At 44.2% G+C, this 576,716-nt stretch overlaps 2 protein-coding genes, 1 non-coding gene and 2 pseudogenes across 16 annotated transcripts in view; 2 read left to right on the forward strand and 3 right to left on the reverse strand.

Annotated features, from left to right (window-relative positions):
* Positions 1-35,370: 35,370 nt before the first annotated feature.
* On the reverse strand, positions 35,371-35,512 carry LOC127688210 (small nucleolar RNA SNORA48). Its single transcript, XR_007978621.1, has one exon. It is a non-coding gene; the product is annotated as a small nucleolar RNA SNORA48 (small nucleolar RNA).
* A 15,442-nt stretch (positions 35,513-50,954) lies between these two features.
* LOC127687169 (40S ribosomal protein S28-like) lies at positions 50,955-51,250 on the forward strand (annotated as a pseudogene).
* A 21,742-nt stretch (positions 51,251-72,992) lies between these two features.
* Sipa1l1 (signal induced proliferation associated 1 like 1) lies at positions 72,993-331,633 on the reverse strand. Of its 8 annotated transcripts, XM_052185507.1 has the most exons (25): positions 331,529-331,633; positions 330,947-331,007; positions 274,054-274,120; positions 249,275-249,367; positions 205,819-205,879; positions 172,777-174,573; positions 159,921-160,051; positions 158,777-158,965; positions 150,291-150,465; positions 137,224-137,327; positions 134,307-134,464; positions 126,956-127,529; positions 126,070-126,344; positions 122,832-123,101; positions 109,284-109,430; positions 105,793-105,917; positions 103,916-104,034; positions 101,895-102,337; positions 92,190-92,429; positions 91,633-91,798; positions 86,108-86,354; positions 82,901-83,047; positions 76,403-76,517; positions 74,032-74,116; positions 72,993-73,373 (listed from the first exon to the last, which is right to left on the reverse strand). In XM_052185507.1, exons 6-25 carry the CDS (start codon positions 174,272-174,274, stop codon positions 73,230-73,232), a joined length of 5,352 nt encoding a protein of 1,783 aa, XP_052041467.1. In that variant the 5' UTR covers positions 174,275-174,573; positions 205,819-205,879; positions 249,275-249,367; positions 274,054-274,120; positions 330,947-331,007; positions 331,529-331,633; the 3' UTR covers positions 72,993-73,229. The 8 variants fall into 8 exon arrangements, with proteins under 8 accessions (XP_052041467.1, XP_052041474.1, XP_052041466.1 ...); XM_052185514.1 differs by lacking the exon at positions 249,275-249,367 and having other exon boundaries at positions 74,032-74,113; XM_052185506.1 differs by lacking the exon at positions 249,275-249,367.
* On the forward strand, positions 203,009-203,417 carry LOC127687168 (cytochrome b-c1 complex subunit 7-like; annotated as a pseudogene).
* A 139,999-nt stretch (positions 331,634-471,632) lies between the features above and the next one.
* Pcnx1 (pecanex 1) overlaps positions 471,633-576,716 on the reverse strand; it is a 148,177-nt gene continuing 43,093 nt past the window's right edge. Inside the window, exons 3-36 of one of the 7 annotated variants that reach the window (XM_052185500.1) lie at positions 570,811-570,916; positions 564,588-564,633; positions 563,798-563,887; positions 556,612-558,327; positions 547,486-547,615; positions 542,093-542,277; positions 529,333-529,423; positions 527,756-527,813; positions 525,901-526,118; positions 522,100-522,253; positions 518,979-519,011; positions 516,030-516,201; positions 515,455-515,565; positions 511,791-511,882; positions 510,066-510,175; positions 509,653-509,758; positions 507,040-507,132; positions 502,982-503,132; positions 500,834-500,975; positions 499,593-499,770; positions 498,764-498,872; positions 497,946-498,075; positions 494,810-494,868; positions 492,212-492,427; positions 491,037-491,290; positions 489,311-489,541; positions 487,502-487,602; positions 486,311-486,461; positions 477,767-477,997; positions 476,535-476,809; positions 474,762-474,967; positions 472,644-473,086; positions 472,113-472,253; positions 471,633-471,952 (exon numbers count right to left, since the gene is read on the reverse strand). In XM_052185500.1, coding sequence (XP_052041460.1) covers positions 471,812-471,952; positions 472,113-472,253; positions 472,644-473,086; positions 474,762-474,967; positions 476,535-476,809; positions 477,767-477,997; positions 486,311-486,461; positions 487,502-487,602; positions 489,311-489,541; positions 491,037-491,290; positions 492,212-492,427; positions 494,810-494,868; positions 497,946-498,075; positions 498,764-498,872; positions 499,593-499,770; positions 500,834-500,975; positions 502,982-503,132; positions 507,040-507,132; positions 509,653-509,758; positions 510,066-510,175; positions 511,791-511,882; positions 515,455-515,565; positions 516,030-516,201; positions 518,979-519,011; positions 522,100-522,253; positions 525,901-526,118; positions 527,756-527,813; positions 529,333-529,423; positions 542,093-542,277; positions 547,486-547,615; positions 556,612-558,327; positions 563,798-563,887; positions 564,588-564,633; positions 570,811-570,916 — 6,670 coding nt within the window. In that variant the 3' untranslated portion in view covers positions 471,633-471,811. Of the gene's footprint in view, positions 471,960-472,112; positions 472,254-472,643; positions 473,087-474,761; positions 474,968-476,534; positions 476,810-477,766; positions 477,998-486,310; positions 486,462-487,501; positions 487,603-489,310; positions 489,542-491,036; positions 491,291-492,211; positions 492,428-494,809; positions 494,869-497,945; positions 498,076-498,763; positions 498,873-499,592; positions 499,771-500,833; positions 500,976-502,981; positions 503,133-507,039; positions 507,133-509,652; positions 509,759-510,065; positions 510,176-511,790; positions 511,883-515,454; positions 515,566-516,029; positions 516,202-518,978; positions 519,012-522,099; positions 522,254-525,900; positions 526,119-527,755; positions 527,814-529,332; positions 529,424-542,092; positions 542,278-547,485; positions 547,619-556,611; positions 558,328-563,797; positions 563,888-564,587; positions 564,634-570,810; positions 570,917-576,716 lie in introns of all 7 variants that reach the window. The other 6 variants (XM_052185501.1, XM_052185499.1, XM_052185502.1 and 3 more) reach the window with 6 other exon arrangements.

Consider the following 576,716-nt stretch of genomic DNA (forward strand, 5'->3'; position numbering starts at 1 on the left):
CCTCTCAGGAGACAGCTATATCAGGCTCATGTCAGCAAGCACTTGTTGGCATCCACAATATTGTCAGGGTTTGGTAACTGTATATGGGATGGATCCCCAGGTTGGGCAGTCTCTAGATGGCCTTTACTTCAGTCTCTGCTCTACACTTTGTCTTTGTATCTCCTCCCATAGGTATTTTGTTCCCCCTTCTAAGAAGGACCAAGGTATCCACACTTTGGTCTTCCTTCTTCTAGAGCTTCATGTGGTCTGTGAATTGTATCTTGGATAGTCTGAGCTTCTGGGCTAATATGCACTTATCAGTGAGTGCATACCATGTGTATTCTTTTGTGGTTGGGTTACCTCACTCAGAATGATATTTTCTAGTTCCATCCATTTGCCTTTGAATTTCATGAATTCATTGTTTTTAACAGCTGAGTAAATCAAAGTGTTCTCAACCACTGGTTCAAAAAATGTTTGGGCACTTCAGAGTTGATTTCAAAGGCCAGTTTGATTCACCTCAAATTATCATTCACCATTACTTCTAGTCCAATGGGTAGCCAGGATTGGAAGCCCTTCCATACTGAAACGGGAGATTCTCATGCAACAATAGAGGGAGTGCCTGTATCTTTGGCCAGACATGTTAGCTCTCCCATGTCAGGGGAGAAAGGATTCCTTGGGAGCCAGGAAAACCATCCTGTTAGCTCACGGAGCTTTCATAACCTTACAATGAGCCTTTACTTACCCCTCTTCGGTGTGTCCTCCCTCCACTAACACTAGTTCTCCAAACACTGGGTACCATGAGGATCTCTGGGCAGAGCCCAAAAAGCTACCATCCCAATCTCTGTCTTTTCTCACCCTTATTCAGAGTAGTGTATCAGCCTTCTGGAAACTGTGCTCCCAAGTGTTTAGGTTGAGATAGCATCTGCCCACTTTTTGCATTGCAAAAGACTCCAAAATAAACAACTTATTTGCAAATCATCATATACGGGTCATGGGTTTACCCACCTCTGTAAAGTACTCTGGCTATTCCTGGGTCTCCCTGTCATTATCAAGGGGTAGAATTAATCAGTAATTAAGTGTGGGCTTTGCAAACTCCTTTTCAGTTTAGGTTTTACTATTGTGTATTTAATACATCTCTTGTTTATGTCATGTGTACTTCTAGTCTTTTGCTCTTACAAATAGCTCTGAAGTATCTACATGTGTTTGCTTCTACACACATGTGCGTATATGTATGTATATATGTGTTATGTATATATGTGTGTATGCATATATGCATGTAAATGGATGAAAACTAAGACCCTGGAGTAGAGTTTTAGGTCAAATAGCATGTGCATTTTGAAATGTCATAGATATTCATAGGTTGTCCCCACTGACAATTCACTGACACCATGTGAATATGCCATTGCTTTTCCCCTGTGTTTCTCTCACTGTGGTATCTGCAAAATTTTACAAGCATGTCTGTGCCCTTTAGTTCACTTGTATTAATTCTCTGATGTCCTGCTTATTTGTGCCTTTTACCAACTTCTCCTTTGGCTTGTTGGAATTTTCTTAAAGTTCACAACACACTTTGGCTATTGACTATTGGCTAAGGCTAAGTGGACCTTAGGCTAACAAAAGAAACCTCTGTGTGCCTTGGAGTCAGAGATGGGGCCAGTCTGAAATCTGCCACATACTAACCCTTAAGAACTAGCACACACTGGTTCAGCCAAAGCACCCCTGTTCCTTTGGGTGAGCTGAATCATCTCTCAAAGGTTGTTTTCTCAACGTGGAGTGGAGGTGATTAAATGTATCGCTCAGGATTCTTGTGAATATTAAATAATATGTGTGATTTAATGAACACTGAGAAACAATAATGACCACCCGGACTCTTCTGAACCTCCCTCGGGCCATTCTACAGTTACTTTCCAGAGCCAGCCTGTTTCTATAGCAACCTCCACCAGATCCACAGACGGACCAGATCTTTCACTGGTGACCTGTCACCTGGAAGTCATCATGTCCCAGGCTTCCTGGTTGCAGGGCTGCTGGGGACTTACTGACCAGATGGGCACTGGTCTCACGGATGCCTGGGAATGTTCTTCAAGCATCCATCTCCTTATTGTCTTTTGTTGCAGATGCAAGCTGGTTCTCCATATTAATTGGTGGAGCCATCGTGCTTTAAATTAATCTAGCTAATAACTCAGACTGTAACTCACTTCATAATCTTGCCCATGCGGCACCTCTGAGTGTATGTGTCTTTAAAATGTCAGGATTCCTTTTGTGTTCAAGAACTTGGAGGCTTTGGATGAATAATACTCTGCTTTGCTTTCTTTTCTTCCTCTATGTTTGCCTGTTCATTGCTGTTGAGTGGTGTGTGTGTGTGTGTGTGTGTGTGTGTGTGTGTGTGTGTGTGTAGGTAGGTAGGTAGGTAGGTAGGTACCATTTTGTTTGGTTTTGTTGTCTGATTTTTATTAGTTCTGGCTTCACACTACCTTTCCTTTGCCTATCCCTCCTGCCCCTAAACTCCAGTTGATGCCACTCCCTAACAGTTAAAAGAATTTGAGAGGCTGGTAAGATAGCTTAAGAGTTAAAAAGCACATACTGCTCTTGCAGAGGACCCAAGTCTAATGCCTAGCAACTGTATTGGGTAGCCATAACTACTTATAACTACAGCTCCAGAAGACATGCACGCACGTGTACACACACACACACACACACACACAATGTAATTTAAAATAATAATGAAAGCTAAATCTTTGGGTTGGAAAGATGGATGTCACTTAAGAGCACTGACTGCTTTTCCAGAGGACCCAGGTTTGATTCCCAGTACCCACATCAGGTCACCATCACATGTACCTCCAATGCCCTTTTCTGACCTACAAGGGTACCAGTTATGCAGACAGATGTGCAGGCGAAACACCCATACACATTAAGTATTTGAGTTTCCTGAAACCCAAGCTATCAGTCACTTATGCATGAATCTCCTTCTCCCACACAGGGTTGGTAAATTCTGAAGGGTTCCAGTCGAGGAGGCAGCCCCATCCACTTTGAGACAAATTCCCTACATGGGATCCATCTGCCTGTCTGTAACATCAGCCAGAGGCCCAGCTTTTCCTACAGTAACACCATCACTGCTTATAAATGGTATTTCTCAACAGTTTCTAATGAAAAGAACTACCTGGGGTACTTATTAAAGAACAAAACAGAACAAAAACTCTTCAGTCCTACTCCATAGCCTAGAAATCAAGTATCTGGGAGAGCCCGGGATTCCATATTTTTAACAAGCTCCCAGGATGATTCTTCTGGTGAAAACAATTTTCTATGAGATTAAACCTCCTGCATTTGAAGGCTATTAATATCTGCCTTTAAACCTGGCTTTTTCCACAACAAAATATTCCTGTTCCTATAGCTAACCCTCTGAGAAATAGTCTCAAATCCGCCTTCCAACCTGGTTGCTCTCCAGCCCAAGTAACGAGCGCCAGGCTTCTTTCTGATATATTGTTCCTATTTTGACCCCCAAATGTGTCCTTCCCATCTTAGAGACACAAGTGCAGTAAGAGATGGGTAGGCATTTATTCTTAGTCTAGAGATGGAAAAGCAGGGAGGAAGTCTCACCAGGCAGAGGACGTGGAAGCCTTTGAGCATAAGGAAGGGGGGAGGGGAGGCTTTGGATGATGCTTAAGGACAAGTCTGCAGACTTCTGCAGAAAGAGTTCACTTGATCCCAGAAGCGGGGACTGCCACCTTTAATACATAAATGGACAATTTCACTTTGGGTGAGGAGTGAGTGGGTGGGTTGGTGGGTGGGTGTCAAGGTGGCATTGGTGGTAATTAGTATATTACAATGGATGGGAATGGGTACTAGGTAAAGAGCACATTGTCTTTGTTGTTGTTGTTGTTGTTGTTGTTTTTCAAGATCTGTGTAGCCCTGGGTGTCCCGGAACTAACTTTGTAAACCAGGCTGGCCTTGAACTCAGAAATCTGCCTGCCTCTGCCTCCCAAGTGCTGGGTTTAAAGGTGTGCGCCACCACCACCACCACTACCACCACCACCACCACCACCGTCCGCCCAGCTAAGAGTACATTGTCTTAGTCAGGGTTTCTATTGCTGTGACAAAACACCATGGCCAAAAGTAACTTGGTTTTAAAAAATGATGTATTTCATTTTACAAGTCCTTCACTGAGGGAAGTCAGGGCAAGAACTCAAACAGGCAAGGAGCCTGGAGGCAGGCACTGAAGCAGAAGGCGTGGAGATGCTGCTTCCTGGCTTGCTCCTCATGGTTTGCTCAGGCCTGCCTTTATATAGCACCCAGGACCACCAGCCCAGGGCATGGCACAGCCCACATCAATCGTATGTTTAAAAAAAGGCAACCACAAACTTGCCCGTGGGCCAGTTTGGTGGAGGCATTTTCTCAATTGAGGTTCCCTCTTTCCAAATGACGCTTAGCTTACCTCGAGGTATCCTAAAACCAGCCATCATCTATATTAATGTGGCATCATTGATTACTGAAACCTGTTTCACCTGGATCCATCCTGTATCCCACTTTATAATTAGGTGATTGAATCAGAATTCTGATTAACAGAATGGATGGCTTCATGACAAAGCTTTGAAGAGGTCCTGTCTGGTAACACTGTGGCAGCCACATGTGAAGACAGCCTTCATTTACTCATTAGTCAGTGGTTATTATGTAGCAAATGCCTACTGAGCACACAGGACATTGTATAAGGTGTCACAGTGAGCAAGGCATCTGCAATGCCTACACTGCACTTCTGAACCACAGAGGCACGAGGTAGGCATGAAGGAATATGGAAAGGGGAGGAGGGGAAAGGGGAAATAAGGAAACAGAAAAAGACGGGGGAAGGCTGAGGGAGGAAGATAGACAAAACATGATGGACTAGAAACAAACATACATTCAGTTCTATGGGGGGAAAGCAAGACGCTAGGAAGCTGTGATATGGGATATCATCTCTAAAAATATGTCATTTAAGCTCAGAACAAAAGGAAAAGTAAGAATAATAAAGGATACTGGGAAGGATGGGGGACCCTTATCTGCAGGGAATTCCTGAAGGGTCAGGGAGCCTTTAGTGGACACAAAGCTCACATACCCTGAGAGCCCAGAAGGAAGTCAGTACAACTGATGTGCATGACGCACATTAAGTGAGACTTGAGATAAATTGGGGAGACATACACAGGCGGGGCATCCCAGGAGATGGTTCACATGAAGAACGAGGCTTGGTTTTCTCCTTGACTCCTGGAGCCACTGGATGATGGTACGCTGGGGGAGACGTCTGCCTCTTATTTAGGAAGGTCCAACTTCAGAAGATCTGATGCAAACACAGGTATGCCACTCAACCACCCCCTCTCCTGACGGCATACAAGTGCCAATGAAAAGAGCAGGGGAGACCTCACTACGAGTTCAACTTTAGCTAAACTAGGAGACAACTGGAATTCACAAGCTTCAAACTATGCTGAAAGAGATCCTCCAAACAGCTAAAAGAAGACAAGACAATATACACAAGAGAATTCAGGGGTATCTAAGAAAGCATCATAAAATATCCTTCCTGGAGCTGAATGGATTTCCCCTTCAAACTCGGCCTCTTCGTGACAGAAGCGTGGCTGCGGACAGGACAGCGGACCTCCTCAGTCTCTCATGGCCAGAGCTGTGGTGGATACACCATCTAGAGCCTCCCCTGATGAGCCGGGCTTGCAGAAAGCAGTCTGCCCAGAAGCAAAAAAGCCCTTGCTCTGCTCTGGTGGGAGCTCCTGCAAACAAATCTGTGCACAGAGACACATGCATATAATCACATGCAAAGACTGGATGTGGTGGGGCACATCTTTAATCTGAACACTCAGAAGGCGGAGGCAGGTAGACATCTGTGAGTTTGAGATCAGCCTGGTCTACATAGTGAGTTCCCGAGACTAGCCAGGACTGCATAATGATACTGTCTTACAACAGAAAGAGAGACAGAGACAGAAAGAAGAGAGAACTGGGAGGAATATGATCAAAATACATATATATTCATGCATGAAAATGTCGTATGAAACCCATTACTATGTATAATTAATGATGTCATAATATTCAGGGATCTCTAGAGAGAGAGAACTGATAAAATAATATGTACATTTCCATATATGTGTATGTACATATGTATATACACACATATATAACATATATATACATGCATACACACACACACACACACACGTCTCTGGATGTCTCAGCTGGTCTCCAGTTCACACTGGAATCCTGAAGAAGTTGGCCTACTGCCAGAGAAGGAATAGACTTGCCAGAGAGAAGGAGCAGGCTGGTCTCCCGTGTCCTATATAGACAGGCTGCCAGCAAGTTAATGTTGCTGGAACCAGGTTAAAGGTGGGTCTTTCCACCTCAAGTGATGGGGATTTTATGAGGGTCTTCCTACCTCAAATGATCCAGTTAACTAAAAATCCCCCACAGGTGTGCCTAGCCATTTGTGGTTTTAGTCAATTCGAGATGTAATCAAGTTGACAACCAAAAGCAGCCATCACATATGCTAATAAAAAAGCATCTCAAACCAAGATGAGTTAGCATAGATAAAATGGAAACAATATTGATAAAGTGTAGCATTTAAAAAATGAAAAAAAAAAAAGAACAGTAAGGTTTTCAAGTAAAGTAAAAAAAAAAACATTATGAGGAAACGCAAACTCTGGGTAGATCCTGGCTAAGAATTAGAGCAACCTAACCAGATAGTCGCTTCTGCAAAGGGAAAGTCACAAACCACAAACACAAAACAGAAGGGAGACAAGAAGGCTTGAAAGGAGATCAGACAAGCTGGGGAAGCCAGTGGACGGCTCAGGCATAAAACTACCAGGGCCAACTAGAAGAGGGACAACCAGAAGAAAGTAAAACAGAAACAACAATAATGACAGGAGGCAACAGGCACATCGAGATGTTGAAGAAACCCCAAATAACTGTCATCACAAACCATACAAGAGCAAGACAGTGAAACAAGAATGTTAGAGGTAAAATTAAAGAGCCTGTTCTCAGGTGTTCAATGTCTGCCCTGAAAGGCCCCAGCTAGAGTCAGGGGATAGCATATCAAACCTTAGTTTCCCATGCTATTGTTGTTACAAGATACCTTGACAACGGTGATTAGAGGAGCATCACCTGTGATCTATTTTGGCTGTGGTCCGTCACAGCTGACAAATCACAGGGGCAGGAGTCTGAGCCGGTCAGTCATCACGTTCAGAATCAGGAGCAGAGTCCATACATGCTTGCTTGTGCTCAGCTCCACTTATTCCCTCTTGCCTAGTCCAGGATCGCCCGTCTAAGGAATGGTAACACCCAGGTGGGCAGGTCTTCCCGCTTCAAATTAAGCAAATCAAGATAAGCCGTAGGGTATTACCATAGGGTAAAGTTAAACAAGCCTTCACAGGTGTGTCCAGAAACCTGCCTCCTAGGTGTCAAGTTGTCAGCTGACATGGCAGCACATGCCTGATGTCCCAGCCAATCTGGAGTCTGAGGCACTGGAGAACTTGAGCTCACTAGTTCTACACCAGCTAGAACAACACAAGAGCCCAAGAAGACACTGGGGGAGAGGGGGAGAGAGAGAGAGACAGAGAGAGAGAGAGAGAGAGAGAGAGAGAGAGAGAGAGAATAAGAATTAATTAAATTCACAGGTGGAAATATCCATTAAAATGGGAGTCAAAGTTACCATTTAAAACCCAAATGAACAAATACCGAAAAAGGGTAGGTAACAGTTCAAAGGCACATTAGGAACGAACACCTCAAAACCCAAGTGCTAGAAAAGAAAATGTCACCGTCACTGTTTCTCATGATCCAGAATGACAAAGTATTTTCTAAAGAGAGAAGAACGGGGACTGGAGAGCTATCCCAACAGTTAAGAGCACTGGCTGCTCTTCCAGAAGACCCAAGTTCAATTCCAAGTGCCCATGTGGTGACAATCAGTGGTCTAAGACTCCAGTTCCAGGAGACCCAGTGCCCTCTTCTGGCATTGTTGGGTACTGCAAGCACATGGTATACCGACATATATGGAGGCAAAACACTCATGCACATAAAATAGGAAGAAATCTGGCTTTAGAAAAAGAAAAATGCATGGGCATCAAATGAAATTATAATCTCAAGTTATTTTTAGAGTCAAAATAAATAAGGAGCCCTATACAGGGATTGGGTGCTAAGGAAAGGGGCCACACAGGCAAAAGAATTTATTAAAGCAAACCATGAATCAAAAATGCCAGCACAGAAGCCAAACAGCCCTGCCCCATTATTAGCGGCAATGGCACTATTTAGTTGTTAACAGATTTTCAGGTTGTGTCACACAGCACAACCTGACTCAGCAAACAAAATTCCTACCTGCAAAAAGACAGCAACCCAACCACGGATAAATGGGAGTTTGTGCTGAGGCAATCAGGACAGGTGCAAACAAACCAAACAATTACCAAAAAGGAAATGTGCAGAGGTCATCATATTAACTACAATGTAAGCTAGATTTAAGGCCAAAAAGCATTAAGCGAAGCAAAGGATAAATAAGATATAGCATACTTAAATAATTAACAAGGTGCATCTGAGCTGATATACATTAAACCGCATATCCTAGAACCTAGAAATATGCCTTCTTTCCTCCTATGAGATTTTAGCAAAAAAAAAAAAAATGACCGCATATTAAGACCACAAAGAACACCTCCACAAATTCCAAAGAATATAGAAGAGTAAAAACATGGTCTCCTGGTGGCACTTGAAACAATTAGAAAATTAAAAGGTCTTTTCACCTGAAATTTTTTTTGAAAACTCTTTTTAGAAAATTGGGTTTGAGAAAGAAAACAGAAATGGCAGAGTGCATGAGGAAGAGCAATAATCAAGAGGTGACAGGATAGATAGGATGCAGGAAAAGTCAGAGTCTGCGGCAAATCTTCAAGATACTAGTGACTGAGAACGTGCAGAGACAGATGATATGGATAGAAACAAGCCAGAGCTGGGGTGACGCTCCACACACTTACTCAGCACGGACAAGGCTTTGCTGCTGCTCCCAACGCCATATCTGCCCCACCCCACCCCCAAAGCAGACATTAATACTAGAAAGGAGCAGAAGAGTGCATACGTCAATAAGTCAAAAAGTACACCTCCAGGCGGTAGAAATCAATAGTCACATGGGGCGGTGAGAAGAGAGGCTCCCATCCCCCTCTGTGAGAGCTGCTGCTTGCTTGGCCTCTAGAGCAGAGACTCTCAACCTGGGGGTCACACTCCCTTGGGGTCACATATCAGATAGTTACATCATGATCCATAACGTAGCAAAATTACAGTTATGAAGTAGCAACAAAATAACTTTATGGTTGGAGGTCACTGCAACATGTGGGACCGTACTAAAGGAAGGTTAAGAACCACTGATCTAAAGGGTTCTGGTCAGAAAGTTGTCTTCTGACAGTAATTTGAGGGTGGTAGAGATGTGGCAGGCCCCAGCATTCAAAGTCACAGCCTGTCTGGACCAGCTTCCCTCTTCTAACTGCTCAACACAGGAAGAGACCAGCCTGGAGCAAGGGGACTAACGTTGAAGGTTCCCACTGCAGAACTATCTTAGAAAGCCACAGAGGTGTCTGGTGCTCTGCAAGAGCAACAAGTGCTTTTAATTACTGAGCCATCTCTCCAGCCCTGTTCAATTATTTTTTATTAAACTATACTTATACAAAAACCAAGCATAGATCAATCTTACGAGTTTCTCAATTATAAACTCAACAGCTTATTAAAACTAATCTGTCATGGTCAGGTGTGTGCCTAGGGTATTCAATGGATCCCATTATCAGCAAAACAATATAATCCCTCAATCTGAAACTATAAGGAGAAAGGTAGAGGATCAGATGATGTAAGGGCAGTTGACAAAAACTAGTAAACAAACTTTCTGACAAAAACACACAGTGAATCAGGGATGCGTGGGTGAGACTCAATATGGCATACATATTCCCTCCCCAGAGTGCATTATGGGTACCTGAGTAAGTTGCAGATATCTAGCTATGACCTGAAAGAGTTCAAAGAGGAAAGCTTTATTCTGGCTCACAGTCCCAGTGCCCTGGTTGCCTGGGAGAAGGAAAGTCGACCCAGTACCTAACACAATAGGTAGGTTCACTCGTGGCAGACAGGAAGCAGAGGAGTAACAGGAAGGAGCCAGGAACTGATTAGGGTCACTGGAGTGATTAGGGTCAGGGCCTGGGCCCTAGCAAACCTAACAAGCTCACCTGTCCTCAACAGGTCAATAAACTGACAGGAAATGGTGACAAACTGAGGAGATTTATTCATGTGGCCACACTGGGAAAAGGAACAAATAAAGGAGTCCTGTGACCCTAAAAGACAGTCCACGGAACAGACATTTTATCTCTCCCATGTGATTGGCAGCTGTACAGCCTGCACAGCACCCGCTGCATTGTTAGAATGAGGCTGTACATTAATGGACTAGTGAATGAATGAATGAATGAATGAAGTACTTTACCATCAATTTACGTCACAATTGGGACTTATGGTCACAACAAGGCTGGTGTTTTGCACCCCATATGGAAATAAACTTTTCAAGTCATTCAACCTGTTGCAAAGTATTTGAACCAATGAAAGCATGAACCCAATCAGTTGGCTGTATATATTTATCTCAGGCCTTGTCCATAGCTGTTCAATTGTATTATGACCCGGTGCATCTTTAGAGGTACCTTTTCACCATGGGCCACTAGTCACAAAATTATAAAATCACTAAATCACTATTTAATAGCATAGGAGAGGGAAAGAAGAAAAGAGAGAAGGAGGGAGGGAGGGAGGGAGGGAGGGAGGGAGGGAGGGAGGGAGGGAGGGAGGGAGGGAGGGAGAGAGGAAGGAGTGCTGTAGTGAAAGGAACCTGGGTATCAGAGCCAGAGCAGCTTGATTTGAGCTGCCTTAGCACCTTTGAACAGTGTCCTCAAGTGCATATCTGCCAAAGCTTTGGACTGTGTATGAAACCCAAGTCTGTCTTTAGTAGCTGGAAGACCTTAGGCAAGCTATTTGGCCTTCCCAAACCTCAGCGTCCTAGAGTCACAATGAGGAAAAGAGGGCTTGGCATATGGCTCAGAGGGTGAGCTGGTACTTTGCATGAGTAACACTATAAGTTCTATCCCAGCAATACATACATACATACGTAAATCCTACTTTATAAAAGTAACTTTTTGAAATTTTTCTTTTTATTTTATGTGCCTACATATTTGTCTGTGAGAAACTGTTGAATTGCCCTGGAACTAGGGTTACAGATAGTTGTCAGCTACCATATGGATGCTGGGAATTGAACCCAGGTTTCTGGAAGAGTACTGAGTGTTCTTAACCACTGAGCAATCTCTCCAGCCCTAAAATAACCATAATTCACCAGATGTAATCGTCATCTTGGAGGCTTACTGATGAATAAGCTCATACTGTCTAGCTCTTTCTGAACTCTGGCTGGCTGGTTCAACTCAGAAGGTCTGGCTCAAACTCCTCCAAGCTCACTGATTCCAATTGGCTTCTCTTGGCTTCTTACTGAATTGCTCTGCTTGACTCTGAACTCCATGAACTGAATTGCACTGACTATACAAACAAAAAGAAACTAAACTCCACTGCAATGCCTGAATTCAACTAAGCTGAACTCAAGTGAACTACCCTCCACTCCTGACCATAATGTGCTGCTCTTAAATAGCCTTTCTTTCCTGTCTGTTCCCATGAGGGTTGGGTGCATTCTGTCTTTGAGTCATTCTGTCAAATCTTCCTCTGAATCATCACTTTGTCTGCCCCTCGATTAAATATCACTTTCAAGCATGACTGCTTCTTTCAACAAACTAACCTTGCCTTCATTGTTAGGGATAAAAGGTGTACACTAAGGGCATGTCTATATTCCAGCCACAAGGATTAAGGGTGTGTCCTTACAGCCAGATGACAGAGATCTAGAAGGTCTTTGGGTTGTGATTCCATGTCAGAGCAACCCTGTTGTAGCATTAAAATTCCTCTACACTATTTCAAAGTTGTAAGCATCAACTAAGATGGTGCACTTAGTCAATTATTATATATTATACAAACTAGTCAATTTTTATATATTATTGTATCACTTAGTCAATTATTATAGTCTTAGACATTCAGATTTTAGGCATCAAATACAATCACAGGTAACGTCTAGAACACATTAAACATTAATTTATTAGTTACACACACACATACACACACACACACACACACCACCCTTCCCACTACCCACAGGGAGAAGTGAAAGTAAGGATATCCACTGCATAGAGATCCAATGACAAGAAAGGGGCTGTGACTATGGCACTATGTGGACACTTAGGAGAAAATAAAAGCGAACAGTTACAAGGTTTTGGGGGGGGGGAATGAAAAGAGCCCACAGAAATCCTTGAAATAACTTAAATGGCCTCTTATAGGAAATCCAGTGAGGTGAGGGCCAAAATCCAAAAGTACCAGGCACTCAAAACCCAAGTCAGAGAGAGCCTCAATGAAAAGGATGCTTTCAGCCATGGAACAAGGGCCCAGGTGTCCCCACACCAGCCGCCAAGAGGTAACACTAAAATACTCCATACAAAGTAGGAACAGGCCCTGAGACTTGAAAGAGCATTTCACAAAGACCTTGCATCTGTATGGGTTCCATCAGGTAAATGGTGAGGCGGAAGTGACCTGTGCTCCTGCTCACCCAGCCTGACAAACACTGGAAGCAAAAGGAAAACTGCAACAAGGAGCAGACAGCGGGAGGGGGCGTGGCGCTCAGAAGTGCAGAGGGCAGAGGTAGCTGGGCAGGAGGGAACCGTGGCAGCACGTTCTCCATGGAGACAATGCCTCTTTGTATTATAATATGAATAAACACAGACTTACATAAATATAATAACTACAGCACCCTGTCAACAAACGTCGCTGTCATTGGTAAGGAGAGAAGGGGAGGGGGAAGTCACACAGCAAAGCGCTTCCGGGCTTCTGGATCTCAGTTTGCCCCAAAATCAACAAATGCACCATCCTTCCCTCAGATAGCCCCTGCCACATGACACTTGAAGGCTCTCCAAGGCTCATGTGAGTTCAAGAACATTCATAGAGGGGCCTCCCACGAGGAAGTGCACCTAGGAGTGTTCTTCATTTCCCCATTGATGTTGCCATCTTCGGTTCAAAACCGGAAGAGACTGAAACAAGTCACGGACCCCAACATCTACTGCCTTTTACCAACTCTCAGTCTTTGTTGTTGTTTTGTTTTATTTTGTTTTGTTTGCTCGTTTGATTATTTCAAAACAGGTGGGCAGGGGGACGTTCTCTGTGTAGCCCTGGCTGTCCTAGAACTTGCTCTGTAGACCAGGCCAGCCTGGAATTCAGAGATCTGCCTGCTTCTGCCTCCGGAGTGCTGGGATTAAAGGGGGGTGCACCACCACCACCCATTTCAAACTTCTTTACATTTATTTGTACATGTAGTGTATGTGTGGTGGGTGTGGGTGTGGGTGCTCGTGCCTGTGGAATCCAAAGGGTGGCATCACATTCCCTGGAGCTGCAGTTTCAGGTGCTTGTGAGCCCCCTGACAGGTACTGAGCACTGAGCTCAGGTCCTCTGGAACCAAACCATCCTGACAGCCCCTTCGTAGGTATCATCAGCACTGTTTTTAAAAAAAAATTTTATTCTTGCTTTCATATTGAGTAAGAGCCATGAGAGGGATATCAAACTATGAGTAGCAGCAAAGTGAGTCACTGTGAAGCCCTGCCCCTGAGTCTGTCTCTGCCTTTGCCACTAGCCTGTGCATCTTTCCAGTAAACAACAACAGAAGGCTTGCTCTGGAAAGGTTAATGAGCTCCTCTCCCAGCTGTGATGTGTGCAAGCTTTCCGATTTCTCTGAAAATGTCAGTGTCTAAACCCCCGGTCCTTACCCAGGTTCTCTGATATTTTACCAATGAGAGAACTTAGCAGACTGATATTTACGAAGGCCAAGACTCAGACCTTCTGAGGAGAGTCGATCTAAGTCGATCTAAGTCGATCTAACTGCGGTGTGTCTGTCGGTGCGCAGCTCCAGGCATGCTGGAGTGTGAGCTGTCTCTCCTCAGCTCCACTCGCAGGTCCACCAAAGCATACATAATCATGCTAATTAACTGTTCATGGCCTCTTATGAAAACCATGACAGTTCTTCCCAAACCATAAGAAGTGAATTTGTAGCAAAGAACTTCTAAACGGCGGGAAGGTGGAACACGAACACTTTATCTTGTGGAGATGCGAATGGTCTTAATGTTCTGTGCTATGACAATGAACAATCACCACTGCTGTGCCATTTACAGATCTTTTGTGTGCAGCCCGAGTGATTCTTGGGAACTCTCGTGGCTGACAGGCATGGTGCCTGGGCTAGAAATCAGGCAAGAGAAAGCAAATGTGGCAGTATGTGAGCCTGCTGTCAAGGCGGTTTCAGAATTGAGCAGGATGCATCTCTCATCGCCGTATGATGCTTCTGGTGCCGGGTTGTTGGTCAGACGGGCCCTATAGGAACCCTGAACCAGCCCAGGCTATTGCTAAGGCTATTAGTTGCTCACATAAATTGATGGCAAGGCCTTATTGCTGAAAACAATACCTATACAAGTCACTGAACACAGAGAGATTGAGCTGTTGCCTACCTACAGTCTTTATCCATACTGACAAGTGTTTGTAGTCCTGGAAGGTACCCTGCACATTACCAAAGCAGAAAGGGAAACACAACCAGCTACCAACTCTTGGACCTACAAGGATGACCTGTCTGCAAGATATGCTAGGGCAACAGTGGCAGAAAGCTTGTGTGAGCAATCAACCAATATCTGATTGGACTTAAGACCCGTTGCATGAAATGGAACCTATCCCTGACACTGCTCCAGCGGCCAAGAGCCTGAGACAGTATTATAGGCCAGGGACCTAGAAGAAAACCAAACACTTGCTCAGCTAAAAGAATGTAAACATAAAACAGCCCCTAATGACATTCTGCTATACTCATAGATCAGTCCCATGCTCAGCCAACATCGCAGGAGCTTCCTCTTGCAGTAGATGGGAACACATACTGAGACCCACAACCTGACATTGTGCAGAGAGTGAGAGACCTTGGAACACTCAGTCCTCATTGGGAACCCCATAGAAGAAGAGGAGGAGGAGGAGGAGGAGAGGAGGAGGAGGACGAGGACGAGGAGGAGGTGGAGGAGGAGGAGGAAGAGGAAGAAAGAAGAAGAAGGAGAAGAAGGAGAGGAGGAGCAGGAGGAGGAGGAGGAGGAGGAGGAGGAGGAGGAGGAGGAGGAGGAGGAGGAGGAGGAGAAGGAGAAGGAGAAGGAGAAGGAGAAGGAGAAGGAGAAGGAGAAGGAGAAGGAGAAGGAGAAGGAGAAGGAGAAGGAGAAGGAGAAGGAGAAGGAGAAGGAGAAGGAGAAGGAGAAGGAGAAGGAGAAGGAGAAGGAGAAGGAGAAGGAGAAGGAGAAGGAGAAGGAGAAGGAGAAGGAGAAGAAGAAGAAGAAGAAGAAGAAGAAGAAGAAGAAGAAGAAGAAGAAGAAGAAGAAGAAGAAGAAGAAGAAGAAAAGAAGAAGAAACTGTAAAAACCAGACAAAGAAGAAGAAGAAGAAACTATAAAAACCAGAGGGGCTGGAGGACCCCAAGGAAATGAGACCTTCTAAACAGCAGAACAAACACACCCATGAATTCACAGAGGTGCTTGCAGTATGTACAGGGTTTGCACATGTCTGTGCTAGATAGGGTCCCAGCACTAAAAGGAGAAGTAGGTACAACCCACTTCCTGCCCCTAACCAAGACACTATCTGCATTTGATAACCACTTGCAACTGGAAATATTAGTTTTCACCAACAGAGTGTCACTTGGGAAACAACTCTTGCAGGTAGACCCCAAGCCCAGCAGTAGATGGCCAACACACAGTGAACTCAGTAGCATCTTTGGAGGTTCTTTGTCTCATGTTTTATCTGGACTTAGGAGAAAAACAGACATAGCAGCCCTTTGCATGTATATCATGGCTTCCGGTTTTGTATTTTGTATTCTTATGAGATACCTGTGTGTATAAACGTGTGTCTTTGCATCTACATTTGTTTCTTGTGCTTCTTCTTTGGCTCTTTTTCTTGTTTGTTTGTTTTGTCCTATTCCAGTTTGTTTGCTTTTCCTTTATCTTACATTATTTTATTTTATTATTATTCCTTAGATCCTTGTTCGTTTTCTGCCTAATGAGCTTCAGGGAGGATGTGGATTCAGATGGGATAGGGATATCTCAGGGGAGTTGAGGAAGGGGAAATTATAATCAGATCATATTATCTATTTTCAATACAAGGAAAAAAGAATCAAGTAGGAGGAGAAAATTCAGCTGAGCTCTATGCTGAGGATCTGACTGGAGGTGTAGACACAGAAGAGACAGCCGCACTGAAATGATGCTATGTTCAGAAGATGCTAGAGCTCTTGGAAGGGGAGGAAGTCAATCCCATGTTTATATTCTGACTAAACTGAAGCCGGAAAGGAGCAGCTAGCTCACAAGGCTTGGTTGGCTCCATGTAAAATGACATGTGGTTGAAAACCATGTTGACATGCAAGCTCCTTTGGTCAAGTTGAAGAACGGTTCCATCAGACACGTGATTCGCTCACAGTGGCTGTGACAGTATTGCCTTGGCCACTCATTTCAGGGATTTACTGCAAAGCCTTAAGATCATACCTGACTTTACTGTGATCACTATTAGCTTTGGATTGTTTAGAATGTTCCTCGCTGTCACGTGAGTGTTAAAGTTCACACTTTAAATGAGTTCAAGCCATCTACCCACATTACCAGATGAAAATTTATAAGTTAATATTTAAATGTATTCCTGTTAGAATATTAAGACCCCTTCCTTTCCCCCCTTCTTTCTCCTCTTTTCATCCCCCTACCCCAGTCCTCTCTTACACCTTCATTTTGCCCAGACACACACAGCACAGTACCCTGGAGTTACATATAGGGAGAAACTTGACCTGCTTGAGCTGGCAACACACTTGAACCAACTGGAATGGATGCCTACCATGTACCACACCTCCATTCCCCTTCTAGAATCAGTTAACCCACTACTGTGCCACACTGACCATGCTGTAGCCCCCACTGGCCCCTCTACTGCCTCCCAGACCATGCCTCTTTTAAAGGGAAAAACTCCCCACCATCTTGTTGTAAACCACAGAGCTAGAGATCACAGAATGTGAAGAACGAAGAATTAGGTTAGGATTTCTTTATCATGTAGGAAGGGGTGACAATCTCTTGAGAGTTGTAAGACAACAAGAGAGGGCGGGACTAGAGGGGCGGGAAGGGAGGGAACAGCCAATCGGGAGGCTAGGAAGCTGGAGAGGCAGGGCACTTTGGAAGCCTGAAGAGCAAGTTGCATTCTCTCAGGATGAGAAGGAAGAATGTTAGTGGGTAAGAGCGACCCTCGGTAATAATTTGATGTCTTCCTTTCCAATTTGTATCCCCTTGACCTCCTTATGTTGTCTAATTGCTCTAGCTAGAACTTGAAATACTATATTGAAAAGATATAGAAAGGACAGCCTTGTCTAATCGCTGATTTTAGTGGGATTGCTTCAAGTTTCTCTCCATTTAGTTTGATGTTGGCTACCAGTTTGCTGTATATTGCTTTAACTATGTTTAGGTATGGGCCTTGAATTCCTGTTCTTTCCAAGACTTTTAGCATGAAAGGATGCTGAATTTTCTCAAATGCTTTTTCAGCATCTAATGAAATGATCATAGGATTTTTTTTTCTTTGAGTTTGTTTATGTAGTGGATTGCATTGATGGATTTCCTTATACTGAACCATCCCTGCATCCCTGGGATGAAGCCTACTTGATTATGGTGGATGATCGTTTTGATGTGTTCCTGGATTTGGTTGACAAGAATTTTATTAAGTATTTTTGCATCGATATTCATAAGGGAAATTGGCCTGAAGCTCTCTTTCTTTGTTGGATCTTTGTGTGGTTTTGGTATCAGCGTAATTGTGGCTTCATAGAACGAGTTAGATAGTATTCCTTCTGTTTCTATTTTGTGGAATAGTTTGAAGAGTTTTGGTGTTCTATGAAGGTCTGATAGAATTCTGCATTATCACTATTTGCAGATGACATGATAGTCTACTTAAGTGACCTGAAAACCTCCACCAGAGAACTCCTACAGCTAATAAACAACTTCAGCAAAGTGGCTGGTTATAAAATCAACTCAAGCAAATCAGTTGCCTTCCTATACTCAAAGGATAAGCAGGCTGAGAAAGAAGTTAGGGAAATGACACCTTTCACAATAGCCACAAACAATATAAAGTATCTTGGTGTGACTCTAACCAAACAAGTGAAAAATCTATATGACAAAAACTTCAGGTCTTCCATGCTCTTGGATTGGCAGGATTAATATAGTTAAAATGGCCATCTTGCCAAAAGCAATCTACAGATTCAATGCAATCCCATCAAAATCCCAACTCAGTTCTTCACAGAGTTAGAAAAAGCAATTCTCAAATTCATCTGGAATAACAAAAAACCCAGGATAGCTAAAACTATTCTCAACAGTAAAAGAACTTCTGGAGGGAATCAGTATCCCAGACCTCAAGCAATACTACAGAGCAATAGTGTTAAAAACTGCATGGTATTGGCACAGTGACAGGCAAGTGGACCAATGGAATAGAATTGAAGACCCAGAAATGAATCCACACACCTATGGTCACTTGATCATATGGTCACGTGATCATATGGTCACAAAGGAGCAGAAAACATCCAGTGGAAAAAAAGTAGCCTTTTCAACAAATGGTGCTGGTTCAACTGGAGGTCAGCATGCAGAAGAATGCGAATTGATCCTTTCTTATCTCCTAGTACTAAACTCAACTCCAAGTGGATCAAGGACCTCCACGTGAAACCAGACACACTGAAACTAATAGAAAAGAAACTGGAGAAAACCCTTGAGAACACGGGCACAGGGGAAAAGTTCCTGAACAGAACACCAATAGCTTATGCTCTAAGATCAAGAATTGACAAATGGAACCTCATAAAATTACAAAGTTTCTGTAAGGCAAAGGACACTGTCAAAAGGACAAAACGTCAACCAACAAATTGGGAAAAGATTTTCACCAACCCTACATCTGATAGAGGGCTAATATCCAATATATACAAAGAACTCAAGAAGTTAGACCCCAGGGAACCAAGTAACCCTTTTAAAAAATGGGGTACAGATCTAAACAAAGAATTTTTACCTGAAGAAATTCGGATGGCCAAGAAGCACCTTAAGGAATGCTCAACATCATTAGTTATTAGGGAAATGCAAATCAAAACAACACTGAGGGGCTGGAGAGATGGCTCAGCAGTTAAGAGCACCGACTGCTGTTCTGAAGGTCGTGAGTTCAAATCCCAGCAACCACATGATGGCTTACAACCATCCATAATGAGATCTGATGCCTTCTTCGGAGGTGTCTGAAGACAGCTACAGAGAGCAAACAGGGCAGGAGGGAGAAAAAAAAAACGTGTCTGAAGACAGCTACAGGGTACTTACATATAATAAATAAATAAATAAATAAATAAATAAATAAATAAATAAATAAATCTTTTTTTTAATTTTTTTTAATTCGGTATATTTTTTATTTACATTTCAAATGATTTCCCCTTTCCTAGCCCCCCACTCCCAAAAAGTCTCGTAAGCCCCCTTCTCTCCCCCTGTCCTCCCACCCACCCCTTCCCAAGTCCCCGTTCTGGTTTTGCTGAATACTGCTTCATTGAGTCTTTCCAGAACAAGGGGCCACTCTTCCTTTCTTCTTGTACCTCATTTGATGGGTAGTTTATGTTTTGGGTAATCCAGGTTTCTAGGTTAATATCCACTTATTAGTGAGTGCATACCATGATTCATCTTTTGAGTCTGGGTTACTTCACTTAGTATGATGTTCTCTAGGTCCATCCATTTGCCTAAGAATTTCATGAATTCATTGTTTCTAATGGCTGAATAGTACTCCATTGTGTAGATATACCACATTTTTTGCATCCACTCTTCTGTTGAGGGATACCTGGGTTCTTTCCAGCATCTGGCAATTATAAATAGGGCTGCTATGAACATAGTAGAGCATGTATCCTTATTACATGGTGGGGAATCCTCTGGGTATATGCCCAGGAGTGGTATAGCAGGATCTTCTGGAAGTGAGGTGTCCAGTTTTCGGAGGAACCGCCAGACTGATTTCCAGAGTGGTTGTACCAATTTGCAACCCCACCAGCAGTGGAAGAGTGTTCCTCTTTCTCCACACCCTCTCCAACACCTGCTATCTCCGGAATTTTTAATCTTAGCCATTCTGACTGGTGTAAGGTGAAATCTCAGAGTTGTTTTGATTTGCATTTCCCTAATGACCAATGAAGTTGAGCATTTTTTAAGATGCTTCTCCGCCATCCGATGTTCTTCAGGTGAGAATTCTTTGTTTAACTCTGTACCCCCATTTTTTAATAGGGTTGTTTGGTTTTCTGGAGTCTAACTTCTTGAGTTCTTTATATATATTGGATATTAGCCCTCTATCTGATGTAGGATTGGTGAAGATCTTTTCCCAATTTGTTGGTTGCCGATTTGTCCACTTGATGGTGTCCTTTGCCTTACAGAAACTTTGTAATTTTATGAGGTCCCATTTATCAATTCTTGCTCTTAGAGCATACGCTATTGGTGTTCTGTTCAGAAACTTTCTCCCTGTACCGATGTCCTCAAGGGTCTTCCCCAGTTTCTTTTCTATTAGCTTCAGAGTGTCTGGCTTTATGTGGAGGTCCTTGATCCATTTGGATTTGAGCTTAGTACAAGGAGACAAGGATGGATCAATTCGCATTCTTCTGCATGCTGACCTCCAGTTGAACCAGCACCATTTGTTGAAAAGGCTATCTTTTTTCCATTGGATGTTTTCAGCCTCTTTGTCGAGGATCAAGTGGCCATAGGTGTGTGGGTTCATTTCTGGATCTTCAATCCTGTTCCATTGATCCTCCTGCCTGTCACTGTACCAATACCATGCAGTTTTTAACACTATTGCTCTGTAGTATTGCTTGAGGTCAGGGATACTGATTCCCCCAGAATTTCTTTTGTTGCTGAGAATAGTTTTAGCTATCCTGGGTTTTTTGTTATTCCAGATGAATTTGAGAATTGCTCTTTCTAACTCTGTGAAGAATTGAGTTGGGATTTTGATGGGTATTGCATTGAATCTGTAGATTACTTTTGGCAAAATGGCCATTTTAACTATATTGATTCTACCGATCCATGAGCATGGGAGGTTTTCCCATTTTTTGAGGTCTTCTTCCATTTCCTTCTTCAGAGTCTTGAAGTTCTTGTCATACAGATCTTTCACATGTTTGGTAAGAGTCACCCCAAGATACTTTATACTATTTGTGGCTATTATGAAGGGGGTCATTTCCCTAATTTCTTCCTCAGCCTGCTTATCCTTTGAGTATAGGAAAGCCACTGATTTGCTTGAGTTGATTTTATAACCTGCCACTTTGCTGAAGTTGTTTATCAGCTGTAGTTCTCTAGTGGAGTTTTTTGGGTCACTTAGGTAGACTATCATGTCATCTGCAAATAATGATAGTTTGACTTCTTCCTTTCCAATTTGTATCCCTTTGACCTCCTTATGTTGTCTAATTGCCTGAGCTAGTACCTCAAATACAATATTGAAAAGATAAGGAGAAAGGGGGCAGCCCTGTCTAGTCCCTGATTTTAGTGGGATTGCTTCAAGTTTCTCTCCATTTAGTTTGATGCTGGCTACCGGTTTGCTGTATATTGCTTTTACTATGTTTAGGTATGGGCCTTGAATTCCTGTTCTTTCCAAGACTTTAAGCATGAAAGGATGCTGAATTTTGTCAAATGCTTTTTCAGCATCCAATGAAATGACCATGTGGTTTTTTTCTTTGAGTTTGTTTATGTAGTGGATTGCATTGATGGATTTCCGTATATTGAACCAACCCTGCATTCCCGGGATAAAGCCTACTTGATCATAGTGGATGATCGTTTTGATGTGTTCTTGGATTCGGTTGGCAAGAATTTTATTGAGTATTTTTGCATCGATGTTCATAAGGGAAATTGGTCTGAAGTTCTCTTTCTTTGTTGGATCTTTGTGTGGTTTTGGTATCAGCGTAACTGTGGCTTCATAGAAGGAATTGGGTAGTGTTCCTTCTGTTTCTATTTTGTGGAATAATTTGAAGAGTATTGGTGTTAACTCTTCTTTGAAGGTCTGATAGAATTCTGCACTGAAACCATCTGGTCCTGTGCTTTTTTTGGTTGGAAGACTTTCTATGACTTCTTCAATTTCTTTAGGCATTATGGGACTGTTTAGATGATCTATTTGGTCCTGATTTAATTTTGGTATTTGGTATCTGTCAAGGAAATTGTCCATTTCCTCCAGGTTCTCCAGTTGTGTTGAGTACAGGCTCTTGTAGTAGGATCTGATGATTTTTTGGATTTCCTCAGTTTCTGTTGTTATATCTCCCTTTTCATTTCTAAGTTTGTTAATTTGTATACTTTCTCTGTGCCCTTTGGTCAGTCTGGCTAAGGGTTTATCTACCTTGTTGATTTTCTCGAAGAACCAGCTCCTGGTTTGGTTGATTCTTTGTATGGTTCTCTTTGTTTCTACTTGATTGATTTCAGCCCTGAGTTTGATGATTTCCTGCCTTCTACTCCTCCTGGGTGAAATAGCTTCTTTTTGTTCCAGGGCTTTCAGGTATGTCATTAAGCTGGTAATGTATGCTCTCTCCGTTTTCTTTTTGGAGGCACTCAGGGCTATGAGTTTTCCTCTTAGCACTGCTTTCATTGTGTCCCATAGATTTGGGTATGTTGTTTCTTCATTTTCATTGTGTTCTAAAAAGTCTTTAATTTCTTTCTTTATTTCTTCCTTGACCAAGGTATCATTGAGTAGCATATTGTTCAATTTCCACGTGTATGTGGGGTTTCTGTTGTTTTTGTTGCTATTGAAGACCACTTTTACTCCATAGTGATCTGATAGGAGGCATGGGATTAGTTCGATCTTCTTATATTTGTTGAGGTCTGTCTTGTGACCAATTATATGGTCGATTTTGGAGAAGGTACCATGAGGTGCTGAGAAAAAGGTATATTCTTTTGCTTTAGGATAGAATGTTCTATATATATCTGTTAAATCTAATTGGTCCAAAGCTTCAATTAATTTCATTCTGTCCCTGTTTAGTTTCTGTTTTCCTGATCAGTCCATTGAGGAAAGCGCAGTGTTGAAGTCACCCACAATTGTTGTGTTAGGTGCAATGTGTGCTTTGAGCTTTAATAAAGTTTCTTTTACTAAGGAGGGTGCCCTTGCATTTGGAGCATAGATGTTCAGGATTGAGAGTTCTTCTTGTTGTATTTTTCCTTTGACCAGCAAGAAGTGTCCCTCAGGGTTTCTTTTGATGACTTTGGGTTGAAAGTCAATTTTATCTGATATTCAAATGGCTACTCCAGCTTGTTTCCTGAGACCATTTGCTTGTAAAATTGTCTTCCAGCCTTTTACTCTAAGGTAGTGTTTGTCTTTGACCCTTAGGTGTGTTTCCTGTAAACAGCAAAATGTACGGTCCTGTTTACGTATCCAGTCAGTTAGTCTATGTCTTTTTATTGGGGCATTGAGTCCATTGATGTTAAGAGATATTAAGGAATAGTGATTGTTACTTCCTGTCATTTTTGACGTTATTTTTTAAATTTGATTGGTTAACTTCTTTTGGGTTTGATGAAAGGTTACTATCTTGCTTTTTCCAGGGTGAAGTTTCCCTCCCTGTATTGGTGTTTTCCTCCTATTATCCTTTGTAGGGCTGGGTTTGTGGATAGATATTGGGTAAACTTGGTTTTGTCATGGAATATCTTAGTTTCTCCATCTACGGTGATTGAGAGTTTTGCTGGATATAGTAGTTTTGGCTGGCATTTGTGTTCTCTTAGAGTCTGCATAAGATCAGCCCAGGATCTTCTAGCCTTCATAGTCTCAGGTGAAAAGTCTGCTGTGATTCTGATAGGTCTTCCTTTATATGTTACTTGGCCTTTTTCTCTTACTGCCTTTAATATTCTTTCTTTGTTTAGTACATTTGGTGTTTTGATTATTATGTGACGGGAAGTATTTCTGTTCTGGTCCAGTCTGTTTGGAGTTTTGTAGGCTTCTTGTATATTCATGGGCATCTCTCTCTTTAGGTTAGGGAAGTTTTCTTCCATAATTTTATTGAAGATATTTGCTGGCCCTTTAAGCTGTAAATCTTCACTCTCATCTATGCCTATAATCCTTAGGTTTGGTCTTCTCATTGTGTCCTGGATTTCCTGGATATTTTGGGTTACAAGCTTTTTGCTTTTTGCATTTTCTTTAACTGTTGAGTCCATGGTTTCTATGGTATCTTCAGCGTCTGAGATTCTTTCTTCTATCTCTTGTATTCTGTTGTTGATATTTGCATCTATGTCCACTGATTTCTTCCCAAGGCTTTCTATCTCCAAAGTTGTCTCCCTTTGAGTTTTCTTAGTTGTTTCTACTTCTGATTTTAGATCCTGGATTGTTTTGCTTAGCTCCTTCACTTGCTTGTTTGTGCTTTCCTGTAATTCTTTAAGAGATTTTTGTGTTTCCTCTTTCATGACCGCTGCCTGTTGACCAAAGTTCTCCTGTATTTCTTTAAGTGTTTTTTGTGTTTCCTCATTATTGGCTTTTGTATTCTCCTGGATTTCTTTCAATGATTTTTGTGTTTCCCTTGCAAGGGCTTCTAACTTTTGATCCATTTTCTCCTGAATTTCTTTAAGTATGTCCTTCATGTGTTCCTGTACCAGCATCATGACCAGTGATTTTAAATCCAAATCTTGTTTTACTGGTGTGATGGGGTATCCAGGACATGCTGGTAAAGGAGAATTGGGTTCAGATATTGCCATATTGCCTTGATTTCTGTTAGTGACGTTCCTGCGTCTGCCTTTTGCCATCTAGTTCTCACTGGTGTTAGTTTGTGTTGTCAATGCTGGACTCACCAGTGCAAGCTGCCCCTTCCCAGGTGGCCTCTGGTGCACAGCTTACCTCCTGCACTGTCTGGAGACAGGGTGTTGTTGTCCAGGCTGTTCAGACCCCGAAGCAGACACCTGAAGGCTCCCACTGGGGCCCGCTGGATTCACTGGAGCACACCGACTTCTCCCGCTGGCCGCCTGGAAGTCCCACTTGCCTCTTGCCTCTTTCAGGACTTGGAGATGTGGTGTTGCCGCTCAGGCTGATCTGGATCCGGAAGTGTAGAGGTCCGAGGGCTACCGCCAGAGGCCTCAGGACTGAAGCCTGAGCTCTGTGCCACAGGGAAGGAGCTGTGCTGTGAGCTCCCAGACTGCCTCTGGGCACACACCAGGTCCCGTTCCCCCCCCCCCCCCCCCCCCCCCCCGCACTTCCTGGAGACCGAGTGCTGTGGCCCAGGCTGTTCAGATCCTAAAGCAGGCGCCTGAAGGCTCCTGCTGGAGCCCGCTGGATTCACCGGAGTACACCGACCTCTCAATAAATAAATCTTAAAAAAAAAAAAAAAAAAAAAAAAAAAACCTGAAATTTCACCTCACACCAGTCAGAATGGCTAAGGTTAACAACTCAGGAGACAGCAGGTGTTGGCGAGGATGTAGAGAAAGAGGAACACTCCTTCACTGCTGGTGGGATTGTAAGATGGTACAACCACTATGGAAATCAGTCTGGCGGTTCCTAAGAAAACTGGACATGATACTTCCAGAGGACCCTGCTATACCACTCCTGGGCATATACCCAGAGTATTCCCAGCATGCAATAAGGACACATGCTCCACTATGTTCATAGCAGCCTTATTTATAATAGCCAGAAGCTGCAAAGAACCCAGATGTCTCTCAATGGAGGAATGGATACAGAAAATGTGATATATTTATACAATGGAATACTACTCAGCAATTAGAAACAATGAATTCACGAAATTTTCTGGCAAATGGTTGGATCTGGAAAATATCATCCTAAGTGAGGTAACCCAAACACAAAAGAATACACATGGAATGCAATCTCTGATAAGTGGATATTAATTAGCCCAGAAGCTCTGAATACCCAAGGCACAATTAGCATATCAAATGACTCCCATGAAGTAAGGAGAGGGCCCTGATCCTGGAAAGGCTTGATCTAGCATTGGAAGGGAGTATCAGGACAGAGAAAAAGGAGAGAGGTGGTTGGAGAATGGGTAGAGAGAAGAAGGTTTATGGGACATATGGAGAGGGGGGAACTGGGAAAGGGGAAATCATTTGGAATGTAAACAAGGAATATAGAAAATAAAAATATATAATAGAAAAAAAAAAGAGCGACCCTCAGCCTCTGACTACGGCACTTTGGGAGACTTGTTGCTCTTTCAGAGAGGGAAGGCTCTACAGCATAAGGGTACATCAACTCAGTCTGTGATCTGGCTTGAAACTGGGGTGCGAAGGCTCCAGCCACTGCCTCAGCCCCTGTAAAACAGCCTAGCCCTTTCCTAGTGCTTCATCTGGTCCTCAGTGCCGAAGGCAGGGTCCCTTCCCTTTCCTTCATAATTCTCCCTGGCTCCCTTATCACAAGACACCATGGGCAGAGACATTTGTTAAAAAGATGGAGGACAAGCCCTCCTGCTCCTCATTGTCCCTCCATACAGCCCCAGAGCCATAGCCTGGCCTGTTGGAAATGTGTTCCCATCGGTGCTCAAACACGTTTTGAAGCACTTCATCGATGCTTGTTTCTTGCGTGCCCGTTTGTCATTGCCAGCCATGATATAAAGTTGAATATTCTTGGTAGTGTTTCTACCACAGCTGTTGTGGTTTGGAGGGCTGAGTAAGGCTGGGAACCCAAGCCTTTGACTCCATCAGGTGTGCCCCTCATTGCACTGACAGGGTTCATTTTGGTTTTGTTTTCTGAGCCATGTTGTCTCCGCCAAATGACAGTCTCCTTACCTCTACCTCTGTGGTGCTGGGAAACAGGTGTATGCCACTATGCCAAGCTTTATACTGTGGTTCTTTAGAAAGAGTGAGTACTTGATATTTTCAGGTAAAAATCAGATTACTGAACCTGTCACAAAGAATTATCCTCCCAAAACACTAACCCCCACTTGGTATCTTGGAAATATTCTGTGAAATGAAGCAGAAAAAACATCAAAGCAGCTTCTAGTGCAGGCTTATAGTTCTCAGCCTATAGGTTGTGACCTTTTTGGGTATTGGATGATCCTTTCATATGATATCCTTTCATATAATATCCTGCATATCATATATTTACATTATGATTCATAAAAGTAGCAAAATTACAGTTGTGAAGTAGCAACAAAAATAATTTTGTGGTTGGGGGTCCTCACAACATGAAGACCTTCGCAGCATTAGGACTATTGAAAACCACTGTTGTAGTGGATAGCACACAAAAAAGATTTGGGGAGATTTTTGTCAAACAAGACTCCAACCTTCACATAACACCCAGTCATCTCATCAGCCTTGTCCACAGTGACAAGTGACAAAGTGTGCTGCTGACCAGCTGGATCCCCACAGAGGCCTCTGCTGTCATTCCATCATGGCTTCCAGAATGTCTGTATCAGCCTGGTTAGTTACCTGGGTGGAAGCCTGTGGTCAGTAATCTTTTCTTGAGCCAGGATCACAGAGTTCTTCCCTCCATCAAATGCATGACAAGCCTTGTGCCTTTCTCGGTCCATCCCTGGTCAATGTCTGAAGGCGGGAGTGAATGAACAGTGAGCTCCACTGAAGACGAGGAGAAGAAGGAAGGGGAGGAGGAAGAGATGAGACCCGGGGAATGTCCTCTCCTGGTCATTTCATAATGGATGATGAGCTAAAAGCCAGTCATGAAGTCTAGCACAAAGAGAAGGCTAAGGCTGGAAGAGACGCTAAGACTGTTTCTCAATCCATTCCACTCTCTTGTTCTAGATAAGAAGCCGAGGCCTGGGTAACACAAGTTTGTGGACAATCTGGGTTGTTGTAACAATGTGACAGCCCAGGAACCCCGTGAGGTATTGTCTTCTCCCAGAAGATGCCAGTTTCCCCAAAGGTGGTCTTCCAAAGGCTGGCATTTAGCCTTCTTTTGTCTTAGTGTCAAGAAGAATTGTGCAAGGCACACTGTATTTCAAAAAGGTTTCATTTTTGGATGTGTGCCGATCAGAACAGCCAAACTTTCCTACTCCTTAAATTTCCATAACTTCTTGAGGGTTTTGCACATTGATTGGAGAAATTGGAAAGATACCACCTTAACCAGTTATCAAAGTCAACGCTGATGGTCATAAATCACGCTGGCAGTACATACCCCTAATGAGATGGCATGTTGAAAAAAAAAGATACTGTGGTGGATTTCCTCCTAAAAGTCAATAGTGCCAACATACTCATGAGAAAACTATCAGGCAAGTTTTGATAGAGGGATGTCCTGCAACTACCTGACAGATGCTCTTCAAAACTATTGACATCATCTGAAGAAAGGGAAATCTAAGGCATAGTCAGATCCAAGAGGACCCTGAGGAAGCACAGCAAGTATTGCAATGCTGTGCCCTAGATGTGGCCCTGGACACACAACGGCCTGGATACAGAATGGCAAAGAGACTGCGAGTAAACCAGGGGCCCTGGTGAATTACAAACAACCCCTAACAACAGGTCCTATGTCCTGTTTTCTGGGAAAGTTGGGGACCCTGTCAGAGTAATTCAGGAATGGCTTAGAGAAAGAGATGGTAATGTCCTATGGGACCATGAAAGTGAGGGGAAGAAGTCATGAGTGTATACAGACAGGGCACATACATATCCTCAGGAAAAGAACCAACTCTGCAAGCACCTGCCTAGGCCACCACCAACCACCACACCAGCGTGCGGGGCGTGGTGCTCCAGGCAGGACAAAGTTAAAGGAGACATGAAAACACCCCACCACACCTTTGCTGCTCTGTTGCTGTGATAAGACACTGACTGAAAGCGACTTAGGAAAGGAAAGGATTTATTTCAGCTTACAGGCAGTAATCTGTCAAGGGAAGGTAAGACAGGAGCCAGGGCAGGAATCTGAAGGCAGGAACTGGAGCAATGCCCACAGAGTTAATTTTGGTCTGTGATGGCTCTTTTGGCAAGCTTTTTTATAAAGTTTTTTAAAAGATAAATGATACTTTGTGAAAAGGCTCATAGGGAGTGGCACTATTAAGAGGTGTGACCTCGTTGGAGTAGGTGTGGTCTTATTAGAGGAAATGAATCACTTGGGAATGAGCTTTGGAGTTTCAAATCCTCCAGCCAGGCCCAGTGTCACACTCTTCCTGCTTGCTGTGAATCCAAATCTATAACTCCCAGCTCCTTCTTCAGCACCATGGCTGCCTTGCATGCTGCCAGGCTTTCTGTCATGATGATAATGGACTGAACCCCTGAAACTGTAAGCCAGCCCCAATTAAATGTTTGCCTCTATAAGAGTTGTGGTAGTCATGGTATCCCTTCATAGCAAAGTGTAACTAAGACATTTTGATACAGTATTTTTAAAAATCAAAAGTAAGGTAGAAAACATCTATTATGAACAAAGTATCCAAGTTTTAAATAAAGACAAGATAATGATGCTGTATCAAGTCGTATTGGCACCTGATGTGAAAGTTGTGCCCTCTACATACATTTTTAATGTGGATTATTTTGATGCTTAATTGTTTTCAGAACATTAACATTATTGAAAACAGTGGAAATTTTGAAGTATCTAGAAACCACATTTCTTTAAATATTTTATTTATACCCAAAATAGATTTATTATCACTTTAATTTTTTGGCTTTAGTGCACACAAACTCATCAATAGTATTCTCTAAATCAACTTCTTTGCTTTCCTTACCTGGGAGAACTGCTGTGTCTACAGTTTCTCTTGATGTAAGTGTCAGCGTAAAATAATTCAAACATTGACTTCTTTATTTCAAGTTCAGCATTTTGACCGTTAGGATCTTTACGTTAGTTTTAGTTTCTTTTAATTTTTTATTACAATGTTTCTTACTTTGATACTAATTTTTTGATACTAATTATTTTTTATTTACATGCCAAACATTGCCTTCCTCCTGGTGCCCACTCTCAGAATGCCTCCCCCTCCCCTATCAGTGCTCATCCCCATATCCCCCACCCTGCTCATCAAGTCTCTGCAGCTTTAGATGCATCCTCTCCCACCGAGACCAGACAGTGCAGCAGCCCTGTTGGGGAACTGAGTAGACAGTAAAGCAGCAGCTTTAGGGGCAGCCCCCGCTCCGATTGGGAGACCCACGTAAAGACTAAGCTACACACCTGCTACATGTGTGCCAGGGCCCTTGGTTCAGCCCGTGTACGCTTTCTGGTTGGTGGCTCAATCTCTGAGAGCTCCCACAGTCCTAGTCAGTTCATACTGTTAGTCTTTCTGTGAAGTTTCTATCCCCTTCAGAGCTTCTAATCCCTTCCTACAACTTTTCCATAACAGTCCCCAACCTCCATGCAATGTTTGGCTGTGGGTATCTGCTTCTGTTTCAGTCAGCTGCTGGGTGGAGCCTCTCAGAGGACGGTTATGCTAGGCCGTCCTCTATGCTAACAGAGAATCATCAATAGTGTCAGGGATTGGTGCTTGCCCTTCAGATGGGTCCTAAGCTGCGTTGGTTATTTGTTGGCCATTCCTTCAGTCTCTGCTCCATCTTTGTCCCTCTATTTCTTTTAGATAGGACAAATTTTGGGTTAAAAGTTTTGTGGGTGGGTTGGTGTTTTTATCCCTCCACTGGGGGTCCTGCATGGCTACAGGAGGTGACCTCTTCAGGTCCCATGTCCCCACAGTTAGGCATCTTGACTGAGGTCACCCAAATTGACTCCTGCAACCTCCCTCCCCCATCCCAGGTCTCTAGGACTTCCTAGAGATTCCCCCCAACCCCTCACCCCTAGCAGCTGCAGGTTTCCATTCATTCTCCTGGCCCTCTGGCCCTCTCTCCAGTCTCTCCCCAGACCTGATTCCTGACCCGCCCTCCCCCCATTCTCCTCCCATCCCCTCTCCCACCCAGATTCCTCCCTCTCTCTGTGGCCTATGACTATTTCATTCACCCATCTAAGTAGGATTTAATGATCCTCACTTGGATCTTCCTTCTTGTTTTATGTCTTTGTGTCTATAGGGTGTGTCATGGGCATTCTGTACCTTATGGCTAATATCCACTTATAAGTGAATACATACCATGCATATCCTTTTGGGTCTGGGTTACCTCACTCAGGATGATATTTTCTAGTTCCACCCATTTGCCTGCAAAATTCATGATATCTTTGTTTTTAATAGATGAACAGTACTCCATTGTGTCAACGAACCCCATTATTGGTATCCATTCCTTGATTGATGGACATCTGGGTTGTTTCCAGTTTCTGGGTATTAGGGATACAGCTGCTATGAACATAATGGAGCATGTGTCCTTGTGGTATGGAAGAGCATTTTTCTGGTATGTGCCTAGGAGTAGTACAGCTGGATCTTCCTGTAGAGCTATTTTCAATTTTCTGAGGAACTGCCAGATTGGTTTCTGGAGTGGTTGTATAAGTTTGCAGTCCCACCAGCAGCAAGGAATGTTCCTCTTTCTCTACACCCTCCCCAGAGCATACTGTCCCTTGAGTTTTTTATCTTAGCCATTCTGATTGATATAAGGTAGAATCTCAGGGTCATTTTGATTTGCATTTCCCTGATGACTAAGGATGTTGAACATTTCTTTAAGTGCTTCTCAGCCATGCAAGATTCCTTTGTTAAGAATTCTCTCTTTAGCTCTGTTCCCCATTTTTTTTCAATTGGGTTATTTGGTTTGTTGGAGTTTAACTTCTTGAGTTCTTTGTATATTTTGGATATTAGCCTTCTGTCAGATGTAGGGTTAGTTTTATGTTGAGGTCTTTGATCCACTTGGACTTGAGTTTTGTGCAGAGTGACACACATATGGATCAATTTTCATTCTTCTTCATGCAAACATCCAGTTAGACCAGCACCATTTGTTGAAGATGCTTTTGTTCTTTCTACTGTATGGTCTTTGGTGTCTTTGTAAAAAATCAAGTGTCCATGGGTGTGTAGGATCATTTCTGGGTCTTTGATTTAATTTCACTGATCAACTTGTCTGTTTCTGAACCAATACCATGCAGTTTTTATCACTATTGCCCTGTTGTACAGTTTGAGATCAGGGATGGTGATTCCTCCAGACATTCTTTTATTGGTCAGGAGGGTTTTAGCCGTCCTGGGCTTTTTGTTTTTCCATATGAATTTGATAAATGCTCTCTCGAGATCTGTAAAAAAAAAAAAAATGTGTTGGAAAGTCAAAGGTTAACTTCTTTATTTCAAGTTCAGCATTTTGACTGTTTGGACTTTTATGTTAATTTTAGTTCCTTTTAATTTTTTATTAGAATGTTTCTAAATTTGGTACTAATTTTGAGAGCACCTTACATTGTATTTCCTAATCTCAGACCTATTGCCAGCTTGTGTCTACCTGGTAAAATCTAACCTGTCTTCTCCTCTCCTATTCCTCTTCCTGTTTCATCTTAAAATCATCAGAAATTGTTTGGCAAACTGAGGAGGGAGGGTGAGGAGCATTTACATGACTGCTAATTTTAGAAATCTTGAAGAATCCAGTCTTTGAATAATTCTCCAAGGAAACAGAACCAATAGTATATACTGATTATATAGTGTATAAATGCATATTTTATTATACTGCATTGTTTTATGCATATAAATATATATTATGTTTCTCTGAATTGTTTTGTGCATATAAATATACATGTTCTACATACATAGTACATTGTTACACATATATTATGTCTATACAGTTAAATATATAAACAAAACAAGAATGCTCAGTTTCTATAATCATATAAGTTAATCACACACAAAATCCTATCAAAGATTGGCCCAGTCAGCTTCAGAAGCTGAGAAGTTTCCCACGCTGCAGTAATCTGCTACCTGTGAGCTAGAGTCTCAGGAAAAGTTGATGCTATGGCTCTAACCCAAGCCTGAAGACCAGTAAACCAGCAGAGCAGTATCAGGAGGCCGCAGAACAAGTCCAACAGTGATGCTGAGTGCCTTTAATCCAGCATTCAGGAGACCGAGGTGGGCAGATCTCCAGAGTTCTAGAACAGCAAAAGCTATGCAGAGAAACCCTGTCTCAAAAGGAGGAGGAGGAGGAGAAAGAAGAGGAAGAGGAAAAATAGGAAGAAGAGGAGGAGTAGGAGGAGCAGGAAGAGCAGGAGGAGGAGCAGGAGGAGCAGGAGGAACAGGAGGAGCAGGAGGAGAAGGAGGAGCAGGAGGAGGAGCAGGAGGAGGAGGAGGAGCAGGAGGAGGAGGAGCAAGAGGAGCAGGAAGAGCAGGAGGAGGAGCAGGAAGAGCAGGAGGAGGAGCAGGAGGAGGAGCAGGAGGAGGAGCAGGAAGAGCAGGAAGAGCAGGAGGAGGAGCAGGAAGAGCAGGAAGAGCAGGAGGAGGAGCAGGAGGAGCAGGAGGAGCAGGAGGAGCAGGAGGAGCAGGAGGAGCAGGAGGAGAAGGCCCTAGAACAGTGGTCTCAACCTGTGGGTCGCTACCCCTTTGTAGGGTTAAATGACCCTTTCGCAAGGGTTGCCTAAGGCCATAAGATATTTATATTCCAACTCCTAACAGTAGCAAATTACAGTTATAAAGTAGCAACAAATATAATTTTATGGTTGGAGGTCACCACAACATGAGGAACTGACTTAAAGGGTCCAGCATTAGGAAGGTTGAGAACCACGGCCCTAGAACAAGGAGCACTACAGTCATGCAGGAGAGGAAGATGTCCTCCTAGCACAAGGTGCTCTGTTCTATCTGGGCCCTCAACAGACTGGATGATAGATGCCCATATCACCAGAGCAAGTGAACTATATGCCCACTCAAATGCCAGCCTCCTGAAGAAACACCCCCCACAGACACACAAAAGTAAGTTTTGCCAGCCATGTAACATGCAAAAATCAGTCAACTGTAGATCATTTCTTTTCTTTCTTAACTTTTTATTCTTTGTGAGTTTCACATCATGCACCCCAGTCCTGTCATCTCCCCGTCCCTTCACATCTGCCCTTTGCCCTTGCAACCTCCCACCAAATAAAAAACACACAAACCGAAAAACAAACACTAACAACAACAACAACAACAATAACAAGAGCATGGAAAACATCTTGTGGTGGAAGCTCTAGTGTGTCACAGTGTGTCACAGTGTGTCACAGTACACCCCTCTGTGCACACATCTTTACTTGCAGATGTTCATTGCAATAAGCCATCGGCCTGGTTTGAGGTCTCTGGTTTCTTTGACTCCATCAATACTAGATCCTCACTGGGCCTCCTCCCAGTTATCCTGTTGCTGCCCTGTGACATGGAAATCCTACAGCTTTGGATCAGCAGGTCTGGCCCTTTCACACATCCCAACCATTTGCAGATGATATAGATTTTGGGGTGGGACAACTCACAGCCCCGGACCTGGGCCTGAATGATAGCAGAGCTGTCAGCCCACTGAGAGGTGTGATTATCCACAACACCAGGGCAAGCTCTCCAGCACCTCTCTGGCTGGGCCACGCAATGCTGCCATCAATAGGAGGCAGGGTCAGCTCTCATGCCTTCTGGACCAGCTTCTACACCCACACTTCCAGAGCCAGCCCCACTGAGCTACCCTGTCAAGGCCTGGGACCCACCCTCTCATATGCTGCAGCCTGTGCAGGGCGGGGCCAGCTCTGCTGCTCTCACACCTTCCGGGCTGGCTCCCCGTGGCTTCCCTAGCAGGGCCAGCTCCACTGTCTTGCCCAGGCAAAGGTGATGGGCCCACTCTTCTGAGTAGGGAGCTAATGGGGGCAGGGATAACTCTCCCAGCCTCATGGACCCATGGGCAGCTTTCCTGAGGTTTTAGTGGGGACATCGCCTCTGTACCTGTGCCCCACCCCACGGAAGATGAGTGACAGGCTCGGCTCTCCCACATTCATGCCCTTAGGGCCTGCTCCCCAAAGTGCTACCACTTTGGCATTGGGAGAGATGGTGCCAGGTTCTCCAGAGGACCACATCCAGTGAGGCGCAGGGCCAGTTCTGCACAGCCCCTAGACAATCCGGTGGTTTGTAGCGGCTGCCCTGGGACATTCCAATGTTCTCTAGTGGTAATAAAAGCCACAAACATCAACACTGACCCCTGCCACTGCATAGCCACAAACTCGGACATGTCCCTCAGTGGCAGCGTGGGCTGGCACCTCACCATGGCCCCAGGTGGCAGGGCTGGCTGCTCACAACAGGCTCCCCCTCTCCAGTCTCCGGCTCCTCTCTTCATAATGCTCAAGTTGCTCCACTCCACTTTCTCTCCCATCTGACCAACACACTCTTGCACATTGTGGTGGCTCTGCTGCAGGCAGGCCACTTAGCTAGGCGACATCCACGTTGCAGGGCAAGCAAGGGTCTATTGCCCGCCTGTGTTGGGCACTGGTGGGTAGGTCTGTGGGTAGTGTGGCAGTCTGCAGGTCTCTCTGTCTTTCCCCTTCTTTGCTGAGCTGCCTGGATTTGATTTGATTTGACTTGATTTGATTTTTATGAGTCCTAGGCATAAGTCAGCTTTGACCGCCAAGCCAGCGATCAAGCTAGGATAAACAAAGGACTGCCACCTGCTGTGCCCCTTGACTGATGTAAGAACACCACCAACAAGGTGTCCCTTTGCCCATTGCCAGGAGGTTCACAATCATTTCTTAGGAGAGGCCCGAGCTATAGGGAGGGAAGACTCTACTCAAAAGGTAGCTAGATTTCTGGCTATTTTGTGGAGTCAAGCATTGTAACTTGCCAAGATCTAACATATTTTGTAATTTACTGCAGTCAAAAGGTGTTTGTTTTGTTATGTTTTATTGTTGTTTTGGGGTTTTTTTTTGGTGGGGCGGAGGGGGGTTCAAAACAGGGTTTCTCTGTGTAGCCCCTGCTGTCCTGCAACTCAGAAATCCTCCTGCCTCTGCCTCCCAAGTGCTGAGATTAAAGGCGTGCGACACCACCGCCCGGAATTGTTGTTGCTGTTGTTGTTGTTGCTGCTGCTGCTGTTGTGTTAAATCTCAGAGTGACTAAGAAAACCTGAGGCTTTCCTGTCTTTATGAGTCAGGAAAGGTAGGCACCTGGAGTGAGCGTGAGGCCGGACTCGGGGTGAAGCCTCTAAAGAGGCGGCTTTGGGCTGCATCTTGGGAATCAACTGTTTTTGTTCATGGTACTCATTCCATAAGATCCCACCCCATAAAGCCATCCAAGCAACCCCACCTAAACAAAAGCATCCCTGTAGCGACTCCCATGCGAGGGATATGGTACATGTGTCACAAGCTTACCCTTTAGGGTGTCGGTAGTGAGGGGGTGCAACAGGCCATGTTCTCACAAGGGCTCGTAGAACACCAGGGGCTCTGGCTTCCTGCTTGGCTACCCCATCTTGCTCTCCTGAACCCCTTCAACCCCCCCCCCCCATGAAGTCCTCGCCCAGAGCTGAGCTGGTGCTGGCACCTTACCCTCGGCTCTCCCAGATGGTGAGATACATAAACAGGAAGTTAGCCTGCCTATGCTACTTTGTCCCAAGGATGAACACTGAACAAATACAGTAAACTTACCAGAGCTGCAGACTTCCTGCTTCTCAGACCCCGAACTGGGGCCGATTCCGAAATCCCCGTGGAAGGGTGCAGCCCTGCCCTGGCACAGGTTTCACCTTTGCGAGGAAACATTTATTTTCCTTGGTCCTTTAAAGTACATGTTCCACGCCTAGGCGTGGGTTACATCTGCTTGTTATCCCGGTATTCACGAAGCTGAGCCAGGAGGATTGTAAGTTCAAGACCAACATGAACTTCGTAGTGAGTGCAACACACCTTAGGTTCCACAGTGAAAAACCTCCGCCTCCATTTTAAAAATAAAAATAATAATAATAATTAAAAAGACGAGTCATTAGGAATATTTCTGCCCATACTGAAGTTTGAAATATTTTTAAATTCATTTTTTTTAACCTTTTAGTCAAAAGTTAAGAACCAAGCCTTTTCTAATGGTTTCCTTTCATCAGAATGAGTTTTCGAATCGAGAACCCTGGGACTTTTCTCTCTCCCCTTCCCCGGTTACAGAGCTTCCTTTCCACCCGCCTTAGACATTACCTTGGTTTATTGTCTTTGCCCTCCAACGACATGCCCTCCTCCTCTCCTGAGGGAACGTGCTGGGACCTCCGCGCTCATATCTCTATTAGCTTTTTAAGTCTCCCTTCACCAGAGACACTTGTAGTGCAATAACTCAATTATTTCAAGGGAGATTGAAAAAGAAACCGCTAGCAGCAACGACAATTACATTTGTGTGAAGTGCAGATAGCACAGCTGGCTGGGAAGTTTTGTAAGGAGAGCCCATGCCAGCTCAGCGGTTCTCAACCTTCTAATGCTTTGACAACCCCCCCCCACCCCCATACAGTTCCTCATGTCATGGTGACCACCCCCCCCAGCCATAAAGTTATTTTCATTGCTACTTCATAACTGTAATTTTGCTGTTATTAATCATAATGTAAATATCCTGTCTTCCAATGGTCTTAGACCACCCCTGTGAAGGGGGTCAGTCACACGCCCTCCGAGGGGTGGAGACCCACAGGTTGAGAACCACTGATGTTGCGGGTGTTTGAAATGGAAACTGACCTGAAAGGCTCTAGGAGCTGCCTGCATTCTGTTTTCCTTCTCACCACAGTCCAGGGGTGGGTTAGGCAAGCTGTGAAACCAAAGAGGAGTCTCAGATCCAAGCAGCCTTTACCAGCACTTGCTGTTTACATGCTAATTGCAATTCCAGAAGCCAACACAGCGCAAAGCCACGAAGCAGGGCTAAGGAAACTGAACCTGTTAAAAGTGGGGGGAAAGCCTTGACTTTGCACACAGAGTATGCGATCCTGGCGGTCGTATTCAGCTTTTGATAAGACAATGATACTGTCACATTAAAAAAAATAAGTTGTCTGTTCATTAACTTATTTATCTGTGTATGCATAAGTAGAGATCAGGAGACAACTTTCCGGAGTGCGATCTCGCCTTTCACCATGTGAGTCAAGGACAGAACTTATGCGGTCAGTTCGCCAGCAAGCATCTCCATCCTCTGCGCCATCTTGCCGGCCCCAGTGATTCCTCTTAATGCTATTATGAGAAACAGGCTGTGATGATGAAGAGCAGCTGTCACTTGATGCCAGGGGAAAAACCTGAGGAATCAAGAGTGTGAACAACTAGAGAGTACAAGCCCCATCTAGTGGGGAGAGTGGGGACCACGTGGGAACACTGGTCTGTGTAACCAGTTATGTCATTTGTGTATGTGCGTGCACGCATGCACACACACACACACACACACACACACACACACTTCTTGTATAGAGTCCAGGCTGGCCTTGAACTTGCAGTCCTCCTACTTCAGCCTCTCAAGTGGTGGGATTGCAGGCATATACCATGTCTGGTTAGAACCAGATTTGGGTGGATTTTTGTTTGTTAGTTTTTGTTTTTTGTTTGTTGTGTTGTCAAGAACTAGATATTTAAATGCATCCACCTGGCTGCTAGGTACTGTTTTTTGTTGTTGTTGTTGTTGTTGTTGTTGTTGTTTTGGTTGTGTCATTCTTTTAACACTGAAGGTTTAAGCTAGCACCAACTCCAGGTAGGTTTCCTCAAAGCAGCACAAGATTCAAACATTTGCTGTGCACAAGTGTTCAGAAACTGTGTTCTGCTCAGCTGAATATTTGCATACATGAATAAAGTCATGAAAGGGTTTTCAATTGATCTGAAACATATACTGCTCTGGTTTGATTTCTGTTGCTGATCAGGAGAGGCTGTCCTGAGTTCAAAAATACTCTACAAAAATAAATAAGTAAAATATAAAGTGTTCAAATACACTAGAAATTTTGTTGTCTTAAAAAATGTTGGCTTAAAATGTCTCTCCCGTAAGAGCAGTCACAGAACAAGGCTGGCTATACACTACCTGGCGATCAGCTTTCAGAGCTGGGCACTGGAGACCACACCTATCAGGTCCACCTGGAGGGCATCTTTCCAAGGTAGAAGGAGAGGGGTGTTGTCACCAGCTATTTGGGAAAACTGCCCAAAGACTGACCATAAGGCCAAAGGAAAACTCTATGCAGCAGAAATCGCCTCTAAAGTGACACTGGAATCAGAGACCACAGAACACTAGGGCCAAAGATTCCTACAGAGAGCCGGCAGTTGTCCCTCACAGTCCAGGGCCAGAGGGGACGCTCAGGAAAGAACGGAGAATGAGCACAGACGTCAAAGGGAGGCCATTTCAGGGAGAACTGTGTGTTCAGGAGCCGTCAGCGCCGTGAGAGACTGCTAGTTCCCAGCCATTCTTTCTCCACAGCCCTGCACCGTGGCAGCGTCTCTGGAGGGTTGGTGTCAGACTCCCCTTTAACCCTGGAGGTTTCAGACTCACATAAAGAGGGGAGCAAATGGACAGACTCACCACTGCCTGCTGAGAACAGATTTAGGACCGCTGGGACAATCTGTACAAATCTGGACAATTTGTACTTAAAGTATCTAAGATATTGGATGCTGTATAGTCTGTCTACCAGATAATAACACATTAAACTTGTTATTCTAATTTAAAGGATTAAGTATTTAAGTTTAGATTGTGGGTCCTGGGGGTCTGTCAGAGACACTAGCCTGGCAAAGCCAAGGACCTGGAGCTATCCATCCCTAAAGACACAGGACCCATCCCTAATCATCATCATCATCATCATCATCTCTCTCTCTCTCTCTCTCTCTCTCTCACACACACACACAGAAGAAAAGAAAATAATATTGGTTTTCAAGTGCATATGTCATGTATTAAGAGAACTTTATAAATTTACTGGCAAAGTTTGATCAGCACTGATAACTTGTTAGGCTAATTGGAATTTATTATTATTATTATTATTATTATTATTATGTCATTATCATATGCAATTTTAAGGACTTATAAAGGTTGCTTTAATCAAATGTTTTAAAAAAATTGAAAGGGTATATATTTATAAGACACAAAAGATTTGACATAACTTTATTCACTCGGTTAAAGAGGATTCTTTAATACATAACAAAACAGGACATAAATTTTTAAACGTTTAGGAAAAACTAGGTTTGCTGATATGTAACTTTGATAAGTCAACTATTTTTAAAATCTCAATTAGCTCTCTCAGGATGGTAGAATGGTGCTTCCATGGTGACCTTGGATAAGTCATTCTATCTTGCTGGTGCTTTCAAGTTTTTAAAGCAAAGGATGTGGCCCAGCAGTGACCGAAGCCTCTCCCAGACCTAACATTCTAGAATTCCCACACTGCTGTGCACTTGCTATCCATTTGACAGACTGCTGATTTGACAGGCAGCTGGGGAAGGCTGCCCACCTTGATAAGAGTCCTCCTTGGCGCTTCTCCAGGGATCCTTTTAGTTGATGGCTTTTGATCACATCCTACTTGCTTGTTTATTCTGAAGTCTTAAGAGAACGCTTCCTTCCGCAAACCCAGCTAGGACAATAGGACATGCTGTAAACAGGGAAAGCCTGCCCTGCAGAGCCTCCCAGCTCTTCTTAAGCCCCGGAAAGGTCAAGAGAAGAGCAGTACTTGACTTAGACCTTGGAGTTGAAAGCCAGTTTCTTGTTTTGTCTCATCTATACAATGATGTCAAATGTCTGGATAGGACAAGCAATTCCGTTCCTAAATCCATCCTATGAAAGAAGCTGGATGCTTAAAGAAGACCCTGGCAACCCCTGCCTGCCTTTGGTGCAAGTTGCCAGCTAAACCAGGTGCTCCGAGGGATGGGGCTGGCTACTGCGCCAGTGTGTGGGAGAGGGCATTACCACTTCCTGGTAACATCTCCCACTTCTTTGGGTGTCCCTCCCATCTGTTGGTTGTTTCCTGTCACCAGTCCCCTCACTTCCGTTGTGATCTTGTTTTTGCTCTGGGCCAGTCTCAGGGAAACCAAACTCTTGAGAGCAGCTCCCACTGCCTGATTCCAGGCTTCAGGGTCAGCGCCCTCTGGCGGCAGGCAGTGATGTTCTGAGGAGGTTTGAAGAATCACCTGAGTTCTACTGTCTTCAAAAACAAGGCTGCACTTGCCATTAAGCCCAGGACTCTGCAGGAGAGGCATGCAGATCTCTGTGAGTTCAAGGCCAGCCTTGTTTACAGAGAAAGCTTCAGGATAGTCAGGGCTACATAGAGAGACCTGTCTCAAAGAGACCAAAAATAAGTAAATGAAAGCAATAAAGCCTAGTTCATGTAACAGTTTTGATATCTATTAATCATTAGCATGGATCATGGCACAAAATAGCAACTCAATAGGTGGTATCCCTGGGTCACTTCTATTAGAAATTATTAAAATTGAAAGACCTTCAACAGCTATGCAAAATTTCCATCAAAAACACCAATGGGAGGAGCCAGGTCACCAAACCCTAGTTCAATGCTGAAAGTCACTGATGGGCATGTTAGAGAGCTGAGATTGGAAGATCACTGGGTTGCTAGTTGCCAGTCTAGTCCAGGTTCAGTGAGAGACCCTCTCAAGAGAACAAGGTAGAGGTGAAAATTAATGGCTTTTCTCCTTTGGCTTCGTGTGTGTGTGTGTGTGTGTGTGTGTGTGTGTGTGTGTGTGTGTGTAGTGTATGTGTGTGTGGTGTGTGTGTGTGTGCACGCGCGCGCATGCACACACATGCTCCAGAAATCCCCTCCCCATCTCATCTCTGTCCTCATTCCCCAGTACTGAGGTTACAGTCTTGAAGCACCTCCCCCAGCTTTTTATCTGAGTGCTAGGAATGGAACCCCATCCTCATTCACACAAGCTCATTCTCCACTGAGCCCTGGAATTCTCCCAGCCCTGGAATCCCTGCCTCTCAGGAGCTGAGCCTTTAACAGACCATAGACTGAAGGTCTCCTTCCCACTTCTGTGTCCTTTCAAGTTTTCCTATCTTTCTATCCTGCCTCAGTAGACAGGTTGAGGAATGTTACTCTGTGGAGTAGACACAGCCATGACAGGAGACAGGCTCAACCCTTCCTCCCATCTGTGTCTAATACATGGGAGCAGAGGCCTCAGAGAAGCACAGGTAGATATCAGTAACCTCTGAGGTCAACCAGCTGGCCCTGTTTGTTCCGAAGTTAGCTCTTGAAGTAAATCTGTTTATGTTTTAACTTGGAGGCTGCAATGACTGTGCCTTTGTGAACACTCCACAGAGTAACATTCCTCAACCTGTGTCACGACCCCCATGGGAGTCACATATCAGATGTTTGCATTATGATCCATAACACTCGCAAAATTACATAGGCACACGCTGGCATGCCTGGCTTTTCTTGAAGCATCTTCAGTTTGAACTCAGGTCTTCATGGCTGCATGGCAAACACTTTGCTCAGTCATATCCCTCTCCCCAGACCCAAATTTTTAAATCGGGATACTTCTCATCTAAATCTAAACCTCCGACCTCTGAAAACTCTGGACACCCCAAATCCTGAATGCCACAGTAAGGTGTGGATATGTTAGAATGGGGGGGGGGGTACACTCCGCATCCAGCCAGTGTGAGTCTTTGCCTACAGGGCTTCATGAGCAGCAGGTTAGCCCATCGCTCCAGACCGCCCTCAGGTTGACAAGCTGACCCAACACTGACTTACATTCTTGCAGAATATGAAGAAATCGATACTCTCGCATGCGCATGCGTATCAGGCTCTTAGCAGCTTGGTTATTGTCCTGTGATTTTTTTTTTATTTGTCTCACCTTTGAATATACAAACCAAAATCAAACGTATGGGTTTTCCTGGACTGGGCTCATCTGACTGCATAGCATGATCTCACCTCAGCCACCCCAGGCGAGTCTCTGAATGGCGCTTTTGAACTTAGCAATTATCTTCCCAGATTCCTCAACACTCAGGCATGAACCGCCAACTGCTTTCTGAAGGGCAGGGAGGGCAGTCCCAGCTGAGTGCAAATGAGACACTGACCCAGTTAATCTATGAACCTGTCCAGATGCTGGCAAATGCTGTTTCATTGCTATTGTCCTTGAGGAACTCAGCCTTGGACGACTCCTAATTATCTTGCACGTAACAAAGGCCAATGGGAAATGGCTACCGACAGACTGGCAGCCTGGGTCCCCTTGCCATCCCTTTGTGGCTTCCTTCATTAGCTTTTTTTTTTCCCTATCTTAGAAAAGGCCCTTGACCTTGGAGGCTCTGGCACAGCCTTTCTTGGCACTGTGGTGGGATGAAGGTGTCTTTTCTGACCCCGTGGGTGCAGTGACCGATGGAAAGCCCCAGATGCCCTCTCAGCTGGCAGTCCATCTTCCCCTCTCATCTCAGCAGGGAAAGGGCTTGGCAAACCGTGCCTTCTCCTCCTCTCCTCTCACATCAGAGCCAAAGCAAACAATGATTGAAATGGGAAGAGAAGCCTTCTGCTTTCAACAGGACCAGAAAGGAAGCCATTTGTAGCAGCCTAGAATGATCTACCAGCATGACTTTGGCATTGCTGCCCCACCTGGAGCGACAGTTGCACACTGAGCCATCTGCACTTCTCAGCTGGTTCTCAAGACTAATGTCGGTATTTCTAAGTCACATTAGGAAAATCAGCATTGATCAGACCCCATGCTAACCAGTTTAAGGGAGGACTGAACCTGTGACTTCATCACTGTGCCTCCAAGCAACCCAGGGACCAGTGTGGATAGCCATGCACCTGCCTAGATAAAATGTCTCTGCCACTTCTGTTTTCTTCAACAGCAGAGAAATGAACACTTAAAACTATGCGTCATTGGAGAATCTGTAGAAAACAAGCTTGTAGGATAGACTATCTGTAGGAGGCAGTAATGTCTGTAGTGTCTGTTGCTATATTAAGGATTCTTCTGAAAACATCAAGGTTGAATATCCACCCAAAGTATAGTCTGTAAGTCTGTGTCTTAGTTACTTTTGTATTGCTGTAGATAAGACAATATGACCAATGCAACTTATAGAAGAAAGAGTTTATGTGGGCCTTAAGGTTTCCAGAGGTAAGCCCATGACCATCATGGTGGAGAGCATGGCACAAGCCAAGGTAGGCATGATGCTGGAGCAGTATGTAAGAACTCACATCTTGATCTACAAGTACAAGACAGTCAGAGAGGGGGGGAGCACATACAAACAGGAATGGTGTGGGCTTTTGAAATCTCAAATCCTGCCCTAGTGACACACCTTATCCAATGAGACCACACCTCCTAATCCTTCCCAAAGAGTTCTATCAACTAGGGACCAAGCATTCAAACATATGAACCTCTGGGAGCCATTCTCACCCAAACCACCAGGGTCTGCTTGTTACCCATCCTTACTCTCCAAAGACCTAAGAACAAACATAGCTTGAAGCAAGAAGCAGCCACAGGGATCCCATCATGCCTTAAAGATGGCTAACATTTTCAGGGCTTGCTTACTGTTTTCATTCCTTAGCAATACTTAGAACACAGTCATTGCCTTGTTTACTTAAAGCCTCAGAACCAAGAAGAGTCCCAAGACAGGGAACGTGGAACTAAAGGAAAACAAAACTTTTTTCTAAGCTCTTCTGACTTTGAAACTTAGAGAAGTTCAGAGTTTAAACACATTTGACTTCTGAACATTAGATCTTTCTTCAACATCTTTTTTAAGTAAGTCCACAGTGGGGGAAAACTCTAAAGAGAGACAGAACAAGTTTTCTTTCTTATCCAAATGCCAGCCCATGCTTTGAAGATTTGAAAACTTTATTTATCCAGTCCAGTGCAGTAGCCCACACTATGATTCCAGTACTAGGGGGGCTGGAGCAAGAAGATTGCAAGTTGGGCGCCATCTTGGATTCTATCATGAGAGTCTATCTTGAAAACAACTACAAAACCAGCATGTGAGCAAAGTACCAAAGTAAAAACAAGGCCAGGCTAAATCTCAGTGTTTGAGGGAGAGCTTTCCTGGAATTGTGGTAGACTCTCTTAAGTCCTTAGCATGGCAGAAAAGGATGAGGTGGGGGATAGACTTGATCCCACCTCCAGGATTTGATGGGAGCATTCTATAAAGCTAGCAAGTTCTGCAACCAAAGAGAGCTCAACTCTAGGCATGTGATAGATGCTGAACATAACAGAAATAAGTAGAACTCTGAGATCATGAGCAGGCTGGCATAGACGTGAATGGGTAAACCTAGGTAACAACCAGTTCCAGGAGGAGGAGTGGGTGCAGACCCTAAAGCAGCAGTTCTCAACCTTCCTAATGCTGTGTCCCTTTAATGCAGTTCCTTATGCTGTGGTGACACCCCCCCATGATAAAATTATTTTTGTTGCTACTTTATAACTACTTTTGCTACTGTTATGAATCATAATGTAAATATCTGTACTTTCCAATAGTCTTAGGGTGAGCCCTGTGAAAGAGTTGTTTGACACGCCCCCCCCCAAGGAGTTGCAATCCACAGGTTGAGAACCACTGCTCTAATGGGCTTCATCTTCTGTCTTCCACATGTGGATTCCTGAGAGGAAGAACAACTTCAGACCCTGTACCTCTTCCATCCCATAGCTAGCTTCACCCCACCTTCCTCTCCCACCCAGAAATGCTCACTTCTGTACCGTAGCAGGTCCACAGGTGGCTTTAGCTCCTGGCCTGGCCTCTGTGTACTAAATGGAGACTCCAGGCTGGCCAGCATTAATGATCCCTGCCCTGTCATGACCTCAACCTTCCCTGCTGTACCCACCATCTGTGAGGATCCCAGTATAGGCTGACAGCAAGACATATGTCCCCTTCCCCAGCATCCCTAAATTTAAAGGGGGTCTAGGAATACAACTCAAAAGCAAAGCACTTACCTAGCACATGCAAGGTACTAAGTCAAGTTCCAGCACTGCAGTAGGTCTCTTAAAGGACTCACCCCTGGAAACTGTAAGCCCCACATAAACTCTTGCTTCTATAAGTTGCATTGGTCATGTTGTCTTATCTACAGCAATACAAGAATAACTAAGACACAGACTTACAGACTATATTTGGGGTGGATATTCAACCTTGATGTTTCCAGAAGAGTCCTTAATATAGCAACAGACACTGCAGACATTATTGCCTCCTACATATAGTCTACACTACAAGCCTAGTTTCTGTAGATTCTCCAATGGTAGTTTTAAGTGTTCATTTCTCTACTGTTGAAAAAAAATAGAAGTGGCAAAGACATTCTATCCAAGCCTGACTGCAGTGCTGGAAATCAGACTTCATGGTAAGAGAACACAGGACCACAGGTCAGCCCCTCCGCTCTCCTCTGCTCTCAGCCAGCCAACTATTGACCTAATTCTGGACAGACACATTGGCCCATTGGCTGCATTGTCTCAAAAGAACAAATGCTTTCTAGACTGAGGATAATGACTCAGTGTTTGCCGGAGGAACAGAGTTCAGATTTCCAAATGCACATAAATGCAGAATAGCAATGTGGCCCATATGGAATTCTAGCAGAGATAAGGAATGTCCAGCTCAAGTAAAACCAGCCATATCAGAAAGCTGTGGGTTTGACTACGAGACCTTGCTTCAGTGGATAAGGTCGGAAAGCAATGAAGGATGATCCTGGACACTGACCCCAGGTCTCCACGTGTGTGAACCTACATATACACGCATCCACACCCATACAAAAAAACTATGCATATGCACATACCACACATACCCATAAACACCAAATAATAAGGAAATAGTAAAAAGAGGGGAGGAGGAGCAAAAGCAAAGGCACCTCTCCTCTCAATTAGTTATAATAAAACCACCTGGAAATTCAAACCCCCAAACTGTGGGTTTTCTACAGCGCCCCTTTGCCCACCTGCACATCTTGGCCTGTGAGTGACAACTGGTGCTGATTGTGGCCAGAATGAAAAGTCCCTAGGAACTAATGACTCCTTAATTGACGTCACAATGATACCCCACCTCACTTGCTTGCTAATGGGTTTCTGAAAATTCAAGAATTCGTCTCCATCACCGCCTTATGAAAAAGAACTTCCCCAGGGTGTTTTACTGGGACTTGGATGTTTACGCCTGCTGCCTACAGAACAGCAGCTCGAGCCCTAGTCAAAGTGCTGCGTTTGCTCTGCCTCCATCTTGCCCCTACCTCTGAGACCCCCCAAAGCCCTGCTCCCAAACTCCTTCCTTTATTTAGGAGGGCACGTTCCATAGCGCACACGTGGAAGTCAGGGGACATCTTGCAGCCATCTCTCCTCCCACCACGTTTGTCCCAGGCATCAAACCCAGGTCATCAGGCTTGGCAAGCACTTTACCCACCGAGCCAGCTTACAGAACCAGCGTAAATCTCTTGTGCCTTCTGAGGTCCACTGAGCCATCTTACAGGCCCAGTGTACATCTCTTGTGCCCTCTGAGGTCCTGGCAGTGGTGTTTAAAGCTGGCCACACATGAGTCATCTTGCCCTGATTTGCTTGAGAGTCTTTGTCCCCAACCCCCCCTCCATCTCATGCCCCCTTTCCTTGGTCTCTCTAACCTTGATCAGAGTGAGTCAGTAGGCTCGCCTTCCAGACAGCTAACTGTGGACGAAGACTGCACTCCAACCTCCCCTAGCTGACTTCTTCCTCTCTGAGAGCAAAAATGATAAGGATAGGAACAGGAAGAAATTAAAATAAGGTCTATTTGCCTGCAAGGGTACCACGTGGTCTCTGGTTTTTCTTTAGGTAGACTGGGAGCTGGTGTCTTTAATGATTCTCAAACCCTTGGGCCACGCCCGTCCATCCTTAGAACTTAGTTCAAAGACAGGAGGATCCTGTAAGAAGAAGGTAGAGCCCCTAATGCTGGCTGGAGAGAGCTTGACGTGGATTCGTCCCGCATGAGTCTTTATATTTATTTTGTTCTCTGAACACGTGGATGCATGGAGATGAGTGCAGACTGGGACTGAGCGGTCTACCAGATGTCTGAATCTGCACACCACAAACATGTAACATTATTTGTATTATAAGCCATTATTTTCAGTGTCAAATAACCATGAGTTGGAGGGACCATTTCAATTTATTCATTCAACTTCTTTCTATCTAACTGAAACGTAGAGGACCTTGGCCTATTTTGACAAAAATTTTCCCACTCTGGAGGGCACCTTAAGCAGGAATTCCTTCCCAAAGCAATCAGTATTTCTGTAATTCTATCTGAGAATGGTTTTCATTCAGTGTTCTTCAGTGTCCCTGGTTACCAGTGGGTTGTTTGGGGCTTGGTTGGTTTCATGCATCTAAATGATTGACATCACCTTGCTGTCTCCTAGCAACAAGAAAATCACTCCCATTGATTGGGGGGTGAGGGGGGGTAGGGGGTGGGGGGTGTTGCTTAAGATCACAGCTGGGTTTCCCAGCCTGCTGCAGCCTGCATGACCATGACAGGGTGACAGGGTAACAGGCGGTGCTCTGGTCCTGGGAGTTATAGACTAACTGATGATAAGAGTGGCTCTGGATCAACTGGGGTGTGTGTGTGTGTGTGTGTGTGTGTGTGTGTGTCTGCACATGTGTTCCCTCTATAACTAAAAGTTACTAATGGGTGAAAACTTTGTTTGTAAATGACTAAACTGTACGAGCTAGGGTAGGAGGTGTGATCAAAACAGATATCTTGGGATAGAGTTGACCCAGTGTGAGGCTCTTCCTCACACTGGCCAGAGATGAGAGAGAGAAAGAGAAAGAGAGAGGGAAAGAGAGAGAGGGGGGGAGGTAATGATTGCATAAAGATATTTAGAATAAATCCAAAACTGAATATCTGGTATTAATTCATGTGGCAGACTCTGAATCAAGGGCATATTGTTGGGGAGGGGAGGTCCCCTCACAATCCTCAGAATTATAAAACAGTATAAAATTTCAATTTCTCTCAAATGACCATAGCATCAGCAGAACTCCACATTGTACTGAAGGTCTCAGAGAAGCCTTCCTTGTGCAGATGTGTAGTCACAAGGCCCCTGACACAATGCTAGAATCACACAGGCACTCACTTCCTTTCTATCCTGTGTCTGCTTTTGAGACAGATTAGAAGGTCTCAGCTCTCCCTCAGAGCATTCGATGGGAATCATGCGTAGTTAAAGAAGGTAAATATTACGTTAAATCAAACTGCACTGCGTTCTCCAATGCTGCTTTTCTTTTGCCTTGAGGGGCAGGGAGGGGGGGTCTTCCTCCACTGCCTTTCTCTTTACTTTTGAGGCCAGGTCACTCACTGAACCTGGAGTTCACTGACTGTCTAGACCACCTAACCAGCAAGCTCCCACAATCCACCTGTCCACATCTCCACCCCCAGCCCCGGGGTTCCAGATGCACACAGCTGTGCCAGCTTTTATATGGACACTGGGGATCCTGTGCCCCCGTGCTTGGCACAACGTGCTCTTTACCCTCTGAGCCATCTCCTAGCCCTGTTTTGTTTCCTTTCCTTTAAGTGACACTCTCACGAGTGAACAACTTTACTGTTTGATGGGCAGCTATCAGGCCCCTTCCGATCCCCGAGTCTCCAGCCCCACTGTGGCTGGTTGCTTGGGAGCAGAAGCTACAGCAGGAAGCAAGGCTGACTGAGAATCAGTACCTGTTGCCATGGATCCCAACGCCAACATAGGCAACCTTGTTATCACTCCCAAAGTTTCATCAGAGAACACCTTCTGCAACTTGTGCGCTACCTCGGTCCCCAGAACTACAGATCTGTCACTCAGCCAGCTTTTAGTAAGCTGGGGGGATCTCATGGCCAGAGCTGGGGTTGCTCCAAATACCTCATAGCTGGTTATTCAGGGAACTCTGCCCTGGCCCTGGTTTCTGTTCCAGCGCTCCCACTGTAGCAGCTGCCTGACGCTTAGGAGACTGCTTCAGGCAGGCCCACAGCCCTCAAGTTGTTTTCAGTCAGACCAGCGAGAAGCCTCTCTTAACTCCTGGAAGCTGACATAGGCAGGCCTGGTGGGCCTGTGCAAGCTGGTATGGTCAAATAAAAGGGTGTGGTCAGGATGGATGAAGCCGTGCGCGTACACAGCTGGCTGGAGAGGCTGCCTTCCTCCCGCTCCCAGCGGCTCAGTCTGAGAGACGCTCCTTCCATGCGCGGGGCCATGTCTGCCTCGTGCTGTGATCGAGGCCCAGCTAAAGCTTCATCCAAGTGGCAGTATGGCTTTATACAGGGGACAGCGGGCTGAGCTACCCACACAGAGAACAGATGGCACATGGGGCTGCCCAGAGCCAGCAGCAAGACAACTGAAGAGTTTCGGGGAAGCTGGGAAGCGAATCCGCAGTCAAAGCGCTGGATGCTCAAGCCGACAACTCAGATCCAGTCCCAGAACCCCTACCCTAGAAGACAAAACGAACTCCAGACCAAAAGCTGGCCTCTGATCCACATGCATGCCGTGGCGTATAGGGTATGCCCTTCCCCCTCTCTCTCTCGTCCCCCTCCCTCCCTCCAGTAATAGTTATACATACTTATTTTTAAAAAGTTGCAGAGAACATTCAGAAGCAGAGAGTGAATGGAATTAAACCAGTGAAGGGATGAGGTTGTGCTAAGAAGGTGAAGATCTACAGAAGCTAAAACCAGCAAGGGGGTGGTGGCAGCGCGCACCTTTAGTCCCAGAGCTCAGGAGGCAGAGGCAAGCAGATCTCTGTGAGTTCAAGGCCAGCCTGATCTACAGAGTGAGATCTAGGACAGCTAGGGCTGCAAAGAGAAAGCCTGTAATAAAACAGATGGGGGTAAGGGAGGGAGGGGCTGAGGGAGGGGATAAGGGAGTGGGGAGAGAGAGGGAGAGACAGAGAGAGCCAAGAGGCTGCAGAAGGGACTTCATGAAGGATTTCAGATGAGGTGGAACCAGTCCGGTCCAATGCTGGCAGTGTAGCTCCAGAGCCGCTGCTCTACCTGTGGCTGCTAGGCTGCTGGCTAAAGCCCCAAGCTGTTGCAGCTAGAGTTAAGAACCACGGGCGCTCGGGGCTCAGAATTCCTGTGATTAAGGACGCGGCCCTTTGCAGCTCAAGAGCCCTGCCAGTTACCTTGCCTTTGCTCAGGTTCCCAAGGCCTCCCCTTACATTATTGTCCTATAAACACACACTCCTCAGCACTCCCTAACTAGTGACAATGACAATAGCGGTCAACTCACACCCCAACCTGGTGCTGCTTTTCCATAAAATGATCGTCCCACCCTGCGTATGAACAGACTTCAGGCCTGAATGATCAGAAAGGCTCAGCCACACTGATGCCTTAAGAAAGGCCTCTCCACCAGATCGCCGCCATCATGGACACGAGTCATGTGCAGCCCATCAAGCTGGCTAGGGTAACCAAAGTGCTGGGCAGGACCGGTTCCCAGGGACAGTGCACGCGGTGCGAGTGGAATTCATGGATGACACCAGCCGTTCTATCATCCGAAACGTCAAAGGCCCCGTTCGAGAGGGTGACGTGCTCACCCTCTTGGAGTCAGAAAGAGAAGCTCGGAGGTTGCGCTGACCTTGGCCACTGGGTCCTGGATATCCACCACTTAGCCCACGAAATGACCTGCAACTGTTGAATAAAGCATTTGTATTAATTCTTAAAAAAAAAAAAAAAAGAAAGGAAGGAAGGAAGGAAGGAAGGAAGGAAGGAAGGAAGAAAGAAAGAAAGAAAGAAAGAAAGAAAGAAAGAAAGAAAGAAAGAAAGAAAGAAAGAAAGAAAGAAAGAAAGAAAGAAAGGCCTCATTTGTCTCTGTGCCCTTTGAGACCAGAAGTGTTTTCTGAAACAGGGACGTACACCTGTGCTTTGTAACCTGGGAACTGGACTTGGGGCGCCATCCTACGGCTTTCACACAGAGAACTCAGCAGCAGAGACCATCCCTGTGACTTAGTCACGTGGACCCCCTGAAGCAAGGCGCTTTCCTCTTCCAAAGATCTGCGCGCTCAGAATTGGTCTCCTCTGGTTAAGCACACCTGCACCACGCTCCTAGCAGCCTGGTCTCCCAGCCAGGGCGAGACTAGAACTAATTAGTTGTTGGAGGTAAGCTCCTGTCATGTATGATGAGTATCAGGTAATGGGAAGGGACACAGAAGGCCCTGCACGCCATCCACACAAAGGCAAAGACACTTCAGTTTCGGGAGCCATTCAGGAGTTGGCTGTTACATAGAAACAGAACTGTGGAAATGGTCTTCATATTTTGAAATTTTTAAAATATTTATTTTTATTTTATGTGGATGAGTGTTTGCCCACATGTGTGTATCGTGTACACACCCGGTGCCCAAGGAGGCCTGAAGAGTGCACCACATCCCCTGGGACTGGAGATAGAGAAGTTGTGAGCCCCCGCGTGAGTGGACGCTGGGAACCAAACCTGGGTCCCTGGAGAGCAGCCAGTGCTCTGGCCAGCTGAGCTGCCCCTCCAGTCCCAGCCTTGACGTTTTGAAAGATGGCGATACGTTCAAGATATTCCATTTCAAACAGCAGGTATATTTATATCTAAAACTTTCTAGGAGCAGGGGGCAGGGGGCATGGCTCCATAGTAGAAGTGTTTGTCTTTGCATGCACAAACCTCTGAGATCTATGCCCAGGATGGCGTGTGTGTGTGTGTGTGTGTGTGTGTGTGTGTGTGTGTGAGAGAGAGAGAGAGAGAGAGAGAGAGAGAGAGAGAGAGAGAGAGAGAGAGAGAGAGATGTAGGGAGCTGGAAAGGTTTCTCAGTGGTTAAAAACACTTGCTGCTCTTGAGGGGAACTATTTTGGTTTCAAGACTCATGTGAGTTATAGACTCACAAGCGCCTATAACTCTGTCTCCAGGGGATCTGACACCCTCTTCTGACCCCCGAAGGACACTCACCTGTCCTTACCCACACAGACACAGACACATAATTTAACATAAAATAAAGCCTTAAAAAGAAGATACAATCTTTAAAATGTTAAAACATAACAAAATCACTTAAAGGGAAAAATGTAATTTTTTTCTTTCAGGCATGTAAATATTAAACAGATAAAAAAATATTAATTCAGTTTTGTCATGTAAGGGTTAAATTGTTCAAGCAGCCCATTCCTGGTGGTTCCAAATTAGCTCACATGAACTAACGAACTAACATAGGAAGCAGCTGAACAGTACAGAGCTATTTGCAAGCATCTGCACCTTGGGTAGTACAATTCTAGTCTCTTCCTTAAACAAAGATCACCTACCTAGGATGTGCTGGGAGCTGGGTAAGCTGGTGTGAAGAAACAAAAAACAAATCAAATATATCCTCAAGCCCCTGGGCCCTGGCGAGTGACCCCTATATTATGAAATAATTGCCACACAGCATGGCGATATAGTAAAATGCTTCAGAGCAGTAAGAGAGTAGTTTATCCAGGGCAGGAGTGAGGGGGAGTCTGAAAAAATGTGTCTTTGGGGATGCGTATTATTGGGGTGAAGGGTTAGAGACTGCCTTCTATTCAGTCTCTTCCAGCCTCTATACCCTGGGCCCCTTCCATTTGGGTAACTGTTAAACATCAGTCCTGCAGGCTGGAAAGCCCCAAAGACTCGGTTGGTCCACACGGGTGCCATTTTATGTGTACCCTCATACAGCACTGGGGTCAAAGGGCTCCCTCAAGGGCACTAACTCCATTCCTGACCCCATCACCCTCCCCCAAGACAGGGGTATCACAGGACTATCACACTGGAAATTAAGTTTCAACACACGAATTTGGGGAAAATGCAAATACTTAAATCACAGCAGCCCTGAAGTATGAACCAACTAAGGAGATTGGGAAATTCAAATAGCACCAGGAGAGCCTAGGGGTAAAACCGGGTACATTCCTTTCATCTGAGGCTGATGGGGGACGGGGAGTTATAAGAGAACAGCTGTAGAGGGGAGCTGTTACCTCAGCCAGCAGCAGAAGCAACTGCAGACTGTGGACCGCCTGCCACAGAGGGGGCCGAGGACAGGAGAGCCATGGCAACCTTTGAGCTTTGGTTAATGGAAATGCAGAGGCTTCTCCCTAAGAGCTGTGATTCAAATTTTGGCCCTTATGTCTCAGCCAAAAGCTTTTCAGGATTGGGAGGTTTTTAAATTCTCTTATCTGTTTTTATTTATTGAGACAGTTCTCACATAGCCTAGACTGGTCTCAAACTCTCTACAGAGCTGTTAAGGATAACCTTGACTTCTGATCCTCCTGCCTCTGCCTCCCAAATGCTGGAAGTTACAAGAGTGTAGCACCACTCAAACCCAGGATTTACTCCATGCTGGGCAGGCACGCCATCCACTTGAGCTGTGCCTCTCAGCCCAATGGTATTTTTAAAAAGATAGAAATGTTTGTGGTTTCTTTAAAGACTTGATGACTAGGCTCACAGTTTCACAGGGCCAGCTTCCTCCTTAGTGAGGACACCTTCTGGGGCCAGAGAGGAACAGGTGAGGCAGTGAGAGCTAAATAGGAGGAGGCCATGGCTCTCCTCTGTAGTCAAAATTTTGATTTCTTTTAAAAAAGCATAGAAGTGTTATATAGGAATATGTTTTTGTTGTGATCCCAGGTGTAGGATATGAGGCTGCTTTGGATTGTCCACAGCAGTAGACTATGATTTGTCTCGTGCTCTGGCAGAGGCATGATTTTCTTTTTCCAGCAGCAGATAGTTTTGGCAAGTGTATGATGTTTGGAATTCTGGGGACTTTTCAGAAGGTATATCAGTGCTAGAACCCCACTAGAAGGGGCTGTTTGGCCAGTTGATGGTTAGCACTGTTGTTGTGGTTTGTCAAGTTGTTCTGCACAGAGACAAGAAAAGGAAATTGTATACCCTGATGGCGAAGATCAAAATAACCAAGGAATGTCCCTAATCAGCAGGAAGTAGTCTGATGATACTGATGCCCCTTTCTCTCTCCCCTTCTTTCTCCCAAGAGATAAGGGTGGAGAAGGAGGGTAGCCATAGGAACCCATAAAGTAGCCAAGAAGCTAGCCTTGGCTAGCCATACTCCTCAGCCTCTCAAATGCCCCCTCACACTTGCGTCCACACCTCCCAGGAGTCCTGGTGCCTGGTACATCAACCTCCCCATCCGTGCCACCTGCTTGGCCCTGTGGACACTGAAGATGCTAAGTAAACCACCCAGGAGCCAGATGTCAAGGACACCCACACAAGGTCACACCAGCAAGTAGCTCTGGCAAGCTCATTATGGAAATGCTTTTCTTCATTACTCAGTGTTGATATTAATATTGATTAATTAGCTTTTTTAAAAAATTCTAGCCCAGGCTGACACAGCACTTGGGTCCCTTCTGCTTTAATACAGTAGAAAAATAGATCTAGGAATGACCTAGGGTGACCACGTGCCCTTCCACTGTGCACTTAGTCCTAGCACAAACCAGTCATGTCTGGAGCCAGAGGGACCTGCAGGCAAACTTGTGCATTTTCTATCTGAAATGATTTAGCTAAACCCAGCCCAGGCCATCCATCAGCAAATGCACACAAAGAAAAGGGATGACATTCCCGCACTCTGTAACTTGAAAGGAGAGTTTGCGCATGTTATTTCAAAAGTAGGAAAAAAACTTCTGATTTTGAACATATAATAATAAAGTCCCTCTTTGGAAGTCTGTTTTCTGTTTTCTTCAGCATGCAGCTGTGTGCTGGCTCAGAAACCCTGTGAACCTATGAAGACTTTTTCTTTTCTTTTCATGATCTGTGAGAAATAGGAAGGTGATGGGCTGAACTACAGATTGAAACCTAAAAGATACAAGGATCAGAAATGTTTTTATATTGAGTTGACAGGGTAAAGAATTAATCTAGTTGGTCCATAGCCCTGTATTGGGATTCCAATTAAAGTCCTAAAATATTAACAAGGAAAATATACAACATCAAGAAAACCTTATATGCGCCTCAGGTGTGTTTGATTTGAATTTTCAAGTGGCAGGGTGTTGGGAAATCAAGATCCAGGTCTCTAGGTCCACTGAGGCCCCTTCATGGAGCCCGTTTGTAAACAAGAGCCCTGCCTGTATTCTGGGCTGGGGACCCTGTGCTGATGCCTCTCTTGTGTTCCCAGGTTTCATCAATGGGTTGCGACCTCTTTGAGGATCAAATGACCTTTTCACAGGGGTCACCTAAGGCTATCAGAAAACACAGACATTTACATTGTGATTCATAATAGTAGCATAATTATAGTTATGAAATAGCAATGAGTGCAGTTTTGTGGTTGGGGGTCGCCACAACATGAGGATCCATATTGAAGGGTCACAGCGTTAGGAAGGCTGAGAATCGCTGCGGCAGGCCTTTGCCTCTCCTTTATGACTGGATATAGGCACAGCCTCCAGCCCACCGAGTCCAGTTGCAGGCCTGGAAAGATGAAATGTCTTCCAATAAAATCTCTGCTTTAAATTAATGCCTAAAATCGAGATTCATTTTTAGTTCTTCACTTAAAAACGTTTTCAGTGTTTGCAAAATGAACTAAGACACTGAGGTCATCTCCACATGTCTGTGTTCCTCTGGCTGTCAGTGATGCAGGGGATTGTCAGGTCTTTCATCCTGTGTATCTAGTTAATTTGGATATACAGTGTGTCATTGTTTTTACTCCATTAGACATAAGCCAAAAATTTTATCCTGAATTTCTCACCCTCGAGAGAGAATATGTCTTTAGTTTTTAATCCAGATTTTTCTATCTTGGTTGTACTAGCGTCAAATTTCAAAATTATTTCTACGAAAGCTTTACATAGCTATTGTTTTTGTAAGCATTATGCTGTGGCCACTGTTGACAGTCTCTTTCCGTCTGACTGAGAGACAGTCACATTCTGTCTGACTGCCTCATCTAGTTCCTTATCTTTGCTGGGCACATTGCGTTAGCTGGATCCAGCCTCCCTTTGTCAGCATTAATAAAGGCATGAATGCTCTGTGAGATGCAAGGCTGCTCCCTTTCAGTGTGTCCAGTTGTTGGAGACATGCACGGTCCGTTTCTCTGAGTGCTCCCTATTTCTCTGCTCTGTTCGACCTCTTCTCTTTAGGTCTCCATGGCCATGTTTTCTATGTTGAATCATCCTCTTGACTTAGCCTCATGTTTTCAAGGATCTATAAACAAAACCCCATGTTTGTATTTATCCCTGTGCATGCCTTTTCAATAAATATACATTATCAAAAATGTAAATCATAATATAAAAAAGGGATATTCAAATGGACAGTCCGACATGGGCAGCTCACAGCCCTAATCTATGAAGCAAATGCCATGGCCTCTTTTCTTTGTAAAGGCAGACAACAGCATTACTGCAAAGCCTGAAGAGTATCGGGGAAAAGGTTATCAGTACAGAGTAGCAAGAGGACACTGGGAACATGCCCTGGGTTTCAGAGACGTCTCCTTTCACACCTTGTGCCCATGGGCGTCCTTGGGTAGGCGCTATAAAGAGTGGTGTCCCTCCTGCCCAGGCTTTGTGGCCTCCATGAGCCTGTGCTAGGCCAGGCATGGAGAAATAACAAGGTATGAGAACGTTCCAAGCTCAGGAGGGGACAGGCCTTTTCAGGTTCCTACAATGGTCACAGCACTTGGACGCTGGGTAGGTGCCCCCTGAACATATCTGGAGAACTAGGCAGTGATGTCCACATCCCGGAAGTGAGCAGGTGACTTCAGACTGGGCATCTCCTTCAGACCTCTAGCTCCAATCAGGACAGCAGGAGACAGCTTGGGTCGTTACCAAAATGGACTCTCCTCTCAGCTTAGTCACGCTAGGCTGGGTCTGGAGGATGGAGGGAGGAAAATAACAGGACATTTCTTATGCCCATTTTATTCAATACAGCTATGATCTATGGAGGCATATATTTTTCACAGCCTACTTTAAAAAGGGTTCAGCCTCCCCTCTAGTCCACCACCCACCAGAGGTAGTGGAAAAGAAAGGTTATTAGGATGTGGGGGAAGTGGACCTGTCTAGAAATAGTTCATTGTTTCTGTCAACCAGCAAACACCAAACATGAATCGGCAGGGACAGCCCAGTCCACTTGGCAGGCAGCACACACAAATCAGCAAGGGCAGTTCAATCGAAAGGAAATGGGGAGACCTGCCAATCGGCCAAGTCCAGTGGCCAGAAGTAGTGGAATCTCACAAGAAGTTCTTTGGTGAGTTTCTCTCTATGAAGTCACCACAAGCAAAGCTCAGCAATGCAACGGAAGGTGGACCAAGACACGTGTTTTGTCAGCGAAGACTAGCGAGGCGGTGCAAGGCCAACCAGAGCTGGAGCTCCCACCGTCTGCGGGGTCATGTTTATATTCTTTCCATCCATCTTGCATCCTTTCACGTGTCTACTTCAGCAAAACATCCTTTCACCTGTGTCTGCTTTAGCAAGACCTTTTCACCTGTCTGCCCCAGCAAAACATAATAACCCAAGTTTCCAAAGAAACCAGAAATTTCCACTTTAGATCTGCTACGTAAATGTAATGAGCCCTGATACCTGACCCTTTTCTCCCCCCCTCACTGGGTTTTCTTGTTTGATTCGGCTTGGCTTTTAAACACGACCTCCTCCTCTGTAGTCCAGGCTGGACTCAGCCTTGACCACCAGATCCCTCCTGATGCAGCCTGAGTGCTGGAATTACAAGCATGCACGTTCTTCCAGTCCTGGAGAACGGCATCAGCTTTTGACGCTACTGCACCGCCTTTAAAGGAAGGGATAGCATGTGTTTCTGCACCTCAGAGTCTAGCAGTCTCTAAGATCACTCCCAGAATTCCTGGTAAAGAGTATCTGCTTTCCTCTTCCCTGCCCCATAACTCCCAGAGGCAGCTTTCCGGAGGCTTCAGCAGTGACATGGAGAGAGCTTTACAAAAGCTGCAAGTGCCTTCCGAGAGGGGGGGGGGAGGAATTTCTGGGACCCCTCCACAGAGATTCTTTCCTTCTTACCCCCACCCCCACCCTGCCACGACTCCCTTTCCTTCTCCCCTGCGCACACAGCAAGACCTCTTCTTTTGCTCGGCCCTCCGCCTCCGGAAAAAGAAAGAAAGATGCAGCACTAAAGGGATCAGTTGGACCAGTCCCACTCGTTAGCGCAGACTCTGATGGGGCTATGGTCCTTCCTGAAACTGAATCCGGGAGAGCCACCAGCTTATAGCCACTGACTTGCCTCTGGAGTTTAGGAAGCAACCCACCTGACTTGGATGCCAGTCCAAACACAGACAGCAGAGGGCGCCCACAGCATGCTGTTGAGCCTGCACGGGTGCAAGAAGAGACCTTCCGGCTCGGAAAGTTCAGATTTACTGAAGTGAATGGCTACACGCATACCCTTGGCATCTTCTCTCTTTGGCCCCACTGTGACTTTATCCCAAACGCACGACCTACGTCGCTCTCCCAGGTTCCTGTCTGTGTTCCTGATAAGCAACCTGGAAGCTAGGGACATGAACTTCGTTTCTAATTTTGCAGAGAAGTTTCCCTCTTAGGAAACGTCTCTGCCTCCTCCCTCTGGACTTTGAACTGTTAAACTGTCGGCATGCAGAAGAGTGTTAGCAGGTTTCCGATGGGAGCGGAAGCCGCTAAGCAGCAGGTTTTGGTAATGAGGCTACCCACCTCTTTAGTGAGCTATCTAAGGATATCTTGATTTTGTTTTTGGCTGGTGTAGAGGGGAGTCATTTAAATAAATCTAACTGACTCTCTTTCTTCCCCTCCCCCAAAGAAAAGAGGGGAGTGGGGTGGCCCTAACTCACCTCAGTGAAACCTGGGTGCGGGTTCAGCCCACACAGAGCAACTGCTCTGCGTCCCACGAACCCTGCACATTCACCCTCTCAGAGCACCCCAGAGTTTCTGCCCCAGGTTTACCAGGATGCTACAGATCTCAGTAGCCTGCTGAGGTGGAGAGACCCCACAGGGTGATGCTCGGGTCCCTCTCTGCCTTGCCCCTCCCAACAGGAAGCCTGGGTTAAAGGAATGGGGAAAGGAAATGGTTTGAGGGGGGCAGGCAGGACCTTAAAGAAATGCAGAGTCTGGACTAAAGCCTCAAAACCAGCTGTCGCTCCCAGGGCTCCAGCATCTAGTTTGAAAACAGTAAGTCTGTTGGGTGGCCGCAGGTCCTGTCCTCAGCTTATCAGCATCATGAGGTCGTCACTGAGACATATGACACTCCTGGAGGGAGAGTGGCTATTGTGATGGCTAACCTGGCATTAAAACTCTTCAAGGGATGAAAACAATCAGTGAAACTCTGAAGCCCTCTCTAAAGAGGAAGAGAAGGGTTTTCCTCAGGGTCTCTGGGACAAGGTCTGGGCTCTGAAGGCTGGAGGCCCTGTGAGTGTGGAGATTTAGAATCCAACTGAACTAGGTACAAACTTGAAGAGTGAGGGGCTGACTCCTGGGCTTCTGAGTCCAAGCTTCCCTGGCTGAAAAGCAGGGTTGTGGTGACTTCCTGCATTGGCTGGCTGTATTTTAGGCATTTGCCGTCTTCTCTGCGGAGAGTTTAGGGCTGAGCTCTCCCTGCCTTTGACCATCAGAGAGCTGTGCCTGGTGGGGTGAGGGTCCTTCCCACCGCTGTTCTACAGGATGATCCAAAAGGAGGGCAAAGGTGCCAAAGTAGGTCAGGGTGAGACTGTCCCTACCTTGACACAATGGTCAGCTCTGAGCCTTTAAGTGAAACTCAGTGTTCAACAGTGCCCAAGCTGTAGAAACAGTGACTAGGCACAGTAAGAAGTTGATAGGCTTTCACACAGGAAGTGGCTGTCCCTTCTGCCTTTGGTCATCATGCTTCTCAGAGGGACACAGTGACACCAGGAGGCACTCATCACCAAGGCTAGCATGGATCTCACTGTCCTTTGGCTTAGATGAGGTTATTTAAGTCTGCTTCTGGCTGTTTCTTACGAGCAGGCTAGTTCTCTGGCAAGCTAAGGATAAGGATTTGGGTGCAGCTGATACAGGATGCTTGTGGGAGGTGGAGGTAGTTATGACAGATCTCCCACACTGAGCAACACACATACACATAATCTGCATACACACACATCACACACATATACACACATCACACACATATACACACATACACACACATACAAACATACACACATATACACACATACACACACAAACATACACACATACACACACACACACACACACACACACACAGGGGACTTCACACATAGCCAGGCTGCCTCTCAGTACCACCAGCCGTAGGCAGAGGGTGTCACAGCTCTGCAAACTTGAATTCTGGTGCATCACTTCCCTGGCAACAGAAGTGTGGCTCTCACTGGTGCTGCAGAGAAAATCAGGAGTGGGCCTTCCCAGTGCCCCACCTTCCTCCTCACTGCCCTTCAGGCTCTCGCCCTTCCAATGGCCCTCAGGTGGCCTCGAGGAGGTCATAAGGTATCCTTAGTTTATTTCCTCTGTTGCTATGGTAAAACCACTGGCCAAAAGCAACACGGAGAGGAAAGGGTTTGTTTGGCTTACCCTTCCTCAGCACTGTCTATCACTGAGGGCTGTGAGGCAGAAGTCAAGGCTGGAACTGAAGCGGACGCTGCCTTGTGGCTTGCTTCCCATGGCTTACTGAGTTTGCTTTCTTACATAATCCAGGCCCACCGGTCCAGGAGTCACACTGCCCACAGTGGTCTGGGTCCTTCCCACATTAGTCGTTAATCAAGAAAAAGGTCCATTGTCATGATTACAGGCCAGTCTAATGGAGGCAATTTCTCAACTGAGGTGCTCTGTTCCCAGGTGTATTGGTTGGGTTTTTTTGTGTCAGCTTGACACAAGTTAGAGCATCCTTCCATGGCCTCTGTACCAGCTCCTGCCTCAAGTTCCAGCCCTGCCTGAGTTCCTATCCTGGCTTCTTTCAGTGATGGACTATGATCTGGAAGTGTAAACCAAATAAACCCTTTCCTTCCCAACTTGTTTACCGGTCATGGTGTTTTTATCACCATAATAAAAACCCTAAGATAAATTGGCGGTATAGTGAGGTATTGCTGCGACAGCCCTGACCATGGTTTGAGAAAGACTGAAGGACTTTGGCACTTTGGGTTAGAAGAGTTTTGGGTGTAAGAACTCTGTGGGACGTTCTGTAGGAGCTTGGAAGATAATGTTGAGAACAGTGCAGACGATGGAGGTCTGGCTTGTGATTTTTTTCCAAGGGAACATTAAATCAGGATTGTTTGCTATTTTGATTTAAGATTCTGTGGTTGTCCTTAGCTGGGGCTGAAGATTCAGTTGTGATTAACAAGATACCAGAACTACTATAGTGAAGTCTTTGTGTTACTGGGACAATTGATGCCAGTTAGCTGGAGTTAAGAAGTTAGCAATGATTAAGAAGAGACCAGCATCACTGAGGTGAAATCTTCTGGGAAGTGTTTTCTGAGAGCACAAAGAAGCTGTGTTCCAGAGATTGAAATTTGAATGTGTTTCTATTTGTAAAGACTGTGGTACTTTTAAACTTATTTATGTTTTTAATATGAGATCTTGGGAATGATTAAAAAGGAGGAGTTGTAGCTTAATAGCGATGTGTTTGTGTGTCAAGTTGACAAGGGGTCAGCTTCAGCCGATTTCCTGTGTCAACTTGACACAAACTAGAACAGTCTTTACAAATTGAAACACATTAAAATTTCAATCTCTTTAAAATATACAACCTCTCTAAAAATTCAAAATCTCTTAAAAGTTCAAGGCTGGACTTTCACCAACAGCCTCTCATAGGCTCTCTTCATGGTGCCAGGCCTCACCTTCGTTGTATCACCGGTCAGTTCGGGGCCCACAACTGCTACTGAGACTTTACCTTCACCAATGGCCTCTCCTAGCTTCTCATGGTGCCAAGCCTCAGCTGCTCTCCATGATTTCTTCATACTTTCAAACCAGTACCATCTGGGTGACTCTTACACATTACCAAGTCCAGCTGCCGGCACCAGGTACAACCGGGGCTATCTCTAGAGCACAGCTTCTTTGCGCTCTCAGAAAACACATCCCAAAAGCTTTCACACAAACTAGAGTCATCAGAGGGGAAGAAACCTCCGTTGAGAAAATACTTCCATGAGATCCAGCTCTAAGGCATTTTCTTAATTAGTGTTAGTGGAGGGGAGGCCCAGTACAAGGTGGGTGGTACCATCCCTGGGCTGGTAGTTCTGGGTTCTATAAGAAATCAGAGTGAGCAAGCCAGGAAGCAGCACCCCTCCATGGCCTCTGCCAGCTCCAGCCTTCAGGCTCCAGGCCTGCTTGACTTCCTGTCTTGTCTTTCTCCAGTGATGGACCATGATCTGGAAGTCTGAGCCAACAAACAAACAAACAAACAAAACCCTTCTTTCCCAATTTGTTTTTGGTTTTGCTATTTTGTCACGGCAATAGACACCTGATGTCTTACACTTTCTATCGCTGTGACAAAACACCGTGACCAAAAAAGAAAGTTGGGGAGGAAAGGATGTACACTTCTATATCACTGTTCATCACCAAAGGAAGTCAGGACAGAAACTCAAAACAGGGCAGGGCGCCTGGAGGCAGGAGTCGATGCAGAGGCCACAAAGAGGTGCTTTCTTAGAGCAAGCTTACTGGCTTGCTTCCTGTGACTTGCTTAGCTGGCTTTCTTAAAGAAGTCAGGTCTACCAGCCCAGGGACTACACCACCCACAATGACTGGACCCTCACCCACTGATCACTAGTGAAGAAAATGCCTTACTGCAGGTCATAACGGGGGCATTTTCTCAGACAAGGCTCTTTTCAGATGACTAGCTTGGGTCAAGTTGACATGAGATTAATCAGCATACCAGGCTGATGCCGCACACAAGGGTTCTCCCAATTCTAGCAAGTTTTGCAGTTTTACAGGTGAGGGGAAGATGCTGAGAGCTGCCTTTCATTCCCTGGCCTTGTGTGGGCAAAGCAAACTAAGGATGACTCATCAGATCTTCCTGGGGTTTGCTACAATAGGCAGCCCCTGAGAGTCCTGGCCTTAGTGGGAAAGGAGACCTATCCTCTGTCAGTCTCTTGGCTTGGTAAACTACAACATGGAGACCAGGCTGCTGAGAGGTCAGGAGAGGGTGTTCATTAATGGATGAGCCACAGACCACTGACCTCCAGAACAAGAGCTAGAAACAGGCTCCACTGTCCAGTCCTGAGGTTCGAAAAGGCCCTGCCCGCCATGACAGCATACGAGATGGGAATAGGGGCCTCCAGGGAGATTAGTGTTGGCCTGTGCTGCTTACAACTCCAGCTGACATTTCTGGTGTTCTGACCCTGATGAAGGATTTAGTGCCAGAGAGAGCCAGGCGGTGGTGGCGCACGCCTGTAATCCCAGCACTCTGGGAGGCAGAGGCAGGCAGATTTCTGAGTTCGAGGCCAGCCTGGTCTACAGAGTGAGTTCCAGGACAGGCAGGGATACACAGAGAAACCCTGTCTCGAAAGAGAAAAAGAAAAAGAAAAAGAAAAGAAGAAAAAAGAGAATGGCAGGTTTGTTCCTCTGAGTCTGTTTCCCCTTTGACAGGGTATAGGAAAACACTTGTCAAAAACACTAGCATTTTCCACCTAATGTGGGAGTCTTGGGTACGGTGTTACGAACCCAGTCAGCCTTAGCCTTCCCCGCTAGAAGAGCCCATGGAGAGCTTCAAGATTATGCAGTTGGGGAGGGGTGGGGTGCAGCTGAGCCCAGACTTCTACTGCTCCCACCAAAGTCTCAAGGCTGGTGTGGGTGTCATCCTGAAGTCTCCACACCAGCCTGGTTGCATGCCAGTGACTGAAAGGCCTCAGTGAGCCTGCGTGGGGGTTAGCAATCACCCCGCTGTGCCAGGCCCAAGTGCCTGACCCACAAAACGGTCAATAAAATGGAGGTTCGTTTTTTTTTTAAGTGATTAATTATGAAGTAGATCACACAGTCCTAGGTATCTGGACCATAGGCTGGAGGAAGAGGACCCCATGGGACCCTTCTGTGTCGTGTCGGCGGGCAGGTAGAAGCGTCTGGGCTCATGCTGGGGTTTACACTTGAAAACGGGGCTTCTTCTGTTTCCCTCGATCGGTCGTCTGTTGCTCTAGCAAGCAGACGGCCAGGACCCTGGGCATGGTGTTCTGACAGATGGGCTGAGAAGTATAAACTAGAAACTCTGTTCTTTGTATTTGAAAGTGCTCAGAACAGGGACCCCCATTGAAATCACAGTTCCCCACCTGTTCACTGACGGTACAGCACCCATGGCCGGATGTTGCAGTTACATAGATGATGAGAGCTAATTAATTCCAAGAATAGAATTAACGTTGTGGTTTATTCTAAGGAGGGAATATCATGCACATTATTTATAGTTGGTTTTGAAACAAAGATTTTTGATTGGCTTCCACCAAGCAAAGCTGCTGGGTTTAAAAAGAGAAACACTGGGCAGCTGAGGCAGGGCTGAGAATTGCCAGGCACTAAGCAAATGCTTAGGGGAGGCCCTGGCCTCAGGATCTGATGGCAAATCCGAGACGTTTCTCAAGCCCAATGACACTCGACTGTGCCCTTGCGTTGTTAGCATGCTGCTGTCCTCAGCCGTTTTTCGCCCACTTGTCACACGCTAGGCTATGATTTGTTGAACCAAATCGCGTGGGACAGAGATTCAAGATCCAAAAGTCAGATATTTGTCTTCGCCTTCCCCCTGCCCAATCACCTTGTCCATGACAGCTCTGACCTTTAAGCTCTCCCTCTTCCCAAAGCTCCCCCAGCGTTTTCAGGGGAAGCCTCCCCTCCCCTTTAAGGCCCCATCATGTCATATCTAACACCACCTGACCTCCATTAGGGCAAGTCCCTTCCCCTCTTCTCAGAGAGCTCATTTCCAAATGGTGGCTGTGTGGCACAGCCTTCCCAAAGCCAACAACCACCCTCTCATTTCTAACAGGAACTCAAGCCTCCATGGCCTCTAGATCTGTCCTGAAATTAGACAGGAATGAAATGCAAGTGGGGAACATCATCTGTCTGAGAGACAGCGTGGCAGCACTTTAAATCACCTCTCACAAGATGTTGCTACTGTTGGTATTCTGTCTAAGCTCCACCCCACACCTACCTGGCACTAGCCAGGTATGCCCCGCCCCATAGATCTGGCCCACTATAAAAGGGGCTACTTGCCCCTCCTCTAGCTCTCTCTGCTCTCCCACACTCTCTCACCTCTCTGCCCCTTGGGCTCTCCTCCTCCCCTCTCTCCACGTGGTCATGGCCGGCCTTCACTCCACTTCTCTACTCTCTCTCTCTCTTTCTCTCTCTCTCTCTCTCTCTCTCCCTCTCTCTCTCTCTCTCTGCCTTTCTCTACCACTAACTCCCATCCTCTACCCTGAATAAACTCTATTCTATACCATGCCTGTGTGTGTGTGGTCCCTCAGGGAGAAGAGGTGCCTGGACAAGGGCCCACCTGGGCACTCCCTTAACCCCCATCCTCTCTTTTTAAGCCCCTTCAGCTACCCCCCCCCCATACTCTAATATTTAGGGACAGTCTCCAATGGCATTTCTGTCTCCTCACCCCACCACCACAACAACCATCCAGTCCAATGGCATTGACACTGTCTGTTTGGGTTCTGCACAACCAGGCTGTGCAAGGGAGAGTGCAGTTTGGCAATGGTTCTAGTATCAGGCAGGGCTTTCAATGTGCTCCACATTCATTGACTATTTTGCTGGAAGTGATTTGACCTCTCAAGGCCTCAGCTTCTATAAATGGGGACATTCATAAACCTCATCCTGTCACAGGGGATAATATATGTAAGTGGTTCTACCCCTAATACATATTTTATAGAATAATATTTTATGATGGCAAACTCAGAAACCATGATGCTGCAGCAGCAAGAGTTTGGGAAATTGAGATGTTTTGTTCTGGTGACTAAACATTTAGAAGAACTGCCGTTCCCCAAGGCTTCAATGACTGTCGCTGGGAAGATAAAGTTGGCTGAGAAGATAAAGTTACAGTGTGAAGTGACGGGCCTGAAAAAATTAAATTTTTTTTTTCTCAAAATCCAAAGGACTTAAAAAAATAAATAGGGACTTCAAAACTGGCTCAGTTGAATTCAATCCCCAGAGTCCGCATAGCAGAGCTTGGATCAGTGGAATGTGCTTGTAATTCCAGCCTAGGGAGAGGGAGAGGGGTGGATCCTGGGGCCGGGGTTGGGGAGGCTCACAGCCTATTTTGTGAGCTCTAGAACAGTAAGAGACCTGCATCAATCAATCAATCAATCAGTAAATAAATGGTGGTCAGCACCTAAGAAATGACACCCAAGGTTAATAACCTCAGACCATCACCTTCATGCATAGATATGTGCACACACCAATACACATTTGTACATGTATGTACACACACACATACAATTAGCAGGTATAATGAGCAGCCTCAGGCAGGGGTGAGCATCCATCACTGGACATATCCCACACAGGCAGCTGGACATGGAGCAGGTCAGTAAAGAGGTAATGAAATCAGACAGGGCAGAACTGAGTGACTGGATCTTTTCCGGTCCTAATTCCGTCTCATAATTCTAAGGTTTAGGAGAGGCAGGGTCCATTAAAGATAAGACAGGAAATGGTATCTCTGTCAACTGGCTTCAAGGCTAACTCTTTACCCCCAAGCTCAGAGACCACCCTAAATCCATCGACCTTGGAAACAAAAATCTAGCTGCTGTGCCTTTAATCCACTGATCCTGACATTTGCCTCTAGGGTTACAAAGGTCAAGGCTGGATTGTCTTTCACACTGAAATCTTCAAACACTTGCAGAGAGCAAGGCACCTATGCCCACACCCTTTCCTCCCCACCAAGCAGTCCAGCCTCACTCCCTGTCCACTCAGCCTGGCTTCTACAACGGCTGCTGGCTCATTTACAGCACATGCTAAATAGGCATAGCCTCTTACATTTGAAATGTGCCTACACAGGGTTTATCTTTGCAGCAACAAAGAGTTGGGTAAACATATTTATTGTCTAAGACTGCAATGGTTAAGCTTCTTTCTTAGAATATTCATAAGAGCTTTAGAAAAATTACCAGGTCAGTTACAAATCCATCCTACCTTTTCAGGGAGGCAAAGGACTGAAGGACCGCCTCCCGGCAACCATTGGTAGAGTCTAGTTTGCTATTTAAGTTGCAATAAAACTTCCTTAACCACATTTTCTCTGAGGCTTACACTCCTGGGAACTCGGGCCTGGGAAGGTCAGTGTGTATATACCTGTGTTCCATGTGATGGCTTGGGACAGGAAGCGACTTCCTTGGGTTTGTTAGTGTGATCCAAATTTATGGAATCAATTTTATTCTTGACAGGTTCCTTGGATGTGTGTGACGGGCTGAGTCATTACAGGACATCCTTCCCGAGCCACTTGTTTGTAAAGGAAGTCTGATTTTATGGATACAATCACCCTTCTGGGATGCTGAATTAGGAAAAGCCTAGGAGGGTTGTGGCTGGAGGTGTGCTCTAGAGACCCTTGGTATGGGTCTTAGCTGCATGGAAAGATGGCCCCACTGAAAGCAGAGTCCTCCATAAGGAAGAGGAAATGCAGGTGCACCCGTAGGACGTGTAGACACACGTGTAGGCATCTACAGATGCCCAGAGCTGTTGGGGGTCACCTGGGCTGAAGGAACATGGGTCATGAGAAGTCCACACTGAGGGGAAAGAGGAGCTGTGAATGTTTAGCGGCAGGGCTGTGAGGGCTGCCAGAGGTGCCAAAGAGGCATAAAGATACAGGCTCACTGAGAGTAATGGAAGGAAACCGGAGAGGTGTGTGTTCACAGGTCGGAAAGCTAGGGTGGTAAAGGGCAGAATGAGGAGTAATGGGAGAAGGGGAAGGGGAGGAGTTCATTCGGTCTGTGCGGACTGGCAAGACAATAAATGAAAGGGCGTGGATCCGGAAGGGCTTACTCCCATGGGTCCGGAAGAAGGCAGAACAAAGAGCCACAAAGGACCAGGGTGTAGGATGATTATCATCTCAGTAAAGACAGCCAGAGCCTTCGCTCAGAGGCTCTGAGCTAAGCTGTGTGTAGAGGATACCGAGGATAAACAACGCCTTCCCTTTCTTTCTCTTCTCTGGTCAGAGGCAGAGGAAACAGGCTATTGTACAGAGGGAATATTTGGGCAAAGGTTTCTAGATGCAGACCAGGTCTGAGGGCAGCTGTAAAACTCCCTGGAAAATTGTGCTCTTGGAGAATCCGGTGATTACAGAGGGCTGGTTTCAGATTGGCCTCCAGGAATTCAATACTCCCAGCCTGGAACCCTCTCACCAAGACTCTGCACCTCTCTGTGGTCACCTGCTGAGGGCCTGGCTCAGGAGCTCAACTGCCACCCTGGCTCCCACTTTTCTAGACAGTACTGTCATCTGAATTGTCACCCCATAGTCATCAGGGTCACCCCTTGCTAATCTGCCAACTGGCCTCACGTAATTAAATGGTAAAGGAATTCCAAACTTACCCTACAGAGCTCGGGGATTTTGAATAGTGGAGTGGTAGAAAATTCTAGGTAAAGAAAGCTCCAAATAATAGTGAAAAGGGGGAAAGAGGGACTTTTAAAAAATTAACCCAAACACTAGCTACTGAAAGGATAGAAAATAATACAGCCTAACTCTAATAACCCCAAGAAGTCAGGAGTTTAAAATGCTATCTCGCTTTGTTAATAACTAGGTAAAAGGTCACATTCCAGAGCCCGCCCTTTGTTTAGAGCTAGCAGAAAGGCCTTGAATAGGTGATCCTGGCCCCACAAGGTAACTGGAAATGGGCTAAGCTTATTTTGCTTCTGTAAACTGCTTATGCCATTACCCCTATGCAGGAGTTCACGCAGCTATAGACATTTAAGAAAATAGGAAACTAATTGGTCCACTGAGCTCGGGCTCGATAATTTAAACTGATTGGTCTGTGATTCGTGGGCTTTGTCGTAACCTTATAAAAGCTGTCGTGACTGGCTCGCATTTCACGGGCTCTCCATGCTAAGAAATGATTGGTTTGTGATTCCTGGGCTCTGTCATAAATTTATAAAAGCTGTCGCAATTCGGCATTCAGGATCCACAGTCCTCTAACCCTGCATGGTGTATGGCTGTGGAACCCAGAATTCTGGAATAAAGAAATCCTCCTGCTATTGCATTGAGACCGTTTCTTGCAAGTGATTTGGGTGTCACCTTCCGGGGCGTGGGGTGCTGGGGCACCCTCGGTTTTGCGGGGTCTTACACTATAGTTTAAAGTGGTTTCTCCCTGTAAGGTACTGTGTGGCCAGAAAACCCAGTCAAGTGTCTCTGCACCTAGTGTCTGTTTCTTCTAATACAGATGCTTCTAACGCCATCCGCAATCACCTGGGAACTCACTGGACATTTTAGTATTATGTATATATGCTATACTTGTTAAATCACAGCTCCTGGGGATCTGCCAAGTGATTTTAACCAACTGCCCAGGGGATAAGAAGGCAAGCTGTGAGTGAGGCCCCACTGTACTCAAACCTAGCAGTCAGCACGCATCAAGCAGAGTGGCTCCACTCCTTTAGACTGTACCATGCTCTTGACAGGTCAGAATTCTCTCCTGGAAAACAGGAGGCCCAGGGGCTGGCAGTGACCAGCTTTATATATGTGGGTGGCTGTTATCATATACTCAGCAGCAGTTGGGCACCTTACCTAAGGCTGCCCATGTCATCTTAAGAGATGTAACGTGGGCCTTAGACTAAGTCAAATGTCTTTCTCATCAAAGAATAAGGATTCCTATTGGACAGGTCATTAGTAGAGGAATGAGCTTATGGGCAAATATCCCAACATTTCTGTGGCACCACTGACTTCTAACTATATAGCTTCTGGCTAACTATAGCCAAGTATTTACTGGTTGTGTTTACCAAGATGTGCCATCTTGCACCTAAAACTGTTTCTTCACCCTAAGAAGATATAAGACCCTTCTTCTGAAACCAGAATTCCCTACATTTAGCAGGAATTGAAGTGCTTGTTGGATACGCCTGCTTCTTTTGTCCTTGAACTACTTGATTTTTTGGGTAGGGTCTCATTGTTGAGTCTGCACTGCTCATAAACCTCCATCCCTCCTACCCGAGTCTCGAGTGCTGGGTACGCCACCAACCACTTGCTCTTGAACAGTTTTCATCCCCATCTATGAAGAAATCCCACCCACTCATCACCTCCAACAGTTTTGGAGCCCAGCCAAGTTGGCCTTCCATCAAGGAAGCCCAATGGCCCCTGCCGATGCCAAGACCCTTAGTACCAAGGCACAAGGCCAAGCCATTTTTGTTTGTTCCATTTATGTCAGTCTTATATATCCCAGGCTGGCCTTGAACGTCTGATCCTCTTGCCTCCACCTCCTGAGTGTGCTAGTCACCACAATGGGCATTGCTGAAGACTAAACACAGGACTTGGTGTATGTGAGGCAAATGCTGTATCAATTGGGCTATATCTGTCAATCTCCCCAACACCCAAGCTATGCTCGAATAGATCAGAGTGTCTTGTGGTATTCACTCTTATTATCCTAGATTTACAATTCTAGAGTTTGTGGAAATTGTTGAATCAACTACAAGTGTGTCGGTTCTCAAATTTGCTGTCACTGGAGAGGATGCAGTGATGTGCTATTTTTAATCCAGCTGTGTTTTAATCCAGTGCTGTGTTTTTGTTTGATTTTAGGAGGCACTCATTTTCTCCACTGGGCTAACTTTTCTAATTATATTTTGTACAGTCTAATATTAACAAGCATTCATATTCCCTGAGCACATGTTTGATGATGAGAATTCAAGGACAGACTTCACTTTTCCAAACATAAAGTAGAACAAAAACCAAAAGCCAAACCCAAACTCTACTGGACTTGGGGGATGGCAATGTTGAGATGGAAACACACGTGGATAGTTAGGAAGCAGAGCGATTAAACAATGCTCTGGAAATAATCACATCCAGAAAGCGGAAGGGTGGGGACTCTCTACAGACCAGAGAACAGGGAGAGAAGATGCTCATTAACTTCTAAAAAGGACAGATGTTCCAGCATCCTCTTTAGTTAATGGAGTTTGATGAGAAAATCAGGAAGCAAGGACCAGTGAGTTCCTGGGTGGTCTCTCAAGAGAAAAAACCCGGAGCAATAACACCAATCCATTTTAAAAGAGCATTTAAAATGAATTTTATTGTTTGGATTTTACAAGTAGTCTTTAGAGGCTTCAAACAAGAACTCTGTTGCAAAACTCTAATAAATAGCTTGCCCCAAGTCCCCAAAGAAACAGGAAAACCAAATGAAAAGGAAACTCAGGAAGATAAGCAAGACTTCAGAATGCTTGGATGTTAGCAGTATTTCTCATTTACAGAAAGACATCAGGCAATGTACAATCTCCTTCATGGACATTAGAGTCGACCATCTTCTTTACAAAGCATTCCTAAATCCTCCTATTTCATGGTAGACATGTTACGAGGGGGGAGGGGGCATTGGGGGGGGAATGACAATCATTTGTGAAGCTACAGCATAAGGTGTGTGTGTATGTGTGTGTGCCTGTGTGTTTGTAGGGGGGGGGGTGAGGAGGAGGAGAAGGGGGGATACATATTGCTTCCCAGGGATAGAAACCAAGGAGTAGTTTTCCACTTAACAGCAGGGAACTTTAAGCACATAGCCAGTCAGTACTGGCTAGCCCCATGTCTGTACAGCAGCAAGGATAAAGGGCCCAGAGCAGCCTGCATCACTAGACAGGAGGAACAGTGCAGGGGTAATTTCTGCAGCAGAGTCCTTTGGATGGCATCAAAAGGATGCAGAAAATGCTGTGCATAAACTCCACACTGCGGCATGCAGGTTCCAAAGCCCATTTTGTTTCAGGCATTGCTCCAAACAGGCAAGGATTAAACTCACGGTTTAACATTCTCTGATGTTAGCTTTTCCTAATTACAAACACTGGTTGAAGTCTTGCTTTGGTGATAAAGATTAGTCATTTTGAACAAGCTTAAAAAAAGTTTGCTACATCTTTAAAAATCTCAAACAGAAACTATATATATAGAGAGAGACTTTTGACCAAAATGTGTTTAGAATGCATACAGGTAAGGTTTTCATTTGGGAAAACTCAGAAGCCAATTAATGTTAGGAGCCAGGAAGGTGGAAGAGGTTGATTTCTAATTTAGTAGGATTCACTGAAGACAAAGTCTTAGGAATGTACTGGAGACAATTCTTCTGGAGAAAGAAGGGACAAGATGCAAGATCCGAAGGATGGGTGGTGTGGCCCTGCTGGTTTCCAGCAGACAGGACTCAGAGTGGAGAAGCCCCACCCAGGCCACTTGGGCAGGGCCTTTCCTCAAGGTCCCTCTCACAGGCATTTTAGGGACAGAGGCAGGCATGGAAACACCCTTCCTTACCCCCAAACAGTTAAAAAAGAAAAACTTCCTTCCTAGGAGCACAGACATTTGCTAGGGGATCGGGAGAGCTTGGTACCTGAAATAGATCAGCTGATGGAAGCAGAGACTGAGGGCCAGGGGCACCTGGGTCTGGGTCCAGCTTCTTTGAAATACATAACAGATAAATATTGTGCAAAAAATAAAGACATTCACATTTTAGCTGTTAAACTTTTATTTTACTTTTTAAAATTTTTATTTTTATTTTTTTGCTTTTCTTTTCTATAAAAGGCAGATAATGATTGTTGATCTGCAGTTGTGTTGTGCACTGTCCGATATGAACAGACTCGGGCGCTGGGACTCTGAGAATACTTCCCAGGGCGTAAATGGGTGCTTTAGGGTGCCCACACTGAGCAGCCTGTCCCTTCTCCTTTCCCCTCAGCTGGCCCTAGCTCATGTCTATGGTGTTGAAGACCCACTCTGTGAACTTCTTCAGCTTGTCTGAGGCGTTCTGGGATTCCTCCTGCAGCCTCAGGTTGTCCTCCCGCAAGTGCTCAACTTCTGCCTGCAGGTGGGCCTTGTCTTCTTTTTCCTGAAGGAAAAGCCAAGGACATGTGACCTGGGGTGCATGCATCCTGCCTACCAGTCCAGCTCTCTGGAGAAGCACACGTGACCTAGGGGTGCCCCGCCCCCAGCTCTCAGGAGAGGCAGCTCTGATTCCCTCCCTATAGGTGGTCCCTTCCCACTCCCCAGTCTACTAAATGCCCAGACACACCAGACCCAAGCCCAGGGGCTCCCAGAAAGCTCGGCACTACAGGATTACCTCCACATGGAATTATACCAATACGCATTTTACAGCTAGCTTTGAGCTTTGGCTGCTACCTTGATAAAGTCAAAGTCAATCAAGAAGCACAAACTTCAACTCTCCAGGCCTGATAACAAATAACAAGAACGACATTGGAACCTGTGCCACTGACACCAGACAGGAGGGGTCGAAGGCCAGGCCTCAGCCCAGAGAGGCCTGACTGAAGTTTAGTTTCCCCCAAAGGGACTGTATTTTCTGTACCTAAGACAAAGGTCTCTCACATCATGTGTGGCCATGGCACCAACACCTATGCTGCCCTAAACGCATGCACAGAGAACCTGCATGTCAACACCTATGCATCTCTCACTGACACCTCTCCTCTCCCAATCAAGGACTTTGTTCCCACAGCCTGGGCAATCTGCTCTCACTGAGAACATTTACTTACCTTCTTCAAATCTTCTCGAAGCATTTTCAGCATACCTTCCAACTGGTCCACTTTAGAAGCCAGAGTGGGAGAGGAGTCCTTACTGCTGGGAAGGAGAGACAAAGGCCACGCTGGTGGGCGTCTTCATGGCGCCGGGTTGGGTTTCCCCCTTTTTTTATACAATGTTTTTCAATGCCAAATTATTTAGCATGGCAACCCAATATGCATTTTTACTTTAGAAAAGAGAAAATGATCTTAATAAGAGGCGATACCGGTCTGAGTGACAGCAAATCAGTAGCTTCCTCTGTTAAAGACAGTACATCTTATGACAAAAGAGATAGTGGTAATGTGAAAATGACCTTTGGCAGCACAGGAGGCATGCTAGCAGTCACACAGTACAGAGTTCTCAAGTTCTCTTCTAGGGCTTCCAAAGGAGAACAACCAGAGTATGTGTTTGTGTGTATGTATGTATGTATGTGTGTGTTTTGCACATGTATATAGCTAATACAGGATCAGCATTAGGGCCACCAACACAGAGCAGATCTAGAGTTCCTAGAAGGCCTTGCCTCTAAGCGGGTCATTGCAGCAACATACAATGTTCACACTTCAGCTAATCTAAATATGCTAATCATGCCTTGCTAGCAGAATACCAAGTGAGTATGGCAGCATCTGAGGACCACACTACTGGGTGTTGCCATCCCCAGAACCCAAGGCTGAGGACCTGTCATCTTTCCCCCATCCCCTTGTGAATGTGAACTGCCAGCAGTTTCCTGAGGAAGTTCTAGTTATGCCATGTGACCTTAAGAATCACAGACAGAAAGCCAAGTCTTCTGTAGGGAAAACACAGAGGACTCTTTGCAGAGCCAGAGATGTAACTCATGGCTGTCTTAGTTGTGGAATAAAAAGTCAAACTTCAACTTGGAATTCGGGACCCATAATGAAGTGTTGTTGATCCCTTAATTTTGTGTTTGCAACAAACTTCAAAAGCAAAATGCTGTTTGCTGAACACAGGGCCACTGGTGAGTGACACTGACTGGGAAATGCCTCAGGCAAAACACCCAACAGTCCAGTGAGTGGATCATAAAGGGGAAGTGGTCAGCGGCGCCCGCAGTGTGGTCCCTCAGGTCAGATCAGGGCTGGGCTAAAGGACAACATACTGAACAGAGCAGAAGTTGTACATGGGCAACGACTTGCCTCTCACAAAGCCCTGCAGGATGCTGGCCCCCAAGGAACCCCTAGGAGCTTACCTCAACCCCATGGGTCCTTTAGCATGAACCCAGTGCATTGACAGTATAGAAAGGTGTGCCTGGCCCATCTTCCCCTCATCCTAGGATCCATAACAATGACCTCTCCCTGGAAGGGTCTGACTCCCATGTCCTGTCCCGGTGCAGAACACACCCCAGCGCAGTGCTTTGCAGACTGTCCTTCTGGGCTGTCTTCTTCTACTCCAAAGTTTTGAGTGGACTGCCACTCAGCGTAACCTAGTTGTCCCAATGGCAAGAGGGATTGTGACAGCTCTGTTACAACTAACAAGGAGTTAAGCTCACACACAGCCTTTCAGACTTGTTCAGAAGTCCTGAGCAGCAGCCCACGTGTAGCTAGGCTCACTGTCCCTGTTATTATCCGCAACTCACAACTTTTCATAGGTATTTGAATATAAACGTTGGTGTGAAATTAATCCATTTTATTGAGACAGGGTCTCAAAATGTAGCCTGGCTGGTCTTCAATTCCTAATCCTGCTGTCTCAGCCTCCAGAATGTAGACCTACAGGCATTCACTATCACACTTGCCTTAGATACCTTGTTCCTAACCATCCTCAGGATATAGGGCAGGAGTTTCCAGTTGACTATTCTGCATGCAGGGATCACAGTGTATCCCATAGATGGCTGTTGGCCTGCTAAGGAATACTTCATGTTCAGTCCACACCTCAATCATAGGAACACATGGGAAGGAGGACCCTCAGGTGTTCTGTTTTCTGACACAGGCTAGCCAAGGCAGAAGGCTGGAAGCTGAGCGAGCACGAGTACAGTCACAACACAGCCACAGTGGCCACTGAGAAAACTCAAATCAGACTCGAAGGTTAACTTCCAAGACTGAGTATTTGTGACCAATGATTTTTCTTACTTTACCTACTAAGCCTCAGGAGCACAGGTGACTTATGACATTAAATAATAAAGAAAATTCATAAATTTTGTCCTCAAGCCATCAAAACCAGTTTAATTGTGTTTACAGTAGTCAGTGATAAAGTGTTCTGTCTAAAAGTGAAGTGTCTGGGACTGTTGCTGAGAATCCCTCAGCTCATCCATGACCTTCCGTCTCCTCTTCGTTACACGGGCCACTACTGGAGGTGACACACGGTGCACATTCATGACCTCAGCACTGGGTGACCAACCTGCTGTATGACTTCATCTGGACCAGGGCCTGCTCCTCCAGCTGGTCGCTGTTGGAGGCCGCGCTCAAGGGGCGATGGTTTTCATCACTAGCAGCAAAAAATGAGGCTCTCTGGACTGGAAGAGAAGTGAGAAAGTGTCAAGCACAGGGCACATCCGGAGCTAATCCGGTGGGGTGGTGGTTTGAATATGCTTGGCCCGTGGGAAGTGGCACTGTTAGGAGGTGTGGCCTTGCTTGAGGAAGTGTGTCACTGTGGGGGCGGGCTTTGGAGAGCTCCTCCTATCTCAGGCTTCACCTAGTGTAGAAGAGACCCTCCTTCTAGCTGCCTGGATGACAGTCTCTTCCTGGCTACTTTCAGATCAAGATGTAGAACTCTCACCTCCTCCAGCACCATGCCTGTCTGGATGCTGCCATGCTCCCCACTGAGATGATAATGGACTGAACACCTCAACCTGTAAGCCAGTCCCAATTAAACGTTATTTATAAGAGTTGCCTTGGTCATGGTATCTCTTCATAGCAATGGAAATCCTAATTAAGACACATCTGCAAACTCAACCATGGTCTACATGAGTGGTAAAGTTTTAACCAACACACAGATATGTTTGGGATCTATAGTTCCTACCTGTCCCAGGTAGAGACTATGCTCTTTCAGTTTAAGGGACAGTGACAGTGGAGGAGCCTCTTGAAAAGGCAATTGCTGTGGGTCCATTTCCAGCCCACTTCCCTGCCGTCAGAGCAGTGCTCTAGTGATGATGTCTCCATAAAGAGGTCTCGTGACAAATTCTAGGCCAAGGGATAAAAACGTAAGTGTTCTGAAAAGCTAAAATTAATAAGCCTCTTGAAACTCCTTAAAGGATGCTTTCCCCAGGATGACTGGCCACTCTGCAGGCTTTAGCATTATGTCCATACCAACTGTTTAGACATAAATTTATATGGAGACAGGCAGCAAATGGACAGCCAGGTTAGTATAGAGAACTTTCTTGTACAATATCTGGAAGCATTGATAAAATGTTCTTGGTCTATTAACTTGGAGGGAAATAGGAAGAGAGGCTTCTGGAATGGAGTCAGCGTGTGGAGGATTTGCCCTGAACTCCGAGGAAGGTGCCCACATGAAACTGAAGGGGAGGTAGGACTTAGAATAAGCAGGATAACTGAGTTATGGGTGAATGGGAACAAGCCAGAGCTCTTGGCCTAGGCTTTATTCCTGGAACAATGCAGTCTCAGAGTTGTTATTTCAGGGAACAAAGAGGCCAGGTTGAAAAGCCCAAGGTCACAAATGGTGTCAATGTGGTAGGCATGTAGTTCATATTTAGACAGAAATCCAAGCTTAAGACCAAAGATTTAGGTTAAATTAGACCACCCCAAGTAGAAGATAGTTTCCTAGCTGGATGGGAGCAGGAAATTGCAGAGGCCTAGTGCAGGTCCTCAGAGGTTCTGCTGCACAGCAAAGGCTGGCAGCTGGAGCTGTCCTGAGGGCCTGAGGACAGTAGCTGGGTGTGGTGGCACGGTTTCAGAGAAAGGCTTAAGTGTGCTAGATGGCCCAATAAGGGTCCAGGCGGGAAGAGCCTGTAGAACCTGGAGGACTGCTCAGAGAAATGAAGCTCAGGTGTTATATTACTCTGTGAGGTACAGCCAGGAACCAGAACAGGTCGCAGCCTCTGCAGCCTGGAGCCACCTTCCCAGAGCCAGCATGAGGCTCGGCTTTCCCAGAAGGGCAAGCAGCAACTCCAGCCCAGAAACCAGCAAAGGTGGCGTGCTAAACCAAGCAGAGCGGGGCAGAGTCAAGAGCCATCACAAGGTGCTAGCTGACCAGCAGAGAAAAATGGTGGGGACCAGCCGCAGACATGCGGGGACAGCAGGAAAAGCTGGGAAAGCCATAGAGAGAGTTAGATATTAAAAGAAAATATTAAGGAAAAAACGTTAATTTTTTAACTCATTTGTTATGTTTAAAAAAACTTGGACCTGGGCTGGAGAGATGACTCAGTGGTAAGAGCACTGACTGCTCTTCTAGAAGTCCTGAGTTCAATTCCCAGCAACCACATGGTGGCTCCTAACCATCTGTAATGAGAGCTGGTGCCCTCCTCTGGTGTGCAGTCATATATGCATGTAGAATACTATATACTAAATAAATCTTTAACGGAAAAAAAGACTCAAATTTTATTAAAAAAAAATTGACTCCTGTATAATTTTGTTGATTATCAGCATGCAAATCAGTAATGATTATAGTTGTCTATATCCTCCTTAGAAAGATCAGAATAAAACAGACTTAGATAAGGAGAAGACTGAAAGACGGAAGGTTAAGCTCCAGGTCACAGAAGAAGTTACAGGATTCGTTACATCAGAGTAAAGAATCATGGAAAGAATCCAGGCTGGAGCCACAGCGACAGCAGAAAGGGAACTCCAGGTGAGGAGACCCATGAGGGCCTGAGGAACTACAGCGGCAGCCACAGAGATGCGTGTTCTGAGAATGCAGAGTCTGCCTAATGTGCAACGCCATACAGTAGCTTATATGTTCATTTGGTAGAGTTTGGAGAATTAAGGTATGTACATATGTTAACGTATCATACAGTATAGTCAGGATTTCAGCTAAGGCTTTTGCCTTAAGTTCTAAAAAAGGCCGATTCTGAGATTGTACATTTATTCAAGGTGATGGCTATCCTGGAGATGCCTTTACAGATCGAAGCTGATGATGCTCTGACATGAGTATCCATTTGAATACAACAATTCTTTAGATATTATGACATAGAAAATGTTACTTATAATCTTACAATCCCACAGGTCAAACAACTGTGGAGAGATCTAATCATATGTTAAGGGAAATGTTCACAGACCAGAAGGAGGATATAGGATCTCCCAGAGATAGATTAAATGACGTTTCTTTAACCTTAATTTTTTTAAAATGCCAACAAAACAGAGAGCAGGGCTGCTGAGACGCTCCGGACTGTAGGACAGTGAGGAGGCAGAGCTGCACCTACATGCCCTCATCTCAAAATGGCAGCATGCAGGAAGCACGCTACCGTAGGGAGGAGAGATGCTCTTGTTCCCATAGAAGAAAACCTATGGTTCTTGAGTAATTAATAAAAATTGGATTTGACAGGGGGAGACTCTTGGAAGATCTTGGCTGCAGACAGGAAAAGAAATGAAGAACAAACCAAGTAAAATATATGCTGCTCCCTCTGCATGGGCACAGCTGACACTGTCAGGAGACATGAAAATGTCTCCAGCTACAACTTCACCAATGCAGAACCAATAAAACTTGTTGGCTACACAATCTTAAAATCTATACCATCCTTTCAAATGGCATAAATAGAAATTTATATTACAGTTTGATTATACAATCTAAACTAACATAAAAAGGGCATATAGATGCCTTACCAGCTCAGAGAGCAGAGAATCATCTTAACTGGACGATGCATGCTGTACACTCCATATATGTTAATGCAGAAATGTATAATACCTTTGAAGGTTTACATGTTTGCAGAGCCAAAGGACCAGACACCAAAGAGGACAAAATAAGAAGCCCAGGTGATCTCACCTCAGACTGCCTCAGTGCTGGTTTCTCAAAATCTGCATCCAGGACAATTTTGAAATGGCTAGTTAGATTGTCCGGCATCAGAAAATGCTCCTGTCAGGACTTCAGTTAAGCCCTGAACTTTCTCAGCATGCAGAGACTGGACAGCAAGTGCTACAGCTTGTTTCTTTCTTTTTTTTTTTTTTTTGGTTTTTTCGAGACAGGGTTTCTCTGTATAGCCCTGGCTGTCCTGGAACTCACTCTGTAGACCAGGGTGGCCTCGAACTCAGAAATCCGCCTGCCTCTGCCTCCCAAGTGCTGGGATTAAAAGCATGTGCCACCACCGCCCAGCTACAGTTTATTTCTTAAGACTGACCAATACCCCAAATTTTAGGGAGCCCCCAAAAGGAAAATAATGCCCCAGACCAGCAGGAAGCAATTTTAAGAGAGCTATACTTCCATTCCTAAGAGGTGGACAGATGGTTTCGGTCTTTCTTTGGATGTTTATTGTCGTTTAAGGGGTGCTTACAAATTGTTATGGTTTTGGATTGAGAGGAAACAAGAGAGGAAGGTTAAATTCAGGGATTTCTTTTTCTCTTTCTTTTTCTCTCCTCTATCTTTCCTCTCCTATCTTGTATGAGAGGAAAAAGGAGGGAGGAGGGATGAAAAGAATAAAGGGGAATAGGAATAGAGGAACTAGCAGGAATAAAGGGTAGATTATTGAATCTAATTTAAACTTCAGAGCTACTACTAGCCAAAAATCTTACACTGTATAGATCTTTGTATATTAATAAGGTTATATTTGGGTTTTTAAGGTTATATTTGGTTACAACATACTATGTATCAATTATTTTTAAGGTACTGTACCTGTGTAATACTGAAAAATGCAATTCTAAGTTCTAATCCTTTTAAAAAGCTGCTGTTACACCAGGCGGTGGTGGCACATGCCTTTAATCCCAGCACTTGGGAGGCAGAGGCAGAGGCAGGCAGATCTCTGAGTTCGAGGCCAGCCTGGTCTACAGCATGAGTTCCAGGACAGCCAGGGCTATACAGAGAAACCCTGTCTCGAAAAACAAAACAAAACAAAACAAAACAAAAGCTGCTGCTAGAAACTGTTTAGGATAATTTAGAAAAACAAGTTAATAGACAAACTCATGGTCATATTAGATACTAGTTTAGAAAACATTAGAAATATGTTTTCAAGGTTGAACAGATAGTAAATAGCTAGAAAAAAAAGCAACATTTGCCATTCAGATATACAAATAGATAAATGGTTTTCAAAAACATCAAAAATCTATGGATTATGACATTGAAAGATGTTTTATTAATGCAAGGCTTTTTAGGTCTGCTCCTGGCAGTACCCTCATTTTACTTCAAAGATGAACATCAATGAAGCTCCTTATAGTTTGTGACCACTGGCCAGAAACTGCCCTTGTTTCAGCAGCAGACAGTATGTTGTCCAAACTGAACAAACAAGACACAAGGAAGTCAACTGCTGAGCTTTCCAAAGACAAGGTAGGCAAGTCTTTCCTATTTTCTGCTTCACAGAAAGTCTGTTAGGATACTCTGTGCCAGAAGGCTGAAGATGGATGCTCCAACATTACAGAGAAACTCTGGGGGCCTGTAGAGGCAGCCAGCTTTCTCTGGCATTTCTATAGTTTTATAAGCTGCTTGCCTGCACTTCCTGCATACTCAGCTGTGCACATACAGACTCTCAAGTCTGCAGTATGGTTGAAGACTAGATAGTTATAGTCTCATCACTAAGCTTAAGTTCTACAGGGTTTAATAAAATGTTCTTAAAACTAAGATGTTTTAGGTTGGTAATAGAAATTATGTCAGAAACTGATTTAAGTACATAACTCAGAACCTACCAAGAAAGGACTAATAGAATACTTCCTCCAAGGATGCCAAAAGCATATGGACTGGACATTGTGAATATAAATCTTACCTGATACTTTTCATAATTGTTATTATTATATAAAATTATTATTGTAAGAGAGAGAGCCTTTTATTGGACTCAAAGGAGAAAATGTAGAGAGAATTTCTTGTGCAATGGCTGGAAGCATCACCTGTCAATAAAATGCTGTCGGTGCATTTAGTTTGGCAGGAAATAGGAAGGCTCTATCTAGTACAGAGAGAGGATTCTGGGGTGGAGTCAGGCAGAGGAAGGGTTCACCCCACACTCTGAGGATGATGGTTGCATGAATCTGAAGGAGAGGTGACTAGTCACATGGCAGGACTTGGAATAGAATAAATGGGATAAATGAGTTACAAGCTAATGGGAACGAACCAAAGCTTTTGGCCCCTGGGCATTTATTCATAAAATAGTTCGGTCTCAGAGTCATTATTTTGGGGAGTAAAGAGGCCAGCTGGAAAAGCTCACAGTTATAGGTTAGAAGCTGGGAGTTTCCATGAACTAAAGAAGGAAGGCAAAGACAGCCATCACTGTTCACAGTTGCTCTTTCTGAACTCTGTGGCCTAGCAAGCCCAGGGCCTAAACTGGAACCAGATGAAACAGTCACTTTCAATTTGTCTACCTAACAGCAATGACTCTGCCACCACTTTATAAAGAATATCTTAGCATCAAAAAAATTCAAAGTATAATCTTGTACCAAAGTCAGTCTTCCTAAAGAACAGATAGTAGATAGCCTATGTCAACATACATTGCCTTCTGTTTAGTCCCTGGTTTCTATAGAGCAGAGTATTATAGGGATGGCTACATTTACAAGCCACAGAGTCTCGTGAATTTTGTAGAGAAGAAGCATCAGGATCCATCTGAGTAAATAAAATGCTCCCAAGCCAGCATTTGACCCGACTACAGCTCAGAACCCTGAGCTTTGGCTGTGGGCTCCAGCTGTATAGGAGAAGCACACTTACTGACAGTGTTCCCAGGGTGGCAAATTGGTCAGACCTTATCATAAATCCTGGCACCCTGTGTCTTGGCCTTCAGGATCCTGAAGACTTATGTAGGTCGTCAGCCTCACTCACCCTCATAGGCTTTGGCGGCATCTACTAGGTTGGACCAGTCCAAGTCTGAGGCGGTGTCAGGCAAGGGCATCAGGCCAGGGTCAGGCATAGGCTGCCGGCGGGTTTCCTGGATGTCGGTGAGGGAGCTGTCCGAAGCAGAGAACTCTCCTACAGGGGGACAACAGGATAACACTTGTGGCCATAGAGAAGCACTTAGGTACATACTCATTTCCTGTTAGCACAGCACATGTCTGAGCCATTTGTTGATGGGATCAATGTCTACTCCAGCAGGGAATCAGTGGCCGTTCTGAAGCTGACCTGGCTGCCTCCAGTTTCTTTCCATCTTAAGAAAATACCTGCCACCATCTCTCCCCCAAGAGTGTGAGTTGTAAGAAATTTAATTTTGCACTGAGGCTGTATGTAGGTCCTCAGTGGGACATGGGGGCAGGGCAGGGTAGCTTCGGTAGCCAGCTTCCTTCACAGTGTTAAAGTCATCTAGGGAGAAGAGGACGAGTCTGATGGCAAACTGGACTGTGGTTACAGCCAAGAATACTGAGAGCCATCAGAGGAGCAACAGGACTTCTTTTTTCTGGGCCATGAGCCAAGATCTGCCCCCACCTTTGGTGCTTTGTGTTAAGGAGGAGTGAAGGACAAGTGCATCCCTGACCCCTGAGCTCTGTATCCCAGGAGTGGTCTGCGATCCATGGCTGGATGTAGTCAGGTAGTATGAGTAATAGCCCAGATCACAGTGAGAGTGCCAAGTCTCACAGGAGCCAGCCTTGGAGGGGACTTTCAGTGGGTCATGGCATTATTCTCCATCCTGGGGACCCTAGGTTAGCACCTGAATGATACCCCATCAGCAATATCACAGCAATCAAATCCAACACCCACCATTTTCTTTTTTTTTTTTTTTTTTTTTTTTTTTTTTTTTTTTCGAGACAGGGTTTCTCTGTGTAGCCCTGGCTGTCCTGGAACTCACTCTGTAAACCAGGCTGGCCTCAAACTCAGAAATCCACCTGCCTCTTCCTCCCAGAGTGCTGGGATTACAGGCTTGCGCCACCACTGCCCGGCTAACACCCACCATTTTCTAAGGCAAAGGTTATTTGATATAAACATTTAACCCCCATAATCGCTGACAATGATAAAAACAAAAACCAAAAAAACCCCTTGCTTTGAGTACCAAGGGCCACCTGGGCCACAAGAGGGCATCTGCTGCTGCTCAGGGTATAGAAACACACATGGAAAGCAGGGAGGTCTTTAGCAGCAGCAGCCAGGATGGCTATGGCGATGTATGTGACTCTATGTGGGTACGCCTCACCTGCGCTGCAGCACTAAACCCCTGAAAACAGGAGCTAAACACGAGCGGGTGTCTCTGGCTGCAGAGACATCCGCTTACAGAGGATGAGAGCTGTGCCTCTGATGCCAGCCTGGTAAACCAGGGTATAGTTAGTGGATGCTTTCCTCTCCAAACTACATGAAGAGCTGTGCTGAAGGGCAGCTGTGCTGTTAATACATTTAACCTGGGCAAAGTCAGGAGAAAACGGAAGCCAACAGACGGTGCAAGGCATCCATTGCTCAGCTGTGCCTAAGGCTATCCCATCACCGGGGTGAAGGCAGAACAGATAATTCTGTGTGCCACTCATAACCTTTCTGCTCTTTCATCTCTGATGCCCCAGGCTCCATTTAGGAAAGGGAACAAAACTACCACATCTGTCTTCCACATACATTTCAGTGTAGACAGCAAACAAGGCTGCTGAGTATGGAACAGGCAATCACCAGGGTGCCGCCTGGCTTCCAGCAGGAGGTGATGGAAAGGTGCACAGCGGGGGACATGCTGCTCCCCTTCTCATGGCTCTATGGGTCTGCTTAGCCCTCACTCACAAGCTGTCTTGGTGACCCCAAGAGGATGAGCCTCTAGGAGCTAGAGCGATTCAGACCTGCGATCATGAGTGCACATGGGGCGGGGATAGTGCTTTTTATTGCTTGTGAAAGTTGGAGAAGAGTGCAGGGAGAGAAGGAAAGCTTTCAAGATAGGCAGGATCACAGTAGTAAAGGGATCTGGGAGCACCGGCCCCTGCGTGGAGGACGAAGGTGAGAGTGCATGAGACCTCCACAGAGGAGCTTGTTCTACAGCAGTGGTCCTCAACCTGTGGGCTGCAACCCCTCTGGCAAACTTCTATGACCAAATATACTTATATCACAATTATAGCAAAATTATAATTATGAGGCAGCAATGAAAATACTTTTATAATTGGGGGTCATCAAAGCATAAGGAACTGTATTGAACCGCTGCTCCAGAGTGGGGGCAGGGAGCAGTACTTCACTGTTAGCTGGAGGTGGCCGAGGAAGGAGCAGAGGAAGATGGCTTGACCCCTGAGAGAGCCTGATGTCCCTTGGCAGGACGGAGATGCGGGAGAACGCGCATGCATGTGAGTGAGGGCTCACAAGTGCAGCTTTCCTTGGGGCTTAGAAGGCACAGCTCCAGCGAAGGGGAAAGAAACAAGGGTCTGATTTACACCACTGCCGCAGCAGGTTTCTTAGAAGAGGGAAATCTGGTTCTAATGGTGTGCACAGCAGAGGCTAAGGCATGAGATGTGGTGCTCTGTCTATTGGATTCAGCCATGGCTATCAGGTGAGACCTGGAGTGCATTTGGCCAGAGAGATGAAAGAAAAACATTTAAGTCTAAAGTCCCAGAACATGGCTGTTATAAAATGGGGATCCAGTTAGGCCACAGAGTAAGACAACATATATCATCAAAGGCTAGGTTATAGAGATGTCAGGATCCCTAATTCTCTTCCTGGAGGATCCCCTGCTGACAGGCTGGGGTAGCAAGTGAATGAGTGTGGCAGACACTGAGGGCAGTTTTCTCACACACTGGGATCTTTCGGCAGCTGAGGGAAGCAGGACACATCTCTCTAGGAAATTACTAATCTCATTTAGCTTTATTTGCCCAATGCTGTTTCAGCAGCTAGGACCTCTGACAAGAACACCAATTCCCAGACCATTCTTTCAAAGTCAATTCAGCAGGTCTCGAGTAAGGTCTAGCAGCCTGTTCTGCCAATGCTGAGGTGACCAGTGGTCTGTTATTACAGGATGGAAGGGGACTGAAAGAGGAAGTAGAGGTAGAATTGCTCTGAACTATCCCCCAGGAAAACGAATGGCTGGTTGCCACACTGGGCCATGGAACCTGCACCAGACTGCCCAGCTGCAACTGCAGGCACACTTACCATGCAACGACTTCATTCCCAACGTGTAAGACGGCCTCCTCAGTGGAAGTGACTTGGGGAGAGATGGGTAGGTGCTGCTGAAGAGGACATCGTTGGGCAGGGCTTGGTCTAGGAATGAAGCCCTGGAGGTGAAGAAATGTTCCCTCTGGCTGCTGTAAATGCTCTCATCTGACAGAGTCCTGTGCAGGGCCCGCCGGGAGGTAGGGGTGGTGGGGAACGGGGACTGCGGGGAGGACAGTGCATGGAACTGAAAAACAAGACAGGCTGGAGTCAGGGGCTTAGGTCACAGAACGAGCCCAAGGCTGAGTGGGTGGGGCAGTGATGTGAGCCCCACCAATCTTGGAGCTCCCTCCAGGCCTACATCCCAGGGGGAGAGAAGCTGTACTCATGTTCCGGATGAGATTGATTTATCATGCTTTAACCATGATCTATCAATGTTATGTGGTACTGAATAACAAGATAAAATGATTTTTTTGTTTGCTTTTGAGATAGGAGTATCTTACTATATAACACCAGCTAACCTGGAACTCAAGAGATCACCTGTCTGATTAAAGCTATGCACCAGTACTCCTAGTCTTAAATATAAACTTTACTTGAAGCCCGTGTCTTTGACCAGATCTTATAATCTTCCAGGGCTAGGCTCCTCAGCCATAAATGTAGGCAAGGCACCTGCTTGGATCACAGCTACCAACAAAATGCACCTGCCAGGAGGCTAGACAATGAAGAGGCTGCTGGGAACAGCCAAGGAACGGGACAGGGAGCCTCAGTGGCTTCCGGATGACAGGCAGTGTGACTGCTGGCAACCAGGAGATGACCATCAAAATGCAGGCACTTAAGGCTGAGGGAGGGCTCAGCAGTTAAATGCACTGGCACTCCTGCAGAGGACCAGAGTTCAATTCCCAGCACCCACATGGCAGCTCATAACCATCTGTGACTCCAGTTGCAAGGTATCTGACACCCCTTTCTGGCTTGGGAATGAATGTGCTGCGCAGACAAGCATGCAGTCAGAGCACTGATACACAGAAATATAAGTCTTAATCAGCAGCAGCATGAACGCATACTGGTGGCTCTCAATACTATCTCTCAAGGTAGACAAGTTTCATTCATTTTGAAGATAATCATAATTTTTAAAATGTTACTTATTGTGTGGTGTATGTGTGTAGCCATATATACCATCAGTAAATGTGGAGGTCAAAGGGCAACTCAGCGGCCTTGGTTTCCTCCACTGTTAGATGGGACTGAGCTCCATCCTCAGGCTTGCAGGGCAAGTCCTTTCACCATCTGGCAGCCCATGGAGGTGACGTTTTTCTTTGTTGAGACAGAGTTCTCTTCAGCTTAGGCTGATCTGTTTCTGCCCCCACATACTAGGATTAAAGACATGCCCGTCATGCTACTTTAGCCACGGTGGCTCAAGGTGCTTTTCTATGCATGGGATTATAAAGACCTGGCTTTACATATGACAAGGATTTTATACATAAATGGCAAATAGTTCCAGAGATGAATCTCTGATAAACGTGCTTCACTCTGGTTTTTCTGCAAACAGCCAAGCTCCTGAGAATCCATCTTACTGAGAACTAACAGGCCCAGTGTTCACACGCCCAGCTGAGGCCCTGAATCAAATCATCCCTCATTAGTCTCTCGCAGAACACTGTTCACCTTCCCAGGGACAGCATGGGCACTGCTGGCAGGAAGTCCCCAAGAGCCTTTCTACAACCATCTGAGAGAGCAAAGAGGGAATGAATGGCTGGAACCACAGACCCAGAAACAAAGACGACACTTGGGTTCATCTGTGCAGTGGGCCTGCTGTATTTCCATTTAACAACCCAACCAATCAAGCCAACACCCCACCCTCTAGGGCTGCGCACACTATTAAGCAGGCACTCGGTAAGAAAGACTAACATGTAACTAACGGAGTTACAGGCACTCCTGATCACTTCAGCACTGCACTTCTCTTAAAGCCTGATAAACCAAATTTAGGTCTCTGGAATCCAGGTACAAGCTGGATGAGGTGGCCTGTATCTGCAATCACCACTTTGTGGTGATTTAAGTAAGAATGGCCCTCATAGGCTCCTAGTGTTGAGTTTGGTCATTGGGAAGTGGCACTATTGGAAAGGATTAGGAGGCGAGGCCTTTTTTGAGGAAGTATGTGACTGGGGATGGACTTGGAAGTTTGTTTCAAAAGTCCTTTCTAAGCCCAGAGTCTCTATAATCGAGTGGATCATGATGTAGCTCTCAGCTACTCCTCCAGCACTGTCTGCCTGTGCATCACCATGCTTCTCGCCATGATAAAGTACTAAACCTCAAAAACTGTAAGCAAGCCCCAATTAAATGCTTATTTCTATAAGAGCTGTCATGGTCTCTTCACAGCAATAGAACTCTAAGACACATTTTTCTGGTAAGGTGGGAGGCATAGACAGGAGAAACCTCCAGAAGCTTGAGGGCCAATTAAGTTGGAGTATGCCACCCAGGGATAAATAAGAGTCTCAGCCTCAACCAATGTGGCAATGCACCATGGCAGGCTCACAGTCATGTAAACACATAATACAATTTCAACACACAGACACAAACTATACACCCATCACACACCACACCACACACACACACACACACACACACACACACACACACACACAAAATAGTTTTCAAAATTATGATGAGTCAAATCCAAGGTCTACTATACACACTAGTCTAAGATTACACTGCTGTGATCAGTCTGAGGGAAATGGCTATTTCTCTCACTAGTTTACAGAGAGGAGTGGACATTAAACAGATTTCTAACTAGTTTTATTTTGTTAAAATTAAGCTATCTCTTTTCTGTTTCCAAGGTTCTAGAACTATCAACCAAGGCTCCTGCCTGCCACACCCGGTTCCCAGTGTTCAACACACTTCACTGGATCTCTCCTTCCTTCCTTCCTTCCTTCCTTCCTTCCTTCCTTCCTTCCTTCCTTCCTTCCTTCCTTCCTTCCCTCCCTCCCTCCCTCCCTCCCTCCCTCCCTCCCTCCCTCCCTCCCTCCCTCCCTCCCTCCCTTTCTGTACTCCAGGCTTTAGAAGAGATTTTTAAATTCCCAATGAGCATCTATAGCCTGAGGACTTTACAGGAGAAAAACTAGACCTACTCCTTTTTTGCCTCTTTGGGAACAATCAGCAGGCCTCCGGACAGCACGCTTTAGTAGCTGTCATGGAATCCTGAACCACAGGAAAGCAGGGCAGCAGAGGAAGGATGCACTCTGGCTGGGTGCTCTCTGCCCCTTCAGACAAGACAGCATCTAGTCTTATCAAAAGCTGGCAGCACATACCTCACCTCAAGTCCTTAGGCTTAAAGGTAAACAAACCCACCAAGTGCCTGCTGTGTAGATTACCCAGCCCTGGAGAAAGATGTTCACAGCTGGGTGTTGTCAGCCCTGGATTTCAGAGAGCACACAGACAGGTGCAGCATGTTCTCAATGTGTGCCCCATGGAGCCCCAAGGGTTTCTCACATAATTCACTGCTAGGGAGAGACCTCCCTCACCCACCACAGAAGTTTAGTTTTACATACTGAGCTTTCTTGGGTGATTTTACTTGGAAAATACAAGGGAGGAGGCTTCTGAATTTTAAAATTATTGAACCATTTGGAGACCCTTAATCCTCCAATTGTATCACAGCCCAGCAGAGGTGGCTTCTTGTCCTATCTGCACTCCTGCCAGCAGTGAGCAGACCTCCTTCACCTCATGCTGTCCCTATAAGGGCAACAATGTCCTGCAGACTGATGTTAGTCCCGGTTCTGACCATTTTCAACTCCCTTGATTGTCAGTGACATAGTCACCAGCACTCAGAGCAAGGCAGCTTTTCCTACATAGCAGCACTCAGAGTCCCTTGCTCTGGGCCACCCAGCCGGAGAGGAGGCGCAGCAGACAAGGCAACCCCGTCTGCCTGTGAGGCGAGTGCTGCAGCTCCACGGGCACTCTCAAGGCGGAGCACGGGCTAACTAGCTCTATGGAAGGAGAGCGGGATTACAGCTCACAGGCTAGGAAGCCCATCATGCATGAGAGTGGACCCCAAGGCTCTAGCCCAGAAATGGCTCCCCTAGGTCTCTTCTTGAAGCTTGCTGCCGGCCTGAAACCCTTAGCCAGGACTGGCCTGGGAAGCTTCCCAAGGCAACACTAGCCTCCCTTCCACACAAAGCCATCATGATCACTCAGTCTACCAGGAGACACACCAGGGCTACTTAGCTGAATTAATCTAAAACAAAACCAACAAAACCAGAGGGGGAAACAGCACTTTGCCACTGCTGCTCCAGTCTTCTGCTGCAGTGCCCAGAGCCTGCAGGGGCATGGTTTGCATAGCATTTCCTATCAGTAGTCACAACAAGAGAAAGCTCACCCTGACTTAGAAGCCAAGGCCTGGAGTACAGGAAGATAGACATTTGCCTTTAATCATCCCCACTGCATGAGCAGATCCAAGCAATGGAAGCTCTGAGTTCACCCCTCCCCATGCCCCTGCCAAAAAATGTTCAAGTAAGATTTAGAGTAAAGATTCCTTCCTGGGCAAGTTTTAGTATCCTCCAAGCTCAAAGAGTGCATCTAAAATAATTTTTATATGGAAACTGGGACTTCAACGTTTTAATATGTCACCTTGGGTTCTGATAGATAAGTTTCAAGCACCATCTTCCTCACAGTTGCTAAGGAAACTATTTGTTCCCTGGATGATGATTCAGAACTGCTAAGTGCTGGCTCCCGAAACAGAAATGACAGAAATCAGAAGCGACCATACCCATAGATCATGTTCATAAGCCATTTCTTTCTCAGCCTAACTCCAGAATGGTCCCAGGGAACACGACATTCCTGTACATGCTGATCTGTCAGCTTAGGGTGTATACCCCACTTATGTGGGCAGTGCGCGAGCACACACATTTATACAGAAAAGCCTGGGGGGCATAGAAGCACGGGCCACTCCACTCCGGAGTAGTGCTCTCCGACCGCTGTGGAGGCTGCGCAGTGGAGGCTCCGCTCTGGAGCAGTGCTCTCTGACCACCATGGAGGCTGGGCTGTGGGAAGGATTTTCTATCTTTCATTCCCAACACTTTCTTGGTATTCTGAAACAAGCTTTCTAGTCACCCTGAACTGTGGTGCACGCCTGTAATCCCAGCACCTGGGAGGCAGAGGCAGGCGGATTTCTGGGTAAGAGGCTAGCCTGGTCTACAGAGTGAGTTCCAGGACACACAGGGCTACACAGAGAAACCCTGTCTTGAAAAAACCAAATCCAAAAGAAAAGGACGTTACGGACAGAAGAATGTTCTAGCTGACAAGGGAGCCATGATCGGGTGTCATTACAGAGTCCTGGAAGTGATGCCACTTCAGTGTGGACTCAGAATAGGACACACCAGGAGAGAGAGCCAGGGAAAGGGCAGGTTAACAGGGCTCTAAAGAGATGTGGCTGCAGAGATAGAGCCCTCAACACTGAGGGGGAAGGGTCCCCCAATACCCTCAGTCCAACATCCCTTCATACCCAGCTTTTCTCTGCCATTACCCCACAGCCTGCTTTCTACCTTGAAATTCTTCTGGGATTCAGGAGTTGGGCTCTCAAGGTCAATGAGTTTCTTTAGATCCTCCTCAATGGTGGACTTGGAGGTTGGCTTTGGGGATGCCCGCAGGTCCCTGGTTGAGGCTCGAAGTCTAGTGTGGGCTATCTCATTACCATCACTCTGATGTCGCCTAGGGAGAGAGGGTGGAAATGATGTCAACAGGGTTGGCTCCTGGGGGCTGGAGGAAAGACAAAGGGTCTGGCTCCTTTTTGCATCAGAATTCATTCAGGTCATCAGAGTCCATTCAGGTCAGTGCTTGTTAGATAAGCAGAGTCAATGTCAACACAAAACAAAGGCGGAGGAGTAATTCACTCTCACAGGAAACTGCCCTGTTTGGCCAGCACTAGCGGCAGACTCCAACAGATCAGAGCAATCCCCAGAGCCCCCTTTATATGACACACATAAACATATAATGTTTATATATAACATTGCAGCCCAGGATCACTGACAATGAAAGACTACCCAGTTCTTTCTGTGCACAGAGAAAACCAACCACTAAGTAGAAGGAGAAGATCTCTTACTTTCGTGTATCCATAAATCCCACGGAGTTAATGGTTCCTTCTGGCTTTTTCCATCCAATCAGGTATTTGCTAGTGGCGCCCTGGCGGGGGTAGAAAGTCCTAGGTCCAGAGGAGGATGAGGAAGAGGAAGAAAAGGACGGTGCAAGCTGGGAGGATGTGGTGGGGTGAAGCTCCTCTTTGGGTGAACTTCTGGCACTGGAGAACACCACTGGGCTGGCGGAGTGTCGGGAGCTCATGGTACTGTGGAGAGGCAGGACAGAGACAGTGATTATAGTGTCTATGCCATGTCAGCTGTGGAGTGCTGTCCAAGGTGGGGGTGAGGGTCAGGTTACAGGAAAGTGAATTTTGAAGAAATGATTAAAAAAATGGCCAGCTGGCCTGCCCATTCTCGTCCTGTAATTTAAATGTCTGCTCTCAAAGTGAAAAATGGTCGGCAGGGCTTGGTCTGCACGTTAAGTTAAAAGGAAAAGGGGAACTTTCAGACACAGTGACCCACTTAAGTCTTGGAGGGGCCAGGGACAGGACAAAGAGCAGTAGAAGTCTCGGTGTCTGCCTGTATGCCACCATCAGATCTGGGGGTCATGACAATACTAAGACTAGAGGAAGATCAAGTCAGGGACACAGCTCTCCTTGACGTCCCAGGCCAAGGGCACGCTGATATCTGTGTCCCTGTGGCATGCAGCGTTCATACTGACTCAAAAACTTGCTCATCATCAGACAAATTTTAAGCCTGAAAAAGGCAGATTTTTCAAGATTGGGGAAGAAAGCTTATATCAGCTACCCACATTCAGGATACTCATACTTCCTTCTAAGGTCCCAAGGTTTATGTCCACACTATGAGCTCTGCTGAGTTCTGTTCAGGTGACTCCTACAACAGATGTATAGTTGCATTCCTCGGAGGCACTTGTATTTGTCAAAAACTAGTCGTACTGACTGAACAGACCTTAAAGTATCTATAGTGATGTGCAGCTGTGACAAAGGCATCACTCAACAATGGGAGGTGACAAAGGGAACAAGAGTGGGGTGTTCGAGAACTCTTATCTTGGCAACTTTTCTGAAACTGTGAAACTATCACAGTATTTTAAAGTGTTACAGTAGAAATGAAACCCAGATGCCACTGGCTGAGACAATATCTATTGGTGAAACCAAGCTCCACTGGTCAGGCTTGGGTTTTATTTATTTATTTATTTTTGTTTTTTTGGACTTGGTTTTCTCGTGACAGGGTTTCTCTGTGTAGCCCTGGCTGTCCAGGAACTCACTCTGTTGACCAGGCTGGCCTCGAACTCAGAAATCCGCCTGTCTCTGCCTCCCAGAGTGCTGGGATTACAGGCGTGCGCCACCACTGCCCAGCTGGGTTTTATTTCTAAGCAATGCTATAGATTCTGAACCACAATATGGAAGAACATTTTGTGCAACAGGAAGGAATCTTGTTAGTATTCAAGGATCAGCTACCAGATCTGGAACAGTATTGTGGAAGAATCCACTTGAAGAGCTTCCAATATGAATGTGGTCTTATTACTTCAGAACACAAAGAACCATCTTCTCTATTTTTATAATGAACTCAGAAAAGCTGGGCCCAAACTTGGAAAAATAGAATAAAAAATTACTAGCCTTACTCTAGTACCATAAACATTTTCCTCCAAGTATTATTCCAGCTAGAGATGGTAGCTGAAGCTCTCACAACATCTGCAAGGGCGACACAGATGAAAAAAGCAACGCTACCTTACCTCTTGACAAATCTTCTGCCTTACACATTTTACCTTCTAATACTTTGATATTACACAGCTAGTCAAAAATCCGGGACTTTAAAAAAGACTGAGGTTGAGTCAAAAAGAAATAATTTGCCAGGAGAAAAGAAAATAAGCTCATTATTTTACAAATCATTCTGTCGTGCTTAAATTTTATCACAGGAGGTATTACATCTGCAAACAATGCTTCTGCATCCTTGCATACCCTCACCAGGATAGTTGCTTAGCTGACCACTGAAGCAAATCATTCATTCTATCTATGAATATGGTGGCTAATCCTCGGTCCCAGGTCAGACGGCCACATTAAGAACTGATATCTGGGAACAAACAGAAACAAATGGCCTGTCTCACTCTCACTCCTTAGAGTGTACAACCCCTAACAGCAAGGGCCGAGGTTTCACCCAGGCCACATCCATAACATGTACTTCAGGGTTGGAATCCCAGAGCTGAGTCAGTATCCACGGATACGGCAGAAATCTCTGCTGCAGGAGGCAGCTCATTTGAGAACCATTGCTTGAATCCAGGTGACTTGTTCACACTACTCTAACTTGGTCAAATCCCCACTTCATGTCTGCCCAGATCCAGTATTTGAAGCCACGGATACCATGTGTCTGAAGCAAAACTGTGGTCCCTGTAGGAGATGATAATGGTACAGAGAGTTGAGAGCTCATATTTTTTCTTGAGTCAACGAAACCTGTGTTTTGAAACATTTTAAAAGAATTCTCCTATTTTCTAGAACTAAAAACTGCTACCTGAGCACTTTCCAAAATGGTCTGTCTCTTCCTTTCCTGTATAACTCCAGCCCAGGCTCTGGGTGGCGCTCCTTGACCCTCACTCCCTGTGGCCTATGACCAACTTAAGGTGGTACAGCCACACACTTCACCAAGAGACTCTGATAGTTTAATTATACTACAGTCAATGACAAGTTGGCAGATCGGTGCTTAAGGGGAACCAGACAGCTGAGCTGTTTTCATTATCCTGTAACTCTTGTTAATTCAATATGCTGTGATTCTGTTTATCCACAGTGCCTCAAATCTCTTCCTAAGAATGGTGTAAGGTAATGAGCCAATAATATGAATCAAAAAGAAAGAGAAGCAGATCCACTGGGGTGACAAGAGCAATTATCAGTTCCTTTTCTACTCTGTGGAAAGCCAATTTTACTGTGAGCACAGCGGAGCCTGACCACTGAGAATGAAGTCAGGCAGTCCCTGGCCTCAGTGACCAGTGTTCATCTACACTCTAGGATGATTCCCTTTTCCTGAAAAACAAGACAGCTTTGGAGTCTTTAGGAAGAAAGACAGGACACACATGTATCACTACACATAAAGATAAAAGGGTTAACAGGGTGGCCAGAACCTGGGTCAGCTTAACCTGACAGATTTCACATCTGGATTCAGGGCTTGAAGTTGCAGACAAAGGAGCCACTTCACACATGCCTTTACAGGAGGGGCTGAGCACCTGCAGAAGAAACACTTCTAAGGTGTGTGCTGCTTGCAGAGAGGAACCAACAGGGAGGGAGGGAGAGCACAGATGCCATCAGCCGAGTTTGCAGGCAGCACTCCTGTGCCCTGGGGCGGGGATGCACTTCTCAATGTCTGTCTCCCCAGAGACCATTCTTTGCTGTGTGGTAGCAGCTGTCTGATGGAAGGGTTGCCTGCATCCATCCACTATCTGAACATGGCACGAGGACTTAGGGTTTGGCCCTACCCTGTGAAGGACAGTGTTTTCAGAGAGGGAAAGGCAGCAATTAGTCACCTGCCACATGGTTGTGACAAATCTGAGCAAAGGCTGGATGTTGGCCTCTGACCAAAGAGGGGGCAGTTGATAGGGTTTCCTGGGATAGGTTGTGGAAATAACAAGTCTCTGGGTGGCAGAAAATGAGGGATAAATGATGAAGCAGGACTCCTCCCACTGTGCTCAACACGGGCCAATTCTCTACCATCAGTTCCATGACTTGAGACACTAATGATAAAGCATTGGGGAGAGGGTAAGCAAGTGAGGTCTGGGGGCTGAGTTGGCAGAAACAGAGTAAGCCTAGAAAGCTGCTCCTTCCCAAGAAGCAAGTTTCTGGTAAGCAGAAAGCATGCAAATTCAGCCTAGGGAACGAGTGGGTAGCTGGGGTGCAGAACTGGCCTCACAGGTCACTGTGGACACAAGACGAGTTAACCTGCAACACCTAACTATGTAAATAAGGAGCCAACAAGATGTCTGTGAACATGACCATTTTTTTGTTTGTTTTTTGAGATATGGTTTCTCCGAGTTCCTGGATGTTCTGGAACTCTCCCTGCAGGCCAGACTGGATTCACACATAGAGATCTGTCTGCTTCCCCTTGGGATTAAAGGCGTGAACTACAACATCTGGTGAACATAACCATCTAATGGGCATAGCAGAGAGAGTGTCCTGTTTAAGCTTGGTACTATAAAAAACAAAACGGAAGGAAGGAAGGAAGGAAGGAAGCAAGGAAGGAAGGAAGGAAGGAAGGAAGGAAGGAAGGAAGGAAGGAAGGAATCAATGTAGCAAAAAGGTATGATTAGGTTTGAAAGAAGGCCCCACCTGTGAAACCCGGGAGGGGTGAACCCCAGGCCTGTAAATGGAAAGAAAACACCTGCTCACAGTGACGAGGAATCGTAAGCAAAGACACAACACGCACGCTCTTGTCTTGGGTACATTTCCAGGATAATGCACTTGGTAACCCTTTTTATTCTCAGCAGAGCCAGTATCATGAGATGACAGGTAAGAGATGGGCCCAGAGTGACTGGTCACGGGCCCCAGAGAGACACAGACGGTGGATGGTGGCAGAGACATGACAATGACGACATGCTCAAATCCTTGTTCTTGAGTCTCTTGCTTGATCTGCCTGGGGTAAAGGGTGAATAAAACACCTTTTCCTTTCTCTCATATAGTCACTGACTTATACCCAAGTTAGGTTAAGGAAGAACAATCAACCAGATTTTTCCTTAACCTTAGAAGTAAAAAAACAAAAACAAAACCAAACACCTGTTTTCCTGCTTACACAGGACAGTAGAGCAAGCGCACTTGTCTCTTAAGTAAGAGTATTCTGGCTGGAGCTGGAGGGCCTCGGCAGACACTGATGGAAGAAGACTGTTGCAGGCAGAACTCCGGCAGGGCCACTGTGGCATATGTACGACCTCTCACCCTGAGAGGATGCATGCCATATAACGGTCTGCATGCGCTGCGCGCTCTATGTCATGCCTTTGGAAGGCTACTTTGAAGGGCAGGACCTGTGGGGCAGGTCTGCATCAGGCCCCTGGGAGGGAGGGCTCACTGCTGAACATGCTCTTCAGATGTCAGCCACAGAAGTTCTGTTTTCTACTTCTGATGGTCACTACAAGTCCAGATATAATAGTAATCACTGCTTTATGCTGGAGGAAATTCAACAAGACACTTCATCCAGATTAGTTGAAGTTTGTTCTTAAAAGCAAAACAATGTGTTCCTCATGCTTACTGTATTCAGAGCTCTGCACAAAATGCAACTTACTGATGGAGCTGAATCAGAGATGCTCAGGCCTTTCAACCCAAGGTCTGGGTCTGGAATTCCAGAGGCTTGCACCTTCAAATTCTCAATCAGTCCCTAATACTTAGAAAAATAGTGTTCTTAACTTAGGGAGAAAAATGAAGACTATCAGATCTTGTGATCTTAGCTACTTGGGAGGCTGTGGCAGTAGTTCAAGGCCAGGCTGGACAACTTAGTTAAACCCTGTTCAGAATCAAAAGGTAAGCCGGGCGGTGGTGGCGCACGCCTGTAATCCCAGCACTCTGGGAGGCAGAGGCAGGTGGATTTCTGAGTTCGAGGCCAGCCTGGTCTACAGAGTGAGCTCCAGGACAGCCAGGGCTATACAGGGAAACCCTGTCTCGAAAAAACCAAATTAAAAAAAAACAAAAAACAAAAAACAAAAAACAAAACAGAATCAAAAGGTAAAAGCATGCAGTGCGCTGGTACAGCATCTGGCTATCAAATGCCAGGCCCTGGGTTCAGTTCCCAGTGCTCAGGTTAGGGGTGTGGGTTGGGCAACAAAGACAGGCAACTAACTGTTAACAACTGACAAAATTCCAGCCAGAAAAGATTTAGGGCAAAAAATGCTGCCTTATAAAAACAGTGGCAAGTTTTCTAAACAAAGCAGGAAAGAGGCTCAGAATCTGAAGGCAAAATTTAAACCCAAGCAGATGTAAAACAGACACACAGAGACAGCCCGGCAGGCCTTGGCCACCCAAGCTAATGTAAGCCCATTCTCTACTCCCAGGAACAGCTTCTCTGGCAGGAAGAACTCATTAGCTTATGAGGTAGAGGCCCATTCACAAAACTGAGCTGTATTACAGATACGCAGTTTTCTTGGTCTTGAATGACCAACTTCTTCCCTGTTACATTTTAAAGACTTTTCCCAAAACTTATATATAGAAATAATTTTCAAAAGCTCATGCTATACACACGAAGTCTTAAGTACTAACACACTTAAGTACTAAAACTTAAAACAGGAAAGCAGAGTGACTCAGGGAGCCTGAAATGGAGCGTGGAAGTGTCATGAGCCGAGAATTATGTGACTTCGGAATTATCTTGGGAGTGGAGCATTAGGATTAGGCGTTCCCTGTTTGTCCATCAGGATCCACATGATGACACCGGAGAGGATAAAGCTGAGGGTAAGTGTGCTAGGTGGGAAGTCGGTCTCTATAAGGAGACAATAAAAGTATGAGGCTAGAGGCCTTGGGGCCCTTAGGAAGCTAATGGGAGTGTTGAGGCAAGCAGGAAGCTGTCTAACAAGAGTGGCTGAGGAGGGCTAGGTCCTGAAGCGTGCCAGGTTGACCGCTAGTTCAGTATGCGCACTCTCTCACAAAGGCTGCGGTGCTAAAGGCAGTGCTTCTCAGCCTTCCTAATGCTGTGATCTTTTAATACAGTTCCTAATGTTGTGGTGACCCCAATCATAAAGTTATTTTCATTTTTGTTACTTTATAACTATAGTTTTGCTATTGTTATAGATTGTAATGCAAATATTTTTGGAGATAATGGTTTTCCAAAGTGGTTGTGACCCACAGGTTAAGATCCGCTGCCTAAATGCTTGGCTCCAAGTGACCAAGAGATGACTAGACCAAAAGGGCTTGGAGCAAATAAAGCAGTGACCCTCTAGAGGACTTACAATATAGTGGCATCATTGCAGAGTGGTGAACACTGGAGTAAGGAGCCCTGCTGGAGAAAACAGGTTTCGGAGGGCATGCTTTTGCTGCTCCTCCCTGTTTCTAGGCCACCAGGACACGGGGCAAGCTCTGCCAATCACTCCTGTTACTACCATGTTGTGTCCTGTCTTTATCCTGGACCCCAGCCATGGACCCAGCACATCTTAGACTGAAACCATGAACCAAAATAAGCCTTCCCCCAGTGAGCCGTGTGCACGGCATTTGTCAGTGACAAGGGTAGTAGAGGCAGGCATATCTCTGTGAGCTTGTGGATAGCCTGGTCTACAAAAGCAAGTTCCAGGACAGCCAGTGCTAAACAGAGAAACCTTGTCTCAATATGCTACCCTCCAAAAAAGGATTAAAAGTTTACATGAATATATTAAGCTTAATGTTACCTTCATTTCTCCCTGCTTGTCATAAATCTTTTTTGTTTTGTGTGACTCATTTTAAGATATAAACAGGAAAGAACAATTATAAAAAGAATAAAAATTAAAGTCTAGGGTGCAAATTCTCTACCCTCCACAGCAAGTTATCTGTAGTAATGACTTCTTTTAATGACATTTAAATATAACATCCCTATGTAATTACCAACCTGTGTTAATGCAATTCTCAAGGGATGCCACAAAAAAAACCTGCGCAGTCATCAACAGGGAGACTGGAGGACAGAGGGGAAGGCCCAACCTAGCCAGAAATATGCAGGGAAACTTAATCACTATAATTTAAATTTTGTCACCATGTCCCAGGTACAAGCTCTTTTATGCACTGTCAAGAGATCGCCACATTAATTGCTGTTCCTGTCTTCTGAGGACACACACACTCTAATTTGCTGTGGTTTCAGCTTCCCGAGAAATGCACATTTGGTGGCTGAGTCCTCTTCCTCCAGAAAGGGGAGGTTGCTCAGCTTTGATTATCCAGCTCGCTCTGCCAAAGCCAACAGGCCTAAGTCACAAAGCACCTCTTTACTGGCGTCTAGGAACCGGTGTGACTCAAGCTCCAGCGGGTGGGGCCTGCCGCCCTCCTGAGACACCACGCTCCTCTCTACTGAGCCTGACTTCCGACAGCACAGTACTCCTAAGCAATGACTTCAATGATTCCACACAGCCCAGCTGAAGCAGAAAATGTAGATAATCCTTTCTGAGGCCCTGGTCAGCACATCTGGACAATGGAAACCCAGGTGCCTGATTCCAGTAGGGGCTAGGGGTGGCTTTGAGGGTGAGGGTGGGCTGGAGTCGGGGAGTGGCTGGGGTGGGCGCAGACCCTGGGACCCATCAGCAGCACAGCCTCCGGATTTCATGTGTTGGCATCAGGGTCCAGCTCTTTCTGATCTTGCTCTGTGGTTACACCATTCTAGACAATCCCTCCTAACTCTCTTCTGCTGCCTCAGGCTAGACCTAGGATCTATCTCAGGTGAACTACTGTTATTAGGAAAAGGGCCCCTTCTAAAATGAGCAACTAAAATCAAAGAAACGGAATCTAGGTTTGTAGAAACTGGTCCGTTCTGACACATGCTGAATCGAATGTGATGGAGGGTCACACCAGAGGCAGCCAGTCGGTTGAGAATGTCATACACTCTGTACTGCTAACAGCATTTGGGGTCCCCCTTCCTGATTTACTTTTCTAAGCACATCCCTTACCCCAATTGAACCAAATACTCTAACTCCTAAACTGTAGGACAACAGGATTCTGGGTATTCAAGATTCTGAGGCCACTTTCTCAAGGTCATGCAGAACAGAGAAGGGAGAAGTGCATCTAAAATACAATCTTAAAACAACAAGCTGTGATGTAGCGATGACAGACAGACGAAGCACAGCCTGTGAAGTGCGTCCAATGCACACAGCTCCGACCATGGAAAGAGACACTCAGAACCTACTCTGCACAGACAGACACACACCAGAAGGCTGAGCGCTTAACTGACTGGCTACGTACAATAAAGGGCAATGTCTCTTCGCAGCAGGCGATCTGCATGCGGTTTACTAGCAGATTATATACATGACTTCTTGTTGGGGAAACAAAAACTGAATTGGTCTTCTCTGCCACTTTTCTGTGGGGCAGTCAGGTTAGACAGCTACACATTGACCAGCAGCTGCTAACAGTGAGTGCAAGGCAAAAGGGGAAGCGACCTGAGATGCAGATGGTTAGAGCAGAAACCAACCACTTCCTTGCCAAGTCAGGGAGTCCTAGCACACTTTGGATTTAAGGAAATGAAAAGCAGTATTTATCTTGTTAGTGGTGTGTGCCTGTGGACTCTGGAGAAGGTGTGGTTCCTCATGTGGAAGGGGCAGGTCGGATCTCAGCTATGCTTTCTGATGGCCGGCATCCCCACCATCAGCATGTCACTGCCTGGAGCCAGGAATGGAAACCTGGGTAAGCGACGGGCCAGGCGTGAGGCTGGGCAACAATGTGCTGGGCACTAAGGAAAAGCTGCCAAGCTGAGGAAGACTACTCTGCTTAAAATCTATAGTCAAGAGTGTCAAGTGTCTTCCAAAGACTGTAGCGCTCTGTATTTGTTATATAGCAGTGCTGAAAATCAGAATTAGAAAACTAATTCTAGAATTCAGATAGGAAAATTAAAAAAGTACTTTACAATGAATATATCTGCAAAAGTTTTTCCCAATTTGAAATAATGCAGTAAGATTACTAAAGTATTTTGCTTAGAAATAAATGGCATAAAATAAATACACACAAAATTGGAGCCCCGAAGAACATCATCGCACACTGAAGTGGGGAGGTGGGGAACCCCGAGGGCAGGCAGACACTCAGAGCGCTTACCTGGTGTGAGATGCAGCATCATTTATGCTGAAGGTGCTGTTCTCCCTTGTCAGTGGGCTTGCACCGCCCTGGCTCTTGCAATGGATGTCCAGGCTCAGGGAGGACTCTGCCTTCCTGTCCATGCCATGGCCCTCAGTCTCTAAGGGCCGATCTGCCAGGGAGAGGACTTCACTGGAGCTGTGCCACAGGGGTGCCACCTTCTCTTTGCCTGGCCCTGAACGAGGTGAGGACGTGGAGGCCCCCAGGGAGGCCGTGCTGCCGTGGCTGAGGCCATAGGAGGCAGTGTCGATGCCGCTGTCTGCAGATGTGCCCTGCAGGTAGTTATAGCTGTTGAGGTCAGACTCCGTGCGGTCCCCGTCGTACCATTTCTCGTCACTGTGGGCGCTTGAGGCATTGCTGGAGAGCGTGTTGCTGCTGGAGTGGCTGGAGTAGTGGCTGTCAGACTGCAACGGGAGCAAGGGTTACATGTGCAGCGGTCACACCATCAACACCAAGAAAGAATCACGGCAGTGGCACTCTGCCATGGGTCTAACTACAGAGCTCTCCTAACAGTCAAAGTATAGTCATAAAAAAGATGTATGAGTGTTTATAGCAGTGTTAATCATAATAGCCCAGTGACTCACTAATAGATTAAAAATAGAGATACATCTTTCCATCCATCAGTGGAATACTATTCAGTCATAAAAAGGAATGAACTGTGGGTGCAGCATCAACTTGGATAAGAATTTTAAATCAAAGAAGTTACGACACAGAAAGCTGTACTTCACGACTTCTATTCATGTGCAATAGCAATACCCACAGGCAGAGTAGAGTAGTGACTCCCTGGGTCTTGGAAGGGACAGAACACTGGAGGTGACGACTAAAGGATACAGGCTTTCAGGATAATGAAATGCTCTGAGATTGATCATAGCATGGACTGTACAACTCGTCAGGTATGTGTATATGATTATGAATTACATTTATTTATTTATTTATTTATTTATTTATTTATTTATTTGTATGAGCATTACATATACCTCAGTGATATGTGTAGGTCAGAAGACAAACTGATGGGGTGGGCTCTCTCCTTCCATTATCTGGGTTCTGGGGATTGAACCCAGGTCATCAGGCTTGGTGGCAAGTGCCTTTACCTGATGAGCCATCCTGAGCCTCTCTGAATACATTAAAGACCACTAAATCATACAATTAAGTGCGTAAATTTTATGGTATGTAAGAGACAACTCAGTAAAGGTGTGTGTGTATGTGGGAGGGGGGTTATAAAATTCGCCAAAGAAACAGCTTTTTAAAAAGGAATCTGAACAGAATTCTGGGACACAGATGGTCTGCAAGCTGAACTCAGGGCCTTACACATACTGAACAAATGCTTTGCAAGGAGATACAGCCTCAGTCTGTAAGGTGATACTTAAGACAGGATGTCTAGCTACTTGCTGGAGGCAAGAGATGAGGAGAAAGCTGTGTGTGCATCTGTGGGCGGAGAAAGGAGCGGAGTCCTTTACTGGCCAAGACCAGGGAGGGAAGACAGCTGTTTTCCTCCACGTGAAACCCACACTTTAAATAGGCACCAACTCCATCGCTTCATTAATGGAGCTCTAATTTATCTTGGTAACAAGTACTGTTTTATTTAACTATTTTTTAAGACACGGTCTCAGGATGCTGCCCCAGTTGCACATTCCCCCTGCCATCTGAGTGCTGGGCTAACCATGCCTGGGCATGGGGCAGAGCTCCTCCAGCTCTGTGCCTGAGCTGCCATCTTGGGACTGCAGCCATAGGCAGTCTCTGAGTCTTAAATGAATGCTGAATGAGAGAGAGTAAACAGAAATATAACTTGAAAATTTCTAGTAGCTAGAAAGTAAGAAGAGATAGTCAAAATTACTTAAGTAACATACTTGACCTGGCCAAAGTGTAGGGTGCCTTGTCTGTTGCCACAGAGTGGGGGCGGAGGGTGGGCCCCATTTTTGCATTACAGGATTATAGTACATTGCTGGGGATCATTTATTTTGTTAGGCTTATGATGAACTTACATGGCCTTGTTTGTTTGGAGACAAGTGAACCACTGGATCCTGCCGCATCAGTCTCCCACTGGGGCTCTCTCGGAAAGCAGGCAGTACCTTAGATACTGCTGGGAGATGGCATGTAGGCTCTGGAACACAGCACAGGGCGTTATGTGCAGGCATAAACAGGCACACACAGCTCTAAGATCACTGGGCATCAGCAGCACACTTGTTAGGAGTCTACACAGAAGACAGCATGTCAGAAACTAGGTGGCTGATGGATAAAGCTTGAGGCTAGTGACATATCACATCATATACATTAGCATTCCCAGGTGCTACCGAAGGCCCCAAACAATGCAGTCAAAGTTTGGAACCAACTGTTGCCTTTCAGGGAAGTTCAGAATGCATGAGTTAGACTCAAGAATCATTCACTGCAGTGAGGCTAATCTAGCTCAGTGTCCATTCCTTAGACAGGCATGGATGAAATCACACATTACTTACCATGACACCTGAGGAACATTTTACCTGTAAATTCATGGTGCTCGAGGACAAAAGAATTGCATCCCCGAGGTCCTCTATAACTGTAAGCTGAGCACGACATAACAGACACACAGCAGCTAGTTTATTTCAAATGACTGCTTCTACTATTCAAGCACCATATTGGCATTCAAGATGAGGTCCCCCAAACAAGAGGTAGTGTGTTCGCTCTGACTAGCCTAGAGCTAACAGAAGGAATTATGGACTTCTCCAACACCCTTCCTGACCTGCAGAGGACCAGGCAGCCTGCTTCTGGAGCGTGGCTCGCCACCATTGTGGCAGTAAGGTAGAAACACAAGGATCCACAGCAGCTTAGTTAATGCTGCAGATGTGATGCTACCGTCCAACAGTACCAAAGCATGGGACACAGACATTCTGCCAGAGCAGGGAGGCAGACAGAATACTCCCAGGCTTTGAGTAGGGGATAGGTGGGAGAAGACTGGGGTGAGAGATGGCTTCAGTGGCAAGGCACATGGGGTGAAGTGACTGTAACGAAGCATGCCTTCAGGACCTAGGAATCACTTTTCTCTTCCTCAACTTCCATACATTTATCTGGGGACAGTCACTCACTCACACAGAACAGAAGCATCAACCTACAGCATGAAATGTGTATTCCATATTGATGATAATATTTGCAGGAAAAAGAGAAAAGGATTATAAGATTGAGGTGCAGGGTAAGAGGGTGGAGAGCCCAACCTGACAGTTCATAAGCAAATCAACTGTGCTGACATCAAACCTCTGATGTCTTGTTAAAGTTTAGTTTCTGAATGGCAAAAATTCCCTTGTGATGAGCAAGGCTTGTGGTGTCACTGGAGGTGGATGGATTTCTCCTCCACATCCTCAGAGGGCTATGCAACAAAAACATGGCTGAGGGAGGGCCCCTGAGTGCTTGCTGTTGCCTTAAGACATTTTCTTAGCTGATAGCCTAAGAGTGGAGGGGAAGGAATTTTTAAAAGTATCTATCAGGCAGGACAGAGTGTCTAACAAGCTACAAATGTGACCAAACAAAACTTCAATCTCTTCTCACTTTGTGCAGTGATTTATTTTCCCTTAAAATTCAATATTAAGAATACTAAACTTTCCAGACACAAGGTAAGACCAACCAAACAAACAAACCCAGCAAGCAGGGAGAAAGGTACTTAGGATATAAGAACTCATCAGATTGGTCTTCAAACATAATCCCTGGGTCATTCTGACTGAAGGTCAGAGTCACTGAGAAGCCCTGGTCTGATGCTTTCATATGCACACAGTCTAGCAGAGATTAATTCTCACGCACTTGCTAACTGGAGCTGTCCTTATAAACCTGTGCTTTGATGATAACAAGAGGTCACCTTGCTCTGACAGCACTTTCATACAAATCACTCACTCACCCATCTGGTCGGCAAGGCTGTCCTCACTTCTCTGCCAGCTGGGTGTGGATTTTCCACTGCCACCAATATCCGACTGGGTGTTCTGCCTGTCGATGGAAGCTGGGGATCTTCGGCTCACCCCAAACCTGTGGTGGTTCCCCCAAACAAAACAAGACTCATCAGAATCTTCACCCACAAGGTGACGAGAGGCCTGGTTCTGATGACGGGTATTACCAGTTTCTGCTTGCACGTCTGTGCATGCAGATACATATCTACTCAGGAAGGCACGCTTATTATTAAAATCAAGTGTTAACTAGGGCACAGGGCTTGCCAGCAGAAGGCACAAAAAGTAAGAAAGCCAAGTTTACCAGCCCACATAGTCAAGTTTAGCCTGTCATTTACCATCAGCCCACTTTAAGTCACTCATAGACATTTTCTAAACAGTACATCTTGGGAGTGGGGGCTGTTCCTCTTAATTCAGTGATGTACTAAATCATTAAGTTACTCTGGAATCATTCACTTTCTGAGCACTGTATTCTGTGGTCTGAAAAATGACAAGTACTGTTTTGTTTATATTATGTGCAAGGCACTTTCTACTTGTATGAATTTGAAATAACTGTTGGGAAGGGCAACTCAGAAGAAGGTAAGCTGTCTTGTAAAATAGTAAATGTCTACTGATCCAGTCTGATTTTCCCCTTGAAAAAAGTTAACATTTGTTTAACTAAATCATATGAAATCTAGTCTACATAAGCATCAGCAATATGGATTCTGAGACCAGAAAGGGCCAGAGTGTAGAATTCAAGTGTTTATTTGGAAATGGATCACATTTCTCATGGTTACTAACTAATGAATTTCTAAAGAACTTAGGAAACACAGGCTTCAATTAATTCTCTATCAACTGTGTCTGTGCCTTAGCTGTGATGACTGACACATGGCCAGAACCTGTAAGAGCTATCCTGGGAAGAGCAGGCCCCGGAGTGGGGAAACATGACGCTGAATTGGAACTGGTGACCCAGCAGAACTGAACACTGCCTCCAAGTCCTGCCTCAGTTTTACCTCCCAGCTAAATAGGATAGTTTCAATGTCCTAGGACCAAGGAATGAACAAGCTCATGTCACACAAGTGCAGACGTAAGGCCCCCTGAGGGAGAAAAGGGGCACCAACATGACCCACTGTCCACGGAGAACCACCGTAATCTGGATTTTGCTATGACATCATGCATGCCCCACACTAACAGGTGCCCAGCAGAGCACAAACACTTCAACATCGACTTGGACACAGCTGCTTTTACTGGGAAGGAAAACTTCAGGATCGAACTTCATTCACTCATGGGCAACAGTGGACACACCATAGCCTGAGTCAAACCACCTCTTGCCTCACAGATGTGCATAAAAACAGCTTTGGCAGGACAAGTATAGTGGTGCATGTATTTTATCCTAGCACTTGGAAGACAGAGACAGGAAGATCCCTGAGTTTGAAGCCAACACAGAAACCGAATCTTGCAAAACCAAACAACAACAACAACAACAACACAAAACAATGCAAGCTAACACCGCTGACGTGGCTTCGGTGTACAGGGGCAGCACTGCATTCGCAGCAGCATTTTTAAAAGATCATCCCCAGGTACAAAAGATATTGTGTGGTGTCCTGTGCTCACTAAAGATCACAGACACCCCAATATCACCTCAGGTACAGGGTTAGCCACTGCATGCCCATGGAAATAATCAGTGCCTTGTTAACAAATGAGAGCACTCAGGCCTGGGCCTCAGAGTTCTTTCATCAACCATACTAATGTCTCCACTTGCTTTGTTAATAGACACTTAGAGCAACAGAAATTAGAGAAATAATTTCACACAGGAAAATATTTTTTGTTGTTGTTCACTCCTTTACATTTTAGTGCTATACTAATGATGGAGGGATGCTGACTACTTCATTTTGGAAGGCAAGTCATACCATATAAACTAATTAAAATAAGAATGGTATTTGGGTTTATGGTATAAAATAAGTGACTCACAATCTTTCCTCAGGGACCAATGAAGAAAAGCTAAAATTATTTTCTAGTGTCACCGAAGCAATTACGTAAGATGTGTGTGCCCTTCAGACAGGCTATTAACGGAGACAACAGTGTGGAGGAGGAGCACTGTGGAATGGTTTTATCACCTACCTTCTGTTGACATAAACACGTAGCAACTCCCCCTCCACACACACACACACACACACACACACACACACACACACACACACACACATATACACACACACAGAGCAAAATCATACTCAATAGTGAGTTTGATACCCGGGACCTATATGGTGGCTCACAACCATTCATAACTGCAGTTCCAGGGGACCCCATACCCTCTTCATCTCCAAGGGTAACAAGCACACACACGGTGTATATACATATATGTGAGCAACACACTCATGCACATATAAATAAATAAATCTTTTAAAAAGACCCAACAGAAATACTGACCATCATAAACAAATAAATATACACCATGGGGACATTATGAGTAGTTTGCTAATGAATTGCTTGCATGGTAAATTCTCAGAAAAGTAATCATATTCCATCATATCCCATGCCTGTATGTTAGACATCATACTTAGAAAAATGTGGAATAGAACCATTTGGTTTTTGAATGGTTCAAGTTCTTTCTCAGGGCCAGCAGCACCCACAGCTTGTTTTTCTCATTCTGAGCAAAGGCAGCTTGTGTGTGGCATGCTGGGCTTCCAAGCCCATTACTTCTATGCCTCAGACACTACAGCACCCTCAGCCTTCAGTGGCCTTTAAACTTGGTTCATTTCCCCTCCTTTGTACTTCGAACGTTTTGTTCTGTTTTCTAGTGGTACCACAGACAAAACCTAGGGCCTTGTGCAAGCTAGGCAAGAGTCACAGCCAGTCTGTGTAAGTTTTGTCAGACGCAGTTACTTCTGGGAATTTAGTGTTAATGAGGATTAAAAATAAAACCAAAAATCTGCTGGGTAATGGTGGCCCATGCCTTTAATTCTAGTGCCTAGGAGCGGAGGCAGGAGGATCAAGGCCAGCCTGGTCTACAGAGAGAATTCCAGGACAGCAGGGGCCACACAGAGAAACTCTGTCTCAAAAAAATCTAATGACAGAAAACAAATAAATAAAACACAGGCCTCTTACAAGACAATTTTAAGCTTTGGGCATGGTTATCATTTTCTCTATATCAGCATCAATATGACCTTCATTGCAAGGAGCGCTGTGCTGAGTTCACTTTGGAGGAAATACGTGGCAAAATCCTTCTGGTGGCACTGAATGGTCCGTGTGACAGAGGAACGGATGCTATCTAACTTTACTGCCACACAGGTTCAAGACTGACCATGGTCTTCAGTGGTTTGACCTAGATGCAGGGACAGGCTTCTAGTTGGAGGACTAGCCATATCTTCTCTGCTGGTTCTATGCAGTTCTGCACAGCTTGTCTGAATGGGTTTCACTTTCCGTGTCTGAACACAGGACACTGATGATGGTCTCCTCTCATACCTACCCTTCGGGCATGGATTTCTGTCTGTAAGTGCCACCCCCAGAGCCAGTCTCACTGGATGAAGATAAGTTGCTGGGGGAGTTACGGCACTGGGATCTCGCCAAAGCCATAGATGAGACTGTCACATAGATGTCCGAACCAGGAGACAACCTGCAAGTATGAAGTGAAGACAGGAAGTCAACAACTTGGAGAAAAACCCCAAGGCACAGCAGAAGATATCATATAAACCCCACAAAAGCAGAGGCCCCACGAAGACAGTGGAAGTGACATCAGCTGGAAGCCCACAAGAGAAACCTCCCCTAAAATGCCCCTAAGGGAACAGCTGGAAAATTGTCCCCAAGAGGGTGGAACCCCTCAAAAATTACAGGAGTAAAAAAAAGACCTAGAAAACATACATGCTCCCAAAAAGGCTTCCAGGATTCAATCAGTCTCCAGGCTGTGCAGTCTCCAGGCTGGCCGGGCAGAGGGGATGCCAGTGACTTTAACCAGTTGATTCCAGTTTCTCTCCCCCACCCCATCCCTACCCCACCTCACAGCCACTGTAAGAGTACAGTCCCCAAGCACTTCTCTGTTTTTCTATCTCATTACTCAGTTTGTAATATTGAGGCTCTGACAATTCGTTTTTATAATTTTGGTTGATAGTAGTACCACACTAAAAACACACTTAGAATTTTCTAGAATTGCACTTGTTGGATTTAATTAAAATAATACATTTAAATCACTTCTCAGAAGAGATGTGCTGTGCCTTGGCCTCAGCAGATTGCTCGACTGACTATCAGGGCAGAAGCTGGAGTTCTTTGGGCAGGACAGACACAATTCTCCCCTGACCCTCTCTATTCTAGTAGGCAATGGGGCAGGCAGCCCCAGTGTTGACAACTTGAGCAGACTTAATATCAAAGCAACTTTATTTCAAAAGTGAATGCCTACAGATGCCTGGACTCCCACAGGGCAGGCTGCTTCCATGTGATAGCAGAGGAGATGGGTTCTAAGTCATTCATCCTAAGCTGCAACAGGCCAGGTTTCTTGGCCAAGGCTACTGCATTTTCTATGGGCTGCTGTCCACAGAGAAGGAAAAGATTCCTTCCATTAATTGACAGTCTGTATGGATTTGGCATGGTCAACAGACTTCTAACGTGAAGCCATCTTCAGTTCCAAGCTGAGTGGAGAGCCTGGGCCAGACCCTGGCTGGTTGGACTAATGCCATTCCTCCAGTGAGCCTCCAGAGGGAGGGGCTTGGCTCAGAGGTGGCAGAAGGCTCAGGAGCCATTCCAAGCAGCTTTCCTAGTGGGGAGAGGGTGAGCAGAGCTGCTCAGAGTCTAGCTCTGTACCAGTCTATGAGGCACATCAGAGTTCTCTCTGACTACCTCCTCAACATGGCTCCTTAATCCTCTCCTCAGCAATTCAAATCAAGCCTCTTCAAATCTGACAGCTTTTCTCCCTGCGTTTTGAAACCAGTCCCTTCCTCTATTTGTTCTATCAATCTAAGCATATTGAAACTACGCTTCCTTTTTTCTATCTTTCAGAGTATGTCCTAATGTTGCATATTAGTAGACTACACACAAAATGTGTCCTGGCACCGTAGGTACTGACTGGTCTTGAAAATATGGGCTCCAGTATCCCCAGAGCTCCCAGGGACTAAACCACCAACCAAAGAGTACACATGGAGGGACACATAGCTCCACCTACATATGTAGCAGAAGACGACCATTTCAGACAATGAAAGGAGAGGCCATTGGTCCTGTGAATGATTCCCCAGAATAGGGGAATGCAAGTCAGGAAATTGGGAGGAGGGGTAAATAGTGAGAGGGGGAGGGGATAGGAGGTATCAGGGTAACTTGGAAAGGGGTTAAAACTTGAAATATAAATAAATAAAGCAAATGCAAATTAAAAAAAAGAAAGAAAGAAAATAGGGCTCCACCACGACTGGCCTGCCCTCTGATCTTTCACCCAATGGTCTCCTACCTTCCAGGCTCTCTCCATTCCACTCCTGTGTTCTTCCACAATGTCAACCAGTACTAGAAGCTTCTCCAAAGTCTGCCTTTGTTCATAGGACAGAGGACCAAAACCTTCAAGGCCCTGCACCCTCCTGATTCTATTCCCATACCATGCTCCCTACTGCCTGTGCCTTGTATTCTGGATAGGACGGCTGTGTGCTAGGATTCAGAGTACCATTGTACCTGTACTTCCCACTCATCCACTGCCTACCTAGAATGCTGTGCTCTCTTCCTATTAACCCCCAGTTCCAACACTGTGTCTGAATGCACAGAGCTCTTCAAATCCCATCGCAGTCTATTCCATGCACCATCACACCACACCACAGACTGTGCACCTATTTCCCCGTGAGACTCTGTCTCAACAGCACAGGACTGAGCCTACTAATCTTCATGTTACATATATGAATGTTTTGGCTGTATGTACATAAACATCACTTTTATGCCTGGTACCTGTAAAGGCCAAAAGAGGGTGTTAGATGGCTACAGAGGTTATGAGCTACCCAAATATAGGTGCTGATAGCTAAACCTAGGTCTTCTGTAAGAACAGCAAGAACTACTAATTGCTGAACTACTTCCCACCCTTGACCCCTGCCTTAGCCTGGGGTTCTTACCTGTGGAAGATCTAGAACAGCTAGCTGAAAAGTCTTGGCTTTTAGAATTTGTAAGTTGCTAAAAGCAAATATAACCAAATCAGTGTGCTTTCTTAACTGTCGAAATGGGAATGGAGTTAGGCTAAGATACAGCACAATCCACCACAGCCACATACGGCAGGAGAGCTACCAAGGCTGAACTAGACCAGCAGCAGAGTCTGGAGACTGTGATGGGCCACCTCTCGGAATCTTCCACACCATGGTAAGCCATGCTTTTGCTGGTTAACATCTAGTCCCCACAGGGTTCTCCATATACAGGGTGAGCACGGTCCTCAAGGGTGCCCCCCAGACACTTGCTCCCAGCCATCCCAGCAAAGCCACGCAGACCTCAACAGCATGGCAGGGCCCTGGGTGTGTCTGGAGGCAACCGTAGTGCTGAGTGATTAGAGGAACCTAGTTCACCCATATCTGGGACACATTTTATATTAAGACCCACTTTTTTATTTATTTTATTTTATTTTATTTTATTTATTTTATTATTTTATTTTATTTTATTTTATTTTATTTTATTTTATTTATTTTATTTTATTTTATTTTATTTTATTTTATTTTATTTTATTTTATTTTATTTTATTTTATGGGTGTTCACCTGCATGTATATCTATGAGCCCTATGCACGTGATGCCTGTAGAAAGCTGAAGAGAGCGTCAGATCTCCTGGAACTGGAGTTACAAACAATTGTGAGCTACCATGTGGGTGCTGGGATCCAAATCAGGTTCTCTGAAAGAGCATCTAGTGTTCTTACCTACGGAGTCATCTCTCTAGTCCCTAGTGCTACCACTGTGTTTGAACAGGAGAGGAATCACGAGAATCCGGGCACCAAAGCTGGATGTCCCTACACTCTCGTCTACTCAGGCTTCTCCTCAATTTCCCACAATCCACTGAGCTATAACTAGGACTGGAGGGGAGGAGCAGTGGAAAGCACAAGCTACAAACAATAAAGCCGAGGAAGAATTAGGGAGCAGCGCAGACTCAGGCCACATGAAGCCACTCGCCTTTCTGACCCAGAGTCTGTCTTCCATGTGCAATTAACACCCATAGATTTCAGGTGTGGTTCCATTTTGTACAGTTTTGATCCTGTCACTGCAAAGAGGAAGCAATGCTATAGAAAGGAGGGAAAGTCGGGATGGAAGTAGAACACGAGCCAGCTGGAGCCAGTGGGACGTCCAGCAGGACAGTCACTAGGTGGGTGGTAAAATGTTTAGTCACATGGCTCCTTGGGCAAAGTTAAGACATACCTTTTATCTTTGGCTTTAGAACTTTTGTCCTGTGGCCTGTTCTGAAAAACATACATTGAACTAAAACACCTCATGCTCATTCTCAACATCAGCTCTGTCACTTGGCAAATGGATCAGAAAATTCCACTTGGTTATTGGAGTTAGCCCAAAATGAAAAACAGCCTTTCTAGAGGCCTGGCTTTCATCCCACCTCTTTTGCATTTGTGTAACTCAATAGTGGCTTTGTCTTCTGACTGTCCACATGAGAGGACACATGCAGGGCACCTGGAGGAAGGCCACCCCAGAGTGTTAAGGCTCCAAATACATGACTTCTGTGCAAAGACAATTCAGAACCAGCTTTACCGTTGTGACATACAGCCCTGCTGTTTCCAATACTGTGACTCTGAGGCCATCAGGCCTATGCAGGAGCAGAAGGGGTGACTGCTGGGTGCTGGCAGTCTAGTTCTGCAGAGCTGGAGGCTCTGCTGCTGGGCACTGTGTTACTTAGAAGTGGTGCCCTGGAAAGCGTAGCAGTCTCTACTCACTGGCTTTCAGCACACTGAGCTCCCTGACTTGCGCTGGGCCCTCCCAGCCTAAGCATACTTGTTTAGGGACTACTGTGCACAGTATCTTTCCTTTTCCTCTAAAATAATCCAGCTCTTCCCACTTTGCTAGATTTTAAAGGGACCAAAACATTGAATATTAATGGCCACACAGGTTTAGAGAATGAAGATTAAATACCTTTCAATTGCTATGAAACCCATAAAGCCCATAGAAAATAAACAATAATCGGTGCGTGCGTGCGTGCGTGCGTGCGTGCGTGTGTGTGTGTGTGTGTGTGTGTGTATGAAGGCTGGAACATATCACTTGGTCATTCCTCAAGAACTTTCCCAATACTTATTTTGAGATACAGTCTCTCACTGCTGCATGGAAATCTATCAATAGTTTTATCAGCTATAAAGTCTGTGAAGTACAATAATAACCAGTGTTGCGATATGTACCTGGGTGCAATAATAGCACAAATGTTATGGGGGTAACCAACAACTTTCTCACTGGATTTAGGGCCTGTTCCACAGTAGGAAACATAGGCTTGGTACTATAACTAAACCCATGGTTGTTATTTTGCTAAATGAACACAGTATCAAAATTTCTATCTGTTCACATTTAGACAGTTGTCAGAACTCATCAGAGAAGTTTCTCTGTGCTTCAAGCAGTGGTTAACACAGAAACTCATAACTGGTCCAAGTGAACTCACAAAATGACTATGGAGTCTTTAGCCACAGCAGGACATCAAACTCCTTCCTCAGAGCTCAGGGACCACAGCAGAAGATGGAGTAGAAAGACTGTACGAGCCAGAGGGCAGGGAGGAGCAGAGGGAAACAATGACTTTGACTTAGCAGGAGAGCTGTGCTTATGAACTCACAGCACTTGTGTTTGTGCAGGGACAAAACCTGCACACGATCAAGCCAGGAAACATTCTAGCATGGAGGAGAGAAATTCATATGTTCCTACCCTTGAGTATGTTGTTTTGAATGTTTGGTTCCCAGCTGGTAGAACTGATTGGTAAGGATTAGTGGGTGTGGCCTTTTGGAAGAGAGCTGTCATCATAAGTGGGCTTTGAGGTTTCAAAAGCTCCGTCTTTTACCAGTTAGCTCTCACTCTCGCTCTCTCCCTCCCTCCTCTCTCTCCCCCCTCTCTCTGCCTCCTGCTTGTGGATCACACAAGATCTCAGCTTCTACCCCAGTGACATTCCTGCCCACCTTGCTGCCACACTCTACGCCTTGACAAAACTGTAAGCAAGCCTCTAATCAAATGCTTTCTTTGGTAAGATGCCTTGGACATAGTGTCTCTTCACAGCAAAGGAAAAGTAATCAAGACACTGGAGAAATATAAATAGTTGATGGCTTCTGAGAGAGGCAGAATCAGCTTTTTTCTAAGAGTATGATCCTGGTAGGTGCACCATACCCCAGTGGAATGTCTCATATTCAGAGTGTGTGGGCAGCATCAATTGGACTTGATGAAGTCTTAAGGAAAAAAAAAAGACAAGAAGTTTAAGGGAGGGAATTTGGGAGGAGCTGTGGGTAGGAGAGGGAAGACTATGATCAAAATATACTGTGTGAAATTTTCAAAGGATTAAATTATACTAAAGAAAATTACCAAACCTAATCCTAGATCTGTAATAATATAATCCATGCCCTGCATTTTCCATGGATCAACCCACAGTCAGTGTGTACTGAAGTGAGTCTTAAAACATACTGTTCCAGACAGTCACTGATTACAACTTACCAATCCATCAGAAAGGACTTCTCAATGCCCAAGTAGTTAGTAGCAAGATAGTTTCCTGAGTATTTAGGATTAATTATACTCCTATTTCCTTCTTTTAGTTCCAAAGTGACAATACTGCCTAGATGTATCCACAGAGATAAGGCCCTCTGTCACACAAGCGCAAGCATGGACCAACAGTAAAAACAATTGAGAGGGTTTCAAATAGCAGGGTAACTGACAAATTAGATACCTCAGTCCATAATTAAGCACAGCATTTTGCCACAACTTAGCAATTAAAACTCAATCCTAAGGGAACAGGACCAAGTTATCTGTCCTTATCAGTGTATACACCATCCAGGACTCTTCCAGAATGATGTAAAAAGAGCTCTCAGGAGCAATTCAAGGTTATAGAATCATGACTGCTCCACCCCATAGCTTCTGCATGGGTTGTGCTCACATCCACACAACCAAAAGCCCCCCCCCCCCCTTTCACGCTTTCCTACTGTGTACTCTGGGAAGAGCCACAGCCCCAATTTCAGCCCATCAGCTGTTCAGCCAGGGGCTGGAAACCTTCCTTTCATGAGCCTCCTATACGGCTCAGTTCAAACAAGGCAGAATGCTTAGACACAGCTGCAAGTATTCACAGCCTGGCACACACCATGGGTGACCCTTGACAAGAATCAATTTTATATCTAAGGATATTCTAGAGGAGGGAAAAGAAAAACTAAAATAATGGTAGGCAAGACTAGCCCCTTAACTTGAAATATAATGAAAACGTAAGTTTCCCTGTTCAAACAGCACTACAAATTTCCAAAGACAGTATTTCAAAGATGACCTGGACTTGGTTTAAGTGTGAGGCTTGTGTAATGCACTGGGACCGGAAGCTGACCTCGACCTTGGTGAGTGTGACTAGAGCCCATTTGGTCCATGAATGAGAACCCATTTCTCTAACATTTAACTGGTTGGCTGTGTATTCATGCAGCATGCTGGCTTAGAAGCAGGCTCTGGAGTTAGATGGGTCAGTGCTAATCTCAGCATCACCACTAACTGGCCATGACTTTGCAAAACCCATCTCCCAGTAATCGTGTGCCTTCACCCATAGAGAGGACTAAATACAACCAACCAGGCTGAGGAGAGGCTTAAGTACAAAGACTACAGTTGGGCAGATGAACTAACTCAGCAGTCATCTTAAGTAGTACCCAAGTGAGATGGGAGTCGGAGGGAAGCAAGGTGAAGGAAAGGCATTGACATGGGACTTTAGAAAGCCAGGTTAGTGATGAGTCTGAACGGTCATGTACATGTATGTTTAAGGGGGAGAGGTTGACCACTACATAGCATGTTACATTGGGCACCGAAAGCACACGCCACTTGACAGCTCTTCCCCAAATCCCACTGACGAGATCAGCTTAAAGGCCCATATAGTTTGCAGATGGATTCTGTAGCATTCCATGACTTCTGCTGGTACACTGGCCATCGGGGTTGTTTTCAGAATGGCAGACCACCTGAATTAACCAGGACATGGTCACTCAGGACTACACAATGTTCCTGAAAACAGTGCAGCCCCAACACATGGTTACCGAGGGGTACGGCCTGTACCCCTGGCGCCCTAGTTTCCAGGCAGATTATCTGATAACACAGGTGGCTGTGCAGGGAGGAGGCTTCTGTGGTAAGGTTTCCAAGGCTAGGTACAGAACACAGGCTGGAGGAAGGGCTTCTGGGCAGTTCAGAATCTGGGCCAGGCACCACGCTGGAGCACCTGCCTGTCTCTCCCGGGCTATCCTGGAGTGAGCACATGAAGGGGGGTTGGGAGGCTTGCTAGGCCCATGCTGCTGTGCATTTTCTGGACACCTGGATAGCAGCCACCCTTGGAAGATCACTTTACAATGTGGAGATGCAAATCTTGTGAATTCTGGTGCCACAGCAGATGCTAACACGCTCACTCCCACGGAGGGGAGAGGCACAGAAGAGGGGCCCGAGCCGTGCCTGTGTCACTTCACTTTTCTACATTATCTTGAAGAGAAACCTAACACCCAAACTCAAGTTCAGTTGTATAAAAGCCTTGATCAAGAACATGCATTTCATGTGCAGTTGATTTAGACAAGTTTTATCAGGATATATTTTAAAATAAGAGTCTGCTGAGCAGCACCAACAGAAGCAAAGCAGTTCTACCAAATTCAGCTTTAATGCTTAGCATACCAAAGGCGTTTATCATTTGTTTCTATAAAAAAGACCCTTTTATTTTCTTCCAAATTAGTGCAAGTTCCATTATTCACAGGAACCCAATAGATGTCCCAGTATTTGCTGGTTCTTAATCTATAATCATGAACAAAGGCAGGCTAAATCAGAACCTTAGACAAATAGGATTAAGATAAAATATAACAAATTCTGTGAACCAATCTGATGATCTCAACATTCCCAGAGGGGGAAATTAAGGCAGAGACAGGAAAAGAAAGTTTTGGAGAAACTGAAAATGACTTTTCAGAAGGCGATGGGAGCCAAGCTGTGAGGAGTGGAAAGGAAGCAGGCTGGGCCTGAGGATTCCCTGAGGTGACACTATTAGGGGTAATGTCAGGAGTGTGTGTGTGTGTGTGTGTGTGTGTGTGTGTGTGTGTGTGTGTGTGAAAGAGAGAGAGAGACAGACAGACAGATAGACAGACAGACAGACACGGAATGGCAAGGCTCATCTGACTTTCAGGGATGCTTTTGAGGATGTGTCAGAACCATGAGTGTCAGGAAAGGCTTGGTTCCAGGCACATCTCCACTTTTATCACATGACCCTGCTGGTAGGAGGATGCTCCTCAGAACTGGAGGCTTTTCATTTAGACTTAAAAAGTAGCATGAAGTATGAGCTCGCAAGCTGAGGAGGAGGAAGCTTAAGAACAAATGCAGGCTCAGGCTGGGGAGCCTGTGGCTCGGTCAGTAACGTCTGCTGCACAGACGCGAGGATCCATCCCAGCACCCACAGAGAGCTGGATGGAGCGAGGAGTGCTTGCCACCCTCCTCAGGGGGAGCCCAGACAGAGGATCCCTAGGGCTTGCTGGCCAGACAGTCTACAGCTGAGTCAGCCACAGCCAGGCTCAGTGAGAGACTCCAGCTCAAAACAGGGCACAGGGGTGAGGGTTGTGGCTCATGGAAAAGGTGTTTCTTGTCCTGTGATGTTGATTCTCCTATGTCCTGTGACTTTATTTCTCCTATGTTCTATGAATTTAATTCTCAGGTGGAAGGAGAAAACTGTCTCTAAAAAAACTGTCCTCTGACTTCCATAGGTAAGCTGTGGCCCTTCCCCCACAAACACAAATTAATTAATTAATTAATTAGTTAATTAATTAATTAATTCTCTCTCCCTCCCATCTCTCAGTACTCAAGAGAAGATGGGGATTATCTCGAAGTGGATCAGAGATGAGGACAGACATGAGCAGAAAGTGATTAAAAGCAACAAAAATTCAGGTTTAGGAAGTTGAGTGGACTCATTAGTTTTGATTACTACAATAAGTAGAACAAACATGTTACTTACAAAGAAAACCATTGACTTCCTAGTTCTGAGGTTCAAAATTCTAGTACTGAACCCATTATTTATTCAAGTCTCTTGCTACAGGAAGGCAGGGGTGTACACTGGAGAATATGATCACATTGTAAGCCACAAAACTAAGAGTAGAAACAGAGAGGACACCGCAGTCCTCCTGAGGTTGTTCCCCAGTGACCCACAGACTCACCCGGTCTTACATAGCAAATGTTCATGGCTCCTCCCAACAGCCTGCCTGACCAACTCCTTGCATATGGACCTTTTGGGGCAGGGACACGCAACACATCAAAACCTTAGCAACAAGGAAAGGCTTTGGAGAGGCAGTGGCAAATGTTAGCAACTACGTTAAGCTTTGAGAGCATTGATGGCAGCATGGCCGTGGCCCAGCAAAGCTCCATGATCTGAGACACAAAGATCCTTGGGCCAGCTCACGCAACCGTGACCCGGGCAGAGGGCGATGGTGCACTCACGGCCAGTGATGCCTCACACTAGACAGTGAAGGTTTGCGAGCATTGGATTTCTTCAGTAGAATGGAAAACTCTTCCATATATTAAGATGACTATTGCTTATCCAAAGCCCTTGGAAAGGTTAGGCTCTGAGCACACTAACTCAGATGCAGGCAGTTACTGGTCCCACGGTGTGCTGACACTCAGCAAGGGGGCTACACGAGTCTTCACTCCACTCCCACTGAACTCTAGATGAACCTGACGCCCGAACATCAGTCGTATCGTGTTACCTATTCCTGCTAAATTATTTTGTTATTAATTTTGTTAACAAAAACCCTGCACAAACACTATAAAATTACACAATCAGAAGGGCACCTGGGAAGCTTAAAGTCCTCACTGGAACAGAATGGATCACATTTCAATGGCACTCTGTACGAAGAAGCCAACCCAGTTGAAAATGTCTCACTAATCTCAAACATCAATACATTATTGTTTTACAGATGGAGTCCTTAAATATCAAAAGAAAATAATCTGTCCTGTAAATTTAAAAAATGGCCTGTGGGCCTGTGGTTCTGAAAACCATGAAGTAGGCTTCTGACAGTGGTAAATGAACATTTATCCAAAAAAACTGTGATGGACCCAAGGCAGCAGGGGGGCTTGTGTCTCAAGAGAGGTGGCTTCTCTATAGCTCAGCACAACTTTCTGAGGCAGAAGGGAATCAAATGACAGTAAGGCAAACACAAGGTTCTGAATCACGGGCATCTGTGTGGACCAAATGTGACTGGCAAGAGGGAGGGCTTTCCTCAAGTTAAACTTAAAAACTGGGAACTCCAGGGTGAGAAACTGACAACAATGTTTTGCAATAGAAGACTACATTTCAAACTGGAGAGGACATCCTAACAGCCAAAAACCAGAGTAATGAGACTTCACACAATATCCCAGAATCTGAGATTCTAGCAGGGTCTCTGAGAGTATTCCACGTAACTTGAAGCCAGAAGACAGTGAGTAGGGTTCCATATCCCCCAAATCTTAGACAACCTCACCCTGTCCCCTCTACCCCCACAACCCAAAAAAGGAAGGTTTCTCCTGGGGACTTTGGCCCTCCCCCAGGGAGACGCACTTTCCCTTAGGTGGCGTAAGACAGGAGCAGACTCAGACACATGCAGGAAGCCACTCTAGAATCCTAGAAGTCCCTCTTAGAAACAAGGAGTCAGGTATTCTCTAAGCCCTTATCTTGGTTAGTCTTTTGCCAACTTGATATAAACTAGAGTTAAAGGTAAACAGGAACCTCAACTGAGACAATGCCTCCACCAGACCTGGTGCTGCCCCTGGGTAAGTGGTCCTGGTGGTATAAGGCTGATCCAGGCAGTGGTGGTACCTGCCTTTGATCCAGAACCCAGGAGCCATAGCCTGGCCTATGAAGTGAGTTCTAGGATAGCCAGAGGTAAACCCTGTTTTATGTTATTGTTACATAGACGGTGTCCTAAGTATTAAAAGAAAGTAATCTTTCCTGTAAATTTAAAAAATGGCTTGTGGTTCTGAAAACCACAAAGTAGGCTTCTGACAGTGGTAAATATCACAAAAACCGTGTCTTGAAGAACACAAACAAACGAGGGGGGGGGGGGAGGAAGAAAAGAAAGAAAGCAGGTTGAGCAAGTCATGAGGAACAAACTCCTAGCAGCACTCACTCTTGAGGCCTCTGCTTCAACCTCTGACTCCCCTGCCCCGGCTGCCATCAGTGACAAATTGTGACCTGAGAATTATAAGATGAAATAAATAACTTTTATCCCCAAGTTACTCCTGGTCATAGTGTTTGCCACAGCAATAGAGACTGTCTCTAAGCCAGCACTGAAGCCAATGAGCCGCTAACGACACCTCTGCCTTGTGGTGGCAGTTGGCTGAACTTACAATCTTTTCCTTCTGCTGCATTTTCGATTCAACACAAACCATAAGACATCCCACTGGTCTATCATGTGGAACACTGTGAAAGAGAATGTCTCAAATAATTTTATGTGGGAGAGCTTCTAGACTGTTCTGTGGAAGAAGAAATGGGGCTGGCAGGAAAAAGAGGACCCTCTAAACAATGACTTCCAGGTTCATCTTTCAAAGCATGAGCCACAACATGAGTTATGGTGAACACACCTCAGGAAGAGCCAAGATTGCAGCGAGTAAAATAAAGAATTTATTCAGAGATCTCTTGGAGGCCTTTCATTCTCAAAAATAAGGAAAGCACAAGGGGCTGAGCAGGGATGGCGTGGTGCCGAATAAGGGGTCTTCTACCTGGGCAAACAGCAAAGTCCTGTACATAAAGCTTCATAATCAATTGGGGATCTTAGAATTCCACTTTTAGGTGTGAGCTTTTACAAACTGTTTCTATGTGTTTCTAGTATCCAAGATGGCTAAGTGACGGAGTTGCACAAGCTCAAAGCTAGACTACCATGCAGAGTGCACCAAGCTATACTCCACTCCTTCCCACTGCCCCTGAGGTGGACCAGTGACTGGGGACACTGTTGGTGGCACTCTCCTGTTGGAGAAGAAGGCTCTGTCATGGGGACTCTCCTACCCTCCACAGTCCTGGAACCCGGACAACACCCAGCTGCAGAGGCTTCTAGAGTCATCAGGAGCGTGAGGAACAGGAGCAGAAGTGAGGACAAACTGAGAGTGGGCAGGAGAAAGGAAGCTTCCAGAAGTACCTCAGAAGTCATCACCAACATCCATGGAGAGGGCTACAGCTGCAGCAATGACTTCAAACTTCAGATCCAACTGCCATTTACATTGGAAAGACCTTGATCCAGTTTAATACTAGGCCAAGGCTCCAGTTTAAGGTGGTAGAGCTCACAGAACCATGACTGTCTGCCAAGGTGGCACCATGACGGCTTGTCAAGGCAGAGCCTCTTTTTAGGAGGGGTTTATTCTGACTTTCAGTCTGACTGGAGTTGGCTCTTGATGTTCCAGGGCTTCCATCCTGTTCCTTTCCTTAGATCTTCCCTGTGTGCCATCTCCTCCCCACTGCTTCCTCCCAAGCCATGGGAAATCCACTGTGCTATGACTTACTGCTCTCAAAGTCCTTTCCAAACAAAATGATAGAAACACAGGTATTCAACCAAACCCTCGAATCTCACTGCTTCTATCTTGGAAGTTGCCTAAGACATTGAAGATGATAATATTGTCACCATTACCTTAAGATCTGTTATCTAAGTTTTAATCCAATTGGACACTACTGTGAGGTGAGGGTTTCTGTTGATAATCACATAAAAATGAAAGAGCAAAGCACATACAAATCTCATTGCAGGGGGCTAGATATTGTACTTGGAAAGCTCCCATGCGTTGGAAGTCACGCACGGGTGTTTCAGTTTTACTAGTGAGAAACACGGGAGAGCCTAGAGCTGGTGCTTAAGTATTTGGTGCTGTATGAATTTGGGGCTCAGACAGAGTAACCTTTAAGAGGGCACTCACCTCCTTTCCAGTGGGCGCCCGTCACTGGAGATGCTTCGTGGGATGTTGGCGGCTCTTTCCGGAGGGGGCATTTTCCCATCTCCCTTCCCAGCATTCAGCCGTGAGGTCATGGGACTCTGCAGCTGAGATGGAACCTGGGGCGAGTGAGCACCCTTGCTGGCATTCCGCTGCCATTTGTTATTATTGCGGAAGGGAAACTTGAACTCATAGGAAATGCCTTCATTCATCTGGTACTCCATCACTGGCATGCGGTAGGTTTCTGAGCAACTCCTATTAGGAGGAAGGACCAGAAGAGAATAATGATCACTGCACCTTGTCACGCTGGTTGAGACATGCTGACTCCCATTAACAGCCCTTCAGTCTCTGGGCCTTGCAGGTCTCCTTCTACAACCTAGTCACACCCCCAGAGGATCACACGAATGTTCCTTTACTCAGTCCCAACTGTGGAGACTGGGACGAGGAATCTGTAAAAACTAACAGGGCCCAGGTCAGCTGGGAGCATGGAGAGCTGAGGAGGGAAAGGCAGCTGGAAGGACCACAGAGCAGGCAGCTCAGTACAGACAACAGGCAGCTCTGCACGGGGAGGGCAGCTCTAAATGAGCTGGGACCCCAAGAGCCAAGAAGTCAGGCCAGGAAAGACCCCCAAGCCCAAACAGACCCAAATTCAGCCTAGGAGGAAGAAAACTTACTACAGAAATGCAATGATTTTTAGTCCCCCATAGAAGGCCAAGCATTATCTGAAACCAGACTGTGTTTCTTTTCAAAGGAAAGAATCTTTCTGAATGACACCAATGGCCAGGGACACAGATCCTGTCAGTTCTGTTCCACCTGAAACATTTGTCCTGAGAAACCTACATTCCATTCTTTATACCTAAACAACGTAAAAGAGATTCTGTCTGTTCTGTATCCCTACTACAGAATGAACCTGCATCGGGATTTCATTGTTATATACAGAGACTGCAGGTCTGAGAAGCAGGAGGGAAGACTTGAAGGAGGGTGAGCAGCTGTGAAGATAATGGAGACTGATTCCAAGGCAACAGGAGGAGCTGCACGGATGAGCCAAGGTTGGAAGCTTAATATTAGAAAGCAAAACGAAATTAGTGCAATTGATTTAAGATACTTTGCTTTACTCAAAATATCTAGATTTGTATCATTTTAACATATAGTTAGCATTGAAAAATTACTGAGCTATCTTATGTTTCTATGACTCTTATGCAGTTCATGGAGAACCAAACCGCCATTTCCTACTGCCTTCAAGGCAAGGCCCCCTTACTGGCTTTGTATCCTATTTGTGTAAAACCTAAGACTGACAGATGAGCCAACAGCGGGCACTCATCTGAAGGACAGGCTAATGGAGCTCTAATGCCTTATGTAAGTGGTCATGACACTCTGAAGGACAGAGCTAACGGAGCTCTAATGCCATATGTAAGTGGTCATGAAAGCTTGCCATGGCCTCCTGGGAATAAAATGCGGCAGTGACGGTAACTGGGACTACAGGACGAGGATGGATCCTAATTTAGCCATACTACAGCAGGTCCACAATGGGGGAGACAGGCCAGGCTTACTGTCATCCCTTATGAGAGAGTGTCTCTAACTCTCTGCAGATCCTTCACCCACAATGAATCACATCTACAAAGTGCAGCCTATGACAAAAGCCCCTATTGGAAGCCCATCTGGGTCTGTGGTCAGCAAGCATTTCAGTGTTTAATGTGACCAAAAGGCAAACTAAACCCTAATGCTAAAGCAGACTAGTATTTAAGAACATTTGGGTCCCTGGCTGTGACTTTGGCTCTAAAGAAGTACGGGACTCCTTTAGATGGAGCTGATCTGGAGAATGAGATTTGCACGGATGAGTTCTAGCTCAAAGGAGGCATGCTCTCACTTTCAAAGCAAGAGAACACTTTGCAACCCACTCCTATTTAAAAGATAATTTGACTCTCAAATCCCCAGTAAGAAAAATAACAGTCCTAAAGATAATTTGGTCTTTTTATGTGAGTGTCTTTAGCTCTTGAATGGCCGTGATTACAGAGCAGCACCCTGCAGAACAAAGCTGCACCATCGAGCGCCTCTCTAACCCCAGCCGCTACTCTCTAGTGGATGAGCGGAGTCCCAGAGGTCAGACACTGGAGATGCGATGCAGGGGGAGTGGGCGGGGATGATGAGGGTACTTGGGCGGCCCTCTGGCGGGCCCTGGGGACCCTTTCACTGCTCTGTCCTCTCTGGGCAGCGCCTTGCATTTGTCTCACTCACTTATTAAAACATGAAGCAGCCATAGAAAAATGAAACAAGGCCCAGCATGCCCATGGCAGGAACTCAGAAATATGGCTTTGCTTTATGCCCCTTCTCTTAAACAAGCTACAGTTTGTGGAAGGGTTGGCCTATTTCCTAAGAATAGGGAAAAGGTCCTTGATTTTATAATATCTAAATATTCTGGGGGGAGGATTGCACTCAAGCTAACCTCCATTTTTAAAAGCTGCCTTTCCAAATGCATGTGCATACACACTCGAGGCCTGCTTGACATACGGCCACTGTTTGGCTGCCTAGGATGATCTCAAGGTCCTGCCTGCCAGGACCAAACAGCACTGGGTAGAGAGCTTGGAGGAGGCCTGGCCCGCCCACCCAGGGCCCTAGGAAGACTGACAGAGAGGAGAGTAATTACTCAGAGAACAGAGTAATTAGTTGCTAGGAAAACAGCAGTGGGAGTGTGAAGTGCGGAGGGAAGAGACAGAAGCATCCTCCTATTCTTTTGAAAACTGTAGCAAGGTGTTAATGCTTCAGCTGTTCCCTCTGAAGCCATGTCTGCAGAAGCTTTTTAGGCCCCCAAAGATATCTGCACAGTGCACAACGTCCCACCTGCCCAGAGCAGCTAGTAGGAAGGGCTAGGGCCCAGCAGCTCTTCAGCTCAGCACCTGACATGTGCGGGCAGCAGTGCACACCTGGAGAGGATGGCTACGGGGGTTTCCAGTGGAAGACAGATGTGACAACTACACATGGTGTGTGGGAGTCACCTGCACTGATGTCAGAACAGGTTGCCCCATCTGGCCTAGTACAGCCTTTTCCAGATTTCATGGCAGTAGCTTACAGTGCAAGATGCTAAAGATGGGTGGTGCGAATATCTTGTTGCGGGAGACTTTCCATGTAGGAACCATAAGCCTCACAAAGAGGACAATTTCTCTCTGGCTGCCCTGCCTATTAAGAGATGCCCCATGTGGTCCAGCAGCTGCAAACTCAGACCTACCTCCGTGGGGTGCAGTCTTCATGAGGAGGGATAATGACAACTTTCACTGTGACTGATGTTCTCAGGAGATCGATCATCTGTTCATGGCTCAGGGTGGCCACTGCCACCTTGCAGATCTCCACCAGGCGGCTGCCCTGCCTCAGACCGGCTTGCCATGCATACCCATAGGGCTCCACATCGGCCACGATGCCCTCATAGTTGACATGGAAGCCAAGTTGTCCTAGCCCATTTCTTCGAAGAGTCATTTCCACTGATTCACAACCTTTAGAAACAAACTGGACAAGGAGATGAGAGGTATGGGTTAAGTGCTGCACGCTATTCAACAGTGGACTCGGGATTAAAGACAGTGCTGCCTTTGGCTATTCCTGACATCCTGGAGCAGGTTGAAGGGCAGGCTGGCTACTCCTCTTCCCTAGTCTCTATCCGGTAGGTAGGAAAACACAACACGCTGGCTGCCTCCACAGGAACCTGTGGCTTTCCTGACATTACAGAAAAATCTAGGATAGACCTACAGAGAGCTGGTAACAAAGATAACCTGTATTCTGCATCCAACAGCCCTTACAAAACAATCCATGGTGGGTTTTTAAGAGGTTTATTGCACAGCTTTCTCAGCAGCTATAGCAACAGCAGTCCCCAGGGCAGTAAGAACGGGTTATATGCAGGAGAATCATCCGCATACGCCCCAGTCGACATGTCGTCCCATCTGCCCAGGGCTGCTACTCTTCCTCAACAAATAGTGGAAAGCAGGAGTCAGATAGACTGTGCTGCTCCGCTCATCAGCACAGGGATTGCCAGAGTATCCAATCATGCCCCACACGCCTCTGTGCCCTGGCTTTAGTCTGCGGAAACCCCGAGGAGTATGCATGGCAAGAGCAGGCAGTCTCACCTGCAGCCGTTTGACGATTTCTTTGATCTCTTCACTGCTAACGAAGCTCTCCACAGACACACACTCTCCCCGCTCATAGAAGATCTTGAGGCTGGTGTCGCTGGAAGTCCAGCCTATCACATCTCTGCAGGAGCAATTGAAAGCCACACTCTTGGTTTCCTGCTCAATGAGGACGATGAACTCATTGGAGATCCCAAGGAGGCAGTCGAACTCCATGGCCTTATTGTAGTCTTTGGCCCGGACTGCCCACACGATGGCCCCCATGCTACTGAGCTCAGCTCCTGGATAAGGCTTAGACTTTTCCTTCTTCTTGGAGGCCAGAGAAATAAATGGAAACTTGCCAGAAGGGTCGATAGGAGTGTTGGTGACATTCTTTTCTGCCAGATCCTTCAGGTATTCCTGGCGGGTCCTTGTTGCCATGGCCCGGAACTTCTCTGATTTATGAGCAGCATTTTCTGCATTAATCACTTTGGCCAAAAGGAAGTCCCTGAACACGTTTGACTTGGGAAAGGTGACCCCTTTAGGGATGGGAGGTCCAAAAGAAGGCACATCTCTGGACCTGGTGACAGCCACACTGAGAGACAAAGCAAAGAACAAAGGATGAGCCACGTGTAGGTGTGTCTGTCCTCTATTACAGCACAGACGAAGGGCCAGTAGTACAACACTGCTCCAGTGCTGACATCCAAGCAACTAAGGAAAGGGGGTGAGCATATGTTTGGGTCTGACAATCCTTTTTGTGCAAGAAAGGACACAAATTTCTGCTTAATTAGTAAACTTTTTAGTTTACTTAGGTTTTTTCCCCCCAGGCAGACTCTTTTTACCTAAAAATTTAAAGTCAAAACTTCCCTTCTTTGGCAGGTAGGAGACAAATAATAACATCATGGGGGCTGGTCATGTTGGCTTACTGTAATGTCCCACGCAACAGAATAAAAGCTATTTCAATACCTACAGAGTATATCCAGTGCAGGTTGCTATAATTACACAACCTTTCAGAACAGAGATTCTGTCAGAACACAGATGTGTCCTCCACTTGAGTCAGAATGGCTGCAAGCAAGATACCCATTTCATCAGGGAACTGTCAGGAGACACAGGGCCTGTGAGAAATGTGTCCTTTCTAATAAAGCAAGTACTGTCTGCTGGCCCATGTGCGAGGCATCGTGTGTGAGATTAGATTAAAGCATACCTTTGAAATAAAAACATCAATACCAATTATGATTTTTATAGAAGTGCCACAATACTTGGAAATCATGTTTTTTAACAGAACTATTCTTTGGTCCAAATGTTCTGCTTTTGGTCTGTGGTTCTGCAAGAAGCACACGTCCCTTTCCTGTTTGTCGTGAGTCAGACTGACCTATGAAAGCTTGTTTCCATCACTGGTTTTGCATACACATAGCTAAAAAAAAAGGCCCATGAAAAATAACCATTAACATCTGTACTCACCTACTAATTTTAATCTCAGAAAGAAAAATATCAAACTTTCCTAAAACAACAAAAGTTGGATAGAAATAAAGAGGCTATATGTCATACACCAGTCTTCAAGAGCACCCTGATACCCTCAGCCAAGCCCGACAGGACAGGGCTAACGGTGCCGATCCCCCTTTCCACATGACTTAAAATCCCGTTGGCCATGAAACTGTGCACGAGAAAATGTTTTATGTGAGTTTACAAGAGAAAGAATATAACATCAGAGTGTTTTCAAAGTAAACTTATGGCCCTGCCTCACTCAGGAGCTGAGGCAGGAGGATATTATAAGCTTTAGGCTATCCTGGGATGCACAGTGAGTTTCTTAACAGCGTACAAAAGACCTTGGCTCACCCTCCCATAGAAGGGTTGAGGGAGGGGCTCTCACTTTAAGATATTGAGCTACTTTTAGAAAAAAAAGTCTTCATCTTATAGAAATGGGATAGATAAATCTACAAGTGAAGGTTTTATACTTAGAAATTATACTTAGGTGAAATGGAAAAGCTATAAATGACATATGCTTTTCACAAGTTTATCTTTAAAGAAGACTACCTGGCTCACTTCCTGACAAAGGGAGGTGTCAGCCAACACCCATGCTCCAACTGTACAAGGGAAGCCCCAGACTCCCCCGTGCACGCATTAGGCCTAATTACACACTATTACAAAGGCAATTCTTCTTGTCAATGTGAGCTGTCTGGCTTGAATGCTGACAGCTGTGTAATTTTAATTTGATCATGTTAGCTTCCCCCCTCTTCTGAAGCTGAGCAGAAAATGCTGAAATCCAGATTTGGTAAATCTTCCACCAGGAATCCTGTGAGGATCCAGAAATGTTTAATATCTTTCATTTTAAAGTTGGCAATTCTTTGCTAATTTCACTTGGACCATTATTCTTCCTCAGGAAGCAGCTGTGGTTTTGCTGTAACTAAAGAGAGGTGCTCACTCAGCAGAGCTGTGATCCTGAGCACGTCTGCTTGTCCCTGAGCCTACAAGAATATACAGATCTATTTATTAAATGATAGAACTTTAGACAAAAACACACTGGCAACTTACCAATAATTAGAAGCTTCTAGAACGAACTGTGAGGGCGAGAACTGAGTCTTCCATGTAATTATCCGTGATTCACCACAGATGGGAGGTAAGTGATACACACAGTACTCAAGTCGGCAGTGTTAGAGACAGAACCCTTGGGAAGACAGCGAGGAAGAGGGCCTAGACGCTGCCTCTCACATGGTTTTGTTTTAACCACATTAACTTTCATGGTTCCACAAAGTTAACAGGCTCACTGACTTAGATGACACAGATGATAAACTCTCGATGGTAAGGCCTGGTTTAAGCTAATTAGAATATTTTGTCTCACTTCAAAAGGAACTTTGTCTACAATATCTCAATATAGATCCCTAAGGTTAACTATAAACAGCTCTTGCTATTTTTACAGTGGATTCCCAAGGCCTCTCCTCAGCCACACTTACCTTAGCTCCTTTGCTGCACTGTGTCTTGGCAATGACCCACCCTTTCTAGGCCTGTTTGTTCCCTTGGCAGCATAGAGGACTCAAACCCACCACACAGGATAAACTGAGCTTAGAGGCTGAAGCAGTCAGGGAAGGACAGCATTGAAAGGGGTTTTAGAGAGGTCACTGGCCCCCAAACTTCCATAAAATGGAGAGCTTCACGTTAGACTGGCCTTCAGTCTTACATTCTACAAAGGAAAATATGTGTGTGTCCATTTTAATCTACAGATATATTCTCCAAAGTCCTTGAAAACAACAGGAAGACCCAGAGTCTGAGCAGTGTTTATGTCTGGGTAAACAGTGGGTACAAATCCATCACTTTCCAGACAAACATGATCTGCATGGCTCTTGGAGTGTACCAGGGCTGAAGGCAACTGCTGAGCATCAACAACAGAGGCCCCGCCCACTCCACCCCCACCTCCAGGAAAGGACTTCACCTTTCCCCTTCTCTCCCTTTACCTGATAATGGATCACCCACACAAATCTCCTGGCCTAAAGACCAGGCTGTGTCTGCTTGGTCTGGATCTTGTAACATTCACTAGCATCAAAGACTTTGAATGAAGTAATATATCTAGGCACACGTCAGCTATTTAGTAAGTAAGGGCGTTCTAAGGACAGTTGAATAGATGTACTAATGCAAACAGAGCAGATTATGACAGTGACAGCAAGGCCAGCCTTTGGGGCTAACTGGCTTGGTGCATCTCTTGCCTCCTTTGACTACTTCTTAGATGAACCTCACACACACCTTCTTTCTAAGAGAAGAGTCCAGGCAGGCCTGTGGATGTACATGTACCATACACCCTTGGCTACTCGCTGGATTTGAGCAAATCCTACAGGCAGTTATTGATAGCACAGAAGAGAAAATTTGAGATTCCTTCCAGTAATTTCACAAGCTGGTCTAACTCCAATGCCCTTTGTATTAGATCACACCCACTCTTGAAAATGCAAACCTTTCTGAGAGAATAAACATACATGCTTTTCTAATATAGCTACAAGTCCCAAATTAATAAATGGCCTATAAAGACAATAGGTCATTTTTATAATTATTTTGTGCATGTATGCTTGTACACATGGACATATTATGATTTCGATATGATCCACACATTGAAATTAATTGAGAGAAAAAAATATTAGAGACTGAACCCGAGGCCTTAGGCATGCTATCCTGAAATCAACCCATCCTTAGTAACTTCATTCTCTAGGGTCCTGTCCACTTCCCTTACGACTTTCTCTCTAGCAATGCATCTTCTGCAGACCCTGGACTGTTGTCGTTCACAGAGTGCCTTCTGTGGAGTATAAACCTGCTCCCTGATCATCTACATTATAGTGCCTTGACTAAAAGGCTTGATCACAGTCACAGTTGATTTGGGAAAGGAACAAGGGCAGGGTGGCACTCTGCCATCATGAGGCACACATTTGTCTCTTTCTGTGGTGTTTGTGACCTCTGATGGCCAATGCTAGATCCACTGATTCATGACTGGAAATGGTGACGCTCATGGGTGCCCTCACAGAGGACCCAGGCTGCTATGCTTACTGAATCTGTATCTTTGATGTGACTGACTTTTCCATCTCCTCTAACAATAACCTCAAACTGATGGCTTTCAGTGCATTTTTACTTTAATGCAGCTCCTGTTTTGATTTGCCATTTCTAATATAATCTATCAGCTGGGACCAGGCAACTTAGAACAGTCTAATTATAACAAATAACAACAGAAGCTGGAAAGCATTCTGATCCACCACAGGGTAAACTTTAGTACATATTCCCTAGATCCATGGGAGGAATTTTCTTTGTTCTTTTGGGTACATACATGGTAGGTTCAGGACAAGAGAAACAGATATAAGCAGACTGCAGTCTCCATACCTGCTTGTATGATTACCTTCACTGGAGACACTGGGTGAAGGGTTCCCAGAGTCACCCTTCCAACACAGCCCTGCCCTACTGCCTGTCTTCACGCTATACACCCACCTAACACTCCTGGACTCGCTGTCTGCTGCTGAATCCCATACATATGTGTTTACAGCACACACTATGGTGAATGCTATTTTCTTGATTAAATATCCTTATAACGCACCCTTCTACTGACCCTACCCTTCAAATCATTACAGCAACTTCAGTTTCAGTGGATCTGGCCTCTACTGGCAACAGCCATGTACTTGGTGCATAGATATAAATGTAATCAAAACACTCATATACAAATATTAAATAAAATTTAGAAAGAAAAGATGGGCTTCTTATGCAAGAATTTCAAAGAGTAACAGAAAACCCACCATTTTGGGATCTTATGTATCTGTGTATGCACTGTAAACAGAAGAAAACTGCACAAGGCCGTGAGCCTGCCTGCCCAGCAGTGATGCAGGACGGTGGCTGACAGGCTCAGTAGCTACTGAGCATGCGAAATGTGGGTAGTGTGACAAGGATCATCAAATTAGATTAAAATTTAGTTAATATAAAACTTAAACTGGCAGGGCATGGTGGTGTACGCCTGTAATCCCGGCACTCTGGGAGGCAGAGGCAGGCGGATTTCTGAGTTCGAGGCCAGCCTGGTCTACAGAGTGAGTTCCAGGACAGCCAGGGCTACACAGGGAAACCCTGTCTCAAAAACAAACAAACAAAAAACCCAAAGAAACAAAAAAAAAACACCCCCCCCCCCCAAAAAAAAACCCTTAAAGACTGACACAAGATGCAGACAATGCTTTCGCAGAATATCCTGGGACGATCTGGTATATAACTCCATTTTTCACTTGTGTCACAAAATCATAACAGAGACCAAGTTCACTCAGTGAAAAGTTAGGAAATGAGCCAAGATGTGCTCAAGCGAAAGGCAACCAACGCAGTCCAGAGAAAGGTTCCAGGCGCTGGGCACTGCTGCATGCGTTTCCTCCATCCCACAAATCCCAGCACTCAGGAGGCAGAGACAGGTGGGCTCGCTGGGAGATTAAGTAAGAACAACCTGGTCTACACAGTGAGTCCCGGAGTTCTACCACCACTACCACCACCACCACCACCACCACCACCACCACCACCACCACCACCACCACCAGAGAAGGGTAGGGTCACAATTGATATCAATCAGTATTTTAAATTACATAGTTTATTACATAGAAAGTAATAGATATATTTAGTAAATAAAATGAAACAGTGGATCAAAATAGTGTCAAATTTCCTTTTAGCTACTTACTTATTTGTTTTTGTTTTGTTTTAAATATGGCTAATTAGTGAAATAAAGAGGTGATGAATTTGAAGGGGTGGGGCTGGGTATACAGTAGGGTTTGCAGGGAGGAAGGGGAGAAATGTAATTAAATTATAATTTCAAAATTAAAAATAAAAAACAAAATTAGTACATGGCTTGCACTGTTTCCACTGGTAAGTGCTGATTTAGAAAAAGACTTGAAAAGAAAAGGGTTCCTTTAAAATATACCGTATGGGAGAGGGAGAGAGGTGGCTCAGCAGTTAAGAGTACTCTCTTCCAGAGGTCTGAGGTTCAATTCCCAGCAACCACATGGTAGCTCACGACCATCTGTAATGGGATCCAATGCCCCTCTCCTGGTGTGTCTGAGGATAGCTACAGTGTACTCATATAAATAAAATAAATTAATAAATTAGTTTAAAAAATACATTGTAGGGCTGGAGACATAGCTCAGCGGTTAAGAGCACTGACAGCTCTTCCGAAGGTCCTGAGTTCAAATCCCAGCAACCACATGGTGGCTCACAACCATCTGTAATGAGCTCTGACTCCCTCTTCTGGTGTGTCTGTAGACAGCTACAGTGTACTTACATGTAATAATAAATAACTCTTTAAAAAAATACATTGTATGGTAGTCCACTGGCCATATTTCTCAGTGTTCAAAAGGGTTTCACTGTCTACCTACATGGTAGTATGAAACCCTTTGACAAACCCAGTAGACAGCACATGGGAAATGCTCAAGGTATTTGAAACAATTACAACAAATGTCTAAACACACACACACACACACACACACACACAAAGCCTTTAAGAGTATGCTTAGAAATGGTAAAGGACTTTGTAATAGCAACAACTAAAAAATTAACTTCTATTTATCATGAACATTCATCCCTGCCAAAAGGAATTAAATTATAATTAGCAGCATGAGTAACTAGTTAGTTGGTGACCAGATGGCATGGATGAAGGACAGCACCTAAGGAGGAGGTGCAAATGGAAAGGACAGGTGTCTAACCACAAGCCCAGGGAACGCCAGCACCACCAGTTACATCATCAAGTGAATTTAGCCAACTGTGCACACAGTGCAGAGATAAAGATGACAGTAACAGATTTCCCACGTACTCCAGAATGCAGAGCTGGGGAGGGGAGCTGCACAACCATCACCCACCACCCACTCAGCCACTGCAGCTCGATGCCTACCTGTAACAGACACTCTCAGTGCAGGGGTTGTGAGCCCGGACAATGACAAAAACATGCTGAAAGTGTGATCGGATGTTTTTCGGGCTGAATGGTTGTGCTCCAGGCTCTTGGAAAACTATTGTCACAATGTCATTCCCAATGTGCCGCTTCCTCAGGAGCTACAAGAAAACAAGCAAACACCACCATGAGTATGGACACTTAAGAGACACCCTCCACCATTCCCTATGTTGAAGGCATCTAGTCCACAACGCACAGTTCCTGTCAATATTCCAGCCTCAATGTCAATATAGCATCCTCTCCAGAGGAATGTGGAATTGAATATTTTAAAATTTGCATAAAGGATATAGCATTCTAACAAAGCTGACTAAAGCAGACATGCCCAGAACTTCAGTTTCTATAGCAACAGTTGTGTTCTCTTTTCAGGCAAGAAACTTGCTGTTGGGGAAGAGCTTTAGAGATGACGAATGGCTGAAATAATTACAACTTGATTACGTCAGTTTCCTTTACAGAGCATGTGGACACAGGATGTCCTGGAAGACAGTTTGTGTTGCAAGCTAGGAGCATAGAAACCTGTACTATTCCACAAGTAATACCAATTTAAAGGCAGGTTAGGTCTTAGGTTTGACCACCTTCCTTAATTACAGAGAGCTGTTTCAGACTCCCTTCTGATCCATGCTCTCCTCACACCAGGCCCTGGTTTCCAACTCAGGCACATCAAGCCAGCTCGTTCTTCCTGAGGCTACCCAGATAGTGTGATTATTCTATAAGAAAATTGGGGTGACCTTTGCTTTCCTCATTTTTGTTTTATGGAAGCTCTTAGAAGCAAAACAACTAAAAGTCACAGCAACTAACTGTGCTGCACACAGACCTATACTCAGACAGCTCATTTTTTATTTAAATTCTCTAGGGATATTAAAGCATGTAAATTACATAAAACCAGTAACGTAGTGTTGGCCTCCAGCTAGAAGACAGCAGCAGCCTTTTAGATTACAGTTAGAAGGGTAGAGAAAAATGTCTGGCAAGCATACTTTAAAAAAACTTATTGTTTTATGTCATGGTGAGATGTTCTGCATGTATCTGTGCCTTGTGTGCATGCTTGACACCTGGAGAGGCCAGCAGAGGGTGCTGGAGCCTCTGAAACTGAAGTTATAGATCACTGTAAGGCACCAAGTAGATGCTAGGAACCAAACCTGGGTCCTCCGGAAGAGCAACAAGGTGCCAAGCTAAATTTGCAGCCCTTTTAACCTAATTTGAAAGCATTTCAATATCGCCCAGTGAGGAAGTTTACTTCATTTCTAAGTTTCAGACAGGATGGAGATGAAGCCTGGTGTGAACTGATTGCTATCTAGAATGTAGCCAAGACGATCATACTACTGTGAGATCACGGATAAAAACAAATATCGCCTCTCTAGTCTACACATGTCAACATATTTTTTTCTGCAAAATCATTCTTCAGTATGCCTTGTTATGTGGAATTCATGCTTTAATAAGGATGCAAATCCATTTGTCTTATGCTAAATGTAAACAAAACTGCATTTATTTTAAATACATGTAAAGTATTTTAAAAGATATACTTTAAATATATTTCTATGTATAAAGTTATCTACACAGATGAAAGCAAATTAATTAGCTAAAGAATAAAAAATTCTCAGTATAGTAGAGATTAACTTTTTAATTTAGGACTGTATTGTTTTTGCTTTCATTGATTCCCCAAATTAAACTATGTACACAGTTGCACACTGCAATGGTAACTTACTCTGGCCAGCGCTTCAACAACTCCATCCTGGTATTAAATATAGTAACCTGCCTGACAAATCTCATGTTTTCCTGCAAAGCAACAGATCCTTTTTCTCTTCAATGATTATTCATTAATGTTCCCCTGACTGGTCAGAATGAGTTTACTTTCCCTCTCTTAGAATGGTGACTTCCACTCAGGATCAGAGAGCTTGAATGGAGGTGGGCTTATTGCAGATTTATGTCTACTCACTGTTTCCTATTTTTGATCACTTTGGTAACTAACCTGGAAAAACAAAAGCTTTTTTTCTTAGGCTTGAGAGTGAACCCAAAGCAGCAAGGTGTGAGGTTAGCTGAGTGATGGACTAAGATCACTGAAGGACGGGCAGTGATCTAATTCTCTCTGCAGCCAGCCCTGTTAGTACAACAGACAATGAAACATGCACACCCGATAGGAAGTCAGACGTGAAACCGGGCAAGTTTGCAATGGGTATGGAAGGACAGACTGTGTGTTTATGACTTCTTGGGTTCAATCTGACATTTATTTTAAACTAGTTTCCTAAACTGTGACTGCTGATATTGTCCAAACAGAACTGTCAGCTTCCATCTTCCTCCACATTCTGGTTCCTTCATTCCTCTTGCATTTGGTGACTAGGAGTGTTCCTGATCTCTGCAGGATTCAGTGTAGTTACACTTGACATTATCAATTCTATTCCTTGCCATTTCCCGATAAAGGAAGAACAGGGCTCTGGACCCTACGGACACTCTTCCTGACATTCTTGCTGCTGTGTTCAATTCCCTTGGACTCTAGATGAAGCATCAGTACTCCCTGTTTTAAGCACTGGCTTCTTAAGAATCTTTGCCCACTGTGTAGGCCCTTTGCAACCCTGCAAAGTCATCCAATCACAGTGCCTTTAACTTGTCCTTTTCAGATTGCATGAAAACCTCCATCCCTGGTGTGAAAGGCAAATGATTAATTCACAAAGTGGCCAGCTGGCTGTTAACCTAGAATCTGAGGCTTCCATTTGTTTTCGGCTCACTCGCTACTCACTGCTTCCACAGAGCACAAAGCGCCCTGCTGCTGCGACAGGTGCAATACTCCATTCTGGCTGCAGAGTTTGCACACTCACGCTTCTGGGGGAAGTGCAGTAGTAAGTGGAGCACAGATGACAGCAGCTCTTACCTGTTGCTTGTTGTTAGGTGTGTAGGGCAGCATGGTGGAGACGTGGAACATTATCTCATAGTCTTTGTAGGTTGTGTATAGAGAGTGGGTTCCAGTGGAGTCAGCTACAGTTCAGGAAAAATAACAACAGATGAGACGACTGCAAGGCCTGGAAAAGAACTCACCAAGAGGACACCTTCAAAAACAACTGAGAAAGTAAAGAGCTGAGGTAAGGCTCTCTTAGGTGTTTTGACTCATTTTTAAATACCCAATTCTCTCCTGCACTCCAAAGAAGTCTACAGATGGGTATTTTCTCAGAATGGATGTTTTCCTAGAAAATTTATGAACGAATAAACTAAATTATTCTCAAACAAACAAACTGGGGGGGGGGGGGTTGGGGAGTGGGACATGGCTCATTGGGTAGTATTTGCCCAAAGGGAGAGGTTCTACAGTGGGGCCTGCTGTAATCTAGCACAGCGAGGAGACAGAGACAGGGGATGGTCACAGCAAGCTGAGGAGTAATCAAGGAAGATATCTAATATCAACCTTTGGTCTCCATGCTCACACACATTCATGTGCAGGTATGCCTGCATTCATCCACAGGTGCATGCACCCCACATATATGTGTATATACATATATACGTGTATACATATATAAAAATATAAACAATCTAAACAATTTAAAATGTTATTGCCAGGCATGGTAGTCCACCCCTATAATCCTGTGTTCAAGAGTTTGAGACAGGAACATCTCAAGTTCACAGCAACCCTGGGCTACATGTGGAGTTCCAAGTTAGATAGCAAGGTCTCGTCTTTAAAAAAAATCAAAATATAAATAAAAAATTTGAAATGATAAATAAATGCTGTAAGATTTATAATGATAACAACAAATGACCTCGTAGCTACTTCAGTGCAGACAAAACGTGAACATAAGCAATGTTATTGTCAACAGCTATGACAACAAAGGTCTGCCCACCTACTATTGGCAATAAAACCACAGGCAGCTGGTTGTCTATGCTTATAACCGAGGGAAATGTTAAACTCAATCTAGGTCTGGTAAAAACAACAAAAAATAATTTCCCAGTCACCTTCACGGACACTGAAAACCAATCTCTTAATATCTTCAATTATGAGTGGTAAGATATTAACACTGGAGACCAGAGCCGAAGGAGTGCCCTCAGATGTTAAAGGCACTGAGGCCATGCTGTCCTCTCATTTCCCTAAGGAAAAACAACCTCTACTACCTAAATAAAAATGATTTTCCAGTCAATGTGCCCACAGACACCTATAGTCAGGAAAAAACAAAACAAACAACAAAGTACCAGCCATCCGAAAGGGACTGTCGAGACTCAAAGGTCTGGATTTCCAGACTACCCAGAGAACCAACCGAAGAACATTCATTTGGGGTAGACTAAAACCACCAAGAACACTTTTTTGAGGACCATACTTGACTGCACGTTAGAGAATGGCAATTATTGTGTTTTAATGAATGACATAGCAAGACAAAGTCACTGGTATGCACAAGAGGCAGGCATTAGTGGGGAAGCTTCTTGAAAAGGCACAATCTGCAGGCCATGCCCAGCACTGCTGCAGTGGGTAGGAGGTCTCAAAAGGAGCCTAGTTTCAATAGCGCACTGGGAGACTGATGCAGGAGCTCCCACTGCTCTGAGGTACTAGTAGCTCCAAATACACCATCAAACTTTCAGATTTAGAAACATGATCCTGATCCTGAGCTTTTAGCTGGAGTTTACTGGAGGATCTTCAGTTTGCAGTTCATGAAAAATGCAAAGAAATAAGCTAAATATAGAACGAAGCAAAAATGACTTTTCATAATTGCAAAATACACAGCAACAAGTAAGTACTCAAGAAAACCTCATAAATATTAATGACCACCTCCAGGGAAGACCATTACTATAATAAAGTGTCTTTCTCAACGGTTTAAGGCTGGTTTTAAGTATGAAGAATTTAGGAACTTGCTATAAATATCTGCAGATCAACCTGCTATAAATATCTCGTAAGACTTTGAGGTGAATGTGGTAGCTTTGAAGGGTTTCAAGCTGATTTTAAGCAAAACTGATGAACTAGAAAAAAATACTGCCATCAGCATTTATTAACTGCATTGGACTTATGAGCATGACTGCCAGGAAGAAAAGCTCTCTGGACATCAGTCTGCTTTCCTGCCTTTAGCCCGTTCATTCTCTGTACACCTTACTTCATGTTTTGGATGCTGCCCAACCAGCCTTTTTCTTGGGATCTTTAGAAATCACAATTTTGCTAATATTTTGAACAGTTTGAAAATGGTTTCATAAGTTTAGAGACGAGGCTAAGGCCAAAACAGTGAGAACTTCCTTAACAAGAAAAAAGCAGTTTCCCAATCCTGAGGTTACTATGTACAGGATCCAAGTGTGAATGGTACCAGAGAGAAGAGAAAAGAATGTTCTCATATCTTCTAGGACTGCAATACTTAGTGTTCTTGCTTTGCTTCTAGTGACCTTAAAACCATCAAAGTCTTAAGAGGATGACAATCTAGGAAAAGGAAACAAAGCTGATATTTAAATCTCATTGAAGAGAACACATGGTGAGCAATCTCAGAAAAGCTAATTCTGATCTGTAGCGTAACTGGATGGGCTCAATCTGTTTTTCTTATGGTTTATAAAGACAGGGTTTCTCTGTGTAGCCCTGGCAGTCCTGGAACTCACTCTGCACACCAGGCTGGTCTCAGACTCAGAGATTTGCCTGCCTCTGCCTCCCAAGTGCTGGGATTAAAGGTGTGCGCCACCACCACCTGACTAGTAGTAAACTCAGGTTGTCTTGACAATCACATGACCACCTCTAACTCACAGCATCAGTGAGCTGCACACAGTTATGAATATCACCATACTCAACAATTATGTCATAAGAAGAAAATCCTTTAACGGGCATCTATAATCCCAGAACTTGGCAGGCTGAGAAAGGAGGATTTGAGTTAGAGGATGGTTGGGACTACATGGAGAGATCTTGTCTGAAAACTCAAATAAAACTCTCATTACTCAAAGCCGATAATACTAAGATAGAGAATAACAGAGGGAAGAGAAGAATGTCTGCTGTACAAGACCACTGCAAAGCAGCAAGTTGGCAGCAGCTTTTCTACTGCAAGGTGCTTCAATCTGCAGAAGCAGATCCAAGGTGCAGCCAACACCTCTGATCTTCTTGATTTCTGACTTAACCAGTAGTCGGAAGCTAAGACGATGATGGTAAGTGTGAATCTGAGAGAGAAGTAAGCAAGGGTTCACATGGGTTTTTCTTGAGCACTAAAGGAAAGGCGAGCTGAAGTAGACGCCAGGATACAAGCACTTGATTTTTAGAAACTGTCTAGCTTAAAATCTCTACGGAGGCTGGAGGCATAGGTGAGTGAGAGCCCGACCGCCTGGCATGTGAAGCCCTGGCTTAATCCTGAGTGTCCAATACATAAGGAAGACAGATCTCCACCACGGTGGTTTGAAGGAGAATGGCTCCAATGGATTCATCTTTCAAAATTTGTTCCAGTTGGAGGAACTGTTTGGGAAGGATTATGGTATGTTGGACCAAGCCATAATTCTTACCTCATTTGCAATAGCATAGTAGTTCAATGGCTGCTCAAGATCTCTATGCTAGAGCAGATTTCACCTGCATGTAATCCTCCCTCAGGATCTGGGGATGCTATAGTCATTGTTTAGATGCATACTGGGAATCAGACACACTTTTCTGAGACAGGGCAAGTTTTGAACCCTAGGGAGTAATTCAGCCATCAATACTCACTTCTCTGTTCTTTTGTATGTTCATTGTTACAACGGTCAAATAAAGTTTAGGAAAATGCTAGCTTCTAAGATTCTCAGTAAATTTTTTGGTTGGAATTTAAATTTTAGGTCCAGCAACATGACTCAGCAGCTTAAAATGCTTTACATAAATACCTGACAACCCAAGTTCAATCCTTAGAACCCTCATAAAAAAGCCAGATAGATGCAGAGGCATATGTCTGTTATCCCAGTAATCCCAGGCAAGATGGGAGGTAGAGACAGGAGACTCACCTAGAGTACACATACATAGTAGAACCAACAAGAACAATCTTGCCTTGAGAGGAAAGAAGTGACTCCCCAAAGTCTTCCTCTGACCTCCACACAGGTACTGCCAACTGTGCATATATGTCTACTGTCATATATACTCACCACACACACACACACACACACAAACACACCAAACATACCAGACACACAAACACCAAAGACACACATACACATGGACACTAATATTAAATTTAACACTTTGTTCAGTTAAGGTAGAGCGTGTACTGTCCTTCGTTTGTGTAGTTTACACTCAGTGTCTAGAACTCTGAGTGGCCCTGTGTGTCTGGGCCTCTTCCATCAAAGCTATTCTTAATAAAGGATTGCTTTTCTTTTCCTAAAGACTTATTATTTTTTATTAGGACTGTTTTTCCTAAATACATATAAGTACACATGTATGTACCTTGTGCCCATAAATTCCAAGAAGGCACTGGATCTCCTGAAATTGGAGTTCTAGATAATTGTGAGCAACCTCATGGAAGACTTGGATCTTCAGGAAGAACAGTATGTACTCTTAACCACTAAGCCATCTCTCCAGCCCCCAAGGTTCTACGTTCTTTCTAAAGCCTCAGTGAGTCTAGGTTAAACCATAGATCCCAGCTGCCCTTTGGCTGAAGCTGAGATCCTGGGGTGGCACAGGACACTGCAGTGAATTAGTGTAGGGCTCTGAGGAACACTTCACGCAGGGCTTCAATGTCCCCTGTGTGCTGACTTGACAACCAAGCTTCACTCAAGCAATAACTTCTCAAATAAACATCCGTAAGTACAGCTTTAAATGGGTGTGGTGGGGTCTCCAGCTTTCAAATCAATGTCATGGAGAGAAGTTTATTTTTTTCTTTATTCTAGTGTGTTTGCCAACCAAATCTGGGAACAAACAGGAAGCCCAAAACTTCACTGCTAAACATTTCTTCAGATATCTATTCCTGCAAGCAACATATTTATTTGAAGCTTATTTGTTCTTTGAGTTTGTTTATGTAGTGGATTGCATTGATGGATTTTCATATATTGAACCATCCCTGCATCCCTGGGATGAAGCCTACTTGATCATTTTGATGTGTTCTTAGATTCGGTTGGCAAGAATTTTATTGAGTAATTTTGCATCGATGTTCATAAGGGAAATTGGTCTGAAGTTTTCTTTCTTTGTTGGATCTTTGTGTGGTTTTGGTATCAGCGTAATTGTGGCTTCGCAGAAAGAGTTGGGTAGTATTCCTTCTGTTTCTATTTTGTAGAATAGTTTGAAGAGTATTGGTGTTAGGTCTTCTTTGATGGTTTCTCTGAAACGATCTGGTCCTGTGCTTTTTTTGTTGGAAGACTTTCTATGACCCCTTCTATATCTTTAGGGGTTATGGGAATGTTTAGATGATCTATTTGGTCTTGATTTAATTTTGGTATTTGGTATCTGTCTAGGAAATTGTCCATTTCCTCCAGATTCTCCAGATGTGTTGATGGTCATTTCATTGGATGCTGAAAAAGCATTTGACAAAATTCAGCAGCCTTTCATGCTTAAAGTCTTGGAAAGAACAGGAATTCAAGGCCCATACCTAAACATAGTAAAAGCAATATACAGCAAACTGGTAGTCAACATCAAACTAAATGGAGAGAAACTTGAAGCAATCTCACTAAAATCAGGGACTAGACAAGGCTGCCCCCACCCCTCCTTATCTTTTCAATACTGTACTTGAGGTACTAGCTAGGGCAATTAGACAACATAAGGTCAAAGGGATACAAATTAGAAAGGAAGAAGTCAAACTATCACTATTTGCAGATATGATAGTCTACTTAAGTGACCCAAAAAACTCCACCAGAGAACTTCTACAGCTGATAAACAACTTCAGCAAAGTGGCAGGTTATAAAATCAACTCAAGCAAATCAATAGCCTTCCTATACTCAAAGGATAAGCAGGCTGAGAAAGAAGTTAGGAAAATGACACCCTTCACAATAGCCACAAACAATATAAAGTATCTTGGTGTGACTCTGACCAAACAAATGCAAGATCTTTATGACAAGAACTTCAAGTCTCTGAAGAAGGAAATCGAAGAAGACCTCAGAAAATGGAAAATTCTGCCATGCTCGTGGATTGGCAGGATTAATATAGTTAAAATGGCCATCTTGCCAAAAGCAATATACAGAATCAATGCAATCCCCATCAAAATCCCAACTCAGTTCTTCGTAGAGTTAGAAAAAGCAATTCTCAAATTCATCTGGAATAACAAAAAACCCAGGATAGCTAAAACTATTCTCAACAACAAAAGAAAGTCTGGGGGAATCAGTATCCCCTGACTTCAAACAATACTACCGAGCAATAGTGTTAAAAACTGCATGGTATTGGTACAGTGACAGGCAGGCGGATCAATGGAATAGGATTGAAGATCCAGAAATGAACCCACACACCTATGGCCACTTGATCTTTGACAAAGGAACTGAAAACATCTAGTGGAAAAAGGGTAGCCTTTTCAACAAATGGTGCTGGTTCAACTAGAGGTCAGCATGCAGAAGAATGTGAATTGATCCATCCTTATCTCCTTGTACTAAGCTCAACTCCAAATGGATCAAGGACCTCCAGACACACTGAAGCTAATAAAAAAGAAACTGGGGAAAACCCTTGAGGACATTGGTACAGGGGGAAAGTTCCTGAACAGAACACCAATAGCGTATGCTCTAAGATCAAGAATAGACAAATGGGACTTCATAAAATTACAAAGTTTCTGTAAGGTAAAGGACACCATCAAAAGGACAAATCGGCAACCAACAAATTGGAAAAAGATCTTCACCAAGATCAAGAATAGACAAATGGGTCTTCATAAAATTACAAAGTTTCTGTAAGTAAAAGGACACCATCAAAAGGACAAATCATCAACCAACAAATTGGGAAAAGATCTTCACCAACCCTACATCCGATAGAGGGCTAATATCCAATATATACAAAGAACTCAAGAAGTTAGACCCCAGAGAACCAAATAACCCTATTAAAAATGGGGTACAAGCTAAACAAAGAATTTTCACCTGAAGAACTTCGGATGGGTGAGAAGCATCTTAAAAAATGCTCAACATCATTAGTCATTAGGGAAATGCAAATCAAAACATCCCTGAGATTTCACCTCACACCAGTCAGAATAGCTAAGATTAAAAACTCAGGAGACTGGAGGTGCTGGTGAGGATGTGAAGAAAGAGGAACACTCCCCCACTGCTGGTGGGGTTGCAAATTGGTACATCCACCCTGGAAATCAGTCTGGTAGTTCCTCAGAAAACTGGGCACATCACTTCCGGAGGACCCTGATATACCACTCCTGGGCATATACCCAGAGGATTCCCCAGCATGTAATAAGGATACATGCTCCACTATGTTCATAGCAGCCCTATTTATAATAGCCAGAAGCTGGAAAGAACCTAGGTGTCCCTCAACGGAGGAATGGATACAAAAAATGTGGTATATATACACAATGGAGTACTATTCAGCCATTAGAGACAATGAATTCATGAAAATTTTAGACAAATGGATGGAGCTGGAGAACATCATACTAAGTGAGGTAACCCAGTCTTAAAAGATCAATCATGGTATGCACACACTGATAAGTGGATATTAGCCTAGAAACATGGAATACCCAAGACATAATCCACATATCAAATGATGTCCAAGAAGAAGGAAGGAGTGGCCCCTGGTTCTGGAAATGCTCAGTGCAGCAGCATAGGGCAATACCAGAACAGGGAAGTGGGAAGGGGTGGGTGGGGGAACAAGGGGAGGGAAGAGGGCTTATGGGACTTTCGGGGAGTGAGGAGCCAGAATAGGGGAAATCATTTGAAATGTAAATAAAAAATATATCAAATAAAAAAAATAACAAAAAAACCTAAACCAAAGAAGAAGAAGAAGAAGAAGAAGAAGAAGAAGAAGAAGAAGAAGAAGAAGAAGAAGAAGCAGCAGCAGCAGCAGCAGTAGCAGCAGCAGCAGCAGCAGCAGCAGCAGCTGCTTATTTGTTTGCTCCAAGTCTTTAATGCTGAGATGAGAAAAGGGACTTTGTAGAGATGAGTAGGAAAGAGAAGAAACGGCTCCACTGTTTCACCAGGCTTAGCTTTCCTGACTCTGTTAGTCACAGCATAATAAAAACCTCAAAACAGATAGGATGATGAGCAGAATTGTCTCACCAGACAATTTGGGTGTGAAAAGGTACAGTGCACCAGAAAGGAAGGTACAGAGACCTCTGGAGGTCAGCCGTGGATTCACACTCATGCACTCTCGGCACACTGTTTTAACGAGCCATACCACCAAATCTGTCACAGTTCTATAATGCTTAGTAGCTATCTAGCCATAGGCACCTGAATGTATCTAAAGCCAATTTAGCTAGCAATTTGTAGGGTTTAACTAAGATGGCATGCATGTATAGACTGACTGACTGACTGAATGAATGAATGAATGAATGAATGAATATAAAAATGAATCTAGAACTTGAATGAATGAATGAATAAACAAATAAATAAACAAACAAATAAATAAATGAATCTAGAACTTCTGTCCCAGCCGTGATTCTCACTATCAATTAGAAAATTTGGTAAGACATCTGAACCAACTGATTTCAAACATCCAACAAAAAGGACAGCATTAGACAGTCTGTGGTCCATGCTGGGATGGGGGATGGGGGAAGTGAGGGGTGGCAACAAGGAATTAAGGTGAGCCCTATAATGCCCCAGATCACTACCCAGGTGGAATTTTGGGACAGTGGCACAGGATAGGCTAAGCCCAGTCTGAAGAGGGAAGCCACGATACAATGGAGTTCAGGAAGTCTGAAGCAACTAATATTTGAGGAATATTAGTACTGAGCTTAGTACCCAAGAGAGGCAAAGTTCAGAGCCAGAAAGGCTCAACATCTGAACAAAGTACCCATAAGTACTGGACAAAAATAATCTATATATGCACAGGGTTCCTTCCTAAAAGGCAAATGAAGAAAATTAATTAGAGCAGGAGCCACCAAACTGTTCAGAGTTCAGAGTCCAAAGACATGTGAATCCATCCCACACAGGCACACTGGAGACACCTAATTCAACAGGATGCTAATCAGGTCATGACACTTCATGCCTCAGGAATACTACATGCTACTACTGTAGGCACCTGTAGCCAGGGTTAATCAAGCCTCAGGAAAGCCAAGTGGTTGGTTTAGGGTGTTCACTGAATCTACACAGTGATGTCATTCAGAAAATGCAGCACTTCTTTTTTTTTTTTTTTTAAATCTTAAAGATTTGTTAATTTATTTATTTATTTATTTATTCAATGTGAGAAGCTTGCTGTCTTTTTTTCCTTTTTTTTCTTTCTTTTTTTTATTCGATATATTTTTTATTTACATTTCAAATGATTTCCCCTTTTCTAGCCCCCCACTCCCCGAAAGTCCCATAAGCCCCCTTCTCTCCCCCTGTCCTCCCACCCACCCCTTCCCACTTCCCCGGTCTGGTTTTGCCGAATTCTGCTTCACTGAGTCTTTCCAGAACAAGGGGCCACTCTTCCTTTCTTCTTGTACCTCATTTGATGTGTAGATTATGTTTTGGGTATTCCAGTTTTCTAGGTTAATATCCACTTATTAGTGAGTGCATACCATGATTCACCTTTTGAGTCTGGGTTACCTCACTTAGTATGATGTTCTCTAGCTCCATCCATTTGCCTAAGAATTTCATGAATTCATTGTTTCTAATGGCTGAATAGTACTCCATTGTGTAGATATACCACATTTTTTGCATCCACTCTTCTGTTGAGGGATACCTGGGTTCTTTCCAGCATCTGGCAATTATAAATAGGGCTGCTATGAACATAGTAGAGCATGTATCCTTATTACATGGTGGGGAATCCTCTGGGTATATGCCCAGGAGTGGTATAGCAGGATCTTCTGGAAGTGAGGTGCCCAGTTTTCGGAGGAACCGCCAGACTGATTTCCAGAGTGGTTGTACCAATTTGCAACCCCACCAGCAGTGGAGGAGTGTTCCTCTTTCTCCACACCCTCTCCAACACCTGCTGTCTCCTGAATTTTTAATCTTAGCCATTCTGACTGGTGTAAGGTGAAATCTCAGGGTTGTTTTGATTTGCATTTCCCTAATGACTAATGAAGTTGAGCAAGCAGCCAGGTGGCGCAGTGAGGCCTAACTCAATCCCGGAAATCCAATACCAGGAAGAAATCCAGGAAGACACAGAGATCCTAAAAACCATTCAAGGATTTAAACAACAAGATAAACCCAATGAAGCTAGAGAATGAAAGATTTACCAGGCACAACTTCTGGTTGAAATTACCATATTTTATTGGAAGTGTCACTGGAGCAAATTAGTGTGAATTAAGATGCTCTACAGAATGAAAGGAAAAGAGAAAGGAAGTTGAAGATGCGCCAATAGAAATTATCAAAACAGAAGCATAAAGGTGTGGAAAAGCTAAACAAAAAAGCCAGAGCCTCATCTGCCTTTGGAACACTAGCGACACGTATACCCTGTGTGCAGGTGGAGACCCAGTGGCTCGACACACACAGCCCACTAGGTAAACCTGACAAGTCTTCCATAGGCCTGCGCAAGCTCTACTGAGGAACAAGTCTTCATGTGCCTTTGGGACAGGCACTCACAAAACCAGTTTGGCCTCACACTTACTATTTAGCCAAGGACAATGTTGAATTTCTGACCCTCCTACCTCTACCTCCTGAGTTCAATCCTTCCCATCTCCCTGGTTTCTCGTCCTACAATGCTATCTCCTCACGGCAGCACCATGGTTTCATACCTCCAGAACTGAGCCAACCTGTTTTCTTTCCAAACTACCTAGTCTTGGGTATTTTGTCACACCAAGGAAAAATAGATGAAGGCCTATTCTGTAAAAGCAGAGCAGTAACTCTTTCTGGAGCCTCCTTGGTGAGAAGGGACCCTTCTGTAGAAGACATTACATACTTCTAAACTGTGCAGTCAGGGGCAGCTTGCCAAGCTAGGCCCACCTTCCTCTAGCTGTCAGTTTGATAATTTGGGGCCAAATGCATACAAAGTGCTTATCTTAGTGATCTGACTGCTTTATTAGCCACTGGACTGCATTCCTGTCACCTTAGGGATACCTCAATCACATCACCCTACATCATCAACAGGTTGGCTCAGGAACAGGTGGATCGATAAACAGCATGCAATCTTCAGGGCTCCAGCTGACCCTCAGTTTTAGAAGCGGGGCACTTATTTCAGTGGTTCTCTGTGGTGATGATCTGCAGAGCCCCACAACTTGTGACAGGCACAGACCCTGTGAGGTGGACATCAGAAGAAGGGACACAAAGAGCTGAAGGGCAATTTAAGATCTGACACAGCTGCCAGCAGGGCCAGGCATTAACATAATATTTAAGCAGCTAGGCTATTTATGGCTTTTCATAGTTGCTCTTGCACGGTGTCTCTAAGCTGCCAACAGAAAAACTATGGCAACAGGAAATTCCTCCCTGCAGTGGAGTTATGAATGCTTTTCTGTTTTCATGAGTCAATGCCTTATTTAATTTCCTGAACAGAAAACCAGAGAGATTACTATAGCCTGCAACACATACATGCTAATCCAAAGACCCTCTCAAAGAAAAACAGGTCACAGTTGTCTAAAGATAGTTTTTTAGATAAAATTGAAATCATCTCCACACAGAGGAACACCAGAAGTCGACATGCTGCCTCCCAAACCAACCGCCCTCCCGAAGGGTTCTGGAGGATGGATAGAAACCCACAGGATTCTGCACTGTAGCTAAACAGATCGACTCATCGCTGAGCCTTTAATCAACATACTGAACCAAACCAACCAGCTTATTTTTGTCGAGATTCTGGTAACAAAGGAGCAGAAGGGACAGTACTTGGGGAGGGAGAGGCCCAGCAAGGGGCGGGAGGAAGAGACAGGAATGGTAAATACAAAGTACAATGACACACAGCAGGAAAAAGATGCCATAACATCTAAACAAGTTGTAAGATAAAGAGAAGCTAGAGAGGAGTCATGGGTAAAGTCCCGAGTTTGAATCCTCAGAACCCATAATAATACAGCTGAGTGTGGTAGCGTAAGCTTGGCAACTGAGTACTGAGCAAGTGGAGACAGGCCAATCCCTGGGGCTCACTGCCCACCAGCCTGGTTTCTGTGGTGAACGTCAGGTCAATAAGAGCCTGTCTCAAAACACAGAAAGGATGACTCCTGAGGAACAGCATCCATGTTCTCTTGTGGCATCACATGCACACAGGCATGTGCATGCACATGAGTCCTTAATAGAACTGTAGGCAATAGAAACAAAGAATAAGATGGGAATAGCAAGCTAGCACAGACGGTAGTGACGCTTGCCACAAAGCTGTGTGACCTGAGTTTGAATCCACGTAAAGGTAGAAGGAAAAAGCTGGGTGTAGTGATACACACCTTTAATCCCAGCACTGAAGAGACAGAAAGATCTCTATGAGTTTCAGGTCAGTCTGGTCTATGGTGAGTTCCAGGTCTGCCAAAGGTACATAATGAGACGGTGACTCAAAAACAAAACAAAACAAAACAAAAGATAAAACAAAACAAAACAAAAAAACAAAAAGAGAACAGACTCCATAAAGTTTGTGTTTGACCCCCACAGGCACTCGGGAACGGAAGTGGTGCACACACATACAGTCACATGTACATACATACCATATACAAACACACATATAATGAGAAAGTAAATAAGAAAGTTATGTAAAGGTAGGTTATGTAGAATACAAGGATTATACAATAAACCAATAAAAGTAAAGTGTATAAGTCTTACAACCAGACTAAGTTTCTGGTCTTTTAAATCCTCCTAACACTGAGCCATGTGTGGTGGAATCTCTGCAGTTCCACTTGGTACACCAAGCCCTGACCCACCCACAGGTCTGATGACAGCGATGCCATGTGGGCTATGGTCTTTGATGGTTTCAGTGCTACCTCCTCCCAGTCTGATTTTCTGCAGCAAGGGGCAGTGCTGTTGTACAGATGATTTAGCAAATGCACATCAGCATGCAGGAGAAATCAAGCACAGCAGAAAGGTGTAAGTACGTCTTACTTTTGGTGTCAAGCTGCGCACGATACTTCTCAAATCCTTTTAGCCGGACTCGTTCTCCCAGCAGCTGTAGGAACTCCTCGAAGGCTGGGCCCGCAGACTCATTATTGTACATCTCCTCCTCGGTGCTCTGGCCTGCTTTGCAGTACATGATGCCCACTTTCTGCTGATAGTTCAGCTGCAGAGGAGACAGGAGATACAGTGAGGTGAACAGTGAGGGGTCTGCTCTGCCTCCTGTGCTAACAAGTCCCACAGGACACACACCCAGCAATAGCTAGCTAGCTTCCTTCTCAGGGAAGCCTTTTAATTCTTCTGCCTCAGATCCAAAAAAAAACGACAATGGTAGAACCACCTCTAATCCCCCCCCCCCCCCCAGCTAAAAGGACAGAGGAGTAAACTGGAATTGCTGTGTGCCACATCATACAGCATTAGGGCAGATGGTAGGGATTCAGGAAATTTCTTTTCATGATTTATAAAGTATGAGAGGCTGTGGAACAGCCTGAACAAAACTGCCAATCAATCCTCAATAATCTCCCCTTTACAAATCTAAGGCCTTCAAATAAAAGCAGACATCTATTTATCAAAATAAATACTTTAAAATAAATTGTTTTGAACTAAAAAGCCCATTAATAATCCTGGTATTGAAGAATTTGAGCAGGTTTGCACCACCACCATTTGAACAGTGTGCTAAACTATGACTCTAGCACAGAGCTTAGGTAGCACGCAGCTAGAAAAACTTCTCTTCTAAACGTCTTAATGGCAGAACAGCTTGGGGCAAATAGACCTTTTACACTGCACTTAAAGTATTCCAGATGTGAATGACACAGCAGTGTTCACACTGCCCTTTAAGTGAAGCATTCCAGATGTGAATGACACAGCAGTGTTCAAACTGCCCTTTAAGTGAAGCATCCCAGTTGTGAATGACACAGCAGTGATGAAGACACTCACCCATCACTGAGAAGCTTGTCATCTGACAAACAACTTTCCAAAGGATACTGAACCCCCAATAAGAAATAAGTTTGCAACTTAAAAATGTAGACACTGAGAACTTGTATAAACAGTGCTGAGCTCTTAACCCTCTCCCTTAATGATTCAGTAGCCATTGAGCTGAACATTTCATTCATCTAGGACGAAAACGGGAGCTGAGGGGTGGGGGCTGAGGCTGTCTTGGGGCTGTTTGCTTAGACTTCACTGGAATCCAACATGGCATAAAAGCTGGCCCCACATTCCAGAGCTCAAACAGCCTTCTACTTCTGCCTCTGGAGCAGCTATGACACAGGTGCAGCCACTATGCCTGGGAAGGGGAAGTTTTAGTAACCAGTATCTACTGAATACCTGCTACCTGCTACATACCACATAATAGCTAACACACTTACTCTGATCCTCAGAACAGACTACCAGCTTGACCTTACTCATCTAGCAGATAAGTGAATGGAAGAAAAGCAATTTGTGCAGTGGGCAGTCTTATTTTAGCTTTAAAGAGTCTCTCTGTGTAGCTCTTACTGGCCTGGACCATCCTACATTGACCAAGCTGGTCTTGATCTTGGAAGAGATCAACCTTCTACCTCCCTAGTGCTTGTGTTAAAGGGGTGTACCAGTAATCCTGCTTGATAATCTTGGTTTTTTGTCTTTTTGTTTTCCCCTGTGTCTGTCACTTAACACATGGGTCCGAAGCCATTTATTTGCAATTCTCAAGTTAAAAATAAAAGAAATCAATTTAAGCAAACACACTTGGAATCAAAAACTGATAAAGGGTTGACATCGTAACTTTTAATTTATTCTTCTTGGTATGAATATTCATATTTCCCCTGCATGAATATTCATGTATTGACTGTGAAGTGTTATCCCATATCACACTGGGAATTTAACAATTTGCGCATGGATTTTATTATCCTTCTACAATTTGAAAATTGCTGACTTCTGAAGACAAATTCAGGCCCCTGCCATTTGAGGCCGATGAGCCTCTATGTGTGTTCTGCCTTTATCAACATTCTACATGACGTGGTTCAGAACAGTGGTCACACAGAAAAGCATCGTAAGAAAGAAATCCTTTGCTTGCTTGCTTGCTTTTCGTCCCTTTACCAACGAGAGCTCTACATGACCAGACATGAGGTCAACTGCACAGGACTCACTCTGCTTACCTGTCCCTACACACATTGGGCAAAGGAAAGCCCCAAGTCTCAACCTTGAAAATAGCTAAACAAACTAATACGGCCTGGGTAAAAAACAGCCTGTAAGATGGAAGTATCCTTACTTCACTTGAATGGGAACAAGCATACATTGGTGTACTTAGTCTTGCCTTTTGTTTTTGTTTTGTTTATCACACTTACGAGGGGAAAAAAGCAAGCAAAATATCAAAGTATAATCACTGACATTTCAGCCCTGTCTCAGCTGGCTGCTATTGCCAGCAGGAGAACCACTGCAAGGAGAGGTTTTGTCCTAGCTTTAGAACTGAGCTAAGAGTACTATTAGGTCTTTGAGAGTAAGTAGGGAATTGCAGGCTCTCTGCCCATTACAAATGCAGTCTTAACATAGCCAGCTCCTGGTACCAGGTACCCGGGTTGAGTGGCAGCACCTCCTCACCCTACAGGCAGAACCATCAAAGAGACAGTGATCTGGAGACAGGAGGGAGCTCTGAGCTCTGTGCTCTCCTGAACCTCCCAGATCAGTCTGCACAGGCCACAAATAAAGTCTCCCTGCACAGTGGGGAGCATTTTTCCCTTTTGGTTTGTAGGTTATTTGAAAACCCTCTTAGAGGCCTAAGGTTTCACTGCAAAATTCAACAGGATTCATTTAGCATGTTAAAAGAGTCTACTGTGGAATGAGATAAGTAAGGAAACCTGAAAGCACCAGACAGGCAGGCTCCAGGAAAGGACACAATGTGCCCTTCTCTCACTGATAGCATGCCATGGTCACTTCCAAAGACAACCAGCTGGTTTCTAGTTTCACTGGTTTGAAAGGAACAGTGTTTTATAAGAGGATTAGGAAATCTGCTAGATTGTCACATCTTCTTCTGTTTAAAACTGCCAGATGCCACCTGCTCTATTCTCTGAAACTGACAAAATGACTATAAACTTAGTTTCTGCTCCAATGAAATTAAGTGTAGGCGGCATTCTCTGAACTCAAGACTCCTCAAATCCTTAGCTAGTGACTATTATTTCCTGCTGCTAGTCAACAAAAACGTGCCCAGAGAAGGGGCAAGGTACCAGTGACACCTGCGTCATCAGCAGCAGCAATGGCGTGAGCACCATGGATTGCAGGCATGTTCTGTGGAATGCCCGTGTAGGCTTTGAATATGAATATATAGTATTTAAATATAAAGTTTAAAACAGTAACAATGAACTGAGTACCACCCTGGAAACAGGCGGGGTCTATGCAGTGTAAATTTTGTTGTAAGTATATCTGGGCTTTTTAGTATGGGGCCGTGATCCAAGCATCTGGTTATTCAGCTAATGTTTATTTTCTGGTTTGTTTGTATTTTGAGACAGGGCTCCTATGTAGTACTAACCTGGAATTCACTCTATAGATGAGACTGGCCTCAAACTCATAGAAATCCACGCATGCATCACCCAGCCTCAAATAGGCACATATATCTATAAAAATTAACTACAGTCAGTCTAATAGAACAAAAGCTGTATATCAGCGAAGTGAAGCCATTTTCAACTACCAGCAGAAGTGTTGGTAAGTCCACTAATTGGAAGCAGCAATACCAAAAATCCCTCCTTTTCAAAAAGTAGGCAATTCCATACAGAATCAAGATACAGATACAACTTGAACATTCTTAAATATTTAAATACTAATGCTCAATCAGTAGTCTACTGAAATATTCCAAAATCCACAAAGACCTCTATGATCTGAAGGGTTTTATTTTCTGGGCACTTGGTGAAGCAGTACTTGGTGACTCAGGATCTCCTGCATTCCTGGGACGAGGGTGTGTCCAGTCAGAGCTCAGGACCAGCCTTCACATCTCAGTAATATGGCTCCCGGACACATCTCAGCAAGTCTTGCATTTCAACCATCTTCCCAGAGAGGGCCATAAGAACACTGGGTGACCAGCCCCACAAGGACAACCCAGTTTTTATAAACTTTTGAATTAAATGTTTAATCTAGACATTTATGAGGTGTGACATGTTAAGAGTTCTTCACTGTGCCACAGTTCTCAAAGCAGGGGACATAAGTTCTCCAAGGTCTCTAGACTCTTGCTTTCCTGTCATCTTGCTGAGGGCCAGTGTCGACATCACACCATCACACCGTGGCACCAGACTCCACCATTCAACATATCTTTACTTTCATATTCTTAATGAACACCTTTTAAAATGGATATTCATTCAGTAAAAATCACTACCAGGAATATGAGACTTGACATTTCCTAATGAAGCAGAACTATTGATTCTCTCTACTACAAACTAACAAGTGAGCTTGTGGCGTGTCTCAGCCAGCCCTGCTCGACTCTATTTGGGTTTAACACACGACTTCGCACTGGGTGCTGAAGCCTGAGACTTGGAATCATCATTCCAGGAGGAATAGAACGGGGCAAAGAGCATGGGGGTCAGGAGCGTGGGCTTTGACGTCCGTGTGCCGGTAACTCGTGTAAATGCTTTCACACAGTCCTAGCTTAGTCACTGATCAACCCCAGGTTCCAGTTTGCTCAGTGAGCCTGCTTGCTGCCCCAGGGACACATGGAGCCTCTCCTTTGACTTTATTCCTACTGATTTTGGTCTGGAACATCTGATCATGTCCTCGGGCCTGAAGCAAGCCTTCTGTCCTTCAAGGGGCACCTCGTCCTGATCCTGTCAGCCAATCCTGACTCATGCCCTTTGAGCTCTGTGTTTGCAGTTATCTTAAATTCATTCATTATGCTAAGCCTGACATCTGTTACAGTACAGTGTATGGCTGTGTCTCTTTCTTGGGTATGAGCTGTGTTTTACTAGGCTATTTATTTTCCACAATCTTTGCCAATCTATAAGGAGCATGCATGGAATTAGTCCACTTGTGCTTACTTGTAGAATACAATATTTTACTTTTAATAGGCGTGCTCCCATAGGACCTTGCAAAGATGAAATGAGACAATGCACTGAAAGGTGACTAACAAGTGACCATTACCATCAATAGCCGCTGAGTTTCCTTGACTCTTTTTCAAATGTCATACTGAGTGCTACATATTTGTCAGCTCCAGAAAACAGGAAGGACATGACACAATCTATCATTCCCCATGCAAAAAGTACCTGAGGCACAGGTGGTTTTGACTGACTGTTGAAGACAAGACTGACATAATTGGAAAGTACCTGAAGTGGTCACACAATTTCATAGATCACAGAATAAATAGTGAAAGTCCTAGCACTGGACAATTTCCTTTAGGGAAAAATGTATTTTAGGACAAGAAAAAGGAAAGGAAGCATTACAATTCTTTAAAAGGTAGTATCTATACAGATTTGTAGCCAGTGTTTGGTCCTAGCAAGAGGTCAGAGGGCAGAACATGCCCGAAATGTCTGGGACCTCAGTTGCCCTAAACATAAAACAAGGTAATGCCTGAAGTAAATGGCCCAGGGACACTGTGAGGATTAAATCAGATAATGTCAGAAAAGAGATCCAAATGTTAGTAAAAGCACAATGCATGCTGTCTAGCCTGCCTTTCTCCTACAGATGTCTCAAAGGGGTAGCAGAGACCTGACAAAGAAGGCAAGTAAACCAAATCCAAAGTTAAAACGAAATTTCAGAGTCCTACTAAACTACAACCAGTGTGAAACTCTTGGCAACTGAATTATGGTTTCTCAATTCACATAACAACAGAATTAAAATAGCCATTCCAAAAGAGCTGAGGAGACCAAAGAGTACGGAGAATGGGCAAGTCTGGGCAAGGCATGGAGCATTCACTCAGGTCTCAAAATGAGTTTCCTCAAGAGTCTCAACTCTGGCATGCACCAACTCTCGGTCAAATGACAGGATGTGTGGGCAGCGTGTTGTTGTATACCTTACAAGAAATTTGCTTATTTCATTTTTGCTTTCTGTACTCATGACAGAATCAAGCACAAAAGGCAAAGTGCCACAATATAGTAAACACTTGTTTTGTGTTTTCTTTTTCTAGGAGTTTAATAATGGTAGAAAGATAATACAGTAAGACTGAAAAGTTACTAAAGAAAGTCCAGTTTCCTGATATCACACTGAGAATCTAATCCAAGAATACACAGAATGCCTGAATTTAAAAAAAAAAAGAAAGAAAGAAAGAACGATGGACCAAAAATGTTGCAATAATTATGTGCTGTGCATCGTACTTACATATATTTCCTTTTCTTTTGTTCCTCCTTCTTTTTTGTTAACTGGTGGGGAAGGGTAGGTAGGGGTCTAGGACAAGGTTTCTGTGTAGCTCTGGTTGTCCTGGAACTCTCTTCTGTAGTCCAGGCCATCCTCCAACTCAAAGAGATCCACCTGCCTCTGCCTCCCGAGTGATGGCATTAAAGGTATGTACCCAGTGAATTTCTTTTCAAAGTGCATACTTCCCAAAGAATCTACTTCTCGAAGTGGCTACAAGGCTTTCCCACCTCGAGTGTGAACTATGCACCACTATGACTCTAGCTGGAAGGCTATGCATGGAGAAGACAAGGCACAGCAAAAGTACAACAGCGGAGTCGGGAGTGAGGCTGCTCACATAGCATGCCACGCTTTAACTGCTAGATCCCACTGCCTGGCAAAATGGCTGCTAACAGTGAAATTCTATTATGGAAAAATGTATTTAAGGTATCTCTTTCAAAATAAAACCAGTTAGATCTACTGACGGCAATATTGTAATGTTTAACCAAATAAAACAATTACCATATATTATAATTAATAATTTATGAAGGAAGAAATATTTTAGTAACCAAAAAGAGGGAAGTGATAATTAGAGAATAATGGCCAATTCTATGAATTAAACAAACGTGACTGAGTTAAACTCATCATGGATTCCTGTGCTGGAGGACCATGAAATGCTCATTACAGATCACAGCCATCTGCGGCCCCCACACTGCAATCACTAAGAGGACACAAAATGTGCCAGACGTCCCATAAAAACGCCCAACTGGAGCATGAATTTTTAAATTTAATATGTTTAAAACAAGGGAAATGGCAATAAAACACCTTCTTTATATGAAGTAATCTGCTCTGTAGAGATTGAGAATGTCAAGTGTAAGGCTATATTATCAATGCCTGAGCGGGTTTCTCCCTCTGAGGAAGCACAGTAATGGGAATGACTGAACTACTAAAGCTGGAGCGGCCACCACACGTCCTCCTCCTGTGGTAATGTTCAGAGTGCACGCAGAAGACAGTCCTGAGCACTCCAACTCATGCACAGCCGCCTTCTGAAGCATGCAGTGTGCAACACGCAACACAGACAAGCAGACACTCCCAAGATGCTTGTGTAATTACACCAAAGGGACTGTAACTGTGATGCGCTGTGTAAGCATGATCGGAGGAAGATGATTCATGAAGCTTCGCCAACTTCTAGTTCATTTTATGTGTTCAGTGAATGGAGGGAAAGACTTAAAAGACCATGAAACTGATTTTTTGGAAGGAGGCATTCATTTTAGTTTAATAAAATCAGAATTTTTGATTAACGAAATGTAGACAGTTTTGTTCACAAATGATGTCATACCTGGTCAAATTTTACATGCAGCGTTCAAGCTACTTTTACCCACTGCTAGGGTGCCAATAGCTAAAATACTAAAGAAGCCCCACATAAGGTTACGTAGACAGAATGTCTACAAGGCGTGCGTCCAAGCACTCCAAGCAGCATGCGTGTGCGCTGCTGGTGCAGGGTCTCCAGTCCCAGCAGCCCTTTCCTGTCTCCACACAGGCCATCTACTCACCCAAGCACTGTGATCAACGAACAGTGTGCATGGGAATAGAGAGATGGAGGCAGCAACCTCGAGCATTTGACAAAGCTACTGACTCACACTCTAGTTTTAATTTTTTTTATACTTAAAAGTTCTAGGTAAAACGTATCTCGGCAATATTAAAAAGTAGGCTTTCTTAAATCTAAGCTTTTAGGAATGGTGTGGCTAATAGCTAACAGCACATGCTTGGAGTCAGATGACTGTGTTCAAATCGTGGTTCTCTAACTTATAAAGTGAGAAACTGAGTGTATTGTGTCATTTCTCGATGCCTCAGGTTGCCTTTCTCTAAAATGGGGATGGGGTAACCTATTGTGAACCCCTCGGACAGCTCTGGTGAACACACGCTGCTTGCCAGCCTAAGTATCAGTAATGCAACAGCATCCTTATACTTACAATTACGGCTAACACTGCCGTGTCTTCCCACACACATTCAGAAATCCATTCCATGTGCCAGTGACCATAGAAAGATTTGTCATAGAGAAATCAAAGCAGAAGTGGGTCATATGAACACAAGAGTATCCTTTACAATGACTGGGACAGTTCTCCCCCTAAGAGGAGCCGCCATGGTCTGCAGGAAAGCCCTGAGGAAGCCCAAGCAGCAAGGCCTGCACGTGTACGCACCCCTTGCTCGTCCAGTTTCATGAGCTGCTCCGTGACTTTGGGAGTATTGAAGGCCAAGCGCAGGCACTGTACGCTGAGCTCTGGGATCACGTGCTCCAGCACCTCTTTCAGAGGCAATCCTCTGGCGGTCGAGTGCTTGGCTGTGGAGGGAATGGCGTCCTCCAGGACAGAACCCCTCAGAGTCAGGAGCTACAAGAGAGATGAGGGCCATGGTGAGGCTTCACAACAGCACAACACACTGAATATATGTACTAGGCTCTGGAAGCCAAGTCAGTAGCTCTGTCACAAACTAGACAATGGCTGGTGGTTAGTCAAGTCAGTGAGGTGGTACATGGGGGAGAAGTAATACAGGATGCTCTATGTGTGAAAAATGAGGCCAACACACTTCCAAGAGCTCCTACAAAGTTCAAAAGAACTTGTGACATGTATATTATAGCACTGAGCTATTTACCCAAGTGACAAAGGACGCCTGCCCTCACAGTGATCAGTGAGCTCAAGGTCTCTGCATCACCATACAGTGCCAGAAGGACACTTAGGGACGGGGGAGGCATCCCAGGGAGACACTGAAAGAACACTGAGAATGTGGCTGGTATACTTTTTAATGAGGTAGGAGGGGAAGGAGGAGGAAGAGGATTCATATTCCCTAACATGACTGAGAAGCATTAGCTGCTCCTATCTTCTAAGAGCAATACCTGCAGTCAACAACCAGGAAATGACTTCTCCTTCCCTAAAATACTCCGCTACTATCAAATATTGACTCGAGCAATGATGCCCTCTAGTAACAGTGATCAGCTAGAGAAAAGGAAAGCCAGGCACAAAGCCCAATGGAGTCTTGATTTTCTAAAGGTCCACGTAGAAAACTGTTCATGAATTTAGCTACTATTTGACAGTCTAAGAAATGAGACATGGAGGAGAGTCCATTAAACATGGAAGCTGCAGGGTGATGGTCACATGCATGTCTGGGAATGTGTGTGGCATTATCAGGGCGAGGTGAAAAACAGACTTAAATGTAGGCTCCCCAGCCCTGATCCTTCTTTATTCCAAGGACTTCATGACCTTATCCTGTTGGCTTTAATCCCTGGCTGCCACTTCTGCTCCATTTTCCCTCACCGGAGTCTCACACCTCGGTTCTCTTGCCACTTACCTCACTAGTTCTAAAAATTATCCGGTAGTTGTATGGAGATCCATTTTCCTTCATGTCTTCGGGCTTTTCCCTTCGAATGCTCACAGCCACTGGACCGAGGTTCTCATCCACCCCAAAATAGTTCCAGTGTTCTTAGGTAAAACAAGATAAAACACAATTAGAAAATTTATCTGACAGTGCAAAACATCATATTCTGTTTGGGTTCAAGATCACTTCCCAGAAATTATTGGTAAGATGTCTGTATGTTTAACAAGTCCTAACATCCTCCTCTGAGCTCTAACACTGAGGCTACATAGGCTTGCTCAGAGCACAGCACAGAGACGGCCTGCTGGGTCCTGACTGCTCTACAGTACACTATTCTAGGTGTTTAATGTACTCTCTCCATGTCCCACCATTTTCATGGGCTACAGTTCATATGACCTTGTGATTGAGCTTTTTGCATTTCATGTAGGAATATAATAGAGTCTGAAGAGAGGGAATTTTTCAAGGTTAAAGTGATGTCCCTGCACTGGAAAGAAGAGCCACTAAGCAATCCTAGGTTTCAGGCAATCTATGTCAGGCAGAGGAACTAAGAGGAACAGGCTTCACTGTGGCCTGGGAGGCAGGAGGCTAGACAGACAGACGGTTCTTGGCCTTATCAACAATTCCCGTGGAATGAGACCAACTGTGGTCACATACTGGAGAGGACAGTGGACTCTCTGAACCGTTCAAGGCCCCACGCTTTAGCATGGCCTTGGTGGGGTTGGGTATAGGAAAACCCCTCTAACAAGAGGGTGGACGTCACAGTTAAGTTCACTGTGGGTGGAGAGGTGCAGATCACTGATGGGGTGACTGCCTAGGATACATGAAGTTAGAGTCAACCCTTAGCACGGAAAGGAGTTATTTATGGAAAATAAAACTGATACTTACTGGCACTTGCATGTGTACCTCTAAGGCTTAAAACTGTTGGTATGTACATGGAATGTTCACAGATGAGAAAATCCATACAACACAAAAATATATGACAAGCAGGTAACTTACTTTTCAAACTCGCAAAGCATTTGCTTTAAGTTGTTCTATGTCATCTACACATGACTAAATAAGTCATGACATGGTACAGTATTAGCATATAAAATGTATATTTGAAAACATGTTATTTCCATATAAAATATATAAGTATTTGAAAATCCATGAGAATAATAAGAGGTAATTTAGCATATCTAGTTATATGGTTTTAAAATTTAGGAAATGCTCATGAAAACACTTTACAAATAAATACTAATATACAATTATAAAAGACTCAAAAACAATGTGGGCTCTAAGAATATTATAATCCATGGAAATTCAAAATAAGACAACACAATGGTAATACAGGCAACAAGCATTTCATACATGGACAACTGAGAAACAAGCCAATAACACCACAGGGTCCAAACACTCACGTGCACCCTCAAAGCACAGCACATGAGAATCACACTCACGGGGTATTTACTCTTACTTTGCACACAATTCTAACAAGCTTGGTTGTCTGGTCTTCCAGCCCACAGCTTTATTTCAGAGAGGTGACAGCTAAGTCCCGGTGTTGACAAAGTCCAGGGTGTAGGGCTGATACAGACTTGCATGCAGACAGCAATGTGATAGAACAACTGACAACAAGGAAAAAAACAGAAAGTGGGGAGACAGCAATAGTATAAAAGAGCCGACAAGAACTTAAAGGAAAACAAGACAGCATCAAGACCACCTACTCAAGCAACTAAGAGACCCTCAGGATAGCTCAGTTCCCAGTGCAGAGCAGGAGTGGGCCTGTAAGAAGGGTGTGTGGGCCACACACTCTGGGCTCCTTGCTGCATCCAGACACTCTAGTTCATACACACATCATTTGTCTCAGGTGGGTGGGGCTGCTGCTTCAGCCACAGGAGAAATTCATGGAGACACACCACTCCAGATTTGTCACCAGTAACCTTAGCCTTGCTTCCCTGGTCAGCTTTCTGTGTCTGCAGGGCTAAAGTTTCAAACAATCCTCCCTCCCCCCTGCAACGTCAGCAAGCACTAATGCTGTCAACATGAAGACAGGAAAGCAAAGAAGCAAACTCAGCACCCACCGCCTTGTGTGCACAGATTTACCCTCAGCCAATCTCATCTTCCCTTTCCCTGTGGCCTGAAGCCTCACCTTCCTCCATCCTGGCCTGGGCTCTCTCTGCACCTCTAGGAACACATATAGATGCCTCTGTCACCCTCTGATATCTTTAATGCTTCCTCTGCATGTTCCCATAGTCCATCTCTATCCTCTTCCTTCCACTGGAAACTTCTGTTTAGAGTCCTGTAACTCTCTTCCACTACTCAGCTGCCTCAGAGTGAGAACAAACAGTGCTTTTCTTTTTTATTTTGTTCAACTCAGGAATATCTAATCTAGATGGTCTTTTTTGTTGTTTTTTTAAAGAACATCCATACTTCCTGAATACTATGAACTCACCTTCTTCTGACCATCTTTGACCACTCTGGTTGTTCTTGCTTGGTTCTATTTCTTATGCTTGGGTAATCCATCCATTCTGAGTTCTCGACTGCACAAGAAACTGCACTGTTCCCGAACTGACCCTGTCACTGTCAGGTGAGACCAGGTTCAACCCCTAGTGTTCAACCAGAGTCTCTCAACTGTCTGCTAGGGCTCCCCATGCTCACTCTACTCATGTCTTCCTTATTTGCTGCCCATCTAAAACATAAACCTGACCCATCCTCACAAGGCTTAAATGAAGCCATGAGGTCTGAGGCCTTGGATACTGTCTGTCCATGGCCCCCTGGAAGGTCTTTAGGACCCGTTGTCACTAGTGGACTCATTCTTGGACCCAGACTTCTCAGGTGCAAACTCCCACAAGCATACTTTGACTGAATCATCTTATGAGGTCTCACCTGGAGTGCCCCTGAGGTGTCTTCTACAAGAGCAGCTGAAAACTGGAGTACACTGGAGGAGTTTACACAGTAAAAGTAAAACTTGGATAGTATTAACAATTCCCAACAGATTACTGAAAACAAGTCTTTCATACATTTCAAATACAAAGGTGTAGAAACATTATCAAACAAAAAGCATAAATTCAAAATAATTTTAATGTTAATTGGGAGATAAAAGTATTACTTTAAAAATAAACTAAACCCTATATAAAGTAAGCTATAATAAAACTAAAAAAGGAAAAACACTTTTTTCTTTTTTACTACTAGAACCTGACATATATTTGTACATACCCCTCCCCACTAACACACACACACCAGTTATTTCAGAGTTGAGCCCAAGGTAAGGAGATCATTGTCCACTAACTTCACACACTTTCCTCAGCCTCTTCAAACACACCCCTCTCTGGTCTGATAAGGAAGGCTGGAGAGAATTCTTTGTACAGACATAATTTTACAAAACGCAACAAGGAATTCTAGTTATTCCTTCCACAGCAGCATCTGCACAGAGAGGCTCTGTCTGGCTCCCACGCTATGTTCGCTCTATCAGGATCAGACTCTGCAAGTTCAAAAGTTCTCCCCTCATTTTACCATACAATAAAGTCAGGTTAGTATAGTCCTTCTTTTTGCTTACAGAAGTAAACCTTTCCTGCACATAACACATGTTCACTCAATATAAAATCCCAATGTGATGTACTGTCCCCAGGAGAGAAGAGGTTAGTTCATTAGGCCACCATAAATTGAATTTTAGTTTTTAAATGTTGATCTCAAGACAAATGTGTCAGATTTCACATGGTCGGTCTAGTCATCTGACCATGCCTACCTCTGTCCTTCCATCTCAGCCATCTTTCTCAAAGCATCCCTGCCTCCACTCTAGGATGCATAAGTGAAAATAATTAAAATGCCTTCCATTCTGTATCAGCCATCTACATCCATCTTGGCTAGAACAATAGGGAGCTTTCCCAGTCAGCCCACTCATGGTGGGCTCTGCCTTTCTTTTGGGCTGGAAAAATGGAAGGGGAAGGGAAGCCAGAGAGGATGCCGGGCAGAGAGTTCAGGTAAAGAACATGATAGGAAGAGGAGGGAGAGGATGCCTGGAAATGCTGCTGGGAAATGACTCCATAAGGCACAGTTTAAAGGCAGCAGGTGAGGTGCGGAACCCCAACATGGCAATCCTTGGACTACAAAGATGCAACGCATCAAAGTGCAGCTGTGCGCCAAGTACTCACATCAACCTGAGATTACAGCCATTGTCCTCTATTTTAGAGGTATAGCAGCTGGGCTTTCAGGACGGTCACAGCACTAAACTATAGCACCACATCAAGCGCATCCACTAATGACAGCAAAGCTCATCTTCTCAGCTATTATAGCTACACTATATTCCCAGAAGCCTCTAAAATTTTATAAACAAAAAATAGGTAAACAAAATTTAGCGGCCTGAGAGATGTGCTAGTTACTTAAATCACATGTTCTGCCTTACTCACTGATATGAAAATGTTTACTGTGTTGACAGGAGACATACTAGTGCCATCCCATAATGCTGATTCCTCCCAATCTTTAAATTGAACATTCTAACAGATGTTTATCTGTTTATGTATGTATGTGGTGTATGTTCATTTGTGGAGGTATGCTCACATGTATGTGGTGATATATGCTCATGTGGATCCAAAAAAAGGAAAAAAAAGCTTTAAATAGGGAAAATAAACAGTAAAAGCACAAGCTAAGACAAACCGAATAAAATAGCTACCTTCTGCCTAATATAATTGAAAACAACTTCTGAGATTAAAAAAAAAAAAATACAATGAAACCCTTGGTAAAGAGATTAAGTCAACAGTGTGGACTGACACCAAACATTTCAGGAACCAGCATGGCAACATACGACAAAGCCACAAATATATTAACTCTAATCTTAGAGTTACCCCCAAACTGATTACACAGAAAAAGAGCTGAAACCCTCCATTTTCTCAGAAAAGACAGTAAGTGACATGGGGGAGGCAGGCTGCAAAAACCAGCACTAAGTGGTCTACTGGGAGACAGAGCTCCAGGCCACCGCACAAGTTTCATTATCAAACCCAACTAGTGATTCTCCAGCCCCATGTCTGAAGGAGGGAGGGAGGGACTGAAGGAGGGAGGGAGGAGGTTTGAGGGGTGGAAAAAAAAGCTGAATCAAGGTTTGCCACTTAAACCATTTTCAAGGAACAGGGAAAAATCCTAAAGGATGAGTGCTTGCCTAGCAATCTCAAGTCTTTGGGTTCAATCCCTAGAACTGCAAAATCAATCCATCAATCAACCAACCAACCAACCAACCAAAAGAAAGTAACATTTGCTTAAGCACACCTGAATGTCCTTACCTGTCAAGAAAAAGCAAATTTTAGTAAGTTATGTTAACCTTAATAAATTCCATCAATTGAAAACAGCAAAAATACAGTTACAGTATTAAGTTTTTATTGGCAAATGTTTAACAATTATCTTTCAAAAACTATATTCCAGTACATTCTAAACAAAAAGTAAAACAGTTCAAAGTAGTAAGGACAATGCTAGACTTCAACCTTAGCGAATCCAGCCACAAGTTCACAACAGTGAAAATCAGACTCAGTGAGGGGTGCCTGTTCCTACAGAGATCAACTGGTGGTTGGTTCACTCTCACAAAACCACTAAAACCACACAGCTACTTGAGGTCTCATTTCCTGAAGAGAGAAGAAAAGAAGCCTTACTCATTACTGGGTGTCTGCAGAATAATAGCACAAACCACACACACCAGGGACTCAGCCATCACACCCAATGCACCATAGGATACCCAAGATATCCTTATCTCAAAATATACATTAGCATCAAATATTTGCTTATAAGACATTCTCCAAGCAATCTAACTTGTGATCCTTGCTGCTGAGGTTGTGTTTTGCTGTAGCAAAATACAACCCTATAATGTCCCACAGAGACATGACTGAATGAGTTCCGAGAGGGCCTGAGCCTTGGAAGATGGCAAAGCTTGGGGGACAGGCAGGGCTCCTTCATGGACAGAACAAGATGACAGGCTATCTTAGTGCTCAGTGGCACAGGGAAGCGAACACTGTTGTACACAGCTGGGAGGAGGGAGGAGGTGCTCCCTCGTTACAAGTAAGGCTCCTTCTCCCTACCCTGCTCACTGCCCTTTCTTACCACAGTGACATGTTCTGGGGGAGTGGTCACAACTTTCCCAGTAGTAGCTCTGCCTGTGTTAGGGGAGGCTACTCTGGAGCAAGAGCCCTTCAGAGCTGCAGGGAAGAACTCAGGTTACATTTGCACTGCTTGTCGCAAACAGGAACGAGACAACCAGAAAAACCTACAAAGAACAAAACATAAGAAAAGCAGAATATGCAACTTCAGAGACGCAGAAAACTTGAGGGAAAAACTCAGAAAAAAAAATCTAAAAATAAGACCACTAAAATGGGGAGAAGAGCAAACACAAGAAGACAACAATGAGGAAACACTGTCAGAAGAAACACAAGAAAACAAAAATACAACTGCCCCAAAAATAAACCCAGTGAAAGGGCTGTTTAAGTAGAACTGCCACACAGCTCTGAGCTCAGAACACAGAACTGAGTAACATGCAGCAATTCAAACACCATCACATAGGAGGCTGGGCATAGTGGTCTGAGCCTGTAACTCCTGAAGTGGGGACCAGGACAGAAGAGTGCTTGAGACTTGCTGGCCAGCCAGTCCGGCCAATGGTGAGTTTCAGGTTTATTAAAAGAGCTTGTCTTAAGGAAATACAGCAAAGGTAAAGAGCAGGATGCCTGATGTCATCCTACCCTCTGCACAGGCATCCACAGGGACATGCTGTGTGCACGTCCTGACGCCATCCTACCACCCTCTGCCCAGGCATCCACAGGGACATACTGTGTGCACATCCTGATGTCATCCTACCCTCTGCACAGGCATCCACAGGGACATACTGTGTGCACATCCTGATGTCATCCTACCCTCTGCACAGGCATCCACAGGGACATGCTGTGGGCACGTCCTGACGCCATCCTACCTCTGCACAGGCATCCACAGGGACATACTGTGTGCACGTCCTGACGCCATCCTACCCTCTGCACAGGCATCCACAGGGACATACTGTGTGCACGTCCTGACGTCCTCCTGCCCTTTGCACAGGCATCCACACAAACATAATGTGCACACGTGCACACATCATGCATTCACCACACATCTTCAATAAAATAAAATTTAAAAATACAAATCCAAGCATTCTACTATCAACTCAAATGTTCCAGACAGAAGAGGCAAATGGATTAAAGATTAACAGTTTTAATCATAAATATCAACTTTTAAAGGTTTCTTGTTCATCACAGTAACTAGATACTACAGCTAGCATAAGGGAATGTCTACTCTGTGTGCTTCTAGCCTGCTCGCTGCCCTCCCACCCCACAGACACAGCCTCTGGTACAGTGACACCTTTCCCAGCTAACCTATTTATGCTGGGGGGGAGGGTCTTGTTTTTGAGGCAGGGTCTCTCTATGCAGTCCTGGCTGTCAGGAAACTCACTGTGTAAGCCAGGTCAGCCTGGAATTAGACCCTGCCTCTGCTGAACTAAATAAAGGTGTGCTCCTCCATAACCAGCTGTTTATGCTTTCCTCTGAATCTTTTTGTTTTAAGTTGGCTCTTCCTGGGTAGAATGAAGGCTCAGCATGCCTCTATATGCAGCAGCTACTGAGAGGCAACACTGATTTCCCTTTAGGAAGAACTTGCAATTGGTTCAATTACCTGAGTCTCGGATCTGCCTGTGGCAGTCAGGCAGCTGAGCCTCACACTCTGCCAGTCCTTAGCTGGTAAGGGCCTGAGCATGGAAGATGGGTCGGGCAGGAAATAACATGGCCAGGCACTTGCTTCCCTCTGGGGACTTACCTGTTGTTCATCCTTCTCCATCACACGGACGGATGTTTGTTAATATGACCCTGTCTGAAGTTCTCCTCCTCTAATTCTGCCTCCTCTCCCTGTTCTCCCATGCTGCAAGGCTGCTCTACAGGTCTGTTTCCTTTCCCTCTACCAGCACAGGTGCCATCAACAGGCCTACGCTGTCTGTACCTCTCTCTCAACTGCTTAGCAGACAACCTGGCTGCTTAAATGGAAGATGGTCCCTGGCAAAGGCTGGGCTCTGAACAGGGAAGACTGCACATGGCTAAAAAGACTTAAAAAGTCTACTGCTAGGATTCCAGCAAGAGACAAGGAAGATCTGCAACTATGTATGGACTGGTAATGGGGCATAAAAAACTGTGGCAACAATCTGATAGCCTTCCAAAATGATTGGAGATTGAGAAGAATGAAGTTAGAGGATCTTGTAACAATCCACTTGTAACAAATGGTAGCATTTACATAAGGAATACCAAAAAACCTTAAGTCTCAACTTCTGCAGTGTCAGAGAGGGTGACTCAAAGCCAACACCCTGCAGTCAGAAAAACAGCTGCTGAGACTTGTGGAAAGACCTGAGAAAGCCTGGAAACAGAGGTAAATAAGTGATAGGAATAATCAATGCAACGGGATATAACTTCTGGAAAGACCTTTTCGGGGCTCCTGATAACTGGGCTATGAAAAGCCACTCTAACAAGGCAGACTAGAAAAACAAGTTGAGGGCTGGAGAGGTGGCTCAGAGGTTAAGAGCACTGACTACTCTTCTGAAGGTCCTGAGTTCACATCCCAGCAACCACATGGGGGCTCACAACCATCCATAATGAGATCTGATGCCCTCTTCTGGTGTGTCTCAAGACAGCTACAGAATATTTATATATAATAATAAATAAATCTTTAAAAAAAAGAAAAGAAAAACAAGTTGAATAAAGAAGCAAATGTGTGTTATACTGAAGATTGAATATCTGAATATTAAATGTAGCTAAAGGTCTTGAGATAGTAAAGTTACATATATTAAATAAAATACGCACACAAATATACCACCCATCGAAAAGTGAGCATTTGATAGTCAAAAAATAACTTTATCACTTCAAATTCTAAAATAAGCTTCTCATATGGAACGTTCTACATAGGAAATGGACTATGTTTTCACCTAAAATTTTTTGCCAAACAAACTGTTTTTATATGAGTGGATCTAAAGAATGGCTTTGAATAAGGCCCAGTGTGTGAGCTGGCAGGACTTTTGATGCCCATCTTGATCTGAAAGCATCTGGAGGAGAGTGTGTGCCCTTCCAGCACAAAAGTGATAAATAACAACTGACAAGTGTCAAGAGGCTGGGGATTCATAGCCAAGGAAGGAGCGGATGTTGCTTCCAAAGGCACAACGTTAACACTTCACTTACTATACAGGTGGCTTGGAAGCCTTACTCAGATCTAAAGATGGCAGACAGCAGGGTACAGGGCACCTATCTGTACTGCTAGCTACTTAGAAGGCTGAGGCAGGAGAGTTCAAGAGTTCAAGGCTAGCTTGCCAACATGGTGAAGGACCACCTCAGGTAAAAGGTCAGCAAAACATTTACTGAAAGCAACCTCTCAACAAATTCATGCTCTGTGTTTCTGTGAGGGAACATACATTCCCACACCTACCTTCTGGCCAATTGGCACAGTCTTAATAAAAATGACTTACAGTACATTGTCACATGCAAGAGCACAGCATGCTTATCCAGTAAACTCAGCTTTTATGTGGAGTCAAGTAGTCTCTAAAGTTTACATCTACAGGATAATAATGTTCATAAAAAACAATGTAATATCAAAGTGATTACAACTTAATCAACTGAACATAATTAAACATTACACATAATACTTATTGAAGGCTGTGCTTCAGAAAAGGTAATAATAATTATATTTATCATGTAAGATAAATTATTATTATTATTATTATTATTATTATTATTATTTATATTATCCCAGAGGCAGGCATAGTGGAGTCAGGGACACATTAAACAGCTGAGTGGAATGAGGAGCCAAAGGCGGTGAGGTGACAGCCACACCAGGGCTGCCACAACCTTGGTGCTAGGTGTAAACTCCTCTTTGCTATGCTATATATACTCTTTCCACAAAGAGACTGAGGGAAAGAGGTAAGGGTAGGCACAGAACTCACTGAGCCAAAGCCACATGTAAAAATTATAGAACAGAACTTTTTTTTTAATTATATTTTACACCATCGCATTAATTTTACATGTATAGTCATGCTTTGAGGGATTTAATTTCTGCTTCATGTTATTATTCAGTCATCACTTATAGGGCATTATTAATATGTAACAGATGACTAGAACATTCCAAGGTATGCCACCCAAGTGGAGCCCTACGAGCAGGCAGGCTCCATGCCGTCTCCTGAGCTGTCCTTGTGGATTAGCCACCTTTCACTGTCCCAGCACAGACTGACAGGGGCCACTGGCACGAGCTGGACACCTCTGCTATCCATGCTTTCTGCTCCCACCAGCTGGACTTCATGCTGGACCAGAATCCACTGCGTCTTCCAGGAGCTGTGGAAGCCAACAGACTTATTTCTTATGAAGCTGACTAGATGAGCAGAAGAAACAAATACAGTTTCTATGAAAACTAAACTGACGGCTTTAGAAAGACCGGAAGGTCCCTAAGAAGAAAGCTGTGGGGCAGACATGGCAGCTAGGAAATCAGACAGAATCACCAACCAGATTCACTCAGTGCTGGAGGACGCTCTCAGTGAAAGCTGGGAACACCAGGCAGCACTGGAAGCAGAGCCACTGACAGGAAAGCCCTTGGACCCACAGCAGCAATGTCTACTCCTGTTTAAATACGTCAGAGAAGCATATTTTTAACAATTTCCTGCTTTAACCAGTATTTCCAACTAGTCATGACATGCAGACCAGCTGTAATCAGGTTTTTCCTATGTTCCAACCTACCAACTGCTGTACTGGGGTCTTCTGAATTTATGAGGTACTATGAATCGGTAAGTCAGTTTGTGTTGGAGTCTAGGTATTCAAATTTTCATTCCATACCTTTGAAAGATAAAAATACCTAAAAGGAGGCTCCCCTCTCCTGTCATCTTGCATAACAGACATGAGGCAACAGTGATAGAGAACAAAGGAGCGGGCTAGTGAGATGGCTCAGCAGGTAAGAGCACTGATTGCTCTCCCAAAGGTCCTGAGTTCAAATCCCAGGAACCACATGGTGGCTCACAAACATCAACATCCGTAATGAGATCTGACACCCTCTTCTGGTGTGTCTGAAGACATATAATAAATAAATCTTTGAGAACAAAGGAGCTTCACAGCCTATCACTGAAGCCTAGAACTTTCCTTTGGAAAGTATGATTAGTAACACATCACCTCCCTCACGGGCATTAAGAGTTAAAAACAAAAAACTGAGTTTCAAAGGCTTAGCATAATGCCTGGTCCACAAGTGCCATTAACTGTTCATGACGACTATTATTCCATTGCACGGTGAGAAAATATACTAGTGCACAAATAAGAGAATGTACGGTCCTTGGATGTTAGACCCAAAGTTGGTGGCAGTGACAGGTGGAATAAGATGGCTTCTCAGAGACGTGGGAACACCTCAGGAAGCTTGGCAAACCTCAGCGGCGACACAGAGCAAGAGCTCTCAGTCAGAGGCAATTTACCCCCAAAGACACGTCTGGCAGTATCAGATATACTTTAGTGTGTGTTCCCAGCTAGGATGTAGAGGTCACGGACGCTCATCTTACAGGGCATGCGAGTGTCCATCTTTACAAAGAACTATCAGTTCCTAAATGCAAAGTTGGTGAGTTTGAGGAACCCTCTGCTCTCACATGCAAGAAAGCGACCACTTCTAAAATCTGACCTCCAGAAAAATCACTTTCAAAATGAACCTGGGATTTCCATTTTGTTGATTCCAGAAGCCATGCTGTAGACACTCGGGAATAAGAGCAAGGAGAGTTGCTGATTGCTGATAGGACCCCAGTGAACCTTCAATGGGGTCTATCCTTCAATAATCTTAAAAACATTAAGATTCTAGAGTGAGTAATCTCATAAAGTCAGCAGGAGAATAAATCTAAGTAATGCTTCAAACACTGTAATCACAACCTCACAGGAAAAGATGCAAAGCAAGAAGCTTCCCAGCACAGGCCACTTGGCCTGGCTGCAAAGACTGCTGGTCTACCCCAGGAACCATAGTGCATAGTGACCATCATGCTTCTAATCGGGTGCCTGCATGGCAGATGGAGTCCTCAATTTTAATGTGGCTCAAAAAACACTAGAAACTTGTTAAGGCATTTGATAATTGCTTTTCTTAAAAGTACAAAAGAAGACGATACAATCAATCTCTCTCTCTCTCTCTCTCTCCCCTTCTCCCTCTCCCTCCCTCCCCCTCCCTCTCCCCCTCCCTCTCTCTCTTTCTCTATCTCTTTAGCCTACCATCCAAGAAAGGCTAGAAAAGAGGCTACAATACATTAAATGTTCAAGGCATTTCTCCACTTCAGTGACTTTTCCCTCAAATTGAAGGCCTACACTCAGATCTTGCCTAAGACTCACTGGCTCTGAGATTGTAATCAAATTAAGAAATTTGTTTTTACCAGAGGTCTTGTGGAAGGGATAGAAATAAATTACAACTTTGATAAAAAAAAAAAAAGGCTCAGGAGGCAAAGAAAAGTCCTAAAAAGTAGAGGACAGCATTGAAATTGTGTTAGAATTAAAAAACGCTGTATCTATCAGGTTTCAACTTTACATATTTGTCCCTAAAGATGACATAGCAAGTCAACCAAAGTTTAATTTTACTCACTAAATCAAATAGGTTTTAACTTAAAAAGGAAACACTACTATTTAATTTTAAGACATTTCAATATCTAAAGGGGGAAAAGAAATGAGTCACAGCAAAGAGCCTACTGAGACACTTTATCCAAAAGAAAGACAAAGGTTCATGGGTATCTCAGGTCACTGCTAAAACACTCAGTATACACCCTGTTATTTTTTTTCAATGTGGAAAGCAAGAAAAAAAAAAAGATTAAAAGGAAGCATTCACTCACCCTTCTGGTAGAAGAACTTCCTGTAATAGTATGCGCCAAGATCCACGTGTTCCACAGTGTACCTTTTCACTCTGTCTAGATGCAGCATCAAGCTCTCCTTGGGCACTTCGAGAACCGCCACGCCCGCATTCGTGCAGTGAGAGCTGAGGGCAGACTCAAAGGCTGTGCTCTCACACCCACTAAAGGAGCCAGAATTTGACTTGGACAGGCTGATCTTCCTCTCGCCTTCTCCTCCGATCTCATTCCGGAAATACGGACAGCTCATGACGAGCTCGTTGCTCTTGTCATCCCCTTGGTCCAGGCCAAGGCTTCCTTTGGAATTGAGGTCCTCTGTGCTGCCCATGGGAGAGCTGAAGCTGGCTGAGTGAGACAGAGGGCCTGAGACCAAGGACGCCACTGCAGCCGCCGAGGCTCCTGTCGTGGTGTTTCTCCTTTTAATCACATTGTGTCTATTCATAATGGCTTCATTCAAGTCAAACAATATGCTCTGGACATCATAGTGGGCAAAGCACTTTGGACATGTCCAGGGCCTCACAGAATCTTCTGATCTGTTGTCTTCAAGGTCTGATGACTTCCCGAGTTCTTCACCTTTGGCATTGCGTAATTTACGAAAAATGGACGAGTCTCCAGTTTCAGACTTTGAGCGTCGCTTGAGTGGTTTTTCCCTTTCCTTGAAAAGCCTGAGGTTCTCTCTCTGTGAGATGGGTCCATCGATCACATCCAAGGAGAAACCAGAACCCTTGCCCCCACCAGTGATGAGGAAGTCACTGAGTTTGGTTGGAGTTGGACCTCGGTCAGATCTGTCATCTTTATAGCCCTTTAACAAATCGAAGAAGCTTTCTCCGGATGTTCCCTGCTTGTCGATTGAAGATGTGCTACCATATTCCCTGTGCAATGATGGCCCCGACTTGTAGGTCGGGGAGATACATTCATCAAAGCTGTCCACATCAAGCTCACTTATGGTGATATCACTGTTGCTGCGCTGCCGGATTCTGCGAAGGGCCTTCCTGGGGGAACTGGGGTAGGCTTCAGGCATGAGGAATCTGGAGTCCATGCTCTCCGCTGGCCCTGTCTTGTTCTTCAGGGTGTTCTGTATGCTCTTCAGCATGGCTGAGTCATTGGAATTGAGGCTAACAGAACTCCCCTGACTCACAGGACTGCCTTTGGAGGACAGGCTCTCAAGGCAACTTGAGGTTTCTATTTCCTGGCTTGAACGGCTGGATTCTTTTACATTTTCCTTTCTTGGAGGCCAATCTGCTATTCTTGCCCTAACCCCCATTTTGGGGACCCCGGGGGTTGAGGTTATATGGTGAGGACCTTCACTTCGAGGGGGCCCTACCGCAGCCATGACTGATGATCCCAAGCTGCCATTTTGGGACCGGAAGCGACGCATGTAGAAATCATCACTGTGAACTTTGGGGGTGCCATCCGTGCTGACAACAGAGGCTCTGTCCGCAGTGACAGGCCTCTCCGTCTGTGACCTCTTCAAGCTGGTCATGATGTAAAAAGCGATCACTTAAATCCCTGCAGAAAGGATCACCATGTTTGCATTTTAAATGTGCACTTCTGCTTTAGAGAATGGCTTCCAGAAAATACAGCAGTATAGTTGAGATCTTAAGCCTTTTCATTTAAAAGGTTAAATGATGCCGTGTTTTCAGACGACTCAGAACTTGGATCTTCCAAACATTGTAATCCACAACAGGTCCTGTGCTTCTCTCACAGAAGGCTTCCTTCAGAAAACGCTGAAGAGAGCTTGCATCACTGGGGCTCTGTGGGCACCATAATCCCATGCTCCCCCTAGAGAGAGGAGGACAACCTGAAATTAGCACTTGACAAATATACCTAAAATAAATATGCACCGGCCAAAATCAGGCACAAGAAAAGGATACTCAATACTGAATTGTGGCACATGGATCCAAAAATCCACATTTTAAATAAAGCAGATATGAAAGGAAAAATAAAAAACAGTTAATAAAACCCATCAATTACATTGAAAGAGGGGCTATGAATACTACTGTTCAGCTGTACGGCTTCCTAAGAAGGGAGGGAAGTACAGACTTCTGCACCCATGACCTCTAATACTGGAGATGTCATGCCGCTGTGCTGACCACAAGTTTGAGACAAGACCAACCTAACCACATATTTAGAGCAATGCAGGGAGGCATTCTGAGAACACTAAAAGTTGAACAAGAATTTATTGATTATGCTACAACACTCACTTTTTAAAACCTTTCATTTTTCAAATTGATACTTAATTTTTCCACAAAAGCTTGTCATAGATAAGAGCAAATACACACAGCACATAGAAAGGTGGTGTTGCCCGGAGCCAGCAGCCCCCACGCTCTTACTTACCCACACGGAGAACACTGCAGAAGGAGCCCAGCACTCACGCTACCTTCCCAAGCTCTCCTGACTTTCATCTACGCTCAAGCTGGAAATCTTTCACAAATTCCCAAAATGCCTGCATTTCCTTAAGCAGAGAAGCCTCCTCCACCCCATCAGTGCTAATTTATGACGACGACGACCACAACGACGATGACGACAGAAAGAAAATTCTGCTCAGGGCAGCTGGCTCCATGTCTTCCACCAGATTGCAGAGCACTGCTACCATCCTTCCCAGGTGACGGACGGGAAGACAAACTTCCTCATGAGCTCTTCAGGCACGGAGCCTGAGCACAGAACCATGCATGGGTGCGTACATCCTGAAGAGAGAGGCAGAGGATCCTTTTCCAGCATTCCACAAATTACACAAGAGGTGGCCTTTAAATTCCTGCCAGATCCGTGTTTGGAAAGATGCTGCTGAGCCGGCTCAGAGCTGACGGGCGGCATTGTCTACAAATCATGCTCTGACATGAGGAGGACCGCACTGCACACTGCACTGATGGTAACAAGCACTCACTTCCACAATAATTAAGCATCTCGATAGTCGGCTTCCTGCCTCCAGGCAGCCGGCTTTCATTTCTCCAGCAGCACGCAGAATCCGTTTAGGAGACTCGTTGCTATTTAAAGCCAGAACATTTAGGGGTGTTTCAAAAATGCTCCTGCCTGCAGGCTGCAAGGCTCTTGCAGGGTAGGGCTGGTCAGCTGGGCAGATACATGCCTATCGTTTCCCTCACACTCCTCTGCCCCACGTTCTGTGAAAAGGACAATGGGCTTGCTGTGCTATCTAATGAAATCTGGCTTTGAGCTTTCTAGATACTTCTACAGTCAGGCCGTTATGATTTCCTTTACATTCCAGAACTTTACATGCTGCTCTTTCAACTGCAAGCCTTTAAACACAACACAGAGCTAACTGTTGCTTACAGCAGCCAGGCAGGGCCAGCACGTGTGGCCGCAGCTGTGGTTAAAGAAGTCGTGCTTATAGAATGGAGGGGCGACTAATCCACTGGACCTGCCCTGCCCAAACAACCAGGAGGAGAACTCAATAAAGCAGCTTTCAAGGAAATAATACATGAGCATAAAGAATTCTTATACTAGAAAAAAGTAATCCTTAAGTCAGACGTTTTCAATAACTCACAAACTTACAAAAGCCAAACAAACCATCTTCCATTCCATTTCTATAACACTCATCCTCGAAACTATGAGTCCTACCATGTCAAAGCTCATTCTTGCCACATTTCAGTTCCTCTTAGAAAATGGTTTACCACAGCCAACCCCTCCCCAACCCTTTGCTTCTGAGGCAGGGTCTTACTCTGGAGCCTAGGCTATCCTTCAATGGCAGGCCCTACGCCTCCACTTTCCCCAGGTGCTTAGACTACAGGCTATCACCACCACACTCTGCTTGCAAACCTTTTTACAGACAGGTGAAGTTATATTCATTATAGGAGTAAAGTAAAAGCTAAAACTGACGCACAGTAAATAAAACCAACCTGCAAATGTCCCATGTCCACCATGGATAGTTTCTTTTCTAAATCATTTCACTTTCTTAGTTTTTTTAAAGATTACTTTGTGCACACACACACACACACACTGCATGAGCCCCTTGAAAACAGTATCAGAGAGAGCTGGGAGCTCCCACGTGGTGCGGTCCTCTGTAGGAGTTTTCTCTTAAGCCATCTCTCCAGCTCCTCTTACTATGGTTTAATACATTCTTGATATGAAAATTTCTTAACAATTTAGTCTTATGATGACTTTTGTTTATTTCAAAATAGAGATGAGCACATGGGGAGGGAGGGCATGGTTTGATAGCCCAAGCTGAAGACGTGAACTGAGGTAACTAACTCTCCAGTTGTGCTGATCCTCTCTCCAGTTGTGGTGACCCCACACCCACCCTTCCTCACTCACCTTGCTCCCTCCTACCTTCTTTATTTATTTGCAGCATCAACTCCCTTTGAGATACAATAGAAGTTTTGGCCACTGATGAGCAATACAGAAATAAAGATGCTTATTAGGCTACCAGCTACAACTCAGGCCGTCTCTCTTCGCAGATCAGTAACACTGCACCTGTTCCCCACGAGTGGGCGGAGACAGCAAACATGCTAACAATGACTAACAACAGAAGCAACATCACCAGACCTGCCCAGACATTGTCAGATGTGGACGGTCAGACACAATGGAGTTGACAGAGAGTGACATGGCAGCAGAGCACTGCGCCTACACATGTGGAAACATGCATAAACATTTCCTTCTCGTGTTTAATTTTGCAGCACTCCGTGCCGTGGACTTCCACAAGGATCCATTTAGTTAGCCTTCTCACCCCTTCAGTCGGTGCAGAGCTCAGCTCTACCAGGGGAAAGTCCTCATCACCTAAGAGCTATACAATTCCTTCCCTCCAGAGATAGCGCCCTTCGTCCAGAAGAGATACTCCATTCTCTTCTGAGAAATCCCCAGTGAGCCCATGCTCTTGTGTAAGCATGGTCATAAACCTGTGACTACAAACACTTGAGGGAAGAAATCTTTCCTTCAAGGGAAGCTCAGATGTAGCCAGGGGAGGCAGATGGTAAAATGGTGAAGTGTGCAGCAGAACATGAAAAGCATGCATGGGCCACCATGTCTCCCCATGCACTTTCCCTTCATAAAACACACTGGCTCCTGGAGGAGCTTAGCTAAATCACAGCAGGTCAGCCATTCAGAGTATCAAGTTCCAAATATTAATGAAAGGGGCTCACAGGGGAGTTAAAAAGCCAGCCTTGTTCTTCTGGTTCTGTGAGGCATCTGCACTTTGGTCCTCCTCTCCCTTGACCTCAGCGATGGCCACCTGCTCCTGCTTCTCTCCCTGCCCACCATTCACTATCTTTTCTTTCCTCCGTTTCTTTCTTTCCTCCATTTCTTTCTTTCCTCCCTTTTTTCTTTCTTTTTTTCTTTTTTTCTTTCTTTCTTTCTTTCTTTCTTTCTTTCTTTCTTTCTTTCTTTCTTTCTTTCTTTCTTTCTTTCTTTCTTTCTTTCTGTGCATGCATGTGGTGTGCATGCATATCACATGTGAGTGGACACACATGTATGCATGTGCACACCCACATGTGCCCATGCAGGCCACAGAATGATACTGAGAGCCTTCCTCACTTGTTCTCCCCCTGAAGTCTCCTACGCAGGCTCTCTCAACGGAACCCAGAGCTGGCCTGCGTGACTGACTTTGCTGACGTGCAGTCCTGGGTCTACCAGCTGCACGCAGGAATCAGAAGTGAGCTGCCATGCTCACTGAGCACTGACATGTTCTGGGATCTGACCTTGGAGTCCTCACACTTGGACAGCAAACAGTTACCCCTTCAGACATCTCCCCAGTTGTCTCTTCAGTACCATTTAAAAGCTAGTGAACTTGCCAGGCGGTAGTGGCTCACACCTTTAATCCCAGAACTTGAGAGGCACAGGCTCTTTTTCTTCAAGGCCAGCCTGGTACTTCAAGAGTGAGTTCCAGGACAGCCAGAGATACACAGAGAAACCCTGTCTCAAAATAAAACAAACACAAACAAACAACAACAAAAACAAACCCTGATTTACTGCGACACTTGGTTGCAACAGTATGATGAACAGCGAGTGCTTTAGGATGCAGCCAAGGCGTGGGTGCTGCAGAATAAAGACATTACTGTGGAAAGCAGGCACTGTGTTGGCCCAGCTCTGTTGGGTAGGCAGCAGGTACGGAGACAAGCACTCCAGCAATACTATACTAGACAGGTTATTGTGCTGACTTGGATTTAACTAACTACCTCTCTGCTATGAGCTCTAAATTTCTGGCCATGACATTTGCTATTATCTTTGTAATTTCTAAAATAAATTACTACCAAGCAGAGAAATAAATGAATGGTGAAGAGGGACAGTATAGATCAAGGAACTAAATAAACAGAACAGCATTAAAACTTTCTCTGTGCCCAGGCAAGGCTTGAAAGTAAGCATAGAGGTTCCACAAGAAAATGTACAATGAGCGTGTATTAGTCAGGACTCTCTAGAGTCACAGAACGTACAGGCAGTCTCTATATCATTTAGGGAATTTGCTGATGACTTACAGTCTGCAGTCCAACTCCCTAACAATGGTCAGCAGCAGCTGTGGATAGAAGTCCAAGGATCTAGCAGCTGCTCAGTCCCACAAGGCAAGCAGGTGAAGGAGAGAGTCAATCTCCCTTCTTTCAATGCCCTTATATAGGTCTTATATAGGTGTGACCCAGATTAAAGGTGTATGCCACCACGCCTGAATCTTGGACTTGCTTTGTCCCAGATGATCTCGAACTCAGAGATCTCCTTTTCTTAATCTTCTGGGATTCATAGCCACTATGCCTCAAGATCTCCAAGCCAAGATCCAGGTCAGAGTTCATTACAGATACAGTCAAGTTGACAACCAGGAATAGCCACTGCAGAGCGGGTAACAGAGACTGCAGCAGACCAGTAAAGAAGTGCCTTCCACATTCCGGTATCTACTTTAAAACTCACCAATGCTTTTGGTTTTGTTTTGTTTTTGTTTTTGTTTTTGTTTTGGGGGACAAGGTTTCTTTGTGTATAGCCCCGGCTGTCCTGGAACTCACTCTGTAAACCAGGCTGGCCTAGAATTCAGAAATCCACCTGCCTCTGCCTCCCAAGTGCTGGGATTAAAGGCGTGTGCCACCACTGCCTGGCTTCACCAATGCTACCGATTGAACGGGTGATGGTCAAATATGACCCAGTGATCTCCCAGTAAAATCTTGGGAAGAAGAATCAACTTGGTGTGGAGCAGCCCTGGCTACCAGGGTAGGTGCTCAGCAGGAAATTCTTGTCAGGTTTCTTCAACTGTGCTCAGATCTAGTTATTTATCCACAGAAGAGTTCTAGAACCAAAGTAAGGCAGGAATACTATGACCTCTCTTAGGACATCATCATCCCTAAACCTTTAGAGATTTACAGGTTACAAGTCACTACCGAGCTGGGCAGTGGTGGCACATGCCTTTAATCCCAGCACTTGGGAGGCAGAGGCAGGCGGGTTTCTGAGTTCAAAGCCAGCCTGGTCTACAGAGTGAATTCCTGGACAGCCAGAGCTACACAGAGAAACCCTGTCTCAAAAAAACAAAGGGGGGTGGGGTGGGGAAGGAGGGAGGGAGGGAGGGGGAGGGATACAACTCACCCTGTCTTAAAAATTACTCTCGGTTGAGGCTAGACTTGAACTCATGATTCTTCTTTCCCTGCCTCCCATGTGTTGGGATTATAGGTATTATGTCATCACATTTGGTTCCTAGAAGCTTCTTAATTTAATCACAGACTCATCATTACATGTGTGTTCTGTGGAACATACTGAAGAATAAAGCAGCCCCAGTGTCTGTCAGTCATTCAGTCATTAAGTCAGTCATTCAGTCAGTCTGTATGTGTGTGTGTCTCTCTCTCTCTCTCTCTCTCTCTCTCTCTCTCTCTCACACACACACACACACACACACACACACACACACACACACACACAGAGAGGGGGGGGGGCTTACCAGAGGATTTATGTTTATCTTTGGATAGATTCTAACATGAGGCTTTAATTTTTTTTATTTACTAAAATGAGCAAGTGTTACCATCTACAATCAGAACAAAACTTATTAGAAAAACATAAATTTGTTGCTAAAAACACACAACATGATCTGGGATGTAGGGCAATGAACAGACCTTCAAATAATAATTATAAAACATGTTAATCCTCTATCATTCAAATCACTGAACAAGTCAAAATCGAACAGATCAAGTGCTTCCATGAGATGTCCTTGTGCTAAATCTTCTAATTCTGAATTGGAAGAGAGCGCCCAGCCACTTGATGGTCACAGCATTTGAATGATGGATGGCTGCACGGAGATAACTAGTTCATCTTTTCCTCACTGACAAGTGTTTTCTTTAATTTCATTTTGACATGAGAGTCCCTTCACAACCAGTGTCTCCCCTTCTACCCCTCCCAAGACTTTAGTGAACCCGGAAATCAGACAAAGCTGGCAAACATAGGTGGCCCCACTAGTGTCCCATTCCTTGGGTTGAATCTACTTTCCTACATGTACCTTTCCTTGTCATCATCCTCCTCCTCCAGAGCTTCAGCTAAACGATATCACCGTGGCCTCAAAAAGCAGCTTTCTGGAGAGCCAGCACCAGGCACCAGCAGTGCAGGTGGGAGCCAGGGGACTAGCAGTGTGGCCAAAGGAGAGGGTGTGACCAGGAGGGAATGCTATCCCTCCCATCACCCACTGATTTATACTTAATGAATGCTAAAAAGAACTCTCAGAGGAATCAGCCTCAGCAGGAACGCTTCTGCAGTTTGCCAGCTTGTTAGCTATGACCCACCCTCCTGCACAGAAAGGCACATTCTAGCCTCAAATCCCTGCAGCTATCTAGCTGAGGGAAGAGAAAAGTGATGTGTAGAAACCAGACAGCTCAAGAAAAGAGGCTCAAAATGGCTTTGTTAAGGGTATGGTGATTTTTTTTGTTTGAACATTTTATGTTCTGGAGACAATTTACCAAAGTGCACTTGAAAAAATGCACCACAGTTAGCTTGAAGAGTCAAGGGGCGACCTAAGAACAGTTTGTTCTTCTAAGCACAACTCAAATCCAATCAGCGTGCCTCAAGAATTAACAGCAGCAGTGTCTACAGTGCTCTCAGGATTCCAGAACATCACTTAAGGAAGACTCTGACAGAAAAGACAGACAGACACATGGAATCACTCACTCCGTTAGCAGCACTTCCTCAAACACAGACTGCAGATCGTCCGAGCTCTTCATCACTGCATCTGGGTTCCCACACACGAGCTGTGGCTACAGGCTCTGTATGGGGGAGCTCTGTCACCTGCCTCAGTCCTCATAAGCAGCCACTGAGTTAAGGATCTCAGACTCCATGAACAGAGAAATAGTCCAGAAGGGAAATGCCACACCTAGCAACATAAGGGATGCCGGCTGTGTGCAGCACGGGTGCTTTCTATGCAGTCAGTGGGCTCACGCTGAACACATCTGTGCTGGCAGTTCAAGAATGACTAATTAGCTGATAGAGAAGGAAGAGGCCTCCTGTTCAGTCCATGTCACCTCTCAAGTCTACCCAGGCCTGGGTCTACTAGAATGCATTCAGAAGGAAAATAATAAAGAGCGGCAGTAAGCACGCACTGGTGGTCAATTTGGGACACTTTAGAGCACCCTCAACAGCTATCAATCCATCTCGGCCTAGAGAAGGCCTGAAAGGCAGGGCAAAGCAGAGGGCCCCCTCCACATGGCTTCCTTCCCTTCACTGTGCTGCAGGAAATGGGTAAGGTGCCATTTCATTAAGAACTACCAGATGACTGTGCTTGAGTTACTAAGGCAACATTCCAAACACAAAACTGTCCATTTCTGTGAAGACGACCCTGGTGAGAAGCAGATTCTCCACATGAGGAATCTCAGGGCCAGAAAACAGAAACCCATAAAGGTTAAAGAGCCAGGAGGAGCCCGCCTGTGGGCCAGGTCTCATGGCTCACTGCTCAGTGGGGCTGTCAGCCAGGCTGCCCTTCCAGAATATAATTTTCTAATAACACTGGAGCTGTGTTAAGAGATGCTACTGCATTTGTCAAATAGAGCCTGCGAAGAGATGGGGACCCTATTGTCTCTATAGTCTAATGCCCAAGTCATGCTCCTTGCAGTAGGCCCCTCCACTCTGGAATCCCATAATTAACCCTACAGATTTGAGTATTTCCTCCCTGGTGACCAGTATTCTTGAAAACTAAGGGTTACAAATAGAGGCCAGAGGATCCCAGGTGAAATGTGGAGAGGGCTGGGGTAGTGTGGACGGTTACTAGGTTGATACAAGGAAGCACAGTTCCAGCCCTGAGTTCAGGAGCTACGACCACACAGCTCACAGGGGCTTCAGTTTCCACTCTCTGCTTCACCAATTCTGTGTCAGCAGGAAAGGAAGACTGACACCTGCTCATCTCTCCCTGGTCCTCTCACCGACAAAGAGCATGGAAACAGGCACAAGTGAAAAAATCCTTTAAAAAGCTATGAATGTCCTGCTTAAAACTGGCTGATACTGTCCCAGTGAGACGCCTACTAATGCTTAACAAGTTCAGCAATCCAAACTCCTACAATGGGAGAAGTTCAAATCAATGACTCAAATAATTTTAACCTTTTATCCTCAAATACAAAAGTCACATCTTTGTTGTTCCCACTTTTCAAGGTTTGTTTTTTTTTAAATCAACCAATTATATGTTTCTTATTTAAAACATCAAAAAGTTAAGACAGAGTCTCATGCATCCCAAGCTGGCCTTGACCTGGCTGTGGAGCTGAGAATTTCAGATTCTCCGTCCTTCTCCTCCCCAGAGCTGGAATGAACAGTTCTGTGTCAGTGCTGAAGAGCACACCGGGACTTGGGTGCCATCTTCCCTCGGAGCCCCAGCACCAGCCCACCATGCACCTTCTTTAAGACACCCCAGCCCAAACCTCATCGCAGCCACTCAGGACACTCTGTGAATTTTCAACTGTGTGTGAGCTGGGTACACATGTAAGAGACGGAGTGGCAAGAACAGATAAGAGTCAAGTTCAGTGACCCGCTAACCGCTGAGAAGACCTGGGCACTTAGAGCTCAGAGAAGGCAGCCCACCAGAAAGGATGGCCACTGTTCTGGGGAGGCAGAGAAGCACACCGCCAGCTCCCAACCAGGAGCGCACAACAGAACTTGATCCAACAACTTTCCATGTCTGCTCAACTTTTATATAGACCCTGGCTCTGGAAACAAGACAGAGCCCTATATACTACTTATTCTGGCCACCTGTCTGCACCAAAATACGACAGAAATTAATGAAACACCTTGTTTTTTTTTAAAAAAAAAAACTAATTATATAAAGATATGCATTATGTAAAATCTTGAGTTTTTATCTGTTCCTTCAAACTTAAAATTCTTGATTTCTGAATGAGATTTCCCTGACACTTTATTTCAATTATTTTTTTATTTCTTAATTTACAATTAGGGGGTGGAACCCATGAAGTAAAACATAAACAATCACCAATCAAGTATTAAAAAAAAAAAAAAAACCTACTGACAAAAGTCCTCTAGTTCTGTATTTCCATGGTGAAGGGACAGTAGCCGCCCATTTAGAATGGTAAGTGTGACCCGGAAGCACGCTGCCAGGGATGGAGCACAGCTTAGTCAGCATGTGCTCAGCACACACAGGAGTGGTTCACATCTCAGGACAGCTCGTGCTCCAAACAAGGAGTTAGCGTGTTGGTAGGAAAGCTGAAAGTCTGGTCACTTGCCTGTTGACAGGTTCTGTTTCAGAAGTGCCCATAAACTCATTTACATTCTCTTGATGGGCACAACAACCTCAAGGATAAACTAGAATGCCCCAAAAGCAAGACCAATATCCACAGCGGAAGCCAGCGTCTTCATGGTCCCACCACGCACCAGGTATCCTGAGACTGAGTCTAGGCAGTGACGGCCGTTGGACACAACCCTGTAAAACTCCTTTCCTGCAGCCATTTTACTCTTATTCCAGCCTGTGCCTTCTCCCTTGTTTCTCATACCTATGCAGACAGCACTTGGTTATATTCTCCTTCAGAAAGCTGCTTTTTTAACATTCGTTGTAAGGGATCATAAAAATGTATAATGATTTTTTAAATGAAAAAAAAATCAAGATCTTTACATGAGAAACCAAAGTCTCTACTTGAGAGAGAGCCTGATCTCATTGTGTGCTATTGTCACCTTTAATGTTACTGCCCTAATATAAGGTCAATTACCAAGGAAAACTGAAGAGCTGTTTTATTGTTGTTGTCTGTTGAAGTTCTCTTGAAAAACACTAGTTAAAACAAGTTTAAAAGAGATTTGCTGAAGTAAGAAAATTGCTTTAACAGAACACAAACTACAGGCCTGTCTATTTTTACTGAGACTGTGGCTATAATAAGCAAAAACAGAGAAATCAACACAACATCATTTAACACTTATTAGGAAAAATTCTAGGAAAATCAGTGTTCAGTTAGTGGTGATACAATTAAAATGGACATTCTCACTCCGCTGGGGCAAAGGAGATTAGTGGAACCCTTTCACAGGAGAGGAGAGTAGCTAGGTGTGCTCATGTCGATAGCAGAAGTAGCTTCCAAAGCCAGCTCCTGGACATTTTTCCTACTTTGGCAGGTCCTGAGAGTTCAGTCTGCTGATCTTGTCCTTGATCCAGTCCCCAACACTTCCTGTGTCTTCATCAGTCATCTTGGACTCACCCCGACAGTTTCAGTTTTCTAGTCCACTGTGCAAGCACCTCTGTGCAGTACTGTGCCTTAGTTTTCAGATGCTAAGTCTGCAGCAGATGCTTAGAATGAGAAAGCACGCAGTGCAACAGACAAGGAACCAATCTCACAGCTTAGAAGTGACCGAGCCGCTGCCCAAAGGCTACCTACCACAGTCACGCTTACCTGGTTTTGAATTTTGTGTCTTGTGAAGCTTTCTGCATACATACACTCAGGCCTAGGACCATGGGCAAAGGTCTGAGGGCCAGTACACAACTAGCCTCTGGTGCTGGGTGCAGCATCACACTGCCATCTGCCTAGCCTGCTGTCTTAGTCAGGGTTTCTATTCCTGCACAAACATCATGACCAAGAAGCAAGTTGGGGAGGAAAGGGTTTATTCAGCTTACACTTCTGCACTGCTGTTCATCACCAAAGGAAGTCAGGACTGGAACTCAAGCAGGTCAGGAAGCAGGAGCTGATGCAGAGGCCATGGAGGGATGTTCCTTACTGGCTTGCTTCCCCTGGCTTGCTCAGCCTGCTCTCTATTATTGAACCCAAGACTACCAGCCCAGGGATGGCACCACCTCAGACAGGAATACAACAGCAATCAGAGCCACTTCCACTCCCAAACACCTGTACGTTTCTTCTTCTATGTGAAACATTTTAGGATTCCTCTGCATTGCTACAGTAAGATACAGACCCTCCCTAGCAGATTCTAGATGTTATATATTGAGTAGGGAGAGTAGGGAAAGCCACTAGAACTTACTAAATGGCATCTGTATTGTTTCCACTTTTCTTTGTTACTAGAGTGGCAGAAGGAACATTTATTCCAACACCTTCTTTGGGAAGCCTTGCAGCAAGGTAGAGCATTTTGAACACTATCAGAGAAGATCTAGCTAACCTTGGCCTACTACCTGTGCTGTCCCAAGTTCAATGTCCAAACGCCACCAAAAACATCAAATAGACCTTCCAAGCAGATGTGCCATGGTTATAAGCACCACTGTACACACCATGCCAAGTTCCTGACTCTACCTCTGAATGTTGCCAAAAGAGAAATGCAGGATATCATATGCACTGTTGCCCCATTGGAATGACACTGGTGGAGAATCTCTGTAAGTTTCATAATCTAATCAACTGGTTTTCCCCATTTTTCTCCTAGATCACTGCCTCTTTGCTATGATTTAGTATATATCTAGGTGCTACAGATGTGAATTTTGTACCAGGTATATAGATCCATACTTTTCTCAGTCTAAACCTTTGTCTCTAATTATTGTTTAAAGCATATTTTCTTCTTTCCCATTTGAATTTTTTTTTTGAGTTAAGGTATTCCAGGGTGACCTTAAACCCTCAAAACAGCTATGCAATCAAGAGTGGGCTTCAGTACCTGATCCTCCTACTTCTACCTCCTGGATGCTGAGACCACAGGCATAAGCCAGCACATCTGGTTTATACAAGTCCATGCTAGGCAAGTACTCCGCCTAAATGATCTGCATCCCCAGACTCATTTGAATTCCTGAAAAGGTCAAATTCATGGTCTTTCTATATATTCTTTAAGTACCCTCCCATTTCCCAGGGCTATACACATTTCCTCTATAAGTTTAAATGTTTCTCTTCAAAATGCATGTTTTAATTCATCCCCAATACAATTTTACTTGTCCCAGTGTCCTACAACTGCTTCTTGTAGCCAGCAGCACTTCGTAATTACTGACATAATAATCACAACATAAAGGACAAGTCCCTCTGTGCTTGGCAGTCTCTCCCTCTCTCCTCTCCAACTCCCCCAACCCCACGGTCTTGAATTGGTCAACCAATTCAAATACAACAACATCATAACAAATTCTACTGACCCCATCAGCACCTTCAAGGAAATTTACAATCATTCAGTCATGTTTCTTGGAAAATTCTCTTGGTTGTAGCACTTTATCTTTTAATTGTATGAATTTTTTTAACAAATTAATTTAGGGAGCACTGGATTCTTTTAAATTGAGAAGTTTCCCTTCAGTAATACACAGTAGCTTTTATTTTTTAAGCAAGCTTTAAGAAGCTGATTTCATAAGGGCACTTACCTTGACCTAATGACACACATCTAATCGAAGCTCTGGGAAGGTCAGGAGGAGGAGGGCAGCCTCGGCTATACAGGAAGGCCTTATCTCAAACTCCACAACAAAGCGTAACGCCACTGCATGCTCTTTGCTATGTTTATCACAAGGTGCACTATAATATTTTACTGTTGTGGCAGTGATTATGAACTTGCTTTTTCTAATGCACTGCTGCTGGTACACTGCAGACTTAGTGGTCTCTTAACTTCATTCACATTAGCCCTGCTGCTGATTTCTTCCTTGAGTTAATATTTTAATAATTTCCTTTAAGGTAATACATTCAACATGACATTTCCCCCCATTTTTATTGCAGCATGAGGTGGCTGGTAGTTAACAGGACAAACTTTAAGCTACACTGTTAACTTTTAAAACAACTGTGTTCTACTCTATAAACATGGTTACACAGGAGAACATACAGAGCACATGCGATAAGACCAGAAGACTGGAGGAAAAGGAGGGACTGGAAGGTTGATTTTGAGAAGGAAAATATTTCTTTCTTTATAAATATTTTGTTATAAAGAAGTTTTCCAGAAAAGTATAATTGCACTGGAATTTCATACTTTTTTCCAGAAAAGTATAACTGCGTGTAGGAATTTCATACACTCTGCTCTTTATTAAAGGCAGTGAGAGCTCAGTAAGGAAATCAATGCCCATTGTAAAAGAAAAAGGGCAAAGTGTCCTTCTGTGGGCACCTCTTTCCAATGATGAAAGGATCTGCCAGCCTGCACATGAGGTGGCCCGCCATGCTCACTAACCCATCATGAGAGAGGCAGCTGCAGCCTGGGCGCTACGGCTACTTCCGTGGAAGGGGGAGATCAATTATACTTGGAGCAGAACTTTTTGGAAACTCAGTGGTGTTTGACTTGATTACCAAAGTAGCTAAAGACATTTCAGTAAAACACTAACTCCCTTCCCAAAACCAGATTTAGGAAGCTTGCATATAAAAGTAATTTCAAAAAATACTCAATTTGAGGAAATCTCCAAGGTTAAGAGAAATGGTAAGTCAAACAAGAATAACATACACCAGTTAATCATATAAGACAACAGTATTCAGAAAGAGAGGAAAAGGACAGAAAAATGAAAAATACCAGGTCAAACTGAACCCTGTAAGCAGAAACTCAAAATAAAATAACATTTGGACAAAAGAGCTGACACGCCTCAGCACCAAATAATAGTGTAAGTTAAGCCCAAGTGCTCTTCCTGGGAAGACAAAGAAAAAACATGGTGCAGAGAGTGAAAGACAAAAATCATTACCCTAAGATCAGATCAGGAGAAAGTGTTCATTATTCCTACAAAGTAACTTCTGCCTACTTAAGAATCAAGTGATTCTAGAGTAGAGAAAGAATACAAAGAAGAGCAGATCTGGGTTACAGAGAGCAAAGATACATGATTGTTCTTTATGAAATAGAACTCAGGACCTTCTGCAGGACAGGTCTACTTCCGAGCGACACACCTAGCCCTGTGATGGTGTGAATCCATATGGGCCCCACAGGCTCGCCTGCTTGAAGGCTTGGTCACCAGGGAGCAGGGCTCATTGAAAGGATTATAAGGGCTGGGTGGGGTGGCCTTTTTAGACAAAGTATGTCACTGGGGGTAGGCTTTGGGAGCCCATGCCACACCCAGTCCCCACCCCCCCCACTACCACCCCCCACCCCCGCCTGCTTTCTGTGAATCTGGATGTAGTTCTCAGCTACTGCTCCAGGACAATGTATGCTGCCATGCTCCACACCATGATGATAATAGACTAAGCCTCCAAAAATGTAAGGAAGGCCCCAATTAACTGCTTTCTTTTGTAAAAATTGCTGTAGTCGTGGTGTTTCTTCACAGCAATAAAAAAATAACTAAGACAAATCTCAAACTTCTATGTAAAAGTAAAGATCATATGCTAGGAGTGGAGGTGGCGTCATAGCAAGATGCATGGGTAGTGTTTATAAGGTCCTGAGTTTGATCTGTACCACTTAACGGGGAGCAGGATGAGAGGAACTGATACAGAGGACCTAGTAGTTACTGGATGCTTGTTGTGTGCCTGTGAGTATGAGGAAGAGTTTGTGCGGAGAGATGCCTCAGTGGGTATAGTGGTTACTGAGCAAACATGAGACCCTTAGATTAGATGCTGGCACCCAAGTAATGGCCAGTAAGTGACACACAGCTACAACTGAGGAAGCAGACCCCTGAGTTCACTGGGTGTCCAGTGAAGCCGATCATTGAGCTCTGTGCTCAATGAAAGACAGGGAGAGAAGAATTAAGCCACCCAGCACTGACCTCTGGCACTGGAGTCTGGGGGAAGGCATCTTCATTGTTAAAATGGTTGCCTAACATGCACAAAACCTGAGCTTAGCCCTAGCACCGTATGAAGTACGCTGGGGAAAAGAGCAGGCCTGAGACAAGGCGGTAACCAGAAACACTTAGTGACCACTGAATAAGGATGCCAACACAAGAGCCTGAGGCTGACAAAAGTCATGAATGGCTTCATCATGAGTGACAGCAGAGGAGGGTGAGCCAGGGCACAGGGTACTGCACTGAACAGAACAACAGAGTACAAAGTGACAACAGTGTCTGAAAGCCCCGTCACAGGAAGATACGCAAGAAAGGAGGTAATGGTCAAAAATTCATGGCTAAAACAGTAAGGTGGAAGATACCAGCAGTCCCAAACCTCAGAAGACCTGAGCAAGCACGGCCGGGCGTTCAAATACAGCCTTACCTATGTAGTGAAATCATGGCTAGACTGAAGGAAAGACAAAAAGCCCTACTAATAGAAGCTGACGATACATGGTCAAAAAAGACTAAAAATTAAGTATTTGATAAAATATTAAAACAAAAAGACAGGAGGCACTACTACCAAGTCTTAAGTTTTGTCTTTAAACATGGCATCTGGTGTCAAGCAACACATGAAATCAAGGTGTACACTAGACATAAAAGGAGAAAGTACCTAACACTTGTTACATACACTACCATAATTTAATAAATATGATCATATTTCTATTTTCCCCAAAGGGCTTCAAAACTGAAGGAGGATGTCAAATGTCTCCCTTGTATGACATTATGGTTTAGAAAGAGAGCAACAATAAGTAAAAAAACAAAAAAACAAAAACAAAAAACCAAAACATTCCTCTGAGCATGAAAGGAAATTAGCTCCACACACGGCTGCAAAGGGCGTAAGAACAGTGGGGCACGAAGGAACTCCTCAGATGATGTGGTCCTGCGGGACAGAGCAAGTTTGAACGCTGTCAGCACAGAGAGCAGAGTTACCTGTAAGCCCAGTGCAGATGAACCTGTGAGCTAGGCCATGGCCAGTTCACCTGTGCTGCTCTCTGCTGATACGCGTGGAAAAGAATCATCTTCCTGGAGTTTCATTATGAGTAAGAACAAATAAACTTTCTATATACTGACAGAAAATTTTCTTTAAAAAAAAAAAAATAAGAATTTAAGCCAGGCAGAAGCAGCCCACGCCTTTAATCCCAACACTTAGGAGGCGGAGACAGTCAGATCTCTGTGAGTTTGGGATCAGCCTGCACTACAAAGTCAATTCCAGGACTAAGACACCCAAGACTACACAGAGAAACCCTGTTGGAAAAGCCAAAGAAACACCAAAACAAGCAAAAAACCAAACCAAATTAAAAAAAAAAAATCACCAAATATGTTTCAGTTTTCAAATTAAGCATGATGGAGTTCACATTTTTTCCCATAATATAATCAGCAGTAAGGAAGACTCTAAAGCAGAGTACTTGTTACCCTAATATCTATGTCACCTGGAAAATGGCAGTCTGGCTAGAGAAAGGGGTCTAAAAGAGGAGTCTCAAAACATGCTCCATGATTTACTCCTGGGAATCAAGAATCAAGGGAAATCAAAGGCCCGGGACGTCTAAACGCACCTGGTACATGGTGTCCTCAGGCCCTGAGGTGAGGCACACTGCTTTCTCCTTGAGCCTCTCCCTCTTAGCTCTTCACCACAGATGACTCATTCGTTCTGGCAAACTGAAGAGCACTAACCTAGCCCCAGAGAACAAATCAGTGTAAATCGTTCCTGCTCCAGCGACTGGTCTAGAATCTCCTGGTCTGATGAATGAGAACTGAGCGGAAGGCTGCAGCGGGCCACGTGTGCCCGCGAGCTCCCTCACGGAAGGACAGGCAGGGCCAGGGCTTGCTTTCCCCTTCGTTCTCTTGGAGAACAGGATGGAGAGAAGAACAACAGGCCAGCATGGAATGAAACACAAAGCTCAGGCGCCCCACAAGCATGACCAATAGATGCGCCTGTCAGCCTTAGAGTGCTCGCTTCCTTCCGAGAAGGCTTTTATGTGGCAAACATAAGTATTCGCTCAAGCTGCCGTCCTGGCTTGCCACTACATTCCTACCTGATAGGGCAAACGCACCCAAACACCTAACTGTGGTTTTAACTTACAAACAGTTGCTTGTAACTAAATAATAGTTTGATGAAAGAACAGGCTTAAATAGTCTATAAGTAAAACAAAACAGGTGAGTATATATAAATGATAAAAATCAATGGAAAAGGTACACCTCAAAATCTAATTTCTACAGTAGTAAGTCCATTAAAATGCACAAAAATGTTTATGAGAAGTATAAGCTTCTATACTAATAAAAAGGTCTCCACCCGTATTTCAGTAATTATCCAAGGAAAAGTACCCCGTGGTCCAGAAGAGGGAAGCCAGCACTCCTGCGATCATCAGACTCTCTCTCATGGGAACACTCCTACCCTACGTGCAAGTTCACTCTTGTGCCCCTACCCTACGTGGAAGAAGAAGCCTTAGCTTTTCAGTCATAAGAAAATATGGTTTTCTATTAGCTTCAGAGTGTCTGGCTTTATGTGGAGGTCCTTGATCCATTTGGATTTGAGCTTAGTACAAGGAGACAAGGATGGATCAATTCGCATTCTTCTGCATGCTGACCTCCAGTTGAACCAGCACCATTTGTTGAAAAGGCTATCTTTTTTCCATTGGATGTTTTCATCCTCTTTGTCGAGGATCAAGTGGCCATAGGTGTGTGGGTTCATTTCTGGATCTTCAATCCTGTTCCATTGATCCTCCTGCCTGTCACTGTACCAATACCATGCAGTTTTTAACACTATTGCTCTGTAGTATTGCTTGAGGTCAGGGATACTGATTCCCCCAGATTTCCTTTTGTTGCTGAGAATAGTTTTAGCTATCCTGGGTTTTTTGTTGTTCCAGATGAATTTGATAATTGCTCTTTCTAACTCTGTGAAGAATTGAGTTGGGATTTTGATGGGTATTGCATTGAATCTGTATAGTGCTTTAGGCAAAATGGCCATTTTAACTATATTGATTCTACCGATCCATGAGCATGGGAGGTTTTCCCATTTTTTGAGGTCTTCTTCCATTTCCTTCTTCAGAGTCTTGAAGTTCTTGTCATACAGATCTTTCACATGTTTGGTAAGAGTCACCCCAAGATACTTTATACTGTTTGTGGCTATTGTGAAAGGGGTCATTTCCCTAATTTCTTTCTCAGCCTGCTTATCCTTTGAGTATAGGAAGGCCACTGATTTGCTTGAGTTGATTTTATAACCTGCCACTTTGCTGAAGTTGTTTATCAGCTGTAGGAGCTCTCTAGTGGAGTTCTTTGGGTCACTTAGGTAGACGATCATGTCGTCTGCAAATAATGATAGTTTGACTTCTTCCTTTCCAATTTGTATCCCTTTGACCTCCGAAACTGGGGAAGACCCTTGAGGACATTGGTACAGGGAGAAAGTTTCTGAACAGAACACCAATAGCGTATGCTCTAAGAGCAAGAATTGACAAATGGGACCTCATAAAATTACAAAGTTTCTGTAAGGCAAAGGACACCATCAAGAGGACAAATCGGCAACCAACAAATTGGGAAAAGATCTTCACCAATCCTACATCAGATAGAGGGCTAATATCCAATATATATAAAGAACTCAAGAAGTTAGACTCCAGAAAACCAAACAACCCTATTAAAAAATGGGGTACAGAGTTAAACAAAGAATTCTCACCTGAAGAACTTCGGATGGCGGAAAAGCATCTTAAAAAATGTTCAACTTCATTAGTCATTAGGGAAATGCAAATCAAAACAACCCTAAGATTTCATCTTACACCAGTCAGAATGGCTAAGATTAAAAATTCAGGAGACAGCAGGTGTTGGAGAGGGTGTGGAGAAAGAGGAACACTCCTCCACTGCTGGTGGGGTTGCAAATTGGTACAACCACTCTGGAAATCAGTCTGGCGGTTCCTCCGAAAACTGGGCACCTTACTTCCAGAAGATCCTGCTATACCACTCCTGGGCATATACCCAGAAGACTCCCCACCATGTAATAAGGATACATGTTCTACTATGTTCATAGCAGCCCTATTTGTAATTGCCAGATGCTGGAAAGAACCCAGGTATCCCTCAACAGAAGAGTGGATGCAAAAAATGTGGTATATCTACACAATGGAGTACTATTCAGCCATTAGAAACAATGAATTCATGAAATTCTTAGGCAAATGGATGGAGCTAGAGAATATCATACTAAGTGAGGTAACCCAGACTCAAAAGGTGAATCATGGTATGCACTCACTAATAAGTGGATATTAACCTAGAAAACTGGAATACCCAAAACATAATCCACACATCAAATGAGGTACAAGAAGAAAGGAGGAGTGGCCCCTGGTTCTGGAAAGACTCAGTGAAACAGTATTCAGCAAAACCAGAACGGGGAAGTGGAAAGGGGTGGGTGGGAGGACAGGGGAAGAGAAGGGGGCTTGCGGGACTTTCGGGGAGTGGGGGGGCTAGAAAAGGGGAAATCATTTGAAATGTAAATAAATTATATCGAATAATAAAAAAAAAAGAAAAAAAAGAAATGAGAGTATATGTAAAACTAAAAAAAAAAAAAAAGAAAATATGGTTTTGGAAAATGAAAAATTAACATTTGGTTTGGAGGCAAAAGCAGAAAAGTTTTTAACCTGATTATAAAGATGAATACAGCCCAGAATACTCCAATGATGAACTAAAAACTGGACACTAGTCTTAACATGTTCTCACTGTTTTATGCTTATTTACCAGAAAATAAAAGAGCACAGTATCTCAAACTGACATAACTACAAACTTAGTAATACCATACATGATAAAATCATGAATTCTTGATTTTTTGCTACAATCTTAAAATGATTTTTTTTTTTACCCTCCTCTCCCCCGGGAGATTTCAGAGCCACTGTGGTGTGGGGGCTGAGGGGTGAGTTCTTTAAGCAGTGTACTATAGTAAACGTCTGGACACTGTTCATGAAAGAAAAGACTATGCCCTCCTCTGTAAAGTGATAATTATAATTAAGCAGAAAATGGAAACACTGACATCTACTGCTAGTTTGCATGCATTTAAAATACTTCAAAATTAAATAGTGAAGATTAGAATACTGAGATTTAAAACCTAAATCTTCACAAGCCAATAACCCACAGGGTGTCCACTGTGTGGCTCCAGCCACCTCACAGTGGGTCAGCACAGCCAGTGTTTCCCTGGGGCAGCAAGGGTGCCGGCGCTGAGCCTGGCGTGCTGGCAGTGGAGCACAGCCTTGCCATGCTATGAGCCCTCAGGCCGCCGAGGCCTCTGCTAACTTGGAGCCCTCCATGTGCTTGGTCTCATACTGTCTCCCAGTAACGTGTCTGGGACTTAAGGGTCAGCTCAAGGTCAGTCCTGGCCTCAACGCTCTGTCCCCAGCACTGGGGCTAAAGGTCAGCTCAAGGGCAGAGTCCTGGCCTCACCACTCTGGCCCCAGGACTGGGAAGAGGGAAAGGGACTGATCAGGATTCATCTTATTCAAAGAATCAAACTGCTACATGAAGAATCAGCTCACAGGCATTCCGCCATCTGCTCTCTGGGTGAGGCACAGGCTGGAGGGGACTGCTCCCTCCCCAAGCATTTCTCCCACATCCTCCCTTATCTCACAGTGCTCACTCATCTCTGTCCAAGCTACACTGCTTCCAGGGGAGCACGGTCTAGAAAGCATGCCCTCCCTACAGTGAGTCCCACATTAAAAGCACTGTCTCATTCAGGCGACAAAGGGTTAAGGAGGACCAGAAGAGAGGAAAAAAGAACAGGAAGAACAAACAATTTCCAGGTCAGTCATTACTGTTTCTAACCTAAGATGTCTTTCACAGTGTTTAGCTCCATGGTGATGGGAGCAGGCGAACAAATACAGACAAACGGAAAGAACAAATCCCTTCAGAATATTCTGAGGTTTCTAAAGCTTAATATGGAATTACAGAAACATGCAAGGTGAAAACAGACTCCTAACTTGGTCATGGTGTAAGTCCAACAATTTTTATAATAGCTTCAAAATGTTATATTCTACTTGCAAAAATAAAACAGAAAACAAAAAGGATTTTGACTTCATTTTTGAACTAAGGAAAACGCTTCAATATTTAGAAGAGTGGGTTTTACCTGCAGTTGTCTTTACTCTTGGCAGTATCCGGGGACATCCATGGTGACAAAACTGAGAGCAGAAGTGTGCTACTGGCATCTACTAGGAAGATGCCAGGACGCTGCAAAGCACTGGGTAAGTCCACAGCAAGCAGAGCTGATCCCTAGCACCTTGGTTAAAAGCCACGTACAATAACCACAGTGCTGAGAGAGAAAGGGCTGGCAGATCCTGGGCACCCACTGGCTACTGTTACCCAACCCAGCAAGTTCCAGAGCCCTGTCTCAAAAAATAACATGGCGGGGGACTGAGGCAAACAGCTGCTGTCAAGGTCTGGCTCTCATAACGGAAACAGGTGAACCTACCCACACTCACACTCAATGAGAAAAGGCCTCTCAGAGCTGGCTACAGGAGAACATTCTGGGCTGACTGGAAAATGAGCAGAAATCCCAACACAGGTGCAAACAGCATGTCTGAGGTAAAGTAAGCCATTAAGGCTAGAAAAAGAGAGGGACTATGGCAAAGAGGGGGTAAGAGACAAATGGGTCAGACTATGAGAAACCTGGAGATTTGAAAATGGTGTTAGACTTTAAGAGTAATGTGGCCTGGAGATGGGACTCAAAGGTAGAGCAGTTGCTTAGCATGCATAATGTCTTGGGTTTGGGGCCTCGTACCATTAAGAAAAGGAAAAACAGAGAACCAGAACAGGCACACAGTCCCAGCTCTTCAGGAAGCTGAAACTGATGGATCCTTTGAGCCCAGGACTTTAAGACTACCCAGGCAATAAAGCAAGACAAGACCCTAGCTCTATACAGAGGTTTCATCATAAAGGGGTGGTTGGGTTCCAAGTCCTGCTCAACTTGTATCCCAACTAGCTAGGAAGTGAACAGGACTGGGTATTAGTAGAGGTGAAACCTTTAAGATATGCTGCTGATTAGCTAGGGTTAAAAAGCTCAATCATATCAAGAGCAACTGCAGAGCATTCAGCTGGAGAAATGAAGTGACAGACACTATTACTGATGCTATGCTGTGCTTACTGACTAGCATGGCTGTCCTCCGAGAGGCCCAACAAGCGGCTGAAAGAGTTGATGCAGATACTCAGCAATGGACTCCAGTCTCATATAGAAGTGTATAGGCACTATACACTGAAGACTATGGCCTCTGACTGCACAATTCACTACAAATTCTGAATGCAAAATCAAATGCACATGTCAGATGCTCTTGGCAAGTTACCTGAGGCCCTGCGGCTTAAGCCTTGAGTGCAGATCTTGTGGAGCACCACAGAAGCAGAGGCGCCCGAGTCAGGCTTACCAGCGTCACTGTCACAGCGGCCTCATTTCCTTCTTGCTTCCAGTCTCACTTCCCATTTTATCTAACAGTGTCCAGCAAGCATGACCCTCAGCACCCACAACTGAAACACAACTTTCACGGCTGAGGTCAAAACACACTAGTAGAGTGAACTCCTGCGGGGAGGGTTAGCTAAGAGCACAAGCTAGTCAGCCACTTGGCCACTCTGGGCTACCATTTAACTGGGTACATTGATTTTCACAGAAAAGAACAATCACACCTCAACAGATGATCCATTTAAACTACGAGATTATTAGTACAATGCCAATTAGTCTCGTGGCCTTTGTTGAGTCACTGCAAAGACCTCTCAACTGGTTAATCTGTGACTAAAACTATCAAATGTCACTGGCTGACCTATCTCAATCCAGGGAATCTGGACAAAGATGAAGACAATAAATGAAACATTAAGATGACCCAGAGAGTTGTGGAAGCCTGGGGTGGCTGTCGGAAGAACTGGTAGAGAGCTCTGAGCTAGGAAGGAGGAAGGGAGGAAGGAGGGGAGAGAAGAAGGAACAGAAGGAGGGGGCAGCAGGGAAAGAAAAGTGAGCATCTGAGAAATGAGAGCCTCCCACGGAAGAAGACGTGGTACCAGAAAGGGGAGATTTCAAAGAGAAGCAAAGGCGGGGAAGGGGCCCTACAGTGACACAAGGCCTTCTACTGTGAAGGTGAGGGTCTGGAAGACACTCTAGATCTAAGGCTAGCACACAAGAACACTCAAAAGCCAAGTCACCGGGTTTAACAAAACCAAGCATCCACATTCCTATGTAAGGAAACCTCAGAAAAAAACTAGACGGGACCTGAGGTGGATTGACTATGCTTGGCCCAAGGAGAGGCACTATTAGGAGATGTGGCTTTGTTGGAGGAAGTGTGTCACTGTGGGGGTGGGCAATGAGATCCTTCTCCTGACCGTGTAGGATCCAATCTTCTCCTATCTGCCTTCAGATGAAGATGTAGCACTCATCTTCTTTAGCACGATGCCTGCCTGGGCACTGCTGTGCTTCCCACCTTGATGATAATGGACTGAAGAAACTCTGAACCTGTAAGCTAGCCACAATTAAATGTTGTCCTTTAAAAGAGTTGCCTTGATCATAGTCTCTCTTCACATAACTAAGACAGTGACCAAAGGTCTGAAGAAAAAGAGCCTTGGTTCTGACGAGACCAAAGTTTTCATTCCCCATCTCATACCCCCTTCCCTCTTTTCCACCCTGTTCTGAAATATAAAGATGTTGGTTTGTTCTGCCCTTCTACATAAATACCAGAAGATACATATGCAAGCTTCTCCCTACCACACCTACGTCAAGGGAGGGCACCAGGAATGGTGGGCGGTGGTTGTCTGCAGACTCTGAAGCAGCACATAAATCCAAAGGAAACTGGGTATACGAGGCACAGACAGAACATCAGTCTGCTGACCACTAAATTGCATGGGAACAACTGCCTTCTGAAAACAGGAATCCCTGTGACAGTGCCAAAGAATTACTCGTGAGGCAGTTATTCTAAGCTGTGTTTCCACCTCTAGACGAGTCCAAGAATATTAAAGAATAATATTTCAGAACAAAATCTTAATCCCACTAGTTCATGGGAGACCAAACAGCAAGACAGTAAAAACAGCTCCCATAGGGAGAACTGGACAGTTCTTCATTTTGTATTAGACTTAGAGAAAATTATTCCTTGTTCTCCAGGAAAATACAGAACTCCCAGTAAAAAATTAAGGAAGCTTCTTTTATGTTTAATAAGTTCAACTGATTTCATAGTTTCCTTGCAGAACTAACAAAAGATCGATTATTCTGGCAGGAAATTAGAATATTTTAAAGGCAGGCTTATCTCTAGTACATCAGCCACTCAGTCAAACTTGGGTTAACCGAGAACCAACTGTGGAAACTGGCCAGATGCTGGCAAGTTAGCTGCAGCTCAAAAGCCACCCTCAGACCCTGATCAGAAAATAGGGTGGCCATGTGTGAGCTGGAGAAGCAGTGGCAGGTTTCTCTTGTCACAGGCAAACCTTTATCTGGATGCTCTTCCCCTTTCTTCCCAGCACCAGGCACTCTGCACTGTCCACTACAGTTTACTGCCTCGTGAGAAGGGAAAATGGGAACACAGCCCCAGGTGAAGGAACAAGTCTGAGGACTGAGAGACCCACTGGAGACAGTCTACATCAAAAGCTCATCCCCAACAGGAGCCTACTGATATGTCTGTACAGGAACAGCAATTGCATGCAAGCGACCCACTGACCCCAAGACTGATGGAATTCAAGTATCCAAGCAGCAGACAAGCAGCAGACAAGCAGCTAAGGCCGAGTCCTCCAAGTCATGACCATCCTGGCTGAGAGAAGGTGACTGTTGACTGTTGTACCATGAAACCATCCATACACACAGGACAAGAGCTGAGAGCCACCACACTAATCATATAGCATCTCTATGTGCCACAAAGCCACTCAAGAGGACAACAGATAGCAAATACAGCTAGGAGCTTATCATCTATTTGGAGATAGGTCTTAGGAAGCCAAATTGCCCTCCTCTTGCCTCAGCCTCCCAAGTCCTGGGAATATATGAATATATAATTACTGTTTTTAAATAACATTTTGAATTGAAATTAAAAGATGCTTTCTGTGAGCATTTAAATGTGACACCACAAAAGGCAAAACTCTGCTGGGGCAGCTTGCATTCCTTACTTCGAAAGCAGGGAACAAAGCTCCCATCTGCTGTTGATGCTGCAATGTCTCCAGGACAAGAGGCTCGCGGTGAGCTCCTCTGCTGAGCTCAGACACTTAGAAGAAATACACTGGGAAAGAGGACTGTGGCACAAGTCCCCACAAAGGAGAAATACTTTCCTATCATAGCAGATATCTGAAATCCAGACAGGATTAATTCAAAATGTTGTCCATGCAGCATGATGGAATGCAATGGGATAACCACAGTGTATATTCCTTCATATTCTTTATAATATCACTCTCTTAAGTTCTCCTAACTATTACACATTGGAAGGAAGCACAGAAGAGAGGGTACTTATCAGAATGGAGTGGGGACAGATAAACTTCAAAATATCAGAGGGGTACAGACACTCGCTCAGCCCTAGATTGCTGCCACACACACACACACAGGTTCTCAAAATCTGTGTTTTCTTTCCTGTCTTTATTACAGGAGCAGAGCAACTTCTCAAAGTTATAGACCTCTCTAGTTAAGAGCCTGTTCATGTGATGGTGTCTGACAGACAGACAGAAAGACAGACCAACACACACACACACACACACACCACAAGAGGTGGGGTAGAGAATTGTACCCTAATCAAGATCACTGAGCAGACTGCACTCAGCTTCTCCTCCAGGAGACGCTCTCCCCTCAGCTCAGAGGAGGGAAAGCCACAATGAGCAGAACCAGAGGGTGATGCTCTGAAGACTGCTTCACACACCAAGGCTGCACAGCTTTCAGTCTCATGCATCCCTTGGTAACGGCCGGTGTCCCCAGGCCCTCCAGTGTTGTGTTCACATAGCATCAAATGGCATCAATGATGGTCACGCCCAGATGGCAGAGCAGAGATGGCTTTCATTCTTCTGTCCTTTGTAGTTTCTACAGTTCACAAGTACCTGTCATTCTATGCAAAAACGATTCTAAACTCTGCTCCCAGACTCTTAATTAAGATTCTGATACTTTGAACAAAAGCACTAGAAAATATGCTATTTTAAATAATCATCAAAATTCAAGAAACTGTGTGATGGCCCATACCTGTAACCCTAGTACTCAGGTGACTCAGGCTCAGAAGTACCAGAGATGTAACCCTCACCTAGCCTGGACTACACTAAGTTACAGGGCAGTCTCACAGTAAGACCCTACTGCAAAAAAGAGCTAAAGCAACAACAAGGCAATCAGAGAATTCAATCTCAAAACGATGCTGGAGCCTGGGCCTTTAGAAGCAGATTTAATACAGGTGTATTAACAGCCTTATGATTTAGACATCTGATTTAACGACTCCCCAACTGACAAAGATAACTAACCCAGTTCACATGCACTCGATATAGCCACAGACCAAGCACTGGAGCCACCTACAAGTCCCAGGGCGAGTTAGAGCTCTCTTCTACTTTCTGACAAAACACAGTCCTCCCTAGACCCGCACCAATACATATTCTAGAGAGAAAATAAAACTGTGTCCACACTAGAGAGTCAACTCATGTTAGATGAGTGGGGTCTTTTTGCTACTGAACAGAGTATGCCTACATGCTCTTGGACAGATAAGGGAAGCTAGGAAAACCTCACATAGCCACAAAAAATTAAGAGATTGTCTCAGAGAACAGTTATCCATCTCCATCCCTGAGTTACTTACAAATATCTTCAACTTTCAATGATTATTTTAAACTTGCTCTAAATGAAATTAAAATGTGGAAAAAATTTTATCTCTTTAATATGTAAATTAAAATATACCAACATTATTATTAGGAAAATAAAGATTTACTTTTATGTAATGAACACAAACATGACTTTCACTTTGTTCCCTGGGAGCATCCCTCTAAGAAAAGGAACAACATCAAGCTTCAGTTCTCACTACGAAAGACTAGGGTGGGAGTTCGAAGGAAGGATACAGTGGTGCCCATGCTTGCAGAGGCCACAGGAGTCCTGTGAGGCTGGTCAGGCCACACCCAGTCCTGGGGCTCCCTTCAGAAGGGTAATTGTGGGCACCAAATGCGGTGGGGAGACCAGCAACAGTTCCCACCTTGCTCACTTAGAAACGTGCAAGCTGGTTCAGCCTTCTGAAAAGACCAGGAAACTAACACCAAAATAAGCCTGATCATTCCTCTGCTTTTCACCCATGCAGTCAACCTGCCCTAATTCTTCAAGGTTAGATCAAGTCTCCTTTCCTAATTACCTAAGCCTCAGAAGAAAGACTAGAAAACATCCTGCCTGGTCTTTTAGATGAATCGTGTATTACTTTCCAGACTCACTAGGCTGTGGCCAACAATTTCTGGTGCAGAGGCCAGGGCCTAATAACAGATCTGAGTCCCTGAAGAAGCTCCTTAGCCCACTGCCCACAAAGGCACCATGTCATTCTGAGGACAGAAAACAATCCAAGTCAACAAGTCCCACCTAGGTTAACAGAGACACAAGTTTACAAGAAACAGAGTGCTATCGGTGAACTAACTGCCTGTAGTAAAGATTTCAGTGGGCCAAGCTTAAAAATCAAACAGCGCCAAAATCATTTAAACAAGAAAATAGACAGAAGGCTTATTACAGGCTGAGGACTTAAATTCCATCCAAAATAACATCTTTATTTTACATGTACATTCGTACATGAGTTTGTATATGTGTTTATTTGATGCTAGAACAATGGTTTCTGAATGGAGGAATGGACTGCACTGTTCTTGTCCCTGAAGGCAGCACTCCCACTGAGAGCATGCCAGAAACCCTCCAACGGCAGGAGATGATTTTGTAATGCACAAGTTAAGTGGCTACATTTTGTCAGGAATGCTACTATACAGGGGCTGGAAAGACAGCTCGAAGTTTAAGAGAATTGTCTGTTCTTGCCAAAGGCCAGGGTTTGGTTCCTGACACCCAAATGATGGCTCACAACTGGCTGTAACTCCCAGAAGACCTGATATGCTCTTCTGGCCTCTGTGGGCATATGTGAACAGATATACATGTGGGCAAAACAAAACACTCATACACAAAATTAAAAACAAAGAAACAAAAGGAAAGAACAGGGTCTCTAAAACCCAACAAAGGGTTACAGAGGAAACAGGGCACATATAAGCTTCCTGAAGAGGCTCCCAGTGACACAGGTAGTTTCAGAGTGGGCTATACTCAGCTGGGAGAGATATCTCTTCTGTAACCACTGCCTCAAATAAAAGTAGTAGAATGACAAACTGGTCAGTTAGAAGATCCAGAGAAGGAAGGTCAAAATGGCGGGCAGGCCTGCTGCTGCAGCATCGAGCAGGTAGCTGGATGGCTTTCGAAAGCGGTATTACAATGCTGCAGGATTCAATACACTGGGGTTAATGCGAGATGATACGATACATGAAACTGAAGATGTAAAAGAAGCCATAAGAAGGCTTCCTGAGAATCTATAATGACAGAATATTTTGAATTAAGAGAGCCCTGGACCTGACTATGAGGCATCAGATATTGCCTAAGGATCAATGGACAAAATATAAGGAAGACAAATTCTACCTTGAACCTCATCTGAAAGAGGTTACTCAGGAAAGAAAGGAGAGAGAAGAGTGGGCGAAGAAATGATCTTATAGTTAAGACCTATGGGTGTGCCATATTTTTACAAAGTTATTTCAACCTGAATCACAATTTAAGAATTATTGTTCTACCTATGTCTCACTTTAAATAAACGGAGGAGGAGGGGGAGGAGGAGGAGGAGGAGGAGGAGGAGGAAGAGGAGGAGGAGGAGGAAGAGGAGGAGGAAGAAGAGGAAGAAGAAGAGGAAGAGGAGGAGAAAGAGGAGGAGAAAGAGGAGGAAGAGGAAGAGAAGGAGGAAGAGGAAGAAGAGGAGGAAGAAGGAGGAGGAGGAAGAAGGAGGAGGGAGGAGGAGGAGGAGGAGGAGGAGAAGGTGATGGTGGTGGTCCAGAGGAAGCTTTGTAGGCCCCCAGCTTACAGAAGATCTTTGTAGGTCTTCACCAGCTATTGCTACAGTGCAGATAATCATGCCGATCAAGTGTGCCCACAGCCTGTGCCCTGACGAAGGGTGAAGACTACTCAAGGAAGAAAAGTAACTCACAGGTGATAATGCCCTGTGAAATCCCAAACCTGCAGGGTTCAGTGCAGGAAAGAATATGTCCTGAGCAGCAGACCATGCAGCCAAGCAAAGAGCTTTGGAGAGTAGGCACCATAAAAGCTGTCACCACTCTGATGCAGGCTCACAGAGCAGCACTGGGTGTACTAACAGCACATCATTCAAAGTGTCTATGACCAAGCCCACAGCCTCACACTGCTCTGCATCTCTTGTAAACCTCCTTGTGATTTTACAGTGAGTGTGTGGCATCTGCATTTTTTTTCTTTTTTCTTTTTGGAAGTTAAAACAAACACAAATTAGGCCTGGTAGAACAGAGCTGTGATCTCAGTGGGAGGTGGAGGTAGGAATACCAGGGTTCAAGGTCAGCCTCAACCATCACGCAAAGTCCAGGCCAGCCTCAGATACAGGAGACCCATCTAAGTAGGAAACAAAAGCAGATTGGTGGTTCCTGGGCACAGAGAAAGGGAGTACAGGTTTTAACTGCTAGATGTGATGACAACATTCTCCTGTGCTGGAGAAATGGATTGGTGTGGATTATGTTCTTCCTCACTCCAGTTTTACATCTGGTGGACTCATATTAATTTTTTAAAAATCAAAAAGAAGTGTTAAAAACATGAGTATAATGTGTCCTAGGAAGACAGAACAGGTCCATGCTGCCTGCAGACATGTTTTTTTCTGAGAACAAGGCTAGTGCCTGTGGCCCAAACCCTTTCTAGGCCCTGTGGCCAGCTGAGTAAGAGGCAAAAGCTTCTGGGTGGAAATGAAAAGAGAGAGCATCTTAAAGTTCCTTCTTTATCCTGCCAGCTTGAATACTCACTCACTACCGCTGACTCCCACTGAGAGCAGAGAGGATGCCAGTCAACACCACACCGTGCCAGTTTAATTTAACGGTATTATTTTGCCTTGCTTTGCAATTACTCCCACAGTCCCTGGGGGAAACTAATGGATTACTAAAAATAAAGTGGGGATTAAGTGAATCATTCGGGTGTTTTGGCTCCCAACTCAAACTGGCTTTAACAGAAAGGAAATGGACTGGCTCAGACGCTGCATATCCCAAGTGGGGACAGGCTCCAGGGCTGGCTGCCCTGGGTTCTGGATTCTAGACTTTGTCTTCCACCCTGTGTGGTTTTCTTGCTCAGGCTGGGAGCCAGCAGGCTAAAGCCACACCAGACCTCACAACAGCATGCAGTGATATCCCGGGAGAGAAGCAGAGGCTTCCCTGAGCTCTGTGAGAGATGTGAGAGATGACTTCTGCCAGAAGAGCCAGGTACAGCTGCCTCAGGGTCTCCTCAGGGTCTCCACTGGGGTCTCTCGCTGCAACCCTGCCACAGGGTCTCCCACCCAGAGTCTCACAAGCTAGAACAGGGATAGGGCTGTTTCTGAGACCACCCTCCTGGCTAGGCACTGCCTCAGAATGGACAATGGAGCTAAAGTTGGCAAACCAGTGTGGACACGCAGCTCAGGACTGCAGCACCAGGCCCACTCTTCAGCTGTACTCAGCTTCCCTGACCCACAACACAAGGACTAGATACGTGTGTGAAATGGCCTGGCCCTGGTACCCACTCTGCTGGCCACTGCAGACAAACACTGTGTGTACAGGAGCATACAGGTCATGAGTATTGAGATGTATTTGTATGTGAAACTACCAAAAAAAAAAAAAAAAAAAAAAAAAAAAAAACCCAGGAAATAAAGTAAATGCTTTTAAAAGAGGAAACTAAGCTATTTTTCTTGCTTTTATATTTCTCTCTCTGCAATCAGAAACTTGAAACATACATACTAGGGTTTACCCAAATGATGGATGGTCCACTTGCCCACATATATCTGAGGGCTCCATCCCCAGGAAAGCCAAACCTAGAAAGCCAAAAGTTTGCAACGTTGTATGGTGTGGTTACTTACTGTATTCTGGTGCCATGGCCACAGACTTAAGACAGCAGCATCCACACTAACGACATATGACCTTCAAACAAAGAAGAAACACTTTGTAAGAGCATACGAAAGGCCACCAAGATACACTGCTCACACAATCTTGACAAAGGACTTATCTTTGAGGTGGACAGGCTAGCATTCCTGAAGCAAGCAGCACTAACTGGGTTACAAGTGGAGGTGTCTACAATACTAGTCATTGTAAACATTCCTAAGACAGTGTCAACTGTAGATCAAACTTTTATTTATTGATAGATAGATAGATAGATAGATAGATAGATAGATAGATAGATAGGCAGACAGACAGACAGACAGACAGACAGACAGACAGACAGATTTCTCTCTATTACCCTGGCTGTCCTGGGACTCGTATGTAGACCAAACTGCCCTTGAACTCACAGACATCCCCCTCTGCCTCGAGTGCTAGAGTTACAGCTGGGTCCAGCCTGGGACTTTGCTTTTTTCGTTTCACTTTCGTTTATGTGTATGTGTCTGTATTCAGTGCATGCGCTGTGGGTGCCTGGAGGTCAGAAAGGGGCACTGAGTCCCTGAAGCTGGAGTTTCTGCTGGCAATAGACTGGGTCTCTGCAAGAGCAGGAGGCTCTCAACTGCTCCGCTGTTTCTCCAGCCCCAAATCCAACTTTCAAAAATCAAAATAAACAGCACATTGTTCTGGACTTCTAAAACAAAAAGGGAAAAATAAGAAATGAATCTCAAGGGCTAGAGAGATGGCTCAGAGGTTAAGAGCACTGACTGCTCTTCCAAAGGTCCTGAGCTCAATCCCAGCAACCACATGGTAGCTCACAACCATCTGTAATGAGATCTGATGCCTCTTATGGGGTGTGTCTGAAGATAGCTACAGTGTACTTACATATAATACATAAATAAAATAAATAAATAAATAAATAAATTTGGCCCAGAGAGAGCAGGGCTGGAGAGAGAAGAAAAAGTGTCTGAAGACAGCTACAGTGTACTTACATATAGTAAATACATCTTTGAAAAAAGAAAAAGGAAAAAAAGAAATGACCTTCAAACATTATGTAAATTTAAAAGAAAATGTAAGAAGCATGTTAGCCTGACCTCTCCAATACTTAATTAACCTACTCCTAATATAGCATAAACCTGGGTAAATCAGCTTCAATTTCTAAATCTCTAAACTCATGAATCTGAGGCAATGGGCTTGCTCAGAAAAAAAAAGAGAGAGAGAGAGAAAGCACATATCTGCCTCAACAAAGACTCTTGGAGACTGGAATGGTTTTAATATTCACAAATAAGAGTGCTGTCCCTGCCCAGCCTGGAGATCTAATAACAGTACAATGGAAACCCTCGTTGGTGGCACTTTTAGGAGGCTGAGGAGTTTGAGACCAGCATAGGTAACAGTGCAACAAACATAGAAAATATTAATGAGAACGTCAAAACAAAATAGCAAATCACACCCTCTATTAAAAGGACCTTATGATGGATGGTTAGTTTTGAACGCCAGCTTCCCAAAACCTGAGAACCAAGTTTGAATTGAACAATTATTTAGATCAGACTAGCCTGTGGGCATGTCTGTGGAGGGTGGCCTTGACTGTTAGCTGATAAAAGGACATACACTCAGAACTGTACAGGGTGAGAGAGGAGCAGCAGGGAGCACGGGTGTGCTCACTTCCCTCTGGCTCCTGACTGTGCTGTGGGTCGTGGCACATCACTAATGGTTTAAGTGTTGACTTTTCAAGAAGCAGCCCTGACTTGGACCAGCTCTGACTTCTAAGCCTGTGCTTTCCATACCTTGTACCTCTTGGGTTCATCTCACAGTGTGATAATCCATTTCACCATAAACTTTAACTCAATATTGTAATTTCCTGAGTGGTAAGCAAATGATTAGTTAGGAGAGGTAAAGATTACACAGAAGCCAGGGACCACAGACCACAGGCCCCACAGTGCAAACTACGTTCTATTCCAGAGAGCTTTATCAAGAGACAAAAAGAGAGGAAGATACAAGGATGGGAGTGGAGCCTGCAGAACTGGCACCAGTGGGAAACTGGAATGCACTGGAAGCTAAAGCAGAAAGATTAAGTCCCGGGACATCGTGCAAACTGTAGAAGCAAAGGGGCCTCTGACCATCTGCTGGCCTTCCCTGCAGCGGGCCTTCCCCTGAAACAGGGGAGTGCCACTGCAGGTGTCCTCCTGGTGCTTCCTGGAACCCATTTCCATTGACTTTATTTCTTCTGAAAGATCCAGGGACACATAAAACTTCTTTAAATACACCTGCATGTGTTTCTCTTGTTTGTCTACTTTTCAATATAAAGCCTGAGCCATGAAAAGCAATGTGTCTCCCAACAACATGGACAGAAATGTTCAGTGCAGTGTGGCTCCTGGAGCCAAAACCTAGAAGCCTTCGCAATGTGTATCCACATTAAAGGAGAATGAAGGGGTTCCGTAGAATAGAGCTTCGGGGAGAAGGACGAAACACTGCCTGCCTTCAGCAGAGCTGCTACCTGCTCTCATGGTCACACGGGCCTTGTATCTGGTGTAAGCCCTTTACTACCACTGTACTGCTATCAGTTATTCCCATTGTTTATGTGGGAGCTCAATCTGCCTGGAATTGAACAGTAAAAACAGCAAGACAGCCCATAGGTCACTTGACACAACCCCATCATTCTTAAATCAATTTCCTACTTCTTTTTTTTTATTGATAAATTTTATATTTATTTTCCTGTATTTTACAAGCTGACAGTTATGTTATTTATTGAAAAAAGACAGAATACGGACCTCCTCCTCCCATTATCTGAAGAATAAAAAGTTTTATTTTTTCTATAATTTGTGCTATGCCTGCTTGCTATCATAGTTTTTAAGAAATTTCAGTAATGACCCCACAGTTTTATGGAGGAGAATCATAACATTTTTCATTGCCATGGACTCTCCACAGCCAACTCCCCACATGTGATTGATGCAACTCTTTATTTAGTGGGAGAAGGTTCTTACTTCTTTTTTTTTTTAAGTGTGTGTGTTCTCAAGCATGTGATTTACTTACTTGTTTTATGTAAATGAGTGCACTGTAGCTGTCTTCAGACACCAGAAGAAGGCATCAGATCCCATTACAGACACTTGTGAGCCACCATGTAATTGTTAGGAATTGAACTCAGACATTTGGAAGAGAAGCCAGAGCTCTTAACTGCTGAGCCAACTCTCTATCCCCTAAGTTCTTACTTCTTGAAATCGCATGTTTCAAAGTCTTTGCCTGTACTTTTCAATCCTGACAGCACCCATTTCTCCAAAGTGATTGCTTTCTCCAAGAATGGTGTTTACAAATAAAAATCCAGATACCAGGTGCTGCTGTCACTAATGGCATGCATGTGTACAATGGCAAGCATGTATTTATATGCTATCAATCTACCATCCACCTCTCAGTCTACTGTCTATCATCTATCCATTATCTACCAGCTAGCTAGCTATCCATACATCCATCCACACATCCATCCATGCATCCATCCATCCATCTAACATAGCCACAGCTGTTTATAGAAACTCAATAAGCTTTGTATAAATTTTACATTACAAGAAAAGACCAAGAACGTCAACCCTCCATTGCAAGGTCAGGATTGGACAGCAGTCCTCTCTCACAACTATTACCTACTACACAGAAAGAATGTCAGATTAATGCAGAAAATGAAATATTTAATAATGGTACTTGTACACATCTGTTTTCATCCGTGTGAAATTAAACTGAATTCCCATTCTTCCTTTTGTATAAAAGATAGATCCCAATTTAGACTACCTTGCTTGTGAAAGGCAAGATTATAAAACTTTTGGTAGATAATAAAAGATACTGAATGACTTCATAAACATACATAACAGAAAGGCCACAAGCACTAATAATAAGTCCTCTCCATTCCAGCAATGCAGGAATTGTTTAAGGATGACATGATAGAACAACAGGTCACAAGCAACAACCAAAAACACTAACAAGATAAATAACTGCACTTATAACTTCTAAACAAGTAGAAGGGGCAAATGACTGAGCAGAAAAACAGGAGAAGCTGGAAAAGGGACCCAGAAAGTGATAGCAAGTTTCTTTAACAACTGGAGAAACTGGGTCAGGGTATTCTGCTTTGTATTCAAAAAGACCTGGGTTCAAGCTACAGCACCACCAAAACCAACCAACCAAAGTCCAAATATACCAAAAAGCAAACAAACTAGCAGCCAGAGAAATATAAAAAGGTACCTTCATTAGCTTATCACTAGACTTAATGCTTAGACAGGGGAGAACAGCAAAGATGTGTAACAATGAAATGCTCAAGGTGCTACACAGGACAGATCCAAGGGTCTACCCTGGTGCAGTCTCACAGGACAGATTCAAGGGTCTATCCTGGTGCAGTCACACAGGTGACTATGGATAGACCCATAGGTCTATCCATCCAGCAACTTCACCCTCACATTTCTGTTTACAAGGCAGAAACACAAAACCTACACAAATTCCAACAGAAAGTGAAATAGATTTTAGCAGTGAACTATAAAATTGAATGTACCACATTAAAATCTAAAAGTACTATGCCATGAAAGAAATTAACATAATCTTAAATTTTGAAATTATATGAAAGCCATATCATGATCACTAACAAAATTAAACTGCAGCTCTCATTCATTATTTATTGAAAGAAGATTCTTAAATTCCCAGAATCCAGTTGCAACATTTAAAAAAGCTTTCTTCATTTCTTATAAAGGACAAAAACACTGATAGAAGATAGACTGCTAAAAGATCACCACTCAGAAGGACTATGGAAATTGGAAGAATGTAACTCCTTAAACCACAACTCCACTTTGTAACACAGAGCTTACTGCCCAGTGTGAGTTTCAATACACATAAAGTAAGCTATATGTTTCATATGTATGTGTCATAGATGTTACAGGCATCTATGACACATCTTATGGTTTAACTCAGAGGTTCTCAACCTTCCTAATGCTGTGACCCTTTAATATAGTTCCTCATATTGTGGTTATCCCCAACCACCAAATTATTTTCATTGCTACTTCGTAATTGGTAATTTTGCTACTGTTACGAACTGTAATATAAGTATGTTTTCTGATGATCTTAGGTGACACCTGTGAAAGGGTGGGTCAACATCCTTCCACTTCACCCCACCACCACTCAATGGGTTGAGAACTGCTAGAAAAGGGATGAGTACTGAAGACTTAATTCTTATTGCAATGCAGCAGTATCCCTGAGTCTATAGTTCTGGAGTGTGTATGGTCTGAACTCACACCCAAAGAAGGTGGGGGTTGGCGGCTGAGAACCAGGCAGATTCATCCACTCTGGGGTAAATGTAATGTACAAAAATACATTCCCTTAGAGGGGGAACTCTGAAAGTGTCAACAGTATGTCAATAAGAGAAACCCAAATAAAAGAAAGCTAATAGGACAACTCTGTAAGACTTTGCAATGCTGAGTCCTGCATGCCATGTGAAGGGACACCATGACATAGTTTCCCACCCCCTGGAGCAGAGCCAGCAGGGCATGGGTCTCTAGGAGTGTTGATGCATGCTGGGCTTGAGGCTTGTTTGTATTTAAAAAACAAAAAACAAAGCAAACAAACCAAAAATTCCTTCATGTTCCTCCTTCAGAAAATACTCTCCCAGCCAAGGTTATTGGGAGATGTCCTCTCTGCCAAGATAAATGACTCCATGTTAATCAGCAATAGCTCAATTTCAGGAGTCAAGGGTGCATCTAATGTCTCAGAAAAAAAATAGTAAATGCTGTGACCTTCAGGACAGTCCTTAAGGCTGTGAGAAAGAATTCTTAAAACATGAGTTCAAAAATATGTAATTTCTCAACTATCCAAAATATAAGGATGCAGTATTGTATGAGGGGTTTCACAGTCCTAAAAGAAAAAAGGCAGCTGCATTTATAAGCCAGCTTGTCAGAAAGATACAAAGGCAGGCAGATCCCTGAGTTCAAGGTCAGCCTGGGACAGAGACAAGGTAGGCCCAGGCATGGTGGGAGCAGTGATCTAAGAGCAGATCCTACCCAGCTAGCTTACTGTCTGTGCTTAAAAGAGCAGGCAGGTCTCTGAATTCATTTGAGATGTTAAATATGAGTGAGTGTGTGTGTGTGTGTGTGTGTGTGTGTGTGGTCTTTTCCTAGGAGTCAAGGCGCTAAGGTCAAAATATGGAGATTGGTGGGATAATCAAAAAGGACCTGGAGTAAATGACTGAATTGATATGTACATAAAAGATTGGTCTTTGGCCTTTGAGAGCAGAGCTACCAGGATGAGTTCTCTTGAGAGCCAGCAGGAGCAGAACACAAGGCTGTCTGTCAGCTTATACCCAGGACTGACATCCTCAGAACCCCTTTCCAAGCTGAGGCAGGTCCTTGGCACTGCCATGTTCCTTTAAATGGGCTATCTTCAAAGGGAAACTGAGACGCCTGGTCTCAGAGAAACCATAATGACCTTCACGAACATTCAGCTTTAGAGCTTACTGCTAAAATCCAGTGAGAGAGACAGCAAGAGAAACCCCTCACATCACTTAAGTTTAACAACTTCAAAGAAAATTCAGGAAGAAACTACATGTGGGATCATATGCTGTTTTCCTGTGAGCCACATGGTCTAACTGGTACAAGAACCTGGCTAGACTAGGTGCAAAGGTGCATTCACTCAGTAACCAAAACAAAACTAAAACACCCTAAAGTGAGGGTTCCTTGGACCCTTTAAAGTGATAGATGCTAGTTATCTGAAAGAGTTATAAGCCACATTATTTCAATTTGGCGTCAAAGGTAATATTTCCCTTGGGTTTAAATGGCTATTGTACTGGCTGGTTTTGTGTGTCAACTTGACACAGGTTGGAGTTATCACAGGGAAAGGAGCTTCAGTTGGGGAAGTGCCTCCATGAGATCCAGCTGTGGGGCATTTTCTCAATTAGTGATCAAGGGGGAAGACCCCTTGTTGGTGGTACCATCCCTGGGCTGGTATTCTTGGGTTCTGTAAGAGAGCAGCTGAGCAAGCCAGGGGAAGCAAGCCAGTAAGAAACATCCCTCCACAGCCTCTGCATCAGCTCCTGCTTCCTGACCTGCTTGAAGTTCAGTCCTGATTTCCACAACAGTGTGGAAGTATAAGCTCAATAAACCCTTTCCTCCCCAACTTGCTCCTTCGTCATGATGTTTGTACAGGAATAGAAACCCTGACTAAGACAGCTATATAAAGGTATTCAGAATTCAGATGATTAAGGGCCATATTTTATACATGTAACAGTAGGTACAAAATCCAAAGACAGATGGCAGCTACACAGAAGCATCAGTGGCAGCCTGGACTAACTGACAGCAATACTTGAAAAGTGCAACTTCACGGTCCATAGAAGAAATTTCCACTGTTAAGTAAAGGTGAGATCTTTGCTTATAGAAGCAGCAAATATTCAGGATAGTAGACTGTTATGGAATACACTAGAGGAATGTTTTGGCAAACCACTAGCTCTTATTCTCAAGGGTACACACTAAGTATCAGCCAAACAGTTGCTGAATTTATTAATATAATTTGGTACAGGAATTCTCCATTCTTTCTCCCAGAACACATAAATAAATCAGAAGCAATGTGTGCTTTCCTCTCTACAGTAACAACTGTGCATTTGGCCTGAATTCTAAATAATCAGGTTCTTTATGAAAAATTTGAAATCAAGCCAATATACAAATCTTCTCACTAAAAATAAGCACGAGCAAACAGGCTCAAAGTATTAGTGTCCTATTTACTGGAATGGAGGACTTCTCTCAGAAAGGCTGCTTAACAGCACTGTATGTGATCTCAGTCAGCAAAACCTAACAGTTGCTCAGCACCTGGGGGAGGAGCACTCAAGGGCTGGCTAAAGGCATTAGCACCTGCAGTCTAAAACCCTGGGGTTTCCTAACCAATCACATAGCATCTTTCTACCATGACTAGGGCTAGCATGGGTATGATCATGAGTTTCATGTATTAACTTGCCTAGCCTATAATGCTCAGTTAATTTGGTCAAATACAAATCTAGAATGGGGGAGGGGGGAATATGCTATATCCTTGGGCTTCCAAGTAGAGCAAACAGAGAAGAACAAATCCCACTAATCTAGGTGTTAGATGAAGGTGTTTTAGATGTGGCTAACACCAACAATAGTGAAGATTACCACAAGCTATGTGTCTGGCCCTCCTCCATTCAATCTGCTGAATGGCCAATAAAAGCCCAAAAAGGGCAACAAAGTCCTGCCTTGCACTTGCATGGCCTGCCTGAGCTTCTAATCTCTGCTACTAACCTCCCCAAGCACCTAAACCCTCTTCTTTTCTACGCCAAGTCTTCTTTTCCAATCAGAAACCAATCTCCCTATACACAAAAATATTCATTTCTGTACAAATATGCTCTTTCATAAATACAACTACTGGTTGTTTTTCTAATGCACCTTGACTGGTAACAGCAGGTTAAAAGAAAAATTGTTTATTCTGCTCATACCCTAGCACCCTGTGTTTGAAGATTTTCCCCCAACCACCAGTTGCCCAATTCTTGAGGCCCACTGGTAATTCCCAACCCCACAATTAAGTCAATGTTCCTACTGTGTGCATCTGTCATCAGCTTAGATGTCTTAAGTCAAGGCCATGTTCCCACAATACTGTTCCCATTTCAAATGCTAAACATGAGACTAGTTCTCTGTACTTCTGAAGGTTAAGTAACTCGGTCTCCTAGAGTTTAATAATTTCTTAGAATGGCTCACAGAACTCAAGAGATCAATGACCACAATTATTGGCTTATTACAAAGGGAACAACTGAGGAAAAGCCAAGTGGAAGACATGACATGATTGACAGAGGGAGAGAGCACTCTGCCCACCTTATGTGAGTTAGCCCAGAAGCTTCTTCCAGGGATTGTCACGGAGGAGGGGCTTCATCACAAAGGCTTTAGGAACCACATGTGAGTGACTAAACCACTGGCCATTCATGATCAACAAGTCAATCCCACAAACCAAAATAGCCAAATGCTTGCCTCAATCCCTGAAGGTAGGAAGGTTCTAGATATCAATCAAGGCCAAGACTGAAGTACAACGGTTTGCTAGGATTCCAGGATGTGATTGATACACAGCAGGGGAAACAAGATTAGTAGGCTTTTCAAAATGATTTATGAAGTTAAAATGCACATAACAGCCCACAACTGCTAAGTGCATGTTTCAAGTTTTTGCCAATGTGGCCTACTGTGTTACTGCTGCTCAGTTAACAAATGGAACTGCTGTCACTTCAGCAGGTCCTGGTGACTTCCAAAGCTGATGGTCACTGTGGCTGCCAGCACCACAGACTGCTTTGGCCCATTTCTGAGCTGCTTATGTACAGCAAGAGCAAAAGGACATTTACATCAAGTCATAAGCACCACACCAAAGGACCATCTCCCCAGTGCTGCTGCTGAATACCTTATTACTTTCTAGCTTGACCATGTAAAGCCACTATGAAACTGGACATTCTCCTGGAGCACACACAGCTTATTGGTGACCTGTACCCCAGAGTACAAATGCTAAGTCAATCATTGGGTCGAGTTTTACTTCCAGGAGCAGCACACACGATTAAGATCTCCTGCTCCACACCTGGATGAGTAGCCTGCCTCACCTGCTCTATACTTAATGAGTCGCCTGCCTGCCTCAGCTGCTCCACACCTGGATAAGTAGCCTGTCTCACATCTCACATGCTATCCTGCTAAGGCTACAATGTTTTATCACCATGCATCTGATTTGTACTTCCCTAATAAATGACTCTGAGGACATCTTTAGAAGGTTCTGGACTTCTTATTCAATACGCATCTTCCTGTGACCTGCTTGTTCAAGTGTTGTATCTCTCAATACTGTTATGGAAGTGTTATTCTTTCACATTCTTCATATACTGCAGCTATAATGCTATAAATCATACAAAAATCTCTTGATTATGATTTGTCATTTTACTCTCACCTTTTTTTTTTTTTATGAAGAGCTTCTTAGTGCTAATGCCATTCAATTTACCACCTTCATAGAGCCAATTTCAATACAATGCAAACACTCCCACTTCTGTGAAGTAAGAACAATTACAGTTGAGGATGGAACAGTTCAGAGATGGAGTGGCAGGACAGTGCAGCGTGTTCTGTTCTGGTTTCCATCCTCAGCACCCAAAGGCACAAGTTCCTTAAACTAACTCAGCATCAAGCAGGATGTCTACACCAGGGCGGTAACCACGGGAAAAACGTCTATACACTGTGTTTTACAAGTTTTAGTTTGCTTAGTGCTAGGGACTAAACCCATGGCTTCAAGTATGATAAGACTATTATGTTCCATTGAACCTATGACGCATAACGAGTATTTTAACTCAAAGCAAATAGAGCACAGATAACTTTGTTTTGTTGAGAGAAAGAAAGAGAGAGACAGACAGAGACAGACTGAGACTGATTGATTCCTAGGAGTTGGAAAGATGGCTCAACAGTCAAAGAGCATTTCCTCTTCCAGATGACTCAAGTTTAATTCCCAGCACCTATGTCCTATGTCCAGCTCACAAGTGTAACAGCAGCTCCTGGGGAATCAGACACTCTCTTCAAGCCTGTACAGACACACGCGCGCGTGCACACACACACACAAACACACACACACACACACACACACACACACACACAAATACAGATCTAATCCAAGAAGTCATCCAAGTGTGAAGAAAAGCAAATGTTCAATAACAGGTGGGCACATCTCACGCTGCCAATGCAGTCAGGGACATTTAGTCTCTACTCATTACAGTTTTTGAAATGGAAATTTATACTTTCTTTGGAAAGTTAGTAGTGTCAAATGATGTCTTGCTAAAGCAGACACAAGCAAAAAGATGTTTTGATACAGCAAACATATGGAAGGACCTGTGATGAGGGAGTATACGTATGTCCCCTGATAGTGAGAGAAAAGCACTGAGCATTGGTTTAGTTTGCTCTGAACGCTGCCACTGAGAGAAGTGTGTCCATGAACTGTTCGTGAGGTTACCGTGGCAGTTTGCCACTTCCATGGCCATACCTTGGGCCAGTTGGCAAGCCTAAAGGTTCCTTCAGAACTGGACAGCGGCTGCTGGTTTATGTTTGGTGTCTGGCTGCTGAAAGGACTAGTCTGCAGCTGCCAGTTCCTGTGTGCCGATTGCCTGCCTAGGACTGGTTGGAGCTGCTAAGGGACTAAACTGCTGCCAAAGAAGGTCGAGCTCCCCATCCCCCAAAGAACTATTGCTGAGCGGGTCCACTTCCCCATAGCCTAATAATTTTTCTCTTCCACTACCTCTGCTGGGTGGTGGGCTAGAGCAGAGATTGAACCCTTATTAAAAGTAGGCTACAAAGAAATTTGTGCCTACAAATGTTCCTCAAAATAAGTTCTGTTCATTCACTGGGAAGAAATTCAAATTACGGACCTAAAATCTCCAAACTAAAATTAGGCTAATGATAATGTAGAAGGGACCAATAACTTCTCTATGACACTAAAAGGCTTGCTAGCCCTGTTCACATGTTGAAATAAGAACAAAAACAATGAGACTAATAACTTAAGATCTGTATTATGCAACAAACGCATGCTATAACACAGTTACTTGTACATGAGCATCCTTAACAGCATGCTCGGCAGCCAGCACTGTGCACCTGTCAGTGGAGTGAGGACAAGGACACACAAAGGAGTTTCCCTTCCTGTCCACTAAGACGCTAAAGCTCCATTCATACTAATTCCGCCAAATGGCGTAACAACTGTGGAAAGAACATGGAAAGCTCTGTAATAGCCAAAATCAATCTGTAAGCCCCACCTACCAAAGGACCAGGTAACATAGTGGAATCCTGGGAGTTGTAGTTCTTATTATTTTCCAACAAGGCCTCGTGGGAAAGTATAGTGGCCTATGGGTTTGTCTTTATAAACCTCTTTTACACATGTCTCAGAGCCACTCAGCTGAGAAATTCAGGGAGTGATCCTAATCAAAGTCCATCTCTTCCTGGTCAGTATTTAATATTTAATAAAGCTTATTTCAAATTTGGCCCCCAATGGTGGAATTGGTTTTTCTTCCACAAATCTCAGGATCTCTCTGTGATCTGATCACTTTTGTTATAATGAAACCAAATAGTCTTTGTTGTCACTGTTTATATTAATACTGATAAGAATTCAGATAGACCCTCTCCTCCAGAACTCTAAAGAATTTGAAAATATCCAATATATAAAATGGTTCAAGAGGGTTTGTTTAGTTTTGCTTTGTTTTTTAAGACATATGAAGCTTTCTGTCTGTCCTCACTTTATAAGGAGGACACTACAATGTGAAGTCATTTTCTAGACCAGGTTGCCCTTAAACTCACAGACATCCACCTGCCTCTACTTCCCAAGTGCTGGGAGTAAAGGCAAGTGCCCCGACACCCAGCTCAGAAAAGGCTTTTCAACAAAATTCGCCATAAGGCCTCATCAAAAATTAGTGTAAGACCTTTCAGAGAATACAAAAGACTCCAGTTAAATAAGGGGAACTACAGCATCCTTCTGTACTCTCAATAACTAACTTACCAGAAGAGTGCCAGGACAGCCAGGAAACACTGAGCCAAAGCCCACAAGTAGGTAGACAAATTCTCCAAAGAGAAAAGTGCTAGTGTTTGGGATTACTCAACAACACCCACAGGCTTCTCAAAGGCTCTGGTGGCCGGTCAGCCACAAAGCTGGGCAGCTGAGACCTTCAGACAACACCTGGTGCAGCTATAGAGCCACAACTGGGGTGGGCTGCAGGGTCTGGTCAGGTCAGAGTTGGAGGGCTTCACTTTGGGCTGTTCATCTCATCAACTGTCTACAGTTCTGAGAGGTATGATTTCTGTATAAAAGCAGTAAATCTGAACAACATGGGGGAGAGGAGCGACAAGAGCTCACACCAAGGACAGAAATGTGAATTGAGAGAAGGGCAAGTGCAGCGCCACATTACTAAACCACCTGACAACCGCAATCCTACAGTAATCTCTGCTATCAAGACATAACATCCCAGGGGCTTCCAATAATTTTTCTCAGAAACTGTTCATAGAAAACATTGAAAGGAAGCTTCACCAAAGACAATAGAAGAGTGAAAAAATACACATGAAAATATACATGAATGATTTAAAATCACAAGCTATCACGAAATGAAAATGAAAACCACAGGGTGGCATGTTCTGCACCTACTAGGACTGTGGAAGGACCTGACAGGGCTCTCAAACAAATATGGCAGGGATATACGGCACCCGTGGCTTGGTACTCCCAAAAACAGCTTGGTGGGTTTCTCTAACACTCTTACCCAGGACTCAAAATCACACACCTGCATATATCCTTAGGCAGCTGTGGATGGGTGATATAAACTCAAAGAACCAGTGCTTGCCTAGACTGGACAAGGCCCTGGGTTCAAACCCCAGAGCTGTCTGAAGAGGGGATGGGTTTTTCCTGAATGCTATCTTATGACAGTTCTACTCATAAACACTCCAGACTGGAATTAGCCAAAGTATCCTTCAATGGTAACTATACAAGCAACTGTCCAGCAATAAAAAGCAGCAAGCTACTGATAGACACCATCACTTGGATGAATGAGTCTCAAAAGGCAAAAGAAGAAGAAGATGCTCTCATTATAGTAGATGACTTCATTTGAGTCGTTACATTAAATAGCAATCTCAAAAGAAAAAACCAGAACAGACCAGAGAATGCTACTGGCTATGAAGGAGAATGAAGGAAGATTTCAGACAGGAGACTCTGTTAATTCACAGTGACCATCTACCCCCTTAAAGCTGTACAGTAACGCCACTTGGACCTGCTAGCTTGTTCACAGAGAAAGCTGGGAACATGCAGCACATTTTAATGTATATAAAAGACTATACTGTAACATTATTACAGCTGACATTAAGTACCCTTCAAAGACAGCCGCTGAAGTGGCTAGCTCGAGAACACAGCAGGGTGCAGCAGGCACAGGGTCCTGGGTATCATAACCAGCACTACATAAGGGAGAAAGACTGTGGGCACCGAGGGTGAGCTACTACACCATCATTAGAAGAAAATATTCTGAGGCATAAAAATCACTAGACAACAAAGGGGCAAGGCACAGAATGAGGGCAGGGCAGTTCACCAGGGAGATGGAACAAAACACAGAGAACGCACTCCAGCAGACCAGCCTGAGGAGAGACAATTCACCTAAAACCTCTGCAGCCACATTAAGTAACAGGTACAACCACCAGTCTAAAAATAGAATAAAATGCAGGGAACTGTGGACAAGCACTCAGCTACCTGACCAACATCACAGCAGGCCACAGAGATCAAGGCCCAAGGAGGACGGACATCTGCAGAAAAAAGACTTCAACTCATGTCATTTAATAAACTAAACAGTAATAATAGAGAAAAGGGTAAAAAATTGGCTTTTTTGGGAAAAAAAAATCAGTGAAATTGACAAATTTTTTCTACTTAGACTAGCCAAGAAAGAAGAAAAATTACAACAAAAGAAAACAGAACAGAGCCCACAATCACCCTAGTAAGGGAAAGCATCAACTGTTAACCTTGAGGAAAGCCTTTAAAGCTCCTAAGAACGTCCTGCCAGTAGACAGACAGTGGAAAGTGCCTGAGAGGGCCCCGAGGCCTGGAGCTCTGGACTAGGGCTGAAGCTTGCATCTAGGAAAGCCTTCCTGCTGGTGGAGTTCTGGCACAGGCATGAGGTGAAGGTGTGTGCGCTATGTGTCTCTGCCTAGTCCATAAACTGGCCCTGCATCAGCCTTCGCCTGCCCTAGTCAAACAGCGCAGTTAGATCAGTTTCCACTGCTGTAATGCCTTAGAGTGGAGATGGGTTCCATTGGGATTTCAGGGGTGACGAGTCACATTTACACCATGCAACCACCAAACCCAAACAAAGGTATAAAGGAATAATCAATACTGGCTCAAGAAGAAAAAGTAAATAGGTCTATAAAAAGAAATTGAATTAGTAATTAAAAATCTTTCCACACAGAAAAAAGTCCCAGGCCCAGATAGTTTTATTGTAGAACAGTTAAAAAAAGAAACAATCCAATACTTCACAAATTCTAGATAATAGAAGACTTCCAAGTCACCCTATGAATTTGATTTCATACAATGCCAAAGCAAGGCAAAGACAATGCCTGTGAATACACAGAAGGAAGGGCACACATACAACCCTTTCCTTTCCGGACTATACAGTTAAAAACTGGAGCTAGGTTGATGGCTCAGTAGTAGGTGCAGTGCTTGCTAAACAAGCAGAGGCCCTGAGTTCAGATCCCCAGCACCTATACATATGCTGGGTGTCCTCTAGGGAGGAGGTAAAGACAAGTGGGTGGATCCGAGGGCCTCACCAGCCAGTCTAGTTAAAACAGTAAGCTTCAGAGTCACTGGGTGACTCGTCTCAAAAGGTAAAATGGAAGCTGAGCAATGCTGGTGCACACTGTTAATCTCGACACTTGGGAGGCAGAGGTAAGCAAATCTCTGAGTTCAAGGCCAGTCTGCTCTACAGAGCAAGTACTAGAACAGACAAGGCTGCATGGAGAAACCCTATCTCAATAAAATATAAAATATAAAATAAAATAATAAAATAAAAAATAAAATAAAATAAAATGTAAGATGGAAGGCACCCCACATTGATCTCTGCCTTACACACACACACACAAACACGCACGCGCACATGAACATATACACATTCTCAACTAAAACAAACTCACCAACAGTAGCAAAGTCAATGGCAAAAGGCTGAAAACTTTCAAGCACCAAGAGCCACGCAAGGACCACTGCCAGTGCAAGGTACGGTGAATCACAGAGGACTCATGTACTAGTACAGGAAGGCAGAAAGCAATACAAACTAACTCTACAGGACTCCAACTTGGAGAGAAGCATAGGAAAGTTGCAGCCCACTAGAGGTCTGCTTTCTCAATGGCCCATGCTAAGTACACCCCCAAACCACAGACACCTGTTTAAATAAGGGCCTGGATGATGTACACCACTACCAGTTACCTACAGTGCAAAGCTCTTCAACCTTTTTAAAGAACAACTAACAAGAAGTGCACATACCACTTCAGACTAAAGAAAACATTTGTTAAATTGATGGCATTCCTCTTAGAACACCTGACCACACTTTCCAAGTACATCTGCATTATAACTGTATCTTTATCAGCTTGAATACAATTCTGACTTCTGTCAACGGTTTTGCTCAGACAGAGTAGACACCACTGTACTCAGGGGCAATAATCCAACAGACATCCTGAGTTGGCTTCTAGTAAGAACTACTTTCTCTGTGATGACATCTTATCAAAGCATATTTTCAAGAGTGGGAGATGTCAATACATGCCCTTGGTCACCCCAGCAGTCACTTCAATTACTTTTATAGTCCGCAGAGCCATGGAAAGCAAGGAATGCAAACACAATGCAAAGACCAGCATCTCCCTCAAGGAGACATTTCAAAGAGGCTAAAAGAACAGGTATGGTGGGTGCACACCTTGGAGGGAAGAAAAGAAAGGCAATATTACAGATAAAACCACGCATGAAAATGACATACTCCCTAAGGAGAAAATGAACCAAGTCCCAGGAAGGCTTTCCCCAGGCACACTCAAGCCTGGCCTGGAATCCTTGTGGGATAAACCAGCTTTGCGAAGCTCAAGAACCACAAGCAGTAGACCCAGCCTCAGGTCACAAGGCTAATGCTTATCACGGTTTCTTAAAGGCTCCACTCAGAAGACTGGCCTTCAGAACGCCTACAACTCCAAAGAGATAATGCGAGAGTCCTGACACCTGTGCAAAGCTCGACTACAGAATAGAAATGATTTATGCTCAGAGCTCTTATGAGCGCCATCTACATGCAAAGATAAAGTTGCTCAGTTCAACAATGGCCACACAACTAAACAGCTCTGTCACACTCCCAACTGCAGAGGGTAAGTAAGAGAAGCTGGCCTTCAAACAACTCCCCTACCTCCTCCTCATAAATCACTGATCTTTTATATGGCTGGAAAAACATAGTTATGAAACTTTACATCTCTAAACTAACAAAATCAACATTATGTTAACAAATTCTCTCCTGCCTCAGCTCCTTTGAAACTTCAAGGGATCCACATGTATTTCCTTTTTCAAATCCTTTCTGTAGCCAAGCCATTGGGCTGTAAGCAGGAAAATCTAAGCCAGCAAACCACTGTGCACTTCAGCCCTGAATACAGCGGCCAGTATTTCTCAAAGGGTCCAAACAAAGACCTTGTTGTCTCTGCTACAGACCTATGGAGGCTCTGTTGGCTCCTCGCTATCAGACAAGTTTAAACAAGAACATGCCGACAGACATGGGCCACCAGAGAATTTCCCTCAGAGCACAGACAGTCCTTTCTTCTTTCCTCGGAGTAAGAATAGAACCCAGGTCTCCACACAAGCTCAGAGGTTCTGATCCTTTCCTCCACATCTGCCCAAACTCAAGGGCACAAGCAAAAGAATAGTGCTAGGCACCAGACTGCAGTCAAGGAAGGGCTCTGAAATGCACCAGCATGATAAGGAAACAGGGCAGGTGGCAGGCAGGAGGCAGGTAACCAATTCCATCATGCCTCAGTAAGGGGTCGTCACTATCTTCCTGTCCCAATTCCATCACACCTCAGTAAGGGGTCGTCACGTCACTATCTTCCTGTCAGTTTATGCACTTACCTAAAGCCATGCAAGGTTCCTCTTTACATCTAACATCAAATCTCAAATTACCAGGAGGGCCCAAAAGCCTGCAGACAGTTGAGCAACCCTTACAAATTTTGAGGCACTGCCCTAGTGAGAGCACCAACCCAATGCCCACCAGTCCGAGCTTTTCTTTTACGGCTGTCTGGCAATGCACTCTACAAGGATCTTGCTCATCTTGTTTCTTGTCCATTTGGTTTTTAATAAGTAGCAGGGGCTGAAGATACGGCTCAGTGGAAAGGGCATGCCCAGCTATGTGAGGACCCTAGCAGACTAAAAAGCCATTAGCCTCGGGTTCTTACAGGTTCCCACTGGCCCTGTTAGGTGTAGATACTTTCATACGGAGGTCCTATTTGTTTCATGCCGTCCACCAGCCCACACGGTCTATGTCCACCAGCCCACACGGTCTATGTCCACCAGCCCACACGGTCTATGTCCACCAGCCCACACGGTCTATGTCCACCAGCCCACACGTTCTATGTCCACCAGCCCACACGGTCTATGTCCACCAGCCCACATGGTCTATGTCCACCAACCCACACGGTCTATGTCCACCAGCCCACACGGTCTATGAGATCACTTGGAAAAATACTATCTTCCCAGAGCTTAGCATGACAGCTGATATACAGGAGGGCACAAGAAAAAGCAAAAAGCCCTAAAGAGGGCTGCCTTCAACTACTGCTCATATTTTAGAGAGCACCCAAAGACAGCTCAGTTTCCAAGAGCTGCAGTCTCTTGAAAACATCTACTGAAATGAAGGTGTCACTGGAAAACAAAATCAAGACTGGCATCCAGACTTCCAGAGCCAATTAGTAGCTGACACCGTCTTTGCAATAGTCAAAAATCTACCAGTGTGTGAATTTGGTTTCCTTTGATTTTTAAACATGAATGTTCCACCTCCTCAAAGGGTAGATTCTGGGGAGTAAGAAGGAGAAACTACCAGCACTAAGCAACCTATACAACATTAAAGATGGAACTAGTAAAAACACCAAGATATACAATAAACACCACCATTCCTAGATCCAGTGACTAGAAATGTTTTCTATATGATACATACATTATTGTTGGGTAGCTAATACTGACGGCTACATATTTTTTTACAGATTTAGCATTTATGTGATTAATAAAAAGTAGCTACTGCAAGCAAGTTCTTGGCACTAAATAGATATACAACAAATGAGAGGCCGAGCGGTGGTAGCACATGCCTGTAATCCTAGCTCTCGGGAGGCAGAGGCAGGCGGATTTCTGAGTTCGAGGCCAGCCTGGTCTATAGAGTGAGTTCCAGGACAGGCAGGGCTACACAGAAAAACCCTGTCTCAAAAGAGAGAGAGAGAGAGAGAGAGAGAGAGAGAGAGAGAGAGAGAGAGAGAGAGAGAGAGAGAGAGAGAGAGAATGCTTCACTATATGACACTTCAACTACATGGTGATCTTAAAATTATTCCAAAGATGAGTTATATAATCCAAAAATATCCACAGTAGCTTTATGTCAGAAATATAGCAAATACTGTTACAATATGGGCAATATTTCCTCTTACAAACAGAATGCACTTAAAACCTCCACATATTTTTTCAATGATACTTGTTATGATGTGAAAAAATAACATTATAGACACAGTAGAGTCACAAAATAATATATGATTCACTGTTGCTGAAATATAAAAGAGACATAATGTCAAACACAAGCATCATTGAAAGGTTTCGGCCTCAAGGGAACTATTCACCAAGGTGATGACAGTCATTAAAACCCAGAGGAGAATGGTGTCCAGAAACTAATATTATAAATATTCCTATATAAAACAAACCTGGGGAACACACTGGAGAGAGGGCACAGCAGTGAAGGGCACTACTGCTCTTGCAGGAGACCTGAGTTCCATCCCAGCAAGCACGCCACAAGCAACCACAGCAGGAGCTCAGAGACCCTGACTCCTTTCACATCCACAGGTACCTGCACTTACGTGCACACACCTCACAGAAACTAAAATATGCACATAACTGAAAAGAAAATAATTTAAATGTGTTTTACTTTTTTTCATTTTGCTTTATATGTATGGGTGGGTTTTTTGTTTTGTTTTGTTTTGTTTTGTTCTGTATGTATATCTGTACACAATGCATGCCTGGCACCCATGAAGGCCAGAAGAGGGTGTCAGAGCCTCTGGATATGGAGTTATAGAGGGTGTCAGCCTCCATGTGGGTGATGGGTATCGAATCTGGGTCCTCTGGAAGATCAGGTGGTGCTCTTAACTGCTGAGCCATCTCTCCGGCCCAATATTTTTACATTTTTAAGTCATGTAGATAAAACACTGACTCTAGATTATAATAGTTTCCCCCTTAAGTAAAATTAATTCACATATTTGTTTTAAACTTGGCCATTTTCTCAGTTTCACATAAAATTCAAGGCAATGATTCAAATATATCAAAGCAACAGCAATGCATGTTTATTTATCTGACAATTATGCTTTATATGTTGGGGGCATAGCTGTATGCAGATGTATGTGGTACTGATGCTTCACTTGCACGGGTGAAGCTCACTGTTACAGGACTGGCTGTCGGGAGAGCTGCTCCTCCTCTCAGCCCATTCTCTGTGTTAATGATGCTTACACTGCCCTCTAAGGGAAATCTCTGGCTTTTCTAAATAAACTATGAAGCATAACAGCACACTGACTTTATCAGTGTAAAATTAACTTTCAAATTTGTCCACTATGTTCTCTAATAGTTCCTCAAACCAAAAAAATATCCAATAAAATTACTGTAGAAAAATTATATCCTATTCTCTAATGAATTAAAAAGCCAAAATACATGCCAGATACTGAGTTCCAAGCCCCAAGCCAGATGGACGGTTACAACATTCTTAAGTGCTCACTGCCTGAGAAAGTCCAAGTGTTCCTATAGTGTGTTACACAGACCTATAGACACTGAATTCAGACATCAGACCCTCAGGCCCTAGTGTGTCACAAAGCTTTCTAAAGGCAATGGCTATTTTTAACTGATAGAACTTGGGTTCTAAATTTAACCTTTATTTGAATTATTATCTGATGAAGAACGTCTCGCCAGGCTTTTAAGCAATTAAGTTCCTTGAACAAAGCCTTAGTGACACTGGTTTTATATACAACAGACAAAGCCTTCTTCTTGGAACTGGCGTCCATAAGGCAAGGAAGCAGCTGGGAAGACAGAGCCCCCTGCAGCTGAGGGTCCAGGAGTGTCCTTTACATAACTGATACAAGGGGCCTTTCTTCACATGACAGTGGGTTGGGGAAACTCATTTCCGACTGCTCAGCACACAAGAATGAAGTCAGAAGTTCTCAGTGCTTGAGGAGCACATGCGTATACCCCAAAAGGATGCCAACAAAAACCTATTTAGGCTGCCTCACAGGAACTGCTCTCCCCAGAGTACAAGTTTACAGGGTCACCCTGACCCTCAGAAGAGCCCCACACACAATGGAGACAAAGTTTCTTATGACCTCTATTCATAAGTAAGAAGATGAAAAGAGCAGTGACTTCCTTATCACACATCTGCGAAGTCTCTGCCTGGCACTGAGATGACCTTGGAAATTTTCAGTCACCCTCAATTTCTAAGAAGTTGAAAAGGTATTCTGGGAATACTTTTTTTCTTTAATAATTTGAAGAGACAGAGAAAGACTGATTCTCCTTGTGTAGCCCAGGCTAGCTGAGTATTCACCACGCTCCTGCTTTATCCAGCACGTGCTAGGATTACAGACCTGTACAGACTATCTCATCTAGCTCTTGTTCTCAACATGGTTTTCCAATAGTACAGTTATACAGACTACATGTCAGGAAAATCACCATAGAACAAAGATTAAAAGTCTCCCTCTCTCTCTCTCTCTCTCTCACACACACACACACACACACACACACACACACACACACCTCTGAGTAAATGTCCATAAATACATAAGATAAATTATGCGCTGATCCTAGAAGTAGAAATAACAGTAATTCAGCAAAACTATTTCAGTAAATTTGACTAGTCTGGTCAAGAGCACGTTAACAAGCCCCGTGTCTCTCACCCTGCAAGTCTGCCCTAATCCATGGACTTAAAGATTCGCTAATGTGATTCAGAGGGCAAAGCAATTCCAGCTATTTCATTTCCCAGTACCCGAGAGAGAGCATCCCAATTTTAAGACTAAAAACTGACAGTGTGCCAGATGTGGTGGCACACACATATAATCCCAGCACGGGAGAGGCTGAGGCAGGAGGAACCTGGGACTCAAGCTAGCATGGGCTAAAAGCAAAGGCAAGGGTAACTAGTAGAGCACTTACAGTCTGATCCCCTTCACACCTTTAGGCCGTACCCAGCATCGGCACCGAATGCCTGGACTCTCCATGACCAGTGTGCTCACTCGCACACTCACGTGCACTCACTAAATGCTGTGTGTGAGTGGGAGGAACTGAGGCCCACTGTTTACCCCAGTGCCACTCTCCACCTCCCTCTCATTGCCAACTTTCAGGAAGTGTACAGGAAGGAAGCTGCCTGGCTTTCTAAGGACCTGCCAGGCTTCCCCTGAAGCTACATGATGAGTCAAAGAAGATCCGGCTGGTGAACTAACCACGTCTTAGGAAAGATGGCTTAAAGGGAAGGGCTGCTCAGAGTCCACTCTTTGTTCCCTCCACTTTAGAACGTAAAGGGACATTGTGGCAGCCTGTGCCGTGTAACCACCTAAAGCTGATGCTGAGGCTGACTGCAAGGCAGCCTGGAGCCAGCGCTTCCTGCCGCTCTAAGAGTTTGGCACTGTCCCTCAAGCAGCTGTGCCTTCAAATCTACTGTTCCTAGAGAAGTGGCTTAAGGAACAGCACTACTTGCCAGGAGAGAACTTAATGTTTTCAAGAAGACACAAGGCCTAATGGCCTCCTATGTCAATCCTCTCTCTCATCTCCATCCATCACTTCAGCACTTCCACATTGAAGATGGAGTGTGCAGAAGTGCATCTGTCCCCACCCCAACTCTGGAAAAACTTAAAGGCAAAGTCTACTCCTGCTTACTCTGCAGCTCTGAAGCCCAGCAAGCAACAAGAATTATTCCATCAAGAACCTGGAGAAAGTGAGTACTGAGTCCTTCAACAATCTTCCTGTCAGAGATGAAGGCCACCACACCATGCAGTGCATGAGCCTGTGCATGAGCTCCAGGTTCCTTCTGCATTAGCAAGAAGCGCAAGTGGAAAACGAACTCTTTATATCCCAGCATCCATGCAGCCCACTGCCTTATGTCCTAAGGGCTGAGTAGATCCAAGTAGACACCAGAAAGCCACAGTCTTTCTCCTCTTCTGTTCACCCACCTACTCACTGCACATATGGTAAGCACCTACTATGTACCGTATACATGGGAACTACCAAGAATTACTCCGACAAACAGTGTAGCAATGGCAGGGCTGTGTCAAGGCTGATGGCACTAATGTAATCACAGTGCAGTATGAAGGAACGATGGCTATATAAGCATGCTTCCTGAATGGAGGTACCCGTGGTCCAGAGAGCGCCTCACGGACTAGCTCATTCACTCACGTGAACCCTCTGCTTTCTCTCCAGGATACAATATACGAAGGGCAGAGAACACTAGTGATAGCACATGCTAGCCCACAGGGTCAGTGGCAAGGAAGTGACTTGGTGAAAGACTGCACCACAGCAAAAGAGCTGAGAGAGGAAAAGAAAGCTCAAGGCCCAACCACAGAAGGTACTAGGCAGGCCTTTCCATCCAGTCGGCTACCAGACAGAGAATCTGGAAGCAAGACAACAGTGCTCACCCACTGTGCCCACCCCAGCATGCAGACAAGCCTCCTGCAGTTCAATGAGGGCTACATTTGCTAAGGGAGAGGCTCAGCAAGACAGGCTTGTCAGAAAGGCGCCTACACCTCTGACCCCAAACGTGGAAGAGTCCTTGCCACACCCTATCAATCCTATTCTAAGTCTGTATGACCAATACTGTTTTAATAAGGTATTTATTCATGAATAATAATGATGCATTAATATTTTTTACAAAAGAATAGAAATGAACTGGGGGAGGGGCATCCTCCCTAATCTAAAATGTTTCTTTTAAAATTACCCTATTATCACTGGGCATTAATTAGGAGGCAAGGGCAGGCAAATCTCTGTGGCTTCTAGACCAGCCTAGTCTACATAGTGAGACCGTGTCTGGGGAAGTGGGGAGGAAGAGGGAGAGAGAAAAAGAAATTGAGGAATAAGTTAATTCTGTAAATAACATTAGTTACCTCTAAATTTTGGAAAGACCGCTGGCAGATTCATTGCTTAAAAATAAGTATGTGTCTGACGGCAGAGTGAGCATTCCCAGTCTTCTGTAATAGAAAAGACACTGGGCTGGCTGCACGCCCACTCACGCACTACATCTGAGCACGTGAGGGATGGTCAAGGGGTTCTAAGTAAAGGGGGAAGAATCTCAGTGCAGCCCGTCCACCGGGTCCCAGCTCTGCTCTGCAGACATCGAGGCTGGAACTCCCAACAGCGTCCTCACACTAGGGATGCTGGCAGCTGGAGTCCCTCTCTAGAGCTCCCAACAGACATCTAATTTGTACAAATCAAGCCCCATGCAAACAGATACCTGTTCCACTAGTCACACATGATCATAATATACTTATTAAAGAACAGTTCAAAGACAGTTTCAAATACAGAAGCAACATTAGCATCTAGATCCTGACTGGGTCTTTTTCTGTCACACATTGATCTGTGATTACTAATAGCCTTTGAAATTACAATATGGCTTGTAGTGTTTTCTGTAGGCAGGAAACAAGTAATCCAGTCTGGAAGGTAACTAGGAAGAATAAGAGAGTACCACCACAGATCCCTGGAGAGAGGCCAGGTACGCTGGGAACAGGGGAAAGAGAGCAGTTAAACACCAACAGCATGGTAAGACAGGCTAGTTACACAGGCTTCTTCCTGGTTTACAAGTCAGATAAAGGTTGGACAAGGGTCCAGTTGGGGAGTCAACAGTCTAAACTCTGGTTGCTACCGTCTGCCTTCTATCTTATGATCGGAGATCTAAACACAACAGCATTTTTACACGGTACAGTTTGTGTGAACTGTATCCCTGACACTGCACGTATTAAAAGCTATGGCTACTCTAGAACAAATCAGCTGACTCAGTGAGACATGGTTGTCCTTTGGTTCTTTGCAAAAATACTCATTCTATCCCTTATCCCAACGAATCAAGCACCCTGGCGCTGCTATGCCTGGTAAAATTAAAATTCCTAGATATCATGCAGAGTCGGAGGAGGGACTCCTGCCTCTGGATAGAATCAGACATTCACAGACTGAAAAAGTCAGAATCACCTCCACTGAAACTCAATGTAGAGAGACGTTGTTTACGGCTATGGACAAAATCTGAGTGGAAATGCTGTAAGAAAACAATTCTATTTCTATCTTGACTCAAAAAGATCATTCCTTTCTGTGTCAAAGACTGCTGCACACTAACAACAAGCCTGCCATCAAAGACTCCTGCTGTGAGGCAAGTCACTGTATCATTCAAGAACAGCAAAGCAATGGGACAGCAAAGCACTCTGCTGCAAAGGACCCTGCCCTGATCCAAGCACATCACAAACCCCAGAGCTGACAAGTGCCAGTCCTGCCCTGCCACTGCTACAAAGTCAGGGCTAACCGAAAAAGATGCAACAATTTAACACAGAACAAGGATGTTGTTAATTTGATGCTTGTTACTAAAAAGATTTCAAGTATTTAACTAGTATTTGTGTGTCAAAGGTAACATAAAAAGCACTTAAAACAACAACAAAAAGATAACATCACACAATTTCTGAGTAATAAAAGAGGTCTCCGGACTCCTGCCCTCAAACTGCACTACCTCAAACTGCAGCCTCGGCATCCATGTGTGAGGCCACACTGAGGCCCAGGTTCTGTACAGGGCCTGAGTACAGAGACAGTGGACAGCACAAGCCCCTGACCTGAGGGGGGACTCCAAGGTCAACGCAGGGAGTGACAATAACATGGCTGCCCCGATCACAGTACTTGAGATCATGAAGATGACCTGTAGGTGAGAAGCCTTAGAAATCCTTTAAACAAGAAAGGAGCATAGCCAGACGCCCTTTCTTTTGGGAACCCTGGCTGTGATGTAGACTTAATGAGTGCTAGGTCGAGTTACTAACACCAGTCCTGGAAAGCAAAGCAAGGCCACAGAGTGGAACTCCTTTCTCAGACTCTTTCCAGTTGCTACAACTCAATTAGGCAGGCTCTCCTTGGTTTCCATAGACTTCTGCACAGACACAACCTCCCAGTAGTTGCCAATGACTTCAGCAGAATAGAATCAAATGCTCCATTTAGAAGTCTGTACAAAGCATAAATGTAAACAGTGAACTGGGAGGCATTTTCATCAAAAAATACCGTGATTTCATCCTAAAATACTAAAATGCTTGCTAAACACAACCAGCTTCACACTCAAATGCTTTATATAACCAATTTTTATGTACAAAAAAATGCAAACTCCCAATACTTTACAAAATTCCTGTCTAAAAGAACTATTTAGGCTTACGTGAAGAATACTTTGGGCTCATGCCTATAATCCCAGTGTTGATGAAGCTGAGGCAAGAGAGTAGCTCTGAGCTCAAAGCTAACCTAGGCTACACAGAGATTTCTAAGTCATCATGGACTACTGTACAAGATCTTGTCTTAAAGTTAGTTAATAACTAAATAATTCTAATAGTCTTTACATTTTGGCCATTTTTAAGAGTTTTACCCCAAACACTATAGTATGTTGCTGGCCAACAACTTTATAGTCAGTTATTCTGTGGCCTGAGTGAAAGATCTTATCTGTGTTTCACCAACAGTTGTCTTCATCAAAGCGAAAACCACACAAGTTGTCTGGGATAGTTCTGGAGTTGGTTACTTCCTAAACAGTCACAGAGGACACTGTATAAACATAAGGCTGGAGGCACAAATATCCATCTGCACAGGATATTAACGCCATTCCTTAATTCCTCTGGGGTCCTACTCTCTTGCAAGTATCAAGTCTCTGACTACCATTAATTAGGTAAGAGGAAAAAAGATGGAGAGGAGGAACCATCTCATCTAAACCCAAACAAGAAGTCCTCTCTCCACCAGACCATCTAGAGAAGACAAGAAGTTAACCCCATCAGGACTGTGGAGATGAGAAAATCCCTCCCCTCCTGAGCCTAGTCCTAGCCAAGCCTTCCTTTGCAGTTGGTCCCCTGGCATTGGATTCACAAGACTCACTTCAACCAATGCTATTGAAGAAATGCTTTTCATTACTTACAGAAGCAGGTAGACGAAATATTCTCATGATGATAAATCCTAAAACTAAGGCTTTCCTCACCACCCTGGTCTGGTTCAAAATGAATAATCATGAAATCCAAGGCTTATTTTTTGCAGCTTTGACATACATGGTCACAATATACTTCAGCTATATTTTTTAATGCACAATTAATATTTAAGTACTTAATGTTATCTTTATAATTTCTTCTCTTTCCGAATTTAACTCAATTCAACTGCATGAGGTTTTCTAGTAGGTTCTGTGAGGTTTTGATTGTTGATGGCTTGTTAGTTCGCTTGTTGTGCTGGGTATCATGGGAGCTGTGGAGGATGGGGTTTCTGTTACTGTGACAAAATACAATGAACAACAGCAACTTGGGGAGGAACAGGTTTATTTCATCTTGTAACTCTCAAGATCTATTCTGTCACTCTGGAAGCCAGGGCAGAAACTCAAGGCAGAAACTGAAGCAAAGTCACGGAGGCATGCTGCTTACAGGCTTGTGCCTCACGGCTGGCTCAGCCTATCTTGGACAACTCTGAACCACTGACACAAGGTGGCATCACCCACCATGGGCTGGGCCCTCCACATCAATTAGTTTTCAAAAAACTCCCAACTTACCTATATGTGAATCTTATATAAAGACAGCTTCTCAATTGAGACCCCTCTGCCCAGATGACTGTAGCTTATGTCAAGTGACAAAATCTAGCCAGCACACTAGGCTAGCATCCTGCCACTAAGCTATACCACAGCTAACACCTGGGGAATGATAGGCTGACCAGGTAAGAGCAGATGTTCAGAGGCAGACTACATGACCTCTAATCCCATGGCTGACCTCTTTTGCATCACATGTTCCCCACTTATCAGGCCAGTCTGAGGAAGTTCTTGTCAGCACATCAGGAGACAAAGCATGTAAAGCACTTGGCAGAGGACAAAGGCTTATGTTCCACAAAGGTTCCTACAATTAGTCTAAAATAACAAAAGCATACAGCAAACAACAGGAAGGCAAGTAATCACTGTGTGGTATCTTTAAAGATAGTGCAGGACTGCCAGCCATCTTTAGCTTTATATTTTACTCTTATTTTCTATTTAAATGCCAGTGAGTTATTCTTAATTACCTTATATTAAGCCTTCCTAGTTGTCTGTTCCTATTCCCTGCTGTGACTCCATTAACATGGCCTCCTGAGGCTGAGTTCAAGAGATTTATGATCAACTACATAAAATTCCCTTCATACTGATTCTAACGGCTTTCTACTGATAAACAGTAACCTAAAATAAATTGGTTAATTTCTAGACCATGGAGCTGTTTCCACTAGGAATCTGAGCTTGGTTGCTTTTTACCAGCTGTGGGTGGTAACATTTACTTCACAAGTTTTAGAAGTTGTTAGAGCATGAAGAAGCTGATGAACACCCTCCTTTCTGATCTCCCCATGTTCTCAAACTCCCCTTTGGCTTTGACAAAGGGACTAGAGTGAAGACAGATCAATTAATGTCACAGAAGGAACTCACTAAATACTTAAGTACCAGAAACCAAGCCAGCGACAATGTGACAAGAGCTGGGAACAGAACAGGGAGGACGGGACATTCCAGACACCGTTCTCACCAGAAGTCAGACATGAGAACAGCATTCACGAATGGCTGCCTTACACTGTCCTCCCAATTGTCGTCAGGAAGAAGACAAGAGCCACTGAAATGTTCACAGCGATTTCACAACTCTAGCAACTCCCCACGTCTCAAGTCTTGGACAATGCAGTGGACACAGGACTAAGTCTGTGAAACAGCTCTGCACAGAGGGCCTATTATTTCAAGGTCTCTGCCACTCACCCCAAGCACAAGTCCAAATTTGTATTTAAGCATGATAGGCACTGATTCCAGGGCAAGATCCAGTAGCCACACACAGCCCAGTTCCTCCGCTGGGCAGCCACACCCACAACAAAACTCACAAAGCAGCTTTTTTCCCCCCTAACTACTTTTCTTTTTGTTTTTATTTTTCTAGACAGGGTTTCTCCGTGTAGTCCTGGCTGTCCTGGAACTCGATCTGTCTACCAGGCTGGCCTGGAACTCAGAGATCCTCCTGAGAGGATCCTCTGCCTCTTGAGTGCTGGGATTAAAGGCTCAACTCCCCCCCCCCCCCCCCCCAGCTATGAAGCAGCTCCTCGAAGGCTCTGCAAAAGGCCACAGTGGGCTCCACAGACAAAGAGGTAGAAGTGTAGCAAACAGAGAGAGAAGCAGAGCCCCACTCTGCCCTGCAGATGCCTGCAACTCTGACATGAGGCCTCACCAGACAGGAGGCCAGGGCGAGCACATCAACCCTCTGCTCTGGCTGCAGAGCTGAGGAGAGGCCCACCACCCAGGGTTCTTCTTTTCTTTTTTCTTTTTTTTTTTCTTTTTCCCAGTTTGATTGTAATAAGGAAGTACTTTTATTTTCTTATATTTCCATTATGTTGCTTCTTTTTTTAATTCAAATAATTGTTTTTTATTATTATTATTTTACTTATTCACTTCACATCCCACTCACTGCCCCCTCCCAGTCATCCCCTCACCTTCTCCTCTGAGCAGGGAGGGGCCCCCACTGTGGACCCCCCCCCCTATACATCAAGTCTCCATGACACTAGACTCATCCTCCCCCACTGAGGCCAGACAAGGCATCCCAGCTAGAAGAACACATCCCACATACTGTCCTGGCTTTTGGGACAGCCCAGGTTCTAAGCTCTGGCTAGAGAGCTAAGGAGGGGATTTCCATGGCCCGTGTTTCTTCTCTTCCCAGGCTGAGGCACTCTCAAAGCATGGCGGGCAGGGACAATACTGATCTACAGCTCTAGACTGTAGACTATCTCTCTGACACCCAAATGGGCAAATCTTCTGTTGCTTTCCCCCCTTGTCCTTCAACTCTTCAGCCACAATGAGAGCAGTCACAGAAAATACCCTGTCGTTTGTGACTGGAAAACAGCCAAGGGAGCCCTCCAGTGAGAAAGGGAATACCAGAGAAACCAACCCCACAGAAGCATTAATTGACTTCGGGTGAACTTACTGCAATGGAAGCTACACGCATGCCCAAGCACACTGCTGTCTGCCTCCAAGGTGGGACAGAAACACACTCCCATTTCTACAGTACTAAGAGTAGATCTGAGGTTCTCAACGCCGTGACGAGATCAAAGAGAGAGCTTGCAACTCCACCATTAAACTCATGAGATCCGACCAGGCTCAAACCCTGTAAATTTGGCTCCTAAGCTGTGCCTCTACAGACTGTCTGTCAAACTACACTTCCACTTCCACAAAAGCCTTCCACTCCTAGGAAGTACTCACTACTCAATTAATGCTTACTTTTTCAAGAAAACCAGTATAAAACCCTAAAGGGCAGTGTAGATGCTTCCCTCAGCTTGTCTTCAATCTGCCTTTTCAAGGACACACACACACACACACACACACACACACCACACCTACAGGAAATACCCACTGACGTGTGACTTTGCAAAGCATTTAATAAAATTTGTATTGCAATGGAGCAGTTATGAGTAGTTATGAGTAGTCTATTTTTCTCCCTTTGTTTTCTCTTACAATGGTTTCCAATACCAGAACCTACAGACATGGTAACTCTCCCTCCTTCCTCTTCTTTTGACCACAGCTACTGGGCTTATTTTTAATTCTGAGGAAGATTCTACCTTTTGAAGAAAAACTATTGGTTTCCCAGCATTACTACCAATACCATGTTGGGGAATGGTAGGAGTTTTACTAAATTTTACAAAAATAACTAAATGATTCCTTAACAAAGGAAGAGCTGGGGTAAAGTGGGAGTGGCTGCTTAAGAACTGCACTGGACAGGGAGCGATGAATATTCCTGCTCTGATAAGAGCAGGCCAAGCCTCACTGCAGGCTACCTGACTCTCCAGACAGGGGCCGAGCTACAGCTCTGTTAGATGCAGGACTGGGGCTCCTTAAAAGATGCTCCTGAAAGGCTGTACCTTCCTCCATCCTAACAAATAAAAATCAGTAAACTACTCTACCACAAGTCTACATTTTCTGTCACAAGTACCCACAGAGTGCCCACCACTCTGGATGGCTTCAACAACTAAATGGTTATTCTACAAACTGGATTTCCTCTTTCTTTTCTTTATTTTTTAGGAAGTGGGGGGTAGAGGCTCCTCCAGACCCAGAAGGTGTCAGTTCCCTTGGGGCTGCAGTTATATTCAGGTCCTTTACAAGAATAGCAAATGCTCTTAACTACTGAGCCATCATCTCTCTATGCCCAGCACTAGATTTTCTTAGGCAGAATTTACTTTCTGGTTAACTTTGTGGTTCATATAAGTTTATCCTTGGACAAGGTTCAACTCTGCCAAATGTTTATAGCTCATTTGTGTTTGCGTTATTGACATTATGTTCACTCCATGGTCCTCCTTTATAGCTTTAAATAAATAAAACTGTTAACATGATCTTCATGTCTGTATGGGTAGCCTGTTACAGTGGGCAGAAAGCAGCCCAGGGAACGAGAGACCCTCTGCAGAGGACAGTCACCCCACAGACTTGCCAGTGCAGTTGTGCTCTAGCTGCAAGCCCTGATGTCTGGCCCAGACCCAGCAGGTGCAATTCTAATATTAAAAACAGACAGTTCCTGGTCTATCAGAGTCTGACCTGAACTCAGCAGAACTGTCCTTTCCGCTCTGGTCGTGGTCAAGGCTTGAGTTTATTGGCAATGCTCAGGCTGGCAGCAGGTGCACTGGGCTAATCGGTCACTGGGCTGGTGAATTAGGGTATGTTGGGTCGCTCTTGGTTTGTCATGAGGTAGAGGGGTGCCTGTGTCAGTCAAGTTGCTCCCATGCCTCAGAACCATTTGAAGCTCTATGATTTTAATCCTCAGTCCAGCAAGTATACTTATTCTGAAAAGCAGCTCTGACAGGATTTCCGCTCTCAAGCTTCTTACCCTCCCATCATGTTGGTCACACACCCCAATTCCTCAACACGTTCAAAGCGCTATTCAGGAAGGCACTCATAGAATTATCACCTTCTCTGTGACAGACTGCCACAGGCACCCCTCAACTCCTGCTATCTTCTTTCCATACCTACTTCACTTAAAAAAAAAAAAAAAAGATTAATGCAAGAACAAGAAAACAAGAATCAGAAAGCTGGGGACAAACAAGTCTTTCTGAGACTATTCCTAAAATGTGCCCATTTCTACTTCACTCTTGGTTATTAGCAACATTGATAACCCCTATCAATGACAGTGATCAATGAGATTATTAAATAATCAATAGAAATTTGATTTAAAAAATATTACTTCTATACTTAGAAATTACTATATACATGATAAACTATAATCATCCCAATAACATAAAGAAAAAAAGTATTTTGTATGTACATTTAATTAAATAAAGGTAATTTTGTTTACATATTTAACTACAAATAATTGCAAAGGCTAAAAGTAATTGTTTTCATTCTTATAGCCTTAGTAAACCACTCTAGGAAACTCAACCTTCAACAACAATCTAATTCAAAGGCCTCTTTTTAACATTTTCAATCACCCATTAGTGTACAAAGACAATGATCTCATTAAAAACAGAACACCCATTTAAACTGGAGATTAGAACACAAAATAGGAACCACTGCCAGATATGGCCCACATCATTAGTTCCAGCACTCAGAGGCAGAGGCTGGTGGATCTCTGCCACTCACTATGTAGGTAGGCCAGCCTGGTCTACATAGTGAGTTCCAGGCCAACCAGGGCCACACAGAATCAACCAACAATAGAAATTAATGTTGCCCTAAGTATAGACACAGAAATAGCTAGTCTTGTGTGACAATTAGAAATATCCCAGAAAGATGAGAAAGTATTCCTGTAGACAATACAACAAAAGACAAGATTGTGGTCAAAATATTGCAGCTTACTGCACAGTGTTAAAGTGCTTGCCTAGTATATGTGGAGCCCTGACTCTTTCTCCAGCATGGAGAGCTATTTTGAAAAACATAATAACAATAAAAAAAATCAAAAAACTATGAACAACTAAATAAAAATGAGACTCTAAATTTGGTTCTTGTGAACAATATAAAATAGTTCATTATAAACTAACTGGTCTCTGGACCACATCTAGAGGGGCGAGAACGAGTGGGGGCAGAGCAAGCAGAGGTCCTGAGTTCAACTCTCAGCAACCAAATGATGGCTCACAACCATCTGTACAGCTACAATGTACTCATATACATAAAATAAATAAATAAACCTTTTTAAATAATAAAATAACTTCAAAAGAAAAAAAAAAACCAGGCAGACATGGCCGAGACAATAAATACCCATTTAGTCAAAGGTGGTGAAACACTAGGCAAAACAAATACCCTTCTTGAAAATAGACATTTAATTTAGTCGATAATGAATATAAATCTGTGCTTTAGGCACTCTTTTCAGAGTTAAGTAAACAGATGTAATATAAGTCTGCTAAGAGGACATAATTAGAACAGTGAACTGTATTACCCCGGCCTCCAACCAGGTTCTACTAATGCTGCAGTTTATCCCAGCAAAACGGAGAGCGGCCTGGGAACTGTCCCAGTTTCTCTGAGAGTTATCAACTGAAGCTAATGTTTCCTGAGAGAGAATTCTGCTTTGTTGGGTCCTGGAGCTGACCAACAACCTTGCCACACCCTCAGTGGGCAGCATGGGGAGTGCCAGCTCTGAGATGCGGCCAGGCGGTCCTGGCGAACCCGCAGCTGTCAGCACTGCACTTACCTGTAAAGGTGAGTTTCACCTTGAAGCCTGATGGGCACAGGGCACAGCAAGGTAAGGAAGAGAAGCGTGCTCCGGTAGCCACCCTCTTTTCTTCCTGTCTTGTTTGTCTTACAATACCCTACAAGTATTGTAAGACAATAAGCCACCAAGAAGCCACACTTCAGAAGACTGACTGGGGAACACTCATTCCCATATCACACCTGTAGGTTCCTCGAACACTAGGGGAGACAACACAAATACCAGAAAGCCCTGATGCCTACAATGGAACTAAAACCTGAGAGTAACATGGAGTAAACCCTGTGATAGAGCAAATAAATATCAACCTAGTGCAGGTGAAATAATGGAATCTATTTGATTTTTCCACTTCAATAACCACTGCCGCTCGAGCAGGGTCTCACTGGGTAGCCAACCAAACCAAGGGCTGGGATGACAGGTGTGCAGCACTTTATCCAAATTCATTTCAACTTCTTAAAATATGATTAAGTTTCTTAGCTTCTCCCAGGTAGAATACAAGAACAAAAATTAGGCATGGCAGCTGATGGCACATACGCACACCCCAAGTTTTCAGTCTTGTTCTTAACTTCCTACCACCTGCGTCATTATAACAGGAAGCCCAGTTACCAAAAGTTCACTCAGTTTGCAATAGCAATACTGTTTGGGTAAGGGAGGCGATCCTAAAAAAAGGTTTTCAACAAAGTACCAGATACAGATTGTGATGATCTTTAACCCAATCATCAAAAGGGACCAAATTGCCAGAGGCATCAAATCCTCACTTACAAATGATGTGTGAACACCTTTTACAGGACGGAGTATGTCAACAACAAAGCTTGTGATAAATGTCAGTTCAAGTCATCAGCATAAAGCCCAAACCATGAAGTTTCCAGAATGAAATACTGCAGGATGTCTGCAGGCCAAAATGGTATCAGAAGAAAACAGAACATATTCAGGACAAGCAAATGGTTTTCCCAAGACATAAAATTAGTAGTAATGAATGAAAAAGATATCATATTAAAAACTATGTTACCTAATGACACTGTTACAGAGACAGATACCCACATATCAGCCCAGACACACACATACACCATATAAGGAACCGCTGGAAGAGATGGATGTTAAACTTCAATCTCAAGAGAAGAGACTGTGTATCCACGATCTTTAAGGGACCCACAACTTGATGCAATGTCCATTGTACACTGTGCTGGAGGGAGGACAGCATGGCAGAGAAAGGGTTGCTGACATCTCTCTCCAATGAGGAACTAAGGGCTGAGAGCTGGAGGGGGCAGCAGACAGCCCAGACTACATGAGGAAGGCAGAAAATGAAGCTCAGATGGAGCTGGGGAGTCTGAGCTGTCTTTAAAGCAGCATACTTTGCAGAGTGTCAAGTCCGTCTCCACTGAGAAGAAACTTAATGGAGACAGCAGTTCTGACATGCAATCATGATGGTTTCCAAAGAGCATCTTCTCAACCACAGTGCTGGTAGCTATAGTTCTTACTCAACTTTACTCAGTTCTACAAACCAAGAATGTTGGGTTGTTTGGAAGAAAGATATATTTTACTTTAAAAACTAGATTCATAACACATCTTACATATTCTGTCTTGTCTAAAAATAACTCTTCTATAATAATAGGCTAACACTGTAAGGATACAAAGTAATAGAAAATGTCAAAGTTGCCCATAATTATTAAAGTTGTTCGGCCAGGATTCTTTAGCTGTGACTTTACATAATTACACATTTGGTGCTGTCTAGACATGCTGTTGAGTTAAGATTCATAATACATATCACCCTACCCCAGTGCTGGCAGACCAGAATATAATACAGGGCTGTCCACTGTAGTATTTAGGACATGAGACTGACAAAGCTATGTTTTTAATATACAGATGTCAACAACTTATAACAATAAAATAGGGGGGTGACCAGCCCAGAACCACGCATACACTGGGGGGTAAGCACTGCACCTCTAAACTGCCTCCCAACTCTGATCAGTCACATCTACTACGAGTTCTTCGTGACGAGCCTATCTATCACTGCGCTCCTACACCCTCACCTGTATCCCTGAGTCTCTGGCTGAGACACTATATGAAGCCTGACTCGCTGCTTTACAGATCAGTGTAAGAATCTAACTGTCTCAGGGGACTGCTGGAAGCTGCGTAGTCTGAACTGCTACTTAGGAAATGATACCACATGTAAAATAAAATTATTTCCTTTTTTTCCCCTTAAGCAGTACAAAGAGAAAAGAAACGCATGATTTCTAAGTGGCATCAACAGTAAATGGAGGAGTTTTGATCAGAGCTAGGATGTCAAGCCAATCGGAAATGCTACAAACAGAATGACTAATGACAATACTAATGACAAGCAAAAGTTATTTTAGAGTAAAACTGGAGTGGCATCCAATGGTTTTACAGGAGAGGCATCCTTAGTACTGGGTGGGGGGGGGGGGTGACAGAAAAACATTTGAACAAAGAAAGCATACTAAAAGCAAACAGATGTGGGTTCGAATTCTGACTCAGCAGCGTAGAAGCTATGTGAGCTGCAGAACCATCTGCCTTACTGCCTTCCAGTCAACGCCCAAAGGAGACACACTCAGCAAAGCCCAAGTGCCAAGTGATAATGGCCACTATGATTATTCCTGTCAGCATGAAATTTCTCAATAAGGGTTTGGAATCCTCCAAATCTGTAACATACAGGAAGCAAATGCAGTAACAACAGTGCCAATTAGGAGTTAAATAACATGGAAATCTAGAGAATCTAAAGCTTTAAACAAGTACCAGTTCTTCCTTTTCCTCTTCAAGTACTATAAGGAATGAGAAAAAAAGAACAGAAGCAATCTCTTGGGATCAACTGTTATTGGCAACCACTCACTTGATCAAATAAGGGCACACAGGCAAACCCCACAAAGATGAAACTAAGCAACTTCCAGGCAAAAGTCCAGAGCTCCACCTACCTGGAAATCAACTTCTGGAATTTTCACTACAGCAGTTTTCTGGGCAGCCAGCAACCATCTAAAAAGTCCCTATACAGGACAGAAACAGACTCAGCATCAGGGCTGAGCAGAGGGCAGTCTGTCTCACTGTCTGCACAGGAACCAAGAAGGATCTGGCAAGTTCTCTGTGGGTCTTGTCAAATGTAACTGTGACAACAAGGATGATTCCTGCAAGAGCCTCCAGGACAACATAAAGGAGGTGCCCGACCGACGGCATGCCCTGTCTCTCAGCACAGGATTCTGAACTCTCACAGGAAAAAGGCAGACAAAGGGGATCTGCCAGGGTGACGACACCAAGGAGAAACCCCAATGTGCTGTGTCCAGATTCAATCTTCAACACGGTGTAGTCAGGCCATTTTGTTACTGTTTGCAAGTTTCTCCCCCAACTTCACTTTCCTGGCTGTGCTCTCTGGGCGATCTACATATGATTCACTTAACAGGTGCCTCTTCCTCCTCCGTTTTTTTGTTTGTTTGTTTGTTTGTTTGTTTTGTTTTTTTCCTTTTTTTGAAGACAGGGTTTGACAATGAAGTCCTGGCTGACTTAGAGCCCAATACACAACACAGGCCAGGCTGGCCTTGAACTTGCTCTGCCTGCTTTTGTCTCCCATGTTGTGTGATTAAAGGCATCTGCTACCATGTTAACTGTCTTTTCATCTATGCATGGCAGCTCTAAGCCCACCTTCTCCAGAGGACAGTTCTCAACAGGCTAAAGTCTTCTCTGTTGAGACCTTGGTGAAGGGTGGACAGAGATGCTCCTATAGGAAGTTGACTTGACTGGTAACACCTAGGGAAGCTTCTGATAAGGAGACCCACACACCAAGCCCACTGGCATCTACCACTTTCGGACTACAGGAAAACTGACCCCAAAGACCCGCCTTTCCATTCTATATTGTCCCTAAGATCTCAAGCCACATGCACACTGTCTCACTTCAAAGGAGTAACTACAACCCTCAGATGTTCTAATTAAAGAACAATTCTGCTTCTGGAGATGCCTGCCTTCTTCCCTTTTTATCTGCCCATTGCTTCCATAATCCCATCTGATGCCATCCTGTGGTGTATTATGTACGGCGGTGTGGGGCCATGTCCTAGGTTGTATTAAGGTCATTTTCATATACATCTTTAATCTCCTTAACATCTACAGCTCTGTGTCAGACTTGGCAAAGATGAACCTCTAGGATTCCAGATAGCACTGCATGTCTGCTGTAGGCTAAATGATCTGAGTCACTGCATATGGTGGAGCTCCCAGAGCTATAGCCTTGAGATTGAATGGCTGATAGAAGACTGAAAGGGGAAATGGTGACTTCAGCTCCAGGGAGCTCAGAAGACAGTCACAGTGGAATTTTGTTCCAGGCTCTATTATAAAGAAAAGCCAAGTCCTTTACTTGTCCACAGAGAAAACAAGAGCCAGCTCGCTGTGGAGCTGGTTACCCACCCTCACTGAACTAGAAAGCCAGAACCGGGGAAGGGGTCTGTTTTCTGTTCTACCCTTGCATACAGTCTTGCTTTGTGTACAACTGATCCTAAAATCAAAAAAAAAAAAAAAAAAAAAAAAACAAGAAAAACAAAAAAACACCAGCAGTTCAGTGTCCCTCAGATGTCAGCCACAAGAAGGTCACCTGCTGTTTGGCACCAACCAGCACTCTCAGACTCCAACAAACACCCACCTCAGGCCTCAGCCTAAGAGTGAAGCAGCTGCCTTTACAAAGCCTTTGACAATTAAATTTAAAGACAGGCTATTAAGAAAGGCCTTGGCTACCTTACAACAGAAACAGAACTCCCTAAAGCAAAAACCTCTTCAATCTCCCCAGATCAAGTCTTTCAGCCCATTTAGAATCAAAATCCTAACCTAGACAATCCGTGGTACACTTGTTCTGTGGGTCTGAGGGCTTCCAGAGAGCCATGGTATGGCAAGGCATTTTAAAGGAGTCAGTGCCTGAAGCACAGCTAGCTCCCATGGCTTTGTGGCTCAGGTGTGATAGGGCAGCCCAGTAGGACAAAGACCGGAATCATAGGTTAAACAGCTGACTGGATTAGCCAGGTAATAATCAGAGAGGGTAGCTGATATCAGACCCCAAGGCCCAGAAGGCTACATTCAACACAGCCCCCACAATACAAATACACACCCAGCCTGGGCTTCAACCAGTAAACTGGCCACTTCCTACAACCAGGTCACTGAGTAACAATGAGCAACACACAAGCAGAAATTATAACCAGGCCTGTGCTATAATCATTCTAATCACTGCGATCTGAAGTTCCCAGGAAAAGCCACACCTATGTTGAAGACTCTACAAGGCTGAACTGACTGGAGGGTGTTATAGATCCAGAACCAAGTTATCTTGGTCTGTTTGGGTGCTCTTAATTTAACAGCTATTCGCCTATCTTACAAAGCATCCTCATGACTATCAGAGAAGACTATTTTTTTAAGATTTATTTTATGTATATGAGTATACTGTAGCTGTACAGATGGTTGTGAGCCACCATGTGGTTGCTGGGAATTGAACTCAGGACCTCTGCTCACTCCAGCCCCAAAATTTATTAATTATTATATATAAGTACACTGTAGCTGTCTTCAGACACTGCAGAAGAAGGCGTCAAATCTCATTACGGATGGTTATGAGCCACCATGTGGTTGCTGGGATTTGAACTCAGGACCTTCCAAAGAGCAGTCAGTGCTCTTAATTGCTGAGCCATCTCTCCAGCCCCCACATATAAGACTTATCACGTGTTTGGAATTTTATGTAAGGATTTCATGGAATAGTCTCAATTGTCCTTTGATACAGTAAAAATCTCCAGGAAGTTACCCCTGTCATTAAGAGAAAAGTATTTCATTCAGAGGATCAGGTGAAGGTCCATACACACTGAGACAGAGTGGTCCACAGGAACTAAGTGATGGTTCCTGCAGGGCTGTGAGCGCTGAAGGACGACAGCGACCACAACAAAGGTCCAAGAAAAATCACTAAGGGAAGGAAGGCAGCTGACAGACAATACCGGGCCATTCGATAGATACTAAGTGTCCTCAATCAGACAATACCTAGCATTACAAACTAAGTGTTCTCAGTCACTCACTCTATCCATAAGCAGAGAACCTGCCTGCATACCACCTCCCTCACAGGAATTCTACTTGCCACAACAAAGCACCTTAGTCACAGAACACACTATGTGTCACACTCACTGTGACTAGACAAACCCAGGGACATATGGACTTGCAATATTGAGCCCTAAGTCCAGTGACTATGAGATGCTGCCCATAGCTGCTGGGAAAGAAGTGAAACCACGGAAAGTGTGTTGTAGCGATTCCAAACACCAGTGGGGCTGCCATGGGGGCCGAATTCATTACAACCATGAGCAAAGCACTTGCCACCATTTTTAAATGCAGCCTAAACACTGAAAACTTCAAGGACATCACTGCTCACTCCTTCAGATCAGCCACACAGATGATGCAGCAGAACAGAGAGGACTATGGTTCAGTTCGGAACATTCGAATAATGTGACTTGTAAGAATTCTTTCCTGTGGCATCCTTTTACTGCAGTACCAACAGAGGTTAACAAAGGTACTCTTTCCATGCCTGCCCTTATAATTCCAAGCTTTTGCTTAGTGTCATTAGTTCACAGACCATGAACTACTGTCCTATGAGATTTTCTGAAGTCGTCTATCTTCCTTCTGTAGGGTTCATTAATGTCAGTGTACTCAAAGATAGTTTTTCAAAAGACCAGGAGGAAAGGGAATAGGTTCTATCTCTAGTCATCTAAAATAGGGATATTTAGAAGCAGAAGCCATCCCAGTGATCTGATCCAGTAACTCTTAGTAACATTTCTACCAAATGCACATCCAAAATAAATACAGAGAATCTCCACCTATGACACATCAGACAAATTAGTCTAAAACAAGGTACAGTATTAGAAGGCGATTCAAAATAGTATTCCAAAACTTATTTAAATGAATGGAAAATATTCAAAGACGTAACTAAACATAAAAAGCAGAAGTATCATGAAGAGTTCTTCCAATTTTGCTACTTGAAAACACAAACATGGACAGGAAAATGCAAAGTCAGAAACATGCCAGTGACAGTGCTGTCCCTTTGTTCCTTCTAGTCACAGGCAGTTTGTCGGGACAGGAGTTAAGAGCACTGGCTGTTCTTCCAGAGGATCTGGGTTCCACATGGCAGCTCACAACTGTCTGTAACTTCAGTTCCTGGAGATCTGATTTCCCTGTTTTAGCCTCCTGGAACACAAGGCCTGCTAACACACAGAGATAAGCAGGTGAAACACCTCTACACATAAAATATAAACTAGCTTCTGTTACATATCTCACCATGCATAAGAACAAATTCTTTTAAAACAAACAAGCACAGGAAAACCTTACAAGAAAGCAGAGATCTTACAGCTGGCAGCTGTCTGTAAGATATGTATTGCATATTTTGTTTGATGCAATGACTACAGTAACTGGGAGAGAATATGCATTTTCCAGCAACATTTCAAATACGAATACCTGTCAATTAACTGTTAAGAAGAAAAATAATAGCTGGGTAGTGGTGGCACATGCTTTTAATCCCAGCACTTGGGAGGCAGAGGCAGGCAGATTTCTGAGTTCAAGGCCAGCCTGGTCTACAGAGTGAGTTCCAGGACAGCCAGGGCTATACAGAGAAACCCTGTCTCTAAAAAACCAAAAAAGAATAATAATAACAATAATAATAACAATAATAATAATAAAATAACCATTGGAGATCTTTATAACCAGAGTGTAAAAATCAGAGATATTTAACTAGCACCAAACACTGATAGCAAATAGGCACTTTTGAAAACACCACACACACACACACACACACACAAGTTTTTCAAGATGGGGTTTCTCTGCATGGTCTAGGCTATCCTGAAACTTGCTCTGTAGACCAAGCTGGTGAGAATTCACAGACATTCTCTTGTCTCTGCCTCCCAAGTACTGGTGTCAAAGATATGTGGCACCACTGCACATAGGCACTTTATAATCACTAACACCAGCAAGGAGATGCTTAAGTGAGTGAGGTGCTTGCTGTGTGAACATGAGTTGGATCCCCAAGACAAACACAAAAAGTGTGGTAGTGTGCCCTTGTAGGCTAGTGCTAAAGAGTCAGGGAAAGTGGGTCTCCAGAAGCTCACTGGCTGCCAGGCAAGCTGAACGAGCAGATGGGTGGATGGGATCCCATCTCAGAGAAGTAAGGCAGATGACAGTGATAAAAGGCGTTGGCCTCCCTCAACCTACAGCCTCCATTCCTGGAGAAAGCACAACATGGCAGAGCACGGGGTTAGTTAACCAGTCTGAGAGAGCAGAGCCCCTCTTTCCCAAATCAGACCAGAACACAGAAATTCTGCAAGGCTAAAATCAAAATTTGGTTCAAATTAAAATTCCCAAGGAAGAAACAAGATTGAGTTTCACTCTGAGTAATCTCTTTATCTGAAGTTAGGGCCACTGAGCTTCCCTAATCTATGCAACAGACACTCAAGAGATACCCATGTGTCTAAAAGGGGAGTTGTTGCTTCTAATCCTTACATTAACCCTGGCCTCCAGCTACTAAGAATCTCTACATAGTTAGGAATACAGGAAGCCACAATGTTAAACACAACAGTAGTTCTTTCATCCCCTGACACCAAAGTTAAAAGTACGCACTCGATTTTAGTTTACTGATTAAATAAAGATGTTCAACCATGTCTCTTAGTGCAATCAAGGCAGTGGAAGGATTGCCCTCCCCCCCCCAGCCTGGCTTGCAGGTGCCCAACATCAATGCTATTGCCTAAAGCTAAAGCAAAGGAGAGGACAGACTTGCTCTCAGAGTCACATTAAGAGCACAAACTATTTACAAAGAACAAATACCATCCAACCTCCCAAGCAAGATGAGGGAGAAAAAAAGCAAAAGAAATATAACCTGGGAACCAAGACTGGGAGCCAGTCCCAGGCTCTGAGAACTCGAACAGATACCCATCTCCTGTCTCGGGACTAATCAGAAGACAATGCTTTGTGCTTCTTCCTTCTAAGGATGCTCAGATTTCTGAATGCCCTCCAGTCCTGAGGACAGAACTGAATGTCACACTGACTTTCTCAGGATGAATGCTAATTTAATGAGAATCTTACCCTGGCCCACTGAAGTAAATGACGATGTCCTTGTGCCCACAGAAAGCGGGAAAGAACAGCAGCTCCTCTCTATGAAGACTCTGGTACCGAACAGTTGGCAGTGGGTATCATTTTCAGGAACATGATCCACTGGCTAACGCACTGAGTAGATAGGAACTAGCACCAGAGCTTCCTCCAGCACTGCATCCAATCCTGCGTATATACCAGCCTGTCTGGTACATTAAGGTCTTATCTTACATTATCAACTGGCTTCTTCACACTAGATAGTAGACTAAAACAAAAGTAGAACTGGGAACAAGGGAGACAGCTCAGCAGGTAAAGACACTTGTCACCAAGTGTAGCAATCTGAGTTTGATCCCTGGAACCCACATGGTAGAAAAAGAAAACAACTATCGTCTGTCCTCCAAGCACATGCCCATGGCACAAGCACATGCACATACATACATACATTCATACATACATACATACATACATACATACATACATACATACATACACATGTACATTCATATATTCATATATGCATATATACATGGAATAAAAGGTTTTAGGCAGTGATGTTTAAATAAATTTTAAAATAGCAAAACAAAACTGTAAAGTGCTATATATCTTAAGAGACAACACAAGAGTGTCTTAATGGTCTAAAAACAGAATCTGGGGAGTTTAATTCAAGAACTCTAAGCACAAAATTTATGTTCACATTCTCTTAGAACCTGCCCCAACTTAAGCACCACTAAGAAGTGCCAGATCCTCCAGCCGCCACCAGTGAACAACATACTCTGCTTCACTGCAATGGTTCCAAAGAACAGAAGTGCAGGCTCTGTGAGGGCCAGAAAACCTTCAGAGACCACTTTCAAATGTTCCCATTTGTCTGTCAAGGAAAAAAAGAAAACCTTAATATTTATACAAAAACGGATCCACTGATTAAAATTCTTTAGTAAATGTTAACAAAATAGTACTTTTTTTATAATAAATTACTGGAATTAGAAAAATTCTAAGCTGCCAGGGAAGAACTCCTCACATTGCTGCTCAATGCTTCAGCAAACCCCTTGGATTCCCATCCGTCCAGGCTCTGAGTCAAGTGACTGATCTTGGCTTAGAAGGAAGTATGCTAACTTGGGACCTTGACCCTTTTAAAAGCAAAAGAAGAGAATGGTATACTATGTGCTTTGCATTTCTTAAGTCAGCCTATGAGATGTGGTAGTTTTCAGTTACTTCAGTTCTGTTTGGTTGTTTGGTCTAAAGAAACTGAAGAGCACCTAGAGACTGCCTCTGACACAGAAAGGACAATCTGACCAGGCATTGTAAAGTCTTCAGGACTAAAGCAAGCCCAAAAGGCAGCTTACCAGCTTTTCCACCCTTGACAACAGTTACTCCTAGGAGAGAGGAGGGATGTCCTGAAACTTGCCCAGCATCTGTCCGTCCAAGAGAGCACTTGCTTGGCCCTTCCTGTGTCTCGGGTACTAGAGATTCACTCAGTAGGAAGTGGTGAACAGGATGGACTAGAATCTGCTTGCAGTAGTCAGTCTCAGTCTGTGCCCTCCTCTGTACCACTGACTAGGCTCAACTAGACAATATGCTTCAAAACCAGTGCTAACCAGCTGTCAACAAACTTTCTCAACTTGGTGCTAAGAGATTTACTTTTTTAATTTCCTTGGTAAAGCAGTATAAACTCTGCTTAAAGCAAGCAGAAAGCTGTATTTTTATAAATATCATACATGGGTAAAGGTTCAATCAGGGCCCTTGGGAATTTTCTGGGCAATAATACATGACAGAGGTCACCAGGAGAGTTGGCTCTTTTCTGGTACTAAGAAGGCCACATGAGATCCCACCTAAAATTGCCTGATTGGTCGCATGCCTCATGAAGAAGTCTTACTTTGTAGACTTCAGATCTCAGACTCACTAATAAGCACCACACAGGACTGTGTAAGCAAATCAAGATTCCAACAGATTCCCAACAATCTTGTATTTCTACTTGTCCAGAACCAGAATCACCATACTAACAGGATTACAATCAGAACTCTAGCCCACAAAACAAACACTTCCTGGTGGGTAAATCTGAGTTTTGTTTTTCATTTTCATTTATACTGAATCTTTAACTGCTTCTTTTGTTTTTTTTTTTTTTTTGTTTTTTTTTTTTTTTTTTTAAAAGACAGGGTTTTACCATGAAGCCCAGGCTGGCTTCAAACTCTCAGTTTCCTGTATGCGCTCTGGGATTAAGGATGTGAACCAGCACTGCTCGACTGCAACATCACTCACCATTTCCTTCTCACTTCATTTCCACTGCATTTCTTTTTTTAAAAAAAATCACCACATAGACCAAGTTGGTCTTTAAACTCACAAAGATTCTCCTGCTTCTACCTCCCAAGCACTGGGATTAAAAACTGCACTACCACACCTGGTGGAATTTTAACTTTGGCTAGGTCTTTTAAAGATTTTTAAGACAAAAAGATATCTTATCAGTCTCAAAAACAGCAAAAGTTCCTCAACATCTACAGAAAGAGGATCCAAATTCTTCAGCAGGGCTTGGTTCCAGCCTAATTCTCAGCTATTTCCCCTGCCCTTCACACACCCTTCCCTATGGACATGATGAACCCACCCTCTCTACAAGGCAGTCCGGTCCTCCCTCGCTTAGCCCCTTCACAAGGTCCCCCAAAACACTACTCTATAATTCTAAAGTTCATCTCTCCTGCTGTGCTTAATTCAAGGGCCACCTCTCAGGGCATTTCTTAGTGTCTCTGCTGAGTCCCTCAGGTTGGGGAGACCAACTTTAGAGATCAACACCATACAGAGCTCTACTCTACCATACTAGTTAAGCCTGAACAACACAGGGCAATATAGTTAACTATATAAGACCTGGGGCTCCAGGCAACATTTAATGCCAAGAGCTCAAAAAAAATCTCAGTTAAAAAAAGGCTGACATTGCTTGGAACCTCAGCTTTCTCCTCTTTTACCTGTGAAGAACTACATCTATTTCCAAGCAAGAGAATCAAATAAGGGCAAACAAATTCCAGGAAAGTTAAAAAAGACACACCTCTGTTAAACATAGTGCCAAGGTGATTAACTGATTGTGAAAAGATGGGAGTTAAAATGATCCCGGGCTACCTGAGTCGACAGTCGGCCTCTGTATCTGACCCAACATTCTTGTGACTATTAGGTAAACCCCTTTGGAATGCAGGAACAGGCCCTGAGCTTCCATTAACCTAGGAACATCATCAGACAGCATCTGAGCCCCGGAGCAGAGGCCTGCCTGCCTGCTATCCACCCACATAAAAGAAGAGGCCTGCGCCCAGCTCTCTGTTCTCTTACTACAAACACCGAACTCAACTCTTACCACAAGGGAACACAGTGATGGGGTGACCTGAATCTGTGTCCCCGGGCTGCAGCCACTCATATTTGGCCCAGAATAAGCTGCCTCACTCCCTCTGAGGTAAGGGCTGTGTTTTTACATTGAGGAAGCAGAGGATGCGCAGCACCCAGGCCTAACGCCCACACTCCAGGCCTCCCAGCTCTCAGCTCTTCTCTCGGATGCAAGTCTCAGGGATCAAAGTCCTTCTCCACAGCAACCCCTCCTTGGAGGTCACCCTGTACAGCCCAGGTAGACATTGTGTAAGGCAAATAAAAGCCAGAGAAGTTAAAAAGTACTAAGGCTAAGAAACCAGGGTCAACACTTAGTAAAGTGCTGCATACTTAGAGGATTCCAGTCAAATACTAATGGCTAATCTGCAAATGCCTAGGACTGGACAGACTACCACATCCTCCATGGCTGTCAGCTCCTCGACTCAGCTTCCAGAGTGTCCCTTGTGAAGATCACTTGGTCTTGCAGTTACCACCACTTCATTTGTCTTAGTTAGGGTTTTACTGCTGTGAATAGACACCACGACCAAGGCAACTCTTATAAGGACAACATTTAATTGGGCTGGTTTACAGGTTATGAGATTCAGTCCATTATCATCAAGGTGGGAACATAGCAGCATCCAGGCAGGCATGGTGCAGGAGGAGCTGAGAGTTCTACATCTTCATTCAAGGGAAGGCAGGAGCAGACTGTTTTAAGGCAGCTAGGAGGTGGGTCTCAAAGCCCCCCCCCCCACCATGACATACTTCCTTAAACAAGACTACACCTACCTACTCCAACAGGGCCACACCTCCTAAAAGTGCCAAGTCCTGGGCCAAGTATATTCAAACCACCACATCATTAAAGCATCTCTATCACCATTTACAATGTATTTCCTTTAATTTTTTTCATGATCTTACACAGGCTACAAGAGCAGACTCTAAGCAAGCAAGACCTGTGTGATTTCTTTCCAACCCTTTCACAGACTCCCTTCCAGAGAACTGGAATTATCCAAATCCCATGGTACCTCAGAATGTTGTGTGTCACTCTGTTAAATGACTGTACAAACATACATGGTTAAGGTTTGAACAGATTTAGATAGAAGCTCACATTTATCCTGAATTCAATGTCAGGTTAAAGTAAGGGGTGGGAGAGGGGGAGGGATTTCTTTACCTAAAACATTTTCATTAGTAGTAAACACAAAAATCAGAAATGACAGAACAGGGACCTGAAACTAGAAACGTAGGTGGCTCTTTTTGTCCCATCAAGTGCTGTAACTAACACCCAGAGTCATTCATATTCTCTCCTGAAGGGAAAATCAGTGTTTCACATTCACTTTTCATGATTTGTCATAAAAATAATCTAGCTTGTATTACATCAGTGCTTGAAATTACTCATCAGCTTAATTAAATAAAAGCTGATAACTTTTTTCCAGACAGGGTTTCTCTGTGTAACCCTGACTGTCCTAGAACTCTCTTTGTAAACTAGGCTGTCCTCAAACTCAGAGATCCAACTGCCTCTGCCTACTGAGTGCTGGGATTAAAGATGGGTACCACCACACCCAGCTTTATATGAAATACATTTTAACTTCATTATTGTCCAATGAGTACTAACTCACTAAAATGTCCATTTTCTACCCTGATAGTTCAGAAATCCAAAATAAAAATGAATGCCCCACCTGTTTTCATGTAGGTTTCATTGTGAAGACAGAGGAGTCATAACTCTAAGATTAACCCCTGGGTACTACCACCTGTGTGTAGCACATTCCTGGACAGTGTAGAGACAAGGGCTGTGTGACTTCAGCAAAGCCTCAGAAGCAAACTGCTGAACCCCTGTACCCCTCCTTCTAGAAGTCTTCCTGGTGAAGACTTGAAGACTCCAGGAAAGACTGCCCCCAATCAAATCCAAAAGCAGCACGTAGGAAAGCCAGAAGCGGAAGAAAAAAAACCCTGCTCCCTGAAGATTTTTGGGTCAGCTCCAAGAACTTTCCTTCTCCCTCTGCCAGCAGCACCCATCAATTCCCATAGCAACCAGCCCACAGCTTTGCAACTTGTCCAGGAGTGAGGCGGGGCAGCAGCAGTGGCAGCAGCAAGCAGCAGAATACAAGAATAAAGTCTGAAACCAGGCAGCAATCTGGGCTAGGTGCTTACATGCTCCAGCAGTGCCTCCCTGCCTCCCAATTCACACTCCCAATTCACACTAACAGACTACTTTCCTCTGACCCCTCAGCCAGATGCTGAGACAAAATGGGGACTCAATCACATAAAACAAGATTCTGCTTTCCAGTATGACTTTAGGTCACTCTGTATGACACTAAAGCAATCATGTCTCCTTGCTCATTCACTGAGGACACTGAATCAATGTACTCAATTTGGGAACCTCTAGAGCTGACATTAAGATTGGGATGACCTAGGAGTGACCATCCAAGAACCTCAGAAGTGATGGATGTTTGCTGAAGTGGCTAGAGACAGGTAGAATCTTGTGAAGAACAGGTCTCAAGATGAGGAAAACTGCGGGGGACCAGCAGCATGTGTGTCCCCAACATGGGTCCCGAGAAATGAGGAGCACACATCATTATGATGACTTCCAATAAGAGTAGGGGTGTTAGCCGGACGGTGGTGGCGCACGCCTTTAGTCCCAGCACTTGGGAGGCAAAGGTAGGCGGATTTCTGAGTTCGAGGCCAGCCTGGTCTACAGAGTGAGTTCCAGGACGGCCAGGGCTACACAGAGAAACCGTGTCTCGAGAAGGAAAAAAAAAAAGAGAGAGAGAGTAGGGGTGTTATCAAAAGTAGGGGATATGTTAGTGATAATTCAGAGCTGTGGGCTAGGGATGCATGTTCAGTGATTTAGTACCTATCTCCTATACAAGATTCCAGGTTCTACCTCAGCACCACAGAAGCAAAAGAATAGAGGAGGGCTGAGAGGAAAAAGAATGACTAAGGAATCCAACATGCTTATCTAAAGAATCACTATGTTAAAAGAGATTTTCTCTTTTCCCACACTAAAAAGACAAAAGTCAAACTAAAAGTTCTCAGCATGGGCTATAAAGCAATTCTGCAAAATTTCACATCATCTTACAAAAGCTAACAGGCAGGGAGACAAAGAGCAGGATGGGAGCCAGTGCCCAGGGTCAGCATAGGCTACAGCGGACTCGAGCAGCACAACTAGAGTTCCAGCCCACACTCCTGCCCGCTTCACACTACAACCAGTATACACCCATGACTTCCCACTGAAGACCTCAGAGCACTGTGGTGGGGAACGTCCAACTTTTACCTAAGATATTAGACCCTAAAAGAACAGAAATTACCAAAAGAACGGAAATGGAACTCAATACATGAAGAAAGAAACTATCTCTATGTGATCAGTAATAAATCTACTTGAAGTAAACTTTTTTAAAAACAGAGAAGATGGGAAATATCTAATGTATACGAAACAGTTGCCCAGGAGATCAAAGCTTCTAAAAGAAATCTAAATTCCCATGTAAATGTGCTACAATTCTAGTAAGACTAAGAAGATATTCTTAGAGAATACTCAAAAGCTAATTCTACAGCTCCTGTGGGAAAATTGTGAAGACTAATTGGGCTAATTATGGAAAAGAAGATTAATGAGGAGGGCGGCCTTAACGCTTGCCAGCTAGTGAAAGTGTGGTGAACCGGTGATAACGAAGGGGGTAAAACTGGTTCCTGAGTCAATGGATACACTAAAAATCCCAAAAACACTTGAGGGAATTTCAAATAAGATAAAATGTGACACTTAGAATAAATCAGTGTAGAGAGAGACATGTCTCAGCAACAGCAATGGCAGAGCCAGATAATCAGGGAAAACAAAGGAAGGGCTGCTCACCAAATAAACACAGTAACAATAATGCTCACCATCAACAGAAGCCACCAGAGTCTTCAAAGAAAACACATTTTTCATAAACCGAGAGCCCACATTTCTTCTAATAGGACATAAAAATCTAATATCAAGAAAGTTAACCTGAAAAATGCACAGAAGGCAAAAGATACCATAAATGGCAAAACATAAACCATGTAGAAAGGTGAAAAGCACTTTGTCTTTATTTAAGAGCCTATGTGGAAAGATGAACAGGCAGAGGACAAGAGGTAGTCTACACACTGGGAAGTTACCGTTAAGCACTTGAAAGTATGTTCATGTGTGGTGTGAGAAACAGCAGCGAGAATCCACTTTTCAGTTGTGAAATTGACAGAGTTCATAAAAGGCAAAGCTAAGGCAAACTGAATATGGCAGAGTATAGCAATAATTCGAGGCAGGAAGGTAAGGAATTCAGAGTCTGAGGCATTCTCTGCTACATCTCATGTTCAAGACCAGCCTAGACCATGAGACATCTTAAAGACTAAGCATTATGTACGTAAAGGAAAACAGTGAGACTGCACACCTCATTAGTCCCAGCTACTTGGGAAGCTGAAGTGGGTAAGGTAAGCCTGGGTACGCACAGAAACTTCATGCCAAACAAAGTGAGATGCAAGCTAAGTCGTGTACTATTGGCAAGAGAAGAAAGTAGTATCTACTGCTGAGAAGATACATTTGTGTAATTTATTTGGAGGTAGGGTGTTAATACTTGAAACAGGCTCTAACAATAATAGTCTTTAAACCAGAAATCCCTCTAAATTGTACACTTGTAAGTCAAGGTTAGCTGCTGTGTGTTTTCTATTGTTATAACAAAATGCCTGAGTAATGCCTGTAATGTACAAAGAATGAAGTTTTGACACTGAAAGTCCTAGACTGGGTGGCCCATCAGTTTGCCCTATGGTAAGGAACTTTTGGCCACTTCACAACATAATAGCTTCTGTGAGGGCATCATGGTGGAAACATATCAAGACAAAAATAAAATGACATTCAGGGACCAGTTTTACTCAATTACTGGCGCTTGTGAGAATGGACTCCCTCAGAAGACCTGCCCTAATCCCTTATGAGGGAAATGCCTTCTGAGGGTAAGGACTTCACTATGCTCCACCTCTTCTGCGTGTTTCAGCACCTCAACAGGACACACTGGGAGCTAAGCTTCTACTGCACTGCCCTTTGTCGGGCAGATGCTCAAAACCCATCTGTATCTTAGCAGCTACTGTGGCACTCAATGCCTAAAGCCTGTCACTGAGACACTGAAAGATAAGGAAAAATCTGCAGCTAGAATGGATTCAGTGTGCTATGCTTCCATTCGCACAAGAGCTATAATTCATACATAAGTATAAATATCATGTGGTAGCTGAGTAAATCCTGGAAAAAAAACAATGTTGTCAGAAACAAGTATTAAACCCTATGTAGATGTGGTACCTCTACACAGCTCTGCTTCCCTGGGCATCTGTGGCTTGCATCCTCTTACATACGCTAATGAGAAACAGCAAAGTCTACTACTGTACTTTGTCAATTTTCAAATCCTCCCCTCACTGCCCCTAAAGATGCGCCTGCATCACTTTCTAGATTCCAAATCCTTCAAGAAAAAAGGGGGTGGGGTGGCCCCATGCCAAGCTCAGCTCTGGGTGTACAGAGAAAGCTGCCTGTGTAGTTAAACAAATGAAAGCCAAGCTGATAATGGGCAACATGGTAGCATTCAATTAAAGTGCTTATGCTCTTCTGAGTCTTAGTTATTTGTCTATTGCTATGATAAAACACCCTGACCTGCGCAACTTTAGAAGGGTTTACTTGGGGCTGGCAGTGCCAGGCGGGTCAGAGTCCACCACCATTATAGCAGAGAAGCTTAGCAGCAGGCATGCATGGGAACCTGAGAGCTGGGGGCTCACATCTTGAACCACAAACAGAAAGCAGAGAAAGCAAACCCCAACTAGCCAGAGCCCTAAACTCTTAAAGCTCACCCCCAGTTGTAGAAGTTCAAAGGTCCCTGTGCTCACAGAGAAGCACTAAAGAAACAGAAATGCTGGCCAGGCAGTGGTAGCACACACCTTCAATCCCAGCACTTGGGAGGCAGAGGCAAAGGCTGAGGCAGGGGGCCAGGGGGCAGGGGGGGGGGGAGGGGGGGAGAATGGGGGAGCAGGGGCAGAGGCAGGCGGATTTCTGCGTTTGAGGCCAGCCTGGAGTTCCAGGATAGCCAGGGCTACACAGAGAAACCCTGTCTCAGAGGGAAAAAAAGGAAAAAGGAAGGAAGGAAGGAAGGAAGGAAGGAAGGAAGGAGGGAGGGAGGGAGGGAGGGAGGGAGGAGGGAGGGAGGGAGGGAGGGAGGGAGGGAGGGAGGGAGGGAGGGAGGGAGGGAAGAAAGGAAGAAAGAAAGGAAGGAAGGAAGGAAGGAAGGAAGGAAGGAAGGAAGGAAGGAAGGAAGGAAGGAAGAAAGAAAGAAAGAAAGAAAGAAAGAAAGAAAGAAAGAAAGAAAGAAAGAAAGAAAGAAAGAAAGAAAGAAAGAAAGAAAGAAAGAAAGACCCAGACTTGTCCCTTCAAAGGGACGGACAGAAAACATTTCCCACCCAGAAGCCTGGAGACTGACATGCTTAATCGCCTGGTAATCTTTGCCCTTTGGGGTCACTGGATCCTCTCCAGAACCTATAGAACCTACCTTTATGGAAGGTGTCACACATCAAGCTATACCCCATCTTTATGGAAATTGTCTTATGTACTTTATAAATAGTTTATTTTCAATAGAGCCATGTCTTAAGCTTTATTGTGCACAAGAGATGGAATCTTATTTATTTATTTATTGAGCTTATTTAGTATAATCCTCAGTGCTAACTACTGGCTAACAAGGTGATTTATGAGAAGTAGACAAGGATGTAGAAATTAATACACTAAAGAAAGAATATAAATATAATAAATCTTTTGATTCAAATTTTCTCTTATAATACACAGCACTGGTAGCTTGCAAAAATGGCATTGTTCTAAGGGCTTTCCCTAAATATTTGACATTTTTTTAAATGACACAAAGCCCGTATAAACAGGATGAATCTAGAGGAAGGTTCATGGTGTGGTGGTCTGAGTGGGAATGGCCTCCATAGGCTCCTATTTTTGAATGTTTAGTCATCGGAAAGTGGCTTTTTTTTTTTTTGTGAGGATTAGAAGGTATGGTTTTGTTGAAGTAGGTGTGCCTTGTTCACAGAAGTGTTTCAATGAAGGCAGGCTTTGAGGTTTCAAAAAGCCCATGCCAGGTACACACACACACACACACACACACACACACTAGCTCTCAGTTACTTCTTCAGCACCATGCCTGTCCTGCCTGCTGCCATGTCCCATGCCTTAATGGTAATGGATGGACTAATAAGCCTCTGAAGTTGTAAACAAGCCGGGATAGCAATTCTGAACCAAAAGTGGCAAATGAAAACTGACCATTTCAAATATCAGAGCTTCTGAATGTAACACTCATCAAATATTGCACTGATGAGTTAAATGCTTTCTCTTATAAGAATTGCCTTGGTCATGGTCTCTTCACTGCAAAGGAATAATAACTAAGACAAGATTTTCACAGTGAATTACATAATTCAGCTAATCAAGACCCAAAATAATATCTAACTGCAAAGGTGAAACTTAAGAATGCCTTCTTGAGGAAATGAGTATGTTCAGAGGAAAGAGAGTACCACAATGGTAACTTCAGGTGAAGGAAGGCCTGTGCAAAAGTTGTCACACGCCATTTCAAAAATAGCTAGAGAGAGGATTATGTGCACCCGAGGCCGGCATGGGAGACTGCTGTGGGCAGTGTGGCATCTTCTGTGGGCTCCCGCCTGAATGTCTGCCCCCCACCCCTACCCCCCGACTTGTAATCTCTGTTTTTTCACCCTGCACAACAGCATGTGCTGCTCTGACTACTCTAAGGCTGTTTGCACTAGACAAGTCCTCTGGCCCATCACAGCCCGCCATCCCTGAGATATGGCTCTGTAGACCTAAGATTCACACTGCCCGGCAGGGCTTTAGGCTCCTGGGACCCATGTGACATGTGAATGAAGTACAGCTCAGAACTTTGCTAAGAGCTCTAACTAGAGGGTTTGAGAACTTGGGAACAGAAGGGATAACAATCATGAAAAATGATGAATTCATGAAATTCTTAGGCAAATAGAACTAGAAAACATCATCCTGAGTGAGGTAACCCAATCACAAAAGAACACACATGGTATGCACTCACTGATAAGTAGGTATTAGCCCAAAAGCTCCAATTACCCAAGTTACAATTCACAGACCCCCATGAAGTTCAAGAAGAAGGAAGACCAAAGTGTGGGTGCTTCGGTCCTTCTTAGAAAGGGGGAAGAAAATACACACGAGAGCAAATACCATGACAAAGTGCAGAGCAGAAACGAAAGGCCATCCAGAGACTGTCCCTTCTGGGGATTCATCCCAGATACAATCACCAAACTCAGACACTATTGTGGATGCCAAGAGGTGCTTGTTGAAAGGAGCCTGATATGGCTGTCTCCTGAGAGGCCCTGTCAGAGCCTTACAAATACAGAGGAGGATGCTAGCAGCCAACCACTGGACTGAGTGAGGGGTCCCCAATGGAGGAGCTAGAGAAAGGACCAAAGGAGCTAAAGGGGTTTGTAACCCCATAGGAAGAACAACAATATCAACCAACCTGACACCCCCCCCCCCTCAGAGCTCCCAGGGACTAAGCCATCAACCCATATGCCAAGTACACATAATTCCAGCTGCACTTGTAGCAGAGGAAAGCCTTTTAAAGCATCAATGGGAGGAAAGGTTCTTGGTCCTATGAAAGTTCGACAGAAGCCCCATTGTAGGGGAATTGAGAGCAGGAAGGTGGGAATGAGTGGGTGAGTGGGTGGGTGGGTGTTAGAACACCTTTACAGAAGCAAGAGGTGGGAGGATGGGATAGGGAGTTTTCTGAAAGGGTGGGGGGAACCAGATAAGGGGATAACATTTGAAATATAAATAAATTAAAAATAAATAAATAAACATTTTTTTAAAGTGACAAAGGAAAACTGACCATCTCAAAACATCAGAGGTTTTTAATCTAACACTCATCAAGTATTGCATGTTTATCTCTTAAGCAATTAAAAATAAGAAAAGTCTTTCCTGTCGTGATAGACAATCATTCAAAAGGAAGAGATTTCATGCAATGCTTTACTCTAAGACCAAGAGTCCTTTAAGGCAAACTTAAGAGGTACCTGCCCTTCCTGCCCCTGCAGGAACTCTCTTTTAATCCTGTGTGCTGTCTGTGGTATGGAAATGAGGTAGACACTGGGTACACAGCACATTCCTCAGGCCTTAGAACAGATGAGTCTGATCTGGAAGAACCTTCCGAAGCTCAGACGCACTAAGAAATGGCACCGGCCTGTGCCCAGCACAGCCTCCCGGGCACACGTTCTAAACGAGGTTTCTTTTGGTTGGACAGTATTAATGTTAAAGTAAATCCAAAGCCAAATGCTGGTTTTATAGATTTATATTAACTATATTACTAGATTTATATTAACATGAGAAGATCTCCAAAACATCAATGAAAGAAAAATGTACAGATATTAGATATAGTCTCAATTATATTGGGCTTTTGAAGTATAGGAACCCAATACTTTTAATTATAAAAAAACTAAAAAATTAAAAAGCCAAGACAGCATATTAGTATCTGGAAAACAAGGAAGCCAGCTGGAGTGAGAGGAGACCGGAAGCCAGGACTTACCCACACTACAGACACGCGGACTGTGCTTAATGGGGAAATAAAGTATCTACAAGTAAAATGAAAACAAACCCAGACTTCTAGAAGTTGAAGAAAAGGCATGGAGGGTCTGTTCCTACACAGGGGACAACCGCACTGACAGAATCTGTGTGACACATCTGGAGCGCTGGTGTCCCCTGCCAGGAGCAGGCTCAGGCAGAACACTGGTTAGTTTTGGTCAGTCTCACTTCAGGCCACTACAGCACCTTCTCCTGACCTCAGCAGGTACCCAGGCAGTGTGCCCTTGTTCCTAGCTAAGCCAGACATCATGGGGCAGGAAAACTGAGGAATATTTGGTGGTCATAAATAAGATTCTCTCATGGTGAGATCCAATCCAAGATGTTACCAACAGTAAAACAAAAATTCCAGAACAGTTACCAAACAGCTTAGGGCCACTCTGACCTCCCAGCTATAAAACCGCAGTTATATAGGACTCTTACAGCTCTTTAGTCAGTTGGCATGGTTTCTGGCTTAGCCTTATCAGATTATAATTCACACAAAGTAACTCTAGAGAGCTGGTGTGCACACTAGGTAGCACACAAACCCCTTATCAAAGGAAAAAGAAGGAAACACATTATCTTAGCAACCTTTCGAGATGTTACCTAGAGTCAGTGGCATTCAGAGCTAAGGCTGAGAAGGATGGCTAACTGCTTACTCTCCTCTCTGGTAGGTCTCAGTCTTCCCCCACCCCTGCGAAGCACATGCTTCTACTCAGGCTATGTGTGACTTTCTTCTAAAAGCCTCTCTCTCTCTTGTAAACCCCATGCTTAAACCTCTATTAAAATATCCTCAATAAAATCTCCCAACTTGATTTCACTAAATTGGCCAATCCCAAAATTCTTTTCAGCTTCAAAGTCACCAACCTGGTCTGGCCTGAGCTGAGGCTCTAAAAGTCTAAAGGCGGTCCTTAGGCTAGTGATGGTGGCAGAGTGGGGCTATCACAGAGTGGTGTCTGTGTTGGGACGTGAGCATCGTAGAGGCCCAGCCACAGGCCACTGCTGGCTGCCTTTCACCATAATGCTCAGCCTTTCTTCTCCCCCACTGGAATGACTGAAAGGCTTTAAAAGGCCAGCACACATACACTTTGATTGTCCTTGTTTCTTCACAAACCAGGCAGATAATAATGAACCGGACATTTAAAAATTAGAGCTTAGAGATGTGTAACTCAGAGACAGAATGTCTGTCTAACTCTCCCTAAGTTCTTGGACTGAGAGTCAGGACTACAGGAGAGGGGAAAGACTAGGAAGACGTTCAAATGCAGTTGTGCATCCAAGGAAAATTTAAAAAGCACAGCAAGCTTTGTGTATCTAATGGCAGATCACCAAAATACTTTAAAATCCTAAAAACAAGGGCTACTACTCTACAGCAAGTGTTAGACTTTAACATTCTACTTTCAATACTAAGTAGAACTGGACCGAACAGGAGAAGGAGGCACAAGCAACCAGCTACACCCACTGCAAAGAGAACACTAGTAGGCCAACCATGAACATTCTTCTCAAACACTCCAGGAGTAACCAGAGCCAGACCAGGAAGTAGGTCGCAATAAACTGTAAAACTAGATAAGATGCAAAATATCTTTCCCAAACAACAGAAATAAGTTAGAAGTCAGTTACAGGAATAAAGCCAGAAAAATCATAAAATCATCACCAGTATTGAGCAATACATTAGTAAACAGCCAACTGAACCAAGAGAATAAAATACACCATTTCAAAACACACAGTGTTACAGCAGAGACAGGGCTGAGGAGAAATGTACAATAGTCAACTCTTCCATATAAAGGAAATGCCAAATCACTGAGCTAACTACAATTATAGAACCAGAAAGACAAGAAACTAAACAGAAGCTAGGAAGAGAAAAAAGATGGAAGCAGAAATAAACAGAACAGAGAGAAGGAAAAACAATGAGGAAAAAGCAGAGACTGAAAGTTTATTCTGTGCGGGAGGGAGAATGGAACTCACCAGTGTGGAAGGTTCAGGTACTAAAATCACCAGCAGAGTGGGGACAGTTTACCAGAGTTCACAGAAACAAAGGGGCCGATAAAAAAGCTAGTAAGTAGACAAATTTCTATAAACACAAAATGTACCGAAACTATTATCATGAAGAAACAAGCTTAATGAGCCTGTAACTAGTAAAAAGCAGAAACCAGAAACCAAAGAAAAAATCTCCTGACAAAGAAAGGTTTTGAACTAACTCGTTTTCTGGGTGAATATTTAAAACAAAGCCAATCCTAAAGCTTTCAAAAGCCTGGAGAGAAGGTATCACCTCTGAACTCACCCTAAAGGGCCATATCCTCTTGATGCCAGCTCCAAGCAACATTGTAAGGAACCTACAGGCCAGTCTGCACAAATAACAAGAGCCCTCAGGAAAATAATAGTAAACCGAACTGAGCAGTATAGCAACAGGATTGTAGACAGGAGGCCAAGTGGAACTGATTCCTGGAATGTACTGTGATTTACTACATGCAAATCAGTCTGCAATACACCACATCAACGAGAACCAATGAAATACCCCCCATGATCAGTTCAACTGATGTAGAGGGAAAAGCAGTTAACAAAACTCAATACTCCTCACAAAGAAAACAAGAACTAGCACTAGAGGAAAAGCACCCAAGTTAATCCAGTCATGAAAACCCACAGTGACGCTCAGTGATGAGGAAATGACAAAGCATTTCCTCAGAGACCAGAAACAAGGTACAGATGTGACCACGACCTTACTTCTACCCACTACAGTATCAGAAGGTCTAACCAGAGCACTCAGGTGAGAAAAAGAAACAGACATTCGAGCTGAGAAAGAAAATCTAAGCCGGCCTCTATCTATAGATATTACATGCAAAGTCCAAAAGAGTCCACAAAAATAAAACTGAACTCACATGAATTCGGAAGCCTGGCTGGGTGCAAAACTGAGCTGTGATCCCACAGACAGCGAGCATTTGGAAAGAACACTGAAAGGGCAGTTCTATCCACACTGAGTTCAGCGAAAACTGTGGAAAAGCTGAAAAAGATGTAAGAGAACCCTTCCTCCAGTGTACACAGACTAGATGGAGCTGTTAGGACGCCATACTACCTGAAGCAATCTACAGATATAAGCTAATCCTTATCTAAACTCCAGGACAATTTCTACCACCCCAACCCCTAAAAAAAAAAAAAAAAAAAAAAAAAAAACCTAAAATAGAGTTTCAGGAAATCAAATAGCCAATGTGATCTAGACTAGTATCAAACTCTACTAAAAAGCTACAGTAATCAAAACAGTGTAGTCATAGCACACAGACAGACAGACGCAAAACCCAGCCAGAGAACCAGACACAAATCCTCAGAGACAAGGTCAAGGAGCTCACCAAGGCAGATAGTCTTACTCAACCTGGGCTGCTGGGCAAATGACTCTCTGCATGCCACACGATAAAATGAGAACTACACATACCAAACCTTAATTAAAAGTGTGTCAAAAGATGTATATGCAAAACCCTAGAATGGGAACTTAACATGCAAACCTTACTTTAAAGTATGTCAAAGAGGAATATGCAAACCCCAAACTAAAAAACTCCCTGGAGAAAAAGGTCATCGCTTCACTGCAATGACCTCTGACAAGACAGTAAGAGGAAAATTACAACATGAAGTTTCTCATAAAAACTCAGCTTTGAAAGACGACCAACAGAGTAAAAAGGCAACCCACGGAACAGGAGAAAATACTTGTAAGTTGTATCTGATAAGAGATCGCTACATAAGGTTCTAACAGTTTTTGAAATGCAGGAAATAACACTAAATCACAGCTGACACGAATGCTTAAATGAGCCCCTGAAGCTCTGTGCTGGGGAATTCATTATGAACCATGACATCCCGACACAAATATTCTTTTTTCTGGGGGGGAGGGGAGGAACTTACTAGTAACTGAAAGAGGAACTCTCTCAGAAATGCTACAAATGGCATTGGCAGCCCTGAACTGAAACTGTGGGGCTCCCGTCACTATTAAGAGCTGGCTTCCACGTGGTGGGAGCCAGCCTGGGTCTGCTCTCAGAGATGCGGGCGGGCGCAGTCCAGGTGAGTGTCTATAAGCAGGAGGCTTTTCTGGAGTACTCCTCCAGAAGGTCAGGGCCTGCAAGAGCACAATCACCTCCCTGTTCTCCAGCCTGCAGAAACTTTAGATAAATGTTAACGAAGCTAAGTTCTCAAACCTACTGATGAACTAACTAGGAAAACAGAACCTTTAAATAACAAAAAAGGGTCCAACTGTAGTTAACTGTAGTGACATCTTTTTAAAGAAAGTTTCTCCTAAAACATTAAGTCTACTGCCCCTTAGCAGTCATCATTAATTACCTCAGCCTTTGAAAGCTCACCTCAAGTACCCATAAACCCCTTCTTATTTAGGAAGCTACTATGGACAACAGTGTTTCAAGAGGTGCCTCCTCCTCCTCCAAGAAGCCCACCCTGCACATGTACCCTACAGGCACTCAGTACACTACAGGTAGATATGACCAGTGATTTCCTTCAAGTCTACAGCACTCATCCCTAAATTCTCTTGCTTTAAAAATCTTCCCTAACAAGAAGAGCAAAGTTGTCTTCCCGAGACAGACAAGTCCTCACCATGGCATGGCTTCCCTTAGATAGGACCTAGCATTCATGCTTGCTGTTCATAGAAGTTACTGAGACATCACCAAAGCCAGTCACAACGTTCCTCTTATATACAGTGTGCTTAAAGATTGGCACATTAAAAAGGACAGGTTCCCCAGCCACCCCGCCTTGAGTTATAATCTTAGGATGAAGGAGGACAAAGGCAGGTCTAGGGCACTGAGGGCTGCAGAGCAAGCACCAAGCAAGACAAGGCCAGCGAACCTGTCTCAAAAAAACAAAAGAGAAAACGAAAAAGGGCAAGGTTTTAAACTCTCCCTGTTACTCAGGGCTCCGGAGCTCTGACAGACCACCTGTAGGAAGAGCCAGGAGAACCAAGCCTCCTCCGAGCTTCTCCATACGTGCACCTGCACTTGATGTTCTGGCTTCCCAGAAGCCAATGCTTCTGCACACCAACCTTTGCAGATCAGAAGAGGTGGAAGGAGACAGTTTTGAGACCTGGACAATTCCTACCCCACCTAGTCTATCTACATCCAGAAGGTGCAAGCTCTTCAGAGCTTTCAAGTCTATTCTTACTGACAGATCTCTCTCTCTTTCTCTCTCTCTCTCTCTCTCTCTCTCTCTCTCTCTCTCTCTCTCTCCCTCCCCCACCCCCGCTTCTGTTTTCTGTTGTTTTGAAACAGGGGCCCACGTTGTCTCCCAGAGCTTGCAGGGCTCTTGCTTCAGTCTCCTGGGTGCTAGAATTACAGACAGGAGCACTATGCCCAGCATGGAAATTCCAAAGTTACTAGATAACAAGAAAGGAAAGCCAAGAGTGAGAAACTGAGACACCCTGAGTTCAAGGTCAGCCTGAGCAACACAGCAGGAACCCTGATGAGAGAGGGGAAGAGAAGGGAGGGAGTGGGAGGGGAAGAGGGAATAAAACTACAGTACAGTCTTCTCTCCAACCCCACCCAAAAAAGCAGACAGCACTCCAAAGACAATTTAGCTCAAATTCCTGTGACCAGGAACTGCTGTGAGCAGAGTAAGGTTAAGAGACCAAGAGTCCCCTGAATGTCAGAAGCTACTCAGTTCTTATGTTCTTCAGAACATAGAGGTAAGAAAAGAATTTAGTGAAAATGAGCTGGTCCTGACAAGGAGAAAGGTCAACAGCAGTGATAGTAAATGTGACCCAGGGCACACCACACTCAAGGTCAGTCATTCAGCACAGAGAAAAGCTTCTACAACCAGTCCTCTGCTACTTACTATACACCTTCAATAATTCAGATTATCAGCATTTAAGTAGCAAAACCTTGGCTTGCTCATCTCAGGTTGCATCTGTTGTCCCTTCAGTGCCACTGTGAAACTTGAACAGCTTACTGAAGGAACACTGCCCAGTCTTCCCAAGGGGAAGCAAGATATTCAGAATATTCAAACCTTTTTTGTGTACCTGACCCAGCGTCAGGGTAGGGAGAATCTTTGGGATATAAATCTATTCTCATCTGCTGGTGATAAGGAAATCACAGGGCACGGGGGAGGATGAGAAGGGGCAGGTGACAGACAATTCCACAGCTGTGGCTGTGGAGAAGCTCCAAGCTCTCTCTGGACTGCTGGCCCAGCAAGGCAGCAGCATCTCAGACTGGGTCTCCTGCCATTCTCATACCTAAGGCCAATTAGTGCCTAAAGGATGTGCCATCAAAAATTATTTCCCTGTTCTGTCACACATTCCATAAAACAGCAATAGTGTGTGTGTGTGTCTCTGTGTGTGTGTCTCTGTGTGTGTGCCTCTGTGTGTGTGTGTGGCCATGTATATGTACTATATGCACATGAAATCTAGAAGTCAACTTCCAGGGTAGCTCCTTTCCTCAAGAGCCTGCATTTTGAGAATAGTCTCTTCCTGGGACACAGAGCTTACCTCTTCAGCTCCACTGACTGGCCAGGGAGTCCCAGGACTCTGCCTATCCTTCCTTCCCCAGCACTAGGATCACAAGTGGGCTTTAAATGTGTGTTCTGATTATCAACTGACTGAGCCTGTGCTCCAGCCCAAAAGCATGTCTTCACTCTCCTGCAGCACAGCCTCTGTAGGCCTTTAGTGTTCTGAAGATTCTTCAGTAAGGATAGGCCTAGTAAATGTGCTCTAAGGAATAAGTGACCAAAGTTAGCCCTTCTAGTTGGGTTTTCAGGGAAAGAAAAAAAGGAGCTATTTTCAATTTCCCTGACCATTCACTCACTAGAAGCAAACGGCTGAATGCAAATAAGTGAAGTGAAATAAAAGGACAGGAAACCAATCCTTCACTTATCTAGGAAACCATGACTCCATACGAGGAAGGAAAAACGCAAAGCAAAAGACAACCCTGGGGAAACCTATGAGGAAGCTTTCCTATGTAAAGCACAGAATTTATCGTAGACATCAAGCATTACACATTTTATGCTTCTGAGTTCTTACAAAGAATTTACTAAAGATGCTTTTAAAGGGAAAGAAAAAGGCATGCTCAGCCAAAACACAATTCTAGAATAATAATGCTCACAGATAATTTTAGTAATAGAGGAGCGATCAATTTCATAATGTGTCTATGAAGTGCATACACAGCACAAGGTTTTGTATACTGTGCAGGGCCTTCTAAGGCCGGCCTCTGCGTTGGACGGCCCCTCTCTAGAAAAGGCACACTCAGGAGGGAGGGGGCCACCTAGAGGGCAAGGTCCCAGAAACTGCTCGGTGAGAGAGCTCAGTGAGAGATGCACCCCAAAAGGAAGCTCTACTTCAGTGGTTCTCAACGGGGACCTTTTAATACAGTTCTTCATGTTGTTATAACTCCCAACCATAATTATTTTTGTTGCTACTTCATAACTGTAATTTTGCTGTTATCAATTATAATATAGAATTCTGATATGCAGGATATCTGATATGAGACTCCTGTGAAAGGGTTGTTCAACGCTCCCCACAACGGGATCCTGACACACAGGATGTGAACCACTTCTCTGCCTAGACCTAGCAGACAGACCAGACCAGCATCCTCCAGTGTTGGTGCTAAGACAAGCAACTCAAGTGTCCAGCAGTTCTGATTATTAAACTAAGCAGCCCAGGCTAAAGGACAGGCCTTGGCTTCCTAGGTCTCACTAGATGATTAAAGCTGTCCTAGGCACCTTTATTAACTTGTGTTCCTTATGGAGGAATATTCAGCATAGCAGAAGAAAAGCAGAAAAGGCATCCTTCAATAGTAGAAAAGAATTTGAAAGAAAAAAGGATGAACTTTAAAATGAATAAGATACGGTAGTTTGAAAGAGAATGTCACCAGCAAGGGAAGAGGCATGGCCTTGCAGGTGGAGGTGTGCCACTGGTGGTGAGCTCTGAGGTTTCAAAGGCCCTAGTCATTCTCAGTTAGCCTCTCTCTCTCTGCCTGTGGGTGTCTTCAGATGAGTGCTCTCAGGTACTTCTCCAGCATCCGCCTGCCTGCTGCCATGGTCCCCACAGTGGTGGACATGGACTGTAATAAGTCTCTGAAACTGTAGGTCCTACTAAACATTAACTTTTATGAGTTGACTTGGTCATGGTGTCTCATCGCAACAATTGTCAACCGTGGCTAAGACAATTTCTAAGATGAAGGTGAAAATCAGAGGTTCCCGGTACCTGGGGGAAGGCTGATTCCAGGGCCCCGCAGATTCCAACACCCATATACACAAGTCCCTTATATAAAAAGATGAAATGCAACCTAGATCTTGTTGGTTCATGTCTGTCACCCCAAGACGCAGGAGACAACAGCAGGAGGCTTACTATGAGTCCAAAACCAGCCTAGGCTACGCAGCTGAGTGAAATGTGTCTCAGAATAAACTAACAAACAAATAAATAAAATGGCATGACCTCTGCATAAAAGCTATGCTTTAGCCATCTCTGGGGTGCTGACAATGCCCACCACAACATCCATGCCATGCAGACCGCTGGCACTATCTGGAGAAAGCAGCTGGGAAGGGAGAGGCTGTACACTCAGCACAGATGCCGTCTATCTCAGAGACCCTCACACTGGCTATATGGAACCTTGGTGGTGGAATCCAAATATGGGGCAGCTTGCGCTGGTTTCCCCCCCCCCCTCAGCACCACGGCTGCAGGATGTCAAGGAGCATTCCTGCAGGTGACCTGACAACCCTATTAAAAACTGGGGTACAGAGTTAAACAAAGAATTCTCACCTGAAGAACTTCGGATGGCAGAGAAGCATCTTAAAAAATGCTCAATTTCATTAGTCATTAGGGAAATGCAAATCAAAACAACCCTGAGATTTCATCTTACACCAGTCAGAATGGCTAAGATTAAAAATTCAGGAGACAGCAGGTGTTGGAGAGGGTGTGGAGAAAGAGGAACACTCCTCCACTGCTGGTGGGGTTGCAAATTGGTACAACCACTCTGGAAATCAGTCTGGCGGTTCCTCCGAAAACTGGGCACCTCACTTCCAGAAGATCCTGCTATACCACTCCTGGGCATATACCCAGAGGATTCCCCACCATGTAATAAGGATACATGCTCTACTATGTTCATAGCAGCCCTATTTATAATTGCCAGATGCTGGAAAGAACCCAGGTATCCCTCAACAGAAGAGTGGATGCAAAAAATGTGGTATATCTACACAATGGAGTACTATTCAGCCATTAGAAACAATGAATTCATGAAATTCTTAGGCAAATGGATGGAGCTAGAGAACATCATACTAAGTGAGGTAACCCAGACTCAAAAGGTGAATCATGGTATGCACTGACTAATAAGTGGTTATTAACCTAGAAAACTGGAATACCCAAAACATAATCCACACATCAAATGAGATACAAGAAGAAAGGAGGAGTGGTCCCTGGTTCTGGAAAGACTCAGTGAAACAGTATTCGGCAAAACCAGAACGGGGAACTGGGAAGGGGTGGGAGGGAGGACAGGGGAAGAGAAGGGGGCTTATGGGACTTTCGGGGAGGGGGGGGCTAGAAAAGGGGAAATCATTTGAAATGTAAATAAATTATATCGAATAAAAAAATTAAAAAAAAAAAAAACTATTAGCAATTCCTGAGGCTCCAAAGATGGATGCTGGGTTTGAGTTTTGAAATGTGTAACTAATAAAATAATAATAATAATAATAAATAACCAAAGAATGACCTTTTCAAATGGCTAAAACTTTCAGAGATCTAAAACGTTCTTAAATTGCACCACTATTAAACATGAGAGGAGAGCGGCCGTAAGACACAGCCGAGGGGTGTGCCGAGTGCTTTAAAGACGCTTTTACAGATAATCCTTCTCCAATTTCTCTCCTGAAATTCAAGGAAAGTCAGAAATAGAAAGCTGCTTTGAAAGCAATGCTCCAGTTACCCAGCGGGCTTTTGGGAGCCATAAGCCCTGAACAAAGGTTTACAGAGGTGAGATGCACTGATAACCTTGGCTGCCTCCTGGACCTAGTCACCCAGAGGAGCTGACTTCTTATGTAATTTTTCTTATAACAAAACAGCAGATAAGAAAATTCTCAAGGTCTTTATTTCAGCACCAGTCAGAGATCAAGGTTAAGCACAAAGTAATAGAACCAAAGAGACCGATATAAACCAAAACCACTGGGTTGATCTGAATTTGAGAGCTGAACTTATGGTAGCCCAGAACATGGAGAAAGTGCCTCCTTCACTCTGGGTTGGGCTAGTCTTCTCAATACAGCGTTCTCCTTCCACAACTAATCTAAATGCTGCAATATTTTCAGAAATATTAGAACAAGCCTAGGCTCATTCTGCTGAGGAACAGGTATAACGAGCTATGCAAAGATTTAATTAATCTAATAAAATGTCTTGTTATTCCAGGGGAACCACTAAATAAGGTAATTCCCCATGAAGGTTCCTATATGTCTCCCTGATATTCTGTAGAGCATCCTAGCAATCTTTACATCCCAGACTGATGGAACATGCCTTTGTAACTCCAACAGCACAAAGCAGGCATGTGCATACAGTACCCATGCATCTATCATTTGATGACTTAACCACCCTTCATCTCTTTATCATTTTAAGATTTTATTAGCCAGGCAATGGTGGCGCATATCTTTAATCCCAGCACTTGGGAGGCAGAGGCAGGAGGATTTCTGAGTTCAAGGCTAGCCTGGTCTACAGAGTGAGTTCCAGGACAGCCAGGGCTACACAGAGAAACCCTAAAGATTTTATTAAACATATGTATTCCTTTTTAAAAATTTGAATTACCCCATCCCAAAATTCATTTAAAATAGGATTCTGTGGTCTCTAGGTAATCAGTATTAAAAGTTTCCAAAATATTTCTAATTTCAACATTTGAGAATTTTATTCCACTCACAATAAAACCATAGTGCCAAGTAGGCATTTATGATTTTTTATCTTTTTTTTAAAAAATTATTTATTATATGTAAGTACACTCTAGGTATCTTCAGTCACTCCAGAAGAGGGTATTAGATCTTGTTACGGATGATTGTGAGCCACCATGTGGTTGCTGAGATTTGAACTCAAGATCTTCGGAAGAGCAGTCAGTGAGTGCTCTTAACCACTGAGCCATCTCTCCAGCCCCAGGTATGCTTTTATAAAAACCACAAAACTAATTTCTTTTGGTAATATTTTTGTGGGTTTTTTTTGATTTTTTTTTTGTTTGTTTGTTTGTTTTGGTTTTGGTTTGCTTTGCTTAGTTTTGAGACAGGGTTTCTTTGTATAGCCTTAGCTGTCCTAGAACTTATTCTGTAGACCAGGCTGTCCTCAAACTAAGGACCTGCCTCTGCCTCCCAAGCAATAGGATTAAAGGTGTGAGTCACCAACAATATTCTTACTACTGAGAAAAATTTAAACAAAAATAAAATGCAATATATACAAAGGAATACAAAGCATCTTATTTTCAACAGAGGGGGAGAAAACAAAAAGCAAAGCCAAAGTACTCATACTCATGGCAGGAAACCCAGACCCACTCAATGTACTGTGACCACTATAAAAAGAAATAAGAGTCTGGTATATAAGGAACCAAGAAATCAAAACTATTCCAGGCTGCAGTTATAAATATAGGTAATATATTACAGGTTGGTGTTTGTGGGTGATTTCTTCCTTCTGTCTTGACAATTTTCTGACACTATGAATGCATACTTTAAAACTAAAAATGAAGATCAGCAGCAGCACAGGAGTCAGGAAGGGGAAGGAGAAGTGACTCAGCCACTGCCCTGCTCATGAGCTTAGTGCTTCTAACTGTAGAGTGTGGATTCGATAGCACATTCTTGCTCAAAACAGGGTTGGGACAGAAACACATCAAAATGTAAGAAAAACAGAGAAGACTGTCTCTGCGTATCTGTCATGAACAGAATCAGAAGTATATAACAGGAAACCTAAGCAGCTTAAGTAACCAGGAGAAAACTATTTTAACTGTTAACACAACCAACCATCCTACAAGAGCCAAGACATCTCTCTCTACGCTTAGGCTGTCAGACCACTGAGACGGACAGTGGCCCCAGAGTCTTACACTGGAAGAAAGGGGTCTGGGCCCTACTGTTAGGGACAGCAGGACCCTGTCTCACACAGTTCTCACAATTTGTCAAACATCTCACAGGAGAGATTGAAGCCAGACAACGATAAGTAGGCCCACACCTTGACTCCCAGCCTACTGACTCATGAAACCCTTACGACCTGTTTTGAGGATTAGGTTAATAATCCTCAAGAAGTCCTCTGGAGACAGACTTGGGCAGGGTGTGGGGGCCACTAGACCGCTTTCTCTGTTCCTCTTTCCACAGTGGCCAAACTGAGTAAGTCTCCTTTTTCTGTTTCTCACTATCATGTGTCTGCCTATGGAGGACAGAGATTTAGCAGGCCCCAATAGGACAGCCAGGGCCCTGCTCTGGCCCTAACAACACCACAACAAGAAGAGAGCTGCTCAGAAGTCAGTGAGTGGAACTGAGCAGCCTTTGCAAACTGTCTGCTTTTCCCATCAACAGGAAAATGACAAAGGGGAAAAACCAGCCAGAAACTCACACTGGGTAAGTCAAAAATAAGTAGCAGCCTTGTATTCCAGTCTAAGGGGCATTTCCCTCCAACGCTGGTGCCGGGTGCATCCACTCACCTCACTCCATCTGAAGGTTTGCAGGAAATCTTGCTTGTGAATCCAAATTGTGGCAATCTCTCAAAACCTAAATTAAAATAATTTTAAACTTTAGTATAATAGCTATTTTTGATTTTTAGAAAATATGCAACTGTACCTCACAGTAAGTAAACAGCCAAAAAAATATTCTTAATAAAATTCTAATGCAAAACTTCCTTTAATTTCAATATTTATATGAAAATTTATACATTTAAATAAACATAGGCTAACCAAGAGCCACTTTTATTCAAAGAATCTACACTTAAACCTGTCTAGACAGACATTTGATATTCCAGGGCAATACCCCAGGCAACCAGTTCAGAACACATCAGGTGAAACTCAGGCCCAGGACCTGTAAAAAGTCTGCAGGAAGAGATACTGATAGTTCAGCCACCAGCTGACTATGGGAACCCACCTCCACCTCACACAGAAGGGCTGATCTGAAGAAGAGATTCTCAGGGGCACAACTCCATGCCCTGTGAAACCTTGCAATCTAGAGCATTGTTAGTTTTCCTAACTAGAGAAGGGACATGGGACTGTCACCAGGGATAGTGCTAGACCCCCAAAAAGAATTGCCTAGCCCAGAGAAGAAATAAATAAGACTGAGAAACCTCCCTCCAAAGCAACTCTGTGCTTATAGGATTTAGAATTTCTACAATGCTGGGAGCTAAAGGGACAACCCAGTCAATAAAGGCATGGCCACCCAAGCAATAAGGACCCAAGTTTGAGCTCCAGCATCTACACGAAAGCCAAGCGAGGTGACATATGCTCATACTTCCAGAACTACGGAGGGGGAAAGGGGCAGATGGGCTCATGGCCAGCCAGCTACCCTAGTCATAGGTCCCACTGAGACCTCATGGTAAAAACAAGGTAGAGAGCTCCTGAGGAATGTCATCCAGTTGACACTCTCATGTATGGGCACGCATGCACACACACTAACATATACACCCAAGGTAATTCTGTAATTCATTTTTGCTTTATTTTATACTGTGTGGATGTCTTGTTAATTGTATGTCTGTCATTTCAGTGCCTAGTGCCTGCAGAGTCCAGGATCCCCTGGAACACATGTTAACTGCCCTGTGGGGACTGGGAATTGAACCTGGGTACTCTGGAAGAACAGCCAGTGCTTTTTAACCCAGCCATATCTTTAGCTCCCAAATTCTATAATTCCAAATATTGCTCATTTCAGACAGATAAACTCCCAACCACAGCCATAAAGCCATAAACTTCTATGAAAGCTATTTTTCTATACATTACTTATTAAAAAATACAGATTCATTCTAATATCATTAATGGCAAGAAAGGGGTTATTTGGTTTGCTTTGCTTTGGTTTAGTTTTTATTTTTAGACACTGTCTGACTAGGCAGCCCTTGCTAGTCTAGATCTCAGTATGTAGACCAGGCTGGCCTGAACTTAACCAACCTGCCTGCATCTGCCTGCCTCAGTGCTGGGATTCAAGGTGCTCACCAGCATCCATGGTCCTAAACATTGGGATAAATGGTTCAAAGATTTCCAAAAATCTTTGAATCAAACTATGTTCATAAAAGCTTCCCAAGAAGGAAATTTTCTCATTTGCTGAGGTTAAACCCTACTTCAAACTCTTCCTAGTCATAAAGAATGAAGCCTAAAAACAGTGATACTAACCAAAGCTGAGTCCTACTCATATAACCCCAGGTCCTGTGAGACAAGGATTTTCTTTGTCCAGCCTGTTGTCCTGAACAATAAGAGTCTTAGCCTTCATTCACCAAGCATAAAGACTTTTAAGCTTACTTTAATTTGACATTCAAAGCAGGGTGTACCAAGGTACTATGTGTAGGAGAGCTGGAGAGGGGCCTGCAACAGCCTTTCCTGAGCTGCCACAGCTAAAAGGTACATACAGCTCTAGATACAACCTGTGAGAGAAAGAACCAGTTAAGGGGTGTTGAGTCACACGGCTCAGAGAAGAGACATGCCATTCCCAGAAGCCTGGCTTCTGTGGTATAGACTATACCCACAGGATGAGGAAAGATAGCCACTAACTCTCAAAACAGAGGCTGTTTTGTTAGTCTTCATGACCTGAGCTATAACCAGCTTACTGCATAAACAAGGCATACCTGGCAGCTGACTGATAAAACACATGGTACAAGAACAAACATACTAATTCAAAAAGAATATGACACAGGAACACACAGATTCCAACAGAAATGTTCCCTTCAAACTGGATGAGGCTTCAGGTGAAGCAAATCAGACCCAGTATGAATAAAGGCTGACATTTTGCTTCAGATCCTCAGTGATGCACATGGACTGCCCAAGTCAGGCTCAACCACTACAAGCTGGCACAGCTAAATGGACCCAGGCAGCAGGCAGAGATGAGCAGAGGCACTCACAGCCCAAGGGACAGAAAGTCTGGGGCTCCCAAAAGCCTGTGGTAGGTGGCAGGACCTCTCACACAGACCTCGGGACAAGGGGTTAACCCGACCCTCAGCAAGTATTACTGAGGGATGTGGAACCTAAAGCCCAGGATGACATGGGCAGGGCCCACACAGGCTCGAAGCAAGGCTCCCGTGGGCACAGGCGCTCACACCGCCTCCACAACAAGAAGGGCTCCAACAAGAGCCAGAAACGGAGACTAGGTCAAAGCCTAATTCCTGATCAAAGAGACACAAGAAGAGAGGCCTGAGGGGTGGACGCTCAGCTGTTACCAGGGAGACTCAGGAACTGCAGCACATAGTTTGCAATGTAACCCTGACCCCTGCACACCCTCACAACTTTTTTCTGGACTTAAATTGGTCTTTATATCAAACTCATAATAAAATTTCAAACATAAACACTTCTTTTTGTTGTTTGTTTTTTCCACTCTCTGCAGTAAAATATATTCTGTTCCAAAAAAGAAAGGTTGTTCAATTTCCTGTCAAAAGCAATCAGGAGAAGGCCACCTACACTGTAAAAGCAGCTAGAGGAAAATAGCTACACAAAAGCCTGCATGTGTGGGCGGCGTTGAGTGTTGAGTGCCGGGTAACTAGACTCTGGCTTGTTAAAGGCTCTTTTCCTTGATCATTCCGAGAAATATGAAAATTAGTCTGACTGCCACAGAACAGAGAAGCATGTCCTCTAGCCTACCCAAAGAGAGCAGGCCCTGGGCAGGCTTCAGCCTCCCTAGAGAAGAATGTCAGGGGAGGGCTTCCATGTCTTCAGCAACAGTTGAAGGAGGAAAGGCAGTGTCCTGGAGGAAAGGCAGATTGTCAGACAGCTTAAAGTAATGCTCTCAGAGACAGGCAGCCATGGTCATGTGACCGTGACCCAGGTTGCTATAGCCCACACTCCATCTGAATCACAAATCTCTAAACCAAGATCACTTCCCAAATGTTCACTCCTAAAGCTTTGGAGACCACTCAGAACATGAACGCATTCTTGAGTCAGCCACACCATCACATCTATTCTACTCCACACATTCTTTCTGGCAAGTCTACACTCTATAGACAGGCAACCAACTGGCCCAGCACTTTAAAACACAAGCTTGGACTGGCAACCGGTTCTTTGATTCCAAGCACTGCGTCTGACAACTCATCACAGCCTGTGACTTAGCTGATCTGACTCCTCTGGTCTCTGTAGGCACCTGCACTCATGTGCACATACCCACAATTAAACACATAATTAGAAACAAATGTGTAAAGTAAACTCAAAACCCAGAACATGCTCAGAACGGAAGTAGATGCTGTGTGGTAGGGGCAATAAACTCAAAAAAAAAAAAAAAAAAAAAAAAACAGTGCACACAATGTAACTTAAAATATAGAATCTCTGAATATGCTGTGACAATGTAATCTCGGTAAGCCATGCTTCCCAAAGAAACAATGTCCACAAAGGCAAGACAGAGGTGAAACATGATAAAAGACTGCACAAATAATACACAGCAATTACTGACAAACCTGCAAACCCAAACCAGACAGAGACCAGAAGAAAGCGCTGTGGCAGGGCAGCTGCCAGCAAAGGCAGACATCAAGCCTGTAAATGGTTTGTGTGATAAACTAACAGTTCTGAGCTATTCAAACAACTGAAGGGCTTTGCCTGACTTTACTCAGTAAATTCTGGTAAACCTACAAAAAGATGCAGGAATAGTAGAATTAATCTTTTTCCCTGGACACCTGACCACAGTCAATGCCTATAAGGGCTGACTGACAAGTACTTTCTACAAACAACAGCATTCTCCTATAAAGTGTTACAGCCGTGACTATCAGAGCCCCTGATGTCGCACTGATATAAAGACCATGATCTACCTCAGAGGCCATGTTTATCTTCCTCTAACTACCCTAATAATGTCTATTTTAATAAATGGACCCAATCCAGACCCTTCCGCTATGCTTACAATTCCTCATCTTCCTTGGTCCTTGTGATCACTGCAATGGAGAAGTTTCCTTGCCCAGTTTGTGTAATGTTCCCTTGATCTGTGTTTGTTTGATAGTCCCTTACGATTAGGTTATGCAACTTTTCAACAGGGATACTACCTATGCAAGAGCGCCTCTAACTGCACTCTGTTAGGTGGAACACAATTCCTAACTATGTCTCCAATATGAGCTCACACTACTTAACTGAGGTAGTATCTGTCAGATTTCCAAACAGTAAAGCTACGTTCTTTCCTTTAGTGATTGGTATTTAGTGGGTGACACTTTAAGACTATACAGAAGGCTGGAGAGATGGCACTTGCTGCCCTTGAACAGACCTGGGTTTGTTTCCACAGCCACACAATGGCTCTAGAGTCAAAGGATCTGATGCCTTCTTCTGGCCTCTGTAGGTACCCAACACACGTGTGATGCACATACATACATGCAGACACACATACACATAAAATACATAAATCCTTTTTTAAAAAATAAGACTGCATACATACTTTATTTTCAACAAACTGTCAATAGTTATGCTCCACAATTGCCTTCCACATAGTGAGAAAACAGTATTTAGATGCCAAGATGTGGGGAACAGAACAGTGTACTTTCACAAAAAAAAAAAAAAAAAAAAGGAGTGCTGCTGTCTCCAGGCCCTCAGAGGGAAGCATTCACATACATATGTGCACATTTATTGCAGAGATTCCTGATTTTTCTATGCCACTGAAAACCTGTATCTTGAGTTCTATTCCAATACCTCAGGCTCACCACCCAATCGCCTCTCCCCCTCCCTGTGAGAGTGTTACAACTGACTTCCACTGACCGAAATATACTTACTTATAGCATCCATCCCTCCACCACATGCCAGGTAGTGCCACCTCTACTATCCAGGATCTAGTAAAGGAAAAAGTCTCTTTTCTCTAAATAACGGTCAGTAAGGAGGCAGCCCAGCAAGACAAAATGCTTTGGACAAAAACTGGCACTCCAGGCCCCTCAGAGAACAGAGGAGAAAGAGCATCTGCCTGGCTGTGATGTTGTAGCCTCCTTATATGATGATGCTAATTTCTCAGAGCTTAAATAGCCAAAGCTCAAAATATGTTCGTCAAAGATGCAACCACTTAAAGTGCAAGAGTGTCCTAAGCCTACAATTCAGGAGCATAGCCATCTCCAGAGGGGGACAGAAAGATGCCACAATACACAGCTTCAACGCACCAGCTATGCTCTAGTGGAAAGGAGGATGGGCAGGAGAAACACCATGATTCCGGACCAGCTAGCTTCTGTGAGCAAGTTCTCTAAGCTTCTGAGCCATTTCCAGAAAGGTCCTTAGGACATGGACAAATGTGGGTTGACAGATTCCTCCTGAAGTTAGGGACCAAACCTATGGGCCAATTTGATCCATCTACAGGAGCAACACGCAAATTCCTATCACATTCCACAACCTGTAGTCTGGTCCAACTCAGTTACCAGATAAAATTTACTACCAGAAGACTCTGTATCTGTAATAAAACTCTGCTGAAAGAAGTGGTGGTGCACGCCTTTAATCCCAGCACTTGGGAAGCAGAGGCAGGTGGATTTCTGAGTTCAAGGCCAGTCTGGTCTACAGAGTGAGTTCTAGGACAGCCAGGGCTACACAGAGAAACCCTGTCTCGAAAAACCTAAAAAAAAAAAAAAAAAAAAAAAAAAAAAAATCCTCTGCTGAATGAATCATTATGACAATCAAAATAATTATGTCCAGTTGGTACACAAAAGCACCCTCGAGGGCATGACCCAGAAAGCAAGGACTGAGGAGCTGGAGGCTACCATGCAGATCCTAGCCATCAGCCAGTGAGACTGAGACACTCCTCAGTAATACTCAGAAAATCTCCTATCACAACAATATTGTATGGATCAAGTGACAACATTTACATGGGAGCTCTTTGATACTACATGTAACAGAACCAGTAACGAAAGGATAGTAGGTACCGGTCAGGACAGGCAGTCACTCAACAAGAACAGTGTGAGGAGGCTATGCAGACTCCTTACCAAAGCTTAAAAAGCATTGCGACTTCAAGTAAAATTTGGAGACTTCATGCCCCTAATAAACTTAAAAAAGAATTATGGTTTTTATTTCTTCTACTACCTTCTGGACAGACAACTGTCCCAGTTAAAGTATAAGCAGCCTTTTCCTGCTCTTGAGCACGTATCTTTGTTTGTTTGTTTGTTTGTTTGTTTGTTTCTTTCTTTCTTTCATTTATTTATTGTTTAATGTTTCTGGTATCTATTTTTTTTTTACAGCAGGTCCCTTAGAGGAGAGCTTAGAAAACTGTAAGTCTATAGCTATAATCCTGAGTGTCAGTCTCTAACGCAGGAGTTAACAGACTTCTGGCAAGAGTTAGAAAATTATTAATTTGTGTCCCTATTGACTCCAAGTGAATCCAAAACATGGTCTTCCACTACAAAGTGGTGTGTACACATGTGTGAATGCTAGTGCAAAATGGTGTGTACACACATGTGAATGCTAGGGGTGAGAAGAGAAAAAATTATCTCTAGGCCACAGACTGGGACCTGAGAGTCCCCACTGGACAGTGATGTCGACAGAAGAGCAGTACGGCCACATTTTACAGAACATCTCAAACTTCACATGTACACATGTGAGTCCATGCTGGGGAACAGGTACGAAGAGCACATGGGGGTCTAGAACTTTCTAAAGCACACAGTGTAAGAGGCACAGACGCAGATGACCTATAACGCACGTAGATGAGACAGGAGCAGAGCACACAGTTCCCTATTTGACCACACCCAGCAGTCTTCACTACACACGATTAAACCAGAGGTTTCTGCTGTGTTACGCTGTTATGTGAAAGATGGCGTGAAGAGTGCCTGCCACTCTTGCAGAGGACAGAGTGTGCTCCTGGTACCCACAGCAGGCAGCTCACAGGAGTCTAAACCTAATGATCCCATACTGTCCTCTGACTCCACAGGCACTGCACTCACACGCCCATATCCACATACAGACACATAGACACACAATTAAAGTTAAATAAATCTTTAAAAGAAAGAAAAGGGGGCTAGAGAGATGGCTCAGCAGTTAAGAGCACTGACTGTTCTTCTGGAGGTCCTGAGTTCTAATCCCAGCAACTACATGGTGGCTCACAACCATCTGTAATGGGATCTAACGCCTCTTCTGGTGTGTCTAAAGGCAGATACAGTGTACTTACATATAATAAATAAATCTTTGAAAAGAAAAGAAAGAAAAAATGACTACCTAGCATGAGGAGGAGGAGAAGACCAGCAGCCAAACTCTTTCCACACCTCCAGCTGATAACAAGAACAAATCAAAACTAGTGCATCTACAAGTTTCCACTATGATGTTCATTTAGTCAAGAATCTAAACCTGCCTTGTAATTAAGTAATTCCCCTTATAAATAATGATAGCTACTATGTGAGTGTGTAAAATGCCATACAGATAATACCCTCTACCTCATATAATCAAGGCAACAATCTGAGGAAATGGCATTGATAACTCCACCTTATAAGGGAATACAGGTAAGAATTGTGACATTTTAAACACTGCCCCAGATCAGGTGAGCTCATCCCCCTTCCCCTCTCCCCGCTCCCTTCCTCTATCATGCAGCAGTCTCCTCCTCCCAGCTCTTCTGCACTGGCCCCCAGCACTGTGTGGAACCATGCCTCTTCCTTGTTATTTCACTGAATCCCCCTGTAGGGAAGTGTTAGCTATGACGGTGGGGTTTGTTTGTTTGTTTGTTTGTTTGTTTGTTTGTTTTTAAGAAAACAGACTTAAAATAGTTAAGTTGAATGAAAATGGGAACATGAAAGAGAGAGCAGTAAGAGAGAGAGAAGAGGGCAGGTGGGCCAGGCAGAGGAGCAGAGCTCACAGGAATGGCAGGGGCGGGTGAGAAGAGCCGGAGCCCCGGGGACTGGGCGAGCCCTGTCCTGGGTTGCTTTGGGAGCTGACAGAAGCAACTTGGGCCAGTTCAAAGACCTTCCTTCATAAGCAGATTGGCCTCTTGTGAAGTCACGCTAGAGTAAGTACTGATATGGGATAACATGGGCTTTTACATGCCCACAACCTGTGCCAGTGCCTTCATTCCAAGAAGGTCTCCTTTGGTTTTAGGAGGCTAGAAGACACTTTAATGGCAAGCTCATGGCCTACAGAAGGTAAGCACATTTAGGAAATGAGTCCTTAATGACCACTACAGCAAAAGGCGCCACCTGCATCTGCAGTGTCTCTGAGCACTTGACAGGCAGTTGGCGCACCACAACAGGTGGTCACTATAAGCCCATGTCAACAGGCAGTTGGTATATGTCAACCGGCAGTCAGCAGAAGTCCTTGTCATACACAGGAAACAGAAGGAGTGGATAGCACTAACAGATAATCAACTGCCTCTGTCTTCCCGCCCTAGAACCCAAGAAACAACCAGTTAATGACATCATGAAGACTAGAAAAGCAGAAGCTCCTAACTGAGACAGCAGGATCTGCATGTGCACCGTGGCACACTAGCAGTAGGGAGTGGTCAGAGAGAGAGGGCCGAGACTCCCACTCAGCTGTAAGTTCCCTTATTCTCCAAAGTGAGAGCAAGCCCGGCCAGGGAGAGCCATCTGCACTCAACAGTCAAACATTTACCAGATGTAAGACTGTGAGCAAAGAAACCTGGATTGCCAAAGATCCACCAACACAGACCTTTCCTTCAAAGAGCTTCTAAACTCACTGGAGTCTTTAAAGGAGAGAAATCTAAATCAAGTGTAAGGAAGACCCAACAACTTCAAAGAATGCAAAAGAACACAACAGCTAGAAGATCAACGGAGTCCAGGAAAATAATTTGGACATAAAGATTTCCAGCACAGTGGAGCCCAGGGCTGCAGCTCAGTAGAGTGCAGGGAATGCACAGGCCCTGGGTATGATGGTCAGCACACGGATCGGGTAGTGAATAAAACCAACACAATTTGGGAGGATAAAAACAGAACAGGCTACTGTGCATGGAGTTTGAATGAACAGAGTATAAACTACACAAGCATGCTTTAAAACTGACCATCTAACTTTAGCATCTCCTCTCTGAGTTGTTGCTGATATATAAATAATGAGAGTACTCCCTTTTAAATACACAATGTATCAAAAAGCTTGGAAACCTTGTACTTTTATCAAGCTGATGAAGTATAAACAAGTGCACTGATTGGCTCAAAAACAAACTGCTATAGCACTTAGTGATGGAGCTGGAAACTTAGTTCTATGTGCATATAGTTCAGAACTTACAAATAACCGTGAACAAAGTAAGTTTAAAGAACTGTAGTTAACTTTTAGCTATTTAATTAGCTACTGAGACCATAAGCCTTTCAAGGTAAAAACCCATGTGCAAATTTGTTATACCTGGTAAGGATCAAAAGAGCAAAGTCAGGTGTGGTGGTACTGCCTTCAATCCTAACAGGCTTTTAGGAGACTAAAGAAGGATCAGAAGCCCAAGATGAACCTGGTCTACATAGAAAGACCCTGTCTCAAAATACTAATAATAGTAATAATAATATAGAATACAATAAATAACCCTACCATGTGGGACCAGTAAGATGGGTCAGTGGGTGCTTGCTGCCACACTTGATGACCAAGGCCCATCCCTATACACACAGTGTACAAGAGAGAACCAACTCCTGCATGCTGTGCTATGACCTCCACATGTGCAACACGCCTTCACACCTACAAATGCACAAACTAAACACATGCAGTAAGAAATTCCCACCCACAAGTGGTAAGACAGCTTGGGGGTGAGGGCGCCTGCTGAGCAAGCCTGCGGACCTAAGCTTGACTTTCAACGCCCACAGAAAGAGCTGGTCTGTGAGTGGCTGTGCTCCCAGCTCAGGGGGACAGTGGCAGGTGACCCAGACAGCTTGATGGATGGCTAGCCTTGAAACAGAGCTTTCAGGTCAGTGAGACCCTAATTCAAGGAAGTAAGGCAGAGACTGCTGGAGGAAGACACCAATATCCTCCTCAGGCTTCTACAGTCACATGTATACACATACACATACATGTGTATATATGCATGGGGGATATACCATGTATTCACATGTGCACGTGCATGCGTGCGTGTGTACATATACATACACACACACACACACCCCTACTCCTAGACACATACATACCACAAATACAGACACTAATTAATTTCAATTAAATACAATATAAACTCTGCGATCTCATGGTACTTGTGTGATATCCAACACACAAGTGAGATGAAACAGTAGCTTCTGTAGCAAAAAGATGTCCACACAAAAGAAAATCTGAGTACTGTATTAAGTAAATGATACCAACAAAGCCCAGCTAACAACCAAAGCAGCAAGTAAGTAGCTTATTTGCTGTAACCAACAGGAAGAGCAAGAAAAGGTGCACTGAGGGGGTGGTGGAAGGAGGAAGCATCCCACCCAGTTTTGTAGCAACAAGCTGAGTTCAGGCTGCCCTGCAGGCCAAGAGGACTGCTAGGAATTGTCAAAATTGGAACCGCATGGATATGAGTGTGCCCACACATACATATTATACAAAACAAAAAAACTCCTCAGCACTACTGTGAAGTCAACTCTGAAAGGGCATCGGCAGGGAGTGAAGAGCATCAGCAATAGGGCTGCTGTGTTCTCCACGTGCAAAAGCCCAGAGCTCGACTGAGACTGAAACTAAAGACAGAACCGAAGGAAGATGAATGGACCATGCGCGGAGAGAACGGAGCTAAAGATAAACTGTAGTCTCTGATGTGGAAACTTAAGATAATGGTTCACTGTCCATGGAAGAAACTGTTCAACTACAGCCATGGAGACAGCTCAGTGTGTCAAAGAACGGCCTGGAACAAGGGTCAGGAACAGAGGTCAGATCCTCAGAGTACTGACCAGCAAGAGCAGCCAACCAGCAAGCCCTGCCTGATAGCCTGGACAGAGAAGGCAGTGAAGGACTGAGGAAGAAATCTCTGGCATGCATATGCATACGCACACGTGCTCAAGCACATACACCCAACATAAGGTAAAAGAACTCGTACAACCCTAAAATGAACAATCATACTGTTCTCAAAAGCAATTCCTCTTGGGTTACAACTACCTGATCGTGAGTCATCTTCAATATTATTAGAAGTCAGCCAGAAGAAGTACAGGAGAGTACTGGAAAGGAACTCAACTTTAAATGAGCTTTTTGAGCCGTCTATGTAATTTACTTTAAATATCTGTGGGTAAATTATTTATCACATGATTCCCTTTTAGGAGAAACAGTCCATAACTGGGCATAGCTCTAAAGTCTCCATTTTGAAGAGCACTAAATTTTACAATAAAACCCAATTCCAATATGTCTGTGTACAGGAAAGTCTCAAACTACCTTGAGCATAATTATGATCATCTTGCCTCCCTCTCCAGAGTGCTAGCCTACAGCATGCACGACCTCACCCAGTTTGTGTGGTACTGGGGATTTGATCCAGGGCCTGATGCATTCTGTGTAGCCACCACAATCTCCATGAGGGAACAGAGGGTGGTGGCCAGCTTACCCCAAGGTCTAGAGCAGGACATGGCAACCATCCAAGATGGATGGATGGGTGGATTAGATAGCTGGTGGATACATGGATTTTTAAAAACATTGTTTGTTTGGCCTCTTTATTCTGAAGTTTCTGACACCTCAGAAAGACAGATTAAAAATGTTCTCAATGGGATGGAGAGATAGCTTTCTGCTCTTCCTGAAAGCCCAAATTTGGGTCCTAGTACTCCCCGCCCCCCATGCCTTCACAACTGCAGCACCATGGTGTCTGGGGCTCCACATACATGGCAGTCAGTCACAGGGCCGCACACCCGTGTACACAGAAGGGAGTGATGAGCCTTTCTTTGTTGATCTGGGAGTTTTGTTGTTTGTTTTCAACACATGATATTCCCGTCTTTAAGAAGCTGAATATCAGTCTAGAAAAAGCACAGGATCCATCATCAGACCTGTTTGTAAAGATGATCAGACTTAATAATACTCCTTAACTAAATGTGGAGACTTATTCTTTATCCTTAAAGTTACACGAAGCCTTAACTAAGACAAAACCACAGGGTATCTAGTTAAGTACTGGGCACACTGACTCCTACTTCATATATACAAATCTCTCTATGCATGGAGGCCAGGAAAACAATTCCCAGTTGACAATCCTGATCTTAAGAAAAAAGTTGAAGAGAAAGGGGTTCCAGGGAAGAGGAACCCCAGCTCAGCCCACGGCACCTTATCATATTAGGATAAAGATAGATGTTAGCATTCATAGCATGAGCCTATATGGACTCAGATGGGACGAACTCTTCTTCAATGAAACAAAACAATCAGCAAGATGCTATTCCTGACACGTTTGACAAAATGATGCATAGTTTTCTCTGCTATTATGTCAAAGACATAGTACCTAGTCTATCTGTTGATCTGAGTTATGGTTAATCAAGATTTTCTTTAAAGACAGATTTTCCGTGCCGGGTCTTCTGCAAACTACCCCAACAGAACACCTGCACACCCTGTACCTGTGTGCATGCACTCCCTCACTACAGTGTCATCATGTCATGCAGACCAACTATAAAGCATGGCAGAAAACCCAAAGTTCTGACAAAAGCTTTGGGACAGACTCTAATACAGTTTCATCTTTTCAAAAGTCAGTCCCACAAATTGTTTATCTATCAGAAAAAAATCAGCAGCAGGTAGAGGTAACCTCCACAAAGTGCATCAAGCACATTATTCAACAATAAACTTCAGGAATAACTCTAAATATTTTTCAATATTTCCTATGGCTTGGACTCAGCAAGATGGCTCAGTGCAGCCCACACTAATGACCTGAATTCCACCTCAGAACCCACTGGGGGAAAGAAAATTATTTCCACAAATCATCATCTGACTGGCACACTCAAGCTGTGACACATGCATACATAGGAAGAAAGGGAGGAAGAGAGGGAAGGAGGGAGGGAAAGAGGGAGGGAGGGAGGGAGGGAGGGGGAGGGAAGAAAAGAGAGAGGGAAGGAAGGAGAGAGGGAGGAAGGGAGGGAAGGAGGAAGGGAAGTAGGTAAAGGAGGGAAGGGGGAAGGGAGAAAGAAAGTAGGGAAGAAGGGAAGGAGGGAGGGAGGGGGAAAATGGAAAAAAGGAAGATAGGAAGCTAGCATGCCTATGATTCAACTTAAACTCAAAGTTGCTAAAATATCCAGTTAAACAGTAGGTGAGGTTATTTTATCCAGCACTAATTATGAATGAACATTTTGGATACAGAACAAGTGAAGCGCATTTTGGGAGGCAGTCACATGGGAGAAGGTGTCTCCAGGGAGTAGTTCTTCCTTATACACTGAAATATGAACTCACTCATCCAGTCCCAAGTATAGAACAAGACACCAATAACACAAGACTTGAAAAACCCACAAAGTTTCTATATTCAAAGCAGCAGGTCACTGTATTTTATCCATATTTGGAAGGGATTATTCCTTGAGTTTTTGAATACAGGAAATAGAGCTTGGGAAGAAGAGGATCACCAGCCAGTTTTTCCCAGACTGACAAGAAAAGGATTAGGAGCAGCCCTAAGGATGTGGGATAGCGTGCTGCCAGTGCGTGCAGAAGGCTGGAGCAGCAGACATGCGCTGCTGCAGCCCTGGCCGGCTTGGACACCCGCACACAGGCGAGCTTTCAAAAGATTATGTGTGCTCCCTAGCACTCTGCACAGGAATGAGAATGCCTGTTCCATTATCTAATGCCTGGAAACACTTTACCTTGCAGCTTAAATGCTCTGAGAAGCCTCAGTTTAAGAAGAACCACTCTCCCAGAGGCTAGGCCCAGGTCAGCCTCAGGAGCCACTGCTCTCCAAAATGCCTGTTACAACCAGTCTTGCTAGTCTGAGGATGGTCTGATTATATTATACTAATCAGCTTTTGCAACTACGGACTCCAACAACATATCAGAAGACAGTGAGTCCACTCACACATTCACACAGTGGGCACCTGACTGACTTCTTTTCACAGAATCTGTTTCTCCATAATCTTTCTGTGCCTGCCATCTCTTTAACACCATTACCTTGGAAGGAAGGGAGGGAGGGAGGAAGCAAAGAAGGAAGGATGGGGAAAAAATATCTGAAATTTTCCTCTTATTTTTGAATCTTTCGATGTTTCTTGGATATGTGGTTACAGTTATCTGATACTTCTCAAGGAGTTCTAAAAGAAATTGACCCAAGACATGGTATAGTCTTGGGTTATCAAGCCTCGCTATATCCCAGGATCCTCACTGCCTACTGACATTTTTATTAATAAGAGTCAAGAAAATGTCACCTCTACAATTCCCAAACATTTTGGTCAACGAAACAAGAAACTGAACTACAGATGTTGAGTTCCAAACCCTAAGCCACTGTAATGATAAACTGAATCATAATTACATTCATTTCTATCAAAATTTATTACTATCTGGACTGTGCCATTTACTGAGTTCTTCTTAGGTATGTCAAAGTCAAGATAAAATGCAAAGTCACTCTCCTCAAGAATATTAGAAGCTAGAGAAACAATTAACAATTCAACAATTCCACTCCCTCGATAGTGCTGTAACATGCATGCGCAGTGAGGTAGCTACTCCAGAAGGCCGGGAAGCTCCACAGCTGCTACCGTGCCGTGCTGTGGTAAGAACTCACTCAGCAAGAGGAGGCCCAGTGTGAGGAGAAAGGGCAGTGAGGGCCTGTCAGCCAGGAAGTCACCTTATCCAAAGACTGCACACTGGAACAGACAAAACTGGCATGTGACAGGGCGAGAGGAGTTGGCAAAGAGGCAAAGGTCACATCAAGACTCCCTTTTGCCACATCAAGGGATACAGAATCCTTCCTGAAGGCTCAGGGGGAATCCTGAACCTCTGCCCACATTCAAGCCTGTCTTCAGAGATACTGGTCACTGGGGCATAGTCTCCATCCACAAGCCTCTCGGCTTCCTCCTGCTTTGAAGGCTGAGACCAGAGGAGGTCCCTGGGCGGCAAAGAGAAGAGTATCACCACTTTTCTAGACCTATTTTCACTCAAGCTGAAAACCGTGTTTGGTCCTCTGGGAGCCCACCTAGTATGAAAGGGCTTCAGACGGACTTAGAAAAGCACAGGACGAGGGCTTGCCTCCACCACTGATGGAATCCTCTCAGCACCTGAACTAGTTAGGCATGGAACATCTGGGAGCACTTGCTATAGTGCTCCACACACTCATCTTCTGAGATCCTTTCTAAACCTGTGTCCCTGGACTGTGACATCAATAGTCAGTCAGAGATGTTCTCCAAGCACAGCAGGGCATGCCCGTGGCACTACTTCTGTAGACACTTGAAACCTGCAAGCGGTGTGGCTGACACTACACCCATCCATACAGAATCCTTCCTGAAGGCTCAGGGGAAATCCTGAGCCCACATTCAAGTCTGTCTTCAGGGATACTGGTCACTGGGTCACATTGCTCATGTGAACTGCTGCTGTCATATCCACTACTTCTGCCCCGCTCTCCTACCAGTTACAGTTCAATGTTTCCTTGTGTGATAGCCGCATCCCCATCCTGCCGGGCCACAGACTAAGAGTACTGGCTACAGACACAAGACTTTTCCTGTCTTTCTTCATTTTCTGTCTGTTTCAGAGCAATGTGGAGTCTTACTTTCTATGGCTATGTGTGGGAAGGAAGCATACACATGAAGCAAAAATGTAAGACTGGGATATGAAAATGGCATGAACTATACTGCAAGCCCAGTGTCACAGCAGTGACAGAACCGATAAATACTCCCAACTTCCCCTGAGGAGCAGCGATCTGAGAGGCAAGAAGGTAGCAGAGGTCAGCACAGCTCCACAGCCAGTGCTGGTTCAAAATTCAAAAGTCCAACATCCAGCAGTTTACTTCAGCCCTATTAACTCAGCCCTACATATTCATAATAAAGTGTAAGACATGACTGCATCGAAACTCTTTATAAAGTTCATGTGACCCTTCCATAAAGTTAGGGTCTAAAAACTGACAAGTTCACCATAAGGGTTTGGGGAGGATCTGGCAGGGTCTGATCCACACAGATAGAGCAAAGGTCACCAGACTATTAAACCACATTCACTCCCAGCCTTCTGGGTTATGCGTCCCTCCCTCTGAAGGGACAACACTATATGTTTTACATCCTTGGTTTCCCCTGTGCTAATCTGTCCCCCCACCCCCGACAGAAGGAACAAGCTCCTGGTGCAAACAGAAATCCAAGCAGACACCTCGCAGGTCACTGTTGATCTTACTTTGTTCTACTGCAGGTTTTCAAAGTTTCCATAATAAATATCCTTAAAATTAAGGACTAGGGTGGCTGGAGGGTGTTCGTTTTAATTCATTAGGATGAAACTATCTTGAGGTTTATCGAACCCCTATGCTGTCTGTGACTGTTCTCAGCGCCTGAGGCAGGAGCGCCAAGTTCAAAGACAGTCTGAGCTATACAGTGAGTACAGGTCAGCCTGAGAAAGAACCTCGCAAGAAGTCAGGACCCAAGGAATAGTAGAACCAATGTCCTCAAATGCATTCTTCCAGATCTACAGGTAAGACAAGAACAGCAGAGGCTCTATCAGCACCTGACAGACATCATCCTTTTGCAGCTCTCATGCAGACTCTCTTCATGTGAAATAGCTCACACACTCATCCCTGTCTGCCTGTCTGTATCACAATAAGGACATCTCTGCTAAACCTTAGTATCATACACAAAGGCTTAGTATCATTCCCAGCATTGAATTACAATAGCCGGGTTTAAGGGTCAGTAAGTTGAGACTGTGTCACAGAACATTACCCATTGCCAAACAAAGGAAGGAAAACATACCCATATCTCCAGTCATGAAACTGGCTTCCCCATAGACTTGCTGGGAATCTAAAATGGAAGTTTAAAAGATCACTCTAAAAACAATGGTCTATATACCTCAGATTTCTTTAAAGGTTTCAGATTTCTTTAAGATGCAACCCAAGGAAGCTATCTGCAATTGACACATGCTGGAAATGGAAAAATTAGTTTTCCCCAACGAAGCCTCGTTGGGGACATTAGGCACACCGCACAGCAGACCCCATGCCCAGGAGTAGACAGCCAATACAAACCCAACTCAATGGCACTGTTCTACAGTTCACTGACCCTCACTCTCTGTCACTGCCAATGTCTGTCCAGCTCCTAGAGCCTAGCATCTGCTCCCCTCAGACTTCCTTCCTACACAACAACTGTCTTCACTGACCCTACTGTGTCTGTCTCCCAGTCTCCATTACTAGCAAGCCCATCCCAAAAATTATCAGAAATCACTACAAATAAACAGATAAGGAGTAGGTGTGTGTGTGTGTGTGTGTGTGTGTGTGTGTGTGTGGTTCATTACACAATCAAGAAGTCTCAGACAGTTTGTGGGGAGGCACGTGTATACTGGCTAAAACGTAGGACCATCCAGAGACTAATTTCAATAGGTTTGGAGACCCTTAAGCCTCTCAAGCTCCATGGCTGATTTTGTGACATGCAGCCAGCATTGAGAACCACAATCCTGACTGTCAGAGAGCGGCTGTGCTCAAGCTTCTAGTGTTTTCTGAGGGAGGACCACCAGCTCCCTCACCCAAGCCCTCCTTGCCCAATCTGTGTAGTTCTAAGTTGTCCTTTTAGGAAAGAAATATAGATCTGTCTTTGCAGGCCATTAAAGTACCTTAGAATGTGAGATTTGGCCTTGAAAGTATCAGCCAAGTTTTTACTCAGGTACATTTATTTATAACATTCAACTCTGGAAAAGAGAAAGTCAGCATAGGTGCTGTGTGTTGCTAAAACAGTGGTACACAAGTAGCTGAGACACTCACATGCTGTCTACAGCAAATCCCATTCCCCATAGATGGTCTCCCAAGCATGTGAGGTAAGCTGGAATTAACTTCTTTGCTTATACCTTGCTCAATAATAATCAAGACAACAGATTCTGCTATCACAAAGACCTGCATATTTATTTTAAACTATAACTTTTTTAGTGTTTTCAAATTTGTGATACATTATTTTGAAATAAGAAAATGTGGCAAAAATATCTTCCAATATCTTCTGATTTACAAAAAGCTTACTTTATTTTTAAAGATTTATTTACTTATTATTATATGTAAGTTCACTGTAGCTGTCTTCAGACACTCTAGAAGAGGGCATCAGATCTCGTTACTGATGATTGTGAGCCACCATGTGGTTGCTGGGATTTGAACTCAGGACCTTCAAAAGAACAGTCAGTGGCCTTAACCACTGAGCCATCTCTCTAGCCACAAAAGCTTATATTTTGAACTTCTCTTTTCTCTCTCTTTCTTTTTTTTCTTTTTTATTGGATATTTTCTTTATTTATATTTCAAATGTTTTCCCCTTTCCAGGTCTCCCCTCCAGAAAGCCCCTATCCCATCTCCCCTCCCCCTGCCTCTATAAGGGTGCTCCCCCCACCCACCTACCTACTCCCGTCTTCCTGCCCTGGCATCCCCTTACACTAAAGCATTGAACCCCCCACAGGACCAAGGGCTGCTCCTCCCACTGATGTCCAACAAGGCCATCCTCTGCCACATACGCAGCCAGAGCCATGGGTCCCTCAATGTGTACTTTTTCTCAATAACTGTCATTTTTTATAAACTATAGCAGTTTGCCACAAGCTCAATCATTATTAATATCATGTATTGCCGGGCAGTGGTGGCGCATTCCTGTAATCCCAGCACTCTGGGAGGCAGAGGCAGGCGGATTTCTGAGTTCGAGGCCAGCCTGGTCTACAGAGTGAGTTCCAGGATAGCCAGGGCTATACAGAGAAACCCTGTCTCGAAAAAACCAAAAATCCAAAAAAAAAAAAAAAAAAATTCATGTATTAAGTATATGCTATACATTAATATCTCAACTAACACATCTCTGCATATCAATTCATCTCTCCTTCTATAAGAATGTTGACCCATTTTCCTAGCCATACCACTCTGTTATAAAAATTAACTCAGATTCATCTTTACCACTTTAATCAAAACAAAAGAATCATACAAAAAGTATCTGTTTTACAATTCTATTTAATAGTTAAAGACAAAAACCAAACATCCTAATGGACCAGGAAACAAAGCCACAAAATCCAGTCACAGTCATATAGGCACTAAAGGGCTATCAGGGCCTTTCACTCCAGTAAATGGCTGGCACAGAGCCGCCTCTATATACAGCTACACAGAAGCACAAATACTGACAACTCTTCAGGGGGTCCTCTCCAGTAACTGTCACCCCTGAGACTGTGGAAGCCAGCACACCACTGACCTAGACAGTACTCACCCTTTTGACCGAGAATTAAGGACAAACTTTAAGACTGACTGTCAAGTGTCAAATCCTCTGTGTTAGCAACAGTCCCTCCCTCAGTAGATCTGTGCATATCTGTCCACACCTGAGAAGCCACTACTGCCCACGGGAAGGTGGCAGGCCAACAGAAGCCAGGGAACTGCTGCTGCGCAGTGTTGGGAGGAAACTACCTGGCTGGGACTTAGCCCTTTAACCAGTCTAAGCCTTGAAGGCAGCACACCTGACAAGCCTTAAATCAAGACTGGCGGAAGTTGGTATCAACAAGATAACACATCTGGAAATAATTGGCATCTCCAATTTACAAACATCATTTAGTCACCTTTTCCGCCAGGAAGTATACCAGAACAGCCACACGAGGAATGTCTCCTTTGTCTGTTCACTCCCCTTATGAGTTCCAGCTTTTTCTTTTACCTTTCCTTCCACTCCCTTTTTCAATTCCTTTTTTATAGTAAATTACTTAACAGATATTTACCATGCTTCCTCATAGGCCAGATACACTCACCACACTGTTCAGTATGGGAGTTACTAACAACTAGAAATGACATCATTCAAAACCAAGATGCGTTACAAGTATAAAATTACAACAGGTTTTGAAGACTTAACATGAACAAGAGTATGTGAAATCTCTATATAATTATTTACTGATTACATGTTTGCATGACAGTTAAATAATTATTAAAATTAAGTTTGTCTCTTTCTACTACTTTCTTTTAATGTATCAACCAGAAAATTTTAACTATACAGAGGTTCACACTATATACCTAATTATAAGTAAAGTTGAAATTCTTTGTTCCTTTGGAGACTCACTCAGGTTATAATGTTTTGCTGGGGCAGACAGGTGAAAGGATGTTTTGCTAAATCAGACACATAAAGGAATGTTTTGCTGAAGCAGACACAAGTGAAAGGATGTTTTGCTATAGCAAACACACGAAAGGATACTTGATGCTTAGAAAGAATAAAATATCACCCCACAGAGAGTGGGAACTGGAGAACTGGTTCAACTTGCTCTGGCTTGCTAATCATTGCTGACGACACACATGTATTGGTTCGCCTTACACTGCATTGCTGAGCTTCACTTGTGGTGACTCCATAAACTCACCAAAGAACTTCGAAATGAGATTCCTGCGGCTTTGTGATGATTCTGTAGACTCTGACCCATTGGCAAGCCTCTCGGTTTCTTCTGGATTGAACTGCCCTTGCTGATTCGTGGTTGGTGGTAGCTGGTGGATTGAACTGCAGCTGCTGGCTCGTCCTGTGTGGTGTTTACCAAGTAGACTAGATGGCAGCTGCTGATTCAAGTGTGTTGTCTGCCGAGTGGACTGGACTGCAGCTGCTGATTTATGTTTGATATTTGCTAGTAGTGGGCTAGACTAAGAACAACAAAGACTGGAATTGCCCCAAAGAACTATTTCTAAACAGATCCACTTCCCCCATACCTTAATAACCTTTCTTTTTGATTACCTCTGGTGGATGGTGGGCTAGAAGAAAAACTGAACCCATATTAAAGTAGGTTATGCGTACAGGTAAGCTATTCTAAATGCTAGATATCAAGGCCAAAAATTAAGTCCCAAACTGAAAGCTAGCCACTGGGTATAGATCCAGGATAGTGCTTACCCAATCCTCACAGTAGCAAAAATAGACTCTGGGTCCCGATAGAATTATAATCAGTAAAGTAGCAAGTCACGCATCATCCTCACAGAGTAGGGGAAACTATTTTCTCTGGTGCTTCAGAAGACAAGACCAACCAGAAGCTCTCATCTGGGCACCTCTAGTTCGAAAGTATCATTTTAGTGCTCTGAGCTTATGCACCTCAAAGCATTTTGGAGACACACAAAGAAACTTGTCTGGGTTCCAGCATCCTCCTCAATCATGAAGTCTTTTATCACTTTCTCTCTACAGAAGCAATTAACCCTGCCTTTCCCCAGCATCTAATTCCCCACATCAGAGTGTTCCCTCCACAAAGAGAAACTGGATCAAACCCACAAGTCCAATACCACAGTGCTGAAAGGCCCTGCTCATCTGAGGGAGACAGTCAAAGGAAACCCCAGACTGGATGGCAACAAGCAACATGCTCGTTAAATATAAAGTTCCTCTTGACTTCAAGATTGTAAAGAATTTCTGTGGGCCAAGTTTAATTCAGACCAAATGGGCTTCTTGTTTTAGCAGCACTTTCCCAGCAAAAAAGGCATTCTAAGCATTTGTCACTTCCATGAAGTACAACCAAATACACAGTCCCACAGAAAGACATAATAATCTCTACCTTTACTCTCACAGGAAACTCAGTCAAAGAAAGCATTGTCTTACCAGGGTATTTCTAGTTTTTAAAAGATTTTGGTTTTATTTGAGGACAGGGGTGAGTATTTTGCCTAGATATAATATGCATATGAGTGCAATGCCCATAGAGGCCAGCAGACATCAGAACCCCTGGAACTAGTTACAGTTAAGTGTCACCTGGGTCCTGGAAACCAGGAACCAAGCCTGGTCTCCTCTGTGAGAGCAGGCAGCACTCTTGGCACTGAGCCATCTCTCCAGCCACTTGTAGGGTGTTTCAAACACCTCCATCTGATCAAGAATGCAGAGAAGCACTACAGCAGGTAAGTGGAGACAAGGGCTAGCTTTGTTTTGTTTCAATAGAGCCTGACTGCTCAAGGATGACAAATTCGTGAAGTGTTCCATATTTTTCTGTTGATTATGAAATCCTAAGACTCATCATACCACCCTTCACATTACAAGAAAGAAGATGTATTACAACTGGTTATTAATAAAATTTACTCATAAAAAAAAAATAGAGCCGAGATGGCAGTACTCTGCACAGGTGGTTACAGCTGCTACCAGAAGTCAGATTTCCAACCCCAAATCCCAGTGCCAGCTGCAGGACAACCCCTGACAAGTTGGTGGCTACTTAGTCCCTAGAGACTCCTTTAACTCCACAGGCTACTGTCAGTGCTCCCAGTACCACAAGAAGTACACAGTGAGATCCTACTGAACACACCACACTCTAGATACTGGACATAAAGAGCTTCCTGCCTTCTGGCTAGTGTTTATAGCGCCAGAAGGTGCTACACAGGCAAGTCAGATAGGATCACTTCTAGCTATAGACCTTGAGTGGTAAAATACTGAACTGCCTGGGAAGACACAACCAAGACTGTCATGAATACTTTCTCGGTAACGAACTGCTTCCTGATTAGATCCAAGGTCTACCCCCCACTGGAATGAGCGTAAGTTGAGCCCTGTAAAATTAATCAAAAAATCCTACAGCTAGGGAGCTCATGGAACCTATGGGATACCACACTACCGATACCTTGACAAATGGGAGTTAAGTGGCCTTCTAAATGTTTATAGCCACAAAAGAATGAAGCACTCAGCTTTGGTCAGAGACGTACTTCAGCAGTGGATAACAGCCAAAAACGAAGACTCATAACCAGTCAAAGGGATGAGAGAAAGTGACTGGGCGTACTCGGCCCCAAACAGGGCATCTAACACCTTCTCCAAGGCCCAGGGAACCCTGCCAACAGGGAGCAAAAAGCCTGTGAGAGAGAAACAGGAGAGGTATGCTGAGCCACTCTCTGTCTCCTGGATGGGACAGAGCCACTGCAATGAAGAAAACCACAGCTCTGACACTTACATGAGGCCTATAAAGAGGGAGGAAAGGAAGGAGGAAGGGAAGGAGGGAGGAAAGGAGGAAGGGAAGAAGGGAAGAATAGGAAGCGGGTAAGAGGGTGACTAGCTGGAAAGGTTGGTAGATTGGAGGTGTGAGATGATAATAATGGTCACTGTGTACTGTACACACAACATAATATATATATATATATATATATATATATATATATATACACCATGTATACAATGTATTCACTGTGTACTGTACACACACTATACTGTATATATACCATGTATACAATGTATTCACTGTGTACTGTACACACAATATACCGTATATATACCATGTATACAATGTATTCACTGTGTACTGTACACACAATATACCGTATATATACCAGGTATACAATGTACAAACCGTGTACTGTACACACAATATACTGTATATATACCATGTATACAATGTATTCACTGTGTACTGTACACACACTATACTGTATATATACCAGGTATACAATGTACAAACCGTGTACTGTACACACAATATACTGTATATATACCATGTATACAATGTACTCACTGTGTACTGTACACACAATATACTGTATACATACCATGTATACAATGTACTCGCTGTGTACTGTACACACAATATACTGTATATATACCATGTATACAATGTGCTCGCTGTGAACTGTACACACAATATACTGTATATATACCATGTATACAATGTATTCACTGTGTATTGTTTTTCAAACTGTGTACACAATGTATTGTCACTATGTATTATATACAAATATGTAAACACGTACACAAGCATGATAGTGTCAAAAAATCAAAAAATTAACCAAATAAGCATACACACTAGCTTTGTGACAACTGTGCGCCTTTCTGTGGTAATATGTGATATGCGCAGCAAATCCAAAATTCTCGTTCCCATCATGTGCCTGTGCAGCACTTGTCCACAGCTCCTCAGCCTGTCCACTGTCCTACAATCACCTGTCCACAGCTCCCCAATCGCCCATCCATACCTCCTGTTCAAATATAGGTCCACTGCTTCCTGCCACCTCTGGCATTAAGTTTTGTCCTCTTATTCACTGGGAAATAGCCTATTTCCTATTCTCTAAACAGCACAATGGCCACAGAGCTTCTCCTCTCGTGTCCTGGACTCTCTATTATCCGTGGACCCAGGTACTAGCTCCTAATTCACCCATCCTGGTCCTTCTTTAAGACCATGCCTTTCTCACATGGAAACCTAATATTTGTTTTTTCAAGAAATTAAAATACTTTCACCTTTAATTAAGTCAAGAGCAGACTGGAAATTTTAAAGGCTCTAATGTCTCCCAGGTGATTCTTACTAATAAAAACCTTTACCCAGAGAAACCATGAGTTTGATTTTACACAGCCCCAATGCAGGCCTTAATTCCTACAGAGAAAGGAAGAGAAAAAGATCTGTTCTTAAAGTGACTGATAGCCACCAACAATGAGTCACCCTCCCACAGCTGTGGAAAAGCACAGCCTTCTCCTGCTCTCAAATCTCTGAGGAGGCTCTTAAGTATATTTGCTTAGGCTGCTGGTACTGCTGCCTCTTGTTAATGTTTACAAAGGGTGGGAATTTTTAAATTTTTAAATACCACTGTTTATCTGGAAACCAAAGCTTACTCTGTCTAGCTACAGCTTTCAATACCCAGTATAAGATGGCTAGTCTAAAACTATTCCAAAAACAACAACAGCTCACACAACAATAGTGCCAATATCAAACTACATAAGGTTGTAGGCCCTTTGAGGGGAGAGGGGAGAAAGGGGGGAAGAAGGAGAAAGAGAGAGGGGAGGAGAGGGGAGGAGGAGGGAGCTCAGCAATGAAGAGCGTTTGATGATTAAGTACACTTGTTGTTTTTGCAAAGGAGCAGAGTTCAGTTCCCAGCACCTACACTGTCGCTAACAACTCTCTGTAACTCCAGTTCCAGAGGGTCTGAGACCTCTTCTGACTCCCACTGATAATATATGCATGGTGTAAAAACATACAGACAGACATAAAATAAAAGTAATTTTTAATCAATTAAGGCTAGTAACAAAAAGAAAAGATATAACAAAATTCAAGCAGACTTCCTCTGTCTTTGTAAAACGTTTATGTAATTATTTCTCACAGCATCATAATGGATATAGTGGGTTGCAAAGGAACTGGGTCACAGGAAGTAAACAGGATTTAGGCAACAGGAGACTGATTCAGAGACAAGGGCAGCAAGAACAATCAGGCTGGTGAGCACACACAACGTGCGCTGCAGTCATCAACAAGATCCTAATTCAGTACGACAGCCTACCAGAGCAGTTACTGCGAGCACCACTCAGGCCTCAGACCCTGAGCAGGGACATGCAACACATCCCCAGTTCTCATAACTACAGCTGCTTACACGTGCCATCAATGACCAAAGGTCAGAGGTACACAGCTCACCTTTCTATTAAAAGAAAGCAAAACAAAAACTATTTCTAATGTATTGATAACTCCAAGAATTGATAAAACTATTATAAATTTAGCATTTTTATATAACCTAATGTTTTCCAAACACACTAAATGGGGAAAGGGAACTTGAAACTCATTAAATAAGTTAGGTCAATGAATGCTTTAAACTTAGTCCAAATACCGACCATGTTATGCTAATAACTAATTATTAGGACTCCTTTTATTCCACTTTTGCCAATAAACAATGGGAAAACTTCCATTTCTCCTCAGTTCTGAATTATGCTCTGAGAGGCTGCCATGCACAGCACACAAGAGGAGGTAAGGAGCCAGAGCTTCGGGCTTCAAAAGCCTCAGTTTCATACCAGATGATAGCAATGACCACAGAGGCACTACGGCAATTAACAGACCAAACAGAGAACTTAGACAGGTTAGAATTAAAGGAACTGTCTACTATTCCAAAGGATGCAGGTTCAAGTCCCAGCACCCACCTGGTGGCTCACAACCATCCATAACTCCAGTTCCTGCAGAACCAACACCATCCTCTGGCTTCCACAGGCTCCAAGCTTGCACAAAGTGCACGGTCATGCAGACAAAGCCCCAGGCACTAAAATAAGCTTTTAAAAGGAGAGATCAAATAGAGCTGGATATGAAAGGACTGTAAAAGAGCCACATTATCCCTCCTCACTTGGTCCTCCTTACAGCCCAGCTCCCATCCAGGGCTCTCTACCAGCCCTACCTGCAAGGATCCTTGGTGTTCTGTTTTCCATTCCAAAAAGCCAAGTCCTGCTTCCTGGCTAGGTGAATCAGAGCGGGCAGGCAAGCCGCAGCTAGCCGGCATCTAGACACAGCTTCAGGAGCCCAGACACTTGGAGCAGTCTTTGCAAAGTATCCCAAAATGGCAGGTTTAACCCAGAGCAATCTGGAGCCAGTAAGTTCCTGAGCCTCTTAGGTAGCAGCATGAGCAAGCCCTCTAATCTGCCTTCAGGCAGGCCGACCAGGCTACAGAGCAGTTGAGGAAGTGAGCAGCGCTTTAAGGGCAGGGCAAGTTAGTTACAAAAGGCATCCCCACAGTAACCATCCCTGACAACCAGAGAACAGTTACCACTCCACAATCTGTGTCCTCTTCACAACCTCTAACCTTTACACACACTCCAGTCCCAGGAGCTCCAGCCTTTAACTGCTATAGAAGGCTGACACTTCCCATTCCAGGTGAAGAAACAGGCAGTGTAATTAAATGACTCACTGAGATTAAAATGGTAATAACTCTGCCTCTGAATCCTGGGTCAAGGAAATCTGGATTCTATGTAATAGGCCTAATGTGTTCATTTGCAAAAAGAAATCACTTAAAAAAACAGAGTAACAAAAAAAAAGTTCAAATATGCCCAAAAAATAGTTCCTAGAACATTTTGTGCAGTTATTAGCCCCACAACAATAAACTGGCAGTTATTAAGACTGTAAAAGCAAAACTGTGTGAACTCCTGGTCGACAGCCTCCAAACTTCCACAGAACGGAGGGAAAAACAAGTCTCAGCCACCGGCCAAAGGCCAACCTTCAGGAAGGAGAGCGGAGTTGGTAGAGCGGGAACAGCATAGAGAATGCAAGTGGAGAAACAGAAGACACAAGGTTAACAACGAAGCCAGAAGCTTGGTCTTTAACACAATCAACCACACTTACAGACATCTAGTAAGACCAACCAAGGAAAAGACAACACACAGCCAGTCAATGTTAGAAATGAGGGTGGGAATGCAACATAAACCTAGAAACCAGAAATCCGATACACATTAAAAGCAACACTTTATGTATGTAAAAATACAACTTATATGAACAAACCTGACACAAGAAATTCTGAATCATCTATCAAAAAAGAAAAGATCCAAATCCAGCCGATTTCACTGCTAAATTCTACCAAACATTCAATATTCTACATACTTCCTCAGGGCATGGATAAGAACTGGAGCGTAACCTGTTGTATAAAGCCAGACTGATGCTAACGTGATGCTTGATGACCAATTACAAAATGTGACACTCACAGACCAGTAACCCTCATGCGCAGAGACACAAAAAACTTTAGTAAAACTTGTAGGAAATGAAATCCAGTCCTATATATATTTCATCATGAAAAAAAGTCACTGCTTATCACTATAATTAAGATTAGTCTAACATGGGGACTGGGATAGGAGAATATTATAACTCCACACTGAAAAATAAAGAAAAATCAGAGGATCCGTTTAATAAAGGCATTTGACAAAAGCCACGGCCAAATGTAATAAAGATTCTTTAAGATGAAAAAAAAATTCTCCACAAACTGAGAACAGTAGAGGACTTCCTGAAATGAATGACAGGAAGGGAGGGAGGGAAGAAGGGAGGGAAGAGGGAATGAAAACCAGCAGAAAACAACTTAAAGGAAAAGACAGAATTCTTCTCCCCTGAGTCAGAGTGCCTGCTTTTACAGTTCTAAGACAGCATGGCCCCAGAGCTCATGGCCACAGCAATGAAGAAGAAATAAAAGGATTAGGAAGAAAAACATGTAACCTGTTGGCCGGGACAAGGGGGCTTTAAAAGAGAGTCTCTGTGTAGCCCCGATAAGCTGGAACTTACTATACAGACCAGGAGCCTCTGCCTCCTGAATGCTGGGGTTAAAGATGTATAAAGACGACCATGTCTGGATGTGTAATTTCTTATTTAAAGATCACAGAAATCATTAACATAGAAAACTCAAGAGAATTTTCAAAACAACTGTTCAGGCTAGTAAATTAATTTAGCCAGACTAAAGGATACATATATGACATGAAAATCAGTATGCTCCCACATACAATTATAAAACAAATTTTGTGTTATATCACAATTATGGAAAGAGAGAGGTAGGCATGTATCTACATGTGGTGTGCGCGCGTGCGCGCGCGCGCACACACACACACACACACACACACACAAAGAGGCATGCACAAAGAGGGAGGAAAGGAACTTATTCCAGAAAATAAAACTTCATCAAAGGTGAAAGCCCAGGGCAAGCCCAAGGCAGCATGAAGAGAGATTGTACTGTGGAGGGCAGAAGCAAGTGGTTCAGACCATGAGACACAGAAGCGGAGGGAAGCGGACAAGGGAAAACAGAACTGCATGATGCCCTGGTATGTTTACCTTTGAGGTTTTATGGTTCTACCAAAATTGTCAGAGCAAAACTTAGCCTTTTTTTTTTTTGTTTTTTGAGACAGGGTTTCTCTGTGTAGCCCTGGCTGTCCTGGAACTCACTCTGTAGACCAGGCTGGCCTCGAACTCCAGAAATCTGCTTGCTTTTGCCTCCCAAATGCTGGGATTAAAGGCCTGAGCCACCAATGCCTGGCTAAAACTTAAGCTTTTGATAGCTAAAAAGTTCAAAACTTTTAGACAACAAGGAAACCTTGATCTGCGAAAAGGAGTCGGGAAAAATGAGTGCCTTGTTGAGTCCCATGCACTTGGCGGCTGCTGCGGACACTCAGGACTGCTAGTGAAGAGAGGTCAGCCTAGCCTGCAGAGATTCTGGGACAGCCAGGGCTGTCACAGAAAAACCCTGTCTCGAAAACCAAAAGAAAAAAAAAGAATGTCACTAACGTCAGACAGCTACACCTCACCTTGTGGGGCAAAGAAGGGCAGAAAAGAGTTGGAAGCACCAAGTTTAAGTTAGACACAGAGGTGCCAGAGGAAAACACACACACACACACACACACACACACACACACACACACACACACACATGAATGCTCACACACACCATGTGCTGTCCCCGCCCTGTGTAGGGGGAAAGACATGACATCCTAAAAAATAATCTCTCAGCAAAGACAGGAGAACCAAGTCCTCACTTTATCTCTCAGTTACTTATTACTGAAATTTGACATAACATATTTAGGAAAAATAAAATGTAGAATAACACTTGAATAAAACCTGCTGAGATCAGCACTGAAGCCTCCTCCATCAAGAGAACACGTTTCACTGAATTTGGTTTATCTCAAAGAGTTTACAGACAATTACTGTGAATATAATGCATGATAAATGTATATTAACAGGTACAATTATAAACCTTAAAACATCTGTTACGGATAAACTCCGGGATGAGGCAATGAAGTCACTAAGTGAGCCAGTGAGATGACTCAGGAGGAAAGGTGTCTGCTGCCAGGCGGGAAGCTGGCCAGGCCTGCCGACCTGAGCTCCACCCCAAGAATCCACATAGGTGGAAGGGCAGAACTGAAGCCCACAAACTGTTCTCAAACCTACACACACAGCACACACATACACACATACACACACACAGCACACATACACTCACTCACACACACAGCACACATACACTCACTCACACACACGGACTCTCATACATACAAAATCAGATAAATGAAAACTAATGTTTAAATGCATACATGCTTAAGAAACACTCAATACATTCAATTTCCCAAAAAAATGCTGCTATGTCAACTGAGCAAGAAAGACCTTTTTTTTCTGAAGGAGGTGGTTTTGGTTTGGTTTGGTTTGGTTTGGTTTGGTTTGGTTTGGTTTGGTTTGGTTTGATTTGGTTTTTCAAGACAGGGTTTCTCTGTGTAGCCCTGGCTGTCCTGGAACCCATTCTGTAGAGCAGGCTGGCCTCAGAAATCCGCCTGCCTCTGCCTCCCAAGTGCTGAGATTAAAGGGGTGTGCCACCACTGCCCGGCTTTTCTGAAGTATTCATATCGGCCTAAAAAATATATTGTGTGCCCCAAATCCCGGGCATTCTATTTGAGTTCTTCACACGTGGAGCAGTACAAAACAGCTCCTTGCACCTACAGCATGGCTGGCCTGCACAGATTAGCAGTCATTTCCCCTGCCGGTCTCCAGAGAGAGAAGCGCTTCTAAGAATTATCTTTTGCCAAACAGTTTTCAAATTACAAGAACACCAAGAAACTAGAGAATGCGGAAGATGAAGAAGAAACTACAGTGAAATCTGAAGTACCCTCACCGTACATTTTTGAATAGCAGTGACATTTAGTTTACTCCTCGAATTTATTTGTCTAAGGCCCTCACGAGAGCTCTACAATGATTTTTCAATGAGATTCCATGGGATGGGCAACTTCCTGCAAAAGGTGTAGGTGTGCACTGCTCCTCTGCTCAAGCTGTGATTATGCAATTAACATTACTACCACCGAAAGCCAGTCTGCATTTGAGAAAGAAGTGTTTACAGTCATATCCTGCGCCAAACAGCATTAGCAACACTTCTCAGTTCAGACACCGCAAGACTGAACTTGTGAGGAACACACTGAAGTGCAGAAGCAAAGCAAACAGTAAACTAAGAATGTGCCACCCTATGGTGACAGGGACAACCTTCTCCTTACTCTTTGCCACTGAAGAGACACCTGTAAATACAGAAGAGGAATAAAAGCAACAGGAGGTGAATACTGTTACTTTAAAGGCAGCCCATGTGGGTGCTGACGATGCTAACGCTGCTTCCAGACCTAGCCACGCTGACGCCACCAGCTGAGAAACGGGAGAAGACAAGCACCATTTCAAGCGTGTTGTTCAGAGCAGACGACCCCACTTCTGATGTGTGTCTACTGGTGACCGTATTAGTTAAAAGTCACTATCATCCAGTCCCTTCCTGGTATCCAACTACTTTTTATTTATTCATTAAGAATGTACTGAGCCAGGTGATAGTGGTATGTCAGGAGGCAGAGGCAGGTGAATCTCTGTGAATTTGAAGCCAGTCTAGCAGCCTGGTCCACAAAGGACAGCCAGGGTTACAGAGAAACCCTGTCTGGGGGAGAAAAAAGAGGAATGTTCTGATTTTTGCTGCTACCATTCATTACTTCTAGTTACTTAAAGTTAGCTCCGGGGGGGGGGGGGGAGGTTCTGGGCACGCACAGTGAATAAGAGGATATTTTTGAGACTCATTTCTCTCCTTCCACCATGACCTTCTGGGAGTCAAATTTGGGTAGCTGGGCTTGGCAGCAAGGACCTTTATTTGTCAAACGATTCTACCAGCCTCTCAACTACTCCTTAATGAAACCAAGTCCACACTCTACTGTCAGCCACAAGTGGTTGTAAATGTTTCCTCTAGTGTGAAACAAGGACTGTGTCAGGGTGAAAGCAGCGAACCACAGTTTACCATGGTTCCCAGCCTCTGAACAAGCCTGAGAGCCCAGCTATAGATGTAGCCCAAACTTTCAGCCACTTTATAAGCTTAAAGTGCAACAAGAAAACTGAGATCCTGGGAGCTTATCACTCAAAAGGAAGGAGGCACAGGGCACACAGGAGAGGGGAAACCACGCCCCATACAGCTCCTGCAAACACTCACTCAGGCCCACAATAACACTGTTATGAATACTTTGGGGTTAGAGATATGCTTCAGTGGTAAGAGCTCTGCTGTTCCTGCAAAGGACCCAGCATCCACATGGCAGCTCACATTCTAATCCCAGTCCCAGGACACTGCATGCACTCTTCTGGCTTCTGTGTGCATCAGGTATACACACAGGCACAGGCAAAACACTCCTACATGCAAAAACATATTTTTTCATATTTCAGTGTACTTTAGAAAACTCTAAGGATACCTTCTGGAAGCTTCATCAATTGAGAAAAAGACTCTCCAGAGAACATTTTGTTGTGATTAAACAACCCCTTCTGGAACATTCTCTTTATGATTCAAGGTAAGCAGAAGTAGTGCTAGAATTCCATTTCCCAATTCACACATACCAGCCTGTTGCAGGTTCTCACCACTATTTTTTCTCCTTTTCCTAAAACTTCAAAATCAATTTTTTAAGGGTACATGTCTGTCTGTGTAAAAATATGTTTGTACATGTGTATATATGCGCGCGCGCACACACACACACACACACACACACAACACATATAGGGTGTCTCAGTGCCTCAAAGGCCAGCACAGAGTACTGGAATCCCCAGGAACTGGAGTTAAGGCTCAGTAGGCAAATCGTTTCTCATGCAAGCTTGAGAACCTGAGTCTGGATCCCTGTAACCCACATCAGCCCGGCCCCGGCAGCACACACCTATAGCCCAGTACTCCTACAGAAATGAGGGCTAGGAACAGGAAAATCCTAGGAGCTTGCAGGCCATCTAACCTAGTGTGCATGGTGGCAAAGAACTAGAGACTGTGTCTTAAAGTGAAAGGCCAGAACTAACAACCGTCATCATTGTCCTCTGAACTCCACATGTACACACAACATGCACATACCACACACAAATAGAGACAGACACCACATAGACATACATGGAAAGGGTTTTTTTTTTTAAGATTTATTTATTTATTTTTATGTATGTGAGTATACTGTCTCTGTCTTCAAGGCATCATGCATGGGCCCTTTATTCACTGAGCCACCTTGCCAGCCCCCACCCCAAAAAAGCATAATTTCTAAGTCTCTCCTAGAGCTAACTCCATTTTAGGAAAATAAAAATTAGGTAACTGGGCACATGTGCTGTCACACTATCCCAACATCCTATGAGTGCATCACCACACACATACATGGATGTACTCTTCTAGTAGTAGTAATGAGAAGTCTCAGCCCTCTGTGACTAAAAGAAGGAACCCACAGCCTTGGCCACCAAGGACTAAAGAGCCTGCAAATTGTTCCTATCTTTGGCCCCCCAGCATGCTCTTAGCAGAATTACAGAACTAAGCTACAGCAGGTTTAAGCACTTTGAGCAGTGCTCCCTGCTAGAAAATGTTTCTTTAAAACTTATTTCCACTCTTACACCTCTGTAATCGGTTCATGAATTGCAGGAGGCACTAAAAGGAACACTGGCTAGTCCGGCCCCAGAATCACCTCTGCTCCATCTGCAAAGCTCACCTTCTCAAACAGAATTTAAAAATGGAATTGACGCACACCTTGTGAGACTTGTTCACAACAGTCACGAGGAGAAGCAGCAAGGTAGCGGGTCAGGTGTACAATGGCCACTGGGCTCAAATGAGGTAAGTCTAGCTTCAGCTTCCAATTTGGGGCACCCTGACCAATGCAGCTCTAACACAGGCTACTGCACGATAGCTCCTGTCAACAACTCCCAGAAACTCCACCTGCAGTCTCTTTCATTTTATTTTATTTTACTTTTTATTCTGAAACAGAGTTTCACTATACAGCCTTGGCTGGCCTCTTGCTATGTATGAGACTCAGATGACCTCATACTCACAGAAATTTCCCCCTGCCCCCTGCCCTCCTGCCCCCCACCCTCTGCCTCTGCCACTGCCATGCTGAAATTCATGGTGTGCAACACTACACCCAGCCAGACTCTTTAGCCCTCCGAACATTTTCCTAAAGTAGCTATCTCCCTTAATAACTCACCTTGCCTACATTGGGTAGACCCTGTGCCTCCAACTGAGATCCCTGACCGCATGTGCAGTGAACGTTCTTCCCACTGCTTCCACACGTGAAGAACTGAGATGGACAGAAACACACAGGGCATTCCTCTCTAACGCCGGTCTTTGTGTAAACCCAGGGCTCAGATCCACAGCAGCACTTCAGATCTTCCCTTATATGTACTCTCTCATACATTTCATCACCTCTACCATGCAGGGAGAAGAAAATGGTTTTTGTCTAACTAATTTTCTATCAATAAAGAGCGTGGTGAGAGCAACTTGGCAAGACCTATGAGAACAGGATACAGTAAGCATCACTCCCTGCACCACTCCAAGTTTCTGAAAAAGCCTGCAGAGTTAGGTAGCGATCTCGGAACCTTCCCAAGCAGCAGGCACGGTGATCTAATGCCTACCTGTGCCAAGTGATCAGCACTTCCTGCCAAGGCAGAACTTACTCCCTCGGGCAGCTGTGAACTTCTTGCTCATTCCCCTAGCCCTCAAGGAACAGGTAACCATGTAACCACTGACACAGCAGACAACTAAAACCAGGCACTATTACCTAACACCAAAAGCAGACTAAAAGTGCCAAGCAGCAGTCACACACCTTCCAATTCTCTTCTTAGTATAGAGCAATCAAGTCCCATAACATCAGTTAGCCAAGCCAGGAAACCAAAATCAGCTGTTACTAACACTGTTCCGTGAAACACCAACCAACTCCTACAAAGGACACTTCATGTCTCTGGGAAAGCAATTCTTCTGTACTATCAAATGGCAGAGTATTTTTCAGGGGATACCCAAAAGCAACCTTCTTGAAAGGAAGGTTACAAATTTCTTACAGATTTCAGGAGCCTGTGACACTCCTACAGAGGTTCTAGGCTCTCCAAATAGAAAGCAGGAGTTTAATTCAACAGGCAGCAGAGGTGAGTGGATGCTGCTAAGGTCAGTCCACCCCAGCTCAGGGAAGGAGGCCCTCAGAGTGGCTGCCTTTTTTTTGAGGAAGGTGTCCCCCAAACCTGCTGACCCAAACTGCTCTCATCATAGACCACTGGCTGTTTAGCTCTGATAACAAAAAAAAACAAAAAAAAAAAAAACAACAAAAAAAAAAACAAAAAACAAAAAACAACAAAAAAAAAAAAACAAGGCAAGCAATCTAAGAAGAAAATTCCTAAGAAATAATCATTTCACAGGAGCCAAAACAGATGAGTTGCTGAGTTGCTGAGGTGAGCCGTACTGTCATGACATGTGTACCATGTGTGACCCTTTGGCTGTCTAACTGGTTCTATGGGTCAAGAAATTCAGTATTTCCAGGCTAGACATGACACACTAGCCTACTTTGAATGGTTTTATTCATTTGTATCTTACTTTTATGCCCTAATTTTAATCAGCCTTTTGAAAATATTTGTTTATTCAATTTTGTGTGTGTGTGCTTGAGTGTATGTGCACCATAGGAGCCCTTGAATGTCAGAAGAGAAACTGAATTACAGATAATCATAAGCTACCATGTGGATGCTGGGAACCAAACCCGGGTCCTCTACAAAAGCAGCAAAAGCTTCTAACCACTGAGCCATCTCTCTAGCCTCCATCTAACTTTATCCCAAGCTTAAGGACATGATGCCCATTTATTAATAACATCAAAATTTTAAAAAAGTATGCAGTACCACAATTCCTGCCACTGCTGTGGAGACAAGAAACTGCACTTGTAGGTCCCCCTATAAGTGACAAAGAGCTTGTGAAATGGTTCACAAACTAAATGTACACAATTTAAAGAGCTGCTCAGTGAGTGTGTATCACAACCCGCCCATTCATCTGGCACTCAAATGGCCTTTTTCACAGCACAGCGCTCAAATTACAGTAGCACACTGGGTTGGGGCAGGAGACATTTGACAACAATAAGGGGTTTCTGAATACACAATTGCCAAAAACAACTCATAGAATGAAAAATGCTTACACACTGCGTAGCCTGCTGCATCATGCAACATTAGCACAGCCTTGGCTGAGTGCATACATGTGCACACACACACATGCACTCACACAGTATGCATATCAGTCCATACAGAACCAACAGGCATTCCACATGAAACACTGCTCAGAGTGTAAAACAGCATGCTGGTTTGAACTGCAGTGTTTTACTGTACATACAATTTCCTGTTTCTTCAGAAATACAATAGTTTAAATTACAGAAAACAAAGACTTTTCATATTTTTCCTAACGTTATTCCTGAGCATTTGAGTATCAAATCTGTGTATCTGTGGATTGTACTGAGTAAGTTTGATTTTACTGTTGTCTAAGATGTTGTCATGTTATTCGCTGTCATTCTGAGTGGATTTGGAGGCTCCTAGATGGCACAACTCTGGGCACGTCCTGAGAGGTCTCGCTGACCAAAAGCTCTACCCTGAATGTGGATGGCACCATGCCATAGACTGGGATCCTGACCTCAGTGTAGGAAGGGCTGTGCACCAGGCATGCGATGCGGCCAACTTCCCTTGTCCCTGGCCTTCCTGGCCCGAAGGATGGAATAAACTGCCTCTGTTAGGCACTTGTCACACCAACAACACACTAACAGCACAGCTGCTGTCCTGAGTGTCCGGGAAAGCAGATGAAGTCTTACTTGGGATGAGGACAGATTCTCAACAACGCCTGACACAGCACTAACACAGGTTTAGCAGTCTGTGCTATGAATGTCTATGAACTGGCACTCTCAGCTCTGGTGCTGTAAAATCAGGGTTACTGGTCAACTCTGAAACACTGAGGACATGCTTGCCCTGTAATATCAAATACTCAGCCAAGAGTGGAAATATCCAGAATGGGCAGATCTGTATAGATAGAAAGCACAGTAATGTCTGCTTAGGGCTGCGGGGATAGAAGGACAGGTGTGAAAGACACTGAAGACACTGGCCTATACGCCGCACATGAAGTGTGTATTAGTAGCTGCGTTAAAGCCAGCTTCTTCCTAGCAGCCCTGCTCTTCTTTGCCTCTTTAGAAGTTGCCCCTACTTTTGTCTATCAGCATTATTTGCACCCATACATCCAACCAGAATTTGGTTGTTTGGGGATTCCCTCACCTCTCTTTATAGATCTGGTGGCCTTGCAAACATACCACCTTTTAGAAAATGTAGGCCACCAGAACCTTACACAGCTTCAATTGTGACTGAATCACAAAACAAAATGGCCACTTTAAGCGAACTTCTCAGTACAAATCAGCCCCCTTTTCAGACTCACCAGTAAGTCGGGGCTTCTCATCAGATGTCTCCAGACAGAGGAGATTTGTGGGTTGCCATGTTCAGAGACATGAAGGTATTGTAATACACCATCCATAATTGATCTGTAGTTCAGGGTTGCATTTAAAACTAGGTTCTAGGAATACAACATTCAGGCCTAGCCTTCAAATCTTAATGAGAGAAGCAAAACACAAAATTTTAATCTATCCTGTCAATCCTGGGTTTCCGCCATCCCGGCACTCAAACTATTTTATCTATCTGTTGAGCTTAACCTCATGGATCAGGACTGGTCCTCTGGACTCTGTGGCCCAGTGCCCTGCGCACAGGACAGCTTCAACGGAGGTAAGTGGGTAAAAGAACTAAGAACAAGCAGGAACAAATACCTCCAAAACACAGCCCATCCTGCCTCTTCACAACGGTCATCTGAAGGGAAACCAAGAAATGTCCAAGCTCTCCCTCTGCTCGCTCTCTTCCCTCCTCCACCCATCAGCTCAACCCCGGGGGCAAAGCATGAGGGGCTCCATTGCCTCTTCACAGTCTTGCTTGTCCTCCTTCAGCTTTTCACTCACCTGAGAGTTACTGAGCATCACTGTCCCCTTTACAAAAGAAACACCACAGGGTGCAATGGAACTCAGCCTGTGCCTATCAGTGTCTGGGTGGCCCTACCCTGAACACTTGGAATACTGAGACTCAGACAAGAGGCTCAGCCACTAAATCCAATTCTAAATCTAAACTACAAAATGAAAACTCCCAGATTTGATAGGCATCAAATTTTGTGGAAAATGCTAGTTTATAACAGGCTTGATTTTGTGTGCCAGGGTATGTGTGCCAGGGTAAGTTTAAAAAGTGTTTCTCTGCTGCCCTCCCCACAACTTAAACTCTCCTCATCTTAAAATGGACAGATTCAAATGATTAAAATTGCCTCATACTCTGTCCTTAAAAGATGACTGCTTTACTTCTCCAGAAGAAGTCAAATAAAATGGGTGTTTGACAAAAGACTCCGGGCCTCAGCAACCACCTCACCAAGACTTAGAATGCATGTGCACCTCAGAATCACCTCACAGAGAAATCCATCAGCCCTGCTCCTGCTTCTTCAAGCTCCCTCATGTTTGTCTTCCAGCCAACTCAGACAGCTGAGAAAGTCACCCCAACAAAGGAATTTTTCCAGAGACACCTTCCCTTTCCCCCACCAAATAGCAGCTCAAAGCTCCCTTTTTACTGGACAAAGCTTTGGGTTTGCTTGTTTGGGAGCCATTTTTAGTCAGGAAGAATGGGGACGGAAAGCTGGGCTTCGAGGTAGTACAAGGGCGACACCTTTTTTCTTCACCGTGCTTTCTGGTACTTTCCGAACTTTCCACACGGCCTCTGTACTGTTTTTATGACAAGAGAAAGCAAGACAGGGCACTCGGATGGGTCCCTTGTCTGGCTTCTTCTGGGCTCTTCATGAGTGACAAGCATCTTGAGGACACAAATCTGCATGGGCCTCACCTGAAGCCCACACCTGCCACAGGACTAATAATTAAGTGAATAATATTAGGCAATGTCTGATTTGGGAGACAGTGAGGTGATCAAGCTGGGCATGCGCATGGTAAGTCCTTGAGGGATGTGTGTAAGTGCCCTTATACAGCAGCTGAGAGGTGGAAAGGCTGCTCTCCACACAGTAAGCAGTCAACAGAAGCCTGCCTTCCACTCAAGACTCAGCACCTCCTCAGAGAATCCACTGTTCCATTCTTGGTAGACCAAAAGCAAGTCTGTACACAATGTTACAAAATGGAGGCCAGGAACAGAATTTGTCAAATGGGGCTCTCTGCCATTCAGAAGGCACACACACGAAATCCTCAAAAGTTAACCTTTATTCCTAAGATTAAATAAGACTAAGTACTAATGCAAACAAAGGATTAAGATAACAGCACCCCAGACTGGTTATTAAACTACAAAAAAAGCAAAGCAGAAAATCTCCAGGAATGACTTAACATGAAAAAAAGTCTCAACCATTTGCTTGGGAGAAGTGACCCACAAGCAAGCTGTCAGGGGAGGCACACTGTACTCCACCAACTCGGGGAACGCAGCTCGGCAGAGATTTATAGGTGAAGAGTCACTGCTTCCTCCCCAAAGCCAGCCTGTGCCGTGTCCTTTCTCACTGTCCCCAGCCAGTGCCGTGTCCTTTCTCACTGTCCCCAGCCTGTGCAGTGTCCTTTCTCACTGTCCCCAGCCTGTGCCGTGTCCTTTCTCACTGTCCCCAGCCTGTGCCGTGTCCTTTCTCACTGTCCCCAGCCTGTGCCGTGTCCTTTCTCACTGTCCCCAGCCTGTGCAGTGTCCTTTCTCACTGTCCCCAGCCTGTGCCGTGTCCTTTCTCACTGTCCCCAGCCTGTGCCGTGTCCTTTCTCACTGTCCCCAGCCTGTGCCGTGTCCTTTCTCACTGTCCCCAGCCTGTGCAGTGTCCTTTCTCACTGTCCCCAGCCTGTGCCGTGTCCTTTCTCACTGTCCCCAGCCTGTGCCGTGTCCTTTCTCACTGTCCCCAGCCTGTGCCGTGTCCTTTCTCACTGTCCCCAGCCTGTGCAGTGTCCTTTCTCACTGTCCCCAGCCTGTGCCGTGTCCTTTCTCACTGTCCCACATGCTATGGCTTCAGTTCTGTTTGAGGAACTGAGAGCGCGTTTCCTAGAAGCCAGAACAGTGTTTACAGCTGGTTTTGTATCCTCATTTCCTTCACTCCCACTGGCCCTGCATACTCCTATAGGCTTCCGTCTGTTGCCAACATGCCCCTGGGCTCTGTAAAGACATTCACTTCAAACAAAGCAGATGCAGAGTTGAGGTAATTTTAAAGCAAAAAGTGAAAGTCAAAACAAGATGACAGACAGCTGCCACCTTCCACAGTGTGAAGAGAAAGCCAGCACCCCAGTGCAAGCTCAGGCACCGCAGCTGCCTATCTGTCTCTCCTGGGCTGAGAAGAGAAAGTTTTCTAGAAGAAAAAAAATCTGTCCTTATTGCGAATTCTGTTAAGATTTAAACTTGCTTCACCGCAATTATAAATATTTACATTCCACCAAGCTGCTCGTACTAGAAACTGTGCAACCCGATGCTGTGGGCTTCTGCACTGTGTAGACAGCCATTGTGAGGCTGCCCACCCCCGACTCTGTGAACTCAGAAGGCATTCAGTGACTCCAACCTTGACTCCCTGAAGGGAGGCAATTCAATACTGTGCCCAAGAACTTTCTCTAGAAGTTTGAGATATTTGCTCTCCTAACCTACTACCTAAAAGTTCATTGCTAATGCCTGAGTTTTCTTGCTGAGGCCAGCAACAGCAGGAGGTGAGGGGAAAAAGAAAACCATTCCTGCTAGCCAGTGAGTGTCCAGAAGCCAGACAGGGGCCCTAGCCTTCCTCAGTGAGCTTCAGGTTCCCATCTCCTACATGTCACTGTGTCACTGTATCCATCTCAAAAGAAGTGTCATGAGGTAAGGACAGAATCTAACATAGGACAAACCTGTTGATGGAGTATGATGAAAGATATTAACTGTGGAGGTCACACTGGCAGGCCGAAGTCCCATATCAAGCTGGGAGTCGAGGAACACCAAAAGGTGACTCATATGACACCTCTGAGAACTGGTCAGCAGCAATGATTTAAAAAACAAAAACTTCGGAATAACACAAATTAACTATGAACTACATTCCCAGCCAAAACCTATACTAGAAAACTGCCTTTCACTGGAGAAACGGGTGTGGGGTGTATTTCATTGACATGAACTAGTGTTTAAAACAAATTACTAGCTTAGCTGACTGGGTGGTTATAACTAACCTATTATACATAGACAGACTTTCTGGCATTTCTAACAGGAAAATACACTGTACTCACACAGTCAAAACATACTGAGACAACTATATTCCCAGTGATAGCTGCATGCGGCAAGACAGCTGCTGCAGTGCGTGTTGCTAAAGGAGGGATCCTACCACCTGCCTTCAGCAGCCTGGTCCCCACTCACAGGGCTAAGTTGTACCCTGCAGGGCTGTTAGAAATGAGGTGGATCCTCAACTATCCTGTCACTGTTAATCCTATGACTAGGAAGCAACAGGCTCCTGCCATGAAGCAACAGAACACTAGGTGGCTCCTTTTCAGCCAAAAAGTTAATAAGGATAAAACAGAGAGCCACAAGCCCTACATGGAGCGAGTCAGTAAACAGCAGGCGGAGTGGATCCATTGGTCTTTACTGCACAAGGGTAATAAATCCTGCAAGTCAATGAGATGCTGCTCATGGGCTCTCTGAGCCAAGACATCAACTGACTGAGAAGTTTCTAAGTAATTTGTCAGGCCCTTCAATGAGGACTTTCAAGGTGGAAATGGAAGGTGCGTGTACTTACAGTGCCTGCCAGGTGACTCTGGCCCTGCCCTGTGGAGAACTACTAACCCAGCTGACCCTCGACATGGAGTCTAAATGTCCCTTACGTTTATCTTGTCCAAGATGGACTCTCAGGACTCAGGAGTGAGTGCCTACTACTCCTGCAGGTAACTCTACTGGAAAAGACCTTTCTGATGTACAAACATCTGCATGTACTCTCATCAGTGTACCTTAGGGACGCTACACTATTACATAATACTTGGATTTTTTAAGACTGTCACAGAGCAAAATGAATCCCAAAGAGAGAAAAACTAAGGATGAGCCAGAGCATCCAAGAAGTTCTCCTTGAAGAGGTGGGTGGGGCTTTGAGGAGGAGAAAGGCCCAAATTAAACCAGTGCTCAAACTGGGCGTGGTGGAGTGGTGGGACACACCTGTAATCCCAGCATTCCACAGGCGGTGGAAAGATGAGGAGCAGTTTGAGGCCAGCCTGGGTTACATCACAAGGCACTGAGAGCAAAGAAGGCTGTGGGGACTGTGTACACTTTTAAATCAAACCTGAAAATACAACTAAAACGGACAACAGACAAAGATTCAAAGGAAGGAGAATGGTTGTTACAGGGGAGAAGAGAAGCCCAGCACATGAGCCAAAAGAGATGATCTGGAGAAAGACAACAGATAAGCAGGACAGGAAAGAGGCAACAAGCCAGTCAGTCACAAAAGTGTGGGCTTGGTGCAGACAGCACTGCAGACATTAGCTGCAGGGCAGCGGGTGCCACGTTAGCGTCAGAACTGCACACTGGTTGGCAAGGACACTGCTCCAGTCACTCAGATATAAAGGTGAAAGGTTGGCTCTGAGGTGGCAGTAAAACAAAGAGAAAATATTGAAAACAGGAACCCATGCACAGGGGGAAAACAGCGAGGCGGGCCACAAATTGAAGGAAGGGAAGATTCAAGGACTCTGAGAGGAATCTGAAAAACTTTGAAAAACACTTCAGAGTAGAAATAAGGAGGAACTCAGTCGAGGAGCACGGAACAAGGGTGGGGGCTGGCTTATTTTAAGAAAGCCCCAAATCTCACTCTGTCCCACATCTGCAGTACACCTAACACCTTTGCCCTTCTTTCTGGTCACAGCACAGGCTGCAGATTCTGCATGCTCACATACGGACTCTGTACTTTTGACTCTGTAACAATACTGCCAAAAGTGACAGTGATTACAAAAATAAGATGTGCTTTAGCCAGATGTGGTGACACAACATTTAAGTTCAGCACTCTGGAGGCAGAGGCAGATGGAGTGAGTTCAAGGCCATCCTGGCCTACAGGGGGAGCTCAGGACAGCCAGAGTTACATAGTAAGACCCTGTTTCAATAAATGAAGGAAGAAAGGAACAAATAAAATGATGATAAGAAGTGCTTTGATAGAGCTGGGAGGCAGGGAAGGAAGGAAGGAAGGAAGGAAGGAAGGAAGGAAGGAAGGAAGGAAGGAAGGAAGGAAGGAGGTACTGAGAAGTGCTTTGGTGGAGGTGTGTGCAGTCACCACAGCAACCAGCTCATGCTTCCATCTACATGAGACAGAGCCAGGCAAATCTGCAGAGGAAGTGCTAGGCCGGGGAGAGTGGGGAGAGGTGAGAAAAAACACCAAGTAACTGCAAGTGGGTCTGGAGGTCTTTTCTAGCTGATAAAACATGTCCTGTTTGTTTATGGAAAGAGATGGCCGCACAACTCTACAAATAACATCAAAAAAGTGCTGACTTGGACAGTTTAAATGGGAAAACAAGACAGTAAGATGCAACCACGCTGTAAGAAAAACCTTCCAGAATACAGAAATAAGCACCGTAACTGCAGACAGTTAGACAGCACTGCAGGAGCAGGAGCCACTACACACAAGCTACAGTAACAACTCAGTCACTTTACAAGTCAGTTCCTTGTAAGGCAAAAACAAGCATGGAAAATATGGGACAAGTTAAACATGGATCCCATTATGACGACTCTTACAACTGCTCTATATTCTTTAATATATACTTCATAAACAGAAAGGTTTGAGGATTTTTAGTAATTGTGGTAATATTACACCATATACCCATAGTTTCTTGGAAACTGAAATAATATACAGTAAGCCAAACCCAGGAAAAACTGATTATGTGCCTCAACAATTACTAAGCAAATGAATGGCCCATCTTACAACTGTCTGTAACTGCAGTTCCAGGGGATCTGGCATCCTCATACAGGCATACATGCAAGCAAAATACCAATGCACAGAAACAAAAAGAAACTATTTTTTTAAATAGATTTGAAGATGTAATCAAAAGTCTATGAAAAAAAGAAAGGTTTTCTTGCTTGACAGACACCAGAGAGCACCAAAATAATTTCTGCCTCCAAGACACTTACCTAAAAACAGTTCCAGCCATTCTTTCATTAAAGCCATTGCTGCTCTTCCACTCAATACAATTCATCAAGTTAACACACTACGTGACCACACCCTCCAAGGTATGAAGTAGAAACGTAAGGGTTCTTTGGAAAAGTCAGGTGTTTTGCTGGGGAAAACATGTGAAGGAACATCTCACTAAGATGTTCTCTTGTATACAGGAGAAAGGATGTTCTGCTAAAGCAAACGCATGATGAAGGATTCTTTGCCAACAATACGCATGTATCAGTCAGCCTTACACTGTAGTTGAGCTCCATTTGTGGGGACTCTGTGGACTCGTGCTGATTGGATGCACATGCTGAGACAAGACACATTGCTGAGGCAGGGCACGTGAAGGACACGTGATGTGTAGAGAGTAGAAAAAGAACTCAACAGAAAAACGGAGACAGAGCTTGGCTTGCTGGTACAGCTAGCTAGCTGTCCAACACTTGTGGGTCTTGTGTGGTTGCTGATCTTGGCTTCCCTGAGAGGGGCAGAGTGGGGAAATTCTCGTGGCATTCCTCCTGGTCCCTCCTGCTGCCTGAGCTGAGACTGAGGCCTGACTGTCTACTGAGTAGTGCCGTGGCTGCTGCTCCCGACTCTACTGAACTGGACTGCTGCTGTGTCCGTGAACTGTTTGTGAGTGGACTGACCTGCCACTGCTGAGCTGTGAACTGAACTGTGGATTTCCAGACAACACAGACAGGAGTTGTTCCAAAGAACCTTTCTAAGTAGGTCCACTTGCCCTGTATCCTTTGGGCAGTGGGCTCCAAGGGAGATTAAAGTGTTTAAGAACCATCATTAAAAATTAGATTTGACAGAAATTAAAGTTACAAAGGCACCTTTCATCTTCCTGTCTACGTCCCAGGACCTGCAATGGGCACACAGAGTAATGCCCAGTAGAATCTTAATGGTGTAAGCCTGTAGTCCTAGCTACTCAGGAAGCTACACGGAAAGATCCTAAGGTCTGCCTGGGGTACACAGGGAGTTCAAGTCCAGCATGACTGATGCTCAAACTCTGAGCACAACAACAAGCATCGCCATCATTCATACCATGATGAATAAATACATCCCACCTAGGAAGAGCATGAGTCTCCACTCAAAACCGCCCCCAAAGAACCAAGAACCATGGCTATCCTCTTATCTAAAGCCACAGACAACTACTGGGAAGGTATCTGTTTTTTAAAAGTTTATTTTATGCGTACATGTGTGCCTGAGTGTTAGTATGTGTAACCCACGTGTGCAGGACCTCAGACATCAAGAGGGCATCTGATCCCCAGAATTGGGATTAGAAGCAGTTGGGAGCTGCCATGTAAGTGCTAGGACCTGAGCCAATCCTCTGCAAAGCTGTAATAACTATTAACTCCTGAGGCACCTCCCCCACCCCGGGGGAAGGCATCAACTCTAAAGAAACACATTTCTTCTTCACAGTTTCCTCGAAGGAAGCACAGTTAATACATTCAAAATGCTGTGTATCAAAATAAAAGATCTTTCAGCATCTTTATTTGATCTCAATTTTTAAAGCAATAGGTTCAAATACATTTTACATGTCATCTGCCAAAATAAACAAACAAACAAACAAAGTAATTGAAAAAAAAAAACCTAACTAGCAATATATATTTAGGTATCCTGAACTGAGATTAAATGTAAGCAATGAATTAATCCAGTGGCTGCATTTCTTTACCTTATGTTAGTCCCCAATTACCATACAGAGAAACCAAGATTTATTTAAAACTGCATCTCAGTAGCTGAGCAGTTAACTGGTCTACGCTAACCTTCTATGCTAACCTGCCCCCCCCCCGCCCCGCCCATCCAATGAAATTTGCATATTATTATTGATAATATAGGTCCTTTGGGCTTCAGGTGTGTTTCCATGATCTCTCTCCAGACCAGTTCCTCATGGCTTCAATCCCTCCATCCTCTCAGCTGACCTGATTTCCCCTTCCCTCTCTCCCTCCTCTGGCTCACAGACTTCCTGCCCTAGTCTCTATTCTGCCTAGCCATTGAATGATTAGCATTTATTTACAAGACAGAAAGTAAAAGGTAAGAATTGTTTACCCAAACCTGAGACAGTAGATTATTGGTATAAGCATGACAATGCCATGTCCAGAGTGAAATAAGATATGAGGGCAGAGAAATCAGCATTTGAATAACACAAGGGTAGACTTTACGTAGTATACAAAAACATTATTATGCCTATAACTATTAACTTACTTAGCTTATGAAAGTCTAAAATAATGAATTATCTATATCTAGGAAATAATACATTTTCCCATTATAGCATCTTTCCATTTAAATGAAGTTACTCTGGTCAAAGCTATGTTTAAGACGCAGAGCTGCACCAAACTCCCTAAACAGTATCCCTGATGTTATGCACAAAGAAGCTCTCTAACAGCCTGGGAAGCTAGAGTAAAAGCTCCCCAGGAAGCTGTCTAAGACTCAAGGATGGATCCAGGGGAAACCTCTCACCAGTCACAGTATATGCTAGCCCACAGGCTAAGTGGTTCCAGACATCCCAAAGTCAGCAGTAAGACAGTAGAAACAAGACAGCCTTTCCTGCCTTCATTTATCTCCAAAATTCTGAGATGGGTAGCTACTTCCCATCACCTATTTCACAGATAAGGAAACCCAAGTTCACAAGCGCTGAGAGACCAGCCCACCGCCTACCGGATGTCAACAAGCATCACATACCCAACACTTACAAATCAACTCCCAACCTGAACTCCCCAAACCTGCTCCTCCACTCACTTCCTTTGGTCCATGGCATCTCTATTACACCAGCTGCTCTGGCAAAAACCGTGTCATCCCTGACTGCACAGGGGCAGTGTACAACATCTCCCCAGTAAACCAGGTCAGCTCCAAGGATACACCCAAAGCCTAGGCTCTTCGCACCAGCCCCACCCACTTCTGCTACTGTATCCTGCGCCTCAGCACTACTGAGATTGTTTCTACCCATGCCCTCCTGGTCCTGTGAACCAGTCTATTTTTTAAAACACAGCTTTAGGAACTGGAGAGATGGTTCAGTGGTTCAGTGATTAAGAGTATTGGCTACTCTTCCATAGGACCCAAGTTCAATTCCCAGCACCTAAATTACAGCTCACAACCCTATATATTAACTCCAGTCCCATGAAATCTGACAGTCTTTCCTGGCCTCCATAGGCACTGTATACACTCTATGCATAGACATGTGTAGAGAAAACAACCATTTTTTTTCAATAACACAACTTTATACAGAAACCCTCCCAGGGTGTCTTACCTGTTGATGCAACCCTGAGAGAAAGGGTGTCTTCCATCCACAGGGCACTCAGTGAGTTTAGTTCACACATAAATGAAAGAACAGCAGCCAGAATCACATGTAGCATGCAGCAGAGCCAAGGCTGTAGCAGACCTTCCAGTGTTCTTTGGCAACAATGAGGCCCAATTTACAGCAGCCAAAGAACAGCCCTCCCTCACGGGAAGAAAGCCTTATATTTTGCTTAGCATAACTGAATCTTTTTTTTGGGTTTGTTTTTTTGTTTTTTGGTTTTTTGAGACAGGGTTTCTCTGTGTAGTCTTAGCTGTCCTGGAACTCACTCTGTAGACCAGGCTGGCCTCTGTAGCCTTAGCTGTCCTGGAACTCACTCTGTAGACCAGGTTGGTCTCAAACTCAGAAATCCGCCTGCCTCTGCCTCCCAAGTGCTGGGATTACAGGCGTGTGCCACCATGCCCAGCACACTGAATCTTTTAATGTATAATCGATACTACATTAGGGTTTCAGCAAGTTAAATTGGAAATGCTAACTTAACAAAGACACAAACCTTCCAACTAGGATGAACATGGACTATGGCAGCGTGGGCAAATGCTAGGCTGACTGGCAAAACCCGGCACTCAGACCTCCAGCATGGCCGCATTTGGGGAGCACATTTCAAGAGCACCAGCCCAAGCAAGCAGGGCTTTGCAAGACCAGAGCGCCTAGGAGACAGGGGTCCCACGTTAGAGCCTACCACTCACACGGGCAAGAATGAGTCTCTTGGTGATACTAGTAACAGGAGAAAGACTGGACTCAAAAATGCCATCACCAAAAGGACCTGGAAAGAAAGAAACCTTACAGAGCCAAGTCTAAGCAGGGATTACTTTTGGATCAGAATAAAACTAATGTTTAAAGTGCTAACCAGTACAGAATTTTCTTGCTAAAATGTCTTAAAAGAAAAAACAAAAACAAAACAAAACCCGCAGCAGCAGCAACAACAAAAACCCTAATCTCTTTCTTCAGAACTTTCAAAAATGTTTCCAGTATCAGCCACTCAAAGCCTTAAATTTCACTGATTACAACAATTAACTCCTGCAATATTAACAGTAGATTCTAAAGGAAACGTCATTCAGCTCAGTTCCTCCTCTTTTTCACAGAAAAGGATGCTTGGTGTATAGGTATTCAACAACAACAACAGACTTGTCAGATGAACAAGCGAAAGGCTAACTAAGGTCTAGGAGGTTATAGCTCTTCCAGCAGCTGACAGCAAGACCCAGGGTTACCCAGAACCAGGGAGGTTTCTCAGTTCCTTTGGAATAAACTGGGTGTGGGAGTGGGAGAAACCAAGACTGGAGAACTCCCTGGGTCTTAGGGAAACTGCAGCCAAGATATATTACAGGCAGTTTCCTTAGTTTTCTTAATTAGAAAAGCACTTGATGAAATAAATTTTGCCAAAATCCTATCTCCTTGGAAACCAAGAAATAAAACTGTTTCTTTTTTCCTCTACATAAAGAACATTTAATAAGGACTATTTTCATAATAAACAGCTGCAACTATTTTGTGTCAGAAGTAAAACAGGTAGCTTTCACTAATGAATAAACCCAGAGCTGGAGAGATGATTCAGTGGTAAGAGTGCTAACTGTGCTTCTAGAGGACCTAGGTTCCTGACACTCACAGCAGCTCACAGGTGGACCTTACCTCCAGACCCAGGGGATCCAAGGCCTCTTCTAGCCCCTGTGGCACCAGGCATGCATTTGGTACACATAAACGCATGCAGCCATACATACAGAATAAATGTTCAAAAAATTTCTTTTTCAAATTGCTTCTAGAGTCCATCCAAGATGCAGATAAAGCAGCAGGACAAGGCTATGAGCCAAGTGTAGTAGGAGGGAGGCAGACACAGGGAGATGCCCTGGGGCTTGCTAGCCAGCCTCCTCGCCTAGTCCAGGAGCTCCAGACTAATGAGAGACCTATCTCAAAACAAGAAAATAGCTGGGTGGTGGTGGCATCGCACACCTGTGATCCCAGCACTTGGGAGGCAGAGGAGAGTAGATTTCTGAGTTCGAGGCCAACCTGGTCTACAGAGTGAGTTCCAGGACAGCCAGGGCTACCCAGAGAGAAACCCTGTCTCAAAAAAACAAAAACAAACAAAGAAACATCCAACGCACAATGCCCACTGCTGACCTCTGGCCTCTACTCAGTCTTGTGCCTGAAGCCTGACACACAAGACACCCACTGAGTTACCACACCATCTTCAGGACTAAGTCAAGGTTCTTTCTGAAGCTTCTCTAGAAGTGGACCCTGTACATGTTCTTTGCAAGTCAGAAAGTGCTGGACAAATGACCCTTACTATACTACCTGCAAATGACAGACAGCCTCACTCACATTTTGCCATTTAAATCACTTTACTTCCTTCTTTAAATGTTTCTTGTCTCCTCAAAAAACAGACAAAAGAAAGAAAGAAAAAAAAACCCAGAAACATTATTTTGGCTTTTCATGTGCCTATCACTCAATGTCTAGCCCTATAAAATGAAAAGTACCACCTAAGGAACCAAAAGCAAGGGAATGGCGTCACCTCTGTGGGAATGAAGCCAGTACACAGTCAAATGACCTGCAACAGGAGCACCGACCATGGGGGAAGGAAAGTGTTGTCTTCTCAACAGCTGGTGCTGGGAACTATGTAAGGTCCACATGCAAAAAGAATATAGCATATCTTAAATATAAAGTTATACAAAAATTAGCGCAAAAGTGAATCAAGAGTCTAGATATAATCTAAAACTCTTAAATTTTTGAACACAGAATTGGAGTAATGGCTCAGGAGATCAGAGAATCCAGAGGATCCAGGTTCCATTCTCAGTACCACATGGTGGCTCACAACCATCTATAACTCCAATTTCAGTGGACTCCAACATCTTCTTCTGACCTCCATGGGCACCTGGCATGCATGTGGTCCACAAATATTAAAGGCAAAATACTCATACATATAAAATACAAATGAATAAAATGTTTTCAAAACTTTTGTGCATCAAACATAATCAAGAGAAAAAAAGAACCTACAGAGGAAATACTTGTAAATTATGTATCTACAAAAGAAAGAAAAATGTGCAGAGGTGACTAGAACCATCAGAGGGCACGTGATAGAACCACCCACCAGAGGAGCCATCAATACCACTTGAGAGCCCACCTCAAGTACGCAGCATAGCCACATAATAAAAAGAGAGGAAGGTAAAAGGTGAGGAAGATGTGGACAGACTGGAAGTTTGGTGACCTACTGCTGAGACTGTAGAGTTGGGGTGCAACCACCACAGAAACATTATAGAATGAAAAGCTCCTCAAAAACCCAAAACCGGAACCGCGCATGGCCCAGCACTCGCACTTCCAAGTCAGCATGCAGAAGGACTGTGTGCCAGCTCTGAGAGGGACAGCTGTGTGTCACTCTTTCCAGGCAGACTCAGGCAGAGGCAGGCAAATCTCTAAGAGTTTGAGGCCAGCCTGCTCTACAAATTGAGTTCCAGGCCATCCAAGGTTCTATGACACAGAGAAGCCCTGTCTCAAAAACCAGTACGGCTCAGCAGGGGGTAAACACGTCCCACGCACACAGCCATCCTAAAGGGACGGCAGCTCTGTCATGTACTACATGCTGTCATCCTTGAGGACACGCCTAGTGAGATAGTCAGTCACTTAAGGGCAAACACTGCATGATTCCACTTACGTGTGATGTCTGGGGGAACCAAATCGGAAACACAGAAAGTTGGCAGTCGCCAGGGGCCGAGAGACAAGGGAGCAGAGAGTGGCCGCTGTCTGAAGTACAGTTTCAGAGACAAAAGTTTTTTTGTTTGTTTGTTTTTTTCAATTTTAGAGCTCTATTTCACCAAAAGGTGAGTAGGCTTAAAACCACCAAACTACATACATTTGTGTTTCTACTACATTGTTTTAAGTGGATCATACAATTACCAAACTGAATTGACATGTCCCAGCCACACTGCAAAATTGCCTGACCAGGTAAAGACCTGTAGGCAACCAGTTCTAGATTCCTTCTAACATAGCTTTTTCAATAAACAGAACTCTGTTGAAGATCTGGAGGCTCTTTCCCTTTCATCTATCTAAAATGAAATTCCACTGACCATAGAGAGCTACTAACACTGATCCAAAGCCGCTCCGGAAAGAAGGAAGACAGAATCACCTACCAAGACACCCTCCCGGCTTCCCTGGTGCCTGGCTGCAGTAACCAGGCCTTCCTCACGGCCTCCCCAGCATCCCCATGCGGCTTCAGGCTATACAGTACTTTGAAGACAGCTCCAGAACAATCCCAGCAGAGCAAGCATTGGCCTGGAACAAGCTTTTCTGTGTCCCTGCTAGCACTCCAGGACTCCTACCCACTGAAACACTTTCCTTATATAGTTGGCATCCTTCCTTCACCACTGCACACCAGCACTAAGGACCTAATTTTAAAACTGAGAATAGAGCCGGGCGTGGTGGCGTGGCGCACACCTATGATCCCAGCACTTGGGTGGCAGAAGCAGGCGGATTTCTGAGTCCGAGGCCAGCCTGATCTACAGAGTGAGCTTCAGGACAGCCAAGACTATACAAAGAAACCCTGTCTCAAAAAAAAAAAAAAAAAAAAAAAAAAGAATAAACTGTGAAGTAGCAAAGGAATTTCTCTAACTGGAGTCAGGGTTAGGAACTACATTCAAGCTTGGGAACAGTTCTCCCACACTACTGAGCTAGGGGTTACACCCCTACCTGCATCACCACACACTTGCACACGCACATGCATCTCACATACACACACACAACCACTGGCTACTCAGAGGTTAAAATCCAGTAGGCTAACTAGTAAGTTCTTCTGAAGTCTCCAATGGAGCTGGGAAAGAGGGGAATGATCAGCTCCAAACGGACCCGCATTTCAAGAGCAGACTCAGAGCCGGTTGAGGTGTTTTCCTCAGTCTTTGGGTGACAAGCAGTACAGCAGTAGTTCGGGAGTTATAGTAGGCTGTATAGTAGGGAGAAAGGACAGGAATGCTGGAGACTGACCCCAGGGCCTCACAAATGCTAAGCAAGTCCTCTGGCCTACTGAGCCCTCAGCTGGATTTGTGAGAATATAAGAAGACACTGACTCCCATTTAGTCCTAGGGACACACAGGTGACTCCAACAGTAGGACAGCAAAGCTCTTGAGCATCCTTTTACCAGTACCCTAAAGAAACAGACTCTTCCCTGAAGATAGCTCGGTGCAAACTGCTTCTCTGAGGGCATGAAAGAAATGCAAGGGGCAAGGGGCTTACAACACGCCAAGCTGACATCTACCATTTATTACATGATAACATTAATCACAGGAAGGTAATATAGGGGCCTAGGTAAAAGATACTAATCAGAGTTGAGGGTATAGGTCAGTGGGAGAGCACTGCCTACCAAGAGGGAGTCCCTGGGCCTCCTGTCCTGAAGGAGGAAGACAGGGAGCTGAAGGCCTAAGAAGAAATACTGAGCGCAATGACAGCAGCCTCCCAGGCTGCAGGAACAGGAGTGGCTAGCCCAGCCTCTGCTTTTTAATCTCAATGGCTGTCTTCTGAGATCAGAGCTCAGTATAAAAGGAAACAAAACTCTGAATGACCCACAAACAATGAATAACCTGTTCACACTTGGTAAATGGCTCAGCTAAATAAAAAGGAACCCCAGAAACTACAGCCCGATGCCCTTTCAGCCGCAGCAGTCTCTAAGGGACCCCTTCGTTTATAAAAAGCCAGCGAAGTCTCCATCTCTGAGCCAGCATGCCTCAGAAAGCATAGTCTCTCGGCATCGAACGCTATGTAATTACCTGTTTCCCACAACTCAAGTTAGGCAGACTACAAATCTGATGAGAGAGAACTGTGGCATGTTAAGGAACCAATTAGAACCCATCAGCTGGAAGCTCTCATCTCAGAACTGCAGAAGCAACTTGTCACCTTCCCTAAAGTGCACCACCATGACATTCTAGGGTCTCTCTCTAGTTCTTTTTTTAAAACACACACACATTCATTCACATACACAGGAAGCAGAGGAAGGGAGATCCCTGTGAGTTCAAGGACAGCCTTATCTACATGGTGAGTTCCAGGCCAGCCAGGACGACACAATGGGTGAACCCGGTCCCAAAAGAAAATCTCTTTGCACCTGGGTCATCTTAGAAGATGGTTGGAGGATTAGATGAGAAGGTGAAGTTTTCTCTCCCTCAAAAGATACACGCAGATGCTTTTCCTTACAGACCTGGTTGCAAATTAGAGCACCCTGTGACATTCTGTCCCTTGCTTAAATCACCTGTGTGTTTAAGGGATCCAGGGGGACCACGCCCCCCCCATGGCTCCCATTCCTACTGCAAATAAACTTACACAGGAAGGAGAAGATGGACAACAAGAAAATTTGACTTTTCTAAAGAGTATCAGGACACTGAGGTGATAAAGCTATCTTTAAAATAATATTAACAACAATTTTAATTTAGATTCCTTTTTCCATAGCTTAGCTATCTGAGTAACTCCAAAGCTTAAGTGTCACATGGAACATTGATACTATTTCCATACCTTTTCAACCTTAATGTAGCTATTATTTCCTTCAGTTTTGCTTCTCCCTTATTTTATTTAATAATCACTGAATACTTAGGTATGAGAGAGAATCATAAACTAACTTCAACATAGTCAGCAGAAAAAGAACAAAAGGCGAAACACAGGACCATGTTTAGCTCAGGAAGGCTGGCTATCCTGATGCTGCTTATATCTAGTTTTATAACATACAAGTGATGTCCGCTCCCCGGCTAGCACCTCACCTCCAGCTGGGGAAGCCGGGTCACAGGAGCAATGCTCAAACTCCCTTCTAGTTTCAGCCACCCATGACTCTGGTCATGGAATGCCAAGAAAATGCAATTACAAATGACTTTAGTTACAACGCATTTTCACACACACACACTGGTTGATTTCTGTGGCAAAGCTGGTGCTCAGCTCTGCACTTGTGCTGCAGTCAAGACAATGAAAGGGGCACAGCTATTTTTTAAGGTCACCCCAGCCAGAAAGTGGCAGGGCAGGTATTTGAAATCCACATCTTCTGAAGACAAGTCATTTGAATCCTTTAAATAAGTTGAAAAAGATCAAAACTGCCTCATATGCAAACCTTGGACATGGGGTAACTTCAGACCCTAAGATGTGGGTGTGATCCCATGGTGCTTGGGACCAACAGTCCCCTAAGCCCAAGAATGATTTTGCTAACCACTGGAGTCCCAGAAGCTGAGAAACACCTCTGCTGGTGGCACTCTGTAAATACTGCTTGCCTCTCACAGCTCAAAAGGTTACAAATACAGGGAAATAAGAGGGAAATTTTATTTTTCCAGTTTTGAGGTTCAGTTTCTGTGACATGAAATGAAACAAGGAAGCAAGTTTGCTCCATCAGAGTTAAAGGAGGGGGTGGGGCATGGGGCTATTCTAATCCAGTCAGTAAAGCAAGGTTCAAATCTAAAAAGTAACCTAAAAAGCTTCAGTAATAATCATACCTTTGGTTTTTTTAAAAAAAAAAAATACAGGTAGGCAAAAGCCAGCAAGCCTTATCATCACCACAGAAACTGTCCACTAAGTCAGCCATGAATCCAATCTGAGTCGGGATCCACTCAACACTGCTCTCTTTGCTCTAAGTGAGCATTTGAAAAGTGCTGACTGAACATCACACTGCAACTGAAAATAACACATATGTACACCTTATCGCAGTTAACCAAGACCCTAAAGTCTGCATAACTGCTAATCTCAAGTCATCCTTAAACTCCAGTACACTCATAAGTTGTTAGGAAGCTCTTCAAAAAGTTGCTTTAATTTTTTTTTCCAAATGAGGAGACTACACCAATACTACGCACATAATTCAAAGCAAGTACGAAATAAATATAAAAGGAAATCCCACTGGAAAACAGAGTCAAAAGATGAGTGAATCTCAGAATGTCATTTTAGTAGCGTGCTGAGGAGTTACTACCACAACTGCTTGACAGTCAAATCAGGCAAGCCTGGTGCCCCAGCCTGTGACAAGCCGGGGAACTGCAGAGAGGCTAACAGCTACACCTACTGACTGTCTCAGCCACTTGCTCAACCCGTTCCTTCTCTCAGTCAGCTGGAAAATCTAATTAATAATAGTCAATTTCGAGAATCCTCTTAGAGTGAGGTAAGAAGAAAAAAGTCTCCTATGACACTGAAGCAAGTCACCACTCCAAATGTCTTATTTGCCCCAACTATTACATTCAAGCCATCACCCAAGTTATTTTAAATCACTGTTGTTAATGCCTTCGTAGCAATAACGTATTTCATGGGAAAATGCCTTAGTAATAATATTCTAGTTAATAACTGGGTTGTCACCTCATAGGTGGACACATCAGAGGCCATAAACTGCTCTGCTTAAACCTTTTAACTGCTCTGCATAATCCTATCAGCTTGTTTTCCATCCCGGTAAAGGCAGCTTAATTGCAGCATTTGAGAAAGGACAAGGGGATACGGGAAAGTCGTTAAACCAAGATACAGAAAATCATTCCGTTGCCTAAACGACGCTGCTGGAGTAATTAGGTAAGGCTTAATGTTGTGGCTATCCAAAAGAATCAGCCAGAGAACCTTTGCATCGGGAGATACTCCATCGAGAAAGCAGGAGAAAGTTGACACTTAACTCCCACTGAGCACCAGTATAAAAAAGAATGGCTTTAAGACTCTGAGTCAGAGTTTCAACATGAAAGGCTCAATTTATAGAGGAAACGCCAACCCCAGTTCATCCAGATAGACCTGGAACCTGATGAAAGTCGACACCTCCCTCTGAAATTTGCATCGCATCACTGGCTCGAGTTTAGAAACATAATCGTGTACAAGCTAGTATGGATTTCAGTGAAGGCTGCCTCTCAACTAACCGTCAGGGGGGAAAAAATCAAATCCTTAAAGCTCCAACGTAGTCTCTCAGTTACCCGTCCCTAAACGCTTCCCCTTCCAAGAGGAATGCCAACAATCCAGCACAACACCTCCCTTGAAAGCTAGCTATTTCCCGTGCCTCTGGTTTTGGACTCGGTGAGCCCCGATGAAATTTCAACCAGCCCAACGCGATTGCCTGCCCACGTTGAAATGCCATGGAGCGATTTATGAACCTGGCAAGTTGCCTTTAAGGTCAGGAACGAAGTTGGAAAGGGCAAGGGGAGAAAAAGTTCTTTATACAGACAGCACCCTCACGCCTCTCCAACCCTATGACGGTTTTCTTCCTCCAAGGAACGCAGGTTGGAGCATCCCCGGATCTCAGTCCCCAGGATCTTCCCAGGAGAGAAATTAACACCCCTGAGCCCGCGGCCAAATCTTTCCTTTCCCCACCATTAACCCACAGGGCCTTGCCCCCTGCAGCACACCTGCAAAGCGCTCACCGAGTGACGACGGATGGGGAAGGATCGCTCCGAGGAGCCCGGAGCCGCAGGGTGAGCACGGCCACCAGGCAGGGATGCGGGGCTCGGGGCCTCTAGGGGAGCCGATCCGGATCCTGAGGTGCGAACGTGCGCGCGCGCCGTGCGCGGTGAAGCGCAGACTCGCCCCCGCCGGGACCGCGATCCCCCAGCACGCCACCAAATCGGAAATCAAACTTTCAGCGGCTGTGAGCGTCCAGCTCCGGACCGCGAGTCCCAAGCCGAAGAGGGGGACTGTCAGCAGTGCCGCCCCGCCCCCCACCCCCACCCCGGCCCTCCTGGGCCACTTACCGCTTGGCCTGGGCTTCCCGGTGCAGCCGCGCATCCGGGGCGCGTCGTCCGCGCGCTCTCCCTGGGGAGAAAGAGAAAGCGTGCAGACGGTCGGGGCGCGCTCGCTCGCCGCCTCCTCTGCGGAGATCAGAGGCTCCGAACGCCCGGCGTAGGGACCGCCGGGGCAGGATCAGCGCGGCTCACCAGCCTCGCTCCGAGAGGGTCCCCGAAGCTGCCGCGCTCCGTGCGCCGCGGAGGCCGGACTAGTCTCCGGGCATCAACTATTGTGCAGGGGCCCGGACCCCGGCTCGTGCCCCCGAGCCCCCCATCCCGCCCGCCGGCTCCCGGGAACGAGCGCGCGCGGCGCCCGGGGAGAGTCCCGGCTGCGGAGCACCGCGCTGGGGGCCGTGGGAGGAGGGGGGAAGTTGCGTGGCCGCGGGGGAGGGGACAGGTAACTGCCCACCGGGGCTGGAGGACCCGCGCAGGGACTACGCGGGAAGAGAGCCCGGGGTGGCGGCGTTAGGCGCGCTGCGGGTGGTCTCCCAGGCCCACCCTCCCTCCCTCCCCTACCCTTTCCCCCCCGGGACACGGCGCCGCACTGACTTTCCGCTCACTCGCTCACGCACGCTCTGAACTCGCTCACAAAGTTGCCGGCGGTGGCGGCGCTGCACTGGCCCTTCTCCCCGCCCCATCCCTTCCCTCCCTCCTCTCCTCCCTCCTTCAGTCTCGGGTGAGATCACCGCGGCGGGGTTCAGCGCTCAGACAAGTCTCGCGAGATTAGAGCCCAGCTCGGGCCGGGGGAAGTGGAAGCAGGGTAGTGAGGACCGAGGAACTTCTAGTTGCCATGACGACTCGACAGCCGGGAGCAGTTTTCACCTGCCTCCTCCGCTGCCCCAAGCCTAGCGGTGGGGAAGGGGAGGCTGGGGGAGAATTTAGGGCTTCCATAGACCTGCTTCTCTCTCGGAGGTGGGCGCATTTGGCCAGAGAGGCAGGCTCTGGGGCTTTAGAAACCAGCGCATCTCTCTATTTCTAAATGTCCACCATGTATTCTGTTTAGGAGCCTTCCTGTGTAATCTCATCTTCAGCCCCCGCACGATGCTTTCTTTTCCCCCATCCTAACGCCCCCACGAGATGGCTCCTTGAGCATGTGGCTCACTCATGTTGGTATTCTCAGCGCCTCTGCAGGCTTTGTACCTAGTAGGTATTGTATGTGTGTCTGTTATTGAAAATGAAGGTAATAGTCCTTGTGTGCGCAGTTCCTTTGCTTTGCCTAACCCAGAGAGTACCTGGAATTTATGTCTACTTCTGCACCACAGTCAAGTGTTTTACTCTGCTAAACTCGGCTCTGGTTTCTGTTTCAATCCTTTTTTCTGTGGTTACAATCTTTCTTTTCTCTTTGCAAAAACCTGGTTCACCATAGAAGAGAAGAGGAAACAAAACTTAAATTACGAATCCTCAGACTATACCTTTACACCTAATTACAAAACGCTATTGAGGGACTGGAGGCATGGCTCTGGAGTTAAGAGCATTAGCTGCTCTTCCAGATGACTGGTTCAATTTCCAGCACCCATTTGCTGGGCTAGCAACTCTAATTCCAGTTCCAGGAGTCCTGACATCCTCCAGGAACACCAGGCACAGACATGCATTCAAAGCAAAATGTCCATATGCACTAAAAAGTCCAAAAGGCTATTGTTTGAAATCTTGTCTTATTTCTAAATTGGAGAAACTTCTGAGGTGATTTTGTTTTACTAAGTAAAACAAGTATGCGCGTGTGCGTAGCAGTAAGATAACACCTTGTGTTTATTATCCATTCTCTCCTTCTACCTTTGTGTGGTCTTCAGGGATCAAACTCAAGCCATAAGGCTTGCAAAACAAGTGCCTCTACCTGCTGAGCCATCTCAAAAGCCTGAACATTTGTGTTTTAGGAACTTAAGTGGCACAGTGATCAAAAGTAGTAACTAGGGCCAAGAGAGTGGGGCTTGGGTTCTGTGCCACTAATAATTGAGGTTCCTTGAGAAATTTACTGTCTCTTACACTACATCTGTAAAGACCAAGGGGTAGCCCACATGATAAGTTACTACAGCTTTACAGTTCTGAAGCACTCAGACCTATTAAAGTTTCCAATAAATGACAGATATTCCCCTTTTAAATTGAACAATAAAAAAGCAAATGAGTGTTTCATTTGTAGTAGGCCATTTTTTACTATATTTAGCTACATGTTGATAATTTTATATCCAAGCTTCTTTTGTCTCAACAACACAGACAAAAATATTGGTCCTATAATAATGATTTTAAAAGAATGTGTTATTGACAGTTGGTTTTTACACTAACTTAGAGCAGATTCCTTGTTGTTTAATATACATGTCAATTCAAGTAAAAGAGGAGCCGAATTAATGTGTACTTACACCGAGGCAACTGTAAAGAAGAGAGAGAGAGAGAGAGAGAGAGAGAGAGAGAGAGAAAGGAAGGAAGAAGGGAGGGAAGAAAGAAGGAAGGAAGGAAGGAAGGAAGGAAGGAAGGAAGGAAGGAAGGAAGGAAGGAAAGAAGGAGGGAGAGGAGAGAGGGAAGGAAGAAAGAAAAAGAAAGAAAGAAAGAAAGAAAGAAAGAAAGAAAGAAAGAAAGAAGGAAAGAAGAAAGAAAAAGGTACGATGGCATCGTGTTCACAGTGTATCAGGAACTGAACCATGTTTTAAACTGTATTGTGGGCCTGGATTCTCCACAGTGCACTTGTGGAGGTCAGAGGCACAGAGCACACAACCTGTAGGAGTCAGTTCTCACCTCCAACCCTGTAGATTCTGGGAACTAAACTCCAATCCTCAGACCGTTTATCACCAAGTCATCTCCCGTCACCATCAACCCATGCATCTATCTACAGATCACACCTTCATAACACCCCTGGATATTATAAATCAGTTCTTGCTCAGTAATGTAACAGTTTCACCCTTAAACAATAGCTGACCAACACAGCACCTGTGTTAACCAAACAGGTTCAGAAGGCCACCTGTTTTATGAATCCCAAAGAGCCCATTGAAACAGTCCACTCGAGTGTTAGCCAAATCGGTTAACTTTCTTCAGTACTTTTTATGAGGCCCTGGTGAAGGGTGCCGGATTCCAAAATCCAGTGTTGGTTAAAAGTGACGGGTTTGTTACTTTAGCTCCGTGTAGTTTAACTCTGCCCCTAATGTGGGATTCCTTATTCTCCTAGCTCCGGAAGAGTACTCGTTACACGTCTGAAATAGCACTTGCTTTATAATCAATTAGCTTCCCATGTTAAATTACAAAGGAGCCATCCCACTTCCCTCTCCACCCCATAAAGACAGAGTCACAAGTTCTCCTTCTCCAAACCACTTGGAGTTACGGCCTGTGGCCTTGTTCCTTTCAGCTGTGAAACAAAGCAAACAGAAAAAAAAAAAAAAAGCTGGACACGCCCCCTTCCTGGACACTCCGCCCGTCTGCACGCGCCTGCACACTCTATCTGATTTACGCTGTCAGGAGACAGGCTCTCTGCTTTGCTTTCTACCACATCCAGCAACCTCTCAGATCTTAGCTGAGACTGACTTCCTGCTCTGTGTCCTGCTCTGTTCCTCTCCAGCAGAGGGACATCGCCTCTATAGCTGCATGTTCTCTGGCTCAGACCAGCAAATTCTCCAGCTCTGGTAAATCATTTTTCTTTTGCATGTGCATATGAATGGCATGCTTTCACTGAGTGTGTATAGAGTTCAGAGGACAGCCTTGGGTATCAGTCCCCACCTTCCTTCCACCATGTGTGAAGCAAGGGCTCTTTGTCATTTGTCGCCAGCTACATACTCCAGGCCGCCCTGCCCTTGAGCTTCCAGGATTCTCCCGTCTCTGCCTCCCATAGGAGCACCGGGGTTGCAGGTATATACTACTGTCTAGGTTCTTGGGATTGGAATGACAGAGAGCACTTCACCCACTACGCCGTTCCCCAGCTCCTGAAGCTTTTTTTCCCTATAATTTACAGGCATTCTGTAATTTGTACTGTGGTGGTTTGAATATGCTTGGCCCAGGTAGTGGCACTATGAAGAGGTGTGGCCTTATTGGAGGAAGTGTGTCCCTGGGAGAGTAGGCTTTGAGACCTGCCTCCCTCCTAGCTACCTAGAAGACAGCAGTCTTCTCCTATTGTCTTCAGAACAAGATGTAGGACTCTCAGCTCCTCCTCCTGCACCATGCCTGCCCCAAACCTCTGAGCCTGTAAACTAACCCCAATTAAATATTTTCCTTTTTAAGAGTTGCCTTTGTCATGGTGTCTCTTCCCAACGATGGAAACCCTAGCAAAGATGTGTACCACGGTAAAAGTAAGACATTTTCTACATTCCACATCTGCCCCTGCTCTGGTTCAAATCTCGAGTCTTTGGTAGGAGCGTGTTCAGTCCCTGCTGGCTTCTCTCCCTTTCCTTCCATTCTCCTGCAGCCCCTGGGTGCAACCTCTTCCCAGCTACTCCCTGGGAACTGCTGTTCTCAGAAACAGCAATGAAACCTCACCCTAAACTCTGTGTGTCCTCCCCTGACTGGACCTCTTGGCAGCAGGGGTGAAGCTAAGCAGGCTCACCTTTGGACATTCTTTCTGCTCCTTATCTCTGATGAAGAGTTCTACCGTTCGGTCTTTCAGGCTCAAACCTCCGTGGACATCTATCCTCCCTTCCTGCTCTCTTCTCTCACCTCCCGGTGACCTTATCGCTCCGATGATGACTTTCAAACCCTTAGCAGTCTGGTGACTGTGCCATACCGACTGCTACCCACTTCACGCCTCCAGGCCAGCCATGCCACAAACTCCAGACTGTCCATCCACATCCTTATTCAACACCCCAATATACAAACATCTCTCATCTAAAACTAGGATGCTCTAAGTATCCCCCAAAACCCGTGTGCTATGGTCTCCTCCGTCTCAGTTAATGCTGCCCTCCCAGAGGTCCAGAAACCCAGAGGAAACTTCTTAATGCTGTTCTTAACTTCTCTGTTTTCTCCCAGCCCACATCCAAACCGTGAATAAATACTGCTGGCCCTTCCTTCAGAATGTGTGCAGAATGCAACTCCACCCATGGTCACTCTTTATCTCTGCTTCAAGCCATTCCCCACCGATTGTCACAATGGTGTCCCCTTTTAGTCTCCATGTAGTCTACCTTCTCTGTGTTCTGCCACTAATATCTAATCTACATGTCTGATATAGAGTGTGGAGCTTACAGAAGTCAAATCATCTCGCCTTGCTGCTCAGAGACTTCCCAGAGAGTCTCATAAAACTTGAAGAAAATAATAACATTAAAACACATTTCAATCTAGAGAATTATATTGAGTTGCCATTCAGTACACCAGAGGGCCCGGAGCCAGGATCTACCTACCCACCACCCTTATTCCCCTGTCACGAACACACAAACTCTTATTAAACATGGCACAGAATCTGCATATAACCTATGCATATCTTCCAGAATACTTTAAATTATTATCCTCTTCGTATTACATACAGTACATAATGATGTTATACAGAATTGTTTAGGAAATAATTACTCCCCTCACACACAAAAGCTTGTTTGTGTCTAACATACTGTTTTTTTCTCATCTTATTTTCTTTTCAATTAATGTATTTGTTCACTTTATATCCCAATCACAGCCCCCCTCTTTCCTCATGACCCCAAGACACTAGTTGTGTGTGTGTGTGTGTGTGTGTGTGTGTGTGTGTGTGTGTGAATATATCTTTGATCCACGGTTGTTTGAATCCACGAGGATGTAGAACCAAAAAGCATAGAAGGTGAACTCTGTTCTTCAACTTCCTCCTTTGCAGCTGCAGTGATAACCCCGCTGTCCTTAAATACATGAATCAGGTGTTCTCCTGCCTCCAGGCCTCACATCTGCTAAGCCCTCTTCCAGGAGCAGTTTATCAGGAACTGAACCATCTTTTTAAAAATTTCCCCAAGCACCTGCATGACTCAGTCCCTGAGCTCCCTTAGTCTGTACGAAGGTGACTGGGTTGATCATCTGCCTGTTCACTCTCAGGAGCCCTGGTGCTCTCTCTCACATGAGATCTGAACCCCACATTTCTGGGCCTCCCTTACCCTGGGGATTCCAGCTGGGTTCAACTCCAGGAAGGCAAAACAAGAGTTTGGACAGAGGCAAAGGTAAGCCAGAACCTTCTCCCCACAACCCCCTTTTCTGGATCAGGTGCTATCTTAGCAACGTACTTTCTTCCATTGCCCCAGGTCCGAATGAGTTGGAAGCATCTCCACACACTGTAACTTTTTCAGGCTGAGGATAGTGATCACTAAATTGGGCTGAAGTGTAGCTATCTATGTGGGACAGTGTTCCCAAGGTACAGGAGGTGGGTTCCTCACTAGCCGCACAAATTTTTAAATTTCTGCATGTTAAGTGGTTTCTGCATCACCCTGGCTGACTTCTGAGCCTTCCCCTCCTGTTCCTTTGTGTCCGGTTCCTTCTTGTTGGATTCCCAGAGCTGACTTCTCTGTTGTTGTGATTGCTGTGATCACCAACAGCTTCCTGTTGATTGGTTTATCATTTGTCTCCTAATTACAGTTCAAGGCCCCTGTCTGCACATCTGTAGTCACTGCAGGATTCCAGCACCTTGAAATAGAATTAGAATTCTAGATGCTTCTGTTTCCTCTTGCTTGTTTGGTTTGCAGGTGGTTCTTTGTTTGATTTGGGGTCTCACTATGTTGCCTTTAGTGGCCTCAACTTCCTGTGGCCAAAGGATCTCCTGGAGTCAGATTCTCAGGTACTGTAAGCATGGCAATGGCTCCCAGCAACTCCAATTTAACACAGAGAAGGATTAACAGTGTTGTAAACAAAAGTCCGCTGCTCCCAAGATCCTCAGAATCGGAGTCATCTTACCTTTACATGGCAAAGGGACTGTGAAGGTGTGCTTACACTAATGATCTTGAAGTCAAAAGGATCTAATCCAGGACTACTCAAGGGAGCCAATGAAATCACAAGGTTCTCATAGGCAGTGGGAGGACAATCAGAATTAAAGAAAGAGACAAAACCCTGGGGACACTTGAAGAAGATGCACGCGCTGACCACGGAGGAAGAAGATCAAGAACCAACAAATAAGGACAACCCCCAGGGAATGAAAACGTGGGAGAATCAGACTCTCCTGAGGGGTCTTCAGCAGGAATGCAGCCCACAAGCCTCTGATTTCAAGCAGGTGAACACCACATGGGATTCCTGACCTCCGGAAGAAATGTTAGGCAATAAACTTATGTCACCTGATTCCTACAGCCTAGCAGTTCCTGCACAAGGAAGACAACCAAAGAAATGCTTATTGAATGAGTGAACCAATGAACAAATTAACGAATGAATGATGTTCACCAGCAAAGCAGAAACAGCTTGTCATGCTGGTGGAGTGGCCGTCTGCCTGCCTTTATTTCCTCTTGAGAAGAAGAAAGCACCTTGCTATGAGCAAGTCTCCAGGAGCTTTTAGAGCCATGGAGATAAAGGAGCAGGGTCTGGGAAGCATCCCAGGTCTTGGGCACCAATGCCAGTCTGAGAAAGTGAGGACAAAATGCCAAGGGCCAACATTGCAGGGCCTTGGGCTTTATCTTTTGTATACCAAGGACCTGATGGCAAGACGGAAAGATTTGTGGCAAGATGGACTTGTACTCAAATTTACATTCAGGATGCAGAGAGCCCTGAAAGGCGAGGGATTTACAGATGCATAGATGGGTGAGAAGAGGGTTGTGTGCAAATGAGAGAACAGCCACTGTTGCTCATGCCCTGCACTGAACCAACGCTTTCATTTAAAGCACGCGCACAAACTCTCTCTCCATATTATAGCGATCTTCCCGCAAAACATTGTCCTGTCAAGCTGTTTATGACATTACTGTGTTCAGATCGTTTTCTTATAAATATGGATTCAATAAAAATCCCAGCAGGGCTGAAATTTCTGGCCCACCAATTCTCCACCACTTATTTCTGTGTAGCCATCAGTACATGCTGTTCCAGTTATGTTTAAAAGAAGGCATCTCTGAACGGTGCCTTTATTTATAATCTCTCCAATAGTATTTCCTTTCAGGGAGCTCTTTGTTCTGTTTTAAATAATTTGACTATTCTCTTTCAGGTTGGCAATCCCCTCTCAGTCTGATTTCGTGGTAGACAAGATGTTGGGAAAGGCTTCTCTCTTTATTTCCCTGTCTTTTTTGTTTCTAGAAATGAAAAGAGGCTTGCTTGTGATGCAGACACGGTCAGCTGAGGCCTCCCCAAGCTCGTCTGTCTTGTAACATTGTCAGCCAATAGAGACAACATTCACAAGAAGCCAGAGGCTCTGGAGCTGCCCCTGCACAGCAGCATCAAGGGGAGCACTACAAGGGGCTGTGTCTTCCTGAGTGCAGGAACTAGTGAGTATTTCTGCCTGAGAGCCCACTAAGGAGCTATTACAGCAAGGAGCTATCATCCTTTGCTTTTAAGGGAGAAGAGGGAGAAATGTACGGGCCAATGGTTCAGCTATATTTAGGACCGCACAACAGCTCGGCACCCGCTTCTCCTGCACATCACAAAGCCACTGTCCACAAATAAAGTCTCATTTCATTTACTTGCTTATTTCCCTTGGTAGTGGATCGTGATCCACCGAGTGTGAGAAAGAGCCTAGGCCACTACATGTAATTTTCCCTCCGTCCTGAGGACTGATCCCCAGGGTTTTGTACATGTTAAATATGCGGTCTACCAGTATATTGTGTACCTACATCCACAGCGTACAATTTTATACTGTTTCTTTGTGCATGTGATCACAATAGCATACACACACACACACACACACAGAGAGAGAGAGAGAGAGAGAGAGAGAGAAAGGAGGTGGGTATGCAGTGAACTTACAGGAAAATCTCAAGACCTCAAGAAAGACTCCAGTTCTGAACTATAGTTCTGGTTCTCTCTTTAGCCAACTATCTGAGTTGGCATTTCAGATGGGATAGTTTTGTTTTGGTTTTTTTTTTTCTGTTTTTCTTTTTTAGAAAGCCAAGACCGCACCCCTTTAGACAAAATGCACACTGATACATTACCTTCCTTGGGGATCTGTTTGTTCCTGGTCAATATCTGAGAATCTGACATTTGGACTTTTGGTCAGAGTTTCTAAAGGTCTCTCCTTTTGTGTGGGTGTGTGTGTGGGGGTGTATGTGTGGGTGTGGGTATATGTATGTGCATGTATATGTGCATAGGTGTATGTATGTGTGTGTGCATGTGTTTGTGTATGTGTGTATGTGTGTATGTGTGTGTGCATGTGTATGTGTGTGTGTGTAAAATACTCATGCTCCTTTTATAGCTTATGCAATTATGAGTGCCCATGCATGCAAATGCAGAGTCCAGAAGAGGGTGTCAAATGTCTTCCTTTATTACCTTCTGTTTTTTGCCTCCAGCAGGGTCTCCCACTGACCCACAAGCTCACGATTTAGGCTCACTGGCCAGTGAGCTCTCATGATCCACCAGTGTCCACTTCCCAGTGCTGGCACACGTAGCCATTCCAAATTTTTATATGTGGGATTTAAACTCAAGCCCTAAGCACCTCACCCACTGAGCTAGCTCCCCAAGCCCAGTTTCCACTTTCTTACTATGATTTCTCTCTTCCCTCGTCACTCCTGTCTTCCATCACCACCCTCATCTCTTACACCCCCAACCCTGGCTATCAAGAGTGACCGCAGCTTATGTTGGCAGGATGGCCAGGGATGAAGACCTTGAGTAGGTGTGGTGCGCATCCCTGCTTCTCTGTGGCAGCCATGATTGCTCAAGTGGATCTCAGTCATTGTCTTGAGGTGGTCAGCCACACTAGCTTTTGTGGCAGAGGAACCCTGAAGACAAGTGCACCCAGGACTCCCCCTTAGAACCATGTCCAGCTTCCTGGTAGGCCTGAGGGGTAGTTATACTCTACTTGTCCATACTGCCTCTAGAGGGCAGCACAAAACACAGTCCCACCAATAAGCTAAGACCAACTCCAAGATGCTTGACCTGCTTACAGAACTCTTTCAAATCCCTGTAGCCTGGCTCTACAGTATAGGAGCAAGAAGAGAGGGGCCAGTGCCCACCCAAGAATATACAGGTCACCATGCTGGGTTCATCCTAACCTGGTCACAAGTGCCACCTCTAACTCTAAACTTGGTAGCCATCTAGCTTTGGGGAAACTTTTTTAACATCTCCAAATTTGTTTCATTTAAAATGATGATGATAGCCAGGCAGTGGTGGCACACGCCTTTAATCCCAGCACTTGGGAGGCAGAGGCAGGCAGATTTCTGAGTTTGAGGCCAGCCTGGTCTACAAGAATGAGTTCCAGAACAGCCAGGGCTACACAGAGAAACCTTGTCTCAAAAACAAAACAAAGCAAAATAAATAAATAAATAAATAATAAAATAAGATGATGATGATGATGATGATGATGATGATGACGATGATGATATTTTTACTTTACAAGGTCATACTATGTGGCTCTAGCTAGCCTGGAACAGACTGGCTTCCAGTTCATAGAGATCTGCCTCATTCTGCCTCTCAAGTGCTGTAATTAAAGGTATGTGTTACCACACTTTGAAGTACTTTTCTCAAAAAAACTAAGTGAAATAGTGTGTGTTTTGTTAGGCCCTATGAATTGGACTGGTTACCTTGAAGCCATCCACAACCCCCTTTGCCTCTTTGGGTTCTTTTGTTTTTCGTTTTGCTTTGTTTTGTATTGTATTCAGAATCTGTGGAGCCACCAAAACCACCTTTACACAAAACATGAACTTTGTTAAAAAAAAAAAAAAAAACAATGGACAAAAATTTATCCCGATTTCCAAAATATACCCTTGGTGGGGAGCAAGCCCCACGAATACACTTCCGCTACTCTCCTGACTCTGTAGCTGTGTCCACCTCATTCTTCCCTCTCTCTAGAACAGTCTCCTCCATCTTTGTGGTCCACTCAGGGTGAATACCTTGTTCCCATTCCAAACCACATCTCCCACGTCTGCAAAATATATGAAGGAAAAGAGGCCAGGGGTGCCGGCTTTAAGAGAGGTGCCTGCCCACCTCCCGCCCAGTCAGCTGCAACCGGAAGTCTGGGCACGGTCCAGAAAGTGGCACCGAGGAGCCTGGACAAAAGAGACAACAGGGCGATGGTTCCCGAGACAGAAGGGAGACTCATAATGAAGACGCAGTGTGGAATTGTACGAGGAGGTTTCTGCTCCTGAGACTGTCATATAGTTAGGAAGAGAGAAATGGTATCTTCAATTTGAATTCATTTTAATACTAAGGAAAAATGACCAATAATGAGTAATGAAATCAGCGCTTCTTACGGCGGAAGTGGTTCAGGGCTCTCTACAAAACAAGTATCCCTCAGAACTGCCTGACTCACAAAGCTCTAGGATGGTTAACACTGATCATCAACCTGACAGGATCTAAAACCACCTTGGAGACAAATCCGTGGGCATGTCTTTGGGGGAGTTTCTACTCTGGGGTATTTGAGGTGAGAAGACGCATCCTATCACTAGCGGGTGGCAGACCAGAGGCTGGGGTCTTGGCCTGAATGAAAAGAGAAATAGGCAAAACCGAGCGAGCGCCAGCCCTCGGTTCTCCCTGCTGCCGGATTGTGGATGCCATGTGACCAGCGGCCTCATGCTCCTGCCTCAAGGCACTGCCCTGCCATGACTGATTTTGTGAGGTGTTCTGACACAAAATCAGTCATGTCACATCAGTAAGAAAAGTCTCTTATATTCATTCACATCCTAAGTTTTTGGGTGTGACTATTTCCAGTCTCAGAAGCAACAGAATCAGGCTAGATGTTGAATCCTTAGACAGTATTACTGTTCGTATATCTCGCAGGTACATTTATTCCCCCTTTACTATGTAGCCACGATTGATTTTTTTCAATTTAAAAGTTACATTTATTCATTTGTATGTGTGAGGTTTGCATTTAATTATTATTGTTTAATTATTATGGTGTGGGAATGGCATGTGCTCCTGTGGGAAGGGCATGTGATCCGTGGTGTGTGGAGAACTCAGAGGACAACTTGCTGGAGTCGGCTTTCTCATTTTGTCAGGCAGATCCCCATGCTCAAACTCAGATCTTCTGGCTTAGCAGCCAGCACCGTTAGCTGCTGAGCCATCTCACAGGTGGGAGCTATTTATATACACTTAATCATCCGTGCACGTGTAGCAGAAATTAAAGTTGCTTAAATTTTTACAAAGAGATTGCATTGAAAGAGCAGGATTATTCTAAATTTCTCAAAAGATGGCATGACTTAATGACTGTTTATCCTTTCTTTTCTTTCTTCGCTACTTTTCTGTCCCTCCTGCAAACTCGGGTTATTTTATGGAAGAAACAGATCTCACTTAACAACAAGAAAACCTTTGAAATTAAAGTCAAATCACTTGTCAGACGTTACGATAGGTACTGCCATTTCTTCCACCCTGCCCAAGAACTTTCACCTTAGCCCATTATTTTGTCGTTAGTTTATTATTAAGTTCTTCCCATTAATTATTTGGGGGAAATCCATAAAATACTAGTAACATGATTTCCAGGTCCCTAAATCCTGATTTCTAAGTGCACACTGCATGGCTAGCTTTTCAAGGTCATCTTTCCTGTTGCTCAGAATCCTTTGTCTTCATCTCCCCCATATTTCTTTCTTTTCTTTTGCAGCTGTATCTTTGTATCGACCATGAAGATGACAAAGAAAGAAAGAGAATGTATCTATCAATTTTGGGGGGCAGGGGTTCCAGACAGGGTTTCTCTGTATAGCCCTGGCTGTCCTGGAACTCACTCTGTAGACCAGGCTGGCCTCAACTCAGAAATCTGCCTGCCTCTGCCTCCAAGGCTGGGATTAAAGGCGTGCACCACGACTGCCCAGTTGAATGTATCTATCTTGCCTTATTTTCATTCATTCTCCTGGTTCTAAGTGTTGTCACCATGGGTGATAGAGTCATATCTCATTTCTGTCGTAGCCCATTCTATCAGCAACACACCTCTATCTGGTGGCGGAACCCTCCACTAATCAGAAGAAAGAATTATGGGTTTCATCTTCTTCAGATTCTGAATGCTAAAGACAATTCTCTTGCAAGCTTCATGTCCTGAGGTTGGCCTGGCCCTCTGGTCTGCAGTGCCTGAGAGCACACACAGAACGGGCCACAATATTCCTAGCTACTGCCGGCTATAATTTAAAAAAACAAAAACAAAAAACAAAAACAAAAACAAAAGCCTTGCTCACATATGTACCATCAGGCCCTAGTCAGGCAAGAATAGCTGTTAGGATACAAGCCAATCTCTGGGGAGCGAGTGGGAGAGTCACATGCATGATGCTACGCTCCCAAGGATTTTGTTCTCTTGTTTATTTTGTGTGACAAATCACTCTACATCTCATAGGCTTAAAACAGCCATCCATTGTAACCTGTGATTCTGCCAGCGAGCCTGGCCAGGAGAGAGCCTCCTGCTCTGAGAGCATCTTGCCCGGAGGCTGGAGGCTTCAGCCAGACACCTGCACCTCAGCAGCTATGGACTGAAGGCTGAACGCTGTCACGCTGCAGGCTAGCTATTCCAGCCAGGCGGTCTTGGGATTTACAGGACTTAAAAGGTCTTCCAGAGAGGGCAGGAAGTGAACATTGTATCTCTCGGGGCCTGAGCTCTGACGTCCACACACCCCGCTTCTTCTGTACTTTACTGTTCGCCTGTCTAGTAAAGATTATACGGCCAGAGAGGTTAACACACTCCAGGACATTAAGACACGCTGTCTGAAGGAGAAGCCAGTATATAATAGAGTTTGTATACGAACTTTCCATACATCTACCCCAAATCAGCATGCTTGTAAAATGTAGGATACATTTTAGGAAAATAATTTAAATTTAAAAAAGAATAGAATCTACTATCTGATGACCTGTAGCCACTCGTAATTCATATATGTCTCTCTGACAGCACGAAAATGAATTCTGACACAGAGCTGTGATGTACCCGGGAAGAGTAAATGAAGAGTAAATGTCAGGGGTGACTTTGAGGGAAAGCTGTTGTGAACCTTATGAAGTTGTAACTAGGGGCTTAGTGATTGTGGGCTAAGTCCCAAGTGACTCCAGGAGAACAAAGACGCTGTTACTACACTTAGAAAACCTGTCAATCACACAGGAGAGAATGTTTACCTTTGCAACAGAGTGTTAGGACTATAGTGGAAAGGTGGGAGAAAATGAAGGAAAGTGTTGCTTCTAGTTCAGAAGCCTTCCAGCTAGGACACTGCCTCACCATGAAGCACAGCCTTGAGCCATGAAGCTATTTAGCTTCATGGACAGATAGGTCACAACAGTTTGCAGATTGAGATTTCTAGTGAGAAAATATGCTCATATTGTAACAGACAACTTGATTCTTGAGGCAAAAGCAGAGTAAAGGCTTTGACTGTGGTGAGGTGGGTTAGAGTTACTTTGGAGGGTATTTCTTCCAGGGATGTGTCATTCATATCACTGACCTTCAGGTCATTCCCAGAATTCCATGTTCTTGTGCATCTATGGGGTCTGCCCTGCTGCTCTCTTTATCAGGGATACACAAGTCATGCTGGGAAATAAATAAGTAAATAAGGCAGTCAGGACCTGAGAAGTTGGGACCCTAGGAGCCTAACAGTTGGAAGGTGCATGTCCCCAACAGTGATGCTAGTGACGATGCTGCAGTGGAGAGGAGGGACTGATCTGTGAGCTCGAATGTTAGCAGGGAAGGCAGCGTGGGCGGTGAATAAACTTGGACTAAACAGAGATGTCAAAGAACAAGATTCCAGCCTGCTGACGGGCATGTAAGCAGGGATGTGGGACAATCCGTGGTTTTCAGCATCTACGCTATGGTCATTATTGGATGATAATGAGCCTGCTACGGAAGCTGGACACTACCGTGAGACCTCAAGAAGCCTGGCCCAGTGCCCATGTCTATGGGTATTTGGGGGATTATGGGACATGAGCTTGGCAGCAGTTGGTGGCCAACTTAGGACAAGTCTAGACAGTCTCTCATTAATGTCTTGGAAGGCAGTTTTTCTCATTCTAGCAACAGAAATGTCTTTGTTTGTTTCAAAGATCTCTTAATAGATTCCTTTCCAAAAGCAGAAGCTACATTTCATAGGAAAAACAAAAACAAAAAAAACAGCCATGGCAGCATCTACACAGTGCACATTATACACAACATCCAGTGCCGAGTGGCTTCTGGTACCACCTCCTTGTAATCTTTTGTTTTTATGTACGACTTGGCTTAGGTATCATCTGAACTGTGCACCGAACAGATGATCCTTTGATAACATTAGATGTGTTGGAATGGGTAGTTAGGAAACAAGAGCTAACACTATTCCACACAGTAAACTTTCTTCAATTACATTTGGTTGAACTACTTGATTTGCCCTAGAATCATGAGGTTAGATGGAAAAGGAGAATAGATTGTATAAATCAGTCTCTCCTAAAATGGAATATAATGACTGTCTCCTTACCCTCCACATTCTCTCCAGCACCCCACTCGACCTATCTCTTATTGCCCATCTACAATTCAACTTCCTCGATGGTGTTCTGTCTACACTTCTTCCCTCCCCCCCCTTATCCGGTGATCCCCTCATCATCTCTTCCTGCATCATAATTCTCCCCTCTCTTTTAATTCTTTTTGGAACAGGGTCTTTTTACACTGTCCAAACTCACTGAAGCTGGTCTCAAACTCACTGAAAATGAGCTTCCTGTCCCAGCCTACGCAGTAGCTGGAACTAGGTACACACCACTGGACTTGACTTGCTATTTGGAAGCTAAAATAACAAGAGATAAGTCTAAAGCACTCTTTATGGTGCTCAGTATACAACTACTAATAGCATTAGGCTATATTTATTTACTATCGCTGAGTGTTCTATGCACGCTATTTGATTGAATTCTCACAACTGTCTTTTAAGGATGGTGGTACCACTCTCTACTTGGCTGATAAAAAGACCGAGCATCACCTATGTTTAACAGCCCATAAATAATAAATGTAAGATTTGATCCCAGATATTCTAACTCTTGATACTTAGCAACTTTTCAAAATAAAAAAATACTTTATTAATGTTTTTTGTTTGTTTGTTTGTTTGTTTGTTTGTTTTGAGACAGGGTCTCTCTATGTAGCTCCTGATTGTCCTGAAACTCACTATGTAGAGCAGGATGGCTTTGAACTCACAGAGTTCTATCTGCCTCTGCCTCCCAAGAGCTGGGATTAAAGGCCTGTGCCACCATGCCTAGTTTTATCCTATACTGAACATTTACTGTTATCTTACTGTTTTATTTTCTGCGAAGAGACACCATGGCCGAGGCAACTTATCAACAAAAAAGTTTAACTGGGGGCTTGCTTACAGCTCCAGAGGGTTAGTTCACAACCATCACGGCAGGAAGCATGGAGGAATGTATAGTAGCAGGCGGGCGGGCGGGCGGGCGGGCGGGCAAGGCATTGGCCATAGCTGAGACTTTAAATCTTATCTGTAAGATGAAAGCTTAGATGAAAGATTAGGTCCGGAGTGGACTTTTTAAACCTCAAAGCCCTGCTCCCTCCCACGACACACCTCCTCCAAAAAGGCCACCTCTCCTAATCCTGCCTTAATGGTCCACCAAATTGGGCCAAGCATTCAAATATATTAGCTTATGGGGGCTATTCCTATTCAATCACCACAGCATGTATATAATATTGAGTAGAATTCATTCCATGTGTTAGCGTATTTATTTTCACACACGTTTTAGGAAGTAATGTAGTTTAAGAGCTTTGTGAAGACCAGATAGCTAGGAGCTAGAACACAGATTGGGATTAGCTATGACTCAGTGTAGAGCCCCAAACTACTACCTAGAATAGTAAGGATGGAGTATGAAGACTCCTTAGCCTGCTGCAGAAACACTGTGCAGAAACACGAATATTCCTTGCTAAGACTATTGCTTTGGAGCTGGAGAGATGGCTCAGTAGTTAAGACTGTTCTTCCAGAGGTCCTGAGTTCAAATCACAGTAACCACATGGTGGCTCACAACCATCTGTAATGAGATCTGATGCCCTCTTCTGGTGTGTCTGAAGACAGGTACAGTGTACTTATATGTAATAAATAAATAAATCTTTTTTAAAAATAGACTCTATTGCTTCAGCAGGTTAATTTCTAATATCTTAGTCATCCTCAGATGATCTTAACCCCTAATAGTCTTCAGATGGAATCAGATAGACCATGCTGTCAATTTGCTTGTGTGAATGCATGGCAGTGTGACCTGTCCACTGCGTGTTCTACACACACATGCTCAGCTCTGTCCTCGCAGTCAGTTAGGATGTTCACTGCCATCTTGGGTTGGGGACATTAGCTAGGAACACATTCCACAGAGCTTGAACATGAGTTCTAATTCTTCCACAGCCACAGTCAGACATATGTTGCTTTTGAGATTGGTGTCATGAATCTGTGGCGCCAGAGCTGGGATTTCTGTGCTTCGGTTGGTCCTGGCCACTCATTCCAAGATTCCAAGCCGGTCAAGGAACAATGGAGTACTAGGCCTGTTCTGCCCTTTAACAGAAAATCAAGTGCTTTCCCAAAACACTTCCAATCTGCCTCATTGTTATAGCTGGATTCCTTGTCATAGCTGACTTCAAAGGAGACAAGATGCCTGGGTCATGACTGGCTGTGAGTGGCCTAGTGACTTTGAGGGTTCACTCCTGAGCATATTGACTGCTCAGGACAAGGAGGGAAAGGAGCTAGGATACACGACAGTATGTCACGGTCGAGCCTGAATCGCTTATCTGTACCCTAGACCCAAAAGTCTGATTTGCTTAGGAGTTAAATTAGTCTTCAGCCAGCATCATGTGCATCCGCCACAGCTGCCATCCCTACCTTCAGACAGCTGATTTCCATTCCAGATTCCCACTAGAACTGAAGTCAGCCCATGAATAGAACCATGCTTCTGCCAGCCTCATTCTTTGGACAGCATTCCAGTCATAGATTGCAACAATCCAAACAGATGTCCTCTACTTAGCATTCACTCGTAACCCCTAAGGATGGGCACTACCTGTTGCTCAGGTGTCCCATTCATCCACTCCAGTGCTCTGGTTGACTTCTTAGCTTGGAGTGGGAGCTTGGACTGAGTTATCGACCTAGCTAATTTCAGCACAAGTCTTCTTTCTAGCTGAGAACTCCCAGCATGCTCAAGCAACACTAGTTATGAATTCATGTTGAATTTCTTTGAATATTTAAAGTCCCAAGATAATCAGCTGCTGTCACTAATAGCAGTGGCCATCTGTCAGAAATGCTATTGAGGAAGTAACCCCATTCACTGAAGGCCTGTACAAGTTAACGTCAATGTATTAGAGACAATATGGGCAGAAATAAAGGAAGTTCCCATTTTTTCAAGTTCTATTTTTAAATAAGAAACTTTCACACATTTCAGATATTGAATAATGAAACACCACAACAGATAGTGAAGAAAAAGAAGCAGTGCAAACCTGATTATAGGTTGATTCCATGCTCTATGATGTTGATGTGTTGATGACTAACATTCCATATAAAAGGAAGCTGGGCGTGGGGACACACACCTATAACCCCAGGATTTGGTAGGTGGGTTAAGCAGGAGCGTCCATGTTCAAAGTCACAGCAAGCTGGAAGCCAGTCTAAGCTTCTTGAAAGCTATCTCCAAACCAAAAATAAGACACACACACACACATACACACACACACCAAATACACACAATCCACCACCACTTGAAACAAAAAGAAGTAAATGGAGAAATGCAATCAGAAGGAAATAGCCGGCACGGTAATGTCCTGCACAAGTCTTGGTGCCCACAGCCCAAGGAACAGTCTGTCTGAAAGAGAGCACTTTCTTTCACCCAGCAGATGAGAATTAATTGTCTTCCTTTTGTTATAGGTTAGCCAATTTTATTATGGCATTTGCATACATTTTATTATATTCCTCCCCATTACTCTGGCTGGTTCCCTTCCTCCTCGCAAGTAGACTCTCTTTCATGCCTTACAGTAGTACCCAGTATTGTCAGGTAGTCTCCCATCCAAGTACTAACCAGGCCTGATCCTGCTTAGCTTCCAAAATCGGGCACATTCAGAGTAGTATGGCTGTAGACTCTTTTCTTTCCTACATACATGCTCCTGTGTGCTGATCCTACATATTTACAGATGCCCACACACACACACACACACACACACACACACACATATATATATATATATATATATATATATATATATATATATATATATATATATATATATGTGTGCCTAAGGAAGCCAGAAGATAACCATAGGTATCATTCCTCAAGTGCCAGCCACATTTAGAAATATTAACATTATTGATATTTTTATTGTCTGTATGATATAGGAAAGAAGCACATGACACTGTGTGTATATGGAGGCCAAAGAAAAATTTCGTGGAGACAGTACTCTCCTTTATAGCTTTACATAACATCTTTCTAGCCCCCTGCCTTTTTATTTTGAAACAAGGTCTAGAATTTGTCAATAGTCTATTCTACCTGGAAAGATAGCTCCAGGAATCCACAAGTCTCTGCTTCCCCCAAGTTTGGATTATAAGTGCAATGTCATGACACTTAGCGTCTTAAACATGAGCTTTAAGGATATAACTCAGGTCTTCATGCCTGCAAGTTTTGCATTTTAGCTACCGAGATATCTCCCAGCCACCTACATCTGTTATGAAAAACTAAATTTCTCATAATAAAAAACAGGTAGCATTTGCCTTTCTAAGTCTAACTTATTTTGTTCGACATGGTGATTTCCAATTCCATACATTTTCCTACCAATGACATAGAGAAAATAAAGATCCATTTCTCTATAGCTCAGCACTATGAACCGTGATTGATCACAACAGTCAGTTCTCCTAGGGTTCTGATGTTTGTACATTAATGTAATTGTGCCAATTTTTAATGTTTTCTCTTTACTTTCTCTAGTTGGCTGCTGAATATGTGTCCTATTGAAAATCATTTAAATCTCCACCACCCACAAAAGATAGATTGTTTTTGGAAAGAGCAACAGACCAGAAAAGAAAAGTTAACCAGTTGACAGGCTATAATGTTTGATAGGATCTAGTTTTTGTTTTTTTTTTGTTTTTTTTAATAAAAATTGGCATATTGGAACAGCTAGGGGATAGATAGGTGGTTAGCAGGAGCCTGTTACACTATCTCAGTTGGGCAGTTAGCATAGCGCTACAGGCTGTGGACAGCAATTATATTGAGGTTGAGCTTGCAGGTCAGAGCCTTCCCTGAAGATTTTAAGCCTGCACGTTTGAGGGCAATTTCATGTGCTATGGCAAGAAGGCTGGTATAAGTCAGGGATGATGTTCAGGTTTAGAAACCAACCTGTTTTCTTATTGTCCTAAGGGTTCCCATCCTCTTTGGGCAGGACCATAATCTTTCTGCAGGGGAAATCCAAGAGACTGAAGGAATGCTTAATTGAGACCTTCCAGCAGTAAGCGCTTGCTAGCCAAGCCAATGCTGATTGATTTGTGGTGCCTCTGGGCACAGTGTGGCATGTCACTAGCAACGTCTGCTGGGAACGTAGTGGGTGATGTGCCATCCATGTGAAGGAGCTCTACTGCTCCCCAGGGGTTCTTCAAGCACTGATTATTGTGTTCTAACAACTCAGAGCCAGACCTGGGAACCCGCATTCCTCACGGGTTTTGGTGGGAGCTGGGATGCCCACCAGAACCACTGCTGTGTGTTATAGCAGGAGTCATCTTTAAAAGGCAGAAGTTTACAACTGTTTCCAACTGCTCCAAGCCAAGAACAAAACCTCTTGATATGGTACTTAAAGGGGATGTTCTGATTTTAATTAACAAACATCTCCTCTGAGTCACTGGCAAGAATTTCCTGCCCTTTGTACCCAGTAGAAAAAGACAAGCTGCATGGGAGGTGGGAGAAGGAATGTTTGAAATGTGAGGGTCTATTGGCTGAAAGTCACTGCTTGGAATTTAATCTAATGTCGATTGTTCTTCCGGGCCAACTAGATAATTAGAAGCTGTGTGTTGCGTCCTCGCCTGGTTTGTGGATCATGTAATTAGAATAGAACATGACATCTGTTTTCTTATTTCCTGCGCATTGGAATGACTTCCTGTTCATCTAGCAGTTATTAGTTGCAGTTAACAACGTATTATGTAGCAGGCAGTCGGCATGCTATCTATCACATTTAATATGTTATCATACTTAATGTTCACGTCAATCCCTCTTCCTGATGAGAAAACAGAGCCTTAGAGAGATGAAAGTATTAACTCCTCCAAGGTAACAGGAGAATATCGTCCCTAAGACTTAATCCAGACAATTGACTCCTGGAGCCTAACCCTTAGCTCCATATCTCTGGAAGCAGCTAACAAAGCAAGCATTGACTGCAGATAGACTGAAGGGACTCAGCTTTAGGTCACCTGCACCAGATAGGGGGCATTCAAAGGTGACTCCATTCTGCTTTGATTCCAGAAATGCTGTTTCCATGAGGCGTTGGCTCTCTTGGGTCCCCTCCATCCTCATCCAGCAAGGCCACCCAAATGACACTTCTGGGATGTGTTTCCAAAAAAGTTCTGCTCTGCGTCATGCTACTGTCAATCATGAGTCCTCTTAAACATGCAAGGGATTGGTTATTTAAAGGAACCCATTGGCAAATGCTCCTTTTAGAAAAGGAAAAAAATCTTGTAATTAAAATAATCACCCCATGTTCTGTTTTACAAGTCTGATTATATTTTAACACTAGATTTTTTTTTCCATGACAGGTGGGAGGTGTTTGGTTTGAGTGGGAAGAGTAGAGCCCAGGGAGAAACCAAGAGGCAAAGCCATTTGCCCATTTGCTTTTTATCCTTCTCCTTAAACCTAAGGGCCAAGATGGGATTTGGACCAGGAATAATCATGGACACACTCAACACAGACTTCTCTGCAAGGTGGAGAGTTGCCCCGCCTACCCACCAGAACTTTCCCACAGTACTCACCATAGTTCCCTGGTGAGCACACAACCCTCAGGTCCCCTGCATCTTTAAGGCCTGAATCATGCTTCCAGGGGATGTGGTAAAGGTGAAGGAAATGGGGGAGGACTAATCGGAGGCCCTCATATAGCAGGCCAAAGAAATCCTTTGTAGTCTTTGCATAGAGTCATCATGGGTGAGTTATCAGAAGGTCACGTGGCACTTTCTCACAGAATCTTAGCCTTCATCTTGGGAACCTTAATGGGATTCTTCTCACGAATGTATGTTTGCCTGGATTTGTCCCTGTGTACTTAACTAATTTACAGAGCCATTTTTGTATTGCGACAACTCTGGGGCTGTGAATGGGAAAGGAGAGGGAAGACATAGCTCAGATGAAAGCGTGCATTTCTGGAACAATGGCTCTGTGGGCCCCAGCTTCTTTATGAAGCTGTGCTTATTGTCATTTAAATTAGGTTTTAAAAGCTGAAAATTCCCCCTTCAATGCCTGAGTTGTGTATGGGTTAATGCTTCTTGAGCATCCCCACTGAAGTATTTCTAACAGCAGAGGGTTGACCCACACTTTGCCCTCAGCCCCACGCTTGCCTCTTGTTGGGGGGGGGGTGTCATGCAAACAAACAAACAAAAACAAATCTCCTCCAAGGTACGTTCTGAAAGTCTTTTTTTTTTTTTTTTTGGTTTTTTTTGGATTTGGTTTTTTTTTTGAGACAGGGTTTCTCTGTGTAGCCCTGGCTGTCCTGGAACTCACTCTGTAGACCCTGCTGGCCTCGAACTCAGAAATCTGCCTGCCTCTGCCTCCCAGAGTGCTGGGATTACAGGCGTGCATCACCACCACCCAGCTCTGAAAGTCTTCTAATTCAGCTTTAAAACACCACATTGGGCCCATGTTGGATCAGAGGACATAAATTACCTTAGCACTGGGTTGGAGGATTGTCGCCTCTTCCACATCCTGAGCTCTCTCTACCTTGGGCTTTGGAGTCCCAGATGAAGTCAAATCGCTCAGGGCTATAGATCTCTGTGTGTCTATCCACAGGGGAGCAGACAAGAGCGCACACATGTATGTGTGGAGGCCAGAAGACAACATTAAATGTCATCCTTGGGACCTGTGCACCTTGTCTCCTGAGGCCAGGCCTCTCACTGGCCTGAAGCTCACCGAGTCACCGGCTGGTGGGCTAACAAGCTCAGGGCTTAGATCTTCACAATTATTTACGGCAGTGTGTGTAAGTAACTAGGCTGTGTTCTAAATGTCAGCTGTCTGATCCTCTCAGATATGAAGGGATGTGCTGAAGTCAGGTAATGGATTATGATAAAGGCAAGTGACACAGCAAAGAGTATAGGTGTGTGTAATCTTACCCTGATACAGGCTGATAAAATATGGACTTCTTGAATGCAGAATTAAGAAACAGAATGCAACTGTATGCAATTACTATATTCTGATGCTGTAAATATGGGTGTGGGGCAATGGGGAGACACGCTCTGAATCTTCTGGCTCTTCAGTGTTCATCCTTGTGGTAATGTGAGTGCTCCCAGTAGGACTCTGTTGTGCATCATAGCAATTGTAGGACACAGGGAAATGTGCCTCTGACCGCCACCTTCCAGTGGCATAATTGATTGACAGCCTCAACTTGCATCTTTTAGATCTACCTCCGACCCTACATTTGGCTCCCACTGCTGCTATCAGTACAGTGGGGGTACTTTCCTGAAGAGCTTTTCCTTTTGGCTTTAAGACGTATACAACAGACAGCCTTGGCTAGAGGAGTCTCCTTTTGTCTAGACAAAAGCAGCCTAAGAACTGAGCCACAGTCTGAGGTTCTGCCTATCCAACCCCCTTCCAGTTCCCTGTGTGAGATTTGCCTTGCATGCCTGTGACTCTGCGGTCCTCCCTTTACATGCCCCGGAGGTTTCCCACTCCAAATCTATCGCATGTTAAACCCTGTCTTGATGTTTGCTTCCCTTAAGATACAAGCTAATATTAAAACGACTGGGTAATTCTGACATATTCTAATTCCTAAAATTCTAATCGTGAAAGAAAGAACCACTGATACAGTAATAGAAAGTAAGCTAAATTAGAAGCTAAACCCCATACTGTGACCAGAAGTAGCACATGACATTGAAAGCAACTTGGTATAATGGTTTGACGGATAAGTGCCCTATAGTTTCAGATATATGAACATTGGACTCCATCCAGTTAGTGGTGCTGTTCAGAGAGGCTTCAGAGGTGTGGCCTCTGAAGTATTGAGTAGCACTGGGCTTTGAGAGCTTAAACCCTCACCTCTTCCCAGTTTCTTCTCTGCTTCCTGTTTGCTCTTTCTGCTGGTTTGAATATGCTTGGCCCATAGGGAGCAGGTGTGGCCTTGTTGGAGTAGGTGTGGCCTTGTTGGAGTAGGTGTGGCCTTGTTGGAGTGGGTATGGCATGTTGGAGTGGGTGTGACCTTGTTGGAGGAAGTATGTCACAGTGGGGGTGGGCTTTGAGACCTTCTTTCTAGCTGCCTGAGGAGTCAGCCTTCTGTTTGCTTTTGGAACAAGATGTAGAACTCTCATCTCCTCCAGTGCCATGCCTGTCACATGCCTGCCTGGACGCTGCCATGCTTCCTGCCTTGATGATAATTGACTGACCCTCTGAACCTCTAAGCCATTCCCAATGAAATGTTGTTCCTTTATAAGAGTTGCCTTGGTCATGGTGTCCCTTCATAGCAGTGGGAACCCTAACTAAGACACTATTCAAGGTGTGAGTTCTCAGCTTTCTGCTCCAGTCACCGGTGCTTGGGTCTTATCAGTGATGGTGGTGAACCCTTATCCCTCTGGGACCATAACCTCAAATAAACCTTTTGGCTATAAGTTGCCTTGGTCATGGTGTTTTTATCATAGTAATAGAAAAATAGCTATTACAGAAAAGAAAGGGTTCATTTGGCCTACACAAACCATTGGTGTGAGAAATCAGGACAGGAACTGAAGAAGAAACCATGGAAGACCACTGCTTACTGGCTTACTCCCTCTGGTTTGGGCTCAGCCTACTTTCTTATACAACCCCAAACCACCTGCCCAGGGATGGTAGCACCCACGATGACTGGACCCTCCCTCATTAATTAACAATCAAGATAATTCTCCACAGACTTGGCCACAGGCCAATCTGCTCAGGGCAATTCCCTCACCTGAGGCTCCTATCTGGGTTGTGTCCCGATGACAACAAAAACTACCCAGCAGAGTTAGTTTCTTTCTTTACGTACAACCAACCTCAAGGATGGTCACCAGGAACTCTTTCTTCAGACATGCACATACTTTTACAGCATCCCCTCCTCCTCTGATTAATGTAAGCCATAGAATTTCATGCAATTGACAGATTTCCAAGACTATCATGAAAAACACTTCTGTCATGCTCTCTTGACTCACTTTTTCTAGGAGAAGCCAGTGCACTGTCACTAGGACATTCAAGTAACCTTGTGGGAAGGTCCAGTAGGTCCTGCCAAGCAGCCAGCACCAACTGGCAAGGATTAGAGGGCTAATCTTCCAGTCCTGCCAAGCCATCAGATGACTGCAGCCTGGCTGACCCCAACCTCACGAGAGACCCTGATTTAGCCATCCATGTATGCCACTCTGGGATTCTTGACCCATAGAAACTGTTTGAGACAATAGTGTTTCAGAAAACTGTAGCTAGCCAGATGGCAGTGATCATGCATGACTCAGGAAGTAGAGACAGGTAGATGTCCATGAGTTCAAGACCAGTCTGCCCTATAGAGAGTTCCAGGACAGCCAAAGTTATACAGAGAAAAAAAAGAAAAAGAAAAGAAAAGAGAAATGCTATATCTTGAAGTAATTTGTTACACAGTACTACACCTCCTACCTACCCACACACTTTAAGTTTTATTCATTAAAAGACCCTAAAAGGGGAATATGGGGAGATACCCAGCAGTTAAGAGAACTGGCTGTTCTTCCAGAGGACTCAGGTTTGATACCCAACACCATATTGTAGCTCACAGGCACCTGTAAGTCCAGGCAACCCTTTTCTGAACTCCGAAGGCTCTGCAAACACATGGTATACAGACATACATGCAAGCAAACACTCATATATATGTATATATATATGTATATATATATATATATCATAAAATAAATCTACTTGTTAATGTCTAAAAACAGTGTTTATCAAATCAAAATGAGTTCTACCAGAGCTCATAATCTGGAGATATCATTTCTCTCTAAAGGAAGCCACAATTTCTAGAAATGATTTAGGGGAGGAAACATGCAAAACAAATCTGGAGCCCATTACCATCCTAAATAGTTTCTAGAAAGGCTCAGAAACCAACTTAAAGTAACATTAACTCAATAGGGGAGAACCTGAACGTGGTAATGACAGTGCTTACATATCAAATATGTGTAAGCCTTTGAGTCTATAATTAATTTTTTTTTTAAATTTCATCAGCCACCTTTGGAAGTTGATGGGGAACTAACTCATTATCTGGAGAACTGATTAAAACTAGGAAACAAGCACTAGATAACTTGTATACACACGGATGGGGAAAGAGCTCTTTATGAAAACAGTTTAGGTGGTAAATGAAAAGTGAATGACAGGTTCGGATGTCACTGTCTGTGACACCCTAAGGAGTTCATATATCCAAGCACTGTCTGGGACTTTTTGGTTCCCTGAGAGTGACAAGTGGGTCTAGTGCACCTCCCCACAAGAGAAGGCACAGCTGTGGTCTTGCCAATGAGGTCAAACTGAAATCCAGTTACATCTCTGGACCCAGTTGCCAATTTGCAGGTAACACAGAGGACAGAAGAATCTGTTGAACCAAAACGTGAGTCAACAATCATCGACATCTGAACTGGGGGAACTTGGGCAGCTACACACTCCATAAGGAAAGAGGAGGCTGGCACAGAGACCATTAAGGTCATAAAGATGTAAAGGCATGTATAATTTAAAAACTAAAGCAAGAACAAACTACTGTGTTTAGAAGATTATATCTGAGAAATCTTTCATTTTAATCTTTTAATATAATTATATTAAAATTATAAAAACACAAGTCCCTTGTGATTACTACCAATAGTGGCTCTCAAACTTTAAGCATGCATGAGAATCACCTGTTAGATTTCTTAACATATGAATTTCTGGGCTCTACACCCCACCACACAGACTTCTGCTAGGTCTGTGCTAAGACACTGCTTCTGCTAAGCAGTCCTTGACAGAGCCCGAGAATTCACATTCTATCAAATCCAAGGTGATGGTGCAGCTTTATTCAGGGACCACCTTTGAGAACGGCTAAGGGTCAAGATAGTCGTTTCTTAGGTCAGGAGGGCATTATAACAGGACCAGGATGCATGCAGGGAGGTCTGGAGTGCAAGGCCAAATACTACTTCTTGATTTTGATACAGGTTGTAAGAAGGTTATCCTCATAATAATTCATTAGAATCTACATCTATTTACGTGTCTTTATTTGGTACTGCTTTTATTTTAAAATACTAATCAAAAATTAAATTTAGGCTTGAGAGAAAATTTAAGGCACAATATTTAAGAACACTTATTGCTTTTGTAGATGATCTATGTTCAGTTCTCAACACCCACATAGCAGGTCACAACTGTCTGTATCTCTAGTCCCAAGGAATCCAACACCCTCGTATGACCTTGACAAGTACCAGGTAGATGCATGATGCATACAAATCCATGCAGCTAAACATAAACCAAAAATACATACATATTTTAAGAATTGGATTAAACAAATAATTGTTATTAATTATTATGATAATTATTTATAGTATTTTAAATTAAACCCCAGCTAGCCAAGAGCTCTTTCACTGAGTTACACCCCCAGGACCAAAGCTTCCTTTTTAGAGTTCAGTTGAGGGACTTCTTTATGTTCTTAAACCAGGAAGAAGTTATGAGTGTTATGGGGGTATCTAACAGAGATGACTGTTTGGACATGCTTTAAGCCAATTGAAAGCCTTTATTGGCCAGCTGTAGCTGGCCCAGCATAGCCCCAAGCCTTTCTCAGGGTGAACTTTTAAGCACAAAAAACATGTTCTGAGTTGGCATACTTTAATTAACAAGAACAGTCAGCCAGAAGCAGAACTGCAGAAGCCAAAAAGCAAGGTTAGTACATTTCGAGGCTTTCCCAGAGTTATGCACTTAGTTGGAGCAGGCCTTTGTTTTGGCAGGAGGTGTGTTGAGTATTGCAGCCGTCATGGAGTCAGTTATGCTAAGGTCTTGGGGACCTGCTAGGTCTGGGGCCCTGTTACAGTGAGGAGTATGTGTCCATGCTTTTTATACACTCTGGATCCTAGCTCTGCTACAGAAATCAGATAAGTCACTGAGAAGCAAAACAATCTCACCTGGAGAGTCCTCTCTGCCCATTAACACTCCCCACTCTGTGTCAGCAACAACAATATCTCGGAAGCACCAGTAACAGTAAAGCCACACGCCCTGTACAGTGTGTTAAGACTTATAAAGAGAAAACAGAACAAAGCACTCCCTCCCCAAGGCAATGCCGTTTTATTGACAAAAATGATATATTTTTTTAAGGTTACAAAAAAGGTGATATAAATTTAGTAATACCAGTACTGCTTTACATTTGGATTTCTCTCTCTCTCTCTCTCTCTCTCTCTCTCTCTCTCTTTTCTTCCTTCCTTCCTTTCTTTCTTCCTTCCGTTCTCTCTCTCTCTCTCTCTCTCTCTCTCTCTCTCTCTCTCTCTCTCTCTCTCTCTCTCTCTCTCTCTCTGGCAAGGTTATTAATTTAGAAGCTACATTTAGAGCCTAAGTCCCCTAAACAGACCTAAAACACTTGACAAAATTAAATTCTAATGAAGTCTGTGTGGAAAGTTTACAGTGTCTTGTTTTTAAGAATTTCATAGCACCATCAAATGTTTAATCAGTGTCTTCTCTTTTCAGGATATAATACTAACATTTTTATAATAGTTTGGTCATTGTTAAAGTAAATAGCCTGAGCATATTGTGCTGGCTGGTGTGAGAGAGAGCGTGCAAGCACAGCATTACCTGAGGCTATCCCTGCTCTTCCTTCAATGCCAGCAGAAGGATCTCTATGTCTGGCTTTCTTTTTCATTTCTGTTCTTTGCACTTGGTGCTAATGAAGTCCATAGAGTTACCATGAAGCTATATAAGTTCTCCTGGCTCTGGGGCATGACCAGGAGTGTTGGTTAAAGTCAGAGAAAAGGAACAGAAGCCTTTTACTTATCCAATAAACATACACCAGGGGACTTCAGTGGTTCTTGACTATTTCTGTTAACACATACCTTTAACAATCTACTGAAGGATATAAATTCGTATCCCCCACCCCCTGAAAGTCCAAATGCACTCATGAAACTTCATGATGGTGCCAGGAGGCTTGGACCCACGTGTGCATTTCTCACTGAGAGCAAGAATCCTGTGGGGGGAATAGCCAACCTCATTATAACTTCCATGGTAGGTGTTAGAATGGTATACATAATCCATTTCCAAGAGCTTTACATGCTGGTGAAGAACAAGTCATAACAAAATGTTTTTTCATTGATTGATTTTATTATTTTATGTGTATGTTTTGCCTGTGTATGGGTATATGTCTCATGTGCATGCAGTGCCTTTGGAGGCCAGAAGAGAACATTACAGTCCCTGGGAGTGGAATTTCAGATACTTGTGAACTGCCATGTGGGTTTTGAAACTTGAACCCTCACCTTCTACAAGAATATCAAGTGCTTTTAACCACTTAGCCAACTCATTAGCCACCCCCAGACTTTATTTTTTAAGACAGGGTCTCATTATATGGTCCTGATGGAATTAGAACATACTATGTAGACCAGGCTGGTCTTGAACTCACAGAGATCTTCCTGCCTCTCCCTCCTGTGTGTTAGGATTAAAGGTGTCTGACACTGTACCCCACAAACCTCCAATAAAAATATATTTTGGGGGACTAGAGAGATGGATCAATGGTTAAGAATACTCACTGTTCTTTCATAGGGCCAGAATTCAGTTCTTAGTCCCTATGAATTTTGTGTCCTCCTGCACACACATGTACATAAATGCATGCACACATATTAGTAAAAATGAAAATTTAAAATGGAATTATTTTAAAGTAAAGTATGTTTTTGGACTAGTGAGATGACTTAGCTGGTAAAGGTGTTTGGTGGAGTAGTCCTGGCTACCTGAACTCAACCACATCTAAAGCCTACATAAAAATGGAAGGAGAGAACCAATCTTACAAAGTTTCCTGTTAGGAAAATCTCATGTGCACTGTGTATGAAGTATCACCTGTGTCAGTGTTGTTCTGTAAACATCTTCTCCATCACCTTCTGATTGGCTTAAGAAAGAGCAGAACGGCCTATAGCAAGACAGGAGAGGAAAGACGAGACATCCCAGCAGAGAGTGGAACTCTAGGAAAGAAGATTCACCAGCCAGACACAGAGAAAGGATCAAGTGCTGGTACTGAGGAGAGGTAACAAACTGCACACAAGACAGAGTTAAATGGTCAAATTTACTTAGATGACTTAGTTGAGAATCTGCCAAGCTAAGGCCAAGCTTTCGTTGCTACTGGAGTGGCTGGCGGGCTGAGACAATCCAGAGGTATTTCCCCCTCCTCCCCCTACCCCTCTCCTTCCACACATGCATGGTGGCATGTGTGCTCCATTTTACATGCCATACACAATGATAATTAAATTTTTAAAATTTAAAGAATTTTTAAAATTGAATTATGTACATACAAATGTCCTCTGAAAGACAATATTTATATGCCTACGTAGCTTTTGCAAGTACGTCCTCAAGCCTTTCACAACCCATATTTTTTTCCCCAGAAGAACAAGAGAGACTCTGAACTTTCCAAACATAACTCAGCAGGTCACTGACAAGGTCCTGCAGGCAGGGATGAGGAACGAGACGCATTTTCAACCATCTACCTTGAGATACACAATTTCTGTGTTTGCTCAGCAGTGTAGTCGGAAGAGAGGCCACCGTGACAGGGTAGGAGTGATTCAGCTCGGTGTGGAGCCTGGGTTTGAAGAGGCCTGCTGTGTGGGACACTGCAGAACTCTGACTTCTTGTCTTAGTCACTTCCTCCCTGGGGTCCGCAGAGCCTCCACCCAGCTCATGCAGCTGTTCATCCTGGGTTTGAATCTATTGCCTTCTTACTCTTCTTAGAACAGCTGCTGTTTCCTGTGGTAGACCAGGTTAAAAGAAAAGAGTCCAAGCTTGCGAACTTGGTCCTGCTGTCTTTAAGGGAGATTTGTCTTGTTGACTTTACAGCCTGTGAGGCGCAGGATGAAGCACTGTCCAGAGAAAACGATCTACTTCTCTCTTACCAGCCAGTATGGGGCCCTCTCACATGCGGGTGCTTATTAAGAAGACTGTGTTGTGAGGCTGGAGAGATGGCTCAGCACTGAAGAGCCCTGTGGCTCTTACACAGGACCCATGTTTGGTTCCTAGCACCCATAGGACAACTTACGACTATCTGTAACTCCAGTGCCAGTGGATCTGATACCTTCTTCTGGCCTTCCCAGGTATTTCCTGCATGGTTGCACGAATATCCCTGCAGGCAAAAAACCAACCCAACCCAACCCAACCCAACCCAACCCAACCCAAACCAAACCAACCAAACAAACAAACAAACAAAAAACAAGAAAAAAAACCCTCATAAAATAAAAACCAAGTCTTCTTAAAAAGAAAAAAAGGTGGGTGTTTTATAAAATTCGACTAGTGCTTTATGATGTGTGAAGTCATAAGGTCATCGGATTATGAAGATCAGAACATGCTAGAGTTGTATGTTTAGTATACGCCACTGAACTATGGTTAAAAGGAAGATATAAAATGTATTGATTTTTGGATCCTCGGTGCCTAACACATGATCTGCAATATAGTAATTGCTCAATAAATCATAGAATGACTGAATGTGGAACTGTGGACACTCTATATTATGCTTCTTGATATAGAAGAAAACATTTTCAGAAGGAAAAACTCAAAACCAAGTTATTAAGGGCCTTTTATTAGATGTAGGCGGTAACTGAGAGCACAGAGAGTGAATTGTCTAAATCTAAAAGTAACTATGACTGAACTGTAATGAATATCACTCCAGTCAGTTATAAACGGTAACAGGAACTATTGTCAAATGTTCCACAGATGCGCTCTCATCTCCTTAATTGGTTCCCAGCAACCCTCTGTCATTAGGCTTGAATTACAGAGTTATAAGATTGTTTTAGGGGTGAAGAATGGGCACTGCTTAGAACTGAGAGTATTAATCACAGCTAAACTCCTTGATGTCAACAAAATGTCACTGAAGCTGCAATGGTGGTGCATGCCTTTAATCCCATCCCTTGGGAGGCAGAGGCAGGCAGACTTCTGAGTTCGAGGCCATCCTGGTCTACAGAGTGAGTCCCAGGACAACCTGAGCTACATAGAGAAACCCTGTACAAGATCTGTAGGGGTCAGACCATAGAATTTCTCTCCAGCATGCAATGTCTTCTCTCCTGGGCCTGGTCAAACCATGAAGTTGTCTGCCCCAGAAAGATCATGTCAGCAGAATGTGCCATAGGCAAAAATAAAAACAAAAACCAATACAAAAGGCCCAACCTGGTTCTCTCTGGCTCTCCCCCACATCAAGGTAGACAGGTGGTTCAGCAGGCGTCGGTGGTTCTTATCCCTCATGGCTAGCCTGGGCCTTCAGGGACCCAGGGTGGCCTGTCTGAGGGCAGGAAGGCAGAGATGCTGCTGCCAGAATATGTGGGATTCAAGTCCAGTGGTGGACATCTCAGAAGATGTCCTGGAACATCCAGTCACAGGGGAGAGCCATGGTGACAGCAGGGTGAACAGGGAGATGTCTGAGGATTTGTCTTTCTGTCCCCACTGAAGCCACCATGGTGTCATACAATCCATTTCACAATGTATGCACAGACTTTGCCTTACATAGGAGCATAGAGGAGAAGGGATAGTCAAGATTTCCTGGAACAAACCTCACAAGTTATTTCATTGTGTTAACTTCATTAAATTCAAATTACACCCATAGTTCACCTTCATGTTCCAGCAGTCACAACAATCACATGGCTAAAAAAGCTGAATGAACAGCAGAGCCTAATTCTAAATAAATAATTTGAAAAGGACACTGCTTTTTCTTTCTATCAATTGACATAATAAATGTGTAGTCTGGTTACACAGATATGCTTATAACAAAGGTCGACGGGATAAATAGAAACAATTGTGTCACTGTGTGGATCTGAACTGGATACTGGATTTGAACAATATGAGATTTAGTTGCACAGAACAGAAATTCCTTTATAGGCTGAGAACATGGAATTGGGCAGAACAAGACTGAAAAATGTCACTTGGGCTTTTAGAATTGACTCGGAACTAGCGTGTCAGGCAACATCTACTCTTGAATGGACAGGAACCTGAGACGTGAGAGATACAGCCCCTCACATCCATGCTCCAGGGTTATGCTGCCTGAGAGAGACTGAACATAATCGCCACAAAGATGCCCACATCGTGTCAGACCTGGTACTGTTACCTGTGCACAAATGGTCTGCACAGATGAGATAGGCGAGTTTCTAGAGACAGGACTAGCCTACTCTTTTGAGAACGGACTCTATGGCCATGTGTATCCTTTGAAAAGATGGAAAGGGTGTATAAGTACAGATGGAAGGAGATGTTGCAGATACTGTGTCCCTAAAATCGAGGAAAGCTCCCAGAGATTAGAACACACTACAGAGAATGGGTTTCCCAGGGAGCCTTTAGAGGCTAACTTTTGGAGGCTAACCTTCCTGAGATTTTGATTTCCTGCCCAGTGGCAATGCATCTGGACCTTTAAGCTCCAGAACAACAAAATACTGTATATTTGCCTTAGGTTTCCTCATACTTCCTAATTTGACAATTAGCAAGTTAGTATAGTTTCCCTGTGTGCCTGTTGCTATTTCAGCACAGTGCCATGCTTGTACCATGGTGGTCCCACTAGACTCAAGGAATTCAAGAGTCACCGATGTGTATCTGGCTACTGGTGCCTTGGTCCCTCAAGAACTTCTGCTATAATGGTAAGATACAGACTTAACCATACCAGGCCCCAAAGGAAAGCACAATAGTCAGGTTAAATAATCCATCCCACTCAGCTAGCATGCTGTACCTGCCATTTTCAGGAAGGTACTGAACTCAATACTACTCACAAACAGAAACTAAAGACGAGGAAATGCCAGCAACTTTAATTTTTTTTTGAACCTTATTTTTAATGATGGTTCTTAAATACTTTAACCTCCGTTGTAGCCCACCACTTGCTTTTAGTAGGAAAGAAGGGGTACTGGAGAAGTTCACCTGTTTAGAAAGGTTCTTTGGAGCAACTCCCATCTGTTTTGTCTGGATTGTGAATTGGCAGTTCACAGGTTAGCAGCAGCAGCTCGATCATGGATACACCAGCACAATCCCAGACCAGCAGCTGTTGCTGCCTGCAGGTACCGGACCAAGGTCATCTGGAAGGAAAGCTGGGACTGAAATAGAAAAGACAGGCAGGCGAGAGAAATAAGGAGCCAAGACAATGAATGACTTTCTGATCAAGGCTCAAAGTTTACTTTTCAGTTCTGAGTTTGTATAAGCAAAGACCCATCCTTAGTTTCAGCTAAGTTCTGTTGGATTCTTTTGCATAGTAAGCTCAGTAGGCAGTCAACTCTTCAAGGCTCTGTCTGGCAGGGAAATGCAAATGTCTTAAGGCCAGAAGCTGGGTTTTTGCCAGCTCAAAGCTGGTGGGGAGGGCACAAGCAGCAGTGGCAATATTTAGCAAAGACAGCCAGGTCTCAGCCTCCACTCCAGTCAGTATGAGGGACGAGCAGGAACACCAGGAAAAATTCTGCTGTGCCTCATTCAGGGCAGCAGAGATCAGCGAAGTGTTGAGACCAACAGGCGTCGCACAGCTAGCTGTACGAGCAAGCCTATCCCAGCCCCCATCACTGTCTGGTCGGGTCCTTTATTTACTCTCTCCAAGCATCACATGTACTCCACGTGCCTTGCCTCACTCAGCACGTGTCTTGCTTCAGCACATGAGTCTGCCTCAGCTGACATCACTCTGCCAATCAGCCCAAGTTCACAGACGCAGCAAGAAACCGCAGCACACCACCAGAAGTGTTTTTCTCTCTATGGAGTCCCAACAAATGCAACTCGACTACATAATGTAAGGCAGGCCAATACATGTGTGTCATTAGCAAAGAATCTTTCATCACATGTCCTTTCACATTCTTGCTTTAGCAGAACATCTTCTCTCTTGTGTCTGCTTCAGCGAAATGTTCCTTCATGTATGTTCCCGAGCAAAACACCATCCAAATGATTTTCCAAAGAACCTTAAGTTTCCATTTCAAATGCCAAACCTCATAATTACATCTCTACCACCCAAGATCCCTCCTGAAAAGGACAGTGCAGTTCACATGAGTTTTTTCTTTTAATTTCTGTTCATTTTATTTCTTAAGACAAGGTCTTATCATGTAGCTCTGGTTTACTGGGAACTTGCTATGTGAACCACACTGGCTCTGAATGTTCTTTGTGCTCTGGGTCCTCAATGCCTAGGTTTCAGGCATGAGCCACAATGTCAGAAGATTATTTTTAAAAAACTTAAAACAAAAACAACAATAAAACACATTATATTGGGGTGTTTTATTTGTTTGTTTACTTTAAATGTTATTTATTATTTGTGTGTGTGTGTGTGTGTCTGTATGTGTGATTGTAGACATGTGCTTACCCCAGTGTGTGTGTGTGTGTGTGTGTGTGTGTGTGTGTGTGTAGGACAGAAGACAAATTTCAGTCATCAGTTATTTCCTTCCACCATGGATTCCCAGGACCCAACTCAGGCCATCAGTCCTTTATGGTGTTTTTTGCTTATCCAGCCATCTTACTGGGTAAAACAATGTTTCTATTTGAAAGATTTAAATGGTTTACTAGTAAATTTATAACCTACTCCCACCTCTTCTAATACTTCCCATTCTCACCCTGTCAACCTGTCCTGGCTAGTTTTATGTCAACTTTTTTCAGGCTAGAGTCATCTGAAAGGAGGGAACCTCAATGGAGGAAATACCTTCATAAGGTCCAGCTGTAGCACATTTTCTTAATTAGTGATTGATAGGGGTGAATCCAGCCCATGGTGGGTGGTGCCATCCCTGAGCTGGTGATCCTGGGTAGTATAAGGAAACAGGCTGAGCCAGCAAATAAGCAGCACTCCTCTGTGGCTTCTGCCTTCAAGTTCCTGTCCTGCTTGAGTTCTTGCCCTCACTGCTTATGATATCGAACCACAGTTCAACAAAATAAACAATTCCTCCCCAAGTTGCTTTTTGGTCATGATGTTTCATCATAGCAATAGAAACCTAAGACACTGTCTGTCTGCCTTTCTAAGTCTCATAAAGTAGGGTGAACTACCCCCAAACTCCTGATCCTTCTGTCTCAGTTCTCCTGGGTGGTGGGATTATAGCTATGCACTAATTTTGACCCTGTTAACCTTACCTCATGGTTGTAATATTTACATCACTCCCATGGCCTACATCCCATGGGATTCGGTAGTAATTTCTGAGTCTTCTACATATCCTTTCCGTGTTTTCATTTTTTGATACATTTTGATGTATCCACTAGTTGCTACATTTCAAAGTCATTAATAACTTTTTAAAAAGGATTTATTTTAATTTTATCTCTCTCTCTCTCTCTCTCTCTCTCTCTCTCGGTGTGTGTGTGTGTGTGTGTGTGTGTGTGTGTGTGTTGCTGAGGTTTGTGCACAAGAGTGCAATTCCCACAGAATCCTGAAGGGGATGTCAGATCTCCTGCAGCTAGAGTAATAGTGCTGAAAACTGAACTCAGTCCTCCGCAGGAACAGTATATAGTTCTAACTGCTAGGCCATCTTTTCAGCCCCATCAACAACTTTTTTTTTTAAATTAATGATTCCTTATTTACTTCCTTATTTATTTACTTATTTATTTTAAGTGCATTGGTGTTTTGCCTGCACGTATGTTTCTGAGAGGATGTCAGATTTCCTAGAACTGGGATTACAGACAATTGTGAGCTGTTATGTGGTTGCTGGGAATTGAACCAGGGTCCTCTGGGAGAGCAGCTATGCTCTTAATCACTGAACCATCTCTCCAACCCCTTATCAACAACTTTTAAAATGAAATATTACCATAATAAATTCTATCAACTTATTCCCATACTATAGTCCCCAAATTCACATTACCTGCCTATGTCTTTCAACTGAATACTCTGGATAAAATTCAAAAGTCCTAAGTTTTTCCCCCAGAACATGGTAAATATTGTTCCTGTGTTGGATTATATTATTTGTTTTGATCTTTGTTGTATTTTGGAAACAAATAAACAAAAACCCCTACATTTTACCTGCTTGTTGCTTGTCCTTAAGCCTTTTAAGTTTTTCTGGTTTGATTGCCGATAGTCAATCCTGTGTGTGTGTCTGGTAGTTAGGTTATAATCCTGTGTGTGTGTCTGGTAGTTAGGTTATTCTTTTCTTTTTTTTAAGATTTATTCATCTATTTATTTTATATACATGTGTGCTCTGTTTTCATGCACACTAAAAGAGGGAATCAGATTCCATAACAGATGATTGTGAGCCACCATGTGGTTCCTCAGAATTGAACCCAGTACCTCTGGAGGAACAGCTGGTGCTCTTAACCGCTGAGCCACCCCTCCAGCCCCTGTTAGGTTTTTGTTTGTTTGTTTTAATTTGTGCTGTTTTGTTCAGGAGACAGCACATTTGATTATCAGCCCCAGATCCAGCATTCCCGTTTTACTTACTGCAGCTCTCTTAGGACTATTCTGGAAGATCAGTGTTTAACACACAATTAGATAGCCAGTTTCGAGGGCAACCTATTGGTTGTAACTACTGACGGCAGACAAAGCTGTTGTCCCCAGAGACTAATTGTCTCTGCTCGAGCAGAATACACTCTGCTTGCAAGTAGCAGCTTGAGACATGGCCCTTATACATCTGAAAATAGCTTTCCTGGTCCCTCTGTCTTCTCCTTTGCCGGTCAATACTCCCAGATGCTTCCCACAATTCCCGTCTTTCTTGAGGTTCTTTTTCTCACCGTCCCTCTCAAAACATGATTCCAGGACACTCTGCAGGGTGAGTACCATTAAAGCAGGGCCCAGCACAGCACAGGTCTTTCTTTGTTTGGGGTCCTCTAAGTCTATTAAGACAAGTTGAATTCTTGTTATCTTAACTCTTCAGTGTACCCTGTAAAGGAAACCACTAAGTCTCCTGTCATGTTGCTGCTGGCCTCTCTCTCCCGTCTAGGATTTATGTAACTATTGTTTCCTCCACTCATTTGTTTTATTTTGGGGCTTCCAGTTATCGACTCTTCTTCAGTTCATTACTTCAACTTCTGTGTTGACAGAGAACTATTGATATTTTGTATAATTGTCTAATGCATCAGCTAGTCCTGATAGCTTCATGTCATAAGAGCATCATAAGTGTATTTACCTGCCTAACAGCAATGATTTTGGAAGCCCACAGAGCCTATATTTAAGTGTTTGCTTACCAACTTACTGTGTCTATGATGCTTTGCACGCTAATTTTTTTCATTGTGAGCCCTAGGTTTCTCATTTATGAAGTAGTGATAAAATTTATACTTATTAGCTGAGCACATACCTTAAATGCCAACACTTGGGAGGCAGAGCTAGGCAGATCTCTGTGAGTTAGAGGCCAGCCTGGTCTACATATTGACCTCTAGGTCATCCAGGGCTACATAGTGGAACTCTATCAATAATAATAATGATAGCAATAACAATATTGTGATATATTTTACACAGTATAAAACATAAGTCAATAACTTCCTTAAAACTAGCTATTTGGGTTGGCAAGCTTATTCAGTGGTTAAGAACATGCACTGCTCTTGCAGAGGACCTGAATTCAATTCCCACCACTCAAGTTAAGTTGCTCACAACTGCCTATAATTCCAGCTCCAGGGTATCCAATGCTTCTGGCCTCTTTGGGCATCCATACATGCATACCACCTCCCACGCAGTACACAATTACAAATCATAAAAAGCAATCTTGAGAAGATGGGGAGATGGTTCAGTGGTTAACAGTATTTGCTGTTCTTCTGCAAGACCTAGTTCTGTTCCCTGTGCCCACATCTGGGGCCTCACAGACACCCATGAGTCCAGTTCCAGAAGAATCCAACAACTCTGACCTCCACAGGTACCTCACATGTGTATACCCATAAATACACACATACACACACACACACACACACACACACAGAGAGAGAGAGAGAGAGAGAGAGAGAGAGAGAGAGAGAGATCAGCTAGGCCATGAATGGTAGTGTCCAACAGAACCTCATTCGTATGTACAACATAAAGGAGGGGGAGGAAGGGTAGCTAATCTGGGTGGAAGGTCTCTGTATGTGGCAGCCTCGGGTCACAGTTGTCCTTGAGGAGGATGAGGTTAATAGTTTCCACAAACAGAGTCAGCATCCAAGATGAGGAAGCTGCAGCTGGCACTGTCTGAACACACTGGTTTTAGCTAAGGCCAACCCTTTGTCAATATCAGTACTTGGACCAGGTTTGACATTCCCATGGGTCTGAGGCACTGTGGTCCTTGACATGGCCATGCTCATGTCCATAGGAGTCCACTAGGACTCCACCTGCTTCCCACTAGCATGACTGATTAAAATGCCAAGAGGGACACGGTGATAGAGAAGCCGTGAGAAATCCTCCAAGTTTCACATCTGCCAGGCGCCATTCAGAATCTTAATTGTAAGGTTATACTCAGGGACAGTGTCAGATATATATATATATATATATATATATATATATATATATATATATATAGCCAGTTGAGCGCTGCACTGCTATAGCCTTCTATCATTCACACAGAAGCAAGTGAGGTTGGCCTGGCCCAGCTCTCTTCTGGGGACCCTCTTGCTTGCTGTTCTCCACTTTTCTTTACAGGAGCTAATGAATAATACATCCCATAGTTTTTTTTTTTTTTAACTAAACTATTATGGAGGGGTGGTTTTCATGTTAGGGTTCAACACAGTATCTCACGGTATGCTTTACCATGGGGAAGGTTAACATATGGGGGAGGGCATTATTAGCCTTTACACATCCACCTTACCCATAATATCTCTCTACTGGCCAACTTCCTATCTTTGAGTTCCACGTAGATACATACTTAGATACAGAATGCCTTTTGGTGGTGGTGATGGACTTTGAGACAGGGTCTCCCAAAACCTAGGTGGCTTCCAGTGTGCCAATTAGCCAAGGATGACTTCAAACCCCTGATCCTCTTGCCTCCACCCCTCACACCGCCACATCTGGCTTCATAATGCATTTCTTTTCAATGGGCATTGGGGGGGGGGGTTCTCTAATGCTCTGTTTGGGACCCAATCCTCTTCCTACTTGAGGCTCAGCCTTTTGTCTTGGCTTCCATTCCTCAAGAACAGCATTCTAGTTCTCCATGGCCTGCCAAAGATGTCAGACTAGGGCAACAAGAGCATGCATAACAGGCTCTTTTCTGTCCTCTGGAATGAAATGAACTTGGTCCAAGAGCCTGGAATCCTTCTGAGAGGTTCAGCACTCATGCACGAACCACACTACCTCAAGGCTTCCCTGTGTGCTTATCAACCTGTGTTAACACCCTTCTTGGGTTGAGGAGGTTTTCCCTCTGTGGGGGGCGTTATGTGTCTTATTTGAAGCAGAAGTCCTGGTTCCTGCTTTGTTCTTACAAGTGTGTTACACAGAAAACAAGTGTTTGGGCTTTAGAGTCAGGTGGCTTTTCTAGGTCTTGAGTTAATCTCTTCTCTTTCTCTCACCCCTTCTTCTTCTTCTTCTTCTTCTTCTTCTTCTTCTTCTTCTTCTTCTTCTTCTTCTTCTTCTTCTTCTTCTTCTTCTTCTTCTTCTTCTTCTTCTTCTTCTTCTTCTTCGTCTTCCTCCTCCTCCTCCTCCTCCTCCTCCTCCTCCTCCTCTTCTTCTCTCTCTCACTTTCTCTTTCTCTCTCACACACACAGAGACAATCAGACTGTTCTACACTTATTCTTTTCCTGTGTTGTTGGTAACATAGCTTTCTTTCTCCCTTAATTAACTGTGAAGGTTTCTGTCTAGTCCCTCTTTGGATGTGTAGACTTTTCTCCCTTAGTCTTTTGTCCCATGCCAAGTTTCTCCAAATGCTTTCTGTGCAGTCACGCCTGATCTTTTACTAGTCCCCGTCTTTCCTCATAGGTCACTTACATCCATTTAGAAAATATTTGTCTAGCCTCAGCGATGTGCCACAGAGCCTTGGGGGTAGAGTTTGTAACTATCTTTTTAAGGAGCTAGGAAAACGTAGATAAATGACTAAACAGTTGGCCCAATGAGAGCACTGTCACAATTCTGCTCTCAATATGTTCTGCCTCTTTCAGAGCCTGAGACAGGGATGCCACTTGAGGTCAAGGAATGATCTTGATCAGCTGTGAACCAATGAGTCTATACCGATCAAAGTAGGGTTTGCATTGAAGACTGAAGAAGGAAAGTGGGTTAGAGTGTATTGAGTGATGACTGCATGCTAAATGCTGGGTCTGCTGGGATATAGCATTGTATGCACTGCAGGTACCCTAAAAGGGGCTGAGGTTTTAAGAGACGTAGAAAACCCAAAGGGGGTGCAGCCAGAAACCAAGACTTTGAGATGGTGTAAGTCACTCACTCACCATCATGTCACACAACTCGGGTCTCCTTTGGCATGGTGCTCCTGATACTCCCTGCTCTCTCTCTGATAAGTCAGCTGTGCCTATGCCTTTCTAAACCCAGCCTGGCTCAGAACTCCCTTCTTCCAGCTGCCTTCACTAAACACGCAGACTGTTCTTGAATTCTATGCCATCCCAGACTTAGGTTTTTCATTACTTTGCTTCATGGCTGTTTGGTTTCATTCCATTTCTGTGTAATTGGTTTTTCTAAGCTGTGCTTGTTCTGCCTCTGGGACAGGTATCCGAGTGTACACATTACATTATCTACTCTGATCTTCTCCAGGCCTTTATTTTGTAACAGGACCTTATAAAGTCCGGGCTGGGCTGGAACCTATGAAGTCCAGGCTGTCCTCAAACTCACTATCCTCCTGCCTCTGCTGTTACCGTTGTGTGACCCTAGCCTGGTCAATACAGTTTCCCTCTTCCCCTCTTTCATTTTCTGCTGTTGTTCTTCATAATTTCATGGCTCTTTAACTGTTCTCAGTTCCCCTGAATATTAACACGCAGATGTCAAGTGATTATAAAACGTCTCCAGAAGTTGTTTCTGTAGGGTTTTCCTGGTGCTATACACCCTCCATCTACAAGGTGTCAATGAGTCCAGCATGCTCATTTCTCTCGTTTCATAGAAGCGCACTACTCTGTGAACACTGGTCATTGTCAGTCTTTTTCCTTGTTCTGGTTTCTGACAACCTGTAGCAGCAGCAGCAGCAACAACAACAACAACAACAGCAGCAGCAGCAACATCACCATAACCATCACCACCACTACCACCACAACCACCATCATATCATCATCATCATCATCATCATCATCATCATAATCATCATTATCATTAGCAGCAGCAGCAGCAGCGGCAGCAGCAGCAGCCACAGCCACAGCCACTGCCGCCGCTGCCGCCGCTGCCGCCACCCACCTGTGTTCTGCTGGTCTCTGGCTATACTCCCAGCTCTACAGTCAGCCCCAGAGTTATCTACCTGAAGCAAGAACATCTGAGTTATTCATGACCCATATGGCGTCTTCCTAAGAAACCTATTAGCTTTTTTCCACTCTCCCTTTTTTCCCCCATTCACATTTCTTAGACATTGCCTAATGGATAATCCACAGTTTATGTAACCACCACTCCAGGCAAAGTGCTTACATAGTTAGAAAGCAGGTACTGGGTCAGGAGGCTCCAGTCTGTAATTTTTTCTCCTCTTGACTTGGCAGAGTGCATCTAGCCCAGCTGCAGTCTGTGGGTCATTTATGTCTGACATATGTTGAGTGCTCCTTCCACCTTTGTACATCAGCACTGCTGTGGTGCCTGAGCCTGGACTAAACAGTCGGCGCAGGGCAGCGCTCAGCATGAGCGACTGGTCAAGCTGCCAAGCCTCTTTGTCATTCTCTGCACTTGCCAGGTGAGCCTCATCCTGACAGATGTGTTGACAGTGGGCACCAGAGAAAGAAAGTAAAGATTCCCAGAGAAAGTAATTTCCCTGGTTGGAATAAAAGCAACCTAATGAGAACCATTAGTTTAGGTTCTTGCTGTCCCAGCTGAACTGTTCCCAAGCTGCTGTGCTGAGCTAAATATAGTGGCCCATCGCTAAAATCCTAGATCTCAGGAGGCATGGGCTGGAGGGTAGCTGTAAGTCTGAGGCTAATTTATACAACAATGTCTAAGCCATCTAGGACTATATAGCAAGACCTGTCTCAAAACAAGCAAACAAACAAAAAACAAATACACAGGCAAAAAGAACTAGGTGATGGTGGCACACAGGTTGATCTCTGTGAGTTCCAAGACAGCCACACAGAAAAGCCCTGTCTCAAAAAATTAAAACAAAACAAAGAAAGAGATATAGATCAATCGATGGATGGACAGATGAATGGACAGACGGACGGATGGACAGACAAATAGATGATAGTCAGATGAGATGTTGTAGAAATATCAATGGCCAGTAAATGTGCTTAGGGACACATGGACATATAAGCAGAACCATACACATGGCTGCCAGGAATCTGGCCCTAGCTGGTCTCACCTTGTCTCTGTTTGTGTCTGCCCTAACAATCTGGATGTCTAGGGTGTATCCTGTGCTCTTTTAACTCAGATATTATTACTGGAGTACTCCATACAGACCAGGCACTGTTCTGCAAGCTATTACATGGATTAACCTTCTGGGGGGATTAGCCTTTGTATAAACCCAGGAATTAAGATCTAATAATTTTCCCATTTGGTATGTTGCAGGGAACAAGCACAGAGATACCACCCAACAATTAGCAGCACAGCTGGGATTTGAAGCCAGGCAGCCTGCCTCAGAGCCTAGCATCCACCCCTAAATGGATGTTGGTCCCACTGCTAACCCTAACTGGTGTGTAGGGTGTACTTGGAGGCTGTGTGACTATGAGTACTGTCTCTAACCGATAGTATATAGGGAAAAGTTCTTCTGTGGCACCTCTAGGTAGTGGATAGACAGAGATGACATTTGAAGCTTATATAGAATGGAACAAGTCAAGGACAAAAGACTAATATACATTGGGATGATAGAGAAGAAGAGATGAAAGCCATCATTGGACCCCTGAAATCCCCAGTCTTGGGACAACTCACCAAGGTGTGTGTGTGTTTGTGTGTATGTGTGCACGCGCGCGTTCATTTGTGTGTACACAGATGTGTTTGACTATCTGAGCATCTGTGCAGAGACCAGAGGTTGATCGGGTGTCCTCCTCAGTTTCTCTCTATCTTACTCTGTCAGACAGGGTCTCTCACTGACCTGACTGGCCGGAAGCACTAGGTGTCTTCCTGTCTTCAGCTCCTCAGCACTGGGATTACAGGTGCTCGCCACCACACTCGGTTTTGGCATGGCTGTTGAGGGTCCATACTCAGGCCCCCATTCTTGTGCAATAGCACTTTACCAACTGAGCCAGCCCCCAGCCACAGCCCAAAGCTTTAGATCAAGCAAGATACCAACCTTGTCCTTATTGTCTATGTAGCACAGTAGTCTCTTCATCCCAACACGATTGATATTTGAGGCTGAGTTGGGGATGGAGCCCTTTGTGAGTTCTAGCTTGTTTGGGCTGAATCCCGGCATCTCTACATGCCAGCAGCACCCCCTCCCTCACTACACTATGACAACCAAAAAAAGTCTTCAAGCATTCCAAATCTCCCTGGTGAGAATGGAGGCAGCCTAAGGACAACCATTACTTTAGGCTTGTGGTCTCCAACCCATACTGTACAAAGCTGATGTGCCGAGCTGGGTGTGGCAGCATGTGACGAAGGTCAGAGATGGCAGGAGGCATGGCCAGGAGAATGGCCACAAAACTTAGTCTATACAATTTCCATGATAACTGGGGCTGTATAGCAAGACCTGCCTCAAAAGATAAAACAACAGCAACAACAATAATAACAGCAAAACCAAAAAATAAGTAGAGCTGGGTAGATAGATAGATAGATAGATAGATAGATAAATAGATAGATAGTAGATGGATGGATGGATGGATAGATGGATGGACAAATGGATAGATAGTAGATAGATGGATGGATGGATAGTAGATAGATAGTAGATGGATGGATAAATGGATAGATAATAGACAAAATGTTTTATGTATTTGGTTATAGGAAGAAAGAAGTAAAACTTCTATTTGTAACTTCTTTTTTTGTCTTATCCATAAACTATCTCTAGTTTGAAACGGACAAAATCAAAGCCCAAAAGACTGCAGACAGCTCAATCCCTTCTTGAGCCTCAGCAGTTTCCTTACAGGGGGAAGCCTCCCACACAGACATCATCCTGGGAACCAAACTCACCAGAGGGGAAATTTGGGGGCACCTAACAATACCTTGCATGGTTTGGTTTGAGAATACCAGAGAGCTTTGCTCCTTGATCTTCACGTTCCAATGGACGCAACGAACATTTTACTCTCCCTCATCTGCATCACATTCTAACCACTGAGCTTGCTAAGAGCTCAGGCCAGCATTTCCCTGGTAGAATGTTGACTCAGGTTTACAGATCCCGTTTCTAACCTCCAGACTTTTTTACACCATGGGGAGGGGAGTCTTTGCTTTTATCTAAACTAATAACATTAATTAATCTAATAACATGATCTTGATTTATTTTTATTTTGTGTGTGTGTGTTGTGTGTGGTGTGTGTGTGTGTGTGTGTGTGTGTGTGTGTAAGGCAGAGGTCAACAGTTTCTTTCTCTCCACCTCATTTCTTGAGATAGGCTCTCTCGGGGAACCTAGAACCAGCCCTTTCAGCTGGGCTCCATAGGCTCCCAGGATCCTCTGTCTTGTTCCCCCACTACTGGTTACAGACTTACACAAAGGTGCTAGGCTTTGACCACTTTAAAATAAAGGCACATTGTAGACAGTATGCTCAGAAAATACATCTTCCAGTAAGAATATGTGATTGAAGTCGAACCATTCCCGAGTCTGTCTTCTGTGACCTGAAGCACGAAATATCTTGATTCCCTAAGAGGATAATAAGTCTTCTATGTGTCTGACATTGTCCCAGGTCTTCATTTCAGCCTCATGACCACATATGAGTTACATACTCAGATGTGGTGGCACATGCCTGTAACAACACGTGGGAAGTGGAGACAGAAGGATCCGGGAGTTCAAGGTCAGCCTCAGTGGCACAGCAAGTTTGAATCCAGCCTGAGCTACACAAGACTCTCTTCAAACAACAAAAGAGTGAAGAACCAAGGCAAAATCTTTTGGGCCCCAGGGATCATGTTAATTTGTCCCCAGATCAGTAAACTAATGTGGCGCATAATCAGACCAGGAACCTAGCAATCTGATCCTAAGCTGTGCGCTTGGCTGTCAGGTTATTGCTGGATCACAAATTTTGTTTACCAAGAAAGCAGAGCCTCAAGGAAGTTAATGAACTCCTCTAAGCAGAAGCCTACAGTCCTGGGTGGCAGTGTCCGGGAGGTGGCCTAGTCAGTCCCCACCTGGGGACTGACTCTGTTCACTCTCCTTCAGTCTCTGCTTGCTCTCTCTCTTTCTTTCTGTTTCACAGGTGTGAACTGCGGGTGTCCCAGACCTGACTCAGGCAACCCGGGAACCCCAGAAGACTCCTGCTGCACCTCCTCCCCCACAGCAGCACAATCCTTTACTTAAGAAAATGAAAACGAACAAAGGGAACGCTCTTTTTTTATTGGTCTGTGCTGAGCAAACACAGGCTTGTCAATCTCCTGCTCTCAATCCCCATCTGTTTACATTTGGAAATTACTGGGCCATGTTCTTTAGATTAAAAGTAATTTCTTCGTCAGGAAGAAGATAAGAGAAACCATGTCTTTGACCTTTGGTATTAACGTGCCTTTATATCTTCTCAGCACTGGTAGAGTTTTATAAGCTCTCCAAGTTTTAAAAGCTCTCCTAACTTCACTCTGCTCAAAAGCTGCTGTCAGCTTTACATTTGGAGTGCTGGAACCACAGCCCAGGCTGGAATGACCAATGCTAAAATGATGTCACCAGAGAATCCAAGTCAAAGGTCACCCAGGAGCGACGCTGCTAAAAATACACAGTGTGAGCCGGGGGCTATTTCAAGATTCTCCCATAAGTTTCCGGTTCAGAAACCAAACGCGTTCTTCTAAAGGAAGCACTGTGCTTCTTGGGACAGTGTCCAGAGTAGATGAAGTCCCCTGCTCTCCAGGACCTTGCCTGCAAGAAAAGGCGAGACCAGCATTAAACAACTGACCAATCACTGTATGCGTTGTCGTGGGCTGATAAGGGACAGTGTGCCCAGGGATGACCTATAAAGTGCTCGATAATGACCACTTTACAACTTAGGTATTTTTTCTTATTTCTTCTGTTTTACATTTATGTGGTTGAGCATATGTGTGTGCAGCATTGTCCTGCAGAGACCATGTTACAGGCAGTTGTGAGCCCCCATGTAGGCACTTAGAACTGAACCCAGGGCCTGTGAAAGAGCAGTAAGTTCTCTTAAACCACTGAGCCATCTCTTCACTACTTTCTTGATTGTATCTGGTTTTAGCATCTTTTTCCAGAAGCAAAGTTGGGCTTTTGCCAAGAAGAAGGCTACAGCAGAGCTTCCTACTCAGCAAAGGGACAGCCTTGCCCACAACATTGGCAGTGCTGGTGGATGCAAGGGTGATCTTCTGGACAGCCTTGTAACCAGAGTTTTTAGGACAGAAGCCCCATTCCAGCAATCCCATCAAGCTAGGCCCAGCCAGCCACTCCACAGTGGTTAAGAGCACTTAACTTCTGCTCTTGCAGAGGCCTGGGGTTTGATTCCCAGCCTGGTGGCTCACAAACATCTGTAACTCCAATTGCACTGCTCTCCTCCGGCCTCCATAGACACCAGGCATAAATACTTACATGTAAGCAGAACACTCATATACATAAATAAAAATAAAACAAAACTTTTAAAACTTGTTATCCAGGTGTGGCGGCACGTATCGCTCATCCCAGAACTAGAGGCAGAGGCAGGTGGATCTCCTCAAGTTCGGGGCCAGCCTGGTCTACATAACAAGTTCTAGGACAGCCAGGGCTGTTGTGTTTTATAAAAATAGAGAAGGGATATGTTTGGTAGATGTGCAGTCAGGTGTAGGGGAAGGGCGTGCCTCTGTGGGCCCATGCTGAGGCATCCCTTCCCCCTGAGGGACCAGCCACAGGACAGTATAGTATAGAGTTTATTCAGGGCATGGGGAGAGAAGTTGAGGGGGTAGAGACAGAGAGAGAGAGAGAGAGAGAGAGAGAGAGAGAGAGAGAGAGAAGCAGAGGCCTTGAGGCCAGTCAGGAGCATTTGGAAAGGAGGGGAGGAATGGGGAGAGAGGAGGTAAGAGGCAAGAGGACAGCAGGAACAAGAAGGCAAGAGAGAGGAGGGGAGAGCATCCCCTTCTGTAGTGAGTCAGGTGCACCCGGCTGTTGCCAGGTAACTGTGGGGCAGAGCCTAGACAAAATGCCATCAAGGGCTTTATAGAGAGACAAATAAATAAATAAAAGTTAAAAAAAAAAAAGAGTGGTCAGGACTTCCCAAGATAAGGCAGGTGGGGGGAGCAGGAGAAACCTGGGTGAGAGCCTGGGTTGAAACTAGCAGGTAAGAATGAGGTAACTGTCAGGAGAGGTCAGAGGTCAGGAGAGGAAAGGTGGGTGAGCAAGGTGAAAGGCTGGAAGGGCAGATGGGTGAACTACGACAGGTGTCTGTCAGGCTGGACATGTGCGAGCCATTTCCCCAGTAAGGAGACAGGCTTAGACTTTAAATGTGAAGTAGCAAAGGGGCAGGGGGCTGTCATCTTCTAAGGGAATAAAAATTGAAAGCAAAATTAACAGATGACTCCAGAGTAAGAAGTAGCAGGGACTTGGAGGTGACAGGAAAATGGACACGATGTGTGGCTAAACCTGGAGAGAAGTAAATACGGCCACAGGCACATTGAAGTGGTAGACCTGACCCCCAGCCTCGGCTCCACCTGGGGGGTGACAGGAAAGGAAAACAGGATTGCAGTGACATACCAAAGAGACAGGGCCTCGAGTCTAAGGTTAGAGCAGGCCTGTACTGTCACCATGTCCAATCTCCCAGACTCCTCTGCTTCCTGCCTGGATGTGACTTTGCCACCACAGGGCGGCATGAGACAACACTCCAGAGAGTATGGCTTCACATTAGGAGGGAGGGGACAGGAGCAAGGATAAAGAAGTTGTGTGCCAGCTCCTCATCTCTTTCTCAATAAGGGAAACAGCGTATACAGCTCTGGGGATCGAACTCCTGCCTTCAGGAGCGATGGACCAACACTCTAACCTACTGAGCCACCCCACAGCTTGCAGGTGAATATTCTTAACTCTCAGGAAGAAAAAGTAGTTTTAAAAGAGAAAAGGAAACTAAATGATGGATAAATGACTCTTACTGCCTCACGGCAGGACACAGCTAAGTTTGGAGAATTCAAACTCATAAATTTAATGTGCAGTGGGGTTCTATCATCTTCTAGCTGGGAGACCAGGGTTATCTCCACGGGCCTGAATTGTTTTCATCCATAACAAGGCATAATAAGTCACACTTTTTCTAAGATTTTTTTTTAAATTCTATAATCTGCAGTTCTAAGGCTTATATAACATTGATTTCTATGATGCCAAGAGGGCAACTACCCTTCCTGGAGTCTTTAGAAAACTGTTGATGGCCGCTGGAGAGATGGCTCACCGGTTAACAGCACTGACTTCTCTTCCAAAGATCCTGAGTTCAAATCCCAGCAAGCGCATGGTGGCTCACAACCATCCACAATGAGATCTGACTCCCTCATCTGGTGTGTCTGGAGACAGCTACAGTGTCCTTACATATAATAAATAAATAAATACATCTAAAAATAAAAATAAGAAAACTGTTGATGACTTTTTAAGTAGAGCCAGGTGGCTTCAGTCCTGACTGATGGTGCAGAATGACAGGAAATATTGTCCATAGACGGGATGCTTGGGGACTCTGTTGGCTAATGCTGTGTCAACTTGACAAGCAATGGTCATCAGACCTCTACTGAGAAATGCCTCCATAAGATCAGGCCATAGGTAAGCCTGTAGGCTATTTTATTATTTAACAATTAATATGGAAGGGCCCAGTCCATTGTGGGTGGTGCCATCCCTAGGCTGGTGGTCCTATAAGAAAGCAGGCTGAGCAAGCTATGAGAAACAGGCCAGTAAGCAGCACCCCTCTATGGCCTCTGTATCAGCGCCTGCCTCCAGGTTCCTGGCCCATTTGAGTTCCTCTCCTGACTTCCTTCAATGATAATAAAGCCTTTCCCCCCCCCCCAACTTGCTTTTGGTCATGGTGTCCTTCACAGCAACAGATGTCCTAATTAGGACATTCTGTTGGGTTTTTGTTGTTGTTGGTGGTGGTGGTAGTGATGGTGGTGGTAGTGGTAGTGGTTGTGTGTGTGTGTGTGTGTGTGTGTGTTGTCTAAGACAGGTTCTCACTATGTTGCCCAGGCTGGTTTCATTCTGGTTTACAGAAGTGATTTTCCTTCTTATGAATGGCTCTAACACACACACACACACACACACACACACACACACACACACATCTAGAAGTGGACTGCAGATTTGAAAATCATGGAACTAAAAATAGTTAAGAGAAACTATCAGATTACCCTTTAAAAAAATCTGCATACTCTTACTGGCAACATAGCAGAGTGCCAGTTTTCCTAACAGAAAACCTACATCACCACAAAGAAAGAAGGAAAAATGGCTCGAGGAGTTCTCTTTGTCACCAGTCTTGTCTGTGGTTCTCCGGGTCACCCTGTGCAGTGTTGGGTTATGATGCCCATCTTAGGCATGAAGAAATGAAGGCTGAGAAAGGCAGCATAGCTTGCCCAAGGTGTATGCTTAATTACCAGCAGAATGGAGAGTCCGCCAGGCTTGCCTACAGTGTGCCTGCTTTCCTTCCCGCGTCTCCTTTGCCACCCACTCAGCTGTTATCCTAAAGACCACACCAGGCCAAACACTTCCACATGAGGTTTACTGAGAGGGGAAAGGGCAAAGGTGATGGTGGAAAGAGAAGAGGGGAAGAGAAAGAGGGAGGGGTGCTTCTCTTATAGATATACACACACGGATGGTAACATAGTCGCAGGTAAAGGTGAGCCCAATGGATTCTGGTAATATGATGACTGTTGCCTTGGCAACGGGTGTATAGGTCGTGCTGTCGCCTATGTGATGTCACAGGTTTCAGAGGTCCTGGTACCAACAATGTGGAGCTTCTCCATCCGGCTTCAAGAACCTGCCTAGAGTCCTGACCCTGCAAACCTCAGGACTAGAGAGCTCTGTTTCTCAGAATACATTTTGGGCCCACAGTGTAATGCCGTCCACTACTGTGAACCCTTTTCTGGTTCTCAGCAGCAAGCTCAGGACAGGAGTAAAACACAACAATGCCATCTTCCTCCTCTTTCATACATAGGAGCTAACAAAGTCTTCCAGACACACACACACACACACACACACACACACACACACACACCAGGTCTTCTCATCCATTGTGTGGAACTATAGTGAGCTTCCTACAGGTCCCAGTCCACAGCTGTGTGATCTTACTGGATGTGTGCCCTGCTGACCCACCAGGCACTGGGCTTCCTTTTATTGTACTACACAGCCACTGTGGGAGGGAAAGAAGTCAGTGAATGGTACAGACAGGGCTCGCAAAAAAGGGTTTGTGGTAACAAAGACAACAAAGGTAGTAGCTATTAGCCCCCAACTGGTTCTTGGAAGCCCAAGCCAGCCATGACCAGCACAAGATGTCCAGAATTTCACCTGGGTTATTTTCAGAGGTGTGGGTGGGTGGGTGCATGTGCACATGTGTGTGCTCATGCATGCTGGGGTTTAAAGCCAGGATCTTTGCATCTAAGGATCCATGTTATTACTGAGTTACATATACCCTAACCTCTCTGCTTGGAACTTTTTAACTAACAAAGACTAATGATGGCAGGTTGGTCCCTAGTGTGATGGCACTGAGCTGGTAGACGCTTTAGGAGGCAGAGACTAGTGCTTCCACTAGGTTAACTAGGTCATGGGAGACATGCCATTACATCTGTGTCACTGTACTTTGTACGCATCCCTCTCTCAGTGGCATCTCCTACTCCCACCACCCCGCCTCTTGCTGGTTCCCTCCCTCCTCCTAAACAGCCCACCCTCTGCCTCATACACACCCTTAATCCTAGATTCTGCATAGGAGACAACACGTGATAATTATTTGCCTTACATCACAGTCTGAGCTTTCATTTCTTCTCCCGAGTTGTCATGGTTTCTGTTTGCCAGCATTCTCTGCCTGTTTTCTTGATGGTAGCCATTCTAACTAGGGTGAAGTAGGAACTCAAAGTAGTAAAAACTGACCAGTTACCACAGAGTCCTTTGGGCTCTCAGTGTTCTCTATCAGATCTCTCCCATTTTAATATTTTTTTAAAATCAATTATTTGATAATGTCGTGCGTGCAATGTCAGGTTCTTCCTTTAAAAATAAAGTGATTTCTACAAAAGTTAAGGCCTTAGCATGTTGGCATGAAAACGTATTGGTAATCTCTCCTCCACGAGAGCCATGCTTTAGAGCAATTAAGGGATTCATTTTTTTGTCCCGACGTAACTGAGTGAGCCAGCCTAATTTAAATTCAGATGATCCAGTGAGTCAAGATGGAGAGGGCACCAAGACGTACAATCTTTACTGCTAAGGACAAATGGAGACCCTGACTGTTGCAGAAAATGTTGGAGACACCGTGAGGTGGGATGAGACAATGTCACCAAGGGGATCAAATACAGACAGATTCAGTGTCATTCTGGAGAGCCACAAACATTGAAATTTCAAATCACTGTGTCCTGTTATTTCAGCTGGTCAATGTATTGTTCCTTGCAGATTGTGTATGTGTGTGTACATGCATGTGTAAGTGTGTGTAGACCTGAGCATCATTCCTCAGGTGATGTCCACCTTGATTTTTGAGGGAGTCTCTCACTTGGCCCTGGCCAGTGAGCTCCAGTGATCTCTGTGCGCAGGTCTCTCCAGACTGGGAGATAGATGCTACCATGCCCACCTTTTTGATATGGGTTCAAACTGGGGTCCTTATGCTTTAGAGACAAGCACTTTACAGACTGAGTTATCATTATTTCCTGCATATTTTAAGTGAAAAATAATTGTATTAAAATGTACACAACACAAAATTTACCAGTGTAAGTATTTTTAAGCATTCCCAGGCTTTCATATGTATTCACACCGTCCCGCTGCCACTGGTATAGGTAAAGCATGGTATTAGAGGGTAGCACCTCCTAACGCCTGTGGTCTCTGTGGCTAATGGTTTTCCCTTGAAGGAAGAGGACTTAGAAGGAGACATCACTGACTAATGGGTAGAAATCCCTGGGAGGAAAAAAAAATTGGCTCAACATGAGAAAGAACTTTCTGATCTAAAGGAACGGAGGCCTTCGAAGTTCGCTTTGAAGGTAGAGTGGTGAGCAGGAGCCCTTGGGCCACCTGTTGGGTGTGTTTGGGAAGGATTCCTGATCTGGGTGGGAGAGAGACCTCTGGGCTTCCTTCCAGCCACGGGACTGCCAGGCCTGGAGATCGCTGCACTCTCAGATTTCAGAGGAACTGACTGAGGCTCAAGAACTCTGCATCTGGGCTTTAAAATAGTCCCGCTTAGCACCAGGCACTGGCAGCTTTCATCTTTTCCTGGAACGCTTGCTGCTATTTTAGTCTAAACTGTGGAGAAACAATTAAAAGAGGGTTACTAGGTTTCAGAGTTAGCAACCAGTTATTAGCCGAGTGAGTGGCGTGAGGCCAGCGATCCTCACAAGGAAAGGGCTTTCGGTTCAAAGAGCTCTTCTGGCATCGGGAAGCTTGAGTCCAATCCACGTCCACTTGTAGCCATAGTCAGCATTCTAAAGCGTAAGTCTGAGCATGCACCGCTTGGCCCCATGAAAGATCTTCTCTGTGCGCCCCTCCCCATTTCCCACTTTCTTCCCTTGGACTCTAATCTCTAGCTGTTACTATGTTTCAATACTCTAGTTATTTGTTTGGCTAGCTCCTATATATTCTTCAAGTCCTCACTTTAGGGTGGTCTCTTAAAGAACTGTGCCTGCAGGTTACCCAGAATGCTTCAGAGTGCCCCATGACCACAACTGCAGGCACCCTGGAAATAGCATCTTCCGTGGTCTTTCAGGTATGAAGGGGTGAAAAGTTGGATCCCTGTGTTGACATAGGAACTGGAAGACCAGAGGATTAGGACCCCAGGATGGCTCAGTGAATAAAGGCCCCTATAGTCAACACTGAAGACATGAGTTTCATCTCCCATTTCCACGCCATGGAAGGAGAGATTGGATTCCCACAAGCTATTCTCTGAGCCTGGGACATATGTCATGGCACGTGCCTGCACACTCATACACTCACACATAATTTAATCTTTTTAAATAATTGAAGGATTAAACAAATAATATTGGGAGCTGGAGAGATGGCTCAGTGTTAAGAACATCGGGTGCTCTTCCAGAAGACCCTGGTTCAATTCCCAGCACTCACATGGCAGCTCATGACTGTCTGCAACTCCAGTTCCAGGGGATCTGACGCCCTCACACAGACATACATGCAGGCAAAACATCAATGCACATAAAATAAAAAATAAATAATATTTAAAAAATAATCTTGGACTAGCAAAGTTCTTTGATATAAGATACAGAAGTGACTTTATAAAGAATAGATATAATCATGTGACCTTGATGATGATAGCAGTGCTGAGGATTGAATTAAAGGTTTTACAAATCTAGACAAGAGACCTATCACTGAGCTATAGCCCCAGCTCTGGGACCCGTGAAGCTTCTAAAGCTGTATTTATGACTATGTCTGGGTCCTTGTTGGTACTTCCTGGTATGTTTTGACATCATGTGACATCTTCCTGTTTCTTTGGTTGGTTTGAATCATGTGTGAGATGAACTGGATGCTTTGTTGTAGGGATTCTAAGTTATGAAGTCTTTTTGTAAATCAGGTGTGGTGGCACACCTTTGATCCCAGCACTTGAGAGGCAGAGGCAAGCAGATCTCAGCGTTTGGTTCCAGCTGGGTCTGCAGACTGAGTTCCAGGACAGCCAAGGCTACATAGACTCTGTCTAACCACTCCTTGCAAATAAACAAAAGCAACAAATAAAGAGGATTGAACTTTATTGTAATAAGCAATTAATTCAGATTGTGTTCGAAACTCACTTTCAAACCATATTTATAGCCTTGGCTTTTATAAACTTTATCATAATCTTTTTGTTTGCTGTGTTTAGAGTTTCAACCTGGGGCATGTACATACTACAGCAGGTCAACCACTGTGTCCTAGGTCTCTTTTGTGTCACATCTACACCCATTCTCAAAACGTCTCTCTCTTTCTCTGTCTCTCTATCTCTCATACACACAATATAACAACAACAATAATGATGATGATAATATTTGAAACACAAAAATTCCACATCTGATCTCATGTTGATAAGTCACAGTCAAATCACGGGTGCATTGAAAAGACTGTGTAAAGTTCCCTTCGGGCTATAGATCTAAAGTGCACACGAAACACTGAATTTCGTGTTCAGACTTGGCCCCTAGGATACCTTATCATGTATATGTAAATATTCTGACGTCTGGAAAAACAAAGCCTGAAATCTAGATCTGCTCCTAAACATTTCAGAGGGTAGTCTGCCTACCTATACACATATCTAAATGACCAATGGATTTCCTTGTTGGAAATTGGTTCTAATACTTTGTATTAATTCAGCTCCCCAAAGCTGCACCTCCAGACCTAGTTCCATCCATGGTTTTGCCTTAACCTTCATCCTTGCTAGTTCTGAAGTGCTTGGTCTTACCAGCACTGTGCCAGGCCAACCACAGGCAGCACACAATCTTTCTTCTCTTGATGAAGCTGTGATTCTAAAGAAGTTAGCGATCTGACAGTTCTTTATTTGATGGTGTGTTTAAGTTAGGTTATTGGAAACATCCCAGAAAATACTTAAAAGCAGGACCAAAGAGAATGGAACTGGATTAGGCCGCAGCCTTGTCTCCTTGCAGAGAGGGAGGTGGCAGGGGCAGATTCTTATCGGGGACTGAGGTGAAAGGGAAAATTCAAAAGGAGAAAAATGACAAGGGTGGGAGACAGGGGGCTCATGGGGAGGCTCATCAGTTAAGGGAGCTTGCTGCTTCTCCAGAAGACCCAGGTTCAGTTCCTGGCACCCATGTCTGGTGGTTAATGACTGTCTGTAACCCCAGCTCCAGGAGGATCAGATACCTCTACTTCCAAAGGCAACTTTACTCACACACACATTCTCCCTTTTCTCCTCTCTTCTCTTCTCTTCTCTTCTCTTCTCTTCTCTTCTCTTCTCTTCTCTTCTCTTCTCTGCTCTGCTCTGGTCTGTTCTTCTCTTCTCTCTTCTCTCTTCTCTCTTCTCTCTTCTCTCTTCTCTCTCTCTCTCTCTCTCTCACACACACACACTCACATACTCACACACACACACACACACACACACACATACACACACACACACACACACACACGTAATCAAAAATAATGAAAAGAAATTTTCCTAATAAAGAAATGGAAAACAGAACAAAAACAGAGGTAGGGAGGAAGAAAGGAAATATCCTCCAGCACCCATCAAGTCCTCAGACAGTAAAGAGGCCCCAGTACTGCTGGATGCCTGGCAAGTGTCCACTGAGCTAAGGCAGATGCTCTAGTCTGATGTTCAAACCTCCCCACCTGCTGTCTGAATCTCACCTGTCAGTCACTCTGGCTGTAACCCTCTGTGCAAGTCTCACTCCAGCCAAATTGCATCACTTAGTATTTGTCCTTGCTAGGTCACTTCCTGAAATGTCCTAGCTTGTTTCCTTGTTTGGCTTCCGTCTAGAAAATCCTATCAATCTTTCAAGGCACTTCCTTTCTTTCCAATCTTTCAAGGTACGCCACAGAGACATCTGTGTCCTTCATAAGACTAGGTTCTCTTTCTGTATAGAAAATTCTCTTTTAGTCAGGCAGTGGTGGTGCACACCTTTAATCCCAGCACTTGGGAGGCAGAGGCAGGCAGATTTCTGAGTTCGAGGCCAGCCTGGTCTACAGAGTGAGTTCCAGGACAGCCAGGGCTATACAGAGAAACCCTGTCTCAAAAAAACCAAAAAAAAAAAAAAATTCTCCTTTGCACCTGTCCCCTGCAAGTCTACTTGCGCGCGCGCGCATGTGTGTGTGTGTGTGTGTGTGTGTGTGTGTGTGTGTGTGTTCATCTCCTCTTAGTCAACTGCAAATGTCATTAACCTTTCTGTATCTCCCAACTTCCTGGCACAAAGCCCCAAAATGCAGACAGCACACAAGGAGTTTACTGCACATGAGAGATGAAAAGCACTTAGTATGGTACATCAACTGTGAACTAATTTGTACCTTACTGCAGTTAATGACTTCTTTCTTAAAAAGAAGAAAAAAAGAAAAATAACATCTTACACTATTTTAAAACGTCTTTGAAGATAATCTTCATCAGATATCTTAGCTTCCTTTTCTACAGGGAATCATGGAGTTGCCCTGGCCTGCTGCCTTGGGAGGTATGTGTCATAGGTTTTTCAGATTAGAACCCATGGCTCCTGGGGCCCTGTGTGCCTTTCAGGTCCTGAGAAACCGAGGCACACCTCGGGCAGGGGACATTCAGGCCACCTGTGTCTCTCTGCATTCCCTAGAAGGCAGTGAGGCCCAGAAGCTTGGCAGAACAATTCGTCTTAGACTTTAATCTTGTGTACCTTGTATAGATTGCAAATGCCATTGCACCCTGGCAATACCCTTTGTGTTTTTCCAGGCAACTGCCATTGTATTGGGTTTCTGATAAAACTCTAAAAGTCTGTCTGCTTGCTGTAAACTTGTCTCGGACTCCCTGCAGCCTAGCCTGACTTTAATTTCCACCCACTGTTATCAGGAGAGCTTGGCTCAGTGAGCGAGCTTTGCCACTTACACTTTTCTATCTAAAAATCTCCACTGAACTAAATCCTGGTCCCCACTAATTCTTCCTCTGTCACCCTTTGTCAGTAACTCACCTCTAAACACTTCTCTCTCTCTCTCTCTCTCTCTCTCTCTCTCTCTCTCTCTCTCTCTCTCTCTCTCTCTCCCTCTGTCTCATGGTTGTTATTTCAACAGGTAAGCACTCAGTTTCTGCTCCAGCACTATGCCTGCCAGCCTGCTGCTGTGATCCCAAATTTTCAATCATGATGGTCATGAACTCTACTATCCTCTGGACCCATGAGCCCCAAATTAAATACTTTCTTCCATTAGACAGGTTGCCTTATATACCCAAAAGATTCCCCAGCATGTAATAAGGATACATGTTCTACTATGTTCATAGCAGCCCTATTTATAATTGCCAGAAGTTGGAAAGAACCCAGGTATCCCTCAACAGAAGAGTGGATGCAAAAAATGTGGTATATCTACACAATGGAGTACTATTCAGCCATTAGAAACAATGAATTCATGAAATTCTTAGGCAAATGGATGGAGCTAGAGAACATCATACTAAGTGAGGTAACCCAGACTCAAAAGATGAATCATGGTATGCACTCACTAATAAGTGGTTATTAACCTAGAAAACTGGAATGCCCAAAACATAATCCACACATCAAATGAGGTACAAGAAGAACGGAGGAGTGGCCCCTTGTTCTGGAAAGACTCAGTGAAGCAGTATTGAACAAAATCAGAAGAGGGAAGTGGGAAGGGTTGGGTGGGAAAACAGAGGGAGGGAAGGGGACTGATGGGTCTTTCGGGGAGTGGGGGTCCAGAAAAGGGGAAATCATTTGAAATGTAAATAAATATATCAATAAATTAAATTTTAAAAAAAGACAGGTTGCCTTAGACATGGTGCTTTATCACTACAGTAGAAAAGTCAGACATTGTCTATAATTCTGCTTTTTTCTAGGAAGTTATATAGCTAGATCATAAATTATACAGCTTTCTTAAATTGGATTCTTCCACAGAACAAAATACATTTAAATTCTTTCTTTGTTGTGGCTGATAGCTCCTTTCTTTCTCATGTTGAGTAATTCCACTGGACAAGTTACACACAGATTATCAATGTGGAAATCCTACTGAAAGATATCTAGGTAGTTTCTAGTTTGGGAGAACTAAAAAGTTATCGAAAGTTGCATGCTATTGCATAGCATACTTTTTTCACTTCTTTTTGGAAAATACGTAGGTATTTGCTGGCTGGATCACATGGAAAGTCAATGTTGAGCTTTTTAGAAAACTGCCAAATGGTCTTCCAAACCAGCTGGATCATTTGCCATCCCCTGTTAGGGAATGCCGTTCCTAATGTCCTACACCCTCAGCAGAACTTGATGTTAATGTCAGTGTATATATTAATTTTAGTTATTCATATAGGCATTTAGTGTTTTAATTTGCAGTTCCCTTATGGCATGTGCTTATTGGCCATCTGGGGAAGTACCTGTTTAGATCTTTAGTCCAATTTTTTGCTTAGGTTACACACACACACAGAGTAAACTTCTTTATATATTTTAGATTATAAATTCTTTTTTGGATAGGCATGAGGTAAGCATTTTCCTCTAATCTATGGTTTGTCTTATTATACTTTTAATTTTGTCTTTCACAGAGCTGCAAGGGCAGCTTGTCAATTATTAAGGAGCGTGTGTGTACCTCTGTGTGTGTACCTGGGCATGAGCAAGCAGAGGCCAGAGGAGGCCATCAGTTGTCCTTCTCCAGTCCCCACCTGTGTTTTTCTGCCCCTTGGTTCCCATGAGGCAAATGGTGTCTCCTCCACACTCCCTCCACACCATGGTTGTCAGCCTTCTCTCAAGCCCAAAGTGACAGAGCCAGGCAAGCATAGCTGACTCTGAAACCTAAGGCAAAATAAACTTTCTTCTCTTTCCTTTAAGTTGTTTACTTGGCATATTTGTTGCAACGACTAACACACACCATATCTCTAACTAGACAAAGTAGCTGCTACAGTGCTTTGTACTCGTAGTGGGTGAGATGAAGCAGAGGTTTGAGGGTAAAGCTACATCACTCACAGGGTTCGAGTGTGTGTGTGTGTGTGTGTGTGTGTGTTAATATTTTCTTTAACTTCCAGAGCTGTGTATCATTTGGCTACAGACAGCCCATCAATCTGAGGAATTGTCTATGGAATTTCAAAAGGAAATTTCAGAAATTTTCTAGCCCGGAAGACCATAAAGCTAGGCAGGGGCAAACTTCTCAATATTCCACTCAGTAGGTTTCAACCTCAATGCCTGAGAGCATTGCTAGAGAACTTTAAAACCCCCCAACACCTGGCCCTACCTTATACCAGAGTGGATTGGAGTCTCCAGGCTGGAGCTCAAGGCATGCACCCCTCCCAGGTGTTTTGAACACATGACTTGGCCTGAGAACCACTTATCTAAGTGTATGCTCAGGCTTGTTCCTCTGGGGGTGACACTAAAACTCAGTAATGTTATCTGAGCGAAGATCCTACTTCCATCTCTCTGGAGGAGGCTGTTGATAAGTGTTTCCATGACATCACAGGTAGTTGATCACAGAAAGATATGTGGGTTTCCTTTCTAATAAAAATGTTCTCTCTTTCGAGGGAAGAGGAGGAGGCAGGATTGGAAGCCAAGATGACTGAAGTAAAGAACTCTGGTCTTGGAAGCCAAGATGACTGAAGTAAAGAACTCTGGTCTCTGACACACGAAGTTCTTCTCCATATGCAGTAAATAAAAGCAAGCCTTACTTCTAAAAGAAACTATGTGTACTGAATCTTCCCCTCTGCCTTGATCTAGAAGTTTCCGAATTAATTTGTATTTGCTGACACATTTCTTGTTATTGAGAGAACAGTCTTCTCCCTCCAATATTCTTTCCTATCCTTCCTTCCTTCCTTCCTTCCTTCCTTCCTTCCTTCCTTCCTTCTTTCCTTTCTTTGTGTTTTGTTGCTGTTGTTATTGTTGTTGAAACCAGGTGTCTCTGTGCAGCCCTGGCTGTCCTGGAACTTGGTCTGTAAGCCGGGCTGATATCACACTCACAGAGATCCCAGGAGCTGGGATGAAAGGTGCGCACCACTCTCTGAACAAGTTAGTAGAACATGAAGAAAGAGAGTACTTGGTATGTTTAAAAGGTAAAGGGGGGCGGGGATGAGAAATCTCATCAAACCAGCAATCTAAAACACACTTTCTCTCTTGTTCATTCCGCAACTGACTGGGAGACACAATAGGGAGGATTTTGGTTTCATTTGTTTTTTGTTGTTTTGTTTTTATTAGTTTTGTATTTTGTTTGTTTGTGAGAGAGGCCCTCTCTATGAGGTGCTGGCTATCCTGGAACTCACTACGTAGACTAGGTTAGCCTCAAACTCACAGAGAACCCCCTGGTTCTGCCTCCCTAGAGCTGGGATTAAAGGTGTGAGCCACCATACCCAGGTCAGGGAGGATTTTATGGTTCCTGCCTAACTGATTGGCCTACATCTGACAGACTATGCTGAGCCAACCCACTAGAAGAGGGTAATTTGGAGAAATAAGCAAGCAGGGGCCACATTCAGCATCTTAAGCACAAGAAGGGGCCATGGGTAGAGATTTTCTATCAAGGTGAATGGGGAGCCCGAACCCTGGCTGCCGCACAAGTTAACCTGCTTTTCTTCTGAGCAGAGGAAAGGGCTCCACCCTTTTGGGACAGCTGGTTCAGTGTATCTGGGTCCAAGGGTGGGGACCATAGAGCTCATGGTTCTGCAGCAAGGAGAAAGTGAAGAAGGCTAATACCCGAAACAGTGAAAGACATGGCGAGAGCTGAGGCCTGTCAGGGCGTGAGCACACACACGAGAGTCCCTAATTCTGAGATCTGTTTGTGATTCTCTGTATTGAAGCTGACTCATCTCTGAGGTAAGGAAAGCTTCCACGGGCCACAGAAGTTGGCTCTTGAGTTTAGAATAGACTTGTAAGCCTGTCATCAATCACATGGTAGTTAATAGTAAGTCCAGGGTAGAGATGATTGGTATATTAACTGCTTAGCTGGCTTCACCATCATAGAAAAATGACTCCAGATCTTTATTTGTTGATGTTGTCATGATGAAACGCAATGTCTTCTTACGTCATCATCACAGCTTCTGCTAGATTTCTTTGCTGGGTATCTGGGGCGTGGCAGGCCCGTTTAGTTAAAGTAGAAGAACACACTGGACTCAGAAACCCTAAGAGGGGACTCATAATGCATTTATGCTGTCAGGAAGATGAAAGACAAAAGGACAGGAAAACCAGAAGCCATGGTTGCCTACACAAGATCTAGAGTGTATTGCTTGCCCCCTTGTCTCTGTGACATTTTTTTCCAGAACTTGACTTTAGGATTCTGACAAAATAATGAGAATGATATCTACGTGCATCTGGTCTATCCCAGACACACAACTGCAGGTTAGATTATCCTTCTCTCAGGTCTCTCTCCCCCTCCTCAGCTTCTCCTTGGCTCCCTTTGGGTTGTGTCAAATTGAAAGGATGTAGTAAGAGAAAAATAGGGTTTCTCCATAGCCCCTAGAACACCACCATTTTTTTTTCATGGCCTTACAGAATGCCTCATTCATTGTTATGGTAGCCCTCAGAATGTCATTTCCCTTGATGGGATTCACGTGCCAATGAAGTGTGGTGGAGATGGATCTAGAGAAATCTCCCCTTATCTCAAAGCTAAAGATTTGGCTCAAAAATCAAACCAGATCTGATTCTGAAACTCTTCCTGCTTTTCCACCAAAATGGCTCTGCCTCGTCACCAAGGTGGTCATGTCTAATTTCTGGCAACCTGCACTGAGCCTCAGCTACCAGAAAAGGGCAATTTGGTGTGTCAGAAAAGGTACAAAGCTGAGTCAGAGCAGTGAATTGAGAGCTCTCTCTTTAAGAAGCCTTGGGTATGTCAACTCTGTTGGCCTTTGGTTACACGGCTGTTACTACCATCCCTGAAGAAGAGAGCAAAGACCCAATGAAGAGGTGTTTCAACCTCCTTTCCCTGTGACCATTAACCAAAGCAACCCCATGTGCTTCTTGGATCTATGTTCTTTCTTTGTGATGCTATCCAGTCTCTTCACCGGTGTCTGGTGACCATGTGCCCTGGGGGAAGGCCCAAGCCTTATCAATTCCCTTAATCTCTTGGTGTCATTTCCTTTGGTTTGGCCTTGGGAGCCTGTGATGAAGTCCTGACAGACAAGATGTGAGGGAAAGTTGAGGGAGGTGCTCCTGGGAAGAATTCCTTGCTCCTAAGAACTTATGCAAGTGAGGGCCTTCTGTTTTCTCTGTGTTAAATATCATTGCCCACATCAATGCCTAAAACGGCATGAGGAGAGCCATCCTAAGTGAACATCACTGGAAGGCTAGGAAGCAGTAGATGGGAGAGGCTCTCGGAATTAGTCCTGATACAAACATCCCTCCCCAACGGTCTTAAACGGTTCTGTGAGACAGGAAGTATTCCTATAATTTTTGGTAATGTATTCAGATGGCTCTAACTCCTTTCTGCTGCGTCTTTAATGACTTGTGAGCACAGCAGAGACAGACTGACCTTGTATTCCGTTCTGATATCTGATGGTATCTAATGACTAAAAAGAACCATTCTGTCCTGATTGCTCTCTGTTCTCCCACTCTGTTGGCTGCGCCCAAACTGCTGTGGAGTTCCTGTAGATGGTTACCCAGCCACAGTTACATAAACAAAAAGAGCTCTAGACATTTCAGAGTCACCATTTTGAATCCAGGGCTTGACCTACACAACCCTCTTCTGATTTCAACTGAATTCTCCATCTTTTCCTCAGGAGTGACCACGAGCACTCTTTACTTTGGCGCAGATGAAAGGATTTCAGCTCTGTCACCTTTAGACCTACTGCAACAGAGAAATATTATGCCTGCTTCGGTAGTGAGAAAGAGGGAAGAGGAGGAGGAGGAGGAGGGAGGGATGTGTAAGACACACCCTTCAAAGGCATGCCCCTTCCCTGGGGGCCAAGGCCCCACTCCTCAGAGTCTCCAAATCCTCCCAAAATAGTGACACCAGCTGCAGGCTGAGCTTTCAACAGGAGTCGGTTGAAAACATTTCGCATTTGAACAATGCTTTCCCATTCTATAGCTTGGGACTGTCCCCAGCTACTTAAATTTGAGTCATCTCAGGATCTATGTCCTCATGGATTTTGGCTGAGTTTCTCTTCAAGGCTCCACCGACAGTTTGCCTGTCTACCCAGACCTGAGGTTTTGACCAATTACTGAGGCTCTTTGGTTTCTCTGTTTACAGTGGCTCCAAGTTCCCTCCTTTTGAGTCCTGAGTTGTCTTCCAGTCTGTTCCCAAGGAGGATTGCCTCTCCGCAGTGTGGGTTTGATGGAAAAACCCAGCTGCAGCTGCTACCTGGGATGCTCTCCTCTCTGCCTGTCATCTGCCCGGTTGTCTCCACCCCTTCACTGACTTGCAGGAATTTCGCCCCTTCTCTGGAAGCTTTCCATGGGAAGAGAAGCAGACTGAATCCAATTCTGTTTTATGTTGCTGACGGCCTTCTCGTCATCAGGTTTAACAGATGGCTTTTTTCCCCCCTGCTTGCTTTTCAGGCCCGTACCGTGAAGACTACATCAGGAGGAGCCGAACCCCAAGTCCTCTCACCCATGTTGTACAGGCCCTGCCTGCCTACCTTCCAAGCCCCTGCCAGCTCCTAAATTCCATGCTTCCAAATAAGACAGTAAAATATTCGGCTCTGTGGATTGCTAACAGATTCTTGGCCTGAGCACAAGTCGCCCCTAATGTGCCTGACTGGATACCAATGTACAGTACAATGGGTTCGCATATGCAATGCGTTGTCTTTCCATTTTAAAATCTCATTTTATAAAACTCCTTAATTGAATCAGGCTTGAACTTCCTGTGGCACGAAACCAAATAGAATTACACTGATGCTAAAAATGTAAATGTATCCCAGATCCCATGGCCTATGTCTGCTCGGGGACACTGGAGCCTGGAGGCTTGTGGGCACGCTGAGGAGAAGGGAGAATCTAAGGACTCAGGTGTCTGACTTAGAAACATTTATGGGAACATTTTAAACGTCTGTTTTCCTAGGATGGTAAAACTATCTTTGACTTTGGAATCCTAGAATGCCAGACCTGGGAAGACTTCTGTGGGATCGTTGGCTCATTCTCCAGATGGTGGAAAGGATGCTAGGGGGTTGGGGGGGGGGGGGAAGCAGACACAATTTCAGGATGCCTCCAGTATCAATAGAGCCAGGGACAAGTCGTACACAACGCACCCTGGTTCAGCTTCAACTGTGTCAGCCACTGTCCTATATGTCGAGATGTCTTGAAGTCACCCCAGGTACTGGGAAGTCCATGCCAGCCCTTTATGTGCTCTGCCCCCCATTCTGCATGGATTCTGTATGAAATAGACCGGGATCAGGCACGAGTGCATGCTCAGGAGACTGGGAATGGAAAAGGATGGCCTCTCTGTCTTGTCTCCAGAACCATTCTGCAAACAAGATGCCCATACAGAATCATAGAGGTCACTTCCTGGTGCCAATTCTTTCCCAGCTACCCTTTTTACTTCAGAAATGGAGTTCATTGCCCCATACTGGTGACATTGCTGTTGTTCACGCCTTCCTATCTTGTGGCTTGGTAGGGGACATCATTTGGAACATATATAGATAAAATTTATCTCCCTTTTTAAAAAAGGATCATAACCACTCCTGCTGCAGTGGTGGAAAACTGTGTAGAAGATGCTGATCTTTGGGGGTGCACCCTTTGACTCTGATATTAAGGATGCCCGAGGCTCAGTATCTTTCTTTGCCTGTGCTGTTGCCAGGCAGACTAGTTACCAACGCAAAGCTCCTCCCTGATGAGTTTAACTGTTCCCCCTCCCAACTTCATTATGCCTGAAGCCAGAGCTCTGCTGCAGAGGAAGCCATGCCAGACACCCTGATTCATGCGCTTAAAATATCTGCCAGCCGGGGGATGCGGGTGAGGCAACAAATCTGGAAGACATAAATCAGATCATCAGATGCTCTGAGCATGGGCAGGACCAGCAGCAGGATGGAGATGTGAACCACCACCAGGAGGAGGTGAACGGATTCAGCTTCTAGACCGATTGGTGGGTGAGGAGGGCGGGAGTTGGCATGCAGGAGAGCTCTTAACACTGTCACCCAACATCCCAGGCACCAGGTAGAAGAATGGACTGAGGCTTGGCCTGAGATTTATTTTAAGGATGGTTCAATGGGTAAAAGCAGGAGCCACGTAAGCCTGGAGACCTGGGTTCCATTCCTAGATCCTAAGCGGAAGGAGAGAACCAGTTCCTCAAAGGTGCCCTCCATCCTCCCCAGGCACACCGTGGCAGGCACATGCCAGTGTGTGCGTGTGCCCGTGACCTCTCCCAATAATAATAATAAATAACATTTTAACAGGTTATATAATTTTATTTACGTTTTTAAATTTATTTAAGGTCTCACCAAGTTGCCCAGGCTTTTCAAACTTGCTACATAACCTAGGACAGCCTTGAATTTGCTGTCCTCCTGCTTCAGCCTCTTGAGTAGCTAAAATTACAAATATACCAAGCCTGGCTGAGAATGTTCTGTGAAGAATATGGACCAAGTCCCTTAGTTTGGGCTTCAGAGAGAATTTGGCTTCGCTTTCACTGAGTGCTACACCAGGTAGAAAATGCAAGACAGACAGACAGACAGACAGACACTCTGGGGTTGGGAGCCTCGTTAAATAACTGTATGTAAGGAAATTAAGTAGCAATGTCCCACTCGTATGAACTGGAGTTTAGGCATCTGAGGGAGCCAAGAAAGACTTGTAAGCAGACAAGAAGGAGGTAGGACCGAGGGAGGGCTCCACCACCTCTGGGAAAGGCCCGCTGAGAGGCCCTTCCTTTAAAGACAGCAGTGGAACTACCCAGTCACTTTTGAAGCATGGAAGTGAAGCGTTTTGACCACACAGCTGAGTGCAGGCCATTAGATCCTAGGATTTCTTGGCCTGGATCTGGGGACAGCTGGCTTCCTCGTAAATGACGATGTTCCCTTGGCCTTTACATGCCTGGACCCTAATTCCAAAGTCGTTTTAGAAACGTGAGAGAAACACTTAGAAACATAGCTCAGATTTCTAGCCTTAGGCCATTCACAGTCTGTGCCACCGTGTCTACCCTTCAACCAGGCACATGGGGTGGTGAGGTGAACACCGGGAGTGAGTGAGGAGACAGTGGGGAGTACCACCCAGCAGCAGCCATCTTCTCTCAGCCAGGAGTGCCTAGGAGTTACAGAGTAGATCTTCAGGTAAACTAAAGGTGTTAGGAGCAGCGGCTCTGACAGACGTCAAGGGTCCAGACTAGGGTGCCAGCTGATCTGTCTACAGGTATCAGAGAACAAGACTATCAGTGTGCAAGGAGGTGACTTCTTGAGAAATCTCTTTCGTTTCTGTTTTCCTAACCTGAGGAATGAAGGACAGATAGATAATTCCCTCACTTTCTTTCCAGGAAAAGCAACTAAGGCTTTGTGTTTCAAGACCTGGATGCCCTGACATCAGGCAGGGGATTTTTCAGTTCTTTGTGAATCCAGCCCACCTGGGGAAATTAAGGAGCCTTCCAAGGAGGGAAGGGGTAAAGGTTACTACTACCTTGTGTGTAAGAGCTTATCAGGGCTTGACTCATCAAAGGTGGCTGGAGGCTGGGAACTTGGAACACAAAGAGGGGTTGATTGTGGGATTTTCCACAAAAAGCATAGGGATGCCTCCTTATTCTTCATGTCCCAGCCCTCGACAGATGAAGGATAGCTGTGGAGGCTTGTGGATCTTAGACACTGTGTGCCTTTCAGAGTCAGGATAAAGGTTCTTTAAGAGAAGTGGCTGATGTGGAGAGGAGTCTCAAGGACCAAGAGAAGGAAGGAAGCAGGATATGGTGGGGGCTTCAAAGAACAGACACCAAAAGACAAGACTGACTCGATGGTTAAGAACAAGATGGCTACTTCGTTGTCCTTGAGCTTGTGCAAGGTCAACACATCAATTTATGCGGCCTCTAACTCCTGTTCCTACCACACAGAGTGAATGACATGGGCCTCTGGTTTCCCCACACATTCTATTCTCCTCACTACCTGGGCCACAGTGATCGTTACTCTGCTGTGGACTCGTCTCCCCTTGTGGCAGCCTCTAGGAATAAATCTATTGTGGGTGTATTACAGCAGGAAACGATTGTGTTGCAAATTGGCTGAGTCCAAGATGCTGACAATAAAGACTGCCTAAGTTTTGTATTTAATAAAAATGTCTTCTACTCTTTTTATTGACAGACAGTAAACCCAACAGCTGCCCAGGACCAGGCACTGAGAGGTGCAGGTCGGTACCCAACTGACACAGAAAGTTTAGGTAGGCTGTTTTTTTTTTTTTTTTTTTAATCCAGTATCCCACCACTGAGCCAAGAAAGGTCTTACCTCTGCCTCTGATACACTGTTGACGTTGGCATGGCTTTCTGAGGTCAGCCCCATTTCTGGGTCATCCTCCCAGTAAAGACAATACCATCATATCAAGGTGTGACATTGCTTTCCTGTCCACACTCAGCCATCGTGGTCATCGTCCTGTGATGCCCTGTGACCAGTTGAGGACTTCATAGGGTAGAACTAGTGGCTTCTTTGGGTTGCTCAATCCCTCCTCTATCTCTCTTCACACCCACTTTCTGGGTTCGCCCACATCGTTCAAAGGTTTAGCTTGAAGGGATTATGGAGGACGCCTCTGAATCCCAGCAGCCGTCTCTGCTTGCTCCTCAACCCTTGGCCACTGTTTCATCTCACTGTACACTGTAATTAGTTCCTTTTTACTCATTGGATAGGAAATCCCCCAAGAAAAAGAGCTATAGCTATTACATCCCTAAGCCTTGTGTAAATACAGGTGGAATGTTCTTAATGCCATTTACAAATTCAGTTTAAAAATGAATAATGAGCAGATGGAATGACTAAATTATATCTGTTTTTCTAACTTGTCTTTAATTTTAATTTTTTTATTTTTATGTGTATGGGTGTTTTGCCTGCATGTATGTCTGTGTACCACTTGTGTGCCTGATTCTCTGAGGTGCCCCGAAGAGGGCATTGGAGTCACAGACTATTGTGAACCACTGTGTAGGTGCTGGAAATCGAATCCAGGTCCTCTGGAAGAGCAGGTGGTTCATAGCTCCTGTCCCATTTTTCTAGCCTTATCCTTATCATTATTATTATTGGGCTTATACATGCTGAACATAGTACTTAGTTCCATAAGAATATTTTCATACAAGTTGATGGCATCCTTTGACCATTTGTCCCCCAAATATATGGTTTCTAGAGGTCATAAAGCTACCAAGGTGTTGTTTGTTTGTTTTAAATGAGGTAAAACTGCCTACAGAGGGATGCATTTTTTTTTTAATTACCAAAAAACCAACAAAAAACTTACCGGATATAGGGTTACATGCCTTTGATCCCAGTGCTTGGGAGGCAAAGACAGATTTCTGAGTTTGAGCTAGCCTGGTCTACAGAGGGAATTCCAAGACAGCCAAGGAGACCTAGAAAAATTCTGTCTTGAAAAAACAAACAAATAAAGAAAAATCATAAAATACACACAGCATAAAATTGCACATTTTTATCTGACACATTTGCATGGCTGTGCAGCGGTGACCTTCACCTATTTCCAGAACTTTTCAGCTCCTCTTACTCTGTGCTCATTAAGTAATAACCCTGATCTCGCTTGTCTCCCAGCCCCCATACTGTACTGTAAATTATGTCTCTGTAATGTTAGTCCTCTAGGAAGCTCAGATAAGTGCGACCTTGCAATTCTTGGACTTTACTTGGCTTATTTCACTTAGCATGGTGCCGCAAGGCTCATCCGTGGACCCAGCAAGCTACAGAGCCTTCTTCCTGATCAAGGCTAAAAGTATTCCCTTCACTTATGCTATCTTTGGCTTATGCATTCATCTCTAAATAAATGCAGAGCTGTTTCCACCATCCAGTTGTGAACGTAGGTGTGCAAACATCTGTTCAAATTCCTAACTCTGTTAGGGTATGTACACAGAATTACAAATCTTCCAGCAATTCTGTGATTGGTTTTTGCTGGTGCCACTGTGGTGCCATTTTATCAGGAAGGCAAAGACGTCCTTCTCTCCACAGCCTCAGCCTTCTCCTAGGATAAAGCTTGAGTTTGGCTCCCAGTGGTTCACAAGTGATGCCTGCTTCTCACTGTGATAATATTGAAAATGGTGGAGACTTTGGGAGGTTGGGCTGAGTAGGGGCGATTGGGTCATCAGGTATTGCTTTCAGAAAAATTAAGATGGTTCTCTCTGGGTCTTGGCTACTTCCTATGAGCCAGTGGCTATAAAAACAATGAGCAGAACTGATCCCAGCCAGCTGGCCTTTCTCTCTCTCTGACTTCCTGCCTTGGGACATGGTCCCTCCCTTGTGTATGAACTCTCACCATAAACCATGATGTTTCACAGACAAAGGGGACCCTGTACCAGAGGTCACAGAAATAGGCCACTTGAACTTGTACTTCAGCCTCCCAAACTGAGAAGTAAAAATCCTCTCTTCCCTTAGAAAATACCCAACCTCAGTTATTTTTGCTATGGTAACAGAAAATGGACTAATATAGTCAATAGTGATTCTTGTTGTCTGATGTGTGTGTGTGTTTATTATAGTGCTCCTAATGAGTGTGAATTAGTGAACTAATGTGTTACTATAGCTTTTTAATAATTAATTAATTAATTATTGGTTTGGTTTTTTTCATTTTTTATGGTAATTTTTTATGATTTTATTTATATCTTCTTTATTTACATTTCAAATGTTTTCCCCTTTCCAGGTCTTCGCTTTGGAATCCCCTATCCCGTCCCGCTTCCCCCTGCCTCTGTGAGGGTGCTTTCCCAGCCACCCACCCACTCCCATCTTCCCTCCCTGGCATTCCGCTACACTGGGCATCAAACACCTTCAGGCCCAAGGGCCTCTCCTCCCACTGATGTCCAACAGGGCCATCCTCTCCACATATGTGGCTGGAGCCATGGATCCCTCCAGGTGTACTCTTTGGTTGGTGGTCCAGTCCTCAGGAGCTCCTGGGGCTCTGGCCTGTTACACTGTTGCTCCCTCCATGGGCTGTAAACCCCCTCAGCTTCTTCAGTCTCTTCTCCAACTCCTCCATTGGGGACCCCATGCTCAGTCCAGTAGTTGGCTGCGAGCATCTGCTTCTATATTTGTCAGGCTCTAGCAGAGGCTGCTTATGGGATGGATCCGCAGGTGGGGCAGTCTCTGGATGGCCTTTCCTTCAGTCTCTGCCCCATACTTTGTCTCCATATTTCCTCCTGTGAATATTTTGTTCACCCTTCCAAGAAGCACTGAAGCATCTGCATTTTGGTCTTCCTTCTTCTTGGGCTCCATATGGTCTGTGAATTTAATTACATGGTTCAGAATTGTATTCCAAACTTTTGGGCTAATATCCACTTATCAGTGAGTACATACTGTGTGTGTGCTCTTTTGTGATTGAGATCACTCACTCAGGATGATATTTTCAAGTTCCATCCATTTGGCAGTCAATTTCATGAAGTCATTATTTTTAATAGCTGAGCAGTATTTCATTGTATAAATGTACCACATTTTCTGTATCCATTCTCTGTTGAGGGACATTTAAGTTGTTTCCAGTTTCTGGCTATTATAAATAAGGCTGCTATGAACATAGTGGAGCATGTGTCTTTATTACATGTCAGAGCATCTTCTGGGTATATGTCCAGGAGTGGTATAGCTGGGTCCTCAGGTAATGCTATGTCCAATTATCTGAGGAACTGCCAGACATATTTCCAGAGTGGTCGTACCAACTTGTATTCTCACCAGCAATGGAGGAGTGTTCCTCTTTCTCCACATCCTTGCCAGCATCTGCTGTCACCTGAGTTTTTCATCCGAGCCATTCTAACTGGTGTAAGGTGGAATCTCAGGGTTGTTTTGATTTTCATTTCCCTGATGACTAAGGATGTTGAACATATCTTTAGGTGCTTCTCAGCCATTTGAGTTTCCTCAGTTGAGAATTCTCTGTTTAGCTCTGTTGCCTATTTTTTAATAGGGTTATTTGGTTCTCTAGAGTCTAACTTCTTGAGTTCTTTGTATATATTGGATATTAGCCCTCTTTTGGATGTAGGATTGGTAAAGATCTTTTTCCAAACTGTTGGTTGTCGTTTTGTCCTACTAACAGTGTCCTTTGCCTTACAGAGGCTTTGCATTTTATGAGGTTCCATTTTGATTCTTGATCTTAGAGTATAAGCCATTGGTGTTCTGTTCGGGAACTTTCCCCCTGTGCCAATATGTTCAAGACTTTTACCCCACTTTCTCTTCTATTAGATTCAGTGTATCTGGTTTTATGTGGAGGTCCTTGATCCACTTGGACTTGAGCTTTGTACAATGGAGTGATTTGCATTCTTCTACATGCTCACTGCCAGTTGAACTAGCATCATTTGTTGAAAATGCTGTCTTTTTTCCACCATAGGTGTGTGGGTTCATTTCTGGGTCTTCAATCCTATTCCATTGAACTATCTGCCTTTCACTGTACTGATACCATGCAGTGAGACAGGGTTTCTTTGTGCAGCATTAGAACTTGCTCTGTAGACCAGGCTGACTTTGAACTCACAGAGATCTGTGTGCCTCTACCTCAAAAGTGATGGGATTAAAGGCATGCATTTCTGTAATGATGAATGGTATTGGAGAAAGACCAAAATCTTTAACTATATATATTTTAGACTATTAAAGAAATAAATCATGTATTTAAAAAACAATTGAAATGTATAGAAATGAAAATTAAATCCTAGAAAAATGAAAAAATTATTTTGATTTCTTAGAGACAAATATGTAATACACCAGACTTCTAGTCCTTTTTTCCACAGAAATAAATTTTTGCAGAAAAAAAAAAAAAAACTCTTAGCAGAAACTTCTACCCAACCCTGTTCCAAGTAGAGAGCTTTCTCATTCAGTGGGCTGGGCGGGTGTGGGGGGACCATGTCATTGGTTTGTGGTTTCCTAGCAGGTCTCTTGTCTTGCAGAATGGGTAAAAGACTAAGAACTTTGGAGTGTTTGGGAGATGTTGAGGTTGGAAGGGGTGCACTTGGCCAGAGAGGGTGGCAGGTGAGGCGCAGTCTCTGGCAAGGGAGGGGAGCTCTGGAGGGAAGAACAGATGCCATCGACATCTCTCGTGAAGTCCCTCTTGCCCGCTGGTGCCTTGCGGAATGAGTTTGCTCGCTGGGAATGTTGTGAACATGCCAGAGGTGGGAGGAGGCTCGAGGATGAGCTAGAGGCTAGGCACCTAAGGGCGGGGCCTTTAGGAAACTGGAGCTGACACCACGTGCCCTCTCTGTTAGTATGGACCCCATGCTGTATTACTAATTGTTGCCAGCTTCCTATCTGTGGCTAAGAGTTATTAACATTCGGACTTTCTTTCCGGGCTCTGTTGACCTTGTGACTGCATTTTAGCTAGGGAAGAATAGATCTGATTTCGGTGATTTCCAGACCAAAGTTTTTAAGAGGCAAGGATGTCCCTCAATGTCCTTGCTCCCTGTCAGCTTCATGAGGGGGATGATAAAACATTAGAGACAAGGTCTTGCTATGTAGGCCAGGATGGCTTCAATCTCATGATCCTCCTGCTTCAGTCTCTGGAGCCCTGGGACTACCGGCATATGCCACCATGCTTGAATCCAAAACTTAGGTTTCCACAAACTCAACAGAGTCATATGGAAGGAAGACAGCCATCTGACCGTGGGACTTGCTTTACATTGGTATGCAAAAGTAGGTTTGTGAGAAGCACTTCCTCTGGTTCCAATAGTCTAGCCTGCTGTAGTTAATAACCAAGATTGAGGTGATTTAGTTGCTGGTTTGCACGTTTATTGGGTCACATGGAAACCAGAGAGTCACAGCGTACTACAGTGATAGCATATGGAATAGGTTTCTTTCTGTCTCTATTACGTACCAAGGTTTCCACCCTAAGGTTTGCTGTCACGTGATTGGAGGACTGACTAAAAGCAGGCCTACCTGCTTCCTGTTGTGTGCCACAGGAAGTAGTGTGTTTTCCAACAACCACTCAAGGCTCTGTGCTGATTGTTGCAAATCTGTGACCCCTCAGGCCTGGACCATTTGGTATTAGAATGGAAGCAAGCTAGGCTGTGTCCACACAAACTGCATGGTTGCTGACAGCGATGCTTTTCTCAAGAGGACAGAAGATGGGTTGCCAGATGTACAGAGGCGAAATCACTTGATCTCAGCTTTCTTGAAATAGAAAAAGTTCTTTTGGAGATGCTAAAGAAAAATGAAGTCATTTCCCTCTTCCACGGATGAGGGAATGAACGATGTCTTTGGGAAAATTACTTTCAGAGAGGAAAAAGGACAAGAAGATTGAAAGTGGGGGTGGGAAGAAGGACAAAGAAGGACACAGGTTCAAGGAACTGGAGGAAATCAACAGCTCCGGAGCAAAGTTCAGAAACAGGATTTTACAAGAGGCAGTCTCAGAGTGAGGTGTGCCAATCAGAATAAGAGAGATGGTGTGCCCTATGGTTAGAGGTGGAATATTTCAAGCCAGTCTTGTTTCTCTGGCCGTTAGCTCTGCGTTATGGAAATACTTGCAACTTACCAGGCAGGGCAAGCCATAAGTCAAGGGTGGTGCTGTCCCTGTGCCAAGTGCAAGCTGGATGTGCTGTTCTCAGCTGTTCCTCCAAACACTGCAAATTTATTCTTCTGGACACCACACCATGTGTGAGAAATAAAAGAGAGGCAGATGTATGCATATGCCTTCCTTCCTATAGCACATCACTCTACCTTTGAGACAGGAGCTAAATTGATTTTGCTTGTTGGTTCAGAGAGCACAGAATTGGACCGGTTTTCTTAATACATAACAAAAATAATTTCTCTTAGCACAGATGCACTTTGATTGACTTGGAATCCCCGCCTGTAAAATCTTCACAAACAAAAGAAATGTGGAGAGATATGCTATAATAAAATTTGGCTCAAATGGCAAGGCAAGTGCTGAATTAAAATTGCTCAGCTCAGCAATGCCTCCTACAGAATGGTCTAATTCACCTTTTCTCCACCACCGTGGAGAGAGCAGAAGCACTGGTCCAGCTCTGTGTGGTCGCCTCACCTCCCCCTCCTCCTCATTGTGATTCTCAATATCCTGTTCGACTTCTGCTCTTTCCATGGAAACTTCCTGAATTTTTCTCGTCTTTAGCTTCCAGGCATCCATTGGAAAGCAATGCAATGGACATCAGAAGTGAAGCCAGGCAGACTAAGAGTAACAAGGAATGAGACGAGATAAGGCAGCAGAGCACCCAGCACGCACTTGGCTCCAAGTTGACAACTAAGTTCAGCTGTTTTGAGTTCCCCAGCGTCTCTCCACACCATTCTGGGCAGTACAGTGTGGGATGGATACTCCCACTGGCCAGTACACAACAACCATTCCTCTTTCTATGTTTAGATTTGTGTGTGTGTGTGTGTGTGCATGCTTATGTCCACATGTGAGTGCAGTCGAGTGTGGAGACCAGAAACGGCCACCACGTCCCCAGGATCTGGACTTGTAGGCTGCTGTGAACCTCCAGATATGAATGCTGGAGTGGAACTCAGATCCTCTGCAGGAGCAGTAAGAGCTCTTGGTGCTGAGCTGTCTCCCCAACCCCCACCCATCCCTCTTAGGTTGAACAGATGAGAATTTAAAATAATCTCAGACTAGACACAGTTGTGGGCCAGGTTGGACTGGGAAAACCAGTAACTATTGGGTAAGATCACACATAGTAGGTAAGTTTCAGTTTGAAAACAAGCTGGGTGAGTTCTCCATCAATGGTGCAGGAAACACACATAAAACTCCAACCAGTAGAAATAATGGCTGAGGGAGTCTCTGGGGCAACCGTCATCAGAGTCAAAAACTTGATCAGGAACCTTGACTGTGCGTTAACTCAGGTCCCACTGATCAGAAACCATGACTGCGTGTTAGCTCAGGTTCCAAGAGCATGGCTAACCACAGATTTTTGTTTGATGCCAGCTCAAGCATTTAGATCATTCAGAATTGGGCTGAGTTTTCCTGTGTGAGAATTTTATTTCTCAGGTGTTGCCTCAGTCCATCTGCTGTAACAAAATCCCACAGTCTAAATACCTAATAAATAGTAGAAATACACTTCTCACAGTTTTGGAGGCAAGGATATCTAGGGTTACGGTTCTGCTATATTCAGTGTCTGGTGAGACCCGCTTCCTCATTCACCAATGACTACTCCCACCTGGTGTCCTCACACCGTGGAATGTGTGAGGAGAGTGTGGCCACTGAGAGATCTGAAAAGACTTTAGGACTCAATGGCTATCCAAAGCCCATCTCCTCCTCCCCTCACTTTGAGGGTTAGAACATAGGTGTGTGGCAAGGACACAGACATTCAGACAATGGCGGACTCTAATGGGGTTAGGTGGAAGAGGTAGCGCTTGACATTGCCAAGAGAATAACACATTGTGTCTATGAGGGGGGTGGGGTGCACATACGTGTACAATTGCAAGTGCACATGTGCGTGAAGGCAAGAGGACAACCTCAATGTCATTCCCTAGGTACCATCTACTTTTTTACTTTTATGAGTGTTTTGCCTACACACATCTGTGCACTACATGAATGCAGTACTGGAGGAGACCAGAAGGGGGCAACAAGCTCCTGGAACTGGAGTTTGTAGTGAGCTACTATGTGGGTGCTAGGAATCCAACCCAGGTCCTCCTGAAGAGCAGCCAGTGTTCTTAACCAATGAGTCAGCTCTCCAACCCCCATACAACTTTTTTTTTTTTTTCAATTGAGACAGGAACTTGTCCTGGAGCTACCAAATAGTCTATCTAGATGGCAGCAGGCCTCAGCAGCCTCCCTATCTCTGCCTCCCTAATGCTGAAATTATAAACATGTATACCACACCTGACATTTTTTTTTAATGTGTGTTCTGGGGATCAAACTAGGTCCTCATGTTATAGATGAGCTACCTCCCCAGCCTAAATAACACATTTTACTCACCTGGAATAAATCAATACGAGCTTCTCACAAAGGCTCTTGATAGATTTGTGAATTCAAACAAGTATAGTAGGCCCTGAACTTGTGTGAGCAATGTGAGCTACCAGAGCTTGTTTTTGTAGCAATCACAGTTTATTGATAAGCCATTGCTAATCTATGGCCTGGGGTAAGTGCCTAGACCATGGAATGCTGCTAGCTAGCGTTAGAATTCTGGTTCTGTTCCCAACCTCACAAGTTCCAGACCTCCCCAGGGGTTGCTTTCCTCAGCTCTGAAGAATTCCTAACAATCCTCTCAGTGTATACTCTTCAAGCACCAGAGAGGACATGGCTTTGACTTCCCAGAGCCTACAAAAAAAAAAAAAAAAAAAAAAAAAAAAAAAAAAAAACCCAAAAAACCAAAACCAGGAATAGCTGTGTGTGAAAGGATTCTGAAAGCTCTCTGGCCACAGCCAGCCTCACTGAAATTGTGAGCTTCCAGTTCACTATAAGAGAGACCCTGTTGCAAGTCAATGAAACAGAAAAGAACAGAAGTCATCTAATGTCTGTTCTGGCCTCTGCACTTACGTGCATGGATGCAAACCCTCATGTGCACGTGTTCATGTGCGCATGTACACACACACACACACACACACACACACACACAGGCCAAACAACTACCAAAACAAGTTTTGAAAAATCCTCTTTCCCTTGAATGCTTGCTGTAAAGATGAAGCGAGCTAACTCATGCCAGGAGCCCAGTCTATTCTCTGACACCTATAAACCTCACTCGTGTAAACAAGTATGATGATAGCTATCCAACAGTTCACATTTCTTACCCCTGTCTTCACATTGTGCAGACTAAAATTCGTTGGATCACAGTCTTACATGAGACTTGAAGACAGCCCTTTGCTATTTTGAGAAATCAGCACCTTTTTTAAACCAATGAATCCTCGTGCAATGCCAATGCTCTGTAGATATTAACGATGTTAAGGAGAGGGGTTGTCACTGAGAATCTGTGTAAGAGATGCAGAAACTAGACCCACGGGGAAGCGAGGTCAATAGAACCTTCAATTACCTGGGAAATCAGCTCTTCTTCTAAATTGAGTTGTTCTCTTCCCCTCGGCAAGCCAGGCTCCAGCTTCCCCTTTCACTGGAGAGAATGTCTACAAATCATCTGTGCCCTTGAACTGAATTGGGGGAGAGTCTGGGTAATGACTTTATATGTCTAACACAGCAAAAAAAAGAGCTTAAAAGGTGATTCTCAGAGAATTCAGGAGAATAGTGGGCTCTCTGTACGGACTCTGCGGTGATGTCATTGTCTCGCTGTCATTGCGATCCCGGGTTCAATTGGGCTGAGCCCCAGCAGTAATGGATTGTGCCTCTCACCTGGACCCTCCATGAACAATAACTCCATTGTGAGATGCAGACCAGCCCTTCAGCTTGGGAAAGGGAACAGTCTCCTGAGCTATGTTAGGACTGAAATTCCCACAGCAACCTTTTTACCTTATTTCTCAGAGGGGTTTTAGCAAGAAGGTTCAAAGCCTCAGGCCCTACTAAAGTGTTGGCCCAGGATATTATGGAGACCGACAGACAGGTAGAGCTGCAGCCTTCCTGATCTACCAAACGTGAATTTGAGACGCTGTAGGAATTCTGGGAAGCACAAACACTGGTTTTTACATTGGGCCTAGTGGAGAGTAGGGGAAAAGTTAGGCATGACTACAAAGGGATTTTACAATGAAACAAGCACAGATATCTGATGTGATACCCAAACTTTGCCAGGTGCAAAGAACAAAGTGGATGGGAAAAAAATTCCCCACACATTTGCCCTGGGTGAGATTGGCTACACCTCTTCCTCCCACTCGAGAGCAGAGAGGGGAGGGAGAGGAGAGAAGAGACAAGACCTTTAATATCGACTCCATCTCGTTTCCTGCTCATCTACCTTTGGGAGCCAAGTCTGATTTTAAGATCATCCTCCTTGGGCCACAATGCCCAAGTCACTGCCTCCTCCATTTGGGCCTCCCTCCCTCCCTCCCTCCCACACCTAGTCCAGTGTCTGCAAACTTGTGTGCCTAGACTGTATGGCATCAGTGTTTCTGAGGCATGAGAAGGGTGTAGAGAGGAAATGAAGAATAGCTGATAGGCAGGAGACCAAAGGAAAGTGCACAAGGCCATATCAGTGCCCATGACAGACAGGCAAACTAGAAACGTCCAATCACAGCGCAGGATGAATGCTCCTGGGGACCAAACCACTGAACCCTGGATTGCTTAAGCACCTCCAAACCCAGAAAGGCGCCATAGTGGACAGCTGAACATTTCAACGACCTCTGCAAATCCGTGATAATTCTCTTATTATGGGACTCTGATTATTCAAAAGGCATGTCAGTTTCTGAGCAGTTGTCTTAGTATCAGAACGGTCTGTTACAAAGAACGTTGTACCTCTGTACAAATAACTATGATGAGCAGAGGAGGCGGGTGTCTGAGGCGGGTGTCTGTGCGGGACACCAGCCATTGATCTGACCCCTAAGGCTTGCACTTCCATGGCGCCACCATAAACCTTGATGCTCTAAGACACAAAGCACACATTTTTATAGCGACAGAACTTAGTTTACATGGTGCTGTGGTTTGGATGTGTCTCTGAGAATTTAGGTAGTGGAAACATGATCCTTACCATGACAGCACTGGAAGGGCCTTGACTGGAGCTCACAAGAGAGACACTGTCATTAAGTGGCATTATAGAAAGGGGCCTGCGGTAGTCACTTGTCTTCTTGCTGGATGAAATACCAGAGAAAGCATCTCTAGGAAGGAAAGCTGATCTTGGCTCACAGTTTGAAGGCTCATCATGGTGAGGAAGGCACAGCAGCGGACAGCCAGGCACACTGTATGTATAGTTAGGAAGGAGGGGCAGGAGGGAGGGAGGGAGAGGAATGCTCACTTGAAGAGGTACTTAGCACACTCAAAATATACATATTTATTTTTATATTTTATGCATGTGAGTATTTTGCCTGTGTGTGTGTGTGTGTGTGTGTGTGTGCGCGCGTGCGCGCGCACACGTGTATTCGTGTATTGCTTACAGAGGCCATCAGATCCCTTAGAAACCAAGTTACTGTCTGTTGTAAGCCAACTCAACTCATGGAATGTTGGGAACTGAACCTGGGTCCTCTGCAAGAGCAGCCTGTGCTCTTAACCACAAAGTCCTCTCCCTAGCCTCTCACTTGATGTGTTTTTATTTGGTCTGGTTGCCCAGCCTGGTTAACCCAATAATGGTTGGGGGAGGGGCAGTTAATTCATGCATGTATCTGTCTGTGTGCCTCCTGCGTGTGGGTTCCCCCCCCCCCCAGACACCAGGAGAGAATATTGGATAGCCTGGAGTTGAAGTTATAGGTAGTTATAAGGCTTCTGACATGGGTGCTGGGATTCAAACTCAGGTTAGAAATCAGAAGAGCTATGAATACTCTCAACCATTGAACCATCTTTCCAACCCCAATTAACCCATTCTAAAAACTCTCCACAGTCAAGCCAGAAGTCTGTCTCCTAGCCTAATCTTGGTCTGGTCAAGCTGACAATCATATTAATAATATTAATCATATTAATCATCGCTGTTTTAAGGGGTCACTCTCATGTTAAAGGGTCACCCTTCCTCTTTCTGCCATGTAAAGAGACAGTACTTTGATCTTAGACTTGAAGCTTCTAGAAGTGTGAAATTATTTCCTATTCTATAAAGAACCAGGTCTCAGGCTGGAGAGATGCCTCAGAGGTTAAGAGCACTGACTGCTCTTCCAGAGATCCTGAGTTCAATTCCCAGCAACCACCTGGTGGCTCACAACCATCTGTAATGGGATCCAATGCCCTCTTTTGGTGTATGTTGTGGATTTGGTTTATTGCTTGAATTATATTATTTGGGTTCCCAAAATTGCACAATAATCACACATGTGAAACACTGAGGGACCTTGCCCTCAGCTGGTTCTAATTGGTAAATAAAGTTGCTGTCAGCCAATGGCTGGGCAGAGAGACAGAGGCTGGACTTCAGGATTTGTGGGCAGAGGAAGAAGCAGAAGCATCATCTGAGAAAGGAATATGATGTAGGCTTGAGAACTGCAGGAGAGACAGCAGACCAATGAGGTAAGAGCCGGGGAAGAGAGGCCCCAGGGTTCCCCTGCCACACTGGGTCTAGAGTAGCAAAGATGGAATATAGATTTCACTAAGTAAAAACTCAAGAGTATTGCAGGGGAGTGGAAGTTTAGGAGTGACCCAGCGACTGTGCAGTTTAAGGCATATTAAACATAGGGCTGTGTGTGTGTAAGTGTGTGTGTGTGTGTGTGTGTGTAAGTGTGTGTGTGTGTATGTAAGTGTGTGTGTGTATGTAAGTGTGTGTGTGTGTGTAAGTGTGTTTGTGTGTGTGTGTGTGTGTGTCTTTCATTCGAGAATCCAGAATACTGGAGTGGGAAATGAGGAATATGCACCACAGCCACCAGGCAGATTAGAGCAGATTAATCAACTACAGCAACAGGTGTGTCTGGAGGCAGCTACAGTTTACTCTAATAAATAAATAAATAAATAAATAAATAAACAAATAAATAAATAAATGGAAAATTATACATACAAATGGTATTCTAGGAAGGTTTTGTGGTGGCTAATCTTGGTTACCAACTTGACTACACCTGGAATGAACCAAAATAGAAGGAACTGGGGACACCTGTGAGGGCTTCTTCTTGGTTGAATCATTGAGTCAGGAGACCCACCTTACGTCTGTGTCACACCCATCGATGGCCACCCACATAAAAGAAGAGGGGAGCTTTTGCTTTTGTCTGCCTGCCCCGACTCCATTCCTTCCCTGGAGTTAGAACCTACTTCTTCAGGGTTCCAATGCGGACTGTAACTGGCAGCTCTCTAGGACTTCCCTGGGACTCCAGCACCAGGTCGGGACTGCTGAGACTGAACAACTACTGCATCTCCATACTTCCTTTAGGAGACAGACATTGTTGGTACTCAGACCACATCTCATAGCCTCTCTAATAAATCCTTTAATTTAAAATATATGGATATGTATTAGTTAATTCTTTCAGTTTTGTTCCTTAGAAAAACCTGACTGATACATATTACCAGAATATAAATATATTGGAATTCCATGGAATTGTTAAAAAGAGTTGGGGAAACTCATACATGCCATAAATACTTCCTAAGGCACTATATGCAACCACAGCACATTAGAATAATATACACAATGATCTATAGTTACATGTATATCTACACACACACACACACACACACACACACACACCCATGGGCATAAGAAGGGAGATGAAAGGTAGTATGCTCAAGCAATAAACAGTCGAACAGTTGTTATCAAAAGCCACTAAGATTTGGAGATGCTTGTATCACACTGTGTCCTACCCTAACTGATACAAATAAAGAGAAACATTGCAAGTTTTCTTTCATGCATTTCTCCACAGTGTGTGCATTTGCAATACACACATGCTTACAAGTTTCTTATAAACTAATTTGAAAAAAAATGACTTCTTAGCAAAATTATCAGGTGCTACATGTCAATGACATTTGGGACGGTTGATAAGTAGAAACTGCAGAGCCTGGGTTGAAGGATGAAGCTGAGGTCCCTGTCTGAGAGCCGCAGGCCAGCACATTATAGTTGCAACCTGAAGTGCTATGATACATGAGATGCGCGGTGCAGCCAGTTCCAAGAAGCCTGATGATGAGTTACACACAGCATTATGTACGTATGACGATGGTGGGGATATCAGGATAGAAAACTTTCCCCACCCTACCCCAGTGCTGAAAGACCCAATAGGTGATGGATTCCCCCACGTAAGGCCTGGTTCTCCAGCAAGGGGAATTAAGTCACAATTATTACTGAATCTCGTTTCATGATGCTGGCCCCTTCAGTTGTGTCCTCAACAAACATCATCATCATCATCATCATCATCATAATAATAATAATAATAAAAGAACCACCAACTCAGACACATGAGGCTCTTACTTTATGGTGGCTCAGGCTTTTGCTCAAATCTACTCAACCCTTCCTGACAGAGCCCTTCCTTCCTCTCTGTCAAGCATTGTAATTACCAGCTGCAAGAAGATGCAAACCTGGCCCTCTTATTCTTAGCCTGATTTAGGAGACAGGTAGTAACAGCTACCCAGAAGCACAGTTGACAGAGACAACAGTACTGTTCTTTCTGCAACAGGGGCCTGGGGAAGATAAGGAGATGGGAATAGGGTAGGGTGGGGTGGGGTGGGGTGGGGGTTCTAAGCATTTCCAGTTCACCCAGCAAAACAAACACAACCTTCAAGCCAGGTATAGTGTCTCTCTACTCTTTCAGACAAAGGTTGGAAGGAATGAACTGACTGTCAAGTCTGCCAGTCCCCCAGGGGGTACAGTTTCCAGTTGTTTGTTCTGTCCCCGATTGTCAACTCTTTCTCAAGGGCCGGGTAAATAATGGCACCAGAGTGGAACAACCGGCAGAGAGGGACAGAAAAGGAGTGACTAAGCCCTGAGTCAGAGCATTAACCTTCAGAACAGGACGCCGAGACCCAGCTTCTTGCTTATGGTGCCTGAGAGGACACAGCAGAGCTGCCTTATTGCTGTGTCCTTGAGATTTCACCTCACATCAATCAGAATAGCTAAGATCAAAAATTCAGGCAACAGCAGATACTGGCAAGGATGTGGAAAAAGAGGAACACTCCTCCATTGCTAGTGGGACTGCAAGCTTTTACAGCCACTTTGGAAATCAATCTGGAGGTTCCTCAGAGGATCAGAAATAGTTCTACCTGAAGACCTAGCTATACCACTCCTGGGCATATACCCAAAAGATGTTCCAACATATAACAAGGACACATGCTCCACTATGTTCATAGCAGCCTTAATTACAATAGGCAGAAACTGGAAAGAACCCAGATGTCCCTCAGTGGAAGAATGGATACAGAAAATATGGTACATTTACACAATGGAGTACTACTCAGCTAGTAAAAACGATGACTTCATGAATTTTTCAGGCAAACTGATGGATGTAGAAAACATCATCCTGAGTGAGGTAACCCAGACCCAAAAGTACACACATGGTATGTACTCACTGATAAATGGATATTAGCTCAAAAGCTTGGAATACCCATGATACAACTCACAGACCATATGAAGCTTAACAGGAAGGAAGACCAAAGTGTGGATGCTTCAGTCCTACTTAGAAGGGTGAGCAAAATAATCATGGGAGGTAGAGGGAGGGAGGGATGCGGGAGGGGGAAAAAGGGAGGCAGGATCATGTATGGGAAGAGACAAGAGAGAAGTCAGGAGAATGAATAGGAATATGTAACAGTGGGGGGGTGGGGAACTGGGGGTAACCACTAGAAAGTCCCAGATGCCAGGAAAGCAAGAGATTCCCAGGATCCAACGGGGGTGACTTTAGCCAAAATGCTCAACAAAGGAGAAATAGGACCTGTAGAGACCACCTCCACTAGATAAGCATGGCCCCCAGTGGAAGGTTGGGGTCACCCACCCATCTAAAACTTTTTAACCCAGAATTGTCCCTGTCTATAGAAAATGCAGAGACAAAAAAAAAAAAAAAAAATGGACCAGAGACTGAAAGAAAAGCCATCCAGAGACTTCCCGACGTTGGGATCCATCACATCTGCAAATACCAAACCCAGACACTATTGCTGATGTCAAGAAGTGCTCCCAGACAGAACCTAGTATGGCTGTCCTCTGAGAGGCTCTGTCAGCATCTTACTAATACAGATACAGATACTCACAGTCAATAATCGGACTCAGCACAGGGTCCCCAATGAAGGAGTTAAGGGAAGGACTGAAGGAGCTGAAGGGGGTTGCAACCCCATAGGAAGAACAACAATATCAACTAACTGAACCCCTCAGAGCTCCCAGGGCCTAAACCACCAACCAAAGAGGACACATGGGTGGGTCCATGGCTCCTGCTACATAAAAGGCTGCCATATCTGGCATCAATAGGAGGGAAGGTGCTTGGTCCTGTGGAGGCCTGTTGCCCCAGCATAGGGGGATGCTAGAGGGGTAAGGTGGGAGTGAGTTGGTGGGTGGGGGGACACCCTCTTAGATGCAAAGGGGAGGGGGATGGGATAGAGGATTTGAGGGCGGGGGTTGGTGGGAGAGACAGGCAAGGTGGACAACATTTGAAATGAAAACAGATAAAATAACCAATTAATTTAAAAAATGCATAACCTAGAAGAGAGTGGGGTTGTATTTTGTGGTGTTGTTTCATGGTTTGTTTTTTTTTTGTAATTGTTTTCCTCAGGGTCAGATGTCAGGTAGCTTTCACTGCAAGGGCTGTTCTGAACAGTTTCTCACATTCTTCAGATACTCTGGCCTCTTCCCTGGTCCTACCTGTTCCTTGATCCCTGAGGACAAGAACCTGAGGACTGTAGGAACCCATTCCCTTAGTGAATAAAGGAACGAACTGTTCTCCAGGAAGTCTGATGTGGCAATGTATGACTGAAATCCAGCACTCTGGAGGAGTATGCAGTAAATTCCAGGCCAGCCTGGGTTATATAGCACATTCCAGGCCAGCCTGGGTTATATACCTCATTCTAGGCCAGCTTGGGTTATATAGCACATTCCAGGCCAGCATATATAGCACATTCCAGGCCAGCCTGGGTTATATAGCTCATTCCAGGCTGGACTGGGTCCTGTTGTGTGTTCCAGGCTGGCCTGGGTTGCATGGCAAGATCCTCCCTTGAAAAGTTGAGGACAGACAAACAAAATGAATAAAGAAAAATCCTGCAGGGGAAGCCAGACTCACCAGAAACTCTGAATAATGGGTATGTTTGTTCAGCGCCTCAGAACAGCTTGTACTCCAGAAGGCCATGTTGAGGTAGGGTCAGGAGATCTCTGTTTTGTGCTTACCGTGGGCAAGATGGTTAGAACAACACATTCTCATTCCTCACAAGCTGGGAAGTGGGAAAGTTCATGATCAGGGTGCAATGAGGTGTATTAAGATCACAGGTCATGGGTCCCTGCTTAGCATCAAAGTTTGGTCACTGTGCTAGACAGAATTCTAAGTTGGCCCATAAGATTCCTGCTCTCTGGTATACTCACCTGCATAATCCCCTCCTCTGAGGAGGGTGGGTAAATCTGACTTAATGTAAAAGCAAGTCAAAGAAATTAGACAGATTGGATGCATGAAAGTATTTTCCTGGTGTTAGGAAGCCTGTTAGATATTGACAAGTTTGGAAGACAATAGAGACAGACATGAGGCGGGCAAGCATAGGGAATAGCTTAACAACTTAGGGGCTCCACTTGGTATGGGCTATGAACACATACCTCTTCTAATAATGCATTTGTCAGCCTAAGATTCTCACCTGCAAGTGCTATCCATACACATCCTACTTTAAACAATGTGTCTAGCAACCTGCTAGCAGCCTAGGAGTTGAGCCGCACACACTCCTCTCTAGACAATGTAATAAGCTTCTCCTCTTCTTAATGAACATGAAACTTAGATCTCATTCAATCCTTCTCATCTATTTATGAGAGTAGAGAGGTTAGAGTTAGTTTGGGATGCACGTGCAACAAGGTAAAACAGTATCTCTACGTGAGTTAAAGGGAATCCTCTATTTGATATCTTACATTATGCACAACTCAGCATGCATAACATTGAAATCAAATGTATTATAAGAAGGGATATACAAAATAGAAAAATGGTTATATAACAGAATCCCTCCTTTTTTTTTAGTAGACCTCTGACTTATTGCTGTGATAAGACACCATAACCAAGGCCTATGGGGTCTATTCTCCTTTAAACCCCTACAATAATAAAAAGAAGGTCCAGGCAATAACTGGGTACCCCCCCCTTTGAGTACCTTTCCTCTGGTGGCCCACTATCGCTCTCAACAGTGGATCTGATCTACCCAATCTCTTTGCTTTGAATAAAGTCCTCTTGTTACTTCTCCAAGTCTGTGGGAACCTTGTTTCAATAAAAGGTCAAAATCCTGGAGGCACGCAGCCCAGACCTGACCATTGGTAACAGACCTGCTCAACAACCTGAAAACCAAGGACTAGAACTTGGGGACCCTGATTGCAGGTCAGAAGAATGTGACCTGAGCATATTGCTGGCCCTGGGAGGAGACATACCACTCTAAGCTGCCAGGGATTACTATCTACACAGAGGCTATTTGATTTTAAGACTGGCTCTCATGTAGCCCAGGCTGGCCTTGAACTCAGTATATATAGCTAAAGCTGACCTTGAACTTCTGACACCCCTGCCTCTACTTTCTCAGTGTTAAGATACTGGTGTGCACCTCCATGCCTAGTTTATGCAGTGCTAAAATGAATTACGGTTGAGCCCAGGACTTCATGCGTGTGAGGCAAGTGTTCTAATCCCCCAAACCCCTGGGACCCAGGCTTTTAGATAAAGAACAAGGCCACACTACTGCCCTCTCCTGTAAGAGTCAACCCAAAGGGCCCTTGCAACCACCTAGACGGGAAATGACCCCCTCAAGAAAATCTGCTTGTTCTAATCTAGAGACTTTAGAGATACTATGAAGTCCACCTGAAGTATAGATTGGGACCGTGGTCTCTCTGCTCACTGTCTGCTGTCCTCTGAGAGTGCATGCCCCATCTCTCCTTCAGGCCTGTGTTCTGTGTGCTTCATCTAAGTCCTTTTGACAAGATTATGAGGACCACGTTACTAAACAGTCCTCGGGCAGGCCTAATGACAATGGGGTCTTACAGCTGCTAACAGCTGTGTGGCGAGAGAGCCACAAGGCAAGGAAATGGAACTGAGCAACAGCTTGCAAGAACACTGAACCTTGATCCTGCGACCAAGGGCGACCACATCCTGCTGGTAATGGTGTAGGAGCGGGCATGCGAACTCCACGCTTTGAGTGAGATCCTAGCCAAGCAGAGAACTGGCTACTCTGCACATCTTCATTTGTTGATTCTTTCCTTGATGAACACCCTGACAAGGGCATCTTGAGAGAGAAAGGGTTGATTTATAGTTTTATAGGGACATCGTCCTTCATGGTGGAGGGAAGGGCCGTGGCTGCAGATGAGGAAGGTTTATTAGTAAGAGGCTGTCTGTTCTCCCTGAACCCACACTAAAGTGTGGAGAGAGAACAGGAAACAGGGCTGGGCTATCAGGCCTCACGGCCTACCGAGAATGAGCCACTTCCTCCATGAAGCTCCACAACCTTCCCAACCTTCCCACAGTCCAGCAGAAGACTAAGTGTGCACACACTGGAGCCTATGGGGGCCATACATTCAAACCATATCTGCTGCACTTCTGTATTGCACAACTGACTGATAATAAATGCATGCTATTTTAGGCATCCAGGACTAGGGTAAATTGTTATATAATAGAAGGAGCTAATAAAACCTCCTTTCTCCAATAGACCAGTCCACCTCTCCTGTGTCTCTTTGTCTCCTACAACAGCTTTGGTTTGGTTTCTGATGTTGCATTCCCTGGCATCGCTGCGTACGTAGCATCCCTCCCTTCTTTCCCCTTCTCTTCTCCCCTCTGCTGTTGCCTTTGTGGATTTGGTAGTCATTCATATCTCCTCTGCACACATCCCTCTTTGAATACTCCCAAGGCACCCTGCTGTCTTCTCCCACCCTCTCCCAAATGTCCCCGGGGTGAACACCATGGTGGGATCACCATTTTCATCCTTTCAAGAGGCACTCAGATTTCCAAAGCCGAAAAATGTATTTATTACATAACAGCAAGACATAAGCCCAAACAGCTCGATGCTGGGCTCTTAAACATAGCAACAGCGGAGAGCTTTTCTGGGCTTGAGGGGGAACATTCAAATGTCTCCTAATTTCAGCATTTTTTTTCTGGCCTATAGAATAGAAGGCCTAAAAACAGCACAAAGGTAGCTCAGGGCATTCATAGAAACCCCACCCCTTTACCAGACTCTAGCGATGGGGAGCAGAGAGCAGACAGCCCAGCACCAGTGCTGTTGGGAGTCACAGGCAGATATTTTGTTTCCTGATTTCTGACCAGGCTGGAAGGAAAGAAACAAAAAGGAACAGGGAAGGAAGGAAAGAACAAGGAAGAAGGGACAAGCCATGTCCACCTTCCTGTCTCCATCTTTGCTCCCTGACCCTGGTACGAAGAGCTGGGTCCATCATTCCTTCTCCAGGAAACTCTGACTGTAAACAAACCTCTCCTCCCTTCAGGTTGCTTTGTCAGGTGTTTGCTCGCAGTGACTAGAAGTAGCTAGTCACTCTCTGGGCTCAGAGGGTGGTTGGGATTGCTGTGTTCTTGTCTATGTGTTCCTCTGAGAAGCGGCTGTCCTCACTACTCAACTATCTGAAGGTCACATGAGGATGTCTCACTGGAGGCTCTGCCTGACACTAATGGAGCCTGTTTGCAACAAGAACTCTCCCCTGGACCCCAGATTTGGGGGGTCCACACTGCACTTTATTGGTTCTTTTCACTCACCCTTAGGGTCGTTCTGTCCCCAGTCATGTCTGTCAGGCCTGCCACCTGGCAGGGCCTTCTTCCTCCGCATCCTCAGCACTGATGACCTTGACTTCAGTTCCCTGGATCAGGCGTGAGAGTGGTCGGTGAGGGGCCTTTCCTATCACAGCTGTTTCTGAGCCTTGTCCTAGGTCAGACTGACTGACCATTCACTGACCATTCACAGTGTGTGTTCACACTTCACTGTCCTAGTCTGCTTGACCTGAGAGACCTCTGCAGTCCATTGAAGGGTTAAACAATTTTTGGTTGAGAAGACAGGGGCCTTTCTCCAGACACAACACATATTTAGAAACTGGACTCTTAGCAGTTGCTTGTGCTATATGCAAAAAAGTAATTAGTTTTGCTGAATTTTATCAATATTAAGGCTTATTACTACTGTCTTACTTTCCCTGCTGCTTTGATAAAACACCCTGACATGAAGCTGAAGAGATAGCTCAGCGGTTAAGAGCACTTGTTGCTCTTGCAAGGGACCAGGTTTGCTTGCCTGCATCCATATGGTGGCTCACAGCCATCCCTAACCCCTGTTTCAGGGGATCTGATGCCCTATTCTGGCTTCCACAGGTCCCAGGCATGCATATGGTTCACATATTATATGCAGGCAAAGCACCCAGACACATAAAATTACAAAATAAAATAAACCTCAATGAAAGCAATTTAAAGAAGAAAGGGTTTGTTTTCATCAACCTAATCCAGGCAGTTCCCCGCAGAGCCTCCTCTTCCAGGTGATGCCCATCAAGTTGACAGTTGCGATTAGCCGTCACAGTGACAGAAACCACCCAGAGGCATGCCAATGCGCCTTAAACTATAGCCTAATGGGATTAGCTATTTGATTCATGGTGCTTAAATCATTGTCTTTACATTTAATATAAGAAGGGCGGTTGAAAGATTCATTGATGAATGAAACTTGAGCATTCTGATTATTTTCTGAGTGCAAAGGTACTGATCCGAGAGATATGAACATGTTAACACCCATTTCTTCTCTGAGACTTTAGAATCTGGGAGAGGAAGTTATGTGCACAGCACAGAAGTAGCTAAATACAGCCTATAGCACAATGACTCTGTGTGTAAGTTCACTAGCTGGAGGGACGTTACTGAAATGACCTAAGGACTGTCCCAGGTGTCTGGTGGAAAAGGCGAAGTGGTGAGCGGTGGAGTCAGCTCTGGAAAGCCGGAAGGTTGACAGGAGCCCTTCTGCTCTAAAGTGAAGAAAGGCTCTCGGTCCTAAAAGAAACTGTGTGAAACCCTAGGAAGAAAATGACTCAACTACTTTTGATCCTTTGGCTTTTAACCTAGCAGGGTATAAAATGGAAAAGAGACAGGGGTGCCAGCTAGGGGCAGCACCTCAGCCATCTGGAGAGCCTATCAGTCTACAGACTGTGGAGGAGAAGCATCCACTGGAGGAGAGGGGCTGTGTCAAGAGCATATGGTTGTCTCCCACTGAGATGTGAGGGAAAGTGGGGGACACTGAAAACAGCCACCAAGGTCTCTCTCTGGTAACAACAGGATCTCTGGCCTCTGCTGATGAGCAGGGCCATGAAGAAGGCTCATGTTATACAAAAGGCTGATGGTTCTGTAGTTGTCATCCCTGTGGGCGGAAGTGTGGGGGTAGGCAGCCGGGAAGCATGTACTAGCTGGGGGAGGAGAGGAGAATTTGCCTTGGAAAAAGGCGTGTTTGTATGCCTGATCTTAGCTAGAGACATTTCTGCAGCTCAACTTTATTGTTTCTGTCACTAGGAATTATGTTATTTTGGTTGCTTCTATGACTATGCCATTAAGAACTAGTTCTTAAAAAAACAAATCAATAAAAAACAAAAGCTGCGGGTGAGAGTCAGCAGATCCCCATCCTGCTTGCTGACACTGGACACTGTCTTTCGCCTTTGTCACCAGTTCATGAGCTCAGCCCTAGGGGACAGCCTTGGGGACAGGCAGTTTACCGCATTATCGAGATATCAGAAAACTGATATCTTTCTTAGCTGGGCGTGGTGACTCATACCAGCAACCTCCGCACCAGGAGGTTGAGGCAGGAGGATTGCCATAAGTTCAAGGCTGGCCCAGGCTATCTAGTGAGTTCCAACTCGAATAACAAGATGAGACTTTCACTCAAAACAAAAGAAACCAAGGGTTGTGGACTGAGTTCTGTGGGTAGAGAGCTTGCATCACTCTGAGTTTAATCCCCAGCACTGAAGTAACTGTGTGTGTTTGTAGACATCCATGATCCCAGCATTCAGGGATGGAGGAAGATAAACCATGAAAAAAAAAAGTCAGATCATCTTTGGCTCCATGGGGAGTTTGAGGCCAGCTTGGACTAAGATGGCCATGGGGGAGGAAGAAGAACTAAAACAATGATCAAAAGATCACATCCAGTTTTCCAAACTCCCAGAAAATGAAAAAATAGTGATGTCCAAGGCATGCGCCATGGTCCTTACCACCACTCAGTTCTGCTTTTTTCTTTGTAACTCAGAGTTAACAGCAGTCTATACGCTCGAAAATTACAGAGTGGATCTTAAGTGTTCTCAACACAAAGAAATGGGTGTGAAGCAATGTATATGTTAAACAACTAGCTGCCCCACATTGTGTGTCTGAGTTAAAATATGAACACCATAAAGGCATGCATCTTTTACGTTATGATTTTGAAAAAAGTGCGGAGTCTCAAAGGGAAAATGTGGCGGGGGCGGGGGGAGTGGTGAGTTGAAGCTTCTTTTCCTTGTTCATTTAGGCTGAGAGCAGACGTCAGCTGCTACACGTTGAGGGAGGTGGTGAGGCGCTTTAAGAATGGTGTCAGAAGTGGGCTATCGGGGGCATTCGGGTCGGTCTCTTTCCCAGCGGTGTGAGCTCCAACAATTTACATGTCCTTACATGGAAAAATATATATATTATATGACATATAATATAGAAGGCATAGTGGAACGTAATACCATCTATAAGGTAGATAGAATGTAAAATGGGATGATAATGCCAGATATGAAAACTTAGAAGGTGTGGAGGCTGAGGTAGTCCCTAAAGTGGGAGGCTAACCTGGGCTAGAGTAAGACCCTGTGTCAAAAACAACAAAAACAAGGCAAACAAGCAGGAGAGAGAGAGAGAGACAGAGACAGAGATAGAGACACAGAGAGGAGAAAGAATTCCAGTTAACCCTTAGCTCATTGCGTGGTGCACAGAGGAGCCCAAGGAAGATGGTTGTTCTGTGAAAGAGCAAGGGAAGAAGGAAGACCAGGACGAAGGAGCTTCTTGGGCTCCGACTTTGTGGGCTTGGTACAGAGCCAGCTCTCAGGAGACGCCTGTAGCTGAGTACAATCTTAGTGGAGAAGGGCTTGGGGAAGGAGAAGGAAGGCAGGTGAGAGGGAGGAGGGAGAAGAAAGAGGGAGACATCAGGAGGGAACAAAGGACAGAGTACCAATGCCTAAATGGTGGACACTCCACATGATAAACCCCAACTTTGCCCTGCCTTTTGGGGCCCCATAAAACTAATGGACTTGGGATGGAATCCTCAAAAGCGCTCTGGAAGCCCGTGGGAGGCTTATGTAACCGCTTGTGCGTGCAAGCTCCAGTAAGAGGAAGGATGCCTCCTGTTTCTACCTGCAGGGCAAGAAGTTGCTGGTTCATCTGCCCTCCGCCTCTTCTGGTCCTAGGCTACTGGGATGGGCCCTCCCATGGCGTTGCAGATGCCTTCCAGAAATGGAGCTCTCCCTCCATTCAGGGCCCTGTACAGGTAGGGAGTAGAAGTGAGAAAATGCTGGAAGGCAGGGAGAACTGGATGTTCCGCCCACGACAAAACACATCCCACATCTTTCACCAGAGGCAAGGGAACTTCGAGAGCAGACTGGATTTCGAGGCTGGGTGCTGGGGGCGGTGCAGGCAGTCAGGCTCACAGAGAGGAGGTTCATAGGAAGCCAGCCGAACACTGTAAACTGTAGATGCACACTTCTGCTAGTTCTTAGCATGGGAGGAGAAAAACATCAGGAACAGAGATCCAGCAGCTCGCTTCGCCGCGTCTGTGTCGGAAAGGCCGCTGACCTTTTTTAGACCCACGCTTCATTTGTAAAAACAACAATGGCTTCCAGCTTCATCCTTAGCAGAAGCCACCTACCCCTTGCTCCCCTGGGGCCCCGCTTCTTTACTTGATTTGCATGTTGCTCTCTATGGCATAGTTTTCGCATTTCAGATAATCACTTCCATATTTGTTTGGTTTTGTTTTTGAGACGCAGTCTCTTTCTGGAGCCCAGCTGGCCTTGAACACATGGCTCAACCTCCCAAGCGCTGGGACTGTGGGCGTGAACCTCTTTGTCCAGTACTTGGATAGCTTCTAACTCAGCATCGAAAATATGCATACACATACACGTACACATACATATATCTGCTCTGCATGTGCTTAAACAAAAGACAGTGAGCACTGTTTGTGTTGAGCACAGTGTCAATGGTATACTCTAGAATGGGACAAAGGTAGTTGCTCTGAGAATGCCCTACCCCCATCCCATGGCCTGAGCTCCTTCATGGTAAATGTCTTACAAGTGTTAAGAAGGATCGTGTAAGCACTGAGAAGATGGCTCCCTTGGTAAACCATGGTCCTCCCATGCAGTCACGAGGACCTGAGTTTGGATCCTCTGCACCAAATTCAAAAGCCAGTCTTGTGTAATGTACCTGCAGCTCCAGCACTGGGGAGGCAGAGGAGAGGATCTCTAGGGCTTGCTGGATTGGCATGTTCCAGGTTCAGTGATGCTCCTAAATCAAGTAATAAGGTAGAGGAGACACATGAGCATGCATACAATACCCACACACTCGTGCTAACACTACATGTGGTTAACATGTACACAACACGTGGTCTTTACATGGTAAAGCCTTACAGCCCGCCACCATCCTTCCCTCTGCATTTTCTGGTCCCTGGAGGTAAGACTGATTCTGTTCAACGAGATGGAAGCGAAAGTGTTGGGGTTCACATCCAGGCCTTGGGCTGACTCCTACCAGATGTTTCTTCCCCTGCTATAGGGGCAAAAGCAGCTTAAGATGGCGTCATTTCTCCATTATGTCTTCAGAGAGAAGAAGGCTTAAATGAGGCAGAAGACATCCTCTTAGGGCAGGAAGCGTTTAAAGCATAAGCCTTTGTCCTGTTAAGTCACTCAGACTTTGGGATCATTCGCCCCCCCACCCCCAGTAAGTTCTCTGAGGTGGAGACCATTTATTAGACTTAGCACAGGGCAAGGAGTGAACAGGAAAAAAGAGAGCTAGCATGAGGAATGGGCATGGCCGAAGGGTGCCTTTTCCTCCAGCAGAGCTCTTCTGCTCGTGGGAATGCTCAAAGGCCAGATTGTTTGATCCCAAAGAGGGTTTTCTTTTCCCCTCAAGGCCCTTTCCGTAGCAGGGGAGAGATTACCCTTCCCATATAAGAAAACCACAGTGGTTCCTTTCCATGTGACTCAGGTAATCTGGAGAAGATATTGGAGGACCCTTGACCCCAGAGGCAGGACAAATGGCATCTTTGACTTCGCAAGCCCCTTCCTTAGTGTGCCTCACACACAACGGAGGCGTTTGCAGCTGTCCTGGTAGCACATGCAGAAGCATGGCTCAAATCCCCGAGATAGAGAAGGCACGGATGCTGCTACTCTTTCTTCGGATCACAAACTCTGCCATGCCTCTGAGGCTCCCCAAAGACTTATTTACAGATTGTCACAGTGCCCCAGAGTTTCCAATGCAGTTTATCTGGGATATGGTGGGGAATGTGGATTCAAACAAACTCCAAGGTGATGCTTCCCTGCTGAGAATGTAAGGGGGGCACGCCTCTGAGATTAGCCTTACGCCTTTAGCCACTGATGATACGGGTGAACTAATTTTTTTCCACCAGATATCTGCAACAAGAAGGATGAAAGAAAGGTCGATTTTAGAGAGGAGAATCCGAGAAAGTATCCAGTTGAGAGGCTGCTGCCCAGAGAGGAGGGGCCACACTGAGAGCCAGAGAACCCAGAGGTCAATATGGGTTCAAAGCCAGCTGTAGGGAGAGAACATTTGCAGTGTGAAACTCAGCTGGTAAGAAGTCAGGACTCGGAGACCAAAGTCCTACAGCCCTCTCCCAAGAAGCCTTGCGGCTGCTGGCAATAACCAAGGTAAGCCACCCAGAAGTTAGCTCTTGGGAGAGCCTTCCAGCCTTCTGGGTAGGTAAGTCCTTCCTAGAGCTCTGCCCGGTGCACTATCTTTACGGGGTCTGACCCACGGCAGAAACCCACAAGGCAGTGGAAAGTCCATGGCGTCTCCCCGCTGCCTTATTATCTGTGGTCCCCAGCAGGGCTGTGCTGTGCCAAGGGTTAGCGTGGGTGGCCGTGATTCATTTAGACTCGTGGGGAAGCAGATGCTGCTGCTGCCACCAGTGCTGCCACGGAAACGGGCTAAATAAATCCCAGATCCTTGGAGAGGGCAGAGAACAAGTTGCCTGCAGCCAGTGAGCCAGGCTGCTCCGGGTGTGTTCTGGGCTCTGCCACTGTGAAGGAGTGAGAGCACAGCCCGCGGGGAGTCCTCAGCAACAGAGCTGGCTGGAGACCCAGGTGGAGATCAGAAGCGCCACAGGCGATTCTAGTAACCGGAACTGTGTGATAAGGGACAAGGGATGAACAGAAGGCACAGTGTCTGTCAATATCACAGAGTTGTTCACATGGATCCCCATTCTGAAATCTGTGGGACTTTCATGCTTATTGTAGGGGGAGCACAGTTAGGAAGCCACAGTGCTTTCCCCCAAGAGGGGCAGGAAGCCTCCAGCCAGGCACCTTCACCCTCTACACTAGGAGAACAGGTCTCCACTACCTCTGACATCAGACAGTAGAAATCCCAAGAGTGTCCTGGAAACCCATCATTACAGGGTTGCAAACAGGACCAGAACTTGGCCTCATGGGTTTTCAGAGCAGCCCTCCCCTGAGCAAGTGAATCTTTGGGCCCTTACTACAGAAGCCCCCTTAACTGGGACTCACAACTGATCCCAGCAGTAACTGTAAAGTCCCTAGGTTCTCTCTGTCCCCAGCAGCCATCCAAGTTCCTCCTTATGGAGGGAGCCAGCAGTGACCCTCCCGCAGAAGAGGAAGATAGGTCAAGGGTGGATTTGCCCTGCCTGGCATCTCTGCAGTCCGTCCACCGAGCGCACCAGTGTCGCTCCTCTGTTAACTGTTCATTTTCCGCAGCGCCTCCTCAGCCATAAAGATAGTTATGTTCTCCCACATGGAAAAAGGAAGGAAGAAGGGAGAGGGGGAGGATAGAGGGGAGGAAGGGAGGGGGAGAGAGAAGAAGGGAGGAAAGGAGGGGGAGAAAGGGAGAGGGGAAAGAGGGAGGGAGAGGGGGGAGGGGAGAGATTTTTCTATCACGGAACCCTGGATTGTCGCCTGTCTCTCTTGTCTCCCATTAGGTTCAAATCTCTTGCCATGGCTTCCCAGCTGGGAAGAAATGCTTGGAGAAATTATGAATCTCTCTGAAGCGTAGTTTATTCATCCCACAAAGGAGGATACGATGAGACTCTCTTTGTAGGGTTGTTATGAAAACCGCACGAATTCAGCACACACCTGGCCCAGCACAGTGCCCCCCCAGAGGGGGAGCAGAGTATGAGGACAGCTCTCATTATTATTTCTACCCAGCGATATGTGTCCTGTTGCTTTTCTGATTCACCCCATAAGTTTATGGAGAACACACACAGACACACACACAGACACACACAGACACACACGCACACATATTTCCCTTTTTAGGATATTTTATTAATTCTTTGAGAATGTCATTTATTTTGATCATATTCTTCTCCCCACTCTTTCCTCTAACTCCACCCAGACCTGCTCCCCATTTCTCCACTCCCAACTTTATGTCTTTGTTTTCTTTTTTCTTCTTTAGATGACCCATGAAGTGCAATTGTGCTGCCCGTGTACTGACAGGTGTGGGCGTCACTGGAGCAAGGGCGCCCTACTAGGGACCACACCCCTAAAGAAAACAGGATTTCCCTCCTCCGGAAGCCATCACCGTCCGTGGAACTTCAGTTGGGGATGGGGGCTCATGAGCTTCTCTCATCTTTTTAATGACGGGTCATATATGTTCTTCTGTTCCTATCCCACTGGAGACCCTGAATCTGCAACTCTCTGTCTCCTTGGCCTTCACTCTCCTGTCTGTTTTTATCCATTTCTTTCCCTGACTATTCCTCCTCATCCCTCAGGTACCGGTGCCCCTGCCCTGTGCTTCCTATTGCACTCCAACCCCTACCCCAGACTTCACCACAGGCTAGACCTACACCTGTCTCCAGAGTCTCCCTCTTAAGAAGCTCTTCATCACTCACAGTAGTTGGAGGTTCCCTGTCTCCCCAGGGACTAGGTCTACTGCTCCCAGTGTCCCACAGAGACCCCACTGTTGGACCTCAGGATGTCTTTCTCTGTGTCAGACACTCATTGAAGCCTGTGTCGTGTGTTATTTCACCTGCAGTGTATGCTGGGATGCCCCTCTCAGGACTGTTTTCAGTACTAATCTCTTGATGGTGGGTGTGTTGTCCACAGACCACTCTGAGCTTCTAAGTCATTTTGGAATTATGTCTGCTTCGATGTATCTCAGAAGCTTTCGTCAGGCTGCCTACATCTCATGGCCGCCTTTGTGGGAGTGTTAAGAAGAGAGCCCTCGTCCTAACTTAGGCCATGTCTAAACAGCTGAGACTAAAGCTCCCTGAAGCTAAGCCACTGCTGAGACTGCATCTGTGCCCATCCTTGTCTTCTGCTCAAGCCTCAGTCTCTGGCTCAACTTCCTCAGATACTGATTAGGGGAGCGCTCCTAGAGTAAAGCCTCCACCTCAGAGCCTGCTTCTCAAGAGCACAGCCAGGGACATTGCCTACTGCACCCCTCTTACCTGCATGTAAGGGATCTCTTCCTCTTCCTCGTCTTTCTCCCACTTCTTTGCCATCCCCTCCCTCTTCCCTCTCACCTTCTCTCTCCTCCTCCGCTTCCTTTTTCTTTCTGAGACAAGGCCTCGGGCAGCTTAGGCTGATCGCAAACTCCCCGTGTAGCTGAGGATGACTTGAGCTGATCTCTGTGTTGTTAGGATCTAACCCAGGGGCTCTGCCTGCTAGGCAGACACTACCAGCTGAGCAGCACTGCCAATAGGCAGCCTCGCCGTCTGGGCTCACTCTGTCTCCTCACGTTCTCTCTTTTTCTGTCCGTTCCCCAGGGTCAGCTCTGGAGTTCCTTCCTTCGTGCCATTTTTATTTGGCTTTTATTTGACTATATTTTTGTAGACCACCACCACCAATTTTAAGCCACTATTCTTTTTTTTTTTTTCTCTCTCTCTCTCTGTCTGGACTCTGGAATTGCTCCAGACCTATCTTTTTTTTTTTTTTAAAGATTTATTTATTTATAGGAATACGCTGTCTCTGTCTCTGTCTTCAGACACACCAGAACAGGGCATCAGATCCCATCACAGATGGTTGTGATCCACCATGTGGCTGCTGGGATTTGAACTCAGGACCTCTGGAAGAGCAGTCAGCACTCTTAACTGCTGAGCCATCTCTTCAGACCCAGACATATGATGATTAATTTCATGTGTCAGTTTGAATGGTCACTGAATACCCAGACACTAGGTCAGACGTTGTTCTGGGTATTTCTTTAAGGGTATTCCTGAATGAGACTAAGATTTAAATTGATTGACTGATTAAAGTACATTACTGCCTTCCCTGCCTTCACAAATAAAGATTCTAGAATGGAACACAGCAGCAAGAACGCCTTCCACGTTTTGCTCTTACCTGTTTTCTTGGAGCTTCCACTCACACCATTCTAGTCTCTAATCAAGGGAATAAATTATTTTGACCCAGCGGTTTTCAACCTCTGGATTGTGACCCCTTTGGGCATTGAACAATCCTTTCATAGAGGTCACCAAAGATCACTGGAAAACAGCTATGCTTAGAATAATTCCATTTCATAACAGTGGCAGGATTGTAGCAACAGAAATAATTTTATGGTTGGGGTTACCACAACATGAGGAGCTGTGTTAAAGGGTTGCAATGTTGGGAAGGTTGAGGACCACTGCTCTGATGGAAGCAGGAGTTGGTGAGGACTCTGGATACCTGGGGAGGCTGAAGGCTTGAAAAAGGCTTGGAGAAACAAGTCACAGGAAGAATAGGAGATGGACCAGCACCTTCTCAGCTGCTTCCTCCATTCTGTATTCATAAACCTTGACAGGCAGCACATATTTACAGTGTGCACATGAAATAGTGGGTGGCTGTTAGAGACACAGGACCATGGGTATCTCTCCAGGGATCCTGTGTCCATCCCATCACCAAGCTATCCATTCAGCTTGGTATGGGGATGGACACAGCACACACACACACACACACACACACACACATACACCACACACACACACACACACACACACACTATCACACACACACCACCACACATACACACCACTACCATCACCACACATACACACCACCACCACTATAACACACACTAACACACACATACCAAAGCTCAGTGTCTCCCTTACTTTCAGTTGCTCCCCCCAGCACAGTAAGAAAGAGAAGCCAGAGAAGAGCCTGAACTCGAGGAAGAAAGGCCTGAAGAACAGTTTGAAAATGATAGCTGTCAGCACTAAGAAGGTAAAGAATTCTTGTGGAGGTGGGGGAAGGTGGGTGGGAGAGGGAGGTGGGAGCTTGTCATGCTCACAAGTTGCCAAACCTTAGTCATGTGGCAGCAGGAAGGAGCGAGCAGGTGCCAAAATTGCAAACCAGAAAGGCAAGGGCCGGGCTTGCACCAAGGCAGTTACTTCCAGAAACCTGGCCCTACCCCAAAGATGTACCTCGATTGCTCTGTGAGCCAGGTTTCAGACTCTTCTCCTTGATGGTGGCATTTATTCTCTGAAGCACTTGGGCACAGAGAGACCCAGGATCTGCTGTCTGGAGTGTGTGACTCCTGACATACTCACAGATGCTTAGATGAGGAACAAGCAGAGACTTGTGATCCAAGTCTGACTGCTTTGGGGATGGTGGCGCTGGGAAGAGGAGCCCTCAGCTCTGTGAGGTGTCACTGTAGGCGTGGGCTTCAATACCCTTGTCCTAACTTCCTGGAAGCCAGTCTTCTTTCAGCAGCCTTCAGATGAAGATGTAGAACTCTCAGCTCCTCCTGAGCTATGGCTGCCTGGTGCTGCCACACTCCCTTAATAATGCACTGAACCTCTGAACCTGTAAGCCAGCCTCAATTAAATGTTGTCCTTATAAGAGTTGCCTTGGTCATGGTGTCTGTTCACAGCAGTAAAACCCTAACTGAGACAGCTAGTGTCAGAATCTTGGGCTCCCGGTACAGATGTGGAAAAAGAGGGCTGTAAAGGAGATGGTAAAGTAAACTAGGTGTAGAGCCCATACCTTTGAGCCCAGCACTCAGGAGGTAAAGGGGAAAGCAATAGCAGTTCAAGGTCAACCTCAGCTGCACAGTGAAGGCACAGCTGGCTGTGATACAACAGACCCTGTCTAAAATAAAACAACAGCAACAACAAAACAGAAACAAACAATAACAAAGTCCTAAACTAACAAATAAAATTTACAAAAAGTAACAGAGACCTCAACTAGTCTTTACTGGTGCAAAGATGTGTATGCTAGACATTATCAGAATAATTGATTGGGGGCGCTGGAGAGATGGCTCAGGCATTAAGAATGCTTGCTGCTCTTGTGGAGGGCCTGAGTTCAGTTCCCAGCATCCATTTTGGGCAGCTCACAGTAGTCTGTTAACACCTGTTTCAGGTGATCTGCTGCCCTCTTCTGGCCCCACAGGTGCACACATGCATACAAACACAAGTACAGAAAAGTATTTTCAAAAAAGATTTGAAAAAGAAAACACATGAAAATAGAATCAGTAATAGTTTGTGATGGGTTAAATACCAGATTAGACAAGAGGAAATGAGAGTGGAGTTTGCTTATGGAGAAGGATGGACTCGTTTGTCTCTGGAGACTGAGATCTGGGCTGGTCATCTGCACATGAACACAGATCTGCCACAGGAGTAGCAGCTTAGAGACACCCTTACCCGGTGCCCCCTCCAAAGCCTTAGAGATGGGATATTTCAAAAGAGTGGACACATGGGTCCTCACCTAGCTCAGACAGTAGAACCTAAGATACTTTTTGTTTGTTTGGTTGGTTGATTGGTTTTGTTTGAGACAAGATCTCACGATGTAGCTGTCTTAGGCACTGTTCTAATGCTGTAAGGAGACACCACAGCCAATGCAACTCTTATAAAAGGAAGTATTTGATTGGAGGCTTGCTTTCAGTATCAGAGGGTTAGTCCATTATCACCATTGTGTGTGTTGGGGGGGGGGAGTTGGAGAAGGAGTTGAGAGTATCCTGTCTTGATCCAATCACAGCAGGCAGAGGGAGGGCCTAATACGTGGGCTTTTGAAACCTCAAAGCCTACCCCAAGTGACAACAAGAACACACCTCCTAATCTTTCCAAACAGTTCACCAATGGGGACTGAGCATGCAAATATATTGAAATTGCACAGTCCTGTGAGGCGGGGTGGGGCGGGGTGGGGGGGGGGCAACTTGCCATTTGAACCGAAATTGAGCTCAAATTCAGAGATCTGTCTGACTCTGTTTCCCAAGAGCTGGGATTAAATGCCTGTGCCACCACACTTATTGAACATAAAACTCCAGAAAGAAAAGATTATAAACTAAAAAAAGGACTTGGAAAACAACCAAAAGCAGACACAAGTACAAGTTCAAAGGAAGAAAAGTTGTGGTCAGCAAGGTGGGGACAGAGAAGAATGGTCTGATGCATGGGAGACGCTTCAGAACGAGGGCGCACATATCAGTTAGACCCTGCCTGTGGGACTGGAAAACAACGGGAAGCAATAGAAAAAAAGTGGGGTCGTGAGCACTCTCATGCGACTGTGGACTAGACATTGGCAGAGGCGATGTCTATCCTTCCATTATTTAAGCCCCTTTCAAGAAACACACAGATCTCCATTGAGACCTTTAACTTTCTCTGGTAGTTAGGCAGGGCCTATCTTGTACCAAAGAGCAGACTGGTGCTCCTCCAGGCCCTTGATGAAACATGACAGGATGGGATTAAACAAACAAACAAACAAACAGACAAACGAAGCACAGGGCAGTTCCAGCATCCCTAGCACAATGCCCGAGTCAACCATTCACCCGGAGACCCCTGCTGTCTATCCTGCTCTGTGGGACTTGAAATAGCCCAGATTCCCTATTTCCAACAAAACTCTTCAGACGTCTAGGACTCACTTCATATCAGTGTGTGTGTGTGTATGTGTGTGTGTGTGTGCGTGCATGCGCAAGAAAGTGAACATACACATGCCTGTAGAGGCCAGAGGTTGACATCAGGTGTCAACTCTACAACTTAGTTTTTGAGGCAGGCTCTCTCGTGGAACCTGGAGCTCACCCGTCCACTTAGGCTGGCTGGGCCTGAACTTCCCTGCCCTCCCCCCACTCCCCACCCCCCCCACCCCCACAGTGCTGGGATTATAGACAAGCACTATTATGGGTGCCTAGGTCTTATATGGGTGCTAGGGAATCTAAACTCAGGTCTTTATGTTTGCACACATAGCATTTACCAGCTAAGACACCTTCCCGGCCCCAAACAGATTTTGAATGAGGCTGCCTATGACCAGGGAATCCCAACTCAAAATCCCAGTGTGAGACATACTTCTATCTCATGGTGCTTAGCTTATTGTCCTCAATCCTGACCTCCTCATCCATTGGAACCTGCCCTAAGTGGGAAACCCCAGAGTTAAACCCTGCATCCGTGGCTTAATCGCCACTGAGGCTTAGGGGTAGAGTAGGGGGTGGTCTTCCCTAAGAAGATAGCAGCCCTTACTTCTCAATGTGACAAAGTAAAGAAGTCTCATTCCCTGAATATGGGCACCAGAACTACGCCTCTCAGACCCCAACATCTTGCTAAGGCACACACTGATCCCATGGGTTAGGCTGCAGCTGCTGGGCCTAGTTGAGGCTGCTGGATCTCCATTTGCACAATAAGGCTCTGTAGAATACACAGGGAGATTTTTGCAGGCTGAGGAGAAGGAGGAGTTAGGCAATTTAGATCTGTGGTAATCAAAGGAGCTGCTTGAATAGTTCCTGGGGTGAAAGCCAAATTACAGAGAGCTGGGGGGGGGGTGGAGAGAGTGGGAAGCAGTGACAGGGTGTGGAGTGAGCTGTGGAACCTGCCTACCTCCCCTCCTAGGGATGTCACAGGGAGACTGCTAGATAAATACACACTACTGGTCACACGGACAGGAGTGTGAGTGCCCAGTCGCCTGCTTCTTCTCAGCATGAACTGTCTCTGCCTTATGGGTCCCAGGCATCATGGCGCACCCTCTGCTCACTGGAGTTCCTAGCTTCTTAGGAACTCTGCAAGCTTTTCTTCCTTCTCACTGTTCGTGGCCAACCTCTTCCCACTCTTCTTGCCACCTCTGATAACCTTTGAGGCAAAACCAGAAGACTTGGTTTGAGTCGGAACCCTCCACTGGTTCTCTCAAGGTTCCTGGGAAAAAGCTCAGATCCTTACCCGGCTTCCCAGGCCTTACGTGCCTCAGGTCCACATCTCCCAGTCTTTATCTGCCCCCTTCCCACCTCATGCTCCACACTCTAGCCACAGAGGACTCTCAGCTGCCCCCAGACACTCCACCCAGACTCGAGCTGGATGGAGTCTGTGCACGATTGATTCCCTTACCTTCACAGTTTGCTCGAAAGTCAGGACGACACACAAAACCTTGCACTTGGATGTTCACTGCTGCCTCATTCACAGCAGCCACTGATGAGTTTCATAGAGAGAGGTATGGTGTGGCGGGAGGGGGTGCCTCAGCCGGCCCATGCTGAGGCATTCTCTCCCCCTTCCAGGTACCAACCATTTGATGAGTCTAGTACAGAATAGAGGTTTTCGGGAACATGGGAAAGGGAATTGAAAAGGGAGTTGAGGCAGAGAAAGAGGGGACAAAAAAGAAGGAGGAGGAGAAGGAAAAGGCCAGAACAGGACACATGGAGAGAGGAAGGGTGGGAAAGGGGAGAGAGGGAGAAAGGAGTTAGAGAGAGTCAGAGAGACCAAACAGTCCCTTTTATAGCAAGCTGGGCCTATCTGGCTGTTGCTAGGTAACTGATGGACAGAGTGTAGAAGGCATGTCAACTGCCCCCTGGGCCATCTCTCCACCCAGAGTAGGATATTTAACATTTAGACAACTCCCCACCCCCTGCAGTGGGTCATCTTTGTGCTTCATGCAGCATGTTGTAGAGCTATATTCCTATACCCACAGCTTGGAAAAAGCCCTGTCAGGTCCCTAAGTGGCTACCTAAGGGGTCTGTGCCCTAATGTTTTTGAGCTTGTCAGCAAGAGACAGCTGTAAACGCTCTGTTTGTGGCCTCCGAGGACATGAATAAGAGCCTCGTTAGCACCAAAGCCAGAGGTACCTCCAAGGTGCAGACACTAACCAAATGTCTGAGGCTCCGAGGGCACCCTCCCTCTCACTGCATCTGAAGCGTCCTGCACAGAACCCAGAATGACTAACAAGAATTACTGTTCCCTCTCCAGCATCCCGGCCTTTTCAAGAAGGAACCTACAAATACAAAACGGCTTTGAGCTTTGTAATGAGCAATCAAGAACAAATTAAAAGATGGGAGGGGCAGGGAAGAGTTTTTGGGGACAATGTGCCAATGTACCTTGAAAAAGTCTGATGGAATGAGAGAAAGGGAAGGAACAGGGGCAGAATTGGGAAGACCTGACTGCAGTTTCCCTAAGACTTCTAAAGGTGAGCATCTGAGGGGCTAAAATTTCAATCTTTATCACAGGGTTAGAAAAATCCAAACAAACAAACAAACAAAAAATGGTATCAGGTTGCTCAGGTAACCAAGGGAACATGTCTCCACTCAGAACTCAGCCAATCAGTAGATTCATGATAAATCTCATCCCAACCCCTTTCCTGGAAGCCAACTTACTGGCTTTCTGGAAGCTGTGCCTGGCCTGGAAGTTGGCACAGTCTGTCTGCAGAGTCTCCCCCAGAAAGCATCTAAATTAAGGCACCAGAGAGTTACCACCCAGCTCTCCCAACCGAAACATGATGGGGTCAACATGCAGCTACTTTTTGTACCCGTGGGTGTCTGGGCTGTCACTTCATTGTGTTCCAGAAGATGAGACAGCTCAGAGCATGAAAAACAACAAACAAACAAACAAACAAAAACCCCACTGTGATGCTACCTCTAGCTCTTGAGGCCATTTCTCTCAGCCTCAGTCATCTCAGTACAAATGACCTCCATAACTCTCAGCTTGAGGTGTTGGCTGGGTAGTGAAGATTATTTAGGTTAAGGGAGTGGCACACCACAGGTCTCAATGAAAGGAAGTCATTATTATTCTAAATTAAATAATAATTCTAAATTATTCTAAAAAAAAAAAAGGCTTTGTACCAATGGGTGGTGGTGGAGCATACCTTGGGAGACAAAAGCAGGTTGATCTCTGAGTTGAAGGCCAGCCTGGTCTACAGAGAGGGTTCCAGGACAGCTAGGGCTACACAGAGAAACCCTTGACTCAAAAGAAAAAAGAAAAGATGAAACTTTTTTAATCTTAGGAGGATAGGAGGTAGAGCCTTACTTAAGACAGAAATGATAAAAGCAGGCACTCCGCCACATAGTAGTTACAGCTTGCTTTCACAAGTGCCCACTTTCTCCACGTCCACGTTGGCTGACCATCTGATTCTGATAATGAACTCCATGCGCAGAGCTCCATATACACCAATGAGAGATTTCGTTTGCTTGTCTACTCTCACAAAACATTGTCTATATCCTTCTATTTCTCCAGGATTCAAAAAATGCCAAGTAAGAGTTGAGAACCTATTGATGTGTGGACTCAGTGGTGCAATCTGCCTTTCACGCCAGATTCGCTAGCCCTACCCCAACATGGTGGTCGCTAGCCACGTACTGCTATGTACATTAACCAAAACTTAATTCAGTCTCCCAATTACACTCACTCTGTCTGAAATATGTGATAGCTGTGTGGTTACTAGTGGTTGTCCTACTGAACAGAGAGGATTATAGAACATTCCACCACCATCACCACCACCATCATCATCATCACCACTGAATCTTCTACTAGACAGTGTCATCCTGGAATGATAGGGATTAGCTGAAACAACATAAAAAGTCTTAAATAGCCGGGCAGTGGTGGCGCATGCCTGTAATCCCAGCACTTGGGAGGCAGAGGCAGGCGGATTTCTGAGTTCGAGGCCAGCCTGGTCTACAGAGTGAGTTCCAGGACAGCCAGGTCTACACAGAGAAACCCTGTCTCAAAAAAAAAAAAAAAAAAAAGTCTTAAATAACTCAATTTGGCAGCTGATAAAACAGCCCATGTGCCTCTCTGGTCAGGGCCATTTTCCTAGGAACCTATCCCAGCAGAGCAGGGCCAGCCTGGTGAGCTGCAGGTGGAGAGGATTGTGGGAAACTCTTTCCCTGGATGCACAAGGGCTCCCTTGGGAATGCCAGGACGGTTCAAGTAAAAGCCAGCAGCTTCCCAGGTGATAAGTGAATCAGTCACCAGCCAACTGGAGACATAACCCAGTCTCTGATGGAAGCTGGTGTGTCTCATCAAAAGGCCCCAGGTGTGCTGGCTCTCTCCACCCTCCACAGCCACACACAAGCTTGCAAGTTCTGTATGTCGTCTCTTGTCAAAACTCTCTTGATCCTCACTTGGACAGTGCCACCTCCTCTGGGATTCTTCCTGACTCCCTGGGTTGCCTGGCTTTGTGCTTTCTCTGTGATCTCTGAGAGTATTCTGCGTCTGCAAGAACCCCGAGTACCTGTGAACAATCACATGGAGAGCTCCTTGTAGGTAAAGCCCTTTAATTCCCACACATCCCAGCACAGGTTATGGTGCTAACAGGATGGCTGTTGATTACCAGAACCAGAATCTTACCAGCTCTGCAGGACTCACTCGCAGGAGTGTGTCCTGGTGCTGTCTTAAATGCTTGCCACAGAGAAACTGCAGTGGTGGCCTCTGTCCTGGCCACTAGCATTGGTCACTCAACACTTGACAGAGCTTCTGCCTGGCACATGGCACAGTGAAAGTAATGGTGAGCACAGGGCTCAGACTGCCGAGCTCAGCCCCTGGCCTACTTTATCTTTTTTTTTTTTAAATTTTGGATATTTTCTTTATTTACATTTCAAATGTTATCCCCTTTCCCCATTTCCCCTCTGAAAACACCCTATCCCATCCCTCCCCCCCTGCTCACCAACCCATCCACTCCCACTTCCCTGTCCTGGCATTCCCCTGTACTGGGGCATCGAGCCTTCTCAGGACCGAGGACCTCTCCTCCCTTTGATGTCCAACAAAGCCGTCCTCTGCTACATATGCAGCTGGAGCCATGGGTCCCTCCAAGTGTACTCTTTGGTTTAGTCCCTGGAAGCTCTGGGGGTACTGGTTGGTTCATATGGTTGTTCCTCTTATGGGACTGCAAGTTCCTTCAGCTCCTTGGGTCCTTTCTCTAGCTCCTCCAATGGGGACCCTGTGCTCAGTCCAATGGTTGGCTGGGAGCACCCACCTCTCTATTTGTCAGATACTAGCAGAGCCTCTCAGGAGACAGCTAGATCAGGCTCCTGTCAGCAAGTGTTTGTTAGCATCCACAATAGTGTCTGCGTTTGGTGACTGTATATGGGATAGAACTCCAGGTGGGGTAGTCTCTGGATGGTCTTTCCTTCAGTTTTTGCTCCACACTTTGTCTCTGTATCTCCTCCTATGGGTATCTTGTTCCCTCTTCAAAGTATGGATACTTTGGTCTTTCTTCTTCTTGAGCTTTGTTTGCTCTGTGAATTATATCTTGGGTATTCCAAGCTTCTGGGCTAATGTCCACTTATCAGTGAGTGCATACTGTGTGTGTTCTTTTGTGATCGGGTTACCTCACTTGGGAAGATATTCCCTAGTTCCATCCATTTGCCTAAGAATTTCATGAATTCATTGGTTTTAATACCTAAGTAGTTCTCCATTGTGTAAATCTACCACATTTTCTGTATCCATTCCTCTGTTGAGGGACATCTGGGTCCTTTCCAGCTTCTAGTTAAGGTAAATAAGACTGCTATGAACATAGTGGAACATGTGTCTTTATTACATGTTGGAGCATCTTCTGGGTATATGCCCAGAAGCTGAGTCCTCTGGTAATACTATGTCCAATTTTCTGATGTACCATCAAACTGATTTCCAGAGTGGGGTCCTACTTTATTTTGCTAGAGCATCTTTTCCACCCCTCTAGGCCTCTCTCTTAAAAGTAAATAAATAATGTAGAAGTCCCCTGGAGCTACACGGAGAATGGAATAAAGCATTGCACATAAGCATCTGGCAAACAGCACAGATCTCTGTTCTAGAGACTTAACCAGTGTTGCCCGCCCAGGGCTCCTCACAGAGCCCACAGCTTGGCTGAATGAGGACAAGAACTGAATAGAGTTCGTTAAGCACACACCTTTCCACCCTCTCTTGCATTAGAGTAAAGACAGAATTGCTGTAAAGATGTCCTGAAAATGGGATGACTCCATGCTATTGAGTTGATTGGCTAAAATAGAACAGGAGTGAGCGGCAGTATCGAGTTCTGATGAAGAGCGACAGGCCATCTCACACACTGCTGGGGTCAATGTTGGAACGTGGTGTAACAATTTCTAATCATGCTAAGCCATGGCATGGCAGATCCACCAGGAATTAGTTGAGAAAGATATATATGTATGTGTGTATGTATATGTATGTGTCTATGTGCATGTGTATGTGTGTATGTATATGTATATGTATGAGAGAGAATATATATGTATATTTAGGTATATATATATATATATATATATATATATATATATATGAGAGAGAATCTTTTGCATGGTGGTATCTAGCTTCTCCAGATACCACATGTTAACAGGTCTAGTCAATGTATGACTTTGGCACCTTCATCCACAATCAGGTAACTGTAGATGAATATATAATCACATATATTATATATTTATATACATGCCAATAGAACACTTTTATAACACAGAAGCACAGTCAGTAGCCACTGTCTTTCTAAGAGCCAAGAAGTGGACACAAGCAGAATGGGTAAACAACACGTGGTTTTCATATATTGAAATTCTATGCAACAGTAATAAAATAAACTCCTCACGATAGCAACAGAGATGAATCTTAAAATCATTATTGAAATGAAACCAGATAATTCTCTGACTTAAAGATTCCCTGGCAGGCTGGATTGAAAAATAAAACACAACAGGAGACTTACTGCGCCTCCCACACAAACTGAAAGTGAAAGGATGAGAGACTGCCCCACTCTGAGTGAATTCAGTAGCAAGCTAGAGTGGCTTATGCCCATCATCAAAGTGTACTCTAAGTCAAAATGTGTCAGAAGTGACCCAGGGGCTGCTATATATCTATGAATAGAATTGCCCACCAGGACTGTAAATATATGTGCACCATATACTGTTGAAGCCCTATTTTATTAAAAAAGTCGAACTGTACATGAAGGGACAGACAGACCTCAAAATAACCACAAGCCTGGATAGCCAATGCAAGCCGGACCAAGAGAAACCATATCACAATACCCAGTTTCAGACGCATCATGGTGTATACAACCAGCATAATGCTGAACAGACAGAATCAATAGACCGGGATAGATCAATAGTAGGGGATCCAAGGACAAACTCATGCATCTATAGTTACCTGATTGTGGATAAAGGTGTCAAAACATTATACGTTGATTAGAACCCCCTTTAACATGTGGTTTCTTAAGGAATTGAACATCAACATGTAAAAGATCGATTTCTTCCTCTCTCTCCCCCCTCTCTCTCATATATATGTATACATGATTTCACATATATATGAGAAAATTTTCAAGATATAGGAATAGGCAACATCCTCCCTGAACAGTGCTCCAATTTTTAAGAAATTATAGCAAGAATTGACAATGGGATCTCATCCAATTAAAAGTTCTTCGTAGCAACAATCAATAGGACAGAGAGGATACAGAATCAGAAAACCTGCTTTCTATCTATCTGATAGGTGATTAACATCTAGGATATATAAAGAGCTAAATAGCAACAACAACAACAGCAAATCAATAAGTAACTCAGTCAAGGAATGAGCAAAGGAACTGAACTGACTGACTATAAAAGACGTTCAAATTACCAATAATTTTATGAAAAAAATGACCCAGATCCTGTAGTCATTAGGGAAATGCAAATCAAGACAATACTGGGGAGCTGGGAGCTGGTCAGTGGTTAAGAAAACTACAGCTCATCCAGGGGACTTGAGTTCTGTTCCTAGCACCCATACCATGCCACTCCCAATTACCAGTGACTCCAGCTCCAGTGATCTCATGTCCTCTTTAGGCCTCCACCAGCACCTGCACCCTGGCACAGCATACATTCGCGTGCGCGCGCGCGCACACACACACACACACACACACACATAAATCTAGTAATAAAAAATAAATCTTTAAAAAAACAAAGAGTTCATCTCACCCTAGTCAGAATGGCTATTGTCAAGGATACAAACAAACAAACATCAATAAAGGTGTGAGGGAAAGGGAGAAAGGGACCCTTGCACACCATTGGAGTGTGAATTAATGTAACCACTGTAGAAACTGATAGCATCTTCCCCCCAAATCCGTTCCATCCTTCACCAGCAGGAGTGTGACAATTCATTGACAGAGGGGTGTAGCCGACTGAAAGTGAGCAGAAGCTGCGGACACCACTCCCAGGTACAGCTTTGAAGACAGCTCAGCTGCTGTCTCTGAACTGCACTTGTCCTTTCCTCGAGCTGGCCCTGGGATTCAGTGGCTCGCTTTTGGATACCCAGATGATGACCTGTCTGTCCATCTAGAACTGGTTTTCAGAAGAGAGAAACTGCTACCTTATTGAGTGAGTCCTTGCTTTTTTTGAATGGGGATGTTGCTTTCTTGAGGAACTGACATATAGAACAGAGCTCTAATGTGCACACTTGATGCATCTGAGCATTCAGTCTTTGCCCAGTGGCCACCAGCCTGGGCACTTTATTCCCATTGCCCCCTCTCTTATTGCTTTGTCAAGTCTTTTCCATCTTCAGAGCTCTAGCAGAGTTCTTTCCATGCAGACGCTTCACCCTTATGCATCAGAGGAAAGCCGCCAGCCACGCCTTTCCTTAGTAGTAGCATCCCTGCTGAGACCGGTTGGACCCATTCTGCCCAAAGAAGAGTAGCTTCCAAGCCCCTGTGGCAGGCACCGTGTCTAAGTTCCTGGAACAAGCCTGGCTCCTTCTCCATTGCTCAGCCTGAAATGGGAGCTAGGAGGGCTGGAGGGAGCCATCTTGGGATCATGTAGAAGAGATCCCACAAGGGATCTCATACAAGGCTGTATCTGAGAGTCCTGACAGGCTGGGAGATGCAACCCTGATTAGATTTCTTTGGATCACCAATCACTGCAGAGTAAACCAGAGGACTTTCAGAGAGAAAGTGACCTTTATTGACACTGGGGTCTCCACACACAGAAACCAGCCCTTAAGGATAAGGACCTATCAGCAAATGCCCCACTGGTGGGACACAGTGGGAGGTGGTCTATGTCAGGACAAGGGTTTTATGAGAAATCTCTATATCTTACTTTCATTTTTCCTGTGAACTAAAAAGACTCCAAAGGAAAAAAAATAGCTATCTTTAAAGTAAATTAAAAACCAGCAGGAGAAGTCTATCACCCGCTTGAGAGCTGGGAGAGCAGAGGCTACCTAGATTAGCCTCCCTACTGTCCTTCCTTGAAGCAAAGGAGCCTGGGAACAGGAGGCAGAAGCCACGCCTGCCCACTCTACACAGCTACCTCATGCTATTAACACTGTGAGAAGCAAGCTGGCAGTATAAACCAGGGAGTACGAAGAGGCTGGCTTCTGACTCCAGAGAGAGCCAGTCCTGGAGTATCCTTCCTCTGGTTGGACTCTCCAAAGTTTCCAAGGCTCCAAGCCAAGGCCACCAGGGTTGTGGTCCTTGTAGCTGAGCTGACTTAGCAGACTGGTTGACAAATGCTGGGCAGCCCTGGAGGGAGGGCCAGATGACCGACATACAGTCTATTTCTTCCCAGGTCCCTGTGTTGCTCTCATTATTCTCCATAGAGGCATTGACTGATTCCTTTATTTACTCAAGGTACTCTTATTAAATCACCCTCCAGGAAGGTCTAACTTTTGTAGAATTCTCAAACACTTTGGAAATGTTCTGAAAACATAAAACTAGGTAAAAAAAAAAAACTGAATATACGCGATGAAAAGAGAAATCATAAGCTTATTGATGTGTTGGACATTCAGGTTCTTGTCCCTGAGAGTCCTTGGGGAATTGGTCTTGTAGAGAAGTGTGACCGTAGCAATGAGCCTCACTAGAGCACTTTATAGCTCCTGGAGGATGTTCAAGGGCTTGAACTCCTTCACTCCCAGAAGCCCAGGCTCCAGGCTTGCTGTGTACAGTGAAGAGCAAGCGCAGGTACTCTTGGGAGCAAATGACCACACACTAATAATCTACCATCTAAAAATCAATTAGCTCCTTTAGGGAGGGGTAAGGAGAAGGGTTCCTGAAATTGACAAAGGGGGCTGCAGATCAGAGGTTTTGGGTGGGCAATAGAGGGTTTTGGACAAAGTGTCTCTGTTTGTCCTGGTGCTTCTTCATGCCTCGTGTCTAGTGTTATTGATGTGAGCCTTCCCTGCTGCAGAAGCCCAGCACTGTCCCCTGCCCCCGTGGCCTGCACTACTCCCTCCCTCTGAAACTCTGGCTCCTGTGCGTGGGACACAAAGGCCCCTCCAGGAAGCCTAGCATATCCTTACCTCATTTTAACGACTGCAGATTTGACTGTCTTCCCGTCCAATCTCATTCCCAGGACTCCTCCTCACCTTCTCAACTGCACCAGAATGGTCGGATGCCACAGAGCATGCGTGCAGCAGGCGGCAGCTGGCACCATATTGAAAGCAAGAACAGAGTTGCAAGGCGCTGTAATCCTCAGTACCACAAGTGCTGGCTGCTGGCCACAGCCAACTCTCTCCTGTCACTGACTGAGTACCAGATTTGGAAGGTCAATCCTTGAAAAAAAAAATGCAGTGGAAAAGGGATTGGGGGTGAGGAGCTGGGGCTGAGGAAAGGGGGTAGGTCCATCCCACCCACCTCTTGGGGAACTACTTACTTTTATACCAGGCTTCGTTCCTATGCAGGTATTGGTGCCTAGCCCAGTGCCTAGCATGGCACCTGGCATGTGGTGGGCTCTTCAGAAAACACTTGTGGAAGGAGAGCATTGGCGCACGACAGAAGGCAAGTTCTGCTCAGTCCTTCCTGCTGAGTGAGAGGCCCCAGGAAAGCCAAGGGTGTGTCCTGCCGGATGCTAGTGTGCTTAGCATTCCAACCTCATGTCTGCCTGAGCCATGCCAGTGCTGAGTGCCAATGTGACTGCTGGGATGTGGGACAATAGAACACAGGCAGCTGCAGAGGCGGGTCCATTCCAAAAGGAAGAAGGTGAGCTCTCCAGACAGAGCCCAGGCAGAGTGGGAGGCTGCCGAGCCGACTGCCCTCCCCGCCCCCAGAGCTCCCACAGTAACAGCTTTGTGGTCCCTTTGGAGCTCAGCCAGTGCCAAGTGAGAAGGGAGGCGGACACTTGAGCCACATCCCTCGGAGAGGGCACCTGTGGGGTTGGTTCCCAAGTGCTATCTTCTTGCCAAGGCTCCACCTGAAAGCTAGCCTGTCATCCACATCACGGAGGAGCCCGCCATGCTGTGCTGCTGGGTAGCTCCTTGGGGCCACGCTCTTGTTTTTTTTTTTTTTTTTTTTTGTCTTTTTTTTTTATTTGATATAATTTATTTACATTTCAAATGATTTCCCCTTTTCTAGCCCCCCCCCACTCCCCGAAAGTCCCGTAAGCCCCCTTCTCTTCCCCTGTCCTCCCTCCCACCCCTTCCCAGTTCCCCGTTCTGGTTTTGCCAAATACTGTTTCACTGAGTCTTTCCAGAACCAGGGACCACTCCTGCTTTCTTCTTGTATCTCATTTGATGTGTGGATTATGTTTTGGGTATTCCAGTTTTCTAGGTTAATAACCACTTATTAGTGAGTGCATACCATGATTCACCTTTTGAGTCTGGGTTACCTCACTTAGTATGATGTTCTCTAGCTCCATCCATTTGCCTAAGAATTTCATGAATTCATTGTTTCTAATGGCTGAATAGTACTCCATTGTGTAGATATACCACATTTTTTGTATCCACTCTTCTGTTGAGGGATACCTGGGTTCTTTCCAGCATCTGGCAATTATAAATAGGGCTGCTATGAACATAGTAGAGCATGTATCCTTATTACATGGTGGGGAATCCTCTGGGTATATGCCCAGGAGTGGTATAGCAGGATCTTCTGGAAGTGAGGTGCCCAGTTTTCTAAGGAACCGCCAGACTGCTTTCCAGAGTGGTTGTACCAATTTGCAACCCCACCAGCAGTGGAGGAGTGTTCCTCTTTCTCCGCACCCTCTCCAACACCTGCTGTCTCCTGAATTTTTAATCTTAGCCATTCTGACTGGTGTAAGATGAAATCTTAGGGTTGTTTTGATTTGCATTTCCCTAATGACTAATGAAGTGGAGCATTTTTTAAGATGCTTCTCCGCCATCCGAAGTTCTTCAGGTGAGAATTCTTTGTTTAACTCTGTACCCCATTTTTTAATAGGGTTGTTCGGTTTTCTGGAGCTCTTGTTAGAGGACTGGAGACGGGACAAAGCAGATTCCTGTACCGCCTACCCAAGACCCATGGCTCAGAGTCCTGGCTTTGTTTGCCCTCGCAAGGGATGCATAGCAGTTGACACAGCACTCAGGAAACTCAAGATCTGTTTGCATTGGAACCCTTGCTGCTGCTCAGGCCCCCCCACTGTGGCACCTAAAGCTACAGGACATCCTGGTGAGTGCAGGGGTAGTGTGGGCAGAAGGGGAAATCATCCCAAGTCTCCTGGTGTCATAAGTCACAACAGTTTTCCCTTGGCCCTCTCCTTCGGGAAACTTGAAAGGCAAAGGGAAGTCCCAGAGCGGAGGAAATGGCCCTTTGGAGAAGGCCTGCCTGGCTGCAGGAGGATTGGCGAAGGACTGAAGATGAGGCCTTGCTCAAGGACCCCAAGTCAGCGCGTCATAGGTCTCACTGTCCCTGCTCAGCCACCAACCTTGGACAGCCATCAGAGTCAGGAGAGGGAGCAGAGACCAAAAGCCTCCACAGAGGGCTCCCTTAGCCCCTGACAGACTCTATCTTGCACAGCTCAGCTCTTCTGTTAAAATTATAGGCTAGGTTCTGGCAGTTTCCAGGAATTAGGCTCCTTCTTGGCATTGGTAGCTTCTGACTGTGTGGCAGAGGGGTACCTGCTGACAGATAGAGGTGCTGCTGGTATGGCTGACCTATCTCTATGCCCCAGGGCTGCAGGAGTCCTGGCAGAGACTCTCAGAGAACACTCGGTTCTTCTATAGTTGATGCCCTACTTGGGTCTGACTACCCAGGAGGCCGGGCAGCTTTCCATTTGAATTGGCAGCTCATGGCATATGATTAAGGCCTGGGAGACCCTAGGCATGCACACAGTGTTTTCATTATCCAAGGAGAACATGGAACAGTGATTATGATAGGCACGATTCACATCTATGGTGCCTTAGAGTTCATGAGGAGGAGGCACTGTGGGCATGGTCTCTCTCTTCCCGCAACTGAACACACTGTGGTTAGTTTAAGATTAATAACTGAGAAAAGAGGCAGACAGATGACGTTTGTTAACGAAACGAGCCAAGTTAAGCGTAATAGCCATGGGACTTTGGGTCAATTGTTTAAGCTTTCCAAGATTCTAGTTCCTTCTTAGTAGGATTGAGAAAGATAGCATACTCCTTACCAGAGCACACTTCTAGCCCAGGTCAGGCTTTCTAATACTTTCCCCAGTATAAGGAACAACATGGGTCCTTGGAGGAATGGCTAGTTCTAGGGTTGTGGCAGGAAACAAAACAGCACTTTAAAGAAAACACCAAGTCCATGATAAAGGTGGGGGCAGGACACAGAAGGGGAAAGAGGAAAGCCAAGAGCCGGCGATGGGCTCGTCTCTAACTGAATAGGGGTTGCTAGATTATGACCCAAAGTACAAAAACCACATCCATGGGCCCATGTTAATATAAAGAAGTGATTACAGGAGTCAATAAGTAGGCAAAAAGAGTTAAATCTTCCACGCACAAGAATTTTAAATTAAGGGCAGTTAAGAGCACTGGCTGTTCTTATAAAAAACACAGGTCCAATTCCTAGACCTATCTGGTGGTTCACAGCCATCTGTGATTCTAATTCCAGGGAATCTGATGCCTTCTTCTGAGCACCTGTAAGGGCACCAGGCACACACAGGGCACATATACATCCATGAAGTCAAATACTCATATACATGAAATTTATTTTTAAGAAAAAAAAATTAAAAGAATTCCAAACTAGGGACAGGCAGGTGGCTCAGTAGGTAAAGACTCTTGATACCAAGCCTGAGGATCTGAGTTTGATTTCAGAGTTCCATGCAGTGGAAAGAGAGGCCAATGTCCATAAGTCGTCTTCTGACTTCCTGCTAATATCCAGTCAGTCCTGGACCTGAGGGGGCACTGGATCCAGACACAAACCGAGAAAAGTGGTGCAGTGCCAATGGAGTTGGCACTGGGAAGACTCCAGCCATATCCAGTTCTCAGTGTATTACTTTCCGCTCTTGGGGTTTTGAGAGATAGCACCCCAACTCTCCTGAGTCAGCATGTGGGGAAGGAGGTAACATTTATTAGAAAGAGAGAGGCATGCTCACACAATCATGCCGGGAAAGGCAGAGCAAGGCTGCATCAGGAATCTCTACAGGGAGTCCTCCAGGCTGTGAAGATGCCCCGTGTGAGGACTGTCAGCTCTGCTCTGCCTGCCAGCTGTCCCCTAGGGCAGCTTTCCCAAGCAGTCAGAGCCAGAGATCTGGCAGCTCCCAGTGGCTACCTTCATCAACCAGAAGGTACTGTTGACTCTGGGCCATCCAGTTTCAAGGAAGGCAGAGTTACAGAAAGTGTGCCCGCACATCACAACATTCAAAAGAGCACAGGGAAAGTACAGGAAGAACTGTGTTCCATTATCCCACGTATCTAGGAAAAGCTAAGCTTCACCAACAGAGGAGCTGAGACCCTGCAAGGTACAAGGCTAGCTCTAGCCAGCAGCAATCAGTTGCAAAACATTGGCACCAGCCTGGTATTTGCTAACTGGGTCCTGATTCTATGTACTTGGATAGAGCACCTGATCCCAAAGATTTAAGGTTCAGCTCTCACCCAACTTTCTGACGCTCCCGATTGTACTACCAATGCTTCAGAGCCTAAACACTTGAGTCCCCCAACTCACCTCTTTGGCTCTCATTCCTTTGCACCAGTGGCTCATGGAGCTCAAGGAAAGCTACAGGATATTATAGAGTTAGAAAGGATATTAGAAAGGCTACATGAGATGAGGTGCACAGAAAGGGCCTCTCTGGGAATGTCATCCGCCAAGAGCCTCCGATGCTCTGCTGCCTTGGAGGCTCTCTGAGCCCTGACCTCTGGAGTTTCTATGGTGACGTCATGGCATGGGCATGATTGCTGACATGCCAGATGGTGAAGCTGATCTTGACCCCTCTTCTTGACCCCTCTGTACAATTTTTCCCACCTGGGACTGAACATCTGATCCTGTAAGCCAGCCCCAATTAAATACTGTCCTCATAAGAGTTTCCTTAGTTATGGTGTCTGTTCACAGGAAGAAAACCCTGAGACAGAAGTTGGTACTAGGGACTCAGGTATTGCTGTGATAGGACTGGTCATGCTTTTGTTTGGAAGAATGTGGATTTGGGGAGTTTGTATATGGAAGGCAATGGAATGCTTTAAGTGGGGCTTAATGGGCTATCCTAGTAGGAATGTGGAAGACTTTGTTGCTGAGTATGATTTGACCTGTGGAAGTCTGGCTCTAGAGGTTTCAGTGGAGAAGAAATTTAATATATAATAAATTTAATTTAATATGGCCTAGAGACTTTTCTTGTGATATTTTGGTGAAGAATGTGGCTACTTTTTGCCCTTGTCTGAAGAGTCTGCCTGAGGTTAAGGTGAAGAGACTCAGATTAATTGCATTGACAAAGGAAGTTTCAGAAACACTCAGCATAGACTTTGTTCTCTGGTTAAGTCTCATGAAGAGCATTTTGAACAAGCAAAGCAAGCTTAGAAAGGAAAATCATAAAATACACGGTTCAAGTGTTAAAGGCGCCCAGGAAGTGAAATGGAGCTGAATCCTGTGTTCAAGGAGATAAAGAGATTAAGGGAGTGGTGAGCTCAGGGCAGGATCCCACCCAGCTGAGTTTATTGTTGTGTTTGCAGTTAAAGAAGAAATAGTTTGGAGGGCACACTTGTGATCCAGATCTTGAGGATGGAAGACACAGCTTTTGATCCAGATCCTAATAAACAGTGGCCATGAAAACCTTAGGCCCCGGCATGGTGGTGCACACCTTTAATCCTCGGAGACAAAGCCAAGCAGATCTCTAAATTTAAGGACAGAGCAAGTTTTAGGTGAAGAAAAGCTTAAGTCCAGGTGTGGTGGCACACACATTTAATCCTAGGAGACAGAGCCATGGAGATCTCTGAGTTCAAGGTCAATCTACAGAACAAGTTCCAGGACAGCCAAGCTTAGGCAGTGAAGGAGCTGGGGAACAGAAAGCTGGTGATAATGTAATAAGGGAGCCACGTTCTAGCCCCAGAAAGCTTCAGAAATCGGCGGCTTCAGCCATGTGGTTCTGGCTTTAGAGTCAAGAATAGAAGGGACACCTGGGACAGCTGATGCTGGTTAGCTGGAGCTAAGAAATAAGCAGTGATTAGAGATCAGCATCACTGAGGTAAAATCTGGGAAGTGTTTTCTGAGAGCACAAAGAAGCTGGGTTCCAGAGATAGCTGTGGTTGTACCTCATGTTGCAGCTGGACTTGGTAATATGTAAGAGTCACCCAGGTGGTACTGGTCTTGAAGGCATGAAGGAGTCATGAAGAGCAGCTGAGGCTCGGCACTGTGAGAGGCCATGAAAGGCCATTGGCTGCAGGATCAGACACTGGGAAGAACTGGTACACTGAGTGGTCGCAGGTGATCCTCGTGTTGATTTTACCTCTGTATAGGTGCACGTGCACAGCTGGAGCCTCTCTCAAATGCAGTGTAATCCAGGAGGGGTGTGCCCTCCATCCTGAATGTCTAATCCACTCTGTGGGGTGGAGTTCTCACACTGATCCATCAACTGGTTGTACCTCGACCTTTCTGCCCTGGTTAGAAAGCCTTGACTGGTGCTCCAGGAGCAGGCGCCTCCAGGGGAAGGAGCTGCTTATACTTTCAGGGGCAAATCTATTATCATCATGAAGCAGGGGCCTGGTAGCAGGCAGACAGGCATGGCACTGGAGCAATAGCTGAGAGGTTACAACTTATCTACAAGCAGAAGGTGGGCAGGGCAGGGAGAGAGGGGGAGGGAGCCAGAGAGACTTAGTCATGCTGAAGAATTTTTGGTGGTTTGAATGAGAATGGCCCCTATAGACTCATATATTTGAAAGTTTGTTTCCCAGTTGGTGGATGGTTTAGTAAGGAATAGGAGACAGGACCTTGTTGGAGGATGTGTGTCACCAGGGGTGGTGGGCTTTGAGGCTTCAAAAGCTCACCCCAGGCCCAGTCTGTTTCTCTCTCTCTCTCTCTCTCTCTCTCTCTCTCTCTCTCTCTCTGTCTCTCTCTCCTTCTCTCTTGATAGAGATATAGACATATAGATCCAGGGCCCACCTTCCTGCTTCCAGGGCCCACCTTCCTGCTACCATGCTCCAGCTTCATGTGACCACAGATTTACCCTCTGAAACTGGACACAAGCCCCCAACTAAATGCTTCTCCTTCTCCTTCTCCTCCTCCTCCTTCTTCTTTTGGGTTTTTGGATTTTTTTGGTTTTTTCGAGATAGTGTTTCTCTGTATAGCCCTGGCTGTCCTGGAACTCACTTTGTAGACCAGGCTGGCCTCGAACTCAGAAATCCGCCTGCCTCTGCTTCCCAGAGTGCTTGGATTACAGCCGTGTGCCACCACCGCCCAGCTAATGCTTCTTTTTCTAATTTGTCTCAGTCATGGTATCCCTTAACAACAAAAGAACAGTAACTAAGACAGGGCTCTTGGCTTCTTTCGATTCAGAGTCCTGGTCCTGCAAAAACAGCAATCCGGCCCCGCTCCTGCCCGCCCCCTTCCCGCTCCCAAAGAGAAGCCCACGAGTTGCTGATTAAGTGGGAAGATCACACTGGGCTGAGGTCAGCTGTTCACAGTGGACTCCCACTGCTGGGACAGGACAGGTGCCATATGCTCAGGACCTCCGAGACCTGACACCTATGGAGGGAGGAGGAGGGGGTGCGAGGGCACCACGGGGAGGACTGGCCCTGGCATGCCAGCAATGGACCAGCTAGAGCGTGCAGCCCGCTGCAAAATTAGCCGCCTCTGAACTCCATGTCCTCAACCCCTGCGAGCCCAGCGACAGAGCACACTCCTGCAGGGCTCCGTGAAGGATACGTGACACGTGACCTACGTGGGTGGGGTGGAGGCCCAGGTGCAGAGAAGAGCTCCTGGGGGACAGAGTGAGATCCTAGAAAGAGCAGGTCCCCTGGGGGAGGTGGCAGGAGAGCTGCGACCAAAGGGTGGGTGAAGGGTGGTCAGAGTAGAGGGACAGAGACGACAACGACGGAGTTTGTGGGGAAGACGGACCAAGGTGCTCACTGGTGAGAGCCCACGCTATACGGAGCCTCCTTCCCCTGGCTCAGTCTGTGCCTGGACATCCGCGTCCCTCAGCGCTAAGGCCCAGTGGACAGTTTAGTCCCCCTGAAGCTGCCCCAAGTACCAAACCATCTGTGTGTATGCATGTGTATAAGTATATATGTATGTATGTATGTATGTATGTATGTATATAATTCATTTTTCTTACACAGGCATACCAGTGACCAACTTTAATGTACTCATTAGCCAAGGGATAAAGGGATGGACAACAATAGCTCCTAGGAGGGCAACCACAAGAGCAAACAGTCACGCTGCTGCTGCTGGTATCCACGCTCTTGAGCACTGCTTGATTTTCTCTTGTGGGGAGAGACTTTATTTTTAATTTGAGAAAAGAGCTCCCTTTGCAGCCCAAATGGACCCCAAACTGTCTCAATTTAAGCTTCTATTGGGGGTGTGGGCTCCCTTGCCTGGCTGGAGGCCGTTAATAAGTAGAGTAAGTGTCATGAGGAGACAAGAGAGAACACAAGGAACACAGGTCTGCACAGAACATAACTAGAACACAAGTCTATGCTGTCATACTGCCTTGGGTGACCGTGATGGTTCCCATCACGGGTGGGCAGCATCATGGTGTGAATGTACTGGCAAAGAGATGCCCTGGGAAGGCCAGTGTGAAACTTGAGCGAGCTACACAGAGTGGCTCATAAGATGAAAGGCGTACATTGCTCATTTCTGGAATTTTCCACTTAGTGCTTCCAGACCACAGTTGGCAGCTGGGAACGGAAACCGTAAATAAGGAGGACCTACTATGCACATAGAAGGGAGGTCTGCTGCGCATGTTTCTGATGAAGCCCAGAGAAGCAGTTGGCCATGTCTGTCCATCAGGCATTCACTGTGTGCTACGGTGTGGCAGGAGAGCACATCGGAGGGAAGTTTGGGGCAGTCTAGGTAATCAGTCGGGAGGCCCACTGCTTTGGGCCTTGTCTTCGGACAAGTGAAGGGACCAAAAGCAAAACAAAACCACAGGCAGAGAGCAGGCAGGCGTCTGATCAGCCAGGAACCACAGGCAGAGAGCAGGCAGGTGTCTGATCAGCCAGGAACTGGCCTTCGAGGAAGCGCAGCAGAACTTGTGGACTGGGAAGTCTGCTCCTTCTTCAAAGGTGTCATGCCCCATCTCCACTGCAGCATCTCCTGACCTCCCTGTGTCAGTTGCCATGGCGATACGCTTTAGCTTACAAGTATTCAAAAACAAACAAACTAACAATGAAACAAAACCCTACCCTAAAGCCTCAAAGAAGGGTGACAGGACACACTTTACATCCTTTTCAATACTGTGCCAAAATATGCAACTCCTTGTCTGAGAATAATTGATCTTCTAGGGAACTGTATTATTGTTTGACTCGCTAATTATTATTAATTCAGGGCTCAGACTGTGAGATTATTTTAGATTGCCAAGATATAGACCCAAAGAGACTCTGTCCAGGAAAGAGATGATCTCAAAGGTTGCACTTAATTGCTGTGTAGGACATTAGCTGACTTCCTGACCTGTGTATCTAATGTCTGTCTACATCAGGGTTACACAAACCTAAATGACTCAGAAGTGCTTTGAACCTTTCATAATATCTTTTGTTCTCCATTAGTGATCGAGTTGAATACAGTTTTCAGTATATGTGCCTCGACATTTGAAAGTCATACTTTTTAACTTCTTAACACTGTACATGCTAGGTTATATACTACAGGGTTCTAAGTATCACGAAGATACAAACATGAGAATTATATTGCTCAATGGTATTTGGTTGACAACTAACAGTGCCAGAGGTCCTGACAGGAAAACCCATATAGACTAATTTATTATGTTCCTAAGGATGGCTGGGTCTGTTATGACATGTGGCATAAGTTAGAAGTCCCAGAAAACTTGGGAGCCTAGGCCTGGCAACAACATCAAAGAAACAACAGCAAAATATGTAAATGTGGTGTTAAAGAACGAAGGAAACCTGGGGCTCTCAAGTGCAGGCCCTAGGCCAGATCAAGCATTGTCCTAGCAGGTGAAGACACAGGTCACATCAGGCTGTTCAGGTGTCATGTGTTAGTGATGACAACTGAGACCAAGGTCCTGTTGGAGTCCTGATCAGATATTCCTACTGTGGTCCCACTTGTCTGACATCTAGAGTAGTTATAGGACTGATGTTGGCACCCTGGTCTGTGTCACAACCCCTCATCCTGAAGACCCATAGCAGATCCTCCCTCCCTCTCTCCCTTCTCCTTCCCTCCTCCCTCCTCCCTCTCTCCCTTCCTCTTTTCCTTCTATTAAAATCTCCTCCCTGAGATTTGCAAAAGAAAAACCAGTTCCTCAATTTTGTGCTCAATTTGAAGCAAGTTTTTTTTTTTTTCATTTAAGACAGGGTTTCTCTGTGTATCCCTGGCTGTCCTGGAACTCACTCTGTAGATCAGGCTGGCCTCAAACTCAGAAATCCACCTGCCTCTGCCTTCCACGTGCTGGGATCAAAGGTGTGTGCCACCGCTGCCAAGTTTGAAGCAAGTTTTAATTATTGACCAGGATGAAATTCCCAGTGACTGGCCATGAGATGTGCTGTAGAGGCTTTTAAAGGATAAAAGCATCCAGACATCGTATTTTCTCCTGTGGGCTTGCATATTTTACAAGAACTACAACTCCAGGAAGTTACCTAGTTTTGGGGCTGAAAGGTTGACTTTGGATCTTTCCTTCCCTCCCTCCCTCCCCTCCGTTCCTCCTTATTCCCACCCCCCTCCTTCTCTCATCTTTTTAGTTTTACAGAATCTGGCCTCAAAAGCCTTGACTGTCATGCCCCTGCCCCTCCCATGCCAAGGGAGCACCATGCCTGACAAGACTGCCTTTCAAATAAGACTTTCTCTATAAAGGAAAAGCTCATAGGCGTTCAGTGGCTCTGCAGACAAGTACATTCATCTACTTAACAACCTCACGAGAGAGAAAAGGTCTGCCTCAGAGGCTGGGAGAGTCCTCTTGGTGAGTGGCACCATAGGGCAGGCCAGGGCAACCAAGATGCCTGGATGCAGCACATCAGCTCGTCGTACCGACACTGGCAAGACTCAAGCCCCACTGTTACCTTCAGCACATGGTCTTCTTGTTAACTGGAGGCCTCCCCCAGTTTAGGCTCACTGCAGCTGCGATGACTCTGCTTTGTGATCAGTTGGAGCCTCTGCTGACAGATGTAGTTACTTAAGCAGCAAGGCCAAGCAAAGCCTCTGACACACTGTTACCTCCAATTCCTGTGCTGTACAGTTTGAGCCTCTGAGCAAAACAGCTGCCGCCTTCATCAGATCAGAGATGCCTGCCTGCAATCAGAAGCAGGCCTGTGGACTACTGATTTCCCTTGTAGAAAGAGGGTCAGACCCTCACATGAGGTTCGCCCAGCAATTAAATCACTTGTGGTCTGGGAGGTGCTGCAGTATATAGGCTGAGGATGTTCTGACTGTGCAGCCATGGGGAGACCACCATCATGCTAATGCAGATCTTCCTGAATGGCTGCTTTGGGGTCATCCCTGTTCCTGCCTATAACTCTCCACTCATTGTTCTGTAAATAAGCCTACAAAACCCCATTGGTTCCCCAGAGTGAACCTTGCTTTGTTTGGGAAACATAAAGATGGAAGACTGTTTTGTCTTCTCAGGGAAGGAATTTTTACAACACTGAACTGTTATCTTGACTCACACAACCAAGGTCAAGGTCAAAAGGAACGGACTTTGTCACTGGGCCAAGGCAAGAGTTTGGATGTAGGGAGGGGTGAGGGGTTGGGGCCAGTCAGTCACCTGAAAAGCCTTGCCTTAGCTATGCTGAAGGACCACCCTCCCCACAGCCCTTCCCAGTCTCTAGTCTCAGCAGCATCCTCTCTCTGGGGATCTGGGCTTCTTGACCTGAGTCAAGGGATGTCACTAGGATGCTCAAAGCAGAGGCTTCCTCTCCTCACCTTTCACCTCTCCCTACCCTTGAGAGCATTCTAATTGCATCCAAAGCCATTTCCTATGGCCATGAAAATGGTCCATTACTCAGGGTATGCTGCAGATCAGTTTAATTGCAGTGATGACACATGCCCCCCCCTTCCGCAACATGTCAAGTTGGTCTCACTGTAAGGTCTGTGCTTACTGTGACAACGTCAACGATGACCAAGAACAGTTTTACCACAGTGGCCTGCCAGCCCTTGGAGGATGGAGAAAAGCGTTAATGAAAAGACTGTGGACAATCATCATCTGGAGCCTTAAGGCTTAGATAGTCAGAAATCAAACATCCACAGTTATGAACCCCACTTGAGAATCCTACTTACATATGAGACATATTATGTGTTTTACATACACAGGAGACAAGGACGGCGTTGTTCCTGGAACAGGGATCGATCACTTGGGAGAATTCCAGTGAGCCTTGACAGCAACATGGCTTCCATGGAAGGAGGATATCATTGGCCAGAAATCAGAGAGTTGGCTGGGGATGTAGCTTCCTATCTAACAGCCTGAGACTGTCTCAAAACAGAACAAACAAAACCGGTGACAACAGCAACACAAGCACAGAGACAAAATTCAGGGGCTTGGGAGGGAAAGAAGGTGGTGACTTAGAGTAGAAATCTTTATATGTAATTTACTACACAGTAGAAAAGGACCAGGTGCATGCGTGTGTGTGTGTGTGTGTGTGTGTGTGTGTGTGTGTGTGTGAGAGAGAGAGAGAGAGAGAGAGAGAGAGTAGGGAGCCAAGTGGGAGACAGATCTTGCTTTGACCAGGGCTCCCGTTGGAGATCATGTGAATGGACACACAGAATGTGCAGTGGTGTACTCTTCAGTCATGGCTACCTCCCTTCATATCTCGGAGAGCTCTGAGACCGGGGTAAACAGGGCTTACAGCAACCAGCAGGAGGCTGTGCCTCACAGATGCAACCCTAGCTTTCCTCGACCTATAAGGCAGGAGAGAGGAAGACAGTACTAGGGCACTCTGTGTTCTAGTAAGACCTTGGCTAAGTCGGGCATGGTGGCGCACGCCAGTAATCCCAGCACTTGGGAGGCAGAGATAGGTGGTTTTCTGAGTTCAAGGCCAGCCTGGGCTACAGAGTGAGTTCCAGGACAGCCAGGGCTACACAGAGAAACCCTGTCTCGAAAAAAAAAAACAAAAACAAAAACAAAACAAACAAACAAAAAAACCAACAACAACAACAAAAAAGACCTTGGCTGACAGCAGGTTCTTCCTCCAAGCCAACAGGTCCATCCTAAAGTCACCTTGCCAAGGAAAGTGCAGCGGGCCCAATGCCTGCAACCAATTCTGCTTTAAGACTGTGCTCAAGTAGATGAATCGAGAGACAATCCATGCTGTGATCATGACAGGTTTTCATGTCATGCTGTGATCATGCATTTTGAACAATAAATGGAACATGTCTGTATGTCTGTCCTGCAAGACAGAATTGTTCCCAGTGCCTCACAGCTTGGAAATTGGTGCTGCTAGTCCGTCTTTCATCAGGAGATTAAAGGGTAGTGCCCTCATCATATCTCTTTGATCTAAGGAGTTTTCAGTCTTTTTCCTCCTCGTTCTGATTCTTTCAGCTTGTACTCAGTCTTTACTCAGCAAGAGACAACCAGTGACTCAACTCTGACAGGACAGAGTGGTGCCAGAGGTGGCAGCAGCTGAGTCCTGCTGTGTAGGGCCAGGGTGATAAAGGATACCCAGAGGAACGTATGGGGTCTGAAAAGCATCCAAAGTTCCGGGGACGCCGGCAGGGTTAGAGAACAGCTGTCTAGATATCTAGAGGATACATGGCTGCCAAGGGTGAGTATGTGAAATGTCACAAGCTTTGCATATATTACCTAATGTTTTTTGTTTTCCATTAAAATATAAGACAAGGGCTGGGGGGTAGCTTACTCAATAGAGTGCTCACTAATATTCAGGAAGCCCTGGGCTCAATCCCCCAGCATAAACCTGGTGTTGTGATCATAAAAAGAGAAAGAGGCATAAGGATATGTTCTATGGCTGCGTGGGGGAAGGGGGTGCCTCACCCGGCCCGTGCTGAGGCATCTCTTCCCCCTGAGGGACCACACACATGATGATATAGTATAGAATAGTTTATTCAGGGCATGGAGAGGGGAGTTAAGGGGGTAGTAGAGGTGCAGAAAGGCAGAGAGAAGGAGAGAGTAGACAATTAGAAGCCGACCATGTGGAGAAAAGGGGAAGGGAGGGGGAAGGGAGGGGGAAGGGAGGGGGAAGGGAGGGGGAAGGGAGGGGGAAGGGAGGGGGAAGGGGGAAAGCCCAAGAGGGCAAGAGAGAAGCTAAGAGAGAGAGGCAAGTGAGAGAGAGGAGGGCCAAGCAGCCTCTTTTATATTGGGCCAGACCTACCTGACTGTTGCCAGGTAACTATGGGGTGGAGCTTAGACAGAATCCTGGTGGTATGAGACTGCAATCCTAGGACTCTGGAAGCAGAAACAGGAGGACCAGAAGTTCAAACTCACCCCTGGCTGTTTAGTGATTTTTGAGGTGAGAATGGGCTACATGAGACCACCTCAAAACCAAAACCAAAACTAAAACCAAAACCCACTACCACCACCAAAACCCCAAACCATTCAATCAAGCAAGCAATCAATGCTCGTCTGTACAAATTAAAACACTGCAAATGTTTAGAACTAAGAGGGAAACACCTTTGACATGACCCATCATCTCCTGCCACCAACTCCCTGCCCTTCCTTGTGGGACCCTGTCATGTGGTAAACAGTCTGCTGTGTGCTTCCAGACTGTCCCACACAGTTATAGGCGTGAAATAATAGCAGATCGCATACCTGTGCCTACTAGGTGCAGGTGTTATTCTGCGTTTACACACAGACACAGACGTACCCTTAAAGGCCACTAATTTTCGAACTTGCTTTTTGCTTGATATATATTTTTTTTCTAGATGAGTACTTACATGTCTGCCTCCTTTTCTAAAAATTTATTCTACAGTTTAAAAAGTAGTGCCTGCATCTGGTAGGACTCCAGGGGGAACACGGGGAACAGACGGTGACATTTCCTGCCTGCTGGCTTCATTTTGCGCTCAAGTATGCTTCCATTGTCTAGGCCCTTCATTCATGCCTCTCCATGTTTTTAACTTTTATAAATCAGTATTAGCACTGTGCTTTCTCATATCATACACCTTAGGTACCTGTATTACTCACTTTTCTATTGGGGCAAACACCATGATCAATGTAATGTAATTAGGAAGCATTTAATTGAGGGTTGGAGTCTAGTGGGATCTGGGAATCACCACAGAAACCACTCAAACACTAATCTTAGTCAAACAGGGATGGTTTATTGAATGCCACACCCTAAGACTGATCGATCAGGGCCACGTTCTGGACTTGGGAGCTAAACTGTGACCTTGAGTCCGGATCCTATAGAGCTTTATAAGCCTGAGATGTACAAACATCTGTGCCAAGTTATCCCACCAATCACCAATCAGGATTTAGGGGCTAGGAACTTGCTTAGGAACATGTCCTTGTTGTACATGTGTCCTGCTCTCATTGGTTGGGGTATTCAACTGTGCCAGGGGACTTGTTTAACTTTCGTGTCCTAACTTGTCTACCAGAAGGGGACTTGTTTAACATTTATGCCTTAATTTGCCAACCAGGATGTTGGTTATGCATGTACATGCCCCTTCTGCCAGGTAGGAGGATGCCAGTTCCCAGGGAGGGCTTGGGAACTCACACTTTACTCAACCCCTATTCAAAATCGGCCCTATTCAGAATGGAAATCTTATTCTAAATAAATGCAGGTGTCTCTCTTATGTTGGAGTCAATCTTAGGGACAGCTTACAAAATCAAATACCATAAAAGTTTATAAATAGGTACAGGATGTGCTGCTGGGTGGTTGGTTCAGTCCAAACTTATTATAGGTAACTATACAAAGCAGTTCTACTGACTTCTATTGTGACTGGTTTTCAGTGGTGCAAAACATAGCAGAATATGGAATCAACTTGGGCATAAGAATACTTCCTAGTAACAGTAGAAACAAGATATGAAAATGTTTTCTTATAATATTAGTAACAGCATAGAATGGCAGGCCAGCCAGCTCACAGTTACCCAAGGCTGAATATTTTACCTAGGCCTTAACATTCCATCTAGGCCTGAGAAGAGCCCATGATGGCAGAGCAAAGCCATGGCAGCAAAAACAGTTGAGAGCTCACATCTCAAAACTACAAGCGTAAGGCAGAGAGCACACAGGGAATGGCATGACTCGTTTGAAACCTCAAAGCCTGTCCCCCAGTGACATGCCTCCTCCAACAAGGCCACACCTCCTAATCCTTTCCAAATAGTTCCACCAATTAGGAATCAAGTATTCAAATATATGAGCCTATGGGAGTCATTCTCACTTCAACCAATACAATACACAAATACAAATAAATATCTACCACATCACAATTCTTTTTTTTTTTTTTTTTTTTAATACAAGATCTTATTATACAGCCCTGGCTTGTCAGGAGCTCACTACAATGATCTGTCTGGCCATAAACCTACATGCATGGCCACATTCTTTAAAAAAATAAAAAGATTTATTTTTACTGTTTTTAAATTATGTGTATATGTACATGTGAGTGTCTATGTGCACAGGTGTCCTCAGAGGTCAGGTGTCAGATGTGCAGCTAGAATCACAGGTGGTTGTGAGCTGCCTGATGGGTGCGCTAGGGACTGAACTTGGGTCCTTTGGAAGAGCAATAGTTACTCCCAACCACTGGAACATCTCTGACATTTCTCCAGTTCAGCCTTCACCACACTACTACCACCACACTACCACACCACCACCATCATTCTTTTTATTTTTCCTTCCTTCCTTCTTTTCTTCCTTCCTTTCTTTTTACTGATTGCTGCATATTAATTCACAGAATAAATACAGCACATTCTGTAATCATTCTGCTTTTAATAGGTGTCAGTCAGATTCTTCAGAGACAACAAAGGATGCAAACTAGCATCCTGATATCCACATATCTCCCTGTATTTGCTTATTGGGAGCTGCCCAATGGTCCTTGCCAATCAGCCTCTTGTGCTTTCTCTAGTTCTGCAGGCCCTGAATTTCAATAGGCACAGGCTACATACACAGAGTGAAGACTCCATTTCCTAGCATCCATATGGCCATGTGCCTGTACTTTAGTCAAGGGGATTTAGCAGCTCTGGGGTTGGGGCCTCGAAGAAAAGGAGTATAGCTGAGCACACAGGGACACACTATGGTAATCTCAGGACTCTGGAGGATACAGCAGGAGGATTACAAATTCAAGATTTACCAGGGTAGTAAAGTAAGATCTAAAAGCAAAACAAAAACAAACCCCAAAATAACAACAAAATACCTCAAAACAACATCCCTGCCATACCAAAAAGCACAAACAACATCAAAAAAATTAAATTGGGGTGGGTAGATATTTCCCCAGCTCTTTCCTAGGAGATGCTAGTGGGGCTGGGGATGTCTTGAACTGCTCACCGCTGTGCAGGGGAGGCTGGTAGGGCTCAGTACCAGGAAACAACACCCCTTGTACCAGCCTTCTCCTTTAGTGAAGACTCACTCTTATGTTCATGAAGATAATTGAAAGGAGAGAATTGGCCTGAGACAGGCTGACTCCACGACAGGCTGCAAACTAGCAGTTCAGGAGACCAGGCCTGAGTTTCTATTTCCCAGACCTGGGCAACTCAGTTACTAGAACAACCAAAGTAAAAGGGACTCCCCAGCTTGCAAAAGGACATTTAGCCAAGCTTATGGCTAAGAGGTCAAGAGCTGCCCCTCCTAGGCATGAAGTCTGAGTCACCATCATCCAGACCCCCAGAGATGGAACCCACCAATAAGGTATAGATCTCCTTAATGTTCCTCTTTTTGGCTTTAAAACTAAATCTGTGAATTCAGTCAGAGTCCTTCCATCCTGGTGGAATTGGGCCACTGTATGTGTAATGTTAATTTTTCAAACCCTAATTTTAATGATGGTTCTTAAACACTTTAACCTTCCTTTTAGCTCACCACCCACCAGGGGTAGTGGGAAAGGAAGGATACTGGGGAGGGGAAGGGGGTGGAGAGTGGATCTGTTTAGAAAGGTTCATTGGAGCAACTCCTGTCTGTGTTGTCTGGAAATTGGCAGTTCAGTTCACAGGTCAGCAGCAGCAGCTCAATCCATTCGAAAACGCCTCAGTTCCTGAACACATTCAGATACACCAGCAGTCCAGTCTGGTAGAGTCGGAATAGTAAACAGGATTCGGAAGTGGTGGCACAACCTAGCAGAGACAGCCAGGCTCAGCCTCAGCTAGAGTCAGCAGGAGAGACCAGGACCAACATCAATATCAGAAGTTCTTGGTTGTGCCTCTCTTAGAGAAGCAAAGATCAGCAAAGATATGAGATCAACAAGCGTTTAGCTATGCAAGCAAGCCAGGCTCAGCCACCATCACTGTCCATTGAGTTCTATTTATACTCCCTCCAAACATCACGTGTTCTCCAAGGGTCTTGCCTCAGCACATGCATCTGTCTCAGCTGACACCACTCCACCAATTAGCCCAATTCCTCAGAAGCAGCAACAAACTGTGGCACACCACCAGAAGTTTCTTTGGTGCGTTTCTCTCAATGGAGTCCCAACAAATGCAGCTCAACTACACAACGTAAGCTGGACCAATACATGCGTGTTGTTAGCAAAGAATCTTTCATTACATATCCTTTCATGTGTTTGCTTTAGCAGAATATCCTCTCTCCTGTGTCTGCTTCAGTGAAACGTTCTTTCACAAGTCTGCCGAGGCCTTTTACCCGTGTCCACTTCAGGAAAACACTCCTTCATGTGTTTGCCCCAGCAAACACCATTCAACACAACAGATTTCCCAAAGAACCCTTAAGTTTTCACTTGGGTATGCAGGGGTAAACACTCTTTGCTTTTTGCATACTGTTTGAATCTGGGGTATCATTCTCCATCAATTCACGGACCCTAACAATATGTACTTCCCCTGTGTCCCAGTCGTTGTTACTTTAGGTCTTCACAATAGCATTCAATCCAATGTCCTAAATACAACCAATGTTTTCAAGTTGTCTGACAACCCCAACCTGTTTACTTTGCTCACCTGCCTTGCAGTGGTAGTGAAGGGGACTGGCTTCTCTGTCACCATCCCCTTCACCCCAGAGCATCTTCCATTCCCTCACGTGTGGTCACCAGACTCCTTTGTACTAAACTCTGAGATATCTCATGTGATTGCTTTCACACCAGGAATGCATGCATCCCCTCCCTTCTGAGGATGTGCGCACACATCCCCTCCGTTGAGAGTGTGTGTGTGAGAATATCCCTCTGAACGTGCACAGATTCCCTCATCTGGGCGTATGGGAAGCACCAAGGCTCTTGTGTGGACCACTGTCTGCCTCCACAGATCCCACTGAATCCCCCAGGTGCACTGCTCACTCCAAGTTGCCAGAGGAGTTGGTGCCAGGCTACCTAGCCTCGCCCTGCTTCATCCAGCTTGCCCTTATCTGCCAGGCCAAAGCAATTAACTGGAGCTTTGTCTTGAGGCTCCCATCCCTGAGTGGAGCCCAGGGTCCTCAGCTCCCCCTGCCCCCCCCCACCCGGCCTTTGTGGGAAGCACCATACTTTTTTTTAAATTTTTTTATTTGATATATTTACATTTCAAATGATTTCCCCTTTTCTAGCCCCCCACTCCCTGAAAGTCCCTCAAGCCCCCTTCTCTCCCCCTGTCCTCCCACCCACCCCTTCCCACTTCCCCGTTCTGGTTTTGCCGAATACTGCTTCACTGAGTCTTTCCAGAACCAGGGACCACTCCTCCTTTCTTCTTGTACCTCATTTGATGTGTGGATTGTTTTGGGTATTCCAGTTTTCTAGGTTAATATCCACTTATTAGTGAGTGCATACCATGATTCACCTTTTGAGTCTGGGTTACCTCACTTAGTATGATGTTCTCTAGCTCCATCCATTTGCCTAAGAATTTCATGAATTCGTTGTTTCTAATGGCTGAATAGTACTCCATTGTGTAGATATACCACATTTTTTGCATCCACTCTTCTGTTGAGGGATACCTGGGTTCTTTCCAGCATCTGGCAATTATAAATAGGGCTGCTATGAACATAGTAGAGCATGTATCCTTATTACATGCTGGGGAATCCTCTGGGTATATGCCCAGGAGTGGTATAGCAGGATCTTCTGGAAGTGAGGTGCCCAGTTTTTGGAGGAACCACCAGACTGATTTCCAGAGTGGTTGTACCAATTTGCAACCCCACCAGCAGTGAAGGAGTGTTCCTCTTTCTCCACATCCTCTCCAACACCTGCTGTCTCCTGAATTTTTAATCTTAGCCATTCTGACTGGTGTAAGATGAAATCTCAGGGTTGTTTTGATTTGCATTTCCCTAATGACTAATGAAGTTGAGCATTTTTTAAGATGCTTCTCCGCCATCCGAAGTTCTTCAGGTGAGAATTCTTTGTTTAACTCTGTACCCCATTTTTTAATAGGGTTGTTCGGTTTTCTGGAGTCTAACTTCTTGAGTTCTTTATATATATATTGGATATTAGCCCTCTATCTGATGTAGGATTGGTGAAGATCTTTTCCCAATTTGTTGGTTGCCGATTTGTCCTCTTGATGGTGTCCTTTGCCTTACAGAAACTTTGTAATTTTATGAGGTCCCATTTGTCAATTCTTGCTCTTAGCGCATACGCTATTGGTGTTCTGTTCAGAAACTTTCTCCCTGTACCGACGTCCTCAAGGGTCGGGAAGCACCATACTTAATAGATGTACATGGTATCCATGTGAAGAATCAGAGAAGGAAAAGCCTTGGGTATCCTGGAATGCTGCACCTAGAATTTGCCAAGTCAACATACGCACTTCTCTTCTTGTCACTAGTTTCTAGCAATGTAGCTTAATACCTACGTACTAGTGTTTCCATTGTTCTTGTATCCTAAGTAATCAGGGCACAAGACATAACGAGGCCTGGGATACATAAAGCCCAGCGGTATTACACTTGCTTAGAATGCTCATGGTCTTGGGATCAGTCCCTACACACATAGAGCAAACTGGATGTCTGCATGTGGCATGCAAACACCACATCATTCTACACAAGGGACCTGAGCATCCAAGGATTTGGTTCTAGAACGCTCTTTTGGTTGATATTGATAGATAAAGCACCAACGCTGAAGCTTCAAGGCCTGTTATAACAGTCTTGATTTCAAGTTTTATGATTGTAGGGCCTGCACTGACATTTGCCAGGGAAAGAATTCAATGGGGCAAGTGTTGAGCAGGTCCAGGAGCCGAGGAGGAATGGCTGCCGGTGGTTAGGGGCTTACCCAGGGTCTATGTGCCCTTCCTTGATTGCTGGTTTCCTGCCTGGCCCGGCTTCTGGAGGCATCCCTAGTGGACTGTTCTCTGCCGGCACAACACACTGCTGCCATCTCCTGGTAGAGTCTGTCAGGGACATAGCAGAGCCATTTCATTGGCTGAGCTCTAGGGATTTTCTGGAGCCCAGGGCTCTATGGCAGGGAAGGCTGCCCTGAGCACACTGTCCGTCACAGGCAAGGCTGGAAACACTGCCTCTACTTGGCTTTTTACAATGGCCCGCCACATATAGCTTAGTCCTGTGTGACCTTGCTGAGGAGGAGCAGGACCTGGCAGGTGGACATAAATCCTTGCTTCAGCCCTCTCAGAGGAAGATGCTTCATTTGAGTAGAAATCAGGGATTTCTAGATGGAAAACTATGAGCTCCCAACCTACAAGCAGTTTCACCATACCAAAGGATTGCCTTGTCTTTCTGGCCACAGGCCCATTGAGTTGTGTCTTGACTCTTTCCTTGGTTTAGTTTTGAGTTCCTGTAGTCAAGACCTTTTCATGTCCAGCTGTGTCTAGCACTGGAGCAGAACATGGGAAAATAGATGTTCGTTGGCCAATATAGTTGTCACCCTTCCCAAAATTCATTCTCATGAGTCTAGCCTCTGACCACAATGCTGTGTGACACCGAACTCCCCGAACTCAGAGAACCACTTCTTCCCCTGGACTGGACTGTTAGGTCCTTGCCCAGAAAGTACCCTCCAACTGAGGGATGCTCATTTCTGGACCCAGGTCTCCTCCTAGGGAAAGCCCACATTCAGTGACCGGCCCTTGTAGCTGAAGGTGTTAAGGCTGAAGAGGCATGGGACACTGAGCTTGCGTGGGATTGGTGGGACCATGTATGGTGACTGTAAACTGGGTCAACTTTGACCTCTGCCCAGTGCCTTCCTGCAGGACAGGGTAAGGATCCGAGCAGTGGAGAAAGATGGAAGGAAGAGGGCAAGTCCTCACTCACCTGAAGCAGTGTCAGTGCCATCCTGGTGCTGACGTTATCTGATAAAAACCTGTTTCAAGATAAGCCCAGAGATCTGGTGTATTCTCATATGGGCAAGTTATGCATCAACACAATGTACTCTGAAACAAAAGGGAACTGAGCCCAACTTTCTCCAGCCTGAGTCCAATCATTAGACATTAGAAAGCAATCCACAGTCCTCTTGCATGTCTGCAAACGTTGACTACGTTCAGTCACCTTCCATAAGCACGTATGAAAGGGGAAAGAGAATATCATGGGCAAATGCTGGGAGAGGGGAAGCGACTGATGGGGATTCTGTTGCAGAAAATCATTTGTCTCCCAGATCACTACCAGTTGATATGATGCAGCACGCGCCCAGGGACATAGTCCAGAGCGTGCAAATTCTCTATCTCTAAAGTTTACATCTTGAGGGATGTGTGAAGACTGGTTGGTGAGGGTGCAACCCTGGTCCACCAACTGGGGTCTTCTTCCTCTGCATTGTAATTTGCTGCAACTGAGCATATATATGTCTATCATTTGATAGTTCTACCATTGACATGCAATATTATTTATATATGTTTATCATTTGATAGTTCTACCATTGACATGCAATATAACTCAGAGGACAGAAATACCTTTGTGCAAGAGGCACCTCCAGAGTGCACTTTTATCTGGTGTAAGCCAACCAGGATCACAGGTGTAGAATGGATTAGCTCAGGGCCAAGGCCACACAGAACATACTGTAGCTTCTTTAAAATTTTTGACCAAAGGGGGAAAAAAAAGGACAGAAGGCAAAATGAAAAAAATTTTATTTCCTGTTTTTATCCACGGTCAATACTGTTTTTTTCTGATCAATATATGTCAAAAGACTCAGCTTTTATTTTCCATTTTAAACAACTACAGTATTTACAAGCTGTTTGCAGTAACACTCACGCACACTCACAGACACGCGCACTGACACATATCCTTATCTCTGGTGTATACTGAATGCTGGTAAAGGCGATGGATGACCTTTCAGAGCCCATAAGGAGAAAAGGGAACGCCATTCTCCTTCCACGGGCACGCTCGCCCACAACCATTTCTAACATTCCTTCCCCCTTGTCCTCATGCAGAAGTCGGTGCCAGGCTTTTTCAGGGCTAACATCATCCATGTTGACAACTTACTCAAATGACAGTTTAAGAAAGCACAGCCAAAAAGAGCCTCCCCGTTGCAGACTTAAGCTTAGGATATAAAGGATTCTGTTCAGTAACAAGCACACCTAACCTAAGAGTCACCTGGAGCAACCAGCCACAGTCTCTACTGTGCAGGTGACAGATTCACCTCCACCACCTGTTAGAGGGCCGGCTCCCTCCTACTGGCTCCAGCAAATCAAATCGTCAGGTACAAAGCTGGAGCATAAGAAAAGGGAAAGCCTGCATAACAGAAATAAGGGTGACGTAAGAGCGGTGTGTAACCCTGCACAATCATCAGCCAGAGTTCCCTGGACACCTTGATGCCGAGACCACAAAATGGCACACGGGGACGTTCCCGCTTACAGATGGACTTCTGCCAATTCAGAAAGAACATGTTTCTACAAGAAAGAAATTCTCACCATACAGTTCTGGACAGATGACTCTGGCAGGTGATGTACCACAGAAGAGAGACCACTGCCTTCAAGAAAAGTTAGATCTTTCCAGACCTGTCTGATAAGCAATTGCTTTCTGATCAGAGCTTGTGAACAGGTGACAACTTCCAAATGAGGTTGCCTGGGTGTTCACCAGCTAGATAATTTGAAAAGGGAAACCAAGAAAACGGCTGGTCTTCAAATACTTAAAAAAAAAAAAAAAAAAAAAGCCTATGTATAAAGTTCTTATCACCTAAATACAGTGCAGTATCTATTATACCTCCTTTGCTGCATCAGTAAATCTCGGTCGGTATCCATCTAAGCCTGAGACACAAGGCTCAAGGGCCAGTCAGCAACAGGCTACACGCACCACGAAAGCTTTAACCGACAGTGTCCATTCACCTTGGAGTTAAAATGCCTCTAGGAGAGATGTATATGTGGAAAAGTTCAGTGGGCCTGTGTCCAAAGCAACTCTGTGTAGCTACTAAAGAGAGATGAGAAAGAATACTAAGGACTTAAAGGCAAAAATAAATTTGCTTATACTAATGAAAAAGCACTTTAAATATGAAAGCAATTAACACACTGGACAACAGTTTATACTTCAGTAGCTGGTAAACACAACTTTGGAGAATTCTCACAGATCACTATTTGTTTTTCAAGTCATATATTTAGAACAAAAGATGAATGAAATTTACCTAAAAAGAGACGATTTTGGACACTGGGCAAACATTAGAGAGCCATTTTTTGATGACTGACACAGGACACACTCATAGGGGAGGTTCTAGGCTGAGGCAGGAGGATGCTGGTAGGAAACTATGCAAAGTGTAAAGAGGCAGTGTGATTCTTGCTCAAATGTGAGGCTGTATTTTATATTTTGAGAGAAGACAGAAAAATAAACTAAACTAATCCAGAAAGAGTTCTTAGTGAGAGCTGTGGTCTTCTCTATAAGAATTTGTACACACACTGCTTGACATTCAGGATCCAGAGTAATTTTTTATGTGCCTTTCAAGAGAGAAATATATTGTCTCTTATCTTCTGGTTCAAGAACCTGAAGTATTACCAATATACTTGAAAAAAATTTTCAAACCACCTGCAATCTAATGGAGGTGTTTTGACCCTGCTGATGGAAACAGAAGTCACTGGACGGTCTTAACTGGCCGCCTAAAAAGCAACTGCTGTTCTTGTGTAAGGCTTCCGTCCCGCCTCTTCTCGACCTCCCAAGCTGCAGCTGCAGCACCACCACATGTTAATCTGGATTCGTGGAAAAAGTGAAGCTTGTTAGCAAAAGAGCTCACTTGAAAATGGTGTAAAAAGGGAGTGCCCACCAAGATATGGGCTCACAATTCACCAAAAGCTTAGTTTAGGGTACAAATAGGTTGGTTTGTTGTTGTTTTCTGATTAATGAAGATGAAGACAAGGCCATCCCAGGATTGTCCTCCTAAAGGACAAGGTGAAGGAGAAATTCAAAGAAGAACAGAGGCTGCAATCATGCAGCTGCGTCTAAGGAGATACGGAGTTGTTTTTAATTACTTGCAAAATTATGGATCTCTGAAGTTTTAGTAGTTATGGACTGAAGGGCTAAAACATGCCAGAGTTCTGCATTTTAGTGAAAAAGGCTAAGCAGAAAATCTAAATCACTAGGGGTACTCGAAGAAAAACAAATTATGATAAATTTAATTTTAAAACACAAATCTTGAATTATCATTATCTTCCCCCTATAATTAGAAAAGTAGTAACCCCCCCTTTTTAAAAAAGGTCATTGGTTTTACATTAAAAAACTTAAAACAAGAGTTCTCTTAGGGTTCCTAACTTATAAATTTAATAAAGTTATATGGTGACAAATAACTTGTTTCAAGGAAAGTGTCCAACTCTCGAAAATTACGACTTGATATACATGTTCCATACAGCCCCTGTCTTACATATGGAATCTTACTCTTAGAGCATATAATGTCTCGTCTAACAATTATTAGGGAGACCAGGCATATACAGAATTCTGACCCTTTGACCAAGTAAGTCATCTAAAGTTTTATCTTCTGGCAAAAATGGATTATCTCCCATCTCAGAAGGCGAGCTCTCTACTCCGCCACCCAGGAATTGTCACGACAAGAGCAGGGAACAAGCAAGCAGCAGGGAGCACAAGTCCTTTGTGCTTTAAACACGACAAACACAACAGACCACTGAACATGTCGGCCAGCAGAGAACTGCCCAAGCAGGAGACAGGAACAGAGTTACTGTGGCGGGAAAATACACTTTACAGCGGTCAATTTACAAAGAGAAAGGGCTCCTTTAGTAAAGATTCAGTAAGTCTTTTGACAAATATTTTTAAAGAATAAAGTCTGCAAAGTTTGAAGTCTATGGAAACATCAATACAAGGCACATTGGGTTCTGAACACTGACTTTAAATTAACAACAGGAAACACAAACAGCATTTGAAGTCATCTGGAAAGAGATCCTCCTGCCTGCGGTTAGCTCTCCTTGTTCCCCACGTGTTTGGACGCACACTGATACCTGATTCCTTGTCAGCTCTCTCCTCTCACCTCACAAGATACTACATCAGGGTGGCCTAACACAGAAGCTACTAAGCTGGCCAGTGCCACACATTGGAATGGTCACAGCTTTGACAGGGTAATTACGGGACATCAAAATGAATTGACCTACTATTGTTTTCTACTGTCTGTCCATGGGGAGACAGACGACTGCCCCAGGAGCTCAGAGGAGGTGGGCCGCTTTCTTTGGAGTTTAAAACAAATTTAAAAATGCTTAAAGTTGCAAATGAACCCTAAGCTGCAGTTTGCACGCAGCCACACTGTAAATCCAAAGTACGGATTTTCCTGAATACATGCTCTTTAAAAAACCAATATAATTTATGGGACAACATATGAATTAAGTCAATTTCAGAGTCATAAATATTTTTAAGACAGATATACACTATAAATTACAGGAAATAAATTCAAGTAATAGAGGAAGAATGGGAAGGAAGCGGAGTGCAGAGCTGTTATTGATGGCAGGTCAAGAACAAAGCCACATAGATAATTCTGTTTGAAAAAAAAATTTTACTTGTGAAACTGAACTTCATGTGAGCAACGTCAAGAGCTGGAAAGTCTTCAGATAAGAGGCAGCCGATCCTTTCTTACACTGCTAGGCCTTCATCTTCTTGAAAAGCAAAAGCAGGTTCCAGAAGCAACCGCGACAGGGCCTGCCATTGGCTGGAGAAGGTGGCACGCCGGAGACATGACAGGGCAGCCAACGCTGGCCTTCACCAGGCGCATCCACTGGGGCCCAGCTCTGGGAAAGGTGAGGGAGGAAGCTGTGTCTGCAGAGTCCAGTGCACTGACAGAAAAGGAGCAGCAGATTCTGCTGGCTGTATGTCAAGAAAGGGAGGGGCTAATCCTGAAGGCAATTTAAATAATGGTATTTTATTTTTATATATAAATAAATGTTCTGAGAAATCTCAGATTTAGTGCATCACTGTAGAAAATTAGTGCAGTTTTTCTCATTAAAGGTTTTAGTGTTCAAGGAATAAGATAAACCTATGTCTATTCATCTTTCTCACTGGACATTAAACCTTTCTACTGTTATATGTCAAACCAAATGCTTCCACATGGGTCTGTTTGCAAAAATCATGGTCAATGGATTTCACTTTCTACAACAAAAACCATGGCAACTGTTTTTGGCAAAGAAATTAGAAAAATATGAGCTCAGAGTTAAAGACAGAGTCCATGGGTTAAAGCACAAACGCACACAGCCTTCCATCCTGAGGCTCCAACAGAGTTTTGCCTTTCATGCAGCTAACTTAAAAAAATATTTCAGCTTTATTTGGGGATGAAGACAGTGACAGGACTCAGGGTGGAGAGGAGCTTAACCAGTTACTGGTCAAGTCTTTGCTGCGAAGGGCGGGTGGCCGGTCCCGCAATAGGTCTTCCGCAACCTTGCTTTCTCTCCAGGGCTGGGAAGCCAGGCATGCAGCACGGCTCACACTTCTGCCCCCAGTTCTAATACCCCGGTTTCAATTATAGTCACATATTTGTCATCGATCTGGACAAGAAGCACTGTCTTGTCGATGTGGGACCTTGTGCTTGGGTCTCTGCTGCAAGGCACCCATCGGTGAACCACCTAATAACTCAGAAGAGAACACACAGTTAGACCATGAATGCACACCCCCCCCTCCATGCAGTTCTGCTAACCACTCAAGCAGAAAGACACAGACCCACTAAAACCATGCGTGAGTCTGATGATCGAGAGTACACGGTGCTTGCTTCCTGGGCAAACTTACATGGCCTTCCATGCCCTCCTGAGGACTCCAGTCTTTCCAGCTGTTTCTTCCAGCTTTTAACCGAATCCCTTCATCGGGCCACTGCAGCTCCTTCCTTTTTGACAGGTTGATCCCTTCCAGAATCTGACTGAGATCCACAATCTAAAAAAACACATGAGGATCATTACCAACTCATTTCCCCTTGTTAATGAAAAATATAAGGCTAAACAAAACAAAATTTCTCTCGTAGGACTGCATTGTCAATTCTCCCCAGCTTACTATGAAATTTAAAGAAAATCTACACAGTGCTGTATCAATTCCTTTTGGACTCCTTCCTGCGATGATTCTGTATTAGTATTAAGTAGGAAACAAGTGTTACTGTCACAAAAGCTGCTGCTTTCAGTTCTTAAGGTGGCAGACCAAGAACTTCCTAACATTTCAAAGTGCTCCCATCCCCCACCTAAATAAGTCAAGTTTTCAGAGGAATGCCCCCCTCAACAAGACAGACGTAAAAACAAAAGCCAGACAGCACAAAGCACCTGGCCTCCTCACCTGGACTCTGTAAATCACTTCCCCCTTTCTGGCATGTGAAATGTTGGCAGGACTTGAGGTGTTGCCTGGCTGGGCCTCAGTGGCACCGCTCTGACCACCCTCGGTCCCCAGGAAGGCTACGAGGGTGTGATGCTTGCAGGCCGGGATGCTCTGGCTGGAGCTGCTGGAGGACGGCAGGCCATGCTGCACACAGCCCACGCCGCCCGAGCCAACAGCCTCCATCTGGTTCACCATGGAGAGGCGGGACTGGATGGATGATGGCAGGTTTCGAAGTGATATCTGGCTGGTGGAGGAGCGCCGGCAGGGCACAAACCCCGTGGTGGACATGCGGAGGGACGAATGGCGGCTGCTGTAGCAGTAGGAAGACTGGCTGGCCATGGAGGCGCGTGCCGGTGACTGTCTGACCAGACTGGCCTGCACTGAGTGGGCACTGTGGCTAGTGCCTGGCAGGAAGCAATGACAGCTCTCAGCACAGAGGCAGGCTCCACCTGGCCTCCGCGCTTGCTAAACTGTCTTCCTTAAGCAATCACTCCATAAACGTGAGGAACTTAGTCTTTACACCTAAAACCTTTAAGGTTACCAATAAGAAATACCAGGGATCTGCTTTCCTGTATGATTTACATAAAACTACACACACACACACACACACACACACACACACACACACATTTTATTTCCTAAAGTTTTTAAAATTCAAAGTATAGGGTATAAGAAAAACACATTACTGCAAATATCTGGATTTAAGGTTACAATAAATTCTAAAATATTTTTTACAGAAGCATTTCAGAAAAATAAGAATTTTAAAAAATAAATGGGATGAACTATTTTTGGAACTGAGACAGTCCAAAATGTTTATTAAGAAATACTGCATGGAACTAGAGAGATAGCTTGGTAATTAAGAACCATAGCCAGTCTGCACAGATGTGGGTTCAATTCCCAGCCCCCAAATGGTGGCTCACAACATCTGTAACTCCCTCTTCTGACCTCCACAGGTGCACACACGAGTTGCTAAACACATACTTGTAGGCAAACACTCATACAAAATAAAAATAATACATCATTCAAAAAAGAAACACTGTATGATTTTATATACATGTGGAATCTAAGAGTCAAATTTGGAGGCCAAGAACAGAGTGGCAGCTGGGTGGGGTGGGGCGGGGCGGGGCAGGGACACAGAGAGAAACAGAGTCCCGGTAGAGGAGAGAGGCTTCTGAGGTGCACTGCAGCAGGATGGCTAGAGTGACTGTAAGATCTGTGGGCCTGAAAACTGCCGAGCAGATAGAAAACACCACACACACACACACACACACACACACACACACAAACACACACACCTACACAGGCACAGAGAGAGGGGAGGGGGGAGGGAAGGAGAAAGGAAGGAAGAAAGGAAGGTAGGTAGGTAGGTAAATAGCCGTTAGGCACCTTGGTCTGATCTGGAGGAAGACACCGAGGAAGCTCTCGGTGGAAGGGTTGACTGCAGAGAATCCACTTGAGAGAAACCTGCTCTAAAGGTCCTTAGTGTGAGTACCAAGGCACTTACAAGGCCTGTCCCATCCAGCCCACGTTAGAGAAGTAGTCAAAGAAAGCACTAACTGATTATAAAGATTCTTGTGTAATCAGTACTGTGATGTCAGAAGAAGCCAACCGACTGCACTACAGGAGAAAAATTAAATAAAATACAAGAATTGAATATTATTCACTTAAAAATGCAATATATATTTGGGTTTGGGGTTTTGCTTTTGAGACAGGGTTTCTCTGTGTAGCCCTGGCTGTCCTGGCACTCACCACCAGGCTAGACTCACTCTCAGAGCTGCTGGCCTCTGTCTCCTGAGTGCTGGGATTAAAGGTGCATGTCACAAACATGTGCAAGATCTATACACACACACCGCTGACATATAAACAATAGTATAATCAACTACTGGGTGTAAGCAAGAAACACCACACTCCTTAACATACATGCACGGACACAGTCTCTCTCTCTCTCTCTCCCTCTCTCTCTCTCTCTCTCTCTCACACACACACACACACACACACACAAACACACAAACACACACACACACACACCCCTGCCTGGACTAAGGGACCAACATTATACCTAATTTTGTCTCCAGTTACCTAGTGTTGGAGGATATGATGTGGTGGGCGGGTGGAGTCCGGATCCTGTTCCCTGTCCTGGGTGTTCAGTGCTTCCTTGGGACACATTGTTGTGGGGATCACTGGCAGTGGTTGCATTGTTACCAGGACAGGATGTCCCACCTCCAGTGTCAGAATCTTCAATATTGCCACCACTGTTACAGCCAGCTCCACAGCCTTTCCTTAGCCTGGAGAAGAATTGCAAAGCAGGAAACCTTAGCTCGCCATCATGTCAAAATCAATCCTCTACTCTTCGGAGTTGTCAGTACTGTCAACATCTACCTTGCAAAGCCCGCATGGGATAACCACTGTCAGGAGACAGGTCTGGTTCCCAAGAATGGCTTGAGAAGCACAACCCTACCCTACTCACTGCCTCAGCTCTACAGTTACGTCTCATCATCCATGCACCACAACCAAGAACTGTGTAGAACACGCTGGACCATCTGGGCCCCAGGTGGAATCATGAATCTTTGTTTGGCTGGGAGGTGGTGGGGCACACCTTTAATCCCAGCACTCAGGAGGCAGAGGCTGAGTTTTGCTGAGTTCAAGGCCAGCCTGGTCTACAGAGTGAGTTCCAGGACAGCCAGAGCATCACAGAGAAACAAAAAACAAGAAGAAGCCAACCGACTGCACTACAGGAGAAAAATTAAATAAAATACAAGAATTGAATATTATTCACTTAAAAATGCAATATATATTTGGGTTTGGGCTTTTTGCTTTTGAGACAGGGTTTTTCTGTGTAGCCCTGGCTGTCCTGGCACTCACCACCAGGCTAGACTCACTCTCAGAGCTGCTGGTCTCTTGTTTATTTGTCTTGAAAAACCAAAAACCAAGCAAATAAAACAACCCCCCGCCCTTAAAAAAAAGGATAAAAAACCTTTGTTATTTGAGACATTCTGTAGCCCAGAGTGGTCAAGAATTCAGTATGTATTTCAGCAGTCCTCCTGCCTCAGTACCCTGAATGCTGGGATTACAGGTGTGAACTGAGCTTTGACAACAGAATTCTTGCCAATATCTGTTGAGCAAACTGAGACAAAATTTGTGTATAGCATTGCTGTATCTGTTGCTAGAGAGCTACCCCTGCCTTCTTTCCTGTTCTGGTTTTTGCTGCTTTTAAATACAGGAAGACAAAGAGCTGCCCTGACAGTTGGGTACTGGGTACTCTGCCCTTGGTCACCAGCAAACCATAACCTAGTATAATGGTATTTCTCCCAGGGAGGAGACTCAAGGTAAGAGGGGTGTTCTGAAAAATGAAATCTCTGTGGCCATTACCCTGGCTAATGTTCTAACAGCAGGTAATACAACCAGACTCTTTAAGCACTGGCCAGGCCTCAGAACATTTATAGATACTGTTAAGAATAATAATACTAATCTATAAGTTCTCCTTACTATCTACCAAACTAATGCGTCTATAGCCTATGTTAGGCTTCACCAGACCAAGGGCGGAGGAAACTGCACATGCGCACTTTGACACACTAAAGACTCGCATCTGGGGATGGCTGGACTGTTGCAATGGCGACAAAGAGCCTTTGTGGCAGCACCAGATGGTGAATGCTCCCTGCTGCCGGGAAGGAGCACAGAGCAGAGGAGGTAATCTACAGGCATCAGATTCACCACGATCAGCCAAAGCTAGATGTTAGCTTTGTCTCAGCTTCTGGAGATGTGTTGCTCCAGCATCTCCATTTTCTCAACAGTTCCCCAGGTGAGCTGCCAAGGCCCAGGGCACACTACTACTGAACAATACAACCCCACTACCTGTGCCAGGTGGACACTATGAAGTTCCAGATGTTTCCCAAGCTGATTGGTCCCCCAAGAATTTCTTTGAGCTGGTCATGGCTGTCAGAGTAAGATGTTGTGAGGGGTGACACGAAGATCGGGTAGCCAATAGGCTGATCACAAGACGAGTTTATCATGTTTCGCAGTGCCTGCTTGGCATTCTGGATGCTGCCTCTCTCTGGGTTCCGGTTCCGGAGGAAAACTAGCTCCTGCTGCTGGCCTGCCCAGAGACCGCGGACACATTCCTTATTCACCTGCGGGCAGGAGAGGGCAAGACAACGGGCAGGGAAGAAAAGTATAGAGGCCGGAGACAGTGTGGTGACCAACTGAAAAGCAGGGAATACAAGGCCACCTTTGTAAGGAGCTAACCGAAGGCCTGCTTGGAGAGCCAACAATTTGCTTTCCATGGCCCCACCTTCTGAAAACACTAAGTCACGTGCAATCTTTCTTTTGTCAGGCTAATGAACTAGACAGTAGTGCCGAGAGGACAGGGAGCATGTCTCCAGTTGAGAGGATGTCTGATAACTGTGAGGATGATTAAATGATCGGATCAAGACCAGCAGCAGGAGGGCAGCTTTAAAGGTCACCTTTATCAAACTCCAAACCTGGTGACCCCAGGACCCACTTGGTGTGGTAGAAGGAGAGAAGCAATCTGATAGCTGCTCTTTGACTTCCACAGAAATGCTGCGCATGGCATATGCACACTTATAATAAATGCTTAAAGATAAAAGTGAATCATTATAAACTATAAATTTCAGAAACTAATCTGTCTAAACCCCCTAAAACATTTCCACACACATATGCACACATATGTGAATACTCACATGTGCAGAATGAATTAGAGTAGGGAGATTATAAGAACACACCATTTATAGTCAGCTCTGAGTCACAAGGAAGCACGCACTTTGTTATTCCCTTTAACTGAGGACAGCGAGCGCCTCCTAAGCAATAGAACGCTGGTGTTTAGAGGGAATATTGCCCAGATTTCATGTGTAAGGAAAGATCACCAACACTGAAATACGCTAAACCAATGCTTTATAGCATCTAAGAAAGCCTCCCATTGCAGAGGGAACGAATGCTAAGGAGGCAAGTGCTCAAGGACAAGGACTGCACGGGCTGCTCAGCTTCAATGGACAGTGCAATCACACTCTCGGCTGGACTAAGATGCTAACTTCATTTCTAAGTCACAGCAGAGTGACCCTGAGACTCACCTTAATGACCCTGAAGCTCAGGTAGCGCCGGTTGAGCATGATGATCTTGTACTCATTGGTGCCATCGTCCATGACATGCCGCAGAGCCAGCAAGGAGGGAGAGTTGGCAAGGACTGCGCTCCGCCATGCAGGGTCCCCTTCATGGGCTATCACAAGGTTCTTCTCGTGAGACACGATGGCTTCGTAGAGCACAGTGGGGTCCTCATACTCATCTGGGGATGTGAAATGATCCTAAACACAAATGCAAGGGGGTTCATACTTTGGAAAAAAGAAAAATAACTTCTAGGATGATAAGCAAAAATTCTTTTTTTTTCTTTTTTTAAACAAAGATTTTTTTTTATTCGATATAATTTATTTACATTTCAAATGATTTCCCCTTTTCTAGCCCCCCCACTCCCCGAAAGTCCCGCAAACCCCCTTCTCTTCCCCTGTCCTCCCACCCACCCCTTCCCACTTCCCCGTTCTGGTTTTGCTGAATACTGTTTCACTGAGTCTTTCCAGAACCAGGGGCCACTCCTCCTTTCTTCTTGTACCTCATTTGATGTGTGGATTATGTTTTGGGTATTCCAGTTTTCTAGGTTAATAACCACTTATTAGTGAGTGCATACCATGATTCACCTTTTGAGTCTGGGTTACCTCACTTAGTATGATATTCTCTAGCTCCATCCATTTGCCTAAGAATTTCATAAATTCATTGTTTCTAATGGCTGAATAGTACTCCATTGTGTAGATATACCACATTTTTTGCATCCACTCTTCTGTTGAGGGATACCTGGGTTCTTTCCAGTATCTGGCAATTACAAATAGGGCTGCTATGAACATAGTAGAACATGTATCCTTATTACATGGTGGGGAGTCTTCTGGGTATATGCCCAGGAGTGGTATAGCAGGATCTTCTGGAAGTAAGGTACCCAGTTTTCGGAGGAACCGCCAGACTGATTTCCAGAGTGGTTGTACCAATTTGCAACCCCACCAGCAGTGGAGGAGTGTTCCTCTTTCTCCACACCCTCTCCAACACCTACTGTCTCCTGAATTTTTAATCTTAGCCATTCTGACTGGTGTAAGATGAAATCTTAGGGTTGTTTTGATTTGCATTTCCCTAATGACTAATGAAGTTGAGCATTTTTTAAGATGTTTCTCCGCCATCCGAAGTTCTTCAGGTGAGAATTCTTTGTTTAACTCTGTACCCCATTTTTTAATAGGGTTGTTTGGTTTTCTGGAGTCTAACTTCTTGAGTTCTTTATATATATTGGATATTAGCCCTCTATCTGATGTAGGATTGGTGAAGATCTTTTCCCAATTTGTTGGTTGCCGATTTGTCCTCTTGATGGTGTCCTTTGCCTTACAGAAACTTTGTAATTTTATGAGGTCCCATTTGTCAATTCTTGCTCTTAGAGCATACGCTATTGGTGTTCTGTTCAGAAACTTTCTCCCTGTACCGATGTCCTCAAGGGTCTTCCCCAATTTCTTTTCTATTAGCTTCAGAGTGTCTGGCTTTATTTGGAGGTCCTTGATCCATTTGGATTTGAGCTTAGTACAAGGAGACAAGGATGGATCAATTCGCATTCTTCTGCATGCTGACCTCCAGTTGAACCAGCACCATTTGTTGAAAAGGCTATCTTTTTTCCATTGGATGTTTTCAGCCTCTTTGTCGAGGATCAAGTGGCCATAGGTGTGTGGGTTCATTTCTGGATCTTCAATCCTGTTCCATTGATCCTCCTGCCTGTCACTGTACCAATACCATGCAGTTTTTAACACTATTGCTCTGTAGTATTGCTTGAGGTCAGGGATACTGATTCCCCCAGATTTTCTTTTGTTGCTGAGAATAGTTTTAGCTATCCTGGGTTTTTTGTTGTTCCAGATGAATTTGATAATTGCTCTTTCTAACTCTGTGAAGAATTGAGTTGGGATTTTGATGGGTATTGCATTGAATCTGTATAGTGCTTTAGGCAAAATGGCCATTTTAACTATATTGATTCTACCGATCCATGAGCATGGGAGGTTTTCCCATTTTTTGAGGTCTTCTTCCATTTCCTTCTTCAGAGTCTTGAAGTTCTTGTCATACAGATCTTTCACATGTTTGGTAAGAGTCACCCCAAGATACTTTATACTGTTTGTGGCTATTGTGAAGGGGGTCATTTCCCTAATTTCTTTCTCAGCCTGCTTATCCTTTGAGTATAGGAAGGCCACTGATTTGCTTGAGTTGATTTTATAACCTGCCACTTTGCTGAAGTTGTTTATCAGCTGTAGGAGCTCTCTAGTGGAGTTTTTTGGGTCACTTAGGTAGACGATCATGTCGTCTGCAAATAATGATAGTTTGACTTCTTCCTTTCCAATTTGTATCCCTTTGACCTCCTTATGTTGTCGAATTGCCCGAGCTAGTACCTCAAGTACAATATTGAAAAGATAAGGAGAAAGGGGGCAGCCTTGTCTGGTCCCTGATTTCAGTGGGATTGATAAGCAAAAATTCTTACAAATGGGCTTAATGTCCTCCTATACAAATGAATGCTATTATGGATATGATCATTACTGTTCTACTAATTAGGTTAGGGGTAGACTTGATCCTGCTATATGTGCTTCTAAGCTCTTTAACCGATTCCATCCCTAAAGCTAGATAACTAAAGAATCATTTCTAAGTTTTATATATTGTGCTTTTATCAAGGTAGTTTTTACATTTTTATTCACATGCATTTAAAATGTATTATTGTGTGTGCAAGGTATGTACACATATCATAGAACAATTTTGTGGAGCTGTTCCACTTTGTCTAGGTTCCAGGGATTGAACGCTGTCTCCAGATTTGTGCAGCAAGTGCCTTTACCCCCTGAGCCATTAAGTTAACTCCCACACACATTGTCACAATGTTAAGGAAGAGTTATAAAAGGTCTGCATATTGTGTTCTTTAAAAGCTAAGTATCCTTTCCATAAAGCAACACATCTGTACTAGCTGCAATACTCTACTTATCCTGCCCTTGCCCCTCTTCCAGATGTGACTGTGCATGGCTCAGAAATCCTAGTCCCACTCTGAAGAGCTTCTCTGTCTCAATAACCACTCAGCAAATGATGGACGTTTGCTGTCTACTGTCTGCAAGACTGAGGCAGGAAGCATGGATAAAACAAAGGGAGCATGTATCCCTTTTAAAACCTCCAAGTAAACAGGGGAGCTAAGATATACGCAATCACATCTCAGACCTAAATGTCAGAAACGGAGTTATTCAGGAAGGTGCAAAGATCTTACTGATTGCTTTTGCAAGTAGCCAGAAGGCTGATACAGGTCTATTTATATTCAGGTGAAGTGATTCGTCCTAGCCCTACCCCAATAACTACAGCTCATATCCCTGCAGGGAAGAGTAAGAATGAGAAGCCAGTGCCCAGGGTACAGCCTGGGTCTGGGGTGGATCTATGGAAATATGCATGTGGGTGATGAAGGCTGGCAGTGTCCTCTGGCCGACCGCCGTTCTCAGCTGTTACGGAGGCTGAGTAACACCGGCACTTTACATGTATGGAGACTGAAGCTGATGGCGGTACAGAACTGCTTTCCAGGTTCAAGGTTCACAAATGGTAATGTCAGGTCATCAGTTCCCACACCTGCACTCATCTCTTTTTTTCAATAAAACTTTTATGTCTCAATTCTTTGTTCTAGTCATTTTATACGTGCATGTGAGTGCAGGTGTCTGTGGATGTTGGGGGTGTCAGATCCTTGGAGTTGGAGTTACAGACAGTTGTAAGCTGCCTGGCATGGGCACTGGGAACTGAACTTGAGTCCTCGGCAAAGAGCAGTACGAATTCATAACTGCTGAGCTATTTCTCTAATCCCATGGATTAACTTCTTATATAAGAATTCTGGACCCCAGAGCACCTCTCCAGACCCCACCTAACTGGACATTATTAGAACCAGTATAGTTATTTGTCTAAGAAAGGAAGTTCTGACATAGACAACACATTCTTCACTGAATGGACACAAAGTTATCAAGCATGCTAATTTATCTTCTTTTGTTTGTTTGCTTTTTGGATTTTCAGTTTCTTCGAGAGAGGGTTTCTCTGTGTAGCCCTGGCTGTCCTGGAACTCACTCGGTAAACCAGGCTAGCCTCGAACTCAGAAATCTGCCTGCCTCTGCCTCCCAGAGGGCTGGGATTACAGGCATGCACCACCACTGCCCCGCTGCTAACTTATCTTAATAAGTTAGAATTTAATCCAGTTCAAATACTTCTTTTCACCAACAAAATATAGAAAATTTCAAGTTTCTATGTTGGGATCTTGTATATAACCTATAATCCTAGCTACCGAGGAAGCTGAGAGAGGAGGACGGAAAATGTAAGAACTGCCTGGGTTTCACAATTAGTTCACCCAGCCTGGACAGTTTATCAAGTGTTGGGGTTAGTCTGGTGCTGTGAGGTACTCAAATACTTAATAGAATAGGACCTCAAGATCCCGCTGCCTCATGAGCAGCTCCTCAGTGATGCTACATAACCCTTCCTCCCCAAGTTGAAACTATTGGTTAAATAAACCTGATTACAGCCAGTCTAAGGGGCCACGATGAGGGGAAGATGGAGAGAGCAGGAGGTCTCCTCTCCATTAGCCATGCAGCACCAGCAGTGCGTGCCTGAGTCAGCTGCCTCCTCAGGATGCCGGACTGCTAGAGTAGAACTGACCCAGGGCATTTCTTTTCTTTTTTTTAAAATGCTTTCAGAATTCATTTTTTTAAATTCAATATATTTTTTATTTACATTTCAAATAATTTCCCCTTTTCTGGCCCCCCACTCCCCGAAAGTCACATAAGCCCCCTTTCCTCCCCCTGTTCTCCCACCCACCCCTTCCTACTTCCCTGTTCTGGTTTTGCCTTATACTGCTACACTGAGTCTTTCCAGAACCAGGGGCCACTCCTCCGTTCTTCTTGTGCCTCATTTGATGTGTGGATTAGGTTTTGGGTATTCCAGGTTTCTAGGTTAATATCCATTTATTAGTGAGTGCATACCATGATTGATCTTTTGAGACTGGGTTACCTCACTTAGTATGATTTTCTCCAGCTCCATCCATTTGTCTAAGAATTTCATGAATTCATTGTTTCTAATGGCTGAATAGTACTCCATTGTGTAGATATACCACATTTTTTGCATCCACTCTTCTGTTGAGGGATACCTGGGTTCTTTCCAGCTTCTGGCTATTATAAATAGGGCTGCTATGAACATAGTGGAGCATATATCCTTATTACATGCTGGGGAATCCTCTGGGTATATGCCCAGGAGTGGTATAGCAGGATCTTCTGGAAGTGAGGTGCCCAGTTTTCGGAGGAACCGCCAGACTGATTTCCAGAGTGGTTGCACCAATTTGCAACCCCACCAGCAGTGGAGGAGTGTTCCTCTTTCTCCACATCCTCGCCAACACCTGCTGTCTCCTGAGTTTTTAATCTTAGCCATTCTGACTGGTATAAGGTGAAATCTCAGGGTTGTTTTGATTTGCATTTCCCTAATGACTAATGAAGTCGAGCATTTTTTAAGATGCTTCTCAGCCATCCGAAGTTCTTCAGGTAAAAATTCTTTGTTTAGCTCTGTACCCCATTATTTAATAGGGTTACTTGGTTCCCTGGGGTCTAACTTCTTGAGTTCTTTATATATATTGGATATTAGCCCTCTATCTGATGTAGGATTGGTGAAGATCTTTTCCCAATTTGTTGGTTGTCGATTTGTCCTTTTGATGGTGTCCTTTGCCTTACAGAAACTTTAATTTTATGAGGTCCCATTTGTCAATTCTTGATCTTAGAGCATACGCTATTGGTGTTCTGTTCAGGAACTTTCCCCCTGTACTGATGTCCTCAAGGATCTTCCCCAGTTTCTTTTCTATTAGCTTCAGAGTGTCTGGCTTTATGTGGAGGTCCTTGATCCATTTGGATTTGAGCTTAGTACAAGGAGATAAGGATGGATCATTCGCATTCTTCTGCATGCTGACCTCCAGTTGAACCAGCACCATTTGTTGAAAAGGCTATCTTTTTTCCTTTGGATGTTTTCAGCTCCTTTGTCGAGGATCAAGTGGCCATAGGTGTGTGGGTTCATTTCTGGATCTTCAATCCTGTTCCAATGATCCACCTGCCTGTCACTGTACCAATACCATGCAGTTTTTAACACTATTGCTCTGTAGTATTGCCTGAGGTTAGGGATACTGATTCCTCCAGAATTTCTTTTGTTGTTGAGAATAGTTTTATCTATCCTGGGTTTTTTGTTATTCCAGATGAATTTGAGAATTGCTCTTTCTAGTTCTATGAAGAACTGAGTTGGGATTTTGATGGGTATTACGTTGAATAGTAAAAGCAATATACAGCAAACTGGTAGCCAGCATCAAACTAAATGGAGAGAAACTTGAAGCAATCCCACTAAAATCAGGAACTAGACAGGGCTGCCCCCTTTCTCCTTATCTTTTCAATATTGTACTTGAGGTACTAGCACGGGCAATTAGACAACATAAGGAGGTCAAAGGGATACAAATTGGAAAGGAAGAAGTCAAACTACCATTATTTGCAGATGATACGATAGTCTACCTAAGTGACCCAAAAAACTCCACTAGAGAACTCCTACAGCTGATAAACAGCTTCAGCAAAGTGGCAGGTTATAAAATCAATTCAAGCAAATCAGTAGCCTTCCTATACTCAAAGGATAAGCAGGCTGAGAAAGAAATTAGGGAAATGACACCCTTCACAATAGCCACAAACAGTATAAAGTATCTTGGGGTGACTCTTACTAAACATGTGAAAGATCTGTATGACAAGAACTTCAAGACTCTGAAGAAGGTAATGGAAGAAGACCTCAAAAAATGGGAAAACCTCCCATGCTCATGGATCGGCAGGATTAATATAGTTAAAATGGCCATTTTGCCAAAACCCAGGGCATTTCTAACAGCACGTATTTGAGAAGCACAGTTGGGAAAGTGGCCAGTTTAGCATTAGAGCTTTAGATTAGGGGTCATTCCTTAGTAATTGTGTAGAACTTAAGCCATAGTGAGTCTCATTCATCTGAAGCCATACTGGGATAAACACAGTTCATACTAATTTGCAAACAAGACTCTGTCTCTATGTCTCCCTCTCCCCTCCCCCCATCTCTCTCTCTGAGCACTGAGGACACAACTTCATGATAGAGGACATGCCCAGAGCACACAGGCTCAAGGTTAGTGCCTTGGTATAGTATCCCCCACTGCAACTGACCTGTCACTGTCACTGTCTTTTTTTTTTTTTTTAAGATTTATTTATTTTTATATGTAAGTGCACTGTAGCTGTCTTCAGACACACCAGAAGAGGCACCAGATCTCATTACAGATGGTTGTGAATCACCATGTGGTTGCTGGGATTTGAACTCAGGACCTTTAGAAGAATAGTCAGTACTCTTAATCACTGATCCATCTCTCCAGCCCTGTCTTTTTTTTTTTTTTTTTTAATATTGAATTTTAACTCAAACTCTAAAGCTACTCTGATCTAGGTCAATTACACTTGATCCCAAAAGAGTGTTTTCTTATGATCTTCAAAACAGTAATCCCTATTTGGATAACTCATCCCTTACTGGTAATGGTCCCAAAGAACGAGGATTCTACCTCCCTGGAGGAACATGTCACATTATATCTGGGGACATTATTCCAGTTAGCTATGGGGGCAGTCGATGCATTCCCCATGTGGCTCCTACCATTGCTAGAATATAACCACAATGTATTTTTCCAATGGTTGAGGGGTTTGGAAAAACATTTTGGGGCCAAATTTCAATTTCCTTTCCCTGGCAGGACTGTTCTGAGCCTGCCCTGCCTGCTGCTTCCAGGCCCTGAGCACAAGGAGCAGAAGGCAGTGGTTTGCCGCCCTCCTGAGGAGTCACATGCTCACTGGGTAGACTGGCTGGTTGTGTGTCAACCTGACACAAGCTGGAGTTATCACAGAGAAAGGAGCCTTCCTTGAGGAAATGCCTCCATGAGATCCAGCTGTGGAGCATTTTCTCAATTAGTGATCAAGGGGGAGGGCCCATTGTGGGTGGTGCCATCCCTGGGCTGGAAGTCTTGGGTTCTATAAGAGAGCAGGCTGAGCAAGCCAGAGGAAGCAAGCCAGTAAGAAACATCCCTCCATGGCCTCTGCATCAGCTCCTGCTTCCTGACCTGCTTGAGTTTCAGTTCTGACTTCCTTTGGTGATGAAGAGTAACATGGAAGTGTAAATAACCCCCCCCCCCACTTGCTTCTTGGTCATGATGCTTGTGCAGAAATAGAAACCCTGACTAAGAGACTGGGTAAGGGACAGGAACTGCAATCACATGATGTCAAACAAGCACTTCAGGGTAGAGACCTTCCTTTTCAGTTTGCCTCGGACACCTAGGCCAGGAATATTAATGGATATTAAAACTCATTACTACTGTTACTATGAGGAACAGGTTCAGGGTTCTGGAATTTAATGCTTTGCTAGAGCTCTTCCTGGGTTCAGATGATAGCCTTTCAAAGGTCTCCAAAACGTAACATGGAAATCAATGGCAAAGTATCAGCAAACTCCCAAAATAAATTAAACAACACAGCCAACTGGTCTCTTACCTGATGGAGTTTAATGGACATACGGATTCCAGGCACGACAACTTTTCTCAGCAGCTCCATGTCAGCAAAGATCCACTCGTCTCGGACTGAAGAAATCCGGAAGTCCCCTTTAAACAGGGCATGCAATCCATAGAGGAAGGACTCCAGGTTACTGCAAGGTTGGAGATAAAGTGCACACATTCTGACAGGGGTCGTCATGACATTCAACCTCATGTCTGCTCTGCATCAGTGATCTAGAGCAGCGGACCTCAATCTGTGGGTTGGGACCCCTTTGGGGGTCACATGTCAGATATCCTCCATATCAGATACTGACATTACAATTAATGACAGCAACAAAATTAGCTATAAATCAGCAACAAAATAATTTTATGGTGGGGGGGGCACTGCAACAGGAGGAGCCGTATTAAAGGGTTGCAGCAATAGGAAAGTTGAGACCACTGCTCTAAGAGTGTGGTGAAAGAAGAATCCAGGAACTGAAGTCTGAACTCATAAGCGAGCCTCAGGAGACAGGTCTTGCTTGACCAGGAGCCTCGCGTAAGAACCATGGTAATAGCTCATACAGATAGAGAGCATGCAGAAAGCCTAAGATCCAAAGAAAATTAAAGAGAGTCTAATGTAAAACATGTAATCAAAAGACACTGAAAATAGGAATGATTTCTTTCAAATACACACATTAAAAGTATAAGTGATCTAGACAAAGATTATGAAGAAATATAGAAAAGTAAACAAAAAGTTAGATACTATAAATGTGTACAGACCAATCAAGTCTTATGAAGTCTTATAAATTAGTATAAAATGATAGTTCAAATCAATTTCAATTTACTAAACAAAAAAAAATTAGTTTAGGTCACAGAGAGCATCTCACACTTTTTCTTTTTAACTAAAAAAAAAAAAAAATTGTGTAGAGAGTGTTGCTTTCCTGCCTGCATGAATGTAATGCCTGCGTGTGTGTGTGTGTGTGTGTGTGTGTGTGTGTCCTGCATATGTGTCTATGCACTACTGGGCTACCTGGTGCACACAAAGGGTATCAGATCTCCAGAAACTGGAGTTACAGATGGTTGTGAGCCAACATGTTGCCTGGGAATTGAACCCAGGTCTTCTGGCAGAGCAGCCAGTGCTCTTAACCACTGAGCTGCCTCTCTAGCACCCTCCTCCCCCAATATCTTCTTGAGAACACAGATGCCTCTTTACCTGGACATATGGTGGGAGGCTGTTCCCAAAGCTCTTCGTCCCAGAACACAGAGTCCATAACAAAGAGTCACCAGAGATGAATCTTTATCTACATCAAGTGGCTTTAAAATAAAGAATATTACATGTCAGAAGGCTACATAATATTTAACAAATTAGAAAATATCCAACCAATAAGTCAGAGATAGATAAAAGGAGCTGAACTTTATAATCAAAGAAAGCAAAGGTGTTTTTTAATTTTTTTGAGGTAACACTGCCTTGGAGGGGTACTGGACCATAGGAGGCAGAGGCTCACTACACTGGAGAGTATCCTTTAGCTTGGAATCAGCGCATCTCCACAGCTTAGAGGGCTTTCTCAGGAAGAAGTCCTGGGAAAGAGATTACAGGAGCAGAAATGCTTACTCTTAAGGAGCTGGGGATGGTTTTAACACCATTAACTTTATTCTAAAGGGACTGCAATGGGTAGAATACACCCCAGGGCTGAGTGGGTTAATAGGCTGTCTGAAGAGCTGTCTGGAAAAACCCAGATTGGACATGGGCCTCAAAAAATGTTTATTTTATGTGTATGAGCATGTTTGTCTGAGGAGGCCAGAAGAGGGTACTAAATCCCCTGAACTAGTCCTAACTGGTTGGATGGTTGTGAACCACCATGTGTGTGCTAGGAACTGAACTCAGGTGCTCTGTAAGAACAGCAAATGTGTTTAACTGATGAGTCATCATCCCAGCCCCCAAGGTGAGCCTTTGAATATATGATGTACCGGCATGCAGAACTTCCTCAAACTATGGTCAACTTTCCAGGAATTTCTGAGAAGGGGTACTTGAGTTGAGGATGGAGCCATTTTTGAGTGAGAAGGTAGTGTACTTCAACACTATGTAGCCAGAAAAGGGGTATTATATGCCCTAACACCCCTCCCCCCCATATGAAAGCATTATGCAAAGCCCTTAAGTATATTTCATGTATGAAAAACAAAACAAAGCCAACCACATGTTACAAGTTTGGAAAAAAAGTCATTCTCAAATGTTCGTCTCTGATCTATCCCATCTCAGATGGGCATTTGATCCCACCCACTATTTCTTCTTTAAAACAGGCGATTTGGATCAGAACATGTTACAGATCTGATGTACAGTTCCAAGGCTACCACTCAGAGAAGAAACATGAAGGCACCCTACTCCAACCGATGGAAGGACACTGAGACGGCAGGGTGCCTGGAAGTAGCTGAAATGCAAGGCTAACCAGTGTGACAACCCTGCAGGCACTGGCTGTCAAGGCGGCGCACTAGCTCCAGGATACCACATTCACAGAATGCTGGGGACTCAACTCCAGAGAAGCCACAGTGGTAATGAGGCCTGGCCAAAGTGCTTGGGGTTTGTGGGTTTGATAGTCTGGCCAGGGGCATGACAGTAATGGTAGTTAGAAAACCTGTAATTTATCTTACTTTAGGTAGGGAAAGCTATCCTAATGTGTGCCCCTGAGGTAAACACTTGAATTAAAGTCACCAGGGAGATTCCTATTTTCTATTTATGATCCAGATTAAGAAAACAGCACTGGTCTAGGCCTGCTTTTGGGACAAACACAGTTAGGTCTGGTGGGCAGTGCTTATGGGCTAGTTTTCAGAGAGTGCTGTATGGAGCCACAGCTCGTGTCTATCACGGTGCCTGGGTACATGCTGCAATGCCGAGGAGGACCATTCTCTCTCAGAGGATCTGAGAGGAAGGGCAGGAGAAGTCAGCTCACAGCAACTAATAGGATATTTCCCCCTTTTTGTTAAAACCCGGATTCAGAGAATTGCAAAGACTATGGATCCACTCTACCTTAGCTCTCCGGGAAGAGCAGTACTCTATCCAGTTGAGGTAAATCACACAGAAACTCTCCCGAGATATGCCTGCCAATCGATGGTCATAGTCCTCGTCGATGTTTGGGTTAAAAGTCGGGTCCACGTCAACATAGTTGCGGTCTGCACACAGACGCAATCCTTCCTGCATTGTCTCATTGGCCAGCCACTCCTCCAACTTGGAGGAGGTTGTGACATAATAAATGATACCCTAATTAAGAAACACAGCATTCAAGTCACATCACAATGCAAATTTATCCTAATTTATTTTGTTTTACATTAAAACAAAATAAATTAATTTCTAATGTCACATGAACATCTACTGCTTCTTTTCACAATATTGCATTTTAACTTGGTGTCCTAGACCTACATTTTAAGAAAGCTACTTGAAGCCCTACTAAATGAAAACATCATCTAGTACTTTAAGATCACAACCATAAATTCAGCAAGGCAACTTGTAGTGTATTAATTTCAGTGCTTTTGAATCAGGCTATTTTTAAAGAGGTGAAAAATTACTATGTTACATTTATTTTGAAAATTTCTTCAGAAAAGTTATTAAAACTTTTGGTGTTCACAGATTGAGCGATGGAAATAAAAAACATAAAGGGAGACACATGTATATCACATGCATACATGCAGGCACACACACACACACACACACACACACACACACATGTGGAGAAGTGCCATACAAACACACAAGGAAGTGTTGTAAATTAAGCTTCCTGGTTTTAACCAAATGGAAGGCTCAGGGTTCATTAAAATAATGTGGAACTTAGTAGAAACAACATAAAATAAAAAAAAAATGCAGATGTGCAAATCATGGCTTATTACATAACTCCTCTCTTAAAAATACTGACCTTCCTGGGCCTGGTGAGATGCCTTTAATCCCAAGAGGGAGACAGAAGCAGTTGGGTGTCTGAGAATTCCAGGCTAGTCTGGTCTACATAACAAATTCCAAGGTGGCTAGGGCTATAACAGCAATGCCCAGGTTCCATGAAACAAAACAATAACAAAGTCACCATGGCCAGTGAGGGGTGGCTGTGCCCTCAGGCCTGGTAAGTGTCTGCTCACTATGGGCAGAGAGCTCTAGTGCCACCTGTCAACTCTACTTGGCTACAGATTTAAGTATCTCAAGAGCCATGCATGTGTGTGAGTGAACACTCAACTGTCCTAAACCATAAACTGCGAATGCCCGCTGTTAAAGGCAACGGATACACGAAACAGGAAATAGCAAGTCCTTCATGGGGTGGGGGTGCCTTATTATTGTTTCCATAGGTATACTCTCTGGATACTAGAAAATTCAAATCATTATTCAGAAGCAAGCACAAGTTTGAGAACCTAGGAATGTAGATTAGGAGTTGAGTACTTACCTAGTTCTGGGCTTGATGTTTAATAAGCACATACTATAAGCATAGCAAAAAAGAATGAATGCACAAATGAATGAATGAATGAATGAAAAATGTACATATGTGTATATGTATATGTATATCTATATGTATGTCTGTCTATGTGTTTTTGCTCAACAGTCCTAAATGAATGCCAGCTATTAATGGAAACAGACACATGGAATAGGAAATAACAAAGTGTGTGTGCGTGTGCCTACCTGCGTGTGCATGTGGGCAGGCAGGTGTGCATGTGCCTATGCAGGTCTTTCCTAAGAAAGCTGTCAGCCACTTAGAGGTCTAGGCAGGCACATACCTTACCTTGACATAGTAGGTGGTAAGAACTCGGCGAAGGTCAAAGACTTGAAGCATGGAAGCAGCACTGTTGTCAGTGATGCTGTAGCCTTCCAGAATGTACTTAGTGACAACAACTTCCCATGCCAGCCAGCGCTGGCCAAACGCAGCATTAAAGGAAAGCACATGGGGAACATGGCCAGGCTCACAACAGCAAAACCCTTCATCTTCTTCCACTCCTTCTGTGATGGCTTCCACTTCCCGCTGCTGACAGTAGGTACCTTAGAAAAAGACAAGACCATTACAGACAAAGGCAAAAGACCAGCAACTGGGCAAGAATGCGTACTAGGGTACTAGGCAGACAATTAGAAAAGACACATTTTACAGTGACTCAGAGTACGTGACTGATATGCTCTGGAATATTCATCACCAAATTGTAGCTAACTCCGGAGCTCAGGCAGACTCTCTGTTCACCTGTAGAATGCTGTAGCACACTACAGGCCTGGAAACTTATGCTATAAAGTAGCTTCTTTAATTCTGACTATCAGATTTCCCAAAAACTTTAATGGGCTTACAATTGCATTTGCCAAGTGAAGCCCACATGAGTAAATGCTCATTCTCCAATGATGTACATTCGTCACAAACAGCCGCAGCAGGTCACTGAACCTAAAACTAGCTCCTACACATGCATACAAGCTAGTTATTGTGCAGGATTTGATAACTCAAGTTGGTATATTTCTGAATGCATAATTTTCTGTGTAGAATGAATTGGCTTGTCAGCACATAAAATTGTGGAGGGCTGGTGGGAGGGGCAAAAATCTCAAAGATCTAATTTTATAATTTTTTTAAAGATTTATTTATTATGTGCTTGTCCCTGAGAATGTATGTACACACACACACACACACACACACACACACACACATATGTACTACATGCATGCAGGTGCCCTTGGAGGCCAGAACAGGGTGGTCAGAGTCCCTGAAGTGGAGCTGGGAGCCCTGCTGGGTACCGGAGCAGGACTCGGGTCCTCTACTTGAGCAGCAAGTGCGCTGAACAGCTAGGCTGTACTCCAGCTGCCAATCCTGACACCTTTCACTTGGGGTTTAAATACACACAACTGACACCTTTCATTTGGGGTTTAAATACACACAACTTTGCCACCATAGGCACCTATACAATAAAAGGTGACTGACCATCTTACCTCTGAACTCAAGTCCCCGCAGCTGGAAAGTGACCAGGCCGTTGCCTATCTCTATGAGGTGTACTAATGCATTGAGATAGTCCGAGGCAAGGATGAAACAGTCCCCGGTACTATAGTTTCCCCACCGTCCTAGCAGCAAATCACCACAAAGACTGTGCTGGAGGGATCTGGTCAAATGTTCATAGAAGATAGAATTCAGATTGTTGTCATCTGATCCTGTGAGAAGAGAGTTTAAGAAAAGTTTATTTCACTTCAATTACTTGTATTTATGAATAAGATCACTAAAAAGTCTGAAATCAGGCAGACATCATAATGTAGACTTCGAACCCAGCACTCAAGAGCAAAGGCAGGGAGACTGACACAAATTTGAAGCCAGCCTAGGCTACAGGGTGAGGCCAAACAACCTAAACGAATAAAACCAAATTCCTCCTATGGCCATGCCTACATTTATTTGACAGGAAAAAATACACACCACACACCCACAAATTGTATGTAAAAAGAAAACTGTGCTATGGTTTGGATGCACATTCCCCAAAGATTCATGCCCAGCTGGGAACATTGCTGGGAGGTAAAAACAGCAGAAGTGTGGCCAGGAGTAGGCCCGGGAAGAGTGCCCTGGCCGGCACCCTGGCAGGAGCAGCTAGGTCTGTTGTGGCGTACGTGCTCCCAGGGTTCTGCCTCAGCACAGCTGCAGCACACAGCCCAGTGATGCCAAACAGCCACGGACTTCTACCTCTGAGACCGGGACTAGAGCACATTCCCCCCCCCCCCCTTCGAGGCTGCTCATCTTGGGTATTTAATCACAGCAACAAAAACTCATTAATAAACAGCAAATAATAAGTAAAGCTTCAGAATCAAGATTTAGGAGTCAAGGAAGCAGAGAGAGAGCTCAGTACTTAAAAGCAAGCATAGCTCTTACACAGGAGCTGAGTGTTGTTCCAAGCACTGGTAGCAGGCAGCAAACTCAAAAACCCGTTAGTGCCAGCTGTAGGAATTCCCTCCTCTGGCATCTACAAGCATCTGTACCCATGTGTGTGCACATGCACACGCTTGAGTAAGCACACACCCAGGCATGCAAGTGTACACACAATTAAAAATAAAGTAAGAAATAAAAGAGAGATCCTCTAAGGGTTCATTTGTCCAGGGTGAACCTCTGACTAGCACCCTAGGAACTTTTGATTTGTTTATGATTTAAGGACTGCTACATGCCTTTCCACAAAAAATATACAGGATGCAAAATTCAAGGGAACATCTGGTAAAGGAAGTTGGTAAGATTATGTCAGATTTTAACAAACAAATCCAAAATAAAGACAAATGAGTCAAAGTGCAAGCACCTGGAAGGCTCATATGAAGCAGACAGGAACTGAGCACTCGCATACATGCAGAGCAGGCTATACTGGAGGTTTACCTGAGGTTATACTGGAAGAAATGCACTAGGAGAACACCACGGACTTCAGGAGACAGAAAACCACCTTCCCAAGCATTCCCCCCACAGCAGCCAGCCCTAAGTTGAAGTCAGAGTACTGGAGAAAGGCTAAAATCTTCAAGGCTTGGGAGTTAAACTCACACTAACTACATGTAAAGACAGTGAGGACAAATGAGAGTCTATGCTAGTTGTCTGTCTGTCCATTAGGAAGGCGTGTAGATTCTTCCTCAGGACTTCTTCCTGCTGCTGCAGCACCTGAGAACTCTAAGCCACACGCTCTCACTGGAGAGGAGGTGGTCCTTTCCTCTGTGAAGCTAACAGTGATGACTGTCGACCGGACGGAGGGCTCTCCCTATTCCAGCTTTATAACTGAAAATCAACTGGATTGTTAAGAGTTTGGTTTCTAGGATGGATAGAGCAACATATTCCTGCCCACTTGGGAGTAATGTTTGTTGGAGGAATTAATAGTTTCCTGAGCTAATTAACTGATTCATTAGTCTTGCTTGATTAGAGCAGCAAGATTCTCAGGAATAGGGTGATAAAAATAAGCTTTTCCAAATCAGCTAAGAAGCAAACTTTAGATAACGATACCACAACCAAAATTAAACCCACTAAAGCCTCATCTTGAGTGGAATTTAGAAACCTCCCATGACATTCATGCACACAAATAAGATTAAGTTTGAATATTTACCTAACACTTGGGGGGAAAGGACTTGTGTTGGAGCACCCAGCATTCTTACCTCGTTTTCGTCTGTCTCTACTCAGCTTATATACTGTGGCTATGCTCTAAGTCACATATACTGTGCTTTGCTAAAGGAAATAAAAAAGTGAAGGATAGCTGAATTTTTACAAAATGATTTACTTGAGTCTGCAGGAGGGTAGTGAATTAAGGCTAATCTTCATTACATTGTGTTCAAAGCCAGGCTGGGCCACAGAGATCCTGTCTCCTAGAGAATTTATAGTAAGTGGGAGTGAAGCTATGAATGTGTGTGTGTGTGTGTGTGTGTGTGTGTGTGTGTGTGTGTGTGTGTTTGAGAGAGAGAGAGAGAGAGAGAGAGAGAGAGAGAGAGAGAGAGAGAGAAAATGTGTGTGTCTACACATGACTATGTACATGAACATACAAACACACCAACTCCTCTGACTTGCCTTTGTTTTACAAATAGAACTCTTACCTGGATTTCTATCAAGCTGAGAAGCCAATCTGGTATTTGAATGGTCTACACGTTTTGTGCTGAAGAAAATAAAATAAAACATTTTTAGTATTTTATACTTAAAAAAAATAAGAGTAAGGGAGAAACTAGAAGACACAGATAAATCTCACCTCTGTAGGAAAATCTCTGGGAACACACTCTGGCTAGATAATCATCAACTTGGCAAGCACAGACTTTATATTTTTCATATTTTCACAACTCATAAGCCTAAGTTTCTCCTCATTTGTGTTTCATTACAGAGTGTAAGAAGACATGCATGAATACACAACAAACAAAAACTGACCAGATGCAAAGAACACAGATAGCACACGGCTCTCCCAAGTGTACGACCACGAAATCCCTTTTCAGGAAAGCGCACTTAGAAATATCCAGAGGTATGCGGTCCACGGAGGAACAGAGGCTCACGGTTTCCCACACTGCTGCTGGCTACTTGTAGTTTCTCACTATGCTGAGGCCTGCACTGGCAGTACAAAACTGTGGCCCTCAAAGGCTGGTGCTGAGCAGGAATCAAGGCGGGGCCCCAAAGAGTACCCCGTCTGCCTTCACTGCCACATACATGAAATCAGTCAGCTAACTTATCTTCTAACGCCCAGCTAAGCGGCTGAATTCTCAACTCCCTGGGCAGGCCACACTGGCAGCCCCGCTCTCGGTGCTGTGCTGCCCGGAGGGAGGGCAGCTGGCTGCGCAGTGATGCCAGCTACAAGCCCCACTACCGGCTCCCCCGAGACCCACGGCTACTTCAAATAGCGAAGATGGTAAGAAGGTATGAGATTGGTCAGATCTGTTGCTTAACAAACATTTATCAACGTAAGGAAGAGCCCTCATCACTTCAAGGGACATATGGTAGCTCTCAACAACATAATTCGCAGTTTTAAGCAAAAATTTAAGAGTTTAGGAAAACATGTACCTGCAACCTTGAGTGTGACAGCTTCTTAGTGTATATACTTTAATGGCTTTACTTTTGGGATTGGTGATGCTGTGACCACCTTTTTAAAATGTTGTACAGCTACTGTATCAGTCCTTGGACATATATCTCACTCAACAAGCATGAAATATTTAAATGACCAACAAATGCTAAAACTTATGAACAAGCAAAACTCTCATTCAAAGAACATGGACATTCAATATGGATGTGACCCACTTCTAAAGGATCATAGGTGGAGTTTAGACTCCACAGTCCAACCAGCAGGACAGCTAGGACTACACAGAGAAACCCTGTTTTAAATAAGCAACCAAACCAAACCAAACCAAACCATACCATACCATTATTTGACTTTTGGTGAATGATCAAGGAAAAACATCCACAATGGTCTTTTTAAAAGGCCTATTAAAATACTTTTCTTGGGGCCGGAGAACTAGATGGCCACTGGTCACAAGGACTGGCTGCTCTTGCAAAGAAGGTGGGTTGGGTCCCCAGTGCCCACATGGTGGCTCTCTATCCTTAACTCCGGTCCCAGGGGAGCCAATGTCCTCTTCTGAATTCCTCTAGTAGTAGATATGCAGTACACATTCATATATACAGACAGAACACTCACACACATTTAAAAAAAAACTCTTTCTTTTTCAACTGTGTATCTGTGAGGTTAATTTTTTCTTCTATCATTTCAAGCAAAATGTCATACTGCAAGATTAGATGCAAAATGTTGTACTACAAGAGTGAATATAAAATGTTTTACTGTACCGAACAGATATAAAATGTAACAACAGATACAGAATGTAGTACAAGAGTGGATTCAGGAGCAGGAAGTGGGGATCTGACCTATCTCCTAGCAAACAAGACATTAAAGTTCTGTAAAACTGCAAACAATGCAATCTACAATCTTCCTATTAAAAATCTGGTAGGTGGGAAATATTCTTATTAGCTTAAAATGTTATATGGGATACGGGTCCTCCTTCTTCTTCCCCTGGACCATTTAAAAAAAAAAAAAAGATAGCATCTTGCCACGCAGCCCAAGCGGGCTTGAATCTTGTAATCTCATGCTTCAGGCTTGGTTCTGGAATGATGGGCATAGTGGAGAGTTCCTATTTTTAAATGAATAAACTTATGACTTTTTAATAGGTTCCTTTGAAGATACTATTAAATAAAATTTCTATTTAAATACTATGGCACCTTGAGTATTTTTAAGGGTACCAAAAATGGTGATAGAAGCCTGGTGAGATGGCTCAGTGGTTAAGAACACTGGCTGTTCTTCCAGATATCCTGAGTTCAGTTCCCAGCAACCATCTGAATTTGAGGTCAGCCTAGTCTACACAGTGAGTTCCAGGACTCACTACATAGTGGACTCTGTCTCAAAAGTAAACAAAAAAATTATTGATGCAAACTGTTAGGAACAACTATCACAGAATATAACTTCAGGCTAGAAGTTGGCCCAGAAGAACAGGATACAGAAAGTAATATAAGTTTGCCCACATCAGAAACACTATGTAGTTTTAGATGAAGGCCAAGTAGAGACGTCAAGCATATAAGCTAGCTTACTGTTTCAAAGTTGAGACCATTATTTTTCTGAATAAAAGTGCCCCACTTAGCAGTGTGGGGAAAGGCAACGGCAGATCAGCACGCTACTGCACTCTGACGTCTGTGCCCCCTCACTCTGACTGCTCTATCTAAGCACTGGGTTAAACAGCCGGTCAATGAATTCTCACGCACAAAGGAGGAAAGTGCTTGAATGAAGTTACCAGAAACTTTCCTTCCTGAAAAGGCAAAGGAATCTGTAAAAGCTCAGCTCTAGAAACAATTCTATGGCATTTCTAAGGAAAATATGCCGTAACACAGCACAGCCGCTGTAATGGAGCAACACTGCATTGTAAAGTCACAATGTTACTGACAGGGCCTAACTCCAAGACATGTCATTATAAAACATGCAGGAGTATAGTTAGGATTATACTTTTAAGAATCACACAAATAGTTGAGAAAATAAAGATCAGTGTCCTCAACTCTCTTTATATAATCTTCAATTTTTAAAAATAGATGTAATTTTTTAGCAAAACAAGTATTTTATCAAAAAATTATGATAAAAACATTTTTTATGATGAAGCTGACGATTGTTCTCCTCTGTGAAAAAGACGAGACTGGCCTCCGTGCGCTCCGTTCACTCACTTGTAGTCTCTCTCCCAGAACTTGACAGGCCTGACATAGGAGGTGATGAATATGGCGCTCCCCAGGAAGGGGTTTAGTGGTGTTGAGAAGAAGGCCGACACGACCGCCTGAACGAACAGCATAGCCGAGTCTACACGTAAACAGTTAAGGAACAAACACAACAGACGGGAAAAAGCAGAGGGAAAAGACGCGGGTCAACCTTGGACTGATATACTCAGGGTTACCTTCACAGAGGCCAAACCCTGAACGCAGGGCAAATGAGATGGCTCTGCAGGAAAAGGCGCTAGGGGAGAATTGGCTTTTCCCAATTCTTTTTTTTTTTCTTCAGTTTTCTTCTGACCTTTACATGAGCAACACACAAATACTGAAATACATAATACATGTAATACACTTCTTTTTTTTAAGTATTGCAAATACCAAAAATCGGTATTTGAATATGGCTGGAGTTACTAGTCTTCCTGGTAACTTGAAAGCACTTTTGAGGTACGAGGATGGAAACTTTCACCCAGGAATTTAATTAAGACTGTTGTGAAAAATGTTCTGTTCGTTTATTCCAAGTGCATTAAAAGTTCCTAGACTTTAATAACAATCATACTTACATTTTAAATATAAAATTTAAAAATAGCATTACTTATTACAAATCCTTAATCTCTGCTTGTATGTGGTTCATCTGTGGGTTGCACAAACTCAATCAGAAGAGGTAGTTCTCCAAGCCTGTGAGGCTTGGGCAGCTTGTCAGCCCCTGGCATGCCGGCTGCAGGCTGTCACTCTCATCAAGGATATGGCTAGCCAGTCTCACAAACTGTAGTGAAGGATACGGGGCACCGCAAAGGGCTGAGCAAACGCGTGGAATGCAGAGCCCCACGTGATCTGCCAGGGAGCGACATAGGTGTACACGAACTGCAGCTTATAGAGGAGTTCCCAAAGCTGTGAGAAAAAGAAAACGCTGTCAGGAAAACTCTAAGCAGGTATTTCAGCCAGAAGACAAACAGCCTGAAATATGTGTCTTCTTCCTACAGGAAAATGGCACTGAAGTCGTTTTCCCATCGCATAGCAAGACTAATTTTATCAACTGCGAAAACACCAGCGCATACTTGATACGAGACTTTTTTACTGTGGCCGTGGACTCAGCGATTGGTGTCTGTAAGAGTTCTGTGCCCTCTTCTGGCCAATCACAGCATCACTGCTATTGCCAGCAAACTGAGGGGGAGAAGCAACACAACTGCTGTCCTCCCACTGAAACTCTAGGTATCTCTAATACACGCATGCATTTTACCCCAGGACACATTTCCCTTGAAGTTCAGCCTTTGGGAGTAAATATGTTCCAAATGTAATGTCACAAGGAACCAGGAGAAAATCTAATACAGTGGCCACTGTCTACTGAACAGCAATTTCTCTTTGTACGAGACATCTGTCTGAACCTCAGCTGCTGCCTGTGGACTCAGACCACGCACATGTAAGTCTTCTTTGACTTTGGCTCTTATGAACCATGTGGCAAACACTACCTGCTGGGTTTAATAAGCTCCAAAATAACTGATGAGAGAGGACGACTATTAGACAAAGGTAACACCAGCATAAACCTTGACAAGCATGTCAGGGAGTGAAGAGTTTCTTTCTGCAGAGGTAGATGTGCCCTGATGGGTTTACCTTGCTGAACAGGATAGACATGAAGAAGAGGTCCAGTAGCATCGTCTCTGAGAAGGCTTCATAGTCAAACTTGAAAAAGAGCACAGTGAAGATGACGGTGATGTACTGGTACGTGGGGCTGCTGAAGGAGGAGCGCAGCAGCTTCAGGCCAGCGATGGTGATCATCAAAGCTCCCAACCTATAGCAGAGACAGGCAGAGCCCATCAGCCTGTGCTGCCAACACCTGCATCCACCAACACTGACATCAGCCCATGCTCGCTAAGCTTCTGATAGAGACCAGACAGACTGGAACTGATGTATAGAAGCATAGAAGCAATGAGTGTGTGTGTGTGTGTGTGTGTGTGCGCGCGCGCGCGCGCGCGCGCGCACAAAACTGTAATCCCAGTACTCAGGAGATCACAGTGGCAACTCCTTTGTCTCGGGAAATACATATAAAAAAACAGTGATCTCTATGATAAGTATATGACACCATGAAAGGCACTAATACAACATTCTTTATTAGTACACATTATGAATTTTATCTTCTACATAAATAAGCATGTTCAAAAAATAAAAGTTATAGTTCTAAAACCTGGTTCTCTAGCTTTTCAATTTAACATTAGCAGCATTTAATACATGAAAAACATGCACCAACACTCCCTAACATGGAACTAAAACTACTGAGTCTGACAGGATGACTGCCTAGGCAATAGCCACCTACATGGTGTGACGTGCACAGTGTACAACAGCCGCCTCCCAAACCTGCCATCTAATGTTAAAAACGAACTTGACTTGTAATATTAAAGTTACAGTTTTCATTTATGTTGCATAAATGCATACATATGTGTGTGCACCCGTGCACTTGCCATGTCGTGTGTGGTGGTCAGAAGACAACGTGCTGGAGTCGGTTCTCTTCTTCATTATGTGGGTCAGGGATAGAGCTCAGACCATGAGGCTTGGCAGCAGGAACCTTTACCTGCTGAGCCATCTATCTAGCAGACACCCAAACTCACCTGACCTAATAATCACCCTCTCATAAAATACTGGTTGACATTAAAAAGCCAAGAATAATAAAAATACAGTGATGCCCAAAAAAGGGAGACAAAGACACCTTCACCTGAGCGGTTCCTCTTCTGATGCCGTGTGACAGAAACAGTGTTTAGTGGTATTTGTCCAATGATTCAAGATGCTTCACCAAGTGTGTAAGGTGTTATTTATTACTGTTCTAAGGACATGGTGACAGCAGATGACTATATACTTACTCTGTATCTAGTTTCTTTGGGCTGGCAATTGTCTCTGCACTGCTGCTAAGTTCGTTGAGGACAATCAGTGGATAGATGATATTCTTCTCCACAAAAAGAAGCCACACATGAAGTTTTTCGAACCACATCATGGTGGCTGCATCTGATGAGGCAACAAGTCCAGAAGATCACAATTCATACAGTGTTTAAAGCAGTCGGGCATATGGTAAGAAGAAAGGATGAACTTAGAACTCAAATTTAGCTCAGTGCTATGAGTACAAAAACATAAGAAGTCTGTACTTCAATATTGGGTCAACTTTTATGTGATCACACCCTTGCATGCATGTGTGCAGGCATACACACGTACAGACACACATACATAATCAGGCACAGACACACACGCACAGGCAAGAACAAAGGCACATACACAGTTTCTGACCTAGACGTGACTCACACTTAGGTAACTTTACTTTTATAAGCTGCTGTGCAAAGCTGTGTATCACACCAGGGCCGTAACACACCGGTGTCAACTGTTCACCATTTCCAGCAAAATTTTCATTTATTGAGATCTTATTTTTCAACATAATTTTTCTCATTTTATATATATACATATATATATGTATATATATGTAAATAAAGGTTCTTGGGCTGCCTCAACCCTAGATAAGTAAGCTCTCTTCAAGTATCTGGTTTTACAATGGGAAAGTATATGCTACAGATGCACATACACATGGTTTAAAGTCACCCAGTTTATAAGGCATTTTCTTCACTAGTGGTATCAGGTAACAAGCTCTTCGACTATCTAAAAACAATACACCAGGCTGCTAGGCAGTCTTTATATTTCTAACATCAGTACAAAGAAAACAAACAAACAAGCCAGCTTAATTCTACAGTTCAGTACTTTCAATAAGTAAAAAATGTTATGGCAATTCAAAATCTATAAAGTATTTAGACTGATTAAAATAAAGAACTGCACAACCAATAAAACTATTGATTTTAAAACAAAACATCTGGTCCTATTTATATATACAAGTGACAGAAACAAGTCATCACAGAAGACAAATGCGACCAGAGCTGTCACTCTGGGCTGAGCTGTCGGTCTGGGCCGAGTTTCTGACACCAAGATCTGGCTAACACCAGGCCTTACACTTTCCTTTGCTTCCCTTCCTAAAAAGGCCTTTAGTTTGCAAAAGGTCTCCATAGCATCATCCCACACCTTGCTCATTAGCTTTCGGTAGTGCCTCCAGGGTTGGACCACACTGCTTCAGTCAGTTTCACTAAGAGGCCCATGGTGAGAACAGAAAGTCAACTCTGTTAGTTTCAAAGGCTTCAATGTTCTTCAAAAATATCACCTCATACTCAAACGACTGGGTGAGTCACCCTCTTTACAGCAGTTCAGTGATGTCAAGGAGGAAAGCTTGGTTAATTCGGGTCACTTGTGTGTAGCACAGCCTGCCCAGGACCAACGGACAAGGAAGAGTGAGTCAGAGTTCACAGTGGAAGGGAGAGGCTGGCTAAAAGGACAGGCCTCCATCTCTTCTCCAGTCATTTCATTCCTTATCCCAAATCTGAGCAGCAGTTACAGAAAGGACCACCACCCCTGTTCTTAAGAAGGACAGTGCTTCTCGTGGCATAAGAGACAAAGGCCTTCCTTCCTTTCCTTTCTCCTTCCTTTCCTCTTTCTCCTTTCCTCTTTCTCCTTTCCTCTTTCTCCTTTCCTCTTTCTCCTTTCCTCTTTCTCCTTTCCTCTTTCTCCTTTCCTCTTTCTCCTCTCCTTTCCTCTCCTTTCCTCTCCTTTCCTCTCCTTTCCTCTCCTTCCTTCCTTCTGCTTAAGTTAAAACCTTTCAAATGGAGGACTGGATGTGGACTGAGCTGCCTGCATACTGATTAGGGAGAAAATGGGTGAGGACTGTTAGCCCCAAGCCGAACACCCCAGCAACAGGGGTGTGAACGCTGGAGCAGAAGCACAGTGGTCTACTCTTGGAAGATGGCCTGGGAGCTCAGCTGCTGCTCTTCTAGCAGAAGCCAGTGTCCTGCAGGGGACACCTCAGCAGAAGCTTCAAATCCACTGCAAGAACCGTGAGCTAAAGTGTGGCTCCATGCAGCCTGCTTAACTCACCTGCTGGCATGCCAAAGTGAGCATGAGACCGGGGTCAAGGGCAGACTTACTTCGAACTTCATACTGCTTGTGCTCGGCCGTCTGGAGCAGCGGCCTGGAGAGGCAGTGCCACGGTAGCTGCTTCCTTACTTGAGGCAACACATAATGGGTTACGAGCCCGACGACGCCAACCAGGGCGTACAGCACGTACTTGAGAGCAGGCTGAAAGAGGACAGAGCCCAGCGGTGAGGTGGTACCCCCCGGGGTTCATGCACAGCTCCCACATTTGATTTCATTTTTCATCCCATAATGAGCAACATTAAAGTTAATCTTAGAATCCAAAACAAACAAAATCTGTTTCTGTATTTGTAGGGTTTTTTTTCTGCCTAAATAAGCCACCACGTTAATTGACTGCCCTTACACATATCTGAAATATGGTAACTACTTTGGTGTCTGACACTATATTCAATGAAAGTGGCTAGAACTGTTGCTTCCTGCTCCAAGAATGTTCTCCATGACTGCCTGAGCAACTGTCTGAACTTGTGAAGATAAAGGACATGAGCTAGGTCTGTCGGAGGAAGAACAGAATGGAACAACACCATTAGATTCACAGGAGGAGGAATCAACACCATTTCATCCAATATTAACATCAAAAATCACATATATATAAAACTCTGCCACGAACGAGTGTCCAGTTGTACCCTGAGGAACAACTAAGTGTTTAGGAATGCAAGTTCAAATTGGAAAGAAGAAAAACAAGCAAACATGCTTAACAATATTAAATAATCGAGTGAGCCGCTGCTTCTGGCTAAGCGGAGTAGCAGTGACTTACCCTTCCCCTGGAAAGAACCAAAACCGAATACAGCACGTGAGCCAGCAATTTGTATTAGGCAAGATTTACAGAAACAAGCCTATGCCCAGAAGTAAGGGAACCGAGGAGGGAAACTGTGCTGGCCCTCCTCACAGCTCCAAGAGAAGGATAGGAATTGGGACACCCAGACCTCATCAGAAAGACTGTGAACCTAAGGGAAATGGCAGAGGAGACCCTTGAGATCTGCAGATGGGCCTTCAAGTATTCATAGGAATGGGAAGCCCATGAGCATAAGGAACTCTGAAGAACCACAGGAAGGACAACAAAGCATACAGGATTCATTCTCACAGGACCCAGAGAGCGCCATGCCCTCAGGCTAGCCTGGGAAAGCTCAAGCAGAGACCTGAGGGTGCCTATCCCTACTTGCAGGAGATAGGAGTGTGCTCTAGGTAAGCTTGGCCCCTGTTCCCACCTCATAAACTGCTTTAAGCAAAACCAAGACTTGAGGGGATCAAACTGTTAAAGGATTAAGACTATCTAGGGACAATTTTTCAAGTACTTCTGCAAATAAAAAGTTTAATACCTAAAAGGGCAAATTTCGCTGTTGGCATCCACTTAAAATTTTCCATAGGGCTCTTTGAATGCATGTTGAACTAATGTCCGGTACTGTTAGCCTGGCTAACAACCCAAAGTCTGGGAGGTAGTAGGCCAGTGCAGGAAATCTATTTTTGTGATGAACTATAACTGACTGCCTTCTAAATACTTCTGCTTACACCTTCGACAACAGCAGCTCCCTTAGACAAGAGCCTGAATCAGGGAAGCCTATTCTTACAATGAACAGCATGAATATAGAGACTGTTCAAAATGCAGAAAGGCAGCCACAGACTCCGGCTCTAAACAAGTAACTTCACCACCCAGCTAGAACCCAGGGAGCAGTGTGCAAGGAGAGTGGAGAAAGAGTTGGGAAATGGAGGAAGGGCTATAGGTATGAAGCACTGCTGGTTAGAGCTGAGAGGACTGCAGGACTGTTAACTCAAGGGGCCACAGACAGTAGGCCGGCCTTATCAACATTTAGTCTGCCCTGCCCCTCTCAAAAGCTGGCTGCCAACAGATTTTGCTGAGAGCCCACTCCACTCCAAAGGGTAGTTCTAAACCCACTGTCCTACAGATGGCCCTGGCTAATCTTGGTGGGTCACAAGGCAAAACAAGTAGACATAAATGGAAGCTAGGAGACAAGAGGTCGGTAAGGAAAGTGTACGTAGGTGAAATTGTGGGAAAAAATCTATATGTACAAAGAATCAGGACACCACAGCTCAGAGTAAAGGCAGAAAAATCAGCCAATCAGAACTGACCCACAGTGATAGAGATGTTAGGATGAGAAGATAAGGATGCTCTTAAAAATAATGGCCAAGTCCATATGTCCAGAACACTACATACAATATAAAAAAGGATTCAACAGACTTCTAAAGATGAAAATCAGAGATTATGAAGCAAAAAAGACTCTGAATGGGGTTGATGAGAGATTATGGCACAGAAGAGAAGGTTAGTGAAGTATAGACAACAAACCCAACACCAAGCCAGAGGAAAAGAACCGAAATAAAGAGCATCAGGCAACCACAAGACACATGCGACTGCAGTCCCCGGGGTTGGGGGTCAGGGCGGTGAGAACAGGATAAAATAAAACACATCCTAGAATAGTAGCCAATGTCTCCAAACTTAATGTAAAGTTTGAATCAGAGAAATGGACCTCAGCTACCAAAGAAAACCACACAAAAGTACATTTTAATAAAATTATCCTCTACTAGTGATAAGACAAATTATAAAAGCAGCAGAGAAAGAAACACCATTCACAGAGGGATACAGACAGGACAATTGCAAGACTTCTCATCAGAGGATGAGGTGAGGACCAAGAAGACCTTGTGAGACCTTTCAGATGCTACAAAAACTGTCATCCTGCAGCTACACCCCAGGCAATACCTTCCCAAATGAACCAGGGACCAGAGTGCAGAATAAAGCATGTGCAGAACAAGAAACATCCTCAGACGTCTTTGAGACCAAAGGAAGTGACACCATATGGAAACACTGGAATATAGTCACGAGAGTCTCATGTGAAACAAGGGCACTGGGCAGTGCTCAGATAGCAGAACTTCCCATGTGGAACTGAGGAGCAGAGGTGCTCACCCATTCTTCAACCTGCTTGGATGACAAGACTCAACTTCTCCAGTGGTACTCAAGTCAGGATTTGGAGGATGTCAGTAGAAAAAACACATCTTACATTCAGGATGGATACAAATCACGAAGGCCAGAGGACAGACAGCTATGTATGGCCCCACGGCCCTGACTTCCTTGTATCTGCACCTTTGTGTATTTGCTTCCTGTGCTGCACCCGTCAGTCTCCATGACCAAGAGAACAACGAAGGGTGCGCTATTTGCAGAAGAGATTCTATAAGAATCCATTTTAACTGGGGCTTTCTATAGCATCACTTGCTTTGTGGAAAAGCAGTGTCATTTAGAAGACACGTTGGGAGCCTTCTGGAAGAACTACAGACAAGAACAAAGTCTGCAGTCAACAGTAAGTGAGGAAATGACGACTGTATACAATTCACCTCAGATGTCTGCAGTAACAGGAAAAGCTCCTAAGCCATTCACAGAGACTTAGAGCCTAGAGAAAACTCGATAAAATACATAAACAAAAGCTCATATATTCCTGAAGGCACAGGGACCACTGAAGAGTGAAACTGAAGAAGTGAAGGCAGAAAGAATGAAGAGGCCGAGGATGGGGAGACAGGCAGCAGGGGGCCATACTAGAGTAACACCAGTAACACTAAAACAGCCACTACACCGCGGACTCACGGCAGCAGTGTATACTAGCAGTGAGTCTACAGAAGTCAGGCTTCCTAACAGTCAGCTAAAGGTGGGGAGAGGAGTCACCAGTCCTGATCACTACCGAACTGTGGCAACCAACAGATTCTAGAAAAGTGGGGGGCACTGTACTCAGCTGTGACCACAAGATAAACCTACCAGGCTGTCATAATTAGCTTCAAACCTACACTCTGGTTCAATCATACAGAACTAAGCAAAATCAATAGTGAGTAGGGAAAAGATGTATGGGGAGGACTGATTCGGGGCTGGAGGGAAGCTGGGGAGGGATGACAAGAACACATGTTATATTCGGATAAAATTATGAAGGAATAAAACTTACTACTAAAAATGAACACATACTAAAAACAAACCAAAAGGCCCAAATGTTTCAGTCCCACGATGTCACACACTGCCAACATTACTTTCTATCAACCCAAGCCAGAGAGGATTCCTTACCTGCAATGCTGTGAACACTGTGCTCACATGGATAGCGAAATACAGCACACCAATAACGATGCACACTACCAGGTCGGATTGTAAACGCTCACTCTGTGGGACAGGGCAAAAATTAACAGTTACATACTTGTTTGTTTTTGAGCTAAGGTCTCATGTAATCCAGGCCAACTCCAACTGTAATGTAGTTACAATGACACTTATTACCTAATCCTCCTGCCTCCATCTCCCAAATGCCACCATGATTTTCTTGACATACAATTAAAAAAATATTTTTTCCAAAATGGTAAAGCTTAAAAGACAATTTTGTACCAATACACTTCAGCAATTTGTTTTTTTTTTTCTCATAGAAAATAATTATGTAGAATAAATCTATTTTCTTCCTCAATAGAATAAATCTATTTTCTCATATTTGGGGTTACCTCTGAGTTTGGTAGGAACCCAAACAACCCATCTACTTTGTAATGCTGTAAACAAAGTCTTCTAGAAGATTTTTCCCGTCATTGGTCAGTTCATTTGCTTTTTTTTATTGACAAAAAGACAAAAGCCTATCTTCTGAGGCATCAAAAGAGCATGTACACTTCACATGTGAGGTTTTCACAGGGTTAAGGATCCCTTATTTGAACTTAGGACAAAAGCGTTTCCAATTCTGGAATTCATTCAGCCTTTGGAGAACTTTAGTGGACTCAGCCAGTTGGGGATCCCTGAACTAAAAATCTGAACACAGAAATGTTGTAAAATCCCAAGGTTTTTTTTTTTTTTTTTTTTTGAATGGTGATTTGGGAGCCTTTCAGGTTTTGAGGTTTTGGAAGCATACTCAGCTCTGTAATAAGAACAGGGGCTTCCTAATCCCCCTGGCCACCCCTATTAATCAGATGACACAGACCACATTTAACATCCCACCACTCTTAACTCAAACACAGAAACTAAAGTTAAAAGAGAATTTCCTTCAATTTTATCTTGAGGTAGTTTGTTACTACTACTTTTCTGAAGAATTTGTGGACAGTCATGTTCACTGGAAATAGATACTATGTTCAACTACTATTTAGGTAAGTTCACCATTCAGACATAAATAACGGCTGAGGTGATAGGTGTAAAGGGACTGAGGATATAGTTTCAACAGTAGAGTATTTGCCTTAAGCATTAAGACCCTGGGTTCAATGTCAGCACAACAACAAAACAATCTAAAATAAAACAGAAAATAAAGTGTGTTTTGTCCTACAAAGCAGGTAAGAACTACTAGAACTCACTTCTAACGTTACTACAGAGGCATTATGAGCCGCTAGACTGAACTGGGAGTAAACAAGTAAGTAAGCACAGTGAGTTACAAGACTGCTCTTCCCTTTGAACTTGAAACCTCATTTTAACTTTTCCTATGTGTTTATGAGTACTTAAAGGTTTTGCCTGTATGCATGCCTGTCCACTTGTCTGCAGTGCCTGCAGACACCAGGAGGCATTGGAGCTCCTGGAACTGGAGTTACAGGCAACTGCAAGCTGTCATGTGGTGCTGAGGACTGATCCCAGGGTGTCTGCAAGAGCAGGAGTGCTCTTGACTGCTGAGTCATCTCTCCAGGACACAAAACATGCTTTACAGACTTTTTATATTGCCCTCAAGAAATAAAGCAGATTGTATAGGTTTGGGTTTTTTTTTTTTTTTTAAATCAACAGGAATAATTACAATCTAGCTTACATTAAACAGTTTGATCAGTCCTTGGCCCTCACCCATAGGTAAAGTTCTATGGCCCTCATGGATACCTAAAACTACAGATAGTACTTGACCATACAGCTGTAGAGATAATCGAGGGCTACTCAGGAATAAGTGGCCGGTAGTGGTGTCTACTGAGTAAGGGGACGCTTTGTGTCTGAGTAGAACACACAACATTCCATCCTGCTACTCAGAGTGCTGTACAATTTAAAATTTAACAGATTATTTATTTCTGGGATATTCCAGTTCATACTTTTGGCCTGGATTTGACCTTCAGTAAAGGAAACCATGGGAAGGGAAATGAGGCTTGCGAGAGACTACTGTTGTAGTCAAAGTCCAGAGCCTTGTCTCCCCTGGGGAGGACCTACATTTCTAGGACCAACGGAATGGCTTAATTTTACTCCACATGAAACCCTTTGACATACTCTTCCAATTGAGATCACGTGTGAGGCAGGGCTTCTCACATGCAGGCTAACAGTCTCCTTTCCAAACTGTTTAGGACCAAAAGCATGTGAAACTGTGGATCTTTGGGAATGTGGGAATATTCCCATATATCACATGATAAATTGTGAGGCGAGGTGCCCATAAAAAAGTAAGATTCCTTTCCACGTGTGCCTAACAGCCTGCAGGTGACTGTGGGCAGCCCTGGAAGGGGCCTGTGCTTTGACTGTGACTGATCACATGACAGCAGGGGTGCAGCTTTCCCTGGGTGATGATGTTAGCACACAGACAGGACAGTCTAGCTGAGACTAGTCTGCACTTTCTAGATGAAGGATGCTTAACGAGGATGTTAAAACCTAGACTGAACACAATGAACTACATTTAGTAACACTTCGTCCAACACTTCACAAGTGTTATCATAAAGCACAACCATCTGCTGAGGCGGCCATGGCTCAGAGAGCTACACTTACAACAGAATTGCTTAGCTTCTCGGGAAGTGGGTCTCTCACTTCAGACAGAGGGTCTTCTGGGTTCTTCTCATCAGTTTTTGGAAAAATCTTAGATTGCATCAAAGAGCTTTATTTGAAAGAAAAGTATTTTAGCAGAAAATATATATGAAGCTTGAAAATCAGCACACACACATACATACATAAGACATACACACAGCCACATATATACCACACATATACACAAAATAAAAAAGTAAAATTGAAATTTTTAACAATATACATTTCAACTAATGTAATCAGTATGACTCAAAATTAATGTATTTTTAACCCAGATAGAATAGGCTGAAACACTTGACAGGAACTAAGAAAGAAGGTGGTTGGACTATTAGAAAGTCCAACTTAAATGTTCAACAAGAGGAGCGGATTTCACTTACAAGAGTACAGATGGGTCACTGCTTTGCCGGCTGAGGTGATAGGACACCGCCACTAACAAACCACAGAAAACAGAGAAAAGTACAGGAATGTGCTGGCCATCCCAGGAATCCTGATGAAAAGAAATTCAGAGAAAAAGATGCTTGTAACCTTTAATCAATTCAGCACAGAATCAATCCTCTTACATCAGTATTTTAAAGACAGCAAACTTAAAGTATAAAATAGTTTAGCTATATTAGTAACTACTTTATTCCAAAGAAATTTAGATTCCTTTTCTTTTTCATTTGAGAAAGGGTCTCACATAGCTCAGGCTGGCTTCAAATTTGCTATATAGCGGTAGCGGAGTTTGAACTCCTAACCCTGCTCTGCTTTTCATGTGTATGCATCTCAGGCTGACGTTCTCTTTCTCTGGAGACTGGGATCAGGTACTACACCTCTTTTGTCTAGGGAAGCGTTCCTCTCTCTGCTCTCTCTCGGGATGAGAATTTCGTTCGTATCAGGAATGACCCCTCATGCCTGGCGCTGTCTTTCGCAGTCTAAGCAGTGCTCACTATGTAGCTGGTACTGATTTTACTTCCCCCTTCACACTTATGTAAATCAACTCTCAGATCTTTTTAAAAAACAAAATTAGAAGACAACCCGTATCATGTCCACTTGCTTCCTGTGTTCTAGAAAGCACAAAACACATTCCCTTAGTTCCTTTCAAACTTTAAGTTATCTTAATTTCCTTCCTCAAAAGGTCAAAGAAAGAACTTTTGTCAAGTCTGAGAGTCCATCAGATCCCAAATCTAAAAGGACCTCTCAGACTCAGATGTGTTTGGTTATCCTCGGTGGGACCTCACTTTGTGTACCCTTGAATACCACCATTTCTTGAGTTCTCCCTCACGTTTCTCTTGCCAACCCACAGTAGCAGCCTTCTTCTATGACCCAATTCTGTTGATGACTTTTATATCCACCAAGCATGAACAGAAATCTTTCTATATGACTACTACCATGTGCCTCTGTACCCCACAACTATGAACAAATGAAGTGTTCACATTAAAAATTCCTTGTTCCTGAACTCTAGGATTTTCAATCTTGCCCAGCTGGTGCTGTGATGCAGCCAGTGGTTCGAGCCAGACCCTGTTCCTAGCCCTCTTCTCTTTTCCAGATCCCCAAATGTACTGATGGGGATCTAGCTTGAGTGAAGGGGCTCATGGCTTGGGGACATCTCTGTAAATCAACCCAGCAGTGTGCTTCAGGGCTGTTCTACCCGCATGAATCCTCGAGTGTGCTCTTGGACTGACTCATTTTGTTGCTCTGTCTGTTTTGCTGCGCTGAGGACCAAGCCTCAGACTGTGGATATGGAAGAAAACACTCTTCCACTGAGCTCACGCTGTCAAAACATGTTCTTAGAAATGTAAAGCCATCGTGATAGGAAACGGAGTAGCTATACATGTTCTTAAGCAGAAGCACATTTAGCTGCATGGTCTGTGGTGCCATGTTTGCCTTCTTCTAGCAAAGTCTAGTTTAGTAGACTTTTCAGTAGTAACCTGGGATTACTGTTTGGAAAGGAGGCTTCCTTTAATAATGATTGATTATTAAATTGCTTTAATTTCAAATTAAGAGAGAACAGAGTATTAATCAGCACCGGAAGGCAAGGGGTACTAGTGATAATGGGGTTCGGGGAGGGCAGGAGGGAATCAGCAGTTATGCAGACACACAGCATACTCCAGTCTGTCACTTACCCTTAAAGCTCCGTAGCACAACCCATACAGCAAGGCGACGGCCACGATGCTGCATAGGAAACTGTACAGTGCTGCCAGCAGGCTGGTGGTGGCTAGACGGTGAAGGAGGAAGAAAATCGGGATCTTAGAAACAACTGCAGCACACAATGCACAGGGAAGCACAGAGTCAGCCCAGCACTGCATCTTTTCCATAAGACTGGACAGACAAAGGCTTCTAGCTCCAATATTTTGTTGAGACAGAGTCTCACTTTTAGCTCAGCAACTCTCAGCAATCCTCCTGTTTTAGCCTCTCAAGTGCTCAGGCTAAGGGTATCCAGTTACCACGTCTTGCTTTAAATCTCAGAAAAAAACATCTGTACCTATAATAGGCTTCAACTTGTATGTCGGGGGACCATGGAGCTGGCTGGTCTGTGAGCACACTCTGCTCATGTAGAGTTCGGTTCCCAGCACCTCTATCAGGCAGCTGGCAATGCCACCTCCAGGGACCAGGTGCCTCCAGCCTCCGTAGGCACTGCACCCACAGAATTAAAAATAACCTTTATAAAAGGTATCTTACATGAATGAAATGTACCAGAAAACAAAGCTTCCAAAGGTCTGAAATGGAGGCAACGATTCGCCACTTGAAACATGTGAAAAGAACTTGCTTTATTCACAGCAGTAAGTCTGTATTCCCATCTGTTGATTCACACAGAAATGAGTAAATCTGACTACTAGAAAGGTCAGCACAGCACCTGACTCGTAAGGATTACTAGTAATAAGGAGCAAGACAGTTAAGAACCTGATCTGTTATTAAAAAATATAGCTGAGAGAGTTCCTTACTGTAATTTTACAGAGTGACCTAAGGGTAAGTATTCAACACTAAGCCCTTGCACACTTTAACGACAAAGGCCAATCCTGTAAGCCACCCGTGTTGAGTCCTTGCCATGTGCTTCAGCATGAAGCCAACGCTAGGTCCCTAACTACTGACACTGTCTCCTCCTCACTAAGCTGAGCTGATCAAGAAACCCCGGCTGTTTTAAATTACACACATTCAAAAACATTAAAAAAAAAAAAAAGCCAATATAATAGATGGCAACACAGTAAAGTTTTACTTTCTATTTACAATTTAAACCAGCTCAGCTAGAGGGATAGCACAGCAAGCTTGAGGACCTGATCTTGACTCCCCAGGACCCCTGCAATGACTACATATGTCTAATTCTAGCTCTGTGGGGTGGCGACAGAGGGAACCCAGGCTCTGAGAGCTCTTGGCCAGCCAACCTGGCTCAAAGTGTAACTCAGGAAGGGACCCCGACTCAAGGCAGTGGGTAGAGAGGACAGCAGCCAACATGCCCCTGTGGCCTCAGCACGCATCCATCCACACAGGGCACACAACACACTCTCCATCAGCATGCATCCATACACACAGGGTGAGCACACCACACTCTCCCTCAGCATCCATCCACACAGGGTGAACACACCACACTCTCCCTCAGCATCCATCCACACAGGGTGAACACACCACACTCTCCCTCAGCATCCATCCACACAGGGTGAACACAGCACATTCTCCCTCATCACGCATCCATCCACACAGGGTGAACACACCTCACTCTCCCTCAGCACGCATCCATACACACAGGGTGAGCACACCACACTCTCCCTCAGCACACATCCATACACACAGGGTGAGCACACCACACTCTCCCTCAGCACACTTCCATACACATAGGGTGAACACACCACACTCTCCCTCAGCACACTTCCATCCACACAGGGTGAACACACCACACTCTCCTTCAGCACGCATCCATCTACACAGGGTGAGCACACCACACTCTCCCTCAGCACACTTCCATCCACACAGGGTGAGCACACCACACTCTGCCTCAGCACACTTCCATACACACAGGGTGAACACACCACACTCTCCCTCAGCACACTTCCATACACACAGGGTGAGCACACCACACTCTCCCTCAGCACGCATCCATACACACAGGGTGAGCACACCACACTCTCCCTCAGCACACTTCCATACACACAGGGTGAGCACACCACACTCTCCCTCAGCATGCATCCATACACACAGGGTGAACACACCACACTCTCCCTCAGCACACTTCCATACACACAGGGTGAGCACACCACACTCTCCCTCAGCACGCATCCATCCACACAGGATGAGCACACCACACTCTCCCTCAGCACACTTCCATACACACAGGGTGAGCACACCACACTCTCCCTCAGCACACTTCCATACACACAGGGTGAGCACACCACACTCTCCCTCAGCACACTTCCATACACACAGGGTGAGCACACCACACTCTCCCTCAGCACGCATCCATACACACAGGGTGAGCACACCACACTCTCCCTCAGCACGCATCCATACACACAGGGTGAGCACACCACACTCTCCCTCAGCACGCACACCACACTCTCCCCTTGCACAGCAGATTGAAAAGCGCTGGGCAGTGCCATGCCATCAAGCCTCTCTCACAGGAGGACGTCAGGGAATGTATGTGCACGGTAAATGAGGATCGGAAAGGGAAAGTGTGAAGAAAATCAACTATAAAGATAAAGTTAATGTTTGCCTGACAAATAGTTCCTCTGTTTGCATACTCTTCTTGCCACACGATGTTAAAAGATGAATATCTCAACTACAGTAGTCGCCAATAGCACTACTCTCAAGGTCTTCAAGACACTACCTTCAGACTAATAGTGGGATGTTTTACAGAAAAAAATACATGCATAATAAGAAAATAGATTTTCTAAGTTCTCAAACTATATACACACACACACACACACACACACACACACACACACACACACATCTTCTACTCTAGAAGCTGATTCAGTAAGACACTCTTCTGACTGACTCTGGTATTCTTTCAGTCCACGACATGCCAAGTGCACACCCCACACAGATTCCGCGGACAGTCAGATGCATCTGCTTAGCCAGATGACGTAATGAACACCTGGTGACTCAGACCCCATACTGGGTGAAAAGTGAATTTAGAAAATTAAAAATAATAAAAAGGCTTCACAGCAGCCCCTGCATTTCTGCAGTCTTCCTTCCCACAGGCTCTATTTGCTATAGTCGGCTGTAAGTCCAAAACCACTAAAGACAAATCCAGAAGAGGCAGGCCACGTCTGCATCACCTTTACTTGGCTGTAGCATGGGAATATGTGGTGCATGCACCAGTGTGTACACATGCTCAGGCCAGAGGGGGGTTGCAGTCATCCTCCCGCTGCCTGGAGACAGGGTCCCCACTGCCCCGGACGCTCACACTTCAGTTGGATGGGCCGGAATCATTATTCTGATGCCACCATCACTATTACAGGGATGCAGGGACAGTGCAGGAAAGTCAGTCAGATAGGTCCCCGTGCACCAGGGAACATCCCCTATCAATGGAGGGGAGGGGCACAGAGTATTCTACAACTTTTGTTGTGCAAATTACTTGTTACTTCCTACACACTAAATCTGCAATTCCTGGACTTTTTGCCACAGCGGCAGACCTCACTTTTTTCTTAACTACGATTCACTGCCTTTCTAGCTTCGATTATTAAATAAGCATCTTTTTTGACATTTTCAGTTTTAAAATAGAAAGTGGAGAAGTACTGCAATCTCAGTTTATGACTTCATGACCCAAGTTATAGCTACCTGTAATTTACTCACCATTCCCACCAAAGATATGGATATCCAACTGTTCACAAAGGTACATTACAAACGTGTTCACCTGAGGCAGGAGACCAATGAAAAACACTATTGGGAAACAGAGTGTAAACACTATGGAAGAAAAGAAAAGTTTATTAAAAACCACTGCATTCATCCTCTTGTTCAGTTAAAGTCCATAAGCAATGAAATCAAACTTAACACTGACTACTTATAACTGGATATTAAATTCTTCCAAAACAATTAAAAAATACCTTTAACAATTGATTTAAGAGGCTGGGATACAGCTCAGTGACAGAGTACTTGCCTAGTATACATGAGGCCCTACATTCAATTTCCAGTACAGAGACACAAAATCATCATATAATATGAACCTAAAATATATAATAAAAAGTCCTTGCCCTATATGCTCTTCGCGAACAGAATTACTATACTGACTCAACGTTAACCTTTTCATTCTTAGTTGCTGTTTCTCAGACAGGATTACAGTAAGTAGAATAAGCTGATTACATCTATTTATCAGTGAAATGCAACAAATAAACTACTGTTAAGATCAGAGATACGGTCAAGAAACCCACCTATAACCAAATCCCTGGCTGACAGAAGCACCAGTGGATTGGTGAAGGTTACTCCATATAACTTGAACTTGCTTGTAGTTAGGTTTCTGCTGCCATAATCCAAGAGCCAAATGAGACCACAACATAAACAGAAGTAAACTGGTCTACTGTAGGCAATAATGCGATTATGACCCTGCAAACAACACATTTCCACTGTCAGGTTAGTTCATTCTGAGAGCCACAACTCACTCTGAGTTCATTATTAGCTTATGTTTTAATGGTCTGAACCACTGCCATTTGAAAGGCAGGTTTCTTCTGATTGCAGGAAAATGTCCAAGACAAGTAAGTATATAAAGGGGAAGACAGAATGAACCCCGTGACACCACCAGTATCAGAGCTATCAGCATATGGAGAGATACGAGAAGTGTACACATACATGTGAATGCACAACTACAAGTTACCCATCTTTACCCTCCGTGAGGACTCAGACATAATACAATTCTAGTAACAAGCTTACTAGATCATCCTGATCTTAGTTGATGAATACTATTCACAAAAAAAGAACTGGGATTTCACTGGAAAAACAAGGTAATGGAGGCCAGTAGGAAGGTATGGCTTTACTCTGGACCACATTGCCGCCGTTAAGGCAGTGGTTCTCAAGCTGTGGGCACAACCCTGTTGGGGTTGACTAACCCTTTCACAGGCCATCGAAAACCACAGATATTTACATTATGATGCACACCAGTAGCAAAATTAACAGTTTATGAAGTGGCAGGAAAAATAATTTTATGGTTGGGGGGTCACCACACTACAAGGAACTGTATTAAAAGGTCTCAGCTTTAGGAAGGTTGAGAACCCTGCATTAAAGGCTCACAAGTCTATATCAAAAGGACACAAAACAATTTGACAGGTTTCAAATGGCCAAGTGAAAGATAACTGAGTATCAAAGCAAGTATGTATCATTATAATCCACTGTAACACAACCCGTATGTCCACACAAATGCACAGATCTCACACACACAGACACACACACAGTTGTATATAAACACAGAAACAGAAAAAGGGGCTGGGGTATAATTGGCTCAGTAGTGGTATAATTGTCTCACATGCACAGGGTTCATTATCAACACCACAAATAATCAGCTAAGACAGAAGAAAAAACTATTCCTTTTAGTAAGAAACTGGCTACAGAATAATGGAATTAGAAGATTAATATCTAGCTACTATCAAACAATAGCTGATTCAGGCAAGAAAGCAGCACACACTAAAGTTAGTGGAAGTCTGTAAAATACTAAGATAGACACACAGCATCAAGTTTTTCCAAATAAGAGACTTAACACTACAAGAGGAAAAATGACATTAGAGTGGAACAGAACTTCTGAGCGCAGGTGTTTTGCTTCCTCGAGGACATCTGACAGGTGCAGACACATTCTTACACGAGGCAGTGACACTAGCCTCTACCTGGGAGGTGAGGGAGACTCCTACAATATATATACATGCCTCCACCAAAGCCTTGTCCAGCCAAACATTAACACTGCGGACCTGAGGAAAACTCAAGCTACACTCTCATCTAAAAGATCAAAGTTTACACCACCAGGCGTGTGATGCACAGAGTATCCTCCTACCCCTCAAATACAACTAACCACCATAAAAAAGAAACATCAAACACAAATTGGGAGATAGTTTTATGACATAACTGACCTAGATTCACAAACAATTTCAACATCAAGAAAAATAAATACGCAGGAACCACTCCAGGATAAAAGAGAGTTAAGAGACCCGAAGAGGAAGGCTTTCCTGTGAGCTAGAGAACAGAGTGAACCTGAGAAACACCTCCAGATGAAGCAGCACTGTGTTAGGCTGATTCCTAAGCCCCACAATCACAGTCAAGGAATGCACAGAATAGTCTGAGGAAACACGCTGAAGTACTAGAGGCATGGAGACATTATGTTTGCAATCAGGAGAGAGAACAGAGAAAGGAAGTGCCTGACTCAGGGGAGGATCTAAGCCCAGACTCGGGAGCAGCAGCAGCTTTCCTCTATTTCCCCTTGATACTATTCTGCAGGCCAGAGAGCACGTCAAGACTTCACTCACACAGCAATGCATCAAAATGTCATTACCCTTCAAAAGTATTCTCACAGATGACAAACATCAGGCAAAACATCTCCTTGTGTGCTTTACTTTCTGTTCCAGTCACATTAACTATTTCAGTATAAGGATAAAATTATTACAATCAGGAATGAAAACTCCATTAAATGTTATTCTTGAAGTTTATTGTTTTAAACTAGTTTATTTGTTTATTAAAAACAAAACAGGATGCCACTTTGGGCCACACTGGCATGGAACTTATGTAGCTCTGTCCGGCTATAAACTCCCAGCAGCCCTCTGTCTTCAGCCTCCTATGCTGGGGTAACAGGTGTGAGCCACACAATACTGCTGTGCTCTACAGTACAGAGATGCCTTTCCATCTTCCTATTAAACAAATGAACTGTCCAACCCAGAAGTGGATCACACTATCTGCTCAGTAGACACAGGCTCAGTAGCAAGGACTTCACCTCATTACTTAGCACAAAAGTCTTAAACAGCAGTCGAATGTATTATATCTTTATATTCGTGCTCTTAAGTGATCAAAGAAAAGTGAGTTTTTCCTACTTTAAAATTCTATTTTCAACACTTATTCACCATTTTCAAATTTTAGTCAATGCAAACAATGAAGCTGATATGCTTATGTCTGGAGGCACTGGAAAGCATGCTGCCAGAAACGAATTACTGTGCTCACTTCAGCCAGCACCCCAAGTCTTTCAGCACAGTGTCATTTCCTTTCGTGCCCATAAATCAACCTCCACAGCACATCAACACTTAGATGAGACAGTAAACACAAATACAATTCAACCTGGACACACCAGGAGAAACTATGGGCTTCGGTTGGTAGCAAGGAGCTATAACTTACAGTCTTTTCAGGAGACTTACATGTCTAGGAGAGGAAGAATCAGGTTGAACACTCTAGAAACGAATAGAAAGATACATTATTTTATTCAAGTATCCAGGAATTTCACAAGCAACTTTTCTTTAAAAACAGACAGAAAGTTTATTTTCATGTTTTAGGTAAGCGTACAAAGGCCTCACTATCAGATCGTCATTTCCCTGGGACATCCTCAGAGTGCTGCATCCCTCGTGCCCATCTCCCCCTCCCAGATTATTCGTGCCTTTCTCCTTCCTGCTTACATGGCTAATAAATGTACAATACACAAGAAACATGCAACTCTATGTGTGTGTCTTAAGTACCTAACTATATATGTGTACATATCCAATTATATGTGCGTGTCTGTAGCTATATGTGTTATACAACCATATATGTGTGCGTGTCTAACTATGTATATGTATATGCAAATATTTTATGCATACAAGAGAAAACCTGTAATAGTTATCTAAGTTTGGTTTATTAACATGATGATCTCCAGTTCCATCTATTTTTCTGAAAAATGACATTTAATTTCTTTCTATTTTTTGGGGGGAGGAGGAGACAGGGTCTCTTCTATATACCCCTGGCTATCCTAGAACTCACTATGTAAATCAGGCTGGCCTCAAACTTAAAAAAGATCTGCCACCATCAATTCATTTCCTCATGGATGAGTAAAAACGTGTGCATGCATGCATCTATCTTGTTTTTAAATTCTTTTACTTTTTGAGATTATATATTTCCCTCTTTTATTTCTTCCCCTCAACTCCTACCACATAGCCTTCCTTGCTCTCTTTCATATTCATGGCCTTATATATTTTTCTGTTACATGCACATGTGTATGTGTACACATATACATTCCTAACTAGAACCTCCTCAGACTGTGTGATTTACATGCATGTTTGATTTCAGAGCTGACCATTTGTTATTGAATCACCAATTAGGAGCTCTTCCCTGGAGAAGACTATTTCTCCCACTCTCAGCATTCCTTAGTTGCACATAGTTCTTTTTGTCACAATCAACTTCTAAAATGCTCTTTAAGTGATTTTTGTAAATATCACCCAACCAAGAAATCATGAACATTAATTCCAAACATGAAGCATGCATTCCAGGAGTTGTCTCAACAGAATAGTAAACACAGTGCACACCACCCCTTATTTTTACTTATTTTGGCCAATTAATAACTTGAACTACCCAGCTTAATGCTTGAGATAAGTGTTCAATAGACACGCCTGTCTTTCTGCCTGGCTTGTAAGCCATATGGAGGATATGGTTGCCACGAGTCCACTCAGGAGACTCAGGAATGTGGATGAGCATGTAAGTCCTAGTGCCAGCTTACTACAGAGTGGTGACTGAGTGTATTATCTGCTTGCACACACCAAAATAACCCAGGGGACTGCTGTAAAAATATCCTAATGTCACTGTATGGCTGCTTCTCAGACCAGACCTTCCCCCAATCCCAGTTCATTCCTAGTGGCACACAGCACACCTCTCAGGCCAGTCCGTCACCACCTGCAATCCTGCCCTGCACCTGCAAGCCCGCCCCGCACCGAGCATGCTCAGTCTGCCATCGGCCACCTGCCCTTGGCTGCACATGAGCCTGGGTGATTTTTCAGTTCTGTCAACCTCAATTCCTTCTGAAGCTCTAACTCCTGCCTTCCCTTTTCTGTTTATGACATTACTATTTTTCTAGTCAGATACTTAAAAAAAAAAAAAAATCCCAGCAGCCTTGCCTCTTGTGGAACACACTAACCTGAAAGCAGTGGACAAAATTAATGGAGCAAGGGACACTAGAGGCAAAAACCGGGATTTTACAGGTTAAGATGACAAAGAGATAAAGTGGCTGAAGAAAGGTCAAGACTACGAAGCAGCAATGTCAACATGTCCACCATATTTGATCAGAGACTTGACTACTCACACTGAGGGAAGAAGAGAAGCAAAGAGATTACTTCTGTCAGCATCTAACAGGTCTAAAGCCTGGAACAGTTGTGAAGCCTTCTCATCTAAATCAGGACAGAACTCAAATAATGGAGTGTCGACTACAGCAATAAAAGCTGCTTCCCCAGCAATAACACAAATCAGGAGGAGGGCAGACAAGGCCCAAGGGAATTCTGGCAAAGTCAGCAACCCTGAGTAAAGCAGCACAAATGAGCTGCGCGTGAGAAGCAAGGGCCACCAGGGCCGCATCACGTGCGGCTCGGCACTGAGGAAGGGGGAGGGAGCACAGGACGAACAGATGTTAAATGACAACAGAACAGGGCTGGCAATTCACAAACAGCAATAACCTGCACGGTTTCTTCAGAGGTTAGCTATAAACACAGAAACTCAAGCCAGCCGCAAGCACAGCAGAGACAGCATCATGTCTCAGGGAAACAACCCAGGCAGTCGGGCAGGCTGACCGAAAGGAAGGGAGAAGCCAATAAACAGCCTGCACGGGCTTCAGGCAGTTCGGTCGGACCTCAGGTTGTGTGGTGGGTTCTCCCATTTTCTTCAATGCGTACAACTGACAATACAGGTACTTCTGAGCCACCATTCAGCCAGTACCAAAAGGACATCAATATTCTCTTTTTGATGTCCCCGAAGAATAAAAACTATCTGTACTTTTCGACAATATGTTATTCACCAATGAAAATTTTAATAAATTTCATCCAGAGAACAGAAGGCTCAAAGATGGGAAAAGAAAGTTTAATGCTGGGAAACTGAACCAAAATCAATCTCAAGAACGTAAATTCTTTTTAAAAAGATTTACTTATTTATCTATTTCACGTATATGAGTATACTATAGCTGTCTTCAGATACACCAGAAGAGGGCATCAGATCCCATTACAGATGAGCCACCATGTGGTTGCTGGGAATTGAACTCAGGACCTCTGGAAGAGCAGTCAGTGCTCTTACCCACTTAGCCATCTCTCCAGCTCTCCAGATTCTTATTTTAACAAGTCTCTTTTGATTTAAAGAATTAGTTTTTAGTAAATTCAATTTGCATACAATTACTTTTTAAAGTTTATACCTTGCTTTGGACCCTACATAATCCAATGTAAACCTCCATGGAAAATAAACCTAAAAGTTAGCATCTTGTGGCAATCTGATGAATGTCCTTAAACCCAGCATGGAAGGCAGAGACACTGGTACCTTGAGCAGTGAGTACTGGCAGCTAGCTATCACCAGGCAGAACTGGAACACCCAGATGTCTCTGAAGAAGCCTTGGATGAGAAGGATGGATCCCAAAAAAGCCACAAGAATAGCCAGGACAACAGCTAATATATTCTCCAGGATCTCACGGTTTCTGTAGATGGAAAATTAACAAGCAGGTCTATCATGAGTACAAGAAATTCATCAGACTGAAAAAAGAAGGCATCCCTCTAAGGCCTGCTAGGGGGCACTTAGGATGTCTGGTTTGAATAACATCTCAGATTATACAGAAAAAAAAAAAAACAAAAAACCCTACCATCTGTGGACATGAGACATTGTTCTATGACACTATGGAAATGGAGTGTCCTCTACAAAGCTGTCCTGTGACACACTGACAGTAGGTTGTACTCTAACATAACTGTCTTATGATCTCATACCATCTTCTCTGTAAGATATGCTGTAAACTAAGTAGACAATCTGGATGGTAAATAAAGTTAACATAGGAAGAAGGTTGAAAAGCAAAATCTCAGGGCTGGAGAGATGGCTCAGTGTTAAGAGTACTGACTGTTCTTCCAGAGGATCCTGTTCAAATCCCAGCACCCACATGGCAGCTCACAACTGTCTGTAACTCCAATTCCAGGGGATCCAACATCCTCACACAGAAATACATGCAGGAAAAACACCAAAGCACAGAAAATAAAAAATAATTACTTATAAAAAATGTAAAGTGCAAAATCTCAAAAATGTTTATAGAAACTTAAATATCTATTATTTTGTAAGATAGTGCTTACAACCAAATTCTGATAGCAGGTGTTTTGTTTGCCATCTCGCATCCTCATCTGAAATCACCCAAATCCTCACTTACAACTCCTCAAACACAAGCTCTTACATGTAAGAGAAGCAGATCTAAGACCATCAGTTCCGCCTCTACTAAAGCTGCTGCGGCAGTTCTATACCCACCCAGCACACTGATGCTGTAGAAGGCAACGGGATGCCCACTGTACTTCAGACACCGACAAGGAGAATTTTATAGTGTACTCAAAAGCTAAGAATCTTCCTCATGACTTTCTTGTGAGTTCTATTCATAAAGTTGAAGAAATACTTTGCTAAAACACCTTGGACTTATGGAATATTGACATATATATCATATGCCTGCTATAGGAACCACACAGAAGTTTTATTTAATGAATACTACATTTATAGTCATCAGCCCCCCTTCATGAAGCATCTGTGTAGCATTTAAGAGTTTCAAGTGGGGAGCTGCTGGTGTTCTCTCCTGCTCTCACGGCAGACGGAGGCTGGCCCTGACCTCCGTCTACTCTCTCGCTGCTGTTCTCACTTCCTCATAAGCTCAGCATATGCTCGCTTGTGCAACATTTTCTATGTTGACAAATCCAATTATCAATTAGCTTTTTATTCATCCTGGTTTTTTTTGTGCCAAAGCTTCTAAGTTTTCTATAACTTTAGGACAAATCTTTTGTTTCATGTATTTTGCTGTCTTGCATTCCATATTTACACTTACGATGGACTGGGATTTAGTTTTTGTGATATGGTCCAAGGTAGGGATTCAAATTTTATTTTTGCATATGGAAATCTGCTATTTTTAGTGCCAAGTCTCCACTTCACTGATTTGCATAGTATTTAAATACCTCTTGGGCCTGGAGCATTCTCTTAGAAAAGTTCCTAATGTAACTGCCAGTTACTTAGGCGGATCTGTGATAATTATGTCTCTTAAGGCAGTTATCCCTCTCTCTCTCTCTCTCTCTCTCTCTCTCTCTCTCTCTCTCTCTCTCTCTCTCTCTCTCTCTCTCCCTCCCTCCCTCCCTTCCTTCCCTTTACCCTTCTAAACTCCCAGGCCAAAGCCAGGGAACAGTACTGCACATATTCCAGCTAGGCTTATCCACATTAATTAAAGCCAGTCAAGACAGTTTTCCACAGACACGCCCACAGGCCAGTCTGATCTAGAGAGTCCCTCATTCGGGACTATCTACTCAAGTGATTGTATCAAGTTGGTTTTTTGGTTTTTCAAGACAGGGTTTCTCTGTATAGCCCTGGATGTCCTGGAACTCACTCTGGGGACCAGGCTGGCCTCAAAGTTAGAAATCCGCCTGTTTCTGCCTCCGCTTCCCAAGTGCTGGGATTAAAGGCGTGCACCACCACAGCACAGTTGTCCTTTTCATTTGCCTTTATCAACCTAATGTCACAAAGCTGTTGATATTGTTCTTACTGCTCTTTAATTCCTGAGGGATCTGAGGAGACATCATGTGTTACAGTTTATCCAGTGTCTCCTAATTAAGGAGTTACAGGTTGCTCAATTTCACTGCTGCTCCTAGAGATGCAGCCTCTTGTCCCCTTGATTTCCTGTGTTCTTGCGGTGTTCCTGCTTGTCCTTGGCCAGGATAAGTGCTTACTTGTCTCGTTTCCTAGTGCAGAAGCGAGTCAGAGATCTGAGGTCTTCCTCACTGGGCTTGAGCAAGCATGTGCCTTGGGCAGGGTCTTCACATTGCTTCTGCTTAGGCTATACTGGTTTCTTGACTGTGTGCTGAGAACATTCATATAAAACACAGTTTCCACCTTTATTTCTTCAAGTCTTGTCTTTTCTGGTTGGTCCCCATCACACCCCTTTTAGTTTGATGCTCTTGGTACTATTTCACTCTACATGGTCCTCCTGATGTGCCTGCAACTACACTAATCTTTTCTACAAAGTTTTAACTACCAGTCATCCCACCTAGCACAGTTTATAATGGCAACACGACAATATTCAACTCTAAGTTTGATTTGGGGTGTATTTTTCTATCTTTCATGTCTCCACTTAATTTTTCAAATAAACAGAATACAGAATATTCTAATTATTTTAATCTGTATTGGCTCACAGTTAACAACATCCTTACAAATTATAGGTTGGTCTTAATTTATTCCTTTTCCCCCTCTTACTCTGCAAAGCTGAGTAGATCTCAGTCATCAGTCTTTATTTGTGGGGTGGCATGTACTCTGGATTTCTATATATCTTGAATCTGTTATGCTTCTTTGATCCCTTTGGGTCTACTTGTTTAGTAGGTCTGAAGTAGTGTACAGGAAGCTAATGCTGTCACATGTTTAAAGCAAGATCTTCCTAAGCAGACAGCTGTTTAGATACATGAGCTAGTCATGGTCTGCTGAGCATAAGAAAGCCGCTACACATCTCTGCCATTCTTCCAACAGCTTCCGTCTATGCTATTGGGTACTCTGGACTCCAGGACCCCAGGTTCACCATTTTATCCCGAGATGTATACTGAATTTTATGTTCTCTCTCCCTGTGTCACAAGACAGGGTATGCACCATTAACTCCTCAGGCTCATTGTCTTCTACTGCGTTATCTCCAAGGTTTTGTCTACCTCTGTTTGTTTATAGGGAAGGTGAATCCAGTATTGTTCCTACGTGTTGATTGGAGGCAAGTCTGTAATAACCAAATATGTCTACCACTAAGACACTAATGGCAAAGGAGAAGGAAATAGGCTTCCTCTTCCAACCTTTTTAGTTGGGATTGTAGTACCTATAACCTTAAGATTATAAAAGACTCCATAAACTCTTTTAAGAATCAACTCACATTAATAATAAAAAACATATCCTTATGGAAAAGAGTGTTTAATGGGCTTAAGAGAATTAAAGTTTAAAAGCTCTGTTACTGTAAGTCTGCTCTCATTCTTAGGATGAAAATAGAAAGCATTGTCCAACACAATTCTCAGGTGAAAACATAAGTAGCTATTTAAAAATAATTCAGTTTAAGAATCTTAACTCTACTTCTTTAAAACCAAATCTTACCTATCAAAAAGCGCCAGCAGAGTGAGTCTGTCAAAGTTAATGCCAATCCACAGCTGGGGCAGGATCCAAAAGCGGTAATAGTGCTTAACTTTTTGGGCAGCTTCTTCTGTGGGGCCATAAGTAGCTGCCAAGTCAGGGCTTAGGTCAATGTCCTGCTGCTCCAACAGATCTGTGTCAATGGTCAACAGTCTATTCAACCGAATCTGTGGGAGAGAAAGCTAAAAACATGCTAGAGCTGAAAGGGTTAAATACTCTTGAGTTTCTCAGCTTGTAAATTACTTAAGGCCCCAATTCTCTATTTTTCACAAGGAGTGAAAACTCCACGATGCCTCGAATCTACAGAAGGTGGCAGCAGGAAGCAAAACAAAACACATTTCATCAACAGACCTTTAGGAAAGGTGTTAGAAGATGTTCGTTAACACAGCTGGTGAGGCCAGCAATGCCCTTGCTGTGGGTCTCTGGGGGCCTCCCTCTTCTGTCATATTTAAGCCCCTTTGTCATTAAGGTCTGCACCACACTGCCAATATAAATCTGAGCCCTTAGCGCTCATGTCCCCGCCAGTCACACGGTGGGCATTTCTCTTTGTGCCAGCAGGCTCCTCACCTGAAGCTACACTGCAGAGTACAGACTATTTCTTAACTTTAACTCTATTCACCAGCTCTACAGTTGTCCTTCCTTCTGTCAAATGTACTGGCCTCGCCGCACACAGCACAGGGAGGCACACAGTCCCCTCAGTCCCAGGGTTCCGCTGCCAGTGAGTGGAAACTCTCCACTCCTGCTTCTAGCAGGCAAGGTCTTTACTATTCAAAAACATGTGGAACAGTCAAGATGAATTGCTGGTCTTGATTTTTAAACAGTGATTGATACTTCTCTAAACATTTTCATATCGTCTATCCTAGGGTTTCACAATTCTAGCATTACAGATGTTTTTGGCAAGATAGTATTCATTATAGGGACTGTGCCATACACTACAGAATATCTGTCAGCATCTCTCGCCCCTGTCTCTTATTTACAGTGGCATTCCTTAGGTTGTGTCAAGACACATTTCCAGATACAGCCAACTATCCACTGGCTGGAAACCACTGCTCTATGCCTCTTCACATCCCCAGTCTTAAAAGTCTGCTCACAACTCATCTTCAAGAAGCTACTAGTCAGAACGCCTCAGACTAAAATCCATCCATGTCACCAATAAGGATTCACCATTTTATGCTTCCCGGCTTAATTAAGTCACAGGCATCGTCCCAGCAGAAGCAGTGTGTTAAAATCCCCACTCTGTCCCGCACAACAGTCTCATATAATCATGTTGTTCCTCAGCTTTCTCTCAATACATACAGTAGTCAGTAAGTGAGTTAACAGTCAACAGCTGGCTTAAACCATCAAATCCTCCTATACAATGTGAGATTGCCGAACAGCACAACGGATGGCTGCGCAGGCTATGGCGCTTGCTGCCAAGCCTGAAAACCCAAGTGTGATCTTCAGGACCAACTCCCCTGAGTTGTGTCTGATCTCCACATGTGCATGTGTTCTCATGCACACAAAATAAACACTTATGAAAACAGAAACACACAAGGAGGAAAAAGTACAGCACAACCAGATTAGACAATGGTAACTGGGCCTTTTCAGACCTGCAGCATACAAAGCAGTGTGACTTCTGACTCACATACATTCAGGGCTGACTGAAGTCTGTGAGGGCACAAGATCCACCGGACAAAAGAAAGGGCATTTTGTCAGTTTCCAACAAAAGCAACATTTTTGTCATTTCATTAATTTGAGTGATTTTATGGGCAGCTATAATAAATGAACTTTTCAGATTGAATTTAAAAATGTATCATATTATAAAAAGTAAAAAGCTTACCATATCATGTGGATAAAATCGAACTGAGGTAGAACTTGATACATGAGAATCTGTGTCACTAAAATAAAATGAAAAAGACTTTAGGGAGTAAATAGCTTGTCAAACAGTATTTTGTCTGGTTGGTTTCTAAATTCAGTTAACAACTGGACAGTATTTATATTAGCTTTACTCTTCCAAGTAAACACCAAAGAACAAGTCTTCATTTCTCCACGTTTTGACCCAGAGCACCGTTAGCACCTAAGTTCAGCCTGCCTCTCCAGCTGACTACAACAGTACAGACAAAAGAAACTTGATCTATGATACAAAACAGACTGGTGTGTGCCAATACAGTCATTTGGGTTTCAAAACTTGAGGCTCTACCACATTCACAGTGCAAGGGACTACTCTCCTATTGCAATCCTGGGTGGAAACCCCCAGCCCCACTTTTCCATCATCACAGAATCTGGCTAACTTAGTAATTTCTGCCAGAGCAGACTCTGAGGTAAGACTAGGTCAGCAGTTGACTTGAGTGACTGTACATTCCACTGGTTTAAAAGGCACTAGGAAAACATGGGACCCACCAAAGGTGCATTAGCTGGCACACATGGCCTATGGGGAGAAGTCCTCAAATAGGAATCAAATGGCCAGTGTGACTTGGATTTCAAAGCAACAAAGGGAACTGAATTAATAAGGCTATTTTTATAAAAAAAAAATCAATATTCTATATACTATGAAAGAGTATATGATATAAATATCTAATTTATTTGCTTTCTTCTAAAATTTTTATTACCTTACAAATTCCTTCCTAAAAGGAAAAACAAAATTATTTAATAGAAGAAAACTAACTTTTGAGTCTAAACTTCATTGCAGCTATTTTTTTTTTCTGTTAAGCTTTTTATATCATGGAATATAAAGAGGACATTGGACATCTGAAATTGAGTAAACTCTATTCCTATAAGGTTTAATGAAAATTTTTACTTAATTTTTAAATATAGAATAATCTATAGTTTAAAAAGAACACTTTTCCTCACAACAGAAAAATCAAAACAAACAGAAACACCCTTAATTCTGCAGAAATGAATGCATTATGGTAAGTCTTAAATTTGATATAAACATTTCCAAAATAACTTGCATCTCACATGGCTGGTTACAGTTAAGATTAATCCACTTTATGTCTGAAAATGAGTGAGCGAAAGTGGACAGTATGTGCTCTTATGACAAGACAACTCATTTGAACAGGGTCCGTATAGACGACATACAATCTTCTAAACATTCTACAACACATACAATCTTCTAAACATTCCACCACATATACAATCTTCTAAACATTCCACCACATATACAATCTTCTAAACATTCCACCACATATACAACCTTCTAAACATTCCACAACACATACAATCTTCTAAACATTCCACCACATATACAATCTTCTAAACATTCCACCACATATACAATCTTCTAAACGGTGTGCAATGGCAGTGTGTAGAGTGTTTTTATCCATTAGAGAAAAATAAGTTTAAAAACAAGATCTACACCTCAAAAATTAAACCTTAAACATGTGAGTCACACCATAGGTCTGGTGTCTCCACACCTACCAGATGTTGGATGCTCTTCTTGCTGCTGGTTCGAAATTCACAAGTGACATGTCACAGCCACCCGTCTCGTAGAGTGTAGACGAGAACTTACCTAGCAAATGAACAAGTTTTGAAAAGTCATTAGCACAGCCAGTTCTCCTTTATGGCATACTACATTTCCTGATGTTTTACATTACAAAACTCCTACAACCCATCTTAAAACCACAATCTCCATGCACTTGAGGATGACATGGGGTGTAATGGTAACGTATGTGGATCTGTATTAAAGGAGGAGGTTTCAGTCGGCTCCCTTTTTCTCCTCAACTTAGATAATCATATGGACGAATGATATAATGTTTCAAAGCCAACTTGACATAAGTGGTCCTATGAAAACTGCTTAAAGTTTGAGACAGCACAAACCTCACAACAACAAAATGGTCATTTTTATTTTGTTCAGAAGAAATGAAAAGTCAAAATGGCTCAAAGGAAGTTAATATTGGATCTAATTAAACCACTTATTAAACATCACCAATTATACAATATTTCCACAGGAGTTGTATAAACATTTGGGAGTGATAATTGTTACAACCAAATAGTTCTATAAAATCTAAAGGGATTAAAAGTCAAACTAACTAAACACATAAGAATTAAAACCTAGCTCTCGGGAGCTGTGCTCGATCCCATGCCTCTTCCCAGCCAGGCCCTGCTGCGAGCCGTAACCCACAACGACAGCCTGGCACTGCTTATGTGGCAATGCCCTACTCCCCACCTGACTGTGACGACTCAGTTTAGGATACAATAGTGCCTCTCTATATTTGAAAACAAAAGGAGAAGTAAATAAAATGAATAGAATAAGAAATAATAGCACAAAAGCCTAGTTGTCTTAAAAAAAAAAAAAAAACCTCCACTGTATAAACTGGTTCCTACTAAGGGATTTTAAACCCAGACCCCACTTGCAATGCCTTCTTGAAGGTGCATGGAGGCCTAACTATGATGGGGAGGGGGGCACATAAATAAAGCAATGTCTATTTTTAAGAAGCCAGCAAGATAAGAAATATAATTTGGCAACTCCATGGTCTTGTCAAGGATTTGAGAATTTATGAAGATGCCTGAGAAGCTGGAATCCCTGAGACTCTTCAGTCTTTTACCCAGGCTGGCCTTGAACTCCCCGTGTAGTCAAGGCTGGCCTAGGGTTCCTGGTTGTCTCTTCTCTATGACCACAGGCTGAACCTCTAATCGTATCTGATGCAGCACGGGGCTGCAGCCCAGGGCTTTGTGCACACCACACAAACACTGGACTGGACTCTGCTACATTCTAGTCCTAAACATAAATAATATTTAAAGAAGTGTTATCTAAAATTGCTTTCACAATTTCATATATACACATATTATTCACTGAGTTCTGATTATTGGCACTCAATATCAAGACTGTTAAAGACTTACAGAATGCTTTAACTATAATTTTTAACAGGACTCTATCTCAAATAGTAAACAAGAATGCTTTATTACATTCTATTGGTCACAAGATAAAAATATGTAAAATTTCACCATTAAATTGTCTGTCAGAATAATATACTAAGATAAGTCAGATAAATAGTTCTATAAAATACTCATTTCAACAGAGATAGAAGAAAATAGCTCACAAGCTCAGCCAAGGGGCAATAAATACAGTGACGGTGGCAAGTTCCAGTATTTTAACTACTAGAGCCAAGCACAAAAAGAGAAAAATACTTGGTCCGTGTGCTAGAGTTTCACTTTTAAAGGGTGAACTATGAAGTATATGGACTTCCCAAGACCGTTTTGTTTTTTTGTTTGTTTGTTTTTTTAAGTATTTGGGACTGACTGAAGCAGTCAGTCCCAAATACTTAAAAAACAAAACAAAACAAAAAAAAAACATAATAGTGGCCACAAATGGACGATAAAGCTGTCAATCCGCTTCCATCCTACTAAGAATTTCCTGAAGTACATCAGTGTGAGTTGCAGAAATTGCTATTGGAAAAACAAACAAACAAACAAACAAACAAACAAGCTCTGTGTGTCAGGTTCCACAGGAGGGAACGTCTACACTGTGTGCAATGCTCAACAGAAGGGAACACTGTCCCAAGCCACAAATGTGCACAGATTTCAGAACTCTATTGACTTTGTATTTAACACTTCAGATCACTGTAGGGTTTCCTGAACACCTAAGTTTTACACAGAATTCCTGTAATGTGTTCTGTTCTCCATACATTCACAATGGAATCTCTGCACAAGCAGTCACTGGAAGATACTATCTTTGTAACTTTCAAATGCAACAGTGACGAACATGAACTCATTTTGTATGCTATCCTTTATGTATAGGTATTTAATTTTAAAAATATGGAAATGATTTCATTTTAAACATAAAGAATATAAAATCAACTTTTCTAGTACTTGAAAACTTCAGCATTTTGGTACTTAAATGTGTTACTCTGAATGTCTCTATATAAACCAATGATTTAAAAAGTAACAACATTTAGCTAGGAATATAAACATATGTAACAGGAAAAAAAGAAGGCCTGTTTTTCTTTTTAAAGGAAAAGAGGCCAAAAGTCATGGATTTGATAGGAGGGAGACACATGGGAGGGGCTGGAAGGAGGAAATGGGAAGGACAAAAAGATGTGACTGAATTTTAATTAAATATAGAGAAATAAAATTTAGATATTTAAACAGAAACAAAATAAGTTTCAGAAATGACCACCAAACAGGCATGTCTCCAACAGTGATGTGCTTCTGGAACTTAGTATGTCTGCCTCCCATCCAGAAAGCTTAGGACATGTACAGGCTCTTAGAGTCACATGGTACATCATAGCAAACCAAGGAAGCCACACTCATGGTGCCTTTCTGGCTTTCTGCACTGCGACACTCCCCTGCACTCTATCTGTGCACAGGACAACTGATAGCATGCTGCTAGTGTTTTACTTCGTTCACAAGATAAACACACCAGGGGAAATGTAGAGAGATATATAACTTAAGGTTTCAGTGGAAAAACTTATTAACACTTGAATGCATTAATTTGATAATCTAGCAAAGAAAAATCCACCCCCAATCTAAAATAGAACTCTACACTACCAGTGTTTATAATAATAGAAATATTCAAATCCAAACTCTAAACTCAAAACGTTATGACTTCATTTAATATATAGCATTTTAAAACTGTCAAATTGTACATTCTTTAAGAAATGGAAATAAGCCAGGAAGAATGCAAAACTTCATGCAGTATGCCTTCTCCATCTGAACTGTGACTATATACAAAACAGCAATCTACTGCCATATCTGAAAGGGTCAGTCAAGAGTCAAGAAGAAAAACAAACAACTTGTGACCAAACACTACAGCTGGAACTTCTGATTTATAAAGTGGTATCATCCATAAGGCAATTTCTAAGAGCAAAAGAAAAGTCAATGCATCTGGCATTTGTCATCAATGAATATTTAACAATTAATGCTACTGTCAACAAAACTCAATTTGTTAATCATATACTATCTTTTCTGAGTAGGAAGTTTTATAGCAACCTTAGGGCAGAATATAAGCCACAAATAACAGAGGCCTAATGTCTAAGGGCTAAAGTCAGAAATGGCAGAGCAGATGTTCTAAACAGCAATGTCATGATCCTTCCAGACATGGGTCAGTAAGGGGACTCTCCCACTTCTTCCATCTGTAGGACACTCACCACAGGGGCATAGCACATCAAGCATCTTAAGCACAGACTCTTACCTTCAAAATCCCTCGGCCATCCTTGCTGCTCCCTTTACATGCCTGCATGTTCTAGAAGGAGGAGGCTACAAGGGCAGACCTCTTTGATCCTCCAGGGACCAACCACAAAAGAGCTGTTTTATCTTCCTAAGATTGTAAACCTACTCTTCCTCTAGGCCCTCCAAGTCTGAGCCTGGTGTGGTGCCTTATTGGAGCCTCCTGCTTATGAAGTATTTACTCTTAGGACAGAAAAAGGCTCCAGGAGCTGAGATACATGGAGGGTAGTTATCTAAGTGGTTTCAGAAGATCTTTGGGAGAACCACATACTCTCCAATGGTAAGTACTAATGTTTACTTCTGGTCCGTGAAGAATCATGCTCCATCTCTCCATGACTATTATACCTTTAAGAGAAAAGGCTTTATGATCAGCTCTGACTTATTGGATGGCATCTCCTTATTACCACAAACAGTGACTCGTAAAGTCTCTGAGGCAACCTGAGTTTTCATCCAGACAAAAATGACTCACTGTATTTCAGGCTAATGGACTCTCCACACCAGAAACCAGCAAACTTTCTCTATGATGAACCAGATAATAAACATCTCAGGCTTTGTGGTCCTGATATGCTACTGTCATATCACAGTCCAAGAATGGAGTTGTTCAAAGAAAAGTCTGTGTGCTTGTGAGAAAACTCCAAGAAAACAAGACCTCAGTTTCTTCAAAGACCTGGCCCTCCTGGGGCTTTCCTGGCCCTCCCAGATGCAGCAGATAGGAGCTCACTGCAGATTATTGACTACAACTAGCTCCTGTTATCTGTTTATATACTTTAGGAAACTCCTGTTTTCCACATGTGTGGCTTGCCTGCCATGGCAGTCTGCCCTGGTGATTGTGAGCTTTACTCACGTGACTGGCTCCTCTTAACTCTGACAAGACAATATAAAGTGTCCGATGCTAAGAACAAAGTTGGCTACTGCATGAGACGTTAGTCTGCCTCATTTCAGGCTCTTCTCTCAGGTGACATTGCCAATTACAGCCATAAAACTCTTATGATGTAATGTTCAGGTCTGTCATTGTAGTGTAAAGTCACAAAACACATCTTTTCCTTATTTATTTACAAAATTGAGTGTCAAGCTGGACTAAGCTCACAGGCTGTAGTCTGCTAACCTGTGCTCTACCTAGACCCAGTCTCAGGCTTCTAAAACCTTCTAAACTTAATTCTTTTAAAAAGGTCTTATTCTCAATTATGAGATGTGTGTGAGTGTGAGTGTGTGTGTGTGTGTTTATGTGTGTGTACGCTGCATGTGGGCTTGAACACTGAGTGAAGCATTTGTGAAGGCCAGAAGAGGGCATCAGATCCTCAGGACTGGAGTTATAGACAGCTCTAAGCCACCATGCAGGTGCTATAAACCAAACCAGCATGCTTTGCAAGAACAGTTAGGTGTTTTTAACTGCTAAGCAGTCTTTCCAGACCATCATCTATTTCTAGGATATACTGAAAATTTTGTAAGTTTCATTATTCAGAACCAGCCTGTCCTCCTGGAAAGAGCAATGCTGTGACAGGGCTTTAGGGGTGTGACAAAGAAGGCAGAGGTAAGGAGTGTCCCTGTGGAACACACTGGATTGCACAGGGATCTGCTGCTGGGCAGCAGAGGCGTAACTGACAGGCCTTTCCACAAGGGCCATGCTTGGTTCTGACTTGTCTCATTTCCCAGTTAAGGCTCCACTCTTGCTCAATACCCAGGTCAGCTGGAGCTTGCGAGGGACACACGCAAGCTCAAACTGCTCTTGTGTCATCACTACTCGTTATTAGTTCAGAGGGGCAAGTACTCTGGTGGCATTTAGGACATGTAGAGTGTTCAAGTAAACTAAAAGGCAAGCTACATAAAAGGAGAAAACACCTGCAGCTTGACAAGTGAGTCACATCTAAAATATCAAGAGACCCTTATCCCTAAACACTAGGACTAACAACCTAGTTTTAAAAGATAAGGCAAATACTGAGATATTTGTGGTATATGTATGCCTCCACACAATTAACGAGATACCTATCACCTAGTCATGAGAGCACCCCACATTTCAGCCACAGTAAGATGCCATCAGGGTTAAGATTATAAAGGCCAACGATGGAAAAACGCTGGCAAGGATACAGAACTGATTGCTGCTACTGGTGCGGCTGGTGGTGTGTGTGGTGGAGCCACAGGAGGACATCAAGTGTCCTGCTGTGTCACTCTCTGCCTTATTCCTTTGACACAGGGTCCCACTGAACCTGGAATTAGGCTAGCAACTAAACCTCAGTGACCCTCCTGCCTCTGCCTCACACAGTACTGTGGTTCCACGTACATGGGGCCCCATTCAGCTTTTGACACGGGGGCTGGGGATTTGAACTCAGGACCTTGTGCTTACACAGCAAATGCTCTTACCACCTAGTCATCTCCCTAGGTCTAATTTAAAAATAATAGAGTTGAGAGAGGTTCAATGGTAGTACTAATGACATACTCAAAACCCTTAGTTCAATCCCTAAGATCACAGAACCAGTTCAGACATTTGTGTACAATAACCATAAACTAGAAATTACCCAAGTGCCCATCAACAGGTAAGTAGGTAAGCCATACACAATATGCTCCCACAGCACTACAATGAGTAGTTTCAAGAATACGCCAATACAAGATGGACCTAAGAGATGCCTCATGGAGAACTCAGCTCAAGAGGCCACACACATGGCCCATTGTATCTGCTTCCAGAAGAGGAATAGCTTCAGCGACAGAAAGCAGAGAAATGTCTGGGACCTTATGTCGAGCAGGAAGCTGCCAGAAGATAACGGGGCACAATGGCTCGTGCAGAGCCCAGGGGCTACACACCTGGAGCCATCCCCCAGTTTTTGCCTTATGACAAAAGGCACCATCCTTAGACTGACTATAGCCTGGAATGGTTTTATCCTCAAATTCTAGGGCTCAAGTGACCTTCCCTTATTAGCCTCCTAAGTAGACAGGTGTCTATCGGTATGCCATTGTGAACTTGTTTTTTAAAAGCTTGATTAGCCTAATGCTAACTGTTTTTTCAGAGGTCAAAAAGAAAAGAAAAATGGACACACTTTAAGTGAGTCTTCTTTTACAAAGCTACTTAGAACAAGTGAGGATTAAAGGCATTGCCACTTTTGAAGTGTCAGCTTGTTCGTGCCTTCACTGCACCTAGCATGGCACTGCACAGGGCTGGCAGATGGCAAACGTGTAAGCATGTGTCTCAGAGCACACTGCATTGGTGTATGAGAGCAGCTTCCACAGCGGGCCCTGCAAGCCCTTCCTTAAGGGCCTTTGATGTTTACGATCCTATAAATGTTGAGTACCCTGTCTCCAGCCTCACAGTTCCTCAAAATCATTTCTCACAATACTAGAAAGTTTTGTGCTCACATTGGAAATGCATTTGCATCCTCAATTATTAACAGTAAAATAAGACATTTTTATAAAGGGGAGGGTGTGTCAGAAGAACATAGAGTAGTGAATTCCCACAGACAGAAGAGGGAAAGACTGCACTGGGCCACACTTGGGTGGGACTCTTCTGAAGGGGACAGAAATACTCTAGCTCTCTCTCACTAGCAGAGCACCATCTGATAAAACTCAATGAATTGATTGTACACATTAAATGGATGAAGTTTACTGTATCTACATGATACGTTCATAAAACTGAGGGAAAATTAGGTTTTTAAAAAGCCAGGATTATGCAGGTGAGTCTGAGTGGATGGGTGGGTATGGAAGGGGATGCTCAGGGAAACTCCCACAGGATCCTACGCAGACAGGGGTTTGCTGTTCTGTTATTTCATTTTAAAAAACAAACTCTTAGAAGATTCAGAGCAGGAAGAGTCAGGACTGTGGCCAACACCCTAAGCTACCGAGGAGGGGAGCATCCCGTTCCTTCAAACAGATTGATACACACTTCGGCCCAAGTCACACAGATCAGACTCCTCACACGTGTTGTTCTGAACTGACCCGTTCCTAACTAGCTTTTCGTTGTCAATAGAGCAGGCTCATGGGCTGGGCACAGTCCAGTAGATAAAGTGCTTGCTAAACAAGCATGTGGACCTGAGGTCAGATCTCCAGCACACGTGTAAAACTGGGACATGGTGGTATGTACTTGTGATCCCAGGGAGAAGTAAACAGGAGGATGGGGTGCAAGCAGGGGCTCTCTGGCCAGTCAGTTGAGCCAAACCATGACCTCCAGGTTCAGTACAAGAGAACCTATCTCAAAACTACAGTGGAAAAGGATAGAATCCTATGTTGATCTCCAGCCTCTACATGAATATGCAACTATACACCACACCTACCAATACAGATTGACTGAGTTTGAGTATTATCAACTTCTTTAAAACATTTTATGTGTATGGACATTTTGCTCACATATGTGCATGCATACCTCATGCCCTAGGATGGCAGGAGAGGCATTGGATGCCCTGGAATTGAAGTTGAGGGCCACCAATGGGAGCTGGGACTTGAACCCGAGTCCTCTGGAAGAGCAGCCAGTGCTCATAATGGCTAAGCCATCTCACCAGCCTCTAGCTTATCAATTCTTATGATTTATGACTTGGATTATGTGAGCTATTAGCTATAAGTGGTTCTCTCATAATGGGTATTTTAAAGGCCTTTTTTTACAATTTTTTAAAATTATGAACAGTACTAAGTGACTAAGTGCATTAAAATTCATGTATATAAAATCTAGAGATACAAATACATGGACATTTTGGTCTGTGATGCTAACCTGCCCTACAAAAATGAATTCCTGTTTAGTCACCCATTTCTCCAAGCTCTGCCATGGACACTACACTGCCAACAGAAGAAAGAAATTCTCAAGTTTGTTTTTAATTTCCAGTTCTAAGAATCATGAGCAAGCTTCAGATTTAACATTAATATTTCTTTTTAAAAAATATATTTGGAGCTGGGCAGTGGTAGCACATGCCTTTAATCCCAGTGCTTGGGAGGCAGAGGCAGGTGGATTTCTGAGTTTGAGGCCAGCCTGGTCTACAGAGTGAGTTCCAGGACAGCCAGGGCTACACAGAGAAACCCTGTCTCAAAAAAAAAAAATGGTTTGGGGTAACAATCATGCCCCACCCTTTCCTGTCTCCCTTCTCCCTGACCTCCATCCCCACTTGGCAATTTTCTTTTCTGCTAGGCCAGCAGTCTTCTGTCTATTGCTCCAGGATCCATCATTCCACTGCCCTTTAAGTAACAGCACTCCCTAACCAAGCAGCCACTCTCCTGCAGCGCAGAGTTACACAGCGACCATGTTTAGGCACTGGTAGGGAGGCAGAAGTGAAAGGTACATTATTTCCAAGTCACTAGTGGAAACAACAAGACTGAGGTGTCTCTGACTTGGATTCTCCCTCTTTCCCTGTCTTCTAGGAAATTTCAACAACCCCAGGAAGATATAAGTGGAAAACACAAGCGCCAGTAACCACTGCTGTACACACAGGCTCATGTAAAGAGACTCCAGAAAAGTGTTTATTACAATAGGAAGTATGAGGAGACATCTTAATGAGCTTATTGAACACAAGCGCCAGGCTATCTGCAGGAAACAGCTCCCATGCCACCCTTAAAAAAGCAAAAACATCACCATTTTAGGCACTGATTTTGGAGTGTCTCTCAAGAATCTAACTTATATTTTACCAAAGCACTACTCAACTTTAGTCTTAAGAATGTTTAACATTAGAGAGCAGATCATCTGCTTCTGCATGTTAATGGCTTCTTTGAAACATGTTCTTATCATACAATCCTTGGATCTTCTGTAAAATTCCTGGAGCAATTCAAGTTCCCAAAACTGTGTAAAATAATATTCTGTAACTTTTCTATGGTAGCAATGATAACTTCTAAATTCAACCTAGGAAATAAAAGGATAGATGAGTTTCTTGTTCCCAGACTACCAGATAAAATATCAACAATGTTTGAGCTCTCCTTACTAGAGTAATTAAGAGCAGGAGACAAAGCTACAGGGATATTCATTATCCTTGACTTATTTCTATTCCAATTCTACTCCAATCCTGAAGAGTTAACCACTGCTGTACACACAGGCTCATGTAAAGAGACTCCAGAAAAGTGTTTATTACAATAGGAAGTATGAGGAGACATCTTAATGAGCTTATTGAACAGATTAAATGAATTATAACCTAGTGTTATTTTATTAACCAGTATTAAAAATGGTCATTTATCTAGCAAACACAGTAATACCCAGCAATGGCACATTTAACACGCACAATCCTTGCACTAAGCCTGGGAAGTGGCATTAGTGTTGCCTCCTTTGATAAATGAGGGAACTGATGCATAGGGAGAGGAAACCTGCCCACGGTCACCAGGGTCACACAGTTTGGAAGAAGCAAAGCCTGGAAGATCAACTCCTCTGGCCTCAGTGCTCACCTGCACTAATATACACATACCTACACACAGAGCCACACAGATACAAACTTAAAAATGAAATAAATCTTTAAAATGATGTTAAGTTCACAATGTATCCAGTAACAATTATATCATTTGAACCCTTAAAGTATTTTACTAACCCTGCACAGAATGAATTCCCTAAGAAAGGCAATATCCCAAATTTCTCCTTCAAGTTATATTGCTTATGATTCAGTTTCTAAAACTGTTAACAATTATGCATGCTAAGTAAATTTGTATGAATATATGAGTATGTGTATATTTATGTATACATGCATGTCTTTTATAAATTTACTGTACATAAGTCATATACACTTGTAAACATCATATGGGAAAACTTTATCAATCAAACTAAACTTGAAAAAAGCAAACATTTGTAAATAGGTCATATTTTTCAGGGAACATTTTACCTTTTCTCTGTTAACACTGTGTACACACACACATGCATTTTATGTGAGGAGTTAGTTCTCTTTGTGGGTGCCAGGATAGCCAGCTGTGACAGGAGGTATCTTTACTAGCTGAGCCATCTCACAAGCCCCAGTTGGTTTCTATTCTAGTAATCAATTCTTATTCAGAAAAATTCAGTAAAACATTTGCTTACTTTTATGCTTGGTCTGTTAGTCTAAACCTCTGAAACAGTTCAAAATGAGGCTCTCTACTCTAGCCAATCCACTGCTGTAGATTCAGCAGGCAATTCTATGTGATCAATACATTGTGCTTGCAGATTCACAAACCCTTTGTTACCAGGAATCTTGGGTCACATGGTGATTGGAACCATATTATAACATAATGGATTATGTCTGCATCTAACCTGCCAACTGAAACTGATAAAGTAGCTAAGGGGATAGATATTATGTGGAGCTCTGAGGTTGCATGTGCAAACCTTGCCTGGCTGTTTTCTCGGTCACTGAGGATGCAAAGCCAAGTCCTCAGCCTGTGCAGTGAAGCTTTGCATGGAACTGCACTGCGCTGCGCTGCTGACTGAATTTCTGAATCTGCGCTGCAGACGTTCCCAGTCTGTACACTTGGATTCCTATTTCTCCATATGACCTAGGTTTCCTGTGCTAAGATTCACTGTGGCTTAAATTAATCTAAAGAAAATCTTGTTATTAAGTAAGACTCACTTGAAAGCATTTACTCTAAGTAGAATTTAATTCTGCTTTATTTTTACTCAAATATCTTCCTTAAGAGACTTTCTTACCTCTCAAATTACAAACTCAGAAGGAAAAGCTTCTACACTTAACGTGCTGTACTGTTTTCTCATTGCATTTAGGAACTGCCTGCTACACATAGCAATGCTGTATCTATCTCAGATGGCCATTTTGCAGTTTCTGAAGTTCTGTAGTTCACGTTTATCTATCTATTAACGCCATTCTATAGTCCCAAGTTTTGCAAAATGGAAAGGAAGACAATGAGTAAATAGCATATCAAGTTTTAGTAAACCTAATTTTTGACTCCTTATTGCCATATATTCCTCCGACTAACACATAAACTGGACAGTCACCTTTCTAAGAGAAAAGCCAATGTAATAGTGATCAATAAGATCAGAATGGATAAAGGCTTTCAAGTGAGCCTTACTTAAGAACAAGATTTTCTTTATTAACTTAAACCACTGTGAATCTGAGCACAGGAAACTTGGGTCATACAGAGAAATAGGAATCCAAGTGCATGGGCTGGGAACATGGACTAAGTCAGTAAAGAGTTTCACTGCACAAGCTGATAACTTGGCATTGGATCCTCACTGCCCAAGAAAAAAAAACAGGTAAGGTTTGCACATATAGCCTCAGAGCTGGGGAGGGAGAGCACACACGGGTCCCCGGCCACCCAGTATGGACACATCAGCATCAGTTCAGTGGGAGACTCTGCCTTGCAAAATAAGCCACCTACTATCTTCCTCTGGCTTCTACAGACATGTGCATATGCACACTTGTGCACAAGCATGCACACACACATACATACACATATACATATACATCTGCATGAATAGGTTTTGAAGTAGCATAATATGCCAAGCACAAATCATGTCTTTGGGTAAATTTGTTACTACTGAGGATTTAATAAATGCTGCATTTCTAAAAATTAACTTATTTCTAAAAATTAACTATATCTTAATAGATAATGAAATATTTTATAAAGTTATCAGTCACAAGTAGAGCCATGCTATCCTGAGAACATTACATTTAGGATTATAATAAATCCTATGACAAGAGATGGACATATTTCAAAATGCAGGATACTTCACAGTAATAAACCTATTAGAGAACATTCCTGTGCATAACATATTCAAACAATCTTTACAAATTAAGGCTGTCTCAAAAACCACCTAAAAATTAATATTTTTCCACATGGTATTCCCTTGGAATAATAGAAGCATCCAAAATTTTTAAGAGAATATTAGTTATAAGGAACAGTTATTAGCACATTAGCTGCCTATTAGTAGTAGATATGCTCAAAATAAAAAGTACAATAAAAATAAAGAGAAATACAGAAAGAAAAAGTAAGTCATTCTCTTAAACTCAGGGCAAATCAACCAAATAAAACAGTGCCATGATGCATAGCTCCAAAATAAAGCCATCTCAGAAAAGAATTGCAATCACTGTTCCCCATTCGCTGCCAATTACAAGTTTCCAACCACCGAGAGCACATCAGGCCTGCATACCAAGTTCATCGTGCAAACTGCTACCGCCTACGGCAGATGCATGGTCATGTGAGGCTTCTAAGTGGACACTCCCTTTTCTCACCAGCAAGGAGGCACTAGCACTGAGCACTGCAGCCTGGGATGGGGGGCAGGACTGGACTTTGACCTGGGCTGTGGACTGCTGGCCTTGCTGACCATCTTGAAGGCTAGGAGAGAACATGGATTGGGGAGACATTACAGGGAAGAAAAGAGAAAACAACAGCTAGAGTGAAAGCAATCAGAACACTGATTTCAAAAATGACACTTTTCCCATCACCAGCGAGCCGCCGAGAAGCTTAGTACAAGGTTACACTTGTTCTGGTCCTTACCCATCCTACTCAGGAAGGAAAGCAGTAAATACTCAATACAGAGGTTAACTTCCACTCTGCAACTTTCTTCCAGCTCAAACCAACTAGATCCCAGAGTGAAGGAGAGAGCAAGGAGCCCGAAGTGTGCTCAAGTGACTTGGCTTGGTGCTGGGCTCCACAGGTAAAATTTACCTTGTAATAGCTTGCCGTTTTCCCTCTAATGTTCTAAGATCTCAAATTCAGATGCACAATAAAACAGTTTCTATACATGTGAAAACCAAAGAATCTCTATCAGATGCAACCAAAATACAAAAGAATACCACAATCTACTAACCAAAACCAAAACCATGTCTCAGCTGAGTGAAATACAACTTTATAGATAAAATACTATTTATACTAGCTTCTATATTCTGAAATAAGGCTACATGTGTTACATACAAAACATATAAAAACATTCTCATCACCAACTATTAGATTCTTTTCCAGCCCATATTGTAATCCCATTAAAAGGGATCCATTAGTTTAGAAAATCTTAACAACTGGGAAACCTTAATTTCCCAAAGACATTCCAATTGTTTTATGCATTTTATAAAATTTAAAAATTAGCATTTTGTTAATATAAATTTTTATCATTTATAAAACTAATTTTTTATACTATTTACTCATTTACTTTTATGATCACTTAAAATACTATGAATTTTATTATTAACATTATTAAAAAATGAGTTACTCTAATTTAAGCTGATAAAATTCCTGAAATGTTTTAACTGTCATACATCATTCTACACACGATGCCCCGGCAATGTTTCACTCTGTGAATATAAGTGTAGTCAGAGCAATTCCAGATGCTGTCACTAACATAACCAGGCACTAGAACAGGAAGAACGCTGCCCAGGGTGGCCTTGCTTAGCTTACCGTTTCTAATGATACTATTTTCTACTAAGACTCTGATCCTTGAATCCACTGCAATCAAAGCCCTAGACACTGCTGACTGACAGTGAGGTACAGGCTAAGCTGTGGCTACCACAACTCCACTGACAGTCACCTATCCCTGGGATCTTTAAATTTTCCTTCTTCACTCGTGCCAACTCTAATTCAAGAACAATAAGCACACATCACAGATAGTAGCTACCAAAGTGGTCGGTTGCTAATAATGACTGCTTGCCATAGAGGCAGGACAGCATGTATTATAGAACATGTGTCCCGCCACAAAAGGCCTCCGTCAGCATGTCCTCTGCAGGTCTGACTCAGGGCCACTGACAAGTGTACACTCTCAGAAGCGAGCCTGCATTCTGGTGGTTGTGCACAATGGCACTAGCCACTTAGCAGTTTTCTTAGAATGTTTTCCCAGAAGTTATCAGTCAAGGGAAGGTCACTAGAGACAGGTAGTGCAGCCCGGTGGCAGAGCCTTTGCCTAATGGTGTCAAAGGTTCATCTGCAGCACTACAAACTTAAAGAAGAAAAAAAGACGATCTTGTTAATTAAATAGTTTTTATTTTCCATATATGGCTAATGCCTCTTCATCAGAAGCAATCTAAACTTATCCATGAACTTCATCAAAATGAACGCAACCAAAAAGTTTGTACTCAACATTTTCTATCAGTAATTTCACTTAGAGTCAAAAGAAAGATTATATTGAAACTAGTCATATTTTAATGTGAACAGATCTGAGACTATCCTAGTCAACAAACTACCAATGCAAAATGTCTATCCAAATATACACAATGTTTTTAAAATACTAAGCAGTGCATGAAAGCCAACTACCAAATAAATGAAGGAAACTAGTCAAAACCTATTATTGTAACTATTAAACACCGAAAGACAGTAACAAACATTTATACTCCATACTTCCTGCTTTCAAAACCCTCATCAGCAACAGGAACGGCTGGCTCTTAGCACGAATGGCCAAGAATCACATGCCCAAAGGGTGATACTAACTAGGCTAACAGGCACGAACATGGTGTGAAATATAACTTTTTTTTCTTCTTTCTTTTTTCTTTTCATTTTTACAGTACTAAATATTTTATCACACAGTAAAAGGAAATCTATGCCTGTCATTATGGGCTGGTTAGCAAGCACACTGACAATCAGTCCCAATTTAAATGACAGACATGCAGCTGGCCGTGGCCATCCCTCCTCTACACACCGAGATAGTACCTGGCAATTCAACCTCACATTGTCAGTTACCTTAGTTATCTCCAACTGAAATGTAAATTCTAAGAGTATCATTCCATTGTGCCAAAGAATATACAGGTTCCAGAGGAAAAACTGTCCTGAGTATTAAAAAAAACAAAACTGATGAATTCATCTGAACCCAAAATGACTCCATGGATTTCTAACCAAATGCTCTCAAAAATGACTGTGACCTCATTTTATTATAGTCTTTCAATCTCATATTTTAAATGAAGGTAAAGATACACTAAAGCTGTTTGTTCTTAACTAAAATAAGATGATTGATTTCCTTCTATCCCAGTCTATCATGAACTCAGAAATATGACTTTAATAAATATTAAACTCTTTATATTATAAGGAATTTTTAATATTTGTCTTTACTTCAGCTCTAGTCACTAAGAAGAATTAACTAGGGCCTATATAGCCTACCTACGAAGCTAACTTAATTAAAATTTTTTAATAATTCTTAAGGAGCTTACTATAATAAGATTTGAATAAACATGCAAACTCTCTTTGGAAGAAAGTTGCTCATTTAACCCTAATTCTCGTACATATATATTTTATCACTTGCCTTTTGGGGTGGTTAAATTACTCACCTACATTTACAATAACCTATTACAGTCTACAATAACCTCTTCAGTCTTTTTCTGAAGTTTTGCTTTCTTTGATCCTATATACCTACAGCCAACATCAATCTGAAAGCATTAAGTTGAAAAATTCAGAAATAAACATCACACTTTTTAATGCTTTAATAATAGTTTTTGATTGCTCTATTTTGTTAGTAGTTATTGTTGATTTCTTGCTGCGCTGAATTTATAGATTACACTGTACAATAATGAATCAGAGCAGGGAGGGGGATGGGGCGGGGGACATCCTACACATACACAGTTCTGTCTTAGCCATGGTTTCAAGACATTGTGTGGATTGGAGACCACCTCCAGTCTAGCCATGGATAAGGGGAATTATTTCAGAAGAGTGTACTAGTATTTCTAGAGCAATTGTAGTGAAGGCATTGCCACGCCTGTTCTATCCATTTTTGACAAAATGTTTTCCCAAAGTTTAAATAGCCATTCCATTCTCTATTTAGTTAAGGAGAGCATTATTATTCAGTAATCCACACTGAAAAGTAACGGCATTTACTTTACCTGAGAAATCTTCCAATTGCAAAGGTAATTTACTTTACCTTTGCAATTTCTCCTAACGTTTTACAGCTACATTTTATTTTTATCTCACCCCAAATAAGTCCCTCTATATAGACACATGCAATTTTGTACTGAAAATACCCTGGAGTCTCAATAAAACCTGCTTGTTGAACACTGGAAGATGACTTTCAAGCAGACAAATGTAAGCCCTTAGAAGTACATTCTCAACCATTAAACCCTAGAGAGAGGCAAGAGAATCTGTGTACCTGGCTGGGGTTGGAAGGGCGACTCTATACTCCACCAGGCAGAGAAAGAAACCTCCTTCCTCATTTGTTGAGCAAGTCAGTCTCAGCAGACATATTCATGGCAAAGAATAAAACTTTAAGATCAAACAGGCTAAAAATGTTTATAAAAGGGAAACAGAGAAAGCAGGAAGGCTAAGGAGCTGTCTACAGCAAGTATTATGCAAGGGTTTGCAAAAGGAGGTCAGAACCAAGCCCCAGCAGGTGACTCTCAATCAGCCCTGCACACTGGGCTGTGCCACATTCACAGGAAAATCCTGCAGCAGGAAAGGAGGGAGGGGACATAGGCGTGGAAGGCCCACAAAAGTTTCTCCCACAAAAGCATCTTTAAATTGGTTACATTCCACTTTTATGTTTTAAATATTATCTCTATATACATATGTTTTATGAAGTTGTGTATTATTTAAGAAACTAGAAAGTTGAGATGAAATTCTTGGGTATAACGTAAAGCTCAACAACAAAAGAAACAAAATGTTTTAAATGTTTAAAGCAACGCTTTAAGTTAGAGGGGAATATAAAATGAAATTTTTTAAAATAGGATTTTGCTAGTCTGAAAATCAAGTTTGAGAAGGGAAGGGGGATGTTTGTGTCTCCAACCTCCCAAGGACTCAAGGGAAGCCAGTCTTTCTTACAAGGTTGGCAAGTTCAAGTTAGAACAGGCATGAAAACAACTTACACACTGCTTGATGGGCAGACTGCTTAAGCACGTACAAGATCATGTGATATTCATGTTTGTCCTTTTGAAGTAAAGCACAAGTCTTTTGAGAAGGTCTTCATATTTCTAAATCAAGACATGGTCTCTAAATCTTAAAAGTTCAAGAGATTATCTCCAAGATCATAAATGGATATTCTCCAAGTTGAGAATATTGGAAAATAAAAACGTTTTTAAGTACACGACAGAAATTCAACATATTTCTACATGTAAACAAGTATGTATCTGACCATACTTTACATAAATAAAATTCTGTTTCTGTGTCCTTTACTGGGTTCAAATTTTACAGTATAAATAAATAAAATGTACTCTTCTAGTGACATGGAATATTCAAACTGACTTCGTACAGTGAAGTCAGATTCTACTTCTCAATAAGGTCACCACTTGTTCTGTAATTGTTTATATTTAACACTGTAAAGACATTGCATTAATATAATTTAGAGTAGGCAACACAACAAGTTGAACTTAACAGGTATGTTTTCACTTCTGTTGTTGCTAATGTGCTTTGCAATTTAAAAACCGGGCAAAGTCAGTCTGACAGCTTTGTTTAAACAGTACACACAGGCATGCTAATGCAGGGGGCTCAGAGGCACATGCAGAAGAAACCCAAAAGAGCCAAAGATACACAGAAGAGAAAGAAAGAAAAGCAACTCTCTTCAAAAGCTTTCCTGGTCAAAAGAACAGGTTAGAAGGCTCACTGCATGCATGCTGAACTTGGTGGAATTGTAAAATACCATACCTTAGGGGCGATCCGACGAGCAAGGCAGGAGGGGTAGGGTTACTCCCTGCATTGTGCCGGCGCCGTACTGCCTGGCGCCTAAATGTGCTGCGTTCACGGCGAAAGGCCACTGCCTCCTCGCTGGCCTGTGCTGCTGTATCAAGACAGACTTAGATCAAACAGGAGCCTAGGTCAGAGATGAAAATAGCAGCTGAGCCTGTCTCTTTCTGAACTGCCCACCCTCTCCAGAGAAGGAACACTTGGTCTTCTGTCACATTAGGGAGAATAAATATGCATAGTATGTGTCCTTTCTCCAAAGTCAATTTTTTGGAAAATAACATTTTAGATCTAATTCCTCACCAACATCTCTTCATCCTTAACTTCCTATTCTGAGATTGCTGCTCCTTTAAATGTTTTCTAAAAGTCCCACTATTTTTGGCATATATCCATTTTCCCTTTGAGTTTCCCAAGTGGCAAGGAGCACTTGTTTCTTGTCTTTTAAGACTAGTAAAAGCAGCACGAACACACAGATGCTCCCTAAATCAGATAGGGCCCAAATCTCATCCACCATCATTAATTTAAAGCACCAAGGGTTGAAAGTACACTTAATACACAGAGCACTCAGCTCAGCACGGTACACCACTGAGGGCTCGAGTCCCCTAAGCTGATTGGGAGCTATGACCTATGGCTGCTGTGGCCCAAGACTGAAACAGCAGTCTGCTGCCTGTCACCCAGGAAAGAGCAAACTCCAAAACTCAAAGTATGTTTCTCCTGAGTGGTACCATCTTTGTATCACCATGAGATAGAAACTTGTCTGACAATATGACTTCAGACTATTCACTGTGGATGCCAAGGAGTCAGGGGCGTGAACCACCCCCCCCCCAGCACCCCAAGCTGTCCTCCCGTCAGTGACTGCAGGTAACATAAATCTGTAAAGGGCTTTATCAGAACGTTAATGTGCAAACTTTAAGGCTGTGGTCCTACTCTACCGAACACTAGGAGACAGATGCGGGAAGGGATTTTCACATCTGAACATACAACACTTGATCCTCCCCAGTAATCCAGGTATTCTGGGAATCTTTGGATTTTGAGAAAGGATATTTTCATGCTACATATGAGTAAACTACATAAAAAAGGAGTTCACACAAAAACACTTTTTACAGACATAAACAGGACTTTAGATGTGAAAAGGCTGTTGTTTGTAAGTGGAAATCAGAACATGTCCAATGAAAACTATGAAGCTGATGGAATTGGGTCTATGCTAATACAGCAGCCACTAACCAGCCAGGAGTTGCCATTTAATTTTATATTAATGAAAACTAAAGATTCAGCTATTCATTGCTGAGCCACATCTGAACACTCAGGAGTAGCATGGTGCACGTGCCAACCCCAGCTAGCCAAGCCGACAACACTAGTCCCACCAGCAGGTAGCAGATGTAGATCTGCAGGGCACATCCTGCCTACCAACTACCACAACCTGCAGACAAATGCAGTCTGCATCATCAGAAAAACACGCTGCAGGGCAGTGCCAGGTAAGAACAAACCAGGTGGGGAAGCAGGAGTGCGATGAGGTAACACCTGCACAGGTAAGCCAGCTTACAGGCACAATCACCAGCTGGGAACTGATTCAAGAGCTACCCTGTAACTACTATTCTAAAAATCTCTATTCTACAGTTAAACTATGTCCTATTTTTTTGACCAACCGTTACTTATAACAAACTATTACAATCAATTTTACTGGTTGAATCAACGTCATTACTGAACCTTCAAAGATTCTCTGTTCTGTTACAAATAAACAGAAAATTAAACCCAGACAACATTTATGAGCTCACTTAGGGAACGTAGCATGTGATCAGTGACTACAGAAAACAGGAAAAGAGAAATGGTTTTCTTTAATAATCTGTTATTGAAGATTTGGTGGTATTACTAAATGCAAAGGATAAGAAACAAAACAGAACAGAACAGAACAAAAAAAAAAAAAACCCACCATTCAAACAAAAAGATAGAGTGCCCATTTTTAGTAAAAAAAAAAAAACAAAAAACAAAAAACAAAAAACAAACAAACAAACAAACAAAAAACAAAACAAACCCAAAAAATCTGTTAGCTGTGTTGGAGAGATGGGTCTGAGAACATGTCTATTCTTCCAGAGCAGCTGGGTTTGAGTCCCAGAACCCACAGAGCCATTCACAACCATGCCTATAGCTCCAGTGTCAGGGGAACTGATGACTCTGATGACACCAGGCACACATACAGCACACATATTCAGGCAAACCTCTCAAATACATAAAATAATAATCATCATAAAACTCTTTAGTGTCTTAAAAATAGACACCTTTAATTTTACACATTCCTATTTTAATCTATAAAAGTTAAATTACTTATTTCCTTTTAATCATGTGTGCATGCTGATGCGTGTGTTGGAATGTGCATCCTGGTACAGGTGCGCATAGGGGCCAGAAGTCAGTTTCAGATCCCCTGGAGCTGGAGTACAGAGGTGCTGAGAAACAATCTGGTCCTCTGCAGGAGTACTGTGTGCTCTTAACCTCTCTGAGCCATTGCTCCAACTCCTCCCTGACAACACATCAAGAGGAGAGATCAGGCATCTACTGACCATTACACTCACTACATATACTTTCCTCAGTAATGGGCTTCACAACCTATTACAGGAATTTTCAGAATGTTCTCTGTAACAACTGCCGTAACAACAACATCACCTATAGCCAGCATGCTTTATTATGGACAGAGTAAATACAGCTAAGCCAAGCCGTCTGAGGAATGTGCTTCTTGTATAGAACACCTGTGTTTAAAACCGAGTCCCAAGTAGGTAGTTGTATGGGAGCCAAAGGGGGGTCGGGGCATCTTTAAAGCTTAAAGTAGATTCTTCTAAGCACAGAGTTACATACATTTTAACCACATTTAAGGTAAACTAAAGACAACTGACACACTGTGTGTGTGTGTGTGTGTGTGTGTGTGTGTGTGTGTGTGTGTGTGTGTGTTTGCTCACCTATGGGTCAAGTGCACTTGCCCAAGCATGCATTCCTAGAGGCAAGAGGTCCACAAGGTAAGAGGCCAATGTGAAGTGCTTACTCTACCTTGCTTTTTGAGACAAGATTTCTTACTTTAACAGGGAGCTCACCGACTTGGCTAGCCTGGTGGCCAGAAGACCCCCAGACCCAGCTGTCACCACATCCCTGCACACCACTGCACTGGCTCTTACTGGGCACTGAGGATCTGAACTTAGGTCTTTGTGTTTTCGCAGCAAGCCCTTTACCTAATAAATCGTCGCCCAGCTATTTCTGAATCACTCAAGTTTACAAGAGAAAGAACATTTTAAAAATAACAGGAGGAAACCTCTAGGGAATCAAATCCTAGGCCTTGGGGAAAAAAAGTTTCTTCTTTTTAAAATTAGGACACCAAGCCGGGCGGTGGTGGCGCACGTCTGTAATCCCAGCACTCTGGGAGGCAGAGGCAGGTGGATTTCTGAGTTCGAGGCCAGCCTGATCTACAGAGTGAGTTCCAGGACAGCCAGGGCTACACAGAGAAATCCTGTCTCAAAAAAAAAAAAAAAAAAAAAAAAAAAAAAAAAAATTAGGACACCAGAGGAGAGGGAGAAAATCTGTTGCATTGCATATAACTAAATATCAATAAATAAGCAAATAAATAAGTAAACTGTTTGAATCTTAAGTCGATGAAATATAAACAGTGAAAACCTTAGCACTTTAGGAAGAACTAATTTATATGTGTATATGGGTAAAGGAGAAAAAATTCAGAAGCATTCCAGTAATTAAAAGACTATAAGACATATAAAACTTTTAGGGATATATTTTAAGTGTGTTCCATCACAAGTCTTGACTTCTAGTGTCTTCCTTATTTGCATTAAAACATCCTTAGATGAGACAATTTATGATAACCTCAGACAATTCCACATTTATATTTCAATTTTGTCCCCCATGTACCCTCCTCCCCTTGTTTGTTTGAGACATATCTCAGGTAGCAGAGACTGGCCTCAAACTCATACTCCCGCTGTCTCTACCTCCAAAGCACAGGGTTATTAACAAATGTATGCTACCATGATTGGACTATATAACAATGATGTAGTCTCTTGATGAGGTTTATGCTAAATGCAATCCATAATAATAAGATATTTGAAGACCCATCCTATTGTAACATCTTTTAATAATGGAGATCCATTCAAAAAATGTAAAACCAGACCTAAAGATTACTTCTAATTTATGTTAGACAGTTACAGAAAAATCTACACATTTGATATGGAACTGTTTGGTACAGCAATTTATATTTACACCAGTGAGCTAATACATTATCAGCTGGCTTTATAGATGGCAATAAGAAAAGATGCAAATAGAAGATTATGAAGGAGTAGAAGGCAAAAGGTATCCCAAAAAGTCTCAAGAGCTGGAAAGCTCTGAGTCCAACTAGGTGAGGAAGTTTTCTACAAACTGTTTCACTCACTCACACGGCTTGTGGATTACTTACTCATAGTGCTCACAGGCTTGAACAGCACAGGCCAGCTGACAGAGCATTGCCCAGCACATAGGATCTCCATGTGATCCCCAACACCACATAAACTAGTCAAGAAATGGGAGCAGAAGGCTCAGAAGTTTAAGGTTATTGTCAGGTGCATAGCGAGTTTGAAACTTGCGTGGATTAAGGGGGTTCTTGTCCCCATCCCTGTTCCCCTTGCAAAAGGCATAGCTACTTCTAGTATCCTGTTGTGCCTGGCCTCTCGGCAGTACCTCAATTGCCACTTAAAAAGTAAAGACATTGAGATGATTAGAAACTACTCAAGGAAAGCGTTCACTTCATTCTAGGAAAAAAAAAAAGGTATATCTAAGGGAAACACTGAAGATAAAAATGCCTCAAATAGAGGCAACAATATGCTACAAGGAAATGAAAATTTTAAGAACTATGACTAAAGTACAAAGCAAGTATGTATATACTTTAAAAAACAGACATTTACAAACATTCAAGAATATACTAAGATAATTTAAGGTCAAACTCTTTTATGTAAGGACAAAACTATCCTAGAAAGAAATTAGCAATAAATTTATCTTGTAAAAATACTCTTTTACTCTTGTAAAAATTACTTTTAGAGAGTAATTCTAAAAGAAAACAAGAAAGTCTAAAACATTATAAATTCTAAAAACAAAACAATATTTTGATCTAGGCACGAAAACTCACTTTATCTAAAGAGCTTTCCTTTTCTTCCTTCATATATCAGCCTCAATGCAAACAATGCAAACCTCGGTATTTCCAGAAAGAGCCTGCTCTAGGAGAAAAATGACTTCTTACACTCATCATGTACATGGAGTCCGAAGATCAATTCCCATCAGTACCAACACTCTAAGTGGCTACTCTGCTTTTGATAAGTCAACAAACAGCAAACAACAAGACCATCAGCTATGTGAGTGACAGTGCTAGCATATCCTCACTGCTATTTTCCATAATCTCAGCAATCATAACTGGACAGATGAACTGCTGCCACAGAGAAACTCCAGGATGGGCTGGTAGGGGTGGCACAGTGGTTAAGAGTGCTTGCTGCAGGGGACCAGAGTGCAGGTCTAGAACCCAGCTCCAGGGATTACTCTATGTTCATACACATAAAATAAAATGCATAACTTAAAAATTCTTTTAAAATACTTCTCTCAGAGAAATGAAGGCTAAGTAATGTAGACAACTAAAAGTAAGGACAGCCAGGCAGCTGAGAGCACTGGCTCCTCTTGCAGAGAACAGGGGTTCAATTCCCAGCACCCACAGACTGGTTCACAACCTGTAATGCCAGTTCTAAGAATCCAATATCCTCTTGTGACTTCTGTGGGCACTACATCCACATGGTGTGCATCCACAGCAAAATGCCCAGACACATAAAATAATAATGCAAATAAGTCTAAAAAACCAGAAATGCACAATACTGCATAAATCACAATAAACAAATGCAAACTGCTCTACTTCAGCTATTCTTTATAATCTGACAACTAATATAGAAAGCATACTATAAGCTTAGTAGCATCTTGTAATACTGATATGTAAAGTACTGCATAAATTTAGGGGCCCAGAGAAGACCATCTTTATTTGAAATAAGACAAGTTAGAAGATAGGACATTTTTATTAAATATGTGTATTTTTATTTTTAAAATATTAGTAATAAATTAGAAATATACCTTATAATTATAAAAAGTAAGTACAAAGCAAGATGCCAATTAAAAATATCTTAGTATGAACTTAAAATTTTTCACCTAGGCAATTGCAGACAACTATTAATAAGACTTGACTTTGCACAAAGAACTTGATTGGGAGTGGAAAATCTCAGAGTACCCACAGGAGAAAGCTTGCAGCACCACGGCAGAATGCCTGCCTGGAGGACAGAGAGCAAACCACTGTTCTGGTATGACTACATTACCATAAAATAAGTTATATGACACATCCTTGCCAAAAAGGCAAAACCTACATTAATAGATAAGCTACTAAAAACGTTATTCTTTTAGTATTGAGTGAGAAATTGAAGATCCAGGTATTTGTATTTTTACTACTGTTAAGTTTCACATCTCGAATTTATTTCAACATGTGCCTACATCCTTGTATTTAACTACGCATCACTGAACTAAGTGTTAAACAGGGCAGGACACATATCTGTAGCATAGCCAACTGGCCTGCTTCCTAATTACAGTTCTACTATTAGACATTTACCACATGCTAGGCACTCTGTGAGCATCATATTTTAACCCCCTTCATCTTTCACTATAACACATCTTTCACTATAACTATCAACCACATCCTCAAATGGCAGCGCAGAGGCCTAGTGAAGAGAAGTGGCTCTCTGAGGGTGACAACTACAGTGAGCGCATAGGCATGTGAGTGCGTCCTAGGCTCCATGGCCACTATTATATGCCATTTTATTACAAAACTTTCAAGTACACTTTCACAATTTTATCCTATTGCCTACTAACACCATTCACCATAATAATAGAGTAAGTTTTTAAAGAACTCAAAATTAAAATTTACTCATGGTTTTATGTCTAGGAAAGTTGTCTATGAGTGTGTATGTCTGTGTGTGCATACATGTGTATGTGGTGTGTGTTTATATAGTGTGGTAGTAATGATGTGTGTTGTCATGTTTCTGGAGGACAATATACATGACAGAATTGACAGCCCAGACACATCCATCTTAAACCGACTGTAACAATGAAGTTCACGCCAATACATACTGAAATTCTGTCCATTTTAAATCACCAGGTTTAAATTCCTTCTTGCTACTTCCAGTTTTCTCGAAGTTCAACCAAACCACAGCAAACCTTTGTATTTTGGGGCAATGGAAACAACATAAATCTCCAACATATCTAAGTAATTTTGTTTCAATCTGATTTTCAGTATATGCACAATAAAAACAAATAAAAGAAAACCTAGCAGGAACCTCCTTAGACAAAAAGTATTTTCAACTTCCTGCATACTAGTGAAATTTCTTCAACTAAGCTAAGATTTAAAAATTTTAGTTCATTGTTTTATTATTAATATTTAATGGCCATTTTAAAGATATAAACAAAAAATCTGTAATCTGGAAGTATGAGGACCTATACAGTCATATAACTGTATGAAGAAGCAAATACCACTGCCCATGTACTTTGTAAAACAAACAAAAGAGGAAAAGCCACATCTGCTGTGGAAGGCTGTGACACAAATGTGCGCAGACAGACTCGCCACAGCCGGCCTACACAGACACAACACGCACATGTTGGCAATAACATTTATTTCAACAATACTTAAGCCTTATTAGCATGCTCAGTCTCAAATGTATGTGGCTGACTTAAAGAATTAAGTTCTCTTTTCAAACCTAATGGATTCTATGACACCATAAACAGAAACACATGACACAGTTTCTCTGAGAAGCCTTTGTAGTCTTTCAGATCTGTTGTAAAATACAGAATGATATCCAGGTTAAAAATTCCTAGGAATTTAATTACTGCACAGCTATTAAGTGGTAGCAACCACTTCAGATACAATTCATCTCTAACATATAGGCTAGAAAACTACTTCGATAGCTCCTTCAGCACTAAAAATAATTTCTTTACATTCCTATTATGTTGATTTTTGTCAGAACCTTACCAAAACCACAAAGTACGTTTCCACAATAAGACCTTTGAAATAGTGTCGATGAGTCTGAAATTCTTTTGAGGTAAGTGTAGACATGTTTTAATATGTCTACATAAACAGAACATTATCATAGCAAATGACAATGACCCTTATATTACAGACATGCATACTGACAATAGGAGGTTCATTCTTACTCTAGTAAAACAGGCATTGACCTGCATGGGGAGGAGAAAATGGGAAAACACCTTTGACAAAAGGCCTAACACACACTGACACAGCAGTGAAAATCCTGAAATCACCAAGTCATTACTTTACCCAAACACCATCACCATCACAGGGGATACCATGGTAACTCTTAACAGATTAAAATACTAATAGAGCCAGATGACATGTTGCACTCCTTTAATCCCAGCACTTGGGAGGTAGAGGCTGACAGATCTCTGTGAGCTTGAGGCCAATCTGGTCTATGTAGTGGGTCCCAGGCCAACCAGGGCTACACATTGAGATCCTGTCTCAAAGATTAAAAAACATAATCACATGATAAATACAAACTATAAACTTCAACTTAATTTAACTTTAAGGACAGTATGAAATTATAGGAAAAATTGTTTCTTAATAACTAAAACTTGGACTGAGAGAAAAGCACAGAAATAGAAAAAGAGTTGGCTATCCAAATCTACACTGGCGCTACAGTAGCATTTGGAATGGTCTCATGTGATCGGAGCACCCACCTTTGGAAGCTCAGCTGCACACTGTGGAAGTCATGGCTGTGAGTGGCTTGTCACCCTAATACAGCTGCAATATTGTTGCTATTGTACAAAGGACAAGAAATAACTGGGTTACTCCTAGCATGACTAGCTTAGAAAGAAGAGGCAGTCAAGAACCAGCTGATGTGTCCCCAAGACAGCTGGGCCACTGGAGCCTACCATGTTCACCGAAAGAAGTGTGCTTTCCTAACCCAGAGGAACCGTACTTTCTGCAGGCTCTAGTAGACTGTTGGTGCAGCAGTGTTAATCTGCAGTGGTCCCATAGCTACTCACCTCCAGTGGCTGCATCTTGCTCTTCCCCTTCAGGAAATGCAACCTGGCTTGGCAAACTATTCCTGGACCGTGTGACTGTCTCTAACTGGGAAGCCCTGCCCAGTAAAGACAGCTCATCCAGCACCTCTCCCTCTTTGGCCTCAAGATCTGACTTTGAAGTGGTTAAGGGCTTTATACTGTCTGGTGCCAGCAGCTTGTTTGAGTCATTCAAACAGGCCACGGTGCCACTATCCAAGCTCAGCACCCGAGCCCGCGTCTTGGCACTGTTTGTGCTGGAAGACCTCCGAGAGGCCCTCTTTTTGATGGTTCCCTCAGGGCCTAGATGAGCTCTATGCGTGTGGTCGGAGTCTGTGCCCCGGGACTTATGGCCATGTTTGCTCTTGAGGGCACTGTATTTGCCCTCGGGAGACTGGCAGGCATGAGAAGTGGCACTGGAAGAGCTGTCGCTGCTGAACTGGTGAGCAGAATGAACACTGGGTGCTCTGCTCAAGTCGCTTGGATCACTAGAGTCCTCATCATGACAAAATACAGCACTGTGCGGCTTGGTTCCAGAGACTCCGCGGAAGGAAACGTAGTCCCTATGGCGACTGGAGTCAAAACTGCTGGCCCGTTTCTTTCCTGTGCGCCTCCTGCCTGGCTTGTGGGCAGAAGTTGTCCGGTGGATTACGTTGGAGGATTTGGGTCGGACGTCTCCTTCCTTCTGCTTCCCACCATCGTCTTTACAAGCGTTGGCATCTGTGCAAAGGCTGGGCTTCTCACCCTGCTCCTCTCTGCTCTCTGTACTTTGCTCAGCTGGGCTGTCCCCAGGGACAGTAAACTCATTCGCGTGGGGGTTTTTATTGGCATCTTCTGATGCAGAACTGCTGGGAGCAACCTGGTCAGGCATCTCCTCAGAGGCCTGAGCATCTGGGGTCTCGGGAGGCCCAGCAGGTGTGCTCCCCTCTGGGGCAGTCTTGTCACTGCTAGTCCTTGGGTCAGCAGCCCCGTGGCTCCTCTCTTCCACTGAGTCAGCACCACACCCTTTCTTCCCGGTACTCTGGTCTACCACTTTAGGAGATTCCTCATGCTCAGACAAGATGCTCTCGATGTGGGTGGAGCTGGTCTGCTCACTTTTATAGCTGCTGAGGGTGCTGTTGGTGTCCCTGTCGGTCCCACTGCAGTAGCTCTCGGTGGACCCGCTACTCCGCGTGCTCAGGCTCCTGAGACTGTCCACACTCTTTTCAGCACTCAGCGCCCTGTTCTTCCCGCACTTTGTGGGTTGTTGAGAGTTACTTTTTCTCCGGTCAGCAGCAGGCTGAGACTGTGCAGGAGGGCAGGACTTCCCCACTGAAGACTCCTTAGTGCCTGAGTGAGGCTTACATGAGTCTAACTCAGTAACAGGGTCTAACCCCCGTCTCTGCTGCTGCTGGTAGAGAGGAAGGCCACTCAGTGATGCGTCAGGAAAAGCCACGGCAGAGCTGGAAGTCCGCGGCACTCCTCGCGGCCGGTGCTCCTTCCTGTAAGAGTGTGAATGTAAAGGTACAAGAGAAGCCACTTCTGTGTCACAGGCACTGCACAGTGACTGATCGACACGGTGGTGCTGGCTATGACTTGGCAGGCTCACTTTGTCACTAAAGTCCCTTGGTAAGTCCTGTCCACAAGAGGATAAGGATGGCTGAATAGAAATGAAGGAGTCATTGGAGACCAGGCGGAAAAGCTTGCGATCAGTCGCCAAATCTGTGTCAAACACAGTTAGAAATGTTAATACAGATACACATCAGCTTCTGTCCTGGTTAACAAAGAAAAGGATTCACCGTATACAGTACTAAGTCAAGTATACGCAATCCTCAAGCCGAGCACTGAGCAAGCTAACTTCTCAACCCAAAGGGCTGGTTTCTGTTTCAAAACTGGACACAGAACCCATTCTAACTGATGGAAGAAACTGAACTTTCACATTATTCGAGAACATGTTAAGGATCTAGAATATATGTTGCTCTGTATTATAAGAGCTTTCCTTCATCTTCTATTTAAGGCAGGAGCTAACAACTTAAATTATCATATAGACTTCATAAATAGAATTATATATATAAAAAGTCCATCTCCCTAAACAAAAGTTGACTTTTAAAACCTTCATTTTGACAGGAAAGGATGCCTGAACCTGATGTTAAGTTCATACAAAGAAAATAATTAATTTAGGTGTGGTGACACATGCCTGTAATCTAAGCACTTAGGAGACTGAGGTAGCAAAATCATGAGTTTGAGGCCAGTCTGAGCTATATATACAAAAAACAACAAAAAGAAAAGAAAAACTATTCTTTAATTATTGTAACCATGTAGACAAACTATAACTCAGATTAGGGTTAGGTATTGACTTGAATCTCAATGGTAAAAGCAAACACTCTCTCCTAAGATTAAAATAAGAATGAAGTTACTACACATATTTATATTCTTAAAAAAAAAAATCCAAATCTGGGACCAGCACGGTAGCTTACTGGGAGAAGGCTGGCCTGATCTGGATCCCAGAATCCATATAATAAAGGTAGAAGGAGAGCTGACTCTACACAGAGTAATTCTCTGACATCCACATATGCTCTAGGGCATATATACAGACACACAAAAACACACACACAAACACACACTCACACTCACACACAAAAATCACTAAGTCTATTAAGAAATGGAAGTCTTAGAATGCTAATGATCAGGACTAGAGTGATGGCTCAGCAGTAGAGCACTGGCTGCTCTTTCAGGAGACCTGGATTCAACCCCTAGCACCCACACAGAGCTTCCTGACATCTGTATTCCAGTGCCAGGGGTCTGATGACTTCTTCTGGCCAAGTATGCAAGGAATGCACAGACACACATGCAGGAAAAACAGCCATATACATGAGAAATAAACAATTGAATAAATATTGAATTTTAAAAAATGTTAATACTCAAAACCAACTTCCCTCAAAGACCTGGAGCCGGTGGAGCATGTGCACGCGCATGTGGAGGCGGAGCTGACGCGGGTGTCTCCTCAGCTGCCAGCCCTCCCCATGACTTTCTGAGACAGGGTCTCTCTGAGCCTGGAGCTCTCTGACTTGGTCAGCCTGCTTGGACAGCAAACTCTAGCAGTTGCTTTTTTTTCTCGGTTTCCCCAAGACCACAGGTGTGCACTGCCACAACTCATGACTTACACTGGGGATTGAACTCAGGCCCTCTTATTTCCACAGCAACAACAACCAGTGGCTGTCAGGCTGAAGAAGCAAAGGGATGGTAGCAGGTGCAGGTTTCTTCTTCGGTGACAAAAAGGTCTGATAACAGTACTATAATCCTGTGTGTGTGCTAAAAAGCATTTAAGCTAAAAGGGAGCATTTTATAGAATGAAAGCTGAATCGTAATGAAAAATAATAGGACACAAAGTTACAGGACGTTCTCAGTGGCAGAAGTACCAACTACTTCACTCTTCACTCTTCCCTAAGCTAACAACTACCCATACTTATATGTAAAGCAGAACTGTGCTCTTAGATTGTCTCTATTAATGACAGAAACATGTTATTATTTCTCTTAAAATCTAAACTCCCTCCCCTATCTTTCATGTCTTTTATTAGTTAACATCTTAGTTCTCTTGTCCTTTGCAAGAATTTATTGGAAGTATAGTTTATAATCCGGCGCTTGTTTTTCTCCTCTAATTCTCTTAAAACAATTCTTCAGGACTTTTTGTTTGTGTTTTGCTGAGTGGTGCTGGAGACTAAACCAAGGCCCTAACACACACACATGCTGGGCAAGTGCTTTCCCTCTCAGTCACATCTCCAGTTTAACAGGTTCAGATACTACTCCATTAAAATTACTTGTCAAGGTAAACAGTATCTCCACTGTTGTAAGTAATGGCCAAGCCGCATCCTCAAGCTCTGTGTCTGAGCAGCAGCAGTACGACAGATGAGCCTTCCTCCAGCATGCTGGAGTCCAGCAGGCTCCGAGTTCCTCTTGGCACACCAGCAATTCCTATGTAGTCTAAACTTCCAGGCAGAGCCCTGAGACTTTTCCTCACCTATACTTCCTCTTTGCCAATCTTTCCCAGCTTCCTGGCACCAGGACGAACACTCAGAAACATCTAGGTGGACTATTGTCCCTGTATTCTTCGAGCCTGTATGTGCATGGGGGTGAGCTAGAAAATTCTGATCCTGGACAGGGAAGACATATATATGTGGGACAGCGGACACTGGCAAAATCTCCTCCTTGGAAGTCAAGAACCAGGTGAATCCCACACGCTCAGTTCTGAGAATCTAGACTCTTAGGACAAAATAAGTATCAACCAGGCACCTGACCAAGCCAGTCCCAAATAATATTTCAGCAGCTCAAACAGTTGCCACTAGGTGGTGACAAACCCCAGGCAAGACCGTGTAAACCCTGTTCCAGCTAACCTTGCAAACTGACCCATTAGTTAGTTCACCAGCTTCAAAAGAACCTGACTCTGTGTGCGTTTGCACTGTTTGCTTCGAGGTTTCTGTTGGAGGTTAGGTTTGGGGTTTTTTTGTTTTGTTTTTTGTTTTTGTTTGAGAAAAGGTCTTATTCTATAAATGGAGGGTGGTTTAGAATTCACTGTGCCACTTTGCTGCCTCAGATTGGCCTTGAAAAAGCGACAATCCTGTCTTACCCTCTCAGGTTATAGGTATGAACCTATATGCATAGCTCTTACTCCATATTTAATCTGTTGGCTGGTGGCTTAGTATTTAAAAAATGACAATTCCCAAATGTCTAACCCAGACATCTAACCCGACTTCCCTCTTCTTGTCACTACTCTGAGGTCCCAAAGAAGCACATACTAAATATGTGGACATCCCCCAACTGGACCCCCCACCCCAGCCTCCATTCTCCCCTGTCTTTAATTTAAAAAGGACACCCCATTGTCCCTTGCAGTCTACCCCAATATAGTACTATTAAAATCTTATGTAACATTACTAAAATCCATTAATAGCATCTTATTAGTACATACATACATACATACATGCATACATACATACACACACACAGGGGGAGGGGAACAGACCATGGACCTCCCAACTTCAGCATCCAACTTTGGTACAGTCTCAGAGTCAGGCTGCAGTGGCAGTTCATCTTCTTAGGAATTAGAGCAAGCATTTTTATGACCTCTGAGAGGTCCTGGCACCCACACAAACTGGTTTTCAAACCTGACAGGTGTGCTCCTACTTCACACCTCTTACCTCTGCTGTGCCCTGCAGAGAAGGGGCTCTCTTCAGGTCTCTACTGTAAAAAGCTACTCTAAGATCACTACTCTTCCTAGTCTCTATCTCTGTTTATTCTTATAACCGATTCACAGTAATACAACTCCAGAATGAGGCCATGAAAGTCAGAAAAGGGTACAAACTGCTCACTGATTAATTTATAATATTTAAAACAGTGCCATGCACATAGTAAGAACAAATAAAAGTCAAGTTAAAAAACTATTTGAGGGACCAGAGAGATGGCTCCTGCATTAACAGTGGTTGCTATTCTTGAGTTCAGTTCTCTGTCTCTCACTGTCTCTCTGTCTCTGTCTCTCTCTCTTTCTCCCCCCCTCCAATATCCACACTCATACCCACACACTCACATCCACAAACAATAAGTATTTTTTACACTATTTTAAAGTAGTATAATAGTTTTAGTTTAGCTGTGACTATAGGTGAGTTTCATGCAACTCCTTTTTAAGTCAAAATGGGCTCATCTGTGACAACAGCCTGAGGTGACAGCTGGGGAAAAGACACATGAAGACAACCAACCCTGTGGAGGAGACATCAACCAACCAACCAACAACTGGGATTCAGGCGGGCCATGTTCTTAAAGGACTCATGTCAGTGTGGTACAGCCACGCCCACTCACTTACAAGTAGTTTAGGGATCCTTCCCCTCCATAACAGAGCTGGGTACTGAAGGACAGGTGAGCTGCAGAGCTACCTAGGCCTCTGCAAAAATGAGCAAGTGGCCTTCTAAGCTAGACAACAGTCTATGCCAAGGGAACTCCAGACATTATCTAAGCTTCTCTATCCCTGGCTACAATGGCAGAGTTGTATGTGTATAATTCTCAACCTGACGAACTATCATAAAACAAACAAACAAACAAACAAAAAAAAAAAACAAAGCCCTTGCTTAGTGCTTTTTAGATACATAGTAAGATAAGGAGATACATGACTCCTAAATGCACGCAGGCTCAGTGCTCTAAGACTATGACCTGGTTGTCAAGACATCACAATGGTACACATTATAGAAATGAATACTGCAATATGAAAAGTAACTGATTTAACTTTAATTTGAAAGAAAGAAAACGAAATCCATACCACACAGTTTGTTTAGAGGCCTGGGGGGAGGGGTCCTCAAAAGCAATTTAACAATGACAAAATAACTTTCAAGTACCAGCAACAGAATATGACTATAAGAAATGAATTTTGGGGGCTGGAGAGATGGCTCAGCGGTTAAGAGTACTGACTGCTCTTCCAGAGGTACTGAGTTCAATTCCCAGCAACCACATGGTGGCTCACAACCATCTGTAATGGGAACTGATGTCCTCTTATGGTGTGTCTGAGGACAGCTACAGTACACTCATATACATTAAATAAAATAAATAAATCTTAGAAGAAGAGGAGGAGGAGGAAGAAATAATGACGTTTGGTGGGGGTGGGACTGGGAGAAAGGCACTCAGGTGGAGGAGTTAGGTGGATCTCTATGCGCTTGAGGAGGCCAGCAAACACTACACATGTATAGAGAGCCTGTCTGTCTCAAAAAGAAGAGGAGGGAAAACAAATCGAATTGGGTGAACCATCAAGTTAACGGGCCACTAAAGAAACAGCAGACACTCACCTGCTGTCCCACCCCGGGGCATGTGTTCATACAATCTCTTTCTCTGCTTAGTCTAACTTAACTCAGTACGCTGAAAGCACTTAAAATGTGCATTACTACTATTCTAGTAAGTTCTTTTATTGTTTCCTACAAGTGACCACATTACAACCAGACATGGTGGCTGATGTCTGTAACTCAGCACTCAGGAGCAGAGGCAGGAGGATCACCTAAGATTTTGAGGTCACTCTGAGATCACAGTGAGTCACAGCTCTGTCAGAGATATGGGGCAACAGCTTGTACAGAAAATTACCAAGCAAGCCCTTGTGTTAGCTGTGCGTAAGGCCTCCTGCAGCGGCCGCAGCCCCAGGCGACGCACTGAGCGCACCGCTTACCTTGTTCTTCGCTTCCTTCTTTACACAGACTAGAGCTCTGGCCCAGACTCAAGCTTATGTCATCAGAGGTCTTAGCAGTGTCCGTGTCTCCTACAATGTAGACAAACACATGAGGGCATGACACTGACGCAAAGGCACAGTCAGAAGGGACAGAGTGTGGGTGGTCTGTCACCTAAGGCAGGCAGGTTGGCACGCCAGCAACTCCTCACTGCGTGCCAAAAGCACTGAATTTCTTACTAAGTAGGACAGCCCAGGGGAGAACATAGCAATGTGACACAACAACACAACATGTAACACAGAACACAAGTGATATGGGAGAGTTTGTGCTAGCTTTTTTAAAAATCAGATTCTAAAAAGAAATGCCAATTATCTTATAACAAAACTGAAAATGAGGAAAATGTCCTTCCCTAGGAAGGTTCCCTAGGAAACTACAGCACTATACAGCAAAACTATACATTTATTTTAGGTAAATATACAGAAAGAGAAATAATTCTCTTTTAATTTTTCAATTATGATCACATTTAAAACTTGTACAGCAAACTATTTTTTCATAACTGCACCCATACTTAGGAAAACATATCCCCCATGCCAAAAGATTTCTAATAAATCAAAACTTATAAATAATATAAATGCTCAAATTTTTTTGAGATACTCAAATGATGAAAGGATAACACAATTTAAATCAGGCAATGTAATAAGAGCATGTCACAGCCTGACGTATTTAAAAGTTCCTTGTCGAGGACACTGCTTTAGAGGGGAGAGGACAGACAGCCGGGCTCGGTAAGGCTACCTTTAATAGTTGCTGCTGTTCCGAGTCGAGAGGATCCAGATCCAATCTGAAAGCAAGACAAGAAACCAATGAGTTAACACCCCAGCCATAAGCCTCACTATCATCTTCTGTGACTATGGTCCTTAAAGACACCTGTTTGGCACGCAGCTGTTTGTAGCACATGCTGATAAGCCCTCTGTATACTAAAGACTGATGGAGCCCCTGGGGCCAAACACCTGCCACCCCAAGGGAAGTGCATGGAGGAGTTATTATCATTATTTTACATTACATCATGGCATATTTGTGTTATAAACCAGAAGCAAAGCCACACACTGAGTCTGTGGGAAATAAATAAGACTTCTTAGGGCAGAAAACAACAAAGCTTGAGGGAAAAAATATACTAATATGACACAGAATACAACATCAAGTCTTACTATTCTTAGTTCTAAGAAATGAAGAACTTTTTTATTGCTGGGTAGAACATTTAAAAATAATAAAAATCAAAAAAAGGAATTCTTAGTACAAACTGTAATTGTAATTGAGCCTTTAAAGTTTATACTCAAGATGGCCTAACATTTTCCTAAATGTTACACACATCATTTACACAACCATATAAACAAATACCACAAATTCCACAAATACAGTAAGAAAACAAAATACAGCATCATTCTGCCAACCAAACTAGCAAACTGCAGAAACTCTTCCAGTAAGTCTGTTTCCATGGACTCAAGACAGTTTCTCACATTCTGCATTGCAAATAAAACTTAAATCATATAGTACTTATTTTATTCAACCTCCCTTTCAGAAAGTCACTGTAGCTGCAGTATACCAGAGACAAGCTCAGAAGATGGGTGAATGTACCACTCGCAGAACAGAAGAGGCTAAATTAAAAGACACTGGAGATGTATGCTGTGATGCGTAAGAATTTATCAATGAAAAAAAAAACAAAAATACGTACAGGTGAAACTATAAACTCCATGTTACCAATAAAAACTAAGCTTCTCAGGGCTGGAGGGAACACTGTCACTGAGTGCTTGCTTTGGAAGCAGGAGGATCTGACTTCAGATCTCCAGCACCCAGTAAACAATGGTGGCCCCTGCAAGCCCATCATCAGGTGTGTGGAGAGGCTGGTCTTTAGGACTCACTGGCCAGCCACTGGCCAGCCACACACACACAGCAAATGCATGCACTTGGGCACATGCTCACAACACAATAAGATGCATGCACACTGAGTTTTGTAATATTTTAGGGCTGTTTGTTATGTTTGATTCTCTCCGGATTTCTTAACATCTGCTTTAAATACACCCTCAGGCACTCACTATGCTGCCCCTGAAAGGAAACAGTTGCAAGGCGTGGTCTTACCAACCTGGAATTCTAGCACATGGGAGGCTGAGGTAGGAAGATTTCAAGTTTGAGACCAGCCTGAGAAACTATTTCCAAAATTAAAAACAAGTAATAATAGTAAAAGAATAAGCCCCTAATTTTTTAACAGCAAAATTCCATTCTTAAAACACCTACTAAACAGGTAGGTAAGCTACTGGGAAAAATATAATTTGTCTACTAGAAATACAAACACATAGTGACTTCTTAGATCAAACTTTTAAACAAGCAAATACAACCCCCACCTAACGGATACTATTCTGAAAATATAAACTTAGAAAATAAACTGTTTGGATGTGAGTGTTCGTTATTTGCTCACAATCCTCAAATGTTTCCCTTTTCCTTCTTGGCCAAGCTTCGCACACATGTGGCTCCACGCCCAGCACCATGTAGAGGGCTACAGGACCTAGTGGTTGTAATGGATGTAAGGGAACAGCCTCTGGAAGGCCCAGACAGAGACTGTCTGTGTGCCCGGAGAAGCCTCTGCCCTACTCGCCTACTTCCTAACTCCCTCACACCGCACAACTCAGCTGCTCCAGGGCCTCAGGACAAGCCTAGAGGGCAGAGACAATGCCAGGCAGCACACAGCTGCCTCCAAACCCACACAGCAAACACCAATCCCACGTCTCCAATCCCTCTTGGATGAGTAATGTACTGTCTGCTGGTGAAAGATCACACATAATTGATTCCTAATGCTTTCTGTATCAAGCCCTCTCCAAAATCAAAGAATCATAACATCTGTACACAACAGACAGTTAAAAATATAAATTACAGAAATGTCATTGCAGAAAAGCTCATGACATTTGTGACACAATCAACAAAGAGAGAATGCATAGTGACTGCACTATCTATAAAAGATTTTACCATGTATGATATCATAAAAGGTTTAATTTTCTTCTTTAACTCTTATTTGTTAAATTTTGTAAAAGTAAAAAGAAAAAATGAGGAAAATGGTAGTAACTCCTACACTTAGAAGTTAAGTTTTTCATTTAAATGGTTTATATAAACAGTCCAGTGTTTTCCCTATGGTAAGCACCACCACAGAGATCCAGCAAGAACTGGGGACGTCAGGCCAGGCCACACCCTGCAGTGGAGTCCTGCCTTGCTCTCTAGCTGGAGTTAATTATTCTTCCTCTGAAGTCAGCCCTTTTTCTAGGCGATTATGAAGGCAACTATGACTTTGTGAAAAGATTTTCTATTAGTTCCTTAGTAACAGATCACATGACAACAGTGACTTGGGTCACAGTCTCTTGGGTAAGAATAAGTCCCCATCCTTGACCAAACCATGATCCTAGACCAAATATTTACCTTGAATATTTATAAGCACTAAATCATTTCAAAGAAAACAAGAGACAAACAGAAGGGGGGAGTATAGGCCAGGGGGCAGTGCAGGCCAGGAGGAGGGTGCAGGCCAGGGGGCAGTGCAGGCCAGGAGGAGGGTGCCGGCCAGGAGAAGGGTGCAGGCCAGGAGGAGGGTGCAGGCCAGGAGGAAGGTGCAGGCCAGGAGGAGGGCGCAGGCCAGGGGGCAGTGCAGGCCAGGAGGAGGGTGCAGGCCAGGAGGAGGGTGCAGGCCAGGAGGAGGGTGCAGGTCAGGGGGCAGTGCAGGCCAGGAGGAGGGTGCAGGCCAGGAGGAGGGTGCAGGCCAGGAGGAGGGTGCAGGCCAGGAGGAGGGTGCAGGCCAGGAGGAGGGTGCAGGCCAGGGGAAGGTGCAGGCCAGGGGAAGGTGCAGGCCAGGAGGAGGGTACAGGCAAGGGGGCAGTGCAGGCCAGGAGGAGGGTGCAGGCCAGGAGGAGGGTGCAGGTCAGGGGGCAGTGCAGGCCAGGAGGAGGGTGCAGGCCAGGAGGAGGGTGCAGGCCAGGAGGAGGGTGCAGGCCAGGAGGAGGGTGCAGGCCAGGAGGAGGGTGCAGGCCAGGGGGAATATAGACCAGGGGGAGTGCAGACCAGGGGGTGCAGAGTATAGGCTGGGATTGGGGATTAGAGATCGGGGGTGAGGAGAAATGACTAAGGCAGAGGATGGGAAGGAGCAGGATAGAAGAAGCTGAAGGGAAGGCATGGCAACTCCACCTAGACAGTCACGTAAACAATCATGACAACATGTCTGGGAACTACACAACAAACAAGAGTGTGTCCATACAAATCAGTTGCCTTCCATGCAGATACAAATGCCCTAAATCACATTTTTCACTTTAGCTTCTCTAAAAGATAAAAATAATACGTCAAAAACATTACACACTATAAACCATATAAAACACCAATGAGGAAAGTATTTCTCTGTCTTAATGTAAGAACCCTATAGTGTGTGTTTAGATGCTGCATGTTTTAAGTATATTCTGTAAAACAATGACAATGGCTATTCAGGTCACAATCTTTTTGACAGTAAGACTAGGTCACCATCATTGACCAAGTCACAATCCTAGTCCAAATATTTACAGCTATTACAGACCAACCGAAATAACACCAAGGGCAGGTATTCAAAGGTGACTGATACCTGCTATGTCCTTTGATTTGTCCTTCTGAAATTAAAATTTAAAAAAAAAATAAATTAAGTATGGCTTTGCAAACACTAGCAGAAATGCAGGATTAACTCCCAGGGCTAACAGGCTGTTGCCTGCATTTGTAAGAAGGCCAGGGTGAAGCAGGACTGTTACAATGGTCACAGTGATGGCGGACTCAGCTGTTCTGAGGAGAAACTGTGGAACTCATGGAGACAACCAGGAGTGCGAGGCTGGGAAGCAGAGCATTACTGCGAACAGATACCTGCAGTCTGAAACTTTAAGGTTCTGCTCTCATTACCATGGAAACAGGGACTTGTCTCAATAGTTGGTCCTGGATTTTTTTGACTGTTTTGTTATACCAAATTTCCCCATTCCATGGAGGGTGGGAAGAGCTTAACTTTAACACCCTCATTGCTCTATAATGCACAACAGTTTTACAACAAAAACTGTTACTAAAAACTCACTTAAACTTCAAACAAATCTATAAACATGTATTATAAAACAAGACCCTGTGGAAGATTCTGGTTCACAGACTGTGGTATTTCATATATTATTCTTAGTGTTCGGCTATCAAAACCATGACACCAGGTGAATAGAGGGAGAGCGTCAGAGAAGCAGGCCAGCTACTCTGAAGTGAAGGGCTGAGTTCAATTCTATCTGTAAAACTTTATTATCCACTCACATAAAGGTAATTAGCAACCACAAACTGAAAGACAGTCAGGCACGCACAGGCAGCATACTACAGAGTCAGAGAGGAGAGTCTCTCGAGGTTTAAAACTCACTACACGTCAACCATCAGAAACTAAGCTGCAATAACTATAAGGGCACTGTCTGCAAAAAGGGCCAACGCCATAAGATCTGAAAATACTGAGGATTTGGGGGTGGTTTCAAGAAGAGCTAAAGTAGGGCAGGAATCAAAACTAGGTCTTTCACTGGGATGGGATTTCAACCCACAGGCTATGATGTGACAAGAGGAACTACTGGGACAGCAGGGGTATGGGAAGGAGATTTAGGAAGTGAGTTCTCCACTACACGCTAATGAAAATGTGTTGTTTCCTTCAAAATGAAGAACTGATAAAGTAACCATGAAACCCCACAATTACATAAAGCTCAGTGTGACAAGTTCCTTTCAAAGTTTACTTCACTGGGGGAGCTGCTGAGAAAGCAATCAGGAAAGAACTGCCGAGGACCTGGCCTGGTGCAGTCCTGTTCAGGACAAAGGAGAACAGAGGAGCAGAGCAGCGGTTAGACCTCCGTAGGGCAGGCATGGCCTTGTCTACGGAACCACCTGAGAGCTTCCCTCTAAGAATAAAAGGAATACAACAGAACACACTATAACTGTTAGTGGTAGGTTTTTATTCCATTTCTAGCATTGCCATTAGCATTTCAGCATTGAGATTTGGGAGATGTTATTTTTATTTTTTAGCCATGCAGACGTTGTGTTTCCAATATGGACTAGGAAAGGTAAGGAGGACGGAGCAGGTGAGCTCAGTCCCTAAGGCATTCACAGCTGCTTGATCAGAAGTAACTGTAGGAGAGCACTTGGTGAGCAGTCCACACGTATATATTAGCAATGTGAACAATAAAAATAACAATTAGGGACTGGAGGGATGGCTCAGTAGGGTTTCTGCCTTTCCACACTGTTGTGTAAAAGGACCAGGGAAAGAGCATCTTGATTTGGCTTGATCCCAACCCCAAACCCAGGACCAAGAAAACAGAATTCCACCAATCCCTGTGCTCACCCCAAGCTCAGGACTTGATGGCCAACCAATCTTCACCCTTCACCTTCAGATCTACCCTGAAAAGCACCATCCCCACCCCCACCCCACCCCAAGAAACCCTATATAAACCCTGCCTTTGGTTTAGTTCTCTGCTGCTTCTTGCCCAAGCAGTGGCAGCCACCATCCTGGGTCCTTCCCAACCCCTGCAATAAATATCTTGGGTGAGGTTTGTTATATAGTGTGGCTTTGTGGTATTCCTTGGCTCCTGACTACCAGCTTCCCTCTCAGAGCAGAGCTATAACACGTCTGTAAGGGAAGCCTTTCCCTTCAGAGCTGTAATACCTACACAGAGGATCTGGGTTTGAGTCCCAGTACCACATGGTGGCACACAACCCTCTGTAACTCCAGTTTCAGGGGATCCAATGCCCTCTTCTCATCTCTAGGCAGGTACATGGCACAAAAATACCCATACCAACCAAATTAAAAATTAACTTAAAATAACAATGAATAAAGATGGCATACATTAATCAAAAAACGTCGTCAAGAGAGCTCGAGAGCCAAGATGGGTGGCTTTAAGCATGCTTGCTTTCTGGCTGGCACTAGCAGCAGAAAGAGGGAATGAGGCGCAGCACAGTAGTACACTCCTACCTGATTGCTTGGGTCTAGACCAGCGTAAGAATTTCTTGAACTGCAGCCAACCGGAGGTGTGGCCTCTCGAATGAATTCTGACATCTCAATCCCTCCACCAGGATCACTGTGCAGGAAAATGGGAGAAAGAGAGTAACTGTCATCAACTGTTACTGATGATCTCCTTTGTTTGGGTTCTATCTTGTTTTCTATAAAATCAAGAGGTCCTGTTTTTTCTTTTTTGTTGTCTCCACAACAGTGTCTCTACACAGTTCTGTCTATTCTATGTAGACCAGGCTGGCCTCAAATTCCCATGCACCGGTTGCTGTTTTTTTCAAAGAGTAAACACAGAGTGAGGACTAATTTGTAAAGCTGGGAGCCGGAACCATCTAATAACCACAGCAGTGCAGAAGAACTCAAAACTTAACTCTTATCGCAAACTGTCCACATCAAACCTGAGGAGAAACTGGTCTTAATTACAGGAAGTGAACAGTTGATAGCCCATGCATACAACCACCCTTGCAAAGAAGTGGGTGCCACTTGTTTCCCAAGAGCAAGTACAAGAGGCCAACTGAAAGCAGTCTGACATCATGCTAGTTGATGTCTCTGAGGGACCCATCGAACTAACTGTCCGACACAGAGATAAACATGCCAGGGAAGTCTCATCAGCTGTGGTTTTATAAGTAACGTGAACTTATTCAGAATACTAAATGCTAGCCGGGCAGTGGTGGCACACGCCTGTAATCCCAGTACTCTGGGAGGCAGAGGCAGGTGGATTTCTGAGTTCAAGACCAGCCTGGTCTACAGAGTGAGTTCCAGGACAGCCAGGGCTATACAGAGAAACCCTGTCTCGATAAAAACAAATCCAAATCTCCCCCCCCCAAAAAAAAGAAAAAAAAAAGAAAAAGAAAAAAAAAAGAATACTAATTGCTGGTAGACCTAAAAACCTGTGCTTCTTGATTTACGTCTGTTGCTGGGCATAGTGGCACATGCCTTTATCTCAGCAGTTTAGAGGCAGAGGCAGGTGGATCACTGTGAATTAGTGGTCAGTCTGGTCTACATACTGAGTTCCAGAACACCCAGGGCTATGTAGCAACTCTGCCTCAAAAAAATAAATAAAAATTAAAAATAAGTAAATAAAAAAAGAGAAAAAATAAGTAAAACCAAAACAAAATGAAAAACATATTTGCGTTTAGTAAGCTAGAAGCCCGACTATACAGTGATGCTATACAGTGAGCTAGAAGCCTGACTATATAGTGATGCTACACAGTGACAAGGGTCTGCCAAGGGGGGGTTACTTGTTCTCATTCAGAGGATTGCCACTCACCATCTTATCCAATCCCTTAGTTAACAAAAAGAGTAATCCCAAATTTTTCCAGTATCACTCCCCCCAAATTCTCACAAGACTTAGATTATGTTGACTGCAGCACACGGGCTCTACCTACCAAACACCACCAGCACAGCACAGCTCTGGACAATGAGAGTAAGGAGTTCTAGAGAAAGCGAATCAGTCCGGTTCAGACGAGTGTGGGTCAGGCCATGTTTCCATGGTTGAAAACATTTTCTCTGTTATCTGTTTATCTTTTTTTAACCTTAATATTATGGGTGTGAATGTTGTACCTGCGCACATGTCTGTGTGGCATGTATATGCCCACAGCCTGCAGAGACCAGAAGGCATTGTTTCACCTGGAACTAGAATTACAGGTGGTTATGAGCTGCCACGTGGATTCAGGAACCAAACCTGAATCCTCTGGAAGAGCAGTCAGTGGTCTTAGCTGCTGAGCCATCTCTCCAGAACATCTGGCAGACTTTAAAGCCGAGAGCTGCTACAGACTTTGAGGCCAGGATGGTAGTGGCCACCATCTGGGTCCAACATTCAGGAATTGTAGCAAATGTGCAGCTTGCTGTTTGTGTGGTTTCCCTGAGCAGGGATGTCTCGGACTCCGCTCCCTGCTATTGGATCCCCTTCCCTACCTGGACTCGCTGTCTGGGCCTCAGTGGCAGAGGAGGTACCTAGACCTGCTAGGACTAGATGTCCCAAGGTGGAGTGGTTCCCAAAGGGAGTCCCCCTTCTCTCAGGGGAAGGGGAGGGAACAATGGGGGCAGGGATTTGTAAGGGTGGGACTTGGAAGAGAGGGAGGAGGGAGACTGTGATAGGGACACAAAGTGGATTTCAAAAACAAAACAAACAAAAAAAAAAAACCTCGCAGCTCCTCCAGCACAAGTCTGTCTGTCTGTCTGTCTGTCTGCAGGCTGCCATGCTTCCTGCCATGGGGATAATGGACTCAACTGCTGAAACTGTAAGCCTGCCCCCAATAAAAACTGCCATAGTCATGGTGTCTCTTCACAGCAATAAAACCCAAACTAGGATACTTTCTATTAATAATGTCTCAGAACTATAATGTTCCTGGTTAGTTTAATGAAGTTAGGCCACTAAGAAACAACTTTCTAACCTGCTAAACATCTACATAAATACAGCATCCTAGAAACTAGCTACCAAGTTCATGGCCAATGAAGTACATTAACACCCACGTGAGACGGGCTCGGCTCCAGCTCCTTAGCCGCTCGGTGTTACTCACAGCACAACACAGGCTGCACGGAGAAGCGCCTCATCTGCAGCTCTCACCACAGAGTCTGTGTGGGCAAAGTGATGGCCACGGACGAAACACTCTATGCCAGAGGACGGATGAAAAGCCTTCATCCTGCTTTGTATGTCTCTACATGTATGTGTACATACACTGACTTTATTCATACACCACAGAACATATCTGTGTAATTCAATGTTTCTGTAATTCATAAAGTTAAGAAACCATCATTATACTCAATTCTGGAATACTTTTATCACTTCAGAAACAAACGCTTTACCTGCTGTTCTTTTCTGACTTTTCTATCATCCTCCTACACTAGCAAACATGAACCTCCTTTCCATCTCTACAGACGTGCCACTGGGCATGTCACATCATATGTATCACGGAATGGCGTGAGATGGCCTCCTTCCTGTAACATAGTATGACACAACATAACATAACAAACATAGTCAAGAGCCAACCACATTGTAGCATGCAATACTTCATTTATATTTGTGACCAAATAATATTTCACCATATGAACCAATATTTGTTTAGTCAGTCAGAGGCAAGACAATCTTGTTCACTTTCATACACTTTTTCCGATTAAAAAAAAAAAAAAAAAAAGCCCAAGTGGTTCAATCTAAGTGTATCCCAGTCTTACAAGTACTTGATTTGTTTGTGTTTCTGATGAAAACCTTAAAATTTGTAAGTGCTACTATTCTCATTTTACAAATAAAACAGTGAAATATTACAAGAGGCAAACTCTAGCAAGAAGTCTCAAAGTAAACAAGCTAAAACTGTTGCCCTAGGAAGCTACAGTGTGAGGGAAGCTGTTCCTTATTTACCACATGCTTGAGGCAGGTACATTTGAATGCCAGGTCTGCAAAACCTGAACTTAAAGCCACACAAGCTCTTTCTAAGAAACTGCACTGTCTTTCAACAACAGACACCCAAGTTCCTTCTGGCCCACTTCCTCACTCCTACTTAGAGCAGGCTTCTTGACTCCACCCTGTCTACACTCAGGTTTCTGTACTTCACAACCACAGGGCCTGGCCTGTCACAATGGCTGGCAGCATCTTTGGTTCTTTATCTCCCTATAAATGATGCCAAGCAGCATACCCTAGTTGTGAAAACTGGAAACTCTCACACAATTGCCAGATGCCCAGGGGCCAGAATCACGCCCAGACGAGGAAGCATAATCTAGAGTCAACACTAACTGGTCCCTAGTCAACACAGAGGGGTGAGAAAGGATGTATTCAAGAAATAAAAATGGACAACACTAAAAAGGAAAAAAGAAAAAAGGAAAGAAAGGGAAGCAATTTAAAACTGCTCTAGAAGCACGGTGGTTTACTTCAGTAAGCAATGAACCAAACTCAGGAAGCCTCTACCTTTGTGCCTTAGTTTCCCCATCTGTTTAAAAAAACAAAACACAAAACAAAGTACAGAGAAAGGCCTAGAAGCAGAAGTTGTTTAATATGAATTAGAGGAGGGGTCACAAACTAGGTTTTGGGTCATCAGTATCATATCAACTACTGAGGCTCAGGGTCTGCTCAAAAATACCCTAACACTCTCATAATATTAAGTATTCTAGATTATAATTGTGCCTATAAAAGTAGGAACAGATTTAACACACACACACACATGTCCCTAAGCAGAGTAACTCTCTCTTAGAAACCTTAGCCTGAAATCCAGCTTCATATAAATTAAATAAAGTTTTGGTTCATAGGATTAACAAGCATTACTGCCAGAAGAAACAGAAAATACAGTCTGTCTTCAGAATATTAACATCCAAATCCTTAAATTCAATTTATTAATGTCCTCTTATAACAGTTTAAAAATACAATACAAGAATTAAAGATTCTAACTCTTTAAGATGAGATTTAAATATTTTTGAATTGCGCTGTCACTGAAAACCACCAGGAGACACTCACTTACTCATATAATAAACTGAGTGCCCTAAGGTACCACACTCAGTGGCTGCCTCTAGATAGAAACTGTACATGGTCCTGACGGTCTCCTTCCCTCAGAGCGGAATATGAGACTCACTAGTGGGAGGGTGTAAAAAGGAGATGCACAGACAAAAGCCTGTAGGCTCCACAGTCATGCTGTAAAAAGGAGACACCGCAACGCACTAGCAGCACATCTCCCCTATGCAACTATGCAGTTCCTCCAATATGCACAAAGGAGGCAACATCCTAGTCCCCAGATCCCGGCTCAACCTTGGTCATTGACGCTCTCATCACAATTGCAACTAGGACATATCCAATGTCTGTCAACCAATGAATGGGTAACAAAAATGAGGTGCATATACAATAAATTCAGTTACAAAGAAAATGAAATCATGAAATGTATAACTAAATGGATGAAACTAGAAAAGATTATATTGAATGAGAAAACTCAGACCCAGAAAGATAAACACTGCATGTTCTCTCTCACTTGCGGTTCCTAGTTCCAAATCTTCAGGTGTGAGCATAGTTATCACCCCTGATTAAAGAAGTTTGTCTTTATAGAGAAATAGAAACCACAACAGAAAACTACAACTGGAGGCAATGCAGAGATCAACTGATTCTGGGGAGCTCATCCTCAATGGAAAGTTCTACATCCTGTATCTAGATTGTAGGGAACATCAAGGGAAAGAGGGCAGAAAGACTGTGACAGGCAGAATCCCAGTAAATCAGCTGTGAAGCACTCCCTTAGAAATGGCGGAAAAAACAAGACCTGAAAGATGGCAATATCAATGAACATGCTAATATGGAAGGGGGAAATATTTTCATGGGGTCCCACCCACCCATAGAGAAAGAACTATAAGCAACTAATGACAGCTGGGAAAAAGAGAATTAGCTTTTCCCCAGGATTAACTGTTTGACCCTAAACCACATACACACCAATGACAAAACTGACTCAGCAGGGTGTATCGACGCGCTGTGTACACATACATACACTGATATACATGTGACAATAATAAAGAAACAGAGGCTGCCAAATTGAGAGGAGGACCTAGGAGGAGTTGGAGGTGGATATCTGGGAGGAGCTGGAGGGAGGAAAGGGAGGGGTGGGTGGTAAGTGATATCATTCTATTGTGATTAAAAAATATTTTTAAAAAGGAAAAGATGAAGATATACTCCAGTTCTATTTCAATTGAAGCAGATGCTAAAAGCCATAGTCAACAAAATCCAATTAAACAAGAAGTAGGGCTAAAAAGAAAGAAAACTGCTATCACACAGGGAAACAAATCACACAATGGGCAGCATTGGTAAGCAAGTTTAATAGATTTCTGGATACAATGAAAATGACTATATTTAAAGAGAGAAATAAGATAGCAACAATTTAAAACTTGAAGTAGAAAACTAAAATAAT

The sequence above is a fragment of the Apodemus sylvaticus genome, chromosome 6 (genome assembly GCF_947179515.1).
Source record: "Apodemus sylvaticus chromosome 6, mApoSyl1.1, whole genome shotgun sequence".
NCBI classification, from domain to species: domain Eukaryota; kingdom Metazoa; phylum Chordata; class Mammalia; order Rodentia; family Muridae; genus Apodemus; species Apodemus sylvaticus.

Coding starts and splice junctions, on each gene's coding strand:
- Sipa1l1 (XM_052185511.1), bottom strand. CDS start 174,274: ATGACCAGCTTGAAGAGGTCACAGACGGAGAGGCCTGTCACTGCGGAC. Junction 104,035..105,792: donor CAGCCTTGCCGACCAGATGG/GTGAGTGAGTGA, acceptor GCTGTGTTCCAG/AGCCTACATGCCATCTCCCA. Junction 76,518..82,900: donor TGCCGCCAAAGCCTATGAGG/GTGAGTGAGGCT, acceptor CTTCTCTTCCAG/TCCAGAGAGCCTCATTTTTT.